Genomic DNA, 515942 nt, shown 5'->3' with positions numbered 1-515942 from the left:
GCAGTTAACTACCAGGCCCACTGTTGCCCCCAGTGGTCAGTCTTGACTGGCCAGACCCCTCAGTGTCTCCCATTCAAGAGATACTTGGGGTTCTCAAAGCCAAATCAGTTTTCATTCTCTTTGATTATACAAATGTATGTAACATGCACTTTTAAGAAACAGATATCAGAAAGTAACAGGGAAGTGGGTGTCACACTCGAAGTCTGGGCATCCCAGTCCGAGATACCTCCTTCCTTTATCGAACAAAAACACTTCCCGATCACTGACTACATTGTTTGGGAGGACTTACTGTGGGCGCTGCTTCTGGTGAGGAAAGAAAGCTGCTTCCGGCTTAGCGTGGGCATGGGTCACCATGGGATGGATTTCATGAGTATAGAACAGGATGTCCATTTCCTGGCCTAAAGAAGATGGCTCGTGTGTGTGGCCAAATTAGGATTTCAGAAATGACCATAAAAGGCAAGGTTTCTGGTTGGAGCTTGAATTATTTGGGAGAATCTCTAGAAACCAAGTAAAAACAAGAATTCCAGGAACAAAGTACAGAAGTTCAGCAGGGCCTAAGACACCAGATTGTTTGAAATAAAGCACATGCACTGTCAGTGACCTTTTGCCTGCTCAGGTTCTGCAAAGGCTTCTAGACCCTCACAGCCTGAGTATAAAATAAAACAGGTCTCAGCTCCTTCCCTCTCCCCACCTCAGAATTTAAAGATGAATTAGGTCACAGCAGAGACATAGCACCACAGAGGTGCTTCTAACCATCAAGTTTTTAAATTTCCATAGTCTTTCATTTCCACATTTCCAGAAATCTCACTTAAGAATATGGATTTTCCGAGACTTCCCTGGCTGTCCAGGGATTAAGACTCTGCGCTTCCACTGCAGAGGGCATGGGTTCTGTCCCTGGTGGGGGAAATAAAGATCCTACATGTCGCATGGCGCAGCCAAAAAAGGAAAAAAAAAAAAAGAGTTTGGATTTTCCTTGAACTCACTATCTTTCTTTCCCTGAGCCGCTTGACTTTCTATTCTTGAGAGGCACAAAGGAATGTATGTTGTATGATTTCACTTATATGAACTTCTAGAACAGGCCTGACCAAACTGGAGAGACAGAAAGCAGACCAGTAATGTCTGGGACCAGGATTGGTGGGGAGGCGAGCAGGTTGGCTGGGAAGGGGCACTAGGGAACTCTCTAGAATGATAGGAATGTATCTGGAATGATAGGAATTCACAGAGGTGAATACACCTACCAAAACTCTTTGAACTGTACATTTAAGATCCATGTATTTTACTATATGTATATTATACCTCAGTACCAGTTAATTAAAAAATAAAAATTTCATAGAGTTACTAGCTCTGTAGCCGAGTTACTTAAACTCCCCGTGCCTCAGTTTCCCCAGCTGTGAGACGGCAATAATAAAAGCATCCTACTTCAAAGGTTGCTGTGAGGATTAAATGCAAGTTTCTTGAAGTTGTGTGTCTGGCACGTGGTAAGCACTCCCCCATGTTAGCCATTAGCTCTGTTCCTGAACCCATCTTTGTTCCCAGGCCTCTTTCCCTCCTGCTTTATTTCTGCGATGCCTTTTTCTTTTTCCAATTTTTTTTTCACATTTCCTTTTTTGCTCAACTCAAAAACCTTATTGCCCACAAAATAAAGCCAACTCTCAAGGGTGAGCACGCAAAGTCTTCCCTGAACTGGTCCCAAGAATTCTTTCCAGTCTTACCTCTCGCTGACATCATCATATTTTTTTTTAATTTTACTTTATTTTATTTATTTATTTATATATTTTTGGCTGCTCGGCATGGCATGCGGGATCTTAGTTCCCCCACCAGGGATCGAACCCACGTCCCCGGCACTGGGAGCTCGGAGTCCTAACCACTGGACTGCCAGAGAAGTCCAGACATCATCATTATAAGTATTTTAAAATAAACTCTGTCCTTACTGCCACACTTGACCAGTGGTTTCCAAAGCTGGCCCTTGAATCAGTACCGACTTAGATGCCTCAGGTCCCATTTGGTAGGCCTGACATGGGACCAGATACCCATCCTATTGTTTTTACGTGTTTAGTTGTGGGCATAATGTCCATGCAGTGAAATGCACATATCTTAAGTATACAGCTAGATCCATTTTGAAAAATGTCTGTGCCTGCCTACCCCACACCCTACCAAGACAGAACTTTTCACCACCCTAGAAATTTCCTGAATACACAGTGGTGTATTAGTAGAGGTGAACAACTGCTTCCCCGGGGGAAAAAGGCTCTGCTTTATTGCGTTTCCTGATCTCTGTGGTGTGAATATTCCTACCATGGCCAATTTCAGGCTGTCAGTGTGATGACACTGAAAGCAGAGTCAGGAAGACAAGCTCACATTCGGTTCTTGAAAACCAGCACCAGCCGACTTCAGCACAGGCCCTTCCAAGTCAATCTCTGCCACCCCATCCCCAGGCAACCATGCATCTGTTCTCTGTCACCATAGGTTCATTTTGCTTATTCTAGAGTTTCATATGAATGGAAGCATTTAATAGGTAGTCCTTTTGTCTGGTTCTTTCACTCAGCCCGGTTTTGAGAGTCATCCATGTTGCTACATGTATGGTAGTTCATTTCTTTTTATTACTGAGTAGCATTCCATTGTATGGGTATACAGTAGTGTTTATCTGGTCTCCTGGTGATGGACACCTCGACTGTTCCCAGTGTTTGATGCTATGGATAAAGCTGCCATCAACATTCTTGTGCAAGTCTTTAATTTCTTTTGGGTAAATCCCTGTGAGTGTAATAGCTGGGTTGTAAGTTAGGTGTATGTTTAACTTTATGAAAACTACCAGACTGATTTCCACAGTGGTTGTACAATTTTATACTCCTACCAGCCAAGTATGAGAGTCCTCATTGCTCCATATCTTTGTCAATACTTGGTGTTGTAAGACTTCACTTTAAAAAAAAAGAAAAAGGGTTCCTCAGGTGATTCTGTTTCACCGCCAGGCTTGGGAACCTGTGGACTGGACTCCTTGCAGTTTCCTAAATATTAATGGCTAATATTAATTGAGCACTTGCTAAGTGTCTGGCTCGTCCCCAAGACCTTTAACAATGCTATATCATTTAAATATCACAACAACCCCGTGAAATAGACATGATTATTCTTCCTATTTTACAGATGAGGACAATTAGGTACAGAGAGTTTGAGTAACTTGCCTAAGGTCACGCTCATAAGTGACACAAGTTGGCTTAGAAACAGGCACTCTGGCTCTGGGCCCATCAGTTAAACCACTGAACTATACTTGCCCATACAAATTGTGTATACAGGTCCCCTGTTGGGCTTATCAATAATTGCTGCCATTATTATTTTCATTCAAATCCTACTCATCCTTCAAAGTTCAGCTCAAATTCCACCTCTTCCATCCAGTTTTCTCTGTCTCCCCCTCTCCTGCCTCTGTGTAATTCCTCAATGTAATCATAAGCCCTTCAGAAATGTATGAGACTTTTGGGTTGTCTTTTATTTCTGTTTTTGACTGTCTTATCATGCTCGCTGTATTTGTAAGATCACTGAGAACAGGGTCACTCCGTGTTTATCTCTCTATTCCTGGCATGCTGACCTGAATTTAATGTTTTTATAAATATGGTTGGCCCTCTATATCCACGGGTACCACATCCACGTATTCAACCAACCACAATGGAAAATATTCTGAAGGAAAAAATTCCAGAAAGTTCCAAAAAGCAAAACTTAAATTTGCCCCACTCTGGAAACTTTAGTGTTTACATTGTATTTACAATTATTTACATAACATTTACATTGTATTTAGTATTATAAGTAATCTAGAGATGATTTAAAGTAGATGGGAGAATGGGACTTCCCTGGCCGTCCAGTGGTTAAGAAAGACTCCACGTGTCCACTGCAGGGGGCGCGGGTTCAATCCCTGGTCAGGGAACTAGGATCGCACATGCTGTGCAGCGCGGCCAAAAAGTTAAAAAAATATATATATATGGGAGGATGTTGCATTGGTTATATGCAAATACTACGCCATTTTATAGAAGGGACTTGCGCATCCAAGGATTTTTCTATGGGGGAGGGGGTGGCGGGGGGAGTCCTGGACCCAATCCCCCATGCATACGAGGACCAATTCTGTACTATAGGCAGAATCACAGAAGTCCTTTACAAGGAGCTGTCTCGTTGAGAGATAACTCAAGAGGGAATCACAGAAATTGGATTGCCTTTTCCCTAGGGAAAAGCACACCCCTTTACCTTCTTACTACTGAGTGAAAATGGATGTGCTGTTTTAAGGGGACCTGACGCTTGTCACAGCAGGCTACAGGAAACCATGTTATGTGGCCTCCTTAATTACCCAGTGAAGCTGTTATCTCCTGCCTGGCTGCCTGCTCTAAGGCTTCTGCTTGTTTTATCTGGCCTGGCTCCACTGGTTAGCTTCTAGCTAGTTGGAAGACTACCAGATTGTAATCAGTCATTTCTTCCATCCTGATGTATAAAAAACAGGACCAGCTACATAATTTGTGAGACCTGGTGAAAAATGAAAATGCAGGACTTCTTGTTGAAAATTTATTAAGAATTTTCAGAAGAGCATTATACGAAGAGTAGGGCCCCAGAGGTGCCACACCCATGAAGCCAGCCCGGATGAAAAGGGACTGAGGCCTTCTCAGCCGACAAAAACCAATCACAGAAAGCTGAGCATGGGGACAATTATCTCCAAAGCGCTTCACCTCTAGTACAAAGACTGCTGAAAAGGAAACCATCCGTGTTCTGCGTTATATTAAGGCTGATTGTTATGGATTGAACTGTGTCCTCCAAAAAGATGAATTCTTAAACCCCCAGTACCTGTGTACGTGACAGTATTTGGAAATGGGGTCTTTGCAGATGATCAAGTTAAGATGAGGTCATTAGGGTAAAACCCTAATCCAATATGACTGGCGTCCTTATAAAAAAAGGGGGGTGGGGAATTGGGACACAAAGACAGGCATGCACAGAGAAAATGATGTGAAGGCACGCACACAGGGGGAACACACTGTGACCATGAAGGCAGAGATGGGGGTGACGCAGCTACACACCAAGGAATGCCAAAGATTGCCAGCATGGAACAGATTCTCCCTCATAGCCCTCAGAAGGAACCAACCATGCCTGACACCTTGATCTTGAAACCAAGCGGGGCCCTGTGGGGCTCCCGGACACAGAGTCCTTTTTGTCCCCCATTTCTTGTAGGCAAGACTCCAGCCTCCATGGTCTTCCCTGAGTTCCAAAGGGCAGATTCGAACAGTTGCTAATCAAGGGGGGAGCAGCCACGAAGCCACCTGAGGCAAGATTAAAGGGACTAGAGAAGCTCCTCAAGATTAGGAGACCCTGCACACACCCTAATCTTGTCAGCACCCCCACCCTTCTGAAACTCTGCAGAAGAAAGAAGAATGTAAGACTATTACCGCCTTGATCCTCATTGAATACCCCTGACCACAAGCCCCGAATATGAGACCTCTCCCTATTCCCCAGGGAGGGGGGCACAGTTCTTGAGGTGCTGGCCTGCTGTGTTCCCTCTTTGTCTGACAAAGAATAAAGCCACCCTTTCTTTCTCCTCCAAAACTCTGTCTCTGTATCTCATTTTGGCATCGGTGTACAGGGAGCCAATATTTTGGTATCAATCTCAGACTTCCAGCCTCTAGAGCTGTGAGACAATACATCTCTGTCCTTTAAGCCACCCAGTCTGTGGTACTACACCCACCAACCAGACCAGGGTCCTCCTGTTACTCTCCTTAAATTTGCCCCACTCTGGAAACTATTTACATAGTGTTTTACATTGTATGTACAACTGCCAAGGTCCTGACACACCTGGCAAAACAGATGTCCCAACAGGATTAGAACAAGGAGGAGCCAGCACAATGTCAGTTTTGTTTTTCAAGACCTTTTTTCCTACAGAGGGAGGGAGTGTCTACATCAGCCAGGCCTCCGTGGTCACATTTTAGGAAAACCAAGAAACCTGCCTTCCGTGTTTCAGCCCCAATTTCAAGGAAGTATGTGTTAGTATCCTATAAAATGAGGCCTTTTTCGAGCGTCTCCCAGCCTAAGCTGGACTGTGGCCTGCTTGCCACTCATTAGGATGACGTCCCACAGTTGGCGGTATAACGTTCAAGTCTGAGGTCACAGATGAAGTGGCAACATTGGCTCGGATTCCTGCATCCTGAACCCCAGGAAGAATCTCCCTTCTTCCTGGCCCTTCTAAGGCGCATCGGGGGCGCCCTTCCACGTGGGCTCGCAAACGGGGCTCCCCCAGCAGTTCTTTGAGCTGAGGCCGGGGTGGGGGTGGGGAGACCTCCCCTGGAGGGCCTGACGTCCCGGGCCACCCGGGGAAGGAAAAGGGGAAATGGGGCTGGTGTCAAAAGGGCGGAGCTGCTGCTTTGTGAGGAAACAATTTGCAGAGGCTGCCAAACCGGAGAGTCGGCAGGGTCGGCCCTCCCTAAAGTGCCGTGAGCAACCCGAGCCAGGGAGCAAGCCAGTGTCTCAGGGCCGAGGGGCCCCGCGTGGGCCGCGCGAACCCCAGCACGGCCACCGGACTGAGGCACCCAGGCCGCAGCCGCGACTGACGGTGACGCCACGGCGGCGGGTTGCATCAGTCTGCGCCCACGTGCTCCGCCCGCCCTTCCGCCCACGGAGCCGGGCGCCGATTGGGCCACGTTGGGGCAGTGCTCTCCGCCCCAGCCAATGGGTGGCAGCCACAGAGGGTTCTGTCCGCAGAGTCCGGGCGCGGGGTGCCTATAAAAGGTGCCCGAGACGGGCGCGCGCGATCCAGAGAGGCGAACCGTTTTTGTGGGGGTTGGGGGCGGCAGCGACACTTCCTGCCTGGCGTCTGGGAGCGCCGCCGAGCCTACAGCGCCGTCGACATGGAGCCCGAGCCCGTCACGCTCCTGGTGAAGAGCCCCAACCAGCGCCACCGCGACTTGGAGCTGAGCGGCGACCGCAGCTGGAGCGTGAGCCGCCTCAAGGCCCATCTGAGCCGCGTCTACCCGGAGCGCCCGGTGAGAGGAGCCCCCGGCTCCAGCTGCCAGCACTCCCCTAACCCCGGCTGTCATCCTCGCAGCCCTCCTCGCGTCCCCCTTGGGATGCCACGTCCTCCTCCCCTTTCCCTGTAACTTCTCGCTTCGCCGGCCTTCCCCTGACGGCTGGTGCTCCCCAGGTCCCCTCTCCCAGGCCTGTGGTCTCCCCCTTTCTGCCCTGCCGCCGTAGGCGCCCTCTGACGTGGTCCAGTGGCTGTCACTTCCTCGTTCTAGGCCGCCATCGTCCCGCGTTCCTGACGGGCCGCCTTCCCCTGTCACCTCGCGTCCTAGGTCCCCAAACTCTAACGGCTGTCGCACTCCTGCCATACCTCTTCAGACCCCTTCCCAGCCCCCTAGATCTGGCTTCCAGCCTTAGCCAAGCCGCTGAAACAGCAGTTTGACCTTGAGTGAGTCATTTCACCCTCCAAGCCTCAATTTCCCCAAAACGGCGGAGTGACTAGGTGTTCCTCGTTAGGATTGCATCCGATGGGTAGGAATAAGGAAACAGAAGTGCTTCGAAACGAGTTTTCTGAATGTAGCCTCTCATTGCAGAGAGGTGAGGGCAGGGGCCAAGCAAGCCCAGCCAGTGGCTGGAGAAGCACGGTGAGCGCCCGGGCAGCGTGTGCTTAAGGCCCCACACCCGCGAACAGGACGTGGCGCTTCCCCTCCCAGTCCGCCTTCTGCCCTGGTCCCCACCCTGTGAGCTGGATTCCACAGCCTGTGCTTAGTCCCAGGGAGGAGCCCGGTGCGCTTTCCGGTAAAAAGTGATTTAGAAGGAAAATAGGTGGAAGGAATCTCCTGGAGTCTGGGTTTTAAGACTCTGGTCCCTCAATTGGCAGAGACTTCCTCGCTTTGTTTTGGTTGACACATCTGTCAGCATCACCCTTAGGGCCACCCTCCCTCCCCAGCACGTGACGGAGGCTATGAGCTGGACCTTCCTGTATTTACTTTCTACTCTAATATTATGTAAGTGTCAACAGTGTTCTTCACTGCCCACAACTGTAATTCTCCATCAAACAGGAGAGGGCATCAGGGCAGGACAAGATTGTGAAATTGTTCTTTCTTATCTGAAGTGTTGCAACGTGTCAGGGTGTAGCTTATGGGTCAGGTTGTTTTTGTTCCATATTGTCAAGAACGTGGAAGTGAGTTTCCCTCCTGAGTCGTTCTTTTGAAATGTGCGTATTTATTTAATAAGCTCCCATTCCTCTAGCATTCGCCTTGGCACTATTTGCAATTTCACCATAGCTGCTCCCAAGAAACAGGTGGCAGTGCTGCTGCGAGAATGGCTGTTAGGTACACAAATTGGCGAAGCAGGTGTAGCCTCTAGTTGCGTCATTTGGTAAAAGGCGGTGTTTTGGAGGAGGGCTTTCCTTTAGGGCTTCCTTGGGTGAGGAACATCACTCCTGTTAAGTCCGAGGACCCAAAGTTGTAAATAAAAGGTCTCTCAGGTCTGTATATTTGTGTTTAAAAAGTTTGGCTGGAGCACATTCGTCATTTGCTTTCTAATGTGAGAAGCCTTACTTTATAATGGTTGTTTGCTTAATATATATATTTTTAAATCAGCCTTCTGGATAAAGACGCAGAGTGTCAGTTCAGGCCTTTAACAGGCCTCAAATCACGGGCACCCGTGGTTTTCAAACTTCTTCTAGTGTGAAACTCTTTAATATAATGCAGGACCTCACCTGTACAGTAACATTTACAAGTCCAGGTTTATAGCATTTACATATGAAGTTCAATCAGTGAGAACAATGATGAACACAGCATCCAATATATTTCTGCAGTTTGTTATAGTTGCCCAGTGTCCAAAAAACAAAAATCCTGATTTATGCAGGTAAATAGGTATGGTTATTTTTTTGTTTGTTTTAAACAGCTTGCTTTATAATCTTGGACTACTTGGCAGGAGCAGCTTTATTCCAAACTTTGCATAATTGGTTATTTTGGCGAGAGTAGATTGAGAAGTTGCTGGTGAGCTCCGGTGTACTGACTTTGGTATATATCACTTGAAGCCATTATTTAAGTCCAGTTTTAAATTTTATTTATTTATGTTTGGCTGCGTTGGGTCTTTGTTGCTGTGCGCAGGCTTTCTCTAGTTGCGGCGAGCGGGGCCTACTCTTCGTTGCGGTGCGCGGGCTTCTCATTGTGGTGGCTTCTCTTGTTGCGGAGCACAGGCTCTAGGCACACGGGCTTCAGTAGTTGTGGCGCACAGGCTTAGCTGCTCCGCGGCATGTGGGATCTTCCCGGACCAGGGCTCGAACCCGTGTCCCCTGCATTGGCAGACGGATTCTGAACCACTGTACCACCAGGGAAGTCCCTTAAGTCTAGTTTTTAAGGGAATTAAAAATGGATTTTAAAAGTGAGATTTGTATAAAAGTGTGTGGCACGACTGTGGATTTAAAATCACTAGAATGGAGTAGAGTGTTTGGAATCTTGACTCTTTAGCAGCAGGTGACCTTGGACAAGTGAATCTTAGATTTTCCCCCTTACAATAGGCATACTAAATATCTCATAGGGTTGTGGTGTGGAATTTTACCACACACCGTCTCCTCTTTAGCTGCATTTGTATGTTGGGAAAAGTCTCTTTGAGGGCTTAAGTTTAGAATTGCTTCATGTTATCTTGGGACAGTGCTAGGTGGTTTTAGGGAAGGCTGACTTTGAGTTTTCTCTGAGACCAAACTTTGAGTTTTGAAGTTCGTTGCTGTAGGAGCCCCATATTTGTGCTTTTTGTGGCAGAAAGCAATTTCCCTGGGAGTTAAGAAGTCAGGTAGCTTGCCATAGGTTTTGTGGACTGGAGGTAGTTTGCCATCCTAAATTTGTTTGCATGTTAAAGATCAGTTTAAAGTTAAGTACTTCCTAAGTAAAAGTTTTGTATATGGGGCCTTCGGAAAAATGTTTTCCTGTGATGCTGGGAAAAACACACACGTTTAAATTATTTGTATAAAACAGTTTCTTCTGTGTTTGGGAACTTGAGGGGGCTAAGTGCTGACCTGTGCTGCTCTTTCTTTCCATAAGCGTCCAGAGGACCAGAGGTTAATTTATTCTGGGAAGCTGTTGTTGGATCACCAGTGTCTCAGGGACTTGCTTCCAAAGGTATCACTAAATATATTAACTTTTGAATGTTTTTGAGCACTAATAAGGTTGAATTCAGGTCCTAAAGTACCTCCTTATTACTTTCAGCAGGAAAACCGGCATGTTTTGCATCTGGTGTGCAGTGTGAAGAGTCCTTGCAAAATGCCAGAAGCCAGCACAAAGGTATGTCTGCCTTTTCATGATGATAACAATTCATGTCATTCAGACTCTCAAGGTCGAAGTAAAGGAAGTTGGATAAAACTCTTAAGTCTTTTTATCATATAATATTTTGTCTCTTCCCCAGTGAGAATCAGGAATAAGAAACTGTTATCAATACAAGTGAGAGTTTACTATAATAGTAGTAGACTTCCATTAGTGTTGTAGTGGAAAAGTGGAGTTCTGCAGTACACACTTTTCTGGGATTTGATTTGATCTATAGTGGCTGTGTATCCAGATCACCGAACTAGCAAGGCAGTCATGAATTTAGCACATAATAAATTTCTTCTAAGGAACCATTGATTTTTTTTTTTAAATTATTTTATTTTATTTATTATTCATTATTTTTGGCTGCGTTGGGTCTTCATTGCTGCGCGCGGGCGCTCTCCAGCTGCAGTGAGCGGAGGCTACTCTTCGTTGTGGTGTGCAGGCCTCAGTAGTTGTGGCTCGCAGGCTCCAGAGCGCAGGCTCAGTAGTTGTGGCATGCGGGCCCAGCCGCTCCGCGGCATGCGGGATCCTCTTGGACCAGGGCTCGAACCCGTGTCCCCTGCATTGGCAGGCGGACTCCCAACCACTGCGCCACCAGGGAAGTCCCTGATTTTTATAAAGAGTAAAACATGACTATGTTTACTTTGGAAATTTTCATTGTGATTATTTGTTTGGATAGGAAAAGGCCTCAGTCTTTATCAAGTGATCTCTAAAGACTTGCTTATGTTAGATGGTCAAAATCCCTCATTTTTCATTTCACAGTGTTAGTTCAAATATACGGTATTAAGGGACTTCCCCGGTGGCACAGTGGTTAAGAATCCACCTGCCAATGCAGGGGACATGGGTTCAATCCCTGGTCCGGGAAGATCCCACATACCGTGGAGCAACTAAGCCCCCGTGCCACAACTACTGAGCCTGTGCTCTAGAACCCGAGAGCCACAACTACTGAAGCCCTCCCATCTAGAGCCGGTGCTCCGCAACAAGAGAAGCCCACACACTGCAAAGAAGAGCAGCCCCTGCTTTCCTCAACTAGAGAAAGCCCACACGCAGCAATAAAGATCCAATGCAGCCAAAATTAAAAATAAATAAATAAATAAATTTATTTTTAAAAAATATATACAGTGTTAATATTCTAATGTGGTGATACACTCTAAATTTGCATTACAACTGTACATCCTGAAACATCTGAGTATAGTGTAAGAAATTCTTTAGGTTGCTGGCTGGGTTGTGTTTATAAATCTTATTGGTCAAATTTAATTTCTTCGTAAATTTAACACCATAAGATGTATAGAAAAAAAAAGATGTATAGAGCATTAACAGGAAGCTTTCTCACCAATGATAACTTCATTGGGAGATTTTAGTGAAACTACAGCATAGCTACTCTAGGAAAAAATACGGATTTTTTTTTAGTATCTGTATTGATACTGTGTTGAACAAATTTTAGAATATTCTTTATGTAACATTGCATCTGTTCGATTTTGTCAAGTTCAGAGGTCAGGGTTGGGGACATAAGCCATTCACAGAGAAAGAATCCTTGAAGCTTGATTTCACACCGTTGCATCAGGCCTTTTGTTCTCATGTTCATGTTACGCTTATCTAGGTTGCTGAATCCATAGAGCAGCCCGCTGGTCTTAATCAGGGACAGTCTCCTGGGGATTCCTCAAGTGACGGTTTAAGGCAAAGGGAGGTTGTTCGGAACCCTTCTCCCTCTGGATGGGAGAATATCTCGAGGTGAGTGTTGTAATAAAGAAGCAGGTTGTACAACGTGAATGTGCATCATTTGCGTCAACTTAAGAATAAGCTGTGTTTATACTATATAGTCATAGAATTTTTAAATGGACAAAATTTTGCTTTATAAGGGCTTCACTTTAAAGATCTCGTCTGTATTTAACTTTTCTTAATACATAGCCTTTTAGGAAGATCTAAAAAGTGGAGATGCATGTCCTGAAAATCTGGGCATTTCTCCTCCTACGTGGGTGTGCTTCACATTGCGCTGACCTCATGATAGGGAATTAGTGCTGGTGCAGAAAAGCAGCTGTTGTAAGCACTGTGCAGCTGCTTTGCCGAGTGGCTTTGTGCTTTGTCTGTCATAACAGTGGGTGACAAAAGGTGAAGGGATTGTTTGAGAAATGCTCTGCCAAGTACCGTGTCGGTGGTGCTAGGAGAAAAGGAGCAATTAGAGCTTTTCTTTAGCGCAAAAGCCAGAAGCGACTAAATGCTGTGATGTTCGGATTTCACAGCTCTTGGAACACCTTACTATGAAAGATCCTTTGGGAAAAAACAGTTTATTAACTACAAGTTGAAACTCTGTTACTCCCTGAGTCCCCTGCCCACCGTTTCCTAGTAGTTTTTAATATCTGATTGTTGGTAAAGTCAGGTGTTTGAGGAATGAAGAGTTGTTTTTTTTCTTAATGGAGGTTTCCAAATATACACAGAAGTAGAGGGAACTGTATAATGAATCTCCATATAATGATCAATTTTTGCCATACTTGCTTTATCTATTCCTGCTTCCCATTTTTTCCTGAAGTATTTAAAAGTAATTCCCAGACATTGTCAGTTCAGTTCTACATAGTTCAGGATATAACTCTAAAAACCTTTCAGTTATCTTGCGTATCTGCAGTGTCATCATCTTCAGAGCTAACAAAAGCACTTTGTTATTTTCTCATTTCCATGTACTGTATCTTTTTTAAATGATCAAAAACAGTATCATACCAAGACCTATTTGTATTAGAATACAACTTTAGAAATACTCTGGGTATGGAATTTGGTTAAGTTCCATACCTAGCATATAAAGTGGATAATTGAATTCATTATTGGATAGAAACACTTAAAACTGCTTCCCTTTTTCTGACTATACGATTTGAGAATTGAGGCTCATATCTGACTATGAATTTTACCATAATAAAACTTGATTTCATCCAACAAATATTTATTGGACAGCCAGTGCATATAACTTTGTTTAAGGATATGAATTGACCAGCAGAGATGGCCACGTAACAACTCCTGACCTTTCTGCAGTTCTGTTAGTTTGAATTTTGTGAAGTGATGCCAAAGGAGTTCACTGTGTAGGGCTCACAAAACCAGAGATGACTCCCACACACACCCTGCCCCAGGCTGCGCTGGATGATAGAAGCATGAGTTTGGTGTCAAACAGGTCTCAAATCCAGCCCTACTACTTACAGGTTCAGTGACCTCGTGCAGATCCTTTGTCTTCCCTGAGCTGCACTCGGGCTCCCCTCTGTAAAATGGCAGGGTGGAGAGCTGCCTCCCCACAAGGTTGTTGGGGATCCCGTGAGATAACAGCCCGGCAGCCTTACAGGGCACAAGTGGTCAGTAAGCATGCATGGGTGGTGCCACACATAACTCTGCTCCCCGTATAGTTCAGATCTAGGGGTGAGGGAGAAATGGGTATTGGGAGGAAAGGAGTATTTCCTGCAGAAGAGACTTTGGGAGAGGTGTGACTTTTTAGAGCTGCTCCCTAAAGAATGAATAGTGGGGTTTAGACCTTCAGTGAGACTCAGCAAGTCTAAAATAAGGGTGGGGATCCACTTAGACTGAAAAGGTCCAGCTTGTTTGTACATCATGGTGATGACATCATGAGACCCCAGTGCTGGGCAGAGGGCTCTTGTTTTCCCATGGGATCCAGACCATGGGAGGGGGGCTTTGTCAGTACTTTCTGTGATTGTATTACACAGGTGCATCACCCAGAAATCTACATGTAACTGTCATAAAGCTCAATCTTCTGTCCCTTTGTTTTGAATTCCTGATTGTAATTTAAACTTAATTTTCACTTATTCATACTAAACCAACTCAAAAAAAGCATTTTTTGAAATCTTTCGTAGGCCTGAAGCTGTCCAGCCGGCGTTCCAAGGCCTGGGGCCTGGTTTCTCAGGCTACACAACCTATGGGTGGCTGCAGCTCTCCTGGTTCCAGCAGATATATGCACGGCAGTACTACATGCAGTAGTGAGTCTTTACTCACGACACTGGGTGTGGCCAGGGCTCCCAGAAATGGAGGGAACTCCCATCCATGTTACCCACAAAGTTAGGGAGGGCGGGATGAGTGTGTCAGAGTCCTGCTCTGTGGGTGGGATAGAGGATAAATGGTAACTACTAATCTGTGTATTGATGGGTAGTTGGCTGACTGATCCATAGTTTGATGACTTTATTTAGAATATGTTATTTCCTTTTTTTTTCTTTTCAATTTGTGATATCTTTAACATTTTATGAAAATTTTAATTTGCTACTGCACCATGTTTTCATGGTGGCCTTGATGTTTAATTCCAGATGAAATTTACCAAGCGGCTTCTGTTAGGAGTAGAAAAGGCATTTATAGATATGACTGTTAGTAAAGAAGTTCTTCACTAAGTTAAAGAAAAATCAAGTTTGTATATGCCTACTTAATAGTAAAAGATCCCTGCGTAAATGAGGTTATGAGAACCAGTCTTCATGGTGCCTTGCTCTCAACAGTATTTGCCTCTGTCATTTTTATCTTAGCTTAGCAGCCACTGCTGCGTCAAGGGCTTTTGTCCCCTCGCCAAGTGCACAAGAGATACCTGTGGTCTCTGCGCCTGCTCCAGCCCCTATCCACAACCAGTTTCCAGCTGAAAACCAGCCCGCCAATCAGAATGCTGCTCCTCAAGTGGTTGTTAACCCTGGGGCCAATCAGAACTTGCGGATGAATGCACAGGGTGGCCCTATTGTGGAAGAAGATGATGAGATAAATCGAGATTGGTTGGATTGGACCTATTCAGCAGCTACGTTTTCCGTCTTTCTTAGTATCCTCTACTTCTACTCTTCCCTGAGCAGATTCCTCATGGTCATGGGGGCCACCGTTGTTATGTACCTGTAAGCAGATGATTTCGCTTTCCCTTTTTTCCCTTTACTACAGATTACGCTATGTGGTGACCCAAACCAAGTACAGATTTTCCTCTTTTTTGAGCAGTCTCAGTCAATATTTAAGGAGGTGTATTTAAGTAGTACGTCATTCTAGGATTTTCAATGGAAAGAATTGATGGCTTGGTTGCACATTGCCAAAAACACAATTAATTCTCTGTTAATACAGGAACAACATTCTCTTCTTTTCCTCTAGTTAGGTTACCTGCCAGGCTCATGAACCACAATAAAACAGCCATACTGAGGCATGGAAAGGAAAATTGTATTTGTGTTGAATAAGAACATATTTATCTTTTATCAGGCTACAGCTGCCTTCTAGGATAAAGGGCAGGCAATGGCTGTGGCATAGTCCTGAAGGGCCAGAGATCCATCACAGACCTGGCATTTGGCTTTATCCATGGCTTAGAGCAGTGGTTCTCAACCAGGATAGTTTTGCATCTGCCCTCTACCCCCGCCCCCAAGACGTTTGGCGGTGTTTGGAGACATTTTTGACTGTCACAGCGAGGGGGGTGGTCCTGCTGGCATCTGGTTGGTAGCTGTTAAACATCCTGTGGTGCCCAGGGCAGCCCCACAGTAAATATCCAGCCCAGTATGTCAGCAGTACCAAAGTTCAAAAACCCTGGCCTAGAGTGATATGTCCTTGTATGTGGCAAAAACTGACAGAAGAAATTTTTCCTCCATAGGAAAATGGATTTTTATTTTAGTTTTTAAAAATCTTAAAAAAGAAATATTTAGAATAATGCATTAAGTACTTATATCCAGTATTAATCATTGTTATATTTTGTCATATTTGCTTCAAGACTTGGGTTTAATTGGATTTTTCAGATGCAACTTTTAGTTAATTCTTTAAATTCTATAGTCTCTAGAATCATATATGTAGGTGACCAAATCTAGGTCTTATTAGTATGTTATTACATATATTATAGTCACAGCTGTGTGTGTATTTCCCCTTCCCCCTCTGTTCAGGTTTTCATGTGTAAGGTTTAGGTCAGATGAAGAAGTATTTATTGAGCACATACTATGTGTCAGGTGCTGTTTATGTTGCTGGGCACATGATAATGAATAAAGCCTAGTTTCCATAGTGCCTGTCAAGAACCTGACAGGCCAGTGAGAAAGTCTAGGAGCCGGTGTGGTGGAATGTCTCTGCAGATGGGCCTGGCTGCGAGCTTCTAATCAGGTTCTGCTCTGATGAGAGGAGGGGAGCAAGGGGGACCTCATCTCATTGAGAGGACCCTTAAATTCTTGAGTACATGTCACTCTGATGTTCACTAAGGTGGACTTTATATGCTTCCTTTGAAGGCATCATGTCGGGTGGTTTCCATTCCGACAGAGGCCAGTTCAGAACTTCCCGAATGATGGTCCTCCTCAGGAAGCTGCAAATCAGGACCCCAACAATAACTTCCAGGTATGGAGTTTCTGCTGGAGCCCAGCGATCTTGGTGTGAAACACCGGGCTCTTGAGTCCTTAATCTTTAGATACCTTGTGGTGTACCATTTTATTAAGCTCAATATTTCAAGATTTTTTTCAAATTTATTCTTATAGCATTAGCTATTTTTAAAACATTGTGTCATAAAATCCATCAGGTATTTTTGTCATGTGGCAATTTGCATTTTGGCATATATAAGTAATGTTTTTTTTAAACTCACTATTTTTAGTGTTCATTCTCAGTAACGATATGTTATACCATGGAAACTGCTAATGGAGAGTTATTCTAATTAAGGATTAGGAACATAAGCCTGTCTCACAGAATAGATTTTCTGGAAAATAACAGAAATAGAATTTTTAGGGACTTCCCTGGTGGTCCAGTGGCTAAGACTCTGTGCTCCCAGTAGAGGGGGCCCGGGTTCTATCCCCCATCAGGGAACTAGATCCCACGTGCCGCAACTAAAATATCCCGCATGCAGCAACGAAGATCGAAGATCCCTTGTGCTGCAACTAACACCCATCACTGCCAAATAAATAAATATTTTAAAAAAGAAATAGAATTTTTATAAGGCAGTTTAATGCATAATCCTAAAGGGATAGTCTTTTTAATATAAAGTGTCACCCTTGAATCTGTTTTTAGAATCCTGTGTTTCGAGTTTTGTTGTTTTTTTTTTTAACTCGGGACACTGCCAAAATTAGAAAAATATCCACATTTAATGAAGTGGCTAACTTAATTACTAGTTTAATAATAGTTGAAGATCTAGTTACAGTACTTCATTTGATCTGATACTTGCTGCCAGGAATATTGAAAACTATGAGAATGTTCCAGCACAGTTGTGCTACGGAGGCTGGAGAAGGAGCTCCGTCCAGCCGGGGATGTCGTCCCCAGGGTCCTGCCTGCCTGGCTTGGCTTATGGGGCAAGGGGCCAGGGAGCCACTCTGCCCTTTCCTGACATTATTGGGTGCTTCTCACGGTCCTCTCTTCTCCTTGTATTTTATTACCTGTAGGAAGACCCTGATCCTGAAATTGCAGACCCCAACCGCCTCCCTCCAGACAGGGACGTAGTGGATGACGAGCAGACCAGCCCTTCATTTATGAGCACAGCCTGGCTCGTCTTCAAGACTTTCTTTGCCTCTCTTCTTCCGGAAGGCCCCCCAGCCATAGCAAACTGATGGTGTTTGCTGTCTGGCTGCTAGAGGCTTTGGCAGGCGTGGACTGGATCATCGGGTTCCGGCTAGATTTCCTTACCTGGACGTGGCGATGGCACAGAATTAGTAAAAGAATCAACAAAGAGGATGATACGCTTTTGTGATTCTGCAGAAGCAGAAAGTAAGACGTGAAGCCATGATACAAATTGATGAACAAAAAATGCCTAAGGCTTCTCATGTCTTTATTCTGAAGAGCTTTAATATATATTGTTGTAGTTTAATAGACATTGTAAGTAGAAGGCATTAGTGTCGCATGTTTATGCCTGAGGAACTTTTCCAGATGTGTGTGTCTGCATGTGTGTGTGTACATAGATGTCATAGATGCAGAAATGGTTCTGCTGGTACGATTTGATTCCTGTTGGAATGTTTAAATTACACTAAGTGTACTACTTTATATAATCAATGAAATTGCTAGACATGTTTTAGCAGGACTTTTCTAGGAAAGACTTATGTATAATTGCTTTTTAAAATGCAGTGCTTTACTTTAAACCAAGAGGAGCTTTGCAGAGGTGAAAACCTTTGCTGGGTTTTCTGTTCAATAAAGTTTTACTATGAATGACCCTGGCGGAGACTCCTGTCATCTTAGCAGTTTACTCCGTGTCCATCATCTCTGGATGGTCAACAGCTGAGTTGCTGATTTTTGAGTAACCTGAATATTTTGCTTCTTTTTATTAAAGGATTGTTTGTACTGATGAAGAAGATAAGGCCACGAAAGTTTTAATTTACTAAGATTATGCTTGTGTTTGCCCCCCATTTCCTGATTTAAACAGTACTGACTTATGTTGTAACCCATCAGAGTTAAATTCCCCGGATTTAAAGTTAGTGGCATTAAGTACCTTTCACCTGCTCACATGTCATGCTTAGCTTACTTTTGGACTTTAATCCTTCTTTTAAGTATTATTTTTGAGACTAATCTGAAAAGTAAAGTGCTGTGTACTTTTTAACATGAGTGATGCTGTAAGTAGAATGCTAAAGGCCTGGGAGTGTTGTTTTGGGCAAAGTATAATCAGCTTCTTGTGTCATGGTCGTGATCATTTAAATGAATTGTGACTGGACACATTGACATCAAATAAACATTCACTGAACAATTCATAGCCAGATGCTGGGTAGATACAAAGCTGTATTATGTATGGTCGTGCTTTAAAAAGCCAACTAAGATAATTATGTAAGGAGTGAAATGACATAGAGTTTCAAATAACACCAGACCTCCAGAACAGGAATGGTCGGTCAGGAGGCAGTGATTATTGATGAGTTATGAAGGCAGTGTTTGCTTGAAGGAAGAAGTGACTTGAGACTGGAGGTTTTATAGTTTTACGAGTGAGGAAGTAGGTGACAGAAAAAAGCCTGAGGAGCTGGAGAGAAGGGTCACAGCAGAAGCAAGAGTGCAGAGATGAGACTTCCCTCCTGCCATGAAGCTGGATTGATGAAAGTGGTCATTAAGAGTTGATACGAAGGTCATTTAAAACTATTGGGTGGAAAATCCTATCGTTCTGCAGAGCAAGGGGCATCATCGTGTGGAAGAGGGGCCCGGAGCCCCAGGCAGCTGGCGGTGCCCAGCTCCCGTTTCTGAAGGAGTGGGGCCTCTCTCCCTGTGGTGTCGGGTTGCATCGATTAAACTCCAGATTCCACCAGCCCAAAATAGTTCCAGGATGGTGCTCCTGAGGGCAGCTGACAAGGGTTCAGATTGTCCAAAGCCCCACCAATACAAGAGAAGAACCTTCAGACAGGAGCCAAGGCTTAAGAGCGCTGTTGGGTGGGAGACGTGGCAGAAATAACAGTGCTTCCACAACAGTTACTAAATATAGCATAAGGATGTACTACATACCACTGTTAATACTTAGGAAATTATTGGTTTGGTTCTTTGTTGTTAAGTAGCAATTAAAAAGCTAAAAGCACAAACCAAAAAATTTCCAAATGTTAGCTCAAGCCATAGTAGCTTTTTAAGTTTGCATTTTCCAAGGTGTGTTTTCTTGAATCCTAGTTCTATAGAAGAAACACTCCAGACAATGAGCTCATGGTCAAGTAAATTTGGAAACCAGGTTGATTCCAGTTGGTGGGTTTCTTCACTGCAGGATTCCTGGGGCCTTTAATATGCTGATGTACTTTTGAAGGAGGGTGTGTGGTCTGCGGCCCCTCTGTTCTGTGAACCTGCCCATGACTGAACGGAGTGCCACGGTTGGGGAAACGCAGTTGTTACTATTAATCAGCACCTTGTTTGGCATTCTAAGCAGCAAACAGATGCCTGGTGAGAAGTGACGGCATACATCCATAATGAACAATGGAGTTAAATATTCTTTATATGGCCAGGGAGGGGATCAGAAGCCATGCGGATCTAGAGTCTGACTGAGAGGGAGAGGTTACAGGTCATCTTTGTCACAAGGAGCTCTTTTACCCATTTCTAAGGAAGTTAACCCTTTGTCAGAAGGGTGGCCTTCCCTGGGTAGTTACCTTGAGAGATGCTGCTGATTCTTCTCAGGACCTATGCCCACCCCGCCTCTCTTTGCTTCTAGACCTATAACCAGACTCAAGTCCCAGCAGGCCTCAAGGAGTGAACAGCTTTTTGCTACACCCCGGAAGAGCCGTATGATTTTTTCAATTTATACAGACAGATCTGGGGAGGTACGTGGGAGTGGATATTAATGGGTGTGGGTTAGTGGTGGAAGCAACATTGAGTTGGATCAGGCTGAGTTTATTAACATGGACGCAGTAAGCAGAGATTCTGCATTTACTGTTTTTAGTGTGAAGAGTGAGGAAGGACTCTAATAGTTTAGTTGGCTGAAGCAGTCTAACAGGTGGCCTACACTCAATGAAGTTGAATTGCCAGGATTGCTTTAGGGAACTGTAGCGGAAGGTATTCAGAATCTTAGGGAGATTGGAATGTTAGAGTGGATTTTTTTTTTTAATATTTATTTATTTATTTTGGCTGCGCCGGTTCTTAGTCGCGGCACGTGGGATCTTCATTGCAACACGCGGGATCTTTTAGTTGCAGCATGAGGACTTCTTACTTGCGGCATGCCTGCGGGATCTAGATCCCCCACCAGGGATCGAACCCAGGCCCCCTGCATTGGTAGCACGGCGTCTTACCCACTGGACCACTCGGGAAGTCCATTAGAGTGGATTTATCATGTGAGGCCAGCTCACCCACCCTGGGAGGGTCCAGAGGACACACCTTTCACCAAGCCTGTGAGAAATAAATTTGTGAGGGGAGCCCAGCGTCATTGCAGAGCTCTGTGGTCACTTTTCTCTGTAGGTCAGAAATTATAGTGGGAACCACAGCTACTGAACTAGGATCCTTAAATACAATAGGGATAATCGGATTCCAGGGTGGCAGGGGCCAAGTGGTAGAACTTAAATCACCAGAGATAAGGTGGCTGTGGATACCATTATGGTACCAGCAGAGTCTAAAAAGAACTCAGAATCGTTGGACTTGCAGAGACCTAGGGTATTGGCCAGTTGATCATGGTATCCCTTGGAAAGAAAGAAATGGGCAGGCTAACTGAATTCTTGATCTGTGTAAACAAGTGAACAGAAGTCTCAGTTGAATCACCCAAACAGAATTAGCTTCTCCATCAATTCCCGGACTTGAGACAGTTTCCAGACCCAGAAACCCTTGAATGAAGGGGGGCAAGTCTCCCTGAGGAAGGACCCTGCAACACTTAAAAATATTTACACTGTTTCGCCCAGCCTCCCCCTAAAGGAACCTGTAGCTTTTTATCAAGGTGACTGTGCATTGGGGAAAAGGAAATAATCAGACTTTGGGGGGGATGGCTGGACACAGCCTCTAAACTAAAACTAATTCAAGGAGACCCAAAACGTGACTGCTCCGCCAGTCAAGAGTAGAAACTTATGGGGCTTCCCTGGTGGCGCAGTGGTTAAGAATCCACCTGCCAATGTAGGGGAACGTGGGCTTGAGCCCTGGTCCAGGAGGATCCCACATGCCACAGAGCAACTAAGCCCGTGCGCCACAACTACTGAGCCTGCGCTCTAGAGCCCATGAGCCACAACTACTGAAGCCCTCCCACCTAGAACCCGTGCTCCGCAACAAGAGAAGCCACCGCAATGAGAAGCCCGCGCACCACAACGAAGAGTAGCCCCTGCTCACCGCAACTAGAGAAAGCCCGTGCGCAGTAACAAAGACCCAAGGGGGCCAAAAATAAATAAAATAAAATTTTTAAAAAATGCTCAATTTAAGAAAAAAAAAGAGTAGAAACTTATGGAGATCAGGTCCATCTCACAGTAGGTCCAGTGGGTCCCTGAACCCATCTTGTGGTTATGTCCCCAGTTCCAGAATGTATAGTTGAAATAGACATACAGGCACATCTTGTTTTACTGTGCTTCACTTTATTGTGCTTCGCAGATAACTGTTTTTTTTTTTTTTTTTGCAGATTGAAGGTTTGTGGTGACTGCTGCGCTGAGCAAGTCTATCAGGACCATTCTTCCAGCAGCATTTGCTCACTTCGTGTCTCTGTGTCAGATGTTGGTGATTCTCTCAATATTTCAAATCCTCCACCAGCAAAAAGGTGATGCCTCGCTGAAGGCTCAGATGGCGATGAGCGTTCTTTAGCAACACAGTATTTTTAAATTAAGGTACGTACATTGTTTGATTAGGCATAATGTTATTCCACACTTAATAGACTACAGTATAGTGTAAACATAACTTTTACAGGCACTGGGAAACCAAAAAAAGTTCATATGACTCACTTTATTGCGATATTCGCTTTATTGCAGTGGCCTGGAACCGAACCCACGGTATCTCCGAGGTGTGCCTGTACTTAGCAACGGGCAGAATCCCCACATTGGTTCCCTCACGTGTGGAGTGAGGCCTATTATGGTAGGAAAACCAAGTGGAAGTCTCGAGAACTGCCTCTACCTAGGAAAATGGTAAATGAAAAACAATACTGCATCCCTGGAGGGGCTACAGAGATCATTGCCACCATCAAGGACTAGAGAGATGCAGGGGTGGTGACTCCCACGTCTCCAACCCCCATTCTGTCTGTGCAGAAGACAGATGGATGACAGTGGATGATCATAAACTGACGACTGGAGGTGGTGGCTCCAATTGCAGCTGCTCTTCCAGATGTGGTTTCATTACTTGAGCAAATTAACACATCCCCTGGTTCCTGGTTAGCAGCTACTGATCTGGCAAGTGCTCTTTTCTCAATACCTGTTAGTAAAGACCACGAAAAGCAGTTTGCTTTCAGCTGGCCAGACCAGCAATACACCTTCACTGTCCTGCCTCGGGTAGATCAACTCTCCAGCCTGATGTCATTATAATTTGGTCTGCAGGTATCTTGATCACTTTTCCCTTCCACAAAATATCCCACAGGTTTAACATCGATGATATATGCGGATTCCATCTAGAGAACAAGAAGTAGTAACTATAGATATACTGGTAAGACATTTGCATTGTCGATGGTGGGAAATAAATTTCACCAAAAGTCAGGGGCCTTCCACCTCAGTGAAATTTCTAGCGATGCCCTGGTTGGGTGCGTGTCAAGATATCTGTTTTTTCAGCGAAGGATAAGTGATTACATCTGGCCCCTCCTACAGCCAAAAAACCAGGCACAACACCTAGTTGGCCTCTCTGGATATTGGACCTCTCTGGGTGTGTCACTCTGGCCCATTTACCAAGTGACCTGAAAAGCTGCTTGTTTTGAGTGGGGCCCAGAACAAGAGAAAGATTTGCACCAGGTCCAGGCTGCTGTGTGTGCTGCTCTGCCACTTGGGCCACAGGATCCAGCAGATCTCCTGGTGCTTGAAGAGACGGGGGCAGGCAGGGATGCTGTCTGGAGCTTGCGGCAGGTCCCTACGGGTGAATCACAGTGGAGGCCCTTAGGATTCGGGGGCAAAGTCCTGCCATCCTCTGCAGATAATCCCTTTCCTTCTGAGTAACTACTGAGCCATTGGATTTACATCTGCAAAGACTCTATTTCCAAATAAGGTCACATTCCAGGGTTCTGGATGGACGTGAACCAGGGGGGACGCAATTCACCCCACAAGAGGGAGAAGTGCTTTCCGGAGACACAACATTGATGTCATTGAACTGGAAGTTCAGACAGCTACCGGCCACTTTGGGCTCCTCAAGCCTCCAAGTCATCAGGCAGAGAAGGGAGTTATCCTATTGGCTGGGGTGACTGACCCTGACTACCAAGAGAAAATCGGGCTGCTACTATACAATTAAGGAAGAAGATGTGCGGAATACAGGAGATCCCTAAGGCTACCCTGCCTTAAAATTGATGGAAAATGCAATTAAGGCAGGACTACTAATGGCCCTGACTCTTCAGGAATGAAGGTTTGGGTCACCCCAGCAACCATGACCAGCTGAGGTGCTTGCTGAGGGTGTGGAATGGGTAGTGGAAGAAAGTAGTTGTAAAGACCAGCTACATCTATGTGACCAGTTGCAGAAATGAGGCCTGTAATTATCATGAATTATCTTGTAATTTTCATGTAATTCATCTTGTTGTGCTGTTTGTATCTTCGTACACAAACTCGTATAGATATATAGTAAGTATAAAGTAAATCTTTTTGTCTTCTTCCCTTATCTCCTTATCATGTAACATAAGATGAATGAATAATAGTTAACTTTACATAACAGGATCTTTCTTCTTTGGCCATGCAGCCTGCGGGATCTTAGTTCCCCGACCAGAGATCGAACCCGTGCCGCCTGCAGTGGAAGCACAGAGTCTTAACCACTGGACCGCCAGGGAAGTCCCTACATCACAGGATTTAAGTTACAGGATCTCATAGAGAAGAGTAACTGTCACCCAAGGACTTGGCATCCTCTCCTGGGGAAAGGATCTGTGTGTTTTGGGTTATAGGCAAGATAGTTGCATCACATTCGATGGAAGCAAGGCTTTGTTATTTTCTTTATCCGGAGATTAAGTGTGGTTTAAGGACGTGTGCGTGGGTAGCAAGTTGATAAAAGGTGAACTGGGCTAGGCCTAGTCATTCAATCAAACACTAATCTAGGTGTTGCTGGGAGGTTATTTTGCAGATGTGATTAACATCTACAATCGGTAGACTTTAAGTAAAGGAGATTATCCTCTGCATCTGAGTTGGCCTCATCCAACTAGCTGAAAGATCTGAAGAGACAAATTGAGGTTTCCAGAGGACGAAGCCGTCAAGGCCGCGGGCGGCAGTATCAGCTTCTTCTCAAGAGTTCCCAGCCTGCCAGCCTGTCCTGCAATGTCAGACTCACCTAGCCAGCCTCTACAATCATGTAAGCCCATTTTTTTGAAAGACAGAAACAAGCAAATAATCTCCTATGGGTTCTGTTTCTCTGCTAGAACCCTGAGTGATAAAGGGTCCCAGCTCTGGAGGTTAGGAGTCCTGCCTGGTGCACCATACTGACCAGTGGGGTTGCTGCCAGGCAGGCTGTGTCCCTTGTTCAGAATCAGGTGCCCCCCGGCTCTGCTTGAGACCAAAGGCATATGGGGGCGGCTCCAGAGAAGGTACAAGGCTTTGCTCTGTGCCTCACAAAGAAGGTTTCCCGTTCCAGAAGTGGGCTGGGCAGCCTTGGGGAAGTGGGAAGAGGCGGCCTCCGCTGGAAGCACATCCTTAGGGTGGAAGGGGTGGGATATAAACAGTGCAGGGAGCACGAAGTGAGGTGGGGCTAGCTGTCTCCGACGTGACACATCCAAGAGTGGCTTTGCCCGCAGTGGTACCCAGGGGCCCGGCAGCAGCCAACTTGGACGCTCTGATGCCTGTTGTACTCAGGCAAGCCTGAGTGCGCAGGAGCTTGTGTTCCCTGCCACACAGCTGGCTGAAGAGCACGCAGGCAGGCACGTGTCATGGGGTCAACACTCACAATTATGCACTCAGGACCTTCCTGGTGCCAGGTGTTCCTGCCCTCATGGAGCTTACATCCTGGCAGGATGACAGAGACTAAAGAAGGAAACAAGTGGACATAAAATGACAAGTACTGGGGAAAAAACAGAAAGAAAAGAGAACAAGGGGATGGGGGACATTCTAGATAGCCGTGGGTTTGGGGGAGGACAAGTGGTTAGACAGTGGTCAGGGAAGGCCTCTGAGGAGGCGACACCTGAATGATGAGCTGGAGCAAACCAAGCAAAGATTTGGGGAAGAGTCTTCCAAGTAGAAAGAGAGGCGAGTGCAAAGGTCCTGAGGTAGGAACAAGGTCAGCATAGCCAATGCCTTAGAAGGTGGCAGGCGACTGAAGTTGAGCGAAGGGATCCAAAAGTGGGGGGACAGATCATATAGGGCCTTCTAGGCCATCGTAAGGAATGTGGGTTCTAGTCAAAGTGAGATGGGATCCATTGGAGGAGTCATAAGGGAGCGAACAGTATGGTCTGATGGATTATAGTTCAAGGAGCTGGAGTTTTACGGGGGCAGAGAGGGAGGAGAAACGATTTACACACAAGGGGTATAGGAGGGAGGACTGCTCACTGAGAACCTGTGGGGAAGGCCTTAAATCCAGGGTCAGAGCAAGGAGCTGAGGGCATGGAGGAGAGTGCCAGTGACTACAGAAGGCAGGTGGGAGGATTTGGGGTCAGGGAGGACTAGGGGGTGGGTTGGCTGAGGGCTGCAGGGAGCTGCAAAGGGTAAGAGTCCTGGTGTGGGCTGACTGGGAGACCCGCATCTAGGTGGTGCTGGAGACAGACAGGGAGGCGTTGGCGGGTTGAGGCCAGAGAGGTCGGCCCTAGGGAAGGGCAGAGGGTGCAAGGGCAGGAGAGCTGGTTTGAGCCCTGGGGCCTCTCCAGGCTGAGCCCCTGCTCCCTCATCCAAAACACAGGCCCCTAGGATATACAAAACTGCTCTGTCCACCCCACAGGGGCCATGAGGCTCAAAATAACGCAGTGTTCTCCAAAGGCAGCAAACGTGCCCTGGGATGGGTGTGCAGAACCAAATCTAGAGGGTCTGTCCCTTATTTTAATAATAACTGTGTTACTTTTCAATGTATTAGATAAGTGTATTTTTCTACTTAAAGTGGAGATATGAAGTTCCCTTTTAAAATACATTTAAGTAAAAAAAGCGAGTCAGTTTAAAAGGTTAAGTAAGTAACAGTCTAAAGCATGTGCAGAGAAGGCAGAAATCACGGCAGTAGTTTTTGAATGATGGAAGTCAGGAAACACTAAAAGCTTTGTGAACATATAGCCCATGAAAATGTTTAAAAACAAAAAAGACACTAATCTCATCGCGATCGTTTGTGTTTGGGTGGGTCTCATGGGTGCATGTGCACATGTGTGGGCGTGGGCGTCTCATAGGCAGATGTAGCTGGGTTGGTGTGTATCAGCCTGTGTGTAGGGAGCCCACATGTGTACGTGGGATGTGCACATCCGTGCACATGTGCACGCAAGTTTATCTGCATGTACACACGGATTGCTTTATCTGGGCAGGGGTGTGGGTACGGGTACACCAGGTATGCGAGCATCTTGAGTTACAGCCGCCTCCCCCCTCCCCAGCCCTCAGTGCTACCCAGTGGCACTGGGCTGGGCCGGAAGCCTGGGGCCAGCTGGTCTCCAGCCACCAGGGGGCAGCAGAGGCCGAGCAGGGCCTTCTTCAGGACGGGTCTCCTCTGAGTTTGGCATGCGAGGCCCTCTGAAGTCTCCCTCTGTCCTGTCCCCACTTCCCCTGATCGCCCCAGGCCTCTGCCAGATTAGCCAGTGGCCCCTGGCTGAGGCTTGCTGGAAGACCTAGGACTCAGAAAGTGGACCTGTGGTCGTAAGTGGTTTGGGTCTCCTGGGGTCATGGGGGAAGGGACCCGGGTCCCTGAGGCACTGGCATCTGGAATTCCGGGGGGGGTGTACAGCTGGCCGGCCACTTCTGGCTCTTCTGCAGGCTGGGCTGTGGGTCTCTTCTCAGGGGTGCTCTGTAGCTGTCTGTCTCGTCTACTCTCAGCCCCAAGCCTGTTCAGAATACAGCTGAACCCTTGGGCTCACCCCTGGCTTGTGGGGAGTAGGCCCCTCCGAGGCTCCCAGGTTGGCATCGCAGGGGCAACTGGATCCTAGAGCCCTTCGGCTCTGTCCCCGCATCCAGGGCCACCACCCGCACTAGCAGGGAGGAGAACCCCCAGGTCAGCCCAGTGGCGGCAGCGACTAAACAAATCCCGGAAGCTCCTCACCGTCTTTCCATCCACAAATACGTAATGAGGTCCTACTGTGTGCCGGGCACTGCTGCAGAAACTCACCTTCTAGTGATGGGCGACTTCTTCCCTGCCAGCCTTGAGGACCGAGGCCTCGCTAGAGCAGAGTATATTAACACCCAGCAGCTTTCCTCCCAGCCTGGAGAAGAGGATGAGCCATGATGATAAGGCAGCCGACTGTGGGCCAGGCAAGCAATACCTCCTTTAATTCTCCCACCAACCCTAGGAGATGCGTAAAATGCGCCCATTTTATGCTTGAAGAAACTGAGGCTCTGAGAGGTTAAGTGGCTTACCCAAGTCGCACAGCCGGTGAGTGGCCCACGCTGGGAGCCACATGTAGCCTGCTCACATTCAGAAGTTCTCTTTCTTTAGAGACCCCTGGGCACAGCGTAGACACAGCCGCCTACGCTTTGTTGTGACTGAATATGAAGGAGCAAGTCAGTCCCCCGGGGACTCAAGGGTGACTTTATCTCCCCCATCCTTGCCCTCACCCCCCACCTCAGGTGACCAAGTTAACAATCTAGTGTGCGTCCTTCCAAATAATCCGATATGGACCTACATATACATAATCAGGGTCTGGGGCTGTCATCATTATCTGCTTTAGAGACATTTTTCTCCCTCCGTGAAACTGTGGTAAACTGAACAATGACCCCCTCCCCCCTCCCCCCACTAAAAAGATATCCCCGCCCTAATCCCTAGCTGACTTTTTGCACTTTTACAATCATCATGATGTAGGATTCCATTTATACAAAAGGTCCAGAGCAGATTTGTTGTTGCCAGGGGCTGGGGGCTTGGGAGGAGTGACTGCTTATTGGGTATGGAGTTTCCCTTTAGGGTGAAGAAGATGTTCTGGAATTTGACGCTTGCACACAACATTGTGAATGTACTAAATGTCACTGAACTGTACCTTTTAAAATGGTAAATTTTAAGGTATGTGTATTTTACCATGATAAAAGTAAATAACAGAGGATTAAATGAGATAATGTAAACAGCATATAGCTCAAAAATATAGCTGATATGATGATGATTATTAAGTTTTAAGAATTTAAGATGCAGGGTTCTAAGTTTGAAGGGATAGATTTTTTTTAATTGAAATATAGTTGATTTACAATGTTGTATTAGTTTCTGGTGTACAGCAAAGTGATTGTTATATATATATATATATATATATATATATATATATGTATATATATGTGTATATATATATATATATATTCTTTTTCAGATTCTTTTCCCATACAGGTTATTATAAAATATTGAGTATAGTTCCCTGTGCTATACAGTAGGTCCTTGTTGGTTATCTGTTTTATATATAGTAATGTGTATCTGTTAATCCCAGCCTCTTAACTTATCCCTCCCGGCCAGGGATAGATTTTTTTTTTTGGTTTTGGTTTTTGGTTTTTGGTTTTGGTAGGTTGCTTGGTTGGTTCTATTTGTTTTATTTTGCTTTTTAAACCTTTTTTTTTAAATAAATTTATTTTATTTATTTATTTTTGGCTGTGTTGGTTCTTCGTTGCTGCGTGCGGGCTTTCTCTAGTTGCAGTGAGCAGGGGCTACGCTTCGTTGCAGTACGCGGGCCTCTCATTGTCGTGGCTTCTCTTTGTTGCAGAGCACAGGCTCTAGGCATGCGGGCTTCAGTAGTTGTGGCGTACAGGCTTCAGTAGTTGTGGCCCACGGACTCAGTAGTTGTGGCGCACGGGCTCAGTAGTTGTGGCGCACGGGCTCAGTAGTTGTGGCTTGCGGGCTGTAGAGCGCAGGCTCAGTAGTTGTGGCGCATGGGCTTAGTTGCTCCACGGCGTGTGGGATCTTCCCAGACCAGGGCTCGAACCCAGGTTCCCTGCATTGGCAGGTGGATTCTTAACCACTGTGCCACCAGCGAAGCCCTTATTTTGCTTTTTAATCCATTACCCCCTGGGCCTCTCACACTCCCATGCCAGGCCCCCCAGCAGCCAGCTGCACTAAAGGATGGGCATGCCTCCCTCTGCTGTGGGTACAGCCGCGACCGCCAGAACCCTGGCCGGGGCACCCTCAGTCACAGCCCTCCATGACCCCAGGATTGGAACATGAAAGCAGCCAGGAGGACAATAGCCCGCCAGGGAGTCTTCCGGTTCCTGGGAAATGGAGCCCATTAACGAGGCTCCCGAGCCCCAGCCCGTGGATGGGTGTGTTGGGGATTCCTGGGCGGAATCTCTGGCCTCCAGCCCCCACCCTGGTGAGGCCAGTGGGCACATGCCTGCTCATCATACCCTCGCGATGACTGTGGGTATGTACCCACCAGGGGCTGGGTGCCCAGGGGAAATAGGCCCCCCCTAGCTGGGCCTTGGGAATCAGTGAGGCTCACCCAGCTCTGTGAGTGGGTGTATCACATGGGGCGAGGGAGGGACCTGCCCGAGAGCGGGCTGGGCAAGCCCTCCCTTTGTGGATAGCATCCTGTCACATCCTTGCCGCCCTGGCACCCTGCCTGAGGACTCTTGAGAAGGAGGAATCGGCTGTTTGGTCTCAGTTGCTAAGGGGAATTCTTGGCCCCAGCTGTGAGTAAAACACTGTATGTTATAGTTTTTGAAAAATAACACATTCATGTGACCCAAAATTCAAAAGGCATGGAATTCCCCCACCCCTTTCTCCCAGACACCCAGTTCCTCCCAGAGGCAGCCCATGTTTTCAGCATCTTGTGTACCCACCCAGAGATACTTTGGGCCGATCAAGCAAAAGCCTATATGTAGGACTCATTTTTTTTTATTGGAGTATAATTGCTTTACAATGTTGTGTTAGCTTCTGCTGTACAACGAAGTGAATCAGCTATATGTATACATATTGGGTCCACTGCCTTTATCTCCTTGGATGCAAAGGGCAACGGTCAACATTTTCCCATTTTACAGATGAGGCAAGTGAGGTTGAGAGAGAGCCAGTGACCAATCCATGGTGACACAGTGAGTGAGTCAGGGGCCAACTAGACCCGATCCCTGACTCCCAGTGTGTGCTTCTACCCCACCCCCCACTCGGGGCTCGGGGACTTGTGAAAGCCCTCTGCACAGAATACAGACCTTATAGTTTAAGTCCTCCTTCTAATGTCCATCAGCTTCATCATCTAGAATATGTTAGTGCACCTCTCTGAGCTCAGATCCCTCACCTATAAAATGAAGATAATAATTGATAGCTCCTTATGAGTTTATCATAAGAACCAAATAAGATAAAGCATGTAAGGAGCTCAGCACAGCACCTGGCTTTTCTACACCATTCAACAAGCTTTTATTGCGGGCCTACTATGTGCTGAGCACCTACTATGCGAGGATCCAGTGCAGCCACGATCCTGGCTCAGGGAGCTCACGGCCTAGCAGGCTCACAACAAGAGCTCAGTGAACGGTGGATGTTATTATTCAGCAAATAGTCATCTTGCCGCCTGGTTCTGGGAAGTGGAGGTGAGACCACCGTACCTGAGTCTCCACCCAAGTCTAGAATGTGGGACCGTGAGAGGAGGGGCCGGCATCTTGTTCCCCAGCCTCTGTGTCCCTGACTAGGGTCACATTAGTTGAGTAGGTGCTCAGTAAATATTTGTGGAATGAATGTGCAGAGGCAAAAACCTTCGTGGAGGAAAGCCCCTCACCCGCCCCCCCGCCACACACACACACGCACGCACGCACGCACACACACACAGATTGCTCCAGGATGGGAGGACTGACAAGTGACTTGATTTCCTTTTCTCTGTGACTTTTGACTATGCAGATACCAGTGTTATATTTTAAAACTCGATTAATATTTAAAAATGGAATGGCACAAGAGCTCATCCATGGTGAACCATGCTGTGTGTCCAGTGACTGGTACTGAAGAGAATTCAGAATGGGAGGGGATGGCAAGGACGAGGTACGTACTCCAGGAAGGCGTCCTATAGAGGGTGGCCACAGAGACTGAGACCGTGGCACTGGGAGCCATGATCATTGTCAGCCTGGCTCCTGTTACCATCTTAGGACGTGGGGTTAAGTTCAGTGTGGCAGAACGCCATTCTCGCGGTGTGTCCCCAGGCCTCCTGCCCCGTTGGACCTAGGCTTCCCAGACCTCCGGATCTGCAACTGTGAGGTGCCAGGTGAGTGCCAACACCTCCGTCCGTGTGTTCGCCTGTCGGTAGAGCTCCCGGCGGCGCGGGAGGGGGACACTGACGGTGAGTGCGCTGCTGGGCCTGCGTGTGGCAGGCGTTCACTCAGAGTTGTTCCCTTCCTACCTCTCAATCCTCTGGAAGCCAAGGACATGGGAACCCAGCTGGCAGGAGTGGTCCCGACACCCCCAAAATTCTGATTCCAGGCTACTGTAATCGCAAAGAGAACTTGAAGCGTTCCAGCATGGGGCAGGGGGTGTACTCCAAGATAGCCCCTGGCCTCATTCTGCCCCAGAGACAGGCTGTCGGTGATGCAGGGGGTTTGGGAAGCTCCAAGGAGGGCAAAAGCTCTGGGGAGACAGCAGGTCAGTGGGGGCAAAGAAAGAGCCCAAGGTGGGGAGGCCCTCTCACTGACTGCTGTGTGGCCTCAAGCAGCTCGCTTCCTGTCTCTGGGCCTCAGCCTCTTGCACAGTTCAATAAGGGAGGCTAAGTGCAATGATCTCTAAACCAGAATACCGAAGTGTGAGGCACGTGCCCCTGGGGGCGTGCAAGATGATACTGCATGGCACACAGATGCGGCATTAAGTGCCCTGGTACCAAATTCCAGCGAGGGAGAACCCACAAGGCTGTCTCCCTTTTTGAACTGAGTTTTGATTTACATGCAGCAGCGTGCCTCAAACTTAGGGTCACTGTCAAGCGAGAGTATCTGGCAACAATGAAATGTCTTCATTTTATTGTCATTATATGTTAGCCTCTTTCTATTTATGGCAAAAGAGATAACGTTTATTTTTACATACGTTTGTTTAAGTAAAAAAAAGGAATAAATTTTGTTTTAAGTATTAAGCAATTATCCAGATACATAGGAGAGGGCAAACATGGTGCCAGGTGGTAGAGGGGAGACGAGCAGAAGGTGGGAATCCTGGCTGGATGCCTGGCTCTGAACCTGAGAGAAGGCCGGAGGGGCAGCGAATTAGGCAAGACCCTCTGCCCCGGAAGTGCCTCAGGTCCCGTGAGAGCTGTGCAGACATGAGTTCCAGGTGGGCCCGCCCACGGCTGCCCGAGAACCACGCTCGCTGCCTCTCTCCTGCCCCCAGCCCTGCTGGGCAGTGACCACGCCTGCCCCAAAGGCATTTTGTACCAGGCGTTGTGTACCGACTTACCAAGACTGCCCTTCTGGGGTGTAAGTACCACCACCACTGCTCTGTGCATGCATCTGTCTGTCCACCCATTTGTCTGTCGGTCCAGGGTTCCTTTGGGGGGCACCCACTGAGAAGGAGACTCCCTGGCCAGAAGCCAGCTCTGATGCAGGGGCTGCCACACTGCAGCCCAGAGAGAGGACAGCCCTGGGCTGAGTGGAGTAATCCTCACTCTCTCCTGTCCTCACCTTCAAGTCAAGCTCTTTGGTGAGAAGGTCCCTGAGGGGCTGCAAACAGGCTGATGTGGGAGTTTGTGGTTTTCCTGGGACCCAGGATCATTCTGGGGTTCGAGTTAAGTTTCAGAGCAGAGCCAGGTTGAGGGTCAGGTTAGAAGGTGAAGGTTAGGAGGTCCGTGTGTATTTGGTGTTGGGGATCCTTCCATGGCTGAAGTCAGGGGTTAGCATGAGCCCAGGATGGGGAGGCTCTGTCACTCACTCACTGCTGTGTGACCTTGGTCAGCTCCCCTACCTTCTCTGGGCCCCAGCCTCTTAAAATAAGGGCATAGGGAGGCTAAACACAATGATCTCTAAAATGGAGGATCTCAAAGTTTGAGTCCCAGGACTACACACTCAGTTTGTATTTGGGGGAGGGGGTGTCCCGGCACAGTCTCGGTGACGCTGGGCTTAGTGTGTGGCTGGGTTCAGAGGCTGCCATTTGACTAGGATCATGGGGTTCCTGTGTGTTGGGATCCAGAGGCTAGGGTATGACTGGGATCTCTGGCCATGGTCAGGGGTCAGAGCTCTCTCTATATGCCCTGAGCGTAGCCATCTAACTTATGCCAGAGTGAGGCCAAGTCCAACCCCTCATCCCAAAGAGGCTGAGCCACAGCTGAGGCCAGGGGACAGGACACTGGTCCTGGGCCTGCAGCCCCTCACCACTGCCCTCCCTTCTCATGAGCCAGGAGACCACCAAGGTGATCCAGACAGCCTCCAGCGATATCAAGGGCAAAGGGCCATGGTGATCCTTGGCCAAGTGAAGTAAGGTCTGCACAAGTGAGTCAGGCCTGGGGTGTGAACAGTTGGGGATTGGTGGGGAGTAGCCTGAAACTTGCCCCCAGCCCCCAGAGAGGAAGGGCAGCCAGGAGAACTCAGACCCCCCCACCTGACTTGGTACCAGGGGCAGAAGCCTGGTATTGCACAACCTGCCCCCACCGTGCTTCTTCAACCCACTCACCCGTCCCCCAGTGCCCCTGTGGGGATTTATTGGAATGTGTCAGTCTCTCCAACAGCCCCAGTAAGATTTGGGCCTTAGAACGGCCCTTTCTCTCCCCTACTGATGGGGTCTTTTTTGGGTAGAGGGAGGCAGGGTAGTAAGATCTCTTGGCAAACTGAGTCTCCTGACTTTACCTGGGCTGAGGCTGTGCTATAGGCCAGGCACCTTTACAAACAATACCTCATTTTACCTTCAGCACATCCCTCTACTGGCCCTGCTTACTGAACAAGGAAACAGGAGCTCAGAGAGGCTAAGCAGCTTGGAGGTCACACAGCGAGGCTAGCAGCGGCAAGCTCAGGTTCCAACCCAGGTCTAAGCACTAGGCTTGGCCCCTGCAACACAACACATCCACCTTCTGGGCCCCTCAGGCTGTAAGGGAACAGGTTCCATGTCTGTATGTCTGTGTGAGGCCTCAGGGATGGGGAAGACACTGTTCAGGGACCTTATCTTTGTCCTAAAACTAACCTCATCTTCCCCAACCGCCCCCCCCCCCGCCAGCCCCCCGCAAGGACAAGCTCAATAAAGGTAGACTCGGATTTGCACAGGTAACCAACCTGGTGCTGGAGTCAGTGTAAACACTTTACTACCACTAGGGGGCGCTGGCGATGCTGAATGCCACTGTTACCTCTCGGGAGGAAAGCACCTGCCACCAGCAGCTGGAGTGGGGGTGTCCCAGGTCTAGTGGGGCGTCCAACGGGGCTGCCCCAGCCCCGCACTCTCTGTGTAACATTAGGCTTCCGTTTCCCTTCTGTAAAATGAGGATAAAGCCATCTTAGACCTACATCACAAGAGGTCAGAGATGGCAAAGTTGCCTGGAGAAGTTAAAAGAGATATTACCCTGAACAAATCATCAACAATTCAATAAGACCAGACTTCCATAGAATAAATTTCATTGATACATAACTTATCCAAAATAAACATGGGTGGAGTAGAGATTAAATGTGATTGACCATGACTGATATTAGGTGAAGCTGGACTCAGCTCCAGGAGGATAGGACAGGACTTTGCCCACTGTATCCCTGGGCAGCGCAGGATGACAAGAAGTGGAGATGTGACAAAAACACCCCCTTGCCTCTTCCCAGGCCCCTGACGCCCTTCCTTATTTCCCTTTGTTCTCCCAGTGTCCAGATCAGCCACCTGTCCGTCGCCAGCAGCCAGGTAGAGTTGGTGGAAGACAAGTCCACCAATGTCTCCATTCAGAATGCATCTGTGATCTTCAAGGGGACCCTGGGGCGCCTGGAGATAAGCATTCCCACTCAGCTGACATGCCTCTCCCTGGCCCTCTCTGGGCTGAGGGCGGAAAGAGGGTCTTGGGCCGTGGCCTCCTTGCAGGTTGAGGGTTGATCAGTCTGTCGACTTTGAAATCGACTCTACTGACCTTCAGATCAACACACATAGCTGAATATGTGTCCTACTCCCTCTGGGGAGGCAGGGAGGCTGGACTCCAGGAATCGGCCTCAGTGGAGAGGGAAGGCTAGGCAGACCGAGGATTCTGAGGCTGCCAAAGACGGTCCAGCCTGGGAAGTTTGCTGGCTGGGGGAGCCCAAACCTAGCCTAGCTCCTGGCTGGCCTGGGCAGCACATGGGTTCTGCCTGGAGGCCGAGGCTGCCCTGATGTGGTGTCAGGGGACTCTGCAGCCTGTGATTCTGGCAGTGTGTGGACCAACGCCCCTGAATGCTACCCATCTTTCCACAGGCTGCTCCTGCATCTCCAAGGGGAGTGCAAGTAAGTATGCTGCCTCTGTGGCCCCCATTTCTACTTGTGCCCCATCCTGTTAGCATGAGCCCCAGGAGTATGGAAGGGTGGTGTGTCCACTGCCCCCCCGAGGGTCAACCCCAGACCATGCCTGTGGCAGCCAAACCTGGGGGATCAATCTTTTCAGTGGGGTCATTACCTACCTCTCCCCATCAACGCCCCCTTAAAGGCTGGAAAAAAATAATCACTAACAGTTACTTGCTATGAGCCAAACACTTTTCCAAGCCATTTGCATGGATTAGTTAATTATATCCTCACAGCCCAACCCTGGAAGGTAGATTGTGTTATTAACCCCATTCTTACATATGGGGAAACTGAGGCACAGAGAGCTTAGGAAGGAAAGAAAAACTCATATCTGCTGGCATCCCAGGCATCACACAAGTTCGTAGCTACAATTCCTAGCCAAGCTAAGTAACTGGCTGAGGACACACAGCTCGCCACTAGGCGGTGGGGGCAGGATTTGAACCCAGCAGTCCCCCTGACTCTGGAACCTGAGATCCTGAGTACTCTACTCAGATCTTTGTCTTGGCCAACCCTCTGTCAAATTGCTGTGAGCAGCCTTGATTCAGGCCCCTCTCTGCCCGTGGAGCAGATGGACACATGTGTGAATCTGGATTCAGGCATATCCATGTGTGTGAGTGTAACAGGTATGAACATCACGGGCAGTGGGGCCTCCCGAGGGACTCTGGGCTGGTTAACACTCAGGTCTGAGGCTCCTTCTGAGGCTCAGTGTTCTTAGCTGTGAAATGGGGTTATAGCTGGGTTATAGGAGGATTCCAAGGCTGGCAGAGCCCTGAGCAGTGCCTGGCACACAGTAGGCGCTCAATGGATGCACAGGACTGGATCACCGCAGCACTTGCTCCCTTCAGGCCCAGGTGGACCAAGCAGCTGTTTGCAGACTTCATCTCCTTCACCCTGAAGCTGGTCCTAAAGGGACAGGTGAGTGGGGCTCGCCTACCCCGCTGGCCCAACCACTAATTGTGGGGAGCAGTCCAGGGTTATGCCCCAAGGCTGGGTCCTCCTCCCCCCATTGCCCTTCCCTGAGAAACGGCCACCACTTCCCAGTGTGGTCAGTCCCCTGTGCCTGTTCCCAGCACTGCCACCCCCACGTGGCCCTGCCCCTCTTCTGGTCTCCTTTCCAGCCTGGTGAGCCGCCTGCCCTGTCCGCCCCAGATCTGCAAAGAGATCTGCGTCATCTCCAACATCATAGCCAACTTAGTCCCGACAAGGGCTGGTGAGTGTGCTTTGGTCTGCATGCCTTTGAAGGCAGTGGTGGGAACCAGGAGGCCACCTTTGGTCACTGTGCAACCTTGGGACAGTCATTGCCCCTATCTGGGTCTCACAGCCCCTGTGTGGCTCTACCGTTTGGTGATTAGTTATGGTCAGGCTATGGCAAGTCGCTTCCCCTCAGGGCTGCAGCCTGTCAGGCTGTGACCTTGGGCAAGTCACGTAACCTCTCTGAACCTCAGTTTTCTCATCTGCAAGATGGGGGTGATAATAGCAACTACCCCATAAGGCAGCTGTGAGAATTGAGTGGAAAAAAATGTATATAAAATGCTTAAGATGGTACCCGGCCCAGTTGGTCCCTATTATTACTACTGCTATTACTAGCCTGGTACCCCCAGCATGAGCATACTGTCAAGTACTTCTCAAGCAGCAGTAAACAACGGGTGAAAGCTAAGAGGAAGAAAGTGGTTTGGAGATCTAAGACTCCCCTGCCCTTCCCTGAGTCTCTTCCCTCCCTTCCCATACAGCCTTGGGCTAAGGGGAAACTCCCACAAGGCTGTGCAGTGAAGAAAAAACTACTCAGGACTCAGTTTTCTCATCTGTCCAATGGGGACATCACTGGGCCATTGAGAGGGACCCAGGACAAGAGGAGAAGGTGAGCTGAGAGGTAGGAAGCACTGTCCTGTCCCAGTCCTAACACGAATACAAGCCAACGTTTGCAGAACATGCTACCGACCAACTACTTGACTTAGATTAACTGTGGAATGCTCACAATCACCCAGCAAGGAAGGTAGTGCTAACATCCCATTTTATGGATGGAGAAACTGAAATTTAGGGAGTCGAGGGGACCACCCCCCCCCAGGCTGGGAAGCAGAAGAGCAGAATTTGAGCCTGGGCCATCTAAAAATTCCGAGTCCCTGTTCTTACTACGTCATAACTTCTCCCACTGTGGTTGGCCAGCAGAGGGGGAGGTGGCCAGGCTGAGGGATGCACCCGGCTCTTTGGACCCTGGCACGTAGTAGGTACTCAGTGAACAGAGGCAATAAAGGACAGTGAAACCCCACTGGGTAGACCCTCTGGGCTCCTGTGGGGGCCTTAGGAGGGGAGAACCCTGGTGGCACCAGGTCCGGGGCAGTGTGGGCTGGCAGTGTAGGGGTGGAAGAGGGGGTGGCGTGAGCGTAATTCTGTCTTCCTGAGTGCTAGATCCTCCCCCCGACCCCACTCCCATCACTGCCCAAACCTGGAACAGGAACCTTGCTCGTCTCTCTGGGAACACCACGCCAGGGGCTGTGCCATCAGAGTGCATGTAGCAAAGCTAACGCGAGGGTGAGGCCAGCCTCCCCGGACAGGCCCAAGCAGCTGCCAGAGCACAGACAGGGCCAGGGGGCCAGGGGGCCTCACCAAGGGCATGGCTCTTGATGCAGTACTACTACACTCCCCCGCCACCCTCCAGCCCTCGTGCTGGTTCTGCACCAGCAGTTGGAAACTACCTCCCGAGGGCCGAGTTCGTCCTGCTGTCTGCTTTTACAAATAAAGTTTTATTGGCTCATGGCCACGCCCACTCATGTAGATGCTCTTGCCCGTGACTGCTTTTGCCCTGCAGTAGCAAAGTGGAGTCGTTGCACAGAGACTGCGTGGCTCGCAAAGCCTAAGATATTTACTATGTGGCCCTTTACAGATAAAGTTTGCTGACTCCTGGTCTGGCCTGTTGAACTCCATGACACAGACCATTGCTGGGGGTGGGGGTGATCTCCAGGTTTCTTTTGGGAGAAGATTAGGAGGAAAATTAGAGTAGCTCATGTTACTGGGCGCTCTCCCACTTTTACCAGATTGTTCCATTAAATACATAGCTCTGAGGTGGATGCTGTCATTGGAGACGAGGACACGGAGGATGCTGGGGGTGAGGCTCGGTCCCTGCCCACGGATCACCCAGCAGTAGAGGGCTGGGATTACACCCCACGTCTCCGACTCAGAGTCCCACACTCTGAACCACTCTTCTAAAAGGGCTCCTGCAGGGCAGGGCCACCCAGACAGACAGAAGTTGAGAAGAGAGAGAATGGCAAAGTGCACCCTGTGCACCCCAGGACCCATTTTACAGATGGGAGCCCTGAGGCTGGAGGCACCTGTGAGTGTTGGGCAGGGGCAGGAGGAGCAGGTGAATCAGGGCAGGCCCCCCATCCTGAGGCTCCACCCTGATCTCTCCCTCCCCACAGCCGACATCCCCTCGGTTGGAGACATCGGGTGGACGTTTCCCTGACAGGATTGCCTGTCATCAAAACCACCCACCTAGGGTCCCATCACGAGGTGGGAGTGGTGGGAGGGCAGCTTCCACGCCCTCTCCAGCATCTGTTATTTGTAGACTTTTTAAAGATGGCCATTCTGACCGGTGTGAGGTGGTACCTCATTGTAGTTTTTTTTTTTTTTAATAAATGTATTTAATTATTTTTGGCTGTATTGGGTCCTTGTTGCTGTGCGTGGGCTTTCTCTAGTTGCAGCGAGCAGACGCTACTCTTCGTTGCAGTGTGCGGGCTTCTCATTGCCATGGCCTCTCTTGCTGCGGAGCACAGGCTCTAGGCACGCGGGCTTCAGCAGCTGTGGCACGCGGGCTCAGGAGTTGTGGCTCGCGGGCTCTAGAGCTCAGGCTCAGTAGTTGTGGAGCACAAGCTTAGTTGCTCTGCGGCATGTGGGATCCCCCCAGGCCAGGGCTCGAACCTGTGTCCCCTGCATTGGCAGGCAGATTCTCAACCACTGTGCCACCAGGGAAGCCCCTCATTGTAGTTTTGATTTGCATTTCTCTAATAATTAGCGATGTTGAGCATATTTTCATGTGTCTATGGGCCATCTGTTTGTCTTCTTTGGAGAAATGTCTGTTTAGGTCTTTGCAGCTCAGAATCTTAAGCTTGCCTTTGACCTGCTCTTCTCATCATCCCCATTACTGAGTCCCTATTATGTCCTCAGTATTTCTGGAGCCTGTCCACTTTTCTCTGTTTCCATCTCCACCTGGGACAGGCTACCATTATCACTTGTGGGGACCCATCTACAGCCTCCTGCGTCCTGACATCTCCTGAATCTGTTCCCCACAGTAGCCTCCAGAAGCAAAGCTGATTGTTCACTTGTCTGCTTAAAACTCATCAAGAATAAAAGTCTTAGGATAAAAGCAAAATTCTCTGACATGGGCTCCAGGGTCATGTATTTTCTGGCCCCTGTTTACCTCTCAATCTAGTTGTTTTGGACTCAGCATAAGCATTCAGTTTAAGGGATGGTGTCTTTCGTCAGCTTTGGAAATTTCTCAGCCACTCTCTCTCCAATTATTGTCTCTCCTCTATTGTTTCTATTCTTAACGTCTTGAATTTCCACTAGATGTATGTTGGGCCTTCTCATTTCATTCTATGTCTCTTAGTTGCTCTGTCATAGTTTCCATCTCTTTCTATCTCTATGCTAAATTCTGAATCATTTCTTCAATTATCTCTTTCAATTCACTCATTCTTTTTATAGCTGTGTCTAATCCGTTTACTCATTCACTGAGTTTTTCATTTTAAAATTAATAATTTTCATTTCTAGAAATTCTATTAAGTTCATTTTTTAAAATTGAAGTATAACTGACCTTCAACACTATGTTAGTTCCAGGTGCACGACATAGCGATTCAGTATTTCTATAAATTACAGAATGATCACCATGATAAGTCTAAGTACCATCTATCACCTGAGTTATTACAATATTATTGACTATATTCCCCATGCTGTACATTTCATTCCTGTGACTCATTTATTTGATTTTATTTTTAAAATTTTATTTATTTATTTATTTTTGGCTGCGTTAGGTCTTCGTTGCTGAGCACAGGCTTTCTCTGGTTGTGTTGAGCAGGGGTTACTCTTCATTGTGGTGCGTGGGCTTCTCATTGCAGTGGCTTCTCGTTTCAGACCACGGGCTCTAGGCACACGAGCTTCAGTAGTTGTAGCCCACGGGCTTAGTTGCTCCGCAGCATGTGGGATCCTCCCAGACCAGGGCTTGAACCCGTGTCCCCTGCATTGGCAGGCGGATTCTTAACCACTGCGCCACCAGGGAAGTCCCCATTTATTTTATAACTGGAAGTTTGTACCTCAGTCTCCCTCACCTATTTCATTCATCCCTCCAGCCCCCTGCCCTCTGGCGACCACCTGTTTGTTCTGGGTATCTACGAGTCTGTTTCTGTTTTGTTATGTTTGTTTTTTAGATTCCACGTGTAAGTGAAATCATACGGTATTCGCCTTTCTCTGTCTGACTTATTTCACTTAGCACAGTACCCTCTGGGTCCATCTATGTTGTTGCACATGGCAAGATTTCACTATTTTTCATGGCTGAGTAATATTTGTTATACCACATCTTCTTTATCCATTCAACTATTGATGGACACTTAGGTTGCTTCCATATCTTGGCTTTTGCAAATAATGCTGCAGTGCACGTGGGGGTGCATGTCTTTTTGAATCAGTGTTTTTGTTTTCTTTGGAAAGATACCCAGAGGTGGGATTGCTGGATCATATGGTAGTTCTATTTTTAATTTTTGAGGAACCTCCATGCTGTCTTCCGTAGTGGCTGCATCAATACGCATTCCCACCAACAGTGCACAAGGGTTCCCTTTTCTCCACATCTTCCTGAGTTTATTTTCAAGTTTTCCTTTTCAAATCTATCTTTTGTTTTTCCCCCCTGGAGTCCTATGCTTTCATTATGGCTCTGTTTCTTTAATCATGGAAAAATTCGTTCCTTTGTAGTTTCTTCCATGTTCTATTACGTCACAGCCTTGGGGTGCTCATCCTCTTGTTGGCTGTGTTTGCTAGCTCCCTCTCGTGGTTTCCTTGTGTGGCTTGTAATATTTATTTTCTTAGAAGCTCACCTTTAGCGGAATTTGGTTTTTCTGTGGACAGACTCTGCTCCCTGAATCACCCACATTTTCCTTAGAGAATGATTTTGCACTTATTCCTGCCAGGGACCCCAAAGGTTACATCATTCATTCCTTCCTGTTTTTGTAGGTCCATTTCTCAGTTCAGGAAGTCCTGCACCATGCTGGCAGTATAAATACTTACATAATTCAGAGCTGCACATCTGAATTATGCTGAACCCGAGCTGCAGGCTCGGGTTCTCAAGTTATACCCTCCCAGACCCACCTTGACGTTTCTTGTGGCTTCCTTTGGTGGGTGAAGTCATTTGGTCTCCTTTTCACTGAGAGGAGGTATTTCCATCCCCCCTCCTCATCTCACTTCTCTCCCTCTGACAGTGTTAAAACCCCATGCTAGTGTGGTCTGAACCCACATCCAGTGCTTGTGTCTCTGGGCCACCTTACTTACGGTTTTAGCTCTCGTTTCCCTCTTTATCTTTAGTACCTGGGATTGTCCCTTTCTTTTGTTTGAGCTCAGCTGTGTATTAAATAAAACTTTTTGTTGCAAGGTACCTATTGGTTCAATTTTTTGATGGGGAGAGGTCTCCCTGAGCCCAGCCCAACAGTCTGCAAATCGGAGGTCCTGCCCACCTGCCCACCTGCCCAGGCCACCTCGAGCCATACTTCCCAGCCCTTGGCTGCCTGTGCATTCTGTGCATTGACCATGTTCCCCACCCACCACAGGGCTTTTGCACATGCTGTGCCCCCCTGCCCAGAGGCGTCCCCTCTTCCTTGCCCCATCTCATTCCTCCTTATCCTCAGGGAGGGCCTCCCCATTCCCTAACTAGGTGAGATTTGCTCTCCAGGGCTCTCAAACCACAGCCCGGTGCATCCGTCCTTTAAGACGCTCCTCAGGTGCCATTTTACATTTAGTTCTGGGATTATCTGATAAACGTTGAGCCTCCTGAAGGTAGAGACCAGGTCTATTGAGCTCTGCACTGTCCCCCATATCCTCACCCAGGGCTGAAGCATAGTCAGCATTTCATGAATATTGTTACACAAAAGCAATGGCAGCTTCTTTTGGAGGGTGACCATGCGCAGGTCCTTCTGCAAGTTCTTTATGTTGATTCTCTCATTTAACCCTTGCAACAACCCTCGGAGGTAGGTACTATTATTATCCCCATTTTACAGATGAAGAAAGTGAGGCACAGAAGGCCTTTCCACACACTAAGAGGTGGGCAGGGCAAGGGATTACTTCACTATCACAAAGGTGAGAAAACCAAGGGCCAGAGAGGGCAAGAGTAATGACTAGATCACTGGCAAATTAGTGATGGGGTGTCGTGGGCCCCAGCCACTGCCCTAGCTGCTTCCTTTTTTTCTCAGCCCTGGGAACCCCGAGTCAGCTTTGTCCCTTGTGTCTCCAGAGGCAGTGGCCACAGCTGTTCTGATGGGCCCCAGTCCTAGCCATGGGACCCCCTCTGTGTCTCCCACTGCTTTCCCATAGCTTCCCCGCCAACCAGGCCCAGGTAACTGTCTACAGCCTCAAGATGTCCAAGCTCTTGTGTCAGAACAAGGGTGTCATGGTTCTTCAATGATGGTGTAATTCCCCTCCCTACGCCCAGGCAGGCAACTTTTTGTGGCTTACACATTTTTTTTTTTTTGGCCGCATCAGCAGCATGTGGGATCTTAGTTCCCCGACCCGGGATCGAACCCACGCCCCCTGCATTGGAAGCACGGATTCTTAAGCACTGGACCACCAGGGAAGTCCCTGCGGCTTACACTTGAAGAGGTGAAGTGGGTACAGACAGAGGAAGGCAAGGAGATGGGGAGGCCGGTAGTTGGCAACCCCTCCACAGATGGACCTTTGAAACCTCCAAGTTCTTCTCACTGCTTCTGCTGTGATTGGTTGTTTCTAAAACATGGCTGTCCTCCTGATCATCAAAATCACACGATACAAGTTATGAATGGGGTACATATGGGGGTTTTGACAGTTTTAGTAATATCTTATTTCTTAACCTGGGTGGTGGGACGTGGGTGCTTGTAACATAGGTCCCCAAACCACTGTCCATCTCCATTAGGGCCACATGACTTTCCAAATCCAGAATTTTGTGTATTTTAGAAGGTAGTACAGGTACATGCACACTGGATATATTGCAGGACACCCCCATGGGATCTGGGGTGGCACCCCACAATCAAGTCCATTGATATTTCTCTGCATATGAATTTTCACATAAAGCAAGGTAAGTACTATAAACAGCCTTCCATCCAAATGGCCAGGTTTGCTGACAAACTTAAGAAAAAAACTTGTAGTCTTCAGAGCTTGTTTGATTTTGTCATTGTAGGTAAGGAACTGATGATCAGTACTACTCCTAATGCCCCTCTGCATGTCTTCAATATTTCTTCATACATGAAAACGACAGACGAAAGTAATGTAGGCACATAGTGGAAAACAGAGAAAAGTATAAAGAAAAAAAACCACCACGGTCATTCACAACTATGGCACATTTGTCATAACTTAAGAGGTTAATGCTGGTATATTGGTATTAACCAAACTCCAGACTTTGTTTGGATTTCACCAGTTTTTCCACTGATATACTTTTTCTGTCCCAGGATCCAATCCAGGTTAGCACATTGCATTTAGGTTGTTTTTTTTTAATCTTTTAAAATTTTGTATTATTTACTTTTTTTAAAATCTAGGAATCTGAAAAGTTTAGAGTACTCTTAACACCCAGCTGTAAACTCCACCTCCCAGAATATCCCATTTCATTTCCCCTCCCCTGACTTTTCTCAGAGTGCCCTCTTGTTTCTGGCTCCTGAGGACTTCCCTTCTTGCTTCTGAGTCTGACTGTGGACATGCATGCTTTTCAGGAATCTGTTAACCAAGACTTCCATGTGCTGGAGTGCTTCCAGAAGGCAGTTTGAACTGGCTCTTAAGGGGCAGGGAGAGAGCCAAGCGCAGGTGTCCTGGCTGGGGAAGAGCAGTGACAGGACCAGAGGGAGGACGGAATCCCAGTGTGGCTGAGGGAAGGGTGGTTTGTGGGTAAAGGAGTTGCAGATCAGGCCAGGAGTTAGGTTGAGATCATGTCAAAGGGACTTAAAGGCCAGAAGGTAGCAGTAGAAGCTCCAGAAGGCTTTGGGGTGGGGTGTGGGAGGAGACGCCTTGGTTGGCGCTGGTGCGGGATGGCTGGATTGGGGAGGCGTCAAACTGAGTCTCTGCTAAAATGGTAGAGAGCGGCGTGGCCCTCAAGGGTCAGCTGGACTCACCCCTTCGCTGTACAAAGGGAGTTCCAGAGGCTGAGAACTAGAAGGACGTTTGTTCAGGGTCACATGTCACATTCATATCAGAGTCAAGAGTTTCTGTGGCCCCAGCATTTTTATGTATGGATGGATGTATTTTCAACAATATCTGTTGAGTTCTTACTCTGAGCCAGGCCCATATGGTTCATGACTTTGTGAAGCTTATAGTCTAGGGGACATAGGCGGAGATAGATGATAACTAGCCAAACAAGACTATATAACCACTAATTGTGCCCGGAGCTATGAAGAAAAAAGGGGTGGGTGGTTGGGTGCTTATACAACTCATAACCCCAAATCAAGAGGCTATTTGAAAGTTATCTAGTGCTATGGGTCTCAAACTTTGGCCTGTTATCAGAATCACCTGCAGGGGTTGTTAAAACACAGATTCCTGGGCTCATTCTGAGTTTCTGGTTTGGTGAGCCTGGGGTAGAGCCTGAGAGTCTGCATTTCTAACAAGCTCTCTCCCAGGTGGTAAAGCTAATGCACCTGGTTGAGGATCCGTACTTGGTCTCTGGAGTGTAAAAATGCAGCTCAATCCAACTGCCAGCAGATGAAGTGTCACCTTGTTTTGCTGTTGGTTTCATTTTAGAGGTGGAGGAAGTGAGCCATGCGGGAAAGTCCTGGTGCCGGTTCAAACCAGGAAGAAGCTGTTGGGAATGTGGATGAGTGAGAATCCAGGAGAGGACGTGCCACATAATCCCCAAGCGGCAGGTCCTGGGGAACTCCCTTTTGTTTGTAGAATATCAGTGCTAGGCTGACCCCAAGAGTCCCCAGGGTCCACCTCTCCCCACACCTCTCCCATCACTCAGCATAGAGAGTTGAGGGTCCTGGGCTTGGGGGTTGCTCTCTGCTCTGAGGAGGGCCCCTGCTCACAGTGAACCTGGTTTCTCTCCCCAGGATACCACCTGTTGGGCTGCAGTCTGCAGGCCTGCGAGCCTTGTAGTTGCCCAGCCTCAAGACCATCGGGGATCTTGGACAGAGGATCTTAAGCAAAAGGTCCTGGAGCGACACCTCACCGGTTATGGCCGGACAGGGCGGGGGTGGGGCGGGGAGAAGGAGGCTACCATTCATAGGGTAATTGACATCAGGTGGGGTCATCAGTTACCAGGGAAACCAGCAGCTGGGGCGTGTCCCTCACAGGCCCTCAGGTTAACCACCATCAGGAGGGCAGTTGTTTCACTTTAATAAACTAGCAGGTGAAGCCACTCTGGCCTAAGGATTAAAACAAGCACTAGCGGGCCGTGGGGGGCAAACGCGTTAACGTGAGTGCGGTGGAGGTGAAGCGGGGACTGGTCGAGCACGGGATGTACAAAGAGAACTTCTCTAGTGGCCTGGCCACACACCATCACTACCATGCAGGCCTCCTACTCCAGGAAGGAGATCTTCTTAAGCCTCTTGGATTCCCAGTATGTCTGCAGAGAGGGGGTGAGTGGTTGACTCAGCAAATCCCTCCCTTGTCCCTCTGATGTCAGGCACAGGATACTGGTGGGGAAATATGGCTCCTTCCCTCCAGGACTTAGGACCTGACTTCTGGGGGGAGAAGACTCCTACCTAGAGTCTTAATTCAGAGGAAGAGGCACCATGAAGGATGGAGGGAGGGCATAGCCAGAGGAAGGGCCTGCCCGCGCAAAGTCCTGGTGGCTGGAATGGCAAATCTCATGAGAGAGCCCAAAAGGGCTCTCTATGGAGGGCCCTAAATATAGACTGAAGCACTTGGAATAATTCCTAGAGTTTCTTTTCTGGGGGATTGGGAGCACAATGGAGGGCCAAGTTCTCATCTTTTTGACTTCAGGATTAAACTGACTTTTTCCACGTTGACCAAGGTAGGTGGTCTTGGGTGCACCTGGAGAAATAAGCGCCACAGAGGGACTTCCCAGGCGGGCCAGTGGTCAAGGCTCCGCATTTCCACTGTATGGGGCAAGGGTTCCCGGGGGAACTAAGCTCTCGCATTCCTTGAGGTGCGGCAAAAAAAAAAAACAAAACAAAAAACCCATGTACCTCATGTGCTTAAAGAAAGCGGACACAGAGTCCTAAAGGAAATCAGGCAACGGGACCAGATGATCCCTCCCTTATCTTGTGACCCTTCTTGCTGTGTGTCTGTTGGGAAGACACTGAGATTGCAGAGATGGAACCCTGGTGGTGTGGATTAAGCGGGTGGGGAGGGCAGGAGAGCACTGGCCAGCTGGCCGCTCCCCGGGCCTTGGTTCCTTGGACGGGATGCAGTCACAGCCCTCCCCAGGGCGTAGGAGGGACCACGCGGGAGAGGTACCATTTTGGGGGTGGGGACAGGAGGAGAGGGTGGGTTGAGATGTAGTTTTTCATGGGCATATGGATGAATGCCCTGCAGGCTGTGGGGCCGTCTGCCTCGTGGGTCACCTCTGTGCCCCAGGGAGCGCCCACAGTGGGCTTGTGATCTGAGGAGCAGTGTTGAGCCCACCCAGGACCTCCTGTGGACCAGGATCACCACAGTGGGCACCCCTGAGGTCATGTCTCGAAAGTCTGGGCTGGAGGAGGCTTTGGGGACACATGCCTGACAGGGAGGCTCTCATTCATCTTCTAGGCCCTTCCCAGGCGGAGCTGCAAGTGCCCCTGGTTCTCCAGTCATCGAAGCTTAGCAGTCCTGGGTCCCCTTCCCTCCAGGTGCCTCCTCCTGTGGGTGGCAATGCACACCCGTGACTTGGCCAGAGCGTGGATCCCTGTTCCTGCTTCACTGGAGAATATTGTCTCTGCCACCCCACGGATAGCTCAACCCCCCTTAAGGGCATGGGTCTCCTAATGGCACCTGATGTGGCAGGAAGAGCCCTGGGCTGGGAGGCTCGTTCATGCCCGGCCCCAAGCCTCAGTTTCCCTTCCTATAAAATGAGAGAGTTAGACTTGATGATCCCCAAATTCCCTTTCCATGCTGACCTTATAGGATATTTGTCCACATGAGATGACTCTAATGGTGGAATCTCAGGCTCCATTACTGGGGCGTGCAGGGGGTATTTGGAGAAGGCCCTGCCAGAGCTTTCTGTTTCCCCACAGGATACGTTGAGCTGACCCTGCTGTCTTTTTGAATATCTGCCTGTGCGTGTGGCTTTGGTAGAGAGAGAGGGAGCAGGAGCCGTCTGGGTCTTTTTTTTTTTTTTTTTAAGGAGAGGTTATTAATTTATTCATTTATTCGTTCATTTGTTCATTCATTCATTCATTTATCATTTATTTATGGTTGTGCTGGGTCTTCGTTGCTGCGCGTGGGCTTTCTCTAGTTGCGGCGAACGGGGGCTACTCCTCGTTGCGGTGTGTGGGCTTCTCATCGCAGTGGCTTCTCTCGTTGTGGAGCACGGGCTCTAGGCACGCGGGCTTCAGTAGTTGTGGCGCACGGGCTTAGTTGCTCCGCGGCATGTGGGATCTTCCCGGACCAGGGCTCGAACCCGTGTCCCCTGCATTGGCAGGTGGATTCTTAACCACTGCGCCACCAGGGAAGCCCTGGCTGGGTTTCTTAGCCTCCCCATCGGTCAGCAGAAAGCATCTCTCAGACCATCTCTCTTCCCTCCCCCACAGCACTGGGCCCTTTCACCCTCTTCCCCACCCACCCACCGAGGTCCCATCTCCTGTTCTGACCAGCTTTCTGCATGAGGTGTCACTCATTCTGTGTTCCACGTGGCTCCAGTGCTGGATAGGAAATATGGCACCAAAGGGGCTTCAGATCCGGAGGATGGCAGGGAGGGTAGGGGGCCCTCACAGAGGTCTGGTTTCTGGTAGAAGAGGAGGAGGATGGAGCCTCTAAAAAGCAAATCAGACTTTAACATGGAAGAGAAACCTCTTATGAGCACCAGCCAGACCACCTTATGATGCTCAAAGCGTGTCTTCTTCCCACTCAGGCTAGAATACAAAAGGTTTCTTTCTGCCATCTCAGTCTTGGGAGGTACCAGGCTCCAGGGAGGGTGTGTGAAGAAAATCCCTCGCTGCCACACTGGCCAAATGGAAGGGGGAAAAGCATAGGAAGACACTGGCATGTGCAAAGTCCCTAGGAGGAACCATGAGAGAGTCAGGAAACTTAAAGGAGGCCGGAGTAGCACAGAGAGCAAAGAGGAGAGGGAGGGAGAGGAGGTCAGGGCCCACATCATGAAGGTGCAGAGGGGGCCTGGCCTTTATTTTGGCGGGCAGGAGAGACGGCCAGGAGGCAAGATCTGGGGTGGAGCTTCGCAGAGGGACACCTCTTCAGGTTTGGGAAGACTTGAGGGGAAGGCACCATCTTCTGAGCCCGGTTCCTTCCTCCTTGGTCCCCTCTAAATGCTCTCTTGGGCCTGTTTCTCTTCCTCCCTCAGGGTCCAAAGCAAGGGTCTGACCCACTAAGCTGACCAGGTGTGCTCCTGGGGGCTGGAAGGCAGGGCCCCTGGCACAAAGAGTCAAAGTGGTTTCACCAGTCCCCAAGTCCTGAGTCCAACATGGAAATTCCAGGCCTTGGGATGTAAGCCTTCAGGATAGTGACACCAGTTGGGAGACTCACTCTACCCAAGAGATAACCCCCGAGGGGGTTGGGAAGCCCAGGCCCCCAACTTGATGCCCCAAGAACAGTATCAGGATGACCTGGCAGCCCTGGGCAGCTCCTTCCCCAAAATGAAAACTTTCACCATCACAAGGGGCAGACCGAGAGCTTGCTTGGAGTCTTGCTCCTTGTGGACTCCAGTCCAGCTGGGACCCTGGAAGGCCCTGGGGCTCATTTCTGCTCCAGAAAGGTGCAGCCCCTCAGCTTCCTTTGCCGCCCCAGGCGCAGGAGAGTGTCTCAGCCAGGTCTGCGCAGGAGGACTTACAGACGTGGAACCCCAGAGCTTGCCAGGACAGCACCAACCTGCTGGACCCCTCCCAGTCCTGGCCCTTCCATCCAAGCCCAGAAACTCAGACCTAGGCCTACGACAAAAGACCGGGAAGTCCCCCAGCATGGGTGGGGGCATTTGCTGCTTCCTCCAGGGAGGAAACAAGGGCTGCCCAAGGCCAGGTCCTGTGGAAGCACATCCTGCCACCTGGGCTGCTGACCCAGGACAGGATAGGCCCCTGGTATTCGGGACCAGCCCTGGGCAATGGGGAACGCAGAGGGAAGGCTTGGCCTTCAAACCTGGGTCCAAATCCCAGTATCCTGAAATACTAATTTTGGGTCCCTCTGTGCCTCAGTTTCCTCATCTGTTAAATGGGATGATAATAGTACCTTCCACATAGGGTTCTGGTAAGGACTGGGTTGGCCTAGAGGGAGTATCACATGGTGACCAAGAGCAGGGGTTCTGGAGCTGCCCTGCCTGGGTCCAAATCCAGGCTCCTGCGCTGCTAGCTGTGTAATCTCGGCATGTTACCCTCTCTGTCTCTGTTTCACCTGTAAAAATGGAGATAAAAGGGCTGCCGTGAGGAGCCCATGTACCCGGAACACATGTCCTAAGTGCTCACAAGTGCCGCCTATTGGTTACACTGCACGGAGATGGTACTTGGCACACAGAGGTGCCCAGCAAATGTGGGCTCCATCCTCTGGTCCCCCTGACTCTCACATCTTGTGTTTCCTACCCCCAAATCCAAACACCCAAGACTCCCTTGGATCTCCCACCAATAAAATCTTATTAGCTTGTTCACACTCAAGCGTAAATGATGGACGGCCATTTAATTTATACCAGGGGAGCATATGCACACCTTCAGCCAAAGGAGCAATGTGCTGATGGTGGACTCCAGGCCACAGGCCAGGCTGGGGGTAGGGGGCATTTGGGAAGGTAGCTCTCCCAGAGTCCTTCAATGATAACCTCCTCAGCAGGCCAGGTATCTCCAGGCTGGAAAGGGTATTGGGTTTAAGACCCAGCTCTGCTCCTGATTGCTGTGTGACTTTCAGCAACTCACTTGACCTGTCTGAATCTCAGCTTCCTCATCTGCCTAATGGGATAACTTGTCTTCTGCCATCCTCAAGGGGCTGTCCAAAATTAAATGCATCTGAAAATGGTCTGCGTTTGTCTCTCAGGATTGTGGTTATTTGTCCACGTGTCCATCTGCTCTTCCCAGCCTGGATAGGGAGCAGGTGTTCAGGCCAATAACACAGCAGGTGTTCAGTGAACATGAGCTGAACTGCACATCCTGATCTTGGGGCATAATCCCTCCCATGCACCCAGTCACAGCCACATTCGCATTCTCATCCATTCCCCACCATGCCCCGCAGTGGCCTGGGGAAGCTTGGAATACCCCATTTAGCAGATGAGGAAACTGAGGCCTGGGGAAGTCAGGGCATTTGCCTGAAGTGGAGGAGCTGGGAATCACCCACAAGCACTTGACTGCAAAATCCATGCTGTCATGTGATTTCTGGATATCAGAGTTGGTGCCGGAAGGGGAGCAGTTTCCCTTCTCACAGGGATGTGGGACCGGCAGAAGGAGACAAAAATACAAGGACACCTACTGGCTTCAGGCACAGGCTACATTAGCCTGAACTTTAGGTCATCAGATTCTCGTGAGCTTTCTGCGTGGAGGGGTTCTTATCCTACAGATGGCAAACTTCAGGCTCAGCGAAGTAAAGGCATTTGGCCAGTAAGTTGAAGAGGAGGACTTGAAGCCAGGGGTGTCTGACACTGATAGTTGTGCCTGTGGCCATTACCATGCAGTGCCCTCACCCACACCCACACACACCCGGCTGGCTTGAGGGGCAGGGGGATAGAAGATCTGGGAGTGAACGCTGCTGCACCGTGGGGATGTCACGGGAAGGTGGGCGGATGATTTTCCTGGAGGGCAGACCTGTCCACGGGGATGGATGTATCCTCTGCAGGACAGGAGCTCCTGTCCCCGGAGGAATGCAAAAAGCCAGGGAGGTTGTAGTCAACTCTGAAAGGGTAGCGGACTAGTGGCCACTCAGGGCTGCCGCTGACCCCCGCCTGGGGGAGGCTTCTCACCCTCTTTCTGCTCCTCCTTTCCTCTTTGTCCCATCTCTTCCTCATCTCTGCCTGTGTCCCTTGTGTGACTTGGACAAGTTCCTTCACCTCTCTCCTAAATTCATAGCGTTTAACACCGTCCAGAGGGCCAAGGGCTCAGTAAGGGCAATTATGGTCGTTTTTCTTTTCTCCCCTCCCTTCATCCTGGCGAGCACTGAAGAAAAGGAGGCTGGACCCCCTGGGTTCTAAGTCTCCTCCTGCACAGGGAGCATCTCCTTCCTATCCTGTCCCATTCCTTCTTAGTCTCCAGGGAGGCAGGGAGAGCCGAACTCAGCCCGGGGTCTACTGGCGCGACCCGGGTATGCCAACCCTCATCCCTTCGCCTCAGTATCGCGTCCACGAAAGGGGCGAGCGCTCCCCGCGTCCCTTGGTGCCATCTCTGGGTGTCCTCCGCACAGGTGGCTGAGCTCCAAGAGGCGCTGGACGCGGGCCCTGCAGGAGCGCGTGTGCTGCCCCCGCCCATCCTGCGCTCGCGCCCGCGCCGGGGCACCGAGAACCCACGTGATTTCCCGGCAGAGGCAGCCGGCTCCCCGCACCCGCCGCCAGGCTGCTCTCCGCGCCTACTTTCAGTTTCGTGCGGAGCGCGGCGAAGCCGGGAGCGCAGCTGGGAGCGCAGCCGGTGAGTGCCCACCACTTCGCGGGGCAGTGGGACCCGGCTGGGGCGAGCGGCGCAGGGAGGTTCGGGGTGCAGACGCCGCGCGGAGCGGGGAGGAGGGGATGCCAGAGGACTCTGGAGCTGGACGTACCCATGGCCAGGTAGCTGACCTGATGGATGGTCGGGGCCACGGACGGCTGGACTGATGACCGGGTGGGCAGATGGGGCGCCGGTGGCGGGGCAGCGCTCAGCCTGCCACCCTGCAGAGTTTGGGGGATGAGTTTCGAGCCGCAGAGGAAAGCAAGTCTGGGTCACCCGGGTTGGGTTTCGGGACCCGGCTGCGTTCCCGCTCCCTCCCGTTCCTCCCCACCTTCGCACCGCTCCTGTCACCTCCTGGAGCTTCAACTTCTAATTGCCTTTTAAAGAATTCAAGTCCCGCTGCTCACTGCGTGGGACTTTTTAGCCTAAAAGAGCTTTTTGTGATGGACAATTCCAAACAGGTGCAAAAGTAGACGGAATAGGGGCTCCCTGGAGGCAGCAGTGGTTAAGAATCCGCCTGCCAGTTCAGGGCACACGGGTTGGAGTCCTGGTCGGGGAGGATCCCACATGCGGCGGAGCAACTAAGCCCGTGCGCCACAGCTACTGAAGCCCACGCGCCTAGAGCCCGTGCTCCGCAACAAGAGCAGCCACCGCAATGAGGAGCCCGCGCACCGCAACAAAGAGTAGCTCCCGCTCGCTGCAACTAGAGAAAGCCCGCGCGCAGCAACAAACGCAGCCTAAATAAATAAATAAATAAAAATAATAAATAAAAGTAGAAGGAATAGAATTAGGTTGAGCTGTACAAATATGTCAGTTTTGATATAACCAAGCCCCACGTAACCGCCACTTAGGCTTCAACAGTCATCACCCCAGACCAGCCCAGTTTCGTCCCAACCACACTTCATTTTGAAACAAATGGCAAACAGACGTAACAGCATCTCAACCGAACTTTCCCACAATGTACTAAAATAAGGAGTTTTTAAAAAGACATAACCACAGTACCATCAGCATAACTTTAAACATTTTAACAGTAATTCCTTAATGTCAGATCTCCACAGACTATTCCTGATGAACGTTTTAACCTCATAAGTAATAGGTGAATACAAGGGTGCCCTTTTGTTTACATGGGTGTCGTTTTGCTACTTGCTTTTTGCGTTTCCAAGTCGTTTTCAGCCATTTTCTCACCCGGGGGGCGAGGACCTGGAGTTTGCTGGGACAGCCATTGGGGAGGTTCAGGGAGGCCCCCCACCTTCAGCACCATTTGCATCCATTCTATACGTTGGGATTCTTATGTTTCCTTTTTAAGAGGTAGGGGGTTCTGCAGGCTTCAGAAGCAGTTTGAAAAGCAGCACTTCCCAGCCTCCCAGACCTGCGGACGGCAGGAGGTCGGGTGTACCCGGGGCCAGTACATAGAGCCTCATCCCTCCAAATTGCTTTTCTTTCTAAGAAGCAGTAAGCTCAGAAAACACTAGGCTTGGTCTCTTACCAGAGAACAGAGGCGGGGTAAATCTGATGATTTCATGGTGCATGCAGGCCCCCCATCCAGCGTGCTTTCCTCAAAACTTACCGATAGCACCGACTGGTCATTGATTATGCCCACCTGCCTCCCCTCCAAAGCACAGCACCGGGACTTCCCTGGTGGCACAGTGGTTAAGAATCCGCCTGCCAATGCAGGGGACACGGGTTCGACCCCTGGTCCGGGAAGATCCCACATGCCGCGGAGCAACTAAGCCCGTGCGCCACAGCTACTGAGCCTGTGCTCTAGAGCTCATGCTCCGCAACGAGAGAAGCCACCACAGTGAGAAGTCCACGCACCCCAATGAAGAGTAGCCCCCGCTCTCCGCAACTAGAGAAAGCCTGCACAGCAACGAAGACCCAACGCAGCCAAAAACAGAAACAAAAACAAAAAAACAAAGCACAGCACCAGCTTGATTGGAGCCTGGCATGGGAGGCAGAAGGACCAGGGCTCTCAGCACCTTGAATTTGCTTGGTGACCATGGACTATTTTATCTCTCAGAACCTCGGTTTCTCATCTGTAAAATGGGGATGATAACATGTCCTTCAAAGTGTGTTTCATGGGTTGGATGAGATGAGGTATCCCTGTGCATGGGCAACCTCAAGATACTGCACCAGCATGAGGAGTGATGGGTCCTTGATGAAAGCAGACAAGCGGAAGGGAAAGTTCTTTGGAAGAGTTTCCCAATATGCTTAGCCTTATTCCTCCACCAGATGCAGAGGTGCCTGGATGTTTGTAGGGCCAAGTCAGTCTCCTTACGCCCAACACATATACCCACCTCCCCTCTGAGAAAAATTCAGCCAAATTACTTAGTATGTCTTCCCCTGTCTGTTATGGATTGAATTGTGTCCCTGAAAAAGATACGTTGAAGTCCTAACCCCTCTACCTCAGAATGTGGCTTTATTTCGAAAAAAGGTCGTAGCAGATGTAATTAATTAAGATGAGGTCATACTACAGTAAGTGGGTCCTTAATTCAGTATGAATGGTGTCCTTATAAGAGAGGAGGCCAGCATAGGAAAATAGAGACACACGGGGAGAAGACAGCCATGTGACACAGGCAGGGATTGGAATGAGGTATCTACAAACTAAGGAGGTCCAACGACTGCCCAGAAACCACCAGAAGCCAAAAGAGGCATGGCAGGGCCCACCCCTAGAGGCTTCAGAGGGAGCATGGCCCTGCCCACACCTTGGTTTCAGGCTTCTGGCCTCCAGAACTGTGAGAGTATAAATTTCTTACATTTTAATCCACCCAGTTTGTGGTTCTTTGTAGCAAAGCTAGGAAGCTAATTTGCCATCCCAGAATCTCTCCTCTGCTTTCCACACAGAGTCCCACTAAGGATTAAGCAAATTAAATACAGGTGCAAATACTTTGTAAAAACTTTTTGGAGGCCTTCTAAGGATGTAAACTACGGGTTTTCTTTACCGGATCTATTTTTTGAGTGTTGCTGGTAGCCCAAAGTCTATCTTGGATGAAACTCAGTCTGCAAGGCAAACACCCAAATGATTTGAGAAACAAACAAACAAAAAGTCTGAAAAATCGATCAGTCTGACGGTTAGTGCAGGCTGTCTGGAGAAGGGAAGGCTTTTGGTCCCTCAGACCACCCTGAAGATCATATCTCTGCCATCCACTGCCCTTAAAACCAGGAGGAAGTGGTGAGGCAGGCAAGCACTTGGTTATATGTGGGACTTGTTACCCATAAAATAAGCATGCTTATGTAACCTGTATGCCATCTGGGGTTTCCTAGATCCTTGAGATCCGGGTGAAATTGTCATGAACCCCCATTATGCTCCTTTGGGAGGCCCTAAGTATTCTCAAGCTCTCTGTGGATCTGGAAGGTGGAGATGAATGTCAGCGTAGTTCTTCTGGCCACCTCTGACCCCAGACTCTTCTGCTCTGCAGTCATCCTCTCTCACTAGTAGAGCAGGGCATGAAGCCAGTAGGTTTCCTGGGGTGAAAAGATGGGAGACCTGGGGAAACCTGAGTTCACTCGTTTACCCTGCCTGTTTCAACCCTGATTCTCTGTGATGGGACTCCTGCTACATCCTGTGAGTCACTCCAAAGTCTTCTGATAAATTCCCAGACACAGGAGTCTTTCCCAGAAAGGTTTTTAGCAGCCCTTCCGGCTGGGATGCCTCTGACATTTGGCAAAGGAGAACCTCAACGAACTTGAGGGAATGTTGAGTTCACACTCAGATGACCTCTATTCTCAGTTTGGTTTTCTTCCTTCCAGACTTTTTTTCTATGTGTGTATATTCCTATCTTTTTTAATGGACTCATAACATAAAAACCAAAATGGAATTACACTTTTTAAACTAAATAACATGGAATTATGTATTAAAGGAAGATTAAATGCTATGATATCCTTTTTTTTAATTGTTTAGTTTTTAGTAGGTAGTACATTCACATAGTACAATAATATAAAACATGTATGGAAATATGTATGGAAATATGTTAATATAAATGTTTCAGACATTACATGAAATTTCTAAAAATCTTAAAAAAAAAAAAATAATAATATAAAACAAATAAAAAGGTATGTAATGAAAAGTAAGTCTCCCTCCCTCCCCAGTCTCCTGGCCACCTGATAACCCTTCCTGAAAACAACCAATGTTATCAGGTTCTTATGTCTCCTTCCAAAGACAGTCCAGGTGGGCACATGGAGATAGATATATATATATATATATATATATATATATATATATATATATGTATATACATATATATGTGTATGTATATACATATATATGTGTATATACATATATATATACACACACACACACATATATATGTATCCCCTTCTCACAAATGGTAGTATACTGTATATAGTGTTTTTTATCTTGTTTTTTTAAATTTAATGTAATTTGGAAATCTTTCCACATCAAAACAAAACAAATCTGCCTTTTTTCTTTTTCTTTTTAACAGCTACATAGTATTTCAGTGCATGGTTGTTCCATAACTGATATAACTGTTGTTGGGCATTTAGGTTGTTTCTTATCTCTTGTTATTTCAATCAGTGCTGTAACAAATATCCTTGTTCAAGCATCATTTTTGCCTACGTGAGAATAAATCTTTAGGGAAAACATCCAGGAGTGTGTTTGCAAGGTCAATGGGAAAATATGCAGTTTGAGCTTTGATAAATCTGGCAAATTACCCTCCTTAAGTGTTGTACTAATTTTCACTCCCACCAGCATGTATGAGGAGGCCAGCTTCCCACCCCTTCCCCAACACGTGTTATCAAACTTCTCCATATTTGCAGATCTGGTAGACAAGTAATGGTGTCCTATTTTTTTTTCATTTCTCTTATTATGAATGATTTTGGGCATCCTTTCAAATATTTAAGGCTCACTTATAGTTCCTTTTCCATAAACTGTTCATATCCTTTGCCTACTTTTCCATTGAGTTGTTGGTCTTTTTCCTGTTGAGCTGTAAAAGCACTTTACATATTAAGGAAATTAGCTCTTTGTAGTATGAGTATACTGTCATCTTAAGTGGCTGCATAGTTGTCCAAAGAATGGCTGAACCGTAATCTTTGTTAAACATTAAATTGGATCTTGTTTTCTCCTACTACATATGGACTGTTTCCTCTGTTTTATATAAAAAAAACAAGAGGTGACATTTTAATTCTTTCCATAGCCCTTCCCAGAATTCCTCTCAGGGAAGGAAGTATTTCTGGAAAAATACCTTGATAGGATTGGGGTGGGTGGGGCCTGTGTGCAAAGAGGTCAGCAGGGACCAGGACATGGGGGTCGGGGCAGACTCGCGGCATGGAGCATGTGTATGGGCTGGGAGTGCAATATTTGCTCCTGAAAAGAAGGAAGAAGGAGAGAGGAGAGAAGGGCGGATGAGGAGAAGGTGGAGAGAAGGTAGGCCACACAGGAAGAAGACCCCCAGAAACTTCTTGGGGGTAGGATAGCCAAAGGGCATTTTCGCTAGGGTGATGCCCCTACTTCCCACGAGGTGGGTAACTGACAGCACAGACTCCAGCACGGGCTCCGCTCTGCAATCATTAACCCGCTCAGCACACATTTGCTGAGTTTCTACATGCCAGGCCCTGCACTAGATACTGGGCTACAGCTAGGAGTACGACAGAGTCCCTGCCGCGGGGAGCTGATGTGCCAGCAGAAACAGACAGTACACAAGTACAAAAAGATGTGTGGTAGACCTCAGGTAGTGGCGACTATGGTGCAGGAAGACAAGGCAAGCAAAGGGGCAGGCATGCTGGGGGCAGAGGGAGGGTTGCGTTTGGAACAGAGAGGCCAGGCATGACCTTTTCATAAGGGGCTTTTGGGACAATTGAGGGGAGTGAGGCAGGGACTCATGAACCATGATGGTGCCTGGAGTGGAGAAGGGAGGGGAGGAGGGAAGGGAGGGGGAGCAGGAGGAAGGGAAGGAGGAGTTGATAAACTCACAGTTGTTAAAGCCTCTTATGAGTGAATTTTTTACCTGTAACTTAACAAAGGGCTGGACCTGGAGCAGGAGCCCTCTGTTAGAGGAGCTCTGCCGGTGGGGAGGCTGTAAGCTTCCCCAGGCCATGGTATTTCAGGTGGCTGTCTGAGCCAGGTCATCTGTAGCAGGAAAGATGGCGCTGCCCAGGGTGACATCCAGCCTTGCGATGAACATCCTGGTGACCAGAGCTCTGCTCACAGTCTGGATGGTTTCCTTCAGCTCCGTTCCCAATGTGGACTTCTAAAGCGATATATGGACTTTATTTTTATTTTTAATTTTTTTATTGTGTTAAAATACACATAAAATTTCCTATCGTCACCATTTTTAAGTGTACTGCAGTTCAGTGCTTTTAAAGACATTTACGTTGTTGTGAATCCATCACCACCATCCATGCCCATGACTCTTTTCATCTTGTAAAACTGAAATCCTATGCGCATTACCCAGTAACTCCCCATTCTTCCCTCCCCCCAGCCCCTAGCAACCAACATTCTACTATCTATCTCTATGGATTTGACTACTCTAAGTCTCTCCTCTAGGTGGAATCATACATTATTTGTCTTTTGGGGACTGGTTTATTTCACTTAGCTTACATGTCCTCAAGGTTCATCTATACTGCAGAATTTCCTTCCTTTGAAAGGCTGAATAATATTCCATTGTGTGTATAATCACATTTTGCTTATTCATTCACCCATCAATGGACACTGGGTTGCTTCCATGTTTTACGTATTATGATCAATGCTGCTATGAACATGGATGTACAAATATCTCTTCCAGACCCTGCTTTTAATTCTCTTGAATATATATCCAGGATCCAGGGTTGTAGGGGAATTCTATTTTGAATTTTTTGAAGCACCTCCATACTGTTTTCCACAGCAGCTACACCATTTTACATTCCTACGAAAAGTGCACAAGGGTTCCAGTTTCTCCACATCCTCACCAACACCTTTTGTTTTCTGTTTTTTAGATAGTTGCCATCCTAATGGATGTGAGGTGGTATCTCGTAGTTTTGATTAGCATTTCCCTGATGATTAGTGATGTTGAGCGTCTTTTCATGTGCTTATTGGCCATCTGTATATCTTTGGAGAAATGTCTGTTCAAGTCCTTTTCCCATTTTTGAATTAGATTGTTTTGCTGTTGTTGAGTTTTAGTTCTCTCTATATTCTGGATATTAATTCTTATCAGATATATGTTTTGCAAATATTTTCTCCCATTCTATGGGTTGCCTTTTTACTCTGTGGGTAGAATCTTTTGATGTATGATTTTTTAAATTTTCATGAAGTCCAATTTTTCTGTTTATTCTTTTGATGTCTATGCCTTTGGTGTCATCTCCAAGAAATCACTGCCAAACCCAGTGTCACATCTTTCATCCTATGTTTGCTTCTAATAGTTTTATTATTTTAAGTCTTAGGTTTAGGGCCTTGATCCATTTTTGGGTTTTTTTGTTTGTTTGTTTGTTTAAATTTTATTTATTTATTTATTTTTGGTGGCGTTGGGTCTTCATTGCTGCACGTGGGCTTTCTCTAGTTGCAGTGAGCGGGCTTCTCATTGTGGTGGCTTCTCTTGTTGTGGAGCCCGCCTTCTCTAGGTGCGTGGGCTTCAGTAGTTGTGGCTCGTGGGCTCTAGAACACAGGTTCAGTAGTTGTGGCGTGTGGGCTTTGTTGCTCTGCAGCATGTGGGATCTTCCCAGACCAGGGATTGAACCCGTGTCCCCTGCATTGAAAGGCAGATTCTTAACCACTGTGCCAACCGGGGAAGTCCCCCTTGATCCATTTTGATTTAGTTTTTATATATGGTGTTAGGTAAGGGTCCAACTTCATTCCTTTGCATGTGGATATCCAGTTTTCCCAGTACCATTTGTTGAAAAGACTGTCCTTTCCCCATTGAATGGTCTTGGCATTCTTGTCAAAAATCATTTGATTATATATGTGAGGGTTTATTTCTGGGCTCCCTATTCTGTTCCATTGGTCTGTATGTCTGCCTTTATGCCAATACCACACTGTTTTGATTACTATAGCAAGTTTTGAAATCAGGAAATGTGAGTCCTCCAGTTTTGGTTGTTTTTTTTTTTTTTTTTCACGATTGTTTTGACTATTTGGGGTCCCTTGAGATTCCATATGAATTTTAGGATGTGTTCTTTAATCTCTGCAAAAAAGAAGTCATTGGGATTTTGATAGGGATTGCATTGAATCTGTAGATCACTTTGGGTAATATTGACTTTTTTTTTTTAAGGAAAATACTTTTTTATTTTTAGTTTTAGTTTTTTAATATTTACTTATTTATTTGGTTGCTCCGGGTGTTAGTTGCAGCTCACCAGCTCCTTAGTTGTGGCACGTGGGCTCCTTAGTTGCTGCTCACCAGCTCCTTAGTTGCAGCTCGCCAGCTCCTTAGTTGCAGTACGCGGACTCCTTAGTTGTGGCATACGAACTCTCAGTTGTGGCATGCGTGTGGGATCTAGTTCCCTGACCAGGGATTGAACCTGGGCCCCCTGCATTGGGAGCATGGAGTCTTAACCACTGCGGCCACCAGGGAAGTCCCAGTATTGACATTTTAACAATAGTGAGTCTTCCAATCCATAAACATGGGATGTGTTTCCATTTATTTATGTCTTATTTAATTTCTTTCAGCAACATTTTGTAGTTACATTGTACAGATCTTTCACCTCCTTGGTTAAGTTAACTTCTAAGTATTTTATTCTTTTTGATGCTATTATAAATGGAATTGTTTTGGTAATTTCCTTTTCAGATTGTTATCTTTCATATTTAGAAACACAACTGATTTGTTTGTGTTGACTTTGTATCCTGCTGCCTTGCTGAATTCATTTATTAGTCCTAACAGGTTTTTTGTGGAGTCTTTAGGGTTTTCTACATAGAAGATCCTGTCATCTGCAAACAGATTATTTTACTTCTTCCTTTGCAATTTGGATGTCTTTTATTTCTTTTTCTTGCCTAATCGATCTGGCTAGAACTGCCAGTTCTGTGTTGAATAGAAGTGGTGAAAGCAGGCATCCTTGCCTTTTCCTGATCTTAAAGCAAAAGCTTTCAGTCTTTCACCATTGAGTATGATGTTTGCTATGGGTTTTTCATATATGACTTTTATTATGTGGAGTAGTTTCCTTCTATTCCTGGTTTGTTGAATTTTTTTTATCGTAAAAGCGTGTTTAATTTTGTCCAATGTTTTCTTCTGCATCAATTGAAATGATTGTGTGGTTTTTTTTCCCTTCATTTTGTTGATGTGGCATATTACATTGATCAATTTTCATATGTTGAACCATCCTTGCATTCCAGGAATAAATCTCACTTGGTCATGGTGTATAATCTTTTTAATTTGATGTGCTGAATTTGGTTTGCTAGTATTTTGTTGGGGATATTTGCATCATTGTTCATAAGGGATATTAGTCTCTAGTTTTCTTGTAGTGTCTTTGTCTGGCTTTGGTATCAGGGCAGTGCTGGCCTCCTAGAATGAGTTAGGAAGTGTTCTTCCTCTTCAGTTTTTGGGAAAAGTTTGAGAAGGATTGGTATTAGTTCTTTTCTAACTTTCTGGTAGAATTCACCAGTGAAGCCGTCAGCTCCAAGACTTTTCTTTGTTGGGAGATTTTTTTTATTGCTGATATATCTCCTTACTAGTTATAGGTCTATTCAGATTTTCTACTTCTTTGTGATTTAATGTTGGAAGGTTTTGTGTTCCTAGGAATTTGTCCATTTCATCTAGGTTATCCAGTTTGTTGGCATACAACTGTTCATAGTATTCTCTTACAATTCTCTTTATTTCTTTAGAATTGGTAGTGATGTCCCCACTTTCTGATTTTGGTAATTTGAGTCTTCTTTTTTCCTTAGTCCAAAAGGCTTGTCAATTTAGTTGAAGTTTTTGAAGAACCAACTTTTGGTTTTATTGATTTTCTCTATTATTTTTCAGTTCTCCTGTTCCTTTATCTACACTCTAATTGTTAATCATTTCCTTTCTTCTGCTAGCTTTGAGTTTAATTTGCTTTTCTTTTCTAGTTCCTTAGGTTGTAAAGTTAGGTTGTTGATTTGAGATCTCTCTTGTTTTTTAATGTAACATTTATAGCTATAGTATTTCCCCTTAGCACTGCTTTTGCTGTGTCCCATAAGGTTTGGTATGTTGTGTTTTTGTTTTCATTCATCTCTAAGCATTTTCTAATTTCCGTTGTGATTTCTTCTTTGATCCATTGGTTGTTTAAATGTGGGCTGTTTTGTTTCCACGATTTTGTGAATTTTCCAGTTTTCTTTATGTTATTGATTTCTAACACCATTGTGGTCAGAGACTATACTTTGTATGATATCTATTTTTAAAATCTATTGAGATTTAATTTGTGCCCTACATATGGTCTATCCTGGGAAATATCCCATGTGCAATCAAGAATGTGTATTCTGTTGTCGTTGGGTGGAGTATTCTGTATATATCTGTCAGATCTTATTGATTTATTGTATTGTTTAAGTCCTCTATTTCCTCACTTATCTTCTGCTTGATTATTCTATCCATTATTGTGAGTGGGTATTAAAGTCTCCAACTATTTTTGTAAAACTGCCTATTTCTCCCTTCAGTTCTGTCAGTTTTTGCCTTGTATGTTTTGGTGGTCTGTCATTAGGTATGTAAATGTTTATAACTGGTATATCTTCTTGCTGAATTTAACTTTTTATTAACATATAAAGTCCTTCTTTGCCTCTTGTAACCTTTTTTTGATTTAAAGCCTACTTTATCTTATATTAGTACAACCACTCCTGCTCTCCTTTGGTTACTATTTTCATAGAATATCTTTTTCCATCCCCTTACTTTCAGTCTGTTTTTGTCCTTGAATCTCAGCTAAGTCTCTTGTAGACAGCATATAGTTAGATCATGTGTTTTTATCCAGCCAGTCTCTGTCTTTAGATTGGAGAGTTTAATCCATTTACATTTAGGTTATTACTGATAAGGAGAGACTTATTTCTGTCATTTTGCTGTTTGTTTTTTATATGCCCTATAGCTTTTTGGTGCCTTATTTTTTGCATTCCTCTCTTTTTGTGTGTTTAGTTAACTTTTTGTAGTGAAATGTTTAAATTCTTTCTTAATTTTCTTTCGTGTATATTCTATAGCTATTTTCTTTGTGGTTAACATGGGGATTACATTTAACATCCTAAAGTTATAACACTCTGCTTTGAATATAGTGGCTTAACTTCAATAACATACAAAAACTCTGCTACTTTACAGCTCCATCCCCACTGCTTTCTGTTGTTGATGTTACAAAATTATATCTTTATACATTATGTGCCCCAAATATAAAATAATAATTTTTAAAAAACACATTAGTCTCCCAGTTTATGAAGAAAACAAGATTTGGAATTACAAACCAAAGTTACAGTACTGTATACTAGCCTTTACACTAATAATTGTTTTTCTTTATATGTAATAGTCTCTTAAATCCTGTAAAAAACCAAAAGTACAGTTACAAACTATTGCTACAATTATACTAGCTTTTATAATTGTCCATATACTTACCTTTATTGATATCTTTATTTTTCCTTATGACAGTGAGGTACTGTCTAGTGTCCTTTCATTTCACCCTGCAGGACTCCCTTGAGCATTTCTTGCTGGGCACATCTAGTGGTCATGAATTCCCTCAGCTTTTGTTTATCTGGGAATGTCTTGATTTCTCCCTTACCTTTTTGTTTTTTTTTTTGTTTGTTTTTTGGCTGCATCAGGTCTTAGTCGCGGCACGCGGGATCTTCGTTGAGGCATGCGGCATCTTTTGTTGTGGTGAGCAGGCTCTTCGTTGCAGCGTGTGGGCTTCTCTCTAGTTGTGGTGTGCAGGTTTGTTTTTTTCTCCTCTCTGGTTGTGGCACACAGGTTCCAGGGCGTGTGGGCTCTGTAGTTGTGGCGCGCAGGTTCAAGAGTGGGTGGGCTCTGTAGTTTGCAGCACGCGGGCTCTAGTTGAGGCGCACGAGCTCAGTAGTTGTGGAATGCGGGCTTAGTTGCCCCACGGCACGTGGGATCTTAGTTCCCTGACCAGGGATCGAACCCATGTCCCCTGCATTGTAAGGTGGATTCTTTTCCACTGGACCACCAGGGAATTCCCTCTCCCTTACTTTTGAAGGACAGTTTTGCTGGGTATAGCATTCTTGGTTGTCAGTTATTTTCTTTTTGCACTTTGAATGTATGGGCCTACTGTCCTCAGGCCTCCAAAGTTTCTGAGGAGAAATTTGCAGATAATCTTATTGAGGAGCGCTTGTATTTGATGATTCATTTCCCTCTTGCTGCTTTCAAAACTCACCCATTGTCTGTGGTTTTTGAAAGTCTGCTTATAATGTGTCTTGGTGTGGGTCTCTTTTAGTTAATTTTACTTGCAATTTATTGAGCTTCTTGAATGTTTGTATTCAGCTTTTTCATCAAATTTGGGAAGTTTTTAGCCATTATTTCTTCAATTTTTCTCTCTATCCTTTTCTCTCTCTTCTTCTGGGGCTCCCATAATGTGTATGGTGGTCCACTTAATCATGTCTCACACATCCCTTAAGCTCTGTTCACTTTTCTTCATTCCTTTTCTTTCTGTTTCTCAGCCTCGATAATTTCCTTTGTCCTATCCTGAAGTTCCCTGTTTCTTTCTTCTGCCTGCTTAAATCTGCCTTTGAATCCCTCTATGAATTTTTCATTTTAGATACTGCATTTTTTCAGCTCCAGAATCTCTTTTTGGTTTCTTTTTAGGTTTTCTATCTCTTTATTGATATTTCCATTTTGTTAACACATCATTTTTTTGACTTTCTTAGTTCTTTAGGCATCTTTAAGGCAGTTGTTTCAAAGTCTTTGTCTAATATATCTGTCATTAAATTTTTTTCAGACAGTCTTTTGAATTGATTTTTTCCTTTCAGTGGGCCATTGTTTCTTTTGTATGCTTTGTGATTTTTCTGTTGTTGTTGCTGAACACTGGACATTTGAATCTAATAATGTGGTAACTCTGGAAATCAGATTCTCCCCCTTGCCAGGGTTGCTGTTCTTTGGTTTTTGTTTTCTGTTTACCGTTTTTGGTTTTTTGTATCATTGTGAACTGTCTCTGTGCCCAGGATCAACCTGAGGTGTTAATGCCTTCTTATGTCTTTTCATCTTCTTATGTCTTTGCTGAGCCTTTCCTTGGGCATGTGCAGTCACTTTGTAATGTTCCCCATATGTGCAGTTGTTTCTGAATGTCCTAGTCTTTAATGTCTGGCTTCCAAAAGGGGAAAAGCAAAATTGAAGGAGAGAACAAAAGGCACAGGCCTTTTAAATCTCCCGGAGGTCAGTTCAGCTGGAGGGGGAGGGGCTTGCCACCACGGAGCTGGTGGTGGAGTGACAACAATGGCTGCCTGCTTCTGTCTGCACCTCTGAGATCAGAAACAGCAGTCAACAATTATGGCACAAATCTCCAGTATCTGGAGGACAGGGTCCTTTTTACCCACCCTCGCTCCTGCAAACTGCGTGCAAGCTGCTTCAGGAACATGTGCACAGCTGCCTGCCACAAGACCTAGGGGTGGGGGTTGGCTACCTACTACTGTACTAAGAGCTGAAATTGACCAAAATGAACCAAAAAAAATTTTTTTATTGGAGTAAAATTGCTTTACAATGTTGTGTTAGTTTCTGCTGTACAATGAAGTGAATCAGCTATATGTGTACCTATATCCCCTCCCTCTTGGACCTCCCTCCCTTCCCCATCCCACCCATCTAGGTCATCACAGAGCACCAAGCTGAGCTCCCTGTGCTATACACTAGCTGTCTATTTTACACATGGTATTGTATTTATGTCAAACCTAATCTCCCAATTTAAAATTAACCAAAATTTAAGAGTCCAGATTAACCCTGGAAGCTGTAAGCTTTCAACAGACTCCAGAGTTCCAAAACAGTTATACCAGATTCTGCTCGTACAATCTTTGTCTAAGTGAGGAGACAGATTCCTGGTGCTTCCCACTCTGCCATCTTCCCCGAATCCTCACTGGAACCATTATTTTCAAAATGTTTGAGACCGTGTTGCTAAATTTCTCTCCTAGAAGACTGTGTGGATATAGAGGTTGCAGGCAGCTGGAAAACTGCCTGATCCCTCAACATCCATCTCCTGGCGGGAGGGATGGAGCTTGTACCATCACGAAACCCCAAACCCCCATCAACCCCTTGCCTGGGAGGTTCCTTCTGCCCCTCATGCCAAATGGAGGGAGGACTCAAATCATGGTGAGCTGGTACTCTGAGGTATTCAGATCTTGTCACTGCATCTTGTTTGAAGAGAGAAATAGCTTGCCGTTTTATTGGTCTCACAGTAGTCTTTTCCCTAAGTTCTTGAAGGTGTCCTGTGCATTTCTCAGCCTCAGAATTCTCTTCTTGAAATGGGCAGGTGAAGGTTTGCCTCGTTAGAGACTTACACGGTAGAGTCAGCAGGATGACGTTTAGGAGGTGCATGGACGAGGCGCTGGCTGAATCATAAAGTGAGAGCAGCTGTCCTCTTTTCACTTCTCTTTAATCCTTCCTGTTTAGTCAAGGAGAAAGTCTCAGTTGGCTGCTAATGTCTGTAAGGCCTCTTACACTCCTGATCACCTTTTCCTCAATGCGAGGCCAGGCCTCAGGCCTCAGGCAGCAACGCCCAGGTCCCGTTCAACGGGCATCATTTTGGTTTTGTTTCCCTTGGGTTTCTTTTAGGGGTTACCTTCCATGCAGGACAAATGATACTTTAGAAAATCAAGTTCAAGGTGAAATGATTTCTAGAAAATTTTTAAGGAAACGCTACTCTGATTCTCAGATAAGGCAAAAATGTCCTCCAACATGGGTAAAAAAGTCTTGGAAATTGTAATTCTATCCCTAAAGGGTAAGATTGTGGGAAAGTTCACGTTCTATATTTCCGCAATGTTTAGAACTTTTCATATGAGCGCAGATTATGTTTTATAGCAGAAAAATAATCAAGAGCTATGGGAATGATCATTTCATTTGGAAAGAAGATCATTGGTTGAAGGCAGTATGGTGCTTCAGTTAGGAAAGCGCCTCTGGGTTCAGCAGAGGTTTTAAATCCACTCTTTGCTTCTTGACTTCCCAGAGTCCATTTCTTCCCCTGTACAATGAAGGCAATATCTGCCTTGAAAGGTTGATTGAGGATCCACTGAGGAAATGCAGGTGGAATACTGTAGCATGATGCCCCACCTGTGCTGAGAACCCAATATATGAGATTAGCATCAACTAGCATCAGCTGTAGATGGGCAGTCCCCTCATTGTGCTGTAATCTTTATATGAATTATTGTCCCCCATCCTCAGAATGACCCTGTGAAGTAGATGCAAAATCATCACCGCATTTGCCGGTGAGGAACATGTGGTACAGGGAGGTTAGGAAACTTGCCCTAGGTTGCGCAACACAACATGTTGAAATCAGGATTTGCACCCAAGCCTCCTGACCCCAAAGGCTCTTTTATCAGCTCCACAGATCCCTGTGAGATGGGCTGATATTAACCCTGCTTGACATACAAGCGAGCCATGGTCCAGAGAGGGCAGGGACTTGCCTGGTGTCACCTAACAAGTCAGTTTGGGGCAGTGGGGCTCAGAACTGAGGCTCCAACCAACCAATCCCCTAACCCCCAGTCCCAGCCCCAAGCCTTTCTTCTACCCGTGTTTTGCGTGTCTGGGCACTGTCGGCTGGCGTGGGAGAACGTCGGTCAGATGATGCATCCCGGAAGCAGAATTCCTCTTCTAACTTCAAAGAGTCCAGCTTTCTGGTCACTGATCTTCGGTCTTCTTTCACTTTCAAAAAAATGTATTCTGTTTAAACCATACAGGTAACACATGACTAAATTCTCTTTTCAGAAAGCTAAACACCTTATACATCAGGCTGAAATCCCCATTACTCACTGCTTCCCGCCCCAGGTCTGTCCTCTCCCAGTTTGAGGTAACTAGTTGGGTGTGTTGCCTTCCAGAACTTTATCTAAGCCTTCGCATTAAAAAAAACAAGCAAGGGAATTCCCTGGCGGTCCAGTGGTTAGGACTCTGCGCTCTCACTGCCGTCGGGGAACTAAGATCCCACAAGCTGTGCTGCACGGCCAGAAAAAAAACCCAAAACAAAACAAAGAAACAACAACAAAAAAACCCCAAAACACTTAAATTGGGCTCACTCACTGCGAGGCCCTGTCTTAAGTGCTTTACGTGTATTAACTCATTCACAACCCTGTGAGGAAGGTACTGTTATTATCCTTGTTTGATAGATGAGAACATTGCGGCTCAGAGAGGCTATACAACCTGCCTGAAGCCTCACAGCCTGAAAATGGTGAAAAGTTTAGTCCCAAACCTAGACAGCCTGGCTCCAAAATTCATGCTCTTACCCTCTAAGTTATAAAAACATGTTATTATAGAACTGGAATATTGGTGTTTTGTTTTATATGTATTCTTCAGACAAATGATGTCATATTATACGTGTGTCTTGTCTATTCAGTAATACATATGGAGGATCCAGCCGCATCAGTGGCCTTCATGCCCATAACCCAGAGGTGTGGTAAACCAAACTATATTAGGTTATGAGTTATTCAAACGCAGCTGCAGGATTTTCTTATCTAGTGCACTCTGTGCCTTGTGGGCCGTGTGGCTCTCCCTGTAGCTTTCTGCCAAGGAGTTTGGTTGTAGAGTCAAAGGGCGGACACATTTTTTTTTTTTTTTTTGTGGCCGCGTTGGGTCTTTGTTGCTGCGCAGGGGCTTTCTCTAGTTGCGGTGAGCGGGGGCTACTCTTCGTTGCAGTGTGCGGGCTTCTCATTGGCTGGCTTCTCTTTTTGCGGAGCACAGGCTCAAGGCTTGTGGGCTTCAGTAGTTGTGGCTCACAGGCTGAGTAGTTGTGGCACGCGGGCTTCAGTAGTTGTGGCACACAGGCTTGGTTGCTCCGCGGCATGTGGGATCTTCCCGGACCAGGGCTCGAACCCGTGTCCCCTGCATTGGCAGGCGGATTCTTAACCACTGCGCCACCAGGGAAGCCCAAAGGCTGGACACATTTTAAGTTTTAGAAATCATTGCCAATTTGCCTTTGAAAGCGGGCAGACCAATTTCCAGGCTGTGAATTCGAACCTCAGGATCTAACTTCTCTCCTTTACATCCCGAGCCTTCATCCCCTAAATTCCAAAACCAGCACAAGATTCCTCCGGCATCCTCACTGACCGCATGGCTGGAGATGAAGGGGGATCTCCAGACCTTGGCTCCATTTTCAGTTTGGTGTGGGCACGAGAGGAGGTGGCAGAGCCACCGAGCTGGGGCCTGATGGGAAGTGCAGGAGGAGTGTTAGTTATGAGCAGAGACCCTTAGGGTCTCACCTAAATATGGCCACCTCGGTGACCTTCCCATCCCCAGCCTCTTAGAAGGCAAGAATCATTCGGCTCTGGTTTGCTGGGGAAGCAAGACACCGGGTACAAGGGAGCAAGGAGCCACTCTCCCCACTGGGAGCGGAGAGCTGGGTGACAGCGTGGCCTGGAACAGTAGTCCCCAAGCTCACCTGGGCTGCTTCCAAAAGTGCTGATGCCTGTGTTCTGCCCTCAGAGATTGTGCTGTGATTGACCAGGAGTGTGGCCCATTGGCAGTTTTAAAACCCCGGATGATTCCAACATGCAGACAAGTTTGGGACCCACTGCCCAGGACTGTGCTGGGCAGGACCCTTCTCACGGGGGCCTCACCGGCCACTTCCTGTGGGTTCTGGGCCCAAACTTCCAGGGCTGAGCGGGAGAGGCAAGGCCACTACCTGGCCACCTGCTGTCTGAGCCAGGCCAGGGCTGCCTGTGGACACCCCGGTTTCGGGAGCGGGGGCAGGGTACATCCAGAAACCCTAGGGGGTCTTTTGGTGGAGAGTCTGAGCCTTCCAAGCAGGAAGGTAGCTGGAGTAAAGGAGATGGTTTCAATTCCAGTGATGGGGGCTGGGACCCAGCTTCCTGGTTTCCAGTGACAAGGAGAGAGAAGCCTTGCTGGATTTGGAACAGGGACCGCCCAGGCCTGAGGCCCGGAGTGCAGGCTTGTGCCACCTTCACAAGGGCTTTGAGGCAAGAAGATGTTTGTTCAACTCCCAGCTCTGGGACTGTCTAGCTAGTGACCTAGGGAGGTCCCCTCACTGCTGGGAGCCTCGGTTTGGGCTTTGGTAAAGCGTGTGACTGCATTTTAAGTCCTGCAGGACCCTGTCATTGTGAGGGACAATAAAGATGATTGTTTTCAAAGGAACAGTACGTTCAGAACAATCTCCTACGTCATCATCCGCCCACGGAAATGTGCTGGGTCAAGGACCCCTCTTGCCCGCTATGACAGCTTTTGTGGGTGAGGGAGGAGATGGCCGCTGATGTCCCCCTGAAGGTAACTCCCGTGGGGCCCCATGAGAAGAGGGTGATTCCTGGGGTGGGGCTGCATCGGTGCCCCAGAAAGAGCCCACTGGGTCAGTCTGGTCCCACTTCTGCTTCTTATTTGCCGTGAGTGTCAGCAAGGCCTTCCTTTCTCGGGACCTCTGTTTCCCAATCTGTAAAATGGGCCTGGCATGGACCCCACTGCCAGGATTCTTCCAGCTCTCTTCCCCTTTGCATCTGGGCTCAGGCATCCTCTGAAGCCTCGGACTGTGATCAGCCACCCTGGAGGAAGCAGAGGCCCTGGGTTCCCGGTCGGCAGCCCTGTAGGGCTTGGCATGGAGGATCCCCAGAGGGCTTGAGGGCCTCTGTGGACTCTGGTCCACCCTGGGGTCCCCAGGCCTGACCTGTCCACTCAGTCCTGAGAAACCAGCTTCAGCAGCACTTTCTTTTCTCAATTTCGGTGATATTTTGGTCCAAATGTCTCGAGTGGCTGTCATGGCCGGGGGTACTGACCCCACCAACCACATCCTTCCTGATCCTGAGGTTAGCATTGGCAGCCTTCTTATTTCTGTCCCTCTCTTCCCGCTGCCTGGCCTCAGTCACCCCCTTCTGTCCTCTTTTCTCCCACCCGGGCCCAGGAGCTGGGGCAGAACCCCGGGGTCTGCCAGTGCCCGGGGGGGACAGGGCTTCCAGCCTCCCACAGACCCTGATCCTCGGCCTGACCCTCCCAGACAGCCCCGGGAACAGGGACAGCAGGTGGTGTCCCCCTTGTAGAGATGGGGAAACATATCCCAGCAAGTGGGAGGGGTGCTGCCAGCACCTGTTACTCCTGAGCCCCAGCCTCAAGCGGGCTTCCTCTCCATCCAAGCAGGAAGAGGGAAGAAGCAAAAGAACAACAGCCAGAAGCATGTGACTCAAACCATATCCTCTCCTCCCTGCCTTCCTTCCTTCTACCCTGTGCTAGGGGCTGGGGCTACATAGGAAACAACAAGAACAGCAGCACTGGTAATAATAGCTAATGGGCCAGATGCCATGTCAGGGGTGTTGCCTGCTTCATCTCCCAGCGACCTGGCCAGGTAGCTCTTATTACCCCCAAGGCTGACCCAGCTGGTGCTCCCTCTCCCCAGTCTACTGGACGCCCTCCTAGGCCAGTCCCCCTCCCCCCATCCATTGTGGGTGTAGGCCCACCAACACCTGCGCCCTGCCCTGAAGGATTGCCCTTGGCTGATAGAATGCCCCTCCTCCACCCCATAGGCATGGCCCGTAGCCAATGAGTGACAGATGTGGCAGATATGGGCAAGGGAACAGCGCAGCCCCCTTGCCTCTTGGCAGGACAAACTCTGGAGTGTTGTTCACATCCCAGAGTTCCCTGTGGTCAGGCTAAAGCTGGACTGCTCCTGAAACCACATCTTTGCCTAACTTCTTCCCCCACCCCATCCTGCTTCCCTTCCCACCTTAATAAATAACTTTGACAGACAGCCCTGTCTTGGGCTCTGCTTTTAGCAGCCTGACCTAGAACATCCCCATTTTACAGATGAGGATGCTGAGGTACCAAGCCATGGAGTAACCAGACCATAGCCACACAGCTGGTAACTGTGTAGTAGAGACTCAAATCCAGGGCCCTGATGCCAAGGTATTTGCCCTTATCCAGAATCAGGCAGTGTCCCTGCCCTGGAGGTGTACCCAGCTGCTGAAGGAAGGGCGGGCCAAGAGGAAATGATGATGCAGAGTGACAAGCCCTGCTGTGGAGGAGAAAGGAGAGATTGCTGGGGAGGGAAGCCCAATATTGGGGGTGCCACTCGGTCTGGGAAGGCAGCTGGGAAGACTTCCCTGAGAAGGGAGCAAAAGTCGATTGGAGCTAGGTCCAGAAGGATAAGGAAGAGTTTGCAAGATGGAAAAAAAGGGCAGGGCATTCAAGGCAGAGCAGGGCATGTGTGCAAGGCAGGGAGTTGTGAAAGAGGATGGCAGGGAGTTGTGAAAGAGGATGGCGGGGTGGGCATGGGAAGATCACACCCATGGAAGCATGGTCACATGGCAGGGCAGCAGGGGTGGTGTGAGGGGGCCCGGAGATGGCCAGGACCCAGACGGTGAAGGACCATTTGTTTATTCATCCTTTGAGCCTTTCTTCGGCACCTGACGTGGACCTGCTTTGTGGAAGTCATGCTAACGTGGTGCCACTTCGTCTTGCAGGTGGTGGGAAACTATAAGAGGTTTAGACAGAAATGAGGCCAGACCAGAGCTGAGTTTTAGAGACAACTATGGCCAGAGGCGTGTGTGCTGGCGTGCGTGCACGTGTGCATGCATGTGGACTGGAGGTGGGGGGTGTCTCCAGGCGCAGGGAGCAGCGAGGGCAAAGGCCCTGGGACTGGGGCAAAGGAACTGGCTGTGATTTCTCCACTCCACCCCCTAACCTCCACGGCAGTGGCGTTCCCAGGATGGCAGGAGAGATTCCCCAAGAGCACAGCGATGAGGGCAACGGAAGGGGCTGTCTGCTTAAAATTGAAGCCAGGATGGAGTGATCCTTCCATGCCCACCCCTCAGTGAGACTAGCACCCCAGCAAGGCCCTTTTCCCTCTTGCTGTCTGGACCTCGAGTGGCAGGAGCACCGGACTGCAAACCCACATGCCTGGGTTCCCTTGGCATGCTGACTGTTTCTGATTGTGTGATGCTGGGCGTTTCACTGCCTCTCTCTGAGCCCCATGTTTGATCGCCCTATCCCAGGGATGCATTGGTGATTCTTAGAAGTAACACTGTTTTGGTTTTTTTTAAAATAAATTTATTTATTTTATTTTTTATTTATTTTATTTTTGGCTGCGTTGGGTCTTTGCTGCTGCACGCAGGCTTTCTCCAGTTGCGGCGAGCGGGGGCCACTCTTTGTTGCGGTGCGCGGGCTTCTCGTTGTGGAGGCTTCTCTTGTTGCGGAGCACAGGCTCCAGGCGTGCGGGCTTCAGTAGCTGCAGCACACGGGCTCAGTGGTTGTGGCTCACGGGCTCTAGAGTGCAGGCTCAGTAGTGTGGCACACGGGCCCAGCCGCTCCGTTGCATGTGGGATCCTCCCGGACCAAGGCTCAAACCCGTGTCCCCTGCATTGGCAGGCGGACTTGCAACCACTGCGCCACCAGGGAAGCCCGTAACACTGTTTTTTAGCCGGAGATCCCGGTGCTAAAATGCAAATATGAAGGCTTGAGAGTTTATAGAGGTTTATTTTCTTTGTTCTATTAGCAGCGCTCTGCTATCTTGCTTTCTGTAGAACAGTAATAAAATTTTATGCATTTGGGTAACATGAACCCATAAACTTAACATCATTTAAAATTTGTTATTTAAATTTAAAAACTGCTAGCCATGCATGGAGAAACTGATAGAAGCACAATGACTAAGACTGTCTCTCTCATTCTTTGATGGCTACCCCAAACCACATAAATACCAACATAGGAGATTTGAATGACTACCAGTATAGGTGAGGTAATAGATATACTCGATTTTTTAAAAACTAATCTTGTTTAGGTAATACATGCATACAACATAAAATTCTAAAAGTTCCCCTCCCTGGGGACAATTACTATTATGTGTTTCTTCCAGAAATATTCATGTATTTAGAAACATACACATTTTTTTTTCTTTACACAAATGCGACATAGGTACCCTATTCTGCCCTTGACCTTTTTTAAAATGTGATATATCTTGTTCCATATCATTCCACATAGTTCTGCCTCTTTCTTTTTAATGGCTGCATAAGATTTCACTGCATGGATGTGCCATAATTTTTTTTTTTTTGGCCACTTGGCCTGCGGGATCTTAGTTCCCCGACCAGGGATTGAACCTGTGCTCTCAGCAGTGAAAACGTGGAGTCCTAACCACTGGACCCCCAAGGAATTCCCAGGACCTTGTTGTTTATCTGTTCTTCTAGTACTTTCATGGTTTAACTTTTTACATTTAAATTTTGACTCCATCTAGACTTTATTTTGGTATAATTTGTGAGACAGAAATCCAACTTCATCGATAAAGAGTATCTTTTAAATGCTCAAGGAATATTTTTAAACTTCTCATATACCAAGCCAAAAAGGGAACTCTCAACCTATTCCCGATAGCAGAAATTATGTAGGATTTATTCTTTGTACAGTATAGTAAAGCAAAAAATTAATGACAAAGATTTTTAAAAGAACTCACCCCTCTATTAAATGACTCAGTTCAAAATTATAATCTACTAGTAATCCAATATAAATTTGCTATAAACAATATAAATTTACGGAAATTGGCCAAAAGTTCTTTTAAAAGGAAAGAACTCAAAATGGCCTAAGGCGTAAAGTTCAGAAGTTTAAAGAATAACAGTCTCAGTAAATCAGGGGAAAGAAATAAGAAAATAAAAACAAAAATTATAAAACTAGAGAAGGGAAAATTCTACAGAATTGATAAAAGAAAACAAAAGTTTGTTTTTAAACATAAGAGATACCAACTGCTGGCAAATTTAATAAGGAAAGAAAGACAAAGTAAGGGAAACTAAATTAAGTACAAAAATGTGAAATTTAAAAGTACAAGAGGGAATTCCCTGTTGGTCCAGCGGTTAGGGCTCCGCGCTTTCGCTGCCGATGGCTGGGTTCAGTCCCTGGTCGGGGAACTGAGATCCTGCAAGCTGTGTGGTTCGACCAAAAAAAAAAGTACAAGAAAAATATTATACACAACTGTGTGCTGCATACTAAGTTTGAACATTCTTGACGAACTAAGCAAATTTCTCAGAAAAAAACCCATAAATTGCCAAAAGTTAATTTAAAAATAAGTGGAAAACAACCAACACAGTAAGGGGAATGTTAAAGTTATCACATTTGATTTTTCTTTTAACTGTTCAAACCACTTGATGGTGTTGAGAAGAACTTTGGCTTTTCCTCAGGGTGCGATAGGAAGGGGCAAATGTATGTGGCATGGGCCAAGTTTTAACTTGACCATCTGGCTCCCTGTGGAGGATGTTGGTGGTAGGCCTCCTGGCGCAGGAATCCAGGTAAGAAATGATGGTGCCAGGTCTAGGTAGCAGTGGGGGAAGTAAGATTCTGTGATATGCTTGGAAAACTTAAGCCACCTTTGGCCTGAGCTTGAGGAAGCTTGAGGCGGCCCTTCACTGAAATGGGGAAGGGACAGTTTGGGAGTGGAGGTCAGGAGCTCAGCTTTGGACCGGGAAATTTTTTTTTTTTTTTTTTTGGCCACACCCCACAGTATGGCATGCAGGATCTTAGCTCCCCGACCAGGGATCGAACCTGTGCCCCCTGCAGATGAAGCATGGAGTCTTAACCACTGGACGGCCAGAGAAGTCCCCGGAAATTTTTAAATGCATAGGAGGCATCCAAGAGGAGTAGCTGTGAGAATTAAAATAGATACAGCCTAAAGGCACTTGCCTGGCATTTAGCAAATATTCATTACATTATCTGTTCAACTTTTTCAACACTTTCCCAGTGAAAATGTAGTTTTGTCCCTATAACACACACAGAAACATTAAACAAAAAGTAGAATAAAGTATTTCCTCGGTGTGTATGAATTACTTTTTAATTTGAATTTTCAGTCTCTGTCATACTTAATGCAGATATTTATCCTCACTTATTGCCTTCCTAATTCTGTTTTCGTTTTAGTGTTTCACATCATGTAGGGAACTTCCATTCATGTGAGAAGCGCTGATAGTTTCTTGTGCTTACTCAGCATTGTGAATTTCTCTTCCTTACACATTGAGGAAATGTCTATTCTAGTTTTTAATGTGAACATTTTATGGCTTTGAAAAAAAAATTGAAATGCACCTGTTGAAAAGTTTTAATGGTACAAAGTGGTCCAGAAGGGAATGGTGGTCCTTCCGTATCCCTATCCTCGGTTGCTCAAGTCCCTTACATAAAACGGCGTAGTACAGTTGGCCCTCCGTATCCGCGGGTTCCACATTTGAGGATTCAAATCCACAGATGCAGAACCCACAGATACAGAGAGCGAACTGTACAGTGTAAAGGGCTCTCCTTTGCCTGCGTCCCCCAGGTTCCCTCCCTAGACACAATCCTGTCACCAGTTACTTGTGTAACCCTAGAGTTGGTCTCTAAGTACGCAAATGCACACAGCACATTTAAAACATCCATGTGCCATAGCTTTCAAAAGTTGAATTCACTTACTAGTATACTTTGGAGCTTTTTTCACTTAGCATGTTTTTGCTGTTCATCCATGTTGCAGTATGTATTGTTACTTTGTTCCTTTTTATTCCTAAAGAATATTCTATTGTATAGATAGATATACCATATTTTGCTTATTCATTTGTGAGTTTTTGGACATTTGGACTGTTTTCACTTTTTAGCTATTAGGGATGACAAACATTTGTGTACATGTTTTCGTGTAGATGTATATTTTCATTTCTCTTGGGTATAAACCTAGGAGTAGAAAATTGCTGGGTTATAACTCTCTGTTTAACATTTTAAGGAATTGCCAAACTTTTTCAAAGTGGCTGCACCATTTTGCATTCCCACCAGCAGTATATAAGAGTTCCTGTTTCTCCACATCCTCATCAACACTTGTATTATCTTCTCTTTCATTACAGACATTCGATGGGGGTGTGAAATGGTATCTGGTTGTGGTTTTAATTTGCCCATACAGAAAAATTTAATTTAATTACGTAACTAAAAAATAATTCTTAAAAAAAAAAAGGAAATCCCCTGGCAGTCTAGTGGTTAGGACTCCGCACTCTCACTGCCGAGGACCCAGGTTCAATCCCTGGTCAGGGAACTAAGATCGCACAAGGGGTGCAGCATGGCCTATAACAATAATAATAATAATTCTTTCCATTTAAAATACTTGTATTGCTATGTATTTTTTATATAGTTGATTTACATACAATGTTGTGTTAGTTTCAGGTGTACAGCAACATGATTCAGTTACACATACATATATATACATATATATATTCTTTTTTTTAATAATCTCTTCCATTATACCATTATAGGTTATATATGTGCTGTGTTTTGTTTGTTTGTTTGTTTTTGGCTACATTGGATCTTCGTTACTGTGTGCAGGCTTTCTCTATTTGTGGCGAGTGGGGCTACTCTTCGTTGTGGTGCGTGGACTTTTTATTGTGGTGGCTTCTCGTTGCGGAGCACAGGCTATAGGCACGCGGGCTTCAGTAGTTGCCACACGCGGGCTCAGTAGTTGTGGCATGCGGGCCCTAAAGTGCGCGGGCTTCAGTAGTTGCGGTGCGTGGGCTCAGTAGTTGCGGTGCGCGGGCTCTAGGGCACACGAGCTCAGTAGTTGTGGCACACAGGCTTAGTTGCTCTGCGGCATGTGGGATCTTCCCGGACCAGGGCTTGAACCCATGTCCCCTGCATTGGCAGGTGGATTCTTAACCACTGCGCCACCAGGGAAGTGCCTGGTACCATAAAGTTTTAATGACAGTTACTTTATAAAATGCCTTTGTTTGGAAGCCTCTCCATTATTGCCTGCCTCTCCTAATGAATAGTCTTTGATATAATTGCCTTCGTTTTTTTTATTTTTATCTAATTCTAATTCAAAATGTTTATTATGAAATAGTTAATACATACAAACACTTGTCATTATCTGCCATTTTTTGTCTAAAAGACCATTATTATAATTTTACCAAGTTCTCAGAAGTATCCTACTGTAATATATTTAAGGCATTGCCTTAAGTATGTCTATTAACTTAGAGGGCTTTTTCCTTTCACTTTCTGTAGTCACAGGCAGGCTTGTCTTAGTCTGTTATAGCCGTCATAACAATACCATAGACTGGGTGGCTTACACAACACACATTTATTTCTCACAGTTCTGGAGGCTGGGAAGTCCAAGATCAAGGTGCCAGCAGATCCGGTGCCCAGTGAGGACCCTCTTCCTGATTTGCAGATGGCTGCCTCCTCCCTTTATCCTCCTCACGTGGCAGTGAGCAGAGAGAGGAAGCACATCTCTCCTGCCTTTTCTTATAAGGGCACTAAACCCATCATGAGGGCTGCATCCTCATGACCTAATTACCTCCCAAAGGCTCCATCTCCAAATACCATCACACTGCAGATTTAAGCTTCGTCATGTAAGTCTGGGGGGAACACAAACATTCAGTCCATAGCAAGACTTTATTTCAATTTGCTCATGCTTCTCTCCATTTCTTCTGTTAGAATTTGACAGTTTTCTTTTTAAAAAAACCATTATTACCTCAGTAGCCCTTCAACAGGCCGTGTTTTTTTTTTTGCTTGTTTCTAACTACAGTACTTATCTCTGTTATATTAGAATATGCTCTCCTTTTTAAAAATTTATTTTATGAAGTGTAGTTGATTTACAATGTTGTGTTAATTTCTGCTATATGGCAAAGTGATTCAGTTATACATATATATATATGGTCTTTTTCCTATACTTTTCCATTATGGTTTATTATAGGATATTGAATATAATTCCCTGTGCTACACAGTAGGACCTTGTTGTTTATCCACTCTATACGTAATAGTTTGCATCTGCTAACCCCAAACTCCCAGTCCATCCCTCCCCCCACCGCCCCTCCCCCTTGGCAACCACAAGTCTGTTCTCTGTGAGTCTGTTTTGTAGATAAGTTCATTTGAGTCATATTTTAGATTCCACATATAAGTGATATCATATGGTATTTGTCTTCCTCTTTCTGACCTACTTCACTTAGTATGATAATCTCTAGTTCCATTCATGTTGCTGCAAATGGCACCGTTTCATTCTCTTTTATGGCTGTGTAGTATTCCATTGTGTGTGTGTGTATATATACATATATACATATATATACGTGTGTATGTATATATATATATATATACACACACCACATCTTCTTTATCCATTCATCTGTTGATGGACATTTAGGTTGCTTCCATGTCTTGGCTATTGTGAATAGTGCTGCTATGAACATAGGGGTGCATGTATCTTTTCGAATTATAGTTTTGTCTGGGTATATGCCTAGGAGTGGGATTGCCGGATCATATGGCAATTCTATTTTTAGTTTTTTGAGGAACCTCCATATTGTTCTCCATAGTGGCTGCACCAGTTTACAACAGGTTCCCTTTTCTCCACACCCTCTCCAGCATTTATAGACTTTTTAAGGCCGGCCATGCTGACCGATGTGAGGTGGTACTTTATTGTAGTTTTGATTTGCATTTCTCTAATAATTAACAATGTTGAGCATCTTTTCATGTGCCTATTGGCCATCTGTGTATCTTATTTGGAGAAATGTCTATTTAGGTCTTCTGCCCATTTTTTGATTGGGTTTTTTGTTTTTTTTGTTATTGAGTTGTATGAGTTATTTGTATATTTTGGAAATTAAGCCCTTGTCCGTCACATTATTTGCAAATATTTTCTCCCAGTCCATAGGTTGTGTTTTCATTTTGTTTATGGTTTCCTTTGCAGTACAAAAGCTTGCAAATTTGATTAGGTCCCATTTGTTTATTTTTTGCTCTTATTTCTATTGCCTTGGGAGACTGACCTAAGAACATTGGTACGATTTATGTCAGAGAATGTTCTGCCTATGTTTTCTTCTAAGAGTTTTATAGTGTCATGTCTTATATTTAAGTCTTTAAGCCACTGAGTTTATTGTTGTGTATGGTGTGAGGGTGTGTTCTAACTTCATTGATTTACATGCAGCTGTCCAACTTTCCCAGCACCACTTGCTGAAGAGACTGTCTTTTCCCCATTGTATATTCTTGCCTCCTTTGTCAAAGATTAATTGACCACAGGTGTGTGGGTTTATTTCTGGGCTCTCTATAGAATGTGCCCTCTTGATGTGGATTGATCTAAAGTCTGGAACTTTGTTGTTACATTTGTCATACTTCGGAGATAATCAGCGCACACTACTCTGATCTTTTGCCTTTCTTCCGTTCTTCCATGTACTTTTTAGCCATCTTTTTCCTTCTCTATTCCTTATTGTTAGACAAGATCTCTAAAGCTGTATTACGTAGGCATTTGTGCCAGAGCGTCATTTTATTTTATTTTTTATTGAGATATAGTTGATGTACAATATTATGTAAGTTACATGTGTACAACATAATGATTCACAATTTTTAAAGGTTATACTCCATTTATAGTTACTATAAAATATCAGAGCATCATTTTATTGTCCTCTTGGTGAGATAGTGATCGATGCCTCTGGGTTTTCTCATTAAGAAGGATGTTTGCTCTTGATTATTTAAAAACTTCATGATGTATTAAGAGAGAAGACTGCACATTCTAACCTCTTTGGAGTTTTTTTTAATTTTTTTTTTTTTAATTTTTATTTATTTATTTTTGGCTGCGTTGGTCTTCGTTGCTGCACACGGGCTTTCCCTAGTTGCGGCGAGTGGGGGCTACTCTTCTCTGTGGTGCGAAGGCTACTCTTCTTTGTGGTGCAAGGGCTTCTCACTGCAGCGGCCTCCCCCGTCGCGGAGCACAGGCTCCAGGTGCGCGGGCTGAGCAGTTGTGTCTCACAGGCTCTAGAGCGCAGGTTCAGCAGTTCTGGCACACGGGCTTACCCGCTCCGTGGCATGTGGGATCTTCCCGGACCAGGGCCCGAACCCGTATCCCCCGCATTGGCAGGCGGATTCCCAACCACTGCGCCACCAGGGAAGTCCTGGAGTTTTATTAGGAAAGGAAACTGACACCTGTGGTAAGGATTATTCCATTTTCATCCAATACATTAGCTGTAATAAGTCTGCTGAATTTGAGGGGCCTGCAGTGACGTCACAAGTCACTGTAAGGGGAATGTGCAAGTTGGAAGAGGAAGAGGGGCATCCTCTGGGCCAGATACGGTGGGAGGTGACACCAGGGAGGGCTGGGCTGTGAACAGTCCAGGGACAAAAAGAATCTTTGTTGGGGAAGAACAAGATCTGTACCTGAAGACGAGGATACTGTTTCTGGGTCGATGTCCTCAGCGGTGTCAGGGGCAGGGGTCAGCGCCTTCTTTACAGAATTCCTCTTGGAACTTGGAATAATGATGGGGAGAGTGCACTGTCTCCTCTCTCTTAGGGGCCTGTCCTGTGGAAAGAACCTGAAAATGCAGCTCAGGGACTTGGCCCAGGAACCCATGAGACCCTCTCTGTGGACATCCTAGAACATCTATGATGAACCAGGAAGCCAGGTAGGTGATCATTCCCCTTTGCCTCCTCTCCTTCCCTCCCATCCACTCCTTCATCCCCCACCCTCCTACTGCCAAGACTGCTCCCTACTGCTCCCTGGACTGCCCCCAATGTAGCAAAGTTACCCTTAGTCACCCTTCAGCGTGAGAGTGAGAATCATCAGACACAGAACATCAGCAAGGGCCTGCGTCAGCATCTACCCTTTTCATGGATGGTGTGACCAAGGGCCTGACAGAGAAGAGATTTGCTCATATTAAGAGTGTATCAGGGGCTTCCCTGGTGGCGCAGTGGTTGAGAGTCTGCCTGCTAATGCAGGGGACATGGGTTCGAGCCCTGGTCTGGGAAGATCCCACATGCCGCGGAGCAACTAGGCCCGTGAGCCACAACTACTGAGCCTGCGCGTCTGGAGCCTGTGCTCCGCAACAAGAGAGGCCGCGATAGTGAGAGGCCCGCGCACCGCGATGAAGAGTGGCCCCCACTTGCCGCAACTAGAGAAAGCCCTCGCACAGAAACGAAGACCCAACACAACAATAAATAAATAAATAAATAAATAAATAAATGAATGAATGAATGAATGAATGAATGAATGAATGAGTGTATCAGTTAAGATAGGCTACTGTATGCTGCAGTAACAAACAACCTCCAAAGTCCCCGTGGCTTCTTATGACAACAAAAGTTATTTCCTGGTCTCAGTTCTCGTCTAATATGAATCGACTGGGGCCCCTAGTCCGCATTATCCTCTTTCCCGGACCCAGGCTAAAGGAACAGCCAAGATCTGGAATACTGCTGGCCACTGTGTTAGAGGAAAAGAGAGAACAAGGTGAATCACACGTTGGCTTTTAAAACTTCTGCACAGACATGACGTGGGTCATTCTTTAGCATATTTCATTGCCAAAGCAAGTTTCGTGGCCATACCCAATTTCAAAGGGGCAGGGAGATGCAATCCAACCAAAGGCCTAGAAAGAGAGTATCTGTGAACAGCCCTGATTCTGTGAACAGAGAATTAGTTACAGAGCTGGGACAGGCACACCCGTCTCCTAACTCTGGGTCTGAGGCTCTTTCTACTTTAAACCTCTGTCTCCAAGGCTATTTCCCACAGATTTTCACAATGACCAGTAATAATGTAATGTGCTTTTTCTTCCAGGGATGGTTATTTTTAAAGAGCTTAAGGTCTTACCCCCAGGGGATAGAGCGCTCATGGTGGAAACAACGGCATCATGTTAGACTGGCTGGAGGGGAAATTTGAATTTGAAGGACTTTCCCAGAAATTATACCATCCAGGCACTCCTCACTTCCACCTGGCACCTTGCTGCCCTGGATGATTTCTTTATGGGCCACATGATTTTGGACATTATAGCCCAGAAAAGAAGCTGTGCCCTAGGCCATGGTCACATCCTTGTGCCAAGATCACACAAAGGGCAGGGATTAGCCCTTGTCTGCTGCCACCTAGGGATCCCAAGCCTTGGACATTTACTGGCCTGAGAGGTAAGAAATCTCAGTTCTGAGCCTGGCTCTGCCATGGACTTGTATGATGACCTTGGGCATGTCCTTTACCCTTCCTTGGCTTAGTCTTTCCATCTCTTCAGTGGGGATGGTGATCCCTGCCCACGCCGTAGATGTGAGCATGTTTCATGAATTCTAAAGCCCTGTGTCTGAGCAAGGAGTTGTTGCTATTAGTTTAGTTGGGGAAGGGTGACCAGAGGGAGCTGGGGACATGTGCCCAGTAGGCCTCTGCCGAGGGTCAAGGGAGAAGCTGGGGTCTGAACCCCAGGACACATGGTCTTTGCCCCAGCCTCTGGGAGTTGGTAAGGCTGGCCCCTGGGCAGGCCTCCTACCTTTTTCAGAGTTAGAAGTGGAGTCTCTGGAGTTGTGATGATTAGATGACACACATAAAGCACGTAAAACAGTGCCTAACACGTAGTAAGTGCTTTCTGAGTGTTTGCTTCTATTATTAAGGAAATAGTACCAGAAAGTACATTTGGAAATGTTATAGTATATTCCACTATATTATGGATAACCAGTTAGTTAATCTCCCACTGTTGGATATTTAGGTTGCTTCCAATTTTTAACTCTTAAAAATAATCTTGCAATGCACAGCTTTGTAACTAAAAATTCTGTGTACCTCCATGATTGTTTCCTAAGGCTAGAGTGTGAGAAATGGAATTGCTGAGTCAAAGGGCCTACAGACTTTTTAGGCTTTCACTACATGTGTCCCTTGCCTTATATTAGTACTCCTACCAGCAGGTTGTTTGAGAGTTCCAGTTTAGAAGGGGAGAATTTGCTTAGAGAGAGAGAAGAGACGGTCTGTATTAGCTAGGATTATATTTCACTGTGAATAGCAGAAAGGCCCAAGCAACAGGGGTTTACACAGAATAGAAATGTATTTCCTTGTCATGTAATAGAAATTCAAAGTCAGAGAGTCCAGGGCAGGAAAGCTTTACCCTCCATCTCCCTCAGTACTGGCTTCTACCTCATAATCCAACATGGCTGCCCAAGTTTCAGCCATCACATCGGCATTCCAGCCAACAGGAAGAAGCAAAGAATGATATAGAACATTTCCGCCTACATCCCATTGGCCAAAATTTAATTACATGGATACATCTAACTGCAAGGGAGGCTGAGAAATATAGTCTATTCCAGATGACCAGGGAATATTCAGGGGTTCTAGTACTAAGGAAGAAGGGAAGAACAGATTTTGGGAGACAACTAGTTGTCTCTGCCATGAGCTTAGCTCAGACAGAGAGCAGCACAAATGGGTCCATGGAAACAAGAATGAGTAAAGCATCGTCAGGGCATTATCCACGGGGGATGAACTAGACCATTCCAGAGCCAATACATAGGCACAGATTAATTTTGCAAAGGATGCAGAAGAAGGAGATTAATTTCTGGGACCGAGCTCTGGGCAATGGCATTGAGACTCCACGGAGAGGCCACTTCTTTGTCTTCTGTGTCTGTCTCTTCTCTTCCCCTCAGATGTAGGGGGTGGTTTTTGACTGCCCCTCTTGGCTTCCCCCCAGCTGAGTTGTCCCCCAGCTCACCTGCCTCCCAGCTCACCTGCCTACCTGGTCCCTGCAGGGCCGGGCTGCTCATGGACCCCATTAGCCTCCAGCTGGGCACCGAGAACCTGTGTGGATGTCTCGTGAGGCTGCTCAGCAAAGACCCAGAATGGCTGAGCGCCAAGGTGAAGTTCTTCCTCCCCAACATGGACCTGGGCTCTGGGGACCAATCCCCAGACCCCACACAGAGGGTCATCCAACAACTCAACAAACTGCACACCCAGGGTCAGACCACCTGGCAGGAGTTCATCCACTGCGTGTGCATGGAGCTGGACGTACCACTGGAACTGGAGGTGCCGTTGCTGAGCACTTGGGGCCACGGAGACGGTAAGAGTGGCTGTGAGAAGTGCAACGCCGCCAGCTAGCCCCGGGGCGTGGGGAGCCAGAGAGGCCCAGGCGAGTCCGGGACCTGTCTGGCTCAGAGACAGTATGGCCAAACCAGGAACAAAATTCCATGTTTCTGCGCACCTCCCGGAGCAAATGCCCTAACACCACCAAATCCACTGGGGACCTGGAGGACTCCTCCTTCCACCTTGTACCACCCCAGTTGCCCAGAAAGGCAGGGTGCACAGAGAGAAAGGACCAGGTGACTTCTTCCTGCCAGGAAATTCCAAATAGCCTGTAACGCCCAAGAGGTTTCTTTTCGCAATGCAGTCAGAAACAGTCATAGGGAGAGCCCTCTGACTACTGCTTCTGCGCAGGCTGATTGAACTCTGTTCTGTCCAGCGAACGTTTCTTGGGCTCCTTCTATTTACACAGCACCGTGAGGAAGCCCAGAACACTGAGGGGTGGCGGTGTCCTTGGAGAGAAAGTGAGAACTCACTCGAGAACTCTACAAGGCAGAGTGCAGGGCAGGTGGGGAGGCACAGTGTACACACGCGCGGATACACACGTACGTGCATGCGCACAAGCAGGCACAGACGTGTGTGCGTGCACACGCATACCTGTACGTGCACAAACCTTTAGATACGCACATGTGTCTGCCCCCAGCTGCCTTCAAGGCTCACCACCAGCTGTGCCCTCCACAGATCGCTGAGTGTAGATTTCTCCCTTGCTGGGAACCTACCCTGAGGGATGAGCCCCGAGCCAGACATGGGGCCAGAGCTGGTCCCAGGGCATCCTAGCACATGCCCATAGCATATTATCTCCTCCTCTCTTCCAGGCTTCCCCAGGCAGCCTGAAGTTGGCGAGGAAAGCCAACCAGACTCTCAGCTCCACCCTGGTAAGGCCTGGGGTTGGGGAGTGGGAGTGGGGGTGAGCATGCTAAGTCCTCACCTCAAACCCAGAGCAGGCGGGTGGTGGCTGGTCACAGCCGTTTCCCATAAACCAGCCTCCTCATCCTTGGACCCATTTGCACGCTTCCCAGGTCCCTCACCACGACTCCCAGCCTCACCTGCACCCCCTCTCTGCCCCTCAAGGCTTTGGCCTGTCCTGATACATGTTCCCAGGGCTCTAACCTGGAGCCTCCTGGGAGAGTCTGAAGTTGTCAGCCCTTGACCACTGCCAGAATCACCTCTCTGGTTTCACTAGGGGAAGCCCGTTCTCACTTCCCTGTCCCCAAGCCTCAGGGCCTCGTGCTCCAGCCCCACAGACTCAGGCCCCTCACCATTCAGACACCCGCAGGCCTGACACTAACCCACAGACTGCCGTCCACACCCAGGGAGCCCCTGACTGATTTTCTGATGGAGCGCAGAGAGGTCAGCGATCAGATGGCCCACCTCACTGATTCAAAGGCCGCACTCTATTCAGAATCTTTCTTTCTTTTTTTTTTTTTTCTGTGGTAAATTACATGGCATCAAATTTACCATCGTAACTACTTTTGAGTATACAGTTCAGTGTATTAAATACACTCACATTGTCGTGCCACCACCACCATCCATCTCCATAATTCTTTTCATCTTGTAAAGCAAACTCTACCCATTAAACAGTAACTCCCCATTCATCCCTCCCCCAGCCCCTGGTAACCACCATTTACTTTCTCTCTCTCTGACTTTAACTACTCTAAGTACGTTGTATAAGTGGAATCGTACAATATTTGTCCTTTTTGACGGGCTTCTTTCACTTAGCATAATGTCCTTAAGGCTCATCCATGTTGTAGCAGGTGTCAGAATTTCCTTCCTTTTTAAGGCTAATATTCCACTGTATGTGTAAATCACATTTTGTTTAGCCTTCGGTGGACTCTTGGGTTGTTTCCATATTTTAGCTATTGTGAATAATGCTGCTATGAATATGGATAAACAAATAACTCTTCAAGACCCTGCTTCAATTCTTTTGAGTATATATCCAGGATCCAGGGTCATATGGCAACTCTATTTTTAATTTTTTGAGACACCTCCACAGTGTTTTCCACAGAAGCTTCACCATTTTACATTCCTACCAACAGTGCACAAGGGTTCCAGTTTCTCCACATCCTCACCAACACTTTTTATTTTCTGTTTTTTTGATAGTTGCCATCCTAATGGGTGTGAGGTGGTATCTCATTGTAGTTTTGTGTGTGTGTGTGTGTGTGTGTGTGTGTGTGTATAATAGCATTAATTTTTTTTTCTAAATATTTTCTCAAGCTATAGAGATTGTTTCTACTATAGTAATTGTTCTAAAGTTACATAAGGCAGGTTTCTGTACATAAAAGAACAGATATTTATGCCAAGTCAAAACATTGAACAAACTTAATAGTATATGTATACATATATATCATATAAACATTTGGCAGAGATGCTCAAGTGCAGAGCCTTACATAGGGTAGACAGTTTGAATAAATTATATGGGCAGGCCCTGCTAATGCTGGACCTGTAGGCTGTGTTGGGAATTTTCTTCCTTTCACCCCCAAATTTATTAATTCATTGAGAAAACATTTATTGCCATCCACTGGGCTAGACTCTGGACCCAGGTCCTCAAGGGAAAAAAGGCCAGGAATAAAGATTCCTCAGCCTCTTCCCTGAGCCAGAGGAAGTGAGGTAGTATGGAGATGTCAATTTTAGGGACTATGTTATACAGTCTACAAATAAGGAGTTGTATTTGCGGGGCTCAAAGGCAGAAGTACTTCAGGTACTACTTGCCTGAAAGTCGGTATGCTGTCTCACAGGAATCCATATTCTACCCCCCAACGAATGTCTCAAAGTACTTTGTCTACCCCTTCTAGTCACCCTGACGATGATCTCCTCCTTGAATAACTATTCTGAAAACAACAATAGTTTATTAGTTCAATTCAAGCTTTACTTAGTTTTCCTGCCATTTCACTAGAGAAGGGTATGGGAAGTAGATCATAGGCACAATTTGCACTTTCTTCTTATATGTGAACATTTTTCACAGGCATGATTATTATACAGTTATGATTAAAGCCAAATGTAGCAGTGATGACAAATTAAAGATTTGTGGTATCACTGCCTAACTATTTCTACCAGTTACCTTGGGATTCTGGAACAAAGCATGCTACGCCCCTTTTTCATTATCTGAAAAGTGCCTTTTAGACTTCTCTATAATCCCTTCACTTCTCATTGTAGTTTTGATTAGCATTTCCCTAATGATTAGTGATTTTTAAAATTTATTTATTTATTTATTTATTTATTTATGTTGCACTGGGTCTTAGTTGCGGTATGCGGGATCTTTAGTTGCAGCGCGCGGGGTCTTTAGTTGTGGTGTGCAGACTCTTAGTTGTGGCATGCGAGACCTAGTTCCCCGACCAGGGATCGAACCCAGGCTCCCTGCATTGGGAGTACGGAGTCTTACCCACTGGCCCACCAGGGAAGTCCCGATGATTAGTGATGTTGAGTGCCTTTTCATGTGCTTATTGGCCGTTCATATATCTTTTTTGGAGAAATGTCTGTTCAAGTCCTTTGCCCATTTTGAATTGGCTTCTTTATTTGTTGTTGAGTTTTAAGAGTTCTGTCTATATTATGGATATTAATCCCTTATCAGATATATGTTTTGCAAATATTTTCTTCTATTCTGTGGGTTGCCTTTTTACTCTGTGGGTAGGGTCTTCTGATGTATGATTTTAAAAATTTTTATGAAGTCCAATTTTTCTATTTATTCTTTTGATGTCTGTGCCTTCGGTGTCATCTCCAAGAAATCATTGCCAGTCCCGGTGTCGTAAGCTTTCATCTTATGTTTGCTTCTAAGAGTTTTATTGTTTTAGGTCTTACATTTAGGCCCTTGATCCACTTGGAGTTAGGTTTTGTATTTGGTGTTAGGTAAGAGTCCAACTTTATTCCTTTGCATGTGGATATCCAGTTTTCCCAGCATCATTTGTTTAAAAGACTGTCCTTTCCCCCATTGAATGGTCTTGGCACCCTTGTCAAAAATCACTTGACCATATATGTGAGGGTTTATTTCTGGGCTGTCTATTCTATTCCGTTGGTCTTTATGTCTGTCTTTATGCCAATACCACACTGTTTTTGATTACTGTAGCTTTGTAGTAAGTTTTGAAATCAGGAAGTGTGAATCCTCCAGTTTTGTTCTTTTTCAGGATTGTTTTGACCATTTGGGGTCCCTTGAGATTCCACATGAATTTTAGAATGGACTTCTCTATTTCTGCAAAAAAAGGCATTGGGATTGTAATAGAGATTGCATTGAATCTATAGATCACTTTGGGTAATATTGAAATTTTCAACATTAGTAAGTCTTCCAATCCACGAACATGTGTTTCATTTATTTATGTCTTTAATTTCTTTCAGCAACATTCTGTAGTTTTCATTGTACAAATCTTTCACGTCCTTGGTTAAGTTAATTCCTAAGTATTTTGTTCTTTTTGATACTACTGTAGATGGAATTATTTTGTTCATTTTCTTTTCAGATTGTTCATTGTTCATGTATAGAAATGTAACTGACTTTTGTGTGTTGACTTTATATCCTGCTACTTTGCTGAATTCATTTATTAGTTCTAACAGCTTTTTTGTGGTTGTCTTTGGGGTTTTCTGCATACAAGATCTGATCATCTGCAAACAGAGATAAGTTTACTTCTTTTTTCCAATTTGGATGCCTTTTATTTCTTTTTCTGGCATAATTGCTCTGGCTAGAACTGCCAGTTCTATGTTGAGTAGAAGTGGTGAATGCAGGCATCCTTGCCTTGTTCCTGATCTTAGAGGAAAAGCTTTCAGTCTTTGACCATTAAGTATGATGTTTGCTGTGGTTTCAGAACCTTTATTTCTATAGAAATATCGACTTTTACTTATAGCTGTGCACGGCTGTAACAGAAAACATCCATCCCGTAATCCTAGCTCCCCAATAAATCAAAACTGTTTGATACCTGGTCCCTCTGTCCCTTATCACTGAGCTGGAATACTTGTCACCTGGCTGTGACCAGGCCTGGTTGATATTTAGCTAGTGAGTCCGTTACTAGTAAAAGACTCGTTAAAATATTGAAATACGAGGGAATTCCTTGGTGTTCCAGTGGTTAGGACTCGGTGCTGTCACTGCTGAGGGCCCAGGTCCAATCCCTGGTCGGGGAACTAAGATCCTGCAAGCCGCTCAGCGCGGCCAAATATATCTTACACCGATTCCAGCCCCTCTTCGGGACCCCTGGGTTTCCCTGCAGACCAGCATCTAAAAATTTAACACCTGGCAGGGCAAGGGGCCTGCTCCAGTGGCCATTCTGATTAATCACCAGTGCCTGGCTGTAGGAGTGTCCTGCTTTACTTCTTAAAATTCTTCCATAGTCCTCTTTCTTTCTTCCTCCCCTCCTTTCTGTCTCCCCTTCCTTCTTGTTCTCCTTCTTCCTTTCCCAACCTCTTCAGAAAGGTATTAAAGCGACTCTTGAAAATCCATGCAACCAGACAAGAACTCAGGAAACTAGTAAGAGAAGTGAGGAAATTTGGAAGATGTGAAATAAGGGGGATAAAACACACTGGTACAGGAGGGAGGGCACAGGCCTGACCAAGCCTCGTGGAAGCTCCACTTTTCCAACCAGCAATGCCCTCGACAGAGCTGGGTGCTTTCCAAGCCATTTAGTGCTTGAGGCTGTTGGCTGTGGGCCTTGCTTCCTGCATTCTGGGCTGGGAGATCCCCAGGCCCAGAGCCTCCAGCCCTCTCACTTGGGCCTGGGACCCCTCTGCAAACAGGAGCTGATGCTGATTCAGCCTTTGCCTGCTGCCTGCCTTCACTCAGTCCCTGAGTGTGGATATACTTGTCCGGCTGCTGCCTGTCTGTGGAATGGAGCTCCCTGAAGGTGCCGGCTACCCCCTCAGCCCAGGCCCCCAAACCTCACCCCTTACTCCTTCCTTCATTCTTTCCAGGCCTCAAGCGGCCTCATCAGAGCTGTGGGTCCTCACCTCGCCCAAAGCAGTGCAAGAAGCATCAGCAAGGTGGGTACCAAGGTGGGGAGGGACCCGAACACTGGGTTGGATTGCCTTGGGGCAAGGACACAGATCCTGGACTCTGTCCCCTGATAACAGGCTTCCAGTCACGGGCCCCCTGACTCTTGTCTTTCAAGCTCCCAGGAGGGAAGAAGAGGAGGTCCTGGGTGGGCAGAGGAGAGAGCTAGGTCTGGCAAGGAAGCACCTTGCCCAGTGGGTCACAGCGGGGCTTCTCCAGAGATGGCTCAGCTGAAGGAGCTCAAAGCATCCCAGCAGGTCGCAGCTTCACCATCCAGGCTTTTCCGGGGATACTCCCACATCCTCAGGGTTGAGGGAGCTCCAGGGATGTGACCAGCATGACCTCAGAACTGGGCTCCCATTGGCCAGTTTAGGGCTGAGCTGGATAGCAAGGCAGAAAGAAGCCTTGAGGGCCCCTGGGAAGACATGGGGGCTGCTGAGGACCGGTCAGGCCGGGACAGAAACTTCTGTCATTCTCCACCGGTTGTCCCACCAGCTGGGAAACCCAGCCCCATGGGGCATAGCCAGAGGATTCACAGCTGGTCAGAGGATTCATATCTGTATAAAATAGGACAGACACTATGTCAGGCGCCCCCCCCAGCAGGGGTATCCAGTGTCCCCCAACAGTGGCCCCGGGCCCTCCCCTGGGCCACCCAAGATCTCCCAAATGACCCAGCAATTAAAGTCAACAGCCGGCAATGTAGGTATTGACTATTGACCAGCTTCCGCAGTTCTGATTGTTCGGTGTCTGGGCCCACAGGGTGTTCGTGCTCATTGTGGGCATCGCACAGCTGAAATACTGTGGGCATGGGGGCCGCAGGCAGGTTACTTCGATCTCACAGTAAAAGCTTGTTCCAATTTGATATTGCAAAGAAAGTGCCCCCTTTCCCCTCCCCCATCTCACTGAAAACTTTACACCACTTACATTGTTGCAAAACAAATAGAGCCGTGGTCCACACTTCCCCATTCCTCCTTCCCTGTGTAAATGGCCGCCAGAGTCTGTGCTTCTGTAGAACCAATTAATTCTAGGAATTTGGGGGGCACAAGAGCACCTGTGTGCTCTTGCCACCCCCCACCCCCATACGTACACGGCCAAGGCTACAGGCTCCCAACAACCCGATACTGTGGTGAGCTGCGCGGGGAGGCCCCCCGCTCTCATGCAATCTCCCTGTCCCCTGCAGAGCTGGCCAAGAGGTACCTGCAGCTGCTTAGAACTTCTGCCCAGCAGCGCTATGCCGACAGGACCCCCTGGCCAGGGCAGCCGCTTGCCTTCCCCCAAGCCTACATCCCTCCAATCTTGCAATGGAGCCGGGCCTCAGCACCCTTCAACACTCAGGAGGGGGCCATTACAGGGGACCCCAAGGCAGAAGATGGCACCGACGTGAACATTCAGGACCTCTTCAGTACCAAGGCCAACAGGGGCCCAAGAGTGACGGTGCTTCTGGGGAAGGCGGGCATGGGCAAGACCACGCTGGCCCACCGGCTCTGCCAGAAGTGGGCTGATGGTCAGCTGGACCGCTTCCAGGCCCTGTTCCTTTTTGAATTCCGCCAGCTCAACCTGATCACGGGTTTCTTGACGCTCCCCCAGCTCCTCTTTGATCTGTACCTGAGGCCTGAGGCTGGCCCCGAGGCTGTCTTCCAGTACCTGGAGGAGAATGCTAACGGAATCCTGCTCATCTTTGATGGGCTGGATGAGGTCTTCCACCCCTGCTCCAGCAAGGAGACTGCAGGCCCTGAGGACCCAGCATCAGCCCTCACCCTCTTCTCCCGCCTCTGCCGTGGGACCCTCCTGCCTGGCTGCTGGGTAATGGCCACCTCCCGTCCAGGGAAGCTGCCCGCCTGCCTGCCCACCGAGGCGGCCACGGTCCACATGTGGGGCTTTGACGGACCGCGGGTGGAGGAGTACGTGAGCCGCTTCTTCAGCGACCAGCCATCCCAGGAGGCAGCCGTAGCAGAGTTGCGGACAAACAGACGTCTCTGGAGCATGTGTGCCGTGCCCGCTCTGTGCCGAGTCGCCTGCCTCTGCCTCTACCGTCTGCTCCCGGGCAGCTCTCCGGGCCAGTCTGCGGCCCTCCTGCCCACCATGACCCAGAACTACGTGCAGATGGTGCTAACCCTCAGCCCCCGAGGGTTCCTGCCTGCCGAGTCCCTGCTGGGCCTCGGGGAGGTGGCCCTGAGGGGCCTGGAGACAGGGAAGGTCATCTTCTCTGCAGGTGACATCCCTCCACCCGTGATGGCCTTCGGGGCTGCCCTCGGCCTGATGACCTCCTTCTGTGTGTGCACGGGACCCGGGCACCAGGAGACAGGCTATGCCTTCACCCACCTCAGCCTGCAGGAGTTTTTTGCTGCCCTGCACCTGATGGCCAGCCCCCAGGTGGACAAAGATACACTCTCCCAACATGTCACCCTCACTTCTCGCTGGGTGCAGCGAACCAAAGCTAGACTGGGCCTCTTAGACCACCTTCCCATCTTTCTGGCTGGCCTGGCATCCTGTGCCTGCCGCCCCTTCCTCAGCCTCCTGGCACAGCAGGACGAGGCCTGGGTGGGTACCAAGCAGGCAGCAGTGGTGCAGGCACTGAGGAAGTTGGCCACCCGCAGGCTCACGGGACCAAAGGTTGTAGAGCTGTGTCACTGTGTGGGTGAGACACAGGCGCCTGAGCTGGCTGGCTTCACAGCCCAGAGCCTCCCCCATCAAATGCCCTTCCACAACTTCCTGCTGACCTACGCCGACCTGGCCGCCCTGACCAACATCCTAGGGCACAGGGATGCCCCCATCCACCTGGATTTTGAGGGCTGCCCCCTGGAGCCCCGCTGCCCCGAAGCCCTGGCCGGCTGTGGGCAGGTAGAGAATCTCAGGTGAGAGTAAGGACAGGGGAGCTCTGGGGAGGACCTGGGAACATCCCTGGGAGAGAGCTGGACTTTCGGGAGAGCGGAGGCCAGCCAGTCTCGGCAGAACCCTGCTGAGGAAGACTGAGGAAGAATCTTGAATATCAGAACAGAAAGGTCCCTCCTTACTGCCCCTTAGCCTGTGACACAGTGAGGAAGCTCCTTGCCTCTCCAGGAACTCTGGGGTCCAGTTAGATCTCCTCTAGTCATGGTTTCTGGATTCAGTCTTTCCCTCTCTTTCTCGCAGTCATGGGCTGGAGCATCTGACCCAGGCTGTGCTATTAGAGCCTCTTTGCTTTGGACAGGGTATTTAACCTCTCAGCCTGAGTTTCTTTACCCCTAAAATTAATCAGTAATAATACCTACTTCACAGGGTTGTTGGGAGAATGAGATGAAATAATGCATGAAAAACACTTCGTGGCACAGTTCCTGGCACAGAGTAGAGGCTCGATATGTGTAGTAGCTAGAGAAAAGTTTAGGCTGCAATAACAAAGAATCCCTCCCCCACATAGACGGTGGATTCAATAATGTAGTTGTTTTTGTTGTGTTTTTTTTTCACTCTTATGGAAGACTCAGAAGTAAGTGGTCCAGGTCAGTGGGATGGCTCAGCTCCACATGGCCATGAAGAGACCCAGGTCCCTTCCATGGTTGCAGCATAATCTCCTTGGGCATCTTGATCTGCATGGTCAAAGCTGGGTCACAGACACATCTGTGCTCTGGCTTGGGGGAAAGTAAAGAGAGAACACGGATTAGACATGCCCAATGTGTTAAAGCTCAGTCCTGGAAATAGAGCACATCCTTTCCACTCACATTCCAGGGGTGACAGCACAGTCGGAGTCGTATGGTCACACTGAGCTGCAGGGGAGGCTGGGAAACACCACCTCTGGCTGGGAAACCATGTTCCCAGTTATAGCTACAGTGGAGAATGGGTTTTGGTAGACGATTAGCAGTGTCTGCCATGATATGTATTTGTCACTACTACAATAATTACAGCAACAACCACTACTATTGCCATTACTGGATTAAATTCCATCTCTCAGAGGAGGGAATGGATGATGAACTCTAAGTCCTGCCCACCATTGATCTTCTGCCACTTCACCTCTTCCTGTGGCAGCTTTAAGAGCAGGAAGTGTGGGGACGCCTTTGCCGAAGCCCTCTCCAGGAGCTTGCCGACAATGGGGAGCCTGAAGAAGCTGGGGTGAGTCAGGGCTTGGAACCAAGATGGATCCTCAGCCGGCGATGCTTGGAACTCTCCTCCCGCCCCTCAACCCTACACAGGGCAGATTCCTGGTCTATCCCCTTTCCCATCCCCATTCTTCCCACTATCTTTGCTTACCCTGTAGGTTAGCAGGAAGTAAGATCACTGCTCAAGGCATCAGCCACCTGGTGCAGGCTTTGCCCCTCTGTCCACAGCTGGAAGAGATCAGGTGAGTGATCTCCAGGAGGGCTCGCTGGCTGAGGGGAGGATTCACTGTCCAGGTCCCAGGGCCCCCCCTTGAGCCTGGACTGGGTCCTGTATATTGCATTAGGGTCTGGCCACTACTTTTTCAGTGAGACCCAGAGAGGAGAGGCATCAGTCCAAGAACTGGGTGGGACTGGATCCAAACACAAGGCTCCCAGAGACCCCAGAGAAGTGCTAATTATTTTGGGACATCTTGAAGGAGCTTTAGTTTTGAGGGTCCCTCCCTTCTTTCTGTGACCCTGAGAGAAGGGATGGCGTTGTGTAGGCAGGTGCTGTGCGGGTACACATAAAGGCATGAAACACACACATACATCCACATTCATGCACATATGTGCACACACACTTGCACTTGCCTGCTCACTTAAGTATATGCCACACATACATGCACATGTGCAGCACGCACATGCCTGCACACTTAGATCCACATACACATCTAAGCACGTATGTATGAATATACTCCTGCCCTATGTCTGTGATGAGTGGCCTGAGAAGGGTGGGACCAGGGATCCTCCTCAGCAGCTCTCTGGCAGGACCACTGCTACCTAATATGGCACCTTTATGAGATTTAGAAAAGACACTCTTTCATCCAAGCAGATGCAGCCCAGCACTAGGGTGCACTGCTTGTTGAGTGGAGCATTAGCTGGTCCAGAGCTCTGCTCTGTCCCCTCTGCTGGGTGTCTTTGTTCATGATCACTCTGGGTGATGGGGGAAAAGATTAAGGTCACTCACGGACTTCCCTGGTGGCGCAGTGGTTAAGAATCCGCCTGCCAATGCGGGGGACACGGGTTCGAGCCCTGGTCCGGGAAGATCCCACATGCCGCGGAGCAACTAAGCCCGTGCACCACAACTACTGAGCCTACATTCTAGATCCTGTGAGCCACAACTACGGAGCCTGCGTGCCACAACTACTGAAGCCTGCGCTCCTAGAGCCCGTGCTCCACAACAAGAGAAGCCACAACAATGAGAAGCCCGGGCACCACAATGAAGAGTAGCCCCCGCTCACCGCAACTAGAGAAAGCACGCGCACAGCAAGAAAGACCCAACACAGCCTAAATAAATAAATAAATAAATTTATAAAAAAAAAAAGATTAAGGTCACTCTCAATAATTAAGAAAGAAAAGTAAATGTCAACAAGTTCACTATTTCTGATCCTTTGTCCTGACCAAGTGATTACACACAGAGGCACCCTTATACTCTTCAGCTGTTTTGTCCCTCTAGCTAGGAACCCAGGCAGGTTTGTTTGTGGACCCCATTTGCCAGGTGGGGAATGTGAGGTCAGAAAGGAAAGCGCTTGGCCTATGGCTTTGGGTGAATCAGGGCCAGAGATGAGGCTGGAAGCAGCTTCTCCTGCATCCCAGTCTGCTCATCACCTGGGAACCAAGAGGCCCTGCTGAACTCAGGCCTCAGGCACATCCCAGACAGAGCCTAGAGAGCAGGGCGCTGGGTCCCCTCATCCCACCTCATGAGGCTTTCACAGTCCATCATCTGGATCCCTTGGGCCACCAGGCAGAAACGCTCCCAGAAGGACTGAACTGGGATGGAAGTGAGGCCATCAGAGGGCCTTTCCTCCTAGCTGGGCCTGCTGGATACCACGAACTTCTCGTGGGCCCCTATCTTGTGTCTCCTGCATGAGGATGGCCACGCCTGTCACCTGCCACCTGGGGCTCCCAAGTCTCCCAACCCCAGAGCTGAGGGACTGGGCCTCGGTCTCCCTGCAGCTTTCGGGACAACCAACTCAAGGACTGGGAGGTGCTGAACGTCGTGGAGGTGCTCCCTTGCCTGCCGCGGCTCCGGAAGCTTGAGTAAGCTGTCTTTCCACCACCCCCGCCCGAGTCACCTACCCCTCCTCCCTTGGAGAGCAAAGAGAGTCTGGGGTGGATGGGATGGGGGATTCACTCCTGACGCCTTTGCCACAATCATGCAGGCTGAGCCTCAGCAATGTCTCCGCGTCAACCCTACTCTCCTTGACGAATGTGGCGGTCACGTGCCCTACCGTCAGGATGCTGCAGGTCAGGTGAGCAGGAGTGGGGTCCTGGCCTTCAGGGTCTTGAGAAAAGGGGAGGAGAAAGTGGGGATGGGAAAAGGAGGAGGCCACTGGTCTGTAAGACCTACGTGTGCATGCATGAGTCTGTTTTACTCACATCAGTATCTCCAGAGCCTAGCTCAGGCCTGGCACCTCGTACTCAATAAACAGTGAATGAGTGGAAAGATAAATGGATAGACGGATGGATGGGTGGTTGAGGGAATGAATCAACAAATCTAGGAACAATAGGCAGAGTGGAAGGAATCCTGAGTCCCATGTCGCTCTCCGTGGTGCTGAACTAGCCAGTTGGGGTCACGGGGTAGATGACGTGTCATGCCTCTTAATCCCAACACTGTGGCTCCTATAAAAACTCTCAGCATTCCTAACTTTTATAATTTTTGTAGCAAAAATTGTTTTCCTGACTTTTTAAAACTCTCAGGATTCATCTAGCAACGACATAGTCACAATTTTACATGTCTGATATTGAGCACTTTTGCCAGTTCTGTTGTTTCTCTGTCGATTACAAAATCAGCTTTCTCTGGATGTTTGGGGCAACACAGGGTGCACAGGTAGGGGGTGATGTACTGGTTTCACGGCTCAGTGTCTGACCCTGCAGGAAGGCGGACCTCATCTTCCTTCTCTCCCCACCCACAGAGACGGCTACAGAGCTACAAGGGTAAGAAGCTAGGGATGGGGTGGGTTTGGGCTCATTCTGAGAAGCAGTCTGGGCTTAGGTAGTTGTGGGGAAAAGTGGCAAAAAGAGCTTAGGAAGAGCTGGAATGCGGGGATTTTTCTTTCCTCTGGGAAATGACTTCCTTCTCAGAGTTGGCCAAAGGCTTAGCTTCCTCTAGTGTCTCTGGACCACATCCAGCTCCTGTGATGAGCGGGTATCATCAGAAGTCTCAGAGTGAATCAGACCCTTAGGGAGGACATGAAGATATGGTGAGACTGGTGATACTATGCAGGGAAAACTCTTCCAATTAAAAAAGGAGGAAGGCAATTATGGTACCAACATCTTAGACTTGTTCTGAGAATTAAATGAATTAACACATTTAAAGTGCCTAGAGCACTGCTGGCATCCAGTTGCCATTCAAGCGCTAGCTGTTCCAGCTGTGAATGGATTCCAGCTTGGCCAGTCCTTACTGGGCAGAAACAGGGAAGTTGCCTTCCCATGAAAGAACTTTCTGTGTTTCCCTCACACCCCTCCCTGTGAGACTCAGAGACACATGAAGTTGTATGTCCTCATGCAAGTCCTTTCCCTGCTCTGAGCCTCAATTTCCTCACCCATACAGGGATCTGGGAGGACCAATGTCTTTTTACCCTCTGACTGCATAGAACTATGATGCCCAATACGGTAGCTACTAGCCCACGTGGCTATTTAATTTTATATTAATTAAAATTAAATAAAATGAACATTTCAGTTCATCAGCCACTTTAGCCACATTTCAAGTGCTCAATGGCCACAGGTGGCTAGCGGCTCCCATAGTGGATGGAACAAATAGAAAACATTTCCATCATTGCAGAGAGTTCTTTTGGACAGCACTGATCTAGAAGTCTATGGAAATCCATGATGTTCCAGCATCCCTGCAGCCCCAGTCCTCCCCTGGCCCAGTTGGAGAGAACACTTGGCGGTGCCTCGGCTTCCCACAGCCTGCACCCACATGCAGGCCATGCTCCTGGACTTCTGAATCACAGATGGTACATCTACAAATGGAGACTGTGGCATCTTAGACAATAGCAGCTTCTTTTCACTAAGCTTGCACTTTGCGCCTATGCTGGGCACTTGACCATACATCGTCTCATTCAATCCTTCCATCACTCTATGTGTTGGATGTTGTCATCCCACTTTAGAAAAGAGAAAACTGGGGCTCAGATGGGTGAAGTGACTTACCCAAGACCATACAGCTATATATGGCAGAGCCAGAATTTGAATAAAGGTCCCAACTGACCTTAAACCTTTTTCCCTGCTGCTTCGCTGAAGCACCTTTAGTACCTTCAGGCAACCATCTTTGTTATTCATTCACTGTGGGTCATGCTATAGGGTCTTCAGTTCCTAGAAACCAAGGGAAGAGGTTTGGTCCATCAGGCCCTGGACTCCTGAGCCCAGGCCACTGTTGGATTTGTTCTTGCCAGAGACCCAGACCTACAGGGAAATGCCAACCAGAGGAAAGAGGCTCAGAGGAGAAGCCTGGCACTCAGGTACCTCAGTGGGATGGGATCCATTGCTTTGAGGGGAGGGATATGATATGGGGGGAGGGTCCCTACCCAGAGGAGGCATGGCAGGGGCAGGGAGGATAAAGGGAAAAGCAGATGTGGAGCAGGGAAAGGACATGAGTAACCCATCCCGGCCTGAACAAGGAGCACTTGTCATAACAACAATAATAGCTGTAATTTAATGGGCCCTTGCTTTGTGCTTGGCACTGTAGTATTTTATATCCATTACCTCATTGTGATTCTTTTGAAAACCCTGCAAAGTACACATTATTAGTCCCATTTGATAGAGGAGAAAACTGAGTCTCAGATAGGTTAGGTGCCTTATCCCAGGTCACCCAGCTACTGAAAAACAAGGCCAAGATTAGACCCAGGCCTGCCGGCCTCCTGGCTCCTCCAGCTCCTTCCTGGTAGCTGCACTCAGAGCTACAGGAGGCATAGTGTAGCTTCTTACCTTGAGCCTCTCGTCCCTACCCCCGCCGCAGGCTCCAGAAGTGTCAGCTCGGGGTCCATGATGTGGAAGTACTCATAGCCCAGCTCCGGGAAGGTCCACACCTGGATGAAGTGGAGTGAGTATCATGGGGAGCGCTGGGACAGGAGACAGAAAGGGAGGGCAGGGCAGCGTAGGCAAGGCCTCAGCTTTGGGTGGACGGTGTGGGGAAGGGCATGCTGCTTCATTAAGAATTTGGGGGAATCAGATCATCCTAACAGCTACCATTATTTAACACCCGTCCTGTCCCAGGTGCTTTTACATACATCCTCTCATTTAATCCTTATATCTCTATGATGTAAGTACTGTTACTATGTGCATTTTATACTGGAGGAAATTAAGCCACGGAAAGGTAAATTTGCTCAAGGTCACAAGGCTAGGAAGAGTCTAGGCCAGGGTTCAGGCTCAGACAGTCTGGCTCCTGGCCTCATCCTCACTGAGATCTGCGAAGCAGAACCCTCATCACATGTAGGTCTTATCTTCTAGCCCACAGCCCTCAGGGTCCCCTCACCCTGTCTTCCTCCCAGAGTAGCATGAGATGACCTTCTCTTTTTGGACTGGAGAAATTCCCATGATGTCCAGCTCCTGAGCAGAGCCTTTGAGAGTGGGGTTTGGGGATTGGTGGAGGTCCTGTCATGTCACTGGGAAGGGACCCCTGCCACGATCATCCCAGGAAATCAAATGGGCATGAAGGTGGGGTGATGGAATGCCATCATGTATTTTGAGTGGCCCCACCCTAGGGCAAGATGGAAGGGGTGAGGGCTGCCTTGATGACCAAAGCTTGAGCCTCGACCTTGTCCCATGGGGAGAACCAAGACAGGATTAGAAGGTGGTGTTTACCCAACTCACATACTTCCACCCACCTCGCCACCACCAAGCCTGTCCCTCCCCCAGTTTTCTCACCTGCAGGTGTGCCCCGTCACCCAGCTGGTCACACAGACCAGATGCCTCTCAGCTCCCTTGCCCTCCTCCTATAGCCAGTCATCCTGAGTCGACCTACCCCCTATATAGTTCTCAAAACCGTTCTCTTGGGGACTTCCCTGGCAGTCCAGTGGTTAAGACTCTGCCCTTCCACTGGAGGGGACATGGGTTCGATCCCTGGTCAGGGAACTAAGACCCCGCATGGTTTGGGACTAAGATCCTACATGCTGTGCAGCGCTGCAAAAAGAAAAAAAAAAGTTCTCTTTTCTGCATCCTCTTCATCCACCTCCCTAGTCCAGACCACTCTCATCTTTCACTTGGATACCTCCGCACTAGGCTCCCTGCTTCCACCCTGGCCACCTCCACCTGGCAGTGAACTGCCTTTTACTGCCTGCCCCCTTCCCAGTGCTCAGGATAAACCCAAATCCTAAAATCCTGTGTGATCCAGAACCGTGCCCCCAACCCCACAAGCCCCATCTGACCCCACCCTCCCACTCCATCTTGAATGCAGACATACCGGCTCTTTTTCAAGTCCTCTAATATGCTATGCCATGGGATTTTTGACTGTACTGTTCCTACTGCCAGGAACACCCTTCCCCCATCTCTCTCCCACCCCTTACCTAATGAACTCCTAGTTTTTCTAGCAAGTAGCTCAAACATCAGGCAAGCCTTTCCTGGTCCCCAGACTAGATCAGATTTCCCTATAAGCGTGGAGCTCATCACAAGAAGTCATTATGTAGGTTGCAGCATAAAGAAACAATTGAGGATGGGGTCTTGAAGTCAGGCTGCCGGAGTTCAAATCCCAGGCCCAACTTTGAGCAAGTGTTTTAACCATCGGTTAACTCATCAGTAAAATGAGGATAATAATAGTGCCTACTTCGTAGGGTTGTTATGAGGATTAAATATCCAATAATTGTAAAAGCATCCAGGACAGTGCCAGGCATGTGGTACGCAATCTTTCAATGTTCATTATAATTGAGTCTCATTTGTTGGAGGGATGCTTTGACTGTGTGAACGCTGAGGGTTGAGGGGCAGCACAGGACATCAGACCCCTCTGTCTCAGCCTCTCAGGGAACCGGCTGGAAGATGAAGGCTGTCAACTGATGGCGGAGGCTGCACCCCAGCTGCACATCACCGGGAAGCTGGAGTGAGTGGCCCACCCCACTGTCGGCTACCAGGGAGGGCCCAGGAGAGCCCCAGCTGGTCTCTGCCACCCCTGGTCCCCGTGCCCACAGTCACCAGAAACAGGGCTGCTCCACCGACCAGCTCTGCTTTTTCCCCCAACTCCAGCGTAGTTGGAGTGGTTCAACCATGCCTTGCCTTTGCCTCTGGCATGAACCGCTTTGTTCCAGTTATTAAAATCCCTTGAACATGTAGAACGTGTTCACTGTACATCAGTAGCTTGTATTCCAGTTTGTCCTGACAACAGCCCCGGGTGGGGCGGGGTGCAGAGTTGCACTGGGGCAGCGCTAGGGTATTGGGTGGATGGGTGCTGGGCTGTTGGAGTGGGAAGTGGTGCAGTGGGATATGGTTTTGGGGTGAAGGGGTGGGTGGTGGAATGAGAAGAAAGGATAGTAGGCTATTGGACGTGCTGTGGTGTAGCACGTTGTGTGCTAGGGGTGCTATTTGGGGGGGTGGGATGTGTTGGGGTCTTAGCATCAAGTGGGAGTGGGAGTGGGGGAGTGTTGAGGTTAGGGTGTCAGTGGTTTGGAGTCTTGGCTTTGCATTTAGACCCTGGCTCTGTCACTCAGTAGCTTTGTAACCCTGGGAAGGTAGCTTCATATCTCTTGGCCTCAGGTTCCCCATTGGTAAAATGGGATTTAAATGGTGGTTATTTTTCAGAAAACTGAGTATCAGAGAAGCAAAAACAGCGAGTCAGCTCCTACTGCTCCAGATGGAGAACTTTATTCTCTGTGTGGGGCAGGAGGTCATATGCCTCATGGCTCACCCTTTAAGACCCCCCTGGTTGAGGACCCAGGACATTCCACGAGTAACAGCCAGCCAGCTGCTGAGCCAGGAGGAGGCGGCTGGAGCTGTGTGGGGCTGGGGACTCCAGCCGCCCGCTAATGGCCGTCTCCCTCCTCCTCTCCGCAGCCTCAGCAGCAATGGGCTTTCTCTGGCCGGGGTGTGCCGTGTGCTGAGTGCAGTGAGCACGTGCCGGACGCTGGCAGAGTTCCACGTCAGGTAGGGACTCCCAGTGGACCACCATCACCCACTCTCACCTCTAGCGTGGAGCTCTTGGGCTCTCCTGTCATTCTCTCTAAGTCCTTGGGATTCTTTCTGGCCCCAGGCCTGTGAGACCTGTAGAAGATGCTGCTAGTGCCCCGCCCAGAGCCCCTTTACAGCTGGGCGCCCGTTCCCAGCTGCTGTGGGTGTTGGCTGCGCACAGGTTAGACCTCCTCCAGAGAAATGCCCTGGGCCGATAAGAGCCAGGGATGCCTGGGAGGTTACACACCCCCTTATCCTCCCAACCAGGAGTGGCCAATGACAGAGGCAGAGGTATAACCCTCCGGCCCCCTTACCTCCGGTGGGACAAACTTTTAGTGCTATTGACGTTACCAAGTCCAAGCTCGCTCTGCTTGCCGCACGACAGGCCAATGAATTGGAGACGAGGTGCTGAGGCAAGGAAGGCGACTTTATTCGGAAAGCCGGCAGACCGAGAAGATGGCAGACTAGGGTCTCCGAGAAACCATCTTATCGGGGTTTGGATGCCAGTTTCTTTTATAGAACAGAGAGGGGGAGGAGATGAGGAAGTAAAAAGGCCATAAGTTTTGCAAATATCCCCTGGAATGGCCAGCCTTGGGGAGGGGATGTGTTAATTTCTTCTTTCCTGCAGCCAGCCACAGGTGGGCGGGGTCAGGATGCTTCCCTGAACAAAGGCACTTTGGTTTAACATTCAGGCAGAGGGGCAGGGTTCTCCAAGGCAGGCCATTATGTACAGACAGTATCCTTTTGGCGAACAAAAGCAACGGGAAGCAAAGGTTAAAGTAAAAGAAACAGATCCAACAGGTAGTCAGATTTGGCTCTTCTGTTTTACATTCATGCTCCCTGTGGGATCAGGCTGAGGACCTGCCCTGTTCTGCTTCCCTCGGTCCCTTACTGGTTTCTCCTGAGATCAGGCCCTCAGTACATCATGTACACAGTGACCAAGTGACTGTGCTTCTAAGGGAACCCGACCTCAGACAGGGCCCAACCTTATTTCTGTAAGTCTCCGCATTCAGTCTGGGCAGCTGAGGACAGATGCTAATTAATGTCAACACAGTCCCCACCCATAGGGGCTCTCCTGCTTTCAACACCCCTTAAAGGAGGAAAGGGAGACCAGATTCACCCACGAGGTGGTACTAGGGGCCTTGGTTCACTGTATATAATGATTCAGTAAAGGCCCCTAGGGCGTTCCAAATGACACTCCATTCACTTCTAGAAATTTATAATGAAGAAATCACCGTGACTGTGCAAACACTTTGACCTGCAGGGATGTTCACCTCAGTATTGATTATAATAGGAAAAAAATGAAAATAACTTAAATCTTTAACAGTAAGATATTAGTGATACTAGTTAAGTAAACTAAGTTGCCTCCAGAGAGAAGAACTGATGGAACCATGATATAGCTGCAGCTTTAGTGTGGAGGGATGACTCTGGCATATTAAGTAGACATAAAAATTTTAATTCATCAGGGGGAATTCCCTGGTGGGCCAGTGGTTAGGACTCGGTGCTTTCACTGCCGTGGCCCAGGTTCGATCAGATCCCACAAGCCACGCGGCGTGGCTAAAAAAAAAAACAAAAACAAAAACTTAAAAAAACATTTTGTTTAATTCCTCGTTTTTATTATAAAGCTTTTCAATCAAACTGAAAGCTAGAGAGAATGGTATAATGAACTCCCCAGCTCCCACCAATAATTATCAACATCATGTAACCCTTGCTTCATCTGTCCTTTGACATATTAATTTTTAAAAGGGAATCTGTAAATTTAATCCCATCTTTGAAGAAAGAAAAGGAAAGAGTATTAACTGCATTAAGAAGACAGAAGACTTGAAGGACCCACTTCACATGTTATCGTCAGTGATAATTGATATGTGGAAGAGATTGTGGGTGATTTTTCTTTATTTTCTTCTTATTTTACTATATTTTCTAAGTTCTCCAGAGGGAAAAAGAATAACTTTTGTCATAGGAAATATATATATAACATTCACTTGGAAAGGCGAGGTTAGGGATGTTCTGGACTCTGTGTCTGTCCCGACCTGGCAGTGGCCTCACCGTGCAGGGGTGAGTACCCTCAGGCGAGAGAAGACATCAGGGCAAAGTCAGAGGAAGTGCCGCAGCTAGAGGCAGGGGGATGGCACCTTAGAGGTCCCTGGAGGCCAGGCTAAAAATATGACGCAGCAGCAGCTGGGCCCCCCAGCAGCTGCCTCCTCTCTCCCCTCCTCTCTGCAGCCTGCTGCACAAAACTGTGGTCCTCAAGTTTGCCCCAGAGCCGGAGGAGCAGGAGGTGACCCAGAAAAGGTAGGGCCAGGACCGTCCCCTCCTTGACCACCACAGCTGGACAGTGTAACTCAACAGCCGGGGGGCCTTGACAAATTCACGAAGGCACAAGAAGCCAGCAGGCTTGGCTGGGGATGAAGCCCTGAGGGGAGGCTCAGAGGACAAACTGCCTCCCCATTTCCCAAGTGGTACCTGAAGAGGGCCCTGGGATGCCAGATGCAGACGGTGGACTGGGGCAGGGGTGGGGTAGCCAGAGAGCTACGCGTGGGAGATGGAGGCCCTTCAGCCTAAACCCAGAGGATCGCCTGGCCTGTAGCTCTGATTCTGGTCAGAACTTCTGGCTCCCTTTGGCACAAGGACCCTTTAGAGGGTGTTTGCCTCCACCAGGGTTCCTTCCTGGATTGCCCCAGGCCAGCACCTGAGCAGAGACTCAGCTCTTTGCTACTCAGTGTGCACCTACAATCTCTTCTGTAGGGTCTGAGCTTTAGAAGGCTTGCTTGTAGCTGAGGCTGACATCTTTGAAGGCATTGCTGGTGATGAGATTAATGATCCTAAGAGCCAAGGTTAACTGAGCACTTACTATGCACCAAGCAGCAAACTCAGGCAATTCACCTATGTTCTCCCAGTACCAGGCTAAGTGATTTGTCCCAGGTCACACAGCTAGGAAGCCGAGAAGCCCAGCTGGAACCAAGGTCTGACTGTCCCCAGGTCTCATATAGGGATTGAATGGTGGGAAGTGAGGCTAAGGCTGGAGTGTGAGGCAGTGGATGAGTTGTCTGCTCAGCATGGCCTTTGTGTGTGTCCCTCCAGGGCTGCGTTTCCTGACAGCCTTACGTTCCAGACGCCCTCTGATCCGCCCCTGTGCCCCCCAAGGATCAGGTACCATGATGGCCTGCAGGCCCCAAGCATGGTTCCCGCCTCCCCGCTTCCTGGGCACAGAGCCTGTCCCCGGGTCCCCAGTGCCAGGTGCTCCCCGGAGGACACAACCTGCTGTCATGTCCTGGTTTTCCTGCCTCCCGTCTCCCCCGCCCAGCCCACCCCAGAAGGGGCTCACACGGCAGGCCCCCAGTCACCTTCCCTGCCCACGGTTCCCACCCCCCTTAGCTCCCCCGACCTCCAGTAGCTGAGGGCTTGTGGGAACTCTGGACAGAGAAAATGGGGAGCATGCGGCCCCTTCGTTCCCGATCCTGCGGCCTAGGCCTGGGGACTCAGCTCGGCCCCCCCCAGGGCTCCCATCACAACTCTTCCAGCCTCCTCTCTGATTCTGTGTCCATCTGAATCCCCCTCCCTGTCTGTCTGTCCTCCTCTGGCACTCAATTTCTCTCTCAGTCTCTTTCTGTGTCTGTCTCCTTCCCTCCCTCTCTTATCTCGGTGTCTCTCCATCTTGGTCTCTCTCTGTGTCTCTGACTCTCTCTGGCTCTTCTCTGCCCATGTGACATCTCACGTGTGCTGTGTGTCGGTCCCTCTTTGCCTGTCCGGGTGCCCAATGCGTCCCAGTCCCCTTTCCACAAGCCTCTCTGCCTGTGTATCTGGGGGTGGGGGGCCCCGCTCGCCTCTGTTGAGCGGGGCAGGCACTGCAGGGCTGTGGTCCTACCCTCCCTAGGCTGACACACTGTGCCCTGCAAGCCCAGCACCTAGAGCACCTCTGCAAAGCACTGGGAGGAAGTTGCTGCCTCTGTCACCTCGAGTGAGTGGTTGCTGGAAGGCGGGTGGTGGGGCCCATTAGTGGGTAGGTGTTAGTGTGTTGCGTTTTGTTCTGTGTTTTAAGATTTAGGGTCATCTATTCTTTCCCCGCTGCAATCAGGAACCCCTTAGAGAACCTGGTGAAAGTTGTGACTCTTCCCTCTAAAATACAGGTTCCCCCATATTTGACACTCTCTGAAGCCCAAGCCTAACCCCTCAGGGGTCACAAACCTGAGGATAAGAACCCGAGGGGAGGGACTTCCCTGGAGGTCCAGTGGTTAAGACTCCACGCTTCCAATGCAGGGGGCGCGGGTTGGATCCCTGATCGGGGAACTAAGATCCCACATCCACATGCTGGGAGACCGCAGCTGACCCCGTGCCATGTGCTGAGATCCGGCCTGGCAGCCCAGGACCGTATCCGTTTCAGGAGAAGCTGAGTGACTGGGGTGGAGGGCGAGCTCCTGCTGTCTCCACCCCCGGCCCTCCGCTGACCTGTCCTCCGCCCTTGCCCCTCCCAGCTTATCAGGCAATGCTCTCGGGGACAAAGGTGCGGCCCTGCTGGCTCAGCTGCTTCCGGGGCTGGGCGCTCTGCAGTCCTTGAAGTGAGTAGCCCTGTGGGCAAAGCCTCTGAGGTTTGATCTCATCGGGATGAGAGGAGGTGTGTGGGAAGGGGGGGATGGAGATGACGGGGTGGGGGGGTGTCCCATCTCCCTCCCTCCCGGGGTTATCGTAAAGGTTACATCAGACGATGCACGTCAGCCACCCGGGCCAGTCCCTGACGCGTGGCAAGTGCCCAGGAGAGGGTAGTTACTACTGCGTTTCTCACTAAGATAGACGCTGGTCTCTGTGACTCAGCGATCCAGCTTCTGAGTTAGGCCTTCATTTCTCAAACCTGTCTCCCTGTCTCTGCGCAGGCTCTCTGGGAGGCCCAGGCAGGCAGGGCTGGGAAGTATTACCTGATTAATATAACAGCTGGCAGCCATTCTGGCCCTGGGGGGCGGGGAGGGGCCGTTTGACCGGGGGGTGGGGGGTGGGGGCCCTGGCCAGGTAGGCAGGGAGGGTTTGGACTAGAGAAGGGTGTCCCAGGAAGGGTGTCCGGGGAGACTTGAGAGCCCTGAGCACCTGGCAGAGAGGGGGGAGATGTTCGCTACGGGAGGGAGGCCCTGGAAGGAGGCCGTGAACCCCCAGACTTTGCCTGCAGCCAACCAGAGCTTCTAGGCCCTTAAAGGTCCCTGAGTTCCTGGCTCACATGCCCCCTCCTCCTCCTCCCTGGCTCTTCTGGGCCCAAGGAAGAGGCTTCCTGGCCGCAGGAACCTGGTCACAGACCCTAGGTTCCCAGTGTCCCTGGACAAATTACATCACCTTCTCTGAGCCCCTGGTTCCCAGTCAGTTAGCACAGAAACTCTGGAGGCGGTGGCTATGGTTTTCGCTGTAACCAGTGCTGTGGCCTGCGGGCACTGCCTGCTCAGGCCGCCTTTCGTTGGGAAGCTGGGACCAGAGGAGGTTGCCTCTGTTCCCGTCAGGGCCTGCGGTGGGGTGGGGGGGTGGGGGAGGCCTCGCCGCCATTGCAGGCAAATTTTATGCAAATTGGAGCTTTCGGGCAAATCCCCCGTGACCTTCTCAATACTGAGAATGCCTGGTGTGATCCCGGCCTGTGAGGTCTGCGCTCGCCTGCCAGTCTCCCAGTGCCCGAGGAGTGCAGCGTTAAGTGGCAAATATAAACCACCAGGACAGACTGACCACGAAAGAAAGGGAAAGCTCTGTCCCTGCTCCTTGAACAAGAGGCCCCACATTTTCACTTTGCACTGGGCACTGCCCCTCCTTGATCAGGTGGGGAAACAGGCACAAGTCTGGCTCATAGGCGGAGGGAACCACTGAGTTCCAATCTCAGCTCTGTCACCAACATGTCTCATAATCTTGGGCAAAACCTTGCTGCTCTCTGGACCTCAGTTTCCCCATCTGTGCAATGGGGAGTTGGCAGAGGTGCTCTGACCATCCGGGGTTCAGTGTGTTCCATCATCTGGAACAGGGAGGGACAGCCCTCCCCTGCCCTGTGCTCTGACCACAAAGAGGGTGTTTTTGAGTCCTGAGTGACCTCTGTCAGCATCGTCCCTCTGATTCTCCAGCCTCAGTGAGAACGGTTTGTCCCTGGATGCTGTGTTCAGTTTGACCCAGTGCTTCTCTACTCTGCCGTGGCTTTTGCACTTGGACTTCAGGTGAGAGTGTCCCTGGGACCCCACTCTTCCCCTCATCTGTCCCATTCACGATATAGCATCCTCAGGGCCCTGGTATGATACCAGGTCCAGTGAACATGCAATGCGTGTCTGTGAAATGAATGAATAGACGAATGAGTGAAATATAGCTCCAGGGACACTCAAATTTCTCCAAATTCACCACGGGGCACAATCCATCGACTCTCCCGTACTTACTCTCTGGATTGTTCTGGGGGACTTTTAAGGAAACTGGGAGCTCCCTGGTGGGAGCTTGAGTTCTCAGGGACCCGCCTGAATTGTGAGGTTTCTGGAGCTGATGAGAGTGTAGAAGGGAAGGCACCTAGCCAAGCGGCCCCGGGGAAGGCAAAGCAGATCATCCATGGTTTCAGGTGAAGTCCATCTATTCCTCCCCTCCCCCTTCCAAGAATGGGTGTTACGGTAGCAGACAGACCAGGTTCAAATACAGGCTTACCACTTACCTGCTGTGCCGCTTTGAGCAGGTCACTGCACCTCTTGATACCTCAGTTTCCTCATCTGTGAAGCAGGGGTAAGAACACTTCCTGAAAACCATAAACAAGAGGAAAAGACAACCCTCAGAATGGGAGAAAATATTTGCAAACGAAGCAACTGACAAAGGATTAACCTCCAAAATTTACAAGCAGCTCATGCAGCTCAATATCAAAAAAACAAACAACCCAATCCAAAAATGGGCAGAAGACCTAAATAGACATTTCTCCAAAGAAGATATACAGATTGCCAACAAACGTATGAAAGAATGCTCAACATCACTAATTATTAGATAAATGCAAATCAAAACTACAATGAGGTATCACCTCACACTGGTCAGAATGGCCATCATCAAAAAATCTACGAACAATAAGTGCTGGAGAGGGTGTGGAGAAAAGGGAACCCTCTTGCACTGTTGGTGGGAATGTAAATTGATACAGCCACTATGGAGAACAGTATGGAGGTTCCTTAAAAAACTAAAAATAGAACTACCACATGACCCAGCAATCCCACTACTGGGCATATACCCTGAGAAAACCATAATTCAAAAAGAGTCCTGTACCACAATGTTCATTGCAGCTCTATTTACAGTAGCCAGGACATGGAAGCAACGTAAGTGTCCATCGACAGATGAATGGATAAAGAAGATGTGGTACATATATACAATGGAATATTACTCAGCCATAAAAAGGAACGAAACTGAGTTATTTGTAGTGAGGTGGATGGACCTAGAGTCTGTCATACAGAGTGAAGTAAGTCAGAAAGAGAAAAACAGATACCATATGCTAACACATATATATGGAATCTTAAAAAAAAAAAAGTTCTGAAGAACCTAGGGGCAGGACAGGAATAAAGACGCAGATGTAGAGAATGGACTTGAGGACACGGGGAGGGGGAAGGGTAAGCTGGGACGAAGTGAGAGAGTGGCATGGACATATACACACTACCAAATGTAAAACAGATAGCTAGTGGGAAGCAGCCGCGTAGCACAGGGAGATCAGCTCGGTGCTTTGTGACCACCTAGAGGGGTGGGAGAGGAAGGGCGGGAGGGAGACGCAAGAGGGAGGAGATATGGGGATGCATGTATACATATAGCTGATTCACTTTGTTATACAGCGGGAACTAACACACCATTGTAAAGCAATTATACTCCAATAAGGATGTTAAAAAACAAAACACTTCCTTACCTCACAATTTTATTGTGAGAATCAAAGGAAATCATATCGGTGGTGTGCTTTGTATGTATATTTACTGTCCTATTTGCTGAGAAAACAGGCCACCATCCAGGTCTTCCTTGACCCAGCCTGTCTGGTCTCTTGCCGCTGCCTCGGAAGGGGGCCCTTGGCCCTTTCTCAGGCTGCCGCCTCCTCTCTGCCTGCAGCTCTGAGAGCCAACGCGTCATCCTGAGAGGTGATGGAAGAGACAGGTAAGGAGGGAAAGCTCTGAGGTTGGGGGGCCTCCCCTCTCTCTCTCTGGTCCCCATTTCCTATAGGTGCCCCCAACCCGCAGGCCCATGCTGACTGTTAGCCCAGGACTGGCAGGCTGGAATTAATCACTTCTGTAACCCCCTCCCCCATAGAAATATGCAGTAATCAGCTGCTTTCAATCTTTTCTAAGAAGGAGTGCACATGGGAGGGTGGGGCTGACGGGAGATGCTGCAGCAGAGCAGGTGTTAGGAGAGCGGATGTGTGGGAGGGTAGAGGGGCGCCGCTGTGTTTCTGCCACTGAGGACCTTTGCAGCACTTTGCAGCGTCCTGACTTCATACGAATCCCTGCCCTTTCACACTCTGAGTATCACATTAGAGAAGCCAAGAACCGTTGGTGCTCTGAAAAAGTTTCCACATCTTTGCAGTAAACAAGTTATTTCTCCGCAGGTGTTCCCGGCTGCCCCCTAGTGGAGCCCGGCACCCTGGTCTCACATGGGCAAAAGCACAGGGCTCCTAAAGCGGGGCCAGCTGGGCAGACTGCATTTCCAGCTAATGTGTTAGAGAAAAACACTGCCGTAGCAGGTGGGCTGCCTGAAGCCGGGGTGGTATTGCTTGCCGAGCTAGGGTCTCCATTTCTGGGAACTCTCTGGGTTCTTGAAGCCAAAAGAATTGAGGCACAGAGAGGTGGATGATACCTACAGCAGTGGTCAGAAAGAGGAGGGCTCTGTCCTAGCTCCCCTCGACCTGCTCAGGTGCTGCCCACCCGGACGGGTAGAAGCTGCTGGCGTCCTCACTCTGGCTTCCCTTCCCTGGGCCTCAGTTGCCCCATCCGTACAGGGAGGGGCTTGACTGTCCCGAGGGCCCCTTCCAGCCCCGACTAATGAGACTAGTCTTCCAATGTGGATGCTTTGAACTTTCCTTTCAAAATGATTTCCCCACTCAGGGATCTGCTGGCTGCTGGATCTTTGCCAGAGTTCCAAGCTGGAGCCCAGTTCTTGGGGTTCGGTCAGCGCCGCATCTCCAGGAGCTTCTGGTACCATCTTACCCACTTCTTGTTTAGGGGTAACCACAATGGGGTAAGGGGTGAGGGAGTGGAGAGCCTGGGGGTTGGGAGAGAGGGGAAAGAGAGTTTGAGAGAAGGGGGAAGAAAGACGGGCAAGTGTGAGCGCTGGTGATGGGGCTGCTGGCTCCAGCGTTCCCTGTAGAGAAGATTCTGCATTGTTTTCTCCGAAGACTTCCCAGCTCTGCCATGAGGGGCTGCGAGACCCTGGCTGGGCTCCTCCCCTCTCTGGGGCTTGATTTCCTCACCTAAGAAGAGAGACACGTTAGCTGGGGCCTGAACAGGGTTCTCTGGGGACGGCGTGGGCGGGATCCCAGGCAGGCGGGACAGCTCGTGCAGAGGCCCAGGGGAGTGAAGCCTTGGCTCTGGGGAAGCATTTCTGTGTGGCTAGAGCTTATTATACGGGGAGAGTGGAGGCGAGTGAAGACATGGGAAAGGCGTTTTGCTTTTAGCCTAAAGATAATGGGGAGCCACAGAGGGTTTTCAGCACAGGAGAGGCTGGCCAGATTTGTATTTGTTAAAGATAAGACGCTGGCAGGGTGGAGGATTGCAGGGTAGCAAGAGGGGGAGCCCAGGGGGTGTTCAAGTGGCCCAGGCGAGTGACAGCGATGGCCTGGATGTAGGCAGGGGCAGTGGGGAGGACTTGGGACTGGACGAGGGCAGCTGGGCCCTCAGGGGGCCTTGACTGTTTCTGTCGGAGAGGGGGGCCACTGGGGGCTGTGAGAGGTGGAGAGTGTGCCCTGTTGGCACTGCAGGGGCTGGCGGCCTGCAGGTTGGGGAGGGGAGTTGTTGGGAGAAGCGGAGAGCCCTTGGGGCTGGACACGGACCCTGAGCCCTCCCTGACCCCCTCGCCCTGCCCACTGCCCCTTTTCAGCCTCAGGGAATGTCAGCTGGAGCCCCTGAGCCTCTCCCGCCTCTGTGAGACTCTGGAGAAGTGCCCGGGGCCTCTGGAAGTCAAGTAAGTATGGAAGGCACAGCCCCAGGGGCACAACGTGGGCACCTGCCCGGTGACCTGGGGTGGGGTGTCCTCGTTAGAGACCAGGTGAGTCCCTCCTGGTCCCTTCCTGCCAGACCCCGTAGCCCTACCCCATGGGAGTTCCCTAACCCATTGGTGGAAGGCTCCTTGCCTCCCAATGGCCCCAGCTTCAGGCACCTTGTCCCTCCCACTGAGAGAGGCCGTGCCGGGCCGGGCCCAGGGCTTCATCTCCCCATCGGCTCAACTCAGGGCACCTGGGGGCCCCAGTCTGCCCCCCTCCACCTCTGGAGCCCCACCCTGGCATCCAGCTGGGCCTGCCTCTGTGGCTGGAGCCTGTCATTCTGAAGGCTCCTCCTCAGGGCATCTCCCAGCCCGGCTTACCAGCTCACCCCAGAACACCTGGGTCTGTGACCAGAGACTGGGCTTAGAATCAGGAGTCCTGGCTCAGCCACCAACAAGCTGGGTTACTTTGGGCAAATGGCTTTAACCCCTCAGGCCTCAGCTTTGTCATCTGCAAAGTGGTTGGTCAGACTTTCCTTCCCTCATCATTGTTGTAATTTTATTACAATAATTACCTTAAAATAAAGAAACCCAAGACAAACCTCCCTCATCTAAATAACCCCGTCCCTCATCAACTCAGTGTTGTCATTTGTCCTGGTGACCTTCTCCATTTGCATATACAAGTTTTTTCCTGTTCGAAATCACAGGCCAGCTGCGTTCTGCGGTTTCACTTTACATCGCCCCATATGTGTTTTTCCATTTTGCTACAGGTTTTTTTTTTTTTCTTGCTTTCTGGCTCCGGTCTCAAATGCCCTCTGGCCCTTGCAACAAGCTCATTATCCATGTTGACACCCGGGGTGTGTCCTTCCATACCTCTCTCCATGTTCAAACACTTATGGATACGGAGGAAGGGGGTTTTGATGTTAACAGATACAGGATCTTAACAAGATTTGCAGTGAACTTTTGTCTCATAACAGAACATTGTGGCTTTCCTGGAATATCAGGATGTGTGGAACCAATGAATTTTCAAATAAACCATTTATTTTAGAATAGTTTAAGGCTTGCGTTACAGAAAAGTTGCAAAACTAGTGCAGAGAGTTCCCCCCACACTTGCCCCTGGTTGTTAGTATCCCTCATCACGATGGTACGTGATGTGTACATTTTGGCATTCCACATGCCAAAATAAAGGTAAAGGTTCTGTTGCTTAAAAAAAAAAGCAAAAACAGTGTGTAAACCCCACATTGACCCCAAGCAGAGGCCGTAGCACTGTGTGTATTTGGGGTCCAGTGGAAAGCCACCGGTGTTTGTGGTCAGACCACCCCTCAGTGAACGCCTCTGCTCTGCCTGTGCTCAGAGCCCCAGGCCCAGTCCCGGGACAGAGCAGGTAGAGCTGAGCCTACAGCCTGGGCCCTGGCAGAGGCTCCTCGCTTCCAGTTCCAGAACCACAGGTGGCCCCTTCTACTGTTCCCCCCAAGGTGAAGCTGGGTCCCCCTTCAGCCAGACAGTAATGCGATGGAGATGGGCCAGGCTCCTGGCAGCCCCAGTGAGGGGAAAGGGCAGCCTGCAGGGGACAAAGAAACAGGGACAGAGAGAAGGGGCAGCAAAAGGGGAGAAGGCAGAAGGAAAATACAGTCCAAACGCCTCTGGGGGTCAGGACGTGGCTCCAGACTCCCAGGGAGGGCTGTATATAAACCCCAAGGTGCTTAGAAACTCTGGTTGACCCAGTCCTCCAGCCAGAGCAGAGACCAAAGGATGGGTATCAGGAGTTTCTCCTAAGTGGACTGGCTTCTGATGAATTCTCGGGTCAGGGACCCGAGCTACCCTGCATCTCTCCTTTGCTGACCTGTTACGTGCCTGAATTGCCACCATTATGTTCACTACTTTGGGTTAAGGCGGCATTCTCTTCTTAACAGGTGTGTTCTGCAGGGTACCAGTCTTCATGGCCCTCAAAATGATAATCGTACTAGTCCATGCCTTTTGGGGGAAAAGTGTCTACTATAGCCCCTCAGAAATTCACAATGCACAAGGGCAGATTAAAGGCTCTGAGAAGTCCTGCAGCAAAGAAAACTAATGGGGCTTAACCCAGCATTTTCCAAGCATATATGACCTTCCTTTTCCTCCAGCCTCAATGATACCTCAAGGATCCCAGTGTTCAGAGGGGCTGTTTTGGGCAATCCTGGCTTAGGACCCATCTAGCTTTTCCCAAGATTTCCCCACCTCATTCAGATGCTTTGTTTCACAGATTGTCTTGCAATGTCCTGAGTGACCAGAGCCTGGAGACCCTGCTGCACCACCTACCCCGGCTCCCTGAGCTAAGCCTGCTGCAGTAAGACTGGTTTCCCCATTTCACTGTGCAGGGCTGAGGCTCTTGCATTGCAAAGCCATCCCCTTCTGCCCCCTCCCCGCTTCTCTTGGGCTGTTTCATCATTTTACCTGGCACAACTGGGAGCTCAAGTCTGCTTCCAGCTCTTCCCTAATACCTTATCAACCTCAGGGGGGAGTTATTTGACCCCTCTAAGCCTCAGTTGCCTCATCTGACAAACGGGACTAATATTCTTCAACCCTTCCCCCAGGGTTGGGATTCAAACAAGATAGTTGCTCTAAAAGCACCTTGAAGAATGGAAGGCCTGTGACAAATGGGCCATCATTCTTCTCTCCACCCACAGAAAGGTCACCTACTCCTATAAAGAGACTTTATAGCTGTAGGTCATGTATATATCACACACCAGTTTTTTTTTTTAATTTATGTATTTTTTTTTTTTAATTTATTTTTGGCTGCATTGGGTCTTCGTTGCTGGGCTTTCTCTAGTTGCGGCGAGCGGGGGACTGCTCTTCATTGGGGTGCACGGGCTTCTCATTGTGGTGGCTTCCCTCGTTGCGGAGCATGGGCTCTAGGCGCGCGGGCTTCAGTAGTCGTGGCTCGCAGGCCCTAGAGCGCAGGCTCAGTAGTTGTGGAACACGGGATTAGTTGCTCCGCAGCATGTGGGACCTTCCCAGACCAGGGATCGAACCCGTGTCCCCTGCATTGGCAGGCAGATTCTTAGCCACTGCGCCACCAGGGAAGTCCCCACACACCAGTTTTTAAAGGTCACCATCTAATTCTGTAAAAGGGGAATTTAAGCAGCATCCCCCAAAGTATTTAAAACTCTATTTTCTAATTTCAGCTCAGACTGGTTAGAATTTAAAAAGGATTTACTTTAAATATTTTTCCAACAGGGGGCAAGAGCAGCTACAGCTGATATGGAAAAATACAACAGAAAATTAAATCACACCATTAAAAACATCAGTATAAATACTCCTGCTAAGGATCTCCGGGACACCTGAGACAGCTGACATCACATCCAGGATCTCACTTATCCCTGAGTCCTTTTGGGAGGGGAGGGAGGAGATGTGTGACTTCCCAGAGGTGGGCAAGTGTGGCAGAGCCCATGTCAAACTACAGCACCCACTATGGTCCCAGCCTGACAGGAAAGGATGGATCAGGAAGGGTTCCTTTGGACACAGAAGTTGTGGGCTAACATGAATAGATAGGAAACCTCAGACCAGAGAGGGACTTCTCTATGCCCAAGTCACACAGCATCAGCCCCCAACTCCTCATCTGTCTTTGGAATGAGGTAGCCAGCCTGATCCTCACCAGTGCTTAAGCTTTGTATTGGGTTGGCCAAAAAATTCATTCGGGTTTTTCTGTAGTATCTTACTGAAAAACCCAAACAAACTTTTTGGCCAACCCAGTATTATTCAGTCCATACTGCTTGTGCACTGCTGTGGACCAGGCACTGCTTGGGGTGCTGGAGACACAGCTGAGAGAGAAAAAAAAAAAAAGACGAGGTCCTTATCTTCTTGGAGCTTACCTTGTAGTAGAGGGAGCTGGTCAACAAGCAAAGTGAAAGCAAATAAGATGAATTCAGAAGTATTTTTCTAGAGAATGTGGTAAAGAGCGATTGTGGAGGTGATTTAGACAATGGCGGGGGTGGTCAGGGAACGCCTCCTAGGAGGGACGCTGGGGTGCTACCTGAAGGAAGAGAGGGAGCCAGCCTTTTGAAAAGCAGGGAACAGCATTCCAAGGAGGTGGAACAGCATGCATGAGGCCCTGAAGCAGGACTGAACTCAATGGGCTCAAGGAACAGGCAGAAGGCCAGTGTGGCCAGAGCACAGTGTCCGGCGGAGTTGTAGGAGAGAAGGTAGAGAAATGAACCTGGGCCGGGTCACACAGGGCCTGGTAGCTGTGGGGAGGAGTTTGGGATTTTGCCCAAGGCAGAGGAAAGATTTGTGTTTTCAAAAGCTTAGTCTGGCTGCTGGGTAGAGAAGGGACCCAGGACAAGCGTGGAAGTAAGAGCAGGGAGGGGGCTGTACAGCCAGGGTAAGAGATGGTGGGGGCTGGGAATTGGTGAGGAGAGAGGGAAGTAGGTAGATTCAGGGTGGATCTTGGGGGTGTAACTAACAAGACAAGCTGATGGAGGGTTTATGGAGCGAGGGAAATGGAGACACCAAGGATGCCTCCAAGGGCAAGATGGAAGCATCTCACTTTCTCGAAGGCAGTGGTTCACAGCAGGGGGGTGATTTTGCCCTTCAGGAGACATTTGGCAATGGAGACATTTTTGTTATCATGATGGCAGAGGGGGTGGGAGGTCATGCTACTGCTGGCATCTAGTGAGTAGAGGTCTGGGATGCTGTTAAACTTCCTACAGGACAGCCCCCAAATCCAAAGAATTATCTCTGTAATGCTGAGCTTGAGAAACTCTAAGGACCTAAAGCTTCCCGCTCCTTGTCAGCAAGGACTCACTTATGAGTGCTTGGGATAAAAACAATATAATAATAACAACAAGCGTGGGTATCATGCTAGGCAGTGCACAAGCTTGATATGATTCAGTCCTCATGACACCCTAGAGGAAGGTGTGTAAGTAGTTCTGTTTTTCAGGTAAGGAAACTGAGGTTCAGAGAGGTTAAGTCACTTATCCAAGGACACACAGCCAGTAAGCAGAACTAGGACTCAAACCTCAGTCCACTTGACCTCAAGCTCCTATTTTTCCCTCCTGAGTTCCTGTCTCCTTCCTTAATGCCTGGCTGACCCACCAGTCCCCCATCCTTTTCATTTGCCTCCAGCCTGTCCAGGTTTCTTGCCCACTGATCTTGCTTGGTTCCAACTTGCTCACATAGGGCTCCGCCCCTTTCCTTCTCAGGCTGACCCAGATGGAACTGTCCCCGAGGAGCCCCCTCCTGCTGGCTGACATCTTCAGCCTGTGCCCGCGGGTTCAGAAGGTGGATCTCAGGTGAGCGTTGCCCTGGGACAACCGGAACCTAGGAGGGTGGTGCCTGGAGTCTGCTGGATGTGAGGGGCTAGGATGGAGATAGTGGGACCCAAGTCAGAGACTCAGCTGCTGGAGGAGGGGGGCCTGCCCCCGGGGGGCATGTTGAGGCTGTGGTCAAGGGTGGCTGACGCAGGTGCTGTCTGCTCCAGGTCCCTGCATCACGCGACCCTGCACTTCAGGTCTAGCGAGGAGCAGGAAGGCGGGTGCTGTGGGTAAGTCCCCCGGAACCGTGCCCGAGCAGCCAGTGGGGATTGAGGACGAGCAGACTTGCCTCCTGGATGTCCAGAGCAGAGGACAGACTGAGAGGGCCGGGCTCCATCACGGGCAAACTAGGAGTCCACAGCAGACTGGATTAGAGCTCAGGGGCCTGGTCTGAGGAAAAGGACTCCACAACCTGCCCCCCGAGCTTTAAATCCCCACCCCGCAAGGGCCTGGCACCTTGAGCAAGTTCCTTAACCTCTCCGATCCGCAGCTTCCACAGCTGGAGAAGGGAGACGCTATATTGCAGGCCGCTGGCAAAGAGGAATTGAGGCAATGTGTAAAGCACGAGAGGCACTCACAGATATGAGTGTCCCCCTGCGCCACACCGCTGACTCTTGGACCAGTGCTCTGTGGTTGCCTTGGTGAGAGGGGAGCCAGCATTGCACAGGATAATGGGGCCAGAGAATAACCTCTAAGTACAGAGATGATATTTCTGGTAGCTATTTGATGCCACTGGCTCACCGAGTGACCTTGGACCAGACCCTTCTCTCTGCGTCTCAGCCTCCTCAGCTGCGAAATAACAATAAATAAAGAGCTGATGTTTGCTGAGCATCTGTAGGGCACCATTCTAAGAGCCTCATGCAGATTACGTCCTATAAGCCGCACAGCTGTGGTCATGCAGCAGGAAGGGGTACAGCTGGGACTTGAATCCAGGGAGTCTTATAGCACTTCTGGCCCAGGGGCAGGCAAACATTTTCTGTAAAGGGTTAGACTGTAAATATTTGGGGTTTTCCAGGCCATAGGGTCTCTATCACAGCTATTCAACCCTGCCGTTTTAGCCTGAAAGCAACACAGATAATATGTAAATGAAGGCGTGTGTCTGTGTGCCAGTAAAACTGGAGTTATGGACACTGAGACTTGAATTTCATGTAATGTTTATGTGTCATGAAATGTTACTCTCCTTTTGATTTTTTTCTCAACTGTTTGAAAATGGAAAGACTATTCTTAGTGTGCAGGTCTTATAAAGCAGGCGGTCTTGGGCTGTAGACTTTCCAATTCCTGTCTTAACCCAACACTATCGTGACTTCTAGAATACCTTCATAGTTTCCCAGTCTGTGATTTCCAAAATGTAGGAAAAGACCAGGATGGGATGATTTTTAGGAGGTTGGGCCGATAGTAGAGTACTTCAGCTTCATTGAATTCCTCCCTTTTCAATTCTCTGATTAAGGCCAAGAGGAAGCCTCAGTTGGGTGTTAGCGTGTCTATAACACCTCTTAACGTTTGCTAAGCTCCCTTTTAAATAAAGAGAGAGCTCTCAGCAGGTGCCAATGTCTGGCTTGAATTTAATGATGATATTTTGCTCTCATTTCCTGTTTCCTTATGCTTATGGTCTGTTTGGGGCAGGCAATGCCAGTTTTCCATTGGAGTGAGTGATCCAGGGTTTCCTTTTCCAGTAAATGCATTAAATAAAAAGAATGAGCTGATTTAAAAATAGGAAGTAAAAAAAATAAAAAAATTAAAAAAAAATGAAAAAATAAAAAAATAAAAATAGGAAGTAAACAGTAGTGTAATAGGGAATTTAGGACTATGGAAAAAATCATGAAGGAGAGTAACAATGATAAAAATTTTAGATACTGGTTTTAGGTACTTTCTCATTTTAAGATTTTTTTTTTTTTTAAGTTGCTGGCTGGCTATAAGCTGTTCATTTACCTTATCGTGTAGTCTCGGTGTAGGCCTCTCAAAGACACTCACTATTACTTTTGATTCCAGCATCAATAACCCTCTGCAGGAGCAGACCTCACCCTTAGTCTCCTCCCCTCCACCCTCATGTCTGTCCATTAAAGTGACCCCCAAGAGCTGTAGTTCACCTTGAATCAGAATCAGTCTGGAGAGCCTTGTTCCTAGAGCTTTTAATTCAGCGCGTTTGGGTTGCGTTCCCAGAATATGCCTCTTACCAAGTTCCCAAGGGATGCTGGTGGGGCTGGTCGGGGACTACACTTTGAGAACCACCTCCCCAGAGGGAGAATGTTGGTGGGATCTGCTGTGGAGGGAGGTGGGAGTGGTGGATGCTGGATGTTTCCAGAGAATCCAAGCTTGGGTGAGGCCCCGCTGAAACTCAGAAGCCACACCCAGGACTAGCCAGGGCAGAGGGTCTGAGTGGCCCCATCCCCGGTTTGCACCCCTTCCTGCAGCAGATTCACAGGCTGCGGCCTCAGCCAGGAGCACGTGGAGCCGCTCTGCTGGTTGCTGAGCAAGTGTGAAGACCTCAGCCAGCTGGAGTAAGTCGGGCCGGAGGAGGGAGAGGAGCCCAGGAGCGTGTGCCTGGGTGGCACCGAAGGGGTGTGTGTGCATGCGTGCGTGTGTGCACTCAGCACCTCTCAGGACCAGCTAACAAGGCATGGGATGCCGGGAAGCAGTCACGTCCACATGGTTTCTCTGTCCCCATTTTATCCCTACCATTCCCCACTGCCACCATGGTGGAGCTAATTCAGGGTATGCCCTTGATCTAATTTGAGGAGCCCTTCACAAAGGGCCACAGGAGCCCCTTGGCCTCATGTTGATCAGGGCACTGGAGCTCTGCTGGCTGGTGGGGCCTGAACGAAGGGATCTGTTGGTTTGCCTGGCAGGTGGTTAAGAGCAACAAATGCCTCAGCCTGCGGAGGGCCCCGGAGGGTGGGGATTTGTGGGCTCTCGTATTGATGAGAAGTGGTATCTGTGTGGCCTGTCTTGGGTGCCCAAATAGTGCAGCCCGCATGGGTAGGTGAAAAAAAGCTAATACCTATTGAGTAGTTTCTCCACTGTCCTAAGTGCTTTACATATTCTTTTTATCCTTCCAACAACCCTAAGTACTATTGTCCCCATTTTATAGATGAGAGAACTGAGATACAGAGAGTTTAAGAACCTGCCCTAAGTCACACAACTAGTACGATGCAGTCTTTGCTCAAAACTGTTAGGAGTCCAGCTTAGGACAAGCAGGATGTAAAGAGAGCTGTCTACCCGAAAAACCACAATTTAAGTTCCTGTTGTGATGTAGCCAAGGAGAGAAATGTGGCTGATGAAAATCATGTATTTTAAAGAAAGATGAATAAGCAAGATGTCTTTAAGTTTTTCTGTTTTTTCATCATAGAGGGAACTTCTGCTTATTTTAAAGATGACTTTAGTAAGTGGCTTCCTGAGACAAACTAGTTTTTCATTTTTTAAATTTCTCAGGAAAAGACAAAATAAACAAGGCTTAAAAGTGTCATAATCAGGGGCAAAATGAGTTCAAAGATGCAGGACAAAAATCAGATATTCCCGGGCACGCTGATTATATTGTTTCTGAAACTGTAGCTAAAACCATAGAATGCTACAATGAAGGGAAATAAGAAAGTCTTCCAGTGCAATTTCAGATATTGCATTCTCAAATTAAAAGAAGAAATCTGATGGGTAAATGCATCCTCCAAATATCTTTCTTTTCCCTGAATTTACTCTTGTTCAAAAATTATGGCTCGCAACGGATGCAGGCCAAGTGCATATTAAAAGCTAATTGGTTTTTCTCTAACCCCTGAAAGCCTGCTGGAGGCACATGAGTCCTGGGAATGGTTACCAGATACTGAAGGGGAAGATGAGGCCTGGTTAACTGTGGTGCTGGTGAGGGGGGTGGTGGTGATAATTCTAGTGGTGATGGAGGTGGTGATGCCGAGTAGCAGCGACGGGATGGTGCTGGTGGTGATGACGGTGCTGTTGGGACAGAAGTAGTGCGCAGTGGTGGAGGGGATAATGGCGGTGCTGTTGGGACAGAAGTAGTGCGCAGTGGTGGAGGGGATAATGGCGGTGCTGTTGGGACAGAAGTAGTGCGCAGTGGTGGAGGGGATAATGGCGGTGCTGTTGGGACAGAAGTAGTGCGCAGTGGTGGAGGGGATAATGGCGGTGCTGTTGGGACAGAAGTAGTGCGCAGTGGTGGAGGGGATAATGGCGGTGCTGTTGGGACAGAAGTAGTGCGCAGTGGTGGAGGGGATAATGGCGGTGCTGGGTGGGTAGAGTAGCAGTGATGGTAACTGAAGAGAAGGCACGTCTGAGCACCAACAACCTCTTCGTACCTCTTGCAGCCTCTCAGCAAACCTGCTGGGTGATGCCGGGCTCAGGTGCCTCCTGGAATGTCTCCCTCAGGTGCCCATCTCCGGTTCACTTGAGTAAGTGACGAGCAGCCTCAAGGACAGCAAGGGGGAAGACTCCCCAGGGCCAAGACCATTAGTGGGCTTCTTTTGAGGCATCCCTAGAGAACTGCAGAGGACAAGGGCTGGGGAGGGGAAAGGGCTGATTCTTACCTTGACCCCTGCCTACCTTGGGTCCTTTCTTCCTTCCCTCATTGCCCACTATGGGCAGAGCTCCCACCAGACACCCAGGAGAGGCTGTGACTAAAGCTTGGTGACCCAAGTTGACTCCGGGTAGGAAGCAACAGTTCATCCCTAACCAGCTTTAGGATCTCAGTTGTCCTGGCTTTTGGTCCATCCCATCCCTGAAGCTCCTCTGACCAAATCTATGGGACACGGATTTGGGGATGTTGCCACAGCAGGGAGGGTCCCTAGGAAGTCATCCTCACTCACTCAGTCTCCCCAGTGACCTGGGAGACTGGCGGCCACAGCCAGGATACAACCCGTTGCTAGGCAACTGGGCTTTGTGCTCTGGGCATCCCTGACCCCTGTGGGGCTGGAGTTGCCAGCCTGGCCTCATCATCACCCGGTCTCAGACCACAGGGGCAGCTCTCAAAGACTCATAGTCTGGTGCCTGACCTGCCCCGTGTGGGGATAGCGCCCCTCTGGCCTCTCTCTGGACCTCAGTGTCTCCACCTGGAGAACGGACACTCAGACATTGCGGACGCTCCTCTGGGAGATGACAGCTGGAAGGGAAGAGACGAGGGGGGCTGAGCAGGGCTCCACTGAGGTGCTTCCCCCCACCCCGAACCTCTTTTCTCTTCTAGTCTAAGTCACAACGGTATCTCTCAGGAAAGTGTCCTGTGCCTGGTGGAGACTCTCCCCTCCTGCCCACGTGTCCGGGAGGCCTCAGTGAAGTAAGGAGATGTCGGTGCCACTTGCTGATGGTGGGGAGGCAAGACTCGCACACTCAGTGGCCCCCCATCTGTGTGACTTGGGCAACCTCCGCCCCTCTCTGAGTCTCAGGATTCACTGAACGTGGGATCATAGTTTCCATCCTCTGAGGCCCGTGTGCCACAGGGCCTAGGGAGGCCACGGGTTAGGGAACACCAGGTTTGGGGTCCTTGTAGAAGGAGGTGGGAGTCTCCTCGGGTCGGCACGGGTCTCTCCTCTGGTCGGCAAGGGTCTCTCTCGTGGCTTCCACCCGCCCTTGCCCCTGCAGACCCAGCCCCCTTCCCTCCTTCACCCCCTGATGCCTGGGTCCCAAGGATGCCGGCGAAGCTGGGCCCTCGGCTTCCATACACCCCTCTCTCTGCAGCCTGGGCTCCAAGCAGAGCTTCTGGATTCACTTCTCCCGACAGGAGGAGGCTAGGAAGACACTGAGGTAATTTCTGGTCTGGGGTGACGGGAAGGGGGGACGGGGGAGAGGAGGCTGACCCTGCGGTGGCCTCCATGCCTCCTTCCTCTCTGGGTCCTCTCCTCCTTCACACACCCTGCTTCAAGCTACTGCCTGGGTTTGCCTCTCCCCCACATCTGCCCCCAATCTCCCCATACCTCCAGCCCCTGGGCTGGGCCTTTGAGTGGTATTTGTGCCCCTTAGCCACATCCTAACTATAAGTCTGGAGGCTTCTGAGTTAAGAGATCAGACTCTGGAGCCACTTGGGATAAATCTTAGTTCTACCACTTACCAGCTGTGTGACCTTGGACAAGTGACTTAACCTCTCTGTGTTTCAATTCCTCATCTGTAAAATGGGAATAATAGTGAGACCTACCCTTTAGGGTTATTGTGAGGATTAAATGAGTTAATATATATACAGTGCTTGGAAAGGCCCTGGCTTATTTGAGTGTTGCATCAGTTGTTTATTATTACTGTTATTATTATTCCCTCTGGTAGCCTTGAGCTCTGTCTCTCTCTCTCAGCCTTGGGTTAGTTCCTCTACATGTCTTACTTCACCTTTGGTCGTGGCCTCTGAATCGGTCCACTGCCTCTGGCTAGGCCTCCTCCAATCATCCCACAGCACCTGGAGGGATCTTCCCAACACACACATCTGACTGTGGTACTCCATTGCTCTAAGCCCTTCGGTGGCTCCCAGTGGCCCTCAGGATAAAGTCCAAATTCCTTAACCTGGCCTTCTCCCTCAGAGTCTGATCTGGCTGTCACCTCCCGCCGTGTTCTTCCTCACTCCCCCCCACTCCACACACACACCACCCTCACACCAAGTATATACACACCACATACCACCCCCACACACACACACAGCACATGTGCGCACAAATTCAGCCACAAGGGATCTTTGTTCACCAAACACGCACTGCCTGATGAAGCTTCCCTGCTTCTGGGTACTCAGCCTGACGTTCTCTTCCCTACCTTTTCTGAGATCAAATTCTCCTAATCCTTTAAGACCCAGCTCAAATGTCAGCCCCTCCTGGACACCTCTGGTGGCCCCTGTCCTATGAGAGGGAGCGGCCCCGTGGTGCTGTGCTGGGCCCTCTTCTCAGCCTGTCTGTCTGTGAGACAGTGTTCCGAGGCCTGTCTGCCGGCCACACGGGGCCGGGCAGCGGGAGGGCAGGGCCACAGCCAGAACCCCAGTCCCTCCTGCCCCTGAGGGAGCCTGGACTAGGGTGGTACTGGAGACGAGGGAAGCGGTCATGGGTTTGGGGTGTGGAGCCAGGCTGACCTGGATTGAAACCCGAATCTGTCCCTACTTCTTACCAGCTGTGTGTCCTTGGGTTGGTCACTTTCTCCGTCTGTAGGTGATGCTCTTGGGGTTCGGTGAGATACTGCACGTAATACAGGCACTCCTGCGTGCTCACATGGTGCACCCAGAGGCTGGCACAGGGCCTGCCTTAGAGTCAGGGCTCAGTAAATGACTGACTCCTCGCACTTCCTTGGGAGGTGGTCTCTCCAAAGAGAAGAGAAGGGCAGGGGTTGCGTCTTTGGCCTTTTCTCAGGCCTTTGGTCCAGGGCTTCGCCCTCAGAGGAGGCTTCCCCATGGGTCCTGGCAGCAGGACGGCAGTCCCAACAGGCCTCGCCCAAGCTCTGTCCCTTGCCCTCTGCCCTCAGGCTGAGCGAGTGCAGCTTCGAGCCAGAGCACGTGCCCAGACTGGCCACTGGCCTGAGCCAGGCCCTGTGGCTGACGGAGCTCACGTGAGTGACCAGGCCCAGCCCGTGGGGGCAGCTGAGGGGTGGAGAGTCCCTGCCAGAACCTCTCTGGTAACTGACCTCTGTCTGCAGGCTGACCCAGTGCTTCGTGGGCCTGGAGCAGCTAACCATCCTCCTGGGTCTGCTAAAGTGCCCGGAAGGACTGCTCACTCTGAGGTATCGCCTGCCCGTGACCCTGGGAGGGGGCCGTGGTGGGAATGGGGGGCAGAGGTGGGCTCTGAAGTATGGGTCCCCCCGAGGTCATGGTCTTAGCCGTTTCCTGCATCCAGAGCCCTGCCACCTGGATGTAGACCCACCCTGCCCATTAGTCCCAGAAACCCCCTCAGGCTCAGAGAAGCCTCCCTCCCCAAGGTGGGGCCTATATTTGGGGACTTCAGAAAAAGAGGAAACTGAAAAGGACACCGAGCTGAGGTCAGAAATAACATGTAACAAATATCATGTTTGTATGTTCACTGCGATCATTTTAAAACTTTCAGAAAAACAGAGAAGTTTCCAAAAAATAGAAAAACAATTTTGAAAACTCATATTCTCATCACCTAGTTTTGACAGTTGTTCATGTTTTTCCACATTTGCCTCGTATTTTTACTTTTTAGCTGAAGTGTCTTAAAGTAAGTTATAGATCTCATAAAATATCACTCCAAAATATTTCACCACAAGTCTTTAAAAAATAAGGACATTTTCTACATAATCACAGTTGAATTAGGACACCTACAAAAATCAGTAGCAATTCCTTAGTGTCAGGTATTACCCAGTCCAATCTAAAATTTCCCACTCTCCCCAGATGGGACGGCTGGCTCTTTGGATCCAGGATCCGGTCAAGGTCCACATTTGCATGGAGTGGTGATGGCTCCTCGGACTCTTAATGGGTGAACCGTTGACAAAACCGGTCCCCTGTGCTGTAGACCGTCCCACTTTCTGGCTCTGTCTGGTGCTTCCTTGTGATGTCATTGAGTTTGTTCCTCTAACCCCTGACTTTCCTGGAACTGGAAAGGCTCCATGGGATTTGTGTCGAAAAATACGTACTTCATGGCCAATGCTGTGCACTTCTCAACTCAGCCCGTGATGAGGCATATAGAGTCTGGTTGTTCCCCAACATGACATTTTTAAAAATTGTGTTAGAATACACATAACATAAGATTTACCATCTTAACCATTTTTAAGTGCACAGTTCAGTAGTGTTAAGTACATTCACATTGCTGTGTAACCGAAACTTTTCATGCAAAACTGAAACTCAGTACCCATTACCCCCCCCAGTTTCCCCTCCCCCCAGCCCCTGGCTTTCTACTCACCTTTCTACTCTGTTTCTGTGGATCTCAGTCCTCTAGGTGCATCATACAAGTGGAATCATACAGTATTTGTCTTTTTGTGATGGGCTTATTTCACTCAGCATAATATTCTCAGGGTTCATCCTTGTTGTACCATATTATAGAATTTCCCTTCCTACTTAAGGCTGAATGATATGCCACTGTGTGTACACACCACATTTTCTTTAGCCATTCATCCATCAGTGGACATTTGGGTTGCTTCCACCTTTTGGCTATTGTGAATAATGCTGCTACGAACATAGGTGTACAAATATCTCTATATCTCTGCTTTCAATTCTTTGGCGTAGAATCGCTAGATCACCCCAAATAGCATTTTAAAATAAAACTTGTCTTACTCTAAAAATAATGTGTACTCCTCGTAGAAATTTGTGGAAAACCCAGAAGAACGTAAGAAGAAAATAGTACTTTGAAAAAAAAATTCAACATAACTTTAGAAGCAGCAATGTTTTAAACAACTCTCTTTTTCCTGCTTCTAAATTAATGCATACAGGGACTTCCCTGGTAGTCCAGTGGTTAAGACTTCGCCTTCCAATGCATGGGTGTGGGTTCGTATCCCTGGTCGGGGAGCTAAGATCCCACATGCCTTGTGGCCAAAAAACAAAACATAAACAGAAGCAATATTGTAACAAATTCAATAAAGACTTTAAAATAATGGTTCACATCAAAAAAAATCTTTAAATTAATGCATACACATTGTAGAAAGTTCAGAAAGTATTGAAAACTAAAGAAGAAATAAAATAAAAACCCTTCAGGAGAATTCTACAATTGAAACAATCACCATTAACATTTAATATATTTTTCTCATAGCTCTGTCTCCCTGTTCCTCACCATATGTGTTTTTCCCTTTCCATATATATTTTTCCTTTTTTTAAATACAAAATTGGGATCATGTTTCATATACAGTTTTATTTCCTTATCTTTGCAATGTGACGTTATGTAGACCTTTTCTTAAACCTAAAAATATTGTTTAAAAAAATAACATTTTCCCTTTGGATGGTTGCATAACTGTTAGAACAAGGATGATGTTAATTTTCTGTTTTATGCTTATGCCTAATTTTAAATTTTATTGTTTTAAAAATCAGCAAAACCCAAAAAGCCTCTAGGCAGCCCCCTTGTCACTTTCCTCCCCACCCCCACTAACCCTAGGCGACCTCTGTCTGTGTCCACTTCTGTGACAGGGTGGAGGAGCCGTGGGTGGGCAAAGCCAGGGTGCTCACGCTGCTAGAAGTCTGTGCCCAAGCCTCAGGCAACGTCACTGAAATAAGGTAAGTCCAGGGAGGAGGCCCCTCAAGTTCTTCATCTTTTCATGACCATTGGGACCATCCGTCATCTAGACATTGGTCTCTTGTCCTGTGGGGTAATAGCTGAATCCCTAGTGAGTTCTCTGGGTCCCCAAGATGGCAGAAGCTCCTGGGGCATATGTGAGGGGCTACACATACTTGTTGGGACTTGTGCGGTAGGCAAGCCGCAGGGCCAGAGAGAGGAAGGCAGCCCCGGGTTCAAGACAAAGGGCTGTTAGATCCCAGACAGACACTGCTGGAAGTCCCTGCTGGTTGTCTGGAAGGGGCCCCTGGTGACAGTAACACACACCATGGCTCTGTGACCAGAGGTGCCAGAATCCCATGGACTAGCTAAAAGCAAAGGCGCTGGTGTCTCATTGACCTTGTCCAGGTCCCCAGTGGGTCTGGGAGCTCAGTCGGCTGAGCAGCCCCAGTCCCAGCACAGCCTATACGGGAAAGCTGCTGTGGGCCTCACGCTGGCTACCCCTTCCCTCCTCAGCATCTCCGAGACCCAGCAGCAGCTCTGTATCCAGCTGGAATTTCCCCATCAGGAGAACCCAGAAGCCGTGGCCCTCAGGTGGGACCCAGTACCTGGGGCCCCAAGAGAGAGGCTGGTGATGGAGGGAGGGGGAGAGAGGGGTACTGCTGCTTCTGACCAGTAATTCTCATGCCCCTGCTCAGAGTCCTTTGATACCCAAAGTCTCTACATGGCCTGTGAGATCTGGCCCAACCTACCTCTTCATGCTGTCTATCCCTACCCCAAACCCTAGTCTAGGCTCCAGCTAAGCTTCCAGTACCTTAAACACCACCTTGCTCTCTTTGACCTCAGGACCTTTGCACAGGCTGTTTCTTGCCCAGAATATTCTCTCCTCCCTTTCCTTCTTCATCCTTCTTCACCTGGCTAACTCGACCTCATCCTTCAGGTCTCAGCTTAAATGCCACCATCTCAGGGAGGCCCCTCCAACCCCCCCAGACTTAGTCAAGTCCTCCCATCATCCATTCTTACAGAGGCCTGGGTTCACAGCTCCTCTAATCCATATAGCAAGTTTTTGGAAATTAAAATGTCACCTCTTTGGGGGAATGCAGCCCTGCAAGTATACATTGTGAGGACTAGACCATACCTGGATCTCAGCCCCAACTCACTTCCTTGGCTGGGTCTCCTTGTGCAGTGAACAACCTGCACAGCCATACCAGGTGCCCCATCCTGACCTCTCCTTCATAGTACTTCCCATGATTGATTAGTAAATTGGGGGACTTTATTTGATTAGCATTTATTTACCACCGTAAGAAACGCTCCTTGCAGGTAGGGACTGAGTCCCCAGTACTGAGCCGGGTGTTCAGAAGCTGCTGCCTCCCTCTCCACCTCCAGGCTGGCTCACTGTGACCTTGGGACCCACCACAGCCTTCTTGCCAGGCAGCTGATGGAGACCTGCGCCCGGCTGCGGCAGCTCAGGTCAGCACCCCGAAACCCTGTCTGGGGCCCTGAGTTCTCTGATTGACCCCAGTGCCCGCTCCAGGCCATAGGTGAGAGGCTGGCCAGTGCAGGATGGGGATGAGCAGAGCCTGGGGCTGTGCTAGCATTCTTGCTTCCCTCTGCAGGAAAGACTCACACCTGGCCAGTGGGGGAGAGCCCCAGGGTGGCAGAGGGGAGCCCTGCCCCACTAGGAGCTCTTGGGTGGGCCTTGCCCCTCTCTTGGCCTCCCCATCTCTATGTGATGTTTGATCCCTGAGGTGTGTCCAGCCTGAAATCCTCTGGAATATGCTTGGGCCTTTTCAGCTTGTCCCAGGTGAACCTCTGCGAAGCCAGTGCTCTGCTGCTACAAAGCCTCCTGTTGTCCCTCTCTGAGCTCAAGAACTTCCGGTATGCAGACAAGACTTTCACTCAGGGCCTCCCCCGCCCGCCCCCTGCAGCTCAGCCCCGCCCCCACACTTCCTGTTCTCCCCAACCCTGCACTCAAAGGAGCTCTGTGTCCCCATCCCATGGGCTGGGACCACACATGACCCTGGAGATGATGCCAGGGTTCATGGTCATCTACATGGCCACGTGGCACGAAGGTGATTCCCTTTTGAATGCTCTTTCTTTTTCTTTTCTTTATTATTTGGAAATAATTGCAAACTAATAGAAAAGTTGCGAGAAGACTGAGAAGAACCTCCATATGCCATTTTCCCAGATTAACCCTTTGTCATTATTTTTTCACATTTGCTCTTTTCTTCCCTTCTTCCTTCCTCACCCCTCCCCTCTCTTCTCCACCCCCCCCCCCTTTCTTGTTCTGAACCATTTGAAAGTTGCATAATTATGCCCCTTCGCCCCTTAATATTCCAGTGAATTTCCTAAGAACAAGAACATTCTCTCCCCTAATCCAGTAAAAGTATGAAATTCAGGCAATTTAACATTGATATCCTACTATTATCTAAACTACAGTTTATATTCCAATTTTGCCAATTGTCCCAATAATGTTTATTGCTTTTTTTTTCAGGCCTGGATTCCATCCAGGATCACACACTGTGTTTAGCTGTCATCTCTCTTTTGTCTCCTTCAATTTGGAATGTGTCCTCAGCCCTTCTTTGTGTTTCATACTGTCATGACATTTACATGCCAGTTACTTTGTAGAATGTCCTTCTGCTTGGGTTTCTCTGCTGTTTCCTCATGCTTAGATTTAGGTTCTGCATTTGGGGCAGGAATATCACAGAGGTGCTGCTGTGTTCTTCTCAGTGTGTCACATCGGGAGGCACATGATGCCTATTTGTCCCCTTACTGGTGATGTTAACTGTTATCACCTGGTTAAGGTGGTGTCTGCCAGGTTTCTTCACTTGCAAAGCTACTGTTTTTCCCTTTGTAATTAACCAGTTATCTGGTAGGAAGATACTTTAAGATGATGTAAATATCCTGGTCTTCCTCAAACTTTCACCCACGAATTTTAGCATCCATTGATAATGCTTGCCTGAATCAAATATCAAGGATGATGGTTGCAAAGTGGAGCTTTTGTAACTCTCAGTTCTCTTTTAATTCAACCGATCGCATCGGGGAGAAGGTCTCCTTTTGGTACCAATATATCTTTAACACCCTCTCCAATACTTGCTACGTTTTTTGTTTAAATAAAGATGCAGAGCTCATGGTAAACGACAGTAACTAGCTAGACTTTACAGTGATGCCTGATTATGGCAGACATTGTGAAGTTGCTACCTGAATGATTGTGGTGTAAAGAAGTATTCAACTAGTCCACGTGCCTGCCTCCAAGCTATATCTTGACTTAAAGATTCCCTGATGGGAGAGATTTATGAAGGGAAGGAAGGTCCCCTCCCACTGCCCGCCAGGAACCATTCCCCACCCCACCTCCTTGCCCTCTGCCACCAGCATCCAGAGCTCCCAAGACCCAGAGCTCCTACCTGACTTGCCTCCCTTTGACCCCCACCAGGCTGACCTCCAGCTGTGTGAGCTCCAATGGGCTAGCCCACCTGACATCTGGTCTAAGCCACTGTCACCACCTGGAGGAGCTGGAGTGAGTTGTGGGGTGGAAGGGTCCGGGAAGGGATGGCCCAGCTAAAGGCAAGGGGTGGGGAGGACAGTTGTGCCTTTGGTTAAAGTGGGTGGTGGGACTTCAGCCTGTCGCTTTTCTCCCTGATGAAGCCCGGCAACTCTGGGTGTGGCTTGGGGAAGGCTGAGCACTGGATTCTTGGTCCCGACTTTATCACTCACTCAGAGTGACCTTGGGCGAATAACTGTGCCTCTCTAGACTTGGACAGCCTAATCTGTAAAATGGGGCTTATCATCCTTCTCTGCCTAGAGCGGCTCTGGGTGTTGGGTAGAGAGAGAGCTAAGGGGCAGAAGGGATCATTGCACGTGTGTGTGTGGTGTGTGTCACTTGTCCCTGGCTTCCTCTGGTGCAGCCCTCATTCCAGGGCATCCTTGCTCAGCTGGGTCAGCTGTGACTGCAGTGCCCACCTCCTCGGGGACCCCAGAGCCTGACCCTTGGGGCCAGGAATGTCCCTGTGGAGCCCGGATAGGAAGGGTGGTCTGGGATCCGTGGACCCAGAGCCAGCCTCCTGGGGGGACTGAGGTGGTAAGGGGGGCTGATTTGACAGCTCAGCTCCAGGGGCTGGGGAGGCTTGTCTAACCCTCACCTCATGCTTGGTCCCCTCCAGCTTGTCTAACAATCAACTTGGCGAGGAGGGCACCAAGGTGCTGACGCGGGCCCTTGAGGGCAAGTGCTGGCTGAAGAGGCTTGAGTAAGTGGTGGTGGTTAAAGGGGGTGAGAGCGGGGGAGTTGGGAGCATGTCTAAGAACCTTTGCATCTCTAGTGAACACCACTGTCAATCTCCTGGATGGACCCAGGTGAGCTGAATGCCCTCCCTTTTCCTTCCTTACCTGGCTCTGGGTGTTATCAAAATGCTTCATCATAAGAAACAGAATACTCAGTCAAAGCAACCCGACCCAGAAATGTGTTAACTCATGTCACAGAAAATAACAAGGCAACTGATTTCAGGCTTGGTTGGATCCAGGTTCTCTATTTGTTCCCCCTCCTCCCTCCCTCCCTCTCTCTCCCTCCCCACCCCCCATCTCTTGACTTCATCCTCAGGCAGGCTGTCCCTGCAGCTGCAGGTTCACTTCCTACCAGCCAAGTGGAAAGGGAGCACCTTTTTCCCTGTACCTACAACACAAGTCCCTAGAATGAGTCTCACTGGACTAGCCCAGGTCACATGCCCACCCCTAAACCAATCACTGTGGCTCTAAGCACACGATAATCTGATTGGCCAGATCTGGGTCACATGCCCATCCAATTATCTGGACTGAGTCAGGGGTGGTATTTCAGGGGACTATTAACACAAGACAGGGAAACAAACTCTGGGCAGAAAAAAAACCCATAGATGACCACTGCCATTTGCCTACAATCGTTTCCTTAGTAACTGGCAACTTTTACTCTCACCTATAATTTGGAGTCACCAAATTCTTAGAAACGCTGGAAACAGCCTCAGTCTAAAGGACAGGTCCCCATCCTGCACAGACATGACAGTATCGAGACAGAACACTTGACAAGGCATCTTCTGCTTTTAATCTCTAGGTTTATCCGTTGACCAAAAATACACATGAATTATAAAAAGTTCCATCATCATAGAAATATGTAACAATGAACATGAAATCCCTGGCAATGACACCCCCTGGGAAAACTTCTGTAAATGAGCAGTTTGTGAGTTTTCCTCCAGATTTTTTTGGACACATTTTTGAATACAGTTTAAAAGCAGCTCTCTGACTTTTTGCCCCTTAACAATGAATGAAATTCTTCCACTTTGTCCCTCTTTGCATATCCTGGCAGGGGTCAGGGGGTGGTATTAGGGAGACCTTTGACCAGAGGGTCCAACTGTCTTCCCACTGAGATGTTTCTTTGGCTTCCCCCCATGTGCCTGCACCTCTGCTCAGCCTCCCATTCTTCTGGAAGCTTTTATTTGGGGTGGAGTTGGAGGCCCAGTGAGGTCATTCATTGGCTCATTCATGCGTTTAACATATATGTGTGTTCACCTGGGCACCCGGGCCAGAGCCAGGAGCTGGAAGTGCTTCAGAGGACAGGACATGCGGGATCTTAGTTCCCTGACCAGGGATCGAACCCCTGCCCCCTGCGTTGGGAGCGCGGAGTCTTAACCACTGGACCGCCAGGGAAGTCCCAATGATTCCCTCAGATCCAGCCAACTTTTCCCACCTGTCCATCAGGGTGAAATGGTTAGGGGTGTAGGTGCTAGTTAACAGCCACACCACCTGGCACAGTGACCAACTGTCCCAGTTTAGCTGGGACTGAAAGTCCCGCATCCTGGAAAACTCCTCAGTTCTGGGCAAACCAGGATGGTTGTCACCTCTCGGTTCCACCTCTTCGTGTGTGAGCTTAGGCAAGGTACTTAACCTCTCTCTGTTTTCTTCCTCATCTTAACTCTGGGGATAATAGCTGGACCTACCCCCTCAGTGATTGTGAGGATTAAATGAGATCACACCCATGAAGCACTCAGAGCCTGGCACAGAATTCACACTCTACAAGTATTGGCTGCTATTATTATTATCATTATTATTATTACTGTTATTATTATTATTCCTCTCTCCTGCCCAAGGTGGGGGCCGTAAGGAGCATGATCCATGGGTGACACATGGTTGGGCCCAGGAATGGGAATCCTACAGCCTTGGGTTCTGTTCCTGATGCTGCCACTTTCTGTGTGTGACTGCTGGGCCTCAGTGTGCCTCATCTGTAAAATGGGGATAACTGTATATCACATCATCTCTAAATGGCCCTTAGTATGCGCTTGGTATGTGGTCGCTATGATTACTGATCAGTAGTCTGGGTCTAGTGTGATTCAGAATATAGAACTGCTGCCTGGATGACTGTAATAATTCTTACAGAGAAAACAGCATTTGGATTTCCCAGTGCAGTTTTGTCTGTACAGTTTTGGGTTTTTTTTTACACTGTGTGGATGTAAGTGGCTGTCTTGGAGATCACTGGGCATTGCTGAGCACTCAAGGTCTGCGTCAGGGACCCAAGCCCAGCATGCCAAGTCCTCCTGTGGCCTCCTCTCCTCCAGCCTCAGCCACCTCCCACTGGGCGGCTCTACCCTGGCTGCACTCACTCAAGGACTAAGCCACATGACCCTCCTGCAGAGCCTCCGGTGAGTGACCAAGTGACCCCATGGGAGTGAGTAGGAGGAGGTACTTCCGAGTTCTGCTGGGACCACCCATCTAGGGAAACACTGGGGCCCCTCTCTGAGAACCCTCTGTGGCTCCTGTCCTCGGCACATTCCTATAACCCTCCCAGGTCAGTGTCACAGCTCTTGCCTTTTACTGTCACCAGCTTCCTCTGCGCTACAAAAGTGACCTGAAGGGGCTGAGCACAAGTCCTAGCACAACCCTTCATGTGCACAAATTCATCCTCTGTTCTTGTTCATGTTTCTGATTCACGGATGTGGGTTGCCTAGATTCTGCATTTCAAGCTCCCAGGTGATGCCAGTTCTGGGGGCCACAGACCACACTTTGAGTAGCGATGGTCTAGCCTCAGAGCTGATGACCTTGATATTCTGCCCTTGTGCCCCTGGCCACTTTGAGAAACAAATAGCACGTGTTCTTTTCATGTGATTTTTCAAAATATGAAATATTGTGACTCTAAACAAACCCAAGCAATGACACAAAGCACTGTTTTGTTTTTATCCAAGTCCCCGCCCCCCACTCTGGCAGGGTAGAGCGTGTAGGAGATGAGCTCAGAGTTTGGGGGACCAGGTCATTTCACCCAAATTAATTTACCGAAAGGCAGTTCCCTAAAAATTAATTTGCAAAACAAAAGACAACAAAACAAACAACCCTCAGACTAATACTTCTGCATCAGCTGTTTTGTTCCGTTTGTTTTTTCCCCCCATTCACAGAGGCAGGGTGTGGTCAAGTGCAGAGAAGACCATAAATAGACTGGGTTTAAGGAAAAGCCCACTATTTTTATAGATTAGAACAGGATGAGCTGTGAGAGACACGTGAAACTGACATTCAGCCGGGCTGGCCTGAAGATCCCTGACATAGGGGCTGAGGCAAAGCCTGGCCAAACCAAAAAAATGTGGCCACTGCTCCAGGCCAATGGCTCTGGCCTTTCATTTCCACCTTGCCTGTGAGGCCCTGGGAGTCTTTGGCCCATCACGGCTCCTCCCTGGGCCTCCAAATTCTCCTCTGGATATTGGGTACAGTCTGCCCACCTTGCCCATCCCCCTTCCTCGGAAGTTTTGTGACTGACATATGAGTTCCTGGATATGTAAAGGCTTTGCAAACTGTAGAGTTCTTCGCACTGCACTTGCAAATGCCTTTACTCCTGACTAAGGCTTCTTGGCCCTGCTTCTCCAGTCTGAGCAGGAGTGATATCGGTGACGTCGGCTGCTGCCACCTTTCGAAGGCTCTCAGAGCTGCCACCAGCTTGGAGGAGCTAGGGTGAGTTGCCTGTCCCTCCCCCAGACCCAAGACAACTTTGACAGGGGAAGATGACAGAAGCAAGGGGCTCCTTGAGGACACTCTTCACTTCTGAGTCTCGTCACCTTCATCCACTTATATACTGCATCACCCCAGACCCAGAACCTCGGGAAACCCAAAGATAGGATATGAGAGTGTTGATTGCAGCAAGAGGGATTTAGGTCAGACACCAGGGAGAACATCCTAAACAGAAGACAAGAGTTTGGAGTCCTCACCCAACATAGGGTGAGGGGACTTTATCACTGTGGCTGAGGCCTTTCTCTAGACGTCGGCCTCCTCTTCTGGGATGAGGACACGGACAGGATGAGATGGGTGGCAGGCTGATGGTTGCAATTCCCCTGCTGTTCTCTCCCCAAGCTTGAGCCACAACCAGATTGGAGACACCGGTGCCCAGAACTTAGCTGCTGTCCTGCCGGGACTGCCTGAGCTCAGGAAGATAGAGTGAGTGGCCAGCCCTCCTGACAGGGGTCCTCAGCAGCTACACCATGGTCCGGGGAGACTCTGGCTTCCCCCCCATAACCTCAGTGTCCAGGCCCTGGGGCTGGTTACCTCCTGGAACTGTTGATCTGGGGACCTTGAGCCAGCCCAGCCCCTGCTCCTCCCTGGGCCTCTCTGTCCCATCAGGCTGGGACAGTGTGTGGTGAGAGTGCTGTCTCTTAGGGCCCTAGCAGATGTGGTGGGGTTGGCGGGGGACGGGGGAATCAAGGGTCTGACGTCTGCCCCTCCTCAGCCTCTCGGCGAATGGCATCGGCCCGGCAGGGGGAGCGCGGTTGGCGGAGTGTCTCCCGCTTTGTAGGCACCTAGAGGAGCTGATGTGAGTGTCTGCCCGGGTGGGCTGCCCTCTGTGTCCCCGCAGGCCACCTGGCCCTTGGGTCCCCCAGTGGGCACAGGGCAGGGGTCTGGGGCAGGCCAGCCTGGTGCTCAGTTTCATCCCCTCTCCTCTTCCAGGCTCGGCTGCAACGCCCTGGGAGACCCCACAGCCCTGGGGCTGGCCAGGGGGCTGCCCCGGCACCTGAGGGTCCTGCAGTGAGTGGCCCCCTGCCCGCGGTGTGTGCAGGGTTAGCGGGAGGGGTTCCCCGAGGAGCACTAGGGGATCAAGGCCCCCATCGGCTGAGCTGCCCTGCCTTAGGGGAAACTGTGGCGTGTGCTGGGGCTGGCTGCCCCTCCCCCGCCTGCTTCTCCCCTGCCTCTGGAGTCTGGGGCAGGGAAATCAGGAGACCCAGCCTCGTCCTGGCTCTGCCACCAGCCCCCTGTGGGCCCTTGGCCGAGCCCCTGCCCCTTCTGAGTCTCAGTTTCCTCATAGCTCAGCGTACCCTGTGAGCCAGTCTCTGAGGGTGAGTGAGGAAGTGTCAGCAAAGGGCTATGCAGGAGAAAAGCGCCCTGCCACTCTAGAGTTTATGTCCATGGTCTCATTAGAGCCCTGTGAGGCCGGGATTTCTACTTGCTCCATTTTCCAGGCAAGGGAACTAAAGCCCGGAGAGGTGTGGAAAGCTTACCCTATTAATACGTGAAGGAGCCAGGCCTTGAACTTGGGATCTCAGACCCCAAACCCAGGGCCCTTGATACCCACCCAGGTCCTGTGTGGGTGGGGAGAGGGGTTAGGGTGGCAGTTACCCAGAGACTGTCTAAGGTCTGGCAGTGCAGCCTGAGACAAGGCTCAGGCTGGGGGGATCTAGCCCCCCAGTTCCCATACCTGGTCCCCCAGGCTCCCCTCACCCCTTCCCTTTCCTCAGCCTTCCATCCAGCCATCTTGGCCCAGAGGGGGCGCTGAGCCTGGGCCAGGCCCTGGATGGATGTCCACACATGGAAGAGATTAGGTGAGTAGGGGCCGCGGAGCCTGGGCAGGGGGCCGGTGTGGGGGGGGGGGGCGCGGTCTGGCGCTTCCTCTCACGGGTGTCTCCCCTGCCCTGCAGCTTGGCAGAGAACAGCCTGGCCGGAGGGGTCCCACATTTCCGTCTGGGGCTCCCACTGCTCCGGCAGATCGAGTAAGTAGCCTCCTCTGACTACCGGGGAGCTGGGGTGCAGTAGGGGCAGTTCTTCTCTGGCTGAGCCTGACACCTGGGAAGGCTTTTGAAGTGACAGAGGCCTCAGGTATGGGGGGAGCCTGGAACTTAAAAAAAAGGGGGCACTTTCCTAAGACTCCCAGCGTGCCCCAGATGCTGGCCACTCTGCTCCCTCCTGCTGTGATTGCAGGGTGGGGAGAGGGGCACTAGGCTGAGGGTGCCCCTGACTCAGATACCTCCATCCCATCCCCTTCTCCGTCTCCAGCCTGGTGTCGTGTGAGATTGACAACCAGACTGCCAAGCCCCTCACTGCCAGCTTCGTGCTCTGCCCGGCCCTGGAGGAAATCATGTGAGTGCTTGGGAGAGCCCTGAGCTGGGCAAAGCGGGCACCTGGGGGCCTGGTTCCTTCCTCCCTGGAGGTCTTCCCATCTTGTACAGGGAAGGTCATTCTTGCTCAAAGCTCCTCTCGAGGAAGTTTTAACACTTGAGCTTCGAGTGTTGTTTGTCTAAGCCGTTCAGCCTTTCCTGCCTGTTTCCCCACCTGTGGAGGGTGAGAGGGGCAGTGGACCAGATGGAAATGGTTAGGACCATTTCCCGATTGTCCCTTTGGGAAGCATCTGGATAGACTACCTCACCGGGTTTATGGAGCCTTGATTTACAAACCACCTGTTGGTAGTGAGGAGTGGCTGAAACCAGCAGGCCCCCCGACCTTCCCACTGGCCATGCCCACCTCCCCCTTGGCCGTCAGAGGTGCTCGGACCTTGGGGCCTGGGAGTACTGCTTCAGGGATAAACTAGATTGCCAGGACTAGCCTGGGACCCTGAGCATGGTGGAAGAAAATGGGATTTCCTTAAGTACAGGACACAAGGGATTACAAGATTTTAGGTTTGCATCCTAAAGATTTTAATTCTTCCCATTACTTTACACCAAAGAGAAAGTCTCAGATCAGGGCTAACTCACCAAACACTGGTGATTATCCCTTTTTAGCCAGCAGGGGGCAGACCACAGGGTTAGCACCTTAGGAAGGACGCAGGTTCCTGCTAGAAGTTAATACCATTGTTTGCACTGTATTTATCCTTGTAACTACCTTCTACTTAGGGTCCTTAACACAAGTCTTTCATTGATAGTAGTTATAAATGTTTCCTAAGATCAGTTTCTTAAAGTGAAAAAGAAAAAGAGGGGACGGAGGACTGATTTAAAGAAAAATATGAAACAAATAATATAGGTGGTACATGGATGTAGCAAAGTCAGGAGGGAGGCACATGCACGGTGGAAGTTTGGATCATGATGTTTCCACAGACCTTGTGTTCTGAACTCTCAGGACAGCCAGCTCCTAAGCTGTCTGGGTTCCGAGGGATGACCAGCTCGGGAATGGGGTTGGGAGGTCGGAAGGAGCCTCCTGTGCCTTGTAAAGTCTTCAGGGAGGGCACGCAGGACCCCGTGGCACTCCCCCATCCCCGTGGCCCCCAGCCCTCCCCACCTGCCCCCTGTCTCTACCCTCACTGCTCTCCTGCCACTGACATTGGCACCCCTACCCTGCAGGCTGTCCTGGAATCTGCTCGGGGATGAGGCAGCTGCTGAGCTGGCCCGGGTCCTGCCGCGGATGGGCCGGCTGAAGAGAGTGGAGTATGAGGGGCACATCCGGGGAAGCCAGAAGGGGGTGGGGAGGGCCAAAGGGGGACCTGTGTCCTGGGGAAAGCCAAGAGGCCACTGGCTCAGGCCCCCGACTCCCAGGAAGCCCTCCTGGACTTGCTCACTCCTGTCCACTCCAAGCCCCTGTCAAGCTTAGCTCTCCCTGGGTCCCAGCCTTCAGCCTTCCCGCTGCACTGTTGAATGTTGAGTTCTCTAAGCACATGCATGGGGAGCCTTTGTCCCCACCCCCAACCTTGGCACAGGGAAGGGACACAGGGAATCACCCCTCCGGCCGCCTCCTCCCCATCTCACCATCTCACATCAGTCTCTTTCCCCTTCCTCCGCCGTCCATCGGGAAGCCTGGAGAAGAATCGGATCACAGCTGATGGAGCCTGGCTCCTGGCTGAAGGGCTGGCGCAGGGGTCTGGCATCCAAGTCATTCGGTAACAGGACTTGCAGGGGCAGGGATGGCTGGGGCTGGGGTGAGCACACCAACCTCTACAATGTAAAGGCACCTCCTGTAGGAGAAGGCAGGACCTGGGTCGGGAATTATCAAAGGAGACTTGGATCACACCATCAGGGATTTGGCAGCAAGCAGACCTGGATCAAATCCCAGCCCTGCCTGTTGCCGATTGCGTAACTTTGCGTCAGTAACTCAACCTCTCTGAACCTCAGTTTCCTCCTTTGTAAAATGGAGGTAGTGATAGTATCTACCTCAGAGAGGTGCTCGGCAGAGTAAATGATTATATGAAGCACTGAGTGCAATGCCGGGCACGTAGTAAGCACTTAAAATGGTAGCTATCATCAGGGCCACCACGTACAGTTGTATAGGTGGTGCACTGAACTTCAGGGTATTGCATCTAAGGGACACCACTTACATAGTAGACGTCTAGTACACTACTAGAGTAGTAGTGAAGTGCCTCGCTCTATAAAACTCAATATATTATGACAATCTCAGACGATGGACGTAAAGTGTCTTAAAGAAGGGGAGCTTTTTCCTTATTTGTCCAATGTGTCATATGAGCATGGCCTGGGGAAGAAGCTAGCTCCCGGGGAAGATGATTGAGTGAAGGGGACTTCCCTGGCGATCCAGTGGTTAAGACTCCACGCTTCCTCTGCAGGGGGCATGGGTTCGATCCCTGGTCAGGGAACTAAGATCCCGCATGCCGTGCGTCGCAGCCAAAAAAAAAAAAAAGATTGAGTGGAAGAAGTCCGGGTGGGCATGGGGGATACCATCTCCCTAAGGTAGCCATGTTGGCCCAATACCTGCTCCTGCCTGCCAGGTAACTCTGGAAACAGCTCTTCCCCTTTGGGGCCTTGGTTTCCCCATCTGTAGGTAGGACGGAGGGCAGAGACAAGACAGTAGGTGAGCAGCTCCCAGTGCTGAGTGTCTGTCTCTGTGCCCCACAGCCTCTGGAATAACCCCATCCCCCCGGACATGGCCCAGCGTCTGCAGAGCCAGGAGCCCAGGCTGGACTTTGCTTTCTTCGACAACCAGCCACAGGTCCCTCAGGGCACTTGATGGCTCCCTCGAGACCTTTCGAATCCAGCCGAGTGATGCCAGCTTCCACCCACCAGGATAGAGGACTCAGGAAAAGAGCCTCAGCTGGCTGTCCCTGTACCCTGCCCCACGAGGGAGAGACACGTTTTTCCTGCAACAGTCTTCGGGGAGGACTTTTTTGGCAACAAAGAGCCTAGTATAGCCAATAGACTACCCTACATCCCATGGGACATGCATGACCAGTCAGAAACATGTAACACAATGAGCATGTCATGGTGTGATGCGTGACATAGAAGGTCACACGTGACAGCATTCCATGTGACATTGCATGAAACCTGCAGTGTGGCCTGTGGGTTAATGTCATGGGTCTTAGCACTACATGTGATTGGTGGTCCATATATAAGACATGACAGATGTCCATGTCATGTGCCATGTGGCTGGCCAGATGCCCTCAGGCTGGTCCAAGATCTAATTTATTACTTTTTTAAACCAAGTATGTATTTATAAATTGCATTTCCAGAGCAGCTAAGCCAGAAAATGTCTTCCGCCCAGAATGGGATGGGGAGAGCATCCAAGCACTGACCAGCCCAGTGGCCCGAGGGCCAAGGCCCTGGGCCAAGCCAGGGATTTAGCCATGAGGCTTCCAGATGAGTATCCTCCTGCCTCAAGCCTCAGTTTTCCCATCTGTGAACTGGATCACCCACTCTCACTTAGTTTCCAAGGACTTTAGGCCCAGGTCCAGGTAGAGCCAGCCTGACCTTGGACAGGCCCAGTCCGTGCTGTGTAAGGGACGAAGCTAGGCCTAAGGGTGCAGGGGGTGGGGACTGCCAAAATATTCAGGTAAGGCCACTGGATCAAGCCACTACCTCAGCAGAATCTGAGTGAGCTCCCAGGGGCTGCATGTGTTACACAGTGTTCTCATTACTTCCAAGAGGGCCAAAGGGTGGCCCTGCTACACTGTAAGCCAAGTTTGACCAATAAATGTGGGTGATCTTCCAGCCTCTAGCCTGAGTCTGATGTGTCCCACCACCTCACCAAAGTCAGAAGTGGTTCACCCCCTGCCCTGGGGACTGGAGAGCAGGGCAGACTACAGAGAGAGATGCTGAGAGGAACACTGGCCTGGGAGTCAGGAGGCATGGAGTCAAGTCCAGACTCTGTCTCTATATGTGGTCATGTGATCGTAGGCAAGTGACCTCCTCTCTCCAGAGCTCACCTGCACCATGAGGGTATTGTAGAAGCTCATAGTGTTAGAAACAGTCTTTGTTTGGCTTGCATTATATTTACACTCTTTTCTGATTTAACTGTCAGTATTTTAAGTTGAGAACTTTGACCCAAAATTCAGATTTTCAGCTTCTCGTAGGTGCTAGTCCAGCATTCCCACTCAAGAGTAATCTGCTGGGGATGTATGACTGTGTCCTTTAGATGTGGCACACATCCCTCAGTTCGCTGCAGTCCCCACCACTCCCCAGTGTATCCCCCCTCACTATTGCTGCTTGCCTGGTCCTTGTGAGAGCCTGGGAACTCCTGGCTAAAGGATTTCCACAGGCAGGTGGTACATCAAGAACATGGCTTTGGAAGTCAGACGGGCACAGAATGGAATGTGACTTGACCCCTTGCTGCCTGTCTTCAGGGCCAGGAACTGTTTCTGTACATGTTCGTAACACCCCCTGGCCCCCAGGACTTTCAGAGGGGTCAGGGAAGCAAAGTGTGCAAAGTCCCTAGTATGAAGAAGTAGGTACTGGTTATATGCTCGTTCTCTTCCCTTTTAGGGCTGAATGTCGTGTGAAGTGAAGAGGTGTTTGAAATGGCAGGAGAACAGCACCGCCTCTCCATCACCTACCTGTGGGTTGAACCAAGTCCATATCTGGGGAGCCTTCCTCCAGAGCTGCACTCCACTGTGAAAAGTGGAGCAGGGAGGGTGCAGTTACTACTGAGCACCACTGGAGGGCAGGCTGGCCCACTGGCGAGTCCTGAGATAACTTCACCACTGTACCCAGAATGAAGTTAGGAAGTGATGCTAGAGGCTGTTCCCACCTGGCTTGGGAACCTGGGATGTCCCAGCTGGCTTGTGGTTCACCTAGATGGCTTGGCCCTGACCACTGCCACCCTCCATGTTGTCCTCGGTCCCCCGCCAAGCATGAGGAGAAAGTCCTCCAGCCAAGTGCCAAGTCCCCACACCCCACACAGGGACACTCTTATCGGGCCAGGATCAGGGCACACCTGGCATCAAGTGGGGCCATCAGCCTGGTCCTGGGGGAGGGGATGGGCAGGTAGAGGATCCAAGAAGTTTACCTGGAAACCTTGAGCCCCAATTCAGTCTTTCCCTTCCGGGAAATGATGCCGAGGCCATCAGGGTGCACCTTCACGCCAAGGGGGTTGTACTGCTTCCTCCCCTTGCCTAAGACTGGAGTATGAATTCCACAAAGCCTGAGGAGCCTTTGACCGGGGAGGTCACAGACGAGGAAGGAACAGAGCACCGACCAGAAGCTCCAGCCCAGGTGAACCGCACACCAAACAGAGCCCAGAGCTCAGAGACACTTCATTTGCTGCTTATTTGTTTTCCTTTTCCCTTCTTCTTTCCTCTTTAGCTCTGCCCAAGTTCTAAACTCCAAGAAACTTGCAGCAGCTGCCCTGAAATAAACCACAGTACTGTCGGCACTGCAGAGCCGCCTGGGCCCAAGTCAGGTGCGGTCACCATGCTCATTTCATTAAGAAACTTCCTCTCCTGCCACCTACTTGTTTGGAGGCCTGGACTATTTTTCTACCCCATGTTGATGAGGTCTCCCTGCCCCTTTCCTCCCCAAAGTAAGCTCAGTTTAAACAGATCTATGAAAACAGATAAAATTCAAAGAAAAGTAAGGCTCTGGACCAGTAAGCAGTGTAATCAAAATGGTGCTCCCCGTTTCTGCGCGTGACTCTTCCCACTAAGAAGGTAATCGGGCTGGTAAGTTCCCATGTCTAACTGCCAGGCTGGGATCAGCTCATTTTGCTGCTTTGTCACTTGGCTTCCATCCTATGGTTTTACAGATTGAATATCCACTTTTCTGATGGGAGTCACAGAATCTTCCTTCCCACTCCCTCCGGTCTCAAATCCTGCCAAATTGCCCCCTCTGTCCTTCCCCTAAACATACACGTGTCTGAAATCCACTGTTCAGGCCAGTACCTCTCGAACTGAAAAATCATAGTTACAGACACTGCAGCGTGCATTGAATCATCTGTGGATCTCGTTAATTTGCAAATTCTGATTCAGCGGGTCTGGGGCGGGGCCTGGGATTCTGAATTTCTAAGAAGCCCCCAAGTAATGCTGCTGGCCCACACTTAGTGAAACTGCAGACCGGTGAGTAGATCTCAATCCTGACTGCACATTAGAATCACCTGGGGAGCTTTTTAAGCTGCCTGTCTAAGACTAGAGTGGTATTTAGAAAGCTCTGCAGGTGGTTCTGATGTGCAGCCAGCGTTGGAGACCCACTGGTCTGGAGTATACTGCCCCTCAGAGAGGCGAGGTAAGCCTTTGCACCTACCTTCCTTATTTTTTGTCCTGGTAGATCCTGGTGACCCTCCTTTCCCAGATGAGGACACCGAGACCCAGAGATTTTTCCTAACTTGCCCAAAGGTAAGCTAGTAAGTATAGTAAGTGAAAGCTAGTAAGTGGTAGCACCAGGAATTGAACCTGGGTCTTCACAACCTTTTTTTTAAACTTTTTTTTCTTTCCAGTTTTATTGAGATATAATTGACATACAGCACTGTATAAGTTTAAGGTGTGTGATATAATGACTTGATTTACATATATTGTGAAATGATTACCGTGATAAGTTTATTAACATCCATCATCTCCTATAAGATACAAATAAAAGAAAAAAAAATGTTTTTTCCTTGAGATGAGAACTCTTAGGATCTACTCTCTTAACAGCTTTCAAATTTTGTGACTCTTAATCCCACAGGTGCTGCCCCAGTTTCCTCACCTGTATGGTGAGGGCACAAGCAAAATGAGTCAGAGCACAAGGACCTACTTTCTCCAGCTGCAAAGATGACCTTGTGCTTCATCTCTACACTCCCTCAGGTGGGATCTGAATCCTCTGTCGCCTGCCTCACCTGGTTACGGTTCTGTAGGGCTTCACCCTCTGGGACCTCCTCTAGACCCATAGCCACAACCTCAATAACAATGTCCTCCATTTTACAAATAAGGCCCAGAGAGGAACAAGATTTGCCCAAGATCCCACAGCAAGCATTCAGTGGAGCTCAGATTCCAACTCTGGAACACTAAGGGAGGGAGGGCGTTGGGGTGACCCTGGCTGGGGACTTAACTGGTCTGTGGGTCTGTATGTTCAAAGAGAAGGGTCCCCAGGAAGGCGAGAGGGCCATATGACCTTCCTGACCTTGCCTCTGCCCCCCAGCCCCTCCCTTGCCTGGCCAAGGCCAGGCCTGAGGGCGGTGGCCCCAGCCAGAGCTGTGTATGCCCTCTGGACACATCCGGAGCGTCCTAGAAAAGACCTTGCAGTGGCTGGTTTGGTACAGATCCTCCCAGGACTGGGCCCAGGGACAGCTGGTCTTCCTCCCACCCCCAGCCACGCCAGTACAGCACCCCACCACCCCAGTGTGTCTCGAAGCCCCCCAGAGCTGGAGTCCTCCCTCCCCTTCAGCCCTTGGAAGCCACACCTTATTGCTCATCCCACACAAGCCCCGGCCCTGCCCTGGCTGCCCAGAAATCAACTTTTGCCCTGAGGAGGAGGTGACAGAAGAGGAACTTTCGCAAGAGAACAGAGGCCAACTGGGGTCCCCAGGTTGAGTCCCCTAAGCCAGAAGTTATCAGTCTGCCGGGCTGTGCCCATAGGCCCCGCCCCCCCCCCCCACATGCATAGTATAGTGCAAGACTGGGGCTGATGGAAATGTCTGGGGCTGACTGGAGGGCCTGGGGAGGTGGAGGGAGGCATGGACATCCTGACCCTGGAAGGGGATATCCCTGCATTAGAGTGACCACAACCCTGGATCTTAAAAGTAGCAATAACAACATGCTAGCCCTGGGGTCTAGGCATGCGTGGTATCAGGCTAGACACCAGATACTAAATCGATCCTTACATTTTACACAGGAGGAAACTGAGGCCCAGAGCACTGAGTGATGTCACCCAGGCAGTAACTGGACAGGCTGAGATTCAAACCTGGGGCCATGACTCTACGCCTGAGATGTAGGAGTGCCGTGAGCCACACCCACCTCTCTCCGAGAGATCCCTGAGGGGATGTCTCCATCGCTGATGTGTCTCCACATCAACCCCCTTTGTGGGCAGATGGTATTTTCCAAAGATGGCCACTATAATCTCTCCCCGCCCACATGCTCTTCCTACAAATGACAATGACACTCCTCTCACCTAGGGGCGGGGTCTATGGAGAGAGCCAGTGACTACAGCAGAAGTGACATTATATGAATTCCAAAGCCGAGTCCAATAAAAGATAATAAGGCTTCCACCTGGTTCCCTTGGGATACTCACTCTTGGAACCCAGCCACCATGCTACCAGGAAGCCCAGGCCACATGGAACGGTCACGGTAGGTGTTCCAACTGAGGTCCCAGCTGACAGCCAGCGTCAATTGCCAGGCAAATGTGTGCGAAAGCCTTCTAGGTAACTCCAGGCCCTGTCATGGTCTGACTGCAACTGTTTGAGAAATCCTGAAGAAGAACTGCCCTAGCTGAGCCCAGAGGCCCCCCAGAGCCATGAGAGATGATAATGCTTGGGGTGATTTGAGATGTAGCATAGATAACTGGGACACCCTCCATCCTCTCCCCGCTCACATACACCTGAGTCCAGCCAGGGCCTGCTACGCAGGTGGTGCTATTTCAAGTCACTTTAATTCACAAGCCATACGTGCATGCGTGCACATACCCTAATATCAGCCTATTTAGGGAAATTGAGGCCTCCCAGTTGTGCACAGAGAAGTCTCTACCAGGGAAAGGAAAGACTTCAACATTTTGTAGTAACAGCCTTTTATTGTGTGTGGATTAAAGACAGACTGCAGAATCAACCCATGATGGACACTTGGCCTTAAACAACTGACCTCTGGGCTCTCCTGATCCCTGACATTTTTAAAAAAAGCTTTATTGAGATATAATTCACATACTACAGCATTCACCTCTTTAAAGTATACAATCAATGGTTTTATCTACAGTTGTGTAACTATCACTATAATTTTAAAACATTTAAAATCATTGCCTTCTTTCTCTATGGCTCTGTCTAGTCTGGACATGTCATATAAATGGAACCATACAATATGTGGTCTTTTGTGACTGGAGTCTTTCACTTAACACAGTGTTCTCAAAGTTCATCCATATTGTATATACGTCATACCTTTCTGTGGCTGAATAATATTCTGTTGTATGGATAGACCACATTTTGTTTATCATTCATCAGTTGATGGACCTTTGGGTTGTTTCCACTTTTTGGCTATTCTGAATCATGTTGCAATGAACATTCATGTACAAGTTTTTGTATGGATGTATGTTTTCATTTCCCTTTCCTAGGAGTGGAATTGCTGTGACCTGTGGCCTTTGTACTCCATCCCCTTGGCCAGGGATCAGGTATCTTTTTCCCCCTCAGCAGGCCCAACTACCTCATCCTTCAGGTCTCCGAGAGGAAGCCTCGCTGACTCCTCTGGCTGAGTCGGGTCTTCTGAACAATCCTGCCTCAAACCTTTGCGCTTTTCATACAGTAATATGATTGCCTGGGCCATGGTCTTGCCCCTGAGAGGTGAGCAGCTTGAGGGGAGGCACTCTCTGCTTGGGTTCACCACTATCCATCCCAGTGCCTGGCTCTCCTGCTCTGGAGCCAGGAGAGGAGAGGGATTCTGGGGGCCAGATCAATCAGAAAAGGCTTCCTGGAGGAAGAGGGGCTGCAGCTGGGTCTAAGAACACCTCGATTGGTTTGCCCCACAGCTGGGCTGAGGGCTTTGAGGACTTTAGTTGGAAGAAAGATGAGAGTTTGGAGAAAAGAAGGATGGATGGAGGTCGGGGTTGGGGTGGCGGGGGGAGGCAGGCAGAGAACAAAGCCCAGAGCCCTGGGGCTGTTTAGCAGCCGCCCTCTAAGGCTACAAAGTGCCTGTGACTCAGACGTGGAGGGAGGTTCGCAGGCTGCAGCGTGAGTCTCCCAGTTAACCCTCACCTGCCTAGAATGGAAACCCCACAACCCAGGTGCTCTGCGTTAACTCCCAGATGCCCAGTCCGTGAGCCCCGGGGCCAAGGGCTTTCTTTGGACGTGGTCTTGAGATCCCTGAGCCAGCTCTGTCCCCCACAATCCGGTTAAATGAGGCTCCTCTGTCTGAGGCACTGGATAGGGAAGAGGGGCGGGGGGAGCGAGCACATAAACACTGCCGAGTGGCCTGCAGCACGAGCGCCCAGCGACAGACGAATTTCTTAAGAATTGGTGCCTCTTCTAGGGAAAAGAAGGCCACCGCCGAAGGGCGGACTCGGCGCTAGGGTCTCAAGGACCCGCTAGACGCCCTCCCGCTGACTAGCCCCAGGCACTGTTGGAACTGTGTTTATCTTATCGTCTCCGTCAGAGAAATAACGCTTGTGTCATCTTCCCAGTCCCTGGCGGTAACAAGAAAACGCCGAGCTCTTTTACTATCGAAAGAAAAAAAAGGAAGAAAACACAGCGATCGTAGTGCTGCCCAATACAGCCCAGAACCAAACCCCGTGGTGTATCCCCCGAGGGCGCAGCGTTGAGCCGAACAGCCCTTGGGGTCGAGGCTGCAGGCGGCGCCCTAGGGCCTGGCAGGCCCGGGCCGACCCCACCCCTCGGATCCCGCGTCGGCAGCCCTGAGCGCACAGTGCGGACAACTCGGAGGTGCCAGCGGCTCGGGCGAGGCCGGCCTGGGGCGAGTGCGAACCAGCGGCGTTCCGATCCGCGGAGTCCTAGCCTGGAACGTTCAGACCCTCGGATCCCGGCCTCGAACATTCGGGGCCCCGAGGCACTGACAACCCGGAGTGCCTGGACGCGCCAGCCGCGGGCGGCGGGCGGGCGGGATATCATCCCCGCTCCGCCCGTGGGAGCGCTCGCCCCTCCAGGAAGCGCCCGCCTCGCCTCCCACTTCCCGCCCCACGCCCGCCCCCGCCCCCGGCCGAGGGAGGAGCCCGAACAGCCGCCGCCGCCGCCGCCGCAGCCACCGCCCGCCCGGCCGGGGAGGAGGACCGGACCTCGAGCAGCTGCGAGCGCACGCGAGCTGGCCATGGCCGCGGGGGCAGCGCCCTGAGCCTGTCCCGCGCCCGCGGGCCCAGCCGAGCAGGGGAGCTCCCGGGGATGCCCCGGTGGCCCGGAGTGCGGGGAGCGGCAGCCGCGCGGTGAGGGTAGCGGGACCCGGGGTGAGTGGGGCCCCGGCGGGGAAAGGGGCGGGCGGGGCGCCCTGGCGCGAGGGCTCAAGTTCGGCCTTGGGGCTCGGCTTCTGGTGCCAGTGGCGGCTTGGAAGGAAGCTGGGTTCCGCTTCGGGGGACTGCGGAACCCCAAGCCCCCTCCACCCGCGCTCACCCAGACTCCGGCGTTTGGGTGACTGAGCTCCGACCCGGCCACGCGGGGGCGCTCCGGCTTCGCCCCGACCGCGGGGGAACAGAGGGCAGGGTGCCGGGAGGACGGTGGCGCCGCCCGGGGTCCGAGCCCAGCGGTTTAGGGACCCTCCTACCTCCCCGGAGGCGCCTGGGGGCGTCAGGAAGGTGGCGTCCCGCCACCATCGCAGCTGCGGAAGTGCTGAGTTCGGGCTGGCTCCGGGCAGGCGCGGGGCCCGCTTCTCGCCCCCGTGCCTTACTCCCACCCCCCCAACACCCCTCCATCCCCGGCCCCAGAGAACTGCTAGAGAGTCAACTCCCTGCGGGGGAAGGGGGAGCAAAGAGAGGGAGTGGAAATGGGCAGCTTCCCAGAAGTCAGTGTGTTTGCAAACTAGTTTTTTCTCAAAAGCTGTCTGGCACCTGTGTGTTTGGGGAGGGGGGAGCATGGAGAAAGAGAGAGCAAGGCCCTTTCTTCCTTCCCGTTCCTCGTTCCCCCGCAGCGCTGCTTCTCTGAAAAATAGAAGGTTCTTACTTTCCTCTTCCCATTTCATCCCCCAGCCTTGTTGGACAAGCCCCTTTGGGGAAGGGGCTGTGATTTGCCCAAGCTGACAGGTGGTGCTGGAACCCAGGACTCTGTTAGCCAGTTGGAAGTTCTTCTTACTGTCTGGGACTCCCCCTGCCCTGTTATGTACTGGGTGAAGTGACAAGGGCAAAGGATCTGGGAGAATTAGCTGAGTGACCCTTTGTTTGTCTGCCCTTAGTTTTTGCTCCCCTAGGGGTGTGGGCTGTCACTGAGGGATGGGGGGCTTTTTCTGTTTCTTGGAGCACCCACAGCTTCAGTAATTGAGGAGAGGAGCCAAGCTGTAACCTTCGGCAGCTGCACAGCCCTAATGGAGAGCTTGGGAGACCTGGGTCTGAACGCCTACCCAGCAGTGGGCCCCTGGCCTAGACCTTCCTCCCCTCTGAGCCTCCAGGTCCTCATCTGTAAAATGGGCTAATCGTCCAGGGCCTGTGCATATGGAGGCTGGGTGCAAACATAAAAAGTGGTTTTATTGCAGTTCCTCTGGCATGGAGCCCAGTGAGTGCTGGGACTGTCCCAGGCATGTGACATAGCTGGCCTGAGTGGGAGGGGTCACCCAGGCAGTTTTCTCCATGGAAAGAACTATGGGCTAAGAACGTGGCACTTGAGTTCTCCTGGCCCTCTGCCGTGTCCTGTTTGGGTGCCTTGTCACTCCTAGGGCTTAAGGGCGTTTCCATTGGTGAAATGAAGCAAAATATGACACAATCCGGTTTACAGGGCTGCTGGGAGACTAGAACCTGGGCCAGGGGGCACGTGTTCTGCAAAGTTGGGTGCACTGGTGGTCATGGGACCTCCCTCCCAGAGGCCACGAGAATTAAAACTCCAGGGACATAAGAAGAGGGTCGGAGCTAGAGCCTCAGTTTCTGTACCTGTAAAGTAGTGAGAGCAGTACTCTGTCCATCTTTATAATCTTTTAGGGTAGTTGTGTAGTTCTTTAAAGGTAGTTGTGAGGATTAAATTAGACAACAAAGGGCTTGTGCACCAGCGCTGTGACTGGTGCCCGATAAGCGCTCAGTTTATGTTAACCATCGTTATCATTATTCATGGGAATATTAGTAAGCCCAATGTGGGTTACTGATTTAGGATTCCTTCTGGGATTTCCTCAGGCCACCTCGCTCCTCTCTCTCCCACTTCCTTCCTGGAGAGAGGAGCCTCAGAATCCAAATGTTGGACGTCTGGGCTGTTCCAGGGCCAGGGTCCTGAACAGGAAGGTGCCACTAGGCTGAAGAGAACACCATGGGGGATGGTAGATCCAGTGGGGTGGTCCCGTTTCCCCCACCTTGGGCTGGCCTCACAGGGCTCTAAGGGGTGATGGAAAACAGAAGAGCATTCTCTAGGAATTCCCACAGGAGCAAGGTTGTCAGGCAAGGTCCCCTACTGTGAAGCCCTCAGCCAGGGCCGGAGTCCCATCTGCCTGATGCTCTCCTCTCCTCTAACCCTTGCAGGGGCTGCTGAGTCAGGGCAGTCACTTCAGGAATCCGTCTCCCTCCAGCTGGGAGAATATGGCCTCAGAGAGGGGGCAGGATTCCTCCCGTCCTTCCCGGTCCCCTGCAGGACACAGGGTGGGCTCCTTGGAAGCCAGGAGGCCAGGTCACCCTAGGGTCTTGGCAGGCAGCAACTGGAGAAGACGATCATGTCCCACCCGTGCTGTCCAGAAAGAGGGTATGGAGTCCCAAGGGGATTCATGGCTTCCTGAGGTCCTACAGGGCCTGAGAGATGAGCGGGGGTCCAAGGCACCTCCTGGGTCCCAGCCAGGTGTCCTCTCCCTTCCTTGGGCCACCCGGCCTCTGCTCTGTGGTGGCGTCAAGAGGGCTGTGCTGGCCCATGTCCTGGAGTGTTTCTCCACTAGCCCCGTCCACACGTGCCTCCAGAGCCTGAGATGAAACTAGACTAGATGCTGATCCCTCGCTCGCTATCACATCACCTTGCTTAATTTTTCTCGAGGCATTAGCCACTCTCTCCCGTCATCTGATTCATTCAAGTGTGTGTCAGTTTGTTCTCTGCCCTCCTCCCCAGGGGGTCAGCTCCAGGAATGGCAAGGGCATCCTGTGTGCATCTTGTTCAGGGCTCTTTCCCTGCACTTACTGGCTTAATGGCTGAGTCCGCCCCTCCTTGTAGCCTCCTGTTGAATGGGTCTGTGATGTTGGGTGATGGAGCCTAGAAGCATCATGAGCTCACCCTTTGGGGTTTCTGGAGGAATCTCTGTCTCACCATACTGAGTGCTGGGGCACTGTCAGAGGGCAATGGTCTCAACGATGGAGGAGGGGCAAGTGCTGGCCTGGGGGAAGGGAAAGTCGTGAGTCTGGGCGAAGGTGGGATTCTCCCGGCACTGAAGGTCTGGGAGAGGTGGGCATGGCGGCTGCTGACCTGGGTGGGGTGTCACCTGCTGCCGTTGCCTGCAGAACCAGAGGTCTGGGGTGTGCTGGGGAGAGTTACCCATCCCCCAGGTGACCTGAGTCAAGTCTCTTAACCTCTCGGACCTCGGTTTCTTCATCTAGAAAATGGGGAGCTTTAGACCAGGAGCTAGCTGTTCCCTTGCTTTCTTCATGTGGTCCTTTTTCTTTTTTCTTTTTTTTAATTTATTTTTATTTATTTATTTTTGGCTGAGTTGGGTCTTCGTTGCTGCTCGCGGGCTTTCTCTAGTTGCCGTGAGCGGGGGCTACTCTTCGTTGCGGTGCGTGGGCTTCTCGTTGCCATGGCTTCTCTTGTTGCGGAGCACGGGCTCTAGGCACGCGGGCTTCAGTAGTTGTGACACATGGACTCAGTAGTTGTGGCTCACGGGCTCTAGAGCGCAGGCTCAGTAGTTGTGGCTCACGGGCTTAGTTGCTCCGCGGCATGTGGGATCTTCCCGGACCAGGGCTCAAACCCGTGTCCCCTGCAGGCAGATTCTTAACCACTGCGCCACCAGGGAAGCCCCTTTCATGTGGTTCTTAAGGCAGCTGTGAAAGGGCTTGTAAACCAAAGAGGGCTTTGCCCAGTTGGCGTGATTCCTCTTCCACCTGTGGCTTCGGGTCCCTGCCTTCCAGAAAGGCTTCCCTCACCATGCAGCCATCTATTCGTCACTCAACAAATGTGTTGTGTTTTGTTTTAATAGCGTAATATATCAAGGGTTTATTTACTGTTTTAGGTAGAGCCACAGATTTGTTTATTCATAGACTTTAAAATTTTTTATTTTATATTAGAGTATAGTTGATTTACAGTTTGTGTTAGTTTCAGGTGTATAGCAAAATGATTCAGTTATACGTATACAAATATCCATTCTATTTTTTTTAGTAAATTTATTTATTTATTTATTTTTGGCTGTGTTGGGTCTTTGTTGCTGCGTGCGGGCTTTCTCTAGTTACGGTGAGCAGGGGCTGCTCTGTTGCAGTGCGCATGCTTCTCATTGCGGTGGCTTCTCTTGTTGTGGAGCACGGGCTCTAGGCATGCGGGCTTCAGTAGTTGTGGCATGTGGGCTCAGTAGTTGTGGCTCACAGGCTCTAGAGTGCAGGCTCAGTAGTTGTGGCACAGGGGCTTAGTTGCTCCGCGGCATGTGGGATCTTCCCGGACCAGGGCTCGAACCTGTGTCCCCTGCATTGGCAGGCGGATTCTCAACCACTGCGCCACCAGGGCAGTCCCATGTATCCATTCTTTCTCAGATTCTTTTCTCATATAGATTATTACAGAATATTGAGTTCCCTGTGCTATACAGTAGGTCCTTGTTGATTATCTGTTTTATATATAGTACTGTATATATAACCATAACTTTGGTAACCCTAAGTTTGATTTCAAAGTCTGTTTCTGTTTTGTAAATAAGTGAGTCTGTTTCTGTTTTGTAAATAAGTTCATTTGTATCATTTTTTTATATTCCACATATAAGTGGTATCATATAGTACTTGTCTTTCTCTGTTTGACTTACTTCATTTAGTATGATAATCTCTAGGTCCATCCATGTTGCTGCAAATGGCATTATTTCATTCTGTTTTATGGCTCAGTAATATTCCATTGTATATATGTACCACATCTTCTTAATCCATTCCTCTGTTGATGGACAATTAGGTTGCTTCCATGTCTTGGCTGTTGTAAATAGTGCTGCAATTAACACTGGGGTGCATGTATCTTTTCAAAGTATGGTTTTCTCTGGTTATATGCCCAGGAGTGGGATTGCTGGATCATATGGGCTCTAGAGCGCAAGCTCAGTAGTTGTGGCACATGGGCGGCTTAGTTGCTTCATGGCATGTGGGATCTCCCTGGACCAGGGCTTGAACCCCTGTCCCCTGCATTGGCAGGAGGATTCTAAACCACTGCGCTACCAGGGAAGCCCAGCACCACTTATTGAAGAGACTGTCTTTTCCCCATTATGTATTCTTGCCTCCTTTGTTGTAGATTAATTGACCATAACTGCATGGGTTTATTTCTGGGCTTTCCATCCTTTTCCATTGATCTATAAGTCTGTCTTTGTGCCAGTAACACACTGTTTTGTTTTTTTTTAAATATTTATTTATTTATTTGGCTGCGCCAGGTCTTAGTTGTGTCACGCGGGATCTTTTAGTTGTGGCATGCGGGATCTTTAGTTGCAGCATGCGGGATCTTTTTAGATGCGGCATGAGGGATCTTTTAGTTGTGGCATGTGAACTCTTAGTTGCAGCATGTGGGATCTAGTTCCCTGACCAGGGATCGAACCCAGGCCCCCTGCACTGGGAGCATGGAGTCTTAGCCACTGGACCACCGGGGAAGTCCCAGTAATATACTGTTTTGCTTACTGTAGCTTTATGGTATAGTCTGAAGTCAGGGAGCCTGGTTGCTCCAGCGCTATTTTTCTTAAGATTGCTTTGGCTATTCAGGGTCTTTCGTGTTTCCATAGAAAATTTAAGATTTTTTGTTTTAGATCTGCAAAAAATGCCATTGGTAATTTGATAGGGATTATATTGAATCTGTAGATTACCTTGGGCAGTATAGTCATTTTGATAGTATTGATTCTTCCAATCCAAGAACATGGTATATTTTTCCACCTGTTTGTGTCATCTTTGATTTTTTTCATCAGCATCTTATGGTTTTTGGAGTACAGGTCTTTTGCCTCCTTAGGTAGGTTTATTCCTAGGTATTTTATTCTTTGACGCGATGGTAAATGAGATTGTCTCCTTAATTTCTCTTTCTGATCTTTCATTGTTAGTGTATAGAAATGGAACAGATTTCTGTGTATTAATTTTGTATCCTGCAACTTTACTGAATTCATTGATGAGCTCTAGTAGTTTTCTGGTAGCTTCTTTAGGATTTTCTATGTATAGTATCATGTCATCTGCAAACAGTGACAGTTTTACTTCTTCTTTTCCAATTTGGATTCCTTTTCTTTCTTTTTCTTCTCTGATTACCATGGCTAGGACTTCCAAAACTATGTTCAGTAAAAGTGGCGAGAGTGGAATCCTTGTCCTGTTCCTGATCTTAGAGGAAATGCTTTCAGCTTTTCATCATTGAGTATGATGTTAGCTGTGAGTTTGTCATATATGACCTTTATTATGTTGAAGTATGTTCTCTCTATGCCCACTTTCTGGAGAGTTTTTATTTTTTATCATAAACGGGTGTTGAATTTTGTCAAAAGCTTTTTCTGCATCTATTGAGATGATCATATGATTTTTATTCTTCAGTTTGTTAATGTGGTGTATCACACTGATTGATTTGCAGATATTGAAAAATCCTTGCATCCCTGAGATAAATCCCACTTGATCATGGTGTATGGTCCTTTTAATGTATTGTTGGATTTGGTTTGCTAGTATCTTGTTGAGGATTTTTGTGTCTATCTTCATCAGTGATATTGGCCTGTAATTTTCTTTTTTTGTGGTATCTTTGTCTGATTTTGGTATTAGGGTTGTAGCGGCCTCATAGAATGAGTTTGGGAGTGTTCTTTCCTCTGCAATTTTTTGAAATAGTTTCAGAAGGATAGGTGTTAACTCTTCGCTAAATGTTTGATAGAATTTGCCTGTGAAGCCATCTGGCCCTGGACTTGTTTGTTGGGAGTTTTTAAATCATAGTTTCAATTTAAGTACCTGTGATTGGTCTGTTCATATTTTCTATTTCTTCCTGGTTCAGTTTTGGGAAATTGTACCTTTCTAAGAATTTGTCCATTTCTTCTAGGCTGTCCATTTTATTGGCATATAGTTGCTTGTAGTAGTCTCTTATGATCCTTTGTATTTCTTTGGCATCGGTTGTAACTTCCCCTTTTTCATTTCGAATTTTATTGATTTGAGCCCTCTCCCTTTTTCTTCTTAATGAGTCTGGCTAAAGGTTTTTCAATTTTGTTTATCTTTTCAAAGAACCAGCTTTTAGTTTCACTGATCTTTTCTATTGTTTTCTTCATCTCTATTTCATTTATTTCTGCTCTGATCTTTGTGATTTCTTTCTTTCTGCTAACTTTGGGTTTTGCTTGTTCTTCTTTCTGTAGTTGCTTTAGATATAAGTTTAGGTTGGTTATTTGGAATTTTTCTTGTTTCCTGAGGTAAGATTGTATTGCTATAAAATTCCCTCTTAGAACTGCTTTTGCTGAGTCCCATAGGTTTTGTATCATTGTGTTTTTGTTTTCATTTGTCTCTAGCTATTTTTTTATTTCCTCTTTGATTTCTTCAGTGATCCATTGGTTGTTTAGTAGCATATTGTTTAGCCTCCACGTCTGTGTTTTTTACAGATTTTTTCTTATAATTGATTTTTTTAAAAAATAAATTTATTTATTTATTTAATTTTTGGCTGCGTTGGGTCTTCGTTGCTGAGCGGGGGCTACTCTTTGTTGTCATGCACGGGCTTCTCACTGCGGTGGCTTCTCTTGTTGCGGAGCATGGGCTCTAGGTGTGCGGGCTTCAGTGGTTGTGGCATGCGGGCTCAGTAGTTGTGGCTCGTGGGCTCTAGAGTGCAGGCTCAGTAGTTGTGGTGCACAGGCTTAGTTGCTCCACGGCATGTGGGATCTTCCCGGACCAGGGCTCGAACCCGTGTCCCCTGCATTGGCAGGCGGATTCTTAACCACTGAGCCACCAGGGAAGCCCCTGGGATTGTTTTTGTAGGTCTTTTTTCTTCCCTTCCTCTTTTGTTCTCTTGTGATTTGATGACTATCTTTAGTGTTGTGTTTGGATTTCTTTTTCTTTTTTGTATGTATATCTACTGTAGATTTTTGGTTTGTGGTTACCATGAGGTGTGTGTTTTTTTGTGTTTTTTTTTTTTACCATGAGGTTTTGATATAGCTGTCTGTATATATACAAGATTATTTTAAGTTGGTGGTCTCTTAATTTAAAATGCATTTCCAGTATCCTGCGTTTGTATTCTCCTCTTCTCATGATTGCTGGTTTTGATATCATATTTGTGTGTGGATGATTTCCTACCTTTACTGTATGTTTACCTTTACCAGTGAGCCTTCCCATTCATAATTTTCTTGTTGCTAGTTGTGGGCTTTTCTTTTCTGCCTAGAATTGTTGTAAAGCTGGTTTGGTGGTGCTGAATTCTCTTAGCTTTTGCTTGTCTATAAAGCTTTTGATTTCTCCATCAAATCTGAATGAGAGACTTGTTGGGTAGAGCCTTGCTTGGCTGTAGGTTTTTCCCTTTCGTCACTTTAAATATATCATGCCACTCTGTTCTGGCCTACAGAGAAAAATCAGCCGATAACTTTATGGGTATTCCCTTGTATGTTATTTGTTGCTTTTCCCTTGTTGCTTTTAATATTTTCTCTTTGTCTTTCATTTTTGTCAGTTTGATTAATGTGTGTCTCAGCATGTTCCTCCTTGGGTTTATCCTGTATGGTACTCTCTGCACATCCCAGACTTGGGTGACTGTTTCCTTTCCCATGTGAGGGACGTTTTCAGCTATTACCTCTTCAAATATTTTCTCAAGCTGTTTCTCTCTCTCTTCTCCTTCTGGGACCCCTATAATGCGAATGTTGGTGCTTTTAATGTTGTCTCAGAGGTCTCTTAAACTGTCCTCATTTCTTTTCATTCTTTTTTCTTTATTCTGTTCCACAGAAGTGATTTCCACCATTCTGTCTTCCAGCTCACTTATCCATTCTTCTGCCTTATTTATTCTGCTATTGATTCCTGCTAGTGTTGTTGTTGTTTTTTAATTTATTTATTTATTTTTGGCTGTGTTGGGTCTTCATTGCTGCATGCGGACTTTCTCTAGTTGCAGTGAGTGGGGGCTACTCTTTGTTGTGGTGCGTGGGCTTCTCATTGCGGTGGCTTCTCTTGTTGCGGAGCATGGGCTCTAGGGTGCAGGCTCAGTAGCTGTGGCACACAGGCTTAGTTGCTCCATGGCATGTGGGATCTTCCCGGACCAGGGCTCGAACCCGTGTCCCCTGCATTGGCAGGCGGATTCTTAACCACTGTGCCACCAGGGAAGCCCCCTGCTAGTGTATTTTTAATTTCAGTTATTGTATTGTTCATCTCTGTTTGTTTGTTCTTTAAATTTTCTAGCTCTTTGTTAAACATTTCTTGTATCTTCTTGGTCTGTGCCTCCATTCTTTTTCCACGATCTTGGATATCTTCACTGTCATTACTCTGAATTCTTTTTCATGTAGATTGCCTATCTCCACTTCACAGAGTTGTTCTTCTGGGCTTCTATCTTGTTCCTTCATCTGGAACATATTCCTCTGCCATCTCATTTTGTCTAACTTTCTGTGTTTGCAGTCCCACAGGCTGCAGGATTATAGTTCCTCCTGCTTCTGGTGTCTGCCCCCATCTCATTGTGGCTTCTTCTTTGTCTTTGGAAGTAGAATATCTTTTGGTAGGTTCCGGTCCCTTTTTGTCAGTGGTTGTTCAGCAGCTGGTTGTGATTTTGGTGTTTTCATGAGAGGAGATGAGCTCAGGTCCTTATGCTCCACCATCTTGCCGGGCAGGCTCCTCAGCACATGTTTTTTGAACAGCTTCTCTATGGACTGTGCCAAAGCTGGGGTACAATTGCAGAGCTCTGAATGGAGTTGGGGGGATAGAGTGAGGCAAGCAAATGACAAAGAGACAGGAAAACTTAAGATGGTGGAAAATGCCATAAAAAGAATGAAGCAGGGTGAAGTGATTGAGATTGGCGGGGTTGGGTGGGGGACATCAGGGAGACTTCTGGAGGAGGAAGTGTGACATTTAAGCTGAGATGTTAATCTATGGCATGACATTCATGGCTGTATCCCAGCTTACCTAGTTCCCAGCAGGAACTAGGATACTTCCTGGATATGCTCCATGGATATTTTTGAATGAATGAAGGAGGGAGGAGTGCCCAAAGCAGAGGAAGGAACACATACAAAGGCCCTGAGGTGGGAACATGCTCAGTGTATTCCAAGAGCCCTTTCTCTCCACCACGCAGCTCTCTGTCTCCTTTGGTGGCTCTTGTGTCTCGTCAGGAGCTAGGGGCATCTGGCCTGCCTTCTGTGCTCTGGCTGTACCTGCCCCATGACGCAGGAGAGTGCATGCTCAGCTCCCAGCAGATGATGCTATCCAACCTCTCCCTCCTTTGGGCCCCCAACAATCTTTCCGAGTCTAAGTCACATCCTGTGGCTCCCCTGAGGACTGTGCTGGGCAAGAGCACAGTGGACCCCATCTCATTTCAAACCCTGGTTTGCCACTGACTAGCTAAGTGACCTTGGGCAGTGTGTTAGTTTCCAAGGGCTGCTGTGAAGCCACCACAAACTGGGTGGCTTCAAGCTACAGAAATGTATTCTCTCACAGTTCTGGAGGCTAGAAGTCCACATTCAAGGTTTTGGCAGGGCCATGCTCCTTCTGAAGCTTCTAGGGGAGGCTGCCTTCTTACCTCGTCCAGCTCCTGGTAGCTGCAGGTATCCCTTGCCTTGTGGTGACGTCACTCCAGTCTCTGCCTTCTTCCCATGGCTGCCTTCCCTCTGTGTCTTAACATTGTCCTCCCTTAAGGACCTCAGTCATGTGGGAATAAGGGCCCACCGTACTCCAGCATGTCCTCATCTTAACTCTTTACATCTGCAGCTACCCTCTTTCCAAATAAGATCACATGCTGATCTTAGGGGTTAGGATTTCAACACCTCTTCTGGGGGGACACAGTTCAACCTCTAATAGGCAGGTTACATAACCTCTTTGTGCCTCAGTTCTCTGTTCTATGAAATGGGGTGGTAATAATAGGGCTCATCTGCTGGGGTTGCAGGATGGCCTACACAGAATGGTGGGAACCTCCGGACAGGGCCAGGCACACAGGAAGCACTCAGTCAATGCTGTTATTTCCATCTTCTCAGTGAAGGTTTCCTGGGAGCTGGGACCAGGGCTGAGGAGCAGATGGCAATGTCCTTGGCCGGGAGGACTTGCTGAGGAGGGCCTGGGGCTGGGCTGTGGGCCTCTTGCCTGGGATGCGGAGGCTCAGAGAGGCCCCTCCCCACTGTCTGGAGGAGAAGGGGCAGGCGGGCGCCTCTTCAGTGTGGCGGGGTGAAAGCCATTAACAGAAGGTGGGGAGCTCAGTCTGCAGAGGGATGTGAACAGAGGGTACCCAGCCACTGTAGGCGCCCACGAGGGGATTCGGGTACTGAGTAAGCCCAGGTGACCTTTCAGGCCCAATCAGCCTGGAGTTCCTGGGCAGGAGCTTGGGGCTAGAATCCCAGAGCAGCCCAGCAAAGACTGAGGGACATATGTAGACTCCCCACAGCCGGAAGGGGCCTGAACCCTGACAGGCAGGGAAACTGAGGCAGAGAGAGGCAGGGACTTGTGGGGAGTTCACAGAGAGAGTTGGGAGCCCCTGTCTCCTAGTCTCCCCATGGTAGGCCCCTGGGTGGGTGTGGATGCCATGGGGTAGGGCCCCAGGGCTGGGTCCCAGTCCCTGAGGCTGCCCCACAGTCCCCTTCACACGAAGCTACTTCGGAATGACTTCGGCTGGTGGTCATTGTCACCATGCCCTCCTCCCTCCGTTAGCTCGGTCCCCCCTCTCTGAGCCTGGCCAGATTCACCCCGAGGTCCCCAAAGTACTTCCTGCATCCCAGAGTCCATCCACGCCCGTCCCATGTAGCACTTGCTGGGAGGCGAGAGGGCAGGGCGTCGCCAGCCCCACTTTGCAGATGAAGGAGCTGAGACCTAGAGGGAAGGGGTAGCAGAAGCGGCCAGAACCCAGTGCCTGGACTCCTTGGGCAGTAGTGTGGAGGCTGGACCAGCCCCTGAGGCAACAGGCTGGAGATACCCCGGGATCAAGCCCTTCAGAACAAGGCTCAGCTGAACCAAGGTCCTGGGGATCCGGAGGAGGCCCCCTTCCCCGGAGTCCAGAGCTTAGTGATTTGGTGGTGGCTACAGAGAATAGCCTCCCTCTGGGTGTGGTCTGGCCACAGCTGGGGCCTCAGGGGAGCTGGGGGGGCGTCAGGGCTGACCCCTGCAGCAGCCTCCTCCCCATGCTGTCTGTATCTATATTTATCCCCATGTTGGCCTGGCTGCCTGTTGGGAGTGCAGCATCTTCAGAGCTCAGCAGCTTTAGCTAAGGTAGGGAAGTGATTTGTGTCAAGATGCTGCCCGCCCCCCACCTTGACGGGAGAACCGGTCTGCTCTCTGAGGGGCTGTGCACCACCCGGCAGGAGCCAGTGCAGCAGTGGGTGTGCAGGGAGGGCCCCAGGGAGTATGAGCTGCTTGGGGATGGACCCCCCCCCACCCCACTTCAGAGAACCAGGGCTGTAGGACATTGGGGTGGTAGGGCTGCGGCTAGAAGGTGGTACCAGATAAACCGTAAAGCCTTTCAGCTCAGAGGTTCAGAGAACTCCTGATTTCTGAAATCCTAGAATTCCCAAACCCTGGGATTCTGTGAATCTGTGAATCTGTAGGCTTCTGCAATTCCAAGATGCCACAGATCCTCTTTCCTTCACCTTCACTCTTCCTTCAACTTTCAGCAAACGTTTGTCGAGCTCCCGTTCTATGCCTCTCTGCGCTGGAAACAACAGAGATGAAAATAAGATCTGGTCCCATCTTTAAGCTCAAGTGAGGGTGACATTTTCTAAGCCAGTGGTTGCAATATTGTAACAATGTAAGTGCTTCCCTCTCCAGGGCCAGGGGCTCAGGGGGCACTTTGTAGAGCAGTCCCCAAGTTGTGTGTTTTTTTTTTAAACGTTTTCTTGAAGTATAATATACAAAATAGAGCAGACTTCCTGCTCAATGACTGTTCACAAACCAAAAACATCCGTGTTAGCAGCCCCTAGACTGAGAAACAAACGTGACCCTCGCTGAAGCCCCCTGGTAACCCCGTCCGGTTACTCACACCCTCCCCCACTATCTTGCAATGCCCCCTCCAGCAGCGTAGACTTGTTTTGCCTGGGTTTAACTTCATGTAATGAGATTATACAGGATGACATGCTCCCTTGCGTCCGGCTTCCTGCATTCAATATGTTCATAAGACCTATTCATATTGTTGCTGTCCTTGTGCTTTCTTCATGCTTGTGGCAGTGTAGTCCGCTGTGTGCACGTTCACCATTTATTTATCCCTTTTCCAGATGATAGGTATTTAGGGGACTCCCGGCCTGGGGCTGTTACAAATAGTGCTGCTCTGAAAGTTCTCCAGTGTGTCTTTTGGTGAACATATTGCATGTTTCTGCTGGGCGTTGCTGGGTCATCATAAGGGATGCATTGAGTTAGCTTTGTAGTCACTGCCAAACATTTCTCCAAACCGGTTGTACCAATCCACACTCCTGTTGGTGACATGTGAGAGTTCCAGTTGCTCCACATCCTTGTCAACACTTGGTATTGACAGCTTTTAAAATTTTATCCTGGGGGTGGGGGCAGGAGGGCATAGTGGCGTTGATTTCATTTGGTTTTGCTGAGCTGAGTTTGAAGAATGACAGAGCTAAGTGAAGAAGAGGGAAGGGCATTCCAGGCAGATGGAACAGCATGTACAAAATTACGGAGGCATGAAAAAGTACTGTTGGAACTCTGTAGTAAACAGCATAGCTAGAGCCAGAAATGTGTTGAGGCAGTGGGGGGGTGGGCGCGGGGCGGCGGCTATCAGGGTGTTTGGACATTGTCCTGAGAACAGTAGGGAGTCCCAGAGAGGATTTTCTCATTTGAGCGAGTACCTACAGTGTGTCAGGCATTTTGTAATTTACATTTGATGGATAAGAAAACTAAACTGAGACTCAGAAAGACCACATGACTTGTCCTGAGTCATATTAGCAGAGGCTCTGGAATGCAAATCCTTCCAAGCCTCAGTTTGCTCTTCTGGAGAATGGGAGCGGTGATAACACCTCGCTCAAGGATGTTGTGAAGCTATAGAAGTTAAAGTCCATAACACACTGGGCACAGGGCCTGGGGCAGGCGTTATTATTACTCTCATTTTATATCATGTCTCCATCACCACAGCCATACCACCCCCTCTCTTCCCTGCCAGCTGACAGGGTGGGAGTGGGCTCTCCTAGCTCCCACAGTTAGGAAGGGCTGGCAGAGAACTCTAGCCTCAGCACCCTATTTTCCTGCCCCACGGCAGGTCTTCTAGGACCTGAAGGTTGCTACGATGGTTAATCTTTTTTTTTTAAAACTGTAGTACTTGTAGGCGTGTGAAACCAGGAATGGGGAAACTGGAAACCATGGCTTTTTTTTTTTTTTTTTTTTTTTTTTTGGCTGTGTTGGGTCTTCGTTTCTGTGCATGGGCTTTCTCTAGTTGCGGCAAGCGGGGGCCACTCTTCATCGCGGTGCGCGGGCCTCTCACTATCACGGCCTCTCTTGTTGGGAGCACAGGATCCAGACGCGCAGGCTCAGTAGTTGTGGCTCACGGGCCTAGTTGCTCCGTGGCATGTGGGATCTTCCCAGACCAGGGCTCGAACCCGCGTCCCCTGCATTGGCAGGCAGATTCTCAACCACTGCGCCACCAGGGAAGCCCCGATGGTTAATCTTATGTATCACCTTGGCTAGGCTATCGTGACCAGTTGTTCAGTTAAACACTAGTCTGATGTTGCTGTGTAGGTATTTTTTAGATGTGATTAACATTTAAATCAGTGGACTTTTATTAAAGCAGATTATCCTCCATTACGTGGGTGGGCCACATCTAATCAATCAAAGGCCTTAAAAGCAAAGACTAAGGTTTCTCCCAGAAGAAGGAATTCAGCCCCAAGACTGCAACATAGAAACCTTGCCTAGTTTCCAACCTGCTTGTCTTGCCCTGTGGATTTCGGACTGAAGACTGCAATATCAACTCTAACCTGAATTTCCAGCCTTCAGTTTTGCCCCACAGATTTCAGACTTGTCTGCCCCAACAAGCTCATGAGTCAGCTCCTTAAAAGAAATCTCTCTCTATATATGTAGATATCCTATTGGTTCTGTTTTTTCTGGAGAACCCTAATACAGTTGCCATTTGTCTTCCTGGATCTTTCTCATCTGGGAGATGGGGTGAAGGAGGCAACTTAGATCTGGATGTGTTCAAGGCAAGTTCTGACCCTGTAAGTTCAGTAAATGCAGCCATCAGGGCCAGTGGGGACCAGGCATCTGGTTAGCCAAGGGTTCCAGTTACCAGAGTGTCACCATCTAGACCAGAGGCTGCAAACTCAGACATCTGCCGAGACCTCGCGGGAACTCAGCCTGTGAAGTTGGCAGGGCTTGTATGGGGACCAAGTATGACATCTGCCTAATTAGGCCAAGAGCGGGCTAAACCAGAGCCATCGCTGGGGTATGGTCAGCCACTGGTGGGCCGTGTAGCAGCCTCCCGCCTAGGAGCTTGGTGTTCAAAGTGTGGTCTCAGATGGGCCGCCTCAGCAACGCCTGGAAGCTTGTTAGAATTGCAGACTCTCAGGTCCTTCCCCAGACCTGCTGCATCAGAATATGCCCCACCTACCCACCCCTCTGGGATTTGTGTGTTACGAGGAGGGCTTGTTAAAACACAAAGGCCATTCTGGGGACTCTGAGCAGGTCTGTTTGGGGCCCAGGAACCTGCCTTTCTAACAAGCTCCCAGGAGATGCTGAGGAGGCCCATCCGGGAACCACCCTTGGAGCGGAGAGAGCCTGAGGCCACCCCAGGATCCTCTGTTGTCACCGATTAGGCCCCACTGAGCAGGATTTGCTGCATGATGAAGACCCAGGAGCCCTCAGCCCGGGAGAGTAGCACCTTGAAGGGCGTGTGGGTGTGGGGTCTGAGTCTGTTATTCCCTCCCTGGCCCCCTATCTACCACCTTGGTGTCCCTTGGCATCTCTGAGCTGTGTCTTCCAGCTGAGAAAGGGAGCCTAGAACCATATGCTCAACGAGTTTTCACTCCTGGCCCCCTGTACGTACACCATAAACTTCACACACCTCTCCCCCTGCCCCCAGCCATCAAGAATCACTAATAGCACAAGCTGCATAGTGTCATTCTAAATGCTTTACCTCATTTAATCCTCGACATCAATACCTGATGAAAGCACTTTTATTGTTCCTGTTTTTATAGAAGGGGAACAAAGACCAGAGAGGTTAAGTAACTTGCCTGAGATCACACAGCAGGTAAATGACAACCAGGGATTCAAACCCAGCAGTCTGAGTCCAGAGTCAGTGCTCTTACCCTCAGCACAGTACCGACCAGAGGACCGCACCCCTGTCCTCATAACTGCTGCCAGCAAGACTGGAGCGTTACTTGTTGCAGTTGGCACTGAAAACAGAATTTCATTTCTCAGATATCAGGTTGAGCATGCTTTTTCAGAGGGCACACGATGCCCCCCAGTTCTGACAGGCCATCCCGCTGTTGCACTTGCCCCTGCAGTGAGGGGCACCTCGGCCCTGCCCTGCCCCTCCCATCCCCCTCTTCCCCATCTGGGTCTCCAGGTCTCCACCTCAGCTGCTGCCTCCCCCGCCCCCTACCGGCTCTCTCCCTGCACCTGCCTCTCTTGGTGTCTCCTGTCACTGCCCGTCTCTGAACTGGGGCGCCTGCAGGCCACCTCGGCGTCTCTTCCCCACAGTGGGTGGGGTGCACAGCCCGGCTCCTGGGTCCTGAGCTGCTGGGGCCAGTGATGGGCGGGGAAGTTGGAGTAGGGCAGCCCTAGCTCTTAGCCTCAGCACCATTCTTCCATGGCTTAGAAGCACCACTGCCCCCTTCTTGGGCCTTGATTTCCACCTCTGTGAAATGGGACGTGAACCCCTCTAGTGCTGGCCTCTTGGAGCAGTTATGATGGTCCCGGGACTGAGAAGGGGCTTTGTGATCTCTCAAGTGCTGTGTGTAGTGGGGAGGTGGTTGTGATTGCTCTGGGGCTGCAGATTAAAGAGCCTGCCTGAGGGGCTCCCTTCCTCATTCATTTGCCACCGTGTAGGTGCTGCTCTAGGTGTTGGGGAAACGGTGATCCCTCCCTTGTGGAACTTACATTCCAGACAGTGCACAAGGCAAATAGACAAATTAGTAAAAATGGCTGTAGATTGCATTGATCTGTGAAGGAACCAGTGTGGGGCTGAGATTGCATTAGCTTGGGTGACCAAGGAAGGCTTCTGAGGAGGTGACATGAAGCTGACAACTAAGACCTGTCATGTGATGGGACTTCCCTGGTGGTTCAGTGGTTGAGAATCCACCTTCCAGTGCAGGGGACATGGGTTCGATCCCTGGTCAGGGAGCTAAGATCCCACATGACGTGGGGAAACTAAGCCCGCGTGCCGCAACTTGAGAGAAGCCCGCGTGCTGTGACGAAAGATCCTGCATGCTGCAACTAAGACCCGATGCAGCCAAATAAATCAATTAAAAAAAAAAAAAAAAAAAGACCTGCCATGTGAAGAAAAGCATTTCTGGCAGGGGAAAGAGCAAGTGCAAAGGCCCTGAGGCAGGAGAGAGGTTAGCATATTTGCAGAGCAGAAGGAGGCCAGTGCAGCTGGGGCACAGGGAGCGAGGGAGAGTGTGGCATAAGGTGGGGTCAGGTCAGGCCCTGTTGGCCTGGGGAGGATCTGGATTGTGTGACAAGGAAGGGCAGCCACTGGGAGATTTTCAGGAAGAGCTGTGGTAGCATCTGATTTGCATGTTTAAAGACTCCCTCTGGCTCGGGCGGGCGTGGAAAAGAGAGAGTCTGGGGGCTGGGGTTGCTCAGGGAGACCTGACATGGGCCAGGGAAGTGGAAGCGGGGAGATGGGGACGATGCTGGACGCATCTTGGCGGTGGAACCGACAGCAGTAGCGGGATATGGGGGGTGAAGGAAAGAGAGAGGTCAAGGAGGATGGGTTCCTAGGCTTCTGGCTAAAACTGGAATGTTCTAGACCTGTGACTCAGCACTAGAATCTCCAAATCCTGTTCTTCGGCCTAAAGGGTAAGATGTCCACCTGCCCATCCAAAGGGGGCAGCCAATGTTGCCATGTGGGAATGAGGGCCCGAGATGGCCAAGTCTTCTAATTTTTCATTAGAAACTTGAAATCTAGGCATTTCAGTAAAACCTCCCAATATGCAGGTAAATGATTAAAAAAATTTTAAACACTTGCAAGTCAATGCTAGAAAGCCAAACAAAACCTGTCTGGAGGCTAGATTTGTTCCACAGACTGTTGTTTTGTGATCTCTGACACCACACCATGTAATGCATTATATAGCAATGCATTAATAATTGGCTGACATTCTTAACAGCTGAATCACACGGCCAGGACAACTAAGGTTGTGCCTATCCGAAATGCCCAGATCCTTTATATGCAAACAGCTGTCAAGCCAGGCACGCCCCACACTGAACTCAGAACTGAACACAGGCTTACAGTTATCTCTATCAAATTGCATCTTGTCATTTGTCAGAAACATTTGTCCCTGGATTGGCTCCACTCTTCCTCCAAATTCTACTGAATTTGCACTCCCTTCCAGCTTTGTATCACACGCAGTTTTAATAAGCCCATCCAAAGCCGTCTACAAAGCTAAAGTCAACCTGTGTGTATAGTTCAGTAGAGTTCAATGGATTTCAATGGGTAGGTTAGGCTTGTCTCCTGCTAGACGTCTATAGCTGTTCAGCTATAACTTCAACCTACCTTCTGGGTTCATCCACCTCATATTTACCCGTCTTCCTCCTTGAAGCCACCATACATCGCATATAGGCCTAATCCACTAGTTTTGTGGTGACAGGAATGCCACCTCCTTACACCTGTATATGGAGTACTTTATGGTTTTTATAGCATGTTCCCATAATTTCCTGACTTGATCTTTATCACCCATCACAACCTTTAAAAATCCTATCAACCTCACATTAAGACATTGATCTAAAAATCTGCCAGTGGTCTATTTGTTTGTTTATAATCCACTAATAATCTATCTGGTGATTTCCAGATTAAATAGAGCAAGGGCAACTATTGATAATTTAGCTTCTTACCTTCCCACTTCACCATCTCACCAAAAAAGAGTTCCCCAAACCACCACCATTCCAGCAATAACCTATGGGGACAGAAACGATATTTAAGAGGAAGAATGTTCTAACCATGAGAGTTGACAGAAAGTGGAATGCATCAGCTTGTGAAGAAATGACATTTTGATGCTAGAACTTTTCAAATAGGAGCTAGGGTTTTGCAGAAGGGATTCCAACATAGATAGGGAGTTGGGCAGAGTGATCTTTCATTCACGTATTTCTGTCCACGTGAGGAAACTCCTCCATGCTCAGCTCTTGGCTGAGCTCTTGGAAGTGTCTTACCAGTTCTTGCAGTGATAACCTCTGAAGGTTAAAAACATACACTTGGCAAGTGTGACAGTTTTTATGCTTTGTACATTTTAAAATTCCCTTTAAAAAGCAGTTTTCAGCAAATGTTTTTAAAATGCCAACCTTTTCTCCATTGTTCAAAATTGGGAAGAATCCATACAGTGGAATATTATTCAGCCATAAAAAAAGAAATGAAGCACCGATACAAGGTAGGACGTGGATGAATCTTGAAAACATTAGGGTAACTGAAAGAAGCCAGTCACAAAAGACCACATATTATATGATTCCATTCATATGAAAGTCCAGAATAGGTAAATGTACAGACAGAAAGTAGATTAGTGGTTATTTAGGGGTCGGGTGGGGTGATAGCTAAAGGATACAGGATTTCCTATTGAGTTGATGAAAATGTTCTAAAATTGACTGTGGTGATGGTTGCACATATCTGTGAATGTACTAAAATCCGTTGAATTGTACATTTTAAATGGGTGAATTGTAGGGTACATGAATTGTATCTTGATAACCTGTTTTAAAAAAAAAATAAAGGGTAAGATGTCTTAGGAGCCCGGGCCAGCGGACCCTGTGGGAGCTGAAGCCTCAGTCTTGTTCATTGTTGAAGCCCGAGAATGCTCAAGGAATGTTTGTTGAATGAATGAATGGGAATTCCCAAGCCCTGCCCGCTCTTGGCCTCAGTTAACCCATCTGTAAAAGGGACTGCTAGGGTTTTTGTTGTTGTCGTTGTTTTTAATCTTTTTTTAAATTATTATTTATTTATTTATCCTTAGCTGTGCTGGGTCTTCGTTTCTGTGCAAGGGCTTTCTCTAGTTTGCGGCAAGCAGGGGCCACTCTTCATCGCGGTGTGCGGGCCTCTCACTATCGCGGCCTCTCTTGTTGCGGAGCACAGGCTCCAGACGCACAGGCTCAGTAGTTGTGGCTCAGGGGCCTAGTTGCTCCGCGGCATGTGGGATCCTCCCAAACCAGGGCTCGAACCCGTGTCCCCTGCATTGGCAGGCAGATTCTCAACCACTGCGCCACCAGGGAAGCCCGGGACTGCTAGTTTTGTATCCCCGCCTTCCAATTCCTTCCCCGGGGCTCTGGTCACCCCAGAAGGCCTGTGTCCATCTGGGCCAGGAGTCAGGACCATCCACGAGCAGGCCCCAGCTCCCCAGGCCACCTCTCCAGCCTGAAACCTCAAATTACCTGTGCGGCGGTGCTGCACCAGGGAGCGTTTCCATCTTGCCCAGATGCGCATGGCAGGCCCAACCCTCCCTTAATGACACCTTGCCTGCCTGCCCTCCTGCTGGAGTAGGAGGGGAGGGGGCCCGGCCCAGCCTAAGCCATGGTTTCTTTTTCCATTGCGTCAGGCCTCAGGGTCTGGCCTGCCTGCCTGCTGCTGGCTGGCACAGAGGGGCCCACTCTGACCCCCGCCTGCCCCAACTCCAGACATCATGTGCTCCCCGTTTCGGGGATCCAGAAGCTTCCAAGCAGAGGGTGAGTTGGGGATGGGGGACCTGCCCCTAGCTGGGGGAGGAGTGCCCCCTTCCCCGCCCACTCATCACTCACTCTCTCTGGGGCCTGCAAGCTGATCCAGGTGGGGCCACAGTGGGCTCTGAGGAGCCCTGACAGCCCAACCGTCCCCTGGACCTGGCCCTCCTGGCCACACCCTCAGCCAGGCTGGAGCCAGTGTGGGGTAGGAGGACAGTGCAGTAACCTAGGCGACGGATGATGGTAGCTCAGACCAGGGGGAGGGCGGGGGAGAAGTGGCCCCAGAGTGTTCATATAAGCGCTTGCCTTTGCATCTGTTAGTCTGCGGGCGTGTGCGTGCGTGTGTATCAGTGTGACGTGCACAAGGAAATGTGTGAACCTGGGTGTGTGTACCTGATACCCCTCAGGTACAGGATGAAAACAGAGGTCTCTGACTTGGCAGCCGGGGGGATGTTGGCCCAAATGGCATCTAGCATGTCATGAAGGGGGCCTGTGAGGTGGAGAGGAGGTGGGTGAGCTGGAATCCACCCCATTAGTGATGATGGGAGAGACAGGGGTGCAGACAGGGTAACCCCAGAGGAACTGGTGACCTTGGGGGCTCCGGGGTCTTCTTAGCCTCAGGCTCCCTTTGGCCTGGCTGACTCCCCAGATGCCCCCACCTGGTTCTAGGTCCCCACCATGCCCAGCAGTCCCCTGGCCCTGGCCAGAAGGCCGTACGTTGGCCTGGGAGTCTGGAAAATTGGTTCACAGCCTGCCTCTGTTTCCTGACTGTGTGACATTGTACAGGTGACTTCTGCTCTGAGCCTCAGTTTCCTTATCTGCAAAATGGGGGTGACTTGTGCCCCCCCCCCGACCCCAGGTAGTTGTAAGCATAATCAGGTGTTCTCTCAGCCTCTGTGTAGACGAGTCCAGCCCCCAAACAGTTACCCACGAGGGCCAGGTTCCAACTCCTTGACTAATATCTTATCCCCTGACTGTCGAGTGGGTAACTGGCCCTGCACTGCCCCAGAGGAGGGAGGTGAGAGGAGGCCATTCCTTCTGAGAGCACGAACCCACCTGACCACGCTGACCAGCACTGACTACAAGCTGAGCACGTCACCCGCAAGATGTCTCTAATCCTTATTCACTCTGGCGGGGCAGGTCCTAAAATCGCCTCACCCTCCAGACGGGGACACTGAGGCTCGTTCATTCACTCTAGAGTGTTTGCTGAGTGTCTGCCAAGTCGCGAGAACTGTGCCAGAGCTGGAATCCTGCGGTAAGAAGACTACCCAGCTCCAGCCCTCTAGGACCTCATGTTCCAGTCTGGCTGAGAGCGTGCGGAGGGCAGCCAGGTCCTGCGGCTGCAGGCTCCCGGAGGGAGCTGGGACTTTATTCAGAGAGTGATGGAAGTCTTGGAGGGTTTTAAGCAGAGAGGTGACATGGTCCAATTTGTGTTTTTAAAAGCTCACTCCAGCCCCTGTGGGGACAAGGGGAGGTTAGACTAAGGAGAGGCAGCAGGGAGGCTGGTGAGGAGGTGGCTCTCATCCATGCGGGAAGGACCGAGCCACGGTGGCAGCGCTGGGCCCGCTTCCTGAGCGCCAGCCTCTCGCTGGGCACGCGAAGCGCCGGTCTGCAGGAGGCCTGCGCGAGCGTGGTCCCCTCTTCCGCTCCAGACACAGCGCCCTGGGCATACCTGGCAGGGAGAGGATCTGGACAGTGACAAAGCCCGTGCTCAGCCTGCTCCCTCCCACCGTCTGTCCCTAGAACAGAACCTCATCACAGTCACACGAGCCCAGAGCATCAGCACAGCACTGCAGTTTGCCTGCAGTATTTATTCTTGTCGTGTGAAAACTAGTTTCCATCGGAGGGGCTGGAGAGCTGCGTGTGTGCCGCAGGGTGGCCATGCCAAGTCAGGGAGGGATGAGCGAATCCGTGACCCGGCGAGGGGAACGGGGAATAGGGAATGTCCAAAATGGACATCTTGCCGGGTGGCTGATGCTGGAAGGCGGGCCTGGGTGAACTTCAGATGTGCCAGTGGAAATAAGATCTGACCACACCTTGTAGGACTGTGTCATGATGTGTCGTGAGCACATGAGGAAACTGAGGCACAGAGAGCTGAGGATAAGGACCAACTCAGGCAAGATCTGAGCGATATGGAGCGTTTGTCTGTTCGTTGATTTATACACTTACCTTTTTTTTTATCCAACAAATATAAACTGAGAGCCTCCTATGGACCGGTCACTGTGCTTAGGCTGGTGATACAGGATGAACAAGACAGATAATGAACAAAGTCAAGTTTTGGATAAGTGACCAGAAGGTAGCTTCCTAGTGGCCAAAGCAGTGAGGGAAACCTGAGCAATTACAAGCTCCATTGTAGCCGCAAGATGCCGATATGTCAATTGCTCAGGAGAAGCCCAGGTTTTCCTGGCGAAATGAATGGGATGCCTGTGTCCACTGTGATTTGTTGCTGATCCGACAGGAGCAGCTTGGACCTGTGTGTATCTCACAGGTAAATATAGACCAAAGCAGAGAATGACTTCAAAGACAAACTAAACACACCTACAAGAGACTCCTTTTTCACACATTTCCTGCATTCTTTTTTTTTTTTAATTTAATTTTATTTTATTTGTTTATTATTTTTGGCTGCGTTGGGTCTTCGTTGCTATACGCAGGCTTTCTCTACTTGCGGTGAGCAGGGGCTACTCTTCTTTGGGGTGTGTGGGCTTCTCATTGCGGTGGCTTCTCTTGTGGAGCACGGGCTCTAGGCGGGCGGGCTTCAGTAGTTGCGGTGTGTGGGCTCAGTAGTTGTGGCTCACGGGCTCTAGAGCGCAGGCTCAGCAGTTGTGGCACACAGGCTTAGTTGCTCCGTGGCATGTGGGATCTTCGCGGACCAGGGCTTGAACCTGTGTTCCCTGCATTGGCAGGCAGATTCTTAACCACTGCGCCACCAGTGAAGTCCCTTCCTGCATTCTTTCTCCAAGCTTTTGCCCATGTCATCCCCACTGCCACCCCGCCCCACACACACTCCTTTTCTTCCATCTTTACCCACATCTTGAGGGTCAGGTGGTGACGCCTCCCCAGGGTGGAGTGGCGTAGCAGATGGCTGTCCCCTCTCTGACCCCCGATGCTGTCCCCTCAGACTGCGAGGAGCTGCTGCTGCCGTTGCCGACCCCCATGGCCTACATGCCGGGTGGAGGTGCCCCAGCACCGGGGGTGGCCCCCGTGGGCTCCCAGTACTGCGTGTGCAAGGTGGAGCTGTCAGTGAGTGGCCAGAACCTGCTGGACCGGGACGTCACCTCTAAGTCCGACCCCTTCTGTGTCCTCTTCACAGAGAATGATGGCAGGTGGAGCGAGGTGAGGCCCCTCTGTGTGCAGCTGCAATGGGTGGAGGGAGGGTGGCTCGGTCGCTGGGTAGGGGCTCTCACTGGATCCCAGGGACCTGGGGTCAGGCCCTTGGAAGTACTTGCAGTGTGGGCCGAGGGTTACTTAGAAGATTGTTATTCTGAAAATCAAATTTTATTTAAAATGTTTATAACAGTACTTAAAATAATTATATTTGTGTTTATTATAATTCATAGATTTATATTTATATAATTTTATATTTAGTGTTTTACAGTATTTTAAGTTACTATAATATATAGTTAAAACCTTAGAGTTTTGCAAAATGCTTGCTTTCATTTTTAAAATAACTTTGCCCTCTTATTCCTAAATGAGCACAGTCAGTGAGGAGCAAAGAGAGAAATAGGGAACTCAGGCTTTGGTCCCAGAGCTGGCCCAAGACCCAGCTCTGTCACTCCCTGCTGTGTGGCCTTGGGCAGGTGGCTATCCCTCTCTGAGCCTGTCTCCTCATCTGTGAAATGAGGATATTTTTCCCTCCTACCTTGGAGAGTCCCAGAGCTGGGGATGTTGATGGTGCTACAGCCAAGGACTTCTGAGCTGGAAGACTTTGGCCTGAGGGCTGGGGAAAGATGCAGCTTAAGGAAGGATATTGAGAAATCCAAACTGTTAAGACTTTCAACGTTTAAAAATGGCTTTGTTTCCTATTCCGAAAGGGGTCTATATTCATTGCAGTAAATTTAGAAAATCCAGGTAGACCTAGAGAAGAAAATCAAAATGGTTGGGAACCCGCCTGTCAGGGAGAACCAACTGTTAATGGTTTGGTATCCAGCCTTCCAGATAGTTTTACATGCATATAAATTTTCCAAAATATGTTTCTATTTTTCATAGTTATTTAATGAGGCCTCGGTGGGCGTCCCACAGAACATACTGTGGTTTACAAAGTGTTTCCACAGATGTTGGCTCCTTCTTATGATGCCAAGGAAATGGGCTGGGATTGTTGACCCATTTTACAGAGGAGAACTGGGGCCCAGAGTGGGGAGGGACTTACCTGTCTCACCCAGCACGTTGGTGGTACAGCCAGAAGTGGGAGGTGGGGCATGAGGTCAGCCGAGGATGGCTGGGGGAAGCCCCAGGCCTGAGGCCAGCATGTCCAGAGTCCCCTCTGACAGGTCTCCGGAACTCCCCCTGCCCCCGCCCCGCCCCTCGGGGAGTGATGTCCTCCCCCACTGCACCCACCCCCACTCATGGCATGCCCCCCACCGTCCGTGACAATCTCTCTCCCACCCAGGCCAGACACCCTGGCTAAAAATAGCCCAGGGCCAAGACCTCTTCCGTCCCTGCTGCTCTCTGGCCCTTGGAAATGGGATGGGTGGGAGGAAAAATCAACACAGCCCAGGCTCCAAAATAGACTGTCACCCAGACTCCGCGGTTTGCGGCCTCAGTGCAGAGAGGCCGGGAGGCGGGGTTCCTGTCCCAGCCCCACCAGAGACACACAGTGCAAGGCCCTGTCCTTCCCCAGGCCTCGGTCTCCACGGTAGGTGGGGGGTGGGGGCCGCTCGGTTCCTGGTTTTGACATTCCAGGGTTTGAGGAAGGTACAAACACCTGCCTCCGGGAAGATGGGGAGCCCCTGACCTCACCTCCCCCTAAGTACCCCTCCTTCTCTCTGTTTCTTCTCTCAGCTTCCATGTAAAATGTGGTTTGAAAAAAGGGTTCTCCCCAAATAAAAAGGATGAAAGCCACAGATGTCAAATCCTTTCATTTTACAGAAGGGAAAACTGAGGTACAGATGGGAAAAGGGACTCCCTCTGTCACTTAACCTAGGCAGGGACAGGGTCCGACCTCTTACCTTGGAACCTGGGTATGGAGTCAGGACCAGTGTGTTAAAAGTGTGAATGGTAGAGTCAGGACTGGGTTCAAATCTTGGCCCTGCCCTCTAGCTGTTCAACCTTGGGTGAGTCACTTAACCTCTCTGTGCTTCAGTGTCCTTATCTGTGAGCTGAGAGTAATGATTGTTTCAGCCACCCGGGTAACTGGCCATGAGTGCCTGGCACAGAATTGGGTGTTCAGCAAGTAAGCACCATGATTCCCTGTAGCCCAAGAAGGGTTGAACCAGCTACCTGACTCTGACACCTGTTTCCCTGCCCCCTGCCAGTATGACAGGACAGAAACTGCAGTCAACAACCTCAACCCCGCTTTCTCCAAGAAGTTCGTCCTTGACTACCACTTTGAGGAGGTGCAGAAGCTCAAGTTTGCCCTGTTCGACCAGGACAAGTCCAGCACGCAGCTCGAGGAGCACGATTTCCTGGGCCAGTTCTCCTGCAGCCTGGGCACGGTGAGCCGGGCTCCTCCAGGAGGGTGGGGTCAGTGCAGTGCCACCATAAGTCACCTGGCTCCCAAGGATGGGGCAGCCCCCTGGAGAGTCTGCTGCTGCCTGCTTTCCCTGGTCCCATTTTCCTGCCTGGCTCCCAAGGTGGCATCACAAATGCAGACAGCCTTGGGGGCCAGCAGGCACAGAAAGGGGGAAGTAGGCAGGTGGGGTTGGGGCCAGGCTGAAGTGTTCCCCTCGGAAGACACTGAACACAGTGCCACACAGGAGTGGGGCGCCCTGTGGCCAGAGCTTCTCAGTGGTAGAAGTAAGCAAGTGTGGTCTTGACTTCCTGGGATGGGAGCATCTGACCAGCAACCAAGACACCCATGATAGTCCCACTTGATGGCTGGCTCACTGTGTGACCTTGGGCATCTTCCTTTCCCTCTCTGGGCCACATTTCCCCCTCCAGCTCACTCCTTGCTGAGCTTATGGAGGTTGCAGGGCTAAGAGCTCCTGATACAAGTTCCGATCACTGTTAATGGCTGTGTGCCCTAGGGCAAGCCCCACACCCTTCTGAGCCTCACTTGCCCCATATTTTACTTGGGGATAGCGATGACCTCTCTGCCCAGTCTATAGGGATGGTGGGTGAATAAAGTGGAAAATGCTTCGAGAGGTTCTAGTGGAGACTGAAATGCCCTGGGCCTTCCAGGAGATGATGTTCAATGAGAAAAGCAAGGGCCCAGCAGTTACGTAAGAAGTGGGGTGTGTCTCTCAGGGTCCCCGCCATGTGTCTACACCCTCAAAGGGTAACGGAGGAGAGAGCTTTAGGACCAGTGGGCAGGGGCAGGAACCGACAAGGGGTGAGGAAACCTTTACAGGGCTGACACCTGCCAGAAGCCCGGCCACCCCTAGCCTGGAGGGAGGGGCGGGGCAGGAAGTGGTGTTGCCAGGTCCTGGGGAGAGCTGTGGCCACCACGGGGAGGCCTCTGGACTGGAGCCAGGCCGATGATGAGCAACAAAGCTTCCGCCAAGGCTCAGCCCAGCCCTTCTCCCCTCCTGCTCTCCTGGCTCCTGCTGGCACCCCCGTTGGCTGAACCCCGAGAAGCTGTAAGACAGGGGAGCCAGGTGATGCAGTCCACAGTGGCATAGAGAAGGTGGAGAAGGGCAGAGAGTGGACCTAGGGAGAAAAACTGGCACAGGGAGACTAGGAACATGCTCACATTGGCACAAAGAAACACTGGCCTTTTCCCCAAGAAACAGAACCGTGGTGGCACATGGAGGGTGTGGGAATGGGGTGTACAGAGACGGGTGGGAGGGAGACTTTACAGTGTGTTCCACTTGTCCTTTCTATATTGTATTGATCCTTGAACACTGTGTGAATGTATTCACTATTCAAAGCAATGAAAATACATAGGAGGAGTCAGGGATTGATCCTCTCCATCAGGGATCACACCCTGAGGGAGGGTGGGGGTCTCTGGATGACTCTGGGGGAGGCAGTTACGCGGGGAGGCAGTTAGCCGCAGTTACGCGGCTAACCTCTCTTCAGCAGTCTCCAGAATGTGAGCCTTACAAGAGCCTTTTCCTGGGGACATCCTGTCAGCAGAATCCGACTGCTGGGATTCTATCCCAGCTGTGGGACTTCAGGCAAGTGTCTTAACCTCTCTGGGCCTCAGTCTCCTCAGCTGCCCGGTGGGGTTAGCAGTGGATGCTGTCTGCCTCCCACGGCGGGGATCACGCAGGGGGAGGTTTAGCCAGCGCCTGGCATGGAGCGTCGCGCTGTGAGCAGTGCCTGTTGAGGATTTTTCCTCCCTGGGTCTCCTCCCCAGCCCTCAGAGTGAGCGCCTCTCCTCTCTCCCTCCAGATCGTCTCCAGCAAGAAGATCACTCAGCCTCTGCTGCTGATGAATGACAAGCCTGCGGGGAAGGGCTTGATTACGGTACCAGCCCCCCTCCCCGCTCTCTGCAGGCCCCCCACACACTGCCCACTGCCCTCCCCCATCAATGGGCCACTTCACTGGCAGATAATCACCAGCTTTGTTTGGAGTAAAAAGGCCCAACTTACAACTTAGCAACAGGTCTCTTAGCAACGGGCTCCTGGCTCCACATATGATGCGTTGGGGCTGCCAAACTGGGGAGTGGGGGGCACTGCCAGGGGTCCCCACGGTGGCTCCCCAGGCAGGGGCGCTACTACTCCTCCCTGGAGGCTTCCAGAGCCCTCCCTGCATCCACTCCCGGCACTGGCCCCTTGGGCGTCTTTCAGGCGTTTCAGGAGCGCCTTGCCCATCGGAACTCTGCTTGTGGCTGCAATGCGCAATGATTCCTCTGATGCGCAGTGATCCCTGCGAAGCACAGTGATTCTTGCGATGCGCAGGCCCTTTGAGCTGCTGAGCTCTTCAGTCGTTAGACCCCCAGAAGGCAGGGAAACCTGGTTTTACAGATGAGGGAACTGAAACCCAGAGAGGAAGTGCCCTTGGGCGGTTCAGCTAGTGAGGTTCGCTCCGGGATTGTCCCTCTTCAGAGCCTGTGTGACGCCAGGGGTTCTGGAGGGAGGAGGGCTGTACCTGTGTGTGTTCACACGGCATTACTCCCCTGCCCTGGAGCCTTCCTGGCTCCCCACTGCCTGTGGAGCCATGCATTCCAGGCTGGGAGGGACCCAGCAGTCTCAGCTATTTTTTACCCTGTTCATGTCCATGGCCTGGGTTCAAGGCAAACTGAATTCTTAGCATACCCTGCACTTACCCCAGGCCCTCATCCACTGTTCCTGCCACCTGGAATGTCCCCTCCCAGCTTCCCCCACCTCTTGGGGTTCAAAATCTCCCCATCTAAATGCCTCCACAAGCCAGCTGCCCTCCACATGGAAGCCAGCCCAGAAGGACCCCACCCAGCGGGTATGCCATCCTCCAGCATTTCCAGCAGTTCGGCTCCAGACCTGGGTTCCGTCCTCTTGTGAAATGGGGGCAGTAATAGGGCCTACCCTATGGGGTTGTTGAGCAAGTCTCAGCTGGAGGGGAGGAAGGGGAGAAGGGGCCTCTAGCCTGGCCTCCGTCTGTGGTTCTCAGGGTCAAATAGCTCGTTAGGTGTCCCAGAGGTGTGGGAGCAGAGGAAGTCCTAGCCGAGGGAGGACCCAGCCCACTTGGGTTGCTGTTGGCCAGAGGGCCTTCCCTGCCACTCTGGGGAGGGGGAGGGGGAGAGGCCAGAGAGGGCAGATGGCAGCCTCGAGGTCACCCAGGTGGTGCATCACTGGCTGGCCTGGGGCAGAGGGCCATGGCTGATGGGGAGGGCATGGAGGATAGATGAGTGGTGTGAGCTGACGAGACAGCAGAGGGAGCTCGGGTGGTCCCTTCCCTGCCCTGGGCCTCAGTTTCCCTGGCTGCACAGTGAAGTTGTTAGAATTTCCGACGCCTTGGTATTTTGAGGTGGTTGTGTGTGCTCCCTGGATCTGCAGTGGGGACATGAGAGGGTCTGTCAGGCTGCTCGCTGGCCCAGAACGTCTCCCTAGGGCTCAAGACCACCCTCCATGTTTGGTCCCTGCTTCATCTCCCCCCCACCATCTCATGGCCCATCTCTTGAGCCACATTGGGGTCACTTTCTGATTCCTCATATCCAGAAGAGTTATTACCCCCATCTTCCAGAAGATGGAAACTGAGGTTTGAGGAAGACGAGAGACTTGTCCCAGGTCACCTGGCACTACTCTTCCTCCCACTCCCCTCCTCCTGGCCTGAACGGAGGCCAGAGGGAGTCTCAGGACAGACCCCGACCCCCGATGTTCCTCTGGCCTTACAGATTGCTGCCCAGGAGCTTTCAGACAACCGGGTCATCACGCTGAGCCTGGTGGGCAGGAAGCTGGATAAGAAGGTGAGGCAGGCAGGGGAGGGGGCTCTCCATCAAGGAGCAGCAGCCCTCCCCCAGCCCTGGGGTTGTGTGGCCTGGGACTTCTGGCCACCACCTTCACTGCCCCTCCAGGGACAAGTCCACAGCACACGGCCCTACTGCCACCCCAAATTAGAACTGCTTCACCACTGAGGTAGTGAGTTTCCTATCACTTAGAGATATTCAAGACATGGCTGGAAACCCACTCGTTGGGGCTCCCCAGCCCACGTAGTGTAAATGCTAGGGTCCTTACAGTAACCTACAGGACCCTACCTGATGTGTCCTCAGCTCCCCCCCGCTGACTCCCTGACCTCACCCCTTCCTCATTCCCTACTTTCATTCTGTTTTAGCCAAATCAGCCTCTTCATTGTCCTAGGATTAAACCAGGCACCGTCCTGCCTCAGGACCTTTGCACTTGCTGTCTTTTCTGCCTGGGATGTTCTTTACCCTGAATATTCTCATGACAGGCCCCTCCCTCACCTCCATGTCACCTCCTAGTGAGGCCTTCCCTGAAATTGCAGTGGTCCCTGATTTCCAGCCCGCTCCTCCTTTATTTGTCTCCTTAATACTAATTGCTGCCTCATGTATATTACTTACTCATTTATTTTATGTCTCCCCCTCTTGAATATAGCCTCTTTAGAGTCCATGTTTTCTTAAATAAATGGAGTTTTAAAGGACTCTTCTGCTAGGATAGTTTCAGTTTTTCAGAATCCCACTAAAATAAATTAAAATCCCATCCTGCTGGGTGCCTCCCTCTGCCCTGGGAACAAGCTCCCTCTTGACGTCCTGCCCCACTGAAGATGCTGGAATTGTAACTTCTACAGGCTCCAGGTCTTAGGGTCTCTGAGCCCAAGCTCTGGTAGCCCCAGGATGGGGCGGTTTCTCCTGGGGCTGCTGCTTGGTCCCACGGGGCTGCAACTGCCCTGGGCGTCTGCTGAGCCCTGCAGAGGCTGAGGGGAGAGGGGCCAGGCTGGCTCTGCCCACAGCCCTCACTCCTGACACCAGGTGTGGGAGGCAGCGGGGCCACACCCCCACCCCATCTGAATCCGGTGCGGTTATGCCTTCCTCACCCACATCCTCCCGCTTCCTCCAGGACCTCTTTGGGAAGTCAGACCCATTTCTCGAGTTTTATAAACCAGGAGGTGATGGCAAGTGGATGCTGGTCCACAGGACTGAGGTGGGTGTGTGGGGCTCCAGGGGTCTCTGAGCCAGTGGGTCTGTAGTCCGTCCAGCCACACCCGACAGCTCAGGACGGGGCTAGGCAGTCACAGTTCTGCGGTACACAGGAAAACCCAAGCTGGCCCCTAAAGGACTTGTTCCCTCCCCATCACAGGGATGCTCGCTTCCATCCCCAGAGGCATGGCTGTGGGTCTCTCCACCTTGCCACTCCCTGTCCCATTGGGCTGGCCCAACCCCAGAGCTGTACTGGCCCTGGGCCTGAGTTCACCCTTGCCCCTCACTGTCCTGCAGGTGATCAAGTACACGCTGGACCCCGTGTGGAAGCCATTCACCGTGCCATTGGTGTCCCTGTGTGATGGGGACATGGAAAAGCCCATTCAGGTGAGGGGGGCTACGAGAACCCTGCTGCCCACCCTACCAGCTCCGGCCTCCTGGTTACCTGAGGCTTCCTGGGGGTGCCTTGGCAAAGCTCTTTCTTATTAAGATGGAAAAAGAACCCTTGTGGGGGGAGGGGCAGGAGACCTGAGTCCTTGTCCCAGGTCTGCCTGACCCTCTGAGTGATCTGGGCAGGGCCCTCATCTCTGTGATTCCCTTGTCTAAAATGGGAACAGAGTGACTGCTCTTTTTTTCCCGGAGGGCTGTGTGCTGCTAGCTAGGATAATGAATGCAGAATCACCTTGGAAACAACCAAGTGTTGTTGCTGTGATGAAGGTGATGATTACTAGTCTCTAAAAGCCCTAAGTCCTCAGGGGCCGTGTCTGAGAGCAGACGAGGTGGGGTGAGGCCCCGAGACCATGTAGGGATCCCCAGATAGGGCACCAGGAAACTTGGGTTCTAGTTCTGGGTCTGCTACTGCCACTGTGAGACTTTGGGCAAGTGCTTCCCACTCAGGGCCTCAGTTTACCCATCAGTACAATGGGTACAACAATTCCTGCCTTCCTTCTAGGAGTGTCATGGCTGCTAAGTTAGAGAGCATAACAAGCTGGGACTTCTGTGCCCATCTCAGGAAAAAAATACCAGTCTAGGGAGGACTCCAGACCATGGCCCATGAGGCCAGGTGGGCCACAACGCAGGATAGATTATCAGCCCAGTGTCACGTGTGGGAGGTGTGCAGCTTCCTGCTCCAGAGGGAATGGGCTCCATTACTAGAGCGGGCACCCTTTCTCCTTTTCCCGGCACTCATGGAAGGCTTCCTGCAGGAGGCAGTTCAGTTCAGGAGCTACCGGCATCATCCCAAGCCAGCTAGTCAGATCTGGTGGGGAGAGGGAGCCCCCACCCCCCAAAAAAGACATGGGATTTGCTCAGGGAGCTGAGAGGAGCTGGCGAGTGCCTCCTGTGGGGCAGCTCTGGGGTGACCTCGCTGGACCCACTCCAGGTTATGTGCTATGATTATGACAACGATGGGGGCCATGACTTCATCGGTGAGTTCCAGACCTCGGTGTCACAGATGTGTGAGGCTCATGACGGCATCCCGGTAAGATGTGCACATGTGCGTGACCACAGGACCTCAGCAGGGGATGGGGAAGGGGCACAGGTTTTTGAATCAGGCAGGCTGGGGCTCGGATCCCACCTCTCTGCCTTATGACCTTGAGCAAGACATTTAATCTCTCTGAGCCTCAGTTTCCCCATCTGTCAAGTGGAGGCAGAAGAATAGAGTGGGAATTAAATGAGATTAAACAGGTAAAGTACCTAGTGCATAGTGAGTACTCGGGAGCTGTCTATTTAACTCTGAGAAGCCAGGCTCTGGGTGACAGTTCTGGGTGCATGAGTGGACATGACGTGGATGAGTTGTCTGGGGATGGAGGGCAGATGCACATCTTCTGACCTTGGGCAGATATAGCTTGGCATGAGCCCAAGGTGGCAGGAACCATTTCTGGGGGGGCTTCCTGGAGGAGGCATGCTGCCCCTTGGTCAATGCTGTGGAGTAGATTCTGGGGCCCAGGGGAGGGTCAGTCCCCACAGAAGCCCCAAGCTGAGCTCCTCTTTCTCCTGTGTTGCCCAGCGGGAGTTTGAGTGTATCAACCCCAAGAAGCAGAAGAAGAAGAAGAACTATAAAAACTCGGGCATCATTATCCTGCGTTCCTGCAAGGTGAGCCAGCGTGGGTGGCATGGGGCACAGTCCCGGTTTGGGGTCACACAGAGATATATCGCTGCAGAAGAGACAGAGCATTGGGTTTGGAGCCAGCAAGGCCTGGGTTCAAATCCTGGTTCTGCCATGTCCTGGCTCTGTGACCTGAGCTTAACCTCTCTGGGCCTCAGTCTCCTCATCTATAGAATGGGAGGGTTAACAAGGTAAAGCATGTAAAGTGTTAGTCTCATATCACATTCCTGTGTGGAAGTCAGGGAGGGCATGAGATGACCTTTCAGGGTCTCCTTGTTGGAGGGTAACTACAGGGAGTTACTGCTTCCCAGGCTTGCCCACTGCATGTTCAGCGTCAGAGGGGGAGAGGATATCACGCCAGGGTGCCCTTTCCTCTGGCAGTGACATTAGTGAGGGCTGAGGTTACTGGCCCGTGGTGTAACTGGGGCCACTGAAGTCCACAAAGACAGTGAAGTTTGCACCGGCAGTGGCCAGGCTGAGGTCAGGGGCCAGGCCCCCCTGGATATCTGGTGGCCACGTATCTGCTGGAATCGGGTAGGACGTTAAGGAAGGCAGCCCAGGCCAGAGCTGCAAGAACCCTGGGCCTGAAGGTTCCAAGTCCTGGCACTCTCTACCAGCTGACCGACCCCAGGCCTCCGTTTCCTTGTCTGGAGACTAGGATTTACGTGAGCATTCAGTGAGGTCACAACATAGCAGTGCCCTGTAGAAGTTAAGCTGGCAGGTTGCAGCATCATGATTTCGGGTCCTTGTTTCTGAAACTTGGGTCATTCACATCCCTCTTCATGATTTCTTCCACCTGCCTTATTATGTTTTGTATTCAGCCCCTCCTCCCCCCATTTTGGTGTCTTTTATACTTAAATACATTTACTTATTTATTTATTTATTTAAATAGTTGGTATTAGAATTTATTTATTTATTTATTTATTTATTTTTGGCTGTGTTGGGTCTTCGTTTCTGTGCGAGGGCTTTCTCTAGTTGCGGCGAGAGGGGGCCACTCTTCATCGCGGTGCACGGGCCTTTCACTGTCGCGGCCTGTCTTGTTGCGGGGCACAAGCTCCAGTACGCGCAGGCTCAGTAGTTGTGGCTCACGGGCCTAGTTGCTCCGCGCCATGTGGGATCATCCCAGACCAGGGCTCGAACCCGTGTCCCCTGCATTGGCAGACAGATTCTCAACCACTGCGCCACCAGGGAAACCCTTAAATACATTTATTTTGAAAGTAACCTTTCTAACGCCACCAAAATTGGAAGGCCAGTATCCTTTGCCAAAAGGAGGCAAAGACCATCCAAACAAACAATGTTTTAGCAGCTTTATTAATTATTAATTTACAGTAGAAGGCCTTGAGCCAGAGGCCTGGCCTCTCTCTGTTCAAAGTCGAGGTTGGTAAGGGCTAGAGAGGCTTAAGGACCAAATGGCAACAAATTGAGACTTTCTCTGTCATGTAATTGGTAGGTATGATTGACACTGGGCCCTGGGACACTGCCTGGACTCATCATGCGTGTGTGTGTGTGTGTGTGTGTGTGTGTGTGTGTGTGTGTGTGTGTGTGTCCCACCTATTGGTAACCGTCGCTCTGAGTGCTTCGTTATAGAGGGATTTGGGTTTTGTTGTAATCAGATCAGGTCCATCTGCCTTTTTCCGCCTCCTTGACCCCTGTCAGGGCACAGAGCAGCAACTCCCCAAAGGTCGTCTGTGGAGTGTGGCCAAGTGAAGGTGAGCCCTCAGGTACAGGGCACGGGCCCACTCACCCCTCTGATTCCTTCCAGATAAACCGGGACTACTCCTTCCTGGACTACATCCTGGGAGGCTGCCAGCTCATGTTCACTGTAAGGCTCTCCCCCACCCCACCCCACCCCAGTGAGGATCCTCCCTAAGGGCTTGGGCCGTGATTGCAGCAGGAGGGACTTGGGATAAACTTCAGGAAGGATCCTCCCCAGGGCAAGGGGTGTGTCTGGCCCAGAGGAGAGGGTATAGGTGGATGGGCCTGAGTCAGAGCTTAGCTGCAGGTCAGGGCCTGGCTGCCCAGCCCTCAGAGTGTCACTGGTTACACTTCCTCAGAAGGAAAAAAAAGCCAAATTCCTCCCCACTTCCCTTCCTGCCTCATCTGCTGTGCCCTCATCCTTGCTCACTCGGCTCCATCCACACTGATCCTCCCCCAACACGCTAAGCTCTGCTCTGTCTCAGGGCTTTGCATTTGCTGTTCCCACTGCCTGGAATGCTCTTCCCCAGAACCTTCTCTTGGCTGCTGCCCTGCCATCCTGCAGGCTGTGACACAGAGGTCACCTCCCCCGATGCCTCCTGTTCCTCTTGTCACTTCTCCTGTTTTATTATCTTCAGGGCACTTGCCACTCTGAATTTTCTTAAGTATTTTTCACTTGTCCCTGTCCCACTAGCGACTAGTGACTGTGGGTATCCTGAGTGCGGGGCCACTGTTTTGTTTTTTTTCCCCTCCACCCTCGGTGAATCACTCAGTGCCTGGCACGTAGCACCTGCTCAGTATATGCTCATTGGAAGAATGAATTGTCACTCTGCTGGTGGCCTGGAGTGTATGCCCCATAGATTTCTCCCGTTCCTCACCTGAAGGGAGGCCTCAAGCCCAGGGGAGAACCCGCCAGGGTCCCATACTCTGCCCACCTCCCACCTAGCCTCCCTGCTCTCTATCACTGCTTCTGATCCCATGGGGGCTGGAAGTCATCTGCAGGACTATAAGGAGGCGCAGGGGATTGGCCTTGTTGACCTGTAACCCCACTGGTCACCACAGCCCCCCTCCCCTGCAGAGAGGCCAGGCCCTATTATTCCTCCTGCGTGCATGTGTTCACTCAGCAAATGATACCAAGCACCTCCTGTGTGCCAGACTCCAGGCCGTGCCCCTGCAGGAGTCCCTGACTGATCCTAACTGAGTTCTCAGGTGGCCATCTCATGCCCTGGGTCCCTCTCCTAGTCCTCCCCAGCTGGGCAGTCTTGCCCGCCCCTCTGTGCTGGAATGCCCTCGGGGCTGAGAGAGCAGGTGGAGCCCAGTACCCTGCCCACCCGCCAGCTCCAGCTCCCTGTGGGGCACCCACCTGGTGCTCTGTGCCCAGCCCTGGGCCTGACTCCAGGGCCACGTGTCTTACCTGCAGTGATCATCCAGTCTGACTGGGAAGGTGGGCACTGCCCTACCAGGCGGCCCCAGGTCCTGGTGCCCCTTGGTGGTCTGAGGGGTGATGGGGAGATGGCTTGGTGTGGGGGCAAGGTGTCTGGGAAGGCTTCAGTGGGGCAGTGGCATCTGAATTGGGCCTGCAAATTGGAGGAGAATTAGATAGGGAGACGAGGTGGCCTGGCTCTTCAGCTAGAGGGAAACTCATGAAAAAAGGCCTGGAAATGGGAGCAGATGAGTGTGTGGGTTTGGGACAGTGAGGGGGAAAAGGAATTTGGGGCTGTAAGTTGGCTTTGTATCACATCTGGGCAATAGACTTTATGCTTGGGCAATAGGGAGCCACAGACGGCATTAGAGCCAGAGGAGTAATACAGTCAGACGGTTTCCAGGTTTTGGACCATCTTTTGGAAGGGTGGGTCAGGGCTGGGAGATGAAGTGGGCTTCCTGTGTCCTATCAGCCTGTCTGTTCCCTGGAGGTGAGATAGGGAGCTGGAGTCTCTGGCTACACTGGGTGGCCTTTTCCCCCATTCTGCAGGTTGGGATAGACTTCACAGCCTCCAATGGAAATCCCCTCGACCCTTCCTCTTTGCACTATATCAACCCCATGGGCACCAATGAATATTTGTCAGCCATCTGGGCTGTTGGGCAGATCATTCAGGACTATGACAGGTAAGCTTGGGGAGGGACTCTGACTAGTCAGCTTGGGCTCCATCCATCCTGGGAAGCTCAGCTTTTCAAAGCTAGAAGGGACCCAGAGATCAACAAACCTAGGAATGAGTAGCAATAGGACATGGATGCAGTTACTGTCCCTTCCTATACCTGTGGCAGACATTGCTAATCAACTGCTGATCTCTGACTTACTGAGCCCAGATCCATACTGAGATCCTTCTCCACACAGTACACCGAGTAAGAAAATGAGTCAGGATAGAAAATGAAATATGTCTGCTATTGCTGCAACCTCCACTGTTAGAGCTGAGGGAAAACAGGCCTAGGATGTAGATAGAGAATTTATCCAAAGTCACCCAGATCAAGGAACTGGAACCCAGACATTTTGATTCCTGTACCCGCCACCTAATGGCCTAACAGTCTCACTCCTGTTGGGAACTTCAGAGGAGCAGCCAGCATGTGTGGGTCCTCTTCCCATGACCACGCTTCCTGGAGATCTTTGGGTTGGGGGGGGACAGTGGAGAGTCAGGGAAAGCTGTGTAGAGGGTGTGGCCACCAACAGGATGGGCCAGATGCAAAGTCAGGAGGGCCTTGGAGGATCTAGAAGTCACCTGAGGGTTGTGGTGTCATTGTCACAGGTGGTGCTTGTTCGGACCTCCAGGTCAGAGTGTGGGATGACCAGGAGGACACATGGGGAGCAGGGGAGAAAGGAGCAGGTCCCACAGATTTGGTAGGAACAAGAGCAGGCTCAGGAATCCTGTGTGCACTTCAGCCTCCTTGAGAGAGGCAGCCTAAGGTCCAGCTTCTGACTCCCAGGGGGCTCAGGGCCTAAGGGGTGGCTGTGACCCCAGGCCACATTAAGAGAGGTACGGCATGCAGAGCAGGGGAGGTGGAAGTCCCCACCTGCATGGTCGGTGGAGGAGCCTGCTGTTGCTGCTCCAGAGACCCTTGTATCCAGCTGCCCACTCAGCCCCTTTGCTGAGCCTTCTCATGGGCATTCAGGCGTTGCTAGACACTTGCCCCACCCCTACCCCTCTTACCCTCTTCCCCATCTCAGGGAGAGGCACTACCACTCACTGAAAACCCTTCACTTCCTTTCTTTCCCTCATCTCCCCCATCATTCCTTCAGGAAATCCTTTCAAAATATGCTTGAATCCAGCCTCTTCTCCCACCCCCACTGCTACCAGCCTGTTTGAGCCACCATCACCTCCTGCCCAGAGCGATTCAGTAACCTCCTCACTGGTCTTCCTGCTTCTGCCCTAGTCCCTGACAGTTTGTCCTCCACACAGCAGCCAGAGGATTCTTCAATAAATACATGTTGAATGAATGAACAAATGAGATACGGTCCCTGCCCTCAGGGAGTTCCCATTCGAGAAGGAAGATAGGGAAGAAATCACTGGGGTTCCAAGAGACCAGTTTACATGTGAGACAGGAGCTATGGAAGCACCAAAGAGAGAGACATCCTGGCGTCTCAGGGAAACCCACAGAGAATGGGCCATTTGAATTGGGCCTTAGAGGATGAGTAGGAGTTTGCCACAGGGAACAGACTGGGGAGAGGTAGTTCAAGAAGGGGTGCAATAGGATTGAAGTTGGAGCATGAAGATGCCCTGTGTGTTTGGGAAACAGTGAGTAGCCAGTGGCCAGGGCTGGGGGAGTGGGGAATGAGGGAGGGCAGGTAGAAAATGAGACTAGGCTCTTGGGCTAGATGATGAAGGGTCTTGAACGCCAAGCCGGTGTTCTCATTTTAGAATTTTTCCCAGCCATAAAAGGGACGTCAAGAAACAGCCAATACATTTCACTTGCGTCATGACTGTGGTTTAGTGATTGCCAAGGTCCCTGTTTGAGAAGGATCGAGCTGTACCCAGGTCCATGGTTAGGAGTGCTGTGGTTGATTAGCAATGTCTGCCATAGGTGTAGCTGGGGGTCAAGCCTCTTATTCACCAGATACCCAGAAGTGGGTTTGGGCTCAATAGATCATTCAAACAGAGCTTTTTCTAGAGGTGGTGAGCTTTTTCTTTTTGTCCATGGAGGTGTGCAAGGCAGAGTGGGCCCAGCCCTGGGTGGGGGGTTGGGAGGGTGAGTGTGGGTACATGAGGCCCCTGTCTGGTTGTCTCACAGTAATTTTTTCTCCTTTCTCTGATTAGCGATAAGATGTTTCCAGCTCTGGGCTTTGGGGCGCAGTTACCCCCAGACTGGAAGGTAAGTGAAGCCAGACTGTTTCCTTTTGGCTGAGATGGGATTTGTGTGTATGGCCTCTCTGGGATCTGCTTTGGAAAGGTTGGGCTATGGCCCAGCCACCCTGCCTTCTCTGCGTTTACCACAAACCCACACGCATTTCTTAGCCTGAATGTCACGCAGGCAGTGGGGCTAGAACAAGGAATAAGTTATGATATCTGTCCCCTGGTACCCCAGTCAGGTGGGGAAGATGCTAGATTTAGCAAATAAAAATATAGGATACCCAGTTAAGTTTGAATTTCATATAAACAGTTTAAGTATGTCCTAAATATTGTCTGGGACATACTTATACTAAAAAATTATCTATTATTTATCTGAAATTCAAATTTAACTGGGCATCCTGTATTCTGTCTGGCAGCCCTAAAGACAGGCAGTGTCATCAGTGCTGAACGGGGCAGCGGTCCCTAGAGGAGGGCCCCAACCTGGCCTGGGGGTATCAGGAAGGCTTCCTGGAGGAGGTCAGGTCTAAGCCAAGAGGGGAGAGGAGAGTAGGAGTTTGCAGAGTGACTTGAGGTGGTGACGTGGCAGGTAGAGTGTTCAGGGCAGAGAGAATAGCCTGTGCAAAGTCTGGGAGGCAGAGGGAGCAGGGTGGTTGGAGGAAGTGAAAGAAGGTGGGCGTGATGAACTCTCCATGAAAGATGGACAGGATGGAGAGAGATGTGGCTGGAGAGGTGGGGAGCCAGCCGTGCAGCAAGCAATGGGTGGGTCTACATGGGGTGTTATTGGCATTTTTGAAGCTTCATTCTGGCTGCTGAGTGGGGACTGGCTGGGGTGATGGTGGGCAAGATGGAGGGTTGGAGAGAAGGGGCAATGTCCATTACAGGTGAAAAAACAAGAGGCTCAATGACTTGTCCAAGGTTATGTTCAAAACAGGGAGCCTGAATTCCAACTGGGCAGGTGGACTCTCATGTCTATTCTCAGAATGTGCTACCCTTCTGATGAGAAGCCTGGGGCTGTGGGCATAGAGGACTCCTAAATCTACATGTCTTAGCCAGTGGCCCCTCTTGTCTGCCCTGCTGTACCACATGCTGTTTCCAGAGTGAGCGTTCCCCTCCCATCCTATCCGGGGAGGGCAGTTTTCACCTAGAATTTCAGGGAGTGGCTCTGTGGCCTGCTGGCCATTGTATGGTAGGGGGCAGGACCCTGTGGACCACAGCTGGGCCTCTGGGCAGACATGGTGATGCCACTGGGGGCAGGGCGGGCTGGTGCAGCCAGGCCCAGCACGATCTCGTTGCTAGGACACCAGCCAGCTTTCAAAGAACTCTGGCTGAATGAGATGTTTTCCTGCGCAAAAGCCTCCTTGGAAATGTCACAGGGCAATTCTGGGGAGGCTGGGGCTTGGCCAGGCTGGAGTGCCCGGTGGTGCCAGGAGGGATGCTGGAACGAGGCTTGGAAAGGGCAGATGCTCTATCCCACCTCCCCCTGCTGCTGGAGCTGGCCAGGCCTGGCCCCTCCCGGCCCCTTACCTTCCCTCTCATTCTAACTCACCTTGCCATGCCACGTGAACCTTCTTCTGTTCGTTCCTACCTCAGGGTCTTTACACGTGGTCTTCCACTGGCCTTTTGCCCCCTTTCACTGACTTCCCATTGCTGCTTCTTAGCCGAGAGATCATTTCCTCTAGAAGGACTACCTTGAGCGTGCGCACGTGGGGCCCCTCCTCCCTGCCCTGGAACTTTGTGGTCACTCTGTATGTGTTGATTTGCTCATTGTCTCAGGGAGGGCACGTTGTCTCCTTCTTGCTGTGTCTGGCTCCAGGCATGCAGTACGTGATTGTTGACAGTAAATTTGGGGCCCAGTGGCCTGAGCAGACAGAGGTGTTGGTTCTCTGAGTGTGGGAAGGTGGAAGGAGCTAGCAGGAGCGTGCCACTCGGCTGCCCGCCCTCAGGACCTCAGTCCCTCCCTGGGCCTGGTCCAGGTGAGCCCCAAGAGGACCCCTGACCTGGGTAGTGGCTGAGGGACTCAGGAAACATTGGCCTTTCAAAATGAGCCAGAGTTAGTCAGATGAAGAGAGGGATCAGGCTGAAGGACAGGCCTGCACAAAGGCCTGGGGTGGAGAGGAGCACAGTTTATGACTCTCCCCACTTTATAGATGGGAAAACTGAGGCTCAGAGGGGATGGTCACTCTGAGATCCCTTCGACTCCCTCCATGTCACCATCCACTGCCCTGCCAAGACCAGAGGGAACAGCCTCTTAAGTAACTCAAGACCATGGGCTGGGCTTGGCCAGGTGGGGTGAACAGGACCATTGATCGTCAGAAAGCAGCAGGGAGTCCCAGGGCAGACCTGTGGCTGGCCAGTCCCCAGGGGCCCCTAATCGCCTTGGGGTGGCCTCCAGGAAGCTTGTCGTGTTTGCTGGCATTTCTCGGGCAAACTAGGGCAGCAAGTGTGGGATGAGGCTGGGCTGCTACAGACAACGTGAACTCTTGTCCCCCGGATCTGGTCCCGTCTCTGCTGTGGCTCACTCGTGTGACCCGGGCATTCCTTGGCCCCCTCTGAACCTCAGTTTTTCCACCTGTGAAATGGAGCTGCTGGGTGGAGTAGATGACCTGGGAGGCCGCCAGGGTAGATGGGTAACCACCCATAGCCCCACCCACTTGACCACCAGACCCCACTCTCCCCTTAATAGAGGAAAAAAATGGAGAATGAGGAATTTGGGTGGCCGAGAAAACAGAATATTAATCCGTCCCTATCAGGAGGGGGCTTTTCCCCCTTGGTCTCTAAAATCTCCTAAAATCTGATTTTGCAGGAAGTCGTTGGCCCAAGGGAGGCCTGTTTCCCTGGCAACCATTTTCCTCTCTCAGCCCCCTCTGTACAAGCCCCCCCCCCTTAGTCACTATAGAGGCTCATGAAGTTTCCATGGCAACAAGGACCTCCAGCCCCCACACCTGGAGCCCGGGCTGGGGACAGGGTGAAGAGGGTCCCTGGGCAGGAACAGGGCCCAAGAGGGGCATCAGGGGTATGGCTCCATGTCAAGCACTTAGGGCTGAGGGAGCAAAGAACAGAAAAGCCCATTCCCCTGAACAGGTAGGGGTCTTCTCCTCAGGCTGCTAGGCACAGGGCAGTGCTGGGGTGAATTCCTCTGCTGAGTCCTTCCCGTCTTGGCCCAGGAGGGCTCCCCAAGGTCAGCAGCCCAACCCCTTTACCAGGCTTGAGGGGCCTGGGCCTCAGGTCTGTTCTTCTGTGTGGCCTCGGCACCTGGCTTCCCCTCTCTGGGCCTCAGTCAGCTTACTTGTAAAATGCGGATGCTAGGCTTGGTAGGGCCTCCCAGCACCCCCCTGCAGTGTCTCGGAGCTAAAGCGTCTGCCTGGGATCGTTTGCGCCTGGACTGGAGCGCTCCTCCAGCCTCTGAGGGTGGGGTCCCTTCCCCCTGGGCATCTCTTCACCCTCCCATTTAAACTCCTCAGGAGAGGAACACCTTCTCGGGTTAGTGGGTTTATGGATTGTGAGCTCGGGAGGCAGCCTGATTTCAGTTCTAGTCCCAACTCTCCCCTTCAGTAAATGTGGGAACATTCTGGTCCATTCTCTGTCTCAGTTTTACATCAGAAAAAGGGAGTAATACTAGGCCTTCCTCCGTTGGATTGTTGCGAGGAAGGAGTGAGGGGATGCTAGCAAAGCCCTGAACGGGGACTGTGGCACACAGTTCACAGGGAAGGGGCCGAGTGGGGATTTTGACGGAGGCAGCAGGGGAGGGAGGGAGGGTGGTCCTCCCATCTGAGCTCTGGCCTCTCCTGAGGCCCTAGGTTCTGCAGCCACCAAAGTCTGACCCACAGTCCTGAATGGGGGTCTAGTTATCAGTCCCTCTGTGGGCCAGCGGCATCCAGGAGTATGCAGGATCAGCCTCTGATGATGCCCCCGGGCTAGGGGCTGGGTCTGCAGGAACTGGGACAGGGCTCTCTATTCCCTGCCCTTCTGGCCCCATTATGCTTCCTGATCCCCCAGTCCAGCTCTAAGTGGGTTGTCAGCTAAGCCCCAGTTTGGCTCGCTGGCATAAGGTGGGCTCCCTTCCAAGCACTCGTGCTTATTAGTAGGATGGGGAAAAGCACTCAAGGCCCGAAGAAGTGGAACTCTAGTTATAGCCCCACCACAGTTGAAAGCAGGTGACGAAGGAGCACTCCAACTGCTCCTTGAGCCCGCCACCCTCAGATGCATCTCCACCCTACTCAGGGACTCTTCCACCCCCCACCCCCACCCCCACCCCCACCCCCCTGCTTTGGGTCTTCGTTGCTGCCTGCGGGCTTTCTCTAGTTGCGGTGAGCCGGGACTACTCTTTGTTGCAGTGCACGTGCTTCCAATTGCAGTGGCTTCTCTTGTTGAGTTCTAGGCGCGCGGGCTTCAGTAGTTGTGGCTCTCGGGCTCTAGAGCGCAGGCTCAGTAGTTGTGGCTCAGGGGCTTAGTTGCTCCGCGGCACGTGGGATCTTCCCGGACCAGGGCTCGAACCCATGTCCCCTGCATTGGCAGGCAGATTCTCAACCACTGCGCCACCAGGGAAGCCCTGGCAGGCGGATTCTTAACCACCGGCGCCACCAGGGAAGTCCCTAGGGACTCTTATAGTGGGGCGAGGAGGCATAGACAGCCCTGACCCCCCCGGAAGAGATTGGGGTGGTGTGGAAGGTTCTGTTTCTTCTGTTATGAAGTGAGGGTGGTTGGGCCTCTCTGTGGGTCAGACCCAGCAGTGGAGGTGAAAGCAGATGTAGGGGTATCAGTAGCCTTGACCTGGGGTCAGGGTGGCAAAGAGCCATGTTCCCTCAGAGGGAGCCTTGCCTGGCAGCAGGTGGGCCTGGGCCCAGGTTTAGGCCAGGAGGCTTTCAGCTCATCATTTTCTCTGCATTTCAGGTCTCCCATGAGTTTGCCATCAACTTTAACCCCACCAACCCCTTCTGCTCAGGTGAGTGTCAAGCCCACCTGCATCTGCCCTGGGTTTACGCCAGGCCTGGCCATCTCCCTGGGCAGACGCGGGGGAGGAGTACGGGTTTCTGTTCTTTTGTCTCCCCTCCCCTCCCCTCGCACTTGCTCAGGGTGGCAGATGGGGAGAAGCTGGAATTTGGAGTCAGGTGGCCCTGGATTCAAGGCCAGCTGCTGCCCTTTCCTGGCTGTGTGACCTCGGAGAGATCACTGCACCCCACTGGGCCTCTGCCTCCTCACCTGCCTCAAGGAGGTGTGATACCAGGGTAGCTCACCTCACTGGGTGGTCAGGTGAGAATTAAGGGAAGTGCTGACAGAAAGCCCTGTGTAGACCAGGAGGAGGTGAGAGCAGCAAATTACACACCTGCCTCTCACCTCCCTTCTGCCCTCACTGGGAGGGCCCAGCCTTGTCCTGCCCCACCCTGTTCTCCCCACCTTCCACAGGGAGCCTTGGCACCTAAGGATTGAGCATGGCCTGGGCGGGGGTGCTGGGCAAGAGGGAGGGGCAGGCAGCGGAAGTGGTGTCTGTGCTCTCCCTGCCCCAGGCCTAAGAGGATTTCTGAGCCTCCCAGAGTCAGTTAAGAAACAGTGAAAGAGAAGGGGCGCCCAGGTGGGTATGGAAGAGGGTGGTTCCTGACACCACGAGAGCTTTCAGCCTAGGACTTGCCTTGGGTGTAGCATCTACCTTCCCTGGGAATCCCTGAAGCTGGGTCAGGTTTGTTCTTGGAAGGGAAATGCATCAAGTCACCACGATGGGGATGATGCTGTGACTCAGAAGCCATAGGCCTCTGTTGGCTGAAAGCGTGGCCCTGTCCTCCTGCTGGGGCCTGTCTGGCTTGGAGCAGGTCTGCAGAGATGTTTTATCCAAGTTCAGATTGGTCAACCTCATCTCTGGCCAGAGGCCATCTGGACAGGACAGCAGGGCAGGGGGGTATTCTTAGCCTTGTAACGGTTGCTATTTACAGAGCACCTACTGTCTGCAGAGCTGTGCAAGCATCTCAGTTCCCCCAGCAACCCTGAGAAGCCATAGCGTGTCCCGAATGGACCTCCAGGTGGCTCCCTGTGACCCCAAAGTGTCACTGCAGGTTCTGCCCGCCCCTTCTCTGGGAGGAGCCTGCTGGACACCCTCCTGCCAGCTTCCCAAGGGTGTAGATTACTAGTCTCCTTGACAGACAAGGAAACAGGCTTAAATAACTTCCCCCAGGTCCCATAGCTAAGGAGTGGTAAAGGCAGGAATTGGAACTCAGGTCAGACTCCACGTTCAGGGCTCTTTACACCACTCTGGCCCTGCCCTCTGGAGCTTCCAGTACCACAGGGCACAGACTGGTCACGGCAGGGGCATTTGGGGTGGGCAGCAATGGGGATGAGAGTGGGTGCAGGGTCAGGGAGGACCTGGCTGATCCAGAGTCTTCTCCCCGAGGCAGGCGTGGACGGCATCGCCCAGGCATATTCGGCTTGCCTGCCCCACATCCGCTTCTACGGTCCCACCAATTTCTCTCCTATCGTCAACCACGTGGCCCGGTTTGCGGCCCAAGCCACGCAGCAGCAGACAGCCATGGTGAGTAGGTGATCACTGGTGTGGACGTGCAGGATAGGGCTGGCACAGGCTGGGCCTTCCCTGCCAGATGGAGGTCTGTCCTTCCTACCCTACCCACCCATGGGGCTGGCTGGTGAGCTGGATGTTCTGCCTCCCCTCGTTCTAAAATCCTAGGTGAGCCCCGGCCTCTCCACCTTAGTTTACCAGCAGGGATGGGAAGGGGGTTGGAAGAAGCTCAACTTGACTGGTTCTGGATTCCTGGAGCACAGACTCCAGGACAGACAGCAATTCTGTTCGTTCGGTGCTTAGTAGGAAATAGGGGCTGTGATTAATGGTGCATGCCTCCAGGCAGAGGGAAACCCGGAGACTGTAGTCCCTACAGCCCTCAGGCTGACCCTCTGGGCCACCTAGTTCCCATTAGAGCAGCTGCCACCTCACGCTGAAGGGTTTGGAACTGTCTGGCCCGGGTCCGGCGCTCAGTGACGAGGCTCAAGCCTGAGGCTGCCAGGGCTGCTGTGTGGCATCTGGAATATATGGCAAACGGCCATCCTGGGCAGCTGCATCCCAGGTCCTCTCCCTGCACCCAGCTCCAGGCCCAGTGCCAGTGCTGGAATCACCAAGGGTCACCTTGCCCACCTCGCCCACCATCCACCAGCCCCTGCCCCAGGGCTACTGCCGCGAGGAGCTGAGCCAAGTCTGGGAACCTGGCACCCGGCCCTAGGGTGGTGGAGCCCAGGCTGGGACGTGGGTCCGACTCCCACCTGACCAGGCCCCCGAGCCACAGCCTCTGCCCCCGTCCGGGCTTCCTCCTCCCCTGGAAGGAAAGGGTTGCTGCACAAGTGCTGAAGTCCTTTGCTGACTGTCCTTTTCACCCTGCCTCCAAAATACTATCCTCAACTCGCCCGCTTCCCCATTGCCACGGCCACTGTCATCTCTCACTGGACACCACGGCCGCCCCTCACCCCTCTTGCCCCTCCTATCCATGCTCCTGCTAGAGGGTCCTTTAACTGCACACATCAGATCCTACCCCCTCCTGGCCTCTCCTCCCCGCAACCCCACACCCCTTCCTTTACTTGTGACCATTCCACCACTGACCTTGTTCCTATCCCTCAAAGACACCAAGCTTGTCTCCCAACAGATCCTTTGTTCTGCCGTCTCTTCTGCTTGGAGGTTCTTCTCCTCTCTCCCTGGCTTGCTCTGTCCCATCCCTCAGTGTCCCTCAAACGCCACCTCCCTGCAGCCTTCCTTGCCCACCCACCTGAAGCCTATCTCCTGCCTTCTCTGTTTATTCCCGTCTGGACTCTGACGACGGTGGCAACATCTCCTTCACATACTCCGCGTTTCTGTCTACTGGGTGTCTCCCCGGTTGGCCTCTCGGCCCCACAGGGCCAGGCTGTGTCTGTGTGTTGTCCGTCATCTACTTGGTGGCCTATGCTGTGGCAGACGCTCGTGTTCTGGGAATGGATGGATTTAAGTTGGCCCCTGTCGTGTGCTGTGCACTGTGCGAGTAGCTGGGAGGAGGTGACTCAGCCAGGGCCTCTCTCAGAAGGAAAGGGACCTGGTCCCATTGGGACTGCCCAGAGGAGGGAGGCACCTGCTCGGTCACTGAGGAGGTAGAGGTTGCCTTCCCGAAGATGGAGACAAAGATAAAAGAAGGGGAGGTTATGGGAAAGAGAAGAGGACACCAGGGCCAGCCTGGGGAGGGCAGGACAGCAGTATGTGGTCTGATTGGGAGGCAGCAGAGGGTCTGTGGGAAAGGGGGTCCTGGGGTCAGCCTGCCAGGGTTTGAATCCAGCCCCTGCCCATCCCTCACTGGGTGACCTGGGTAAAACTTACCCTCTCTGAGCCTCGTTTGTACCATAGGAATACTAATAGGACCTACCTTAAGGAGGTGGTGTTAGGATTAAATGTGATAACACAACAGCTGGTACCCAAAGAGACCTGAGGATGAGGAAGAGAGTGGCAGAGAGTTCTGGGAAGAGCCCCCCAGGCAGAGGGAATGGCAGATGCCAGTGATGGACAGGAGGGAGGTCAGTGCACGATGTCGGATTGAAGGAAGATGGTCCTGGTCGTTTCTGCTTCAGGGAGCGTGACTTGCTGTAGTCCTGGCCTTGGTGGTGGCAGCTGAGGGCCTGAGACAAGTCCCTTCCTGCTCTGAGCCTATTTCCTTTATGAAATGGGACAAGTAAGCCCATCTGAATGGGACAGTAACTGGGGAGGACCTGGGAGTGGCTTTGTTAAATTCCTGGGGTGCTGGGCTAGAATTGGATGGAGAGGGCAGAGTGAGGGGCAGCCCCTCAGCTTGCACACCGTTTGGATGCCTGCTGCCAGCCAGGCCATTGTCCCGCCCAGACTTTTATCTGCCTGAACCAGCTTTCAGAGGGATGGAAGAAAGGCCTGCATTCTTGTTTAAGGGAAAAAAATGGGGCGGAGCAGGAATGAAGCCCAGTGTTCCTCTCGGGCTCTTTCACCTGCCAGGCAGGGGCAGGACTGGGCAGGAGATGAGGTCCTGGGGAGAAGGGGCCTGTGTCTGCTGGATCCTAAGTCTGGAGGGGCTTGGGGACCACCAGGAAGGTGTCTTTGCATTCTGGGGAACAACTGCTGAGGGCCCTCCAGAGGGAAGAACTGGGCCCTTTCTGTGAACAAGTCCTAATCCTCACCAGTCCTAACCCTCACAATACCCCAGCCGCTTTCATCGTGACCAGGTCCTCCCAACCTGAGGAGGCAGCCTTCCCCGGCTCCCTCAGCCTGGGGAAGCGCTGTCACCCACCCCAGCTGTGTGACTTTGGGCCAGCATCTCTGGGCTGCAGGAGGCGAGCCAAGGGGTCTCTACTGGCCTCTCCTACTCTGATGTCCAAGAAGATACAGATAATTCTCTACCTCCTGCCTTTACTCCGTCCATCTCACCGTGCACTGAAGGTGGGGACGCCTCAAGGTTTGGAGGCCCATTGACCTGGTTCAAACCCCAGCTCCCGCACTTCCTGTGTGACCCAGAGCAGGTTGCTTATTAATAAGCTCTCTGAACTTCAGTTTTCTCACCTGTACAGAGGATGATGGAATAGTACCTGCCTAATAGAAGTATTGCAAGGATTCAACCAGCTCGGCATCCAAATTGCTCAGCACAGCGCCTGGCACACAATAGCACCTAATAAACGTGAGCGGATGAATCTTCTTAGGACACCTCTTGGGCTGGCATTTGGTGATGCTGAGCCCATGTAGGCCTAACGCAAAAGGAAATAATTTGTGCGTTACCTGATGCTTTCGTACAGCTGCTTTTCGGGAAACACTTGGTGTGGCTTCATCCTCCCTGTCCCCAACACACGAACATGCATGCACACCCACGCACAGGAAATCAAGAGCAGATGGTGGAAGCATCTCTCTAGGCAGGCCTGTGTTCTGCCATTCATTCACGCAGCTCATCTCTACCACGTGTGTTTCTCTGCGGCACTAGGGAGACCATGATGCGCAAGCCATGGCCTCTGCCCTTCCAGGGCCTGTGGTCTTGTGGGGAGCCAGGCCAGGAACAGCAGCTGTGATGCCAGCCAATTAAAACTGTGATGACGGAATTATAGGATTATAAAGGTGGCATCTAACCCAGACAGAGGGCTCAGGGCAGGCTTCCTGGAAAAGTGATGTCCAAGCTGAGACTTGGAGGATGCTTAAGTTAGTCTCATAAAGGGTGTGTATGTGTGTGCATGTGCATGTGTGGAGTGTCCCTGGCAGGAGAAACAGCATAGGCAAAGGCTTGGAGGCATGGTGTGTGGCGTAACTAAGGGAAGGAGTGTGATGTGAGAGGGGTGGGTGAGGTTGAGAAGGTAGGCCAGCTCCCACAGATGGCTTTGAAGCCAGTAAGGAATCTGGATTTTCTCTTAAGGGCAGTGGGGAGTCACTGAAAGGTATTAAGAGGTTTGGGTGGTACCAGGGGACTCCTACTGTGGGGCCTCATCCTTCCCTCTGCTCTGACCCATGTGACTTGGGCCTTCCCATCCATGGCCCATTGCTGGTTGGCTACCTAGGCAACTGGTGCCATAGTGGAGGGGAAACTGGGAAGCAGCCAGCACCCTGGAAATTTTCCTCCACTCCCCAGGGCCCTCAGCAGCCAACTTCTCAGAAATAAGCTAGGGATGAGTGCAGCTTCCCCGGACTCTGCCTGGAACTGTCGTGGTCAAGTCAGTTTCTTATAAATCAAATCACATGTTAAACGCATTAGGGGAAGTGGCTATTTACAGCCCTAGAAGCCTGAAGAACCTCTTGGGTAAATGCTAGAGATACTCTGTCCTTGAAATGTGTTGGAAATTTGGGGTTTGGGTTCGACCTGGCAGCAGTTGGCTGTGTTTATGGAGCCCGCACAGGGTGCCAGGCCCATGAGATGCAGAGGTGTGAGGAGAGGGGCTGCCCTGAGGAGCTCTTAGGGTGTGGGGGGAGAGGAGTATCCAGAGAAGCCCGCCCCAAGAGGTAATCGCTGGCAGCGAAAGCAGAGCTCAGGGCTTGGGGGAGCCTTCGCATTCACTCGGGATGGAGGAGTAGACGCCCAGAGAGGTCTTGGAGCTGTGGCTGGGGAGGGTACGCCAGGCAGAAGGAAGTAAACCAGGAAAGGCATGGAGGTGGGAAAGCTTGGGGTAGGGTAGACCAGGACTATCCATGGGGACAGCAGAGGCCCTTCCCACCTCCTCCTGCCTGATTCCACCCTTCTTTCTCCCCTTCCACAGCCCCCCCACAACCCCGCCACCTCCCCTCTGATCTGTCTTGGGGATGGGATCATGGACCCCTGGGGTTGCAGTAGACCTTAGAGGCTCCTGGACAATCTCATTTTTGCCTGGGATGGGCATGAAGCCTAGGACTTGTCAGCGGCGCTTCACTTCTCCCTGCCAGGCCCCACTATTGGAGAGACAGCTACCGGCCACTGATGCCATTGTGGAAAGAGCCCTAACTTTGGAGTTAAGGCTTGGGCTTGAATCTCAACTGTGCCGTTCCTGGCTGTGAGTCCTTGAGCAAGTCACTGAACCTCTCTCAGCCTGTCTCCCCAACCTCCAAAAGGAGAATCCCAGCGTGAGGATGACACGGAGCATGTGTGGTCACCATCACCATGACTCACCTTTTCAGTTGGTGCCTACTGTTCTGCAGGAACCCAGGCCATGGGGAAGAAGGCTACAAGGCTGTGAGGGAGGCCTTGGCCTGCATGCTCCAAGTCTCCTAATGCAGACACGTGGCTGGTGGAAAGGGAGAGCCAAGAGGGCCATGTGGGGAGGAGGGTGGGAGATAGCCATCTGAGCTGGAGGGGGCTTGGAGACCAGTCCCACCCCGAGTGGTGAGGCCTGTCACCGAAGGCCAAGTATTCTTTTCTGTCCTCATTGCTAGGCCTCTCAATGCCTTCCCTCCTGCCAGCCTAGGTGCCCCAGAAATACTGCCATGGACTATTTTTGGTGCGATGGAAGTGGGGTTAGAGGGCCACTTAGGGAAGGGGTGCTGGCTAGGATGATGGTGGGCTATGAGGGGACAAGGGTCTGGATGAGCTTATGAGGTGCCCCTCAACCCCAGGAATGGGGACTGACAGCAGCAGCCCTCCACTACAGGAATTCAGGCTGCCATCTCCATAGCAACAGGTATCCATCTCCAGCCAAGCTTTCAGCCTCTTAAAGGCACAGTTCAGGAGGAGTTGGACTACTGCTGTCGAGGGTTGGGGGTTAGGATGGTGGCATTCGTACCTCCTCACGGTTCATTCCTTTCAGGTTGTGCTTGGGGGACAGGCAGGAGAGCAAGGCATCCTAGATGGCTGAACTTGTGGTCTCTGTATGTTTCCCAGGGAGCAGACGGCTTTGCTGGGTGAGAAAGTGGCCAGATGCTGTCTTGGGGGCTGGCTTGGTTCTTCTCTTTTTAGCTCCATGACCTTGACTAGTCTAGGTCCCCATTTCCTCTCCTGAGAATCAGAAGGGTCAGAAGAGAAGGCAGAAGCCCCAGACAGAGAACATTAGGACCACAAGGGCTTTTCTGTTCATCTTATGTATGGGGAAAACTGAGTTCCCCAAAAGGGGCCAGAGGGTGCTAAGCACAGAGCCAAGTTGAAAATGAGGTCTTAGGCAGCTAGGAATGCTGGGGCTTCTGCCCACCGATCATCCAGTGAGATTTCCTGAACTTCATTCACTCACTCCCCACCTCCACAGTCTATGCTATGGCCACCTGTCACCTACACTAATTATTATTTTTTTCATGTAAATAATTTTATAGAGAAACTATAACCCACTGTAAGGGAAAAGTTACTTATCACTTGCCATAGAGAGTAACAATAAAAATAAATACACCAGGCTGCACAGTGGTATCAAAGTCTACCTAGAGACTGCTGTCCCTGGAGCTCTGAGCTTCCTGCCTTTTCTCTCTTTTTTAACAAGGAAGGTTAGCAAGTGGGACACACGAGCACCAAACTGCGACTTCCTCCTGGCTGCAGTTTGTAGAATTCAAAGACCACTGCAAAACCAATACCCTTCCCACTGTGACGGATGCTGTGTCTGGGGTGTGCCCCCAGGTCTGCTTGTTGCCAGCAGAGTCCCACAATCCCAGAAGCACTGACCTAGATGATCTGCTTAGCTCCTGCAAGGGGTCTCTGAGGCCGGCTGTGCTAATGGGGAACGAGCAGCGTCACAGGTGTTCACGTGAAGGTGGAGCAGAGAAGGGGAGGCTGCTCCCAGAGTCCACAAGCCAGAATGCATATTCCTCAACAGCCGTGGGCCTCACTCTGCCACAGATGCAGCTGTCGATTACCGAGCTGCTGCCACACGCCCGGCGTGGTCTCTTTGAGAGGTGCAGGAACTTCCACTTTGCAGATGAAGAAACTGAGGCACAGCGAATTGAGTCAGTTCCCCAGAGTCCCACGGTGTAGCCACTGTCAGAGCCAGGCCTGGAGTCCGGGGCTCTCAAACTCCCAGGCCGGGGAGTCTGATGTTGCACAGGGCAGGAGGAAGAGAGCAGTTTGTGCTTCCAGCTGTGACGGAGGAGGGGCCTACAGGGCCCAAGCACTGAGAGGTGGCTGCCTAGGGAGGTGGCTGGGGTTCGGCAACAGCTCGGGGAGACGAGCCATCTTCCTCCCAGGGGTCAGAGGGTTTGGGGAGATTGGGAAAGGACGGAGGGGAAGGGTGGCCAGAGGCCAAGGGCTGTGCTGAGTGCCAGTTGACCCCCTCCGCAGCAATACTTCATCCTCCTTATCATCACGGACGGTGTCATCAGCGACATGGAGGAGACGCGGCACGCCGTGGTGCAGGCCTCCAAGCTGCCCATGTCCATCATCATCGTGGGCGTGGGTAATGCCGACTTCGCTGCCATGGAGTTCCTGGACGGGGACAGCCGCACGCTGCGCTCCCACACAGGGGAGGAGGCAGCCCGCGATATCGTGCAGTTCGTGCCCTTTCGAGAATTCCGCAACGTGAGTGTGGGCCCGGGCTGGGGAGGAGGCGCTTACAGGACCCCAACAACCATAGTTAATAATCCAGAATGAAGGCGCTGGGATTGTCTGCCCAATCCTAGGCTCCTCTACCCTCAGCTCTGTTGACTACTCACCTCCTGAGAGCCTACTACCCTCCTGGCGCCATGCGAGGCCCTGCCCCCAGGTGAGGCCATATGACAGTTGCGTGAGCACTTGCTTCAGCTAGCTGACGGAACTCAAGGGAGTAGTGCCCAGTCCAGACTGGGGCTCCAGGACAGGGGTTCCCGGAGGACCTACCCTCTAAGCCTGAATCAGAAGTCGGCGTCATCCATGCGGGGGAAAGTATTCCAGGAGAAAGAGATGGGAGCAAGGCCCAGAGGTGTGAGGGGCTTTCCTGGAAATCACACCTCGCCAGCCGTCTCGCTTCAGGTGGAAAACAAGGCCCATCTTAGGATGGCCTCCTCTCCCTGAGGGCCGCTCTAGGAGGAACTGGTGGCCTCCCTTACTCCTGGAGGTGGCTCCGGTCCTATCTGCAGGTGACCCAGGTCTGCTTACAAGGAGGCTGGCAGTAGCTTCCTGGTTGCTGCCCTTGCAGCTGGGCCCGCAGGCAGCCCCAGAGGGAGCAGTCTGTCAGATGCCAGCCTGGGGCCTAGCTTTCATTTGACCAGAGGCACACTGTATAGCCTTGGGCAAGTCCCTGACCTTTCCTCCTGGCCTCAGCTGCCGCAGCTGTAAGCCTCCGGGTGCTGTGGCTCAGGTCCTAGGAGCCAGTCCCAGCAAGAACTGGCCACTCCGATTTGTAACCACTGGTGCTCACATCTCTGCCCAGTACCCTCTGGGTTTGCCTGAGCTGGTTCAGTTCCTTCCTCTGGAGCGTGAGCTTCCTGAGGACAAATGCTGGGTGTTGGCCACCCAGGCACTGCATGGACACTGAATGAGCTCCTGGTGTGCCCAGCCTGTGACTGGGTGCCGAGCAGTGAATCAGACAGTCACAACCCCTTAATACCAGCCAAGAAGGTGCTCAGGAAATGTTTGCCAGATGAGTAGGCTGTGCAGCTCACCTCCACCATCTCTTTCCCCCAAAAGCCTCCCATAGACAAATTCATCCTGAAACGTTACTCCCAGGCACCTCGAGTGCTCACGTAAGAGTTACACTTAATGTGAAGGAAAGCACTGCTAAGGGTGGGATTTCAGGCCTGGGCTGGGCTGAGGAACGCTAGTTTTAGACAGCTCTGGCCCTCTGCTCTGGTTTTGTCCTCCAGGGACACCTTCTGTACCAGCTCCCTGGGCATGGTGCCCCTCACCACTTCATCCAGTGATCCTTTCTCTCTCCTCTCTCCACCCTACCCTGCAGGCGGCAAAAGAAACCTTGGCGAAAGCTGTGCTGGCAGAGCTGCCCCAACAAGTTGTTCAGTATTTCAAGCATAAAAACCTGCCCCCCACCAACTCAGAGCCCGCCTGAGTGCCAGCCCTCACCCAGCAGCAGCATGCCGGCTGGGCCGCCCACCCTCCCCAGGAACATGCACGCTCACCCTGCTTCCTTGTGGGTGGCCTTTTTTTTTTCTTTTAAACTGATCCACATTTTTATTTTCTACAACCGGACCTCCACCCCCAACTTCCTCCAGCCCAGCTGGGCTTCCTTTATTGGAGTCGACTGATGATACTTCCAGGCCAAACTGGCTTCCTCTCCTCCTCTCCCCACCCTTGCCACTCTTAAGTATTGAATGTACTTTGTATAATTTTAGTGCAATTGTTATTAAAGAGAATAAAATTTTTACAATCATAACTGGCTTTTTCCAAGTAACTAGCTGCAGACTCAAAGGAATGTGTCCCCGGTGCATACTGTGTGGTAGCCTGCACCCAATTCCTGCTCTGTTTTTTTAATACTGTGACCGTGTTCTACTTGTTATACTCAGGGTAATAAAGGAGTTTCAGATGTCCCTGTGTCAGCTCCTTCCTCAGCTGGGACTTGATGGGCTCACTGATCTGGGAAAGGAAACATGAAAACCCCTTCCCCCCAGCAAGCCTGTGAAATTGGTATAATCACTTCTACTTGGGGACATGCATTCCATACAAACAGTAATGCAGCTGTTAAACTGGCACAGAACTTGGCACATTGTACACGCTCAATAAATATCTGTGGGGCAATGAAATGCACGAGCCCTCACCAGCCTTCTGGGCCCCAGCAGAGCCCATGCTGGCCCAGCCAACAGCACACGGTGCCCCACCCTTCTTCCTCGTGGTCCACGCTGTCTTATGTACCCTACCCCACCACAGCAGTGGCAGTCGCTGCCACCCATTTGCTCCTCCTGCAGGTCTCCCAGGCACTGGAGTACACCCTGTGGTCTGCAGCATGTGAAAGCCTCTCTGGCTTCAGGATGCTAAACAGGGCTGCTTCTGTCCCTGCAGCAGCCGTTGGTTTCTATCGCACACCCCACCCCGGGCTTGGGCCCAACCTCACGAAACCAGCTAGGCGACGCATCTCTGAAACCCCAGCCATCTGGCCTGTTCCCTTCTCTCCTCCAAAGAACACATCTTTCTCTTTTGTCTACCTCCTCCTTAGAGCTCCAGTCAGCCCCTTTGCCACAGGCTCATGTGCAACCAACAACTAACATTCATATTAAGCACTAGGTTTCCAGCTCCCTATTAAGCACATTACAGGCATAATCTTGAACCTTTCCACCAGCCCCTGCCTGTGACCATTTCAGAGATAAGGAAACAAGCAGAGAGGCTAATTGAATCTATTAGAGGCAGAGCCAGAACTTAGCTCCAGGTCTGGCCAATTCCACAGAGCCCACACTTGTTCCACTGCACTGAATGTCTTCCCGTGACTCTACGAGGCAGTCTTCTCAACCTGCTGCTGAATTTGTCCTTCCCCTCCAATGAAACTGGGCAGTCGGACATCTCGACCTACTCTCCCAGGTCAGCAATTCTTACCAGTGGCCTGCTAGACCTGGCTGGTACGCCAGGCAGGTTCCTAGCTCCAGGTGCCTGGTAAGCTCAGGAGCCGGTGTTTATCTGGTGGGAGCAAGCGAGGGACATCTGTATCCTAGGCTTCCAATGCCTCTTCTGATTCCGTGGCCACTAAAAGCCAGCTGAAATATCCTCGAGGGACACCTTCACTTCTCCTGAGAGGGCTGCAGGACTGCAGGGAGCCGTGATTTCCTCAGGGACCTTTGGGAAATCACAGCACAGCAGCCCAGAGGCCAGCTCGGCACTATGGGTAGAAACCCAGGACCAGCGCATCTGCCTCCTCTGGTTCACACCCAGCCCTCGCTCAGGACAGCTGCAAGACTGCATGATGGTTGAAATAACACCATGTGACTGCTTCCTTTACCCTCCCGTTTGGTAGCCGAAGTGTCTAGCTGGATGTCAGATCCAGGGAAGTTCGTATCCAACTCAGCCTGGGAGAATCTGTCAAGTTCTGATCGACCAGAGGCCTCTATAGTGGAACAGCCTTCTCCTCCCAGCCCCACATCCCCTCCTTAGCCCTCAGGGGATGGGTGTACTGGGGCGACACCTGATGCAGACCTCTCCCTTACACCTCCCCATGGGAATAATCTACCAGATTGGTGAAGCTATGGAGACTGACATCTACTGGGCCGGGTTAAGGTAAGACTCCCTGCCTGGCATCAGGGCCCATCATAAATGCTCGAACTCCTATGGACCACCTACCTCAGTGTGGTGCCGGCGGCCCCCACTTCGCAGGTGCACGAGGGAGCAGACCCAGCCATCTTTCTTCCCCCTTCTCTGCCTGAGGTTGGGTGGATCAGTCAAACAAGCCTTCTACTCCCAGCTGGTTTGAGTTCACCAGGGAAAGGAATGTCCTCAACTCCTGACCAGGCAAATCACCACTTAAAAAACAAACCAAGATAAGTAAGTCCTGGGGATGTAATGTGCAGCATGGTGACTATAGTGAATAATAGGAGATTGTATATTTGAAAGTTGCTGAGAGAGTAGATCTCAAAAACTTTCATCACAAGAAAAATATGTTTTGGTAACTATGTGTGGTGATGGATCATTTCACAATATATACAATTATTGAATAATTACGTTGTACACCTGAAACTAATGTTATATGTCAACTGTATTTCAGTAAAAACAAACCAAGCCTTGGTGCTGCTATTTGGTTCTTGTACATGGATAGTATGATGAAAAGTGAACTTGGAAATCTGACTAAAAGGCTCCTTTACCCTTGAATCACCTCCACTGAGGCCTTGGCACTGGCATTTGTTTTAAAGTTTCATTGAAACCACAGAAAACCAGGCTTAGAATTAAAGGCTCAAATTAAAATTCTGGTTCTGATACTTACCTGTGTGACCTTGGGCAAGTCATTGAATCACTGTGAATTTCGGTTTCCTCTATAAAATGTAGAGAAGGGCTGTTTCACAGGACTTTTTTTTCAGGATGAAAGACACTACAGTCTGCAAACATCTCAAACAGTGCCTGGCTCGTCCATAGCGGGCCCTCAGTAAATGCTCACCGATAAACAAATCGACATAAGGGATAATGATGTGCATGACCATGTCTAAAACAGTGAGGGAGATGCCCAGCCGATGGCTAAAACTCACAGTGGAGGTTGTCTCTGGGTTGTGCTGCCCATGGCTCTGTGAAACTCTGATGCTGGGCCGCCTTCTGCCTATTAGTGCTATGAGGCTCCCTCTTTCCCTAAACCATTGCTCCAGCAGGTAAGGGAGCAAAATACTAGCCCTTGCCAGCATCACTAAGGCATAAATGTGCGACTGGCTTCTTGTGTTCAACACTATGAAAGTGTTGCCAAGATCTAGCCTCCCACCAAGCAGAACTTGCATTCCATACTGTTACGTGTAAGTGGGCTGGGCACGCCAAGAAATCAAGAAAGATCCAAGTCCAAGTGATGGTGTACTGCCGCTGAGCTCTCGCTCCTTTTTGTTTTTCTGGAGGGGCTTAAGACGACAGCTGAGCCACATACCCACGGTTAGGACACCCGAGCCAAGGAACTGGGTGTGCCTGAGCAATTAACATTTAGCTAAGAAGGAAGCACACAGCAGAAGCGGGTGGTTGGAGCTCTGATGACCAGATCTGACCCGTCATCATGTCAGTGTTCTACCTGCCAACTGAGGAATGCCAGTAGGATGGATAAACCTGCCATAAACCACCACTAACAGAAGCTCTAGACGATCTACCCAGAAATGGGGGAGGCCGAGGGTAACAGTACTAATGAGGATGGCTACCATTTTCTGAGCACCACATACCACACCAAGTATCTCTTATAGATCCTCTTTCACCCTCACTAGGAAGTCGGTGTCCTGATTCCTATCTACTGAGGAGGAAACAGAGGCCTGGAGAGGTTAAGGACTTTGCCCAAGTGATCCAGCTAGTAAATGTCTGGCTTCAAGCTTATAGCCACTGTGGTGTACCCACAGGAGGAGGAACCGAGTTGAGATTCCTGAGAGGTAGCCAGAAGGGAAGAACCCACGAGGTGGAAAGGGAAAGAAATGAGGACGCAAGAGACTAGCCTAAGCCACTCCTAGTCAGGGACTTTTCAGTCTAGAATGCTCCTGAAAAAGTCTAGAATGCCCTACCAACTCTGTGTTTGAGAAGCCAGCTTTCTCTCCTCCTGGGTCTGGGCCCAGGGAAGGCAGACATAAACAGGTCACCAGCCAGCTCTGTGGGTCCAGTCACATTGCCCTCCCTGCTTTTAACAGATGGAAAAATGGATGCTTTGGATTTCATGCTCCCTTCCTCCCCACCCAGGTGGGTGACAGGGCCAAAGGTAGATGCTAGCAGGAAGTGCTTGAGAGAGAGGCCATGGTATGACACAAGCTAGATAATCCAGATAGAGCTGGCAATAGGATTCCTCAGAGACAAGCTTTCTCCCTCACATGGTTCAAAGTTGTAAGAAGACTACCACTCAGGACAACGCAAGCAAGTTTTAAGAAACCACCCCAAACCTTGTTTTTATCCCTTATCACCTAGTTATTAAATCCCAATTATCTATTAAGGCAGGAGAGCTGCATCTTGTGATTTAAAGCAGTGTTTCCTTCCATCCCAGGTTTTCCTATTCTTCTTTGGGTTTGAAACACACAGTCTACACTAGATGTTTTCCAAGGTGACTTCCTCCACTGGGAGACCAGACCCTGCTTTGCTGTTCATGGTTTCTACAGAACCCGTGCCTCAGCTCCAGGGCTCTCCGCTAACAGGTACGGCAAAAGATGAAATGATCACCAGTGATTCTCAACTTCTCCTGAGATACCAAGAGCAGAAATCTCAATCTGATGAGTCTCAACCTCCTTGACACAATCTAGCTGTTACAGTAGATGGGGACAGAGGTGGGAGCACAAGATCCAGTACAGGAAAAGCAAGATCTTATTCTCTGACAGGTTTATTAGCTTTCAAATTAATGTAGGTTTTTAATCCCTGCAACCCTTTGTCAACTTCTCCCAACATCGACAGAGGCAATGAGGTATAGTAATGGCCTCTTAAAAGTCAAACCAGGGACTTCCCTGGCGGCGCAGTGGTTAAGACTCTGTGCTCCCACTGCAGGGGGCATGAGTTCGATCCCTGGTCGGGGAACTAAGATCCCGCATGCTGTGTGGTGCGGCCAAAAAAAAAATCATAAGTCAAACCACATAAAGATGGTGACTTTGGTTCCTTGGTCTGCCTCCTGAAATGATCTGACGTTGCTCTGGGTACGGGCTGTAATAGCAACAGCACAATTGCAGAACAACGAAGCAGAGGAGCAGAAGGTGCCTACACAGTTTTACCTCAACGTCTTGTTTGTAAGGATGGAGCTGATGTGCCTGTACTGACAGTCAGGAACAATTAGCACGGAGTAGCTCTGAAAAGGAAAAAGAATTCACAAGGCATCAGTTATGGGTGAAGGGAAGTCACCATCTGCCAGTGGGCACCAGAGTGTCACTGCTTTGGGAGGGAAAAGGAGTGGGTTTGGAGGAGATCCAGGGGCCTCTCTGCCCACGTTAAAACTGAGTAGCTTCTCTGCCTGCCAGCATCACAGTGTCAACACATTCTGTGTGTGTCTTTCTCCGTCTCACACCCAAGGAAGTAGAAACAATTGACGTAGGAACCCAGCGGAAGAAAGAACTGCACAGGCTCACTCTTCTGAAGCAGGGGAGCCTACAGCTTTTTGTTGTTGTTGTTAAAAGCTCATGGCCTACCTCTGTCCTCAGGGCCTCCATACCTTGTCTCCCCCTGCCCTTCCCTCCCTCCCAAAGGGAGAGCTCCTGCCTGCCTTTAGGGGATGGAGGTGAAGCAGCACCTCTGGGTCTTGGCTGCTCTGTATGGGAAGGGAAGAGCAGGAAGGGCAGCAGGTCAAAGCAGAGGAAAGGACAAGCGTAGCACCCTTAGGCTAGAAACAGCTTCCACAGTTAGAAGCCACAACTAGAAATGTAGCCAACAGAGAGGGGCCTCAACAGGTTGTAGCTAGAATATGCAGGTGGGTCGCACTGGCTTGCAATATTAGAATTCCAGGAGCTGCCAGAAATAAGTCACCTCGTCCACACACCTACCAGCACTTCTGATTTCTGGCTACAACAAAATAAGGCCTATGTTTGTTTCTCTAAGGTTTAGTGTCTTAAATGGGATTAGGTGGAGGGAGAAGGAATAGCCAAGGGTAAGGGAAAACTTCACAATGAACGATGAGTGTTAAGTGACACCCCCTGCAGATGTAGTTTAGAACCTTTACTTAGTCACACAACATCAAGAATAGGTTAGTTCCAGGGCAGTGCGCCATTCCATCACCCGGGACCTTCTCTCCCCCCTGCACACTCCACAACACAGTATAGTCAAACGGCGCCTTCGTCTAGAATAGAATGTTTAAATGATACCTGTTCAATAACTGTCCTTGCTTCTTTGTGGTGTTGGGAAAGGAAAAAAAAAGAAACAACAAAAAAACAAGAAAGCAACAGAACCCAAACCCTTTGCAAGCTGCTTGGTACCTATCTTCCCAGGGCATTTTTAGTGGAATTTCTGCTGGGCCCTGACCTCTGCCCTACTAAATCAGTGAGGACAGAAGCCGTGGGACAGGTTTGGGCATCTGTACTGGAGTAGAAAGAGAAAACAAACACAAGTCGGGCCACAAGTGGATTCTGGACATTTTTAGATGAGGTTAAAAATGTCATGGTGTGCACAGGGAGCAGGCAAAGGACTTTTCTGTGGGAGGCAATGCCTGTAGGCAGAATAAACTGTCCAGTCTACTCTTGGGGAGGAGCTCCCTGCGGTAAGAACAGAGGAATTAGGGGGCCTCGAGGAAGGTGTTGGTTCGGAAGATGGAGGAGACGATCTTGCCGGTGGCATTGATGGTGCCTTCGCTGTCTGAGCTGGACTCAGAGTCGCTGCTCCCAGAGTAGGCGCCCAAACCTGGGAGGATGCCGATACAGACGGCAGCGGAGGGGCAGTGGATGGAGGGACCACTCAGAGATGTGCTTCCAAGAGACACGCAGGACGGGGCTTCTGCAAAAAAGGAGGCAGGACTGTTACTTCATCACCCTTTTCCAAAGGTGATGGTGTGCTTTCCATGTGTAGAGGGCTTTATGTTGGAAGCCTCAAAACAACCCTATGCAGTCGACACTATCATCATCTTCATCTTAATGTTCCTCGTTTACAACTGAGAAAACTGAAGCCACAGCAGAGATCATTTTAAGACCATGCAGAATATCACCAAGTAGCTGGGGCTCTTTTCGCCCCAGGAAACCCAGAGTCACAGCAGAACCTCCATGACAGAAAGCCTCAACCTAGAAAACACAGAACTTGAAGGTTAGAGGAAAAGTTAAGGACTCTCCTCCATCCCTTCTTCTTCCCTGTTTCCAGCCTCATTTAATCACTACAACAACCTGGTATATAGGGATCCCCCATTTTGATGATGAGGGAGGTCCAAAACCCAGCTAAGGTTAAAGGCCACTTAGAGTAGAAAACATTAAACTAAATTTGAATCAAAAGATAACGTACTAAAATGATCCCAGAGCTCACTGTAGAGTAAGGGTTGGAATTCAAACACTGTATCAGGCTGACAAGCATATTACCTTCTAGGGTTTTGCCTTAACAAACCCCTAACACTTCACGTAAATGTGAAAAGGATACATGGTTCCAAGTATATGAAATCAGGAGTAAGTAAAAAATATCACTGAGAAGCAAAGAGAGATCTCCAACAGCCAGTACACATAGTTCATTTGCTTATACAGGAAGTAATAATAAGGGGAAAGGAAGCTGCTAAAGATAAGTAATGTGAAAGCATGGAGATGTAGAAAAGTGAGAGCTCACAATGATTGCAGAGGCTACAAGAGGTAACAAAGGCTGCAAGAAAACAGGCAAATATTTACAATAAGTATCACAAAAGCTAATTTCTTTATGATACAAAGAGTTCTTCCAAACCCAACAACAAACCAACAACTGAACAGAAAAGTAGACAGAAGACACGAATAGTTCACAGAAAAAGAAACAAATGACTTTTAAACATAGGAGAATAAACAATATATACGGAGGAATACGCATCTATATATGTTGCTGATGGAATGTAGGACTATTTGGCTAAGTCCTTCACACTTAAATGATGTTCATGCAGCACTGCTGAGAGGAGAAACCAAAAGGTTCATTAACAGAGGACCAGTGTAATGGACTAGTATTCAGCCATTAAGAAGAATAAAGCATCTGTGTGTGTACTGGTATTGAATGATCTCTAAGATACCATGTGTTAAATGAAAGAGGCAGGGTGAGTACAAGTTATAATCTGGGGGGGGGGGACATTAAATATGCATGATAATGTATGAAAAAATATATTAAAAACTGGTAACAGTGGCTGCTCTGGGGAGAGCAATTGAGTGGCTAAGGACCAGGGGAGACAACTTTTTATTCCACACTCTTGTGTCCCTTTTCAATTTACTATTGGGTGCATATAACTACCTATTTAGACAATTTTTAAGAAAGCCAAATGCCACAATTCAAAGAGTATCCTAGGCCATTTAATTCAGAAGGAACAGCCCCCCTCTTACCTCTGTAATCCCTGTATTATAGCCAGGAAGGCTGTAGAAGACTGACAGTCCTAATGGCTATCTTCTCCTTATCCATATTCTCCTCATCCATATTCTCCTCAGACTGTAAGTCTCTGGAGGGCAAGGGCTCCTTCTTCTCTATCCCATCCCCTGGGCATAGAGCAGAGGGCCTGGCACAGAGCAGGCCAACATTCACAATGTGTGAGAATGCAGGAAAATGCGTAACAGAGTTTCACTGCAAATGGCTAAATTTTGGGGGTGGGAGTGGGGGTGGGGGGAATGTGAAAATTTGGGACATAACATCAAATTATAAACCATTCATTACCTGAACATTCATTGTATTACTATTTTCACACATACAAGGATACTTTCAGTATTCTGTGAGAAAAATTGGGTTGTTTAAAAACAAAACAAAACAAAACCCTGATATCATAAGGGTATGAATCAGTTACTTAGAAAAGTAATGTATGTGAAGTTATTCAGTGAAATGTGTCCTTTTATTAAGTATTTCAAGGGTGAATTTAATTTTAGGGTCTATCTTAGAAAAGAAAGATCAAGTTCAGAATACCTGTGGAGGACTAGAGCCGGCCTAAGGGAAGGATGGAAGCCAGCCACAGAAATGTAACCAAAGGAATCTGGACCACAGGGGCATTAGCAGAGTTTAAGCAAAAGGACCAAATCTCCCAATTATCTAGGAAGTTTCAAGAAAGAAAAGAGATTGCAACTCTAACAAATTTCATTCCAAAAGCAGTTAACTGGGACTTCCCTGGCAGTCCAGTGGTTAAGACGTTGCCTTCCAGTGTAGGAGGTACAGGTTCGATCCCTGGTCAGAGAACTAAGATCCCACATGCCTCGGGGCCAAAAAATCAAAACATAAAATATTGTAACAAACTCAATAAAGACTTTAAAAAAAAAAAAAACAAAAGCAGTTAACTGCCCACAGAGAACAAAATGGTGCCCTCTGATCTTGCCCATTTGGTGAAGTTTCCTGCCAACTTCTACGTTTGCAGGACCACACTGTCATACCAAATTAACATTGAAAATTACTAATGGAGAATGTTCTTGGGATTCAGACAGACGCGTGACTTGAGAGTAGATGGGACCAACTTGTGTGTTCACTGGCTCTGCTCAGAGATTAAGTCAGAGCCTCCAGTGGGGGAAGCCTGAATCTCCGTAAGGACTACAGAGCTATCTTCTGGGGGACTAAAGGGGCAAGTCTTCTACTGCCGAGGTCAAGACTCTAACAGAAGCTTCAGGGGATAGTCTTCTCGTGGGGCCTTAGCTCCTAGCAAAAGAGGATATTTCTTGTCCAGTTTCTGCTATAAGAATGGAGGGATTTAGAATGACAAAAATAAGATGGCTCTTAAATACAAGTGTCTGCCTGAGAGAATTTAAAGCAGCCATACAAGTTCCCCTTTCCATTAATTGATATACATAATTCCTATTAGGGAATAAGCACCAGATACAGGGCTACTAGGTAACGAGTTGAAATATATTTTAGATTTCTATGAAGTTTTATATACCTCTGTGTATGTGTGCACACACAGTATATACTTATCCTATTTAAGCAGCCACAGTTTAACAAGTTTTTTATATATTAAAAAGATCCCAGTTAAATGGAACTGTTACACTGCTGATGGGAATGTAAACTGGAATAACTTCTTAGCAGGGCAATTTGGCAATATTTTTCTAAGTTACAAATGTATATCTGACTCAATAATTCTACTTCTAAGTATTTAACCTGACATATTGTGAATGTGAAAAATGATGCATGTACAGGGTTATTTAATGAAACATCATAATAGAGAAAGAATGGAAACAATCTAAATGTTCATCAATAAAAAACGAAATAAATATACTATGGTACAACCATACAATGGATTACTACACAGCCTTAAAAAGGAATGAAGAAGCTCTTTATGCACAGGCATGCTATGATTCCCAAAGTAAGTAAGCAATGAACAGAAGAGTATGTTAATTAAAATAATGATGATGATAGGAAATGCAAAACAACATATGAAGTAAATCTTGCCAAAAAATCAACGTGAATTGACCAAGCTCTAGACCTAATTACCATTTTATAGGAAACACAGGATATAAAGGAATCCTATGGGGATGCAATTAGCAAAATCTAGAGTGCAGGAAACTCCACAGGGCAGAGGCCCAGTTTCTTCACAAGTAAAATATAAAGGAAACAAAAAATAAATTAAGAAAGAGGAAGAACCCATAGGTTAAATGAGACTTAAAAGACAGATTAGCCTACTGTTAAGATGCCATAAAATGGCAATTTTCCCAAACTGATCAACAGATTCAAGCAATCCCTATCAAAATCCCAGCTGCCTGAATTGACAAGTTGATCCCAAAATGCATATGGAAATGCAAGGGACCTCAAATAGCAAAACAATATTGAAAAAGAACAAACTTGAAGGACTGACACTTCCTGGTTTCAAAACCTACTACAAAGCTAGAATGATCAAAACTGTGTGGTAGGGACTTCCCTGGCAGTCCCGTGGTTAGGACTCCGTGCTCTCACTGCCAAGGGCCTGGGTTCAATCTCTGGTCGGGGAACTAAGATCCCACAAGCCGTGCAGCATGGCCAAAAAATAAAACAAAATAAAAACAAACAAACGAAAACAAAACTGTGTGGTGATAGACATACAAATCAATGGAAGAGAAAAGTGAGTCCAGAAATAAACCCAAACATGCTGTTCAACTGATTTTCAACAAAGTGTCATGACAATTCAGTGGGAGAAAAAACAGTCCTTTCAACAAATTATTGAGTCAAAAAATTAACACAAAATGGGTCAAAGATCAAAATGTAAGTATAAAACTCTTTAAAAAAAAATGTAAGCGTAAATCTTCATGACCATGAATTAGGCAACTGTTTCTTAGATATGACACTTAAAGTACAAGCAACCAAAGAAAAAATAAATTGATGTCATCAAAATGTAAAACTTTTGTGCTCCAAAGAACACTATCAAGAAAGTGAAAGTACCACCCACAGAAAGAGACAATATTTATAAATCATCTATCTGACAAGTGTCTAGCATCCAGAACATATAAAGAACACTTACAACTCAAAAATAAAAAGACAAATAACCCAATTTTAAAATAGGCTCAGGATATGAGTAGGTATTTCTCTAAAGAAGATAAACAAATGGCCATTAAGTACACAATGCCAACATCATTAGTCATTAGAGAAACCCCAATCAGAACCACAATAAAGTATCACTTCACACCCAATGGATGGATATAAGAAACACAATAACAACTGTTGATAAGGATGTAAAGAAACTGAAACCCTCATATACTGCTGGTAGAATATAAAAATGGTGCAGCTACAGTGGAAAACAGTGCGGCAGTTCCTCAAAAAGTTAAACATAGATTTACTGTATGACCCAGCAATTCCACTCTTAGGTATATACCCAAGAGAACTGGAAACAGTTTTTCACACAAAAACTTGGATATGAATGTTCACAGCAGCATGGTTTGTAACAGCCCAAACGTGGAAACAACCCAAATGCTCATCAATTGATGAGTGGACAAAAAGGTGGCATACCATAAAATGGGATATTATTCAGCTGTAAAAAGTACTAATACATGCCACAACATGAACTATGAAAACATTATGTTACGTGAAAAGAAGTCAGACACAAAAGGCCCTATATTGCATGATTTCATTTATAAAAAGTGTCCAGAAAAGGCAAATCCATAGAGACGGAAGTTGATTGGTGGTTGCTGGTGGCTGTGGAGAGGGAAGAATGGGGAATAACTGCTAATGGGCACGGAGCTTCTTTTTGCGGTGATGAAAATGTTCTGGAATTAGATACTGGTGATAAATACACATTCTTCTGAACATATTAAAAACCACTGAACTGTATCCTTTAAAAGGGTGAATTTTATGGTATGTGAATTATATCTCAATCATTTCTTTAAGCCATATAAGCCAAATACAATGTCTAATCCTTCCCTGGATACTAATTTTTTAAAAAAACCAATTGTCGGATCGGAATAAAAATGGTGGAGTAGCAGGATGTGGAATTCACCTCTTCCCACAAATATATCAAGAATACATCTACAAATGGAACAGTTCTCATAGAACACCTACTGAACACTAGCAGAAGACCTCTAACACCTGAAAGGACAAAAAAGATCTCCATGTAACCAGGTAGGACAAAAGGAAAAAAAAAAAGAGAGAGAGAAAGTGGGACGGGTCTGGCACCCCTGGGAGGGAGCTGAAGGAGAGTAGAAGTTCCTACACCCTCGGAAGTCCCCTCATGGGCGGGGAGATCAGCTGGGACAAAAAAGAAGCTTCAGAGGCTCAGAGGGAGAGCGCAACAACTAGTTAGCGGCAGGCAGGACAGAGAGAGACCTACACAGACAGTCTGTGTCACCACTCTGCACACCCCACCCTGAGAGGCATGTCCACTGGTATGGGCAGGGGCTGGGTGCTGGAACACAGGGTTTAGAGGACAGACCTGGGGAGAGGACTGTTGGGGGCTGTGAGGAGACAGCCTGAAGGGGCTGGAGTGTGGGGTGCTGCAACCAGGAGTGCTCGTGGCAGAACCCTGGGCTGCCACAGAAGCGAAGCGCCATTGTTAAGTGGCAATGCAAAAGGGAGGGGTGGGGCCAACACTGCAGTCTCTTTCCCCACCTGCCGTCTCCTGCTTCCTCAGGCTCCATGCGGGGCCCCAGCCCAGGCCAGCTCATGCACCCAAGCTGCTCCGGCCCCCTCCCGCCAGAGCAGGCTCGCATGCTCCGGCCGCTGCCTCAGCGGTCTTGGGAACAGACACCAGTGGGTTGCCCACACGCAGAGGTGGGGCTGAAATCACAGCTGAGCCCCAGGGGTCATGCAACTTAGGAAGCAGAGCTGAAATCTCTCCCCACGACTGTGCAAAACCGCAGATTTACGCCTACACTGCCAGCTTTGTGAATTCAGTGCCTGCGGAACATCTGAACGGACAACTGGTGCTCCCGTGGCTGGGACAGGTCTGGCCTTAGCAGCTATGGGCTTTGAGGGCGCATACACACAGGGGTTGGTCCAGGCCAGGGTCTGAGCTGCCTCCATAGCTCCCATAGCAGGTCCAGGTGTGCAACTACTGCAGTCCTGGGACGCGACTTCAGTGGATCTGCACTGGTGGCCTTGTGAAAACAAAGTCTGAGAGGCACCAGGGCCAACTGCCAGCATACCCACAACTGAGGTGGGGCCTAGGGCAGTGCCAACAACAGTGTACTTTGTGAGCCCACACAACGGGTGAAAGGTGACAAAACAGAGCACACTCACAGGTGAACGGCTCCAGCGGAGGAATACTCAGTGGCTCCTCTCCCAGTGGGAGCACTCCAATCCCGCTTACCTCGCACCACAGATCAGAAACACAGCTCAGAAATGGAGCTGGGGGCTTCTACTCCAACAACTAGGGATCAGGCCCTGCCCTGGACAAGGCAGTGACAACCACAGAGCAAAGAGGAGGCCCCGCTCAATAGCCAGTGCAGGCTCTAATTACCACAACATCAGTCACACCTCCTAGCAAGGGGATAATGGCCTGCATACACTGAGAAAAGAGGTGGCAAGCATCCATACTAAAAGCAGCCCTCACACCAAAAAATATTAAACCCACAGAGGCTACACAGGGATGTTCCCAGATAAAAATAGCCCTCAAAGACCACAGTAGATAATTGTTTCTCCTAAACTCATAGAGCAAGAGAAATATAAGTAAAATGCAGAAGCAGGGGAACCACTCCCAATGAAAAGATCAAGAGAATTCCCCTGAAAGAATAAACAATGAAACAGACATCTTCAGTCTAATAGACACCAAATTCAAAAAGGAGATAATGAAAATACTGAAGGAATTAAGAAAGGTTATCAATAGAAATGCAGATTACTATAAAAAGGAACTAGAAACTATAAGGAGGAGCCAAGAAAAATTAGAGAATTCACTTGAAGAGATGAAAGCTGAAAGGCTATGAATAGTAGAATGAATAATGCAGAAGAACGAATAAGTGATCTAGAAGATACAATAATGGAAATCACCCAATTAGAACAGGAGACAAAAACCCAAATGAAAAAAAAAAAATGAAAAAAATATGAGACCTATGGGATAATATAAAGCATGCCAACCTATGCATAATAGGGATCCCATAAGAAGAAGAAAGAGAAAAGGGGATTGAAAATGAAGAAGCAACAGCTGAAAACTTCCCAAACCTAAAGAAGGAAACAGATAACCAGATACAGAAAGCACAGAGGATCCTGAAGAAGGTAAACCCAAACAGACCTACACCAAGACATATTATAATAAAAATGGCAAAAGTTAAAGAGACAATTCTAAAGACAGCAAGAGAAAAACACAGAATCACAAGGGAACACCCATAAGGGTACCAGCTGATATCTCTACAGAAACACTGCAGGCCAGAAGGGAATGGCAAGATATATTCAAAGTCCTGAAAGGGAAAAATCTGCAACCTAGGATACTCTACCCAGCAAGATTATCATTTAGAACAGAGGGAGAGATAAAGAATTTCTCAGACAAGTAAAAACTAAAAGAATACGGAAATACTGAACCTATCCTAAAGGAAATATTGAAAGGTCTTCTCTAAATAGAAAGTCGTAAAAATCTATAGGAAAGAGAAAATCACAATTGGAAAGTAAATCACATAAATAAGACAGTACACAGATTAAAAAAAAAAAATCAAAAAATTTCTGTGGAAGTGATTATAACCACAATGAACAGCAAAAGGATGAACATGAAGATGCAAAAGAGGACGTTAAAATCATAATATGTGGGGGAGGAGAGTACGAAAATGTAGATTTTTTTTTTTTTTCTAGAATGTGTTTGGGCCTATATGACTACCAGTCTAAAGCAAGCAGATATAGGAAGGGGTTAACATACTTGAAAAACAGGGCAACAACAAATCAAAAACATACAATAGATTCACGAAAACCAAAAAGAACATAAGCATAATACAAAAGAAAATCATCAAACCACAAAAGGAAAAACAAAGAGAGACAAAGAAGAAATATAAAATCAACAGGAAGACAAGGTTTAAAATGGCAATGAATACATATCTATCATTAATTATCTTAAATGTCAATGGACTAAATTCTCCAATCAAAAGACACAGTGGGAAAGAAAAACTACAATCCTGCAGCCTGTGGACCAAAAACCACAGTTACAGAAAGATAGACAAGATGAAAAGGCAGAGGGCTATGTACCAGATGAAGGAACAAGAAAAACCCCCAGAAAAACAACTAAATGAAGTGGAGATAGGCAACCTTGCAGAAAAAGAATTCAGAATAATGATAGTGAAGATGATCCAGGACCTCGGAATAAGAATGGAGGCAGAGATTGAGAAGATGCAAGAAATGATTAACAAAGACCTAGAAGAATTAAAGAACAAACAAACAGAGATGACCAATACAATAACTGAAATGAAAACTACACTAGAAGGAATCAATAGCAGAATAACTGAGGCAGAAGAACGGATAAGTGACCTGGAAGACAGAATGGTGGAATTCTCTGCTGCGGAACAGACTAAAGAAAAAAGAATGAAAAGAAATGAAGACAGCCTAAGAGACCTCTGGGACAACATTAAACGCAACAACATTCGCATTATAGGGGTCCCAGAAGGAGAAGAGAGAGAGAAAGGACCAGAGAAAATATTTGAAGAGATTATAGTCGAAAACTTCCCTAACATGGGAAAGGAAATAGCCACCCAAGTCCAGGAACCGCAGAGAGTCCCATACAGAATAAACCCAAGGAGAAACACGCCGAGACACATAGTAATCAAAATGGCAAAAATTAAAGACAAAGAAAAATTATTGAAAGCAGCAAGGGAAAAACGACAAATAACATACAAGGGAACTCCCATAAGGTTAACAGCTGATTTCTCAGCAGAAACTCTACAAGCCAGAAGGGAGTGGCATGATATACTTAAAGTGATGAAAGGGAAGAACCTACAACCAAGATTACTCTACCCGGCAAGGATCTCATTTAGATTTGATGGAGAAATCAAAAGCTTTACAGACAAGCAAAAGCTAAGAGAATTCAGCACCACCAAACCAGCTCTACAACAAATGCTAAAGGAAGTTCTCTAAGTGGGAATCACAAGAGAAGAAAAGGACCTACAAAAACAAACCCAAAACAATTAATAAAATGGTCATAGGAACATACATATCGATAATTACCTTAAACGTGAATGGATTAAATGCCCCAACCAAAAGACATAGACTGGCTGAATGGATACAAAAACAAGACCCATATATATGCTGTCTACAAGAGACCCACTTTAGACCTAGGGACACATACAGACTGAAAGTGAGGGGATGGAAAAAGATATTCCATGCAAATGGAAATCAAAAGAAAGCTGGAGTAGCTATACTCATATCAGATAATAGACTTTAAAATAAAGAATGTTACAAGAGACAAGGAAGGACACTACATAATGATCCAGGGATCAATCCAAGAAGAAGATATAACAATTATAAATATATATGCACCCAACATAGGAGCACCTCAATACATAAGGCAACTGCTAACAGCTATAAAAGAGGAAATCGACAGTAACACAATAATAGTGGGGGACTTTAACACCTCACTTACACCAGTGGACAGATCATCCAAAATGAAAATAAATAAAGAAACAAAACAGAAGCTTTAAATGACACAATAGACCAGATAGATTTAATTGATATATATAGGGCATTCCATCCAAAAACAGCAGATTACACGTTCTTCTCAAGTGCGCACGGAACATTCTCCAGGATAGATCACATCTTGGGTCACAAATCAAGCCTCAGTAAATTTAAGAAAATTGAAATCATATCAAGCATCTTTTCTGACCACAACGCTATGAGATTAGAAATGAATTACAGGGAAAAAAACGTAAAAAAGACAAACACATGGAGGCTAAACAATACGTTACTAAATAACCAAGAGATCACTGAAGAAATCAAAGAGGAAATAAAAAAATACCTAGAGACAAATGACAATGAAAACACGACGACCCAAAACCTATGGGATGCAGCAAAAGCAGTTCTAAGAGGGAAGTTTATAGCTATACAAGCCTACCTCAAGAAACAAGAAAAATCTCAAGTAAACAATCTAACCTTACACCTAAAGAAACTAGAGAAAGAAGAACAAACACAACCCAAAGTTAGCAGAAGGAAAGAAATCATAAAGATCAGAGCAGAAATAAATGAAATAGAAACAAAGAAAACAATAGCAAAGATCAATAAAACTAAAAGTTGGTTCTTTGAGAAGATAAACAAAATTGATAAGCCATTAGCCAGACTCATCAAGAAAAAGAGGGAGAGGACTCAAATCAATAAAATCAGAAATGAAAAAGGAGAAGTTACAACAGACACCGCAGAAATACAAAGCATCCTAAGAGACTACTACAAGCAACTTTATGCCAATAAAATGGACAACCTGGAAGAAATGGACAAATTCTTAGAAAGGTATAACCTTCCAAGACTGAACCAGGAAGAAACAGAAAATATGAACAGACCAATCACAAGTAATGAAATAGAAACTGTGATTAAAAATCGTCCAACAAACAAAAGTCCAGGACCATATGGCTTCACAGGTGAATTCTATCAAACATTTAGAGAAGAGCTAACACCCATCCTTCTCAAACTCTTCCAAAAAATTGCAGAGGAAGGAACACTCCCAAACTCATTCTATGAGGCCACCATCACCCTGATACCAAAACCAGACAAAGACACTACAAAAAAAGAAAATTACAGACCAATATCACTGATGAATATAGATGCAAAAATCCTCAACAAAATACTAGCAAACAGAATCCAACAACACATTAAAAGGATCATACACCACGATCAAGTGGGATTTATCCCAGGGATGCAAGGATTCTTCAATATACGCAAATCAATCAATGTGATACACCATATTAACAAATTGAAGAATAAAAACCATATGATCATCTCAATAGATGCAGAAAAAGCTTTTGACAAAATTCAACACCCATTTCTGATAAAAACTCTCCAGAAAGTGGGCATAGAGGGAACCTACCTCAACATAATAAAGGCCATATATGACAAACCCACAGCAAACATCATTCTCAATGGTGAAAAACTGAAAGCATTTCCTCTAAGATCAGGAACGAGACAAGGATGTCCACTCTCACCATTATTATTCAACATAGTTCTGGAAGTCCTAGCCACGGCAATCAGAGAAGAAAAAGAAATAAAAGGAATACAAATTGGAAAAGAAGAAGTAAAACTGTCACTGTTTGCGGATGACATGATACTATACATAGAGAATCCTAAAACTGCCACCAGAAGACTGCTAGAGCTAATTAATGAATATGGTAAAGTTGCAGGATACAAAATTAATGCACAGAAATCTCTCGCATTCCTATACACTAATGATGAAAAATCTGAAAGAGAAATTATGGAAACACTCCCATTTACCATTGCAACAAAAAGAATAAAATACCTAGGAATAAACCTACCTAGGGAGACAAAAGACCTGTAGGCAGAAAACTATAAGACACTGATGAAAGAAATTAAAGATGATACCAACAGATGGAGAGATATACCATGTTCTTGGATTGGAAGAATCAACATTGTGAAAATGAGTATACTACCCAAAGCAATCTACAGATTCAATGCAATCCCTATCAAATTACCAATGGCATTTTTTACAGAGCTAGAACAAATCATCTTAAAATTTGTATGGAGACACAAAAGACCCCGAATAGCCAAAGCAGTCTTGAGGGAAAAAAATGGAGCTGGAGGAATCAGACTCCCTGACTTCAGACTATACTACAAAGCTACAGTAATCAAGACAATATGGTACTGGCACAAAAACAGAAACATAGATCAATGGAACAAGATAGAAAGCCCAGAGATTAACCCACGCACCTATGGTCAACTAATCTATGACAAAGGAGGCAAAGATATACAATGGAGAAAAGACAGTCTCTTCAATAAGTGGTGCTGGGAAAACTGGACAGCTACATGTAAAAGAATGAAATTAGAATACTCCCTAACACCATACACAAAAATAAACTCAAAATGGATTAGAGACCTAAATATAAGACTGGACACTATAAAACTCTTAGAGGAAAACATAGGAAGAACACTCTTTGACATAAATCACAGCAAGATCTTTTTTGATCCACCTCCTAGAGTAATGGAAATAAAAACAAAAATAAACAAGTGGGACCTAATGAAACTTCAAAGCTTTTGCACAGCAAAGGAAACCATAAACAAAACGAAAAGACAACCCTCAGAATGGGAGAAAATATTTGCAAATGAATCAACAAAGGATTAATCTCCAAAATATATAAACAGCTCATTCAGCTCAATATTAAAGAAACAAACACCCCAATCCAAAAATGGGCAGAAGACCTAAATAGACATTTCTCCAAAGAAGACATACAGACGGCCACGAAGCACATGAAAAGATGCTCAACATCACTAATTATTAGAGAAATGCAAATCAAAACTACAATGAGGTATCACCTCACTCCTGTTAGAATGGGCATCATCAGAAAATCTACAAACAACAAATGCTGGAGAGGGTGTGGAGAAAAGGGAACCCTCTTGCACTGTTGGTGGGAATGTAAATTGATACAGCCACTATGGAGAACAATATGGAGGTTCCTTAAAAAACTAAAAATAGAATTACCATATGACCCAGCAATCCCACTACTGGGCATATACCCAGAGAAAACCGTAATTCAAAAATACATATGCACCCGAATGTTCATTGCAGCACTATTTACAATAGCCAGGTCATGGAAGCAACCTAAATGCCCATCAACAGATGAATGGATAAAGAAGTTGTGGTACATATATACAATGGAATATTACTCAGCCATAAAAAGGAACGAAATTGAGTCGTTTGTTGAGACGTGGATGGATCTAGAGACTGTCATACAGAGTGAAGTAAGTCAGAAAGAGAAAAACAAATATCATATATTAATGCATGTATGTGGAACCTAGAAAAATGGTACAGATGAGCCAGTTTGCAGGGCAGAAGTTGAGACACAGATGTAGAGAATGGACATATGGACACCAAGGGGGGAAAACTGCGGTGAGGTGGGGATGGTGGTGTGCTGGGGCGATTGGGATTGACATGTATACACTGATGTGTATAAAATTGATGCCTAATAAGAACCTGCAGTATAAAAAAACAAACAAAACAACTAATACTAAACTTTCATTGGGTTATTTGTATGGAAATATGTTAATATAAATGTTTCAGACATTACATGAAATTTCTAAAAATCTTATATTTGTATTTGTATGGAAATATGTATGGAAATATGTTAATATAAATGTTTCAGACATTACATGAAAAAAAAAAAAAGACACAGTGATCATCCAAATTGAAAATAAATAAATAAGGGAGCCTGAACAAAGATGGCGGAGTAGAAGGACGTGCTCTCACTCCCTCTAGTGAGAACACCAGAATCACAACTAGCTGCTGGACAATCATCGACAGGAAGACACAGGAACTCACCAAAAAAGATACCCCACATCCAAAGACAAAGGAGAAGCCACAATGAGATGGTAGGAGGGGTGCAATCACAGCAAAATCAAATCCCATAACTGCTGGGTGGGTGACTCACAGACTGGAGAACACTTATACCACAGAAGTCCACCCACTGGAGTGAAGGTTCTGAGCCCCACATCAGGCTTCCCAACCTGGGGGTCTGGCAACAGGAGGAGGAATTCCTAGAGAATCAGACTTTGAAGGCCAGTGGGATTTGACTGCAGGACTTCGACAGGACTGGGGGAAACAGAGACTCCACTCTTGGAGGGCACACACAAAGTAGTGTGCACATCGGGACCCAGGGGAAGGAGCAGTGAACCCAGGGAAGACTAAACCAGACGTATCTGCTAGTGTTGGAGGGTCTCCTGCAGAGGCGGGGGGTGGCTGTGGCTCACCGTGGGGACAAGAACACTGGCAGCACAAGTTCTGGGAAGTACTCCTTGGCGTCAGCCCTCCCAGAGTCAGCCATTAGCCCTACCAAAGAGCCCAGGTAGGCTCCAGTGTTGGGTGCCTCAGGCCAAACAACGAACAGGGAGGGAACCCAGCCCCACCCATCAGCAGCCAAGCAGATTAAAGTTTTACTGAGCTCTGCCCACCAGAGCAACAGTCAGCTCTACCCACAACCAGTCCCTCCCATCAGGAAACCTGCACAAGCCTCTTAGATAGCCTCATCCACCAGAGGGCAGACAGCAGAAACAAGAAGAACTACAATCCTGCAGCCTGTGGAACAAAAACCACATTCACAGAAAGATAGACAAAATGAAAAGGCAGAGGGCTATGTACCAGATGAAGGAACAAGATAAAACCCCAGAAAAACAACTAAATGAAGTGGAGATAGGCAACCTTGCAGAAAAAGAATTCAGAATAATGATAGTGAGGATGATCCAGGACCTCGGAATAAGAATGGAGGCAAAGATCGAGAAGATGCAAGAAATGTTTTAAAAAGACCTAGAATAATTTAAGAACAAACAAACAGAGACGAACAATACAATAACTGAAATGAAAACTACACTGGAAGGAATCAATAGCAGAATAACTGAAGCAGAAGAACGGATAAGTGACCTGGAAGACAGAATGGTAGAATTCACTGCTGCAGAGCAGAATAAAGAAAAAAGAATGAAAAGAAATGAAGACAGCCTAAGAGACCTCTGGGACAACATTAAATGCAACAACATTCGCATTATAGGGGTCCCAGAAGGAGAAGAGAGAGAGAAAGGACCAGAGAAAATATTTGAAGAGATTATAGTCGAAAACTTCCCTAACATGGGAAAGGAAATAGCCACCCAAGTCCAGGAAACGCAGCAAGTCCCATACAGGATAAACCCAAGGAGAAACACGCCGAGACACATAGTAATCAAATTGGCAAAAATTAAAGACAAAGAAAAATTATTGAAAGCAGCAGGGGAAAAACGACAAATAACATACAAGGGAACTCCCATAAGGTTAACAGCTGATTTCTCAGCAGAAACTCTACAAGCCAGAAGGGAGTGGCATGATAAAGTGATGAAAGGGAAGAACCTACAACCAAGATTACTCTACCCGGCAAGGATCTCATTCAGATTCGATAGAGAAATCAAAAGCTTTACAGACAAGCAAAAGCTAAGAGAATGCAGCACCACCAAACCAGCTCTACAACAAATGCTAAAGGAACTTCTCTAAGTGGGAAACACAAGAGAAGAAAAGGACCTACAAAAAACAAACCCAAAACAATTAATAAAATGGTCATAGGAACATACATATCGATAATTGCCTTATACGTGAATGGATTAAATGCTCCAACCAAAAGACACAGACTGGCTGAATGGATACAAAAACAAGACCCATATATATGCTGTCTATAAGAGACCCACTTTAGACCTAGGGACACATACAGACTGAAAGTGAGGGGATGGAAAAAGATATTCCATGCAAATGGAAATCAAAAGAAAGCTGGAGTAGCAATACTCATGTCAGATAAAATAGACTTTAAAATAAAGAATGTTACAAGAGGGCTTCCCTGGTGGCATAGTGGTTGAGAATCTGCCTGCTAATGCAGGGGACACGGGTTCGAGTCCTGGTCTGGGAAGATCCCACATGCCACGGAGCAACTAGGCCCGTGAGCCACAACTACTGAGCCTGCACGTCTGAAGCCTGTGCTCTGCAACAAGAGAGGCCATGATAGTGAGAGGCCCACGCACCGCAATGAAGAGTGGCCCCCGCTTGCCACAACTAGAGAAAGCCCTCGCACAGAAACGAAGACCCAACACAGCCATAAATAAATAAATAAATAAATAAATAAATAAATATATAAATAAATAAATAAATTTAAGAATGTTACAAGAGAGAAGGAAGGACACTACATAATGATCAAGGGATCAATCCAAGAAGAAGGTATAACAATTATAAATCTATATACACCCAACATAGGAACACCTCAATATGTAAGGCAACTGCTAACAGCTGCAAAAGAGGAAATCAACAGTAACACAATAATAGTGGGGGACTTTTAACACCTCACTTACACCAATGGACAGATCAACCAAAATGAAAATAAATAAGGAAACAGAAGCTTTAAATGACACAGTACGCCAGATGGGTTTAACTGATATTTATAGGACATTCCATCCAAAAACAGCAGATTACACTTTCTTCTCAAGTGCTCACAGAACATTCTCCAGGATAGATCACATCTTGGGTCACAAATCAAGCCTCAGTAAATTTAAGAAAATTGAAATCATATCAACCATCTTTTCTGACCACAATGCTATGAGATTAGAAATCAGTTACAGGGAAAAAACCGTAAAAAACACAAACACATGGAGGCTGAACAATACATTACTAAATAACCAAGAGATCACTGAAGAAATCAAAGAGGAAATCAAAAAATACCTAGAGACAAATGACAATGAAAACACGATGATCCAAAACCTATGGGATGCAGCAAAAGCAGTTCTAAGAGGGAAGTTTATAGCTATACAAGCCTACCTCAAGAAACAAGAAAAATCTCAAGTAAACAATCTAACCTTACACCTAAAGGAACTAGAGAAAGAAGAAAAAACAAAACCCAAAGTTAGCAAAAGAATAGAAATCATAATCAGAGCAGAAATAAATGAAACAGAAACAAAGAAAACAGCAGCAAAGATCAACAGAACTGGGAAGCAACCGCATACATAGCACAGGGAGATCAGCTCTGTGCTTTGTGACCACCTAGAGGTGTGGGGTGGGGAGGGCGGGAGGGAGGCAGATGCAAGAGGGAAGAGATATGGGAACATATGTATATGTAAAACTGATTCACTTTGTTATAAAGCAGAAACTAACACACCATTGTAAAGCAATTATACTCCAATAAAGATGTTAAAAAAAAGAAAAAGATCAATAGAACTAAAAGCTGGTTCTTTGAGAAGATAAACAAAATTGATAAACCATTAGCCAGACTCATCAAGAAAAAGAGGGACAGGACTCAAATCAATAAAATTAGAAATGAAACAGGAGAAGTTACAACAGACATCGCAGAAATATAAAGCATCCTAAGAGACTACTACAAGCAACTCTATGCCAATGAAATGGACAACCTGGAAGAAATGGACAAATTCTTAGAAAGGTATAACCTTCCAAGACTGAACCAGGAAGAAACAGAAAATATGAACAGACCAATCACAAGTTATGAAATTGAAACTGTGATTAAAAATCTTCCAACAAACAAAAAAGTCCAGGACCAGATGGCTTCACAGGTGAATTCTATCAAACATTTAGAGAAGAGCTAACACCCATCCTTCTCAAACTCTCCCAAAAAACTGCAGAGGAAGGAACACTCCCAAACTCATTCTATGAGGCCACCATCACCCTGATACCAAAACCAGACAAAGACACTACAAAAAAAGAAAATTACAGACCAATATCACTGATGAATATAGATGCAAAAATCCTCAACAAAATACTAGCAAACAGAATCCAACAACACATTAAAAGGATCATACACCACGATCAAGTGGGATTTATCCCAGGGATGCAAGGATTCTTCAATATACGCAAATCAATCAATGTGATACACCATATTAACAAATTGAAGAATAAAAACCATATGATCATCTCAATAGATGCAGAAAAAGCTTTTGACAAAATTCAAAACCCATTTCTGATAAAAACTCTCCAGAAAGTGGGCATAGAGGGAAACTACCTCAACATAATAAAGGCCATATACAACAAACCCACAGCAAACATCATTCTCAATGGTGAAAAACTGAAAGCATTTCCTCTAAGATCAGGAACGAGACAAGGATGTCCACTCTCACCACTATTATTCAACATAGTTTTGGAAGTCCTAGCCATGGCAATCAGAGAAGAAAAAGAAATAAAAGGAATACAAATTGGAAAAGAAGAAGTAAAACTGTCACTGTTTGCGGATGACATGATACTATACATAGAGAATCCTAAAGATGCCACCAGAAAACTACTAGAGCTAATCAATGAATTTGGTAACGTTGCAGGATACAAAATTAATGCACAGAAATCTCTTGCATTCCTATACACTAATGATGAAAAATCTGAAAGAGAAATTAAGGAAACGCTCCCATTTACCATTGCAACAAAAAGAATAAAATACCTAGGAATAAACCTACCTAGGGAGACAAAAGACCTGTATGCAGAAAACTATAAGACACTGATGAAAGAAATTAAAGATGATACCAACAGATGGAGAGATATACCATGTTCTTGGATTGGAAGAATCAATATTGTGAAAATGACTATATTACCCAAAGCAACCTACAGATTCAATGCAATCCCTATCAAATTGCCAACGGCATTTTTTACACTAGAACAAAAAATCTTAAAATTTGTATGGAGACACAAAAGACCGTGAATAGCCAAAGCAGTCTTGAGGGAAAAAAATGGAGCTGGAGGAATCAGACTCCCTGACTTCAGACTATACTACAAAGCTACAGTAATCAAGACAATATGGTACTGGCACAAAAACAGAAACATAGATCAATGGAACAAGATAGAAAGCCCAGAGATTAACCCACGCACCTATGGTCAACTAATCTATGACAAAGGAGGCAAGGATATACAATGGAGAAAAGACAGTCTCTTCAATAAGTGGTGCTGGGAAAACTGGACAGCTACATGTAAAAGAATGAAATTAGAACACTCCTTAACTCCATACACACAAATAAACTCAAAATGGATTAGAGACCTAAATGTAAGACCGGACACTATAATACTCTTAGAGGAAAACATAGGAAGAACACTCTTTGACATAAATCACAGCAAGATCTTTTTTGATCCACCTCCTAGAGTAATGGAAATAAAAACAAAAATAAACAAATGGGACCTAATGAAACTTCAAAGCTTTTGCACAGCAAAGGAAACCATAAACAAGATGAAAAGGCAACCCTCAGAATGGGAGAAAATATTTGCAAATGAATCAACAAAGGATTAATCTCCAAAATATATAAACAGCTCATTCAGCTCAATATTAAAGAAACAAACAACCCAATCCAAAAATGGGCAGAAGACCTAAATAGACATTTCTCCAAAGAAGACATACAGATGGCCAAGAAGCACATGAAAAGCTGCTCAACATCACTAATTATTAGAGAAATGCAAATCAAAACTACAATGAGGTATCACCTCACACCAGTTAGAATGGGCATCATCAGAAAATCTACAAACAACAAATGCTGGAGAGGGTGTGGAGAAAAGGGAACCCTCTTGCACTGCTGGTGGGAACGTAAGCTGATACAGCCACTATGGAGAACAGTATGGAGGTTCCTTAAAAAACTAAAAATAGAATTACCATATGATCCAGCAATCCCACTACTGGGCATATACCCAGAGAAAACCATAATTCAAAAAGACACATGCACCCCAGTGTTCATTGCAGCACTATTTACAATAGCCAGGTCATGGAAGCAACCTACATGCCCATCGACAGACGAATGGATAAAGAAGATGTGGCACATATATACAATGGAATATAACTCAGCCATAAAAAGGAACGAAATTGGGTCATTTGTTGAGACGTGGATGCATCTAGAGACTGTCATACAGAGTGAAGTAAGTCAGAAAGAGAAAAACAAATATCGTATATTAACGTATGTATGTGGAACCTAGAAAAATGGTACAGATGACCGGTTTGCAGAACAGAAGTTGAGACACAGATGTAGAGAACAAACGTACGGGCACCAAGGGGGGAAAGCCGCAGGGGGTGGGAATGGTCGTGTGATGAACTGGGCGAATGTGATTGACATGTATACACTGATGTGTATAAAACTGATGACTAACTAGAACCTGCTGTATAAAAAAAAAAAATAAAATTTAAAAATTAAAAAAAAAAAACGACACAGAGTGGCCGATTGGATAAAAAAACTAGAGCCTACAGTATGCTGCTTACAAGGGACACACTTCAGGGCAAAGGACACACATAGATTAAAAATGAGGGCATGGGAAAAGATCTTTCGTGCAAACAGAAATGACAAGAAAGCGAGGGTCACAATACTCATATCAGACAAAATAGACTTTAAAACAAAGATAACGAAGGACACTATATAATGATAAAAGGATCGATATAAGGAGAGGATATTATACTTGTCAACATATATGCACCCAACACAGGAGCACCAAAATATATAAAACATATACTAACAGACATAAAGGGAGAAACTGACAGGAATACAATAATAGTAGGAGACTTTAACACCCCACTCGTATCAATGGACAGATCTTCGAGACAAAAAATCAATAAAACAACAGAGATCCTAAATGACAGAATAGAACAGTTAGACTTAATTGATATATTCAGGACATTACATCCAAAAAAAGCAGAATACACATTCCTTTCAAGTGCACGTGGAACATTCTCTAGGATTGACTTGGGCACAAAACAAGCCTAAACAAATTTAAGAGTATAAAAATTATTTCAAGCATCTTTTCTGACCACAATAGCATGAAACCAAAAATCAACCACTGGAAAAGAAACAAAACAAAACAAAAAAACAATTACATGGAGACTAAACATGCTACTAAAAAACCAATGGATCAACAATGAAACCAAAGAAGAAATTTAACAATACCTTGAGACAAATGACAATGAAAACACAACCATACAAAATCCATGGGATGCAGCCAAAGCAGTTCTCAGAAGGAAGTTCATAGCAATATAGGGGCCTTCTTTAAGAAACAAGAAAAATCTCAAATAAACACCATAACCCACCACCAAAAGGAATTAGAAAAAAAAGAAGAACAAACAAAACCTAAAGTCAGCAGAAGGAAGGAGATAAGAAAGATGAGAGAGTAAATAAATAAAATAGAAATTTAAAAAACAATAGAAAAAATCTATAAAACCAAGAGCTGGTTCTTTGAACGGTTAACAAAATTGACAAACCTCTGGTTGGGCTCGACAAGAAGAAAAGAGAGAAGACCCAAATAAACAAAATAAGAAATGAAAGCGGAAAAATCACAACAGATATCACAGAAGTGCAACAAACCATAAGAGAATACTGTGAACAATTATATGCCAACAAATGTGACAACCTTGAAGAAATGTACAACTTTCCTACAAACATACAGGCCACCAAAACTGAATCAAGAAGAAATAGATAACTTGAGCAGACCAGTCACTAGAAATGAAATAGAATCTGTAATAAAAAAAAAACTCCCTACAAACAAAAGTCCAGGACCAAATGGCTTCACTAGGGAATTCTACCAAACATACAAAGAAGAACTTATAGCGATCCTTCTCAAACTCTTCCAAAAAACTGAAGAGGAGGGTACACTCCCAATGGGTTGACATTCTATGAAGCCACTGTCACCGATACCAAAACCAGACAAAGACACTACAAAAAAAAGAAAATTACAGGCGAATATCTGTGATGAATATAGACGCAAAAATTCTCAACAAAATATTAGCAAACCAAATCCAAAAATACATAAAAAAGGTCATACACCACGACCAAGTTGGATGCATCCCAGGGTCACAAGGATTGTTCAACATACTCAAATCAGTATGTGGGACTTCCCTAGTGGTGCAGTGGTTGAGAATCCGCCTGCCAATGCAGGGGACACAGGTTCAAGCCCTGGCCTGGGAAGATCCCACATGCCTTGGAGCAACTAAACCCACGCGCCACAACTGAGCCTGTGCACCACAACAACTGAAGCCCGCGTGCCTAGAGCCAATGACGTTAGGACACACCCTCACACCATACACAAAAATAAACTCAAAATGGCTTAAAGAATTAAACATAAGAGAAGACACCATAAAGCTCTTAGAAGAAAACACAGGCAAAACACTCTCTGACATAAACCGTACCAATGTTTTCTTAGGTCAGTCTCCCAAGGCAATAGAAATAAAAGCAAAACTTAAAAAATGGGACCTAATCAAACTTACAAGCTTTTGCACAGCAAAGGAAACCATAAATAAAACAAAAAGACAACCTATGGACTGGGAGAAAATATTTCCAAATGATGTGACGGACAAGGGCCTAATTACAAAAATATACAAACAGCTCATACAACCAAACAACAAAAAAACAAACAACCCAATCCAAAAACGGGCAGAAGACCTAAACAGACATTTCTCCAAAGAAGGCATACAGACATGAAAAGATACTCAACAGCACTAATTATTAGAGAAATACATATCAAACCTACAATGAGGTACCACCTCACACTGGTCAGAGTAGCCATCATTAAAAAGTCTACAAATAACAAATGCTGGAGAGGGTGTGGAGAAGAGGGAACCTTCCTACACCGTTGGTGGGAATGTAAATTGGTGCAGCCACTATGGAAAACCGTATGGTGGTTCCTCAAAAAAACTAAAAATTGAGTTGCCGGGCTTCCCTGGTGGTGCAGTGGTTGAGAGTCTGCCTGCCAATGCAGGGGACACGGGTTCGAGCCCTGGTCTGGGAAGATCCCACATGCCGCGGAGCGACTAGGCCCGTGAGCCACAATTGCTGAGCCTGCGCGTCTGGAGCCTGTGCTCCACAACAAGAGAGGTCGCGATAGTGAGAGGCCTGCACGCCGCGATGAAGAGTGGCCCCTACGTGCTGCAACTGGAGAAGGCCCTCACACAGAAACGAAGACCCAACACAGCCATAAATAAATAAATAAATAAATAAAATTTTAAAATAAATAAAGCAAATAATTAAAAAAAAAAAATTGAGTTGCCATATTATCCAGCAATCCCACTCCTGGGCATATACCCAGACAAAACTCTAATTCAAAAAGACACATGCACCTCACTATTTACAATTGCCAAGACATGGAAACAACCTAAATGTCCATCGACAGAGGAATGGATAAAGATGTAGTGTGTGTGTGTCTGTGTGTGTGTGTGTGTATGTGTGTACACACACATACACACAGACACACACACACACGCAATGGAATATTACTCGGCCATAAAAGAAGAATGAAATAAAGCCATTTGCAGCAACATGGGTGAACCTAGAGATTATCATACTAAGTGAAGTAAGTCAGAAAGAGAAAGACAAATACCATCTGATATTACTTATATGTGGAATCTAAGATATGGCACACATCAGCATAACTATGAAACAAAAACAGACTCACAGATATAGAGAACAGATTTGTGGTTGCCAAGGGTAAGGCAGGATAGGGGAGGGAAGGATTGGGAGTTTGGGATTAGCAGAGGCAAACTATTATATATAGCATGGATAAACAACAAGGTCCTATTATATAGTACAGGGAACTATATTCAATATCCTATGACCAACCACAATGGAAAAGAATATGAAAAATATATATGTATAACTGAGTCACTTTGCTGTACAGAAGAAAGTAACACAATATTATAAATCAACTATACTTCAACACAATTTAAAAAAACAATTAAGTGATCACAGTGTTGCATTTGAATCTTAAAAACAAAAATCAACTGTCAAGAAAAAAATGTATGGGAAAACTGAGGAAAATGAATACTAATCTGGTACTTGATAACATTTAGGAATTACTGTAATTATTTCAGGTGTGATAATAGTATTGCAATTATGTTAAAAAAACAAAGAATCCTTATTTTTTTTAGGGATACATACAGAAGAATTATAGATGAAATAATTTGATGTCTGAGATTTGTCTCAAAATACTACAGTTGGGAGATTTAAATGAAATAGGATTGGATGGGGAATTCCCTGGCGGTCCAGTGGTTAGGACTCAGCACTTTCACTGCCGTGGCCTGGGTTCAATCCCTGGTCGGGGAATTAATATCCCACAAGCCGTGCAGTGCAACCAAAAAATAATAATAATAATAAATAAAACTTTCTTTAAAAAAAAAAGAAGATTGGACATGTGTTAAAAATTGTTGGGACTCCCCTGGTGGCACAGTGGTTAAGAATCCACCTGCCAATGCAGGGGACACGGATTCGAGCCCTGGTTTGGGAAGATCTCACATGCCACGGAGCAACTAAGCCCGTGAACCACAACTACTGAGCCCGCGTGCCACAGTTACTGAAGCCTGTGTGCCTAGAGCCCATGCTCCACAGCAAGAGAAGCCACTGCAATGAGAAGCCCGCGCACTGCAACGAAGAGTAGCCCCTGCTCGCTGCAACTAGAGAAAGCCCATGCGTAGCAACGAAGACCCAATGCAGCCAAAAATAAATAAATTAATTAATTTAAAAAAAAACTGTTGAAGGTACATGATGGGGTTCATTATACCATCATCTCAATATTTGAATGTTTTAAGTTATCTACAATAAAACACTTTAAAAAAAAAGAGAATATTTGTAATTGCTTATACATACATAGAATAGCTCTGGATATATACATATATACATTAAAAATATACAATACTATTTCCCACTGGGAAGGAGAATTGGATGGAAGAGGACATACAGGTAGAAGGGAGGCTCTTCGCTTAGTATCTTTTTCAAAAGTAAATTCTAGAGTAAAAAGATATCAGCAACAGCTCACCATTACTGGAGTTCAGTGGATATACTTTTAAAAATAATCATTATTTTTTTGAAAGAAAAAAATATATTTTAAAATATCCTTTTTTGTGTGTGTGACAGAGAAATAAATGTAAGCCCTGTTTTATCGATGACCCTTTGAGTTCAGCTCAGAGTCTCAATTCCACAGGGAGTCAGGAGTAGAAGAACTGAAAACACTCTTGAATTTCTTATCCTTGATTCAGTCCTAAGTAACACTCACTTTCACTTATAACTTCGTGCCACTTAACACAGTAGCAGATTTGATCACATAAAAGGAACCACCAAAGAAAGTGTACTCCTGGAAACTGTATTTTGTAGCCTCTCGGTTCAGTCCAATCCAACCAACAGCAGAAGCCAGGCATTCTAGCTCTCACTGGTAGCCAGCCAGGTGAAATGAAGAAACTTGACATTTAAGGGAGACAGAGAAAAACTCTCTGTGAGTAGAGGTGATATGACCAGGGCTTTGGCTTTGTAAGCGCTCATGGGAGAACACAATTGTCATTTATCAGTTCCACTGGTTTCTAACATATTACTTTGCAGGGCAGCTGACATATTGCTAGGTTTAAATCCTGCATGGTCTAAAAATGGTTTGGTAAGTTAAGTTTAGGTAGGTTTGCTTAGAGATGCACGCATTCCTCCGCAGATACAATGCATTCCAGCCTTTTACCATGGTTCACGTATATGATGAGTCAAGAACGAAATGAAAGCTGCCACCCACCTTGATTCTTATCATCTGGGTCAGGGTCCGATTTCAGTCTTTTCAAACTGTTGCCACTCTCTGAGCTGTAACAAAAAAATATGGTGATTCGAGCTAGGTCCAATCTTGGGGATCAAACTTTGGGAATCAGGAGCTCCAATAACTATTTATATGGGTCTTAGGCAGCCTCAAGGAGCTGAGATGATCTGAAATGAAAAGTCTCCATTTCAGGTTCTTAATCTCCTTCCAGTTATATTATTGTTATAAAGATAATTTAAACCTCTGACCAATTCAAGGGGTGAAGCATTACATCTTCAAGCATCACCAAAACATCAGATTCTTTGTTGTCATCATTCATCTTGGTTAGAACCACAGATGGATTAAGAATATCTGGACATGTTTATATATGACAAAAATTCAGTTATTAAAGATTGAAAGAAATATCTTTACTGACATGCTAGAGATTCTGAAAGTCACCCAAAAGACCTTCACTAAAAGAATATCTAGAGAATGTACTTCTCTCGCCATGCAGCTAGAAGGCACAATGCTCTCCAGCTCCACTGTTACCACTAATATTAAGTAATGTTTGTAAATTCTTACCTAATAAAAAATTTAGGTCAAAAAAAAAAAAAAGAATGCACTCCAAAGAGGAAGGAAATGGTCCCAGGAGGAAGGCCTTAACCCCAGAAGGAAGGGATGGTGAACAAAGAAACTTGTAAATACAAATCTAAACAAACAGTCTATATAAAAAAACAGCATCTAATTTGTGGTGTTAAACATGACCACACTAAAGTCCTGGACAGCATGTAAGGAAGGAAGAAGGTGACTGTAGCTAAAAGTTCTAAGGTCCATGGATAATTTTGCAGGGAAGTAAGATAGCTATTTACTTTAGGTTTTACTAAGTATTCTTGATAAATTGCAAGGTAAGCCACCAAATGAATAGAAATAGAATACAAAAATCCAAAGAAGTAGAAAGAAAAGAAAATGAATAAAAGATTTTAAAATTGTAATCAATTTTTATAAAAAGAATACATGGAAAAAAATTTTTTAAGTAAAAAGACAAATAACATTAAGATAGTAGAAGCTGGGGAGTTCCCTGGTGACCTAATGGTTAGGATTCTAGGCTTCCACAGCCACGGCCCAGGTTCAATCCTTGGTTGGGGAACTGAGATCCTGCAAGCCACGTGGCATGGCCAAAAAATTAATTTTTAAAAATAGATAGTAGAATTGTATAAAAAATCCTAATAAGTCCAAGCCTACCTATAAAGAGAGTTTAACAGACTAAATTTTAAATCAGCTATTTATGAGACACACCTAAAAATTTAGAAGCAAAACAAACAACTTAAGACCCAGAAAGACTGAAAGTAAAGGAATGGAAAAAGAGTTACCATGGCAAATACTAATCCAAAGAACACTGGGGTACCTATATTAATATTAAGGGAATAGACTTTAAGACCAAAAGTATTATAAGGGATAAAGGAGGTTAGTTTATAATGAAACAAAGTTTAATTCACTATGAAGAAATAACAATCCTGAACATCTATGCTTCTAAAAGAGCTTAAAAATATACTATGTTCAAAAGACTGAAGAAAAATCAAGAAATCATTACTACAGTGGGAGATTTCAAAAACTCCCCTCAAGTAGATAGAACAAGCAGACAAATATGTAAAGAAACAGATGATTTGAACAATACAATCAATAAGTTTGTTTTGTTGTACCTACATAGAACCCAGAACAAACAATTACAAAACACAGATTCTCCTCAACTTGGAACATTCACAAAAATTAATCTCAGGAATAGGTCACAAAGCTAGTCTAAAGCAATTTCAAAAGAATCAGCACATATAAACCATAATGCAATTAAGGTAGAAATTGGTAACAAAAGATAAAGATTATATTTCATACACTCTAAGACACCACTGATTATAAGGTATTAAAATGTAAGGGAGAAACAGGTTCATCTTAGAACCAGTGAAATATGGTTAAGTTACCTCAATATGTTTGGAAATTTAAAAAAGTTTCTAATTCATGAGTCAACAAAGAAATCATAATGGATATCTAAAAGTACTTAGTTGGAAATACCAAATTGTATACAATGAAAGCTGAGGAAAAATTATAGCTTTAGATGCTTATAACTGGAAAGAGCTGAAAATTAATTAGCTTGGTATCTGACAGTTGTTTATAACAGAAATAATAAAAGTATAAGTTTGAAGAAAGTAAAGAATATTCCAAAGAAAGAAGGTAGAAGATATTAAAGAGCAAAAATTAATGAAATAGAAAAAATAAGAAGTAAACCCAAAAGATCTTTGAAAAGACTAATAAGACTGAGACTACCCTCTCATGAAAATAGTGAAAATAAGAATAAAAGTATAATTCATCAATATTTGGGATGAAAAAAGGACAATTACAGACAGAACAGCAATCACAAAAATAAGGAATACTGACAATTTAGCTAACACACTTGAAAAAAGACAAAATGAGCAAATTCCCAGAAAATATAACTAAATAAAGCTGACTCAAAAAGACACGGAAAAGCGTAGATAGTCCTATAATCACAAGTTAAAAGAACAGGGACCAAAGTGATTTTATAGAGTTCTACCAAACTGCCACAAATGAACACTACTATCTTATACAAACTCCTCCAGAAAACAGAAAAAGAAGGAACACTCCCTAAATCATTCTATGAAGCTAGGTTTAATCTACACATCAAAATCAGATAAAGTGGGGGGAAAAAAATACAGGCCAGTCTCCATCATGATTCCAGATGCAAAAACCTATACAAAACATTAGCAAACCAAATCCAGCAGAGTTTAAAAAAAAAAAGAAAGAAAAGAAAATACATCACTACTAGTTGGGTTTATCACCAGGAATGCAACATTAGAAAAATCTTTATTTTTTCACTGTAACAAAGAAAAATTTATTTTATCAATTCAAAAGCAGAAAAAAATTGACAAAATTTAACAACTCATGGCTACCAAAAAACCTCTTATGAAACTAGGAACAGAACTTCCTTAACCTTAAAGGATATCTGAAAAAACAAAAACAATAAATATTCTTAGTGGTGAAAAAGTTAAACATTCTATTTAAAATTAGAAATAAAACAAGGATGTGCGCAGTAATTGTTTCTTTCTAACATTTTACTGGTGGTCCCAGCCAGCACAATAAGATAAGAAAAAGGAACTAAAAGGTATTAAGGAAGAGAATAAAACTGTCATTATTCACAAATGGTGACTCTCTACATAGAAATTTCAAAGAATCCACTGATAAATTATTAAAGTTAACAAGAGTTATTATTAAAGTTTATAAGAATTGCGTGGCTGGATGTAAATGTCCCAAAATCAATTGCACTTTTATACACCAGCAACCAAAAAAATATAAAATACCTAGGAATAAGTCTAACAAAAGACATGTACAATTTTTTGGGGGGAAAAAAACAGCAAAACTCCATGACTTTATTGGATGACTTTAATTAAAGGAAACAAATAAATGTAGATATATGCCATGGACAGAGAAAGACTCAAATCCATGAAGGTCTGTTCTCTCCATAAATTTATCAAGCAATTTAATAACATTCCAATAAAAATCCCAATAGGGATTGTTAAAGAATTTAAACTAAATCTAAAATTTATATGGAAGAATGAAGTGGCCAAGAATAGACAAGACATCCCTGAGAAGAATGTAAGGGGACTTGCTCTACCAGATATCAAGATCTGTACAGAGCTACAGTAATTACACAGAGTGATACTGGTCCAACAGATCCTAGGAACAGAAAAAAGAATCCACAGACAAACCCATATAGGTATGGAAACTTGTTATAAGACAGAGGTGACACTGAAGATCACTGAGGAAAGGCAGAAGTATTTAGTAAATTGCTAGAAAATTGGCTTTTCATTTGAAGAAAAAATTGCAATGTGATCCCTACCTCATACCCTTCACAAAAATCAATTCCAGATAGATTAAAGACTAACATGTGAAAGACAAAAATTCTAAGACTTTTACAAGAAAAACTATATTACAACCTCAGGGTAGAAAGAATTTCTTGAACAAAATATAAAAGGCTCTAACCATAAAAAGAAAATATTGATGGATTTGACCACCTTAAAATGGACCACCTTCAAAAGGTACAAACTTCCAGTTATAAAATAAATGAGTAGTGAGGATGTAATGTACATCATGGTGACTATAGTTAATGATATTGTACTGTATATTTGAAAGCTGCTAAGAGAACAGATCTTAGAAGTTCTCATCACAAGAAAAAAAATGTGTAACTATGTGTGGTGATGGATGTCAACTAGACTTACTATGGGGATCATTTCACTATATATATATATGTATATATCTCATATTATTATCAAATCATTATGTTGTACACTTGAAATTAATGTGTTACATGTCACTTACATCTCAATTTTTAAAAACGGACCACCTTAAAATTAAATATATTTGACCACTTTAAAGTAAAAAGATAAGCTATAAACTGGAGAAAAAAAATATCAGGACTATGTTTAAAAACAAAAAAAAACTATGAATCAATACGAAGAATACAAATAACCCAGTAGAAAAATGGCAATATAAATGAACAGACCTTCCACACAACAGGACACATGAATGGCAAATCAACATACGATATGTCAACTACATTTGTTAACAGGGGAATGCAAATTAAGACCATAAGGAGATACTATTTTATAAATCACTTTATTGCTGTATTTGTGCTGTCCAGGAGGGCAGCAACAAGCCACGTGTAGCTATTTAACACTTAAAATGTGACTAGTGTGGCTAGGGAACTGGATTTTAAATTTCATTTAGTTTTCATTCATTTAGATAGCCACAGGTGCCCAGGGACTAACATATTGCACACACAGCTCTAGAGAAACAGATGTACATATGTAACAAAGCATGTCCTTGACCTGTCAGCACCATCTGTCATAATTCAAACATTCATTCACCGGAGAATGAACAAATTTCGGTATCTCGAATAATGCACTATTATACAGCAGTGAAAGTGAACAAATTATAGCTGTACATACACATACATACACACATACAAAATTGTTTCAATCAGAGAAACAATTTGATTGAAAAACCAAATTCACAGAAGGTGGTGTATATATAATAAAATCATTTTTTATAAAGTTCAAAACAAGCAAGCTATTATATTGTTTATGGGTACCTATATAGGTAGCAAAAAACAAAAACAAAAAAAACCCCAAAACTACTAAGAGTAAAGAAAGGCAAAAGAATGGTAAACTAGATATAGGAAAGTGGCGTGAGGATGGCAAGGCACAGAGACAGAATGGGGAGGAGCACAGAGGCAGACTCATATTGTTGATAATGCTCTAGGTCTTAAGTTGGGTGATGGGTTCAGGGGGGCTTGTTTTATTACTATGCTTCATAACATACACACGTCAGGCATCAGACTTTCACCAAGCATCGGAATTATCCATGGAACTTTAAAAATTAGACTTCCAGAGCTCACTCCAAACTTACTGAGCCAGACAGAATTAGTGTGAGGCAATCTACAGTATTAACAAACTCCCAGGTGACTCTAATAAACCCAAGGCTGGGTAGATTAGGAACTCCTGCCCCAGGAGACTAATTTATCACCTTGCTACACAAAACAACAATAAAGGATGATCTAATAAAAGTTGATCTAAGGACTAGGAGAGCTACTTACAACACACATTCTGCTAGAAGCAAGACACTGCTGAGAGGTAACTAACTGACCACCTAGAGAGCCCTTTCTTGGTATAGCCCAGTACAATTGACCCACATCCAAATTCTCAAAGACACTGGGCCACCAAGAAAGCTTATATGAAAACTTGAAAGGAATAATTCATGGCTGGGTAACTGGCCCTTTTCAGGATACTGATATTCCTCCCCTTGGCTGCTATACCATGACAACATTTTTACATGTAAACAACGTTCCTAGCAATGTTCCTGGGAACATCAGGAGACAGAAGGTGTGCCAAACCACAAAACTGCAACAACACACTTTCTTCAAAACATGTGGCTGGTCGCCAATATACCATATTGATTTTCCTAATAGTCTGCACTTAAGCTTAACATCCTTTTGCCTGTGGTAGGGTTGGTCAAATTGAAATGACCAGATTTAATCACTTTGGTACCATTTGAAGACTTGAAAAGAGAGGAGCAAACAAGGCACCGCTGCCACCCCACACCAAACAAGCAGAGCCCCAGCCAGGTGTGTAACCCTGTCACAGCTGCCATGTTCTTATAGATCATAGTGCCCTTGCCTCAGCTCTTCTCCCTTCCTGGGGTGTTCTGCTCTCCCCGTCTGCCTGTCAAAGCCCTAGTCATCTTACCTAATCAACCTCTTCTTTCTAATGCCTTAACTTCCCCAGCATGAGCACATATATCCACCTCCAGGCAGAGTTATTCCTCCTCCCTGATCTCATTACACCCTATATAAATCCTTCCATAGAACTTGCTACCTTGTTTGCCTAGAAACAGATGTTCAAGTATTGAACTCCACCTCTCCTGCTACTTTGTGACCTTGGACAAAGGTTCTCAACCTCTGAGATTCTCAGTCTCTTCATCTGATAATAACAACTTGTACTTCACAGACCTGTTGAGAGGAATAAAAGAAATCATGCATGGAAAGAACTTAACACAATGCCTGACACATGGCAGGCATCCAATGAAGAGTAGCTATTATGTTGAATGAACAGAGAGACAAGGGTCAAAGGCTATAGAAGACACCAAATCTGGTAGGGGAGAGAGAGGTAAAACCACCAAAGGAACTTCACCAAGACCTATGCTTAGGTAACCTTTTGTTCTGGCTACCATTAATCTGGCATTTCAAAGCACACAGTCAGAAGGAGATTAAAGTTGTGTGAATTCAGGCTGACCTCTTATGCTTCACAGCTCCTGCCAACAGCTTTGCCTGGGAGAACTTGGTCTTGGTTTCTGTGGGTTTCACAGCCACTTTCTTCTCCACTTCCTTCTTGTTGTCTTGAGAAATTCCAACCTTGTTGAGATTACTGTGAGTTACAGGTTAAGGGTCAAACTAAGCAAAAAGAAGAGCTACAGCAGGACAATGATAAATCAAGAGATGGAAGGCAAATATAACCCGTGAGTACTTCAGCTCTGCCATGGAATGTTCAACCTACTTATTTTAAAAATGCCCTCCCCTCCTTATTCTGCCAGTCAAATCCAGCTGATTTAAAAAGGAATGAAGGGACTTCCCTGGTGGTCCAGTGGTTAAGACTCTGCACTCCCAATGCAGGGGGCCCGGGTTCGATCCCTGGTCAGGGAACTAGATCCTGCATGCCGCAAGTAACACCCGGCACAGCCAAAAAAATAAATTTTTTTTTTTTAAATAAATAAAGGTGACTAGGAGGAAACCAGCAAATCAAGCCCAAAATTATACAGAGAAGCAAACTTTTTCCCTTTGATTCTCAATGAAAATCTGAGTACGGCCAGAAAACCTGCTATTACCAAAGACATGGCCAATATCATGCTTGCTGGAGAAAACAAAGATCTTGAAGATGCAACAGAAAAAAATGTAGCTTACCTGAAAACATAAAAATATTTGCTTTTTCCCCCAAGGGTAAAATCAAATTTTGCGGAGTGTCCTATGACTACCAGTGGCATTCAATTTTAGACATCATGAAGACTAACTCCTACTCTGCTGGTGCAAGACAACATCAGAATCACCTTACAGCTCATTAAAAGACAGAGTCCCTCCCCTGTCCCAAACCTACTGAATGAGGACCTCCAGAGGCCCAGGAACCTGTTTTAAACACTCTCAAGGTGATTTTAATGAGAAACCCCAGGGCATATGCAACACAACACAGGACTGAAAAGTTGTTTTAAAAGCATAAAACAACCAGTTCACTTGTAAAATACTTTTTTCATGCTTCATGTCAATCTCTGGCCCTCAAGCTTTGCCAGTTTCTTTTGTTCTCTCCACCAACCCCCTCCCCTCCTTCCCTTTCATGCTCTCCCACAACATATCAATCAACAGATAAGTACTGAAACATGTATTGGAACATCTTACTTAAGATGCAGTAATGCCTTGCTGGAACAATAGTGACATCTAGTGCCCAAGATATCTAAGAAGTATGTATTATCAGCCCAAAGGGGTGGGGGTAGAGGTATATGGTCTGCTATTCCTGTTTCTTTGAACAACAGAGAAATTGGGTACCAGAAATTAGGAAATTCTAATTCTGATCACTCTTCAGACACTAACTCGATTCTTATGGGCACCAGTTATCTTAAACATTTGTAATATTCAATACAGATTATGCATAATGCTCAGTATTCTGAGTTTCATCAATTTAATGTTTTTAAGGTCATCATGGAAACTGATAATATGTTAATACTAAATGTTCATTTTTTTAGAATAAAAATGAAGGAAACAGAAATTTCATCTTTCTAGTACAGAATACCAAAAACAACGAGCATGCTGCGATTTTTACCTACAATTCCATCACTAAAGGATAGAAACTCTCAAAGAAAATTCTTAATATTAAATACTGAAAAATAAAACAAAAATGGAAAAAATATAACAAAACCACACATTTATAATACCAAGACAAAGACAAAAACCAACATTTAACTTTCTATTCTTTTGAAGTGAAGAAAAGCCCTCAACCTCTTCTTTTTTGGTGGGCAGGAAGGGAAGTGGTAGTTGTATTTTTGATCCACATCCAAAGCATAAGCCCTTTTTTCCCCTCAGTCCCTCTCCCCCTAAAACGCTTTAAATACACAAACACATCTCAAAAATCTCATGGAATGCATTAGATGAGCATTTTTTTAAAAATCACATTGTTTTAAAACACACATAATATTAATAAATACTGCTCTAACCTGAAAGAAACAAGAGTTCTGTTGTTTATACTGGCACAAACCATAGCTTATTTGTATTCACTAGTATCACATTACAAAATGTATCATTTTATAGCAACCAAGCAAAGCCAAGAACCAGCTCCTGATTTAGAGCTTCAATAAACAAATGTCTAATCCTTCAATTCCTATTTCAACATGACTCTGGCTACATGCATGCTTGGGATTAGCACATCAGTGGGTTGGAAGGCTTGCTTTGCTTCAGTTTTTCTAGACAGTCAGAACGTTCCAAGTTTCCAATAAAAACTAATACCCTGGGCTTTCCTGGTGGCGCAATGGTTAAGAATCCACCTGCCAATGCAGGGGACACGGGTTCGAGCCCTGGTCCGGGAAGATCCCACATGCCGTGAAGCAACTAAGCCCGTGCGCCACAACTACTGAGCCTGCGCACCTAGAGCCCATGGTCTGCAACAAGAGAAGCCACCGGGATGAGAAGCCCCCACTCTCTGCAACAAGAGAAAGCCTGCGCACAGCAACGAAGACCCAACACAGCCAAAAATAAAAATAAACAGAATAAATTTATATAAATATAAAAAAAAAACGAGTACCCCTGAAGCCTCTTCAATATTGTGCTGTAATGTTACCAGGACAGAAAAGTATCTTTTGCCTCATGGCTGCCATGTTCATTCTTCCCTTTTGAATTGAAAACCGAAAGGTCTCTCACACTCATACCACACCAACAATACTCTCCAAAATGCTGCTTTAGGAGACACTCTGGCTTATTTGCTTGCCTACCAAATTAAGCACATGAAACAAGACATAATTCAAATGACAGTGTAATTAATATATTTTTCTTTAGAGGAAAAAGCCAGGTGCCTGAAACAATGCAATACATATATCTGCCCATCTCAGATATATCAACGCATAATATCATCCTGGGGTCACCACGGAACAGAGTTCGGGAGGGAAGCTTCAGAAAAATCAAGCTCAATCCTACAGTTGGGATGGAGGTGTGACTTTCCATCAACTCCTATCTTAGTGTTATACCAGAATTCCACGAGAAGAACTGGGACTTGAAGCCAGGTCTTCCGCTACCAGTTCAGAGCAGGTTTTGCGGCACTGTGCTGCCACCTTATCTCGATCACCGTCAGTCACCTTGTCTTAAACCAAATCCCTGGGAATCTGTCCACATTTTTTCCTACATAACTCTTTAATGGAACCTACTGCACACTCTCTGCAAAAAATACCAACTAGCACACACACACAGTCATATCATCAATCTTAGAGGTAAAGCCTGTTCAGTCACACGAGTGAGGTTATTCAACATACAAGCATGAAATGCTCAAATTAGCTTTCTCACAGAAGGAAAAAGCTAAGGTGGTCCTTTTAACCTCTCCTATGAGTCATTCATTAATATATTCACGTATATACTGAGAACTTACTATATGCCAAGCACTGGAGAAATCAGTGGTGATCAAGTCCTTGTTCTTATGGAGCTTACTTTATATTCCAGCAATAAAGAAGCACACAAACCAGTAAGCATATAAATTAAGATTTTCAGGTAGTGACAGACATCATTAAAAAAATGACATTATAGTCAGTGATGGGGGTGGGTGCAATTTTAGGTGGGGTGCTCTATGAGGAACGGAGCTGAGACCCAAGTGTCATGAAATGCCAGCCTTGTAAACTCTGAGGGCAGAGCATTCCAGGCTGAGGAAATAGCAAATGCCTCACAGAGCTCAGTATGAGAGGAACATAAAGAAGGCCAGTAGGCTGGAGTATAGTAAACAGGAGGAAGAGTAGTTCAAGATACAACAGGGTGGTGGGTTGGCCAAAATCATGCAGAGCCTTGTATGACCTGGTAAAGAATGCAGATTTAAGACTAAATGCAACAGGAAGCCACTAGTGTTTCAAACAGGAAAGTGATATGATCCCATGTATGTTTTCAAAAGTTCCCCAGACTATTGTCTAGAGAATGGCTTGTGGGGGAGGAGAGCAAAAGCAGAGACAATTAGATGGTCCCAGTAGTCCAGAGAAGGTCTACGACGACTGCAGTGGCAGCAGAGAAAGCAAGAACTGCAAGATTTGGAGTACATTTTGGAGGTAGTTTTTGGCCTAGGCACCTGGGGGTATAGGAGTACCATTACTGAGATTGGGAAGACCAGAAAAAGAAGAGATTGGGAGTCGCGGGGGAGGAAGGTGGTGTGATGAGGGTCGGGGTAATGAGGCACGGAATTGAGAATTTTGATTCAGCCAAGTTACATTTGGGATGTCTATTAAGACATTCAAGTGGATGCCAAAAAGGCAATAGTGAACCAAAGCAAAGTTCTCTTGGATGCTTTCTCTACCCACCTATGGGGACAAACCAGGCTGTATCTGTAGGGAAGGTCTTACTAAGGACACAGGAGGGTTGCTAAACATTTCCTTTTAAAACGTAGAAGCCAGTGTCTCCCCTGGATGAGGTTCACTGCATCACCCACCTGTTCCAGAGTCTAATCCCACAAGGCAAGAATACCCTGGTCCTGACTATTAGAATTTAGGCCTTTAGTTAATCCTAAAGGATCTGGACTTTTGATTGCAACAGACTGCTGCATGCAACATAACTCTACATATCACTGCCAGTTATTCAGAGTCATAGGAACATCCATGTTGAAAGGGAACTAGAGATCACCAGGCAGAAGACCCTCATTCTACTTATGAAGAAACTAAAATGCATAGATGTTGATGAGAAACTGACACCTTATACATTCCTCACAAAGTACAAAGGATATTCTGTATTCCTTCAGTTCTTTCAGTTCTTCTTCTCTTCGCTGCTTTTCTATTAGTTCCTGCTGCCGAGAAACCTCATCAAGGAAGTTGGTCTCATCTTCGTCTAAGCCTCTTACCATGTTCTCTGAGGAAATAATTAAACAAGGAACACTTAACAGGCTAAAGGAAAAATATAGTCAAATAAGAATTTTCCTTGTCCTATTTTTTAATAAATAGCAGATACTTCAGGGGATTAGAAGAAAGAATTTGTAAACACCAAAGCTTTTGGATAGATAACATGACATAAAATCAAGGCATCTCTCCCATTACTAGATATTAGTGTAAAATTAAAATGGGTATCTTGAGTTCTAAACAAAAATGTTCAATGTGGTCTAGATGGTAGAAAGTTGTCTCTTTTCCACCAAATGAGCATCTAAAGACAATTTTATCTAAAGATAATCAAGACAATTTCATGGTTGGTTAGTAAAAGTGTTGCACAGGGCAAAAGTGCACCAAAAAGGCCCTGCAGAGTCCCTTGTACACTGCGTTTTCTGAAGCTTACTGAATTTGAACTGTTCTTCATACTCCTGCTGCTTCCTATCTTTCTGTTCCTGTAGCCTTTCATATAGAGACCGAGGGTCATAAACCTCCTCTGGGCATTCTGAAAGAAAGGGAGGGGGAAAAATACATACTTTAGAATCCTTTCATATTATTTTGGAATCACAAAGGATTTTAAAGATGAAGTCAAGTCTCTGCATGATCTGAGGGCAAAGATAACACAAAAATAGTACAAAGTCCACAGCTTCCCTTTGGACCTCAGAGAGGGGCCAGCAGTTCTCAAAGCCAACTATCAATGTTAATAGGGCCCATGGCCTGAGAGTTAACTGGATGAGGGATCCACCCAAACCCTGCTTGGCAGCAGCATTCTCAGCTGTTCAGATCCTGGATCCACCTGAATAGATGGAATAGACTAGCGGAATCTCCTGGAAGACAGTGTGGCAGAGTGGAAAGGGCAAAGACGTGAGGACCCTAGTTCTGCTCCCAGCTATGGCGGCCTTACATAGGTCCCTTGAGCCTCAGTTTCTCTACTCTAAAGCGAAGACATTAATACCCACTTTGCAGGGTTGTAAAGATTAAAGGTCTACAAGCCTCTATACCTTCTGGATCTTCAGGTTTTCGAACTTTCTCCCATTCTTCTTGCCTCCTTTTGCGCCGTTCATCTAATTCTGCCTCAGACACAAACCTCTTTTTGATAACAAGGTTACCATCATCCCCTCCATCCATAATGGAACAATCAGTCTACAAAAAAAAAAAAAAACCAAAAAAACCATTTCAAGTGAGAACTGCAATTAAAATTCTAAAGAGAAACAAGAAGATTGAGCTCTGTCTCCCCCAGCAATAGACTACCTCAAAACTCCTTTCAACCTTGAACTGAGAAATCCTCAAGCAGTTTAATTTACAGGTCATTGATGAAAGCACATGATTACATTTTCCTAATGTATCAAGTAGTTTTATCAACATCTATGTTATCTACAAACTCAGTGAGAGGACCTGGAATAATTCTCATGATATGCCACAGTAAACCTTACATTCCAGATTTTTCTCTGTCGCTCTAATATAGACAAATTGGCCTCCTGGGCACCCTGACATTGTTCCTTCTCGAAATTCCTGTTTCAGGGATATTACACCACCTTGATTCACCTGTTTTTATTTCCAAGTAGATTCTGAAAAGGAGAAACTCAGATATTCAAGGAGCCTTAGAGATGAGTCTAGTCCATTCAGCAGGGAAGTGATATGCCTAGAGGCACACAGACCAAGAGTGGAGAAAGTAAGACTAGAAGAACCCAGATCTCCCCACTTCAGGTTCCATGTCCTCTGTACTCTACTAAAATGACTCCTCTTTCATCTCTTCCTGACCTTCCTCCCTGTAAACTCCAAATCTGCCCCACTTAAGATTCTATCCTCCATCCTTCTTTTTTCTCATTCCCACAATGACCTCAACGACTTTATGCACTTTAGGCCCAGAGAAGTTAGGTCACTTGTCTAAGGTGATAAAGGTGGTGAATGGTGGAGCTGAGAAGCAAATCCAGGCCTGAGAGCAAAAATTCATACTCTTACCCACTTCACCATACCCCTTCCCAGAAACCAGGGATCCTCCTTGAAAAGAAGGACATGTCAATTTCAGCTTTCTTCCTACATCAAATTCCAGTGATGAGAATGTTCATGAAACATTTTTCTCTAGTAAAGACGAAAATGGAAACTGAGAAAATAAATCCAAACATGCAGAACAAAAAGATAGTCTCCGCCTAAATCCTACTGTTGAAGTTTAGTTCAATGAAACAACAATGAGAAAATTTTTAAATTTACTAGAAAGAAAACCAAATCAATTGACAGAAGCTGTTGCTCCCACCTAAAGCCCACAACCTGGACACTTTTGATTTAGCATTACTTGATGTCTCCAGCCAGAGGCCTATTACAGAAACAGAATTGTTCTGTCTCTGTGACCATGCCAAAAATTCCTCAAGTTCTGCATAATGACCTCTTATGGAACAAGAGCCAATATTTTCTTAAATCTCTCTGGCAGAGAAAACATCAACTATGTAGAACTCTAGTGGATGGGAGAGACATATTGGGCCCTCAATGTCTCCTTTCTTAGCTGTAGCTCTCCTTTCTCACCCTAAATTGGCTGTCCTCTCACCCTTATTTCCTGGTAAATAATTCAGCGTGCAACAGGTCCTTATAGCCCACCTCAAACAATTCTCCATCTGGCAACAGAACCCACCATACATACCCAGGAGATTTGCATCCAACCCATACTTTAAAACTGTACTCCCTTCCCAGGCAGCTGACTCTCTCTCTGAGCAGATCTGACTGGTAGGATAGTTCTTCCTTAAACTGAACTGAAATCTGTCTCCCTATAAATTCCACACACAGGTTCAATCCACTGGGACTACACAAAAGGAGCCAAATGCCTTTTTCAACATGACAATGCTGCAGTTGTTTGAAGACAACTCCCATTTTCCTCCTAATTTGTCGCTTTTCTAGGTCAAACATTTCTAGTTCCTTTAATCTTATAAAATACAGGAAAAAGTGTCTCAAAGCAGTGGACTTAACAAATTGCATATGATGTAAACCTGGGAAATAAATTTTAGGATATGGTAATGCAACTGGTATGCCATTAAATGCATCTCTTCACTCTCGTTACACTTAAAAAATGAAAATATAATATTAATACTGAAAGAACTCTTCTAAAAGGCCAAAATAAAAACCTAGACTCTTACATGCTTCAATCTAAATAAGAATTCAGAGACTCTTATGATTATTCTTATAATGTAAAATTAAGGAAATAAAACCATTTATTTAATTTTCATAGCCTGTTGAGTTTTTGGAAAAAGAAGAACCTACCTTCATTTAACTTTAACAAAGATCCCTGAAACTCAAGGGACAGAGCCTTTAGAATACATGTAAACAAGGGTTTGAATTTGAAACAGAAACTCTAGAAAAATAAGAATCTTCCCAACATTTATCAATTACTTTTGGGAAAAGACAAATTTATGGGATTCCAAGACATTCTTACTCTCCTTTTCATCAATCTTTTTCTCAAAGTGTTAGAATTCGGGACTTCCCTGGTGGCGTAGTGGTTAAGAATCCACCTGCCAATGCAGGGAACACAGGTCCGATCCCTGGTCCGGGAAGATCCCACATGCCGTGGAGCAACTAAGCCCGTGTGCCACAACTACTGAGCCCACATGCCACAACTACTGAAGCCCGCACGCCTAGAGCCCGTGCTCTGCAACAAGAGAAGCCACCGCAATGAGAAGCCCGCGCACCTCAACGAAGAGTAGCCCGCGCTCGCCTCAACTAGAGAAAGCCCGCGAGCAGCAACAAAGACCCAACGCAGCCAATAAATAAATAAATAAAAAGGTTTTTTTTAAAAAAAGTGTTAGAATTCAACTTCTACCCAAAGAGTTTAGCCTGTGCTATTTCCCCATCTTTCACAAATAAGGACAAAATCAAGGATCACCGTTGGCTAATGAAAATGAAAACAAGGCAGAAGCACATTAAAAAAAGGAAATTTAAAGACAATGGATTTAGAATTTGACAGAGAAACTCTACTTCTCTCAAAGGTTGATTTCCTGAGAAAACACTCACACAGTAAAAACTAATGAACACTTGTAAAAAATCTGTTCTTTATTTTAATTTATTTTTAAAATTTATTTATTTATTTATTTAGCAGTTTGTGGGCTCCAGAGTACAGGCTCAATAGTTGTGGCGCACAGGCTTAGCTGCTCCGTGGCATGTGGGATCTTCCCGCACCTGGGCTCGAACCCGTGTCCCCTGCATTGGCAAGCGGATTCTTAACCACTGCCCCACCAGGGAAGTCCAAAACTCTGTTCTTTAAAGCTAATATAATCCTGACATTCCCTCATTCCCAAAATAAAACAAGATGGCCACACCTAATTATAATAAATTTCTGTGAGTTTAAAAGGGCCAAGACTAAACCATAGACTGCTTTATCCATCTCTTCCTTCAATTTGCACATCTTCTGTAGGTCCTCATTCCCTGGCACTTCAACTACTGTTGTTCCCTTCTTGCCTTCAATGCCACCAGTGGCCCTCTGGCTAATTAATTTTTATATTAGGAGAGGTTAAAGGACAGAAAATGTTCATGAACAAGTGGTCATACTCCTGCGTATTCTGGATAATATTCAGAATACTTCTTCTCCAGAAATATTCAGGTCTTTTCAGGATTCAAAACTTCACTGTCAATAAATATTGCCAAGAAGTCAGCTTAACTTAAGACACCTTTCACTACAACCTAATCTAATTCAACCAATATATAACAAATACCTTCTGCTGCAGCCTCCTTACAAGAGGTAATGATACAGGTAATGATGAAGACTATAGACTCTGAGATCAAGAGACCTCGGTTCTGCCACTTATAAGTTGTATGATCCTGGACAAGTCACTTAACTCCTCTGAGCCTTAGTTTCCTAATCCACAGATTGCACTCACCAATGGGGATTAAAATAGTACTGCACAACATAAAGCTTTTGTGAGGATAACAAGAGAATTCATGTAAAGCACTTAGCACAGTGTTTGGCACCTGCTTAAAAATGCTTTGAAAGGTTTGCCATTACTACAAAGTGCTATGCTAAGCTCTGGTTATGGGAGTGAGAGAAATACAGTCTGCACTCAAGGAGTGCAGGCGAAATAAATCAGTGACATAAACAACCATGATATGTGAAGTGGGAAAGGGACCACAACAGAGATTAGGAAAAACGTGCATGTATACATATTTGGTAATTCTATATTTCCCCTTTACTGTGGTTCTCTCTTTTACTGTTTTATTATTAATTCAAATTAAATAAACTCAGCATTGTGCTGAATGCTGAACTGTGTCCAGCACTGTGCCAAATTCTATGGGGTGATAAAGAAAATAAACTTTAAGAGTTAATACTCTTGCACTAGTTAATACCAGATAATAGCGTATGTAATAAATTACCAAAGTGAACAGTACAGGTAAGAGGCAGTAATGAAGGGAACAAATATGGATCAATCAAGTTTCCCAGGCTGAAAACCTGGGCATATATCTAGACTCCTTTTTCCTTTTTCCCTTACATGCCACCAGTCTCCAAGTTCTGTTATTTCTACCTCATAATGATCTCTTTCTAATTCATCCTCTCCTTTAAGAGTCCTTTCCTTTCTAATCTCTTCTTTTCAGGGCCTCATCTTGCATAAACTACTGCAAGAGCATTCCATTAGTCTCCCTGTTTCTCCTCTGGCCCCCATTCCAGCTATTTATTACTCTACTATAGCACTTACCCATTGTGTTTTATCATTTATGACTATTCCAACAGCTCTTTTTCTTCACAGTGCTTATTAGCACAGCGTCTGCCACACGTTAAATATAAAGACATACTTCAATTGAATAAACCAACCATGGAGAGGATCTGAAGAACCTGAGCAGGGAGGAATGCTCTCACATGAATAGTCTTAGATACTGTCCAATGTAAATTATAGAAAATGGTAGTCATTAAACAAATATTCACCAAAGCATCTTTGTCCCATAGGGAATTCTATTCAAACACTATACAACTTGTGCAATAGGAAACACAAGACCAAAGATTACATCACGTTACTATATTAGATAACTGACATCTTCTTCAAGAATAACTCTTGCGGGACTTCCCTGGTGGTGCAGTGGTTAAGAATCTGCCTGCCAATGCAGGGGACACGGTTTCGAGCCCTGGTCTGGGAAGATCCCACATGCCACGGAGCAACTAAGCCCATACGTCACAACTACTGAGCCTGCACTCTAGAGCCCACGAGCCACAACTACTGAGCCCGCGTGCCACAACTACTGAAGCCCATGCGCCTAGAGCCCGTGCTCCTCAACGAGAGGCCACCACAATGAGACGCCCGCGCACCGCAACGAAGAGTAGCCCCCGCTTGCTGCAACTACAGAAAGCCCGTGCGCAGCGATGAAGACCCAACGCAGCCAAAAATAAATAAATAATTTTTTTAAAAAACTCTTGCTACTTTCCTTTAATTTCAACTGACTAAAAAAATGCTCTCACGCTAAGCAATAAATATTTCCCACACAAAGCATTTTTCTCTGACGAGTCCAACATTCACTGACTTTATTCTGCATTAGAAAGGTGATGAGTACCCACAACTTACCTTCTTCTGGAAGTAGACAGAGAAACCAGAAATTAAATTGTCTATTTCAAATTCCTACAGCCTATCTAATTTTTCACAAGTCTCTTATTTTCCTCTTTTGTTTGCTAGAATAATTTAAAACAAAACACAAACAAACAAAAGCCCAGGGGTGTGGGGATCTAATTATAAAAATTCATTTAGGGATGAAGAGGATTTACATTGAGAATGCTTATTTTGTCTTTACTGTGTTTAATTTTAGAAAGAATAAATGCTGTCAACTTTCCTTTACTCACATAACTTTTTTGCATGTTCCTTTACTCACACAGCTTTTTTGACTCAAGTTGAATTATCAAATTAAACATTACATTATTTTTAAAAGGATTATTTAAGTTCTTCAAATATGGAATTCATGGAAAACCAAAACCATACCAAAATCACTTTGTCCCAACTTAAAAGTTTCAAACTGATGCAAAGAGTTTTCAAATTTGCTTGACAGCCAAAGAAACAAAGTTCTTATATTTCAAGCTGAAGTAAATGTTAAACACTGCACTACTGTATTTGTACTGGAGACTGAAGTATTTAATTTCCAGGTTGGTGGGACAGAATGACAGAATGGACTCATACATAGCATGCTATACAAGTTTTAAAAAACAAAACTTACATTGCTGCTCCCAAAATAATTGCCATTGCTGACCTGAAAATTATTCCATTTAGCTCGTGCCACGATACAAATTAATGAGATCTGGTTTCCTATGGAACTGAATTTTGTGGTGGCAGACTACCCAAGTGTTTACATCACTAGCCACCATACCCTCCTAATTTCTAACATTAGATACACTGGATGTGTAAAAATACACCAGGGAGGATCAGATCTCTGTGTTACGGTGTTCTAAGGCTTCCCTCTGGGGAGCAAAAACAATAGGCCAATCCACTTTCTTTCTGTCCGTAAATATACTTAAGTACTGCTCTTTCAACACTTTTATCCTGATGTTCAAGTCACATGGGATTTCAAAATGCAGGACAGCAACTAAGAGGAATTTGTCATCTGGCAAACTCAAAAATATTCCAAATAAAGACTGCTTTCTGGCCAGAAGGCACTTCTACCAAGCTACAGCAGTTTAGATCAAGCCAACTTTCCCTGTATTATAAAACTTCAGGGACTTCCCTGGTGGCGCAGTGGTTAAGAATCCGCCTGCCAAGGCAGAGGACACGGGTTCTATCCGTGGTCTGGGAAGATCCCACACGCCACGGAGCAACTAAGCCCATGTGCCACAACTACTGAAGCCTGCGTGCCTAAAGCCCGTGCTCTGCAACCAGAGAAGCCACAGCAATGAGAAGCCCGCGCACCACAACCAAGAGTAGCCCCCGCTCACGGCAACTAGAGAAAGCCCGGGGGCAGCAACGAAGACCCAACGCAGCCCAACATAAATAAATAAATAAATAAAACTTCAGAGAATGAATGACAACTACTAACAGAGAACACTTTGTCAGCACTTATTACTAGACAAAGTAATCCTTAGTCACTCTTCTAACACTGAGGCTTATTTAACCTATTCCACTAGCAAAGGAGACTAAAGAATCTCAAAATGAAGGTACACCATAAGCAATGTAATTCATATTTAGAATGTTTACTATAAAGAGCAATTTGAAGTAAACTTCTGGTTGTCTAGGCATCTAAAAAACACATGAAGTTAAAAAAAAAACTAAATATACATTTACCTTTCCATAGCACAAGAAAAAAAATCTCATCATATGTGCATTTACTCTGAATTCATCTATATCCACTGGAAGAAAAAAAGAGAGAACTTAAATATTGGTTCCCTTAGCTAATTCTCAGCTCCCCAATTCATGTGTGCCTCTCAGAGTATAAATACTTCCCTCACTATGTGTGATTCTAATATTAGTTATATTTTTTTACACATTGTAATTCCTAAATGCAAACCAACTACTTCATCTGGGACTCAAAGGAAGAAAAACAGCATCTGTTTCAAAGCTGGAGGAAAATCTGGCCATGCTGGAATTTTGCTGCGCTGGTATACCTACATCCAACATGGTGCCTCCCTAAAAGTTTTTCGAGGATAGCTTTGATTACACACTATTTTACCATCTGGGCTAACTTTAGAACCTAACCCACACTAAATCATACTCCTTCCCACCCCCACCCTCCAGGCTTTATGTATCTCCTCTCTTAAGGCCAAATTTAAAAAAGACAAAAAAAGGTTTTACATTACACCAATCATACAAGGCCCACTAACTCATTCAGCTGTATTTTTGAAGTAAATCTTTACAGGGAACCTATTATGTGCAAGGCACAGTGCTAGGTAGTAAACTGGCACTACTTTTTAGCAAGTGAGGAACCTGCATTCAATAAAAGAGATAAGGTTGGTACATGAGCAATTTAAGGAAATGCAGAATGAGGTTAAATGCTCTAAGAGAACAGAAGTTAGATAAGGAAGACTAGAAAAAAAGCACAGGGGAAGCTTAATTTTGCAGCTATGACACTGCACAGTGAAAAGTGGTGGAAGTTTAGATATATTAAGAAAAATTATCTTTAACTCAAGTTTCCCTGAAATGACATATTTCACACTCTAAAATAAAAATCAAAGGGGGCCTTCATTTCCAGAAATAGTGGGCTAGGTAATTGAGACCAATCTCCTACCTCTATGATAAGTAAAACTGGAAGAATTTTTTAAAATAATTTTTAAACAAATAGAAAAGCTAACAAGATGGTAAAGAATTTGGCCAAAAACCCAAGACAAGGTGAAAACCACATTAAGTCCAATATTCAGACTGGTTTTCATCCCAAGGATTTCTCTGATCTTGAAAGCTGCTGTTTTGGTGCCCTTGTGAAGCAAAACTCAAAAGCAGGGAGCCCACCCAGGGTGTGCGGAGTCTGATAACCACCTTTTTCTCCATCTTAATCTGGTACCCCAAAGAACTACACCATCAAGGTAAAGGTGAACTGGTAAGAAAAAAAGCAGGAATAACGGGTAACAGAAACAGACCCAAAGGAAATTTATATTCCCAAAGGAATTAACATATATAGATTACAAAACAACTATGATTACCATGTTTAAAGAAATAAAAACCAAGCCTCAAAATTAATAGCAGAGAATAAGAAACTGTAAGACAGTGGCATGGCACATTTGAAAAGAAAAAAAAAATAGAACTTCAGTAACTAAAACATGCAATAACTGAATTTAAGATTGCAACAGATGAGTTTAGTAACAGGTTAGAAATAACCTATGAGAAAATTAATAAAGAAGAAATTATCCAGAATATAGTATAGAAAAATAAAAAGAGTAAGAGGCATAAAGAAGAGAGTGAAAAGGTCTATGTTAAATCAATAAAAAAGAAAGATAAACAACGGGGCAGAAGCAATACATGAATATAAAATGGCTGAGAATTTTACAGAACTAATGAAAGACACCAATCCACAAATTAATAAGTGTAATAAACACCAAACTAATTGAACAGAAACAAATCCATAGTTGCATACATCATAATGAAAATGCAGAAAACCAAAGACAAGCACAAAATAATCTGTAAAACACATCCTATAGTAAAAAGTGACACATCATATTTGACAATTAAGACAAAGTAAGTACAAAAGGTGATCAACAGTGAGCACACTAAAATTGTTTAATTTAGCTGCCACGAAGACATAATTACACACAACTGAGTCTATGGCTGAACCATGCACTTAAATTACTTCATTTACCAGATACGTGGTTTTCAATTTCTGAAGCAGCAGCTTGATTCTAACCAAAACAGCAAGATTCTTAGAAGCTAAAGGTAAAGACTGCTAATCAGGTAAATGGTATTGACATAATTCTTCCTTTCTTACAACCACGAAGAATTTCTCACCTGAGGCACCAACACCTCAGGTGAGAAAGATAATTGGGCAGCCTCTGCTTTCAGACCCTTACAAATTGTTAACCTCAAGCTCCATCTGAAAGACTGTACAAGCTGCCTTTACCTCAGCTCAATTGCTTGTTATCAAAAAGGGGCCTACACAACACTAATTCCTCTCAAGGGTTTCAAAAGCAGTGCCTTCCAAACCATTTCACGGGGTCCTTGTTAACACAGCAATAAGGCAAACAGCTGAGTGAATTATCAACAAATCTTACCCAACAACTGGTACACAAGAGGTCATTGGGAATTCTGACCACCAGAGCCGCACTTGGCTTCCTGGGTCCCCCCCAAGACCCGAGTCCGACTATCTGGGGTGGGGTCCGAGAATCTGCATTTTAAAAGGGCCGCAGAAGCTCTTGTTTTCTACTAGTTTAAGAACCAGTGCTCTGAACGAATAGGTCTCCCCCTTTCCCGCCATGCGCACTGACATTCATCTGGGCCAGCAACTCTCAAACAAGACGCTTCAACCCGCGCGGTCTTAGTTTCCTAAATTTTCTGCAAAACGAGCACACCGGTTTGTTTTCTATTAGAAGAAAACGCACTGAGCACATCTACTGGTACATAATAAATGTTTCTCCTCCTGCACTAATTCTGTGACTCAATCATTTCCAACCAGGCACCCCCCACATCTCCCGAGGAGCCTGGAGCCGTTCCAAGACCTCTGGGACAAGAGCCCGCTCCTCACCTGGAGCCTGGGTGGCCCCACCTGACAGAAAAGGTACAGGGGAGCCGACTAGAGGCCCAAAGTCCCAGGACCGCTTGAAAGGGTCGGCATCCTCCTCCACAGGACCTGAAGGCATTCCCGCCGGCTCCCTCGGCTTCCCTCAGGCTGGGCCCCGCAAGCCCCTGTCCCCGGTGACTCAGAACACTGGGCGAGAGAGCGGACTGAGGGCAGACCTGGCCCTAAACCTCCCATCAGACGCAGCCCCTCACCTCCGGAGCGAGAAAGCCGGAGCCCAGGTTTCGCTGCCTGGCCAGGGCCCAGGCCGCACTCACCTACCAGCGTGCGGGAGGCGAGACCCCCTCACCTCGGCGGCGCCCACCCCAAACCGCCACCGCAAGGGCCGCTCGCTCTTAAGGAAAAAGAAAAAGAAAGAAAGTAAAAACAGAAAGAAAGCAAGAAAAACAGCCTTTGCTTTTATATTTCTTCCAACCCTTCTGAGATTCCTTTTCCTCACCGCCACAACAGAGCTCCTCCCCCCTTCCGGCAGCGTAACCCAATCCGCACCTCTCTTCCTCCCCAGGAGACAGATGGAAATCCGGTCCCTGGAAAGCTAGCGGGAGAGACTTGATTGGGCCATTCACACTTCAGCAAGGGGATTGGCTAGCTTCCTCCAGGGGGGCGGGCCGAGCGGCGATGTCACGTGACGTGGTCTCTGAAAGATGATTGGCTTTCAGGAAGAGGGATCGCCACCGAGGAAGGGGCGTTTCCTAGGGGACTGAGGGAGGGCCTGGGCGGTACGAAGCGGGGGTGGGCCCAGCACGTAATGGCAGCGCCGTGGCCTCGCGTCCATCTTTACCGCTCTCTCGGACCTGTCACAAAGGAGTTGCGCCGCCGCCGCCGCCGCCTCCTCCCTCGGGTGGGCCCGGGAGCTGGAGAAAGTCAGTGCCGCAGCCCAGTCACGCTGCTCCGGGAAGCCCCTGGGGACGCGGAGTGGGGGGAACCCCAGGACTGGGGACGTCCGTGAGGGAGGGGAACAGCCGCCCGAGTCTGCGGCGGAGAGACCGGACTGGGGCTGGGGGAGGTTCCGAGAAGGGGCCTGGGAGGGGGTGGCGTTGGGCAGAGACCAGGAAACAGCCCAGAGGTCCTCCAGCGAGGGCCGTGCTGAAGGCGCCCGGAGAGGTTTCTGGAAGAGGGTGTTCCCCCTTTAGGGGGTTCTTGACCGAGGAGGTTGTTGGGGGTCGCCCTTCTGAGGAGGCCGCGGCTAAAGGGGCCCAGGTGAGAAGCAGGTAGCTCCTGGGAGGCTGCTGATACTTAGGAGTGCTCCTCAGGGGTGCCCAGGGTGGAGGAGGTAGGTGGGAGGGCGCTTGGGGAGGGTTTCCTTTTGTGGAGTTTGAGGTTTAGGTGGCACGAGTGGGAGGTAGACCATAGCCGGGGAAGCTTAGACGTGCCTTAGGGTCAAGAGACGCCTCAGAGAGAGAGGCTAGGAGTTGGGAGCCAGAGCTAGCGGGTTCTACCTCGGAGGCCCCATGTGACAAATGGGTAAGGGCCTGGAGAGAGGGGATTTGCTGCGCGGTTCCGGGGAGAAAAGACCCCCATCCATAGGAAAGCCTGGATGGGGAATAGTGAGAGGGAAGCGGGAATGGCAAGCGTTTTCCTCTCAAACACAGGATTCAGCCGCTTCTGGGCATAGTGCAGGTGGAGTGGGGGAAGTCCGTCCCACCAGCACGCCCTGCGTGACTCTAGATCAGGCTTTTGTTCTACCTGCTACCTCAGTTTCCCTGTCTTTGGGGGCGGAAGTAGAGGCAGAAATGGTCCACTGAGACTCTGGCGTTCTATCCTGTATAGCTGTCTGAATGAGGTTGCTCCCCCTGGAGTGTTGTACTTTGAACTTCTAAAGGTTAGAAGTGTCTATTTAACTGACTGAATAGAGTCCCTTGGTTGTCCAGGCCCCTTACCTACCATCTCCTCCTCCTTAACCTCCTTGGGTCTCTTCTGTAAAATAACAGTGTGTGAAAGTACTTTACAGACTACAAGCTGTGTGAAAGTAAAGTATTGTGATTCTACCATCAAAGGGGTTGCTGTTGAGAAATGAAAGTGAAGGCACTTTCTAAACTGTAAAGCAGTATGTAGATGTAAGGGATTAGCATTAATACACTTGTTGATCACCTATGGAGTGCTGGGAGCCATATTGTACTGAAAGCGTCAAGGTTTACAGCTTTGTAGGTCATATAATCTTAAACCCATGATTTCAACCCCTGCTTAGATGGGGGTAGAGGGATTTCCAGTTTTGCTCCCAGAGTTTTAATTTACTTTGAACTTCTGGTGGTACTGGCAGAAGATAGCCCTATGATATAATCTTTTCCTTCGGGAATTTTTTTTTCTGACAGCTGAAATTTTCCTGTAGGTAATTTGATCTCAGTATTGTAAACTACCTCCCCTTTTCCCATATAAATGTATTTGTGGCCTTTGGATGTCTACAGGTAGTGAATATCATGTTTCCTCCCTCAGTTGTGATTTTAGAAATGAGACCTCCTTTTTTTTCCACGAATACTATGCCTTCCTGTAGTAGCCCCAAACTATAGATTATGAGGCGCATTAGCAATTGCTTTTATATTTCTCTTCCACAGTGTTTTTTTCTACTTTTCACCATATATAGTTTGCATTTCCTGGAGTGACATCTTGCCTTGTAGCTCCCTCTGTGAGGTTATGTGTACTGTGCCCATGTCTGACATTTTCCTAATTTTTGGTTAGTTGCATTTGTTAGAGCTGGTTTAACAAATATTTAGTAATTTGTGATTTTTGAAGTTTTTTTTTTAAACAAAAAGCCGACTTGAACTTCCTGTTTTTCTAATCTTATGTTCCATGAGTCTTTTTTGAAAAAATCACTGTGGTGATTTTGTGAGCTTTCTGGTTCCCAGGGTACATGTCGTGCAGACCTACTGCTTAAGGTCTGTGTCCTGCTTTTGCTGTTTTCATTATTTCTGTACTCCATGATTATTTTTACGTTATTGACTATAGGAAGTGTTCCAGCATACTTTATGTGGACTTTTTCTGCTTTGTCAGCAAAATAACTTTCCAGTTAGTAAATTGGCCAAGAATCAAGAGAAAATAAAAACTTAGCATTTTATGTAGTAGTATGTTATTCTGTAGTGAATAGGGGAAAATAACAGCTTTGAAGTATGTTTTGGCAAGAGTATAATCAAAAAAAAAATCATTGTGTGTTCCTAAAGTGAATTTATTACAGTCTGTTTCAACTCATGAGCTTAATTCAGTCTATCAAGAATTGCCTATGCTTTTCCTAATAATGAAGTAATTTGTTATAATGAAATGAGAAGTCATTTTGCATTCTTTAAAATACAACTCTCTTGGACAATCTAGTACCTATATAGTTTGAAAAATTATTAGGAATTCTTGAGATGGTAACCACTATCACGCTACTTTTATTTTTAATTTATTTTTTTTGGCTGTGTTGGGTCTTCGTTGCTGCGCCCAGTCTTTTCTCTCTTAATTGTGGCGAGCGGGGGCTACTCTTCGTTGCAGGGTGTGGGCTTCTCATTGAGGTGGCTTCTCTTGCTGTGGAGCACAGGCTCTAGGCACGCGGGCTTCAGTAGTTGCGGCACGTGGGCTCTAGAGCACAGGCACACAGGCTTAGTTGCTCCACGGCATGTGGGATCTTCCCGGACCAGGGATCGGACCTGTGTCCCCTGCATCGGCAGGCGGATTCTTAACCACTACACCACCAGGGAAGTCCCACTATTAACGCTACTTTAAATTGGAAATTTTCTGTTTTGTGGTGGGATTCTTGTAAAGTAGGATGTGACTGTCACAGGGTTGCAAAAGTAAGTGAAAAGTCATTAGGCATTACAGACAGGAACCACAGTAGAACCACAGTCATCTATTTCAAAAGAGTTATGGCCGGGGAAAGGTGGGTAGTAAAGTATCTATTTAGCTTCTCTTCAAATATTTGGGCATTTTTCAAGGCATTTACCATTGAATTTGGATAGTTTTTTCCTGGTATGCAAGTTAGAAACTTGAAGAACAGAACAGTTCTGAAGTAGTAAATGCCATAACTTGGGCCACAACCTTAGGAGGAGACTTTCACAACTTTTAGGAAGGCAAAAAAGTGAATATGTTCCCTTTGGTTTATCTGTTCAATAAGTTGGCTTTTGATATAGTTTTCTTGCCAACCTTTATGATTAGAAAAAAAGTACATATTTGTTATATTTTACTCTCAGTGTCCATTCCAAAAGGGAATGCTTGCTGGTTCGGTATGTGAAAGCATGTTTAACTGTAGATAACTATGATATATACAAGGCTAAATGAGATAAAGTTATCTAATAAATAGTGATAAGCTCTTAGAGAATATTCCCCTTTCTCCCTCTCTAAGCTTTTGAAAACTAAGAATGCATTTGAGACAGCAAAGGATTGATGCACTCCTTAAGTTTGTTAAGGAATGAACCTTGTATGTAGCTTTCTTATTGCTTGAAATTATAGTTTCCAAGCATAATTTCATGGGTCGTATACACATAAAGTAGAAGGTTTTGAAATACCTTACTTGGCAGGTTTATTACCTCAGTTTAATGTTTCAGTGTTAGTTTTTTTTTCTTACCCCTTCTACCTCCTGAAGAATTAAGTTTCCTCTTCTGTGCTCCTTTAATGCAATGATTCTCAAAGTATGGCTCCTACCTGGCCCCTCTCCTTTTTTTCAATTCTTATTGCTTCATAGTTGCTCATACCTACCTATGCCTAAGGCTACTTATTAATAACCTGCCAAGTAAATTATTAAGGATTACTAAAACATAATATTCATAAACCAAAACTAGCACAACATTAAAGAGTTTACTGTTGGCTCTAATACCTTTTTCTCCCAGGAAGTACTGTCATAGGAAACTTGGCACCAGTGCAAAGCTTCTTACATGTCATATGCAGAATGGGGATTCCTACAATATTCAGGAAGGGATGATGCTTATTTGGGATGCATCATCAGTATTGTCTCAAATTGATCTTGGTTTTTCATCGTTGTTCCTCTTTATTTTTCATTAGAGTTACTATTAGCTTCATCTTTATCAATTTAATTTATGGAGTTTCAGTTAACCTTTCACTGTGTGGTCAGGGATATTTGTACCAACAATATTTTGGCTTATTTAAGACATGAATATGTTGCAGTGCAAATATAAATCCTTCATTCCTCTTTTGCTAATGCTGATTTATACAGTCACCTAAAAACTTGCTCCTGTGGAGATACTTGAATATTACTAAGTTCCTTTTCCACTGGAAGAATGGTGGAGCGAGAGGCCTCTTCCTAGTGAACCTGACACTATATGCATGGGCTTCTGTGGCAGGTGCTATATTATGGGTTGGGCACTCTGTGTTGTCTTCCTTCATCCCTTTAAGAAGAGCACGAGGTACCTTTTTTCATCTTTGCTCTGTGCCTGGCATATAAGCATTAGATTCATATTTATTGAGTGATGTTGTCTCAGCTTCTCAAAGAGATAAATATGTTTTTTACAGATTTTTTTTAACATTTTTATTGGAGTATAATTGCTTTACAATGGTGTGTTAGTTTCTGCTTTATAACAAAGTGAATCAGTTATACATATACATATATCCCCTTTACAGATTTTAGAATAAACTCACTTAAAATGCTTATTGAATACCTGTTAGGTTCTGGTAGGTATACAGTCGAGTGTGCAATTGAGTGTTTTCAGACACCACTTTTAAGTGGATCTCATTAAGGAAAGTGTTGCTATTCATACTGTTTACATATTTTGTTTGCTTTTCTTAATAGCAAAGAGTTTCCTATAACAGAAAAATCCTTTTCCTTCAGATTTGTTAATCATGTATGTGTTTGAATGACACATCTATATTATTTCCTGTTATTTGGTCTCCTGGAGGTGAAAATTCCAAACAGCATGGAGTATTACATTTGTTTTTCTCCTCTGTATGGTAGCCATCATTACCACTTACCTCAGTTCTTCCTTAGCATTTCCTTTTTGGGTCCAAGGCAAATTTTTCAACCTTTGAGACCAGACAGGGATTATTCATTTCTCCTTTTTTTTTTTTTCTCTCTCTTTTTTATTGTTATTTGCTTCTGGAAATCCCTTACTCTGTCCTAGCCATAAATACTCCTTCTCTAACAGTTCAACCAGAAAAATTATCTACTTTTCCCTCAAAGATATACTTTCTTAAACCAACCTCAGTGCATAAGAGAAATATCAGAATCATTCAGTGCTTTTCCCAGACAACTTGAAGGTTACAATCCAGGGGATAAGAATACTCTATGTGACTTAAACCTCAAGTGCCCAGTGCCACTGCAGACAGTTTTGGACACCTGGATGACATGTAAAAATATCTTATCAGAGCTGCCTTTCCTTTTGGGGGAAAAGTGAAGTTCCAACCAAATATTTCACAATCTTTCACTTCCCTTTCCCCTGAATATCAGATACCTTAGAGTCTAAAGACAAAAAATGCTCTTGTTAAAATGTCTTTAGGTGGTTTCTGTTTCAACTGGCAAGTGTACTCTTGATATACAATACACCTTTCTTATCTACTTTGCTACCAAAGAATCTTGTTGCCCTCCAAGTTTTCCCCATTTAAATACAAGAAAATTGTGGTCATTGGGGCGTCCTGCAGGATATTTTAAAAGCAAATATATTTCTGGGTAAGTTTCCCTATCTTGATAGGGTTTGGGTTATACAGGTATACACACTAGACAAAGTTCTGCACATACATGCTTAAGACCTGTACATTTTATTACATATAAATGTAACCTCAAAACACTGAAGTCCAGTTAGTGATATGCATACTGAATTTTTTAGGGGGAAGTATACTGATGCCTTTGAAATGCATCAAAAAAAATAGGTGGATTGATGATGGATAGAGATGTGTAGAGATGTGATAAAGCAAGTATAGTAAAATGTAAATGGTAGAATCTAGGTGGTGGGTATATAGGTGTTCACTGTAAAATTCACCTTTGCTATATGTTTGAAATTTTTCATAATAAAATGTCGGAGGGGCATAGTGAACATTAACACTAGAAGCTACCACTTGTAATGCATTCACTGTCTTAGGGGAAAAATCCAAAACAATTTCTAAGGAGAGAAAATCATTAAAATTTACAGTGTATTATATATTGTTACTGTTCATGCTATATGATTTAGCCTTTGGGTGGTGGATTGGAAAAAAGTGCTGCATCCACTGTTTTGGAACAATGAGGTAAAGATGACAGCAATAGTAATTTTATGCCCAAAATTTGGTTTTTCTTCCTATGGTCATTCATTTAACCAGCCTCTCCTGTCTTGGCAGCACAATCCTGAAGTCTTATTTTCAGAGAAAAGAAAGTATTCCTAAAGTCACTGAGCTGTATTATGATTGAACGCAAGCAAATATTTGAAGAGATGAATCATTGATTCCTGGACCATTTGTTAGAGAGGGTTAGGCCAGTTGGCGGATGTCTCTGTGGTGAGCTGTTTATGATGGTAGAGGTCTGTGTTTTGAGAACTAGACCTCACTCCTTTAACACTAAACTTACTGAGAGCCCAAGTTTGTTTTTTCCCCCTCTCAGAGCGGCTTTAAAACATATAAAATGTAAAATTAATAAATCATAAATGATATAGGAATGGAAAGAATAGTCTTTACTTTCTTTTTTCAAAGGGGGAGGATAAAAATAAATAATACTAAACTTCAGAGAAGTAGATTTGCAAAGGAAATGTTTGTAATTATGCCCTTTTAGCAGAATAGTCATGAACAGTGTAATGATTTAAAAAGCATTACCATTTAGATGGTAAGAAAAGTATTTCTTTTTTTTTAATAAATTTATTTATTTTTATTTATTTATTATTTTTGGCTGTGTTGGGTCTTTGTTGCTGCGCACAGGCTTTCTCTAGTTGGCGGCGAGCGGGGGCCACTCTTCGTTGCGGGGCGCGGCTTCTCGTTGAGGAGCACAGGCTCTAGGCGCCCAGGCTTCAGTGGTTGTGGCTCGCGGGCTCTAGAACGCAGGCTCAGTAGTCGTGGCACACGAGCTTAGTTACTCTGCAGCATGTGAGATCTTCGTGGACCAGGGCTCGAACCCGTGTCCCCTGCATTGGCAGGTGGATTCTTAACCACTGTGCCACCAGGGAAGCCCAAGAAAAGTATTTCTACTAAGCAATGGCATCCAGTGGTATCACTATCATGAAATCAGTTGATGATTGCCGCAGCTGCAAATCTGATAGTTGTATATATTTAAATTATGTGACTAGCTTTTGTTTTTGGTTTCAAAACTGACTTGACCATCTAATGCTAAGTAGCCTTCAAACTTAAGGTGAAGTATATAGGTATTACAAATGTGTTGCCTTTACATAATCTCTAGTCTTACTCATTTTCCGTTCCATTCAGTCTGTCAACCCTTGGATAACATTACCCATAAGCAGGGTACCATCTAGGTCCAGTATGATGCTTCATAGGATGGATGTGGTGGGAAATATAGGGGGCTGTTTCATTGTGTTAGTATGTACTGTACGTAATCACTAATGGATGTAACTTTTCTAATGGTTATTTTGGCTAACTTCTCCAAAAGACTATGTTCAAAGATAGTCTCAGTTCATTTTTCTGGAAAAGGAGATTAACTTTTTAGACCCCAGAAGAATCACCCTTTAGTGTTTCAATTTGTCCCTTCATTCAGTCAGGAAGTTCTGCCTACAGTGCCAGTTTCTGTGTTGGGTTCTATAGCACAGTGATTTCCAGACCTGGCCACCATCAGAATCACCTGGGGAGCTTTTAAGAAAACACTTGCTTGGGCCACATCCTAGAAATTCAGATGCTGGCTATTTGGAGTAGAACCAGGAATTTGGATTTTAAGAAGTACCTAAGTGACTCTAATGCCCATCACCTTTGGGATTATTAAGCTACAATCTTTTCCAAGGTTCTTTGTCTAAAAGTATAGATAAGTAAAAATTATTTCAGTACAGGGTAGGTGAGTTCTATAAAAGATGAGTTTGTTAGTTATCTTAGTGCTCTTAATTAAGACAGATCTGATTCCATAGCCCCCACCTCCCAGATTATCTGGTTACTTCTGATTAGCTACCTGCTCATTTTATAATAACATCTTGCATTTTGGGATCCATTTTACATGTTGGGCACTGTGCCATGTGTTTTACACGTACTATTTCATTTAATCCTCATAGAACTACTATGAGGTGTAAGAACTATTCCTATCCATGTTTTTTGTTTTGTTTTTTTAATTAATTTATTAATTTATTTATTTTTGGCTGCGTTGGGTCTTCGTTGCTGCGTGCGGGCTTTCTCTAGTTGTGGTGAGCGGGGGCTGCTCTTCGTTGTGGTGCGTGGGCTTCGCATTGCAGTGCTTGTTGCAGAGCACAGGCTCTAGGTGCACAGGCTTCAGTAGTTGTGGCGCACGGACTTAGTTGCTCCGCGGCATGTGGGATCTTCGTGGACCAGGGCTCAAACCCGTGTCCCCTGCATTGGCAGGCGGATTCTTAACCACTGCACCACCAGGGAAGCCCTCCATGTTTTAGAGTGTGTCAGTAGTCAGGATAATTAGAATACGTAGCTGGAAATACTGCAGGGCTGGGACCTGTGCCCAAACTGTGTGACTGCAAAGCCAGTGCCCTTGTACTGTAGGTGGCCTCTGGCATCCCGTACAAGATCTGTACACTGAATGTTACTGTCTTAAAACAATGGTCCTTGGAAAGTGGGCCACATAATGCTTTTTGGAATGAGATAAAATGAAGCTGTCTAAAGTATAATTGTTTAGCTTCACCACCCAGTCTTTTGCCTAAAGTATTCACAATTTAGTCTCTGAGAAGTGTCATAAGTGACAGCCATTTCCAGATGAAAAGCTAAACATTTTTTAGTGCTGAATAAACCTGAAAGATCTTACACTTTGTTCACTTATTTGTCCTGCTTTTGGCTGTAACCCTCAAGAGTACTCTGTATGCTCATTTCAGAAAAAAATTAATAGCTCTTATTTTTTCCTTGTATGTTTCATAGTCTTTGCTTTGAAATGCCTCCTGGCTTCTTCCCCCTAATTAACTTATTTATACCTGGTCTTTACAGATAGTCCTTAAAAAAGAGTCTTTGGTTTTAAAATATTGAAAATACTTGTATTTTTCTACTCCATTTCCTTCTCTGACAAATTTTGTAGTTGACATCATTTTCTAGGTCATTTAAGGAAAATGACTCTTTTGGAAAAAATTGACCTGAACTATACTTGAGTTCAATTTGGAAATAGAAAAAAAACAAAAACAAAAACAAAACCCCACTACATTTAATTCTCCTCACCTCCAAATTAGTCAGATTTTTAGAAATACCTGTATTATTGGATATCTTCCATTTGCTTTGAAATGTACTAAATGGAAATCTGCATGGATTTAATTATTCTACATTCAGTTTAAATAAGCCTTAGCAAAAATAATTTGGATAGAATAAAGTTTAAGAATTTGATGAGGACTTGGGGAGGGGGAAGGGTAAGCTGGGACGAAGTGAGAGAGTGGCATGGACATATATACCCTACCAAATGTAAAATAGATAGCTAGTGGGAAGCAGCCGCATAGCACAGGGAGATCAGCTAGTTGCTTTGTGACCACCTAGAGGGATGGGATAGGGAGGGTGGGAGGGAGACGCAAGAGGGAGGAGATATGGGGATATATGTACACATAGAGCTGATTCACTTTGTTATACAGCAGAAACTAACACACCATTGTAAAGCAATTATACTCCAATAAAGATGTTTTAAAACAAAAGAATTTGAGATCCAACAAACTTCCTTCCTTCCTTTCTTTCTTTCTTTCTTTCTTATGTATTTATTTTTAAATTAAAAAATTTCATCCATTTGGAATTTTCAAATATGGCTTGTGATAGGAATCTCATTCCCCTTACATGGATAGTTAGTTGTATCCTAACAGATCATGTATATATCATGACTCACACTTTTCCACTTGTTTTTCAATGTCTACAAATAACCCACTGCTTTCCTCACAATCACTCCCAACATTGTTTCTTGTTAGTTATTCTAAATAGCTCTACAAGTGTTAGCATTAAACTGTAACTTTATAGGATCCCCTGTTCTCTCCCCTTCAAGGCTTTGTTTTCTGAGACTTAATCTCACCTTGACATCCTCAAATCATTGCCGATATTTTTAGTACCTGATTTGTCTCCCTTCCTCAGGTATGCCTTCCCCAATTTAATGTGTCATGTTGGATTGAATCTACTGTTTGCATGTCATGTCCATCCCAACTTCCATACTGATTGCATGGAAAGGCTCTGGAGCTTTAGAGAAGCCAGTGGAATTCCCTCCTGCTCTGATAACATTGAGAGCACCTCCCCAGGAGATAGAGCTTTCATTCCCAAGTAGAGTTCCCTTGTAGCAAATCTTGGACCACTACGTTCTGCCATCCGCAAAGTATTAGCTGGTTTAGCCACAGACGTTTATAGACTATTGGTTAAGAAACTATATTAATCCAGAGTATGGATTTCTGTTCAGCCTTAAATGGAATGAGGTCGTTTTATATATACTGGTATAGAAAGATGTTAAGGGGGGAAAAGCAAATCATAGAAAATATGGTGATCTAATTAATTTTTTTAAAGCCAATTTGTAAGTACATAATAATAGGTGTGGAAACAGATTCATGAAGCTTTTAGCAGGGGTTACCTCCAGGAAGGGAATGGGCTATGAAGAAAGCCTTTCAGAAAAGAGCAAAAGACCTTTACAGCATTTAGGTCTTAAAACGAACATGTATTCACTTTTTATGTTTTTTGTTTTTGTTTGCTTGTTTGTTTGGGCCGCATTTCAGCATGTGGGATCTTAGTTCCCTGACCAGGGATTGAACCAGTGCCCCCTGCAGTGGAAGCACAGAGTCTTAGCCACTGGACCACCAGCAAATTCCCTCTCACTTTTTATTTTTTAAAAATCACCAAATGTAAAATAGATAGCTAGTGGGAAGCAGCCGCATAGTACAGGGAGATCAGCTCAGTGCTTTGTGACCACCTAGAGGTGGGATAGGGAGGGTGGGAGGGAGACGCAAGAGGGAGGAGATACGGGGATGTATGTATATGTATAGCTGATTCACTTTGTTGTAAAGCAGAAACTAACACACCATTGTAAAGCAATTATACTCCAATAAAGATGTTTAAAAAAAATCAATGGACGTTGTAAAGCAACTATACTCCAATAAAAATTAATTTTAAAAAATCAATGGATGAAAAAATTTTAATCTAATAATTTAAGATTTCAATGAAGTGACATTAGCTACGCTACTGCCCAGTGGCAGACCTGCCAGAAACCTTGGATTCTTACCTCCTGTCATCCAAATTGTTCCAGCAGTGCCTTCTCTGTGAAGTTGCTTGTGAGAAGGGCCAATGCATCATTTTTTTTTTTTAACCTAATGCTTGCTGTCTTTGAGATTTTACCACTTTTTTTTTTTTTTAATTTTATTTGGTTGTGCCGGGTCTTAGTTGCAGCTCTCAGGCTCCTTAGTTGTGACATGCGAACTCTTAGATGCGGCATGCACGTGGGATCTAGTTCCCTGACCAGGGATTGAACCCGAGTCCCTTGCATTGGGAGCACGGCGTCTTATCCACTGTACCACCAGGGAAGTTCCAAAGCATCACTTCTTAAATGTTCCTTTTTGGTCTTTCTCAGAAACCAGCATAATTTATAAGATCAACAGAAATTTATACCAAGGACCCTTTAAAAGGGTTATTTCTGATTTCTGTCTCCTTTTAAGCATTGAAATCTCTTGGTTATCTACCCTCTGGAGGGAATTATATACCCTGGTCCCTGCAGTGATGGGAATGGTATGGTATTACTTCCACTCTTTGCTGTTTTAGAATGTATTCTCTTTCATTTATTTATTTATTTTAAATTTATTTTTGGCTGTGCCACACGGCTTGCAGGATCTCAGTCCCCCAACCAGGGATTGAACCTGGGCCACAGCAGTGAAAGCGCCGAATCCTAACCCCTAGACCACCAGGGAATTCCCACTGTGTTCTCTTTTAAAAGGTTATTTTCAGCTGAATCCTTGCATCATATTCCTACCTATACTTTAGTCACATCCTTTAAAGTACAACCTCCAAATTTTGAAGACAGCCTGACTATTTTGGGAGAACCAGGAACATCTGTGGTATTGCTTGGCTCAGCCATTGCTGTCTTGGTAGTCTGGAGGGAGATAATGTCTATCCATTGCCTCTCCTCTCTCCTCTCCTTCCCTCCCTCCCTTACCCTGTCCTTCCCCCTCTCTACATATTAGATTAGATTAAATATTATATATATATTTTTTCCCTTCCATTTTTCCCCTATGAGCAGTAATTAGACTGGGAAAATATTTAAAAGAATTTACTACAAATCTGTCCAAAATAACAAGTAAGTTTTCTCTTGCTTCTGATCCCACTAAATTATTTTATTTATATCTATTTCTGAGCCAGTGCTCAAGATATGAGGATGTAATTGTAAATAGCCAAATGTTGAGTAGAGACTACCAGTCTCTAATCCTTATGTACCAGTCTCTAATCCTTGTGTGTCTGTTTGTGTCCTTATGGGTCCTAGTCTTCAGGTTTCAACATGATTTTTTACTTTTTGCTACCAGCCCCACGTTAGTCTCCTGCTTCCAAATCTTTACTTCTTTTTACACGTAACCAGATTTCCTCAGCTTAATGAAGAGCTGGCTCTATCATTAGGCTTTTTTTTTTTTTATGATAAACATGCTGTGTGGGATGAGAATGGCCATCCACAAATTCCTGGAGGGTGGGGACTGTACCTTGTTCATCTTTATTTTCCCAGCGCCAGCCAGGTGTCTGATATGAGGTGCTCAGACAAAGATCATTGGTGCATCCCTGTTCTTAACTTTGTAGCAGTTGTGTGCAACAAACTTATCATTGTGAAAATGTAACCTTGTGATATATATTTACCTTCCCCAAAACAGAGTCTTGCTTACATAACAGAAAAACTTTGTAACTACTTACATGATTTCTGTAAATTCTCAAGAGTGCCTCCAAATGGGAAGTCTATGCAGTTTGGGTAATTTGAACAGAACACTCTATCCTTTTATTATTCTTGTTATAAAGTGGGTGCTATCACGTTGGTATCATAACTATTTTTTTCTGTTCTTTTTTTAAACTTTTTATTTTATATTGGAGTATAGCAGATCAACAACATTGTTACAGTTTCAGGTGTACAGCAAAGCGACTCAGCCATACATATACATGTAGCCATCCTTCCCCATGTAGACAAACATCTGTAATTAGATATTTTTATTTGAAACATATTAAAATTTCTCATACACTTAAATTAAGAAAGGAGACAATTTTTTTTAATCCACAAAAGGAGCCCTTAAAACAGTTGCACACATTCTTCTCATGTATTTCTGTATCGATAGAGATTTTTTTTTAAAAAATCTATGGTAACTCCTATGGTTTACAAGGATATAGTTTAGCAATCAACTTTATACTATAATGATAGAAAGGAATCACTGGTTGTTAACTCTTATATAAAGACACCTCTTTGCGTCAGAAACCTATAAAAATAACCAAAGATGATTCTTCATTGTAATCCTAATATCTATAATATCACACTAAGAAAGTTTGAGTAATTGAGTAGGCAAGAATCTTTTATTCATTTTCCTTGTCATTTTTTCTTTTAGAACTGCCACTGGATGACCAGGATTCCTTGTAATTGATAATGTTGGAGATCAACTCTGCAACTTTCTTCAGCATTCAGTTGTTAAAAACAAATAGGATGCAGGTTCCTCAAATCCAGATTATGACAACAGTACTTGGAAAACTGAAAACTATCTAAATGATTATCTTTGGTTGGGCTGTGTTCTTAGCGAGCAGAAGCCTTGGCCAGGGTCTGCTGTTGACTCTTGAGGAGCACATAGCCCGCTTCCTGGGGACTAGAGGTGCCACTGCTACCATGGGTAATTCCTGTATCTGCCGAGACGACAGTGGAGCAGAAGACAGCGTTGACACCCAGCAGCAGCAGGCCGATAACAGTGCAGTACCCACTGCTGACATGAGGAGCCAACCCCGGGACCCTGTTCGGCCACCAAGGAGGGGCCGAGGACCTCACGAGCCAAGGAGAAAGAAACAAAATGTGGACGGGCTAGTGCTGGACACACTGGCAGTCATACGGACTCTTGTAGATAAGTAAGTATCTGGCTCACGGTCACCTCCTATCTAATGAAAAGCCTTCTGCCAGGAACCATAACTTTTGGACTCCTTCGGTTCATTAGGATATATTTGCCAAGGCTTGTTGCTCATAGGGCAAGGGGAGAATATTTTATTTCTCCTCTTATGGCAGAGTAAATTATAAGGTTTGATGTTTTTACTTGCTAACATCTACACTGGTCGGGAAATGTGTAAACATTTCTGTAGCAGAAAACACTATTTAAAGCTATGATCTTTATTAGGGAACGTAGTCAGTATGGAGTGAGTTTGTGTTGAAGTTACAAGAGGTAATGGTTTCACGAAGACTCTTATCTTGCTTGACTATCTACTCCACTGACCAGAGATTCAAGATGAGTTGTTTTACCAAGAGCATAGCTGCATGCAACTTCCATTGGCAATGGAAGGACTTAGGTCAAGGAGAGTTTTCATCCTCCTCCCTCTTTTTTACCCCTTAGTTGGCCCTCTTAGATCCATTTGGGAAGCTTGTAAATTAAAAGAAACTGCAGGACACACCTGTACCTGTTTTGTTTTCCCCTCTGCTTTGTCTAAGTACGAAATCCCAGATTGAATAACAGTGAAATTAAAGGGCATTGTTCAAGTTGAAAAAAATATTTTAACTTAACCCTATAGCACAGTAGTTAGGAGTAAGTTTTAGAACCATGGTGGACAAAGGTTCAAATTCTAGCCCAGCCCCTTAACTAGCTATATGACACTGAGTAAATTACTTCTTTTAAGCCTCAGATTCCTCATCTATGAAAGGAGAGTAATACCTTTCTTGCAAGGATTATCATGATAAAATATATATAAAGCATCTAGTATGGTGCCTTGCATGTTAACAATTGCTCAAAAGAAGACTATTTTTTTAAAAGTTCTATCTGGGTTCTTTTTGCTTCAGGGTCAGCTAGTATTATATATTTAAGTATCTAAATATTTGATAATCACATTTATAAAAACACAGTTTTGTTTATTCCTGAGAAAGTATAGCATAAAGCAAGGTATACCTTTGCATGTTATTCCGAGGTATTTTTTTTCCTCATAGAAATAGATTTATTTTGCATATTTTTCTATCTGCCATAGAGCATGCTGGGGGAAGGTAGTTCTTACAAATATTCACCATAACCAATTCAGAAAGGCCTTCCTAAGTTTACTAAAACCTGCCTTTGAAGTAGTTCTGGTACCTGAATTAATTTAATGTAATCTTTATATGTTTGTGGGAAATATCTGTTGAATATAAATCTATGCCATTTACATCCTCTAAATTCAAGCAAGGGTCTAGAAGCTGTTATGTAAAGTTTCTTCATGGTGACATTTAAAACATGCTGTGAAATTGTAATGAAAAGTTGTCCTTCCCAAATAAGGAAGTAAACCACAGCAGTGTTATTTAAGCCCATTGGAAAAACAGGTACAGAATAGACTTTGCTGTATTTTTTAAAAGGGTGATTAAGAGAGTGTGGGGGCAAAGCAGGAGGAGCTTTATTTCCAAGCTTCAGGAGAATATTACAAATTATAAGAGAACTTGTTGCTAAAGCACATAATCCACTTATGTGAGGCAAGTAGTGTACACTTGAATAACAGCCTAACTTTTACCTTAAACCTGTTTGTACTGAATTATAGTTAAAACTCTTCTGAGAATGGAAAACTTAGGCAGATGCAGAGCAAGTATGAAGGGACATGTTGGAGAATATAATGGCAAAATGGGGTTCAGACAGTTTGTAAACATAGTTACATAGCTTATTTTTTTTTAACTGCTAAAGAAAAGAATTTCTTAACCTGCGAAGTTTATAAGGCTATTAAAACTAAACATAAAAGACAGGAATGGATAAAGAAGATGTGGCACATATATGCAATGGAACATTACTCAGCCATAAAAAGAAACAAAATGGAGTTGTTTGTAGTGAGGTGGATGGACCTAGAGACTGTCATACAGAGTGAAGTAAGTCAGAAAGAGAAAAACAAATACAGTATGCTAACACATATATATGGAATCTAAGGGAAAAAAAAAAAGATCATGAAGAACCTAGTGGCAAGACGGGAATAAAGACACAGACCTACTAGAGAATGGACTTGAGGATATGGGGAGGGGGAAGGGTAAGATGTGACAAAGTGAGAGAGTGGCATGGACATATATACACTACCAAACGTAAAATAGATAGCTAGTGGGAAGCAACCGCATAGCACAGGGAGATCAGCTCTGTGCTTTGTGACCACCTAGAGGGGTGGGATAGGGAGGGTGGGAGGGAGGGAGATGCAAGAGGGAAGAGATATGGGAACATATGTATATGTATAACTGATTCACTTTGTTATAAAGCAGAAACTAACACACCATTGTAAAGCAATTATACTCCAATAAAGATGTTAAAAAAAAAAACCATAAAAAAAAAAAGGACAGATGGGCTTAGTAAGAATATATGTAAAAGGGTGTATGCAGATATCACAATTATAAAATGACCTATATTTATTGTTCTCCTCCCTCCTTGTTACTTAGGAGAGGATAACCTTGATTTGAGAGGACAGTACAGTTCTTAACGGCATAGTGAGAGACCTGCTATAGGAAATACACTTGAAGTACACTTATTTTAAAATCATTTTGAAGTTTGATTATTTGCTCTTTTTTTTTTTGGTAGTAACTTTACCCTCAGATTGCTAATGGTATTAATGTTATTCTCATGACTTTGGAATTTTAATTTGCAGGCTCCTCCTGATGGAAGTTTTTTTCCTCACTGTGTGTGTATGTGTGTGTGTGTGTCTGTTTTCCCTGTCTTTTTCTCCCTTTCTCTCTGTCACCTTTGTTGTCTCCGTCTGGGTCTCAGGGACCTTCAGTCCACAGCTGAACCTAAAAGTGGTGGTTCTGAGTTCCCATCCCACTGTAAGAAACCCAGGTCCTGCTGCATGGCTTTCTCTGCCTTTTTCTGTCACCGGAGACTTGCAGGTTTATACCGGTTGCAGCTCAGATTATCATTCAGAGCTCTGCAACTCCTTTCACTGAGAACGGTACCCTGTTCCCACTTCATTTGGTGAGTCTGCTCCATCACTTGCACAGGTGGGGTTTTGGTCCCCATTACCTGCCTTGCAGGCATAAAGCTCCTGGTGACCTCTGCCTAGTTCCTGACCCAGAGCCCAGTAGTCTTATGACTGTAGCTTTTGCCTCCCACCGGAAGTTTCTGCACTATTTCTGTTCCACAAAGAATTTTATCTTGTTTTTTTTGAGTGTAGGGGTGTGTATGTCCTTTAAGTGTGTCTGTATAGAATTCAGGTGCTCATATTTCTTATTGGTCACTGACCTTGTCATATTTTTATTAGTTTGCCCTTCTTCCCTAATCCCATTGTCCTTTTTACCACCCACCTCCAAATAGCAGTAGGTAATCATTCTACTGAATTTAAGGTATGTTCTTCCAATATGCCTGGCATATGTTTGTTTATGTCTGTATAGGAAGTTTATAAATATTGTTTTGTGTATGATTTTAAAATTTTACATAACAGAGAAGTCTCTTTGGTTTTGACTTCTCTCAACATTATATTTGAGACCTATGTTGCTGTATATAAAGCTACAACTGCTTCTGACTGCTACAGAGTATTCCTTTATATGCTCAAAAGTACTATATTTTGTTATCATATAATCTGGTGACAGTCACTTAGGTTACTACTTCTGAATTTTTTGTTCCTACAAATAGCATTGCAGCAAATAACCTCATATGCACCTGTGTAATAATTTCTCTAGCATTGTTGAGTATATGCATACTAATTTCATTATTGCCAGATTGCCCCAGAGCAACATTTGTTATCAGTTAGTTATATCATTTAAGACAATTCTTTTAAATAAGAATTTTCCCTTATTATGAAAAGGCACAGGATGTGTCCAACACCGGGACCTAATGAGTACCTGAAATGAATTTAGTAATTCACATATTGCAAGGTTATTCTGAGGATTAAAAGATGGAAGACAATAGTTTTTGTTTTTGTTTTTTTTCACAGTGAAACAGAGAGCCACAATATGTAAACAAATAAGCAGTGAATATACTCCTTAAATAATTAGATTATCATTGTTTGATGGGAAATATTTCATTCATTATTAAAAGTTCCCTTAAAGCACCTCTTTGGATTCCTGAGATCACAGTTTGAAAATCCACTGAATTAAGGGGAAAATGCCATTTTAGAGCAGTGTCTAGAAGATTAAGTAGCTCCTTAATTAAGTTTGGTTTCTTTTTCTTCTAACACCATTTTATGAAGTTTAAGCACATAGTGATATTTACCAGAAGAACACTTAAAAATGAAGATGTTACGTAGGCCCTTGCTTCTGTAAGTCCTCATTTGGGATTGTCATCTCCCTTCCTGGTGATTCTTTGAGGTACATATGAGGAAGATGATGTTGGCCTCCCTGGCTTGTCTCTATTGGCATGGGGCCACTAGAGGTAAAGCTGAAAGTGGGCTCTGGGCTCCAGTATTAGTCCCGTGCTTTGACTTCAGGCTACATGGTGGTCCTTTCATGTGCCCTTGTGCCCATTTTATTTGTGGGCCATCATAGACAGTAACCTTGGAAATGAGCACACGTGGTGTGCGTTTGTCCTTATAGATTATAGCTCTGGTTGTCTCCTCCATCTCTTTCTCTACGCTCACTCATGTACATTTCTTTCTCTTCCTACCTCCACACTTCCAGTTTGAACTTTTATTTGAAATTGTCATTTCTTATTTCTTCAAGTTTGATGTATTGAATGTTTGTTTTTCAGTGATCAGGAACCTCCCTATTCAATGATTACATTGCACGAAATGGCAGAAACAGGTATTTTTAAAGTTTTTTAAAATACTTCCTAATTAATGATCATGAAGAAGTGTAGCCACTTTTTTTTTTTTTTTAATAAAAGACTTCAAAAATACTTAACACACATGATGAAGAAAAAACCCCTTAGTCTATGGAAATTTTCTTGTATGAGGACAATAATTAATAAGCACTGTATTGTATCCTGAGTATAGGCTGCATATTTCAGTAATGGTCTTATCTCACTAAAATTATTAAAATAAAATTATTTTTGGCATTGACAGATCTTCGACTATAACTCTTCTAGAATGGGGAGGATAAATTTTTGGCCCTCAATTTCCTAAATGTCATTCTGAAAATAGAGCCAACTGTTTCAGATACTTAATCTTCTCAGTTAACTCCTATGTCATAAATAAGATGCTGGAAACTATTTAATTTGAGAACCCAGAACCATAGCTTAAATTTTCTTCAAATAAAGATACCCCCAAATCACCAGACTCCTGTAAGTTAGGATTCTTTGTCTCTACTGTGATGGCTAGCAATTGATGACCATGTGCATGCCAAATACTAGCTGCTTAAAAGCTATAGGATGTTTCTATTTTCCAAGAGTGTTTCTATTTTAATGTGAAGTCATCTTGTGTTGTAAGTTATGTATTTTCACATTTTTAAAATATGGCTCCATCGTATAATCTTCTTGATTTGCTCCTAGATGAAGGATGGTTGGACGTTGTCCAGTCTTTAATTAGAGTTATTCCATTGGAAGATCCACTGGGACCAGCTGTTATAACATTATTACTAGATGAATGTCCATTGCCCACTAAAGTAAGTTAATACTTATCTTTTATGAAACTGACATCTACGCTTAAACACAGGGTGAATGACCACAAAGAACATTTGATATAATGCATTTCTTTTTATATATTTTGGGTCTGATTTATTTAATATTAATTTCATTATGTAAACTTGTTTTTTATTACTAATAAATTGCTACATCCTCTTTCTGTCAATAGCTTACTGTAAAACTTTAGTTTAAAATTTTAAAAATGTTAAAAATGGAAGCATTTATATCTGAAATGGCAATCTTTGAAACTAGAAAAGAATGTTCAGTTGCTGAGCTGATTTTCTTATCTCTCTCCAAACAATTTCCTCATAACAAAAGTTTTTTAAACATTTTCTATTAAGAGAAAACACTGTTATACCAAAAGCACTTTTGAGTCTTAAACATATTAAATATTGGCATAACTTTGATTATCCCTTATGTAGAACGAAAGTATCTAACTTACATTGCCTTATTCCATATGGTCTATGGAATCCTTTTTTAAAAATTTTGGATTCTGGCATCTTTCATTTGTTTAAGCCTCAGACATTTGGGCCTAACATGGAAAACATGGACAGAGGGAAAAGTCTTTGGCCTTGTCACTGGTGAATTGACCTTTGCCTGGTCTTTTAAAGTCTTTGCCTTTAAAATTCTGGTGATATTTGTTCTTGATTGATAAAAAAAAATTTTGTAAGAAACTTTTTACTTCAGTATCACTAGGCCCTATTGTTATCAATCATACTGGCATTTGGGTGGATTTAGTCTGTTTAACGACTCAAGTATATAGCATATATTTGATACAACTGGTACATTTTGAATGAAATGGAATCTAGCAATTCATTTAAGAAAACTTTCAGGTTGATCAAATAATATTTCCCATCAATAATGGTATCCTGTGGCTATACTATATCATTTTTGTATGGTCATTCTGAGTTAATTTAACACGTTGTTATTGCTTTTGTGTCAGAGAATTACCTTGAGAAAAAAAACCTAAGTAATATATTTATCAAATCCGTTTGTACATTTTTGTTTTTAGGATGCACTCCAGAAATTGACTGAAATTCTCAACTTAAATGGAGAAGTAGCTTGCCAGGACTCAGGTCATCCTGCCAAACACAGGAACACATCTGCAGTCCTAGGCTGCTTGGCTGAGAAACTAGCAGGTAACTCTGGGAAGCTCCACCAAAGAAGATCTTAAGTTGTTTAACATCAAGGGGAAGATGGCACTGCAGGTCTTTGATCAAACCTGCTTTACCAGAAAGAAGTGTCTCTAAAAAATTAAAATAAAATTGAGCAACAGGGCCTAACTGGAAAAAAATTACTCAAGGCCACAGAGGTAAATGCAAACTAATTTAGCTTTGAGGACTTTCAGAGGGAAATTTAAAAGAAAAAGTTTTCCTTATTTGCTTTAAAATTAAAAATAAGAGAAAAGGCTAAGCTCATAAGATAAATAAAGATTGTATGTAATATATAATATACATATACACACACTTTATAAAGTTTAGCTAGGCAATAGAGACATATTCGGTAGGGGAAGAAGAAAAGGAACTTTAAATTGGAGCAATTCCTGAGAAGACAAGCAGATTTTTTACTTGTCTGTGAATGTTACCCATTTTAGGAAAGTTAACATCAAAGTATAGGTGAATAACCCAGCTAGTTGTATCATTTACGGTGGAAGAAACAATGGATTAGAAATCAAAGCATGGGTACTGGTTCAGCCTCTGCCATGTGCTCCCCAAGTGCCCTGGAGTAAGTCACTTCAGGAGTGTGTCTCAGGAGTGGGCTCAGTTGCTCAACTGTGAAATGGGGATAGTACTATTCCCTACCTTAAGTAGGAGACTTGAATAAGATAATGTACATGAGAGTACTTTGTAAAAGAGCTCTACAATTTTATTGGTATTAGTTACAAATTCAAAATAATGTAACACATTTAATTATATCCAGTGTTTGTTGTATTCGTCTAGGTCCTGCAAGTATAGGTTTACTTAGCCCAGGAATACTGGAATATTTGCTACAGTGTCTGGTAAGTGAGACATCAAAGCTAGTTATTCTTAGCCATCTAGAATTGTGCATTTTTCTAAAATTGCCCACTTAGCCACTGGCGCAGAGAATGGAATCAGCTATAAATTTTATTTGCAGGTGTTTCCTGAGTGTTTATCTATTCCTTCCTGTGTTTAAAAAAAAGTAAGGGCAGGATAAGAATTTATTGCAAGCAAAAACAGCTGAGTTGGTCTGGTTTTAAATTTAGTCATAAGATAGGTGCTATGATTGGCTTTTTTGTGTGTGCGTCCTTAGAGTCTGCCAAATGGTAGTAGGAACCTCCACAGTGGGAACAAAATTACATGGCATTCCAAGCCAGGAAACTGTGAGGTCAGGTTCCCAGTGTATATAAATCTCTGTTCCTCCACCCCTCCCACCACTACTGCTCTTAAAACTATTGTTGATTATTTGATATATCGTCTGGGAAGCTTGTGGTTTGCCAAGGCTGTGCTATCGGATCTCTCACACTGCTTGACTGCAGTCTTCACTGGTCTGTGTTTTTTAAAGTTATTTTTGCAGGCCTGCTGTGCATTGGCCTTTTTTCAAAATCTGAAAGACCCTATTTTTCAGGACCTATATGATATGTACTTAAAACACTTGACACTATGCTAAGTAAGCACTGTAGGGGTACAGAAGTAGTCTAATAGTCCTTTGCCCTCAAGCAGTTTCCTGGTTAGGGGAACAAAACTACTCAGACAAGACAGTTAGCCTCCATTTTATGACAGGATATGATCAAGGGCAAAATAGCTTCCTTCAGACCAAGTGTCAAGGGATCTGAGAAGGTGGTTGGGAGGTGGGAGAAATGGGTGGAGGAGGCTGGGAGTCATGGGAGGCAGACTTCCTGGTGAAGGTGGAACCTCAGCTGGGTCACACCACAGGGCTAGGATTTGTTTGTGCACACAGGAGGAAGAAATGGGTTTCTTGGCTAAGGGCACATCACCGGAAGAAGCCTAGAGCCAGAAATGGCCATGTTCCCATCCTATTACGGAGAATTATCTGATCAGAAGACAGTGTTCAGAGACAGGAGGACATAGACTTAGTAGCCAGGTGGGGAGGGCTCAGGGCCTGAAAAACCAGACAGAGGGATTGAGGTGCTAAACAGGCTTTGCAGCAGGGAAGGGCGATGGTTACATGAGCTCTGCAGAACCCAGTTGGGCACCAGAAAAGTGAGTGGAAATCATCTGTTGTTCTAGAGCTCTTTCGCAGGCACCTAGCATAGCTGTGGGGAAGGATGGCTGTGAGAAGATACGATGTTAAGCAGATAGACCTTCCTTCAAATGTGAACACGTGTGACATGAGCTTAAATGTAACTGAAAGAGCTCACTTGTTGCTCTCTCCCACCTACCATCAGCATTTGTAGAATTCCTTTCAGAGAACAGATTGAAAATGAAGCCATGAGTTGTTAATTTCATTATTTATAATTTTGGAACTTGGTAGTGATGAATGGCTCCTTTTAGGGTTCTGAATAAAAAGCCATTTTTAGCTATATTTCTGGGCTTCTGTTTGGCTTGCTTAAAGGAATATAAGAATCAGCATGATTTTATTTAACAAAGCTTTAATATATAAATGTTACTAAGTAAAATAACATAGTACATTTAATAAGATACTTTTGAAATTTCCATATCTATAAACGAACACAGTAACTTCAAGAAAATAATACAAGATTTTAAGAGACTCTATCTTGGTTTATTACTAACAATATTAGCAAATGGATAATCATGGACTTGAATGAGTAAAACTTTTCCTACTGCTCCAAAAAAAAAATCTAGCACACATTGGGTAAGAAGAGGAAATTGATAACTTGCTGCCTCCGCAGGACAATGATTTTTTTCTTGCTTTTTTTTTTTTTTTTTTTTTATCTTTTGTTGTCTTTCAGAAATTACAGTCCCACCCCACAGTCATGCTTTTTGCACTTATCGCACTGGAAAAGTTTGCACAGACAAGTAGGTATAGTGACTTCTTACATTAATGATCTATATTGCTTGTTAAAAATCTTATTTTTCATAGTTACTGGATGAGCTGATGCTTTTGAACCCCATCAAACATGCATACATTCTGGGGAATTCCCTGGTGGCCTGGTGGTTAGGATTCTGGGCTTTCACTGCTGTGGCCCCAGGTTCAATCCCCAGTTGGGGAACTAAGATCCCTCAAGCCGTGTGGCACAGCCAAATAAATAAATAAGCATGCATACATTCTGACTTGTCTGGGTAAACATCTCAAAGCCAGTAAGATGTAACAGTGACAAAGGCAAGAGTTTTCTCACCTAAAGAATCAAAACTTAATGGTTCTGAAGAACCTAGGGGCAGGACAGGAATAAAGACGCAGACGTAGAGAATGGACTTGAGGACACGAGGAGGGGGAAGGGTAAGCTGGGACGAAGTGAGAGAGTGGCATGGACATATATACACTACCAAATGTAAAACAGATAGCTAGTGGGAAGCAGCCACATAGCACAGGGAGATCAGCTTGGTGCTTTGTGACCACCTAGAGGGGTGGGATAGGGAAGGTGGGAGGGAGACGCAAGAGGGAGGAGATATGGGGATATATGTATATGTATAGCTGATTCACTTTGTTATAAAGCAGAAACTAACACACCATTGTAAAGCAATTATACTCCAATAAAGATGTTAAAAAAAATTTTTTTTAAAAATATATATATATAAAAAGAATCAAAACTTGGTGACCGTGATTACCCACTTTTTATAGCTAAAAATTTAGTGATCATATTGCTACTTTCTAGAAAATAGAGCTCTTGGGCTTTGTCATTATTATAGTTTCCAGATTCTCTAATTGTCTCTCCTCACTCTTACCCTCCATTAATCTACCCAGCAAATCATCCTACTCTTTCATGGTTAATTTAAGGTTTATGTCTTCCCAACAGGTGAAAATAAATTGACTATATCTGAATCCAGTATTAGTGACCGGCTTGTCACATTAGAGTCCTGGGCTGATGATCCTGATTATCTGAAACGTCAAGTTGGTTTCTGTGCCCAGTGGAGCTTAGACAATCTCTGTAAGTAGGAGTTGTCCTTTATTAAAATGCCTGTTTTCATTTCCAAATCCACTTCTTAAATAGGATCACAGGTCTTTATTTTGTGACAGTGTGAGTTTTTCCGTATAAGGTCCTCTACTGGTGGGTTGGCTATATTCTAGCAGTAAAGTATCCTAGGGACTCTTCAGACTATTAGATGGAATGCTTCTAATTGCAGCACTCTCCTGTTCAAAAACTTTTACTGGTCCCCTGTTTCCTCCTGCATCCAGGCTATTGATCAGATGCCACTGTCTAATCAACTCTTTCCAACACAAACTCTTCTCACTGTCCTACAAGCAGTTCCCAATCATTCCTACCCCTGGGCATGTTCCCCTCACTTGGAATTCCCTCTTTACTCTTCTCTCTGTCCCAGCTTTGCTCTTCAAAACTCAAGTCATGTCTTACCTATACCGTGAGAGTTGCTCCCAACTTTTCTTTTTCTCCTCCAAGGGCTGCAAGAACTAAAACTATATTACTGCTCTAACCTCACTCCCCCTCCCACAGGTAGCACTGTGCTAAAGCACAGTTGGACATGTGACCCCTCTGCTCCTACTGCAACATTATGCGGAGTAGCTCAGTGCCCAGCCTGTGTAGTGCCAGTTAAAGAATAATTCTGAAAAAGTACCATTTGGATTTTGCTACATGCAAAATAATGACTATAGGGAACAGAAATATAAACCTAGAAGTGCTGCCTTTACTAGTATTTGCTTAATTAATCTTCATATGGCAGTGTAGCAGCAAAGCTAAGGTTATAAGTCTACCAATTCTGCCATTTATGAGCACCTCCACTTCTTAACTAGAATGGCAACTAGCGATGACAGTAGCTTTTTTCTCCACAACAGCCTGCCTTAGAAATGTGCCCACTTTTTCTTTTGCAGTTTTAAAAGAAGGTAGGCAGCTGACCTATGAGAAAGTGGACTTGAATAGCATTAAGGCCATGCTAAATAGCAACGATGTCAGTGAGTACCTGAAGATCTCGCCTCATGGCTTGGAGGTAAAGCTTCCATAGACGGACCATTCTGGGGAGAAAATCTTGTCCTCATTTTCGTGCCCTGGTTCTGAACAAAAGCAATCCTTGCAAAATAGATGGAAATTTTCTACATACTCAAAGAGTGTTTAGAGGTAGAAGTGGTGGGAGAGAGCGTGTTTGGGATATTATTTACTCTTTCATATCTCACATGGTCCTATACATATAGTACATGCTGTAATGTTTGATTGGTTTAAATATGTATGATTTTCATCTCTGCCATTTTATGCAGTTAAAGGTACAAAGACTAGTGTTTCTAAAAGAGGTCCTTCCCTTTTTAAATCCCTGCATAGCCAATTGTATTCAGTCTAGAGCTTCACCTTCTCCCTGTATGTTGAAAATGTTGCTGATTTGGGGGTGAAGGTTAATGAAAGAGCCGCTTAATATACAGGAAGGTACCGTTAGGCACTAGACATGTCAAGATTAAAGAGCCGTTTGAAGAATGGCTGCACATAGGCTCTTTGATCTTACATCTTGCCAAATGCTTTACGTAGCTTTCTGCTTTAGATTATTTTTAGGTACTCCATCTTATACCCTTCAATATCCTTCTCTCCCTCATCTCCCTCCCTAACAAGTACAGGTTAAGGCAATGTTTATGCATTTGGAAAAGATTCTACTATAAGAGCAAAGCTCTGTAAGTACTTAAAAATGAAGCCAGTAGCCTTCACTAATTCTTATTTTGAGGTCTTCCAATCCTTTCAATCTGGAACTCCCTGGAAATTAAACTATAAAATAGAGTGTCCTTCCTTCGGTTTTGTACTTTTTGTCACTGAGAATGCACAGGGAAGAAGACAGTAATCCACCAGGAGCTTTAATGAGGAAGAATAGGTTCCACCTTCTGAGCAGTCGGTTATCTCTGGTGGTCTTCAGGCATTGATGGTGGACTGCCATGCTCTTTGATTTTGCCAGGCTCGCTGTGATGCCTCTTCTTTTGAAAGTGTGCGCTGCACCTTTTGTGTGGATGCTGGGGTGTGGTACTACGAAGTAACAGTGGTCACTTCTGGTGTCATGCAGATCGGCTGGGCCACACGAGACAGCAAATTTCTCAATCATGTGAGTACCTTGGAGACCTGTGCGGATGAGAGCAGCAGCAGTTTTTTTGGCGAGTGGGTGGCGGATACTCATTTTTCAGATAGTTTTGCACAATAATCATTCCTTGGGCTGAATCACATGGTGCCAAATCCCTAACAGTGGTTTTCTAAGCTGATTTAGAAATAGGAAAACACAGGTGAAATTGCCCCTCAGCTGTTTTTTTCTCTCAAGTTTTAAGTTCATGTTAATCTTCCACCCAGAGTTTAGATGTGCTCTTTTTCCTTTTTTTTTTTTTAATTAACTTATTTATTTTATTTATTTTGTTTTTGGCTGCATTGGGTCTTTGTTGCTGCGCATGGGCTTTTCTCTAGTTGCAGCGAGGGGGTGCTACTCTTCGTTGGGGTGGCTCCTCTTGCTGTGGAGCACGGGCTCTAGGCGTGCGGGCTTCAGTAGTTGTGGCTCGCAGGCTCTAGAGTGCAGGCTCAGTAGCTGTGGCGCACAGGCTTAGTTGCTCCGCGGCATGTGGGATCTTCCCGGACCAGGGCTCGAACCCGTGTCCCCTGCACTGGCAGGCGGATTCTTGACCACTGTGCCACTAGGGAAGCCCCTCTTTTTCTTTTTCGGCTCTGCTCCAGCCCCAGCCACATCTTTGGCTCAGTTTTTATATTGGGTCCAGTGATGGTTTTTACCTTGCGTTTAAGCTTTAGGAACTTTGTAGGAATTCTATTCCTTTCATAAAATACTAAATGTTGTCTTGACTCCTCTTACTTTACTTTTACCTTGTAATTAGTAGGCACATTTGTTTTCAATATTCAGTATTTATCTTTTGCTATACAAAGCTGTAATTTATAAGGGAAAATTAAGTCCACTAGAGGAAGCAGAATTGGGCTCCCTCTACCTGGGTGTGAGAGGTTGGGGTTCTTCGCTTTCCTACAAATGTTAATTTCTTGCCACTTTATACCCTTCTAATGCCCAACCCAATTGGCTTTCTTCTTATAGTCATATTATAAGCTGTTTGGAATTAATCCAGTTTTGATCAGGAATATTTTGTGGACATATGATTTTTACCCTTTGAGCTGGGAAAAGTCCCTTAGATTTTTTTTTTTTATGTTAATCTAAATAATAGCCTCCCATCCCATATGTAAGGTCCTGGGATGGGTTTTAGAAGTGATCCAACAAAATCAAACTAAAACTTGCCTCCCATAAAGCTAGTTTCTAAAGTGCCCTTTCAACAAGGCTGTACAGCATCCTGGAATTGTTCATGGCATTTTACTAAACTCCTTGCTGGAAAGAGACAAATTGGAGGAAGAGGGCACAGGGAGAGGTCAGGTCTGGATTTTTGTCCAGGACGGAAAACTGGACCCCAGTCTGCCATTGCTTTGTTGGGAACCTTCCCTGATGCAGCTCTTCCTAGTCCACTAGGCCTTAATTAAAACCTGGAAGGATGGGGCTTTTTTGTGGCACCGTGTAGTCAGAAGTAAGTGGGTCTGGAGAGCAATGCCAGTTAGTCTTTTAGTGCCCAACTTGGGCACTAATTTAAAGAAGACAGTATCAGTTACACTGACAGCCTGCCCCAAATGATGTCCTCAAGATGATTTTTTAGGACTTAAAAAAAAAAATCTTAATTTCCAGAGCACCTTCATTTTAGAGCCTATCATCTGATTCCCACAACAGTTTTTACTGTCACAGTTTCCATTTCACAGATGAGAAAACTGAGACTAAGACTGGGACAAAAAGAAACTAGGACTAGAATTCAGTCCCCTTCCTATTCTACAATAGTTGTGTTCTTTGCATTTGAAAGTGGGGAGAGTCTCAGAGAAGTAGCTAGTCTCATTTGGAAGTAAAGATTTGTTCGGGAACTAGAAGAAATGTGGATTCCTCTCGGGAGAAAGCTTCGATATAAAATGTGCCTCTCCTAATTTGGCAGCACACTACAGGTCTGAGTGTAGTATATTTGAGACTGAATGTTGCAGACTGTTTTTTTTTTAATGGCCAATGAAGCTAGATCATTTTATCTGATGGATGAAGCTAATTTCTGCCATATAGTTGCAACAACTTTGGCTTCTCAAGTTAAGAGGCTTAACATACTATCTTCCTACCCTCCAGATTGCTTGATAGACTTAATTTCTTTCTTTAAAAAACAAAAACGAGGGCTTCCCTGGTGGCGCAGTGGTTGAGAATCTGCCTGCCAATGCAGGGCACGCGGGTTCGAGCCCTGGTCTGGGAGGATCCCACATGCCGCGGAGCAACTAGGCCCGTGAGCCACAATTACTGAGCCTGTGCGTCTGGAGCCTGTGCTCCGCAAGAAGAGAGGCCGCGATAGTGAGAGGCCCGCGCACCGCAATGAAGAGTGGCCCCCGCTCGCCGCAACTAGAGAAAGCCCTCACACAGTAAACGAAGACCCAACACAGCCATAAATAAATAAATAAAATAAAATAAATAAAATTAAAACAAACAAACAAACAAACAAAAACGAAACATTTTTCCCTGATTCAAGTACTGGTTGGTTAGAAAATGGTGAAGTCTGATGTATCTTTCCCCAAATGTAGGATTTTAATGATGTTGCCATACTTACAACTTTGCTTCACATGGACATTGTTCTGGTGATTCTGAATCTTTTTGCCTGTACAGATAGGGTGTGGTTTTATGGAATAAGTCATTCCTAGGATACACGCAGCTTCTAAAAATTTGAAGTCTGTTCATAGACTTATTTTAACTCCTACTGCTTGGGCTTCGGTTTTGAAAAGATGATCAAAGTGTTGGGCTTGGACATAGATCATTAATCTGAGAAGCTAAAGGATAGTTCTTGTTCAGGTCACTTAGAGAATAGTTATCTTGTATATCTTTATGGGGGTTTGGGAGGAGCAAGTCTCCAAGGGTGCATTTGGACTTATCTAAAATATCTTTTGCCTTTTCATGAGCATCTGCCATGTGACAGGTCTTTCACATACTCATCTCTAATCTTTTTGAGAGTTTGGGAAGGTATTATTCTCCCATTTAAAGATGAGAATGAAGTTAAAAGAAATTAATTTAGAAACTTGCCCAAAGTCACCTAGCCTCCAACTGCTGGCGAACAATTCAAACCCTTGTCGAGGCAGCCCGTGCTTCTTTCCCTGTTGAAGCCTCTTGCCATGGAGAAAATGACTCTGCTATCTTAAACAGGAAAAGAATGACTTGGAAGCCTACTGGGGGCTCCCAGACTATTGAGGGGTTTGGGAACCAGACAGGCTCCAAGGCAGCGTCAGAGGCCAAGACACAAGAAGTACAACAGCCAGTGTTTTAGGGACCAGGATGCCAACACTGCTGCCACAAAGGTCCTAACCATTCCTCCATGTGGGGTCACAGACACTAGGTGTCTGATGGGAGGGTCCGGTTGGCCAAGGTCACATCATACCCCTCCATCTCCAGAGCAGGAGGCAGGACACTGCATCTTCATTACATTCCCCATAGCAGGAAGTGGTAGGGATACTGGAGAGCAGAAGAAAAGATGGTGTCCACCACATAGGGTAGGAGTCAGTATATTTCCTAAACAACAAACTATGGATAAACGCTTTTTTTTTGTTTGTTTTTAGTAATGTTGCCATTACTAAAGTATACATGACCAGAAACAGGCGGATCAAAATAATCACCCCAAGTACCAAGCTAGCTACACTGTTCTCTCATTTATCTGCCTCAGCTGATGGAGACCATAGTTATAGTTCTGCTGGGAATATTTTCACATTGAAAGAGGGTGTAGTACATCTGGACTGCTCTTTGGTATGTGAGCTCAAAGGACTTTTTAAAGTGTATCTCTGGGCTTCCCTGGTGGCTCAGTGGTTGCGAATCCGCCTGCCAATGCAGGGGACATGGGTTTGAGTCCTGGTCCGGGAAGATCCCACATGCCATGGAGCAGCTAGGCCCATGTGCCACAACTACTGAGCCTGTGCTCGGGAGCCCGCGAGCCGCAACTACTGAGCCCAGGCACCACAACTACTGAAGCCTGCGTGCCTAGAACCCGTGCTCCGCAACGGGAGAGGCCACCGCAATGGGAAGCCCACGCACCACAACGAGGACCCACTCGCTGCAACTAAAGCCCGTGCACAGCAGCGAGGACCCAACGCAGTCAAAAATAAATAAAATAAATAAATTTAAAAAAATAATAAAGTGTATCTCTGCTTAGCAGAGGCACCTACTTCTTAGCCTGTAGAAGTTGATCTGTGGTTAGAATGATTAGAGTTCCCCCTCTGTCTCCAAATGCCACTCTACTGTGAAATTCATCCAGGCATAGAAGACATTGCATGGTAAAGTCTGCTCTTAACCAATTCTTGGTGGCTGGGAATCTTCTAGGAATTTCTTTCAAGTGTTCAGTGGAGGACTTCATAGGACATTAGAAAGGAAAGATAGAAAAGAATTGCTTGCCTTTTGCCTATGCCCCAACACCCACAAATAAAAAATAAGTTTTTACTTATTTGTTCAGGCTTTGAAAGGAATAGCAAGGTGTTTTTTCTAATAGACTGGTGAATATCTTCTCGGCCTTACGCTGAGAACTTATGCAAGTTCATTTAACTCTTGAATAGTCTGAATAGTGCATTCAGAAGCTAATTCAGAAGCCTCACTTTGGAGAACACTCATCCAAGTTCAGTATGTTGTGGTCCGAGTAGTCAAGAAGCATCTTGGAGCCCTTTTTCCAATCTATCTCCTCACTTCATTGTCGCATAGAATAAGCAGACCATCACCAGGATCTGAGATCTTACTTGGATTCAGCCCACATTTTCAATGCCTTTCTCCACTAGAATCTTTCACCATTGAGCCTTAAAGATAGCAGTTGTCTGATCTGCATGTTTTCTCTGTATTTTCTGTTTTCTTCTTATAAGTGCTCAAAATAATTTCTTAAGATCCCACCTACCCTTTTATGTTAACAATAAAATAATTGTGAAATAATTAAAAGGCAGTAAGTAATAAAAGAAGCTGCCAAGGACCTGTGTGATGTTCAGATATCTCAGAATACCTATTAGCTGATTACCCACTGTAACCTTCTGTTGTCTCCAGTTTTGAAATCTCTGAGCACGTGGGTGTTTTGAAGTGTACTACATGAAAGAAAGGTGTTTGCCCACACCAGCCTTGGAATCAGAAAATTCCAAGGTCCAAACTTGACTTTTTTAGTAACATGTCCCTGGGCAAGCTGGTTGACTTCTCTGAGCCTTATTTCCTCTTAAAATGGAATATAATACCACCAGCCTCAAGGTGGTTCATGAGAATTAAATGAACTAACAGACATGAAACTTGGGAAAAATTTGTTGGTGAAGTCACACTCTATTCTGACTCTATGTCAGAATTTTGGTATCTTCCAAGAACTGTAGGCTCTCTCCCTTCATCCAAAAAGCTTAGAATTCTAGCCACCAGGTTAATGGTTATAAAAGATACACTCTGTTTTCTCAGAACACATCAGGCAGAGCCTTGCTAATCTTCTGGGCCCTCTCTCCCTCCAGGAAGGCTACGGCATTGGGGATGACGAATACTCCTGTGCATACGATGGCTGCCGGCAGCTGATTTGGTACAACGCCAGAAGTAAGCCTCACCAACACCCCTGCTGGAAAGAAGGTATTCATTCCTCTCCATCATGAATTTATTAATTAGGTTAAGACATCTGGTTATGATGAGGCATTTATTATGTTAGGCTTTAAAATCTTTTAATGGAAAAAGAGTAAATGTGAAAAGGGATATTAGCCTTTGTATCCCCTACCATAGATGTGAACCGTACTCTCCTGATAGTCACCTCTGATGGAGCCCTTCCTTTAGCAAAGCATTTCAGACTATAAAATTCTTAATTTAGTGGGAAAATGATCATCTTAAGATTAATATGAATTCTAGTTTCCTCTCTGGGTATATGTCTTAAATCAAAGCAGCCGTGGAGATATTGAGGACACTGAAATTGTAATGCCAATAAAATAAAGTTATTTTCAGAGAATCGGCACTATTCAGTGGACACATTCCGGGGCTCTCTAGGGCAGCTTTTAAGGGTGACTTGAGTACTGTTAGTCTCAAACACTTCTGCCCAGCCTCATTTCTCCAGACATCGGGCTCAGGATGCTGCAGGGGCATAGGCTACCAGGACTCTCAATCAAGGCTCTAGGATTTTAGCAAGAATATATCTTATCAACAGCATGATCTTTTTTGCCCCATTCAGTTTTTTTTTCCAACTGCTTTGCAATATCCAACGCCCTAGACCCATGAAAACATTTATTAATGAAAGATTCAAACAGCATAGTTAGAGCCACAGTTGATTTGTTAAACACTTATACCAAAAAATTTACAGTGAGTGTTTTTACCCCCAACTAAATACAGTGAAAACAGGGCTTCCCTGCTTCAGCACCACTGCACTGGAGGGTAGTATTCTCAAGGGGCCTCCTGGTGCACTGCCTTGTTCTGAAGACATAGAGTCATATGGTAGGGGATAGAACCTCCGGAAAAATTTTATTCCCAGCATTGGAGCTAGATGGGGGATATAGCCCAGCTTCTTCTCCAAGCTTCCCTCTCTCTGTTTCCTGCCGCAATCAGCATTATAGATGTAAACTGAATTTTCAGGCATGCTAAGAGAGCAGGAATTTGACCCTTGCTGTGAGGGGACAGCTTCTCTTAATTAACTAATAGTGTGGAAAGGAAAAAACCTGCAAAGCCGACATAAGCCCTCATTTTAAGGGTTTGCAGGTTAAAGGAACATAACACTTCTTCATTTTTTTTTTTAAATACCTTTCTGATATTTTTTTGTTGTCGTTATAAATTTATTTATTTTTGTCTGCGTTGGGTCTTCGTTGCTGCGCACAGGCTTTCTCTAGTTGCAGCGAGCAGGGGCTACTCTCTGTTGCGGTGCGCAGCCTTCTCATTGTGGTGGCTCCTCTTGTTGCGGAGCACAGGCTCTAAGCACGTGGGCTTCAATAATTGTGGCACGTGGGCTCAGTAGTTGTGGCTCGCGGGCTCTAGACCGCAGACTCAGTAGTTGTGGCGCACTGGTTTAGTTGCTCTGCGGCATGTGGGATCTTCCCTGACCAGGGATGGAACCCGTGTCCCTTGCATTGGCAGGTGGATTCTTAACCACTGTGCCACCAGGGAAGTCCAACACTTCTTCATTTAACAAAGCATGAAATAGAGGCACTGTCTGCAAAGACTGTCTTGTTTGTTTTTTAAATGATTTTTTAAAAGATTTCTTAAGTTTATTACAAAATTTGGAAAATAGGGGTAAAAAGCAAAACGAAACCAAAATCTCATGTAATTCCTCCATCCAGAGATTTCTTTAAAACACAATCTAGTGTGTATATAGAGATATGTATTTTTTTTATTAATTTACCTTTAAAATAATTTTTAAAATTTTTATTGGAGTATAGTTGATTTACAACGTTGTATTAGTTTCAGGTGTACAGCAAAGCAAATCAGTTATACATATACGTATATCCACTCTTTTTTAGATTCTTTTCCCATATAGGCCATTGGAGAGTACTGAGTAGAGTTCCCTGTGCTATACAGTAGGTCCTTATTAGTTATCTATTTTATATATAGTAGTGTGTATGTGTCAATCCCAATCTCCTAATTTGTCCTTCCCCCCGCCCTTACCCCCTGGTAACCATAAGTTTGTTTTCTACATCTATAACTCTATTTCTGTTTTGTAGATAAGTTCATTTGTACCCTTACTTTAGACTCCACATATAAGCGATATCATGTAATATTTGTCTTTCTCTGTCTGACTTACATCACTCAGTATGACAATCTCTAGGTCCATCCATGTTGCTGTAAATGGCATTATTTCATTCTTTTTTATGGCTGAGTAATATTCCATTGTATATATGCACCACATCTTTTTTATCCATTCCTCTGTTGATGGACATTTAGGTTGCTTCCATGTCCTGACTATTGTAAATAGAGCTGAAATGAACATTGGGATGCATGTATCTTCTCAAATTATGGTTTTCTCCTGATATATGCCCAGGAGTGGGATTGCTGGATCATATGGTAGCTCTATTTTTAGTTTTTTAAGGAACCTCCATACTGTTCTTCATAGTGCCTGTACCAATTTACATTCCCACCAAAAGTGTGGGAAGATTCCCTTTTCTCCCCACCCTCTCCAACATTTATTGTTTGTATATTTTTTGATGATGGCCATTCTAACTGGTGTGAGTTGATACTTCATTGTAGTTTTGATTTGCATTGCTCTAATAATTAGTGATGTTGAGCATCTTTTCATGTGCTTTTTAGCCATATGTATGTCTTCTTTGGAGGAATGTCTATTTAGATATTCCACCCATTTTTTAATTGGGTTGTTCGTTTTTTTGATATTGAGCTGCATGAGCTGTTTGTATATTTCAGAGATTAATCCCTTGTTGGTTGCTTTGTTTGCAAATATTTTCTCCCATTCTGAGGGTTGTCTTTTCATTTTGTTTATGGTTTCCTTTGCTGTGCAAGAGCTTTTAAGTTTAATTAGGTCCCATTTGTTTGTTTTTATTTTCATTACTCTAGGAGGTGGATCAAAAAAGATCTTGCTGGGATTTATGTGAAAAACTGTTCTGCCTATGTTTTCCTCTAAGAGTTTTATAGTATCAGGCCTTACATTTAGGTCTTTAATCCATTTTGAGTTTATTTTTGTGTATGGTGTATATTTTTTGTTGTTACACTTACTATGCCTTGAACAGCTTTCCAGGTTATTAAATAACATTGTTTTTAATGGCTTTTCAATATTCCATTATGTAATAGTACTATATTAATCAATGCCTCAAGGTTGGACAGTTACATTTTTGCCTTTTAAAATTATTATTATAAAAAAATTATAAACCATTCTGGATTTTCTCAGGATAAATCCTTAGAAGTGAATCTTCTCTGGCAAAGGGTATACAGAATTTCAGGGCTTTTGCCATATATTGCCAGATTTTCCTCCAGTACCATTGAGTGTCAGTTTTTCTTGTCATCGCTTTATAATTTCATGTATTTATCTTTGACTATTTATTTATTTATTTATTTATATAAATTTATTATTTATTTATTTATTTTTGGCTGCATTGGGTCTTTTTTGCTGCCCTCGGGCTTTCTCTAGTTGCGGTAAACGGGGGCTACTCTTCATTGTGGTGCGAGCACTTCTCATTGCGATGGCTTATGCTGTTGCGGAGCAAGGGCTCTAAGCGCGCAGGCTTCGGTAGTTGTGGCACTTGGGCTCTTCCCAAACCAGGGATTGAACCCGTGTCCCCTGCGTTGGCAGAAAGATTCTTAACCACTGCGCCACCAGGGAAGTCCCTTTGACATTTTAAAAAGCAAAAACTTTATGAGTGAATATGAATGCTTTAAAAAAAAAACATGTTTGGGGGCAGTTGTTATGTCAGACAGTTTTGTTTTGTTTTGTTTTGTTTTTTTGGCTGTGCCTCACAGCTTGCAGGATCTTAGTTCCCAGACCAGGGATTGAACCCTCACTCTCGGCAGTGAAAGCACAGAGTCCTAACCACTGGACTGCCGGGGAATTCCCTCTCAGAGTTTTAACTCTCACCAGAGAGGCAAAAAAGTTAATGATTTTGATCTTACCATATTTTACTGATCCCAAAATGCACATTTTCCCCACATTTTCACATCTTTGAAATTGGGATGCATCTTACAATTGATGGCTTTTCATAGATTAGTTGGCAGCATTTTCCTCTTAATGGTACATCCAAATATTGATGTAAATGGGTCAGATCAGTTGCAGAGAAGCAAAAACGATGAATACTTAATACATTAAAACCCTGAGACAGCAGAATCTCCATATCCTAACAGTGTTTCACTTTATCCTCTAGGAGACACAGTAGGATTTCTGTTAGACTTGAATGAAAAGCAAATGATTTTCTTTTTAAATGGCAACCAGCTGCCTCCTGAGAAGCAAGTCTTTTCATCTACTGTGTAAGTACCTTCTCTAAGTCAAAAATTTGAGCAGATGCATGGAATGTACTTTTCTCCAGAAAAAAAAAACAAACTTTGTCCATTTATGTAGTCAGTTGTGATGAGAAATCACTGTATTTCAAGTAATTGGAGACCCATTTGATCTTACCTAAAACTATCCCAGAGTTTGATATAGGAAGGTAAGAGCAGGATGTTCTCTGGTTCACAGTCCTGTCTAGGTTAATAAACAGAATGTCACCCTTCTTTCTGCTCGGGTATGACTTATTCCCACTTTCTGAACTCCACTTTGTGTATGAGCTTTATCTTGTTTTTATGAATTCTCTTGACCTCTGTTCATTTTTACTTGTAGATCTGGATTTTTTGCTGCAGCTAGTTTCATGTCATATCAACAATGTGAGTTCAATTTTGGAGCAAAACCATTCAAATATCCACCATCTATGAAATTTAGCACTTTTAATGACTACGCCTTCCTAACAGCTGAAGAGAAAATCATTTTGCCTAGGTAAGGAATCTGCAGTCAAGGAGACCACACTGGCCATGACATAGCCAGTGTTGGGCCTTTATGGTCTTAAAGGTATCTATAACGTAATGTTGTAATCCTAGCTCCTGTTCTGGCTCAAAAAGCAGGTTTGTAACGAGCCCTTCTGCACTGTACTTCACCCTTGGACTCAGTGTCCCAAGACTTGAGAGTGCCTCAGTCAGCAGTTTCCAGATGAACTAGAAAATGTCACACAGTGACGACAGCCCTGCCTGCAGCGGCAGAGCCTCCATAATATCCCAGGAACAGAAGGGCCACTTGTATCCCAGCTCAGAGATCTGAGGTTCATTCTTAGAACTTCCCTTCACCTTGTCTCGGTGCCTGACAGGGATTCTGAACTTCAGATTCCTCTTAGTGAAAGTGTGAAGTAACACCTTTCTCATCTGTCATACCCCATCATTTTTTTTTATGTAGCCTATCTTCTTGGATGTGGCCTATAAACAAGTCTGCCTTCTCACATACGCCCTGAAAGGTACAATCGATCCATCTAAGAGTTCCCCTGGAGGCTGGCCTTGGTTAAAACTGCTTCAGCATTTAGTTAACCGCCCCTGCAGAATTAAACTTTCCAAAAGTCAGATGGCAATAGGCGCCAGCTGTTGGAAAGTCTTCTTTTATGGTCAGCTTCTCTGGGTACCACCTCACTTTGGCGCCCAAAGTGCAGCCTGCCTTGAATAAGAACAGCAGAGTTACAAGCTAGGGCAGTCCTATAATACACTAGACTTTGTTTTTTGTGACAGTGACACCAAGACAGGAGTTGTTGGAGACTGAGTGGCCTCCTTAATGCCAAGGGGTCCTTTTTTACTCATAGTAATAGTATTCTTTTCTGACTTCAGGGTAGGAGATCATGGTCCTGTTTCTATCTGGCATCTTGTAAATTGTTCTATATTGTAAATCCTCTCTGTCTCTATCTCTTCTTCTATTCATTCTTTTTTTTTTCTTCTTAAACTTTTTATTATGGAAAACTTCAGATACACACAAAAGAAAAAAAGAATAGTACAATAAAGCACCATGTACCCACCTCTCAGCTACAAAAGTCATCCACTCACGACCACCTGCTTCTCTTACAGTTTTCCCTCATCTCTGTTAATAGCTCCATTGTCATTCCAGTTTCCCTGGCTGTAATCCTAGAGTATCCTTGACAAGGCAGGGTATGACTTTCTGCCATTTCCACGACAGATCCCTCAGCAAATCCTGTGGGCTGTGCCTTCAGAATATATCCCAAATCCAACTACTTCTTGTCCCTCTCCCTGCTACCACCATGGTTGAAGCCTCCATCATTTTCCACCTGGATTGTTCTTGCCCTGCCCTTAAACTGTAGTCTCCCTGTTCCTGCCTTAACCCCCTTCGGTCTATTCAGCACAGCTCCAGAATGATTTTGTTATAACATAAATCAGATCATGCACTTCTGTGCTGAAAAGACTCTAGTGGCTTCCTCTTTCACTTAAGGTGAAAGCTTAAATCCTAGCAGACTCTATACGATTTGTCCGCTCCTCTCCTCCATTACTTCTCTGACCTCCGACCCTCTCCCATATGCTCCTGCTCTTTCAGCCATCCTGGCCTCCTTGCTGCTCCTGAAGCATACCAGGTCTATTACTGTAGCCCCAGGGCCTTTGCACTAGAATGTTCTGCTGTCGCAATGCTTCCTGCTACTAGAATGTTCTGATGTGTGTTTTCCAGTACCACTGAGCAGTTAACTCGATTCTGACACTGTCTACCTGGAGATAGCATCAGATCCCACTGGTGAAGGGCTCAGTCCTGCAAAGACTGCTCTTTTCTCCCACTTTAGATGCCAGTCACAAGTCCAGGTTATGACCAACTGGCTGTAAATTGGAGGCTCCCATGACCTCCTCCTTGGGTTTGATTAATTTGCTAGAGCTACCACCACAGAACTCAGGAAAGCAGTTTACTTCTTACTAGGTTACCGGTTTATTATAATAGGATATAACTCAGGAACGGGCTATCTGTGTATGCCAATCTCCCTGCCTCTCACTTGTTCACCAGCCCTGAAACTCTTTGAACCTTGTCCTTTTGGGTTGGTAGGGAGGCTTCATTACACAGGGCTGGTTCATTCAATCATTGGCCTTTGATGATTGAACTCAGTCTCCAGCTCACTTCCCATCCCAGGAGGTGGGGCAGAGGAGAGAGGAGGGAACTGAAAGGTTCCAACCTTCTTATCACCTGGTTGGTTCCCAGTCCCATCCTTAGGTACCTAGGGGGCTTTTTAAAAGCCGCCTCATTAACAGAACAAAAGACCTTTCTAGGTCTCTTAACTTATGAATCGTGGAGGGTTTTAGGAATCTGTGCCAGGAATGCAGATGTAAACAAAATATATTATTTATCATAAATCACAGTTTCTCTCCAAGATGCCCACAAGGCTCACTCTCTCACTCCCTTCATGTCTTCACTTAAATGTCATCTTAGTGAGACCTTCCCTAGCTGCCGTATTTAAAATTATAACTCCCTGCCTCTCACATACACACTCCTTATTCTCCTCCCTGCTTTCTTTTTCTTCACACTACTCATTAGCATTTAAAATTCTGCATACCTTACTTTTTTATCTGATTTATTGTCTGTTTTACCCCCACTGGAGTGTAAACTCACTGAAGGCAGGGATATTTTTTTAGTCCTCTCTTCACTGCTGAATCTCCAAAGCTTGGAACAGTGCCTGGCACGTAATAAGGCCTTATGTGAATTGAACGAATGTTTGTTTCCTGTTTCTCTTGCCCATCCATCAGGCTGTACCTTCAGCAGAGCAGTTCTGCATGTCTGCTTTTCCATTCCAAGCTGAGTGAAAGTATAATGCGAGGGTTCTAACCCGAGGTGTCTGGACTTCCAGGGTGACTATGATGAGCTGTCATAAACACCTTGAAAATTGTGTGTGTGCATTTTTCTTGGGAAATGCTCTGTGCGTTTCCTCAAACACTTAGAGATGTGTGACTTTAAACATTAAAATGTGCTGGTAGGGACTTCCCTGGTGGTCCAGTGGGTAAGACTCTGCGCTCCCAATGCAGGGGGCACGGGTTCGATCCTTGGTCAGGGAACTAGATCCTGCATGCATGCCGTAACCAAGAAGTCCGAGTGCCGAACCGGCACAGCCAAGATAGATAGATAGATAGATGATAGATAGATAGATAAACAACATTTTTTTTTTAAATTTGCTGGTAAAATAAAAAGAGCACTGGACTTAGAACCAAAAGACTTAAATTTGATTCCTGAATCTGTTTACTGTGTCTGACCTATACAAATCATTTCCTTGTCTGTGACCTTATGCAAATCATTTCCTGCCCTTTTCTTTGTAAAATGGGAATGACCATGCCTCCTTCATTCTCTATTTTAGAAAATCATTGTAAGATTGAAATGAGATGTCTTGTGTGAAAACTTTACTGAACAAAGCTTAAGGAATACATGGTAGACTCACATGTACAGAGCATTTTCAAGGCACTTCGTATGCATCACTGCTAAGAGGCCCCATTTATTTGTTGACAAAATGAGTTTCAAACTGTGTTTTCTACTCAGGCACAGGCGTCTTGCTCTGTTGAAGCAAGTTAGTATCCGGGAAAACTGCTGCTCCCTGTGTTGCGATGAGGTAGCAGACACACAATTGAAGCCATGTGGACACAGGTAAGAGGGTTTGTTTGGTCATTTCCTCTTTTGTACATTACATTAGACAAAGTTTCATCCTGTTCCTGAATTGCTTTTTACAGTGTTACCAGTTCCATAGCTGTTCATCAAGGTTTATAATATCCAAAGTGGGCTGAATGAGGAATTAGAGTTTGCCAAGTAGTACATGGCTGTCTTCCAGAAAGTACCTGAAATAGAAGCAGCTGCTTGATATGGAAGGCCTGTTTTTGTTTTACTTAATTTACTCAACACTATAGTTTAAACACAGTTTTTATTCACAAAATGTAGAAGGTTTAATGCTAATTATGAGCCTCTTGGGAAATCCCTTTTAGTTTTAGAGCCTTCTCATTTACTTATTATTCACCCTCCTAAGCACTGAGATGGCAGCACCTCCCTGCCATCTAACCACATTTCAGTTGTATGAGATAAGGGCAGCCTGGATCCTATAGAACAGAGTGTCTAAAACATCAGCAAGAGCAGCAAGTAAGACAGTCCCTAAAAAGACCATCCCAACTAAGGTTAGAAAGGGGAAGAGGAGTTGGGCAGTGTGCTGGCCTTGGCCTAGCCCAGGCATGTGTGCTGACTGTATATGATCAATACCTATGCTGATGTTCCAGGCCAGCTCCCTGTAATTCATCACATCCCATACCCTGCCTTGCTCTTATTCTTGACATAGCTTTAGCTAGCAGGTTGCCTACGGGTCCAGAGCCTGGAGTGATGGACCCCAGTTTGTCTCCCCCAGGTCTGACTCAGCCTGAGCCCCTGACTCTGCCTCTGTACATTTGCCATCTTATGAAATGTGTTGTTATCTAATCGTCTGGTAAGGGACATACATGCTGTGAGTTTATCTCATTTCACCACTAGCTATACCAGTCTCTCTTCTGAAAGAAAGGCACAATGACTCCAGCTGTGATTATTCCTCTATATCAACTCTCTAGCCCGGAACGCCTCAGGATCTGGGCTTATTCATCTCTGTGCTTTCTGGCCCTTCTTGGTGGTTTTGTGCACAATAAGGGCTCATGAAAGAGGGCTGAAATCTAAAAACTTAGAACCAGGTATCTTAAGTATGACCACAGTCTCCTTCCTAGATACATCCAAAACAGAGTTGGAAGAGGAAATAAAAGAATTATAAGAAAATTTAGCCCACTTTCAGCAACAACAACAATTTTAGAAGGGTAGAGGTTGAGAAGAGAAATCTGGCTAAACGGAATGACATGAGCCAACCCCTAGAAGAGACTGAAAATCTAAGCATTCCTGTTACCATAGAAGAAATTGAGATGATTATCAAAGCTACCTTTGCCTCCGCTGCTAAAAGCACTAAGCCCAGATGGTTTCACAGGTGAATTCTTTCAAACTTTCAGAGAATAGATAGATTCTGTTTAAACTTCTCGAGACCACAGAGATAATAGGAAGACTACAATATTCTTTTTACAAAGCCTGCATCGTAATCATATGAAAAGCTGACAAAACACACAAAAAAAGAAAACTTATGTGGGACTTCCCTCGTGGTCCAGTGGTTAAGACTTCGCCTTCCAATGTAGGGGGTGTGTGTTCAATCCCTGGTCCGGGAGCTAAGATCCCACATGCCTCATGGCCAAAAAACCAAAACATAAGACAGAAGCAATATTGTAACAGATCCAATAAAGACTTTAAAAATGGTCCACATCAAAAAAAAAATCTTAAAAAAAAAAAAGGAAAGAAAACTTATGAATATAAACCTAAAAATCCTAAATAAATTATTACCAAATAGGACCCAGCAACACAACCAAGGGGGGCTTATTTCAGGAATGCAAGGTTAGTACAATATAGGAAATCAACTCATATAATTTCCCAAATAGGCCAAGGGACAGTGGAGCAGAGAATTAACACTTTCTCCAAAAATGCTGAAAAGGTATTTGTTAAAATTCAGTATCCGTCCCAAATGGATGGAATACTGCAAAACAGAAATGGATGTAGGGAATAAAATAGTATAAATTAAGAATGGATGGATACTTCCTTAGCAATATAAAAGATGTATATATCTCAGCCGAACACTAACATCTTTTTAATGGTGTCACACTGGAAGAATTGCAAGAGATGCTGGGGACAAAACAAGGATGCCTGCTATCAGCACTGTGACTTGCATTGTATAAGCTAAAACAGACAAGAAAGAGAAAAGGGATTAAAACTGGAAAAAGGAGCAAAATCATCATTTGGAGATAATAGATTACATAGGTAGATATCAGGAGAATTGACTAAAAGTCTATTAGAATCATTGTGACAATTGAATAAGCTAGCTGGTTTCAAAAAAAACTTAAAACAATAGCTTTCTATATATAAATAACAACCAATTAGAACAAATATTTGAAGGTCCCTTTTACAATAGCCAAAAAAAAAAGCTTAAGAATACATTCCAAGAAATATAGGTTGCCTATCTGAAGAAAACTTTTAAACTACCGAGGAATGTAAAGAAGACTTGAATAACTGGATCTGGTCTTGGATAGGAAGACCTCTCAGTGTCGTAAAAGTGACAGTTTTCCCTAAACTCTAAGTTTAATTTGGTCCATATAAAAAGGAAAACATGGGTTTTGGGGTTGTTTTTATTTTTTTTCTGGAAATAGAAATGCTAACTTAAAAGTTTATGATACTAAGGCAAGAAAATTCTAAAAAAGAAGAATTATGGAGAGGACCAACCCTACCTACCACATCTTAAAATATATTAAAATAAATGTTAAATTTGCAACAACATGGATGGACCTGGAAGGTATTATGCTTAGTGAAATAAGTCAGACAAAGAAAGACAAATACTGTGTGTTATCACTTATATGTGGAATCTAAAATAAAACAAACGAGTGAATATAACAAAACAGAAACAGACTTACAGATATAGAGAACAAACTAGCAGTTACCAGTGGGGAGGGGGGGTGGCTAGATAGGGGCAGGGGATTAAGAGGTACGAACTACTATGTATAAAATAAATAAGCTACGAGGATATATTGTCCAGCACAGGGACTATAGCCAATATCTTTTTTTTTTAATGTATTTATTTATTTATTTTTGGCTGCATCCGGTCTTAATTGAGGCACGCGGGATCTTTCGTTGTGGCGCGCAGGCTTCTCTCTAGTTGTGGCGTGCAGGCTCCAGAGTGCAAGGGCTCAGTGGTTGCAGTGCACGGGGGCTCTCTAGTTGTGGGGCAAGGGCTCAGTAGTTGCGGCGCTAGGGCTTAGTTGCCCCGCGGCATGTGGGCTCTTAGTTCCCCGACCAGGGATCAAACCTGCGTCCCTTGCACTGGAAGGCAGATTCTTAACCACTGGACCACCAGGGAAGTCCCTAGCTTTAATTGGAGTATAATTTATAAAAAATTTTAAGCACTATGTTGTATGCCTGAAACTAATACAATAATGTAAATCAACTATACTTAAAGAAAGGTTAATAGTTTTGTCCCAGTATGTGAAAAGAATGACACAACAATGGAACAGAAGCCCAGAAATAGAACTGATTACAAAGAAAAATTTAACATATGATAAAGGCGTTATGTCAAATCTGTGGTGAGAGAAGGACTATTCGGCAAATGATATTGGGATAGATGGCTAGCTGTCTGGGAAAAAATAGCATTGTATCTCTACCTACTTATATACATCTGTATGTATAGGCTATGTACATATAGACTTTCTGGAAGAATGCACATGAACTCCTAACTTATTCCTCAGACGAGGAAGATTGAGGATCAGAAATGGAAGAGAGACTTGCTGTTTATATATTTACTTTTTGTTTTAGCCATGTGCGATTATTACCCTTTCAGTTAACATGCTTGTTAACATTTTAGGTGGAGTCAGCAGATCGTCAGTCTGACCTTTTGAAGCACTGACCTAACTGGCATTTATGTCTTTCTCCTCAGTGACCTGTGCATGGATTGTGCCTTGCAACTGGAGACCTGCCCATTGTGTCGTAAAGAAATAGTGTCTAGAGTCAGACAGATTTCTCATATTTCATGACACACGTGAAGAGGCATCATGGACTTACTTCTACTCAATTCCAGCCAATGTTGAAAAGAAAAACAAAGAAAAAAAAATCCTCTAATCAGTTGTACGCACATTGAAACTTACAGCCATGGCCAGATTTTATGCTAAAAAATGATAGTTTGTCAAAGACAAAATTCTCCTAGAATCTAACCCAACTTGGCAGCCCTGAGAAATTCCTTTTAAGGCCAAGGAAAGCTGCATGCTAACAGCTAGGCCTGCGGTACTTCCATGAGAAACAATAGGAGACTATGCCCTCCTGAGTGCTGAAACCACACCGGATTTCTCCAGGTTGGGTTCATTTGATTGTTTAACACAGGATGTTTTGTCTCATATTCTAAAGTTTTTATTTTGGGCAAAAGTCATTATGGAGAAGTAAATGACAGCGTTTCTGGGTTAAGCATAACTTCCCATTGGTCAGAGAGCCACCGGTGTGTTAAGCATGGATATTGCAAGACTTGAAGCTATGAAACTAGAATCACACAGGTCAATACTACAAGCAACGTGGAGGGCCTGAAAGAAGGTGCACAGACTGTAGGAAAAAACCCAAATTTTTGATATTTCAGTGATTCCAAAGAACATTCTAGTTTTTTTTAACTGCAGAAAATTGGTGGTATTTTCACATTCATGGTGTTTCTATCCAATTTCAGTACCCACATTTTGTGAGGAAAAAATGTTTTAACAATGCAGGAGGAATTCTTAAATTAATCGCAATGTTAGAGTGGAGAAAATTTGGTATTTAGGGTATTTTTAAGCTACCATCAAATGAGGTCTCTCTGTTTTTTGTTTAAAAAAATTTTTTTAAATCAGTATTGTTTTTGGAAGTAATATACTTTGCAACTCTTGAACCAATAGTCTCAAAAACTCTTAGAGGACAGTCTGAGAGCATGTATTCCTATTGTTTAAAATAAGTACATGTTTTTGAATAGTAAATTCAATCATGGATTGTTGACTATGTCTTCATCCAAAGTGTTATTCCCTCTCAGGGTCTCTGGTGAAGACCTTCAAGAGTTTGGTTTTTTCTCCCAGAAAATTGGAAGGTAGAATTGTAAATTCATAGAACTTATTTTATAATGGTGTACCTCAGCAGCTGCCTTTCAATTTATGCCAAGTCCTTACTGAGTTTATACTTGAATAGTAAATATGTCTTCTGAGTTTTACAGTGTCTTAAATTCAATGCACATTTTTTTCTTCCTTTCCCACCCTTTCTTGTTTGTAGTTCATTAAATTGTCCTATTACAGAGCTGATTTCCTTCCTGGCCGTACTTGTTGGGGTGCTGGATTTTTTCCATGTCTTTAGTCTTCCGTAAATTCAAAAATATATATAAATATATATATATATATATGTTCTCTTCTTTAGCTTGTGGTGAATACAGTAATTTGCATTGAAGAAATAAAACATTTGTTGCCTTTTTTGACTAAGATTTCACAACTTTCATTGGTGCCTGCTGCTAAGGTTCCAAGATATTATACTCTCAGGTTTATACTTTCCGGGGTAGGACAGAATCAAGTATTAGAATTAAGAAACAAGGTTAATCACTTATTCATCCAGCAAACCTTTATTGGACACCTAATATGTTCTGGGCTCTGCACCTATATGGTATACAAAACAGATCTGTTCGTGGAGCTGACGTCTGGTAGTGGGGAGAAAACTATATTTCTCTTTATTGTAATAAATTTTTGGTGCCCTGAAAGAAAATAGGGTGCCTTTGAGAAAGAACAAGGGGAACCTAATTTAGATGAGGGGAAAGGGAGAAAACTCACTGAAGGAGTAATATTAGTAAAAGCTTAGAGGAGGGACTTCCCTGGTGTCACAGTGGTTAAGAATCCACCTGCCAGTGCAGGGGACACGGGTTTGAGCCCTGGTCCGGGAAGATTCCACATACCACAGAGCAACTAAGCCCGTGCACCACAGCTACTGAAGCCTGCAGTCTTAGAGCGCGTGCTCCACAACAAGAGAGGCCACCGCAATGAGAAGCCCGCGCACCGCAACGAAGAGTAGCCCCCGCTCGCTGCAACTAGAGAAAGCCCGCGCACAGCAACAGAGACCCAACGCAGCCAAAAATAAATAAATTAAAAATAAATAAAATCATAAATCCATTAAAAAAAAAAAAAAAGGAGGAAGTAGGACCTAGGGATGTAGCCAGGCAGAGAGACTGAGGACAGGCTTCTAGGACTGGTAGCTAGGTGAACACATTATAGGCAAAGGCCTTAACTAAGGAGGAAAGGAGCTCAGTAGGCCCCAGGATCAGATGGAAGTACCCTGAACTAGTAAGGTAGGAACTGAGTGGGTAGAAAAGCGTGCTCCAAGGTTGGAGAGGTCAGGGAACTGCTCGTGAAGGCCATGTTCAGGATTTTGTATTTTATCCTAAGTGCGATAGAAAGCAAAAGAGTTTAAACATGGAACTGTGCCTTGATAAATAAGTTTAAAAGATGGCTCTGGCTTCTATTTGGAGAATGGAATTGGAGTGGGGTTGGAAGGGGGGCAGGGCGCCACAGTATAGAGAACAAGCAAAAAATGGAAATAATATGACCAGTAGGGAGACTTTGAAGTAGTCCAGCAGAGAGGTAAAAGTGGTCTGTAAATTCAGTGGAGAGAGAAAAAAGTAGATGGAAAAATAGGTAATTTGTAGTAATTTCTCCAGTGAGTCATTGGGGAAATGCCCCCGGGGTTCCAGCCAAAAAGATTTTAAGAATTGCTGTGTTTTTTGAATGATATTGATAGAGCAGGATAAAGTCATGGTGCCATTTGCAGAATGCCAGGGAATGATGATTCAATCACAGAAACCAAAACAATTTCATTAGCAGAAAATGACTTTTGCATGAATTTCAACCATCTTGATTATGTAACCAAGAAAACTAAGTAAGATCAGCAGTTTCCAAGATTGTCCATTTTCTTGCTATTTAGTCACATAAAACAATTCTTAATGCCAACCCAAAATGAAGAAATTATTATTAATGGAAAATATTTAATATATACAAGTGAATTTTCTATTTTTCTACAAAAAGTCCGCCATTCTGTTTTCAGCAGAAAAACATCATGTTCTGATTTCCAGGAATATTATTTGACAACTCGGGGATTGGGACCATACATAACTTGATGGTTAGGCTCTTAGGAGTGGGGCAGACCCAGGTTCCAACCCCACTATGCCGCCTATCACCTGTATGCAAGTACTTAACTTCTACACCTTAGTTTCCTAATCTGTAAAATGGAGATAATACTTTTTAGAGTTTTGGGGTTTTTTCTCATAGGGTTTCAAGTATTTTCAAAGGAAACAATGTGTTTTTAAATGTGTAGCACAGTATCTGGCACATGCCTGAATAGGTGGGTACCTATTATTCTTTATTCCCATTTGTTCTTAGAGCCAGAGATGGTGAAGTGGACTCAAGAGGGCCACAAATTCTTTGACATTCCTCCCATCTATAAATGAAATTTCTGCCCCCTCCCCTTAAATCTGGGTGGGCTCTATGTTTGCTTGACCAATTGAATGCAGTGGAAGGGATACTGAGCCAGTTTCCGGTCCCAGGCCATTGAGTGGCAGCTTCCACTTCCCATCTCTTGAAATATTTGCTCTTGGACCTAGCTGCCATGGTGTGAGAAAACCCAAGCATCCATGGGAAGACCTATGTGGAGAGGAACGGTGACCACCCCCCACCTCCCAGGTCCTCTGTTCAACATCCACAACTGAGCTACCCCAGCCAATACTGATTTGCCAGCCACATGAGTAAGCTTCTTGGAAGAGGCTTCTCTAGCCCCATTCCAGCTGCCCCAACTGATGCCAAGTGGAACAGAGACTAGCTGTCCCTACCAAGTCCTGTCCAAATTGCAGACTAGAGAGCAAAATAATTGAGTTTTTTTAGCCAATAAGTTTTCTGGTGGCTTGTAACTGCATTAGATAACCAGAATAGATGAAATCAAGTTTCCTCCTCTGCTCTGATCCCGTATATGTATTAGCAGTAGAACGTGTGGGCAAGTTCATTTAGTCCAGCAGAAGTAAGTGTGGTTTATAGAGAAAGTAGGTCATGAGGAAATTTGCTGAGTTTGCCTTGAGCTGTGTGACCTGTGTTTGACTTACAGAACTCGGTCCAGTTATTCAGCAAACCTTTCTGGATGCCTGCCTTCTACTTGGTGGTAAGCAGAGGTAGTACCTCTGAGAATTGATCTCACCCTGGATACAATTGTGTCATGGTAACCATTTTTAGTTCCACATCCCACTGATATCTATTTTATGTCCATTCAAAAATGTCAATTTATTCAGGCTGGCCATCTGACCCACAGATCAAACTTAAGCCATACCTAAAATTCCTCTAGACATGTACCAGACATTTGGCTAAAAAATAAAGTGCAACCGAAGAGACACAATGTCTAGTGATCCAATCAGGAGAAAACAGATCTAGGGTATCCTTTTGCAAAATTTGTCAGTTTTGGAGGGGGACATTTCCTGGAGCAAAGTCACGTGATGTAATTGCTCAAAGTGGTTCCGTCAACTTTTATCTTGCATAATTACCCAAGAAACCAGTTAGTGCCAAACAATCTTTTTGATGTGAATATTATATTTATGATGTAAATTACAAGACCTCCACTTCTTGCGGTGGGGCGATCCTTCCGCGAGAGGGAGTGACTGTCTCTCAAATCAGAGGTCTGCATTATCTGGCTCAAAAGCTAAGGGATTGGCTCTCAAGAGATTTTCGATTTACAGTGCTCTTAAAACCCGCTTTAAACGACTTAAGCTTCATCTTAAATCTTGTACTTCATTCCAAGTTGCAAGTGAGGAAATCGAGGCTCTCTCTGGGCTTGGATTCCTTCCTCTTCAAAATGGGGACGACGTCAGATTTAATCTCCCCACAGAGTGAGTATACGTCAGAGAGCCCCTGACCTGCTCAAAGAGGTCCAACTTCCGTTCGCGACCCTCCATCCCTTTCCCTCACTTCCTCTCCCTGTCTTTGCCCCGCCCCTGGCGTTGGGCAACGCACGCCTGAGATTGGCTACTGGGAGCCCAGAGGCGGTGGAAGGGTCGGGGAGGCCATGGTGACGGGAGGCGGGGGGCGGTAACTGACGCCGGAACCCCGAGGCGGCAGCGGCCGGTTTAGCGTGGCCTGGCAGGGCTTGGAGGACCGGCCGGCGCGTGGCAGCAGCCAAGGAGCCTGAGGCCGGGGAGTCGTGCGCAGGCGCTACTCGGTTGGGCCGTGAGCCGGCCGAGGCCTCGGCTGCGAGACCTTCCCGATGCCGGTTGGGGCTCTGCGGAGCAGAGCGGAGGCTGCGCCCGGGCCTCGGGCGGGGTAGAAGGCCGGCGGGCCCGCTGCCCTGCGCGCGGTGGATGCGGCGGCGGCGATGGACGCCCTAGAGGAAGAGAGCTTCGCGCTGTCCTTGTGAGTGACGCCGCCCGACCCCGGGAGGCTGAAGGCCGGAGCTGCGGGCGCTTGGCCTCGGCCTCCGCCTCCGCCCTGTGAAACCAGTGTCCCCGGTGTGGGTGGGAGACCAACAAGACTCCGCCCCAGTTCCCGCGGTCGATTCTGCCGCCGCGACGACCGCAGGGCTCAGGCCTGGAGGACAGGAGTGCAGTGCGGTGTCATGCGATGATACACGCCTCTGTCACAATGCCCCTCGCCTCCAATCCTTGGTCGTTAGCAAAACCTGGCGAGTTTGAGCTGCCAAGGCCCGACCACGGGTCAGAAGACCCTCCACCACCACTACCCCCAGGGACTCTAATTGCCCCCCTCCCCCGGCCAGTGTCTTAACCGCACCAAGTTTACGCCCGCCCGCAAGCAGATTGGTGTGGGGTGATAGCGAAGATGGCGGTGAGTAGAACCCCAAGGAAATAAATGCGAGGAGCCTTAACATGTCCGCTGTGAGCCTTTGCTCCTTTTATTTGTTCCTTTTGTAAGTCCTTGTATCGTATCATGTTTTCTGAAAGTGGAGCCATTGCATTCAACTTTGATGTCACAGATGTGTCAAATGTGTTTTCTTCTGTGTGGCATTGCTGAATTAGACAGTAATCATTATTAATTGTTGAAGCAAGTTGATGGGCAGTTCATTTGAAAATGTCCATAATACATTTTGAAAAAAAGAGGAATTATCTGAAACAGCTCCTAATCCAGGCGTATTTTTCAGCTCTTCCGCCTCTGATGCAGAATTTGATGCTGTGGTTGGATATTTAGAAGACATTATCATGGGTAAGCTTCCTTGCCTGTGCTTTTTAGGTTTTAGGCCCTTGCGTTTAAGGACATTGAAATCCATTTGGAGACTTAATTTTTAAAAAGAGAGAAAACATGAAGCTGCATGTAATGTTTAATGTAATGTACTGTAATACAAAGTAAGCCTTACTGTGCTTTGCTTTACAGGCTACAGCCCCTACTCCTTTAAGTAACTAGTAACTATAGATTCAGTCCCCTGAAGGGACTTATTCAGGTAATGGGGCACCTTGAAGTTATGGGGCTCTTGGCAAAACTTCAGAAAATCTTAACCTAGTTTATTTCAGAGAGTAAAATCAATTTTTAGTCTTGAGTTTTAATATTTTGTGACATAAAGCACAGTGTAATACCATAGCCTTTGGGACTATACCTGGTGGCGCAGTGGTTAAGAGTTTGTCTACCAGTGCATGGCACACGGGTTCGAGCCCTGGTCCAGGAAGATCCCACATGCCACAGAGCAACTAAGCCCTTGCGCCACAACTGCTGAGCCCACGAGCCACAACTACTGAAGCCTGTGCCCTAGAGCCCGTGCTCTGCAACAAGAGAAGCCACTGCAATGAAAAGCCCACGCACCGCAAGGAAGAGTAGCCCCCAGCTCGCCACAACCAGAGAAAGCCCGCGCACAGCAGCGAAGACCCAATAGCCAAAAATTAATTAATTAATTAAAAAATACCATAGCCATAGCACACATGTCCATGAGGAACAAGATGTAATACTTCAGCTGGGTTCTGAGTTCGAATTCGTGGATTCATTTTGGCATCCATAAGTCCTGCTAAGTAATAAGCAGTAATAGGCACCAACCGTTTAAGACAAATATGTGGGAGAGAAAAATTTGAGAAAATCTTGTCTGTTGACTTTAAGTTTTCTGAGAATTAGGAAAAGAACACTGTTGTTTGGTGTTACTAGCTGTATTTCTTAGTCTTGTTTAGTGAAAAATCACTGACCAAGTTTTTATACCTTCGGGTCCTGTAAAGGTTCATACCCTTAACTCCTAAATGCAGATGTTTCACTGTTAAGATCCCATGTGGATCTGAGGATTTCTGGGGAATGCTGAGGAATACTTTCTTTTGGCCTCTATGAGTACCCTGTGTGCTGTGGGAAAGCCCAGGGTATTTATTCCAAAGTCTAGGTCATTTATGAAGCTTTCCTTTTTTTTTTTTTTTTAAATATATCCTAATACTATTCCATCAATTGTATTTATTTATTTATTTATTTTAAAACAGGTTTTCTATGTTTATTTATTTATTTTATTTATGGCTGTGTTGGGTCTTCGTTTCTGTGTGAGGGCTTTCTCCAGTTGTGGCAAGCGGGGGCCACTCACTATCACGGCCTCTCTTGTTGCGGAGCACAGGCTCCAGACGCGCAGGCTCAGTAATTGTGGCTCACGGGCCTAGTTGCTCCGCGGCATGTGGGATCTTCCCAGACCAGGGCTCGAACCTGTGTCCCCTGCATTGGCAGGCAGATTCTCAACCACTGCACCACCAGGGAAGCCCCTGAAGCTTTCCTTTTGTTTTTAGAAGTTATATTCTATTTGGTTGTTAGAATATCCTAAATACTGTAAACCTTAATGTTTGCTATGAACCAATCTCTATACATGAATTCTCATCTAAATTCCACCTGGCAAATCTTATAGGATAGGTACTCTGATCATCCTCATTTTTCCGATGAAGAAAGTGGGGCTTAGAGAAATTAAGTAACGGGCCGAAGGTCACACAGTTGTAAGTGGCTGAGGTGGGATTTGAACCCAGGTAGTCTAGCCTCTATCAGAGCCCATCCATTTAATCACTACACTGTTTACACCACTGCTGCTGAAATTATATTAAGAGAACCCTTTGTGGGGTTCCCAAGCCACCCTGTGTGGCTCTGATTAAAGTGGACTAGAGGATAGTGGTGGTTGCACAGCAGCGTGAAGGCTCTTCATGCCGCGAAACTGTACGCTTAACACCTTCAGCTTTCCCCTCCTAGAGACTGGCCATCTATAAAGCAGTTCTGCTGACATTTCTTCCTGCCTGTTTAGAAATCAGAATGGTTTTTAGTCTCCATTAAAAAGAGTACATTTTTCCTATTGCGGTTCAGATGATGAGTTCCAGTTATTACAGAGGAGTTTCATGGACAAGTACTACCAGGAGTTTGAAGACACGGAAGAGAATAAGCTCGCCTACACACCTATTTTTAATGAATATGTAAGTGGATTCCTATTCCTCTTACTGGAGATTAGGATTTCTTTAAATTATGAATTTAGGATCAAATGATGTTGAAATCTGCTCAACTTCTGAAATCCGCTATCAGCACCCTGCCGGGAAGTCTAATTAGAATCTGATTTAGTCTTCATCTCCTGTTGTTTTCCTCTGCACAGTTCTTGGGGCTGTTTTCCAAATATTTAATAACTTCGTCTTCTGTTTTAAAACATGTTTGGCTTTATCATAATCCTGCTTTCAGTTACAGTGTGTGGATTCACCATACCTTGCACTTACATACTTTTGACCTTTTGGCTTTCACACACTATTTTTTACTACTACATAATCCAGTCAGGTGTGCATGACTGTTAGATAAAAGTGAAAACCAAGACCAAGATCACTAACTAGTTGGTGGCAAAACCAAGATTAGAACCCAGGAACCTCGACTCTTGACCCCTAGGGTCTTTGCACTATGCCAAGGCCTCGTGCAGCCTCCTGTTATGATCTCATCTGTCCGAGAAGAGGTTTGAGCCTCCAGGACTTTCTTCCCTTAACACAGAAGTGTGGCAGAGTCGATGAAGGTTTCTTAAGCCAAGCCTCAGCTTTTAAGGAACCTGCGATTACCTCCAACTGTATGCTTTTTTGTATGTTCTTTCTGCACAGATTCCGTCTACCCAGGCAGAAAAGCCCCCTCTTACTTCACTCCTCACTTCCTGCCGTGGGGAGTGGGAGCCCTTCTGCTCCCTATCCCTACCCACCTTGGAGCATTCCTCTTGTTACATCGTAATTACCTGCAAATGCCTCTCCCACGGGTGGGCCAGGGCACGGGGTGTGCTCACTGAGGACAGGAGCTGGGTTTGGGTTCTCTTTGGTGCCCCCAGCACTCGGCAGGGAGCCAGGCACACAGAATAGGCTCTTAGGAAATGTTTTCAAAGGGCTGGAGGACAGGCTTTCTGAAGAGAAGCCTTGTTTTCTTAAAGCACAGTCTGACCAAGATCCTTTCCACTGTTACAGATTTCTTTGGTAGAAAAGTATATAGAAGAACAGCTGTTGGAGCGGATTCCTGGATTTAACATGGCGGCTTTCACTACAACTTTACAGTGAGTTGAGCTTGACTCTGCTTTTTTACCCTCCTCCTCCTCAACTCTGAAAGAAGACCCCCTCCCCCTTGTTTTCCTCAATGCTTGAATATCAAGCTTTAGAGCACTTGGTTAGGTCCTGGGTGGGAGGCCCTCCAGACCTTTGAGGGAAATCTCCAAGAGAGGTCTGTGTCATCATTCATTCATGAAGCAGCCACCCTTTTCTTTTGCAGGCACCATAAAGATGAAGTGGCCGGTGACATTTTCGACATGCTGCTCACGTTTACGGATTTTCTGGCTTTTAAAGAAATGTTTCTGGACTATAGAGCAGTAAGTTCTCCTTGTCTTTTTAGTCACAGTGAACCGCTTAGAAAGTTCCAAGTAGACCTGTCGAGCACAAACCACCCCCTGTGCTCCTCTCTGTAAGACTGGCCAGTATCAGCCCAGCAGTGAGTGACGTGTCAGCAGAGCAAGCTGCTGTCCTCTGCTGGCCGGGGCCTGGGACCCTTACAAGGAATTACATTCTCATGGTTTTGGTGAAACAGGTCCCAGGCACCTTATAGGGTCCCTAAATAATCAAAAGGACAAAGCCAAAAATCAGGTCTAATTGCCTTGCTTTTCTTGGAATGCAGGTTCTTAATAGGAAAAAGAAATGTTTTTCGGTGAAGAGAGGTCTTTTTTTGTTGTTTTTTTGGCTGCGCCTTGTGGCATGTGGGATCTTAGTTCCCCGACCAAGGGACCAGGGATTGAACCCATGCCCCCTGCAGTGGAAGTGTGGAGTCTTAACCACTGGACCGCCAGAGAAGTCCCCAAGAGGTGCATTTTTAAAGAGTGACCAGCTCTGAATAAAAATGCAAAATCACATACTCCCTTTTCCTGTGTTCTCCCTGGTGGCCCACCCTGAACACCTCCTTCCCTGTTATGAGCTAGAAAGGACTTTTTTCTATCTCTTGCCTCTTAAAGTTGTTCTCTTCTCTTGTAGGAAAAAGAAGGCCGGGGACTGGACTTAAGCAGCGGTTTAGTGGTGACTTCATTGTGCAAATCTTCTGTGACAGCTTCCCAGAACAATCTGCGGCCCTAGGTCCCACCTCCAGGTAATGGGATCTTTCTAGACATCACCAGCCCAATAGACTGGGAGAGGCTTTGGCTAATGATGTCAGAAGAATACATCTTGGAATGACTGACTGTTCTGCAACTCTTCGTTAATGTTAAGTATTGATGGGTCAGAAGAAAATGACCTGACCTTCCTGGGACACATTCTTGTCTTCAGTAACCCTAGTACTCCTACCTGAGTAGACACCTCTTTCAGGAGCTTCTGAGTCTGGCTCCTGCACCAAGCCCAAGTCCAGCATTCCACCTGGGGGGCACTTCCCCAGCATACGTGTTGGTGTGTCCATGTTGGAAGAACCCCCCATCACCAACTCTCTTGGCCCAGCAGGCCTTGCATGTCCCGCCAGGCTTTTTGTGCACTCACAGCTTTTTACATGGGTCAGAGTTTCAGTCCTGCAGCCTCAATGGGCTTTTTGACTGGGAGTATTTATCTAGGGTTTAACTCAAGCTAGGTGCCCATCTCAAGATTTCTGAAACTCCTACTATCACAGCTAGTCTTGGCTGTAGGAATCGACTTAGAGAGTTGTCCTTTACCTAAAAAGGTACTTGTGAAAATCAGTTCCTAGTCTTACATGTACAGTCCTTGTATCACTTCACTGTCTTCTACTGGTCCTGATGTACTCCCATTGTTTCTATAACTCTCGTTTATGTTTTTGAAAACATATTTTTATAGATGAATACTCAGGCTAAAACCTAGTGGATATAATCTTGGAACTTCCATGATTACCCACTTCAAGATCAAAGTATTATATTGCTGTGTGCTTTTTAGCTGTTAGTGCTATGAAAGCAAAAATGCTTTCTATGTTGGTGTTCCTATTTTACTGGGCACCAATGAATGTATGCTGGAAGTAGTCTAAAAGGTTTCCTTTTCTTAGAGCATGTTAGTATTTGTGCAGGTTTGCTTAAAACCCTTTCTGTGTAAAACAGCTCCTTAGGTTTTCTGTTGGGGTAGGGGCTCTGCACTTCCTTCTTGCTGTCAAAATAATCTTACCAAGATAGTGTTCCACTGGTCTAGCTCAGTAGGAGACAGCAAACAGCTTTACTGGTCATCTGTCTGCTTGGATTTAGTACAATGTTTGATAGAACATTACTGACCAGAAAACATGGATGTCACCTCTCTAGAAAGAAATACTATAGTAGTTCAATTCCCAATGTGTACCTTAGGTTTTTTGTTGTTGTTTTTATTTTTATTTTTCAAGTAAAAATAAGAATCTCTACTGACTTTTCACTTGGCTGTTCTGGTTTTAAAGGATGAGCTAGCTGTAGGCTGTGCGTTTTTCTGTACCGATGTGGCGCTTATTAAATACTTTTGTACCATGAGTAAAATTTCAGGTGTTTTGCAAAAACAAAAACCATCATTCTAAATGAGTCATCCCTTCTTTACTATTGCTGTTGCCATCAGGTTATCAGTACTTTGGTCTTTCAAGACGAAGGCTTTTTAAAACACTTCCTCTCCTGGCCTTGCCTACCCTTCTTGCTCTTTTTATAAACGGGACTGCCCATCGCAGGCCAGGCATGTTGGAAGCACTTGATGAAGTGCACCCTCTGTTCAGTCTGGCTGAGAAAAGGCAGGTGGACAAATCCAAAGATGAAATTATGAAAAGTGAACAAAAAAGGCAAATGGTTTTTTCATCCTTTTCCACTCAGAAAAAAAAAGCAGGCAAGTCCGTTGTAGCTTCATATTAGAAAACAGGCTTTCTGATTTTTTTTAAAACAAACTAGAACTCTCTCCATCTGCTCAGGAACTTAGGTCATCATGTGCCACCTTCAGAGGGGCTCAGGCATGGTCAGGATGAGAAAGCCCAACATGCAGGCCCAGCCTCAGGAGACATTTGCCGCCTCCTATTGCTTAGGCCTCCTCAGCCATGGGAAGCACTGTTCACCCAAACTGCAGGGCCAGGGGCTAAGGACAGGGGGATGCATTGGCCTGAACCAACAGGTAGTTGTTTGACAAAGCGTGCTAACATCTCCACCAAAATAGGCTGTGTTTTAGGGTGTCAGAAACCTGGTAAGACTTGCCAAGGGTTTTGTTTTCTCTTAAGCCTCAAAAGAAAATCGGTTGGTCTTCCTTAAAACTATCCTCTTATGGCTTAATTCTAGAATGACTATAATTTGTTATTCAAACTCTGAGACACTGGAGAGTAAAAAGGGATGCTGTTAATTGTCACACCAGGACAACAGGCACAAACTAGGCCTGGGACCCAACTGGGACATGGGTATCAGACTTAGTCCTCCCCCACCACCCTTCGCAATGGAGTCACTCATCCGCAACTGTTTGAATCTGGTTACATTCTAATTGTTTCCAGTTTTTTAAGACAGGACCAAGGGGTGCCCAGAAATGCCTGTGGCTTATTATTCAGAGCATGTTGCGCTGTGGTGGGAAAATAAGCTCAGAAGGAGAGTATCCCCCTCTTTGCTGCTCCCCCCACCTCTACTGTCTGTAGCAGCTCCGCGCATCAGGCACTTGGATTGTCTGATCTCTGAACTTCAAAAACTGTCAAGGTAGGTGACATGGCAATCGTAAGTTCATCAAGATGACTAAATGATTTACTGTTAAACTGAGACCCTTTTCAGAATAAAAGGGGGTGCTATTAAATTTATGCCATGACAAGCGGCAAAAACGGGACTGTCCCAGCAAAGCAGGCAGGAAGTTGGTCATCCTACCTCAGGCCAAAGAAGTGGCTGGTGGTGCTGAGACTGCAGAACTGGAACTGCCTTTAAATAGGCATTTGGAACCTTTGTACGGTTGTCTGTCCCTTGGTATCCGTGGGGGACTGGTTCCAGGACCGCTGGGGATACCAAAACCCACCGATGCTCAAGTCCCTTATGTAAAATGGCGAGTATTTTGAATACAGCTGACCCTGCATATCAACTGATTGGTTGAATCCTCAGATGTGAAACCCAGGGATATGGAGGGCTGACTGTACTGACTTATGCTGCAGCTTCCTGGAGTTTATAAGCATCTATAACCGTGATTCCCCAACATCTTTTCCAAATAAGTTCTTTCATCTTTATTTTTGTAAAAAAACAAAAACAACAAAGTCGCCTCCAAGCAAAGGACAACTCACTAGCAAGGCCTTGCTTTCCCTCCCTCCCTCCCTCCCTCATGTCCCAGGTGCCTGATTAACAGTGTCAAGGAGGCAGTAGGCATTGATGTTAGCTTTTCCCAAAGGGAAAACTACAAACAAGGGCTTGGGAAAGGGAGGGAAACCTGGATAAGTTTTTCATCATTGAGAAGTCACTTAAAACTGATTTGTTTAAAATAACTGGTATGTCTGAAATGTAGGAAAGGAAGACTATACTGTCAGCATCATAACCCTCTTTCGACAAGTTTCCCTACAAGTGACATGCTGGCTTGGGGGAGGGTCAGGCCAGGATTATGTTTTAAGGAATCAGAACGGTTTCGTGAATTTGCTCAGCTTCCCAGAACAAAAACAGAGATAAATAATTGCTGCTTGTTAGGCTCATTCTATGGTGGGCTGCAAGTCTGGAGTCATTGTTAGTGTATTTAGTGCCAATGAGAAGGCTGGGTCCCAGCCTTGGACACCGAAGTCATAAAGACAAAGCAGAGAGAGTCCTGTATCCCCCATCACCTTCTGCTGAATATGGAGGATGGAGAGGTCTTGGCTGTTGGCCTCTCTCCAGCCCATGTGCCTGCCAGAGGAAGGATCCTGATTCCTTGGGAGTGTGGGGTGAGCCCAAGGAGTCTGATGAGCAGAGAAGAGCAAGTGTAGTCCCTTCCGGGCTGACTCCATGCAGGGCTCAGGCTTCGGGCTTGCGGGGCCACCTGCACAGGGACCAGGCTACAGCCTTCAGGCCCAGGGTGGCCCATGGCACCGGTGGTTTAGGCATAGCCGCCAGCCATCTGACTGGTGGCTGCATTGCTGCCTACTCCTCGCCAGGCCTGGAAGCTGAAGAAAGCGCTCACTCCATAGGCAATCATCACTAAACACGAAAAGAACTGAAAGAGAAGACAGCAAAGGTGAGTCTGTCCGCAGCACGGCACACGGGGCTGGGGGCTGTGACAGTGATACAAGCACCAGGAAGGTAAATGCAGACAGTGAAACCCGGGGCCCCTCAATTAACCAGAATGAGCTGCTCTGGAGCCACACCACCTCCTCCTTAACCATACACCCATTTAACCACTGTGGGGGCTGATGGGTACCAGGTTCTGGGGTGCCAACTTTATATTCTAGTGGGGGAACCATTAACCACACCAGCAAGGTGTGTCTTAGACTGAGAGGGATAACTGGACAGTGTGCTAAGAGTCACCAAGGGGTAGGAGCTACTTTATAGACACATTTCAGGGATTTAGTTTTAAAAAGGCAATGTTCAGCTACCCTAGGAGTTTTCTGGAATCAATTCATAGGTATCCCTGCACTAGCACCTAAGGCCACGTTCAGAATTTCCATGTCTCTATTCTGGTGACTGAGTTCACAGATTTCAAAACCATCCTCACCAGAAAGAGTGAGGAAACCCAAGTCCTGGTCTAACTCCCGCCCTACCCAGGACTCGGTTTAGGCGCGTCCCTTCACCTCTCTTAGCCTCAGTTTCCTGGTCTGTCGAAAGGACTGGCAGTCCCTGTCCCCCTCCCCACTGAGGGAGTGGAAGGACACAGGAAGTGCCTGCAGGGGCCCGTGGGTGAGGCATGCTGGGTACGGAGGGGATGCTGATACTTCACTGGCTACCCGACCTGGAGCCCGAGTTCGAGCTGCGTGGGAGAGCCTGAGGATCTCCCAAATGGTTTAAACCGAAAGGTTTTTGTGCGTGCCTTTCTCAAGGGGGGAGGATAGAGCGCTTTTAACAGATTCTCCAAGGGGACATATGACCCTAAATCATCGTAGCATGACTGATTTACAGTAAATTTAACCCAAACTTCATTTGTGCCACCCAAGTATTTCCCAAGCATTCTGGTTCCTCAGGGTATGGCTGTTAATTATGGAAAACTGAGCCCACTGAGAGGAGGGTAATTCAGCATGTGGCAGGTGCCTGGCCTGGGACCAGGGAGCAGTGAGAGTCCAGGGGCACAGACCTTGCTTTGGCCCGTCTCCCCTGTAACTGCCGAGGGTGCCCCAGGGAGCCATACTCACGGAGGCAGCTGCACGCTGGTTATACTGCCCGGTGCCCTTCAGGGACGTCAGTTCAACCGAAGCAGAGCAGGTGATGAAGGCCGTGATGTAGAGAACGGTGGCGCCCACATTAAATATCATTAACTGGGGGTAGGTGGGGGAGAGAACAGTCTTAAGGCATGAGACTCTTCCGGTAACTGTGGAACCTCCTGGTCCCCACGAGCACATCCCTTTAGTAGCCAGAACGGGCTGGGGCTCAAGGATGGGGATGGAGACACGTGGGTCTTTCCCACTAAAAAGGCCTCAAGAGACAGCGGTCTACACAAGGTCAGCCTGGAGGCCATATGAGCAGGGAGTGTAAACATACCGAAGGCCAAGAGATGGTGCGGCTGTGGAGGGGCTGCTAAAGTGACCTGGTCAGGACAGCAACAGTTCCACAAGGCAAAACCCATTCCTGATGGCAAGAGGCCAAACCAAGCCTGTCTCTGAGTGCACCAGCTGAAGAACCCGGGTCCTGCTCGTGTTGGCTCCCAGCCAGGCCCAGCCCTCCCTGTTGCCCCTGAGGACTTGGCTCTGAGGCTGGCCCACGGGGCGGGGGCGGTGGTGCCTCACGTCCCTCTCTGCCCTCAGTGGGAAGAATCTGTCTGCCTTTTGGCCACATCCTAGGCTCTAGGCCCCATGTCAAACGCCAGGGTGAGGACCCCCTAAGCCAGGCTGGCAAGGAAGGGTCCTGGGCTGACAACCAGGCCCAGGTCCCATTCCCCCAACGCTTGGCCCCCGGACCCAGTTGACACTCTTAGCAGAGATCGCAAACTAGTGGCCCTCAGGAATGTTTGGCTCATCCCATAGATTTTTAAAAAATATTACGAACATTTTAAATTTGATTTCATACGAAAACTTTGATTTCATATAAAACTTTCAATCTTAAAATATCAAGATTTGGCACCTGCATTCCCACTAACCCCTCCTGACCTATTTCACTCACGCCTCTTACCTGCGCCCGGAAGGGGGCTTGTAGCCCCTATCCCAGGAAAGCCCAATTTGGCAATCATAATTCAGCCTCCTCTAGGAGGGTGAGACACTGCCTTGCCATCATGGCCTGGGAAAGGAGCATCCTTTCCATCAGCAGCTGTGGCTGGGCCCCAGACCAGTGCTAAGAAACACCAAGGCCCCTCCATCCCCGGAGATGTCTTTCTTCAAGGCTCCTAGGACACGAGGCAGGGGCTGGACCCTAGCCAGGAAGTCAGGCCGCCCCCTCCTCATGCCAGGATCTTCCCTCCAAGCCCAGTGCCCGCCGCAAACACCACCTGGCTCCTGCCAGTGATGTTAAGATCTAACAAACCCGGTCTGTCTTGAGGATGACTCACGTTTCCTCAGCTTCAAAAGTCATTGAATTGCAAACAATGCTGCCTAGTCCCAGCTTTGCTTGTCTTACAATCACGTGCCTCTCTTGCCTCTCTCTGCTCACTGAAAGCCTCAGACCCCAGCTGCAGGGGTTTTCCAGGTCAGAGAAAAAAGCCCTAACAGCTTTCTCTATGTCTGGCCGGGGTACTTCCTATGGACACTCACAGCTCTGTGTGCTAAGGAGACTGACCCGGGCAAACCCGGGACACCATCCTCTGCCAGGCTGCAGGGGCCTCACCCTGCAGACAGCGGGGTGCGGGGGGTGAGATGGCACGTTGAGCCCAGCCCATCCTGCACACACCGGGCCCAGCCTCGGTGATTCCTGCCAGCTCAGCCCAACCTCCAGGCCCAGGGCCGCCAGTCAGAACCCACAGATTCAAATCCCAACTACCCCCCAAAAGGAAAAATACTTTCAAGATCCCAAATGGCCTCTGGTCTCTCCATTCAACAGCCCCTCACTTCTACTCCCTTCGTGGGAGAAAGTCAAGCCTAAGTCCTCCTGGATTCATGGCTCTCAGTGCTCAGAAAAACTGGACACCTGAACCATCAATCCTCCCTCCCCCACCCAGAGCTACAGGCCAGCGAGGACTTCAGCCAGCCCCCACCTGCCACTTCTCATTTAGGGAAGGCTGCATTGTCACAGCTACACCCAGAGGCAGAGGGGTCAGCCTGGACCCACCCCCAGGGTTCCTACCCAGACTCACCACCAGCGGCCAAGGCACCATGTATAGCTTCATGTGCAGCTGAAACAGGTAGAGGATGAAGAAGACGATTGTCACCAGCCAGAGGAAGACAGCGACAAACATCACCCAGCCATAGGCCGGGTACAGGTGGTACGGGGTGTCGGCAATCAGGGCCCACACCAGCAGCCCCAGCACCTGGAGGGAGCGAGACAGGGCCAGCGTCTCCCAGAGCCCCCAGCACTCAGGCTGGAGGCCACAGGCCAGAGGCTTCCAGGCCTTTGCCGTGGGGCGCCCTCTGCAGGACACATTTCTCATTTGCCCAAGAAAAATTTATTTGGCTCCTACTGCATACCAATACATACCAAGCCCTTGCCTGGTAACGTACTCCTTTCAGATCTCAGCTGAAATGTTACGTGCTCCAGGACACCTTCCCTGCTCCTCCAGTCTGGGTTCCAGAACCCTCTTCCGTGCTCACATGGCCCCCCAGGGCACCCACCACCCAAGACTGTAATTCTGTTTCCTTCCCCAGACTGGAAGCCACAGCAGCAGTGCCATCCACCCTGCTGCCTCCAGGGTGAGACCCCTGCAGCCCCGGAGGGGTGGTGTCCCAGGCTTGCCCAGTTCCCCACGGGCAAGACAATGACTGTCCCATTCATAGGTGCATCTCAGCACCCAGTACAGGACCGGAGCTTGGTCAGGGGCTTAGTAAATGCCTCTAAAAGAAAGATGAAGTCACCAGCACACCCCTGAGGGAGGGACACACAATCACAGAGTCCCAGAGGTACAGTGACCTCTGCCTGGTGCCCTACCAAGCCCCTTCCACCCCCAGCTTCTCCGACTCTCCTAATTGCCCTTCAATACAGGTGTTACCATCCCCGCCTTACAGGTGAAACTGGGCCTCAGAAAAGCAAAAGGACCTATCACGCCATTCCTATGTGGCAGGGTGGGCCCCAACATCCCTGTAGTGTGTGTAGCGGCTAACAGCATGGCCTCCGGAGCCGACTGCCTGATTTAAAACGCACTCCCCTTACCAGCTGTGTGACACTGGGTAAGCTCACAACCACTCTGTGCTCTGGACACATCACCTGTCACATGAGTATAAAGAGCATACCTACCTCACAGGTTCAGGACCCATGGGGGTTTGTACACATGAACGAACAATTCCAGCTGGGGACGCTGTGCTGCAGGGAATTCTACACGGGTAGGTTGGCTGAACCCCCCCCCCCCCCAGTGGCCTCGTGGGGAATTTGGCAGGGTGGTACCTCACTTGTGGCCGTTCTAGCCTCCCACGAGCCTCTCCTGGCCCCTTTCCTGCTGGCTGAGACCCCATAGGCCAGGACGTCCTCCTTCACCACAAGGGCATTCATTCTCCAGAATCCCTGGCCGGCAGCAGGCCTCGGGACTGGCCACTGAGAGGGAGGATCTACCGGGGGGCTGTGGAGAAAGGCTGCTTTGCTGACGAAGACACAGAGAGAGCTGTCACTCTTCTTCCCGTAGATAGCGTGTGACACCAAGGCTCCCAGTGACCTTGCCACCGACTCGAGGATGAGCCAACCATCAGTCGGACCACAGGGAAGTGGCTCAGGAGCGAAACCCACCTCTGCTGCTGGTTTGGGGGACAGAAAGTCCCCCCGCCGCAAACTCCTAGGCCAGACACAGGAGAGCTGTCACCCCAGAGCAGCCAGAATGGGTGCCTGCCAGGCACCCCACCGAAGCACCCCTGCCAAGGACCAAAAGGGAAGTTTCTGTATCGATCCCCCTACACCTGTGGGGTCAGGGCAGGAATGAGCCTAGCTGAGGCCGGGAGTCCAGCAGCCCCTGTGACGACTTTCCTTTCTCCCCACCACCTGGAAGTGAGAGGTGGAGCCCTGGGCTTGGGAGTCAGGAGCTGGGCTTTCATCCTGCCTGGGCTATGGGACGCCAGGCAAGTGCCTTCCCACTCTGTGCGGCTCACCAGGGCAACTCTAGTCCGCCTGCTAGAACGCAGGCCCCCGAGGAATCCTTCTTTGGTCATCGCTGTGTCTCCAGTGCCCGGCAGTGCCTGGCGCATAGACCTGCTCGATAAACACAGGCTCAGGAGGTAACTGGCCTCAGTTTCCTTATCCAGGAAACAGAGGTCAGACCCCCGCCCCCCACAGGCACTGTGTGTCACAAGAGGACGCAGGGGTGAATCGCTGAATGTGCTCCCGGCCCTGCCTCCCTCCACGCAGGGGTGGGAGTGGGAGACTCGGGAAAGCGCCCACTCCCCTTTCTCTCCAGATTTTTGCACCTGCTCCTCCTCCCGTTCCGGGGTGGGGGGGGCAGTGAGACCCCAGGGACGCCCACCCCACACTGCACCCTGCCAGCCTCCCCTGCCCTACCTCTAGCCTCTAGTGCTCTCCTCTAGCCACCACCAACAGGCTGGGTGGCCCATGGGGCCCAGTTCGCAGGCGAGGAAGGTGGGACAGGTAGCAGGGCCTTGAGGGCAGTCACACCGCTGGGGGCAGAGCCCTTACCCATGAGGACCCAGAGTGCGGGTGTCTCAGCACAGCCCCCCAACCTTTTACCACCCATCCTTAGGACACCCTGCCTGAAACAGACACATCAGCGGGGCCAAGAGCTCCCAGGGCTGGGGGAGGTCACTGTTATGAAGGAGAACAGTCACTCCCGAAGCAGCAGGACGCAGGACCCTCCCAGGGGAGGACTAAGCGTGTCAGGGGCAGACAATTATCTCCTCACTTAAAGCAGGGTCCTTACAGGCCTCCATGCCATCGTGTTGCCTGGTTCCAACTATCTGAAAGGAAGTTAGAAAATGCAGTGAACTGAAAAATCAAGAAAGGATCGATCTGGGTTTACACTAATGTACACTTATAAATTGTTGGTATATTACTCATGGGCTTGGTCACAATAACCACATAATGCCCTCCAGCTGTGTGCCAGGCCTCAGGTAAGCACCTTCCCTTTTATTTCATTGACTTCCCCATAACCCTCTCAATAGTCAGTATTATGTATTATCCCCATTTTCCAAACGGAGCTCAGAGGAAAATGAGTCATCTACGGTCACCCGTGGGTAAAGGGCAGGGCAGAATTTGAACCTGGGCTACTGAGAGTTACTTAGTGATGTATAAAAAATGAGGACACTTCGCTGGCTCCCAGGGGCGAGGCCCCGCAGGCATCCAGGCTCTCTGGTCTCTCTGCCTCGCCCTCCTGCCCAGCCCTGATTTCCGGATCAGCAAGCACAGCCTCTGGGAGACAAAGCTGCTGGATAAGCAGTGGGAATTTCTGGTGTTCCTTCTGGCCTTGCTGCCCTGGCCCTGTGCCCAGGGAGCCGCCTTGGTTTCTGCCCTCCCCCATCTCAACCAGACAGACTGGTTTTTCCCGTCCCCTCACCCCCAGCCCCAAGAATCTGCAGGAAGTGCCCCAGCCCAGGACAGGGCACCCCTACATGTGTTGACCCTCTGCTGGCCTGGGTGGCCCTGCATGGGGAGCTGGGCCCAGGCCTCATCTGCAGAAGCTGCAGGAGCCACTGGACCCCTCCCTCCTACTGTGGACCCACAGTCTAGCTGGAAGAGGCCAGAGGACTTGTCTTATAGTCCAGTACAGAACAGCAAACCCCACTGTGCAGGGGGAGGGCAGTAGGATGCCAAGGGTGGAGAGCAAGGCAGGAGGCCCCGACTCTGCCACCTGCACGCAGGGCTTCACCCAGGCCCTCTTGCAATTCTGACACCCTCTCTGACCACAGGCCTTGCCGTGTGCATCCCTCTGGGTTCACTCATTCAACAAGTATCTGTTGAGCACCTATCACTGTGTGTGTGTGAGCCAAAACATGAAAAGCCCTGCTCTCCTGGCATGCGAGAGGTGAAGGGAGGGAGCCGTGTGACGAAGAGCAGAACTCTGTGCCTTTACCTCCGGGGGTCCCTGTCTCTTTTGCCTACGTGTTCATCTGTCCCCATGTTTCTCTGTGGGGGTCTACACATATATCTGTGTGTCTTACTCTTAAAGGCAGACACACACACATACACATACACATACATACACAGAACCAAACCTCATCCCCTTGGTCCTTCCAAACTCTCTGAGGCCCCAGCAACACCTCCTCAGGCATGCACTTCAGATCAACAAAGAGAACGGTCTGGAAATCTTGAAGGAAAAAAAAACCAAAAAAAACCCTGTCTTCCTGAAAACCTAAAGATTTCAGATTAGGGATTTTCTCTTTAAATGATGGCTGTCAAAAAGGTCACATTCACACACGCCCCAGGACCTTTGCACCTCCAAACAAAAATTTCTCAACGACTGGATAACAGAGATATTTTTGTTAAAAGCACCTGCAGGGTCAGAGAGGAGAGGGATTAGTCACAAATGCCTGACCAAGAGGCATTCCTCACTTAGGGTGGGCTCCAATCCAGGGACTGGAGTTCTTATAAGAGGGAAACTGGACAAAGAGACACACAGAGGGAGAACACCATGTGAAGATGGAGGCAGAGATTAGACTGATGTGTCTCCAAGCCAAGGAACACAAAGGATTGCTGGCAACCACCAGAAGCTAGGAGAGAGGCATGGGACAGACTCTCCTTCAGAGCCTCCAGGAGGAACCAACCTTGCCAACACCTTGATTTTGGACTTCTAATACTGTGAGACAATAAATTTTTGTTTTATTTTTTTATTTTTGGCCACACCACATAGCATGTGGGATCTTAGTTCCCTGACTAGAGATCAAACCCATGCCCCCCTGCAGTGGAAGCAAGGAGTCTTAACCACTGGACCGCCAGGGAAGTCCCTCTGTTGTTTTTTAAGAGACCTAGTCTGTGGCATTTTGTTATGGCAGCTGTAGGAAACGAATACATCTTTCTTAGCTACTTTTTGAGTCTATGAATGGCTGTTATGATCTGATTTAACTGGGGGATGTTGGCATTAACTCTAATGGAAAGGTGGTCTATTAACTCCCTGGGTTCAAGCTCTGGCCCTGCCAACTTACTAGCTGTGTGACCTCGGGCAAGTTGCTGAACCTCTCTGTGCCTCAGTGTCATCTTCAAAATGTGCCTACCTCACAGGGTAGATGTAAATGAAGTAATATATGTAAGGTACTTAGACCAATGCCCAACATAGGCTTAACACTCTCCGTGCTCTAATGTTATCACTCTGAGAGGTCAGAACATGGGTTTCCCAATCCATTCTCTGTGGCTGGTTTCCTGCAGTAGTAATAGTGTGTGCAGTTCCTAGGGGTGTGAGGCCTTGGAGAGATAATGCATCTAATAAGCACCAGGCACAGTTCCTGGCAGATAAGGGCCCTCAGCCAGTGGGGCCCCCCACCCACCTTTCAGATAAGGCAGCTGGGCTTATCCAAAGGCAGGGAGGTGCGCAGGTGGTAGGGAGCAGAACCCAGTCCAGCCCCACGCTAAGACACCTCCTGCAGCTACACTCCCTCCACTCCTCACAGGCTAAGGGTCCCTGGGCAGAACCCTTCACCCCTTTAGACCTCAGTCTTCCCCCCTGTACAATGGGAGCAGGGAGGTCTGCTCAGTGTTCTCCAAGGATCCCCTAAGTCTGAGGCCTGACACTCCTCAACACAGGCCTCCTCTAGGGGGGCCCACAGCCTTCCCTCCCTTGTACTTACTATGGACTCCACCAATCCCATGAGCACTTGGCCAACTCCTCTCCCGCCCAAAGATGGTCACGCCAACTCTCCTTTTAATCCTCTCCACCTCCTGGGCTGAGTTAGACCCTTGTAGATTTGCCGTGTGGTCTTAGAATAGGCACCTAACCTTTCTGGTTTGTTTCTTCATCTGACACGTGAGGGGGTTGGACAAGTACACCTCTCCTGGTCACCTCATAGGTGTGTCATGCAAGTAAAATACTGTAAAGGAAAAAGTGAAAAGTTGTAGAAGTTGTGAGTGGCTAGGAGGGCTGTTAGACAGCTTAGAGGGAGTAAACCCCAGACTGCAGCGTCCACGCGGGGGACAAAACCTCAGTGCCTGGAGGCTGACATTAGGGTTTCAAACTCAGCAGCCGCCAAGGCACGCAGGTCACAGAAGTGACTAAGGTGGGCCAGGGGAGGTCTGCGGAGCTGAGAGCAGCCTGCTGGTGTCTGGGGGAACGCAGGCCAGAAGTTCAGCCAGAGCTTCGGATTTTTTTTTTTTCCGGCTGCGCCAGGCAGCATGCCGGATCTTAGTTCCCCAACCAGGGATTGAACCCATGCCCCCTGCACTGGAAGCTCAGAGTCTTAACCACTGGACCACCAGGGCAGTCCCAAGAACTTCTGATTTTTCAAGAGACGTTAGAAATCCGAATTTCTACGTGAAATCTTCAGCTTTTTAAACATTGGCAATGAAACCAAATGTTTTAGAAACAATCTGAGGGCAGGGCCCATCCAACAGCCCCCAGGACTTCCTTCTCCCCACTGCACCATCCAGAAAACTGAGGCCCAGGGGACCACGTGAACCCTTCCCGGGGTTCCCCCTCACAGGGACACATCTGGGCAGCTGAGGACACTCAGAACTTGGCCTGACCAGGCCCATACTCCACCCCCGCCCTGGCCCTTCTCGCTACAGTGAAAGGGACTTTATGGGGACAAAAAGCCACCCATTGTGTCCCAGGAGACAAAGGCGCAGGGGACAGAGGCTCCGGGTGCCTGGGTGGCCACAACAACTCCACATACCACCTCCTTCCTCCCTGTGCAGAGGGGCCGGGCTCTAGGGAAAGGCTCCTTGGAATTCCCGCTCTGTACACTATGAGCCTTCGAGAATCCTAGGCCATCACACCCCAGCTCTACAGGAGGTGCGAGGGCAGATTCAGAACCCAGCCCGAGCCAAGTGACCCGGTCTGGGGTGGTATTTAACTCGGCCAAGCCTCCCTTTTGTTACCTGAAAAGCAGGCACGTGAGTTACCAAATCGAGTCATTGAACAAACTCTCCTGAGGGCCCGCTCTCTGCCAGGCGCTGTTATAGGCCCCGAAGTGCAGGGGGGAGCCAGGCAACCAGAGTCCCCACCCACGAGCACCCAGCTCCCAGCCTGGGCTGTCAGGGAGGAGGAGGAGGATGGGAACACTGGCTCGGGGCCTGGTTCACCTCCAGGGCTTTCCAAATGCAGCCTTTATCACACTGCTTGTTATTCCTGAGTCCCGAGTCTCAGAACTAGAGATGAAAGAGACTTCTGCCCCCATGGCCCCGCCGCCCCCAGAGCCCCTCATGAGGACCTCCGGCCCCTGTGTGCAGCCCGCATGTCAAGGAGCCCACTGCCACCACTCTTCCTTTGGGGTCTCTCTCAGGGTTCTAGAAAAATCTTCCCAACATGAAGCTCAAGCTGCCTCCTGCCTACCCCCTTGCTGGTTCCTATTCTGCACTCTGGGGCCAGAGACTAAGCAGGTCCCCTCTACAGAGAGGCATCCCCAAGGCATCCGCAAGGCCTTCCCTGGATCCCAGAGCCAGCAGCAATGCACCCCCTGGGTGAGGTTCCAGAAATGAAGACCTGCTCACCTTCCTCCCTTTCCTCCCTTGGGGGTCTCCTGGTCCTCCCTAGAAAGTCAACCTGTGCCTCCCCAGCACTAAGACCCTTACAGCGACACAGAGCTTTCCTAGCAAGGCCTTAGTCCCCTTGAAAGCCCAGGTCAAGTCCAAATCCAGCCCCCCTCCAGTGCTTCACTCCCAGGAAGCCCAACTCTCTGAAGTAAAGCACTTGGCCCATTTCACGGATGAGGAAACCAAAGCTCTCGGAAGAGATGGACGTGTCCCAAGGTCATGCACGGTAAGCGTGGGGACAGTTCTGTGACCCAGTAGATAGAGACGCCCAAAGGAAGACAAAACTCCAAATCCCAGGAGGTAGGGACACTCCCTGGAGACTAATTTGTTTGGAGGAAGCATCACTGCCCTGGAGGTGGGAGCAGAGAAGAGGCAGGGGCAGTCCTTGACCCTGGGCGGAGAGGGGTGACAGAATCGTATGTTCTCAGCACCCCAGGCAGGTCCCTGTCCGGCCATCGGCCCTCCAGAGAGAGCTGGCTGCTGGGAGCGTATGAACTTCACTAGCCCCATGAGACCTGGCCTGTCTACCTGCTGGGGAACAGGGCTGGGGGGTGGGGCAGCCTAAAGTGAGGGTCTTCCTTATTCCCTGGACTTCCTTCCTCAGACACTAGCTCTAGTCCTGACTCTGTCACTTATGTTTGGGGTGACATTGAGCAAGCCCCACCCCATCTAAACTTCGAGGACAGACAAGTGACCCCATCTGGCTAATCTCATACAGGCTGGCAGATCATCTGGTATCTGACCTCTCCGCTCCTAACTGAATGAAGCTCAAACATCCCAGAACAGCCCCAGGTCTGTTCCCTAGCAACTGGGCCCTGCCTGACCTTCAGCCCTGGCCTTCCTGCTCTCACCTCTCCGTAAGACCCTGTACCACCCTGCCCTCCCGCCCCTTGGGCAAACAGGAGGGGCCAGCTCAGCCCAACAGCAAAGGACCAGCTTATATCCAGGGCTGGGCTCACTGGACTGCCAAGGAAAACAGGCTCTCCCCCAACACTCAGGTTCCAAATCGCCATGGGGACCAGGGCAGGACCCCCTGCAGCTCCCTCAGACCATCTAAGAGCAGGAAATCAGGGCATAGTCCTCACTGAATTCTACCACAAACAACTCACCAGCTGACAAGGAGTAACCTACACCTGGCCCTGATACTCCAACAGAAGCTGAGGGCATCCACCGCACGTGGACAGCTCCGCAGCCTTTACCTCTTTCCACTTACAGATGGTTAAGAAAAGGTCACTCAGACAGTAACACTGAACTCAAAGCCATTGCTTGCTGCTCTGTGATCCTGGGAAAGTGCCTTCCCCTCTCTGGGCCTGAGGGAGCCTTCAAGTGCCATCTCCATAGCTTTTGCTGCACCCATAAATGACCTGTCCTATTTTTTTACCCACTATTTTCATTTATTTGAAAGATTTTTTTGATAAGTTATTTTATTTTTTAAAATGCATAATATATATGACATGATAGGTAACAAAATGGTGTTTTTAGCATGTCTCCCTCCTCCCCTGATACTCAATTTCTTCCCTGGGGGCAACCAAGAGTGATTTCTCAAGTGTCTTGTCAAAGACTACCTAGGCACGCACACACATACACTTCAGATAGGCAAGTGTGTATATTTATATAGCCTGTGTGTATTTCTCCCAGACAAATGACAGTATTCTACACACACAGGTTTTCACCTTGCATTTTCCACTGGAGATTGTCCATCATTACATACATACAGAGCTGCCTTATTGTTTTCGTTGAGGGGTAAGAAGTTATCTTTTTACTAACTGTATCGTATGCCACCGCACAAATGTATCATAATTTATTTAACTAGTCCTCATTGATGAATGTGGATTTATCACACAAATAATAATTTTAAAAAGAAACTTTTAAATCACTACAAAGTAGAAAACCTGCATTATCTACCACAATAGAAGCTAACTATAAAATTAAATACAACAAAAATTAACAATATTAATACATCCCAGATAGATACAGTTGTCTTCCCAGGATCCAGAGCTCCAGATTTAAATTTAAAAAGTGTTGGGAAGGCACTAAAGACACTTTAGCACCCAAATGAGGCTGTCTCCTCCAGCAATCTTCCAGGACTGTGATCGATGCAACACTTTCCAAGCCCCACATGGGAGAATTTTTCTTACCTCTAGGTGGGAAAGTCCTAACTCTGACAGTTTCCAGAAGCCAGAAAGAAAAAAGGAAAGAAAACAAGAAATTCGGCAACACAAAAATAGGTCTTTCTGACCAAAAACAAAACAAAACAAACAAGCAAACAAAAAACAAAAACCACCATAAAAAAAACCAAAAAAAAATACCCTGAGCAAAGTCAAAAAACAAACTAGGAAAAAAATATTTGCAAATCATCTAGCACTCCTAGCAATTGATAGGACAAAGACCAACAACTTAATAGAATGTGGAAAGAAGCAAACATACAAGGAAATGCAAATGGCTCTTAAACATATTTTAAAAAGTGAGGTTCTTTAACCTCACTCATAAGAGAAATGCAAAACAATGCTACCCTGACCTGCCATTTCGCCTGTCAGATGGGAGCTGTGGGGAACAGGCACTCTATGAGAAGGCTCACTGAGGGGCACAAATGTGACCCCTATGGAGGGCATCTGACAATCTCTAACAAAATCACTAACACACATAACCTGAGCCAGTGGCCCCCCTTCCGGAAATGTACCATACAGACGCGCTCAGTGGCTTGGGCGAGATCATTCACCGTGACAGAGTGTGGAACAGCAAGAGTGGAAACCCAAGTGTCTGTCAACAAAGGGACGGGCCACACAACTCACACCACAGCTGCGGGATGGGCTGCTACAGAAGCTGCAAGAGAAGTGATCACGCTTCAGGTACTGAGACGAAAAGACCTCCATGACACACTTTTAAGTGAAAAAGGAAAAGTGCAGAAGGATGTGGATAGACCATAGCCCTGGAGTAAAGTGGGGAGAGGTGGGGATCTATAGCCACATTTGCAGATCTCCTTAAAAGAAAGCCTAAAATGCTACACAGGAAACAGAGAAGAATGGGCATGGGGGTGGTCAACTCTAACCAAAAGGGACAGAGATTTTTCACGGTGCTCTTTCCCACTCTATCTTATTCTAGGCTGTTGTAAATACATTACCTATTAAAGAAATTAAGGAAATAAAGGATTAAAAAAAGAAAGATACGTGTAGCTCTATGTGCAATGATATAGAACATCCCTAGGTGTATTGCCAAGGGGGGGAAAAGCGTGGCAGGGCACAGGCAGAGTGCGCCTACCTGTGTTTTGATAGGTGTTATGTGTAGAAATAACTGCACTGACTCACCCTGGAATGCCACACCCATGATGCCTCGGGGAAGGGCGGGGGATGGGGTGGGAGGAGTGACCCGACTGGGATGAGAGATTACATTTTCATTCATAATGCTTTGGACTGCTGGAACATTTTTGCCGTATGTCTGTATAATTTTTTCAAAGAATAAAAACAGGCCCATCAATAGAGAAATGGCTAAATGAGCTAGGGCCCTACCGTGACATCCTGGGATAGCTTGAAACAGTTAGGAAGGAGGCAGACAGCGCTGCATAACATGAAGAGATGCAGGTGCCCTGGGTGTGAGAAAAGCAACCGAACAAAGGATACAGAATAAAACCATCAATGTTTTTTAAACTGCACAGGAAAAAGAACTAGAAACACCCCAACACAGCAGTTCCCTTGGGGAGAGGGGCAGGGGATCCAGGAATAACTTTAGCCTTACCTGTAATAGGTTTTTGCTTTTTAAGGATAATGTGTCCACATATTGTTACATAATTATAAATTGATTCCAAACACTCAATACACTCCTAGCCACAATAAGTGGGGCAGGTAGGCGGAGCTAACAATACAGGCACTGTTTTGCTGGGTACAGTGGAGTAGGAAGGAAGGTGGGGAGCATGCAGGGTGGGGAATGCTGCCCTAAGGAGGCTGAACCCACGAAACTCAGTGCTATGGAAAACCCTGTGAGTCCCCAGCACTGTGATCCCAATACGGCCAACCTCTGCTCACACCTCGCAGATCCCAACAACCTTGTCTAGCCAACCTAAAGAGTTGACTTTCAGCCTCTGCCCTGTCCCCAACCTGGAAAGGGGCTGCCATGCCTTGTGGGGCTGGAGAGAGTCAGGATTACCACAAGGAAGAACTTTCTCACACTCCCAGGTGCATAAGGATGGAGCAGGTAGCCTTTAGAGGGACTGAGCTCCCTGTCCCTGGAAGAATGCAAGCTCATGTTGAGGACACACCGAGGGGCCTTTAGGAGCAAGTGTAAGAGCCCTAGGATTCTATGACCCTGTGAATCCTAACTGCCCTTCGTTCTAACATATACAGCGCTAGCTAAGCCCTTTGCAGGCATCAGCTTCCACATTCCTCACAATCCCACCATCACCATTTCACAGACAAGGAAACTGAGGCTCAGGGATATTAGGGAACTTGCCCAAGATGACAGAGCCAGGATTTGAACCCAAGGCTCTCTGCTTCCACCAATACTCTCACCACCACCCATGAATCACTGTGATCAAGTGGCAGGTGAGGCTTCTGATCTGTGTATTCACCTGCCAACTGGGAATCATGTGACCACCCCCAATCCCAGGAGACAGGGCAAGAAGGAAGGATAAAAGGTGACAAACACAACCATCCTACCGACACAGGCCATTCATATGGCTTCTATGTCCTGAGCCTCAAGGATGCCTTCTGACTGCTGGGCCTTTATACGAGGTATTCCAAGGTTCATGTGCTCTGCACCTCCTTACTACCCCTTCCACATAACTAAACACTTCAGGGCCCACTTCTGTCAGGAAGCCTTCCCTAGTGGCCCTGGCCCCTGATGAGTTCCCCTTCCTGAATTTCCTCTCCTTCCCGGTCCAAAGCACCCTACCGCTCACCAAACAAACAAGCAAAGAAACAAAACAAAAAAAGGAAGCACAGCTAGAGCCAGGCTTTGGATTCTCAGATCTGAGTGCAAATCCCAGATTGACCACTCTACCCTGTGTGCCCTTGTACAAGTTCCTCAACCTCTCTGAGCCTGTTTCCTCATCAGTAAACCCAGGTAGATCACCTTTTTCCCCGGGGCTCGGGGAAGATTAAAAAAATAAGAAAGATGTGTGCACTTAATAGCGTTCACTTTATACTTACTCTATAAAGGCTCTGGGATCAGTCAAGTTAACCACACCTTCCACAAAGTTCCTTCACCCCCTAGCCACACAAAGATTTGCAGCATCAAAAGCTTCCAGGTTTTCCAGGGGAAAGTGGTGGGTTGGGGGGGGAGGTGGTGTATGATGAATTAGGAGACTGGGATTGACATATATACACTAATACATATAAAATAGATGACTAATAAGAACCTGCTGTATTAAAAAAAAAAAAAGCTTCCAGGTTTTTAATGACCAAGAGCTGTCTCTAGATCAAACTTGCCTGCTTCCATTTTTACATGCTATCTGCATAAATTCATGTTTCCCTTTTTGCCTAGGCTGCTAGGAAACTCAACAAAGAATCGACAGCCTTAAACTTGCGACAGATTCCAGATCTCCTTTTAGCTCTCTTTAAGTCAATCCCTACCCAACCCACACATACACCACCAACTTTTAAAAATATATTACGTTAACTCTTCTGTCATTATGTGACTTGATATCATACTCCATCTCATGTTCTTTCTGGAGCTAGATGGGGTGGGGGGAGCGATAAATCAGTGAACACTGAGGTTGGTTCTTCAGGACACATTTAATACTAAAATAAACAAAGAACACATCTCCTTCTCAAGAAGCTGGGGCCTTTCTACCTCCCCTTCCCACCGCCCTCCTCCCACATCTGGAACTCTTCACCAGATCCTGGGAAACAAAAGGGTCTGATGGAGAATTAGCTTTCACCTTCCCATGTACTGCCTCCTCCAGGCAGCCTTCCCTGATCCCTCCACAGGTAGCTCACCCTTTGAGCTTACAGACAAAGAGCTTCTGGAGAGCAGGCCCTGGGCCTGGGGTCTCCATCACTCCCACAACAGCACCACACCCAGTGCCCAGTAGGAGCCCAGATGAGTGTGGTAATAGAGCGCGGATCAGAAAAGTCAGGCCACTCAGGGCTTAGATCCCAGCTCTATCACTCTATGAGCTCTTGGGCAAAGAACTGACCCCTGAGCCTCAGTTTCCTCACCTGTAAAGTGGAGGAGAATATGAGAATATGAAGCTCTTGGCAGAAGGCCTGGAGCTTAGTTTGCACCTGAGTGATGGGAGCTATGATGGCTTCCCAGAAGACGTGGTGCCTGTTGAGTGGAACCCTCCTTGTCTCAGACCCAGTGGAACTGTCCGTTGCCAGAGAAACAGTTCAGGAAGCAGCTTCTCCCACAAGCCAATTGGTGAAGGCACTAAAAGGTGCAGGTCTTCAGAACTCTGATGGGAGACCCTTGTCCCCCTTCCCCCGGGCCCCAAAAGCACTGCAGGGAGGGCAGAAGAAGGCCATTCCACTCACACTCAGTCCCTGGGAGTCTAAGTGCCAAGCTCCATCCACCACAGCTCTCCAGGCCAGTCCTACATTCCATGGACACCTCAGTGTCTACATTTGCACGATGGGACCCAGATGCTCAGCCCACGGGGACCCCTAAATCAGAGACACAAGCCTCCGCCACAGGAAGCTACCCCAGTCCTTGCAGGCACAGCAGGGCCTTCCTCTAGTTCCCCTTATTCCAAGTTTCATTGTTCAAATGCAAAAGGGGCTGACGCTCAGGTCCTGCCTACCGGGAGCTAACCCTGGGGACCCACCAGGCAGCCTCATCCTGCTCAGCCCAGCAGGGATCCCTCTGCTGTTCCAAACCCCCTAAGGCTGCGAACAGAACATGGTCACCACTTCTCACAAGGTATTCAAGCCTTCCATTTCTGGCCACCCAGAAACAAGTGCTTCAGCTCCAGGGTAGGGGAGCAAAATTTGCCACCCCAAAATTCATCTCTTGGCATAATAATTTTAAGCTGCTGATCTAAGAAACAGCAGACATGGGAAAAACTGAAAACCAAGGTTTCTTACCCTTTTGTAAGAAACATTTACATGTGTAAGGGAAATCTCCATCTGTAAAGGTGTCTCCCTCACAGTACCAAGAGGTTGACCAAATCTCTAGAAACATATCATTGGAAAAAGTAACAACTTAAATCTGCATCACAATTGTTTACTGTGCTTTTCCTGCTCACCTCCCATAACTGGCTCCCCATCCTCAATATCCTCTTGTGTCTTTAGCTGAAGATGGTATTTAAGGGGAGGGATTTGGCCATTTTGCGAGTTTCTCAGTTTTTCTGGGCCTTTCCCATGTGTACATGTGATTAAACTTTGATTTTCTCCTGTTAATCTCTCTCATGTCAATTTAACTCTTAGACCAGCCAGAAGAACTAGACGGGTAGAGGAAAATTTCTACCTCCCCTACACTGGCTAAACCAACCTGCTGGCTACTCTCCCCACTTCCCTTCCACTTCCCCAGCCCCAAGGCTTGCCCCGCACAGCGGCCCGCCCTTTGAACACCCTTTCCCTACCTCTGCCTCAGATTTCAGTGAAGTCCCTGCTCAAAAGCCAGCTGTCCTCCATGAGCCTCCCTGGACTCAGAATTGATCATCCCTCTCCTCTGCCCTTTCTCACCCCTGGGACTGGGACTCCCTTCCCGCTTGGCTGCTGTAACCTTCACAACCACCAGGGAGCCTAGCACTCAGCAGTGCTCCGGACCGGCTTTTCCTACCTGCAGATTTAAATTAGTCCCCAGTCGGGACCTCTCCCCCGCCCCGCCCCTCCCCTTCACAAAGAATCTGCCAGACTGCTCAGAGAGAAGTAAAAAATGTAGATTTCTGGGCTGTAGTAACTGAGATTCCAATTCCACATTTTTCCCGGGGGTGGGGACCAAGATCTACATTTTAAACCTCCGAGAGAGTCTGAGGCTGAGGTGGGGGAGGGGCCCCACAGGAAGAGATTTGAGGAATTCTGAAAGAGAGACGGCACCGGCCCAGGAGGAAGAGTGCTCACCTGCGGTAAGGAGGGAGGTTTGGTCTCGGACCCTGCCTTCAGTCCTAAACCTGGCAGCCTTGCTAGGACCCAGCAGTGGGACAGCAGGAGGTGCCCTAATGCAAAATGGATCTTGGCCCACCTCCAATTCCCCCCTAGTCCTCTGAAAACGCACCAAGCCCCTCCCACAGGGCAGCCCCCCAGCTTCCCGACTCGCCCCAGAGGGTACTATGGGGAGAAAGCTAACACCCTCAAGCCTGAAATTGGTGTGTGGGGAGAGGGGTGTTCCCATCGTTCGGCCTCGGCTGGGGTCTACAAAGGGTATTGGATATAGAGGTGTCCTGCCTCTGGCTTCCCACAAATCCCTCTCCCAGCGTTGGGCGCGGTATCTCGGCCCCAAGGGGCCAGTCAAACCGGCCGGAAACCGGCAGGTTACCCAGTGGAAGCCAGAAGGGCCGGGCTCCCGCGTGGGAGCCCATAGGGCCCTGCTGAAGGGTCTGCGCTGGACCGGATGTGCCCACTCGGTTCTGGGGTGCAGCCACGGGGAGCCGCTGGGAGCTCAGCAGAGGGTCAAATGAGAGTGAACTTTGCCTCAGGCTAGGTGCTGGAGGGCTGAGGGCTTAGTCCTGGCAGAGGGAGAGCCAGAGACGGAGAAACAGAGAGAGAGAGAGAGAGAGAGAGTGGCGCGCGGTGATTGTGGCTTTTGTGAGAGCTTCTGTGGGTGACCTCTTGGTGACCACTTGGGAGGGAGTGATGGGGCGCTGAGGTGGGCACTCTGACATTGGTGCACCTTGTGTGTGCTCGAAGAGGCGGCAACTAGGACGTCTCGGGGTGAGAGGGTTCCAGGGTGATCTCGGGGGCGTCCGTCCTAGAGGCGCCCCCGAGGAAGGAACGGCGCATCGGGGCGCATGTGAACTGGGGTTGGGGGTGTGCCAGAAGCAAAGAAAAAGGGCAGCTCTAGAGCCCCCGACCCCTCCTGGATCCCCGGGACACCCCGCCACCCCCCGGTCCCGGACCCCGGACCCCAGGCCCCAAGCGCGCGCTCACCAACTGCAGCAGCATGAGCGCACCGAGGCTGGAGCGCACGAAGCCCAGGTCTGGGCGCAGCGCCGAAACCGCGGCGCCGCCTCCCTGCGCCGGGCTGCTGGTCCGCGTGCTCACTTTAGACGGGAATTCAGCCATGGCGGCTCCGCTTGCCTCCAGAGGTTGCTCCCGCCGCCGTCGCCACCCCTCCCCGCGGCGGGTGCCCGCTTCTGCGCGGCTCCTCCGAGGGGACTCGCGCTCGCCACACGGCTCCCGGGGCTACGCGCGGCGACTGGGAGAGAAGCCGGGAGCAGCCAGGTGCGGCTGGAATCCCAGCCCCGCCCTCGCCACGAAACCCTCCCCTTTAACCCTTCGCACACCGCCCGCCGGTCCATCCCGGAGCCACACCAAGTCGCCATCTCTTTGACGCGGAAACTGAGGCCGTGGTCAATGAGATGGCTCCACCAGAACCAGCCTAGATAGCTGCCCGTTTCTCTCCCCGGGAAAGCCGCCTGCTGACAATAGCATTCGCGGCAGCTTTGACCGCTCCTTCGCTCCCTCCTCGCCCTTAGCTTCCGAGCCTGGGGATAAACTGGCGGCCTCTAGCAGAGCGGGCAAATACCGGCTCCCTGCCGAATGCCTCTCTGGCGCTGTGTGCCCTTGGGCGAGCCCTTGCCCCTCTCTGAAGTCTCCCCGTAAAGCGGGATCGGCATCCCTGTGCAGAGACTCCCAAGGAGTCCCGGGTGACCGAGCATCCTGGAGGGGAGGGTCTGGATAAATTGTGGGTGTGCGTGGAAGGGGGAGGCCCTTTTATGACTCAGTTGATGTGGTTTTCTCTTCTGAACTGATTGAGCAGTAACTTAGAAGATCGCTGAGCCTCAGTTTCCTCGTCTGTAATATAGGGATATAAATGGACCTCACTCCACAGAGCCGCTGTGCAAAATAAATGAAATACTGCACGGAAAGCTCCTGCCACGCCAGGGGTGGAGGGTGGCAGTGAAGGTGTCAGAAGGTGGGAGATGATGTTGGACTTACGGTTTCGTTGCTCCACTTGCACCCTGAAACACACACACACACACACACACACACACACCCCTCAGGCCATATCGACCTGCACAGATAATTGATTCATTTATTCATCAACCAATGATTGCTGAGACCTTACTATATGTCAGACCCTATCCCAGGCCATGTGAATACAGCAAGCAAAAAACCATCCAAGGCCTTCTTGGATCCCACTTTCTACTGGGGGTGACAAGCAATAAACTGGAGAGAAAAAATAAGTTCAGGTAGTGACAAATCCTGTAACTAAAATAAAACAGGGAATTCCCTGGCGGTCCAGTGGTTAGGACTCAGCGCTTTCACTGCTGGGGGCGGGTTCGATCCTTGGTCATGGAAATAAGATGCCACGTGGTGTGGCCAAAACAGAAGTAAATAAATAAATAAAACAGAGGGGTGTGACAGAGATGACCAGGAGGCAACTTTTAGACCGAGTGGTCAAAGATGACCTCTCAGAGAAGATGACCTTTGATATTTACTCAACTGGAGGTTCAACGCCCACTCCCCACCCCCAATGCACCTGAGACCCTCTTCTCCACCCCACACATACAGTAGGTACTCAGGGAATGAGGAGTGCTTCTTGGCAGCTGCAAAATCATTACCCAGAGCCCAGCCTCTCTGCAGACTGTGTGAGCCCAAGCGCAGAACAAAGCTGTGGGGTAAACCCTTAATTTTACAGTGACAAGGAAAACAGTAAGATGATTGTTTCTGAGGCAGATTCTAAAACAGTAGGGTATTTTGGTTTTGGTTCTGGTTTGGATTTTGTGTTTTTGGTTAATCCCACTTTCATTCTTTTCAAATGGCAGCGAGCAAGACTCAATCACTGTATTGTTTTTTCCTTCGACCTTTTCTTCCAAACCAACTTCACTCGCCCCCAGTCAGAAAAAGTGGGAAGGAACCTGCCCCCAGGCTGGAACCTGATGCCCACCCAGAGCCCCCACTGTCACCAAGGAAGCCCTGGGTTCTTGGGATGGGGGTGGGGGGACAGAGCCAGCTGGGAATGAGGAGGAGAGGGTCTGTCCGTTCCCAGAGCTAGTCCCCCCTCTTCAGGTCTGTGCAGGCCATCTCCACACAGATCACCTGCAGCACCTGTCCTGTCTCACCTCTCCTTAATTCTACGAAGGCTCCCTACTCTGGCCAAGCCCCTACTGTGTACTGGGCCTGCTGTCCCTTGGGGTGGGGATGGAGCATACTGGCGAGGCTGTGGGGTTCTGGCACTGAGCAGATGTTTAGTGTGCACCTTGGGTGCGCCAGGCACTGGGGACAGCCCTGAGAGTCATCCAAGCAGAGACCCTACCCTCAGGGAATCTGATGGGGGAGACCGTCTCTAGATATACAAACGCACAGATAAATAGATAATTACAGATTGTGATGACATTACTACAAGAAAAAAACAAGATGCCACGGGAAAGAATAATTGAGACTTGGGGGTGTTGTTTAGATAGCTGGGTCAGGCAAAGTGTAAACATTTAAGCAGAGACTTGAAGGATGCCTAAGAATCAGACAGGAAAAGAGCATTCCAGGCTGAGAAAACTACCATACATGCAAAGGCCCTGAGGCAGGAAAGACTTTGGAGTCTTTGAGGAGGGACATAAAGTTATAAACTGAAGGGACTGGGGAGAGATGAAGTTCAAGAGGAAGCCAGGGGCCAGGTCACCTGGGTCTTAAACCCTTGGTAAGAGAGTGTTGTGGCCGCGTCTTATGGCATGCGGGATCTTAGTTGCCCTACCAGAGATTGAACCTGTGCCCCCGGGAGTGGACGCATGGAGTCCTAACCACTGGACCGCCAGAGAATTCTTGGATTTTATTATTAAAAAACAGACCATTAGAGGGCAGTTACACTGTTTGGTTTCCAATTTTAAAAAATTCACAGAAAGACTCCTCTGGAGGTCATCCAACAATTTCCAGAAGCCAGCTTTGGGAGGTTGCTGATTATAATCAGCAAACATTGATTGAACACTTTTCCAGCTGGCCCTATGCTTGGTGCTGTGGGGATGGTTAGTTTCGGTTTCTTTATTTTTAATTGCCCAATTAACTCATTAGTTTATTTCATTGCACATCACACACACATCTCCAAACCTGCACCCTCACCCCTAGCTAATCACTGAGAAGAGTTTGGAGTATCCTGTCAGATCTTTTCTTTCTTCTTTTTTTTTCACTATCATACAATATATGGAAATATAGAGACTTGCTTTGTTTGTAACTTTTAAACATTTTTACAAAAAAATGGGATTACACTGTATACACTGAAACTTGATTTTTTCACTTAGCATATCTTGGAAATTTCTCCATGACAGCACCTGAAGACTGACCTAATTCTTTTTATGTGTTGTATAATATTTGATAGAATGGCTATTACATTATCCCTTCCCTTATTGGTAAAAAGGTAAGTGGTTTCCAACAGTTCCTCATTACGAGTAATATTGACACAGGAGGGAAGGGGGCAGGGCACAACCTTTAAAAGAATGACATAGCCATTGAGGATATGACAAAAACTGGTTAGAACTGATTAGTCCCAAGATGGCGGAAGATTTGACTTCCAGTAGACCCTGACCCTCATTATACACTCATTATAATCATTAGCATATGCTAAATGACACACCCACAGGAGCCAGAACAATTCCGAGGCTAACCATAAAAGACCAATAAGTGGGAGGTGGCCCAAATCCTGGAAATCCCCGCCCCTTCTCCAAAATAGTTGGAATAATCCTCCCACTTGTTGGCCTATGAAATTACACAGCCAGCCCATGAAAACTAACCACTCCATATTTTGGAGCTGCTCTTGCCTTTTGAGACAGACCGCATTCTGTCTAAGGAATGTGTATCTCTCTAAATAAATACACTTCTTACCTATCACTTTACCTCTCCCTGAATTCCTTCTGCGCTGAGACATAAAGAACCTGAGCTTCGTTAAGTCCTGAAACCAGGTGTGTGATCTCAAAAGACAGTAGGTTCAAGTCCCAGCCCATGGGTTCAAGTCCCAATCTGAGTTTTGGCTGGGTTCGAATCCCATCTGAGTTATGCAGTTTCAGTATTATATAAGCCTTCTTATTTATGCGTCTCTGCACACACATGAATCCAGTCTTCAAAGCAGAACCACTGGATTGAGGGTATTTGCATGTTTTGTTTTTTTTTTAATAGATACTTCCAAATTGCTCCAAAAGACCATATTAGTTGACATCCCCATTAAGAGTAAGTGAGTTTATGGGACTTCCCTTGTGGTCCAGTGGTTAAGAATCCACCTTCCAATGAATGCAGGGGATGTGGGTTTGAACCCTGGTCTGGGAATTAAGATTCCCACATGCCGTTGGGTAACTAAGCCTGCGCACAACAACTAAGACCCAACTCAGCCAAAAATAATTAAAAAATAAATATTAAAAAAAAAAAAAAGAGTAAGTGAGCTTAACTATTTGCCTGCCCCTATGGTTATATGTAGTGAGCTTAAAAAAAAAAAAAGTCTCATTGTTTCCATTTGTATTTCCTAATACTTAGCTAGTGTGGCTGAATATTGGCCTTTCATATTTCCTTTTCTGTGAATTTAAGGTTTGAATCATTTGCCTTTGTGTAGTGAAGAATTAAATTTGCCCAAAGGGTGGTCTGGCCATTTTTCCTCAGTTTCTGAGAGGTAATCTCTAAACCTTTGGAACGTCATGCCTGATAGAAACGTCTTTGTTTAGGGTGGAGGCACTGGCCATCAGCTCAAGTAGCTCCACCTGGAGGAGTTGGACACTGAGCTCAACTGTGGCCAGGTGATGAAATCCCAAGAAGGGCTCTGGCCACCAAGGCAGCTGGTGAGTTTACCTGGTTGGCAGTACTCCATGTGTACTGTCACACATCAGTGCTGGGGAAGTAATGCATGGAGTCCGTGACTCCCTGGGGAGAGGACAACGGACATTCCACTTTCGGAACTTAAAAGTCACCCTTTAAAAAAGTATACAATTCAGTGGTTTTAGTGTATTCACTATAATGAATCATCACCACCGTCTAATTCCAGAACATTTCCATCACCGCATGCGTGATTTTAATCTGTGTTCTTTATCTGTAACATACTGTAACTGTGAGTATAACAGCTTGCAGCACGTTCTGTGAGGCCTTCTAGCTAATGAATTATTGAACCTGAGGGTGGTTTTGGGAACCCCCCGAACCCTGCAGTTGCGTCAGAAGTGCCAGCGGTCTTGTGGAGTACTGTACTCCCTCCAAAGTTGCAGCCCAGTTTGTGTTTTTTGGTTTTTTTTTTTAATTTTTGGAGCTCCTTTTATATTTTGGATCCCCTCTCCCCACTGTCACTTTTGTGTGTTGCTATTGTTTTCTCCTACTTTGTTTCTCCCACCCACTCTGTGGCATTTTGATAAATGTGACAGTCATGTAACCACCACCAAAATTAAAATATAGAACATTTTGATCACTCCAAAAAGTTCCTTTGTGAACTTAGAACACTCCCTGACACCATACACAAAAATAAAGTCAAAATGGATTAAAGACCTAGGGGCTTCCCTGGTGGCGCAGTGGTTGAGAGTCTGCCTGCCAATGCAGGGCACACGGGTTCGAGTCCCCGTCTGGGAGGATCCCATATGCCGCGGAGCGGCTAGGCCCGTGGGCCGCAGTTGCTGAGCCTGCGCGTCTGGAGCCTGTGCTCCGCAACGGGAGAGGCCGCGATGAGGAGTGGCCCCCACTTGCCGCAACTAGAGAAAGCCCTCGCACAGAAACGAAGACCCAACACACCCATAAATAATAAATAAATAAATTAAAAAAAAAAAAAAGGATTAAAGACCTAAGTGTAAAGCCAGACACTATCAAACTCTTAGAGGAAAACATAGGCAGAACACTCTATGACATAAATCAGAGCAAGATCCTCTTGACCCAGCTCCTAGAGAAATGGAAATAAAAACACAAATAAACAAATGGGACCTAATGAAACTTAAAAGCTTTTGCACAGCAAAGGAAACCATAAACAAGACCAAAAGACAACCATCAGAATGGGAGAAAATATTTGCAAATGAAGCAACTGACAAAGGATTAATCTCCAAGATTTACAAGCAGCTCATGCAGCTCAATAACAAAAAAACAAACAACCCAATCCAAAAATGGGCAGAAGACCTAAATAGACATTTCTCCAAAGAAGATATACAGATGGCCAACAGACACATGAAAGAATGCTCAACATCATTAATCATTAGAGAAATGCAAATCAAAACTACAATGAGGTATCATCTCACACCGGTCAGAATGGCCATCATCAAAAAATCTACAAACAATAAATGCTGGAGAGGGTGTGGAGAAAAGGGAACACTCTTGCACTGTTGGTGGGAATGTAAATTGATACAGCCACTATGGAGAACAGTATGGAGGTTCCTTAAAAAACTAAAAATAGAACTACCATACGACCCAGCAATCCCATTACTGGGCATATACCCTGAGAAAACCATAATTCAAAAAGAGTCATGTACCAAAATGTTCATTGCAGCTCTATTTACAATAGCCAGGACATGGAAGCAACCTAAGTGTCCATCATCGGATGAAAGGATAATGAAGATGTGGCACATATATACAATGGAATATTACTCAGCCATAAAAAGAAATGAAATGGAGGTATTTGTAATGAGGTGGATGGAGTTAGAGTCTGTCATACAGAGTGAAGTAAGTCAGAAAGAGAAAAACAAATACAGTATGCTAACACATATATATGGAATCTAAGGAAAAAAAAAAAAAAAAGGTCATGAAGAACCTAGTGGCAAGATGGGAATAAAGACACAGACCTACTAAAGAATGGACTTGAGGATATGGGGAGGGAGAGGGGTGAGATGTGACAGGGTGAGAGAGTGTCATGGACATATATACACTACCAAATGTAAAATAGATAGCTAGTGGGAAGCAGCCGCATAGCACAGGGAGATCAGCTCGGTGCTTTGTGACCACCTAGAGGGGTGGGATAGGGAGGGTGGGAGGGAGGGAGATGCAGGAGGGAGGAGATATGGGAAGTGTGTATATGTGTAGCTGATTCACTTTGTTATAAAGCAGAATCTAACACACCATTGTGAAGCAATTATACTTCAATAAAGATGTTTAAAAAAAAAAAAAAAAGTTCCTTTGTGACCTCCACCCTGGCCCCAGGCAACCGCTGATCTGTTTTCTGTCATTGTTGTTTTGCCTTTTCCAGAATGTCATATAGAATCTTACATGATATAGTTGTGGCAGGCCAAGGTGTTCCATTCTAATCCCTGGAACCTGTGAACGTTACCTGTTATGGAAATAGGGATTTTGCAGATGTGATTAAAGACTTCGAGATGAGGAGATTATCCTGCATTATCTGAGCGGGCCCTAAATGTAACTACAGATGTCCTTATAAGAGGGAGGCAAAGGGAGATTTGATGACAGTAATGTGAGCACGGAAATAGAGACTGACAGGATGCAGTCAGGAGCCAAGGAATGCTGGTAGCTTTTAGAAGTGGAAGAGGCAAGGAACAAATTCTCCCTAGAGCCTCCAGAAGCAACCAGCCTTGCTGACACTTTGATTTCGCCCCTTAAGGCTCATTTTAGATTCCAGATCTACAGTAGAATAAATGTGTTGTTTTAGACCACTGAATTTGTGATAATTTGTCACAGCAGCGAGAGGAAACTTATACAGTAGTCTTTTGTGGAAAGTTCTTTTATGTAACATAAAGCTTTTGAAATTCATCTGATGAAATAAAATTCATATTTTATGGCAAGACAAGACAAATTTAAACATAAAATGTTTTTTCGTATGTTTCTCCTCCCTCCCTTTTAGTGTGTATTGTGTGTCTGCATTAACCAGACCTCTATAGAAGATAACATTCCTTCTTAATCTTGTAAGGGGTCACAATGACCCGCTACTTGCTTTGTACATGCAGATCTGGATTGTGTAAACTGTCAATACGTCATGTGATGCATAACCCTTTGTCTCAAAAATGTGTATAACTCTGCTTTGACCTCTAACAGGTGGAACAGTCAGTCCTCAGAGCTTTTGGAAAGGCTATCTCCCTGGTTTGGAGATTGGAAAGCCAATCTCCTCAGATTGGCTTGGATGAAATTTTCTATTTCTTTCTTAGATTGACTATTAATTAATTTTTCATTGGCCCATCTATGTTGATGAGCGTACAGGTAGACTGTTTCTTTTTATTAAGGAATGTATGCCATTGTATTGATATACCACAATTTCTTTGTCCTTTCACTAGTTGATGAACATTTGGGTTCTTTCCAGTTTGGATGGCTATGAATAAAACTGCTATGAACATTCACATGCAGGTTTTTTGTGTGAACATATGTTTTTATTTCTCTTGGGTATGTACCTAGGAGTAGAATTTCTGGATCATGTGGTATGTGTATCATTAACTTTATAGGACATTGCAAAACTGTTTTCGAAAGTGGCTGCACCATTTTTCCAAAGAGGCTGTTCACCAACTGGTTTTACTCATTTGTAAAGGGCAGTGAATTACCCAGGGTCACCTACTGAATTAGAGGCAACAGCAGAACTAGCATCTACATCTTCTCATCCCCAGCAGTGATCCTGAGAGAGGCAGTCCTGCCTGAGTATCCCCCTCCCATTTCCAGCCTCCCCATCTGCTTCTGCCCCTTCTTACCCTCTCTTCTGTCATCCAGCCCCAGCAGGAGGTGGAGGCCAGAGCAGCTTTCAATCTACTGCCATCTCCACCCCAGACCAGAATGTACCAAACGGAGGTGGGAAAGGCTTGGGGAATGGGGATCATTGACAAGAATCCCCTTTAAGATCTGAGGGCAGTGCATCCCCCTGGAAAAGACCCTTGTGTGGGATGTGAGATGATTTTTGATGGCCCAGGGGTAGTCATCAAATACTTCAAATGCTTCATTAGGAGTACTTTGTTTTTAATTTCACTTTCAATCTGACTATGCCAAGGAGAAAGCCTTTTTTGGTGATCATATGTCTTTACCATCTAATTTTGTTAATCTCCTTTTTTTTTTTTTTTTTTTTTGGCCACCAGGGATCGAACCCATGTCCCCTGCAGTGGAAGTGCGGAGTCTTAATGACTGGACTGCCAGGGAAGTCCTCGTAAGTTTCTTTAAAAAACACATTTATTACAGTTAAAATGAGTCCACTTAAAGAAAATATTTAATTTTCAAAAAGTGTGTAAAACCCCTTATACAGTCAAATGATTTTTGACAAAGGTGTCAAGACCATTCACCGGGGAAAGGACAGTCTTTTAACAAATGGTGTTGGGAAAACTGGATATCCACATACAGAAAATGAAATTGGACCCTTGCTTTATACTATATATGAAAATTAACTCAAAATGGATCAAAGACTTAAACGTAAGACCTAGAACTATAAAACTCATAGAAGGAAACATAGGGGGAAAAGCTTCATGGGCTTCCCTGGTGGCGCAGTGGTTAAGAATCAGCCTGCCAATGCAGCGGACACAAGTTCGAGCCCTGGTCCGGGAAGATCCCATATGCTGAGGAGCAATAAGCCTGTGCATTACAACTACTGAGTGAGCCTGCGCTCTAGAGCCCGCACTCTACAGCCCGCGAGCCACAACTACTGAAGCCTGCGCCCTACAGCCCACGCACTGCAACAAAGAGTAGCCCCCCGCTCGCCGCAACTAGAGAAAGCCCACGCGCAGCCAAAAAAAAAGCTTCATGATGTTGGGTTTGGCAATGATTTCTAGGATTTGACACCAAAAACACAAGCAACAAAAGTGAAAACAGATAAATTGGATAACATCATAATGAAAACTTTCTGCATCAAAGGACACAGTTAAATAGAGTGAAAAGGCAACCTAAGGGAGAAAATATTTACCAATCATATATCTTAAAAGAGGCTAACTTCCAGAACATATAAAGAACCCCTACAACTGAATAACAATAACAACAAAACTGATTTTAAAAATGGCCAAAGGACTTGAATAGACATTTCTCCAAAGAAGATATACAAATGGCCAACAAGCATACGAAAAGATGCTCAACACCACTAATCATTAAGGAAATGCAAATCAAAACCACAGTGAGATATCACCCCACATTTATTAGGATGGCTGCTATCAAAAAACAAAACAGGGACTTCCTTGGTGGTCCAGTGGTTAAGAATCCACCTCCCAATGAAGGGGAAGTGGGTTCGATCCCTGGTCGGGGAACTAACCCGTGTGCCACAACTAGAGAGAAGCCTGTGCGCTGCAACTAAGACCTCAACGAAGCCAAATAAATAAATATTAAAAAAAAAAAAAATGCAGTCAAACCCATAGAAAGAGAAAGTGGAATGTTGATTGCCAGGGACTTCAGGAAGAGAGGAATGGGGAGTTATGGTTTGATGGGACAGAGTTTCAGTTGAAGACGAAAAAATTCTGGAGATGGAATGTGGTGATGGTTGCATAACAGTGAATGCCATAGAACCGTACACTTACAAATGGTAAATTTTGTTATATGTATCTTATCACAGTTAAAGAAAAAAAATTTAAAGTGTACAGGGAATTCCCTGGTGGGCCAGTGGTTAGGACTGCCAAGGGCCCACCTTCGATCCCTGGTCGGGGAACTAAGATCCCACATGTTGCGCAGCCAAAAAAAAATAATAATAATACTAATAATAACTAATTAAAAAAAAATTTTTAGGTGCACAGTGGTATGTAGATAGGGGAAAATAGGGTAATAAATGCCTAAAGTTTGGGGAAGAGTGATCTCGTCCAGTGCCCTCCTGGCACTGCTGGAATGTCTGTCCATCTCAGAGACGGACAAGAGTTAGCTCAAGATGTACATGAGCAATGTGACCAGGGACCAGGTGGCTCCTCTTGTCACTCATGCGCATCCCCCTGGGGGTGCATCCAAGGAGCAGGCTGCAACTCGGTGCGCATGAAGATCACAGAGCAACAGCTTTAGGGAGAGGGGGCTCTATTACTTCTAGGCGAACGCCAGTCTATGCAACGCCGCCAGGCCTGAACCTCCTGGGGTAAGAGAAGATGTGAGGCCTTCAGGGTGGAGGTGCCATTTGAACAGAGCCTTGAAAAGAGCCATATGAGAAGGAGGTGTTCTAGGTGGATGTACAAGAGCGAAGGGCGGGCATGCAGAGTGGTGTGGGCTGATGGCCTTTGTGAGCAAGTCTCTGTGTTGAGAGATGCAGCCGAGGTATGGACAGAGTGGGTGGGATGCTGGCATGAGCCTGCCAACCTCTGGGCCAGTTACTGATTTGCCCAGAATGAGGCATAGGTTGGACACACAGTTTGGTCATTTTCCCTGCCTGGCCCCTTCAGCCCATTAGGATTGGGACAGAGCTTGTTTGGGATGGGAGGTCAGAGCTCCAGAGAGAGGACATCAAGATTAACTATTTGTTCAGGGATCCACAACTCATGTTCCTGAGAGAGATGGCCAGGCCAGGGCTTGGGTGGACTGACTGCATCCTGTCCAGGTGCCAGATGCATGAGGAGGTCTGGAGTGGCATTTCCAGGACTTCCTGCCCCCTGGCCCTCCCCATCCTGTTGTATCATTCATTCATTATTCAACCTGTACTCAGTTAGCTCCTTCTCCACATTTTTGTGTCCTAGGCCCTGGGAATTCATGGTCAAATGAGACTTGCAATCTCTGCCTTTTTGAAGAGCTCAGCCTCAGGGGCAGGAAGACACCTAGAGAGGCCATTCCAATTCCAGTGCTTTGAGGGGTCAGCCCAGGGGTTGTGGGAACACAGAGGAAGCCAAAATACCTAGTCAAAAGAAAGAAGCATCAGGGAAGGCTTCCTGGAGGAGGTGACATATGAGAAGCAACCACGAGAAGAAGGAACACTGTCAGTTTCCTCAGCCTCCCTTCCAACGGTGCAAGATCCAGCTATAGCCATAGGGGCATCAACACTGTCCCTCTCCCCACTCTGGCCCAGGGCCCTGCTTCTGGGAGCTGCCTCCATCTTCCATCCTCCCTTGGCCCTTCCCACCCATGCCCACAGTTCCAGGACTCTTCCTGAAACCTCTTCTCCAGGACACCAAGCTTCACCATCTCCATCACCCCCACCACTGCCCCAATTTTCCTTTTTCTCCTCCTTTGCCCAACAGGAAATTGGCGTATCCTAATTATATACGATGTTCTGTAGATGCTGTAGTTAAGTACCCATCTATAGATGGGCCATCCTTCTATTCTCCTCCTGGATGTTGAGAACGTTTTGTTAAAGGATACATTTTTAAAGTAAAATGCAAAAAAAATTGTGCAGTGGAAATAGTATGGCAGTTCCTCAAAGAAATAAAAATAGAATTACCATATGATCCAGAGATTCCACTTTTGGGTATACTATATGCAAGAGAATTGAAAGCAGGATCTCGAAGAGATATTTATACAGCCATGCTCATAGCAGCATTATTCAGAATAGTTAAAACATGCAAGCAACCCAAGTGTTTACTGATGGGTGAATGGATAGCAAAACGTAGTATATATGTACAATGGAATATTATTCAGCCTTAAAAAGGAAGGAAATTCTGACACATGCTACAACATGGATAAACCTTGAAGACATCCTAAATGAAATAGGTCAGTCACAAAAGGACAAGTATTATATGATTCCACTTATATGAGGTACCTAGAGTAATCAAATGAATAAAGATAGGGAATTCCCTGGCAGTCCAGTGGTTAGCACTCCATGATTTCACTGCCGGGCTGCACACGTTCGATCCCTGGTTGGGGAACTAACTAAGATCCTGCAAGCTGCGTGGTGTGGCCAAAAAAAAAAAAAAAAAAAAAAGACAAAGTAGAATGGTGGTTGCCAGAGGTTGGGGGAGGAGGGAATGGAGAGTTATTGTTTAATGGGTATAGAGTCTCAGTTTTGCAAGATGAAAAGAGTACTGGAGATGGATGGTGGTGATGTTTGTACAACAATATGTGTAGTTAAATACCAGTGAACGGTGTAGTACACACACATATATGCATATATATATATGTACATATCTCTCACAATCAGGAATGCTGAAATGAATTTGCTAACAAATGGAAAACTGGCCTCTACCAAGGATGGAATCAATTCCATTTTACCAGACAAGATTTGTTTGCATACTTACGAACTGAATTTTAAACAATTTAAAATAATATATCATATTTAACCCAATATATTCAAAATATTATCATTTAAACATGTCATCAATATAAACATTATTATTGAGATATTTTGCATTCTTTTTTTCATACCAAGATTGCAAAACATCTCAAGTGCTCGGTAGCTACATGTGGTTAGTGGCTTCTGTATTAGACAGCACAGCTGTAGACAACACATAACATTCCTTTGAAAGAACATCCAGGAATCTTTTTGCCTTTTCCAAAGTCTTCTCCAATTTTTCCTGACAGTTTTTGAATTAAAAAAGAATTACCCAAGTAATCTATGTTCATTATACAAATCTCAAATGCAGGTAACTGATGAGAAAAAAATCACAATAAATGCCACCATCCAGAGATAATCACAGATCCGGATTTTTTATGGCCTCTGAGACTTTAATAGACACATTTTGTTATATATATATTTTTAAATAATTTTATATACAATATAAATGTATAAACAATGTAGTTATATATTTTACAGTTTATATGTTTTGTTAATATATAATCTATGAAATTGTATTATTTTTCAGAGTTTTAAACTTTTCAGAATAGTTTCAGATTTACAGAATTATTGCAAAGAGTACAGAGAGTTCACTTATACCCCACACGCAGTTTCCTCTGTTATTAATATCTTGCATTAGCAGTGTTACTGAACCAAACTTGTGTCTGCTCACCTGTGTGCAGTAAAGCCAATCTACTGACCCTGGGTTGTGGTGAAGGAAAGTGCAGCATTTATTGCAGGGCACCAAGCAAGGAGTCCAGAGCAGCTAATGCTCAAAAAGCCTGAACTTCCCCAATGGGTTTCAGTGAGGCAGTTTTAAAGGCAAAGTGAGGATGGGGTGTCCCAGGTTATGCAATCAGCTCGTGCACAATTCTCTGATTGGTTTATGGTGAGGTAACAGGGTGGTGTCACAGGGGTTAACATTATCAATCCTTAGGTGCCAATAGGTCTGGGGGCTACATGCTCATGATCATCAAGTAGTTAATTTCTTCCATTTGGTGGTGGTTTTAGCATCAGTAAAACAACTCAGGAAATGTGTACCAGATACTATTATCTATACTTCAGAGAGGAGCTAAAGCAGAGGATATGGGGGAGGGGTCTGTCCTGGGAGGCCCCTTAGGATCCTGCTCAGTTATAATATGGTATATTTATCAAAATTAATGAGCCAACATTGATACGTTATTATTAAACTCCATACCTCATTCAGATTTTTTCAGTTTTTCCCTAATGTCCTTTTACTGTTCCAGGATCCTATCCAGGGTACCAGATTATATTTCCTAGTGATGTCTTTTCTTAGGCTTATCTGCGACAGTTTCTTAGACTTTCCTTGTGTTTGATGACCTTGCTAGTTTTGAGGAGCACTACTCAGGTATTTTGTAGAATGCTGTTGAATTGGGATTTGTCTGATGTTTCTCATGATTAGACTCAGAGTAATTGTGTTTTGGGGAGGAAGTCTACAGGGGCCAAGTGCCATTTAAGGGCACATCAAATCAATCTGACAAGCTATCAATCTGACTTATTACTATTGATGTTGACCTTGATCACCGGGTGAAATCATATTTATTTTTGACTAGAGAATATATGCACATGATACAAAAATTTAAATATACAAGTCTCCCTCTCACCCTGCCTCTTCCCCCCTCAAACACACACAGGCTGCCTCACCGAAGATAATTACCTCCAATTTCTGGAGCCTGTGAATATATTACTTTACATGACTAAAGGGATTTTGCAGATATGGCTAAATTAAGTATTTTGAGACAGGGGAGATTACTCTGGATTATCAGGATGGACCCAGTGTAAATACAAGCATCTTTATAATGAAACCAAGTTCCCCTAAAACCAAGTTCCTCTACCAAATTTATGATTGACCTCTCTATTCAACACCTGTTCCCCTGAAGACTGAGGAGTATCAAAGAAAAGGAGGAATTGAAACTGTACAGGACCCTGTGGGGCCTTCCCAAGTACAAAGGCCTTCCTGTACCCCCCATTTCTTGTTTGTGGGAAAAAGGTTTCCGCCTCCAAGACCTTCTCTGAGTTCCAAAGTGCAGATTCAATTAGTAATTAGAGTGAGGGAATACAGAAAGAAACCATAGTGCAGCCATGGGGCCTGCTCCTGGTTCCTCCTGGGGGGACGTAAGGAAAACCTGACATACATCTCTGAGTTCTTCTATAGGAACTAAGGGCCCTGCCCAGGTAGGATGGTAACTTCAGGCTCAGTACAAGCACTGGGACCCCAGACTGGTTGGAACCGGAAGGCTGATGATTGAGATTCTTAGAACACCACCCTGTTACCTCACCGCCAACTAGAGGAAGGTTACACACCCTGCAGCCCTCCCCCCCTCAAATTTCCGTATAAAACCTTCTTCCTTGAAACCCGTGGGGGAGTTCTGGCCTTTTGAACACAAGCCACCCGTTCTCCTTGCATGGCCCTGGCAATAAATCTTTCTCTGCTCCAAACTCTGGTGTTCAGGTGTGTTTGGCCTCACTGTGCTTTGGGCACACAAACTTGCGTTAGGTGAGAATAAGAGGTTAGACAGGAGGGTCAGAGTCAGAGAAGGCATCATGAAGACAGAAGCAGAAGGTGGAGTGATGTGGGGATATGAGCCAAGGAATGCGGTGGTCTTTTTTTTTTTTTTTTTAATTTATTTATTTATTTTTGGCTGCATTGGGTCTTCGTTGCTGTGTGCGGGCTTTCTCTAGTTGCGGCGAGCGGGGGCTACTCTTCGTTGTGGTGTGTGGGCTTCTCATTGCGGTGGCTTCTCTTGTTGCGGAGCATGAGCTCTAGGCGCATGGGCTTCAGTAGCTGCGGCACGCAGGCTCAGTAGTTGTGGCTCACGGGCTTAGTTGCTCCGGGGCATGTGGGATCTTCCCAGACCAGGGATCGAACCTGTGTCCCCTGCACTGGCAGGCGGATTCTTAACCACTGCACCACCAGGGAAACCCTGTGGTGGTCTTTAGAAGCTGGAAAAGGAAAGGAAATGGATATTCCCTAGAGACTCCAGAAGGAACACAGTGTTGACCTCCAGAACTATAAGATAATAAATGGTGTGGTTTTAAGTCTCTAAGTTAGTAGTAATTTGTTACAGCAGCAATAAGAAACAGGAACTGTCAAATCCCTTTACCAGTTTTTCTGCCAGTGAATGTCCAGCCTCGTCTTGAATGCCTCCAATGATGGGGATATCACTATCTCCACAGGCACCCTGTTTTCTTTCCAGCAAGCTCTTTCTTCTGTGGAAACCTTCCTCCGTGGTAACCTCCCACCCATTGCATGCCCACCTCAAGCCCCAGTTCTCAGAGCAAGGATCAACAGACACAATCTAAATCCCTTGTACACATGAGGCTTTTATAGACATAAATTATCTCTTCTCCAGGTTTAACATCCTCCAGCTTTTCCCTTGGCCAGTTTACAAAAAGGTACAAAAGCCAACTTTCTCTTGATGAGGCTTCAGCTAATCACTTGTGGAATGGGATCCCATTGCCCGTGTCTTCCCATCCATGGAGGAGCCTATGGCAAAGTCCATAACCGAGCACACCCCCTTCCAAAAAGAATCATGTAGACCCCCTCCTCACTTCCCCCAGGGGCTCAACAATAGTCTCGACCCTTTCGATAGTATTTGTCATTAAAAATAATGTCAAAACTTCAGTTTCCGAGCATTGGCAAGTGACTAGAATTTAATAATACAGTTTCATTTCCATTGTATTTACTTTTATAGTTATTTTCTATTGATGGCAAGAGAAACTAATTTTCATTTTCTGTTCAGGCTAGAGTTTCCATTTAAAACATATAAGTAGTAAAAAGACTGAATCAGTTTAAGGATAACGGTAAATCTTGGAAACGCGGGTGGTTATTGATTGCGGCTGACGAGGGGCTGTGTGGTTGGATCTGGAGCTACCAGGGACCTCAAAATTATTTGGATAATTCCCAAGCCGCGTCGCACCATACAATGCACTAAAGAAGACGCCACAAACCTACGTTCGAGAGTCAGGATGGCCGAGCGGTCTAAGGCGCTGCGTTCAGGTCGCAGTCTCCCCTGGAGGCGTGGGTTCGAATCCCACTCCTGACAACCTTCCCGTTTTTTCTCTTTTCCAGTTCCAGGGTCTAAGGAGAGTCTTTGCGGTTTCAGATCGGATCTTTCTCTTTTACATTCCCAAAGTCAAATAAATATCATTAAGAAAAAAACACCTTTTAAGAAGGAAATACTTGTTTCGTAAAAAGATTAATAGTATTACCTATTTGATGTGCCACTTTACGTGAAAAGCAAAAAAAAAAAAGAGGAAAACTAAGCTTTGTCAGAAGTGGGATTCGAACCCACGCCTCCAGGGGAGACTGCGACCTGAACGCAGCGCCTTAGACCGCTCGGCCATCCTGACTTCTGGCTCGTTTGTGAGCAATCCCCTTCAAAATGGCTCTAGTGTGCGCATGCGTAGCGAACCGCGGGAACTATCGTTCTCCTCCCTGTGCTGGGAAGAGCTAGACACTGGCGTTTGCTCGAAGGGGAGGAGCGAGACGGAACGAGAAGGTGCAGAACTAGGCGCCTGGGCACCGGCAGAGGGCGCGCGCGGTGTGCTGGACACCCTGAACGGCGGAGAGACCGAGGACTATTACTTCGACCCGTGTGCGTTCGTGCCGCCGACAGGCATTCATTCTACATTCATGCATTTACTATTCACATCAGCTTTGATTCTTGCATATCTCTAAGTACCCTTGCATTTCTGCATACATGCCCTGTTGCCTGTTCCGAGAGAAACAGTCAAGTCCGCACACTCGCACCGGCTTATAGATCTCTGCTGGCGCCCGAACCAGGTGAAGCCCGGATATCGCAGGGTCTCTTGGCACGCGTACATTCGTCAAAACTGCAACTTCACATTTGTATGTGTGTTTAACTCATTTACTCAGGCTCCGGGTTACACCGAGTCCTGCAGCGGCACAGCCAGATCTACCCTTTTTCCTGACCGTGTTCCTAGTTCGCAAACCTTGCTTGGCACACAGTAGGCGTGCAGGGAATGTCCGTGATTAATCCGTCCCTCGCCTCCTCCTTCCCGCATTGCGTCATTTCGTGATTCACGTCTCCTCCCTAACCCCACACTTACCCACGCACTGGCTCTGCCCAGGGACCAGAAGACCTCAGGTCGCGAGGGTAACTTTCTCCACGGGATTTCGGGGAGGCTTGTATACAAAACAGAATTTCCGCCCTTAAGACACATTCAAGCCTGGGGGGAAGGGAGAAAGATAAGAAATACGTGAAAGGTAAAATGGCAAAAAAAAAAAAAAAAAGAAAGAAAGAAAAGTTTAAAGGTGCTGCTAAGTGCAAGAAACAGGATGTCAGGAAACTTGCAAGAGACTTTGAAATAGGCCAAGAAAGATAACTGGGTGTCGTCTGGGGCACCAGTCCTGGCTGGCTGATTCTCAAGGGCCTGCACCTTTCATTACTTCTACATACAAATGATTCTTATTCACGGAAACGCAAGTGGATTTTGTTGGAGTGGAATGCAATTAATTATTGCCCTGTGGATATTGACCATTTTTGCATTTGTATTATAAATCCATTTCATCATCTGTGATTGCCAATATATGTGTGTCCTTTGAGTCGGTTGTAACATCTTACTGGTTTCCCCACAAATTACTGAGTTAATGAAATCTTTGACTTGTGTTCATTTTATAATTATGTGAGAATCACGATTTTACCTTTAAAAAAGTCTCTTTTAATAGCGATCAAGGGTGACTAGGGGTACTTCCCTGGTGGCGCAGTGGTTAAAATCTGCCTGCCAGTGCAGGGAACATGGATTCGATCACTGGTCGAGGAAGATCCCACATGTGGCGGAGCCCGTGAGCCACAACTACGGAGCTCGCATGATGCTACTATTGAAGCCCGAGTGCTCTAGGGCCCACGTGCTGCAACTGCTGAAGCCTGCGCGCCTAGAGCCCGTGGTCCCCAATAAGAGGTGCCACTGAAACGAGAAGCCCGCACACCCCAACGAAGAGTAGCTCCCCGCTCACCACAACTAGAGAAAGCCTGTGCAGCAACAAAGACCCAACGCAGCCTCCCCACCAAAAAAAAAAAAAAGTGACTAGGGGCTCCCACCATAAAAAATGGTACTGATGGACCTAGTGGCAGGGCAAGAATAAAGATGCAGACGTAGAGAATGGACTTAAGGACACAGTGGGGGAAGGGGAAGCTGGGACGAAGTGAGAGAGTAGCACTGACATATATACACTACCAAATGTAAAACAGATAGCTACAGCTCGGTGCTTTGTGATGACCTAGAGGGGTGGGATAGGGAGGGGAGATGGGGTTATGGGGATATATCTTATAGCTGATTCACTTTGTTGTACAGCAGAAACTAACACAACATTGTAAAGCAATTATACTCCAATAAAGATGTATGAAAAGAAAAAAAAAGAGTGACTAGGGGCTCTCATAGGAAGGGTGGTCAGGGAGGGCCACTCTCAGAGGAGGTGACAATGAGTTCCAAAGGGAGAGACAAGCACAGTCAAAGCCGGGAGTAGCAGTCTTCCAGGTGGGAGGCATAGCCAGTGCAAAGGTCCTGAGGCAGGGAGGGGCTGTGGTCTGTTGGAGGGGCAGCAAGGCCAATGGGGCAAGGGTATGGGTGGCAGGAGGCTGAAGTCCATATCACACATGGCTGGGATGCCAGGAAGAGGAGTTTGGCTTTTCTTCTGTGTGTGTTGGAGTCACTGGAGTGTTTAAAAGCAGGCGAGTGACATGATTCAGTTGGCCTTTCAAAATGATCCCTTGGGCTGCTGTAGGAGAAAGGACATGAGAGGCAAGAGAAAAGTCAAGAGTCCAGGGAGAAGGCCATGGAAAGGAGGATGAGAGATGATGGAGGCTGGACCAGGGAAGTGGAGATGCAAAAGGTGGTCAAGTTCAAGATTCAAGATGTGTTTTGGAGGTATAATGAACAAGCCCTGCTGGCTGGCTGGTGTGTGTGTGTGTGTGTGTGTGTGAGCGTGAATGTGGAGAGAGGGGATGCAGGGATGCAACAGAAAGTCACCAAGATCATACAGGTTATCAGATGCTCACAACTTCCCTTTGAGATTAGTGCTTGTGGGCAGGAGCTGCTCCCTACTCCTACTCCAGGGAGCTCAGGCTCACACAGGCTGAGTGATTTGCCAACATCCTCTTTGGGGCAGAAGCCCTGTGCTCTCCACCTCTGGAACCCTCCCCTCATGCCTTACACCACCAACCTTTCTATGGGCGCATCGTTTTAGAGGTAAGAAAACAGTGGCAAGCCCAGAGCTGGAGCCCAAGCCAGACCCGCTCTGCCTGCTCCTCTCCTGGCCTGGCTGGGAGAAAGTGCTCATTGGATGGAGGTGCTGAGGCCCCACTCAGCCCTACCTCCTGCGTTTGGGTGGATGGTCAGCTGTCCTCCCCTGACACCTTTCAGGTGCCAGATTTGTGGCGTGGAGGAAGCCATTTTAGGATCCCATTCCAGCTTCAGATCCCCAAGACCAAAAATGGGAAAGGGTCACTATTCCTGTTTGTTCCATTTTCCCCTTATCAGCAGCCTAGACACCAACGATGGATCCTCGAGGGACAGACCTCACTCATTTTCCACTCTGGGCATTTGTCCAGGTTGGGAGAGGAAAGTCCCCTGAGCTCAGCCTGGAAAGTCTACCAGCAACTGGGGAAGTCCCGGCATGGCCCTGCTCAGCCCTAATAGGGACAGATGGAGTCAGTCCCCGTGGGGACCTGGTGCTCAGCCAGCCCAGGGGCCTGAAAGGGGGAATCCTAGCATCCCTGTGACCTTGGCACACATACCCACCTCTGCTTGGGAAAAGAGTGGCAGGAAGCTGAGTTTTAGCGAATGTCTCCTTTACAGCCATTATTTCACTTAATGTTCGTAACATCACCACAACACCGAATATCATTACCTGCATTTACAGATGAGGAAAATGAGGCTCAGAGAGGCCAAAGTAACTTACCCAGAGTCACACAGATGATAAGTGGAACCTGATTTTTCTGGCTTAATACTCTTTTTTTTAATACTCCTTCTTGAGAACTATTCTGAGCCTAGAACTATTCTGAGCCTAGAACTGTGATAGGTACTTTATTTACATTGTTTCTTTTTAAAAGCAAAAGCCATGAGGGCTTGCCAACTAAGGTGGCAGGCTAGATTTGGAGACGTTAATTTTAGTTCTGTTTTCATTATTGGAGGAGACTTAAAAGAAAGGGTAGGCTTTTCCCAGCAAGCCAGTCCAAGTGGCAAGGCCAAGTTTTTGTGCCTCAGCCTCTGATTTCCTTGGCCAAGTTTCAGGGACAGAAGCCATCAGGCGCCAGTAGTGAATCCCTGCCAAGGCCTGGTTTGGGCATCTTGGTCCACTGAGGGGGGACCTCAGGGGTGAAGCGGATGAAGCAGGTGTGGATCTCTGATGGGGTGGGATAGGAACTGCTTCATCCCTCTGGAGCCAGAGCCAAAGACCCCAGGTCCCCCCTTGGTGTGGAGAGTTGAGCAACCCAGTTCCCCGATTTTGAATGGATCATGTGGACAGTGGTGACCAGAATGGACCAAAGGCCAGAAGCTCACTTCCAAGTTCTGTAAACTGCTTATCATGCCCCCAAGGCCTTTGATCACCCTAGAAAGAGAACCCCAGGAATGCGGGAGACTCTGTAGCATGCCACTCTGATAAGCAAGAGGTGTAGAGCCAATTTTGACTTGAGGCAGCATGGCTGAGTGGCTCAGCGTGTGGATTCTGGAACCACCTGAGTTTAAATCTTGCTTCTGCTAGTTCTGTGACCATCTGGAGTTATTTAGCCTCTCTGTCCCTCTGTTCCTCGGTTTCCCAATCTGTAAAATGAATTTAGGAATAGTATCTGCCTCAAAGGGTTGTATAGATTGAAGAGTTAATACATGCTCAACGTTTAGAGTTCCTGGAATAGAACAAATGCTTTAAATGTTAGCCTAGAAAAATAAAGCAATGTACCATTTCTTTCTTTTTCCCCCCCAGGAACTGCCAAAGTATTAGTGTTTAATAGCACAACTGACCAAGGTCCCAGATATGAAGTTACCGTGTTCAGGAAACGTGGGGGGCACAGGAGGGAAATCACTCTATAAATTAACTCTATAGTATGTGGTAAGAAGAATGCACCCTTTATAATATAAAACCTATCTACACATAGTAGTTAGTTGCAAAAAACCATCGTCTTCTCTTGGCTTGTAAAAAGGTTGTTCCAGATTCCAGTGCAGATGAGCAACCTTCAACTCTTCTGTGTGGCAGAGATCTTGTTTTCACTGTCCAGCTCTTCCACCCCAGCCTGTGTCATGAGGTCTGTGGTATTTTTCTCCAGGTCATCAATGCGACTGCTCATGTCATCAATTCTTCCAATGATCTGGTCGGACGTGGTCTGAAATTTATCTTGCATCTGTTGCAGGGGTGTCCGCACCACCGAGGTGAGATACTGCATGGCCTTGGGGTCAGTCTCGGCCATCTCCCTAGTTCCCAGCTTGGGGGTGCTGTCTCAGACCATCACCTACATTGCTGTTTGTCCCCAATGTACCATTTCTTGCACCTGCTGAATATTGTGGAGCAAGTTTCCACCTGTCAAACTGACTTTGCAGAAGTAGTGTCTATAGGGCCATCCCGACAACCATAGCATCCTGACTGCCCCCTTTGAGCCAGCCTTGCTCACCTCTCCAGCCTCATCTCCCACTTCCAGCTCCCTGCCCCCATCTTTCTGTTCCTTCAATCCACAACGCACATTCCTCCTCGGGGCCTTTGCGCTTTCTGTTTCCTCCATGCAGAGCCATCTTCCCCCAGCTCATGCAGGGCTGGCTCCTTTCATCATCCCCAGGTCAGCCCCCGGGTGAAAATGGCCCCCCACCCCACCTCCCACTCACTTTCAATCTGGCCTCCTTCTGACAGATGCAAAGTTACTGTGCTTATTCGCTGGCTTATTTGATGATCACGTTTCTCTCCCACTAGCCACTGTGCTCTTGTGAAGTCAGGAACTGTGGCCATCTTGTTCACCAGGTATTCCCAGCAGATAGTACAGTACCTGTCACGTAGCAGGAACTTGATACATAAGTACTGCATGAGTGGATGATCGGACAAATGGATGGATGGATGGATGGATGGGCGGGTCAGTTCCCTGGGCTCTTCAAGTCCATTTTCTGTCCGTCTCAGGTGGAGCTCAGGAAGCCTCCTCAGGTGAGGCCATTTATGACCCCTTGCCTTCCCCTGAGGCTTCAGCTCAGACTCACACGCCCAGCTCTCTGCATTGACACATCAGTTCCTTTTGCCCATCTGGGGCTTAGGGACCTCCAGACCTTTCGCAGGCCCTATCTGCTCTGCCTCTTTTGGCTAAAACGTTTTGGTGTTCTGCTTAGGGCTCCACCAGCCCAGGGCCTTCTCTCAGGGTGGGCTGAGTACTCAGTGCAGGGGTGAAGGTGGACGTGGTGTCTGAGGTCTAGGGACTGGTGATTACCCTGGTTCCCTCCCCGTGACCACAGCCCTGTCGACGGAGTAAAGTACTGCTGTACAAATTGCTAAACAGGGCCGCCCTGAGTCCCCACCGCCACCCTGGCCCCTCCCCACTCCCGATGCCTGCAGTCCACCAACCTCCCGGCCGGCTCCAGCACAAAGGCTGTCGTCCGTCGTCATGGGCAGGTGCGATGCAAGTCATTAAAGATATTAAATATTTCCGCAGGACCACATTATGGCTTTCCTCTTTGACCTGATGCTCCACTACTCTCTGGGAGCCCCTTTGGATTCAATCCCACCCCTGCTCTGGCCACCTCCCACTCCCACCACTCACCCCTCCCTCTCCCGCTCCCCACCCCGGTCTTCTGGTACCAGCCCCCTGGTTTTCCATTGGAAACAACCCCTCCCCCACTCTCTATCCAGGCAGGTCATGTGAAGCGGACTCCACTCTCCTACCTTGCTGGGGGGAAATGGGCTTGTGACTCAGGTCTGACCAGTCAGTTCCAGTCACCTAGCTACACAGTGATTGGTTCAGAAATGAGCACGTGACCAGTTGGTCCAATGGGAGTCTGGCGAGAGGGAACTCTTTTTTTTTTTTTTTAAAGCATGAATTGTTAGTTTTGTTTGTTTGGTTTTTTACTTATTTATTTATTTTTGGCTGTGTTGGGTCTTCGTTTCTGTGCGAGGGCTTTCTCTAGCTGTGGCAAGCGGGGGCCACTCTTCATCGCGGTGCGCGGGCCTCTCATTATCGCGGCCTCTCCTGTTGTGGAGCACAGGCTCCAGACGCGCAGGCTCAGTAGTTGTGGTTCACGGGCCTAGTTGCCCCGCGGCATGTGGGATCCTCCCAGACCAGGGCTCGAACCCCGTGTTCCCTGCATTGGCAGGCAGATTCTCAACCACTGCGCCACCAGGGAAGACCCTGAGAGGGAACTCTTGGAGAAGAGAAAGTGGGTGTGGGGCTCAGGTGGCTGAGCCGGTAAAGTCTGAGGCTGCTGGTGGCTGTCATTGCTATGCCACCCAGAGCCTGCTTGAGAAGAGCTGGAAAATACGGAAAGTCAGAACTCTATTGACATCGATATTATTCGAACACTTGGATTTAGTTGTGCCTGAAACCATCCGCCCCTGGTCTTTTCAGTTTCATGAGCCAATGCCCTTTTCCACTTAAGCCAGTTTAATGTGAACTTCTGTCACCTGTAACCCAAAGACTAATATGGCCTAGATCTGTGCTGGCTTACACGGTAGTCAGGAGCTGACTAGTGAGCATTTGAAATGTGGCTACACTGAATTGAGACAGATCATATGTCACATACAAACTAGATTTCAAAGAAAGTATGAAAATAAAGATGTAAACTACGATTGACCCTTAAACAATAAGGGTTCGAACGGTGTGGGTCCCTTACGTGTGGATTTTTTCAGCAGTAAACACTACAGTACTACACTGTCTGCAGTTGGCTGAATCCATCCATGGATGCTGCACTGCAGGTAGCGAGGAACCGCGGGTATGGAGGAACCTCAGGTGCAGCGGGCAGACTGAGTTATACACGGATTTTTGACCCTGGGGAAGGTCAGCACCCCTAACCTCCATGTCGTTCAAGGGTCAACTCTATTTTCTCATTAATTTTTAATATTGATATGTTAAAGTGATAATACTTTGGCTATGTTGTGTTAAAACATATTATTAAAATGAATGTCATCTGTTTCTATTTACTTTTTCAATGTTGCTAGTAGAAGATTTTACTTGTGTATGTGGCTTGTGTTATGCTTCTGTTGGACAGTGCTGGCCCTGATGACCCACCTGTAAAATATCAGGAAGCAAGAGATCAGAGCCTACCCAAATAATGATGCCTCCCCACCAGAAAAGCACTCCAAAGATGCCAAGGAGGAGAAGGCTTCCTGAAGAAGGTGGGCACAAAAGGATAGGTCTGCTTTGCAGGGGTTGAGAGGAAGGGAAAGGCATTCCAGGTCAGGGCACAGCATGAGCAAAGGCCTGAGCATGGGACTAACAGGAGAGGGGTCTGAGGAGAAACGAGGGTGGAATAAGGGAGCCTTGAGGGTTAAGATGGGCTGTCAAGGGACTTTCCTGGTGGTCCAGTGGTTATGACTCCCCACTGCCAATGCAGGGGGTGCGCGTTCAATCCCTGGTCAGGGAACTAAGATCTCACATGCTGCGCAGCGTGGCCAAAAGATTTAAAAAAAAAAAAGATGGGCCGTCGATTTCGCCCATCAAAGTGGGGCTTCCAAGGAGGGAGAGAAGGGCCCTAATTCTGGGGAGGGACAGGAGCCAGAATCTGCAGGCCTTTCCCACCAGCACGGAGCCACTCAGAGTTTCAGCATTTCCTTTGGAAATTCTCTCATCCTCAAATAGCTCCCAGTTTCCCTCTGATTTTTCGATTATGCCTAATGCTTTCTGTTTTCTCTAGGCCTGTTTCCTGCAGTCCCTTTCTGTGGCTGCCGGCATCCAGCTCCGAGAAAACATACTCATGTCCTTGGAACTCAACAGAGGACATGCCAGCAAGGGCCTGGAAAGGTGACAGGTGGACTCACTGAGTCCCAGTAGGGCATCACTGAGTAGTACGAAATCAGGGTGCTCTGTCCCCCAGCCAGAGACGTCCTGGGGGAGCCATGTCCCCCCAATTCACCTTTTGCAATGCAAAAGAAAAAAAGCCATGAAAATTACTTTTCATTCTGGAAAAAAAAGAGCATTACTGACGTCTCATTTGTTCTCCAAAGATTTCCACAGAGATATAGAGCAAGTATCTTGGTTTATCAAGCTCCCCACAAAAATGAGACAGAGTCTGATGCAATATTTTTCTACATCAGGCGGTCACAAAAAGTTTGTGTTGCTGAAGGGCCTCAGCGTCTTTACAGCCCTTAGCAGTCCATTGGACAACCCCTTCCTGGGGAAGTTGGCCTCCAGCCTGGGTCAGCTCCCCTGTCTGCACCAGAGCCCTCAGCATGGCACACGTGAGTGTGTGTGTGTGTGTGTGTGTGAGATTCTCAGGCCACTGAGAATCGCCACTGATCCCCAGCACCACTGATTCATTCACCACTGATCCCCAGCACCTGGCATCTTGTAGGTAGGCACCCTGGAAATATTTGTTAATTGAGCAAATGAATGAATGAATCCTAAATTCAGAGTTTAACCCCCCCAGATATTTACAGCACCCCAAATAAGGACCTCAGTCCTTGTGCTCTAATCTTCAAGATTACATTTCAGGGGAAGCAAGTCTCTCCTAGTTAACATCAGGCTACAGAAGAGAGGAACCTTCCTCTCTCCACCTTCCTACTCAGCCTCCTGGTTGAGTGCCCACTCTGCCCCAGCCCTGAGGACCCCAAGTAGGTGTGGGAGAAGGCGGGCGTTTTCACGAGGTTCATCCCAGTCTCTGGTGCGTTAAGAAGCCACATTTATAGGAGAGCTTCGAGTCAGACTGAACGTACAGGTTTCCTTCCTCTTGAGTGTTACTGAGTCTGAGCTCATCATACTGCTCACCACCTGACAGGCCAATAAATTAAGAGACGAGCTGCTGTGGGAAGGGATAATGACTTTATTTGAAAAGCCAGCAGACGGAGAAGTTGGGGGACTAGTGTCCCAAAGAACCATCTTCCTCAAGTTAGAACTCAGGCTTCTTTTATACCAAAAGGGGAAGGGGTAAAGTCCTGGTTCCAGCCAGACTCTGCAGGGGTGGTGTTAATTTCTCCCTCCCCGCAGTCATTCACAGGTGGGCCTGGTCAGGATGGTTCCTGCGAGCTAAACAAAGGTATTTTAGCTTACCACTCATTTTCTGGGAGGCAGGGTTCCCAGAGGTGGGCCATTATGTATACTTTAAGCTTATAGGCAACATCCCTTTGGTGATTAACTTCGAATACAAAGGTTCTTCCTTATTGCATGAGCACTATTGGGGGAAACTGAGGCAAGGGATTTGGAAACATTCTACAAATGGAGCAACTGGAGAAGACGAAGATCACCGGGGTTGGAGTGAGGGTTAGGGCCGGGCTTCCACCTAGGGTTGGGGTTTTTATCTCCCAGCCAAGGTCCCCTTCAAGATATCTGTGCATGTAAACCTCAGGAGGTGGGAGTGGTGAACCGCGAGGTTCTTCACCAAAATTCCATGAGGCACCGGGGCTGCAAGGGGAGAACAGGAGCCTTAGAATTCTGCTGCCTTAGAATCTTGGCCAGGAGGGGAAGGGTGGGGAGGTGGGGGGCCCAGCTGTGGCTGGGGACAGGTGGCATCTGCTGGCACAAAATGTGGTCTAGAAGACAGCAGCTGGAATTCAATTGGGCAGAGAGGGCAGAGCTTCTGTGGACAGCCCAGCTGAGTGGGAGACTGTGGCCTCTCTGAGGGGTAGGCTCTGACAGAGGGTAGGAGGGGAGTTGGGTGGGGACAGGGCATGTCCTAGTGTCTGTGTCTGTGGGTGTGTAGAAGCGTGTGTCTCTGGGAGTGAGGACGTGTGTGTGTGTCTGAAGTGTGCACATGTGTGATTAAACGGGTGAGTGTGTATGCTGGTTTAGAGATGGATGTGTGTCTGTGGGAGTGTGGGCACCCCACCGGGCCAGTGTGTATACGTATGTGGGGCATTTTTGTGTGGCTGAGTTAGTCGTGTGTGTGCTGCGTGTGAATGTGTTTTGTGTGTACGCGTGACGGGATGGGGCAAAGAAGCACTATAAACTCGGGATGGAGCCATTTAGAGCTTACACCATTGGAAACTTGTGGAAATTTGTAGACTTGAGGGCAGGAGAGCCAAGTTCAAATCCCAACTTTGCCACGTTTCAGCTGTGTCCTCAATAGTCTCTCCTTCTTTCCAAGCCTCAGTTTCCTCCTCTGTAGAATGGGCATCGTTACCCTCACTGCCTCCCAGGGCTGACCTACAGACCACTCTGGGCGGGTGCCAAGGTAACTCAGCTCCCTCTGGGGAGAGGAAATGAGAAAAGAGTTTCCATTCTCTGTGCTCTTGGAATTTCTTACCAAGAGCATGTATGATTTTTATGGTGGAGATGTTAGGAAAAGGCATCTGTGCTCTGGAAACCTTTACCACCTTTCTCAGTCTGGCTGGGGAGATGCTTGTGGTTCTGCTGACAGATGACCATGGTGGGCACGGCTGGGTGTGAGGTTATTTGCCAGGGTCAGATCCTCAGACCAGGCAGGCTCTGGGTGGTCTTCCTCTCCCCAGGAGCCAGCTAGGGATGTCACTGCCTAACTTGGAGGAGACAGGAATGCTGCTTCTCGGAAGCCTCCAGACTTGCGTTCTTGGCCAAGAAGAATCGGGCCCAGCCCGGTGCCCGGAAAAACAGAACAAAATCGCCTGCAGAAACAGACTTAAGGGTTAAATTAAATGGAAACTTGCCTTTCACAAAGTCTGTTTTCTTTTCTCTCCTTTTATTTTTATTTTTTTAGGTCCTCCTCCTCCCCACAATGAATCACAAAAAGCTGTTATCAGAGGTTATGTCTGGGGAGGGAAAGGGAAGGATTTCACTTTTCATTTTGTACCTTTCAAAGTAAGGTTTGAATTTTGGAACCAAATCCTCTTTTCCTCTTTGTGCTCCTGCTTCCTCCTCTCACTAGTATCAGGAAGTCTCTGGCCAGAGAGCCTGCCACTGGAGATTTTCTTCTTCGAACCTCAGTATGTGAAAATGAAATAAAAACTGCAGTCACTGTTATATAATTTTTAAAAATCCCAAAATGCTGGCTTCCAAAACTTAATTATTTTTTTTACATTACATATTTTAAAAAATTTTTAACAGGCATGACATTTACATAACTTGACTTTCAAAAGGTACAAAAGAATAAGCAGTGAAGCACTTTCCTCTCATCCCTGACCCCAGTTTCCTTCCCCAGAGGCACTCCCTGTTCCCAGTTCCTCATGCAGCCCTCCAGGACATCTTTGCACGTACAAGCGGATATGTATAGGTATTTCGCCTCCTTCCCCTCCTGATGCTGTAGTTTCCTACACACTCTGCTCCGTTCCTCCCCCGACCCCACCATTTAACAATATATCTTGGTGGTTGTTTGCAAGAGTACACGAATGCCTATAGAATCTGGTCATTTTACAGAAGGGGAAATTGAGGCCCAGAGAGCTCTAGAACCCTGTCTTGCCTCACAGTCTGGGGAGCGTTCCTCAAGTTGGAGGGTGAAATCGTCAGGGATGAACTGTTTCCACTCAGAGATATTATTTTAAACAAATTCACTGAGTGAAATAGAGCTTACCAAGATGTGTTTAAGAGCCCTTGGTTCTCAGAAGGAAGAGAGGAAATCACAGCTTCCCAAGTACACACTAGAAAACAGCACCCGCCTTCCCCGGTTGTCATCTGTGAGACAGTGCCTGCCCCTGTCACAGATCGCTGCCTCCCAGCCCAAACTGGGACCAAATCTACTGAGCCCCCTTCCAGTACTGCCACAACAGCTGTGTAGCATTGGGTAGGTCACCTTCCCTCTCTGGGCCTCCAGGTTCATCTTCCCCAAGGAGCTCCTCTCTACGCCTCACCAGCTGGAATTTGTTGCTGTCTTTCTAGGTTCCCACAACTCGTGATTTACAACCATCCTTCCCCGGTCCCCACCACTTCCTCCTTTCACTCAAATAATCTTTAATTAATTGAGCATTTACGATGTTCTGGGTCTGTGCCAAGCAGTCTTCATGCATTGAAGTTTCAAAACAACACTGAGGGGAAGGGAGAAACTGGACACATTTTACGTGTTTTACAGATAAGGAAACTGAGGCTTAGGGAGGTCAAGGAAGTACCCTGTGTTACACAGCTAGTTAACATTGGAGACAGAAATCATACCAGGCCGGCTCTGCCGACCGCACGGTCCCTAATGTGACCTACCACTCCCTTGGGTGTTGATATTCAAGTGTAAGCCTAGACAGCTTTACATCAACCCCCAGACAAAGAGGCTGGGCCCAGAGAGGAAAAGCAGATTGCCCAAAGACACACAGCCACCAGGGCAGAGCAGAAAAGGGAACATTTCCTTCGGTCTTTTGGATATTTATCATGTACAGGGTGCTGGGGGCAGGGAGGTGAATAGAACACCTGCAGTTTGCCCCCAGGTTGCTCACAGATCTTCTGATCCATACAGTGGTCTAAGCCAGGCGTTGAGCCGTAGCTACGTGCCAGGCACTGTTCGGCTCACACATATTTTCTTCACAGCGATGACCCATTGAGGAAAGGCACTTGACCCATTTTACAGATGGGAGAACTGAGGCTCAGAAGGTGTGGAAGCCCTGGAGCTGAAGCTCTGGCACGACCCCAGCCTGTTGTCCTAACCATCCTAGTGCTCTGCCTCCCAGGCTTGGGACTACGCAGCACTGTGAATGAATGGGGGGCGGTGTTGTATGATACCTAGTAACAGTTATTATTATCAGTGGGGTGTTGTAACTGGATGACCCTTCTCCCCGGGCCTGGACAAGAGGAGTGGGGGTTTGGATGGAGGGGTCTGGACATTTCCTGGCCCTTCATCACCCAAGAGAAAGCAGCCAGGCTCCATCCGTAGGCAGGAAGGTGACTCAGACTTTCCTCTGGGACAAGTCCAGCCTGAGATCCCAGAACCTCGGGCTGACCCAACTAGCAGCTCCCGGTCTCTCTACCATAGAGTGTGGAGAAAAGGTCCCCAGGTGATTTATCTGGCAGGGAGAGATGGGGCTTTCAGCAGCTGAGGAACAGAGGAAAATCTCACTCCTGAGAGAGGCCAGAGAAGGGCAGTGATTTATCCAAAGTCCCGCAGAAAGTCGGAGGCTGAGGCCAGCCCTATCTGGGACATTGAACAACTCTTGGAGAGGTCTGTTGTGTGTGAGGCTGGAGACATCAAGATGGACAAAGCCCACACCCTGCCTGGAAATGTTCATGGCTCAGTGGGGAGTGACGTCATGACTGGGCAAAGACCTTGTGGCATGTCCACCCCGTGGTGGAAGGAAGCGGCAGCCTGGTGGCCCAGAGGAGGGTGCCGTGCAATTCTGTCTAGTGGGGGAGAGAGGAGGAGAGGGAACATATCAGGGAAAGCACTGTGTGGGCATGGAAGGGTACGTTTTGCCAGGTGGAGGAGGGAGGAATCATTCCAGAAGGAGGGAAGAGCATGAGCAAAAGCTCAGAGGTGGGATCGTGCCCAGGGACTCTGAGAGGCAGTAGAATGTATGAGTTGAAGGCCGAGATTTTGGAATCAAACTACTTAGGTTTGAATCCTGGCTCTGTCACTTACAGCTGTGGACCTTGGCAAGCATTCTAAAGTCCTGGTGCCTGTTTCCTTCTCTGTAAAATGGGGAAAACAGTAGTACCCACCTCAAAGCGTTTTTGTGAGGATTAAATAAATTAATCCACATAAAAGAGAGCGAGGCACATATTCTCAACTTCTATTAACAACGCTGCAATTGGGTTCAGGGAGAATTTCAGTGTGGTGGTCCAGTGCTCTTTCCTCTGTTCTTGGCTCCATCTTGCTCTTTGGGGCTCCAAGAAACCTTCTCCTCACCTCACCCAGTATTCAAGATCCCTGATGGGTGGCCTGGAGAGGGGGAGATTCTGGGAATAGGCCTAGTGGAGCTTTTGGAAAGTCCCAGCTGTCGTTTGGGATCCAGCCGCAGGGGTCAGGACATGAGAGAGGAGGGGATCCTCTGGGAAGGTGGGAGTATAGGAAGGGGCCCTGTTCCAGATGGAGCAGAGAGACACCCCCCACCCCACACAGGGGCCCTCTTGCCTAAGGGCTCCGGAAAACTCTTACGGGACTGGTCAGCTGCAGAGGGAGGTCACAGATTTACGGCCATTCGTAAACACAGAAAGAGTTTGCCTGGGCCTCCCAGGCAGGGACGTGGAATGTCCAGAAACAACTGGGGTGGGGAACAGCCGGGGAGGGCAGGGCAGCCCTGGGGCTGCCTGGAGCAGTTCAGCCCCCTCCTCTGGTCTGGGGCAGGCGGGAGGCCTCTGGAGTCAGCAGCCCACCTTGACCAGCTGGCGGGGGGTATGGTCAAGGGTCGATGGAAGAGCCCCACCTGAGCCAGTGTCTTGGAGGAACAGGACATGCTCATGACTTCTGGGGTGGGGATATGTCATAGGGACACACGGAGACAGGACTTGAGGAGATGGGGGTGTCTCTAAGGATGCCTTGGGGGTCCTCCCCACTCAGGAACAGGGACTCCTGTTTCCTGTGCCAGGCACTCTGCCATCTTTGTGCTTCAGCTTCTCTTTGGGTCTCTGGGTCTTTTTCCGTGGCTGCTCAGTCTCCCTAGGTCAGCCGTGGCACTCCGTCCTCACATCCCTCACTGCTGTGGCCCCTGCTCACTGGTGTCCCGCAGAAGCCAAGGAGGTCTTGGCTTCTGTGCCCCTCTCTTCTCCATGTCAGAAGCACAGCGGGGTTTGGGGAGAGGGGCTGACAGCCCCACACTCTCCGAGAGGGGTGTTTTCCCAAAATTCGGCTTTCCAACTGAGTGATTTAACATCTAATTGAGTTATTTATTATGAGGTAAATAAATAATAAATTTGTTTTTGAATCAGTATTACATGTTATCTTAGTCAGCTGGGCTGCTGTCACAAAATAATGTGAACCGGGTGGCTTACCAACAACAGAAGTTTATTTCTTACAGTTTTAGAGGTTGAAAGTGCAAGATCATGGTGCCAGCATGGTCCATTCTGGTAAGGACCCTCTTCCGGGCTGTAGACTGCTGACTTATTGTATCCTCCCATGGTGGAAAAAGGGAGTGAACTAGCTTTCAGGCTTCTTCTTATAAGGACGCTCATCCCATTCATGTGGGCTCCACCCTCAGAACCTAAGTATCTTCCTAAGGCCCTGCCTCCAACATCACACTGGGGATTAGATTTTAGCATATGAATTTTGGGGGGACACAAACATTCAGTCCATAACACATGTACATGGTATAACAGTAAAAAACAAACCTCTCTCCCTGTCCCCTGACCCCCAGTTACTTTTCCCAGAGGTAACTACTCTTGCCTGTTTCTTCAACAATAACTTTAATGTTGATTTGTGATTTGAGAGTTTCTGTGATGCTGATGAAAAGTCCCAAGAGAAAGCAGTAGGAAAGCAGGACCATGAAATGCCCAGAAAACATAGTTAGAGGGAAGAGTCTTTTCTCTGGGCCACTTTCCCTTCTAAACAATGATGAAAGCCCCCATTCCTGCATCCCATTTGGGCCTCTCTTCCTGGTGTGAGAATTTGACTGTGATTCTGCTCTGTGGGCTTTAAAATCTGATGAGACAGGTTATTCCTCCATTCCAGAGCATGCCTGGGGCAGGTCTGGGGTGGCTACCATTGGGTCTAGATTTAACCCCTGGTCCCAACACTTGCTGCCTTAGTGATAGGTTACCAGTTTTTAGTATATCTTTCCAGAAAGATCCAAAGGTTTTAAGCATATATGTACATATAGCCCCAGTTCCCCTTTTTACTACAATTAGGATAGTATACTGGACAAGTGATTTAGATCACTCTCACCACTTCTCTTTAACATTGTACTAGAATGGTAGCCAGTGCAATAAGTCAAGAAATAAAAGGCATAAGAATTAGAAAGGAAAAAAAAAAGCCATCATTACTCATGACATGATTGAGTAAAGAGAACTTTCCAAAAGAATCTACACACTAGCTCTTGGAATTGATAAGGACATTTAGCATGGTTTCTGCATCCAAGGTTAATTCAAAGGTTAATTATATTTCGATAAACAAGCAACATACAAATAGATACTTAAATTTAAAGATGAGATGATTAAAAATTTTTAATGGAAAATTTAAAATGTTATACAGTACCATAAATAATTTGAAACCTAGAAAGAAATCTAATAAAAGTTGTACAAGACCTCTACATTGAAAACCGCAAACTATGTTTGAAAAAAATTTACAGGAAAGCTAAATGAATGGAGGAATATACCATGGCCATAGATTGAAGGACTCAGGATTATAAAGAGTCTACTTCTCATTTCTTCAAATTGATCTATAGATTTAAGGCAATTCCAGTAGAAAAAAAATCCAAGTTTTTTTTTGCATACATATAGAATGTCTTTATTCTTGAAAGAAAGATACACGTTTGAAATATTTAAGAATGTAGTGTCATCATTGAGTATAACTTCCTCTCACTGAAAGAATACTCTACCTAAAATTTCTTTCATATAGCGTGTAACAAACATCTATGTATCTAATGCAGGAAGAAGCCTTTACATGCAGATGGAAAGGAAGATACATCCTGTCCCTGTTTGAAAGCTAGGCTTTTCCCACCTTCAAAGCAGCTTTAAAAACACTAATGCTACAGGTCTGTTATACAATTCACTGCATGCCTGACCCAATGAGTATAGCTTCCTTTCACTGAAAGAACGCTGTGCCTAAAATTTCTTTCATGTAGCTTGTGAGAAACATCTATATAAATCTAATGTGGGAAGAGTCTTCATAAGGACACAGAAAGGAAGATACCTCCTTTTCCTGTTTGAAAGCTAGGCTTTTTGCAGCTTCAAGGTAACCTTGGAAACAATAGCGCTACAGATTTGTTATATAATCCTTGCATGCATGACTCACTGAGTATTAAAAAAAAAAAGAATAGAGTGTCACGATGTCTACAATTTACTTGCAAATTATTATTTTTTTGTTTTTTCTTTTTTAATGTTATTGTAATAATGTTTTTCCATAATCATTTGAGACATTTTCTTCTCTAAACGTTTAATAATAAACTAATTTTTTAAAATTAAAAAAAATTATTGAGGTATAATTGACATACAGCATTATATTTCAGGTGTAGAAGATGATTCAATATTTGTATATATTGTGAAATGATCACCACAATAAATCTAGTTAACATCTTCTGTCACCATGCATAGTTATAATTTTTTGGTGTGTGTGATGAGAACTTTTAAGGTTGATTGACTCTCTTAGCAGCTTTCAAATATGCAATACAGTGTTATTAACTATAGTCATGCTGTACATTGGATCCCCATGACTTTTGATTTTATAACTGGAAGTTTGTACCTTTTGACCCCCTTTACCCATTTTGCCCACCCTTACCTGCCACCTCTGGCAACCAGTTCCCTGTATTCATAAACTTGTTTTTTATTTTTAATTCCACATGTAAGTGACATTTAACAGTATTTGTCTTTCTCTGTCTAACTTATTTCACTTAGCATGAGGTCCTCAAGGCAAGACTTCATTCTTCGTAATGTGTTTTTTTTGTTTTTGTTTTTGTCTTTGTTTGGCCGTGCAGCATGGGGGACCTTAGTTCCCTGGCCAGGGATTGAACCGTGCCCCCTGCAGGGGAAGCATGGAGTCTCAAACACTGGACCACCAGGGAAGTCCCTGTATGTAATGTGGTTTGAAATCAAGGATCATAATGCCTTCAGCTTTGCTCTTCTTTCTCAAGGTTGTTTTGGCTATTTAAGGTCTTTTGTAGTCCCATACAAATTTTAGGATTGTTTGTTCCCAGGATAGTTTTTATTACATGCAGATTCTAAAATTTCTTTGGAGAGGCAGAAGGCTAAGAATGGCCAAAGCAATCTTGAGGAAGGAAAGCAAAGTTGAACAACTAGCCCATCAGATTCAAGACTTACTATAGAGCTGCTGTGCTTAAAAAACAAAACAAACAAACAAGCAAAAAACCCAAACATGTCGTATCAATCAATTATCTAAATGGGAAAAAAAAAGGAATATTGACCCTGTATCTCAAACTACATATATAAAATCAATTTCAGATTGATTGTTGATCTAAACATGAGAGGTAAAACAATTAATACTTTAGAAGAAAACAAGAAAATATCTTCATGACCTAGATGTAGGAGATCTCAACTGGGGATATCAAAAAATGCTAACCATAAGAAAAAAAATCGTTAAATTAGACTACATTAAAGCAAAAATTTGTGTTTGTCAAAAGCTGGGCAGGGGAGGTCATGGTGAAGGGGACTTCATGTTCTGTTCTGGATTGTCTGAATCTTTTTTTTTTTTTCATTTTCATTTATTTATTTATTTATTTATGGCTGTGTTGGGTCTTCGTTTCTGTGCGAGGGCTTTCTCTAGTTGTGGCAAGCGGGAGCCACTCTTCATCGCGGTGCGCAGGCCTCTCACTATCGCAGCCTCTCTTGTTGCGGAGCACAGGCTCCAGACGCGCAGGCTCAGTAGTTGTGGCTCACGGGCCCAGCTGCTCCGCGGCACGTGGGATCTTCCCAGACCAGGGCTCGAACCCGTGTCCCCTGCATTGGCAGGCAGATTCTCAACCACTGCGCCACCAGGGAAGCCCCAAGTTTGGTTTTAAAGCAAAGGAAAGTTTTATTCTTTGGTCAAATCAAAGAATGGACAGGTGCAAGCTCTGGCTCTAGAGTACGCGCTACCCGCCTCCCTCAAGGCCGTGGGCGGGGCCGCTTTACAGGGTTCTTGTCAAGTGGAGAGGGGGCGGGGTTCTTGCAGGTCTGGCGCAGGCGTGTTGCTCACGCTCCAGATCGCAGCGCCAGGTGTGCAGCGTCCCTGCACACGGCCCTGCCAAGTTGGGGTGCTGGGCTTAGTGGTTCTGCGATGGAAACTCTAATCCGTGGTATTAGGTGCAAGGCCTCAGTACCTGGTCCCCTACAGGCAAGGGAAAGTAGACTAAGCAAAGAAGAAATTAGACCTTATCACCTAGATTCAATCTTATTTTTCCCTGGACCCCAGTGGGCTTTGCAGGTGACAGAAGCTTTGCCTAATCCAAGGTCACAAAGATTTCGTCCTAAGAGTTTTATAGTTTTAACTCTACATTTAGGTCTCTGATCCATTTTGAGTTAAATTTTGTGAATGCTGTGATGTAGGGGGTCCAACTTCATTCTTTTGTGTGTAGCTATCTCGTTGTCTCTTGGCTCCTTGGTTGCAAATCAATTAACCGTAAATGTAAGGGTTTATTTCTGTGTCGTTGATCTATACGTCTATCCTTATTCAGTCCCACATTCTCTTTATTACTGTAGTTTATAGTAAGTTTTGAAATTGGGAAGTTACGTCCTCTAACTTTGTTATTCTTTTTCAAGATTGTTTTTGTTATTCTAGGCCCTTTGCCTTTTAATATAAACTTTAGAAACAGCTAGTCAATCTCTGTGGAAAAGAAAAAGACTTGCTTGGATTTTTTTTTTTTAATTGGGGTATAGTTGTTTTACAATGTTGTGTTAGTTTCTACTGTACAGCAAAGTGGAGTTCCCTGTACTATACAGCAGGTTCTCATTAGTTATCTATTTTATACATATTAGTGTATATATGTCAATCCCAATCTCCCAGTTCATCCCCCCCCCCCCACTTGCTTGGATTTTGATAAGGATCGAGTTGGATCTGTTGATCAAATAGAAGAGAATTTCCTGTAGATAATGAGTCTTCCAATCCATAGACACAGAATGTCTCTGTTTATTTAGATTTCTATTACTCTTGGCAAAGACATAATTTTCACTTTTCAAATCTTGCCCCACATTTGTTAAACTTATTCCAAAGTATTTTATTCTTTTGATACTGTTGTGAATGGAACTGTTCATTTTTGGATTGTTCATAAATGTACAGAAATACAGGTGATTTTTGTATATTGATCTTCTACTCTGCAATCAACTGTACTACTGTTGTTTCTACTAGGGTTTTGTGGTTCTGTTTGTTTATTTGTTTTTGTTTTTGCTTTTGTAATCCCCTGAGAATTTTCTGTACATAGGATCATGACATGTGCAAATAGGGATACTTTACTTCTTCCCTTTCGGTATGGATGCCTCTTATTTCTCTTTGTTGCTCCAATAAAATATTGACTTGAAGTGACTAGAGCAGAAATCCTTGTCTTGTTCCGGATCTCAGGGGGAAAGCATTCGTTTTTTCACCATTAAGTATGTGTTGGCTGTGGGTTTTTCATAGATGCCCTTTATCAGATTGAGAAAGTTCCTTTCCATTTTTAGTTAGTTGAGTATTTTTTATCATTAAAGGGTGTGGGATTTTGTCAAATTCTTCTTCTGGGTCTATTGAGATGATCATGTGTTTTTTGTCCTTTATTCTATTAATATGGTGTATTGCATTGATTGTTTTTTGTATGTTAAACTAACCATGTATTCCTGAGATAAATTCCACTTGATCATAGTTAATCCTTTTTGTATTTTGCTGGATTTTGGTTGGCTAATTTTTTATTTAATAGAATTTTTGCATTTAGATTCATAAGGGATGTTGGTTTTCCTAGTTTTGTTTGTTTGTTTTTGTTTTTGTTTTCCTTAGTTTTCTTTTTTGTGATCTCTTTTTCTGGTTTTGGTATCAGAGTAATATTGGCCTCACAGTATTACTGACCCAGGTACTTGGAGTCTTCAATCAATAGAAATTGATAAGAGGCCAGATGAGAAATTCAGGCAAGGCTTCATTGGGCTCTGGCTGCAGCAGGAGGGAGTGAAAACAAGAAACAGGTGCCCTTGCTTGCTCTCTGAGGAGATCAGGCTGATTCCTTAAAGGGGGTGAGTGTAAGGGGTGGATTGGTTGGTTGGGCTGGAGGGATGGCTTAGGTGGGCTGCCCACCCCCTTGGTGGTGCTGTGTGCAGGGATCACACAGAGCTTTTGCTCTTGGCACCTCAGAAATGGCAGCTGGTTTTGGCCTTTTTGTATCTTATTCATAATTTGCCTTACCCGCACATGCATGCAGTTATTTTTAGTCCCTTATAGTTTCTTTGTATTCTCGAGTAGACATTTATCCAGGTGCAAGCACTCCAGTGAAGGGTCCCAGGTGCCGGGTCCCAAGTCCCAGCCTATCTCAATAGAATAAGTTGGGAAGTATTCCCTCCTATTTTTGGAAGAGTTTGAGAAGGATTGGTGTTAATTCTTCCTTAAACTTTTGTCAGAATTCACTAGTGAAGCTATCTGGGCTTGGCCTCTTCTTTGTGGGAAAATTTTGATTACTAATCCAATCTTTTGGCTTGTTATATATCTGTTCAGACTTTCTATTTCTTTCTTAGTCAGTTTTGGTAGTTTTTGTCTTTCTAGGAATTTGTCCATTTCATCTAGTTTATCTAATTTGTGGTCATACAGTTGCTCATAATATTTTCTAGGTAGTAATACCTCCTGTTTCATTCCTGATTTTGTTAATTTGTGTCTTCTTTTCTACTTAGTCAGTCTAACTAAAGGTTTGTCAGTTTTGTTAATATTTTCAAAGAACCGACCTTTGGTTTCGTTGATTTTCTCTGTTGTTTTTTTTATTTATTTCCACTTTAATCTGTACTATTTCATCCCTGCAGCTTGCTTTGGATTTACTTTGATCTTTTTTTAAATTAGTTTCTCATGATGGAAGTTTAGGTTGAGATCGTTCTCCCTTTTAAATATAGGCACTTAGAGCTGTAAATTTCCCTCTATGCACTGTCTTAACTGTATCCCCTAAGTTTTGACGTTTTGTGTTTTTGTTTTTATTCAACTCAAAGTACTTTCTAATTTCATCTGTGATTTCTTTTTTACTCACTGGTTAATTAGGAGTTTGTTGTTTAATTTTCATATATTTCTGAATTTCCAAAAATTCCTTCTGTTATTTTATTCAGTTGTGGTTGGAAAACATACTTTGGATCATTTCAGTTTTTTAAAATTTATTGAGGCTTGTTTTATGGCTTAACATATGGTATATCCTGAAGAATGTCCTACGTACACTTGAGAAGAATGTTTATTCTGCTATCGTTGGGTTAGAATGTTCTATAGATGTTGGTAAGGTCTGGTTTTTTTTATAGTGTTGTTCAAGTCTTCTATATTCTTATTGATCTTCTACCTATTTATATTAATTATTAAAAATGGGACATTGAAGTCTCTATTATTGTTGAATTATCCCTTGGATTCTGTCAATTGTTGATTCATGTATTTTGGAGTACTGTTAGGTGAATATATGTTTATAATGGTTGTCTTCCTGATTGATTGACACTTTTATCACTATAGAATAGCCTTATTTGACTTTAGTAACAAATTTTGTCTTAAAGTCTATTTTACCTGATATTAATATAGATACCCTAGTTCTCTTTTGCATTTATATCTCTATTTGCATGATATATCTTTTTCATCCTTTTACTTTCAACCTATATGTATCCTTGGCTCACAAGTGTGTCTCTTGTAGATATAACATAGTGGGATCATGTTTTTAAAAATCCATTCTTCATACTCTGCTTTTAATTGGAGAATTTAATCCATTTGATTTCAGTGTAATTACTGAAAAGGTAGGAGTTGTGTCTGTCATTTTTCTATTTGTTTTTTATATATTATTTAAAAATATATTTCTATTTCTTAGTATTTCCCCTGGGGAGTACAATTAACATCTTAATTTAGAAGCATCTAATTTGCATTACTATCAATTTAATTTCAGTAATACACAAAACCTTTGCTTCAATCCCTCCCCTCTCCTTCGTGTTATTATTTTCATATAAATTACATCTTTATACATTTTAAATCTATCAACCCAGTTTGACAATTATTGCTTCATGCAGTTTTCTAAATCAGATGAGAGAAGAAAAGAGTTATAAACAAAAAAAAATTATACTGTCTTTTATATTTATCTGTGTACTTACCTTTATTGGTGCTCTTTATTTCTTTTGTGGATTTGACTTACTGTCTTAGGTTCTTTTATTTCAGTTTGCAGAGTTCACTTTGGTATTTCTTGTAGGGCATGTCTGCTAGTGACAAATTCACTGTTTTTGTTTATATAGGAATGCTTTTATTTCTAATTTGTTTTTGAAGGATAGCTTTGCTGGATAGGGAATTCTTGGTTGACAGTCTTTTTCTTTCAGTACTTTGAATGTGTTATTCTTCTGCCTTCTGGCATCCATGGTTTCTGATGAGAAGTCAGCTGTTAATCTTAGAGGATCATATGTATGAGATGAATTGTTTTTCTCTTGCTACTCTCAAGATTCCTTCTTTGTCTTTCTACAGTTTTACTGTGATGTGTCTAGTTGTGAATCTCCCCCCTCCTTTGTGCTATAACTGTCATATATATGTCTATGTGTTATAAACCTAACAGTATAGTGTTATAATTATTTCTTTACATAGTCTTATGCCTTTAAAAGAAGTTAAGAGAAGAAAAGAGAAAATAGATATTTATAATGGTTTTAAATTAACTTACATATTTATGATTTCTGGTAGTCTTCATTTCTTCCTGTGAATTCAGGGTAACATCTAGCGTACTTTCCTTACACCAGTATAACTCACCTCCCTCCTTCATGCTATTACTGTTACATATATTACATCTTTGTATGTCATAACCCCAACAGTACACTTTTATCATGATTTCTTTTTAAATTTATTTTTAAATTTTATTTATTTATTTTTGGCTGCACTGGGTCTTTGTTGCTGCGTGCAGGCTTTCTCTAGTTGCGGTGAGCGGGGGCTACTCTTCTCTGCTGTGCGCAGGCTTCTCATTGTGGTGGCTTCTCTTGTTGTGGAGCACGGGCTCTAGGCACGCAGGCTTCAGTAGTTGCAGCACGCGGGCTCAGCAGTTGTGGCTTGTGGGCTCTAGAGTGCAGGCTCAGTAGTTGTGGCACACGGGCTTAGTTGCTCCGCGGCATGTGGGATCTTCCCAGACCAGGGCTCGAACCCATGTCCCCTGCATTGGCAAGCGGATTCTTAACCACTGCACCACAACCACTGCAATGAGAAGCCTGTGCACCACAACGAAGAGTAGCCCCTGCTCGCCACAACTAGAGAATGCCCACGTGCAGCAACAAAGACTCAACGCAGCCAAAAAAAAAAACAAAAAAGATTCATCCATGTTATAGCACATGTCGTAAGTTCATTCCTTTTTAAGACTAAAAATGTTCCATTTTATATATACACCACATTTTGTTTATCTATTCTTCTGCCACTAGACAATTGGGTTTCTTCCACCTCTTGACTACTATGCAGCTATGAATCTGGTGTGCTGCTATCTCTTAGAAATCCTCCTCTCAATTCTTTTGGGTATATACCCAGAAGTGAAACTTCTGGACCACACTGTAATTCTATTTTTAATTTTTTGAGGAACCACCATGCCGTTTTGATGGCAGCTGCATCATTTTTACATTCCTACAAGCAATGCACAGGGTTTCAGTTTCTCCATATCCTTGTTATTTTCTGGGATATTTTTGGTTATTTGTTTGTTCATTTTTAATACTAGCCATTCTAATGGATGTGAGGTGATACCTCATTGTGGTCTTGGTTTGTATTTCCCTAATGATTAGTGATGCTGAGTATCTTTTTATATGCTTGTTGGCCATTTGTATATCTTCTTTGGGGAAATGCCTATTCAAGTCCTTTGCCTATTTTTAATCAGGTTATTTGTTTTTTTGTTGTTGATTTGTAGGAGTTTCTTATATATTCTGGACATTAAACCCTTATCAGATATGTGATTTGCAAATATCTTCTCCCATTCCCTAGGTTGCCTTTTAACACTGTTGATTGTGTCCTTTCATCCACAGAAGTTTTACATTTTTTTTTTTAACTTTTTGGGTTTATTTATTTATTTATGGCTGTGTTGGGTCTTCGTTTCTGTGCGAGGGCTTTCTCTAGTTGCGGCAAATGGGGGCCACTCTTCATCGCGGTGCGCGGGCCTTTCATTATCGCGGCCTCTCTTGTTGCGGAGCACAAGCTCCAGACGCGCAGGCTCAGTAATTGTGGCTCACGGGCCTAGTTGCTCCGCGGCATGTGGGATCTTCCCAGACCAGGGCTCCAACCCGTGTCCCCTGCATTGGCAGGCAGATTCTCAACCACTGCGCCACCAGGGAAGCCCAGAAGTTTTACATTTTGATGTAATCCAGTTTATCTGTTTTCACTTTTGTGCTTTCAGTGCCACATTCAGGAAATCTTTTCCAAATCCAATGTTGTGAGCTTTCATCCTATGTTTGCTTCTAAGAGTTTTATAGTTTTAGGTCTTACATTTAGGGTTTTGATCCATTTTGAGTTAATTTCCATGTCTGGTATAAGGTAAGGGTCCAAATTCATTCTTTTACATGTGAATATCCAGTTTTCTCAACACTATTGAAGAGACTGTCCTTTATCCCATTGAATGGTTTTGGCATGCTTGTTTGAAAATTATTTGACCATAAAAGTGATGGTTTATTTCTGAGTTCTCTATTTTATTCCATTGGTCTACCTGTCTATCTTAATGCCAGAACCACATTGTTTTGTGTTTTGATTATTATAACTTTGTAATAAGTTTTCAAACCAAAAAGTGTGAGACTTCCAGATTTATTCTTTTTCTTTTTTTTTTAAATTTATTTATTTATTTTATTTATTTATTTTTGGCTGCGTTGGGTCTTCCTTGCTGCATGCGTGCTTTCTCCAGTTGCAGTGAGCGGGGGCTACTCTTCGTTGCGGTGCATGGGCTTCTCATTGCGGTGGCTTCTCTTGTTGTGCATCACGGGCTCTAGGTGCGCGGGCTTCAGTAGTTGGGGCATGAGGACTCAGTAGTTGTGGCTTTTGGGCTCTAGAGCGCAGGCTCAGTAGTTGTGGCACACGGGCTTCATTGCTCCGCGGCATGTGGGAACTTCCCGGACCAGGGCTTGAACCCTTGTCCCCTGCATTGGCAGGCGGATTCTTAACCACTGCGCCACCAGGGAAGCCCCAGATTTATTCTTTTTCAAGATGGTTTTGATTATTCAGGATCCTTTGAAATTCCATATGAATTTTGGAAGAGATTTTTCTATTTCTGAAAAAGAAAACATTGGAATTTTGATAAGGATTGTATTAAATCTGTAAATATTTTTGGTAGTATTGACATCTTAACAATATTAATTCTTCCAATCAATGAACATGGGATGTCTTTCTATTTATTTGTGTCTTGTTTAATTTTTTTTAGCAATGTTTCGTAGTTTTCATTGCACAAGTCTTTTGCCTTCTTGGTTAAGCTTACTACCAAGTATTCTATCCTTTTTGATTCTATTGTGAATGAAATTGCTTTCTTAATTTCCTTTTCAGATCATTCATTGTTAGTATATAGAAACACAATTGATTTTTGTGTATTGCTTTTGTATCCTGCAACTTTGCTGAAATCGTTAGTGTTGTTGGGTTTTTCTGTGTGGAATCTTTAGGGTTTTCTACATATAAGACCATGTTGTCTGTGAACAGAGATAATTTTACTTCTTTCTTTCTACTTTGGAAATGTTTTATTTCTTTTTCTTGTCTAATTGCCCTGGGTAGGACTTTCAGCACTATGTTGAATAGAAATGGTGAAAGCACTTTAATTCTTATGTTTTTAGGTGTGGATCTCTTTGGGTCTATCCTACTTCAGTTCATTGAACTTCTAGGATGTGTAGATTAATGTTTTCCTCAAGCTTGGGAAGATTTTCGTTATTTTTTCTTCAAATATGTTGTCTGCCCCTTTCTCTCCTCTCCTTTTTTTTTTTTCCAATTATTTATTATTTTTATGTTTGGCTGCGTTGGGTCTTCATTTCTGCGTGCAGGCTTTCTCTAGTCGCGGTGAGTGGGGGCTACTTTTTGTTGCTGTGCATGGGTTTCTCATTGTGGTGGCTTCTTTTGTTGTGGAGCACGGGCTCTAGGTGCCCAGGCTTCAGTAGTTGTGGTTCATGGGCTCTAGAGCGCAGGCTCAGTAGTTGTGGCTCACGGTAGTAGTTGCTCCATGGCATGTGGGATCTTCCTGGACCATGGCTCGAACCTGTGTCCCCTGCATTGACAGGCAGATTCTTAACCACTGCGCCACCCGGGAAGCCCTCTCTCCTCTCCTTCTGAAATGCCCATTGGACATATGTTGTTACTATTGATGGTGTCCCACAGATTTCTGAAAACTCTGTTCATTTTTCTTCATTTTTTTTCTTGCATTATTCAGATTGGATGACATATTGATCTGTCCTTAAGTTCACTGGTTCTTTATTCTGCCAGCTCAATTTTGATTTTGAGCCACTCTAGTGAAATTTTCATTTTAGTTATTACACTTTTCAGATCCTACTGGTTCTTCTTCTTTTTTTAAAAAAAATAATTTCTTTGTCTTCATTATTATTTTCTATTTGATAAGTCTTTGTCCCAATATTTTCCTTTAATTCTTTGACCATCGTCTCTTTTAGTTCTTTGAATACGTTTACAATAGCTGCTTTGATGACTTTGTCTTCTAATTCTAACATCTGGATCCTCCCAAAGAAAATTTCTATTGACTGTTTTGTTTCTTAGGTATGGGTCACTTTTTTTGTTTGTTTCTTTGTGTGTCTTATAATTTTTTGTTAATAACTAGCTGTTTTAGATCATATGTTGCACCAACTCTGGATTCTGTTACCCTTTCCCCACCACTGGGGCTGTTTATTGTTGTTTGTTTCTTTTTTCGGTGACTTGTCTGGACTAATTCTATAGATTTTGTTTCCCCCAGAGCGTGTGGCTGCTGATGTCTCTGCTCAGTTATTTTTCATTCTTGTTTTTTATTTTTAAACCTGGTACTAGGGTCAGCATTCCTTGATTGTTAGCCAATGGTTGGTCAGAAGTTGTGCTTAAACATCTTGAGCCAGTAAGGCTTCTACCCTTTGCTGAATGATCTGTTTGTGTTTTCGGGGTGCAGGTAGTTTACAAGTCTACTCCAGATTTTAACTCCTGTGTTTTCAAGGCCAAATATTAAGCTCATGCTGAGTAGCTCACTAGAACCTTCTCCAATATCTTCTGAGATGTGTGCAGACTTTCACATGCACATAGCCTGCCAGACTATCAGAGATAAGTAGAATCTTACTGAGAAGAACTTTGGCTGTCTCATTCCCCAGACCTCCCTGTTAAACTTCTGGCTGGCCTGTTGGTCTATTGCTTTTCCCAGCCAGTATTGAGACCTCAGACTAGCTTTGATATTTGCCTCTGTGACTGTATGGCACTGAGACCACTATTGTTTTCGATAATGCCTCTGGGCATGGAATTTTCTGCACTCTGAGCCAATAAAGCCGCCCCGTTCTATACTATGAAGCTGAGGGGAGGAGATAGATGGGCATAGCCTCAGGCTGAACACCACAGATTCATACTCTTCTTACTAGGGTTCAGTAGATTTTCTTGAGTAAACATTTCTCAATTTCTTGTATGATGTATTAGTTTTCTATTGCTTCTATATCAAATTATCACAAACTTAGTGGCTTAAAATTAGAAAAATGTATTATCTTACAGTTCTGTGGGTCAGAAATATAAAATGGGTCTCATTAAAATCAAGGTGTTAACAAGGCTGCCTTCCTTCTGGAGGCCCTAGAGGAGAATCCATTTCTTTGCCTTTTCCAGCTTCTAGAGGCTGCCCGCATTCCATGGCTTGTGGTCCTCTTCCATCTTCAAAGCCAGTAATGACCAGTCAAGTCTTTCTTACACTGCTTCCCTCTTCCACATTTAAGGAACCATTGCAATTACGCTGGACCTACACAGATAACTCAGGATTGTCTTTTTATTTTATGGTCAGCTGATTAACAAGCTTAATTCCATCCTCAGTCTTAATTCCCCCTTGCCATATAACAGCATATTCAGAGGTTCCAGGGATTAGGACATGAACATCTTTGGGAGGCCATTATTCTGCCTACCACATATGATTTTGATAAATTTCCAGTTTTCAAATGGTTGCTTTTGGCCATTTTGCATAGTTTTATCATTGTACTTTTTGGGTGAGCGTTTTCAGAGGTTCTCAGTCATTCTGGAAGTCCCACCCCTATATGATAAATTCTTACAATAGAATGCTATAAAGGAATGAGAATGAGAGAGCTGAAAAAAGGCAACAACATGGCTGAATCTCCTAAACACAGTTTTGAATGAAAGAAGTCAGACACAAAAGAATGATTTCTACATGATTCAAATAGAAAAACTGGTCTAGATATTAGGAGTCAGAATTGTGGCTTCCCTTGAGGAGGTAGTGATTGCAAGAGGTCATGAGGGGGCTTCTAGGTGCTTATAATCTTCTGATTTATTTTTTACTTTTTGTTTTGAAGTAATTTAAAACTTACAGCAATCTTGCAAAAATAGTATGAAGAATTCCTGTATTCCCATCACTCTGATTCCTGGTTAACATTTTGTCACTTATTTTTTTAAATCATTCTCCCTTTTCAGATAAGGGGTACAGACCCATACAGTAAATACAGCATAGCTGGGGCAGTAACTACCTGGAGCTCAGAATAAAAGAATGCAAAAGGAGGGTCTCTTTCCTTCATGGTTCCTCCTGGAGGATCCTTTCCTCAAACAGACAGCTATTGACCAGGGAATCAATATTAATTTAGGTCATCCTCCTACCTGAAGGCTCCTGGGGATTCCAGATGCCCTTAAGTTACCCCTCTACTTGTCTGTAGTCCCCCCTCTTTGAACAGATCACCAGGCATCAGGGAAAACAAATCACAAGCCACCACCTCTTATCTAGGGACTGTGAATTGGGGTTTTCCTGGGCCAGTCATGTCATCTTTCCAGCTCAGACTTTCCCCATCTGTGAAATGAGCAATGGCCATTCATGCCCTTTCAACTCCAAAGGGCTGTTGTGAGGATCATTTGGAGCAGAGAACGAGCAGATCTTTGATTCCCCAACAACATGGCAGTGGCAAGCATTACTAATCCCCGTTTCACAGAGTTGGATCCTGAGCCCCAGGAGCATGAGGCTTGGTAGCCAAGCTCTTGCTGCCAGTTGGAAGAGGAGCCATGCCAGAGTCCCAGTCTTAGGGTATAGCCACGCTAGCCACACCCTACAGGCTTTAAGGTACCTCTTGTTTTTATGGAACACTGAAAAACCAAACTGGAAACCCACAAAACATATCAAATGGCAGAAGAGATAAATGGAATGTTAGGATTGTTTGCTTTTCTAAGGGATTTCTTCCTAGAAAAAAGCAAATGTGGTTTTACAATGGGACTTCCTCTCCGAATCCAGGCCAGAGCAAGCTATTCATTCAGGATAAGATGCTGGAGGATGAATAATCTTTTTCTTGCCTGCTCACTGGAAGCCCTTGGAGGACTTCCATCATTTGCAAAGACTAGCTGACTCTTCATCGAGCCTGTTTCCTTTTCTTCTTGGGCAGTCAGCTAGATAGTTTCTCAGCCTTCCCTGTGGTTAAGTGAGGCCATGTGTCTGAATTCTGGTCAATGGAATGTTAGCAGAGCTGATGCCCCCCAACATCCAGGCCTGGACCATAAAATCCTCCCATGCTTCATGCTCTGCTCTATTTTCCCTTCCTTGGCTTCCTGCAGATGAGCACAGTAACCTGTTGACAACAGTAGAGCCACAGATGGAAGGAGCCTGGGTCCCTGAATCATCACTAAGAGAAGAGCTGCCCCATTAATCAGGAATACCCATTTTGGACTCTGTGTGGTGGGAAGTCAACTTTTATCATGTCTGAGCCATTATGTAATTTGGGGTTTGTTTGTTACAGCATCTAGTGTTCCATCATCTAATACATGTTAGTTTACCTAATTCCAACAGGTTTTTTTTTAACCACAAAAGACATTTTATATCCTTCATGTGTTTAACAATTTCCCCATCCCCCATAAACCAAAAATATTTTCTTATGTCTCTGTCAATACCTTCAAAATACAGTGTGCTCCAGAGCTTCACCTCCCCCTCCCCTCTCTGAAGTGGATCTTCCTCTCATGAATCTGCCATCACAGGGAATTCCAAAGGAATCTTTGGAATCAGAATGGGAATGGAGAGCCTAGGACAAGGGGAATTGGAGACAGCAAGTATAGACTATTCTTTTGAGTCTTACTATAAAAGTGCAGTACTTGGAAGTGGATGTGTGGTCAAGGCACTGTTTTCTTAAGATGGGGGAAATAATGGTATGTTGCACGCAGATGAGAATGATAGAGTAGAGAGGGGGAAATTGATGATGCAGGAAAGAATGGGAGAACTGAGGAGGAGTGTCCTTGAGTAGGAGAGGGGATTAGTCAGGAGAAAGGAAGATGCATGTCCATGGGTAGATGCAGTAGTTGCAGGCGGGTGTGCTCTTCTGGTAACTTCTCTTTTCTCAGGGAAATAGGAATCAGGGTCATCAGTTGAGAGTGAGGATCAAGGAAAGGGGGTCAAAGGTTTGAGTGGAGAGAAGAAAGAATGAAATAGTGTAGGAGAATGGGAAAGCAAACAAGCCAGGAAAATGTAGCAGGACTTTGGGGCAGCATGGAAGGACCTCAAGAGATCAGTGATCTTGAATTTTCAGTTAGCATGACTGGATACTTCTCTCCAGCCATGTTCAGCTGCACTGGTGCAGACGCAGTGGTTGAAGAGTTGGGTTTCCACCTGGTCTTGGATTTGTCAGGAGGTAGCAAGAATGGGAGTTGAAGTTATTTGGGCAAGAGAGTTGAAGGTATAGGTAAATGATGCTTGTAATGAAAGACCAGGGAAGTTGAGTTGAATTAGGAGAGAAGCAAGGACCTGAGTGGGGAAAAGAGATAGGATCAGTTTGAGTATGGTGGAAGGATAGTTGAAATTGGGTACTCAAAATGATGAGCTGGGCTGAGAGATGATGGTAGTTAGAGAGTGGGATGTGTGAAACTGAGATTATGCAACTGCAGGTACTGGTAATGATATGGTCAAGATGTGACCTTGGAAGTGAGGGGCTGAGGTAGGTGGAGGATAAGTTTTTTGGAGGAGAGATGGTCATGGAACTGAGAGGCTGGTTGTTGAAATCACCATGACTGTGACAGAATCATGCTAGAGGGAATGACTATGAGCTGGGAGCTAAAATTATCAGTGAAGGAGAGGGAGTGACTAGGGGTGTACATGGCTGCAACAAGGGGTGGGTAATGGATGGAGAGTCTGGTGACATGCATGTCAAAGAATCTGGGGGTTTTAGGGTGAAGAGAGGAAGAATGGCTGGCTCGGAAGTAGCTATGAATAGCAAAGAGGATGCCTATCCTATCCCAGTCTTGTGGTGTGATGGTCCTCAGGGAGAGAACAGCGACTGCTAAGAAAGCTGCAAGGGAAGCAGAATCCACAGGGGAAGCAGAATCCTCAGGGGAGAACCCAGCTTAGAGCAAAAAGATGAAGAGAACAGGAAGACACAGGCAAGGATGTCCATTCATTACAGAACTCTCAGTAACAGTCAACATCTGGAAACAACCTAAATGTCAGTTGCCAGGGGAATGGATAAATAAACAATAGATTAGTTCAAAATAGAATAGTTCATTTTCACAACAGTGAAAATGAATGTACTAGATCCACATGGATCAACATGGAAAAAAATCTTATGAACATAAACTTGAATGAAATAAGCAAGTTGTAAAAGGTTACATTCAGTACGATGCTACTTACATAAAATATTAAGGCCCACAAAACAATGCTATAATATATTATAAGGCTATAATACGATAATGGTATCCAAGGAAAGACCCCCAGCAGCTTCAGAGTGATGGTTTTGTGGTTACCCAAGGAGACAGAGGGAGGGGAAATGGGTGGCAGTAGGAGTAAGATAGCTTTGGTTGTATCTAAACTATTTTACTTCTTAATGAAAAAAAAAAAAAGCTGAACCAAAACACAGCAAAATATCAACTGCTGTTAAATCTAGGTTGTGAGTTCTCAGATTTATTTTAATTTTCTGTATGTTTGAAAGATTTCACTTGAAAAAAAAAAAAAAAAAAGAACCTGAGTGTATTATTATAAAGTATGGTAATCAAAACAGTGTAGTACTGGCACAAGGGTGGATAAACAGATCAGTGGATTAGAACTGAGAGCCCAGAAATGACATCATACATTTAGGGACAATTGATTTTCAACAAGGGTGCCAAGACAATCCAATGGAGAAAGAAGGGTCTTTTCAGCAAATGATGCTGGGACTGGATAGCCACATGCAAAAGAATGAAGTTGGACCCCTACCTCACATAAGATACAAAAATTACCCCCAATTGAATCAAAAATGGAAATGTAAGAGCTAAAACTATAAAACTCTTAGAAGAAAACATAAGGATAAATCTTCATGCCCTTGGCTTAGGCAATGGTTTCTTAGATATGACACCTAAGGCACAAGTAACCAAAGAAAAAATAAATTGATGTCATCAAAATTTAAAACTTTTGGGCTCCAAAGAACACTATCAATAAAGTAAAAAGACAAGCCAGGGACTTCCCTGGTGATACAGTGGTTAAGAATCCGCCTGCCAGTGCAGGGGACACGGGTTCAAGCCCTGGTCTGGGAAGACCCCACATGCCGCGGAGCAACTAAGACCGTGCACCACAACTACTGAGCCTGAGCTCTAGAGCCCGCGAGCCACAACTACTGAGCCCGCATGCCACAACTACTGAAGCCCGCGTACCTAGAACCCGTGCTCCGCAACAAGAGAAGCCATCGCAATGAGAAGCCCACACACATAAACGAAGAGTAGCCCCCGAGCGCCACAACTAGAGAAAGCCCGCACGCGGCAACAAAGACCCAACACCGCCAAAAATAAAAATTAATTAATTAATTAATTAATTAATTTTAAAAAGGCCAAAGAATGGGAGAAAATAAGGATCTAATATCAGGATACGTAAAAAACTGCTACAACACAACAACAAAAATATAAGCAACCCAATTTAAAAATGGGCAAAGGATATGAATAGACATTTTTCTGAAGAAGATGTACAAATGGCCAATACGCATATAAGATGCTCAACATCATTAGTCATTAGGAAAATGTGAATCAAAACCACAATGACATCCCACTTCATACTCACCAGGATGGCTATAACCAAAAAGGCAGACAATAACAAGAGTTGACAAGAAAACTGAAAAATGGGAACCCTCATACATTGTTGATGGGAACATAAAATGGTAGATCCTCCTTGGAAATAGTCTGGCAGGTCCTCAAAAAGTTAAACATAGAATTATCGTATGACCTAGAAATTCTATTCCTACTTATATACTCAAAAGAGTTGAAAACATATGTTCACAGAAAAATCTGTACACAGATGTTTATAGCAGCATTACTCATAACAGCCAAAAGGTAGAAACAACTCAAATGGCCATCAGTGGATAAATGGATAAACAGAATATGATATATCCATAAGGAAATATTATTCAGTCATAAAAAAGAATGAAGTACTGATACATGCCACAGCATGGATGAACCTTGAAAACAGGTTAAGTGAAAGGAAGACACAAAATTCCGCCTATTGCATGATTCCGTCTATATGAAATGTCCACAAAAGGCAAACTCACAGAGACAGAAAGTAGACTAGTGGTTGTCAGGGTCTGGGGAGAGGGGGAAATGGAAAGCGACTGCTAATGGGTACTGTGTTTCTTTTTGAGGTGATGAAAATGTTCTGGATTTAGATAGCAGAAATGGATATACACCTTGTGAATATATTAAAAACCACTGAATTATATATATCCTTTACATGGGTGAATTTCATAGTATGTGAATTATATCTCAATTAAAAAACAAAACCAGGGACTTCCCTGGTGGTCCAATGGTTAAGACTCTGCGCTTCCACTGCAGGGAGCGTGTGTTTGATCCCTGGTCAGAGAACTAAGATCCTGCATGCAGCGCGGCCAAAAAACAAAACAAAACCAAAAAACCTAGGATCAAATCCAGTGTGGTCCCAGCAGATGACTTCCATTCTCTGAGCCTTGGTTCCTCATCTGAGGGGACTTACAGTAACCCCAGCTGTACCCACCTGAGATGGACTCTCAGGCCATCTAACGAGCCCGTCTAACGGGGCTTGTTACTCTCACAGGTGCCTCTATTCCTAGTCTGATCATGGCTGCAACAATGAGTGGTTACTGCGCACCTGGACTCTGGCATCAGACCTGAGCGCAGATTCAGGCTCCACCACTCACTGGCTGTGGAATCTAAGTCTCAGTTTCCTTATCTGAAAAATGAGGATAATGATGGTGGCCCCTTCTAAGTGTTGCTGTGGGAAGATGATGAGACAGTTGGTGTAAAACACAAGACACAGTACATCTGGCACTCTGGCGCTCAGTAAGTACCAATGGACTGCTGTCGTCTTTTCTTCTTCTTCTTCTTCATCTCCCCTTCCTCCTCCTCTTTCTTCTTCCTCCTATTACTGTAGTGGTTGTCACTGTGGCCAATTAACCCCCAAGTCTTTTACTTCTCCCTCCCCACCCCTCTCTCTCCATCCCAGGATTTCCCTGTTGCCTCCCACTCCACTCGTCTGGCCCAAGTGGTGGTCTGGACTCAGCTGCCTCTTGGCCGGGCTCTTAAACAATTCTCTTTGCTCACAAAGCCCCAGGTTTGTCAGCCTGCCACCCCAGGCCCTCAGATAAAAGTGCTCATCCTTCCTCCCATTTGTGGGACAACCTTGGGGTGCTGATCTCCTCCCTGCCAAGTAGATGGATGGCAGGATGTCCCCCAGAAAACTTTGGCTCCTAGCTGCTCAGAAATCAGGAGCCTGGCGTGGTCCTCACAGCCCCACGTGGAGCTCTCTCCTGGGGCCCCTCGCCTTTGCTGAAAAGGGGAAGCTCTGAGGCAGCTGTTCAGGGCAGGGGCTTTCTCTTTGCCTCTCAGTGGAAGCAAAAGCCCAGACACTACTTCTAGGAATTTATTCACCAGTTGCATTCTCCCTCGTGAGTATGCTCAGGGAAGGTTATTTCGGCATTTTTATGTAAATGCAAAAGACCGGAAAAACCCAAAACATCCATCAATAAGGGGACCAGTTCTATGAAGTTTGGTAGGTCCATACAGTGAAAAACCAGACGGCCATTGGAAAGAACCCTTCCTTATTCCTTCCTTTCTCCCATTTCTTTCAAAGGAATGCCTTTATATATGTGCTTGCATAGACTGTTTCTGAAGGAAAAATAAGAAATCATTAAGCTCGTTTGCCTCTGAGAAGGGGAAATGAAATGTGGTTGGGAGGTCAGAGGTGAGAAAATTACTTTTCAGTCTACCCTTTTTTTGGCTGCATGAATTTAAAATTTTATCTTTTTGAATTGGTCAGTCATGCATATGGAAAAAAATTTCAAATCATTCAAAAAGGTATTTGGTGGAAAGTAAGTCTTTCCTCCTCTGAGCAGCTGCCCCCATCCACTACCCCGTTTCCCTCCTTAAGGGCAACTAATGTAATGAATTGTTTGTATATCTTTCCAAATATAAGCTATGCATTTCTGTAAATCCACATTTACATGTAATTAAGTGTATTTTTATAGAGGTAATATATACATAACATAAGCTTTACCATTTAAATTGTTTTAAAGTGTACAGTTCAGTGACATTAAGTATATTCACATTGTTGTGCTACCATCACCACATTCCATCTCCAGAACTTTTTCATCTTCCCAAAGTGAAACTCTGTCCCATCAAACAATAACTCCCCATTCCCTCCTCCCCCAGCCCCTGGCAACCAGCATTCTACTTTTGATCCCTATGAATTTGACTACCTCTAGGTACCTCACAGATACCTCTAGGAATCATACAGTATTTTTCTTTTTGTGACTGGCTTATTTCACTTAGCATAATGTCCTCAAGGTTCATCCATGTTGTAGCATATGTCACAATTTTCTTCCTTTTCAAGGTGAATAATATTCCAATGTGTGTGTGTGTCTATCACATTTTGTTTTTCCATTCATCCGTCGATGGACACTTGGGTTGTTTCCACCTTTACGTATTTTTTAATAAACAAAAATTAATTTAAATAAAAGAAGAAGGAAGTTTGGGGGAAAGAGGATTTGATCTGGGAGCTTCCCATGCATTGCCAGTGTTGTAGAAGGACAGAAGGATAGGGCATCATCAACCTCTTGACAAGAGGAGGGAAAACATCCCCTTCTTTGGCAACTGCCCGTGATTCCCCGCCTTCAGCCCCGAGAGAGAAACTCCCCTTTCCTTTCTTTGAAAGCTGGTCCCTTGAGCCCTGCCTGGTAACTCAGGGCTCCCTGAACGCAGTACCTGCCTCTTCTGCACCAGGGAGGCCAAGGGCCCTGGGGGAGCAAAGGCCTGCTGGCTGCACGTGTGGCTCACCGTCTTTACAAGCCCCAGGGAAATGGGGTGCTGGGTAGCAGAGGCTGAGCCAGCAGGAAAGCCTTGGGGCCCTGCCGAGTCCCTGGGGACGCAGGTGCTCTCCAGGGGGGAGCCCCTGGGCCCACCCCCTGGAGGGGCCTCCATGAGGGCCCCGTGTAAGGAAACCCCGAGTTCAGATGAAGAACCGTCAAACCAGTTCTCTGTCTCTCACTTGCAGTCCTCCAGTGACAGCCCATTTTTACAAGATGACTTCCACATTTAAAAAATATTTTTTTTCTTTTCTCCCCATGTTTTTGTTATGAAACATTTAAAATGTTCAGGAAAGTTGTTAGAGCAGTTCCATGATTCACTACCTCACTGCAACATTGTTAACATCTTGCCATGTTTGCTTTGTCTTTCCCTTTCTCTCTCTGGGATATGATATACCTATACACATACATACACGTACATGCGTACAACTCATTTGCACATACATATACACATGTACATACACGCACACACCACACATGTGCATACATACACGCACATGTATACAATACACACATACATGCATGCATATACACACGTATGCACATGCACATATATAGGCAATACATACATGCATATACATACATATATGCACATACACACATATATCCCTCTACATACACACATCTATATGTACTCACATACACACATACACACACACACACACACACACACACACACACACACATATATTTCCTCTGAACCTGAACTCTTTGAAAGTAGGGTCATCATGAACTTCACCCCTAAATACTTCAAGTGCATCTCTTAAGAACAAGGACATTCTCTTACACACCTTTAAAGTCTTTATCATACCTAAGAAAATCAACAATAAAGCGCTAATATCATCTAATATTTAAATTTCCTCATTTGTCCCCAAAAGGTCTTTTATAACTGTTTTTCAAAATTAGGATTCAATCAAAATCTACGTATTGTACATATTTGGCTGTTATGTCTCTTCAATCTCTTTTAATCTTCAATGTCCCTAATCCACATTTTTAAAAAAAGAACATTGACTATTTGTTGATCCCCACACAGTCGTCTTGTAGGAGACCTGGAAGGCCCCACCTTCTGGAGTTGTCTGTTTTCTTGCGGGATCACTCATCTTCCTCTAGCCCCTGTAGTTCTTGTAAACTGGAAGTTAGGACTAGAGGCTTGATTAGATTCTGGGTTACACCTTTTCTTTTTGTTTTTCTTTCAAGACTTAATTTTTTAGAGCGGTTTTAGGTTCACAGCAAAATTGAGAGAAAGGTACAGATATCTCCCACATGCTTCCTGTCCCCAGGCAGGCGTGGCCTCCCTCATTATTAACCTCCCCCACCTGAGTGTACCTTTGTGACAAATGATGAACCTACTTTGACACATCATAATCACCCAAAGTCCATAGTTTATATTATGGTTTATTCTCTCTTGATGTTGTATAGTGTATGGGTTTGGACAAAAATATAATGATGTGTATCCGTCATTGTGGTATTATACACAGTATTTTCACTGCCCTAAAAATTTTCACTGCCCTCTGTGCTCCACCTACTCATCTTTTCTTCCCTCTAACCCCTGGTAACTGCTGGTCTTTTTACTGCCTCCGTAGCTTTGCCTTTTCCAAAAGGTCATATAGTTGGAGTCATATAGTTTGTGGCCTTTTCAGATTGGCTTCTCTCACTTAGTAACATGCATTTAAGGTTCCTCCATGTCTTTCCCTGGCTTGATAGCTCTTTTCTTTTCAGCAGTGAATAATAATTCCATTGTCTGAATGTACCACATTTTATCTATTCACCCACTGAAGGACATCTTGGTTGCTCCTAAGTTTTGGCAGTTGTGAATAAAGCTGCTATAATATAGGCTTGTGTGAGGACATAAGTTTTCAGCTCCTTTGGGTGAATACCAAGGATCATGATCACTGGACCAGAGAGCAGTTTAACTGATAATGTATACATAACGTAAAATTTACCATTTTAATAATTTTTAAGTGTACAGTTCAGTGGCATTAAGTACATTCATATTGTTGTGCAGCCTTCACCACCATCCATCTCCAGAACTTTTCCGTCTTCCCAAACCAAAACTCTGTATCCATTAAAAACTAACTCCCCGGGGCTTCCCTGGTGGCGCAGTGGTTAAGAATCCGCCTGCCAGTGCAGGGGACACAGGTTCGAGCCCTGGTCTGGGAAGATCCCATATGCCACGGAGCAACTAAGCCCGTGCGCCACAACTACTGAGCCCGCGTGCCACAACTACCGAAGCCTGCACTCCTAGAGCCTATGCTCTGCAACCAGAGAAGCCACCGCAATGAGAAGCCTGCGCACCGCAATGAAGAGTAGCCCCCGCTCGCCGCAACTAGAGAAAGTCCGCGTGCAGCAACAAAGACCCAACGCAGCCAAAAATAAATAAATAAATAAATAAATTTATTAAAAAATAATCCACAAAACTAACTCCCCATTCCCTCCGCCCTCCAACCCCTGGTAACCACCATTCTAGTTTCTGTCTCTATGAAGCTGATCCCTCTAGGAACCCCACAGAGTTGTAATCATGCAGTATTTGTCCTTCTGTGACTGGCTTTGGGTAACGCCTTTTGACAAGAGGACTTCCAAGGCGATGCTGTGCACCTCCAATGCACGTCCATCAGGAGGCTCATAGGAACTGCAGCTGAACAGGCCCTGCCCGGCCCTGCCTGCAGGCCCCTCCCATCTGGCTGCCCCCTGCTCCCCGACCCACTCTGCCCCAGCTGCTCAGCCCTCTCACCCTTTGCACTTGCCCCTTCCTCCCTGGCAGGTTTCTTAGTATCTTCTGAATTTCAGCTTGCATGTCAGCCCTCACAGAGTCGTCTCCTGACTACCCAAACCTGCTTCCCCATAGTCACTGTCTATTTTTCTCTGTTTCATTTTCTTCACGGCACTCACCACAGCCTGACATTACCTTGTTTGGTTTTGTTTTTTTTGGGTTTTTTTTTGCCTGTTTATTGTTTGTCTCCAAGGTAAACATGAGAGCAGGGACCTATTCACTGTTGTGTCCCCAGATCCTGGCAGTGTACCTGGCACGTGGCAGGTGCTTGTATTACTCTCCTCTTGCTTCTGTAACAAATGACTTGGTGGTTTAATACACCAGTTTATTATCTTACAGTTCAGCAGGTCAGAAATCCTAAATCAGTCTCAGTGGAGTAAAACTGAGGTGTCAGCAGGGCTGTGTTCCTTCTGGAAGCTCTAAAGGAGAATCTGTTTCCTTGCCTTTCCCACCTTCTCGGGCGCATAGCGTCACATCATTTGGACTTCTGCTTCTGTCATCCCATCTCCTGTCTGAATCTGACCCACTCACTGGCCCCTCTTATAATGACCCTGTGATTGCATTGGGTCCATCCAGAGAATCCAGGAAGTCCCTCTGTTTTTGTTTTTGTTTTAATATTTATTTATTTTGGCTGCTCTGGGTCTTCGTTGCGGCACGTGGGATCTTCGTAGCGGCCTGTGGGATCTTTAGTTGTGGCATGCGGTCTTCTTAGTTGCAGCATGCAGACTCTTAGTTGTGGCGTGCATGTGGGATCTAGTTCCCCGACCACGAATCGAACCTGGGCCCCTTGCATTGGGAGCACGGAGTCTTACCCACTGGGCCACCAAGAAAGTCCCAAGGAAGTCTCTGTTTTAAGGGCCTTAACTTCAACACACCTGCAAAGTCCTTCTTACCATGTAAGGTCACATATTCACAAGTTTGGGGAATTAGATATGGACATTTTGGGGGGTTCATTATTCTGTCGACCAAGGGCTCAATAAATATTTGTTGAATGAATGAATGAGTGGATGGATCCCTCTACAAATGGAGTGCTGAGTCCTGAACTCCAGGATGGCTTATCCACATACAGGCAAGGCCCCTCCTCCTCTGAGCCTGGGTTTCTTCTTCCACTAGGTGTGTTCTGAGCACCCACCGTGTACCCCACTCTTGATAGACCCTGGAATGCCAAGACAAATAAAGGGAGGCCCCACCTTCTAAGAGCTTGGAGTTTGGCTTCTGGGAGGAGACTGAGAAAGAGGAAACCTGACGTAGTCTGTTCAAGTCCACGTTCTAGGTCACCTCAGAGAATTTTGGAGTCCTGAGGGGGTGTGTTTACCTAGAGGGTGACATTTCAAATGGCTCTTGATGCACGAGTAGGAGTTTATGCGGTAGAGAAGTGGCAAGGGCATTCACGCCAGGGACAAACCACAGACCTCTTTGAGAAACTATGAGGACTGTGGATGTGATTCCTCAGGGGAGGGAGACCAGTTGGGCGGGGGCGGTGGGGTCGTGTCCGGAATGGAGGCCTTGAGGGCCAGAATCAGGAGCATGGGTTCAGGGGGCCACAGCAGGGTTTTGAAGCAGGAGAGAGGCATGTGCAGCTTTGAATCCGGGCTACTCACTCTGGTCACTGCAGTGTGGAGAGGGGAACGAGGGGCCAGCATCTGAGCCTGAGGTGGGGGTGGCCTGGACTGGGCAGGGACAGTGGGGATGGAGATAAGGGGACAGATCCGAGACAGACTGAGGTAGTAGAATCAGTGGGACGTGGCGGTAGATTGAGAAGGGGGTGGGTGAGGAAGAGCGTGGAGACAGCTGCGAAGGAAGAACAGGCAAGTTGGAAATGTGTGGAAGCTGTTTACAGCTGTTGAGTGGACCATGAACTGGCCCAAGCTGAGACTTTGTCAGAAGCCCTAGAGGACACCAGTGATGGGGCAGAGAAGCTAACCCAATGGGTTCATAGGCTTCTCCCTTTGAAGACAGATCAGTGATGAAGTCTTCATCAAGATGGGCCTCAGTTCCAGGTGAGGGTTTAGGGCTGTTTGGCTCCTGTCCACATTCTCACTTGATTTACAAACAACCACTGGGGTAAATACGTAGGACTGTAAAACCATCTCCCCCATTTCTAGATGGGTAAACTCAGTCCCAGAGACATCCAGTGACATGGCCAAGGCCACACAGCCAGCAGACCCCAGGGAGCACAGGCCTCCAAGAGGCCCAGCTCAAGGGGGATTTTGCAAGTCTCTTGGGACCCAGGGGGGAGGTCAGGGTGGGGGTCCCCTTTGAGTGGTTCCTGGCCACAGAGAATTTCCTTCTCTTTGGAGGAAGTGGGAGTTCTTCTTTCATAATGTGAATGTCAGAGATTCTGGGCTCACCGGTGACTAAGATTGTCTGAGGCCTGTGGGTGTAGCAAACACTTAAATACCAGAGCTTCCTGTCCTTTGGCGATTGTAGACACCTGAGCTGGGACACAAAGGACAAAAGTATGGCCAGCCTGCAGACCCCACTCCTGGCTGCCCTCATCCTCCTTGCTATGATACTTCAAGCAACAGAGGCAGGTGAGGTTGGGAAGAGGGAGGGCTCTCTGCAGAGGTCAAGGTCAGATACTGGGGTATCTTCCTCATGTGGTAGAAAGAGCACTGAACTGAGAGCAGAAGACCCCAATCTGCCACTGGCTCTTGGGCTAGTCCCGTTGCTTCTCTGGACCTCAGTTTACACATCTGTTAAATGGATAGTCTTGAAGGCTTGGGGTCTAGGATCTATCTCAGCTGGGCTCGGGGTTGTAGTGGGCATGGCCCAGGGTCTCCTACTCCAGAGAACTCAAGGGTAGGGCCTTGGGATGTGGAGAGGGAGCCACTGAAGGAGGCCAGCTGGGGTGGGTAAAGGCAGGAGCAGGGGTAAGAGATATTCCCTTGGAAAACTAGTCCTGCCCTCTCACCACCCCATCTTTCTCCCGAACCTGCCCTCAACACTGGGTTCCTGACTTCTCTTTCCACCCCAATGTACACTCTTCTGCCCTACGATGGGGAGGGGAATGAGCACTGGACTGGGAGTCAGGGAGCTAGGAGCAATAACTGCTCAGTTATGGGGTTCCTGAGCGCCTTCCCTGCATTACAGGCCCCATAGAGTAGGTACTATTATTACTCCCTGGGTCTGAGGAGGAAATTAGGTCTCAGAGATGTTAAGTGACTCAGGGCAGAGCGAGACTCGAACCCGGGTTTCCGTGCCTGGACTCTGCCTGAGCCCTTGTCCTGACTCTCCAGGGTCATGCTGTGTGATCTGGGCAAGTCCTCCCCCATCTCTGGACCTCAGCCTCACCATTTGCATCATGAAGGGGATTAGAGTAGATGTGAGTTGAAGGGAAGTTCTCAGATTACCTGGGAAGTTCTTCAAAATGTCCCCCTGATTCAGCAGGGCTGGGACTAGGCCCTGAGCTTTTCTGACAAGCTCCTAGGTGATGTTGACGGTGTGGGTCCACAGACCTCAACTTGAATAACAAGCTTCTAAGGCTCCTTCCTGTTCAGCGTCTCTGGTCCCATCTAGAGCTTAGGGCATTGTTGATGCTCGGTCGTTCTGAATCCCTCTCCCTTGAGCTGACCAACGCAGAGTGTAGACTTTGGGCACTTAGTGGCTTCCCAGAGTCCCCAAGAGTGGGGACGTTGAGGGCCCAGAATCCTCTGGACACCAACCTTCCACATGAGAACAGAAAAGCTGGGTCAGAGGTTAGGGCCAAGGGAGAGCAGCCTGTGACTCCTCTGAGCGCGCTTCCCCCCCAGGCCCCTACGGTGCCAACGTGGAGGACAGCGTCTGCTGCCGGGACTACATCCGTCACCCCCTGCCCCTGCGTTTGGTGAAATATTACTACTGGACTTCGGACTCCTGCCGGAGGCCTGGCGTGGTGTGAGTAGGAAGCCGGGGAGGCAAGACCTTGGAGAGCTTGATGGGTGTGGCCTGGGAGGCTCCAGGTGCACGTGGGTGGGGTGCACCCAGGGATGGAGGAATGCAGCTGGGCATCCAGATGTCGGCTGGGAGCACTTGGCTGAACTACATGGCTCAGCTGAGGCTTGGGTGTACAAGAAAAAAATCATGTTATCATTCAACAGATATTATCAGGCACCTCTTACGTGCCAGGCAGCGTGCCAGGTTCTGAGGATGCAGAAGGTGCCGCTCCACGCCGGCAAGGCAGATAGGTAGTGCAGAGCTGCCGTAGAGTGTAGGGCTCAGGGTACGGGCAGTATGCCTGGTTCCACCGAGTCAGCAAAGATGCTCCCATCCGAAGCATCTTGGATCCCCAGTGCCCTGGGAGTCAGTTATGTGAGGCAGCCTATTCTTACCAGGAGCGTATTAAGAGCTGACACTAAGTGCTTCCTCAGGGCCAGGCACTGTTCTGAGCATGACTGTTTAATTCTCACAATGATCCTACAAGAAGGTGCTATTCTTTCCATTTTACAGATGGAGAAACAGGCTCGGGGCAGGGTGAGGGGAGAAGTGACTTGCTCAAGGTTGCCCAGGCTGGAACCAGGACTCCTGGGTCCTTGTTTAGGGCTTTCTCCTAAGGTTCTTATTCTCCTTTGCTGCTTTCTCTCAGCTTCTCTGCTTCCTTTTCCTCGGCCGGGAGCCTGCCCCCGCCCCCTCCTCCTGCCCCTGCCCCTGCCCCTGCCCCTGGCTGGGTGACGGGACCTGTCCTTTCTGGGGCAGCCCCTCTGGCTGCTGCTCTGGCTCCTCAGAGCCTGCTGCCTGCCAGACCACAGAGTGGGGCGTGTTTGAGCTTGGGGACTTATGACCCCCTTTGGGGCCCTGTCATCTTCTCATCTTCATCCTTCTCACTCATCTTCCGTCCCTCAGAGGGGTCTGTAGGTAAAACACAAGAAGGCTGAAACGGGAAGGTCTGCCACAGTTCTGGTCACTTCAATACTGGGCCTCAGTTTCCCCATCAGTATAGCGGGAGTGATCACTTTCATTTATTTTTTTAATCAAACATGTGGAGAGTGCTTGTTAAGTGCTAGGCACTGTTATAAACGCTTTATAAACATTAACTCATTTAATCCTTCAAGCAACCCTATGTAGTAGGTACTGTTACAATCCTCTTTTTACAGGTGCATAAATGTGCACAGCAAGTTATGGGGCCTCTCAAGCATCACAGGGCACAATAATAGTAAGTGGGAGGTGTACTACTCAATGCCTGGCATATAATAGATACTCAATGAGAGATGGTACACATGTGATTATTGGATCTTGAGCCAGAAGGGATTCTAGAAAGAATGTGGCTCAATGAATGAGAAGATCAAAGCTCAGAGAGGGTCTGAGCCTTGTCCAGTGTCACAAAGCAGCAAGGGCAGGCTGTCCACGTGGCCAAGGTCAACACTGCTTTGCTGCCTTCTTTGTTCTTTCTGTTCATTGGTCATCTGGGTGTGTGTGTGTGTGTGTGTGTGCAGATCAAGGGTGTTTGTTGGAGCTCTGGCAAAAGTCGAAGCCTTAGCCCACTACTGCCATGTGGTCTTGGGCTATTGTTCACCTCCCCTCTCTGTGCTCAGGTCTCTCAGAGGGGCCTGGATAGGGATGCTCGTTCACAGCAAGCACGATGAGTCAGGTCTTACCAGCTCTGGCACTTAGGCAAGTTGCTTTACCCCATTGGGTCTCACTTTCCTCAGCTATGAAGTAGATAGGATATTGGAGGCTCATAGGGTTGTTGTAAGGATTTATTAAGGAAATCAATGTTAAAAGTTCAGGCCAGGCCCTGGCACAATTATATATCACCTACCGTCTGCTGTGCACTGTTCTGAGCACTCCAGTTTATATTAACTCAACAAATCTTCATCAAATTCCTATGAGGTTGGACCAGAATTATCATGCCCATTTTACAGATGTGGAAACTGAGGTTCAGAGAAGTTAAGGGACTTGCTAACATGTGGCAGAGCTAGAATTCTAATCTGGATAGGCTGGCTCCAAAGTTCATGCTCTTGGCCACTACCCAATACTCTCTTCCAAAGCAATGTCAGCAAAGATTATGGGACTCCTGGGCATTCTATTTCCTGGCCTGACCTGGCACTCATGGCTGGGGCTGAAGGTATGGGAAGTCCTTGCTGCTTATCTCCCCCTCTCCTTCTTAAGAAATGTGTTTGCCTACAGCAGGTGACTCATAATTGCTAAGGTTCTGCAGCGGGGCTGTGGCATCCTTGCTGCATGCTAATGGGGCCTCCTTGTCTCCCTGGTGTCTCCGCCTTCCAGCTTGCTAACCGTGAGGGACCGAGAGATCTGTGCTGATCCCAGACTGCCCTGGGTGAAGAAAGCTCTCCAGAGGCTGGACCAATGAGGCAGGCCCTGCCCTGATGACCGTGGCCTTGGCTCCTCCAGGAAGGCTCGTGGAGCCCCACCTCCCTGCTGTTACAGCTGCTCCCCGACACAACCCTGTGCCAACAACCCTCTCAGCGGTCCCTGATCTTGATCTCTGCAGCTGTCACTCCCAGTCAAGCCTCCAACTGTCACTCTCATCTCCCCACTTACCCTTCCAACCCATCCTCTGCCCCACCAAAGCCAGAGGGTCCACAGTCCTGGTCAGTCACTCCCCTGCTCAAAATCCTTCCATGGCTCCCCTTTGCCCTAGACTGAGGTCAGAGCTCCTGAGCCTGGCATCCCTGCCCTCCAGATCTGGGTCTTATCCTTTGCCTCCAGCCCTGCCTCATTTCCCTTCATGCATGTTGGACTCCGCCTCCCTGTTCTCCCAACCCATGTCATACATTTCCACTTCTGGCTCTTTTCCCGAGCTGCTCCTGACACCCAGAATGTCTCCCCATCCTCTGCACATGTCCAACCCCACCAGCCCTCCAGGGCATCACTCAACCTAAGCAGCCAGTAATTGAGAGTCATTTTTTAGACTTCCCCTGGCCCTCTGCCCCCTTTTAACAGCCCTGATCACAGTCTGCCCAGAATTCTCGGGAACTGGGAGCTTGTCCTCCAGCCCCACCAGCTGGACCAATATCCACACCTGAGCTACTTTTGTCTCCCGGCCTCTGGCACAGAGCACAGGGCCTGGCTCAGAATCAGTGCTCAATAAGAGGCTGCAGATTGAATCAATAAAAGTAATGTCCGTCTCCCACCTCTCAAGGGCTCTCACACATCAATACAGAGACTCAAGGTCATCTAGAGAAGGGCTGGCGGGGTTCATTATGAAGCCTCAAATTTACCCAGATTCACCTTTCTTCCCCATGTTACCTCTTTAAACTTCTTGCTTCCCTTGGGTTTTTTACTGCTTCTCCAACCTCCAACATCCAGGCCTGACCTCTTCAGAGACCCGAATTTCCTCTTCCTCCTTCCCCAAATAGCTGACAACCAAATTCCTGCTATGGGGTAAATGAGTACCCTTGGCTTGGTATTATAAGCTCTAGTTATATTTGTATAAGAAAAGAGGGCAAATGCTTAAAAGGCCAAATGGATGACTGGAAGAATTTTAAGAAATGTGTGGGAGGGGGACAAGGCAGAGATTTCCTGGTCCTTGGACCAGGAATGTGTGGGGTATAGTTAAGTGAAAGAGCCTTGGATGGAGGTTGTTCTCAGGTGGCTGGGGGCCAGGCTAAGGACTGGGACTTAGGACTTATCTACACCTCTTTGAGGACCACGGCTTCCCCCAGGTATCTGTGCTTGTTCCTTTCCGAGGGAGCCTGGTATAGTATGGCAGGGTGGTTGTTGCTGTGTGACCCTGAGGAGACCATCTAACCTCTCTGAGCCTCACCTGAGAGTGAGAATACTTACCTTATGGGATTTCTGTGGGGCTCAGATCCAAGTCACAGAAAATATGGCTTTGCCGGCCATGAAACTCAGTGTCTTCCAGGGCTTGTGTTCCCCCGGGAGCCCAAGGTCATTTGCCCACTATAGGCACCGGAAGTGTTAACCTGGCCACTGCCCACGCACAGGGCCTTCAATTGTTCTGGGATCTCCCTCCGCTCCTGTCCTGCCCTTGCCCTTGCCCCTCAAGCCTTCTGGAAAATAAATCCTCTACAACAATGTCTGTTTTGTTCCTTGGCATGTGCTGTTCCTGTGAGGTGGGGCAGGGGACCCATGGCCCCTCTCTCCCAGTGGGGAAGCCCTTGACATTTATATGTGAGCTGGCTTGCCCAAGGTCACCCTGTGAGAAGGTGGGGAATCCCAGCTAGACATGAGGACCTGGGAAGTAGCTGAGCAGGTGTCAGCCGGGAACCCCAGACATTTGTCCACCCTGGGACCACTTGTCAGGAGGAGCTGATGAAATCATTCATTCAGTCCTCAAGTCTAGATCTTTGAGCAGCATATTCATCCATTCATTCAATAACCCAATCTCAACCTTCCCACTTCAAGGGTGGACACAGAGGCAGAGGAGAGTATATCAGTCAGGGAATGCTACTTGCAACAAACAGCCCCCAAAATCTCAGTGGCTCAACTCCATAGAAGTTTTTTTCTTCTCACACGAAGTCTTATCAGGCATTCCTGGTCTGTGGGCGACCTTCCATCCATGTGGTCATTCAAGGACCCAGGCTGCTTCCTTCTCATGGCCCTGCCCACCTCCAGGACCAGGTCTCCTCTCCCTCATCCAGCAGACGGGAAAAGAGAATAGAGGCTTGTGGGAAGGTTTTTTATGAGCTGGGCCAAGAAGAGGGGCTCATCACTTCTGCCCATGTGCCATTGACAGAACTTAGTCACATGACCACCCTGACAGCAAGGGATGCTGGGAAGTACAGCCAAGCTGTGTGTCCAGGAGGAAGAGGGAGTGGGTTTGGGGAGCACTCCAAACCCAGTTCATCTGGCGCTAACTTCCCTGGACCCTCAAATGGGCCTGCTTCCCTGAAGTTCCTGGACACAGCTCACTCTGCCAAAACAACAACAAAAAAGGACTCCTCTGCCCTTGGTGCATCTTCATTATTTCCTCGGTGTGCATACCGTTCCATGGACATCTTGGCACAAGTGGCCTTCGTTCCCTTTTGGATCTGGCTCTCACAGTGGGATTTCCAGGGTTGAAGCTACAGACACATAGAACATTGTCTGGGAGGCATGGAGAAGTATGATGAAGGGCACAGGTCACGGATTCAGACAGATATAGGAACTCTCACTGGCTGCGTGTCTGGAACAAGTTACTTGGTCCCTCTGAGCCTCAATTTCTCCCTCTGTGAATAGGGGGTGATAAAAGCACACGGTGCATGTAGATGTGAGAATCTCATAAGAAGGTACAGACAGCCCAATAACAAAATGGGCAAAGACTTGGATGGTTAACAGGCACATTGTAGGGGAGCAATATTTGCCACCCCAGAATGTGTCTCCTTGGCATGAGGACTAATTTAGGCTGATTATTTTTAAGAAACAGAAGACTCGGGAAGCTTTCCTTGTTACTTCCGCCTTAACTGCCTGAAAGAATTTAGATAAAGGACTGGTCACAGTTACAGAGCTACCGCCAGAGGTATCTGCAAAGAATATGGGGCGAACTGTGGTGGGGAGGACTCGGCAGCGTCTGGAGATCAGGGTCCACTCTGTGTCCCGTTGTCTCTGCATGACCCAGCAAACATTTATTTACCAAACATTCGCTTTTCTATCTCCCTGTGGATCGTCTTCCTCCCCTTTGAAGTCCCAAACCACTACCCCCAGCGACCTCTTGTCTTTAGCTGAAGATGGCATTTAACGTGAAGGTTTCAGCCATTTTGGCAAGTTGCTCAGTTTTCCTGGGCCTCTCCCATATATACAAGTTATTAAACTTTTGTTTGATTTTTTTTCTCCTGTTAATCTGTCTCATGCCAATTTAATTCTTAGACCAGCCAGGAGAACCTAGAAGTGTAGAGGAAAATTTCTTCCTACCCAACACAGGAAAAGATGCTTAACAACACTAATCGTTAGGGAAATGCAAATCAAAACCACAATGAGATACCACTTCATACTCATTAAGATGGTTATTATAAAAAAAAAACAAGGTTGGTGAGGGTGTAGGGAAACTGGAACCCTTGTGCATTGGTGATGGGAATGTAAAATGGTACAGTCGCTGTAGAAAACAGTGTGACTGTTGCTCAAAAAATTAAACATAGAACAACCATATCCAGAAATCCCACCTCTGGGCATACACACAAAAGAACTGAAAGGGACAGGAGCAGATATTTGTACACCCGTATTCATTGCAGCATTTTCTGAAATAGCCAGAAGGTGGAAAAAACCCAAGTGTCCACCGATGGATGGATGCATAAGCAAAATGTGGTCTATCCATACAATGGAATATAATTCCGCCTTAAAAGGAAGGAAATTTTGACACCTGCTACAACATGGATGAACTTTGAAGACATCGTGGTAAGTGAAATAAGCCAGTCACAAAAAGACAAATACTGTATGATTCTTAGAGGAGTCAAATGCATAGAAACAGAAAGCAGAATGGTGGTTTCCAGGAGCTGGGGCAGGAGGAAATGGGAGTTATTGTTTAACGGGTCCGGAGTTTCAGTTTTGCAAGATGAGAAAGTTCTGGAGATGGATTGTGGTGATGGTTGCACAGCAATGTGAATGTACTTAATGCCACAGAACTGAACACTTAGAAGTGGTTAAAATGTTAATTTTTACGTGATGTATATTTTACCACACTAAAAAAGAGGGTGTGGCCAGGCATGTGCACAGACAGAGGAAATGCCCAGTGCATGGGGGTAGTCCTCTTTACTGGTCAGAAAAGGTGAGCTGGGCAGGACTGGCTGGAACAGGGAAGGCTGTTCCCAAGGGGCCCTGGAGATGACCACCTCCCTGGCCACCACATTCCTCCTACCATCCTGGGACCCCACAGGGGTGCCCAGGGCTCCCCACCCTGATCCCCATGTTGTTTCTGTTCTGCTTCCAATGCTGGGGAATCGCTCATGTTCCACAAGAACGACACAGGCTCCCTGCTCTCTGGGACACCCACACAGGGCCCCAGCCATCTGTGGGCCTGCAGAGGTATGGGTGGGAAGACCCCCATCCCTACCATCTCACTGACTCTGAGAGAACCTACTTGCCTGCTGCCAGCACTGCTCTAGTTATTCCTCAGCTCAGAAGATCCCCAGCTCCCCTTTGCCCCTGAACAGCATTCTCTTTCCTCACTCCAGCTTCAAAGTGTCCAGCTACAGCCTCCCTGCCCATTCCTTCCTCAGAACCAATGGCATTGGACCGTTCCCCAACCCCTGCATAGGTCCTGTGCTTTCCACCTTGGTTAAGTTTTCCCTCTGCCTGGAATGGTCAGTCAAAATCCTGCCTGTCTGCATATGGCAAGTTACTTGTGAATCACAAAGGGAATAACACTTCCGCAGTGGAGAGATCTAGCGGTCGGCCATCAATCTCTCAAGAATAGTGGAATAACCTGTCCATCGTGGTGGATGTGATTGGTGTACAAAGTATTACTCGTAATGGATTCTTACCAAGGATTTGTAGCTAAGACCTAATCAGGCCTCTAGCTCTAACTTCCAGTTTACAGGAAATATATAGGGTAAAGGAACAAATTAGATGACATCACAAGGAAATAATTCAATAAATTAAGAATGAGAACAGCGTGTGAGACAATGGTCCTGACTCTTCAGAAAGTCAATGTCATGAAAAATGTAAAGGAGGTCTATCGTAGAATAAATAGAAATAACCATAAGCAATGCATGAACCTAGATTGGACCCTGGTTCATTAGATAGATAGATAGATAGATAGATAGATAGATAGATAGATAGATAGATAGATAGATGATAGATAGATAGATGATAGATAGATAGATAGATAGATATGGTTAGATAAATAGGTAGATAGAGAGAGAGAGAGATAGGAAAGAAGGAGGAGAGAGAGAAAGAGAGGGAAGGAGAAGAAACTTAAAATACATTTTGGGATAATTGGAGAAATTTGAATATTAACTAAATATTACAAGACATAGGAATCATTGTTAGCTTTGTTAGGTGGGATAATAGTATTCTATTTATGTAAGACAATGTCTATACAATGGAGGTACATGCTGAAGAATTCAAGGGGCAAAGTATCAGGCATCCATAATTTACTCTGAGATGGCTTAGCAAAAAAAAAAAAAGAAGAAGAAGAAAGATGAAGCAGATATGAAAAAACACTAATCATTGAATCTTGGTGGTAGAGATAGGAAAGCTCTTTGTTTCATTTCTTCTTTACTGTTTACAAATTTTTCAAAATGATAACGTAAAAAAAAAAGCAAAATTCTGCCCATCTTTTTTTTCTTTTTAATAAAAAAATTTTTTAAATAAATTTATTTTATTTATTTATTTTTGGCTGCATTGGGTCTTTGTTGCTGCACGCAGGCTTTCTCTAGTTGCAGCAAGCGAAGTACGTGCTTCTCATTGCGGTGGCTTCTCTTGCTGCAGAGCACAGGCTCTAGGCGCACAGGCTTCAGTAGTTGCGGCACGCAGGCTCAGTAGCTGTGGCTCGCGGGCTCTAGACCGCAAGCTCAGTAGTTGTGGCGCACGGGCTTAGTTGCTCCACAGCATGTGGGATCCTCCCAGACCAGGGATCGAACCCATGTCCCCTGCTTTGGCTGGAGGACTCTCAACCACTGCGCCACCAGGGAAGTCCCTCTGTCCATCTTCTGACTAAAATATCGTCTCTCATTCCTGCCTTCCTTGATTCCCACACAAGAACAAAGGCTTCTCTCCCTCCCTAAGACCTGCAGCCTTCGAATCTCTGGTAGGACTTGCATCTTCTCCCTCCCAGTGAGCTGGGGCTCCTTGGGGCAAAGACTTTGGCTTATTTGCCTATGCTCCCCCACCAACACTGTCCCACCACAGTGCCAGGCACACATCAGGGCTGAATAACAAACACCAATGGTTTCTGTGTGCCAGGCACTCTGAAAGTCCTTAGTTTTATGAACTCCCCCAGGGAGTGATTTGATGAGGTGCCTTTAGCATCCCACTTTACAGAAGGGGAAGCTGAGGCTCAGAGAGGTTAAGTCACTTGCCCAAAGTGATACCCCTCATAAGCGGCGGAGCCATGTTTGTCTCCAGGTCCCACCAACCTAAAAGCCTGGCTCCTGTGTCTGAATTGAATCTAAACTCAGTCAGTTCTTAACACCCTGATGAGATAGGTGGGGTGACCATTCCAATTTTATGGGAGGGAAAGCTGGGCCAGTAGAAGATAGGGGATGTTCCCAAGGGCTGAACAAAGAAACGCAGTGTTATATCTGTGTTTTGGCACCTGTTTCGTGCCAGGCTCTGAACCGGCACCTTAAGGGCACAAAATCAATTCTCACAGCATTCCACGAAGTGGGGATGGAGGGAGGTGGTGTAGTCTGGTGATCAGGAGCTCAGACTCCAGAGCCAGTTGGCTGGGGCAAATCCAGGCTCCCCCACTTCCTGGCTGGTGATCCTCAGAAAATTCCTTAACTTTTGCATGCCTCAGTTTCCCCTTCCATAAAATGGACCACGATAATGGTATTTTGCTTACACCTGGGTTTGTTGTCATGATTTCCTGAATTAGTCATACAAAGCACTTAAAACAGTGCCTATCTCAGAGTAAGTGTGAACTCAGAGAGGCAGGGAAGCCTCCCAAGATCACACAGAGATAGTGGCAGAGCCAGGATCATCTGATCCCAAAGCCATTGCTTTCTAAATCCTTTAGAGCATAGTCCGGGGCCAAGGGAACAAGGGTCTTTACCCCCAAATACCTGGCCCAACCCGGGTCTTGTCCTTAATGAAGTGTGGGGCTTCCCAGGACTTGCCTCTTGCCTCTCCCCTCTCCCCCTTCCCTCCTCCCTATTTCTCCCCCCTTCCTCCTCCCACTTGTCCCCTACCCCTGGCCCTCCCCCTCCTCCGTCTCTTCTTCGTCCTCTTCCTCCTCCCCCTTTTCTTCATCTGCTCCTACTTGGGCAGAACAGAAAGCCTTGGACCTCAGTTTGTTTCACTTCTTGTCCCCCTCTGGGCCTCAACAGCTATACACCGAGGGATGTGAAGGTTACTAGCTTCGTATCTGCATGGGCTGTGACAGATTCTCTGAGCCTGAGTGGACACTGGCCAGTGCCAGGGGTGCTCCTCCCTGTCAAGGAGGGTCCAGGCTCTTAGCTCCACACCCTAGGCAGCTTTACTGTGCTTGGGTGAGAGAGAGGTACCCTGGCCTTGGGAGCTGTGAGCCCCTCCACCCAGCCCAGCCTAGACCAACTGGCTCCGTAGCCTGCAACAGTGCCTCACAAACTGGTTTTGCTCTGGCTGGCAGCCCAGACTTGCCTAGATGGGAGTGGGTTCACAGTTAACTCCTGTCCCAGACTGAGTTAGGCTCCTGTTAGACCCTTCCAGAGTCTTGGGCATTATTGCCACTGCCTGCAGGGAAAGCAGCCATGAAAGCAGCTGTGCTTCACCCATTTATACCAGCAAGCACTTATACCAGTTTGGTGGGAACTGATGGCCGATCATGCCTGGTCCTGTTGTCACCACCTCTAACAAAGAGAGAACCTAGAAAGTCAGAGCTGCGCAGCTCCCTCCTCAGTGGATAAGCCCAACTTCCTCCTTGTACAGATGGAGAACTGAGGTCCCATGAGGGGCCGGACTTTTTCAAGCATGCTGCCGAGTTAAGGACCAACCGAGAGGCCCTGAGTTACCAGGGGTGAGGCTGGCAGCCGTGTTTTTCCCGTGGGCTCACAGAGGGCCAGAGCCAGCGATGGAAGCGGGTGCAAATGAGGAAAGGACAGGTCGGGGGGCTGGAAGCAGGGAGGCCGGGGCTCTTGTCTGTGTCCTGCCTGAACTGCCCATGCCCTGTTCACACCTACTCTTCTCTGTGGCAGCGGGAGGTGGGTTCTCTGCTCTGATGACCTCTATGACCTGGCATGATTCTGCCCCCTCTCTGGGCTTCAGTTTGCCCATTTGTCCCTATGAAGTTGGGCTGGATCATTCTTTCAGCAGGCATTTGCTGTACGGAGCCCCTACTCTTTGCCAGGCTGCATGCTGGGCTCAGAGGATACTTCGATGAACAAGGTCCCCCAGGTGTTGGGGCTTTAAGAGGTAAGGGCTGGAGGTCCTTCCTGGCGTGGGAGAGCTACCTCCCAGACCAAAGGAGACTTCGTCAGACCCAGACTGATGGGCCCTGTGTCCTCCTGGCTTGCCCGCAGCCAGCATTCTCTAGTCTTCTGTCCTTTGGTTTACTGCCCACTTAGGAGCTAGGGCCCCAGGTTGGACCCTAGGGCGTGTGCCAGCTCCCAGTAGGAAGGTGGCCCCAGCAGATGGGAGGAGAGGAGGCCCTTTGAACCCTAGCAGGCTTTGTCCAGCCTCCCAGGCGGGTTTCCGTATGAGAAGCCAGCCCATTACCCCCCCAGGAGCCCTCACCCGGAGCCTGGGAGCGCCTCAGCTCCTTGGCAACATCCTAAGGAATTCAGTCGCTGCACACGCTCCCTTCCTCTCCCCTCCCACCGCCTGCCTGCTGCCTGTGGGGGCGAGCGAGGCAGAGGCAGAGGCAGAGGCAGTGGAGCCCCATTATAAACCGCGGCAGAGCTCAGGCAGTGAGAGGACTGCACCGAGCCCCGACGAGGGCCTCCACGCCCGCCCCGGCACCCCCCGGACCCCCTCGACCATGGCTCTTCTGCCTCTCTCGCGGCTGCTCCGCTTGACTGCCCTCTGCCATCTGATCGTGCTGCTGGCTGGTGAGTGGGGTGGACTCAGGCATGAGCGGGGTTGGGGAGCCCCCAGCCCCACTTCTGCCCCTCAGGGCTCCATGAGGGCCCCCGGACCCTGCCCGCGTAAGGCTGAGATCCGTGGCAGCCCCTTCCTGACTGATATGCCGGAGGGGGCTGGGCATCTCCCTGGTGGTGGTCCCGGACTCAGGACTGCCCCTCCGGCTGGAAAGATTTACCGTCTCCAGAGACTGTCCCTGCCCGGCCCAGTGAGCAAGGTGGCGACCGCGTGGCAGCACAGAGAGGTGGTGCGGGCAGCACAAGATGCCGGGTGTGGAGGGGTGCCAGGAGGTGGGGCTGTGGGAAGCCAGAGGATGCTCTTGGTGGGCCCTGGGGTGGGAGCCCTGGCAGACTGTGGGCTGGTCTCCGTGCCCGGGGTTAATATGTAACCCTCAGCCCTGACTCCTGAGTCTCAGCTTGGCCCCGGGCTAAGCCACACTGGCACTTTCTCCTGCCCTGATTTCAAGTCCTTCCCAGGAGTAGGGGGCCCAGGACCAGTGGAGGTCAAGGTCACTGCAGCTCATGAATTGGACTCATCACTGTTGCTCTGGCCTGTAGCCCCCAGTCCCTCTGCCTGTGTCTCCCCCATGATACTGCCTTTCTCCTACAAGCATAGCTTAGAAATGTTTGCACCTCCAGTCACTTGCTTTCTGGAGCCTGGGACCTGATAGGGCATGATGTATCCATCCCACCCGACATGAGTAAGATGGAGGCCCAAAGAGGTTTAGAAACTGGCCTGAGGATGCACAGCCAGCAAGTAGGGCAGGAGAGGGTAAGAGTGGGTGCAGGAGAGAGTGTGGATGCATGCTCACCACCTCTGTGGATCACACTGCGTTCAAGAACCGTTTGAGTCAGCCCCATCCTCAGGGAATACCCGGACCATCCGGCAGGTTGGGGCTCAGAGAGGGTGGGAGGCTGCCTTAGGGCACACAGCCAGGCTGGGAAAATGAAAACCAGTCTCCAGCTTCCAGAGCGCCTCCGTGGAGCAAACTGTCCCCCGAGTCCCTCTGTTTGGGGAAAGCCCACCAGTGGGGCAGAGAGCAGGTGGGTGGGGTGGTGTGGGCCTTGTGCCGCTGGCCTTCCTGCTTCCTGGGCTAGAACACTGAACTCCGAGCTGTTGGGGATAGTGAGTACCGGAAGACGTGGGCTCCGATGGAGGCTGCTTTGCCATAGCCCTGACCCTGAGTGGGGTCTTGCCTTCTTTGGTCCCAGCTGCTGCACCTTTAAAGATAGCTATTGCCTCCATGTGGTGAGGCTCTAATGCCTATGAGGACGCTTTGAAAGTGGGAGGAGGAGGGATTACTTATACTAAGCTGGGGGTGGAGGTCTTCTATGTTAGGATGGAGAGGGGATCCTGGGGGGACTCTGGATGCTCTATCCAGCAGCCCGAGGCTTCAGAATCATCAGGTTCCCGCCCCAATCTTGGTCACTGGTTTTGCTGGGAGATACTCACATTATTTCAACCTTTCCGAGCCTCAGTTTCTCCTCCTTTAAGACTGGGCATTGGGCCGGGCTCATCTTGGAAGTCCTTAGCCATGCTGACATTTGTGGCTCTGAGAGAGCCCCTGGGAACCCCTGCAGGACTAGCGAGTGGTCCACAAGCCAGAGAGGCCTGGAAGGGGGCTGGGGACTTCGTGGCTACTGCCCTGGCAGGTGCAGGGTGGCTGCGTCAGTTCCCAAATGTGGGTTTTCAGGGCTGTGTCAGGCAAGAGGCTCCTCTGCTTTATATAACGAACCTGCAGATACAAGTCAGAGCAGTGAATTTTTCTCCCCAAGCACTGACGCATTCACTCCCACTCAAGCTCCAACAAGAAAGAGAGCAAAAAAAACCCTGAATTAAGCTGCTGTCGTCTGCCCCCCTGGTTAGGCTGTGGGTGGGGGGAAGGCAGGGGAGGATAAATCCAGAGGGTCAGGTCCAGGCCCAAGTCGAACTTAAATTAAAATTCCTCTATGTCTCCGTTGGTTAGGATTTTGTATGTCACAAAGTGCTTCCTTGTGCATTTTGTTGATTCATTCACTGGCTGAGCAACTACTATGTGTCAGGCACAATTCTAGGTGCTGGGGCCACATCAGTGAATAAAACTGCCAGAGATCCCAGCCCTCAGCGTGCTGAACATCAACTGGAGAAGACAGACAATCCTCAAAATAAACAGATTTGGTCTGTGAGAAGGAAAAAAGCGCTGTGATTTAAAAAAGCAGGGAGTCGGGGGTGGTGGGGAAGGTGTTGAGATTTTAAGTAGGGGGTCAGGGAAGAAGGGGGCGTTGAGGGAGCCGGGCGGGGACACATGGGTGTCTCCAGGGCAGCGCTCCTCAGTGTGGGATTTGGCCCCCAAGGGGACATTTGGCAATTTCTGGACACAGTTTTGGTTGTTGCATTTTGGTTGGGGGGTGCTCAGGCACCTAGTACGGAGAGGCCAGGGATGATGCCCAGTGTCCTACGGGACACAGAACAGCCTCCATAGCAAAGAATTATGTGGTCCGAGATGTGAGTGGCGTCTGCTGTTGGGAAAATTCTGCTCTAAGGGCCCAGATATTTTTAAAGCTTCATTCTCATAACCATCCTGCACAGCAGGTATTATCATGTCCATTTTACAGGTAAGGGAATGGAGGCTCAGAGAACCTCAGTCACTCATCCAGGACACACAGCTGAGCAATGGCTCAAGCCTTCTCTACCACCCAAATACCCAGAGACCCGGAACATTCCCATCTTTTCCTGCCTGTAATCCTCCAAACAGTCCTTGAGGTCCAGCCTAATGTACACCTCCTCTAAGAAACGTCTCCTGATCACTTGCAGTTGGAAGTGGTCTCTCCCTCCTGTAAACCCTGGCACAATTTGGGGTCTGTTCTGGAACATGGTGTTTTTACCTGGTGTTTAAGGCAGCCTAGAACAGTGGATGTCTAGGGGCTGGGAGGAAAACCAGATCTGCCACTAAGCAGTTGTGTGGCTTTGGGCCAGTCATTAAACCTCTCTGATTCTCAGTTTCTGCATCTTTAGAATGGGGATAAAAATCATCCTTTTGCAGGAATTAATGAGAGCAGATGTGTGTGTGCTGAGCATAAGGTCCAAAACAGAGTAGGTGTCCTACTAAGAAAAGCTCTGGTACTTTGTGGTTATGTCTTAGCTGTCTATCAGGCTGGGAGACTTCTGAGGGCAGAGATGGGCCTTGTTCATCCCTCTACTCCTCACAGGGCCTGCAAGAGCCAGGTCGGCATTTGTTGGTTGACTGAGTAAACATGGCGATCTGATAGCATTTATTGGGATTGAGGTGCTCTCTCCAAGCTCAGCACCAGCACCTTCGGGAGAAGGAGCTCAGGGTTAAGGACAAGAGGGTCTGGGTCTTTGTAGATACTCAAAAGTAATTCAGACAAGTGTTGCCTGAATCAGGAAATGGATGGATGAATGGATGGATAATGAAGGATGTGTGAGCGGGCTGGTGAGAGATGGAGGGGTGGGTAGATGAAGGGGGTGTAGGATGCGTAGGGGATGGACGCGTGATAGGTGGGTGAGTGGGACATGGATAGGTTGATGGACCAGGGTGAGTAGGGATGGATGGGAGGTAGACAGGTGGGTGGCAGGGAACACGTAGGGGATTGACGAGGGGGTGGCAGATAAATGGATGGATGGATAGATGGATGGGGAGGTATGTGAAGGGATAAGTAGATTGAGACATTATTTCCTTCAATGAATATTTATATCCACCTTATGCTGGATGCTGGGAAACACTGTGACACCAAGACATACAAGGTCCCTGTCCTCCTGACACTCATATGACAGACAGGTAATAGATGACTGGCTGGTGGAGGCATTATCTCCAGTTACAGAAAAGAAAACTTCAGTTCTGGGAAGAAAAGACACCCCAGTTAGTTATACAACCTTCTCAAGCAGAACCAAGAACAGAGCCTGGTCAGGGCCATTCAGGCACCACGGCAGAGGGTGGAGACTTTAGGACAGGCCGCCTCTGTGGCTCTTTAAGCCCTGGAGGTGGGCAGTGGAAGCAAGTCAGAAGAGCAAATTGACCTGCCCGAGCTTATCCCTCTTGCCCGCTGGACAGCCTCTCCCGGCTCCAGGTCATCCGGGGGTACCATTCTTCTGGGGATTCCTCTGGAAGTCACCTGCCACACCAGTCCAGGGGCCGGCTCCTGGCTCTACTCAACAGGACCTGGGGAGGCTGCAGCTGAGTCATTCTGAGGTCCCGTTGTGGGGGAAGGAGGGTGATAAAGCTTCTTTCACATCCTGGTTCCTCAGAGAGAAAGGGCTACCGGTGACTCAGGGACCAGCTGCAGGGAGCCCACCCCCCCACCCCCACCCCCAACCACCTCGGGAGCTACTAGTGCTGCCCCCTAATGGCCCAGCCCCATCCTGCAAGCCCTGCACCCCCTTTCCCACAAAGCAGGGTGGGCCGAGGCAGGGGAAATGATGAGAGAAGGGGTGGCAGATTCTAGAAGGTGTGTGTGCACGCCTGTATTTGGGAAGGCGGAGCGTGTTTGGTTTGCATGTTCACACACATAAGTATTTGTGTGTGAGCTATGGGTGTTTTGGTGGAACCCAGGGGGGTCACCTGGGGCCTCCCTAGCTCTGCAGAGCTAAATACGTTTGTTCCCTCAGCTCCACTGCCCTGGAAGTCCTGGCCTCTAGATTTTTGCAAAACCCTCTGAGGTCATGCTTCGGCTGCATATGACCTCGACCCAGATCTTACACTCAGGTTCTTCCTCATTTTTTGCATACCCCTCTACAGCTTACAGCAAACAGAGTAAATTTTGCTGGAGATTTTAGGGGAAGGCGGAAATGCAATGCAAACCACTCGAATGTTTATATAAAATGTATGGGTTCTCAACTATCTGTTGAGTCACCGTCATTCTGTCCTGGGGTTTCTGTCTGGCTCCACGTGGGACGCAGCCATCTGCAGGCCCCCGCCCATCTCACTCTGTCCCCACTCCATGTACAACGCATCTCCATTCCTCCTCCTTACTCCTGCTCCGCCAGCTTGCCCCGGGAATCCAAATGGCCCATTGCGTTCCTCTCAAGAAACTGCTTCCAAAATCATCCTGGCTCTTAACGGCAGAACAAAGGATCACCTACTCAGCACACTCCTTAGAAGGTGGTTGTACTTATGTATTTAAAAAATTATATTATCCGCTATGTGTGCCTGGTTGCATGTATGCCTTTATGTGTTTTTTTGGGGGGGGGCATATATATATGTGTCATTGTGTTTGTTGCTATGAGTGTACGTGTGTGTCATAGGGTATACACGTGGGGTGTGGATGGATGGAGGTCTGGGTGTGTCCCAGAGGTTGTGGAAATCCATGAATATGGATCAGACGGAGAGGGATGGATGGGATAGGGATGGGAGGGGGCGATAGTTGAGCAGGTGACTTACTGGAGTAAAAGCATGGTGGGGGCAAGGGCAGCGTCCTGGGTCCAGAAGGGGCGGGAGCCAGGCCTGGCAGGAGACCCTGTTCCATCACTTGCTGGCTGTGTGACCTCAGGCAGATCCTTGACAGTCTCACACTCCTCTCCCCTGGGTGAACCAACTATAGCGACTTAATTTTTAAAATTAAACACAAGGTGCCAGGCAATAAGAGCTTTATAAGTAAGAATTCATTTTCATCACCTTACAGCAACCCTCTGAGGTAGGTTCTATTGCTGTCTCTATTTTACATGTGGGGAAACTGAGGCATAGAGAGGTTTGGCCCGGGACAGGGGGCTGAGGTCAAGGGTGTGGGGCATCGGTTCTGGTTTGGGGGGTGCGTGGCGGGGACAAGCTGGCATGGGGCTGGGAAGCCAGATGCCCATGGACAGTCCTGCTGACTGGGGGCCTCTGTGGGCTCAGGACAGCACCTTGGTGTGAAGAAGTGTAACATCACGTGCAGCAAAATGACCTCGGAGATCCCCGTGGCTCGTCTAGTTCACTACCAACGAAATCAAGAATCATGCGGCAAACGTGCCATCATGTAGGTACTGCCTTCTTGGCCTCTGAATTCCTTTCGGGCCCCAGGGATGGTTCCCTGGCCTCCGCTAATCCACGTCCACATCCTGTCACCCAAAGCTGGGCTCCTGGCCCAGGGCCTCTGCAAACGCTCCTCTTGCTCCTGACCTGCTGGCCTCCTCGCCAATCTTAATATCTGTGCCACAGGGCAAAGGTGAGCTGTGGCTTCCTGAACGGCCGTGGCCTGGAGATGCCGCCGAGGGTGATGATTCCTTCTGGGCCGAAGGGTGTTTATGCAGCCCTCGAACCTGCTGGATTTCATGGGGGATGAAAACACGGTGCTCTGAATGTGCAGGCTCCAGACGCCAACAGATCTGGTGCAAATCCTGGCTTCACCACTTACAGACTGGGTGGCCCTGGTCATGTTGCCTACCCTCTGCACTTTAGTCTCCTTATCTGTAAAATGGGTAGTTTGGGGAAGCTGAAAGGAGATAATGAAACTAAAGTGCTTGGCAGGGTGCCCGGAAGCTGCTGGCAATAGGAGAGGCCAAGGTTATTATCACCATTGGACAGATGGGGAAATAGAATCCCTCTGAGACTTTGGGGAGGGGTCAAGCCAAGCCAGCTTCCCCTCTGGCTGTTGGGATCCCTGGCCATCTTGGCTGCTTGCTCCTCTGGGGTCCTTCTTGAGAACTGCCAATCACCCAGCCCTGAGGCCTTTCCCCAGGACTGACCTTTGGGTCTTAAAGTGGCCTCGGCCAGACTCAACCAGACACTGAGTCCTGGCAACAGGAAATGGCCAGTGGGCCTTCGAAGTAGGGGCTCAGCTAAAGGAAGTTGTACTTCCTCCCACTGATTGTTACTAAGAGGAGCAAGTGTGCTACTGCCTGACCTCTCTGCTCACCTGTCAAGACTCGCTTCCCCCAGACCCCCCCACGTATTTGCTTCTATTTTGTAGGCGAAGGGGAAGTGGGACGCTCCAGAGAGGGGATGATGGCACTAGGGCAGCACTGCACCTGTGGGGCCTACAGGGTCACGCTTGCTTTCTGGACCTCTCTGGCTTCCTAGCATACTGGAGCCAGGCACATTTACATTACCTCTCTGAGCCTTGGTTTTCTCATCTGTAAAATGGGGGTGCACGTGGTAGCCATCTTACAGGATGGGTGTGAAGTTTAACGAGGCAAAATGCCTAGCACAGGTCATGGCGTGGAGCAACGGTCCCCACCAGCTCTGAGCTGTGGTCTCGGTAGTAAACCAGCCACAAGCAGCTTCAAAGGAAGCTCAAGATTTGGATGGCACTCAGGGTCCCAGCAGGGCCACCATATATAGGGTTGGAGCTCCCTAGGGGCCCTTTCAGTCTGAGGATACACACTAGGAGAGGAGGGTAGAGGTCCAGAGGGCAGCCTGCAACTGAGGGAGAGGAGGAAGAGGACGTTATGACGTCGAGTCCTTTCCAGAGAGAGGAGGCCCTACCACCAAGCTTGCCAGTCTTACACCTGGTGGCAGAGAACACTGGTGACATCTTCTCCCAATCAGAAAACTTGTAGCCCACAGCCCCCACCTTCATGTCAATGACATTATTATTAACATTGTTATTATTTTACTGATCTCCTACTCTCAACGAGGGGCTTTACATCATTTTCGTCTTCTACAATAACACAGAAGTAGGGTGACCAACTTGTCCCAGTTTGCTGGAATTTTCACAAAAAGACCCGCATCTTGAGAACGCCCGCAGTCCCAGTTTTTCTGGGATGGTTGGCCACCCCGCGGAAGGTAGGGCTCTCTTTCCCGTTCTCAGGTGAGAACGCGGAAGTTCCGTAAGCTGAGCTGCCCCAGCTAAGAACTCATAGCTCACAGCTAGTAAGTGGTGGGGGCAGGATTTCTAGCCGGGTCTGCTCACCTGCAGCGCATGTGCATGATACCCCTACTCTGCATGGCATCTGGGCATCACTGGGTCCCTTGTCTTCCTTTCTTGCAGCCTGAAGACCATGAAGGAAAAATTATTCTGTGCTGACCCACAGGAGAAATGGGTCCAGAAAGCCATGGAGCATCTAGACCGCAAGGCTGCTGCTCTGGCTCCAAATGGCGGCACATTCGAGAAGCAAATCGGCGTGGGTGAGCCCAGGACCAGCCCAGCCACCAGGGGCATGGACTGGTCTGAGGCCTCAGAGACCAAATTCACAAGCGACAGCAGTAGCCAGGAGGCACAGAGGGCCTTCGGGACTCCCCCAGAGCTGCCACCAGAAGTGGCTGATTCCAGGGGGACCAGGTCCCCCTCCACTTCAAAGACTCTGGATGGAGGGCCCGAGAGAACTGAGCTTTTCAACAAGGCTGCCGTCACCACCACCACGTCTTGGAAGAGTTCTACCGCCTACCAACCTGGGGCAGACCTCGAGGCTGAGGGGAAAGCCTCTGAGGCCCCCTCCACCCAGGCCCCCTCCACCCAGACCCCCTCCACCCAGGCCCCCTCCACCCAGACCCCCTCCACCCAGACCCCCTCCACCCAGACCCTCCCCACCCAGGCCCCCTCCACCCAGGACCCCTCCACCCAGGCCCCCACTATTTCACACACAGTCCCAGAGGACAACACCGGGCCCGAAGGCCAACCTGGGTGGATCAAGGGACAGCACCCCACGCCAGAGAACTCTCTAGGGTCCAAAGAAATGGGTCCCACTTCAGCTCACACGGACGCTTTCATGGGGCCCGGCAGCGTGTCTGATGTCTTCGTGGTCCCTGTATCCTCTGAAGCGGCCCCCAGCACGGATCCACTGGCCTCTGGCAGCTGGACCCCCAAGGTCCAGGAGCCCATTCACGCCACCGTGGACCCCCAGAGGCTGGGTGTGCTCATCACTCCCATCCCCGACTCCCAGGCAGCCACCCGAAGGCAGGCAGTGGGGCTGTTGGCCTTCCTCGGTCTCCTCTTCTGCCTGGGGGTGGCCATGTTTGCCTACCAGAGCCTTCAGGGTTGCCCCCGCAAGATGGCAGGAGACATGGTGGAGGGGCTTCGCTACGTTCCCCGGAGCTGTGGCAGTAACTCGTACGTCCTGGTGCCAGTGTGAGCTGCCCACCTGCCTGCATCCAGTTGTTCAGCTCAGCTGCCTGGGGTCCCCCATCCTCACACTCACCCTCACCCAAGGGTCTGGCCCAAGCTGGGATGACTGCGGCAAGGAGGTGGGACCCTCTGGGTGGAACTGCCCCCAGCTCCTGGAGGCCGCCCTTGACCATCCTTGACCTACTGCGGACAGAGGGGGTGGCCTCCACAACTCACTCCAATGTCCCAAGTCAGAAAACTCCCCTCTGCTGTTGGCTGGTTAGAGGGTCCCTTAGATACCGTGCCAGCCCCAGTGAACAATTATTTACTGAACGCCCAGCCCCTCTGACCCATACCCCTGCGGGTACCACAGTCATCCCTTCTTACAAACGAGCCTCAGACCAGGCCCCTTCTCCCCACTCCCTCAGACCTCATCGTGTCTCTCGGTCCCGCTGTGGTTGCCAGTCACCCCGGCCACCTGCGGTGCTAGCTCCCCTGCCCCCTGTATAGACCCCATGCCCCAGCCGGGGACCTGTCTTTTCTTGCATGAGGCTAGTGTGGTGTTTCCTGGGACTGATCCCAGTGAAGGATCTGCCCTCAGGTAGGCATCATGAGAATGGGAGATGAAGTTATCCGGTGGCTTTGATTCCCACCCGCTGCCGTGCCCCGTCTGTGCTGTGAAGGAACATTGACTATGAGCGTGAAGGTTGGCGGGTCTAGTCCCAGGCCCACCACCAATCCATCAAGGCATTCATACCTCTGGTTTCCCATCTGTGAAAGGGGAGAGGGACGGCAAATATGCGGCAATAGCCTGTACCCCTGGCAGGCATCACTAGTTGATCCAGAGACCCCTTTCTGCAGACCCTGGGTGCAGCCTCTCAACCTTCATCAGAAGAGATGGTCTCTGCCAATCATGAGACCGGCACTTCCATGGACGCTGTGACCTGGAGGTCCTGCCCCGTTGTCAGCACTGTGGGCGCTGGAGACGCAGAGACCAACTTTGAAGGCTCCCCCTCCGCCCCCGCTGGCTCTGAGACGAAGTGACAGTGACGAGTGCCAGGCTGAAGGAGGAGGGGAGGCCTGCGGGCTCCGAGGAAGGGGCCGGGGAGCAGCTGCAGGCAGTAGCCACGCTCCTTCGCTCCTTCGTTAGGGACCCGAGTCAGGCATTTTCTCTTTCTTTCCTGCGGCCTGGGTTCCTCTTCCACCTCTCACGGCCTGAAGACACTGTCCTCTGCACTCTGAGATCTTCTCCCCTCACCTTCACCACCCCACCCACCCCCGCAGGCAGGGCCAGGAATTTCCATGAGATCAGAATCCACCAGGGAAAGCTGAGGTTCCCGTGTTTACTTCTGAAAGGGACTCTGTCTTGTGGAGAGGGACCGGCAGGGGAGGGAAATTTGTGGGCATGAAGTCAGAGGTTCTCTTTTTGGCACTGAAGACTCGTGCAGGCCTGAATGGGGCCAAAGGCTCACTGGGCTGGCCAGCACCCCGCAGTCAGAGCCGGACCTGCAGGCCTCACCTCTCAGGCCCCTGGCGGCAGCTCCCCACCTCCCTCTGATTGTCTCTGAAGGTGTTCTTTGCCCTCCACCAGAGGAGTGTCCCATGGGCTAGGCTTCCCCCAGGTACAGGTGACATGCTCCTTTGTAGACAGATGCTGAGAGGAAGCACCCAGGGCGCCGGTCCACAGAGAGAGGGAAGCCGTGTTTCCCTGCCCGCCTGGCTCTCCTGCGCTCCCCTGCAGGTCATGGCACAGGATGTTTGGGCCTGGCTCAGGTTGGCGGCACTCTGACAGCTCAGAGAGGAAGACGGCGGATCTGAATGCACTTTTTGGGGCTCCTCTTGCCTGGGAGCCTTCAAGGGACGGGCACCCGTGAAGGGGCTCCTCTCTGTGAGAAAGCAGCTGGGGACAGCGTGTCCCCCTTGCACGGACTTTGTGAGTTCCCCCAAGCAGGATAGGGACAAAGACGATTTGGGGAGGACTTTAGAAGGAGTCGGTTGATCATTTTGCTTTTCCAACACTATCACCAATGTCTGTGCCATTTTGTATTTTACTAATAAAATTGAAAAGTCTTGTGAATCAAATAAAGTTGCTTTTCCTAGGGCAGGCTCAGCACCAGAGCCTCTGGGAGGATGGAACAAAGGAGAGGCCAACACTCTCTGGGAAAGCGGGACTTCCCTGGCGGTCCAGTGGTCCTGTGGCCATGTCAGTTGCCATTTATCATCACCGTTCTCTTGTTTTTCTTATACTAAGGATATTTTTCTCTGAGCCCAAGTCTTCATCAAAAGTAGGACAAGGAAAGACAGAATATGATGGGCACATAATTTTTCTTACACGTTGCTTCCCTCATTTTACTACCTGCCAAGCCCCATAGACATTTGGGTTGGAGGTTCCTGCAAGAATCTGAGATTGCTGCCTCTGCACCAGCTGCAAATTCTTCTTTTTTTTTTTTTTCCGGCTGCAGCCTGTGTGGCATCTGCAATGGAAGCGCGGAGTCTTAACCACTGGACCGCCAGGGAAGACCCTGCAAATTCTAGTACTGCCCTTAGCAGTGCGCAGTAGCTCTCCTGTTCCACCCCAAGTCCAGTCCCTCCTGCTTCTGCCCATTCCCACCCCCAGGAAGGAGCTTGGAGGCAAAGTCACAACCCCCCAACCTCTCCCCGAATACCACCCTTTCAGCAACATGAGACACCAACGGAGGCTTTGAAATGAAAATGCTTGTCCCTGTCTTTTCATCACATTCTCAGATAAGGTCAAACTCTTCATGTGCCAGAAGAGGATGGAGAGTGGGGAAATTTTATTCTCCCTCAGTCCAGAGCACCTCCCTAGGGATGCTGGGTGTTTGTGTTTTATTTTCTCTTTCAGTTACAGAGCTAAACCTTAGCTGAAGCGATTCCCCATAATTAGTGCAGAGTTTGATAGAGACTTGGAGGCCTCTGAAACCTTGGATAGAGCGATCAGGGCTCTGAGATATAATAGTAATATTATTATTATTATTAAAATAGCCATTGTTTATTTAATGTTTACCATGTGCCAGGCACTATACTAGGTTCTTTACGTACAAGGGCTCCCATCTTACAAATGATGAGAGTAAGGCTTTCAAAGCCTACGTGACTTGCCCAAGGTCACACAGCTTGTAAGCAGCAGAGCTGGAATATGACCTGAAGTGTTTCTCCAGGACTTCAGTCTTTTTTTTTTTTTTTTTAAATTTTAGGGAAGGCTCTTTTATTTATTTATTTATTTAATATTTATTTTTGGCTGTGTTGGGTCTTCGTTTCTGTGCAAGGGCTTCCTCTAGCTGTGGCAAGCGGGAGCCACTCTTCATCGCGGTGCGCAGGCCTCTCACTATCGCAGCCTCTCTTGTTGCGGAGCACAGGCTCCAGACGCGCAGGCTCAGTAGTTGTGGCTCACGGGCCTAGTTGCTCCGCGGCATGTGGGATCTTCCCAGACCAGGGCTCGAACCCGTGTCCCCTGCATTGGCAGGCAGATTCTCAACCACTGCGCCACCAGCGAAACCCAGGACTTCAGTCTTAATCACTATTTCTGAAAGCGTGAGCCACAGATTGTCAAAAGTACAGACTCCCAAGCCCCACTTCAGCCCCGTTGAATTCTGACTGCAGGGGTGGGAGAGCTGGGAATCTGTACCTTCAAGCCATTGCCCCTTTCCCCCTCCTCCCCTCCTCTCCCCCTCCCCCACTGCCCTGCCTTCCAAATTAGGGGATTTGGCTCCTAGCCAAAGTTTTAGAGCCCTCCGCACCAGGCCAGCCCACCCCCACCCCTCCCAGGTTTGCAGGGTCCTTTGGGTGGTAGCTACCTGCATTCTTCTCACCCGCTGCCCTTTGTTGTTATTCCCCTTTCCCTCTCCTTTGTTTTCTGTACATTCCCCAAAAGGGTGAGGCCAGGCAGAAAAACACAGACACAAATGGCTGGGAAATTCCAGCACAGGCTGAATAATAGGCATCTGGGAGCCACGATATACGTGAGTGTGTGTGTGTGTGTGTGTGTGTGTGTACACGCCCTGCTGCCCCTGTGCGACTAATAGCTCAGGAGACCACCTGTGCCCCATTTACTTCTTCTCAGTCATGTGCTTTCCTGGATAAATAATGTTTCAGCTGCTGGGATTAAAGTAAAGATCTAGTGCTAGGCTGGCTTTCCCCAGATGACCGCAAACTTCAACGGCCAGACCCATGCAGGATCTTATTAATCTCACCAAATTGGCTGGTGGTGGTGATGCCTCTGAACCTAGGAGAATTCCAAAGCAGGGAATGTTTTGGAAGAGATGCCCCTCTCTTACCTTCAAGGGATCTGTTGCCCCCAGAGGACAGAACAGAATTATTTATAATGAGCCTCTTGTTTTTTAGCCATACAGGAGTGTAATGTAACATGGTGATCTTCGGCTGTATGACTTTAGGCAAGTTGCTTAACCTTTCCGAGCTTTGATTTTCTCCTCTGTAGAATAGGAATAATAACAACTCTCCTTGTAGGGGAAGATGTCATAAGATAATCCTTGCTGAACCCTTAGAAAAATGACGTGCCCATAGTGAGCTCTTGGTAAATTAGAATCTACGATCATGCGATAGATGTTTCCAAAGGGTTCAAAACATCCTATTTCTATTCACTTTTGTTATTGGTTACCCAAACAAGACTATAGAATTATAGGATGTGTATAAAGAAAAGCAGTCTTCCTGGTTTTCGGTAAAGTAAGATGAAGACATGTTATAGTGTCAGCAAGCAGATAAAAATAATTTGTAATTTGCATAATTTTTTCCCTAAGCTAATAGATGCTCTTCAAATTGGTGTAACTTTTTCCCTCTAAATTGCTTTTGAACTTGGCAAGGTCAAAACTCACGAATCCCAACTAATTAGAAGCAGACTAGCAAGACACCTGAATCTTAGACTTGGACAGAATGGGAAGTTAGTTTCAACATCAGTCTCTCTGAGTTTTTCTGGCTTGCTGCCCCTAGGCATTCAAGAGGGCTGCTCTTCTTGCCGCCTTGGCGTTGGTGAGATGCCACATGACCAGTTCTGAACTGGCGGTGGGAGTAAAGTTTGTCAAACCAGATTCAAACATTTAATTATCGGTGAGAGAGCCTTCAGAACTTTTAGTTCCTTGGGTCCAGAACTTGGCAATATTCCAGAAGATGACAGGTCCATTACCCCGGGTCCCAGAGTGAGGATGACTCAGAACCTCCAGCCACAGAAAGAGCCCCAGCAGATCTATGTGGAAGAAACAAAGCTTTGTGGTTTTAAACCACTGAGAGTTTGAGGCTATTTGTCATTGCAACATAACCTAGCCTATCCTGATTGATGCAGCAATCAGGAAGAAGAAATATATTACTTGGTCTAAGTAGGAATGACTTGTCAGTAATGTGCATGATGCTGTTAAAAGGCTCAAACCATTCCCTTAACTGGGGTAAACAAGCTTTCCGTTATCAAGCTCACCTCTCTTCACTTGCTCTCTTGGCAGACGGGATGAAGTTCATCCTTAGCCCACCAGCTGTCAATGGATTTATCTGGGATTCTCACTGAGTGGAGCTGGAAAGGAGAAGGGTTTTGTAGTTGCTTTGAGATACACTGATACTCGGGAGTTCTAAAGACTCAGATACGCTGGTGATCACTGCAGCAGACAAGGAAGTAAATAGAGAGAAGAATATTAAAATGATTGAGCACCAGCTTTTTGCCAGATGATCTGCATTAAACCAGTCTTTCACGTACCTCCTAAGCCCAGAAACCCAACCAGGGTTACCTAGGCCTGTTGGCACAGAAATCGAGCATAGTTCTAGGGACTGACAAGTGCATGTTCCGTGTCTTTGTTTTCCTAGAGGATTTCAACTGGCCCGCTGGCTCCAGGCTCATTTCCCCTGATGCTGGTCCCCCCGTTCTCACTCCACGCCCTCACATCACCTTTGGCACACATTTTTTTTTTTTTTTTTTTACATCCTCAACTCAATCTTCTCTCTCATACCTCTGAGCCATTGCACTGGCTGTTCTCTCTTCCTGGAATAACTTCCCCCTTCACTGTTGCCCTGGCCAACTCCTACTCATCCTTTGGTCTCAGTTTAGATGTCACTTCCTCCAAGAGGCCTTCCCTGACTTAGCTTAACGAAGGCTCCCTGCCACGGGTACTCACCTCACCTGCGCCCATTATATCCCTCATGTGACCCAGCTTGTTTCATGGTGCTTCCGTAAGACCCGTGAGAGCAGGCACGTGTGTGTCTTCTTCCCTCTGTGCTCCAGTGCCCACCACAGGTCCTGGAAGAAGAGAAAGAGGGGAAGGGCCAGGGCCCACAGCTGTCTGTGTCCATTGGCCCTCTGTGACCTGGTGCCTGTGCCACACCCCTTTCTGATTTATTCAAAGCCCGCCCATCCATGGCGGGGAGGTGCATTTCAAGGCATTTCCTGGTGAAAATATTTAACTGCCTCAAAGGGATGTCAGAGACTGAAAGTGGCCTTCTGCGAAGATGTGTTCAAGTCACCCCGGAAACTCTCTGACCCTCCGGTGTCTTATCCTGGTCAAGAAATTGCTCCTCAGGCCCAGCAAGGACCCCTGGGAAGCCTGGACTGGGTCAAGGCTCTGATTGTCACCCAAACCCACAGAGGGGTGAGCAGGTGGAGGGGGAACCGAGCATTCCTGGGATCTCAGGAGTCTCAGCGTGGGCGCTTCTGCCTGCCTGGCCATTTTCCCGGGTCTTCCCTTCTCCTCCCCACCCCCGGTTCTCACTGTCCCTGTGCGGCCCGTTTCCTCGTTTTTATATATCATCATGACTGCCATCGACGTGATGGAGTTGAAGTCCCGTCTGCGTGAGCGCTGAGAGGCCAGGTATGTAGGCCCGGGTCCTCTTTCCAGGGTGCCAGGAGCAGTGGGGCCCCTGGGCGGGATGGGGAGCAGGGGAAGGAGGAGGAGTCATTCATTTATTGCCAGAGACACCGGTGAACAGGACACTGGCTTCGTCCTCCTCGGGGGCTTCACTGTCCCTGTCACACGCCACTGCGTGCCTTCGAATGAATTTTCTCATTTAATCCCTTCCTCGGGTTTCAGATGATGTCCTACTAATAGGAGCCCCATTTTCTAGATGGAAGTGCTGAGGCACAGACCGATTAAGGGAACTTACCTTGACCAACAGCAGGCAGTCCAACTCCAGAGATCCCACTCTACTTTTTGTAAATTGTAGTATAGTTATTGTATGCAACAGCGTACAATGTAAAAAGAAAGAAATACATGGATACCTGTCAACACACATGACTCTCAAGTTCAACACTACAAGATGTGAAAGTACAGATACAGTATGACAGTGTTAATATGAAGCGTAAAAACATGCATAAACAGTGCTATATATTGTTTAGGGACATACACATATTAGTAAAATATGAAGAAATGCATGGGACTAATGGATGCCCAATTCAGTTTTCTCTAATGCATAGAGGGATGGATCAGGAGAGGCACACAGGGCCACCGTGAGCAGTAATATTGACTCTTACCTGGTGGCGGGTTCATGGGTATGGTTAATGGTGCTGGTGTCCCGCCCGGAGCCCCACTCCCTTTGGCTGCTTTTGCTTCTAACTCTCACTTTAGAGCCCCCACGGGGCCAGACAGAAGCTCCCTGGGGGGCTGTGCCTGACGTCACACCTTCTCTGGGCTTCCATGCCTTCCCTGCCCTCATTCCCATGCTCCTCCCCATCTCCCCCGAGAGCACATCCTTAATGAGCCCAACCTCAGACATCGGAGAGAGCCAGTCATCCTGCTCCCCAGCCTGTACCCCACAGGGAGGGCAGGGATGAGGGGGAGCTTGCTGGGGGAGGAGAGGTCGGACAGGCTAAGAAAAACTTCAAGGAGTAGATGGTACAGATACCCAGCTCCCTAAGGACATCTATACATTCAATGTGATCCCAATAAAAATACCAAATTATTTTTGGAGTTAGATTGGATAGTTTTAGTTTCATCTGAAAAAAAAAAAAAAAACAATGAGTCTGGAGAGTTGATGGGACGAGGCAAGGCAGGAAGGAGGGAGATGCTGAAGCAAGTGGGGTTGAGGGGAAAGCCCCGCGTGTGGTAGGACAAGCCACAACCCACGTGGCTGGGCCCGGAGGGCTGCTGAGGCGCCGGCTTCTCTCTGGGAAGGGAACAGGGCCTTAGCCTCCTCTGGGGGCTCATACTTCCCAGGTCTGGACCCTGCTCAGGAGTGGCCACACCCCCTCTGCACCCTCAGCCCTCACTGGGGGAGCCATGATCCACGCAGGACTGTGCCACGTGTCGAATGGCCCAACGCCGCTGCTCTTGTCCCTGTTGGCTTGTCTGCAGTGACTCAGATTGGACAGGAATGCGGGGAAACCCCTAGACTTTCAAAGAGGCCAGATCCACCAGGCTCCTTAGAAAGGGTGCCATGTTCTCCTTCCAGGATGCTGGGGTCTGAGCGCTGACCCTGGTGCTGAACAAACCTTTCTTGGGAGCACGAGGGTCAGATTGGATAGGAAGGACCCCACCCCCACCCCCACCCCCACCCCCACCCCCCCCAGGCAGGCTGCCAGGCTCGGAGCAGGCTGCAGCAGACCTCTGACATCCGAACGAAAGATCCGTCATTGCTCCCTGAGGGCTGAGTGCCTTGAACCGGTCACTCGGCAGCACAGCCTGGAATTGGAATTGTCCCAGTGCTGTCAAGAGACCAAAGACCTGCCTGTGAAATAACTTGGAAACTGGGACAAATGCTCCCCAGAAAGAGAGAGTTGGACTCTAGCAGTGAATAAAAGGAACTGTTTTACAGGGCTGGAGCGGGAGCCCAGATGGAGTGCTAAAGCCCAGGCACGAGAGAGAGTGAGACAAGTCCATCACCGGTAAGAGTGAGACTGCATGAGAAGTGCCTCTGTACTCTGCCCCCGGAACAATATCAGCCATTATTCATCCACTCACTGAATTCTACCAGTACGTAGAATATGGCCCACTATGTGCCAGGGGATATGCTTCACTGAAAGGCCTTTGTCCCGTGGAACTTACATTCCAGTGGGGATGGGGGTAGGGGGATACGGGTAGGAGACAGGCAATGAACAGCAGGCAGAATAAGTAAGTCAGTGGTATAGTATGTTTGAGGGTGGTAAGTATTACAGCAAAAAGAAAAAGAAAAAATAGAGCAGAGGAAGAGGTGGGGGTGGGTTGCAGTTTTAAATAGGGTAGACCTCACTGAAAAGTGACATTTAAGTAAAATTTGAAGGAGGTGAAGGAACGAGGCACACAGGTATCCAGGGAAAGAACATGCCAAAGTTAGCAGGGTAGGGATGGGTGCAGAGCACGCAGGGCCTTGTAGCTGCCGTGGGGTCCTTGGTTTTTCCTCTGAGTGCGATGGAAAGCCATGGAGATGCTCTGATCAGAGGACACTCACGTTCCCTGTGGCAGCTGTGCTGACAATAGACTGTAGGGAGCAAGGATGGAGGTGGGGAGATGGCCAGGAGGCAGTGTAGGAATCCAGGGGAGAGATGATAGGCTCTGGATGGATTCTGGAGTCAGAGCCAGGCGATCACCGGACAGATGGGAAGTGGGGGGTGAGAGAAAGAGGTGTCAAGGATGGCACCCAGGTTTCTGGCCAAGTAACCGGACGGAAGGGGCTGGCAAAGAACAGAGGAGGAGCAGGTGTGGGAGTGAACGGGAATGGGGAATTCAGTTTTGGACTTGGTGGTTTGCGACATCTGTTTGACACGTTCAGTAGGCAGCTGATATACAAGTCTGGAGTTGGCTGGAGGAATTTGGGAGTCATTGGCATAGGGATGATATTTAAAGTCAGGAACACATACTATTTGCCAGATATAGGCGCTAAGGCAGTTGATGTGAACTCAAACCTTCTAATGCAGTTACTATTATTATTTTCATTTTATAGATGTGGAACCTAGGCTCAGAGGGAAATGACTTGCCTGAAATCCCCCAACTTGCCGATGGCAGAGCTAAATTCAAACCCGGGTTACCTGACTGTGAGTCTTTGTTCCCAGCCCCTCGGCTCCACAGTGACCCCCTTGCTTAATCCGTTATGGCATGCCATATATGAGAAATGGGTAGAATTTGGTTTGCGGAGAAGGGGATGGGTAATCTAGAAAAGCAGAGGACAGGAGCCGCAAACCCAGGCACAGAGTATAAGGTGAACCCTGGGGATCCGTGAGATGAGACTGACTAGGGAGGGATGGATCAGATTGACAGTAGGGCTTAAAGACTGGCCTGAAGAGTTTCTAGTGGAGTCAGAAGGAAGCAGGGAGCCATCGATGGTTCTTGAGGGGGGCAGTATGTCGTCAGAGCGGCCCTTGAGAAAGACCTATCAGACATAAGCATGCAGGTGGGTGGCGTCTAGAAGACCAGAGAGGAGGAAATAGGATTGGAAATTGTTGATACAGTCTGGGTGTGAAGGATTCATGTTGAGCCAGTGGGAATGAGAGGAAGTGAGAAAGCTGAGCGTTGCCTGACGACATCGCTGAGCAGAGTCTGTGCCTGATGCAATGTGGGGGCTGGAGGCGAGGAATGAGTCAAGGGCAAAGTTTCAGACCAGTGAGGCAGATGGGGAGGTAGGGAATGATACTGGCTTGAACAGAAAAGAGGGAAGTTGGTGGAAAGGGAACTTGGTTCTGCCTTTCTGGTTCTTGAGGCTGAGTGAACCGTGAGTGGACAGCTTTCTTCCTCTCTGGGGCTCACAATCAGTGTGGGTGACAGACGTGCACAGAGCCGGCTAGATCGCAAGGCAGAGAGAGCTAAGGCAGCTGACAGTGCCGGCAAGAGGAGGCCAGAGGATGGGGTGGAGTCCAGGGGTGTGTGTTTGATCTGTCACCAGCAGAGGCTGGGGACAGAGATTTAGGAAGCATCCATCCCAAGATCAAAGGCCTGAGTGGAGACATCAGGGAGGGAGAAAGGGTTGCTTGAGGTGAAAACACACCCTAGGACAGAGCCCCGGGCATGCTTCTGCCACAGGCTAGCTCTGTACCCTTGGAACAGTTTCTTTTTCTTTTTTTTTTAAATTAATTAATTTCTTTTAACATCTTTATTAGAGTATAATTGCTTTACAATGGTGTGTTAGTTTCTGCTGTATAACAAAGTGAATCAGCTATACATAAACATATATCCCCATATCTCCTCCCTCTTGCGTCTCCCTCCCACCCTCCCTATCCCACCCCTCTAGGTGGACACAAAGCACTGAGCTGATCTCCCTGTGCTATGCAGCTGCTTCCCACTAGCTCTCTATTTTACATTTGGTAGTGTATATATGTCCATGCCAATGCCACTTCTCACTTCGTCCCAGCTTACCCTTCCCCGCCCCCCCATGTCCTCAAGTTCATTCTCTATGTCTGCATCTTTATTCCTGTACTGCCCCTAGGTTCTTCAGAACCTTTTTTTTTTTTTTTAGATTCTATATATATATTTGTTAGCATACGGTATTTGATTTTCTCTTTCTGAAGTGGACCGGTTTCTTAACCACCGTGGTTGGCCCCCAGTTTCCTCATCTGTAAAATGTAGATAATAATAGCTCTTACCTCCTAGGGCTGTTGTGAGGACAAAGTAAACCCATCCATGCATCCATGCATCCACTCACCCATAAACGTAACTGCTAAGAATCTCGCCCAACCTGTGGTGAGAGCTCAGGGATGTTACTGAGGAGAGGAGCCCACAAAGAGCTCAGGCAGGAGCCATGTGTCGAATCCCATGGGGAGGAATGTCAAGAAGGGAAGCGGGTTCTCGGTGATGACAAGGAGACTCATCAAACCAGCTGGGGACGAAGAACTTTACATATATCATCTCAGTTCATTTTCCCAGCAATACCATGAGGGAGAGTCTACCAACATGTCCATTTTACAGATGGGGACAGTGAGGTTCATAGTCTTGTTCTTGGGTCATACAACCAGGGACAGATAGATGAAGGAGTGGGGCTGTAGGTAATGCTTCCAGAGCACCTGCTGGTAACCACTGCCCCACACTGCCCTCTGTGAGGGGATGGGAAGTTCAAGGAGTGGCCATGGAGGGGGGGATGTTGAGAGGCCTAGAAAGAGTCACTTCCCCAGAGTGTCAGTGCCAGAAGCCACAGTCTAAGAATTAAATCACACGTGGGTCGAGAGGAAATTGGTAGTGGGAGAGGTAGACCACACATAGGAGAAGTTTGGTCCTGAATAAAAGGGGAACTAGGAGGACAGTGTGCTGGGGGTTTGGAGAGAGGGGAGTTGGGGGCAAGGAGAGGTTTTATGGAAGCAGAGAAATGGGATCATGTCATCAGCAGAGGGGAAGGGGACCGTGGGGTGGGAGATTGTGAGGAGCCAGGAGGTGGGAGTGTAATGGAACGAAGGAGGACCTTCTGGAACGAAGAAGGGATGAGATCAAAGCCACAGTTGAATCAATTTAGGTTTGGCAAGAGGCAGGAAATGGCCACAACCCACAAGGAAGCTGTGAACTAGATGGAAAAAGAGTCAAAGAGTGCCTTGGTTGGGTTCCTCCACCTCATCCATGACAGAAGGATTCAGGTGTATCTCATGAACCGGTGGGACACACTAGATCAAAAATCACTTGCCCTTGGGACTTCCCTGGTGGTGCAGCGGTTAAGAATCCACTTGCCAATGCAGGGGACACGGGTTCAAGCCCTGGTCCGGGAAGATCCCACATGCCACGGAGCAACTAAGCCCGTGCACCACAACTACTGAGCCTGCGCTCTAGAGCCCGCGAGCCACAACTACTGAAGCCCATGTGCCTAGAGCCCGTGCTCCGCAACAAGAGAAGCCACCGCAATGAGAAGCCCGCGCACCGCAACGAAGAGTAGCCCCCGCTCGCTGCAACTAGAGAAAAAAGCCCACACGCAGCGACAGAGACCCAACACAGCCAAAAAAAAATAAAAAAAGTCACTTGTTCTGGGGTGAAGGAACCACTAGACAGAATGGAAGCTGGGCCCAAGCTGTACTTCAGAAATGTGTAAGTGTCCATCCATCCATCCATCCACACATCCATGCGTCAATTCACCCATCCATGCATCCACTCACCCAGCCATACATCCATCCATCCATCCCTCATTCGTCCATCCATTCACCCATCCATCCAACCACCCACCTCTTCATCCATTCAATAAGCATATTTTATGGAGTACTTACTGGGTGCTAGTCCTGGAGGTACAAGCTGAAAGAAGCCCCACAGCACAGGGAGATCAGCTCGGTGCTTTGTGACCACCTAGAGGGGTGGGATAGGGAGTGTGGGAGGGAGATGAAAGAGGGAGGGGATATGGGGATATATGTACACATATAGCTGATTCACTTTATTATACAGCAGAAACTAACACAACAATGTAAAGCAATTATACTCCAATAAAGATGTTAAAAAAAAAAAAAAGAGAGAGAGATCCTGTTTTCAAGGAGTTCACAGCAATAAACCAGCCATCACAACGCAATGGAAAGAGAGCATAATGGGGAAGTCAGTGACCTATGATGACACAAAGGAAAATTGGAGCTGAAGGAAGGAAGTGAGAGTTTAAGCTGTGATCTGAAGGAGGGTAGGAATGAAAGGTGGTGGGGTGTGGGGAGCAGAGAGAGTGTTCTAGATGGGAAGCAGGGGACAGGCTGTGCAAAGGCTTGAGTAGTGTCAGTGAGAGCCTGGCATTTTCAAGGAACTGAAAAATCATCGATGTGGCTGGAAAAAAGTGACATGGTAGGTGGCAGGGCTGGGCACAAAAGTCGAGGCTGAGAAGTCGGTGGGAATCTGGACCTCATCCTGAGGGTAATGAAGGATTTTGCAAGGGGAGAGCCTTGCTGAGATTTCTGTTTAGGGAAGATCACTGGGCTTTAGAGAGGATGGACCGGAGGGCAAGGCTGGGAGCGGGGAGATGAGTGTGGGGCCGTGGTCCAGCAGAGAGATGCAGGGGTGGCCATGTGGATGGTGAGAAGGAGATGGATTCAAGACATGTCTAGGTGGCCGACTCAGTAGGAGGGGAGTGGGGGAAGACCCCAGGGCAGGGATGACCCTTGCGTTTCTGACCTGAGGAACCAAGCAGACTCGCAACCTGTCAGGAACAACGGACATCAGTGCATCAGTGAGTACATCAGGCCCTCGGGGCAGGGGAGTGGGACATATCTTGGGACTGGAGGATGGAGATAACTTTGGGGACCTGCACACCTTGGCCCCCATGGGCAGGGCAGGGCAGGACGAATCTAGCTTCAGCTGCCAGAGGATGGAGCTGAGTAGACAAAACACTCCATCTCCTGCAAAAGACCCTGGGCCTCAGCTGACATGGGTGTGACCCTGTGACCCACGGTGACAACTTTGCTGCCCCAGCGACAACTGTGCAATTTGAAGATGATAAAGAGCTTCCACACCCCAGCAACCCAGTCCCTGCTTGGTGGCTTGGGGCTAAGTTTTGGGGGGTGTGACAGCAGCCCCCCTGGTTCCCGCCCAGCCCGTGGAAGAGCCAGGGGTGGGCCAGGAACCCTCCCTCCCTCCTTCACCTGAAAGGAAGCCGGAATCAGGCTGGTCCGGCTCCTTCAAGCTAGATCTGGGGCGGGGCATGTTGACCCCGCTAGCTGGTTTTACCCTCGAGGGACTGCCCGCGGCAGCGGTGGCAGGGCTGGGGCAGGAGGGGTGGCAGGTGAATAGGCAGGTGTCTGGGCGGCTTGAGGCAGAGGTGTTGAGACCTCTGGAAGCTTCGCCACTTCCTCCCGCTCCGATGCAATTCCCCTGTGATGCCGTTCTCTTAACAGGCCTGTATCTGGCCTGCTTCCCTGCCTGTGCCCGCCCCCTTCCTCCATCTGGAGCGCCCCCTCCCCTGCGGCCCCTCTCGGCCTCCCTCCCTCTCCCTCTTCCAGGGCGCATTCCTGATCCCCCTGACAGACCTTCGAGGCCACATAGCACCATAAAGGCCTTTTGAGACCCTTATCACAGGCCCACCCTCCAGGACACTCATCCGGAAGGTCCCTTGGAGTTTGTTTCACAGCTGGGAGAACCAAAGGGGAATAAGTGGGTTAATCCCTGGTGAGGAAACCACCTCAAAAATGTCCCTGGTCACCTCTGTCTCTCGCAAGTTAGGCTGAGAGATGCACTCATCCCTCCAGGCCCTCTCCCCACACCCCGGTTCCTACGCCGTGTCACCAGCTTGCCTTTCCGTCCTGTACTCACTCAGTCAAGGCTCGTTGCGAGCCCGCTGTATGGCAGGCACTGTGCTTGGCACTGGGGACACACACGGTGGTAAAGAAAGCAGACACGCTCCTGTCGCCACGGAGTTTACTGTCTCGGTGTCACATCCAGGCCATCTTCCCCACTAGGGTTCCGTGCTGTTTCCCCCATTTATCTCTGCACCTTTGCTCCGTGCTCCCCTCATGTGAAATGCCCACCCCTCCTCTTGGTATGAGTCCTCCCACCCTCCCGGCCCAGCTCACTGGCTGCAGCCTCCTTGGGACCTCCAACGTGGCCAACCTCGCCCCGCACCCAGGCCCTGCAGCCCTTTACCTCACCTGCACGTTCCCCTGTGAGGCCAGGCCTTGCTTCTCCACGCTCACTTCCTGCGAACTCCCCCAAGGGCACGGGTGGCATCTGGCCTCTGCCCGCCCCATAGCCCTGGCACAGTGCTGGGCACATGGCAGGGGCTCCCTGACACACTTGCTGCTCTGTTCCCCGTCCCCGGCTAGGCAGGCTGCGCCTGCCCAGAGCTAGTCCGGAACCCTCTGCTCCTGCTCCTGTAACCTGTTCCCTAGAAGGGACAGGGCAACTTGGGTTCTTCCAGAGAAAAGTTCTGAGTCTGTGGCGAAACAAGGGAAACTCGAAACCCACTCAGGGGGTTTCCCAGCAGTGGGTGCTGGGGCGGCCTCGCTGTTAATAAAGCTGCTAATCACCATCATAACCGTTTACTGTTGTCCAACAGAGAAGAGCCCCGGTGGGAGGTGGAGTGTCCACAAGACGGGGGGCAGAAGCCACTAGGCAGAGGGCATGGGGAGCAGAGAGGATGCAGAGACTTCCATCCAAGAGGGGCTGCATCAGCAGACATGCCCCCTCTGCGTCCTCCAGGACACAGGCCCTCTCCGAGCACCTCTGGGCTTTTGTGTTTCCTTTCTGTCTCCAGGCCAGAGCTTCCCCTCCTCAGCCAGGGTGGCTGAGGGCACCAGCACCCCTTCCCCAGCTGGGCCTGTTCTCTTCTGACTCAGCAGGAGGGGGGCTGCTGGGCACTCCTCTGTGGGGGGTACAGGTTGCCCCCTCATCTGTAGGAAGCTGGTGCCAAAGATGTGCACAGACAGGAAGATGTCACTCCCCTCCCCTCTGCTCCACTGCATGTGCAAATGGAAACCTGCCCCGGGGATAGGAGGAACGGCCAGTGGGACAGGCTGGGGGCAGAAAACCCTCTTGGGCTGTGGCTTGAGGAGTGGGTGGGGTTAGGGGTCTCTGGCAGGCGATGTGACCTTAAGAGAAGCAGACAAATTGTCCTCCACTAAGGGAGGACCCCATGTTTCTCAGATCTACAGCCTTGGTGGGGTCTCCTGAGTCCCCCTACAGGAAATGAAACTGAGGCCCAGAGAGGGCCTGTGAGCTTCCTGAGGTCACACAGCAAGGACACGACAGAGCATCCCACCCACAGGGTGGTTCTACCATGGACAGGAGGACTCCCCCAACCAGGAACTGAAGCAGCCCAGCCTGGGGGAGGTGGCCCTGGGGGAGGAGGAAGAGCACGTGACATCCTCTTATGATCTAGTCCAGCGTCATGGTTTCCTTTCACAGGTGAGCCGTGAGGGCTGATGAGGTTATAGTCTGAGCACTGTTCCTGGTAGAGTTGGGTTTCAACAAACAGTGCCTGATTTTAAACTACCCTACAAAGCTGAAGTAATCAAAAGAGTATGGTACTGCACAAAAACACATAGATCAATAGAACAGAATAGAGAGCCCAGAAATAAGCCCACACTTATATGGGCAATTAATCTGCAACAAAGGAGGTAAGAATACACAATGAGGAGAAGACAGCCTCTTCAATAAATTGTGTTGGGAAAGCTGAATGACTACGTGCAAAAAAATCAAACTGGACTACTTTCTCATACCCTATACAAAAATAAGCTCAAAATGGATTAAAGACTTAAATGTAAGACTTAAAACCATAAAGCTCCTAGGAGAGAACATAGGCTCAGTTCATGCTCTCATGAACTGAGAAATAACCAGTATTGGCATATAACCTGTACTTTTTATCTGTGTGCATAGATTACATTTTTTTTTAGATTGCATTTTTAATGTACAGTTTTATAAAATATACCATATATGCTGTTTAAAAAAATAAAAAAGAGAACATAGGTAGTACACTCTTTGACTTTGGTCTCAGTAATATTTTTTTTGGATAGGTCTCCTCAGGCAAGGGAAACAAAATCAAAAATAAACAAATGGAACTACATCAAACTGAAAAGTTTTGGCACAGCAAAGGAAACTATCAACAAAACAAAAAGGCAGCCTACTGAATGGGAGATTATATTTTCAAATGATATATCTGATAAGGGGTTAACACCCAAAATATACAAATGACTCATACAACTCAACATCAAACAAACAAACAAACAAACAAAAACCAACCTGATTAAAAAATGGGTAGAGGAACTGAATAGACATTTTTCCAAAGGAGACATACAAATGGCCAACCGGCACATGAAAACGATGCTCATCGTCACTAATCATCAGGGAAATACAAATCAAAACCACATGAGCTATCACCTCACACCTCAGAACAGTTATAATCAACAAGACAACAAGTAACAAGTGTTGGTGAGGGTGTGGAGGAAAGGGAACCCTTGTGCACTGTTGGTGGGAATGTAAGTTGGTGCAGCCACTATGCAAAACAGTATGGAGGTTCCTCAAGAAATTAAAAATAAAACTACCATGGAATCCAACAATTCTACTCCTGGGTATTTATCTAAAGAAAACAAAAACACTAATTTGAAAAGATATATGCACCCCTATGTTTATTGCAGCATTATTCATAACAGTCAAGATATGGAAGCAACCTAAGTGCCCATCAATAGACGAATGGATAAGGAAGATGTGGTATATATATACATATAAAAAAGAATGAAATAAAAAAGAATGAAATCTTGCCATTTGTGACAACATGGATGCACCTAGAAGGTATTATACCAAGTGAAATAAATCAGATAGCGAAAGACAAATACCATATGATTTCACTCACATGTGGAATCCAAAAAAACAAATGAACAAACATAATAAAACAGAAACAGACTCATAGACACAGAGAACAAACAGGTGAATGCTAGAGGGGAGAGGCGCAGGGGGATGAGTGAAATAGGTGAGGGAGATTAAGAGGTACAAACTTCCAGTTTGCAAAATAATTGAGTCACTGGGATGAAATGTGCAGCATAGTGAATATAGTCAATAGTATTGTAATAACTTTGGTGATTTTGTAATGTATAGAAATATTGAAACGCTATGTTGTACTATTGGAACTAACAGTGTTACAGGTCAATTAGAAACAAAAACAAAACAAAACAAAAACAACAGCACCTGCTGTTGTTTTCATCACTGGTAATGAAATGGTAATAATGGCTCAGTGATTAACACAGAGCTGACCCTGAGAGGGTCAGATGCACCAGACACCCTGTTGCAGGGGTGGGTGGGTGTCATTCTGAGCTGCCTCTGGTTGCTCAGGGACGGGGTGGAGTCAAGCCTAGACCCCATGTGTCAGAATCAAAGTCCAGGGTGGCCCTGGTGAGATGCAGCCTGTGGAGGTGGGCATGGGACTCTCCTTCTAGCTAAGGGACTCCCATAATCTGGTTCGGGGGGAGCCCTGAGCAGACTGTTGGCCATTTTCTCTGGTGGCCAGGAGACTGACCTGATGCAGGGATGCTGTAGCCCATGGGGTTCGTGGAAATTCTGCTCAGGGCCTGGCTGGGACTGGACCCTGACCACATGCCCAGTGCAGACGTGGCTCTGCTAGGAGCCAGAGGGAACTTGGCTTCCCAGTCTCTACAGATTGGGACTACATGGTGATTCAAACCTGCTGGGCTCTGGCCTTCTGTGGTCCAGGGCCCAGCTTAGGGAAGGACCCACAACCAAGTCTGTCTGGGCGTCAGACCTTTCTCAGAATGAGACGGAGCTCTCCCTGCAGAGAGACGCCGTGTGCCCGTGCAGCCTGCCGACCGCCTGAGGAGGCCTTCCTGGCACCCTGAAGCCCCTCCGGGCCCAGGTTAAGCAGCCCCTCTTGGCCCCTGCCTGGCCGTCCTCCAGCCCAGGGCACCGTGCGTGAAGGAGGCTCGCCAGCCTCAGAGCAGGGGTGCACGCAGCTTAGGATGGAGGCTTTTTGGTTCTGCTAATTGAGGAACCAAGAAATGTCTCCTGTGAAAGGAGAAGTGTGTCACGGCCCCCGGACACACAGAACCCACCGCTGTCCCCAGCTGAGTGTCTATTCTCTGGAAAGCCGCAAATATTCCAAGACTGGGCTTCTGCCGAATCACCTCAAATGCGTCGAACTCCATGGGTCTAGGGAAGGATGTGGGGGGAGGTGACAGGAGGCGGGGCAAGATCCCCAAAGACGTTAAATAGGTCACCTCCGCACTTGGTGCTCATCCTGGTCTCCCCTGAGCAAAGAGACCCACACACAGAGACCTGCTCCTGGGCTCCCGGCACCATGACCTCCCTGAAGAGGCTGCCCCTGGCCGCCCTCCTCCTGGCGGCTTCCCTGCAGGACACCCACGCAGGTGAGGGCAGATCAGAGGCAGCAGGAGGAAAGGACACAGGGCAAGGAGGAGTGGGGGCACTGAGGCTACAGCAGCTGCACACACACATTATTCCTACACCCCACTTATTCCTACAAAGATGCGAGAGGCCGGCAGCAATGGGATTTTGAGGGAGGCATTCAAAGGAAAATGATGATGATGAGAAGGAGGAGGAGGAGGAAGAGGATGGAGATGAGGACGAGGAGGAGGAGGATGCCCCAGGACTTGGGGCTCAGCTTCCGAGGAACAAAGTACTTGCATGTCTCACACTGCAAACGTTGTGAGGCAGTGACTGTGGTTGTGTTTTGACGGTGGAAAAGGAAGAATTCTCACAAGTATTTGTTAGAGTCTATTTTATTAATGGGTCTTATATACAATGAGAGGATCAGCATTAAGGCAGGAGAACTGGTTCCCAGAGCAGGTGAAAAAAGAGATGTTTATACTCAGTTGGGAAAGGAAGACTGAGATAAGATTGTTACTTTAGAAACAAAGCTGGTTAGCGCCCTGCGTGGTGACGTGGTGACGCAGCTGCAGTCTTCGGGGTTATCTTAATGGGGTGATCTTCAGAGTTGGCTGCACGTTCACTCTCACTTCGTAAAACGCTGGGCCTGGTCAGCTCCGTGTTAGTCAAACCAAGTTCCACCCCCGAAGTGGTCAGAGGACAGTCAGAGTCTTCCTAGAAAACACTCTGTCACGGCCTTAATTGAAGTCACAGATTACCAGCTTGCCAGCTAGCAGGTGTTGGATATTTTTTCTTGTGCAAAGATGAGGACCCTGAGTCCCAGGAAAGTGTGTTCACACCTCGGACCTCCACTTTCTCATCTGTAGAATGGGGTAGTGACAGCACCTGTCTCCAGATGTGCTTGAGGGCTGAAGGGGCAGCGGTAGCAAAGGCTCAGCCCAGAGCCTGGCCCAGAGTCAACATTTGGTGATTCGGGGCCGGTCTGAGTGTGAGCACACACGGATGCACACACATGCAGAAACACACATATATGCACAGACTCCCCAAACACACGCAGATACACACATGCACACACACCAGAGATCTCACACACACAAATATGCACACATACAGACACACACTCACAGGCACACACACAGACATGCATACACAAACCCTCCCAAACATACACAGATACGTGAACAGACAGACACACAAACTCAAAGGGCCCCCCAAAGCACACACAGGACCTCATGCACACAATCGTGCACGCATTGACACACACAGACACACACAGATACACATGTGCAGACCCCTCACATACGCCCTACACAGAAATACAATTACAGACCCCCCCCCCACAAGAGACCCCTCCCAACCACACAGACACACACATGCAGAAATACCCACACACGGATCTACCCCGATACCACAGACACACACAGGCACACCAACACACATGCAGATATGCACACACAGACTCCACTCCAGACACACACACACACACACGCACGTGCAGACCCTCACAGAGCCTCCTCCACAACCACAGCCATAGCCATGCACATGCCCTCCCCACGCAGACACCCGCAGACACAGCTGCTCCTGCTTTGTTTTCCCCGCAGCTCGAGGAGCCAATGTGGGCCGAGAGTGCTGCCTGCAGTACTTCAAAGGGGCCATTCCTCTCAGGAAGCTGGTGAGGTGGTACCGGACCCCAGAGGACTGTCCCAGGGATGCCATCGTGTGAGTCTGCCTGTCCCCACCCTGCCCCTGTCCTGGAAGCTGAGTGTGGGAGAAGGCAGAGCCTGGAGCTCCCAGAAGGGCCACTGGGGAGAGGAGAGGAGAGAGCAGGGCCTTCGTCCCTTGACCCCCTGGCCCTGCTCCTCAGGGCAGCTCCCGTACCCCACATTGCCAGCCCCCAAAGGGCCCCAGGCTGTGAGGTCTAAGCTCTTCATTGATTTATGGGGAAACTGAGGCCCTGAGAGAGATGGGACAGCCCCATATCACAGGGCGGTCAGCGGCCCATGTGGTCACTTCCCAGGCCCTGGGCTTGAGCCCCGAGCACTGGGCCCCTCCCGGGCACCCCTCGTTCCCAGGCCTAGGTGGGTGCAGGTGGTCTGAGGAGGGGGGAGCAAAGTTGTGCAGCCCCGGCTCCCTGGGAGGGCCAGGCCTGGCAGGGACCCCGGGAGGGTCAGGAATCACCAAGGACAGAGCCGGGTGTCTCAGAGCTGCCGCTGATGCCCTGGGTGACTTCAGGCAAGCTCCTGCCCCTCTTGCAGGCTCAGGGTCCTCGTCAGTGCAGGGTGAGGCTGGTCCCGGGCCTCTGGAAGGCCTTCCTGCCCTGAGCGCCCGCACGGTTTTCTCCCTCTGTGTAGGCTGGTGACTCTCCACGGCAGATCCATCTGTTCAGACCCCAAGGACGTGCAGGTGAAAAAGGCAGTCAAGCACTTGCAAAACACCACAAAGCCACGTTACCTGGCCGCCCAGCCGTCCTGACTGCTCCCTGGACCATCTGGAGTCTTCCCGCCTCCACGTTCACTATCCCAACCCCGAGCTCCCTGGGTCCGGTGGAGGCCTTACAAGGACAAAGAGGCCCCTTGTCCCCTTCTCTGATTAAAGTTTTTCTCCCCCAGTCTGGGTCAGCGTGTTCTGTCCACTCTGGCCTGTCGCCCTGGAAGGGCCCGCGGAGAACATCTAGTCTCGCCCTGTCCAGGTCGGAGAGGGAAACTGAGGCTTCGAGTGTGCAGACCACCTTAATGAGGGGAGGCCCGGGCAGGGGTAGGGCTGAGGGGGGTCTGTGGGACGAGCAGGGCAGGGGTGACAAGAGGCCAGCAGGTCCTCCCCTCTGCTGCACGCAGGCAGAAGGGGGACCTGGCAAGGGCCGTCTGGATTCTCTCCCATCTTATCTGCCCATGGAGTCCTCCCAGGCCTGCCCCATTCTCCTCCGTGACACCCCAGCTGATGCGGAGCTGAGGACACCCTTCGCCTTAAGCATTTGATCCAATTCCACAAATGGTTCTAGAATTCTTCCGCAGGCCAGGGTTCTGTCAAGTGCTGGGGAGCTCCCTGGCCCGGGGTCTCCCGCAGCCCCTTCCCCATCTCGCCCACCTCCAAACCCCGGAGCCCAGCCAGCCCCCGACGGTCTTTGCAAGCCCAGCTCCACCTGCTCCCAGCTCCCTCTCCCGGCTCCACCCACAGGCCGGCTCCCAGGGCCGGAGCTGCTCCACCGCGTCCCGAGCCAGACCCCCGCGCCCGCTCATCCCCGCTGCCCCCAGCCCTCGTCTCCCGCCCCAGCCCGGCCCCGTGGTTCCTGCCGACCTGAAGTGTGAGCCCCGCCCTACCAGGTGACATCTCACCCAGCCTCAGCCCAAGCCAGCCTCCAGGAAGCTGTCCCTGAGAACAGCTACCCCCGATTCTCTCTCTTGCTCTGATTCCTCCAGCTTTCAGGGACTCTGGGGCAGCCCGAGGGGGTTGTTCTCCCGTCGACTCCTGGGTGGGTCTGTAGTCCTGACTCCTCCGTTAGGCTGGGAGCTCAGTGAGTCTCCCTGGGGGCCCCATAGTGCTCAGAAGGATGTGGACCAGGACCCATCCCCAGACCCCTCTGTCGAGGCCCAGCTCAGGACTGGAGCCTTGTGGGGTGGGGGAAGTTAGGGTCTTCGGATTCTAGTTCTGCCTCACTCTCCTGACCAGCTGTAGGCTGTGGCTTCTCTCTCTGGGACGAAGCCTAGGAGCAGGCGCAATGGGTCCTTCTCTCCTGGGATTCTGTGACCTGTGTTGTTTGGCGGGGCTGCAATTGAGTTATTTTCAGGCAAAGCTTATGCCTTCTGCTGCCCCCCTGTGGCCAGTTGTCTTATTGCAGGGCAGATGTCAGAGCCAAGCCCACTTTCGAAGAGGGACAAGAATAAAACAGCAACACTACTACTACTACCACTAATAAGGCTGATGATGGTGATGAACTGTGAACTTCTCTGTGAACCCAGGGTCTCCTCAGCCACAGGTGGGCTCTTTCCCTGCCCTGGTCCCAAGGAGTATCCCTTGAACAGCTGCCTTGGATCCAGAGTCCTTGGGGCAGCCCAGTCTGAATTCTTTGTGGAAAAATGTCATCTGGATACATGGGGTAAGGGGTGAGAAAAAGATGATCTCAAAATAGGGGGAGGCAAGGAGGAGCCCCTGGGACAGCAAAGGAGAACAAGGGCTGGGGCCCAGATCCCTCGCCCTGCCAGAAAGACACTCAGAGAACATGCATGTAATCCACTGCATTGAAAACTTGCCTTAAAAGAATCAAAACCTTTTTTTCCTAGTGAAATATTCCTCAGAGGCCCATACTGTGAACTCGGATAAGTGAAGGACTATGAGGAGGTAAGGGGTTACCCGGGGGGAGGCCCTGAGAGTGACCGAGCCTGGGGGTGGCTTACAGGTCCCTCAGTGGGGGAGAGGTGGAGCCAGGGCTGGCAACAAAATGCAGGATTCAGAATCCAAGTGTCTACTAGCAGAGTCAGGGTGCAATGTGGGTGGGGCAAGATGCAGGAGATGGGACCAGCCACCATGTTCCCCTGGGAAGAAGCCATTTTAAGGACTCGTGACTGGGAGACTTCCCATGACAGGCTAGTAGGGAGGTAGGAAGAAAGAGGACAGGGCAGGAACCAGAGAACACAGAACGGTAGGGAGGGGCGCTGGTCTCTCATTGTTCCTTCCACCTGAAAAGAGCTTTGCCTCCTCCACGTCTGAAATCCAGTCCCCCTTCAGAGCTCAGCTCAAATGCTGCCTCCCTCAAGAAGCCCTCCCTGGTCTCCTTGGTTGCAGTTGATGCCCCACTCCGTGTCCTCCACCAGCTCCCTGCTCTCACCTCAGCTTTACCACATTGTCCCCTGTAAATATAGATACTTGCATGTTTGACTCACTGATGAGCTCCTTGGGGCAGGTATTTGAGTCAGGCAACTCGGTACTTACTGACTCATCTATAAGGGGGGAAAAGTGCTTTGTGCATAGTGGACATTTGACATATATATTTTCATCAGCAAGCCCCCGGGTGAATCCCATGAGGGGCACGTCAAGAAAGAAGCCCTCAGAGGAGCGGTGCCCTGATAACATAACTGGGCTTCAAGCCTGGCCTTGAAGTGGAATATTGAATTGCGCTGCTCTTTGGTTTCCCACCAGAGGGCGCTCCAGCTCCCAATAAAGATTGAGCCTGATTGACGTCCCTGACCACCAGGGCCCTGGCCTCAGTGCTGTCCCCAGGGGCTGGGGTCACCTACATCCGACTGTAGCTGCTCAGGGCCTCGGGTCAGGGTGTCTGCGGTTGGCCAGCCCTTCTCCTAAGGGAGCAGAGGCAAGGAAACCACAAACGACGCTGCCAGGGGTTAACGAGATGAAGAGGAAGAAGGAAAACCACTGCTGGGAATTGCAGGGCCACTAATTCCAGATGCAACGTGGGCAGTGCTGAGAGCAGTGCGCCAGGGGTGTTCTCACCGTGTTTTCTTAGATTCTGTATTTGTCTATTTGGCATCCATTCATCACAAGTTACACCTCCCCTGTGATCCAGCTTTCGAAGGCATGCAAAAATCATATTGCAAACTCTCCAACCAATCCTGAATCCCCCAACCACTTCCTTTATAGAACTCACTCCCCAAATGAATATTTCCCCAAATCACCCAGGGCCGGGTACCAGACAATGAGGGACAGCGCCCACGCCCCGAAGCCCGCTGGAATGGCTCCCACAGGCAGTCCTCAATTGCTGACCCTGCCCTGCCTTGCTTTTTCCACGGAAACCCAATAAGGGTTGTGGCCTCGGCTTTCCCCTCGCTTCTCCTTCTGCCCTGCGTGGTGTGGCATGACCCCTTCTCTTAGGAAATGTAAGTAATAAATTCTTCTTTAATGGCATTCAGTCACCTACATACATTTAAATCCCATGGGTACATTTTATTTATTTATTTATTTTTATTGACGTACAGTTGATTTACAATGTTGAGTTAATTTCTGCTGTACAGCAAAGTGACTCAGTTATACATATACGTACATTCTTTTTTATATTCTTTTCCATTATGGTTTATCCCAGGACATTGAATATAGTTCCCTGTGCTATACAGTAGGACCTTGTTGTCCATCCATTCTTTATGTAATAGTTTGTATCTACTAACCCCAAACTCGGCAATCCATCCCTCCCCCAATGCCCCCTCTCCCTTGGCAACCACAAGTCTGTTCTCTATGCCTGTTTCTGCTTCGTAGATAGGTTCATTTTTGTCATATTTTAGATTCCACATATAAGTGACATCATGTGGTATTTGTCTGGCTTACTTCACTTAGTATGATAATCTCTAGTTGCATCCATGTTGCTGCAAATGGCCTTATTTCATGTTTTTTAAAATTAATTTATTTATTTAATTTTGGCTGCGTTGGGACTTTGTTGCGCGCACGGGCTTTCTCCAGTTGTGGCGAGCGGGGGCTGCTCTTCATTGCGGTGCATGGGCTCCTCATTGCGGTGGCTTCTCTTGTTGCAGAGCACAGGCTCTAGGCGCGCGGGCTTCAATAGATGTGGCACGTGGGCTCAGTAGTTGTGGCTCGCGGGCTCTAGAGCGCAGGCTCAGTAGTTGTAATGCACGGGCTTAGTTGCTCCGTGGCATGTGGGATCTTCCCAGACCCGGGCTCGAACCTGTGTCCCCTGCATTGGCAGGCGGATTCTTAACCACTGCGCCACCAGGGAAACCCCTTATTTCATTCTTTTTTGGGGGCTGAGTAGTATTCCATTGTATATATGTACCACATCTTCTTTACCCATTCATCTGTCGATGGACATTTAGGTTGTTTCCATGTCTTAGCTGTTGTAAATAGGGCTGCTATGAACATAGGGGTGCATGTACCTTTTTGAATTATAGTTTTTTCCAGATACATGCCCAGGAGTAGGATTGCTGGATCATACGGTAATTCTATTTTCAGTTTTCTGAGGAGCCTCTATACTGTTTTCCATAGTGGCTGCACCATGGGTACATTTTAACAGAAGAGGGTCAGGGACCTGTTCTCTCTCTGCTTTGCCACTGACTGGCTGTGGGTTTTTGACACGATCTCTTCACCTTCCTGGGCCTGTTTCTCCATGGAATGATGAAATCGAGCCCTCCTCTAACCTGCTTTAGGGTTTAGCCAGTCAAGAGAATGGGGCTTAGTCTGCTGCCGTCCTGCCTCTCACATTGCCCTTAGGGGAGCAGAGTCTTTGAAAACCTGCAGTTTCCCCATAATTGAATTGCCATGACCCCTTCTCCAAAACCACCATGCACACTGCAGGGATGAGACACTCAGACAAGCAAAGAGGCTGGGGCCTTGTTGAGAAGTAAGCCTTAAAAGGACGTGTTCAGCACATGGACACACACGTTTATAGCAGCGCTATTCACCAAAGCCAAAGGTGGAAACAGCCCAAGTGTCCATCACTGGCTGGATGGATAAATAGTGTATATCCACACAACAGAATATTATTCTGCCATAGAAAAGAGTGAAGTACTGGTACTTGCTACAGTGTGGATGAGCTTTGAACACATGCTGAGAGAAGCCAGACACAAAAGGTCACATATTGTGTGATTCCATTTACATGAAGTGCCCAGAATAGACAAATCCATAGAGACAGAATGCAGATCGGTTGTCACCAGAGGCAGGGGCATAGGGCAGCCTGCTAAAAGGGTACACGGTTTCCTTTGGGGGTGATGAAAATGTTTGGAACTAGACAGAATCAGTGGTTGCACAACCTTGTGAATGCACTGAATGCCACTGAATTTTTCACTTTAAAATGGTTAGTTTTATGTTATGCAAATTTCACCTCAAAAAAAAAAAAAAGGGACATTTCATACAACCTCTTTTCTGCAGAGTAACAATATAAACGTAGGCACAGGTGTGATATATGACCGCAGGATGGAGAACACTTCTGAGGAGGGCAGGGAGAGGAAAGGGATGACAGCTGTGACAGTTCACCTATTAAATAGAGTGATCTGAATCAAAATATGGCAAACCCGGTTGTCTGTTGTATTGTATCTGTAGTTCTCTGTATCTGAAATCTGTCATAATATAATAGAAAGAAAAGTTTAATTAATTGTTAAAAAAAAAAAAGAGAGAGAAAGAGAAAAGAAGGAAGGAAGAGAGGGGCTTCTGAGCACTTCTGAGCCCAGCTGAGTCTAAATGCAGCTTCCAGATCATCACAGGGCTTTGCAGAGGTAAAGGCCTCATATGCTGGATGGTGGTGACCAGACCACAAGTTGACCGCCCGGAAATGACAAAAGAAGGTGAGGTCTGAGGCCACTAAGGTTGGAGTGGAGCGTTCAGTCCCCACTGTGTAGCGAGAGGGGTGAAGAGCTGCCTGCAGAGCTGCACTGTCCCTACCCCGCAAGTCTGTCGCTGCGACGGGACAGCCAGGAAGCAGAGAAAGACTGAGGGAGCGGAGAGGATAACACAAACAAGCACAAACTAGAAACATTTCTGGACTCAAAACAAACATGTTTGTTCTGCTCGTTTACAGAGAGTATCACACGGCTTTCACGGTAAGGGACCCTAAGCATTAACAAGGCCCCCTTGCGATGCTCAGCCCTCTGCGTGCGTGGGTTCTGGGACTAGAAATGCTATCAAACAAAACTATTACGTTTAGTATTGAACGTTCTGTATCTTTTTTTTTTTTCATCAATCTATGGGTCAACTCTTGCTTTATTTCTGGAAAAGGTCTTGAATTATGTCTTTAAGTAATTCATCCTGATTCCTTACTGGTGTTTCTTCTACCTTCTGTGCCTAATCATTTTCCCACTGATCCTTTCTCCCTCTTTATCTCCATTTCATTCGGTTGGTTCTTTTATTCCTGTCCCTGTTTTTAGCCCTGTCCATTCTCCTAGTGTTATTTCCAATATCGACTTCATATCTGGGATGTTATTTTTTTCACTTCTTGCCTCGGCTCTGCCAGTTCACGTTTCCATCACGGCTCTCTCTCTCTGCCTCATTAATCATTGCCTTGAGCTCTTGTCTCTCTTTGATATATTTTATACATTTGTGTAATTTGTAGTAAAAATGTTGGTCACAGGCAATATTTATCTGCTCAGCGGCAATGTTCTCTGTTGCTGTTGTTGCTGTTACTGTTGTTATTATTATTATCATTTGTGTTGGTTCCAGTTTTATAATTTTGAATGAGATGTTAACTGGGCCAAATATTTCCTGGAGGTTCATGGCAGGGAGGCACGGGACTTTGTTCCAGGCTAGTGGGCATTTTCCTTAAGACCCAGAGTTTTATATGTGGGTTTCCCTGGGTTTTTAAAAATGAAATTTCTTATCAATACAAAATACATAATGTATATGTAAGGTAGACAAACCAGTAAAAACTAAACACCTGTATACCCACCATCCAGCTTCCTAAATAGAACCTTCCTGCTGCTCTGAAGTCCCCATTCCCCCTCCCTGTTGTCATTCTCCCACCAGCCTCCGGAGACATCTACGTTCCTGAATTTAGTGTTTATCATTCTCCTTGATTTTCTGTCATTTGTCACGTGTGTGTATATACATACTACATATGCATGTATGCGTATATCCCTAACAATATATTGATGCATCTTGTATGTTTTTAACCTCTTGAACTTTACGTAAATGTAACATATCTCATACACATGCTCTCCCGTGACTTGCTTTTGTGACTCCCTGTTCTCTGAGATTCTTCCACGCTGATGTGCACAGACAGCTACAACTAATCATTTTCCCCCCCGTGACGACCAACTCCTTCACCCATCCTCTTGGTAACGGCCACTTGGATTATTTCCAGATTCTTGCTATTACAAACAGTGCTGCTTTAAACATTTTTTAGCTTGTCTTCTGGTGCATGTGTCAAAGAATTTCTCCAGGGCAGTGGCTCTCAACTTTGGAGGCACTTACCTGGGAAAGCTTTGCCAAAATGCTGACACCTGCAGCCCTATTCCAAAAGATTGACTGAATTGGTCTTTGGAAAGGAGGGATCCCAGGCAATGGTGTTTCTGTTGTTTTTTTGGGAGCGGGAAGCTATCCAGGTGATTCTAATACATGGCCAGCGTTGAAACTGACTCTCTAGGGGGTAGTTGTCCAAACCAATCCCAGCGGCCTTGTGAAAGAGTGCCCGCCGGGTCATGCCCTCATCAATACTAGCTCCACGTGTAGCTTCCCCTCCTCCCCCCACCCCACAAGAAGCAGGTGGCTGTAGGATGAGCACAAAGCCAAGCCTCTGATCTCCTGCCCAACAACCGGAGTGCTGCCCCCGGGTGCTCTGTGGGATGCTTTCTTCAGCCCCGCTGCTTGTCTGGGTGCGTGGAACCCCTGCTTGACTTTACAACTCAAGAGGAGCCCTCGGCTTGGAGCAGGTTTGTGTTCTCACTTGTTCTCCTTGTCTTCCTCCCACACGCCAGCTCCTAAGCCCCCGAATTTGGCCCCCTTGCGACTATCCTGTGGTTCCTCTTGTGGTTCCGTTTCGGCTAATCCCGAGGAAGGTGTGGTTTGCTCGGCTGCCCACTCCACTTGGTGCTTTGGAGTGACTTCAGAGAAAAGGGGATGTCCCAACTGTTTGCTGTCAGGTTTTGGAAATGACCTTAGAGAGTTGACCAAAAAATTAAGATTCCCAAGCTCCACTTAGACCCACCTAAGGACCTCAGCCACCTGTACCTTTAAAGGTCGTCAGGTGATTGGTGGAGGCAGGTCACTCTCTGGGTCTCACCGTGTCCCCAAATGTAAATTGAGGTTGTTTTCAATGGTATCTGAGGCGGTTTTTGGCTCCAAAACCTCCCCTCAGAGCTGCTGTCTTCCAGAGTCAGCAGGTGTGAGGACCCGTGTCCCTCCCGTGGTCTTGCTGTGCTGAGTGGCAGCTGGGCACCAAGGCCACGTGTGCACTGCTGGCCGGCCAGGCCGCTCTGCAGCATGCTGGCCCCGACTCTGAGCTGGCCAGCCCCGCTCTGAGCCCTCATGCAGAGCGACCCAGCAGCTGCCAGCCGGGACCCTTAACTGCCAGGTGCAGCAGACAGGAGGTAGTGTCACCCACTTTGCTGGGAGCGGCGGGGACACAGAACAAGAATCAGTTCAGCAAGAGCTTGTGGCACTTGCCCGGGGCTCTGCTAAACCCAGCCCAGGAAGCTCTTTGGCTCAGGATCTCCTGTCCTCAACCTGCAGGTGGAGATTTTCCTCTTCACCTTGGCAACTGCAGCGGAAGCAACTAACGGCATCCCGCCTGGCAGCTCGACTCGATAAATATCCGTTACCATTAAGCCTAGTCGGGGGCTGGAACGGTCTCCTACTGCTGTGTAACAAACCACCCCAAATCTAGCGGCTTAACACCACACACAGTTATGGTCTCAGACTCTGTGGGTGAGGAGTCCAGGTGCAGTGAGGCTGGGCCCCCATGTAGGGTCCCACCAGCTGTGTCTCATCTGGAACCGGGTCCTCTTCCGAGCTCATGTGGTTATTCAGTTCAGATTTCTGTTCTCACGTGATTGTAGGCCCAAGGGCCTGTTTTCTCTTTGTCAGTCAGTGGGGTCTGCTCCCGGGTCCCAGAGGTTGCAGTTCCTTGCCTGTGGGACCTCTCACAACACGGCAACTCAAGGCCAGCAAGAGGACCTTGTCCTCCAGTTCTTATAAAGGATCAACTGACTAGGTCAGGCCCACTCAGGATAATCCCCCTTTTAAAAGGCTGAAGGTCTATGACGGATTTTTTCCCCCTAATTATTATTTTTATTGAAGTATAGTCACTGTACAAAATATTGTTACAGGTGTGTAATATAGTGATTCACAATTTTTCAAGGCTATACTCTATTTATAGTTATTATAAAATATTGGCTATACTCCTCATGTTGTACAATATATCCTTGCAGCTTATTTTATACCTAATGGTTTGTACCTCTTACTCCCCTGCTCCTATATTGACACCCCCCCACCAACCGGTAACCACTAGTTTTTCTCTATATGTGTGTATGCTTCTTTTTTGTTATATTCACTAGTTTGCTGTATTTTTTAGATATCACATATAAGTGATATCATACAGTATCTGTGTTTCTCTTATTTCATTTAGCATAATGCCCTCCAAGTTCATCCATGTTGCTGCAAATAGCACCGTTTCATTCTTTTTTATGGATGAGTAGTATTCCATTATATATATATACCACATCTTTATCCATTCATCTGTTTAGGGACACTTAGGTTGCTTCCGTTTCTTGCCAATTGTAAATAGAGCTACTGTGAACACTGGGGTGCATGTATCTTTTTGAATTAGTGTTTTTGGTATTTTGGATATATACCCAGGAGTAGAATTGCTGGGTCATATGGTAATTATATTTTTAGTTTTTTGAGAAACCTCCACACTGTTTTCCACAGTGGCTGCCCCAATTTATATCCCTGCCAACAGTGTTCGAGGGTTCCATGAGGGACTTTTAACTACATCTGCAAATCCCTTCATGTCTGCCACACAAGGTAATCTAATCACAGTAGTGATGTCCCATCATACTCACAGGTCCTGCTCCAACTCAAGGGCAGGGCATTACACAAAAGTGTGGGGCACTGGGGTGTCATCTTAGAACTCAGCCTACCACAGGGTCTTCAGAGTCAAGCCACACCCATAACTAAAATCCACCAGCAGGGACCAGGATAAGCAAAAGCAAACAGAGGATCAAGTCAAGTTTCAAGGACAAATACCAATGAACACTTTTCTTTATTGTCAAAATAGAAAAACCCAGGTCTCTTAAGTCCACAATGATCTCTCTCACTATTTGGCAAGATCAATTCCAAGTCTGTGTTGGTGGGGAACAAGAACAAAGGGTCTCCTGCTCAGAGATTTATTGTTGGGTCAGACTTCTGTCCTGCTTCTCTCTAAATGCTCACCAACCTGGACTCTTCTAAAGTAGATGGAGAGAGGCCCTGATCTGTAAGTGTAGGACTGGCCCCATGTGGTGTGACTCAGTCGCTCCAGAAAAGAGTTTTGTGGTCCCAGGTGAGCCTGGATGGCTGTGTCAGACATTACGCGTAAACACACACACAGACATATCCCCTCTTCACAGCGAATATACATTAGTACGTAAGTTTAATACCTGGAGATTAACAGAAATGACAATAGGACACAGATGCAACACAGTAAAACAGGGATGGGGGGGTAGGACTGGAGGGGGCAGAGGGACACTGGATATGATCACAGCAACCAAGAAGTGACTCCCTTAGTGCTCTGAGGGCATGAGACACTTGCCTCTTGTCACCAAGAAAATTGCATGGTGAATAAACCACCAACTCTGGAAGATAAGCCGTGGCACTACTGCGGAGCTTAGAATGGGGCGGGGCCCTCTCTGTCACACTGTTAATACTCAAGGATGGCGGGCTCGGAGAGTGTTACGAAATGTCAGCATTCTGACCTGGGGAGAGGGGCCTATTTGGGATGCGCCCCGTTTACCTAACACTGGGTGAAGGAGGTCCCGACTCAGGGTAACAGGGCCCCGGGTACCCCGGTGTTGATCTGTAGCAGCACTCCACACCACTGCGCCCAGCCAGCTCCACTCTGTCCACTGAGCACGCTCTCCGCAGTGGCCCTAAGCCAGAGTGAGCCAATCGAGAGGAGATGGGAGGAACCACGCGGTGGGATGTGAGGGGCAGGAGCTGGCGGAGGAGCAGGTGTGTCCCAGGCCGGGCCCTCCCCTAGGCATCATTGAGGTTGCTGTCACTCAGGAGCACCTTCTCCCCAGGTCTGAAGGCCGGCATCCCAAGGTAGGGGCAGCTGGCACAGCGGAAAGCATCGCCCAGGTAACACTGTTGGAAGAAGAGACCGTCATACAGGGAAGCCAAGTGTCAGCTCTCCCAGAGATACAGGCCAGAAGAAAGGGATCCCAAATTTCATAGTATGGCCACAGCGGCCTGAAGAGAATGACTGGGTACATTTGTAGGTCCAATTGGGATCCAAATACTAAGAGTCTTTAAGATCTCTGATTTCATGAAAGGCAAAAGTCTAGAGAAGTTCCTTAGGCGGACATACTTCTATATTCTCAGCAGTTCAAATCATAGCCACACTCAGCAAATGGCTGAGTAGCTAATCAGGCCCAATGTGAAGCAGAAAGAAAGGGGCCAAAAATAAGAAATGACAAGCACCTCCCCTACGGGCATGAGTGTGCTACCCACTCTTAGGAGATAACCCCTCTTCCCCATCACTACCTAGAGACATGTTCTCACATGTTCACCTATTATTAAAACACCTGGGCAGTGAATTCTGTAGAGCTGGAGCTGATCTGTGTTTAGTTTAGGCCTTTGTGAATACTGAGTAATCAACCAGATACTCACGTTCCCACAAGCCGACTTGGGCTGGGAGCTTATCTGGTCCCTCGACTTCTCTCTTTCCAGTTCTTCTGCGAGGCCACAGGTGCTGGAGGAAAGTTAGCAGCTGATGAGTGGGATCTGCCACCACCCAGAAACTCCAAATCCTTGACAGACCTTTTCCCTGGGAGCCTTCACAGATATGGAGTATTGACCTTTCCTGGCCTAGTCAGGTTTGGGCTCCACAATTATTGTTTGGAGATTCACACATAGACAGTAAACTATCTAAAAAGCCAGGAAAGATTAGCACAAATTTGGGAGACTGGTAGCCTCTTGTAAGGAGAGGGAGGGAGATGCAGCTGAGGGAGCACGCAGAGGCGACTTCTAAGGAACAAGTCATGTTCCAGATTCTTAACCTGGGTGATCAGTACATGGGTGTTCATTTTATTATTCTTTAAAATGTACTTATTTAGCATACTCTTCTACCGTCTGATACATTTTACGATAAAACATGTTTTAGTAATTGTAAAGTATAGCGATTCCTTGATAATCAGAAGCTGCTGGAAGCAGCCTGGCAGCCTCTTCTCACCCCAAGGCTTACCAGTTCTTGCAGGCCTTCCTCTTTTTCCCTTCCCCACAGGAAGCAGCCCGCAAGGAAGCTGGGTCTGGCTTCTTCATATCTTCTGGATCCAGCAGTTCATCTGAGTCAATGAGATCCTGGAGAATGTTTGAAGCCATTAATGACACAGTCATGGTCTCTGCTAATGAACAGGTGAAGTGGTCACAGGCCACAGTAGCAGTTCGCCCATCTACGTAGAAGGCACCCATCGTCCTACCTGGGCTTGATCATCACGCCCAAGCTGACCACATAGTGAGTACACTACGTGCACAGAAGCTGTGTTAGTCTGTGAGGGGGCTGGGAACTCATTTACGATGTGTAGAGAATAAGTGTGAGGAGGGCAGGGCGGGAGGGAGCAGGAAGAACAAAGAGAGAAGTGTTATATTTATGTGAATATATAAAGGGTTGTCATGTGAGAAAAGGGAATGAAATATTTTCTATATAATTCCAGAGGAAAAGGCAGATAATGATATATACACTTGTGTAATTCTTCGATAATCGTGTAGACAGTTAATCTGTAAGCTCTGTGAGGGCACAAACCATCGCCTAGTTTGCTTACCACTCTAACTTCAATAGTTGTAGGAATGAAGAACTTTATTACAGAAAGCACTGATCTGAGATGGAAGAGCATTACTTTTAAGACAGTGAGCATTTGGTGACGTACCCAGACGAAGGAGCCAAAAAATATTTTAGCTGACAAACTCTTTTCAGGTTTATGCATGCCCACAAGAGTCTTTAATATATCACATGAAGTGAGAACAAGAAAATCTGCGGGGGGAAAGATGCTGAAAAAGAAATTTAAAATGCCACTAATGTGGAGTTTCCTTCTGAGTCAAAAAATGCCAGTGGCAGGCACAGCCACAAGTCTGGACTTTAAATGCTTTCACACCTACAAACCCAGAGAGGCCACTCCAAACAACATTCCCACCCAAAGTGGGGCTTAAAAGGAAGCAATCAGGTGGCCACAGTGCTGACTCACCACGCTCTCATCCTCCATATCATTGGCCGAGAGGGTCCAGAGCTTGGCAGCTGCAGGGTCCACAGCAGGCTTCCCTGAATCCAACCAATAAAAGAAAACAAGCTCCAGAAAAGCAGCTGGAAACAAACTCCAAGCACATGTAAGTGCTTTCTACTGAGGCTGTGTAGGGAACACACTGGACCGGCGGTCAAAAGACTTGGGTTCAAGGCCCAGCTCTACCACTTATAAAGGCATGAGCGGGACCCATCACTTTATGGTAATAAAAGCCATCATTTGTTAAGCACTTGCTTTGTGCCAGATACTACATTAAACATTTTACATACATGATCTAATTTAGTCCTGCTCACCATCTTATGAGGAAAGTTCTTGTCATCCTAATTTTATAAATGAGGAAAGAGGTTTAGATACTTAGGCCAGTTACACACAGCCACAAATACACAAGTACAGACAGAGTCTACCTAACGATTTTAACTTCCGCTCCATATTGCTTTCTCCTCCTTCTCTTAGTTCCCATCCCTAGAACATGGGGCTAATAGGATTCCCCATACCCACTGCAGGAGATTTGAATATTAAACAAGAAACTGTGCCAAAAAGCATTATAAATAGCAAAGCTCCGGTCTCATGTATACCTGTTACAGACAAGAAAATGAGCTCAAGAGCTGATGGCGGCTGTGTAACAACAAATCAGTAGCAAATCACACCTCCTGATTCTCTGTCTGGGCCTGAAAGAGCTGAGGGTTCAGCGTGGGCCAGTCCACGAATGGGCCTTGGGGGGTAAGTGCACCCCCCAGAGATCACTGTCACAACTGGATGCTCAGATCCCCCACAGGGCAGGTCATCTAAGCTGCTCCTACCCATTCTGGAACTGTGACTCCAAAGGTTAGGATGCTAAAGGATTTCTTGAAGATTTAGGCTGGACAGTCAAAACAGAGCGGTGTGAATGTACCTGTAAATTTTTGCATACCTCACAGCTAGGATAATTTTTCTCAACTCAGGCATTAAAAAATAGTGATAGGAAGGGTGAGAGTGGTGACAAAGGGTGGAGTGCAATCTTCTGAGAAGAGATATTTTTATGTGTCTTAAGATCCTCCAAGAAAAGCTGACTTCAGTGGCACAGAGAAAAGGACACATGGGAAGAGGAAAAGCACACTCTTATCTGCCATGACCGCCACTGTGAGGTCTTCTGAGGGTAAATGTCATTATTCTGGGGTCTGGAAAGACTTCATTAACTAATGAAGCTATGGGAGTCTGACCTCTAGAATCTGGAGGCCTCAGTGTCCTCTGGTGCAGAAGAATGAGCTGAACTAGGTAATATCTATGCATCATTTCAGTTTTGGATCTGAATATGCCCAGGACAACAGTACATTAAGCATTCTTCCATTTGGAAATGAGGGAAATTAAGGAAGGGAATGATCCTCTAAAGATATCACCACCTCATTCAGATCTCTGGCTCAGTTTTTAATAGGGCCTTCCAGACCCACTCAGACAGAACAATGTCCCTAGGCCAGTCTCACCGGAAGACTTCTTGGTAGTAGAAAGCTTAAGTTGGCTAGAAGAACCCACTTCAAAATCGGGCTTTTTTCCTGTGATCTGCACAGAGAGCAGGCTGTCACTGTGGTAACCCAGGTGTTCTCGGACAGACTGAATCTCCTCGGGGCTCAAGAACTTGCGCTGCAGCTGAAATTCAAGATATCAGAGGATTAGGCCACACTTCTTCTACAGTATGATGGTGTACTATGTCCCCCTCACAGGTGTCAAATGCTCACATCTGTAGTAAGCACACAACAGCAGGAGATCACAGACATTGCCTCGTGCCTCACGTTCAGTTTCTCACTGATCAGGACCCTAGAGTGTAACTTCTGTCTACATGTTTATGTTGAGCCTGCCCCTTGGAGAGTTTTATCAAATATCTGTCTATTAGGTACAAGGCACTGTGCGAGGCATTGTGGAGGTTGTAACGATTATGATTATCAAGATGAATCGGACATGTTGAAGAGGCTGTTGAATGGAATCGAAGCCTGTGGTGGGGGAGCATGCCCGCAGTAAAGATGCCAGAAATGAATGAAATACGCAGTAGAGAAAGAGAACCACAGGGGGAGGGAAATGCTTTCTATGTTCCTTGGTAAGAAGCTGGGGGCGCCACCTCTATGTCCGACAACTATGGAACTGCTACATAAACCACAGTCCATCTAGAGCACTGAATGTCGTTCCATCATTAGTAAGAAAGTGGGTCCATACACTGAGGTGGATAATGTCGAGGCCAGCTAAAGGTGGGAAAAAGTGCGAGTGACTGAACACTGTATACATACGACCTTATTTACATTAAAAAATGTGTATACACACAAACACCCTTGTAAATACATAAAAAGAAGTCTGAACAGCCACACCAAAAAATGTATTGGTGGCTCCCCCTGGGGAGGAAAGTGTAAGCAAGGCCTGAGATGTCACTTTATATTCTTCAGTCTTAACTGTATTTTTATGAACATCCCATATTTTTGAATAAAAAATGGAAGAACTTTAACTAAAAAGAAAAATAAGAAAGGGTAGGCGTGAAGAAACTGAGGCCCTAGGTCATGTACAGATCAATGGTATAACAGCTATCGTGGTGTAACACCTCTCACACAAGAAAATTTCAGCACTGGAGAAGAATGTAGAACCATAAATACCTCTATTTAATGTTAATATTTCTAATGAATTGTCAGAAAAGGATTTCCCCCTCCAACCTATTCTAGCCTCCCACCAAAAAGCTGAGGAAAATACAGGCAACTGCCCTTCACTTAGGCCTAAGATTCGTGTCCACTAAGAGATGTGTTGCTCTCTCCCTGCCTCAGTGGTCACCACTAGTACTGAGACCAAAGTATGTCCCAACCCACATGGGCCCAAGCTGAGTCTCTTCAGAGGAGATTGATTTCAGAGGTTTCGTCCTTCGAGGCATCTGGTTTCTCACATGCAAAGCCCTTGTCAACTTGTTTCCTAGTTGAGTGACACTGATCACCTCACCTTCAGGGTTGTTATTTCTCCCAGATTCTCTCTGTATCGTCTGACAAAAGAGATACTGGGTTTAGTCACCCAAGGCTTAAATTCCCAGCAAAGAAGGTCGTCTACAAACATACCTCTTTTACTTCCACAAGACCAGAAAGAGTCAGGGCTGAACACAGCTTAGATGCCGTCTTCACTTTGCTATTGTTAACTGCTAAGAGGAAAACCCCAGTTAATAGCTTTATAGGTCAAAGCAGGAAAAATAATAAAGGCTCTCTCCTATTCAGGTCAGCAGGCATTAAAACAATAATAACCTATTCTGTTCAGTGTATATATATTTTAGTGATAGTATTTCAATTGGACAAATCCTTTTGGTTGTTCAAAGTGCTCTTACTGATGCTCTTGTCATATAATAATTCCATTATTATTGTTTCATATCACTCCCTGTTTCTTTGAAATACCTAACCTTCCAGGGGCTGTTGGATAATGACCAAGAGGCTGAGAAACTGTAAAGTATACAAGTATCTCCATATAGTTCCGACAGACACTGTGTTTAGTCACCCAAGGTTTACATCCCAGCAAAGAAGGCTATAGCTGCTATTAACATCACAAGCTTATATTTCCACATAAATGCCTTTATACATTTCAACATACTTTTATTTATATTATTTGATGAAATAAGTCATCACATTTTGACAGAAAGTCTAGTTAAAAATGCTAAAAATCTAGAATGATTCTGACAGCTTTACCACTGAGCAAAAAAGACGTTTTTATTTCTTGGATTCTATCTTTACTTTCACATGAATCAACACTTAGCTCATCACTCTCAGACTTCTAGTCACTATTTTTTAACTTTTTAGTTTGAAATAACTATAGATGCACAGGAAGTTTAAAAAAAAATGTTCAGAGAGGTCTCAAGGAGCCTTCACCTCTTCTCTCCACGATAATATCTTACACAACTATCATATAATATGAAGACCAGGAAATTGACACCGATAGTCCACAGAGCTTATCCAGATTTCACCAGTTTTACAAACACTTGTTTGTGTGTGTGCGTAGTCTTCATCACCACAAGGAACCCTCACACCACCCCCTTTACAGCCTCACGTACCCCCTCCCTCCCATTCCTAACCCCGACGATGGCCAACCTGTTCTCTGTCACTATAACTTTGTTATTTCAAGAATGTTATATGAACAGAATCATACAGCATCTAAGCTTTTGAGATCGGATTTCTTTCACTCAGCATGATTCCTCTGAGATTCATCCAAGTTGTTGCATGTGGCAATAGTTTGTTCCTTTTTTACTGCTGCATAGTTTTCCATGGTGTGGATGCACCAGTTTAAGCATTCACCTGTTGAAGGATCCAGCCATTTTCAGATGAGCAGTTTCCTTCTATTTTACTACCTAATGGGTCAAAGATCACAATTTATTCAGATGTGTTGGTTCAGAGTTTTACAATAATTCATCCCTTATCCCTAAGGATAAGGTTCAGTATAGGACTGTTGATCTCCAAATTATACCTCCTTCTCAGAGAGATGCAGTAAACATACCTAAAGATTCAACCCTGTTAAACTCTAGTCTTTCAAGTGAAAATTTCCTTACCTACAGCTGTCTCTACTGGCTCTTTCAGAAAAAGACATCCACTAGGCCGAAGGATCCGGGCCATCTCAGCCAAAATCTCAGCACTGTGCAGAGTGGTGCTTCCAGGAATTATACCCGACAAAATAACGTCAAAGCTAGATTCTTTGTGGGCAGCTGAAAAGAAGGAAGACTTTAATCAGCAATCACCTGGGCCCCAGAATCTCCCAATCCCTCCCAAGTCCCCACAAAGGCTACATGCGTGGCCTAGTAGAATAAACAGCTACCTGTTCAGCAAATGCTATTACACCACCGTTACTAGCAAGAGGGGCAAGGACACTGCTGCCCTGCTCTCCCTCAGTCTTACTAACTTCATCTGCTTTTGTATGCTCAGGGGAAAAAGTAAAAAAGGAAGGTGGACAAAAACCAAGCTTTTTTAAAAAATGTGGAACAGCTAATGAGAAATAAGAACTTACTTATACAAATCATCAACTATACTCCTAAGTCCACTGTATCTCAACTGAAAAAACTACTATCATGTGCCACCCCCCAAAAAAAACCCCAGCTATTGGGCTTCCCTGGTGGTGCAGTGGTTAAGAATCCGCCTGCCAATGCAGGGGACATGGGTTCGAGCCCTGGTCCAGGAAGATCCCACATGCCGCGGAGCAACTAAGCCCGTGCGCCACAACTACTGAGCCTGTGCTCTAGAGCCCGCAAGCCACAACTACTGAAGCCCGTGTGCCTAGAGCCTGTGCTCCGCAATAAGAGAAGCCACCACAATGAGAAGCACGTGCACCGCAATGAAGAGTAGCCCCCGCTCGCAGCAACTAGAGAAAGCCCGCGCGCAGCAACGAAGACCCAGCACAGCCAAAAATAAATAAATAAATTTAATTAAAAAATAAAAAACAACAAAAAACCCAGCTATCAAGGAACGACAAGAAATGCAGCACCGCCATCAAAACTGCCCTCCCTGTAAGACAACCTGGGTAGGTACTTACACTGCAACAGCTGGTTGATATTTTCCACAGACACTCGGCCCTCATCGCCAGTTAAGGCTCGAAGCTTATCCACCAGATCTTTTAGAGCCTCCATCGGAGATGACTTATCCCAGACCACTGCCACAAACTGGCCAGCTGAGATCCCAAAATCTGCCATTCCTGCAGTGCTGTGGACCTAAAAGCTATGGGCCAAAGGAGAGTCAAGAGTGAGCAGAGACAAAACGCAATTCAATCCATGGGGTACCACCAAATGTGATTAGAATTGCAACCTAATTCCGACCTCCCACCAGGGAATGCTGACCACATTAGAAAACCTCACTGTAGATACCAGAGTGTGAATAAATAAACCCATTATCCCAAGGTTTCATAACCCCAACATTCCCAAATATGGCAGGTGGCTTCCTTGGTGAGAATCCTGACTGGGCAGTCAAGTAAGGAGGTTGAAGGCACAAATATTATTTTCTCTTTGGTATGAGACAACTCAGCTTGAACAGAATGTAAAACACACCGGACATTAATTAGGCAGAAGTATGACTCAGCAAGGGAGGCAAATAAATTGGCTGATATAACCCAACCACAAGCTTAGTGTTTTTTTAAAAAGATACAACATATGTAAATTTAGCAAACTGAATAATGATATTTTCCCATTCATCAAGATATGAAAATTCAATTCTACTGACTCTGCATTGATCAATAGTATCTATTATCTCTATCTCTAACAATTAATATTAGCCAGACTCTTCAAAGCATTTTACCTACATTATCTCAATTGAACCTCAGTACAACCTTAAACTAGATATTACTCCCATTTTACAGTCAGGAAACAGGCTGTTGACTTTGCCCAGGTCACACAACTAGCAAGTGTTGTGTGGAAAAAGTAAAAGCTGGGATCTGAATCCAAGTCTATATGACTGTAAAACCCATGCTTTTAACCTATGGAAATTTCCTCCTGCTGGGGTCAACTTTCTCTTTGACTTGATACTCAGATGAGTATAGAATGTCCTCATGATGCAATCAGGTCAGGAGATAGCAGTCTACTCAGTTCCCCATTTCTTTCTTAAACATTAATGACTCCAAGTCCCCGGCTTCGGACAGCTCTACCAAATGACATGAGACCAAAGCTGTGGGTGAGGGATCACACATAGATGGGTCTTAAGCCGAATACTTCTGTATTCTGCAGAGGTGGCTAACCCAGTGACAATTACGCCACCACAGACACTCCAGGACCAAGTTTAAGTCAGGCCTACACACTCTTCCTTCTTTAAAAATGTTCCCTTCAGGGACTTCCCTGGTGGTCCAGCAGTTAAGACTCCGTACTCCCAATGCAGGGGGCCTGGTCCGATTCCTGGTCAGGGAACTAGATCCCGCATGCCACAACTAAAGTCTCCGTATGCCACAACTAAAGATCCCGCATGCTGCAACGAAGATCCCACGTGCTGCAACTAAAGACCCAGCGCAGCCAAATAAATAAATAAATCTTAAAGAAAAAAAAAAAAAAAGACATGTGAAGCAATCTGAGTGCAGAATCTTTAAAAAAAAAAAAAATGTTCCCTTCAAATGACTTGCTCCTCAGCCTACAAAACATGCCTAGGTCAGCCAGTCATCCTTAAATACTGTAGTACTTTGATTTTGCTGCTCATTTCCTAAGGCTTTTATTTTCTAGAGCAAAATCAAAACTCTTCAGTCTTCTGGATTCAGGTGCTCCGTAATCTGGCTCCACCTGTATCTCCCACCCCCCCAAAGTGAATCCTTCCTTGTTGTATGAAAAATCTTGGCATTTTCACTCTATCATGCTTTTTATCTGGTTCCTTCCTTGTGGAATGCCCTCTTTATTATCCTAACCTGACTGCATGCTGTGGTAAAAGGATGCCAAGTGTTATCAGATAAACAGGATTCCTTAGTCATTGAATTGTGGTTTTTAAATCCCTAAAAAGCACACAATCAAGAACTGAAACTTTAAGCTTTCAACTGTAACATGATGTTGAGGAAGAACCCTTACAAATCTTTCAAGTGAACAACTTGGGATCAATCTCACATTTAAGAACCAGCTGGGGAAGATAGGAATATGGATTGCTGGGTATGAAGTTATAAGAAATAAATGATCTCCTTCTAGAATGATGCTGGAACAGGCTCTCCCTTGGGACAACAGAAAGAGATGAGAAGGTCCCTTCCCACTACTACAACCTTGCACTATACTCACAGAAAAATCCTCCTGGAAGAACCGAGGGGCCAAAGGCTACTCATTAACTAGAGAAACACAAAAAGCCAGACGTCGAGACCTTTTCAGCAAACTTAATGGAGGCAGGGTTTTATTTGTTTATTTTTATTTTTTTGAATTTTTTTTTTTATACAGCACGTTCTTATTAGTTATCCATTTTATACATATTAGTGTATATATGTCAATCCCAATCTCTCAATTTATCAGGCAGAGTTTCAGAGAGCACAGGTTTCGAATACAGATGAACTGGGGTTCTACCTATCACTAGATCTTCTATTTATTAGCTACATGACAATGGATCAGTGATTAGCCTCTTTTCTCATTAACAAAGTAAGAAGAATAATCTTATATTTTGCAAGGCTGCTGCAAGAAGTAAATGAGAAGATAAAAATATGCAATGTACTCAGCAGGACCTGGCACACAGAGCTCAATAAAATAATGTTCTAAGAGAACTCTGAGCCTCCACTTCTCCGTGGCCAGTTTATCTGCCTTTGCTTCAAACAGTCCTATAAAATCTTGTTCCTCCTCCTCAGCCATACCTGCTGGGAGGACACCCCGGGGAGAAATGTGAAGCTGCTTTTTTATTGTTAAAATTACACAACATAAGAGCTGCACTTTATGACATCTTATACAGTACTCCAGTGGGATTGTGTCTGTAAATCAGAAGAGTGGAAAGTGCTTTGTTTTCCATATCCCCCCAAACTAATCTTCTATGGCAACAGGGAGCTCATAAAATACATTTATTAAACATTAACTCTCAAAAAGACACAGCCACCACTTTCAGTCAGCATATTCTAAATAAAATGGGACACAATGTTCTTTTAAATATCTAAAAGCCAAAGTGTGATACTATTCATCATCAGAGTTTTATGTTGTTGTCAATGTCTTTTCTAAAAAAACAAGGAAAAAATGTCTGGCACCTAAGTCAACATACTTAGAAGTGTGACTCAGAGCCCAGTTTCATAAATAAAAAGAGGTGGAATAGAAGTCATTGTCACATCACTGGACTTGTTAAGCATCTCTCCAACTCTGACTGCTGCACACACATGCCCACAGCCCTTCTAAAATGTTGTGGGCAGGCAGTGAAAGCAGATGTCTGAGAACAACTTCTGGAGATGCACTTGTTTATTTTTAAGGCACCTAGTAAACATCAAATCCTGAGCATTTGGCTCCTTTTAAGGATGAAGAGGGCCAAAAGAAAAAAAATAAGATTGAAGTTTGGGTATCAGTTCAAACCAAGGATCAAATCCTTTTAAGTCAAATGCATAGAAAATTCTAAGAATACTGACAGCTATCAGAAAGAAAAATTTAATTAAAATGAACTGACCAAAGCGCGTGCACTTGCACACACACACACACACACACAGAAAAAAAGGTGACAATCTGCAAAGAAACAGTAAACTCAAAGGAAAAGAAATAGAAGACTTTGTCTCCAGGCAATTAGGTGTGTGTCAAACTTAAGGGTTTCAGGAAGTATATCCAAGTGCTAGATTTTCCACAGGAAAGATTCATTCGAAGATGAGTGGACAGGGGCTTCCCAGGTGGTGCAGTGGTTGAGAATCCGCCTGCCAATGCAGGGGACACGGGTTCGAACCCTGGTCTGGGAAGATCCCACAAGCCGCGGAGCAACTGGGCCCGTGAGCCACAACTACTGAGCCTGCGCGTCTGGAGCCTGTGCTCCGCAACAAGAGAGGCCGCGATAGTGAGAGGCCCGCACACCGCGATGAAGAGTTGCCCCTGCTCGCCGCAACTACAGAAAGCCCTCGCACAGAAACGAAGACCCAACACAGCCAAAAATAAATAAATAAAAAAAAAAAAAAAAAAAAAAGATGAGTGGACAGAACTCAGAAAACAAAACCTCATGGAGAGATCAGTAGTGCTTTACCGAAATCCAGAAATATGGATCTGAAATTTTAACATTTGGGGAGTAGTTTTGGCTTAGGGGGAGGCTTCCCCACACTCACGCAGGGGAGAGGAACAGGTTCTGAAAAGGTTGATAAGGAGTGTGCAAAAATACAAAGACAAGGGTCTAACTGCACAAAACTTACAGGATGGCATGCTTAGCTCCAGCTGTTGGTTATCCCTCACCCCAAACCATTTACTTCTTCCGACTATTATGAAGCCTTCCCTGGTGATAGGTTTCCCAGTGAGGCGCTCCGCATTTACATATCTGCTCAGTGACTAGTCCATGACCTCCCTGAGTCACGCAGAGCTTGGCACTCAGTGTCAGCATAAAGGCCACCAGCCTTTCCCAAACTTGCAGATCATCCAAATCACCCGGGGGCATTTGTTAAAATAAGATTCCAGGACTACATCCAGATGTACTGAATCAACTCTCCAGGAGAAAGACCTCGGTATCCGATTTATTAACAAACGTCCTGATGGTTTTTCCAATCTGGCAAGTTTGGGAATACTCAATTATATCAACTCAACACTTTGGAGGTTCAGGGAAGTCAAAGGTTCAAAATTACAACCTGGGGGGTCCAGGTACCCCCAAAGACGGAAAGTTCGGCTTCCCTGATGTTTGCGAAGAGGAACTGAGACTCAAGGTCACAACAGCTGGCTACTAGCAGAAGCGGGTCTCAGACTCTGGTCTCCCGGGCCCCAGCTCAGCGCTGTCCCCAGGGGCCTCAGGCCGGGTCCGGCAGCGCGGGAGATAAGGCAGCCCGGGAAGAGCAGAAGCCACCACGCCAGGAGCCCGGGACGAGGAAGGACGGGCCCGACCCCTCACACCGGCTTCCCCCGAGCGAAAGCCCGCTGTGGTCCTCAGGGAGGTGGCCATAGCCACGTTTCCGCCGAAGGACGGGGCTGGGGATGGGAAATGAGAGGACGTGGGGCAGAGGGTGGGCCGGAGGGGAAGGTCGGGCTCTCGGACCACCTGGTGATCGCTCACCTGCCGCCCGGGGCTCGCTCCCGGCTTCTCAGCATCGGCCGGCTCCGCACCTCGCGCCTCTCGCGAGAGGACGAAGCTCCCGCTGCGCGGGGAGGGCGGAAGTGGCCATGCAGCTGACTCGGTGCTACACGGCGCGTCGCTGTAGGCAGCTTGCCCGCTTCCAAGATGGCAGCGACGGTGTCTGGCGCGCTCGGCCGGGCGGGGTGGAGGCTCCTGCAGCTGCGGTGCCTCCCCGGTGAGAGGGCGGCCGATCCCGGGAGCGGGGAGGGAAGGGGAGGGGGCGCGAAGCCGACCTGGGCTGGGTGAGGGGCGGAAGAAGCCTCATGGCGGCTCGAGAGCAAGGTGAGGTGAAGGGCATAGCGGCTCGCGCCGGCGCCTCGGGCTTGAAGTGGCCGCCTGGCTGGCTTCTGACCCCATTCTCGACCTGTGAGGAGCGAGAGCATCAGGGAAGAGCCTGTCACTCCCATTTCATGGAGTTGACGCAGCCCGAGAGAGGGGTGTGGGTGCCCAAGGTCACACAGCTCGGTCGGTTGCAGACTGGCACACTTGTACCCAGTCTCTTAACTCCATTGTCAAGTCCCTGGGCCCTGATCCCGGGAAACAGACACAGAGAGCGCCTAGTCTACTTATTCCCCAAGTCAGTCATTTCCCCACCTCTTCAGTAATTCTTCAGTATCCTCGTACCACCTTTGCCACCATATAGTCAGTATTTTTGTTTATACGTCTGATTTCGTAAAAACATAGACGTTTACTTAAAAGAGGAAACTTTATAGCACTACCATAAATGGAAAACCAATGTCACCTTCCACAAATAGAACGTATGAATTAACATATTAACATAAATATATAACTAATGAAATAATATTCTCCTGTATTTCACCTAAAATCTTCTCGTGGACTGCAGTGGTTCTGCAATACTGGTTTGGGACCTCCCAGCTCCTTTTAGAAGTTTTATGAATATTTGGTCCGTTTTTTTCTGTACATATGCTAAAATAATTGATATTTTCACACATACGTGCTGTTTCTTTTAAAAATCATTTTTTTCCTGAGTTGGTCCATAGATTTTTAAGAAAATAAGTGCTGTTTTGTTGTTTTTATACAAAGCTCCAAACTAAATATGTTCAGTAAAAGTAAGGCCTATGACCCAGAAAATCTACTTCGAGGTATTTACTCAACAGAAATGAAAGGAAAATGTCCACGAAAAGGTTTGAACAAGTATATTCATAGCGCCTTTATAATAGCCAACAGCCCAGGTGTTCAATAAAATAGTGTTTCTTAGTGGAATGCTACTCAGCAGTAAAAAGTAACAACCTCCTGATTTTCACAGAAATATGAATCAATCTAAAAAATATTCTAAGCAAAAGAAGTCTTATGCATACACAGGACACACAGTATGATTCTATTTAGCTGAAATTCTAGGACAGGCAAGACTAGAATGAAAAATTCAGAATAGTGTGGGTGGGGAATAACTGGGAAGGAATAAGAGGGAACTTTCTGGGGTGATGTTAATCTCTAGATAGGGGTTCAAGTTATGCAGGTGTATACATTTGTCAAAACTCAGAATTGGCCCATTTAAGATTTGTGCATTTCATTGAATGTAAATATCACCTCAATAAAAGAACAGTAAATATTCGATAAATATTGAACTCTAGTTAATGATGTGCATGTTGAAATGTTTCAAGATAAAGAATTCTGAAGTCTGCAACAAATGCATCAAAAAAATAAGATGGATTGGGGAATTCCCTGGCGGTCCAGCGGTTAGGACTCGGTGCTTTCACTGCCGAGGCCCAGGTTCAATCCATGGTTGGGGAACTAAGATCCCACAAGCCGTGTGACATGGCCAAAAAAAAAAAAATAAGATGGCTTGATGTATGAAGAGTGTGATGGATATACAGGTGTTCATGCCACAATTCTTTCCACTTGCTTGTATGTTTGATTTTTTTTTTATAGTAAAATGCTGGGAAAGAAAAAAGTAATATGAGCCTTTGCTTAGGAAATACAATACTGTACTTTTCAAAAGCCCTTTCCTAAAGTAAATGGGTGTTGCAATATTGCAGATGAGAAAACAGAGACACCACATAACCATTAGGGAGTCAATACTGAGACCTTCTAATTTCTAGTTCAGTGCTCTTGCCATGATATATAAATATATAATGTTTTCAAGTCACTTTCATTTTTTTGTTTGGGCCTCACAACACTCCTGTTGAGTAAGTAGAGATTATTTCTCTTAATTTGCGTATTTTAAAGTCATGCTCATTGGGGTGAAATGGTTTACCCATTAACACACAGCTGACAAATGATGGAAACATGCCTAGAAGACAGGTCTTCCGTTTCCTGGTTCATGCTTTGCCACATCATGTCGAAAGGTTCCCAGTTTACCCAAGAATTTTGTCTGGGATCCAACACTTGGTTCTGGTTTTCCTCTGCTTTTCTTCCTCCCCATCCCTCATACCACTCTGGGTCTCAAAGGGTCTTCTCTGGTGAGTGTCCCTGGCTGACCAGCTCAGTTTGTTTCAGTGTCCCGCTGCCGACCAGCCCTGGTGCCACGTGCCTTCCATGCTTCAGCTACACAGCTGAGCTCTTCAGATCAGCAGAAGCAGCAACCTCCCCCCTCTTTTTCTCAGCAACATTCTGAGACACAGGGCACCGAAGAACCCAATCAGGAGTCTTCTCGTTCACCCCCCAGGTAGGCAGTAGAACCCCAGTCCACCCATTTCTGACTACTTTGTGTGCTTGGGTGAATCTCTTCTTCTCCTTCCTCTAGCCTCTCTGTTCCCTTCACACCTTTTATCATTTTCAGCCTTATCTTTGAAAAGAACCTGTTGTTTGTTTGTTTTATGAAAACAGTGCCTGTACATTCTAAACAATACAAAGAAGTTCACAAAAGTAAAAAAATTATCAGAAATCACAAACCTAGAAATAACTCTGCTAACATTTTTGTGAATATCCTTTTCTCTAACGTATTTCATATATAACCCTGTATATATTATAAATGATTAATTACACTGTACACTATACATGCTGTTCCAGAACCTGTTTGTTCACTCAACAGTACGTTTATAATGTCATTTCACAATCTATATTATTTTAATGGTTGCATAGTATTCCAGCAAATGGCAGTACCAAAATTTATTTGACCTATCTTTTATTGATGGATATTTAGATTTCCTTCACTGGTATGAAAAATAGTGTGATAAAGTAGATGGTTCTCTCAGCAGTGGGAGCACTGAGTCAAAGGCTATGCACATTTTACATTTCATTACACATGTGAGGCCAAATTGCCCTCCAGAAAGGAAATAATAATTTACATCTCCATTAGATGTTTCGTCTTTACTTAGCCCTGCCACTGAGAAGTTCCTCTAGCTCTGAAATTAGAGTGTTCCCAGTCATTTTTCTGGTCTCCCAATGAAAGTAGTTTTCATTTCAATTCAACAAATATTGTTTGAGGATCTACTTTGTGCCAGGCCCTGTGAATAATGTAACCGTTGTCCCTGTCCTCAATGGAGTTACAGTTTGGTACAAATCCAGATAAAGAAACAATGCGGTAAGGCTCTACACTGGGAAATCCAGGGTGCTGTGACAGCATGTACCTTCCTATCACCTGACCTCCTCGCTCATGGTTCCTTTCTCTCAGTGGCTCTATGGGAGGCGATGGATGATAGGATTTTTGCTCTGTTGGCATGCAAACACTGATACTGACACATAAGTAAATGTCCTCTCAGCATGTGCTGAGAGGAGGCACAGAACCTGCGGTTTCTGACCCGGCACGTGTTGCATGCCAGGCAGCAGGCGGTGAGGTGAGGTTTGCCGGGCTCTGTGCCCATGCCTCTCTTGCATTTGGGCCTCAGGTACACAGACCAGGGCGGTGAGGAGGAGGAGGACTACGAGAGTGAGGAGCAGCTGCAGCACCGCATCCTGACGGCAGCGCTGGAGTTTGTGCCCGCCCATGGGTGGACAGCAGAGGCAATTGCAGAAGGAGCCAAGGTGGGTATGGGTGCGGGCGGGGCAGCCTGACCAAGATCAGCCAGGAGGGAATCACAGCAGCCAGAGCAGAGGGCTTTCTTCCAGCCCAGCGCAGAGCCCCAGAGCTCCTCACTGCTGTAAGATTTTCTGGTTTTGTTTTGTTTGTTTTTCCCCAATAGGGTAGAAATGGCTTTATTTTTTAATTATTTTTCAATATAAAAAGAATATACCATGGAGTTAGTTCTTGGGAGTTAGGTTCTAAAGGCAGCTCATTAGGCAAGAATTGCTTATGATCAAAACTGCCATATTTCATTGACTCTAAGATGCCATTGGTTGTAAGAAGCACCCTTATTTTATGCGTCACTAAAAAAGAAAAAGGCTGTCTGTTAAACTGTGATACATCATCAATTTATGATTCACACTGATTGTTTAAAATGAAAAAAAAATGGAGATCCTAGAATTGACAAAATGTGGTGTTTGAAAACTCCCAAGAAGGCACCACCTTGGAGACCAGCACACCTCATTTTTCTATGTAAGTCTAATAATCAGTGTTTCCTCCTGCAGTGGAGCAGCCTGTTCCTTTAGATTAAGCCATAGGCTCATGTTGAGGCCTCGTTGTGCAGAATCATCAGGCATAGCCACATACCATCCTATGAAAGGTCTGTGAGGATGGAGACTGATGGAATTGCAGATTCACATCTCCCACCCCAAGCACGTGAGATATCTGCTCCTGAAATGGGACAGTGGGCAACTTTGCTGCTTTATTTAAATTTAACTGTTATTTCTCTTGTCTTCTCTCACTCTCCCAAGAGCACATATGGTAACAGAAGTCACGTAAGTGAAATGTGTATACTATATGATTCCACTGTGTGCTCACTGTGAAAGCTTTGAACAATACGAACAGATATAAAAAAGAACTTAAAAATTGTCTGTGATAACAAAGATCAACATTTTGATCTTTCAAATTAGAAAAAAGAAAACCTTTCATTTATTAATCATTCACTCTTTAAATATTTATTGAACAGAGAGTGTGCTAGGTCCTAGGGGCATCATAGTAGTCAGGATGGGCAAAGTTCTGCCCTTGTTGAGCTTCCAGTCTGGTGACATTAATCAAATATATACAAATACATATTTATAAAATGTGGTAAGGGCTATCAGGAAAAGGTGCTATTGTGACATGCAGTGGAGGGACTGAATCTAACTCGGGGTGGGGTGAGAACGTGGTGAGGAAAGGCTTTGGAACTGAGAGCTGAGGAATGAGAAGGCTTTACCTGATTTGGTGGGGTGGGGGATGGACAAGTCCAGACAGAGACACAGCATGTGCAGAGTGGAAAGAAGCCTGCACATTAGAGGAACCGAAGAAAACCATCATGCCGAGAGTCAGGAAGAGATCTGAGCTGAGTGAGGCTGGGGAAGGGTCAGTTGAGGCCACATCAGGCAAGGTCCAAAGGTCATGTTGAAGAGTTAGGCTTTCTTTTATTCTAAGAATAATTGGAGATATAGAATTCAATTTGACATTTCAAAACCATCACTTTGGCTGCTGGATGAAAAAGTACTGGAGTCAGAGAGAAACTGGGAGCTGCTGCTCGTCATCCAGGAGAGATGAGGGCTTTCTGACCTAGAGCAGTGGCAGTGAACGTGGAGACAAGCGGGTAGATTTGGTGAGAGAATACCATAGGAGGGAGTGACAAAATGCCACCAGAGCTGCCTGCCGGTTTGCATGCGTGGGTACGTGGTGGTGCCGTTTTCTTAGCTTAAGGCCACTGAAGAGCCAGGTTTGAGGAAGGCCCATGGGTACAGTCTTGAGCTTTGTTGAATATGAGGGGTCTTTGGGTCGGCCAACGGGGGATCTCAGCATACAGGCCTGAAACTGGAGGAGCTGCCCGGACTGGAGTATATGTTGGGGCATAATCCACATATGTATGTGGTCATTAAACCATGGGAGTGAGTGAGATTGCCTAGGGTGGCATGAATGTGCCTAGAGTGTCATGTGAAAAGAGAGAGGAGTCTAGGTCCTCAGGGACCACTGACATTTAAGGGTGGGGTGGAGCAGGGTGGGGTGGCAAAGAAGACTGAGGCAGAGGAGCCTGCGCTGGAGGCAAAGCAGGAGAATGTGGATGAGGCAACTAGACGTCGGTGACCGCAGCGGCAGCCGTTTGAAGGGAGTGCAGGTCCGAAATAATGGGTGGGTCGAGGAGTGAGTAGAGGTAAGGAAGTTCAGAGGCGTTTGGCTGCGAGGGGGAGAAGAGAGCTAGTATACTAAGCAGGGGAAGTGGGCTGGAAGTTTGAGCATGTTTGAATACTGGCAGGAGGGCACAGAAACACCGGTGACGGTGAAGATACAAGAGAAAGTGGCAAAATAAAAAACGTGAGGTTCCTTGAAGGCAAGGATTATGAAATCCAGGAAACAGGTGGAAAGACTAGCCTTCGATGTATTAGGGGCAAAGTTGGAGAAGACAGCTGCAGGCTTAGTTTCTAGAAGAACCTTTAAGGAGTTCCCAGGGGATGGCTTCTGTTTTCTCTGTGACATAGCTGTGATTGTCTCCTGATCCTGAAGTTAGGAAACAGTGGGAGGAGACAGAGGTTCAGAGGCAGCAGAGAAGGTTTGAGAGAATCATTACAGAAAGGTGTAGAACCAGGAGAGGACAGAAGTGTAACAGGATTGTTTGGAAAAATCTGATTCTACTGAATATTCTATGGTTAAATTTTTTACTCTTTTTCATATGCTTTTTTCACTCTGCATATCTCCATTCATATGGCTGCATAATACCTATTGCATTTACTTGAGCTCAATTGATAAACATTTGGGTTGTTTCCAATTTTTTAATATTATAAACCTATTTGTACGACAGATTTAAGTACATTTCTGGTTGGTTTCTTTAGGACAGATTCTGAGAAGTGGAGTTGGTCTTTCAGGGAGTGCATCAATCAGAAGAAATCACACCAGTTACTCGAATAGAGAGAATTTAACACAAAGAATTGTTAACTAGATGTGAAATTGGTAACCAGGTAACTGAAAGGATAAAAAGAACACTAAGGTATCGTAGAGGTAGCACCTGCAGGGAGGCGCTCTCATCCCCAGGGCTAAGGAAACAAAGGGAAGAGTCGGAATGATTACAACTAGGAGCTTGAAGGAGAGTCCCTGTGAAGGTGAAACTCCGACCTCTCAGGAGGAGGCGCTCCTCAGCAGCTGCTGGTGTCGCTGACCTTGGAGGAAGGGTCCCCTGGGGCTGGCACTTGACCTCTGGGGTTGGGGAAATGGCGGAGCGGTTGGGAGGGCAGGGAGAGGATGGTGGCTCGATGAAACTAGGTCTGCACCTGTTGAGAATACTGCAGACTGGGTTCAGCTGCTGCCACTGGACAGAACTGCTGCCGTGGTGAAGGAGGGCGCTGCTCACGCAGACCACTAGCGGACAGGAAGTAAACTGCGAGGAGCCAGGCCCTTCCTCCTCCTCCAGCCTTGCAGTCTCCCTCTAGAGACCCTATCGGCGGAGCTAACCTGGGGCCAGAAGTGTGGCTTGCAGAGCCCCAGCCCCTGCGTCACAAAGCTGAGGTTGGAAGGGCAGGTTTGGAGCTGAGAGACAAGAGCTCAACAACTGGCCCAGGGAGTGTGTATATTTTCGAGGTTCCTGTTACATACATGTTAGAGGCAGTATAGCCTGGTGGTTAAGAGCTTGAAGCCTCGGTTTCTGTAAAATGTGGATGATGGTAATACCCACCTGCTGGCGTTGCTGTGGGGCTGCAGCAAGGTCGTGTATATAATGCGCTCAGCCATGCACCAGGCACACAGGGAGCACGCAGTCACCCTTAGTACTGGTGCTCCTGCGGCTCTGATGTTGAGGTGAATATTGCCAAACTGCCCTCCAGAAAGGCTGTGTACTTCCCCCAAAAGAGAGGCACTTTCCCAACGGTGGGAATTTAGAGTTAATGGTTTTTTTTGGTTCCTTTTCTGCCCTCTGTCCCTGCTGCCGTCAGGGTTCTCCCTCCAGTAGCTGCTCAATGAGTCCTGTATGTGAGGAATAGTAAAGGATCTCTGTGGCTTTGTTAACTCTTTGACAACTCATTAGGAAAAGTTTGTGAGGGACTTTCCTGGCAGTCCAGTGGTTAAGAGTCCGCGTTTCCAATGCAGGGGACACGGGTTGGATCCCTGGTCGGGGAACTAAGATCCCACATGCTGCGGTGTGGCAAAAAAAAAAAAAAAAAAAGTTTGTGAGGCTTTTTTTTTTTTAAACAACTGAGAGACCTACTTTCCAAGAGACTTAGGTTAAGTGAGTTGGTGAGGAAGAGAGTTATGAGCGCTCTTCCCAAGCCCCTTTTTATAATAGTTACAACTCTAGATTACAAGTGTCAGAACTCGAACTCAACTGGCTCAAGCAAGAAAGGGAGTGTTTGGCTCATTTAATAACAGAAAAGTCTGGAAGTAGCTCTGGCTCGGTGTTCTTAGATTGTTGCTGCTGGGAACTGTCTCTACAGCATATCTGCTTTGCTTTCCTCTCTGTGAGCTTCATTCTCAGCAGGGGCTTCCCATGCAGGACTAAAAATGGCTCAGCAGCCCCAGAGGAAAGAGGATACTTCTTTCCCATCGGTACTAGCAAAAGTGTGGAGGCGGCCTCGTAGGGCTGGATTTGGTCACGTGCACATTCCTGAACTAGTTGCTGTGAACTCCACTTATCTAAGTCTGGATCCCCTGCTTTGCATCACACCCAGGGGCTTGATGGAGTGTGGAGGGACTGGTGGTCAGCTTCTCCCAGATCACACGGACAAGAATGAAGAGTGGGGTGTCCCACTGAGAACCAAGCTGCTGTTACTAGAAGAAGAGGCACTAGTGATGAACAGGCGGCAGATGTCCGCTCCACCTGCCCGCCACTTTCCTGTTTTCCCTCTCCCCCTTTGTAGTCTCTGGGTCTCTCCAGTGCGGCTGCCAACATGTTTGGGAATGATGGCAGTGAACTGATACTGCATTTTGTGACCCAGTGCAACGCTCGGCTCACCCGTGTGCTGGAAGAGGAGCAGAAGCTGGTACAGCTGGGCCAGGCAGAGTAAGTCCATGGCATCACTGCTCGGGGTGGCAGCTAAGGTTCAAGGAGCTTAGGCGCCACCAGCTGTCCCCAGGAGGCCAATCCAAGCAGAGCCAAGAGAGTAGCACTGAGCAGCCCTGCTGCTCTGATGGGACTGAAATGTAGCTGCCTGTCTCATCAGGAGCTGGTGGGGCCCTCCCCACTAGGGCTGAGTAAACAGTGTAGCACCGAGCCCATGCCTTTGATCCAGAGACACACTGTTTTCTTTTCCCTCTTCCAGGAAGAGGAAAACAGACCAGTTCCTGAGGGACGCTGTGGAAACCAGACTGAGAATGCTGATCCCGTACATTGAGCATTGGCCTCGGGTACAGAGTCCATATCCAGGCCCCAGGGCATAAAGTATTCGTGTTTATGATCCTCAGCACCTTCACTTGGAGGGTCTGGCACACTGTTCAGAAGTTAGCTCATTCATCTCCACAAAACTCGGGATTCTCAGTGCACTTGGTAGAGCTAGGTTTCAGATTTGCGAGAGCCAAAGAGAGGACCTCTGAGCCATCTGTGTCTCAGTTCCTGGAAACGTGGGTGGCGTGGGTCCTAGATCACGTCCTGGGTGGGGTCTTAGTGGCCCGAGTGTGCCACCAGGTCTTCAGTGAGGAGGAATCCATGAAGGGGATTAGAAAAGTCAGAAGATTTTACTGGCCATCATCTTTAACAGGCCTGTCACATTCTAGATCTCAGGGAACTGGGACTTCTTTTCAGTATGTCAGTGTGATGCTTAGAGAATTGGAGTATTCATTCCAAGGGCTTCCCACCCCCCTTTTCTAAAGGTCCTTTTTTCCTGTTTCAAAGTGTGTCACAGTGCAGGCCATTCTCTCAGTTAAGAAACTCAAAGCACATCAGCACTGAGAGGGCCCACGGATCACCTAGTGTCCTCTGCCCAGCTGGGAGACGGTTGAGCATGTAATTTCAGCTGTGGGCCAGGTGTGAGGGAGTACAGTCCAGAGTCAAGTCCCGTCCCCTGCCCATGCTCACCACGCTTGATTTCCAGATCTCCAGCTTGACCCATTCCACCTCGCATTCCGCCCCCAGACTCCCCAACTATCCCTGCTTCTTTCTCCATGTTACAGAATGGGGTGCTCTCAGTACTCAAAGACACCAGTCTAGACCTGGCTGTCTGCATTCCCAAGTCCACGTGCTAGGGATTGAGAATCTGATTGGGTCATCTGAGGGTCGGATCTGCCCTGGCTCCCATTAGCTGTAGTCGGGAGCATTAGACGCCAGGAGCTCACACGAGTGGGTGGAGATGGTGAGTCTCAGAATGCGGGCTGGGCAGGCCCCCTTGCACACCTCCACGGAGAGGTGAGGCACCAGCCACCTAAGCGCTGCTGGTACCGGTGTGCAGTACCGCTCCCCTGTCATCTCTCCGCAGGCCCTCAGCATCCTCCTGCTCCCTCACAACATCCCGCCCAGCCTGAGCCTACTCACCAGCATGGTGGATGACATGTGGCATTACGCTGGGGACCAGTCCACTGACGTGAGTGCTCTCTGCAGGCCCACAGGCTACTGGGAAGGCTTGGATTAAGCATTTCCTCAGGAAGTTTGTGAAATTTCTTTGATAACAAATCCCTTCACGGGACTACAGTGTCATTCCCATCTTGGAGAGGAGAGGCTAAGGTATGAGGAGGGTCCCTCAACAAGCCACAGTGGGATGTAGGTCATCTTCATTCAGGGACCAGTGCTGTAGCCATGAACCATCGGTATTCCTTCCCCCCCTAGACTGGTGACAAGGCATCAGAGGGTCTTGTGATTGGATTGCCATTTTATAATCATTTCCCCCTCAGTCTTCTGTGATTTAGATTCTGTAGCAGACTCTCTCAGTGTGTGTCTTTTATGAGACTGATTTAAAAAAAAAAAAAAAGAATGCCATGGAGACACTCATTGCTTTAAAAAGAAACTCTCTCCCTGTAGCCCATGTTGGCCTGCTTTGCTAAGAGATCAATAAGCCTTTAAACAGGCACCAGGAAAGAATCTGACTTGTTAATGCTATCATATTTCTGGTAGGAAATTAAAAACATATATATATATACCTTCATAAAAGAAATTAATGTGTGATGGTACTTTGTGGAATCCAGGATGGGAGGCAAAAAGATGCTCCCACCACAGTTCTAACAAAGTGCTTTAATAAACTTCCATCGTGTGGGAATATACCACCAACAGAGATGATAGGAAAATGAAATTAGAAAGCTAAGAAATCAGAGGGATAAAACACAAAGCAGCCGAGCTAGTGCTCTAAAGAGTGGTTCGCCAGGACAGTCAGAAGTTGCTGAAGGACTTGAACTCTCAGCTCTTCCCAGGTATTCCAGTCTGTCCGTGATGCTGTCTCAGCCCTCACCTCACTGATGAACTCACGAAGGTTTGGTCATAACTGCCTGACCACGGAGCCTCCCTGGAACTTAGATGTCCCGAGACTTAGGCTTTTCACTGGCGTTTCCAAAGCCGAGTGAATGTAGCAAAATCACGTGGGGTGCTTATTAAACATCCAGATCCTGGCACTTATTTCAGACCTCCTGACTCTAAACTCTAAGAGGTTGGGCCCCGTAGCTTGCATGTTTAATCTCCCAGGTGATTCTGATACCCAGCCTAGTTTGGGAACAGCAGTCTTGTCTAGAGGGCCATGTGTATCTGTGAGGAAAAGAGGAAATCAGGAGGAAGCCCAGGAGTGCCAGTGGCTGTGGGTAGGAACTACCCAGACTTCCCCCAACCTGCAGCAATAGTGGTGACCCACCTCCCTGATGGGTTTCTTTGCAGTTTAACTGGTACACCCGCCGAGCAGCGTTGGCTGGCATCTACAGCACGACAGAGCTGGTGATGATGCAGGACTCCTCCCCGGACTTCGAGGACACTTGGCACTTCCTGGAAAACCGAATTAACGACGCTATGAACATGGGCCACACTGCCAAGCAGGTAGCTGGGGGCTCGGCGTTTGGGAAGCCTCCTCACTAGGCACACTGTCTTCCTTGGGCCGCACTGGTCACCTGTCTGTTCTCTTGCTCCCCTTTGACTTCAGGTGACAGTCCCCAGGGCCTTCCCTGAAAGCCACACTTGGCCCGTTTGTGATTGTGTTGTCCATAGGCTCTTCCTCCAGTACACAGAGCCTTCTTGACTCTACCTGTCGGGGCTAATAGGCCTACTGATGTGTCCTACCTGTCTCACCTTCGAGCTAGTGGTGGGGGCCTGAGAGAACCTGACTCTGACTCCTTCTAGGTGAAGTCCACCGGAGAGGCACTGGTGCAAGGACTCATGGGCGCAGCGGTGACAGTGAGTACTGCCCAGCTCATCCCTGCCCAGCCATTCTCACGTGTGTCACTGACCCCAAGTAGTTTTGTAGCCTTAAACTGGAAAGCTAATAATAAGACTGACAGTGGTTCAGTCCCAATCTCTAGATCCCAAGCACCCCACTTCTATTTTTTACTGGCATCAGGAAACAGTGCTCACTCCCGGGACCCTGGTACGTCAGATCTCTGCATCATAGGCACACATGCTGCCTTGGAAATCTCAGTCTTTCCCATTGGAGTCCTAGGGTCAGGGCAAGGTCTCATCACTCTCTGTTTCTATCCCTTTGTCAGCTCAAGAATTTGACAGGTCTAAACCAGCGCCGGTGAGCAAGAAGGGGTGTAAGCTAGAGTGCCCAGAAGAAAACCCAAGGATATATTTAAAGGGCTTTGAAACGTATGAGGTGCCATCCGTGAAACAGGGTGTTAACGAGAGAACACCGAAGGACTCTACACACTACCAGAACCACCTGGAAACCACAGGGCACTGGAGGATAGATACAGTTGTAGCCCAGGGTTGGGCCACTTTTTCAGTTCCTAACACCGGGCCAGACCTCCTGATGCCTTTCTGCATTGCAGCTGTGTGATTAAAAATGCAGCGCTCAATCAAGCATTCAAGCCACAGAAACCCAGCACGCCCCTGTCCCGGTCTCTCAGGCACCTTGATCATGTCTTAACGTGCCTAGAAATGCTCTCTGGGGCTCCCAGGTCAGAGTCAGGGTCTGAAGCCACCCCAGGTGGCAGCTCATCCACAGCACAGCACAGGCCTGTGCACCCAGAGGGAACCATGCTGCCCTTTCCTTCTCTGGTGTCCTGAGATGCTGCACTGGAAACCCCCTTGCAAGCTGCCTCACCTGAGACAGGTGCGTGCTGGACGGTGGTGCCCAGCCAGACCAGAGGTGTGATTCCAGGCCCTGTGTCGAGTTACACCAGCACGCGTTGCAGGATTATTAGTGAACTTAGAGTCTGTAAAAATTATAATAAATATGTTTGAAGCAATTTCCTGTCGTGTAGGTAGTTTCCATATAGACCATGGCAGGTATCCAAGATGCCAGAGTGAGACAACAGTGTTGTGGAAAAGGCTTGAAACTAGCAGCCAGGAGACCTGAGTTCTGGTCCTGGTGCTACCTAATACTACTGGGCAGTTAGGACAGCTCTGCATCTGTGGGCCCAGGCTTCCCATCAGTAAAATGTGGGTGGCAGGGGCCTTTTCCCCCTCACCATTAGCTCCTTTGACGCCTGTCTGTCACTAACTATTTCAGTGACACAGTCTTTAGCTTTACTAATTCTCTCAGCCCCTACACTGGCTGGGCTTCCTTTTTCAGTCTGGTTAACTGTTTTATTAGTCTGCTCAGGCTGCTGTGATGAAATATGGCACAGTTCTAGAAGCTGGAAGTCCAAGATCAAGGTGCCAGCCAACTTGGTTCTTAGAACTTTCTTCCTGACTTGCAGATGACCGCCTTCTCCCTATATTCTCACATGGCAGAGAGAGAGAGAACAAGCTCTGATGTCTCTCCCTGTTCTTATAAGGGCACTAATCTCATCATGAGAGTCCTACCCTCATGACCTCACAAAGACCCCCATTTCCAAATATCCTCACATTAGGGGTTAGAGCTTCAACATTTTGGTACATACAGCATCCCACAGCATCTGTCTTCTGCTTTGCTGTCTCCTACCCAAGTAGACTGAATGATGGGGGGAGTAACAAGCTAGTAGGAATTTCCAGTCTCTTCTTGTGTACCTTCCTCTGGGCCCTTTCTGCACCTCTCTGATTCTTTTACCTTGACATCCTGTCAAGTTCCCTGCAGTAGCTATTCCAAATTTCGTTCCATTCTCTCCTTTATAGCATCTGTCTCACACTCAGAAGACTACTTTAATTCTTAATTTACTGAGATGACACAGGCTGTGTAGCAAGGGCCCCCTCAGTGCTCTTCCCCTCTGTCTCAGGAGGAGGTGTCACTCCTTGCTAAGGCAAACTCCTCCTCATCTCCTCTGATTACTCTTCTTCTGCCCCCTAAATGTTGTCCCCTGCCAAGTTGTATTTTAGGGCTTCTCTGTATAAGCTGCTGCCACCTGGGAATTCCCTGGCGGTCCAGTGGTTAGGACTCTGCGCTTCCACTGCAGGGGGCATGGGTTCGATCCCTGGTTGGGGAACTAAGATCCCACAAGCCACACGGCTCGGCCAAAAAGAAAAAAAAGCTGCTGCCACTTTTTTGAAGCCCACTCTAACCTCTCTCTAGGCTGTTCAGGGGACTTTGGTAATTCTTTATTGAATGTTCAACCTATGAGACGCACACTGCCAGGCACTGGAGATGCAGAGATGAAGAACTCATACCCACCCACTGCAGCTACACAGAACTGTAGATGGTACCAATACATTAAAGAGCATTGTATCTTCCTGCAGTTTCAGAAGTGCATGAGCCAGACTTGGGGGGTGGAAGGGAAAGGGTATAAACCTATTGTTCAAGTACACTTTGCTAAAGTGTACGTTCATCCCTCGGTATCTGTGGGGATTGGTTCCAGGACACCTGCTCCCCACCAAAACCTGTGAATTCTCAAGTTCCTTATGTGAAATGGTGTAGTATTTGCATATGACCTACACATGTCCTCCCATATAATTTAAATTATTTCTAGATTACTTATAATACCTAATACAATGTTTAATGCTATGTAAATAGTTGTAAATACAATGTAAATGCTATATAAGTAGTTGCTGGGCATACAGCAAATTTGCTTTTTTGGAACTTTATGGAATTTTTTTTTTTTTTTTTTTGATCTTCAGTTGGTTGAATACACGGATTAAAAACCCTTGGATACGTAGGACCGACTGTACTTTTATTCTTCCATAAATGTACGGACTTCATTCTTTTAAAAAACGTTACTGTATTCCTATGTTTGTATATTTAATCAGGTCTCTGTCAATGGGCAAGTAGTTTTATCTTCTGGTACAGACTGCTGCAGTGAACGTCCTTGTAGATGTATCTTTGCTTACAACTGCAAGTACTTCTGCAGTATGAATTCCTAGAAGTGTTATTGTTGAGTCAAGCGCGTGTGCATGTTTTGCCAAGTCGCCCTCCAAATGGTTTAACCTGGTGCCCTTTAGAGAAGGGGGCGGGGGTGGAAAAAACGTTGGGCCTCCGAGCAGCAGGTGGCGTTCTAAGCGCCTCTCCGCCGAAGCGGCAAGGCCGCTTCGACCGACTTCCGGTGGCGGCGTTGGCGCAGGCGCAGTACAGCCGACGCTGGAGGCCGAGCGAGTGGTGGGGCGCGATGCCGTATGCCAACCAGCCTACCGTGCGGATCACGGAGCTCACCGACGAGAATGTCAAGTTCATCATCGAGAATACGGACCTGGCGTAAGGCTGCTGAGGGAAGAGGCTGGCGGCTCTGGAGAGCCGCAGGCCCCAGCCTAGGTGGGGCGGGGGTCATCTTTCCAGAACTGGCCCCCGGGCCAGGGCTTTCGCTTTGGGAACCGTGGGTCGCGGGGCCGGCCTGTCGAGGCTGCGGTGCCCACACGCCGCTTGGTTTTCATTCCTCAGGGTGGCAAATTCTATCCGGAGGGTCTTCATCGCTGAGGTGCCCATAATAGGTAAGCGACCCCCGCCTCGTTGCCAGGGCCACCAGGTCTACCCCGCAACCCTCCCCATACCTTGGCGCTCCTGCCTCCAGCCTTGGTGTGGGCCGGGGATGGGGGCGCTGAGAGAACAGTAATGCTGCAGACTTGATTGGACCCAGTGCCCTTGGCCCTGGGCCACTCTGGTCACCTCCCTGGCTCCCACGGGCTATTTAGTTCCACTCTTCCACCTGCGTTGGTGGAGAGCACGGGTTCAGGAGTCTGTGGACTTGGGTTTGAATACTGTTTTCACTTACTGTCTCTGAAATTTGGGCAAGTTATTAAACTGTGTGCTACAGTTTCTTCTCTAACGTTCGGACACTAATAGTAGTTATCAGGGTGATGTCACGTATTAAGGGGGTAATCTCTGTGCATTGTATTCATTGAGTGTCTGGTACTTGTAGATGTGAATCTGTTCCGTCAACTGTATTTAGGGAGCATATAAGCACCAGGCAGTGGTGCTAGGCACTGGGAACGCAGAGCTGTAAAGTACAGGGTTCCTGCCCTCCAAAGGCTCACAGTGAAGTTGCAGGGGAAAGATGAATTCACAGACAACCCAAATGCAAGACAGACTTTTGCATCAATTAAGGAGAAGCATAGCTACAGGGCCCTTGGCGCCTAGAAGAGGGAAAATCTGTTTCTGCTTTGGTTCCAGCCACTCCGCACTAGGTGTTCTACACGTTTACAGATACACTACAAATATCTTCTGAGTGTCAGCTCAGAGAGTTTGGGTTAGGAAAAAGAAATGTAAGTCATAGTTGCTGCATCAAGCGTGCAAACTCCTAAGGAAATAAGCAGGCCAAATGATTGGTAAAGAAGAGAACGTTATAGTTTTTCCACCATTACCACCCCCAGAGACTTTTTCAACTCAGAGCTTGGAGGGCTGGTCCTCCTTCTCTGCCTAATCACTCCATGTCCCGGGGTCTTAGTTCTATCATGAGTAAAATGAGGGGCTTGTGCTTTAGGATGCAACCCTGACATTCTAAGTGCCACTTTTCCCACAAATAATATTGAGCACCTGCTGCATTCCAAGCCCCAGCTAGGAATACAGAAGTTAAGACATCTGAAGACCCCTGCCCCAAGGAATTTTTGAAGCATGAGGTAGAGACAAGACACACAAATATAACACAAGGCAAAATATGACAGGTGTCTTAAGAAAAGTGTGGACCGAGTTCTGGGAGGGAGGAGCTTACAGGGACAGAGTGTTCGTCTCTGTATCATTGAGGGCAGGCAAGGCTTGCTTTATAGGAGGCTCAGAGGATTTTCAGCTGCACAGGAGAGGTTAAGGGCATGCCGGTGGGAGGAAAGACGCAGAGGCAGAAAAGCTTGGCTCATGGTCCTTATTTGGTTTGGGTTGAGGAAGCAATAGGAAGCATAGGACAAAGCAGGTTGGGGCTAGGTCATGTCTGGTCCTCTTCTGACCTCCGTACCTAGTGTCCATACCCCTCATTGGGCAATTGGGCTCCAGTGCCATTTGATTAATGAATTTAATTGTTTATGTGCAGATGTTTATTTATGAATGAATGAGTGAATGTGTGTTTAAGTCAGGCGTGTGTGACAAGTACAGTTCTTACCGTCCTACTAGCTCATTGCTGGTAGGGATTGGGTTGTATACTTAGTGTGCCTTGCTCACTAAAGCATTCTGTAAGTATTAGTTGGTTGAGCGATAATAAAGTATTAAATTGAGTAATCTGAGTAATCTGGTCACTATATCATAAAATGAGATGTGGACCATAAGTCTGTGTTACTTCTGTGAGGTTTGTCTAACTTTCAAGTGCTCTTGGATTTGGTGTTGGCATGAATAAGCAGATTTAAGTGCTTCCCACAGAAATACTCAGCTCAAAGAAACATGTTCCCACTCCCGTGGTATTCTCTAATAAGTCAGTGTTTTTTGGGTGGTACAGGGAACTCTCTGCATCAGATCCACCTGAGCAGGGAAGTAGGGTGTGGTGTGTGTGGTTCTTGTTAAAATGCAGCTTCCTGGTCCCCACTCCAGAGCTGTGGAATCAGAGTCTCTGGCAGCCTGGCCAGGCCTCTGCAATTTCATAAGCATTAGATGATTTTTAAATCTGGAGAACCATTGCTCTTAAGTCTTTAAATGAATGTGGTGGCTAAACTGCATGTCTCCTTTTCTGCTTCCTTCATTCTTTAGCAATTGACTGGGTTCAGATTGATGCCAATTCCTCAGTCCTTCACGACGAGTTCATTGCTCACAGGCTTGGTGAGTGCTGGGTTTGGAGAGTTAAAGGGAGGGGGCTGTGCCAGTGTCAGAGGAGGAAGCCTCCTCACTCCCAGGGGGACTTCTGGGTTCTCCTTTAGGCTTGGCCCCTTGGCCTTCTTTAATGTGCTTTTCTGTCTTCCAGGATTAATTCCCCTCACGAGTGACGACATTGTGGACAAGCTGCAGTACTCCCGGGTATGCTGTGTGCTTGGGTGGAAGGTGGGGAGTGGGGGGAGGCAGGGAACCTTAGTTCTTACAGGGATTTTTCCCGACATCTTGCTTTCAGCTTTTAGAAAGACAATGTGGAGATGTTGTCTAGAGCCCAAAGCAGGCATTGATTGGTCTTTGGTTCTGATGGGACCTCAGATTGATTAGTCTCAAGGGGCATCGGGGAGTCTCATTAGCCAGCCACATAAGAGGGGGCATACTCCTGGATGCCCATTTATACGGAACGGGTGGAGTTCTTCCTCTTCAGCATCTGATCTGTTCAGACTCTGCGTTGCAGAGCATCTCTTCCCAGGGACAGGGGCCTAGGAGGCTAAAGGGAGTCGACAGAAGGTTAGGGGGTGAGGACAAGGAGCAGAGGGAGTGAGAGCTGTCCCACAGAGCAGCACCTGAGTGGCTGGGGTACTGGCGTCTGCAGGTTTATGCCTCACCCCGTAAGTTCTGCTAGTTAAACGTGGCTCCCTTCCTCTAGGGCCAGGTTTGCACTTCCATGATATGTTAATAGACTTAGAACTAGGGAGAGTGTAGGACAGGATTAGGTTACCTGCATCCTTTCACCAGAGCTGCATTAGGTAGCAGCTTGAGACTATTCCTTCTTGATGGCTTTAGGTGATCCTGAATCAGCCCATTTTCTTTTTTTTTTTTTTTAAAGATTTATTGATTGATTGATTGATTGATTGCTATGTTGCGTCTTTGTTTCTGTGCTAGGGCTTTCTCTAGTTGCGGCAAACGGGGGCCACTCTTCATCGCGGTGCGCGGGCCTCTCACTATTGTGGCCTCTCTTGTTGCAGAGCACAGGCTCCAGACGCGCAGGCTCAGTAGTTGTGGCTCACGGGCCTAGTTGCTCCGCGGCATGTGGGATCTTCCCAGACCGGGGTTCGAACCCGTGTCCCCTGCATTAGCAGGCAGATTCTCAACCACTGCGCCACCAGGGAAGCCCAGCCCATTTTCTAATATTCCCAAGGGCACATCATTTTTATGGTGGCTAATTTGATATATTTTGTAAATTTATATGTGTTTTTTAAAAGAACTGTTCAAGCACACAGCTAAGTGTGGAGCTAATATAACAAATAGGCATGCTCCCACCAAACCGGTTGTCACATTTTAACGTTTCACCATTTTGCTTCACGTCTCCAGAGTCTGTTTTTAAGAAATAAAACATCACATATATTGGTGAAGACAGTTGTACAACCAATTGAAGACCAGTTAGTCAATATCTTATATAAAGATATGCATCCCCCATGACCTAACAGTTCCTTCCATTAAATTTGTTTCTAGTATTGCATTTACTGAACAAAGATGGTATGGATTTTTTTTTGTTTTTGTTTTTTTTTTCTGAAAATCTTCAGAAAAGTGAAAAGTAGAATAAATACTCGTTGTCTTTTCATCTGTAATTTCCAGTTGTTGACATTTTGCTATATTTGCTTTGTGTTTCATATAGATGTGATTTTTGCTGAACCATCTGAAAGAACGTTGCAGAAATCATGACATTTCTCCCCCTAGCTACATCAGCATGCATGTCCTAAAAATAAGGATATGTTCCTACATAGCCACACTTATCATGCCTAGGAAAATTAGCCCTGATTTGTACTACCTATCTACAGCCTAAATTCAGATTTTCCTAGTTATCCTCAAAACGTCCTTAACTGTTTTTTTGTTTGGCTGCACCACGCGGCTTGTGGGATCTTAGTTCCCTGACCAGGGATTGAACCCGCGCCCTTGGCAGTGAAGGCAAGGACCCCTAAGCACTGGACTGCCAGGGAGTTCCCCTTAATTGTTTTCTGTCTGCGGCTCTGTCATCTGTGCTTTGCATTCAGTTGTTGCGCCTCTTTAGTCTCTTGATCTCTTGAACAGAGTCCTCTCTTTTCATTATTTTTTTTTTTTTGAGGTTAAGTACCTTTTCATATTTTTGTCTTCCATTACATTTTGATTCTTTAATTTCACATTTGTGAGTGATTCAGTCTCAAGAGTCTAGGTTGCCTTCCCGTCTCACCTGTGATTGCAGACTATCTAGGTATGGCCCCTAGATCTCCCTCATTGTCTTGAAAACATCGAAAATAGGTTGGATTTTCCTCACTGGCGTGAGGGGGAGAACAGTTTGCTTGATTACATTCTAGTAACTCTCTTCTTGCCTGAAGTTAAACGGTAGCAGCTAATCTCTAATACGGGAGTGTTTCAAGAATCAGTGTAAAGAATGGCAAACTTGAGAATTATTGAAGCCAAGTGATGCTTATATTGTGTCAGTCTCTTAACACTCTTCTCTGCTTTTGTGAAAAAATTTCCGTATGAAATTTTTTAAGAAAAGGTTAGTAGCCTGGAACTTAAAATGTACTTTTTTCTATTGTTCCCTGGATTATTTTATTTTAAATGGTCATTGCATTCCCAGGCTAGTCCACTTAGCTCAGGGGATGCTGAACTATGCAGTGTGAAAGCCGCTTCCTTCTTACCGCCGTGGTTCTCTGAGGAAGGGCACCCGAGGGCAGGGTGAGACGTTAGTGCGTCTCCCGGCCGTGGCCTGGCAGCGAGGGGTGCCATGTGGGTGCCAGCATATAGGTGGTCTCTGAGCTGGGACGCACCTGCCCTTGAGCAGCCTGAGAATGGTGTGCAGATGGACACAGCCCAGGAGAGCCTGGAGGCTGTGATCCACCCTTTCCCAGATGAAGAACCTTAAGGAGGAGGGTATTAGAAGTGGGGAGCCAAGCCAGGATTCGCCGTCTCTCCGCAGACTCACTCCTGCCTCTCTTCCTGCCTCAGGACTGTACGTGTGAAGAGTTCTGCCCCGAGTGCTCGGTGGAGTTCACCCTTGACGTGCGGTGCAACGAAGACCAGACGCGTCACGTCACGTCTCGAGACCTCATCTCCAACAGCCCCCGGGTCATTCCGGTCAGGAACGCCCTCCCTACCCAGGACCTTTGCTCTTCTCCTGGCTCCAAGAGGGCCAGACTGGGCTGGATTCTTATAAGACACCGACTTTCTCTGTGTTACCCTCTGCCTTAACCTAAGCCTGATGCCTAGAAGTGCTAATAATTCTGGACTTTTGCCAGTGTGGGCAAAAGCATTGGTGCTGTGGGCCCTGCCCCCTAAGGACCCTTTTAAAGGCCACGGTACTGTTTTGATTGGGGAGGTTGTCAAAAAGCCATGAGGTAGGGGTTAGAGGCCAGTAACCAGCACAGACTGGGTCCTAGTAGGCACTTCTACTACCGCCTTCTCAGGCATCCTTTCCTTGGCTCGGCAGGTTGCGGTCTGGAGGTGCTGGAAGGTGGGTACCAGCAGAGGTGCGTGGGGAGATGAGCAGCAGCTAATAAGTGCCTCTGTTTGGGCTCCCTGCAGGTGACATCCCGGAACCGAGATAATGACCCCAATGACTACGTGGAGCAGGATGGTAAGGGGCCCGAGAGGGGCAGAGACCAGACCCAGTTTCTTGTGCTGCCCGGTCTTCCAGGGGCACTGCAGGTCAGACCGTGGAGAACCGTGCCGCTGCTGGCCCTCGACTGACTCACATCTCCCCACAGACATCCTCATCGTCAAGCTGAGAAAGGGCCAGGAGCTGAGACTTCGCGCCTACGCCAAAAAGGGCTTTGGCAAGGAACACGCCAAGTGGAACCCGACTGCAGGCGTGGCTTTTGAATACGATCCCGACAACGCCCTGAGGCACACGGTGTACCCCAAGCCGGAGGAGTGGTATGTTCCTGCTGGGAGTGAAGGCAGGCAGGGTGGGCGGGTGTGGAAATGGCTCCTGGTGACCGAGATGGGGCAGCCTGAGACACGGGTGCCCTCAAAGCGGCAGTAGCAGCCTGTGCTGATCTGTGTTTGACCTCAGGCCAAAGAGTGAGTACTCAGAGCTGGACGAGGATGAGTCGCAGGCGCCCTACGACCCCAACGGCAAGCCGGAGAGGTAAGAGCCTGGTTTGGCACTTGAAGGTAACGTGCGTAAGGACGTACAGTTCTGATGCAGCCTCTGAGTTGGGGAGACCCTTTCCCGCCCATCCCAGTTCCCCTCAGCTGAGGAGGGGCTGGTAACTGCTGAACCCACGGTATGTGCACATCCAGGCAGATTATCATCCCCCTTTTGGTCGCTGGGGGGGAAGGGGGACCCTCCAGTTATCCAGACTGTTCCTAGTCTGATTTTTCAGCTCCCAAAGAAAGATCAACCTAGGGCCCAAAACTGACCAGAGCCTTCTAGTGACGAACATGAAAATGCTGGAGCAGGTGACACTGCTTACTTTCTCTTTTCCCTCAGTGTGGAATACATCCATACACAGGTGTTTTGAGATATTTTTTTGAGGTAGCCGTGGCCTCCTCGAGGTCCTGCAAAGTGCCCTGGGACCACTGTTTCTAAGAGGTTGGATGGAGGTCATCCCTGGGGCAAGGTCGAGTTCATGGGGAGAAAGGAGTCAGGACCCAGGAGGGAGGCGGGCCCGTGGCCATAGCTCAGGCCGGCCTGCCTCATGGAGGGCTCTCACCAGACTCTTGCCTCTCAGGTTTTACTACAACGTGGAGTCCTGTGGCTCTCTGCGCCCTGAAACCATTGTCCTGTCAGCCCTGTCTGGATTAAAGAAGAAGCTGAGTGATTTACAGACCCAGTTAAGCCACGAGATCCAGAGTGACGTCCTGACCATAAACTAGCTGCAGCTCACCTGTTTCAGCAGAACAGCAGTTGAATTTTAGGTCTCTCCTGAGACTCCAGATTTTGGCTCCTGGGGACTGGACAGCTGTTGCTCAAACTTCCTGGCAAGCCTTCAGTACCAATTAGAAAGGTAGCAGCGGAGAAGGGTAGGTCCATCCCAGCCTTGCGCAGTCACAGATTACCAGGGCCAGCACTGCTGTTGGAGGCAGGACGGTCCCTTCCCAGACATTTAGCGTCCCCGGCCCTGCCTGCTGATGGGCAGTAGTGCTGCCCGGAACGTCCCTTCTGCCCTGTATCCCAGTGTGCCTCAGGGGGCCACAGCGTTCCCCTGTTGAGAACCAGTGAGCTGAACTCTCATCTTCTGGGTATTTCAGTTCTTTACTTCAAATCCTTTCTTTCTGTTCACAAGTTGGAATGTTCACTGTTGTACCTTAGGCTTCTGTGTTAGCGCTGAATCTAGAACCCTCACTCAGGCCCCGTGAGCCCTTCCAGTCCCTGCCCTGGCCAGCCTACTGGTTCTTCACTCAAATTCCCAAGTGTCCCTAATCTGAGAATCCTTTGAGAGTAGTGTTAGGCCCAGGCTATCCCCCTCTTCCCGCCAGTAAACCTTGTATTTTGTTCTCTACCTATGAGTTTTGAACGTCACCAACAATGGCCAGGTTATTTAATTTGTGGGGGAGGGCAAGGGCCTTCATGGAGGTCTGGCCTTGGCCACTTAGTCCTATAGGTAGGAACAAACCCAAAGCAGTTAATTAGGCAGCCTGGCAGGAGAAGCCTGGAGAAAACCAGAGATCTAGTACAAAAAGGAAGGGTTATTTATTAACAGTAGTTGTCTTTTAAAGTTTTTATTTTTGGCAATAAAGAGCAAAACGTACGTAATCGCCTTCATGCGTCATCGTGCCACTAACCAAGCCAGCCAGCTCTGCCTCCCCTCCGTGGCCTTTGGGCTCCCTTCTTCAGGCTAGCTTATTCCTCTAGGTGGTCATTGCCTGGGTCAGGGTCAGAGCTGAGCGGGCTGTGGCCACCTCCCGGGCTCCGGTGCTCTGTCGGAGGGGGCCTCTTGCTTTATCATCCTCCTGCCACGACTTCAATAATGGTTATTTACAAGAAGGTCTGTTCCCTCAAATCAGAACCCTAAAATATTAAAAACAAAACAACCCAACACACACACAACCAAAGGTTTGATGTGAGTAAAAAGATAGCCCTTCTGCACGGTCGTCAGTAAATACCAGCACTAGAAAATCATTTGCTTTAATTGCATTTCAGCAGGGAGCCTCAGCACCATGTGGAGGGGGAAGTGGGGAGGGCTCGGCTTCTGAGTACTTTGGCTGCCGGAGGGAGGCCAGACAGGGCAGAGGGGCTCCCTCTGTGGGAGCACTGCCCACGCCGGTCACTGAGAGCGGGCAGCAGGGCGCGCCCCCCCCGCAATCCTCCTGCACGGCCGGCCTGGCCCGGGGGCAGGAAAGCGCCCGGGACTGGCTGTCCTCCCCGGGCCGACGTAACCAGCACCCCCCACGCCCAGGGCGTCTCCTCAGCCTGCTAAGCAGGAAGGAGTCTGGGCAGAGACCATTTTCAAACCAGATTTTCACCTGAGGTGTCACCAGATGTCACCTCTGCTGAAAACTCCAAGTGCAGGGCTACCAAGTGGCACAGTGTAAGTTCGGATCCTTCCTGTGCCACTCTAGGCCCAGAGGGACTGAGAAGCCACCTGCTGTCTCCGTCCCTGGGCTGCTTGGGAAAAGCCAGCAGCCAGCGCAGCAGCCCGGAGTGTGGAGTGTCTCCCTCCTCTGGCCCTGGCAGCAGGAGGGCTGGTACCATGGGGGACAGGGAAACCGCTGCCCTCACATTCAAAAACAGCCTTGACTGTGGCCTGGTCATGGGATTAAAAAATGTGTATGTGGTGGCAGGGAGGGTCAGAGGGGGAATCTTATTAATATAGAATACGTCATAAGCCATATATATTAAAATCATTAACAGTATATAGTCCCATGGTAGCTCCAGCCCCTCACACATGCTCAGGTGGCATGGCCAGCCCTTTGCCTTGGTCCAGTCTCACCCTCGGGGGCAAAGAAGGGACTGCTTGCTCCCTTTCCCCAGGCTCTTGGCCCACAGCCCCTCCATGCCATCCACGATACGCTGCAGGCAGCCCCAGTGGTCATCTGTGCGTGCCAGCTCTGCCGTCATTGGGAAGGGGCCTTGGCCTCACTGCTGTCCCCCTGGCTGGGCTTTGGCTTTAGCAGGATGAATCTGTTGAGGAGGTCCGTTTCTGAGCTGGCCTGGGCCGTCCCATACCCCTCACCTGTGGACACAGAGGCAGGCTGAAGCCTTGGGCCCGGGACGGAAGGCCCCTGCCCAACATGCCTTGTCCTCCACAGAGCCTCCTGGCCGGTAGGGGTGGGGCCCAGCAGTGACTCACCGGCATAGCTGGAGGCCTCAGCGATGTTCTGGGAACCTGTGATGTGGTGCCAGTAGGCACTGCGGGGCAGCATGGTAGTGGGCGTGCAGGGGTATGAGTAATGTTCCGTGCCCTTGTTCAGCAGCTGTGGGGCAGAGAAGGGTCAGTGGCTAAGCCCAGAGCAGCCAGCCCAAGACCCTGCCTGCCTCTACCGGACACACCAGCTGGAGACAGCTGCCACTCTCCCGGCCCCTGGCCCGCCCACCCGCCAGCCTGCCCCTACACTGGGACACGCACTGCCTCACCCTCACGTTCTTCTCCATTTCCAGCAGGACCCTCTTGTGCTGCTCGGCGATGGCCAGGGTGGCACTGTGGACCCGCTGGTAAATCTGTTCCCCCTCCTGTGTCTGGAAGGTGTAGAGCCCTTCCCCAGCGTCACACATCCTGGGGACACAAGTAGCACCAAGAGCCAGGTGGTGGGTATGCCCCCATGTGTGTGCACATGCATGGTCAGGCTCTCATCCGGGAACAGGCAGGGCTGTCATCTGAGGGTCTGACCACCCAGCTCAAACGTGCTGAACATTTTCTATGTGCCAGGTGGGGGTCTAAATGCTTTACAAGGATTAATCCATTCCATTTTCCCCACCACCCCACTCTGGTCTGTGTGCTACTACAGTTTCCTCGTTATTATAATTTTTCTCAAGCCATTTTACAGATGAGGGAACTGAGGCATTCAGAAGGTAACAACGAAAGTTACACGGTGGATTATACAGAATTTGAGTCTAGGCAAGCTGCTCCAGGGTTCAAGCTATACCCAGTCCTTACCATAACCCAATCTATGAGGTTAGGTACTTTTATTATCCCCTATTTGACAGAGGAGGAAACTGAGACTCAGGTCCACAATCACAGAGCTAGTCAATGCCAGTGCCAGCATCTGATTAGAGCCTGAGCAGTTTGACTTGGTAAACAGCTTCACTTGACCTACCTGCTGTGAGTCTCAATTTCTTCATCTGTAAAATGGGTTCCCCTTCAGCATGCTATGCTGATAAATAACTTAAGCTTCCAGCACAGTGCCCGACACAAGTGAATGGCAGCTACCATCATGACCACGGTTGGACGGCAGGGAGGCGAGTGGGTCCTACCGGCCAGCCTCGAAGGTAAAGCGTGTGGCATCCCGGCCATAGCGGCGCAGTGAGCAGAGGGGCCACGAGACGAGCTTCACGCGGGGGTTGTGTATGTCCCAGAGGTAGATGTTCTCGTGGGTGATCTGCAGCTTGCACTCGCCATACACATCCAGGTTGGGGCAGGGCAGCAGGAAGACGTTGAAGCGATCTGGATGGGAGTGGACAAGTGGGCCTGGAGCTTTGTGGGGGGCTGCGGGGGAGTCTCCCTCTCACCCCAACCCCGTGCCAGAGCCAGGCCTCACCTGTCTGCTCGCACTGCACTCCTGGGGCCAGGAGGTCCGGCTCTCCCAGACTGATGTCGTTGAGCCTCGACCCCAGGCACTCCACAGAGAGAGTCTTGTACCACTCCTCTGCCTCCAGCTCTGGAGAAGATAGTCCCTCATCGTGCTGCCAGCTCAGGGGCCCGCAGCAACCCACCCCATCTGCTTCAGCCGGAGTTATCCCACCCCGCCAGGCAGAGAGGGCAAGGCCAGTGGGTTCTGCGTGCCTGCCCCACCTCATCCTGGGGCTGCTCCCTCAAAGGTGCCCTCCACCCACACACATCATACCCAGGCAGGGCAAGCCTTTGCTCTGCCTCCTACCAACTGGACCTTGACCAGCCCACAGCCTGCAGCCGCATCCCCTCACCTGAGTCGCAGGTGAAGGTACGTGCTGAGTCATCGGTGAATATGATGGCCACTGCCTGTCTCTTGGTCTCCTTGGGGAGCCGTGTGACACACTTGACATTGCTGATCTCCGTCACCTGGAACAGCATCCACAAGGTACTCGGCCAGGTTGAAGCACCTCCCTCTGCATCCCCCACAGCTTTGCCACCCCCCGGAGGGTCCTCTTGGCCCTCAGGACTCTGAACAAATCATCACTGCTTACAGGTTGGGAGAGCTAGGGCCCAGGCCCCCTAACCTTGGGGCAGCCTCGGAGGCACACTGACTTCTCATCTGGATACTTCTCCAGCCGCTGGGGCCCCTTGCTGGAGGATTTCCGGAACACCAGCCAGCACCTCCGGTAGATCTGTGGGACAAGATGGCAGGGGGATCAGACCCCGGACCACTCCCAAAGCAGCCGGTGACCCTGGAGTTACCCCTGCCTACCACAGCGGGTGGTGCCACACAGCCTTCCAGGGAGCTCAGGCCCAAGAGACCTGCAGACAGCTGACACCAGCATGACACCCTGCCCGGGGGAAGAGGCCCCTCCCCGAATTGAAAAGTCAGTCATTTCTTGGCTGGCTCTGAAAGGCTGTTCCATAAAGGGTGCTCCTGAGTTACTGTTTACTATGAGCTCAGCTCTGGGTTTAACGTAAGTAGCCAACATTTATTGAGTGCTTCCTATTTGTACTTTTTGTTATTAGCACTCTTCACATTTAATCTCAGGGTCACTCTTGAGGTCGCTTCTATTATCATCTCCACTTTACAGACAGGGAATGAGGCACCCAAAAATTGAGTAACAGCTAATGAATGGTAGAGCTGGTATTTAAAACAGGCTGCCTAGAACCAGGGCTGTCCTGGGAGCCCGCTGCGCTAAGGTTCTGCCCAGGGCCCCAGGAGCACCCGCCACGACAGAGGCAGCGCCGCGGGGACAGGGATTAGGCCCTGGCCGGGTCCCAGCCTGCACAGCACCGTGGCCCTTGTTCTTAGAGCCGGGGGAGGGCTCTTGATGTGGGTAACACCCCCTCTTGTCTCTAGGACCTTTCACTAACCCTCTCTTTTCATTCTCTGACCAACCCTGGAGTGTAGGGAATCAGGGTTAGGTCCCTGTTCCAGCTGGGAAACCAGAGGCTCTCAGAGGTCAAGGAGCAGAGCCAAGAACCTGGGGTTACCCCAGAGCATGGTGCCTTCCCGGGCAAGGTTCCCTCCTTGTCCCGACCACTGCCCGTACCTAAATCCACCCAAATTCTCTATAGCTTCACGGACTCCATCCAAGAGGCAAGAGCCAGGGAGCAGGAAGCCAACCACTCTCCGGGGCTAAAGGGCAAACTGGCTTGTCAGACACCCCCCCCAGAGGGGTGGCCCTAGCCACCTGCCTGGGCTGCTGACTCTTCCTCCCATGGCCCCCTCCCTCCCACCTTAGGCTCTCTTCCAGCCCAAAGTCTGGCTGGGATGTACCCAGTCTTTCAGCCAGCACTCCAGAAGCCTGGCAGAGCCATTCCCCAGGAATCTCCAGTGCTCCTCTCACTGGCAAACAGTGGGGAGACTGAGGGGCCCAGAGCAGAGGAGACGAAGGGGCCTCTGGGCCACAGGCTCAAGGCCCCTCCCCTTCTCTGCCCTGCTGCATGGGTACCAGGTCCTCAGCAGGCAGGATCCCAGGGTGCAGTGGGCTCAGGCAGTCCCCATCCCAAGAAGCTACTCACAACCAGGCTATTTCTGGCCCCTGAGACTAGGAGACATGTCTGTCCCTGCCCCCATGACCCTGGCTCAGCCCCTGGTCTATCCACCCAAACCCCAGCAGGCCTCAGCTCTCAGCTGGGGAGCTCCTTTAGGGCAGAGACTGTATTTTATTCTCAGAATCCTCACATCCCAGTCGCCTCGTTAGCAGACCTCTGCTGAACAAGTGAATGATCATATGAAGGGACCGTGAATGAATGGATGGATGGATGAATGAATGCACGAATGCTGCCGACCCAGATATGCCCTGCCAGGATGGGCTCCATGCAGTCTGCAGAGGCAGGGGCAGAAGTCCTGGGGGCCTGAGCACTCCGGTTGCCTGGTTACAGGACACACACACACACACACACACACAGGCAGCACGCACACACACACACACACACGCAGCACGCACACACAGAGCCCCAGGGAGCCACTGCGCTCAAAAGCCCTCCTTCCCCACTTCTCATAGGTCTTTGATCAGCGCTTCAGAAACACTCTGCCAGAGCTCTGCCTTGGGAGGAAAGCCCTGGCAGGTAGGAGGATCTGCTCCTGATCTCTTCCAGCCCTTCCCCCCTCACCTCTGTGGGCTGAGGCAAGAATGGCTGCCCCGGGACAAGAGCAGCTGGGTGGCCGCAGCCCCTCACAGCAGGTCTGCAGGGGGAAGCCGGGTTCCCTGAGTGCGGGCGATTCCATACTGGGCCTGGCCACGCCCCAGCCCCTAAACCCTCCCCCTGACTGTGCCCACCATGGGTTCCCAGGCCTCCCCTGGAACAGGCCTGGTTCTGAGCCCAAGCGGCCGCCCCAAGTGGCTTGCCTTCCTGGGAAGCTCTGTTCTGGACAGGGCCACAGCCCAGCTGGCCCCTGGGAACCTGACAGGTCTGGGCCCTCAGGAACGAGTCGCCACACTAGAACCTGGGCCCCCACCCCCTTGCCTCCCCACCTCAGCCTTAGTTCTTCTCCTTGTTCTGTGCGCAAAGTAGGCTCCATCCTTCTCTCAGGGCAAGAACAAGGTGGCTGATGGCCACCACGGCCCAGGTTGGGATACAGTCCAAATCCAGCTAAGACCCCAAACATGCCCACCAGCTAAGCGGCTGCCTCCTGCCCGGACAGAAAAGCCTCCCACAGGGGCCCCGGGGGGGAGGGCCACAGGAGGGGAAGGAGGAGCAAGAAGCACCCTGACCCAAGGCCAGTCCAGCTCTGTCTGGTACGCAGGCAGGGAAGCTGAGTATCAGAGCCCCGCTCCTCCCCCACCCCACTCAGCTGAGCCAGGAAGCCTTGAGCGGTCGGATCCCCCCACCCCATCAAGGCCATGGGGGAGGGGGAAAGGAAGGGCAGGGGACCCAGGTAAAACACAAGACTTGGGCCACCTCAGTCACCAGGGTTTCCTTTCTACTGGGGAGACCCCTCACTGGAGGAGGGAGGAGGGTCCGGGAATAAAGGCTGCTCTCGGGACAATCTCACCAAGATTATTAAATTGGCCCCTGGGGCCCCTGCTCATGCCTTTTGGGGGGTTTCCAGCAGTATGGGGTGGGAGAGGGTGCACACCCAGCAAAGGTGTGTCTGAGGCCTCACCTCCACAGGCCCTCCAAGCCCCCAGCCACCTCCAACACCTGGGAGGAAAGCAGCCTGTCCCAGTGCCACGGGCCATCCGGCCAGGTTCTCTCTCATAAACCACGGAAACGCCAGCTTCTGCACCCCTCCCACCACTGCCCTCCCCCCCAGCAACCAACCACTCTCCTTCTCAAATGCTTTTTTTTAACTGGAAAAGCAACCACCAAAGATAAATAAACGCCGGTACACAGAAAGCAATGGGAAGCAGGGGAGATGAGGTACTTAAAAGCAAAGAGGCCAGGAGAGGGGAGGGAGGGAACGAGGAGGTGATGGCAAGGGGAAGTGAGAAGCCGGTCTCAGCTCGGACACAGCCCGGCATTTCCAGCCACTGCCCTGGGGACAACTTCAACAATAGCAGGGGAGCCGCCTGCCCATCGGCTGCCACCGCTGGCCCAGCCGCTGGGATGCCAGCCAGCCAGCCCGGCTGGGGCGGGAGCTGCAGCAGGCAGAGCCGGGCCCAGGCACATGCTGGGCAGCCCGCTGGCCAGAAGCCTCGAGACCAGCAATGCACGATGCCGGGCCACAGGCGGGCAGCCGCGCACCCCGGACACGCCACCAGGCGCCAGACCAAGTTCCTTGGCAGGGCCCCTTGGAGGTGGCTCACCCCGAGCTTCCTGCTCTTCATCTTCACGTAGCCCTGCTTGACGATGTCGTTGAAATTGGTCGCCATGGTTTCTCCACCGTCTCTGAGGCTCTGGCCGGCCCAGGCGAGGGGAGGGATGCCCAGGTGGCCTCGGTTTCCTGGCTCCTCCGATCACCTGTGCGAGATACTCCGTCGGGGCTGCCGCACGGGCTGCTCCTCACCTTGGCCGCCTCAGCATTGTTCTAGCAGCTCCTTCGCCCGGAGCCTGCTGGAAGTAAAAATGACAGGGAGATTACACAGTGACATCTTTCTCTTCCCCTGGCTGTCTCGCTCTTTCTTCCTTCCTCTTCCCACACTCCTCCCTCCCTTCCTCCCTCAGCCCGCCCTTCTTCCTTCCCTTCCCTCCCCACCCCAGGACGACAGAACCATTCAGGAAAACCGAGGTGGAGGCAGCTACGAGGAAAATGGTCCAGCCCAGTCCCCTCCCTCACGGCTGGGGCTGGCGGTTAACCCCTTCCTGGGAGGACTGGCTCTGGCTCCTGCTGTGGAGGTGCGGGCAGAGGAAAGGAGGTGGCCCCGGAGCTGCTGTCGGGCCCTATCGCCTGCTACAACTTAGGGGTAAACTTAGAGCAAGCCCCCCTCCTGTGCACAGGAGCCTCCACACGGGAAAGCCTTCCCAGAGATGGGGCTCTTGGGAGATGGCACAGGTTCTGGGACCCATGCTCCCCGAGGTTAGACAACTTGCCTGGTCAGCCTCAGCAGACCCCCCAGTCCCTCTGCCCCACCCCGTTCTGTACCTGGTTCTCCTCAGCTCCAGGCAAGAGGCTGAGACTCGTCACCTCAAGCCCGCTCAGGCCCTGCTCTCTGCCCCTGGAACTCTTCAGCAGCTCGTCTGGGTGCCGCTTCCTGGGTGGGAGGGCAGAGTCCAGTGGGGCGGGCTCTCAGATAAGCCTGAGGAATGTGCTGGGCAGGCTGGAGGTGGCCACTGTGGAAGCAGTCACCTCGCCCTGGCGCTGGGAAGGTCGGGCTGGTCTGTGAGGGCACTGGGTCTGGCCAGGACTTGCGGTGCCCCACGTCCTGAGCACAGGCAGGAGTTAATTACATGGAGAACTAGCAATCACCTGGGCTTGGGGCAGAGGACAAAGCTGGACCACATTGAGGGGCACCAAGGGGCAGTCAATATGCATCGGGAAAAGGGATGCCGTCAGGGGCTCTCAGAATCAGGCAGATTACCAGATAACGAAGACTCAGACTCAGGGGGGAGGTGTCTCACTGATGACCCAGTCCAACATCCATTCTACATCATTTTACAGTTGGGGAAAAGAATGCTGCCCAGAGAGGATAAGCAGCATGGCCAAGGTCACACAGCAAGCCCAGGGTTCAGCCAAGGACAAGTAAGTTCTGGAGTGGGTGATGGAGGCAGGCCTGGAGGTGGAATGCCCTGCCACATGGCTCTGGCTGCCTGCCACCACCTAAGCCTTCTCTGCCATCCAGGCTCAGAGGCAGGGCTGTGCCAGCAACATGGCCCCCCGTGTCTCCAGGATCGCTGGGTGGGAACGGAGCAGCATTTCTGGGGTCAGCTGGGCATCTGTGCTGCCAGGACAGGGCCCTGGGGCAAGCATCCTGCTGGAGCTGCCAGCAGCTTGGCATTAATTAATCTTCTGGAGGCCTGTCGAGTCCCTAACAAGGAATAGATGTGACTACCCCAGTGAGCACACGAAAACAGGCAGAGGGACAGAGATGGTAGTGCTCCCTATGCCCCTTGTACCCCAAGAGCCTCTTCAGCACCCCTCAGTGGTCTCCCTGCCCATCCACTCGCTCTCTCCCAGCTCCCTGGGGGCCAAGACCCTTCCACACCCAAGTGGTCTGCTTTCCTCCTATAAGGTCTAGCGTGGGGTTCCCTCCCTGGCACTGACCCCCAACATCCTTGCCATACCTGGGTGCTGGCACTCAGAGAAGAGTAAGTTTTCCCAGCTCTGTCTCCACTGCCTGGGGCTGCCTTGTCCCCACAGCGAGGACCAGCTCCGTAAAAGCCCCCTCCAAGATGCCAGCTGGCTGGCTACTGGCTGAGGGTCCACAGCATGGAAGGCCCCTTTCAGAACACACCTGCAGCAAACACGGGGCCCCTGGGTTCATCCAAGGCAGCCGGAGATGTGGCCCAGCCAGGAACATGAATCAAACTGGCAGGTGGTCCTGCGTAAGCCACTTAACTCCTCAGCGCCTCAATTTCCCCATCAGTTAAAAAAACAATGAGGATAAATCCACCTATTTTAAATAAGGAAATGAATCTATGAGGCACCTGCCTGCCCACGTTGGACCCAGAGCTTCTGCCTTGAAAACCCCAAGGGCTGTTTTTATTGCGAGAGCCGCTGCCCAGCCGAGGGCTGTGAAAGCACCCTAACCCAGCCTTCCACCTGCCCAGTGCAGGCCTGCTCCTTCCTGGCTCCACCAGTTACCTTCTCAGCAGCACCCCTTGAGTGACTGCAGTCACCAAGCTCTCAGGAGCACCTCTGCCATGTCTGTCCACCGTCCCACACCCCATGCCCTAGAAATAAACCCACAGAGACAAACCAGTGGGAAGAGCAACCTTCCAGGGGAAGCCTGGGTGTCAAAGGGCCTGGCAGCTCACACTGGCCTGGAGTCACAGGTGGTGCTGACCTTACTCAGTCCCTAATGAATATGCAAGAGCAAGACCCACGCTGGGGCCCAAAGTGGTAGAGCAAAGGGGAGTTGGGGAGGAGGGAGAGAGGGGAAAGGGCCAATAGGTAGACTCACAAATTTGATGGGCAATGGGGACAAGGTGAGAGGGGGCACCCAGAGCCAACCCATGCCCCAAAGGGACTGCACTGTGTTAAGCAACAGAAGTGGCCCCCAGGCTGAGCCTGTGTGGACCCAATGAGGCATCAAGGGATGGAGAGCAGCTGAGCTCAGCAGGCCAGGAACTGGGAAGGCAGCCCCCGCCCTGCCGCACCTGGGGCCACTTTCCCCATCACTCCTGAACAACCACCAGCTCTGCCTCTCACGAGCCTAGAGCAGGGGAAAAGGCCCCGCTAACTGGAGAGGGCCTGCGGTCTGAGGTGTGCAAGGTCAGCTCTGAGCACCCAGAGGGGCTACGCAGGGCGCCCAGCAGCCCCCTCAGCACTGCGGTAGGGAGCAGGGACCCCCGTTCCTCCTCCCAACCTGGCATCGAAGCAGCTGCTCAACCAGAGACCGTCCCTGCCCTGGACCAGGCCACCACTGGCTCCTCCAGAAAGAGGAGGAGCCCCCCTCTCCCAGGAAGGGCAGGTGTCCTGTGCGGAGGGGGCAGGAGACTCCCTGGTGCCCAGCAGAGGGGTGGGGAGCGGCCCCCTGCTCACCTGCCCCATGCGGCAGCTGTCTGAGCACCCCTCCCTGCACCTCGATTCTGCCTGGAGGCTTTGGCTCCAGAACAAACGCTACCCGCTGCTGTTGGCAACCAATGACTGAGTGGGAGCGGCTGCCTGCCTGGCTGGGCCTCCCCACCCCATGACAGATCGGATCTTATCAGGGCTTCAGGGACAGCCCTACCTGGACACTTGGACACCGTCTCACTGACGCTCGCTGTCTCCACCCCCGGCAAAGATCCCACTGGCGGGATTCTCTCCGGCACGAGGGACATTTCCCATCACCTGCCTGGTCCTCTCTACCCCTGTGTGATTATTATCAGGGGCCAGGAGGAGGTCATCCCCTCCCCAGACGGCCCCACCCCTGACCTCCACCCATGCAAATCCCCACAAGCAACCACCACCTGAAACACTGCAGGTCCCAAGATGGGTGGCAAAGACAGATCAAAAACCAGCGGGGGGGGGGGGGGGAGGGGGGATTCCCTGGTGGCGCAGTGGTTAAGAATCCGCCTGCCAATGCTGGGGACATGGGTTCGAGCCCTGGTCCGGGAAGATCCCACACGCTGTGGAGCAAATAAGCCTATGAGCCACAATTACTGAGCCTGTGCTCTAGAGCCCACGAGCCACAACTACTGAAGCCCGCGCACCTAAAGCCCGAGCTCCACAATAAGAGAAGCCACTGCAATGAGAAGCCCGCGCACCGCAACGAAGAGTAGCCCCCGCTCACCGCAACTAGAGAAAGCCACACACAGCAACAAAGACCCAATGCACCCAAAAATAAACAATAAATAAATTAATTATTTAAAAAAAAAAAAAACAACTGGGCAGAGAAGACTGGCGGGAGGTGAGGACATCTGAACAGCCCCCAGTTAGGAAAGTGGTGCTATGTCTCCACACTACTGCCACCCCGCTCTCCCCAGGTTGCCTGCCCACCCGTCCAGCCTCATCTCCCCCGGGGTTGGCCTTCTTTCTGTTCTTCAACATGCCTAACTCCTACCCACGCAGGATCACTGCACTTGCTGTTCCCTGCCTAAAACTCTATTCCCTCAGATGGTCCCAGGTTCATTCTACTGCATCATTCAGGTCTCAGCTCAAAGACTGTCACTTCAGAGAGGTCTTCCCAGACCACGCTGGCCAAAGGAGCTCCCCAGTCAGCCTCTATCGCAACACCCAGATTCACTGTCCCCACATATCACTATAGGGTTTGCCTCTTCATCTGCTGATTTGCTACTCGGCCACTCCCTGTCTCCTACAGCGCCCTAGAATGTCAGCTTCCTGATGGCTAGGCCGTGTCTGTCTAGTTAATGGCTCCATCCCAGCACCCAGAATGGTGCCTAGTGTGGCACAGGTGCTCGGTATTTGGGGACTGAAAACATTAATTATCTCCAGGCCTTGTTCTCCTCATCCTTTCTCCCACCACCAACAATATCCACCTGGTCAGACCCAGCTCAACTTCCAGAGATGTGTGAGCAGCAGTGGGTTCCCATCTCCCTGGGCCCCAGACCCACAGTTTGGTTCAAAGCTGATCCGGGGGGTGCGAGACAACACTGCTGACACTGTGTCCAGGCCTGGCCAGGTGGCCCCACCTTGGCCCCAGTTGTTGGATGAGGTCATGCCCAGCTCTGCTGCCCTGCCTGAGAGGGAAGAGCTAGAAGTAGCCAGTGCCCAGGCTCAGAGGGGCAGGCAACTGGGCAGGAGGGGGCACAGCTCCTGAGACCCATCCCAGATGGGGGACAGGAATGGCCTGCACTGGAGCCACATCCCCTGAAAGGGGCAAGAAAGGAATCTGCACTAAATAAATAAGCCCAGCCTCGAACTGCTGCTGTGAATCCTGCCAGGCCTGTCACTGCCCTTGACTCTCAGCCCCCTACCGCCGAAACCCTCCATCCAAGTCTCCTGGCAACTGCCACGCACCCACGGCTGGGGACAGGGAGACAGCACAGAGGCCCTGCTCTGCCCACATCACCCAGGTGCCCAGCCTCCGCTCGTGCCCCTCTGCAGTGACAGAAAGCATTTAACTGGAAGCAGGGCTTTGGGTGTCCTGGGAGAGAAAGTGGACAGGACCCCAGGACCAGGGAAGAAGAATCAAGGAAAGGAGGCAGCTGGCTCCTCCTTTAAGTTGTAGGGTAGGAACCATTTGCAGGTAGGGTGGGCAGTAGCCGGGCAGATGGAGAAAGTGTTGGAATTTGGGGGTGGGGGCTGAGAGAGCAGGAGGCCACGGGAGCAGGAAGGGCGGGAGGAGGATGGGGGCTGTGATGCGCAGGGTTATGCCCCCTCGGGATGGCAGGCCCAGGGCCAGGGAGTACAGGGGCCTGGGCTCCTCCGATGAGTGAGTGTGGGGTAGGCGTGAGGTCAGGCCCCGACCTGGGCTCCCCTGGAGAGGAGAGCTGGGGGTAGGCGGAGCTTAGGGGGTAGTTTCAGGGGCCGGGGCTGGCTTTTGGAAGTGGACCCCTGAGGCCCCCCACAGGGTAGGAAGGTCCCAAGGGCTTGGAGAGTTCTCAGGTTGGAGTCGCCGAGGGTCTCGAGGGTTCCGGCGCGGCCTAAGGCCCCCTCCCCGCCTCGCGCCCCCCTAGTTACCTGGGCGCCGCGGCCCCTGCTGGGGGCGCTGGCTCGGCGGGCGGCGGGCCAGGCTCATGCCCGCGTCACGGCGCGGCCCGCGGGGGCGGCGGGGTGGCGGCGGCGGCAGCGCCCGGCGCCGGGTGGGGACTGCCAGGGAGGTGTAGCCGCCCAGCTCAGTTCGGGCTGGGACTCGGCGGCGCTGCCCAGCAGCCCGGCTCCAGCCACTCCGCCCCGCCCCGCCCCGCCCCTCCGGCGCGGCAACCACCCCCCGGCGGCCCGCCCCCGCCGTATTCCTCCGAGCCGAGGGACACGCACTTCCGCCCCGGCTTCCTTTCCCTCCCCGTGCCCCAACCAACCACCGTTCCCATCCCCAGCTCGCCTCCGCGGCCCCTTCAGGTAGCCCTCGGTACCCCGGCTCAGCCTCACCGCCCCTCCCTGGGCCCCAGATTCCAATCTCACATCGCCTCTCAGCCCCTGAAAGCTGAACACCACATCAGCTCCCAGCCCCCAGATCTCAGCCCCCACCCCGACAACTTCTACAGGAATCATACACACATCCACTGCTCCTCTATCCCCTACAGGACTTCCGGGGCCGTCCACAGCCTAGCCAGGACCCCCGGTGACCTCCTTATCGCCCCACCCACCCCCGCAGAATCCAATAGCTTCGTGCGCGCCTCTCTCCTAGACTGTCAGCTCCCCTAGCAGTCTGCCAGCCTCTCCTTCCTCCCCTGCCCTCCTCACCGCCCTCAAAACACCCAGTACTCCCAACCTACGTCCCCCCGAGACTTTGCCCTCAAGTGCCAGCCCCGTTGCCCTCCATCACCTCCCAGCACACACACTCTCCTAACACTCAGTCCTGCGCAGGTGTCCTGTCACGGCCCTGCTGGAATCACAAACCACAGGCCTCCCCAGCTGTGCCAGGCAGGGATGAGGACTTTGCCTAGGGCCTCCCCACAGGAGGGACTGTGTCACCCTGCTGGTTTTCTTGTCTGCACCCTTCTACACCAGTGGTTTGCAAAGTGAAGGGTCAGCATCAGCATCACTTTGAAACTTGTTAGAAATGCAAATTCCCTGCCCCAACCCAGACCTGCAAAATCAGAATCTCTAGTAGTGCCCAGAAATCTGCGTTTTAACAAGCCCCTAGGTGATTCTAATGCACACTAACCCCTGCTTTACACCAAATATACAAAACTAAACAAAAGGCCACACCTAAACAACTGAAATCCTAAAAAATGAAAATGCCTCCCAGTCCAACCCTTGTCCAGGTTTCCTCAAAGGAAATCCCACTCTAGAGAAGCTTCCTCCAATCTATCCAGGGCCCAAGGACCACAGCACTCACCCATGGAGTCCATGCCCCTGCCTCATAGACACTGGGCCTCAGCCTGGCCTAGTCTTGCCCACGGAACTTCTTAGGGGGCTGTTTCTCTTCCCCTGAATATTTCCCAGGGAGGTCACTGTCATGCCGGTGGCCACCAAGGGAGCCCCAGGGACTCCCAGCAGCCTCTGCCCTGGGCCTGAGCTAACCAGTCTTACGCGGCCAGGGGAGGAGGTGGCCGCGCTCGTCCCGTCCCTGCCAGCCAAGCTGGCCTGGGTCTTGACCTCCTGACCTCCCCCATACATCTTCCAAATTTGAGCCCACCTGCTTTGCTTCAAACCACAGCTCATAAAGCCCCCAGCACTTGATCCGTCACAGCAAAGTCTTTTCACCACCAGTAACCTTTGGAGGAGTTTTGGCCAACAGCAAGCACCAAAAGAGTGTTCGTAATAAAAAAGCATCTTCTCTAGAGTGGGGTTTCTGAAACTTCTTCATTCTCTCATTCTCCTAATTTTTGCCCAATCCACTCTCTGTCTGCAGTACTGTCACCCAAATTTTTTTTAATTAAACTTTTTATTTTGAGATATTTGAAGAGTCACATGCAGTCGTAAGTTATAATACGGAGAGAATCCATGCGCCTTTACCCACTTTCCCCAATGGTGACATCTTGCAAAACTGAGTACAATATCACAAGGAGCATGTTGACATTGAAACAGTCAAGATACAGAAATTTCCATCACACAAGATCTCTCCTGTTGCCCTTTTATAGCCAAACTCACTTCCCTCCCCCTCTCACCCCTCCTTAACCCCTGGCAACCACTAATCTGTTCTCTATTTCTATAGTTTGGTCCTTTCCAGAACGTTGTAAAATTAGAATCATAAGTATATAATCTCTGGGGACTGGCTTTTTTTTTACTCAGCATAATTCTTTGGAGATCCATCCAAGCTGTTGCATGTATCAATACTTTGTCCTTTTCGTTGCCAAATAGTATTCCATGGAATGTACGTGCCACAGTTTTATTTTGCACACTCACTGAAGGATGTCTGGGTTGTTTCCAGTTTTTGACTGTGATGAATAAAGCTGCTATAATCATTCACATATAGGTTTTTGTGTGAACATAAATCTTTATTGCTCCGGGGTAAATGCCTAGGAGTGCAACTACTGGGTCATATGGTAATTGTATGTTTAGTTTAAAAACTGCCACTCTGTTTTCCAGAGTGGCTGTATCATTTTACATTCCCACCAGCAATGTATGATGACCTCATTTCTTCACATCCTTGCCAGCATTTGTTGTTATCACTTTTCTTTTTTTCTTTTCAAGCCGTTCTGATAAGTGTGTAGGGATATCTCATTGTGGCTTTAATTTGCATTTCCCTGCTGGCTAATGTTGAACATCTTTTCATGTGCTTATTTGCCATCTGTGTATCTTTGCCCATGTTCTAATTTGATAATTGATAGTTTGCCTTTTTTATGTTGAGTTTTGAGAGTTCTTTATATATTCTGGATACTAGTCCTTTTGTGGATAGGTGGTTTACAAATATTTTCTCCCAGTCTGTAGCTTGTCTTTTCATCCACTTAAGAGGGTCTTTCACAAAGTAAAACTTAATTTCAATGAAGTCCAAATTTTTATTTTTCCTTTTATGGATTGTGCTTTCAGTGCCAAGTCTAAGAACTCTTCGCTTAGACCTTGATCATAAAGACTCTTTCCTATGTTTTACTCTAAAAGTTAGATCATTTTATGTTTTACAGTTAAGTCTGTGGACCATTTTGAGTTAAATTTTGTAGAATGTATGAGACTTAGGTTGATGTGGTGTTCTCCCCCAGCTTTGGCCTATGGATGTCCAATTGTTCCAGCACCGTTTTTTGAAAAGGCTTCCTCTCTTTCTTCCATTGAATTGCTTTTGCAACTTTATCAAAAATTAGCTGGATCCATCATGGGTTTTCTGTTCTGTTCCATTGATCTATGTGTCTTTTCCTCGCTAATAGCACATAGGCTTGATTACTGTAGCTATGTAATAAGTCTTGAAATCAGGTAAACTGAGTCCTCTCACTTTATTCTTTTCCAAAATTGTTTTATCTATTTTATCTCCTTTGCCTTTACATATAAATTTTCGACTAATCTTATCTACAGCTACAGAAAATCTTGCTAGGATTCTGATAGAAATGGCATTCAACCTGTTTAACAGTTTGGGGAGAACTGACATTTTTACTAGGTTAGGTCTTCCAATCCAAGAACACAGTATGTCTCTCCATTTATTTAGGTCTTTGATTTATTTCATCAGCATTATTTTGTTTTCAGTATACAAGTCCTATACACATTTTGTTAGATTTACACCTAAGCATTTTATTTAATTATTTTTGGTGATTTTAAATGGTATCGTATTTAAAATTTTTCTACCCGTGTGTTCATTGCTACTATATAGAAATAAAATTTTTGTATGTTTATCTTGTATTTTGTAATCTTGCTGCATTCAATTATTAATTCTAGGAGTTTGAGGCTTTTGGGGTTGATTCCTTGAAATTTTCTACATAAATGATCATGTCATTTGCATACAGAGACAATTTTATTTCTTCCTTTCCCATCTGTATGTCTTTTATTTGCTTTTCTTGCCTTATTGCACTGGCTAGAACCTTCAGTACTATGTTGAATAAGAGTAGTGAAAGCTGACATCCTTGCCTTGTTCTTGATCTTAGGAGGAAAGCATTCAATTTCTTCAGTGGGGTGTTGTAGAAATATCAGATCCGGTTGACTGATGGTGTTGTTGAGTTCTATATCTTTCCTGATTTTTTATCTAGTTGTTCTATCAATCGTGGAGAGAGGGGTGTTGATGTCTTCAACAATTATTGTGGATTTTTTCTTTTCTCTTTTTAGTTCTATCAGTTTTTGTTTCACATATTTTGTAGTTCTGTTGTTTGGTGCATAAACACAGCGATGAGTTCCCTGGGTTTTCATTTTGCCTCATATATTGCACACCTGGAGCTGAAGAACACCAGCAACCTGGAAATACCAATGGTCACAGACAGAAAAGCCCCCCCAAAAGCCCGCTCTCTCTAGCCACAGGACCAGGAAAGGGGTATCCTGGCAAGACAGAAAACTTTTAGACAATAACTATCTACTCCAGCCAAAAACCACAGAAGAAAACTGTGATCCCACCCTTCCCCACACCAGCAAAGGCTGAATGGGGAGCTTAGGCTATAATGACACCCACCTTCCCAGCCAGTAGGGAGGCTCTCCTGCTGCAGTGTCATGGGGAACCTGGACTTGCACTTGACCTGGGAGTAATAAGGTGCCCCTCTCCCTCCCCTCCGGGGTGCTGTCAGAGGGGGTCTAGTGTTTCAGAGTGTTCTTGTATTTGTTTTACATATAAATTCCAGAGTTTTCAGTTGCTCTTAGTGGGAGGTATAGAGAAAAGTAGGACTACTCCGTCTTTCCAGAAGCAGAAGAGCCAACTCAATTAAAATAAACATAAACACCTTCCCTGCTCTGCCCTTGAACTAAACAATAGTATTGTTCAAATCACAGGCTGGATTGTGCCAGTATATATATATTATAATATATATAATGTATTATGTATATTACTATGTATACTATATATAATACATTATATATAAAAGCTTTATGGAAGTGTAGTTGACATATATATATAAAATGTATATAGTAAAGCTTTATTGAAGTGTAATTGACATACAATAAACTGCACATATTTAAAATGTGCATATTTAAAATGTGTGATGAGTTTTGACATAGGTACACCTATCAGCACAACTCAGATAGTAAACATATCCATCATTCCATAGTTTCTTCCCTCCTTCTTATTCCTCCTCTACCCCTCCCCAACCCTCATCAGTCCCCAGGCAATTGTTGCTTTGATTTCTCTCACTATATACTATTAGTTTGCATTTTTTACTAATTGTACAGTTATGTACCCACAGTAAAATACAACAGCAATTAAAGCAAAGAAATATATATGCAACAACGTGGATGAATCTCAAAATAATTATACTGACAGTGAATGAAACCAGAAAAAAAAAAGAGTACACATTGACATATTGTGTGATTCCATACACATACACACACACACACCCACAATATAACATATTTTATACGTACATATACATCACGTCTTGAAGTGTGGAACTGTTTCATTCATGTGCTACCTAAAATCAAGTATGTGCAAAATACTACTCTGAAAAATCTTCCTAAGATCCAGTTTCCAAATCTGAACTCAGAAGTTGCACACAGTAGGTGCTCATTCAACCCCTGGGTGTAGGTGGGGGGAGGGGAGGTTGGGGTGCTGTGGGTTACCAGGAAAGCCTTCAATGGAGACTGGTGACCTCTGGCTGTGAGGCCATTGGTAAGTCATGTCCCCTCCCAGAACCTCAGCGCCCTCCTTTTAAAATCATGGGTGGGATGAGGGATGTCCCCAGATTTACAGGTGAATGGCCCATCCATCTTCCTGCACGGATTAGGGGAGGTTAAATGAGGATGGTGCCAACTGGGCTTGGCTCTCCAGCTCATGGCCGGGGTTCCCAGCCCCAGTTTTAGTCCAGCATTGATGCTGGGCTTGAGGCTCGGGACGAGGTTGGGGTAGTTTCCTGGTCTGCGGCTGCATTTGCTTTATCAGGTCCTTGAGGCTCAAGTCTGCTGAGCAGTGGGGCCACTCAGCCCCACTAGGCAGGCTGATTTCATTTTCTTACATTTTCATTCGGTAGCCAACACACTTTCTAGGTCGGGAGACTGGCTTTGCTTCTCACCTGAGCACACTCCGGGCTTTTGGGTGCTCTGGGCCTTGGCTCATGGCTGATTTGTCGGGTGTAGGGGGCATGACTGAGCAGCCGCGATGGAGAGTGATGGAGTAGATGCTGGTCATTCTCTGGGCAGCAAATGGTTAAGCCTAGGAATTGTGATGGCGACACCTGTGTGCGCAGGACCCAAGGACGGGCACCAGCACTGCATGTGCAGCATTCCTGCTGCCTTCCCTCCTGCTCTGGTTCCCCTGGCCCTCCTCAGCTGAGAGGGAACAATGAAGCCCTGGTGGTCGGTACCTCTAATCAGGATGTGCTGCCTGGGGAAACTGAGGCAATGAATAAGGGACGAGGAGTCGGCTGTGTGAATTCAGCTCTGAGCCTCTATTTCCCTCTGGCCCACCTGAGAGGCTGTTCTCCTAAGGAGAGGGGCGCTTCAGGCAGACAAGGGCAGTGGCTTAAGCACGTAGGCTCTGGAATCAAACCACCTAGTTCAAGCCCTGGTTCCACCAGTTGGGCAATTTATCTAGCCTCTCTGTGCCTCAGTTTTGTCATCTGTAAAGTGGGGGTGATGAGTTGTGAGGAAATACATTCAGACCCCCTGGAACAGGACCCTGCATGTGGGGCGTACCCAAAACGGGTTAGTTATCCACACAGTATTTCTTTCTTTTTGCCTGTTCCCTAAATCTTCTACAACGGCCACGTGCAAATTTTTCAATTAAAACAATGTGTTTAAGTAAATCTGTTACTTTAAGTTAAAGGAAGTGATTACTCCTCCCATAACCTCCACCCTCCAATGGGACTGTTTTGGAGGGGAGGGTGTGGGGACAGTGCTCTGTGAGGGGTTACACTCCGGATATATTACCTCTCCCGTGCTGAGAGCAGCCCAGGCCTCAGGGCCTGTCCCAGGCGTCCCGCTGCGAGGGGGTACTTGAAAATCCTCACTCAGGACAGAGGCAGGGAAGCACGTGGGGGTCGATCCCAGCTGTGCTACAAGACCCTTCACCATTTGGAGCCTCAATATTTCCTCCCCCCAAAATGGGAACAATGAGAGTTAGATAAAATAGCATCGGTGGAAGCATCTCCCCAGTGCCTAGTGTATAGAATGGAGGGAGAGCTATTATCACACGTTACTGGTTTTTGAATCATTAATAATATACTCAGGCCCAAGATTTACCCCCAGGAAACCCAAAGCCCTTCTCTGGTGTTGACCCTTCTGGTCCCTCGCCCACACTCCTGTTTGTACATCACTTGACAGTTTTCAAAGTATTTTCACCCAAAGTACTTTCGCCCATGCTGGAACAATATTTCCCAAGCCCTAGCCACTCCAGCCACTTTGTGATTTTTCCCAGATTTAAGCATCTCCTGTGCTATTATTTGCTCAATGCTTTTCTTTAAATCACCTCACATTTTTCTATTTGCTTCAAGAGCAAACTACATAAATAAAACAAATGCATTAAATGTGTGCTGGCTAACATTGCCTGCCTAGAAAGCTAGCTCCAAGGCTTTTGTTAAAAAGGAGTTTAGCAAGCGTTAGAGAAACGCTGAACCCACACTTCCACCCATCTGAGACCTTCTTGAAACCGTCAGAGGATGAAAAGAAAAATGAACACAGAATCGCTTATGCGTAGCACGACCCCATGGCGGTTAGGGCCATTTTGTGGAGTGTGACATCCCACCACTTGCTGTGGTGGTGGTGAGTCCACACCTGGGGAAACGCCATCCGAGCTTGCTGAACCTCACTGCAGCAATCTCGAGTAGATGTCGCAATCCTCATTGCACAGGTAGAAAAACTGAGGCCCAGTAAGTAGAAGAATTTGTCCAGGATGATGTAGCCATGCCCAGACTTGAACTGGAGACCATGAAGTCTCTGTTTTTTGGGGGCCTTGACATAACCTAGAAGCATGGGGATCCTTGTCCGTGCTGGTCTCCCAGGGGGGCCCCCAGCAAAGCCCTCACTCCTCCCATACCCCCAGGTCTGCTCTTGGAAAAAGGGCAGGTTTGACAGAGCCAGAGCCAGAGGAGATGAAATCTGGAGCTGGGAGGAGTCCCCAGAATCCCAGGCAACCTTACCGTAGCCATCGGATTGGTGAGTTCTTTTCAAATGTTGTTGGTGACAGGCTGGCGTTAGTGAGAGCCCCGGCCCCCTCCACTTGCTGTACAGGAGCGCTGAGATCTGGGCCAGTTCGCCAGTCAAGATGAGGCCCTGAACTGTCTCCCTCCCCCAGCTGGACAGTGACACAAACCAGCCTCCCCAGGAACCTTCACATCAAAGGGGACTAACCAGGAGGGGGGTGGAGAAGGAGGAGATGGGGCCCCCTTGCTCCCTCTGCTTCCTTCCAAGGAGGCTGGGCAAGGGGCAATTTCCGATGAATGCAGAGAGCAGCTCTCAGGAAGGAGGTGACGTTCCAGCCCCATCTCCCAGCACATGGCTCTCTCTAGGCAGTTCCCTCTGGGCTGCCGTCCTGAGCACACGTGTCATATGCTACTAGCAGGACTGACAAGCTGTTCCCTGGACAGGCATGCCAGCCAGCAGTAAAGGGAGGCCGCGTGGTCAGGCCAGCCTTCCCTCCCTCACTGATTCGCTGATTCATTCAACAAACATCTGAGCACTTAACTCTG

At 47.5% G+C, this 515942-nt stretch overlaps 14 protein-coding genes, 2 long non-coding RNA genes, 3 other non-coding genes and 1 pseudogene across 36 annotated transcripts; 14 read left to right on the top strand and 6 right to left on the bottom strand.

Moving 5' to 3' along the window:
• The first annotated feature begins 6770 nt into the window (after window positions 1-6770).
• HERPUD1 (homocysteine inducible ER protein with ubiquitin like domain 1) lies at window positions 6771-18373 on the top strand. Of its 3 annotated transcripts, XM_068529440.1 has the most exons (8): window positions 6771-6992; window positions 10020-10097; window positions 10185-10259; window positions 11881-12011; window positions 14123-14245; window positions 14777-15127; window positions 16475-16580; window positions 17609-18373. In XM_068529440.1, exons 1-8 carry the CDS (start codon window positions 6858-6860, stop codon window positions 17771-17773), a joined length of 1164 nt encoding a protein of 387 aa, XP_068385541.1. In that variant the 5' UTR covers window positions 6771-6857; the 3' UTR covers window positions 17774-18373. The 3 variants fall into 3 exon arrangements, with proteins under 3 accessions (XP_068385541.1, XP_068385542.1, XP_068385543.1); XM_068529441.1 differs by lacking the exon at window positions 14123-14245; XM_068529442.1 differs by lacking the exon at window positions 16475-16580.
• Window positions 18374-22200: 3827 nt separating this feature from the next.
• LOC137753589 (uncharacterized) lies at window positions 22201-28962 on the top strand. The gene is made up of 3 exons (XR_011071515.1): window positions 22201-22396; window positions 22538-24313; window positions 24429-28962. It is a non-coding gene; the product is annotated as an uncharacterized lncRNA (long non-coding RNA).
• A 6849-nt stretch (window positions 28963-35811) lies between these two features.
• LOC137753262 (uncharacterized) lies at window positions 35812-44179 on the top strand. Of its 2 annotated transcripts, XR_011071432.1 has the most exons (5): window positions 35812-36134; window positions 37034-37103; window positions 37307-37398; window positions 37919-38046; window positions 43917-44179. It is a non-coding gene; the product is annotated as an uncharacterized lncRNA (long non-coding RNA). The 2 variants fall into 2 exon arrangements; XR_011071431.1 differs by lacking the exon at window positions 43917-44179 and having other exon boundaries at window positions 37919-38435.
• A 38135-nt stretch (window positions 44180-82314) lies between these two features.
• On the top strand, window positions 82315-143618 carry NLRC5 (NLR family CARD domain containing 5). 2 transcript variants are annotated; one of them, XM_068527211.1, is made up of 49 exons: window positions 82315-82427; window positions 83570-83910; window positions 85501-85808; window positions 86644-86703; window positions 91712-91780; window positions 92971-94645; window positions 95790-95873; window positions 96019-96102; window positions 97856-97939; window positions 98062-98151; window positions 98777-98836; window positions 100294-100359; window positions 100857-100940; window positions 102846-102929; window positions 103877-103966; window positions 106214-106282; window positions 107072-107140; window positions 107865-107948; window positions 108463-108546; window positions 110071-110160; window positions 112046-112090; window positions 113035-113124; window positions 114026-114109; window positions 116370-116453; window positions 119308-119397; window positions 119586-119648; window positions 121830-121916; window positions 123726-123809; window positions 124598-124687; window positions 125089-125154; window positions 126835-126918; window positions 127006-127089; window positions 129437-129523; window positions 130038-130115; window positions 130908-130991; window positions 131316-131399; window positions 132955-133038; window positions 133682-133765; window positions 136097-136180; window positions 137391-137474; window positions 137871-137954; window positions 138244-138327; window positions 138462-138539; window positions 139247-139330; window positions 139427-139498; window positions 139782-139865; window positions 141059-141142; window positions 141508-141591; window positions 142559-143618. In XM_068527211.1, exons 3-49 carry the CDS (start codon window positions 85514-85516, stop codon window positions 142668-142670), a joined length of 5607 nt encoding a protein of 1868 aa, XP_068383312.1. In that variant the 5' UTR covers window positions 82315-82427; window positions 83570-83910; window positions 85501-85513; the 3' UTR covers window positions 142671-143618. The 2 variants fall into 2 exon arrangements, with proteins under 2 accessions (XP_068383312.1, XP_068383313.1); XM_068527212.1 differs by lacking the exons at window positions 83570-83910; window positions 137391-137474 and having other exon boundaries at window positions 82408-82427.
• Window positions 143619-150780: 7162 nt separating this feature from the next.
• Window positions 150781-206344, top strand: CPNE2 (copine 2). Of its 2 annotated transcripts, none has more exons than XM_068527300.1 (16): window positions 150781-150973; window positions 174864-175078; window positions 177217-177396; window positions 179234-179308; window positions 181155-181226; window positions 182335-182418; window positions 182712-182801; window positions 183796-183894; window positions 184423-184509; window positions 186284-186343; window positions 188189-188322; window positions 190464-190518; window positions 195387-195438; window positions 196880-197013; window positions 204170-204406; window positions 205761-206344. In XM_068527300.1, the coding sequence occupies exons 2-16, from the start codon at window positions 174899-174901 to the stop codon at window positions 205866-205868; spliced, it is 1647 nt and encodes a 548-aa protein (XP_068383401.1). In that variant the 5' UTR covers window positions 150781-150973; window positions 174864-174898; the 3' UTR covers window positions 205869-206344. The 2 variants fall into 2 exon arrangements, with proteins under 2 accessions (XP_068383401.1, XP_068383400.1); XM_068527299.1 differs by having other exon boundaries at window positions 150781-150994.
• A 6143-nt stretch (window positions 206345-212487) lies between these two features.
• On the bottom strand, window positions 212488-261899 carry PSME3IP1 (proteasome activator subunit 3 interacting protein 1). Of its 7 annotated transcripts, none has more exons than XM_068528993.1 (7): window positions 261847-261899; window positions 251249-251390; window positions 250654-250752; window positions 250115-250236; window positions 245405-245538; window positions 238554-238618; window positions 212488-212857 (listed from the first exon to the last, which is right to left on the bottom strand). In XM_068528993.1, the coding sequence occupies exons 2-7, from the start codon at window positions 251373-251375 to the stop codon at window positions 212640-212642; spliced, it is 765 nt and encodes a 254-aa protein (XP_068385094.1). In that variant the 5' UTR covers window positions 251376-251390; window positions 261847-261899; the 3' UTR covers window positions 212488-212639. The 7 variants fall into 7 exon arrangements, with proteins under 7 accessions (XP_068385094.1, XP_068385095.1, XP_068385093.1 ...); XM_068528994.1 differs by lacking the exon at window positions 261847-261899 and adding an exon at window positions 261602-261840; XM_068528992.1 differs by lacking the exon at window positions 261847-261899 and adding an exon at window positions 261665-261840.
• On the top strand, window positions 245739-245811 carry TRNAG-CCC (transfer RNA glycine (anticodon CCC)). The gene has a single exon. It is a non-coding gene; the product is annotated as a tRNA-Gly (tRNA).
• Window positions 261900-262142: 243 nt separating the features above from the next.
• Window positions 262143-312171, top strand: RSPRY1 (ring finger and SPRY domain containing 1). 2 transcript variants are annotated; one of them, XM_068527523.1, is made up of 16 exons: window positions 262143-262270; window positions 275969-276473; window positions 281219-281271; window positions 281957-282069; window positions 283101-283227; window positions 284029-284087; window positions 285981-286047; window positions 286986-287117; window positions 288014-288129; window positions 289072-289215; window positions 294663-294774; window positions 298980-299082; window positions 299432-299584; window positions 303137-303241; window positions 311318-311371; window positions 312002-312171. In XM_068527523.1, exons 2-16 carry the CDS (start codon window positions 276124-276126, stop codon window positions 312009-312011), a joined length of 1698 nt encoding a protein of 565 aa, XP_068383624.1. In that variant the 5' UTR covers window positions 262143-262270; window positions 275969-276123; the 3' UTR covers window positions 312012-312171. The 2 variants fall into 2 exon arrangements, with proteins under 2 accessions (XP_068383624.1, XP_068383623.1); XM_068527522.1 differs by lacking the exons at window positions 311318-311371; window positions 312002-312171 and adding an exon at window positions 307119-308661.
• A 123-nt stretch (window positions 312172-312294) lies between these two features.
• ARL2BP (ARF like GTPase 2 binding protein) lies at window positions 312295-319149 on the top strand. Its single transcript, XM_068527524.1, has 6 exons — window positions 312295-312609; window positions 313352-313413; window positions 315508-315614; window positions 316623-316708; window positions 316921-317017; window positions 317670-319149. Exons 1-6 carry the CDS (start codon window positions 312572-312574, stop codon window positions 317766-317768), a joined length of 489 nt encoding a protein of 162 aa, XP_068383625.1. The 5' UTR covers window positions 312295-312571; the 3' UTR covers window positions 317769-319149.
• Window positions 319150-321641: 2492 nt separating this feature from the next.
• Window positions 321642-341656, bottom strand: PLLP (plasmolipin). Its single transcript, XM_068529048.1, has 4 exons — window positions 341467-341656; window positions 324975-325148; window positions 322888-323010; window positions 321642-321758 (listed from the first exon to the last, which is right to left on the bottom strand). Exons 1-4 carry the CDS (start codon window positions 341599-341601, stop codon window positions 321642-321644), a joined length of 549 nt encoding a protein of 182 aa, XP_068385149.1. The 5' UTR covers window positions 341602-341656.
• A 16878-nt stretch (window positions 341657-358534) lies between these two features.
• On the top strand, window positions 358535-358617 carry TRNAL-CAG (transfer RNA leucine (anticodon CAG)). The gene has a single exon. It is a non-coding gene; the product is annotated as a tRNA-Leu (tRNA).
• A 224-nt stretch (window positions 358618-358841) lies between these two features.
• On the bottom strand, window positions 358842-358924 carry TRNAL-CAG (transfer RNA leucine (anticodon CAG)). Its single transcript has one exon. It is a non-coding gene; the product is annotated as a tRNA-Leu (tRNA).
• A 4822-nt stretch (window positions 358925-363746) lies between these two features.
• Window positions 363747-363999, bottom strand: LOC137753848 (heat shock factor-binding protein 1 pseudogene; annotated as a pseudogene).
• Window positions 364000-401987: 37988 nt separating this feature from the next.
• On the top strand, window positions 401988-405815 carry CCL22 (C-C motif chemokine ligand 22). Its single transcript, XM_068528977.1, has 3 exons — window positions 401988-402060; window positions 403279-403402; window positions 405731-405815. Exons 1-3 carry the CDS (start codon window positions 401988-401990, stop codon window positions 405813-405815), a joined length of 282 nt encoding a protein of 93 aa, XP_068385078.1.
• A 9066-nt stretch (window positions 405816-414881) lies between these two features.
• CX3CL1 (C-X3-C motif chemokine ligand 1) lies at window positions 414882-426107 on the top strand. The gene is made up of 3 exons (XM_068527689.1): window positions 414882-415089; window positions 420951-421071; window positions 423025-426107. The coding sequence occupies exons 1-3, from the start codon at window positions 415020-415022 to the stop codon at window positions 424103-424105; spliced, it is 1272 nt and encodes a 423-aa protein (XP_068383790.1). The 5' UTR covers window positions 414882-415019; the 3' UTR covers window positions 424106-426107.
• Window positions 426108-443667: 17560 nt separating this feature from the next.
• CCL17 (C-C motif chemokine ligand 17) lies at window positions 443668-446189 on the top strand. Its single transcript, XM_068527106.1, has 3 exons — window positions 443668-443737; window positions 445319-445436; window positions 446069-446189. Exons 1-3 carry the CDS (start codon window positions 443668-443670, stop codon window positions 446187-446189), a joined length of 309 nt encoding a protein of 102 aa, XP_068383207.1.
• Window positions 446190-456715: 10526 nt separating this feature from the next.
• On the bottom strand, window positions 456716-470308 carry CIAPIN1 (cytokine induced apoptosis inhibitor 1). 2 transcript variants are annotated; one of them, XM_068527586.1, is made up of 9 exons: window positions 470209-470308; window positions 465098-465279; window positions 464124-464276; window positions 462655-462734; window positions 461056-461218; window positions 459542-459615; window positions 458545-458660; window positions 457971-458052; window positions 456716-457445 (listed from the first exon to the last, which is right to left on the bottom strand). In XM_068527586.1, the coding sequence occupies exons 2-9, from the start codon at window positions 465252-465254 to the stop codon at window positions 457335-457337; spliced, it is 936 nt and encodes a 311-aa protein (XP_068383687.1). In that variant the 5' UTR covers window positions 465255-465279; window positions 470209-470308; the 3' UTR covers window positions 456716-457334. The 2 variants fall into 2 exon arrangements, with proteins under 2 accessions (XP_068383687.1, XP_068383688.1); XM_068527587.1 differs by having other exon boundaries at window positions 462655-462731.
• A 9-nt stretch (window positions 470309-470317) lies between these two features.
• On the top strand, window positions 470318-483520 carry COQ9 (coenzyme Q9). The gene is made up of 9 exons (XM_068527585.1): window positions 470318-470443; window positions 472726-472894; window positions 474057-474192; window positions 479068-479210; window positions 479470-479554; window positions 480619-480723; window positions 481998-482153; window positions 482454-482507; window positions 482816-483520. The coding sequence occupies exons 1-9, from the start codon at window positions 470374-470376 to the stop codon at window positions 482849-482851; spliced, it is 954 nt and encodes a 317-aa protein (XP_068383686.1). The 5' UTR covers window positions 470318-470373; the 3' UTR covers window positions 482852-483520.
• Window positions 483521-485695: 2175 nt separating this feature from the next.
• Window positions 485696-494078, top strand: POLR2C (RNA polymerase II subunit C). Its single transcript, XM_068527588.1, has 9 exons — window positions 485696-485874; window positions 486058-486107; window positions 488284-488352; window positions 488495-488547; window positions 491332-491460; window positions 491908-491959; window positions 492090-492258; window positions 492398-492472; window positions 493059-494078. The coding sequence occupies exons 1-9, from the start codon at window positions 485789-485791 to the stop codon at window positions 493201-493203; spliced, it is 828 nt and encodes a 275-aa protein (XP_068383689.1). The 5' UTR covers window positions 485696-485788; the 3' UTR covers window positions 493204-494078.
• DOK4 (docking protein 4) lies at window positions 494002-507357 on the bottom strand. Of its 5 annotated transcripts, XM_068527584.1 has the most exons (10): window positions 507277-507357; window positions 502135-502243; window positions 501359-501605; window positions 497684-497791; window positions 497411-497525; window positions 497026-497145; window positions 496742-496931; window positions 495905-496043; window positions 495621-495744; window positions 494002-495503 (listed from the first exon to the last, which is right to left on the bottom strand). In XM_068527584.1, the coding sequence occupies exons 3-10, from the start codon at window positions 501422-501424 to the stop codon at window positions 495385-495387; spliced, it is 981 nt and encodes a 326-aa protein (XP_068383685.1). In that variant the 5' UTR covers window positions 501425-501605; window positions 502135-502243; window positions 507277-507357; the 3' UTR covers window positions 494002-495384. The 5 variants fall into 5 exon arrangements, with proteins under 5 accessions (XP_068383685.1, XP_068383681.1, XP_068383683.1 ...); XM_068527580.1 differs by having other exon boundaries at window positions 494002-495744; XM_068527582.1 differs by having other exon boundaries at window positions 494002-495744; window positions 501359-501602.
• Window positions 507358-515942: the final 8585 nt, after the last annotated feature.

This window comes from Eschrichtius robustus, chromosome 19, assembly GCF_028021215.1.
Source record: "Eschrichtius robustus isolate mEscRob2 chromosome 19, mEscRob2.pri, whole genome shotgun sequence".
Taxonomy (NCBI): domain Eukaryota; kingdom Metazoa; phylum Chordata; class Mammalia; order Artiodactyla; family Eschrichtiidae; genus Eschrichtius; species Eschrichtius robustus.
The sequence above is the reverse complement of the archived record's forward strand: the minus strand, read 5'-3'. Positions and strand labels throughout refer to the sequence as shown.

Bases quoted from the DNA above. Each gene is read 5' to 3' on its own strand.
- CPNE2 (XM_068527300.1), top strand. From the start codon at position 174,899: ATGGCCTACATGCCGGGTGGAGGTGCCCCAGCACCGGGGGTGGCCCCC. The intron at 184,510-186,283 runs GTGAGCCAGCGT...GATTCCTTCCAG, and splicing joins TTATCCTGCGTTCCTGCAAG to ATAAACCGGGACTACTCCTT. The intron at 197,014-204,169 runs GTGAGTAGGTGA...CCCCCTCCGCAG, and splicing joins CGCAGCAGCAGACAGCCATG to CAATACTTCATCCTCCTTAT.
- CCL17 (XM_068527106.1), top strand. From the start codon at position 443,668: ATGACCTCCCTGAAGAGGCTGCCCCTGGCCGCCCTCCTCCTGGCGGCT. The intron at 443,738-445,318 runs GTGAGGGCAGAT...TTTTCCCCGCAG, and splicing joins CCTGCAGGACACCCACGCAG to CTCGAGGAGCCAATGTGGGC. The intron at 445,437-446,068 runs GTGAGTCTGCCT...CCCTCTGTGTAG, and splicing joins TGTCCCAGGGATGCCATCGT to GCTGGTGACTCTCCACGGCA.
- CCL22 (XM_068528977.1), top strand. From the start codon at position 401,988: ATGGCCAGCCTGCAGACCCCACTCCTGGCTGCCCTCATCCTCCTTGCT. The intron at 402,061-403,278 runs GTGAGGTTGGGA...CTTCCCCCCCAG, and splicing joins ACTTCAAGCAACAGAGGCAG to GCCCCTACGGTGCCAACGTG. The intron at 403,403-405,730 runs GTGAGTAGGAAG...TCCGCCTTCCAG, and splicing joins TGCCGGAGGCCTGGCGTGGT to CTTGCTAACCGTGAGGGACC.
- NLRC5 (XM_068527211.1), top strand. From the start codon at position 85,514: ATGGACCCCATTAGCCTCCAGCTGGGCACCGAGAACCTGTGTGGATGT. The intron at 95,874-96,018 runs GTGAGTCAGGGC...CTTACCCTGTAG, and splicing joins GGGAGCCTGAAGAAGCTGGG to GTTAGCAGGAAGTAAGATCA. The intron at 137,955-138,243 runs GTGAGTGGCCAG...GCCCCTCCTCAG, and splicing joins CCTGAGCTCAGGAAGATAGA to CCTCTCGGCGAATGGCATCG.
- RSPRY1 (XM_068527522.1), top strand. From the start codon at position 276,124: ATGATTATCTTTGGTTGGGCTGTGTTCTTAGCGAGCAGAAGCCTTGGC. The intron at 281,272-281,956 runs GTATTTTTAAAG...ATTTGCTCCTAG, and splicing joins GCACGAAATGGCAGAAACAG to ATGAAGGATGGTTGGACGTT. The intron at 303,242-307,118 runs GTAAGAGGGTTT...CTTTCTCCTCAG, and splicing joins TTGAAGCCATGTGGACACAG to TGACCTGTGCATGGATTGTG.
- ARL2BP (XM_068527524.1), top strand. From the start codon at position 312,572: ATGGACGCCCTAGAGGAAGAGAGCTTCGCGCTGTCCTT. The intron at 312,610-313,351 runs GTGAGTGACGCC...CGTATTTTTCAG, and splicing joins GAGAGCTTCGCGCTGTCCTT to CTCTTCCGCCTCTGATGCAG. The intron at 315,615-316,622 runs GTAAGTGGATTC...CCACTGTTACAG, and splicing joins CACCTATTTTTAATGAATAT to ATTTCTTTGGTAGAAAAGTA.
- COQ9 (XM_068527585.1), top strand. From the start codon at position 470,374: ATGGCAGCGACGGTGTCTGGCGCGCTCGGCCGGGCGGGGTGGAGGCTC. The intron at 472,895-474,056 runs GTAGGCAGTAGA...TTTGGGCCTCAG, and splicing joins TCTTCTCGTTCACCCCCCAG to GTACACAGACCAGGGCGGTG. The intron at 480,724-481,997 runs GTGAGTGCTCTC...GTTTCTTTGCAG, and splicing joins CTGGGGACCAGTCCACTGAC to TTTAACTGGTACACCCGCCG.
- HERPUD1 (XM_068529440.1), top strand. From the start codon at position 6,858: ATGGAGCCCGAGCCCGTCACGCTCCTGGTGAAGAGCCCCAACCAGCGC. The intron at 10,260-11,880 runs GTATGTCTGCCT...ACGCTTATCTAG, and splicing joins TGCCAGAAGCCAGCACAAAG to GTTGCTGAATCCATAGAGCA. The intron at 14,246-14,776 runs GTGAGTCTTTAC...TTTTTATCTTAG, and splicing joins CGGCAGTACTACATGCAGTA to CTTAGCAGCCACTGCTGCGT.
- DOK4 (XM_068527580.1), bottom strand. From the start codon at position 501,424: ATGGCGACCAATTTCAACGACATCGTCAAGCAGGGCTACGTGAAGATG. The intron at 496,932-497,025 runs GTGAGGCCTGGC...ACTCCCATCCAG, and splicing joins AGTGCAGTGCGAGCAGACAG to ATCGCTTCAACGTCTTCCTG. The intron at 495,745-495,904 runs GTGAGGCAGTGC...TCTGCCCCACAG, and splicing joins AAATGGAGAAGAACGTGAGG to CTGCTGAACAAGGGCACGGA.
- POLR2C (XM_068527588.1), top strand. From the start codon at position 485,789: ATGCCGTATGCCAACCAGCCTACCGTGCGGATCACGGAGCTCACCGAC. The intron at 488,353-488,494 runs GTGAGTGCTGGG...TCTGTCTTCCAG, and splicing joins GTTCATTGCTCACAGGCTTG to GATTAATTCCCCTCACGAGT. The intron at 492,473-493,058 runs GTAAGAGCCTGG...CTTGCCTCTCAG, and splicing joins CCCAACGGCAAGCCGGAGAG to GTTTTACTACAACGTGGAGT.
- CX3CL1 (XM_068527689.1), top strand. From the start codon at position 415,020: ATGGCTCTTCTGCCTCTCTCGCGGCTGCTCCGCTTGACTGCCCTCTGC. The intron at 415,090-420,950 runs GTGAGTGGGGTG...CTGTGGGCTCAG, and splicing joins TCTGATCGTGCTGCTGGCTG to GACAGCACCTTGGTGTGAAG. The intron at 421,072-423,024 runs GTAGGTACTGCC...CCTTTCTTGCAG, and splicing joins TGCGGCAAACGTGCCATCAT to CCTGAAGACCATGAAGGAAA.
- PLLP (XM_068529048.1), bottom strand. From the start codon at position 341,601: ATGGCTGAATTCCCGTCTAAAGTGAGCACGCGGACCAGCAGCCCGGCG. The intron at 325,149-341,466 runs GTGAGCGCGCGC...CGCTCCCTCCAG, and splicing joins CGCTCATGCTGCTGCAGTTG to GTGCTGGGGCTGCTGGTGTG. The intron at 323,011-324,974 runs GTGAGTCTGGGT...ACCTACCCCCAG, and splicing joins TGGTGCCTTGGCCGCTGGTG to TTAATGATATTTAATGTGGG.
- CIAPIN1 (XM_068527586.1), bottom strand. From the start codon at position 465,254: ATGGCAGATTTTGGGATCTCAGCTGGCCAGTTTGTGGCAGTGGTCTGG. The intron at 462,735-464,123 runs GTAAGGAAATTT...TTTTCCTCTTAG, and splicing joins GCCAGTAGAGACAGCTGTAG to CAGTTAACAATAGCAAAGTG. The intron at 461,219-462,654 runs GTATGTTTGTAG...CTTGAATTTCAG, and splicing joins GTCTTGTGGAAGTAAAAGAG to CTGCAGCGCAAGTTCTTGAG.
- PSME3IP1 (XM_068528993.1), bottom strand. From the start codon at position 251,375: ATGGATGGAGGGGATGATGGTAACCTTGTTATCAAAAAGAGGTTTGTG. The intron at 250,237-250,653 runs GTAAGCTTCAGA...TTATTTCCTCAG, and splicing joins TGAAGAACAGTTCAAATTCA to AGAACATGGTAAGAGGCTTA. The intron at 212,858-238,553 runs GTGGGTGGCAGC...CCTTTTTTGCAG, and splicing joins CCCAGATGATAAGAATCAAG to AAGCCCCGTCCTGCGTGTCT.